This window comes from Rattus norvegicus, chromosome 14 (genome assembly GCF_021556685.1).
Source record: "Rattus norvegicus strain SHRSP/BbbUtx chromosome 14, alternate assembly SHRSP_T2T, whole genome shotgun sequence".
Lineage (NCBI taxonomy): Eukaryota > Metazoa > Chordata > Mammalia > Rodentia > Muridae > Rattus > Rattus norvegicus.
In genome coordinates, this window is record NC_141547.1 from 87,496,207 (window position 1) to 88,070,445 (window position 574,239).

Here is a 574,239-nt window from a genome sequence, read left to right on the forward strand (position 1 = left end):
ATTACACATGTATGTATGAGCACATGTGTGGATCACAGGACAACTTCAAGTGTCATTTCTCAGGTGCCTTCTACTATTCTCCTTTTTCGATGCAGGGTTACTCACTGAGAAAGTACTTACCACATATCATAGGTTGGCATCCTCAGGTAACCACCGCTCACCACCTCCAGAGCACTGGGATAATAAGAACATATTTAGATCTTTTTAAATGGAACTCAGGATCTCCTGCCTACAAGGAAAGCACTATAAAGAGTGATCTATCACATCAGCTAATGACCACATATTTCTACAGCTTTGCAAAAATCTAGGAAAAGAAAATCATTAACCCTAACTTTCCCAGAATAACTAGTGATCAGTCTCAATGGGAATATTTGTTTTCACTCCCACCTCACTGTTAGAGCTGACCTTGAGGTATGATGAGACCTGGACTAGAGTGGGATCAGTCTTGGAGTGGAGTTCAATCTAAAGGCATGGAGAGCAGAGTTGACATTCAGTGCTTGGGGAAGTTTTTACATTTGGCTTTGAAGGTGAAATACTTCTGAAGAAGAACTGGAGACGATGAGTTTCTACTGGTAGAATTCTAAGCCCAGAGAACAGCATGGCAATATTTAGAAGAGGAGAAAAGCAGAGTTGCCAGTCACAAACCACATAGAATGCTTAAGTAAAGGACAGGGCAGGGAGGAAAGTTGGGGTAGAAAAATGTTAATTCTTGGGGGTGGAGGAATTCAAATGGTATCGTGTCCCACATAGGAGTCTATTCATGAAGAGTAAGCCAAAAACAAAAGCAGGCAGGATGCTAGGTTAAGTAGCATGTGTTCATGATCATACACACACACACACACACACACACACACACACACACACACACACACACACACCCCACTAACATTTTATCAGTTTCTGTTAGCCAAGATAGGCTATTATAAGCCTCAAAACAAATAAATTCCAATAACTTCATAGGAAAACAAGAATAAAAAAACTTATCTGGCCTTCCTATAGAAGCACAGGGATAGCTTGGTGCTGCTCCCAGAGAGCCACTTGCAAGAAGTGACACCAGGGCATCCCCCCAGATGACATCTAGGGTTGTCATAACAGGTATAAGTTCTTTTCTGCTGCCTTCCCTATTCAATGACACTAGTCACTCCATCACAGCCTGGGAGATGGGGGAGCATGTGACTCTGTCCACCTGCAAGGGTCTCTTCTATGTCTGGGAGGAGTGACCGAGAGAATGGAAGTGGCCAGGCTTTAAGTTCCTCCTGAGCCAGTCACTGCTCACAGGGGAACTGTGCCACTTCAAGCGTGTTCCTGACACTTCTTTTCATATGCTTTCGATTTGCAATTTGGGTTTCAGAACAAATCTGCTTCTCGTATATTTTGTAACTTAATTATCTTAGTGACAGGGAGAACTTTTAAAAAATACTCATTTGGAAGAAGGGGGGATTTAAAAATAGTAATTATAGTGATTTAGTAACCTTGGTGTTAAATGATTTATAAAAAAAAAAATTAAAACGTGTTCTAGAAAAGATTTGGCTCTGTTGCTCTAGGATTCAGCTCTGGCCTTCTGGTGTCTAGTTGGAGGCCCTCGCAGAACCTCAACTCCTGGGTCTCCATACTATCTTCCTCCAAGTCAGCCTGTCACATCCCAGAGCAGCACTCACCTGGCCTTCCAGGCTGCAGTACCCACTCCACTGTAGGCCACCACTGCTTTGCAGCTGCTCTCTGTGTCTACCTCTTCTGAGAGTCTATCAGCTTACAGATGTAGGGCCCAGACCAGTGTCTCCAGGCTTCCAGCTTGTGTTTGGTTTCTGGTGTCACAAATTTTAGAAGAATCTTCCCATTGCCCAAAACTCCACCCACAGCTTAGACTTTGGGTCCCTGAAGTGAATGCTTTTGGAAGTCACGTGCACCTACATCCCTCCTCTGGTACATAACCAGGTGGGAAATTACTCCCAAAGTCAGTTAGAATGAGCAGTGAAAGATCACGAAGCTTGTATCCGTGACAAAGGGACTAAAACTTCCTGTGCACACTGCCTCAAAGTGGCTCTAACGGATCCAGTTCTGAACCAATCTCGCCTCAGACATTGACAGGAGAGGCATTACAAGTGGTAAACCCAGGCAAAATTCATCTTACAGAATTGCTTCTTCTCAAAGTAAACAATCTGACCTCCACAGATTTTCACCTGATCTGACAGGTTCCCCCGCCCCGTGCCCACAGTATGGAGGGGCACCAGCTTTACCCAAAGGGTAGTGGGTAACAATGTAAATCCTATCTTTTTTTTAAATCACAGCATAAAATGAGATAATGGTTCTCCAAAATGATGCATACAACTAAGCAGTGCTCTTCCTGTACTAAATGTCACTGAGGGATCAGCACTGCTTCAGGTGGCCTACCCTGACAGCTGTGGGCACTACCCAAGTCCTCACCTCATTCTGGCTGCTCCACAGAAACCTTAGAGCGAAGAGCTGGCGCCAGCCTGTGTGACCAGCCCTAAACAGCCATTCTAGCTCAAGAATCCACTTGAGGACACCCTCCAGAGCTGACTTTCAATTCGAGTGTTTTTCTCTCAATTTGTTTGTTTTGCTTGCTAGTTTGGGGGCTGTGTTTATTCAGGTTTCGGGACACTCTAATTTCTGTGGCTCTTGTGGTGACGTGTGGTGGTGCCGAATCATGTTGTTGGATTGTTTTCTCTTTCGAGTTCTTGCCCTCTAACATCCATCTTGATGACTCCAGCTTGCCGGTTTTATTTTGTTTGATCTCGGCACTCTCCTAACTGCTGTTAGCCCTTTTTGTCACGGTCTATGTTCCCTTAGTTCTTTTCCAGCTCCATAACTATATTTTTCTGACTTCTTTGTTTCTTTCACTGATGGGCTCTGGGTCTGTTTTCCACCTCTCTTCTGTCTTTCCTTACTTGGAGAGGCTGTTTATATAGATAATTCTTTTTTGACCTGTTGGTTTTCCTTTTTATAATTCATTTTATTGTTTTCATTTGTCACAACTGTATCTTCTGTGTCCCTCAAAGGCCCATGTGCTAAGGCACAATGCCTGGTTTGGCACAACTGAGAAAAGGAGGGGCCTTTAAGAGCTGGACACAGTGAGAAATTTTAGGTCACTCAGGGCTTTGGTTTATTAATTTTTTTTAAGGTTTTTGCGATCCTGACTTCTTTCTCTTTCACTTCTCAGCCACAATTCGGGAAGCAACTCCACCATGCTCCTTAATTACAATATGCTATTTTGCCATGGGTCCAAAAGAGCTAGGTCAACCTAACCATGCACTGAAACCTTCCAGACTGAAACTCCAGGGTAAACCTTTCCTTTAAGTTGACTATGCCAGGTATTTTGCAACAGCAATGGAACACTTACTGACAAAAAAAGAAAAGAAAAGAAAAGAAAATCGAGGTACTGTAGACACAGCTACGAGGCTGGTTTAGGAAGAGAAGTGGAAGACGCTTAGCATGCTAAAAGCTGTGCATCCCGTTAGCCAAACTGATTGGATGATTTTAATGGACTCCAAAGTCCAGAGTCCTGAGGGAAATGAAGACCCATAAAGGTAACAATCGCTGGAAATGGTCCAGGGGCCATCAGCACGACTGTGGCAAAGAATTGGGATGCATCAACTCATTGGCTTTAAAATGCACAGACTGGCTTATCCTTCATAGTAGTGTTTCTCAACCTGTGGGTCAAAGCCCCTATTGGGGGTCAAATGACCCTTTCACAGGGGTCACCTAAGACCATCAGGAAACACAAGAATTTATGTTATAATTCAAAACAGCAGCAAAGGTATAGTTATGAAGTAACAATGAAAATAATTTTATGGTTGGCATCACCATAGCTTGAGGAGCTGTATTGAAGAGTCACACCATTAGGTAGGTCAAGAGCACTGACACACAGAAAATTCCAAGAGAGAACACTGCTCAGACCATGGTGTGGTTAATCGCTGGGTGAGTTACACAAATCTGTAGTGAGGATCAAAGAGCAAAAGGATTTGGGGAACTTGGATCTTGGTGAGAAAATAACCCAACGTACAGAAGCGGTCAAAGACAATGTCACTGCTAAAGACGACACAAGAAATGGAGCCACTGCCTCAGAGCTGAAAGGCACACAAAGGAAAGCTCAGAAATCAGCAAGATCACAGCCCTCTCAGATTCTTCCCAGATGAGTAAATTCAACTTTGGCTCAAAGATTCCAAGGGTGGAGTCTCCTGAGATTGCCTGAGCCATCAAGATACTGAGGGGTCACCATAACCTCAGATCAAGTGTGTCCAGCTCTACAACACACGGACTTCAGACCTGAACACCACCTACAGGAGCCTGACTTCCTGAGCGTGCAAATATGTAGACACTGAGAGGATAGATACTAGCTGTTCTTACAGAAGTCGTAGGTTCAATTCCCAGGAACTACATGATCTATCACCACAGGGTCTCTAACTCCAGTTCCAGGAGATTGGATACCCTTTTCTGTCCTCTTCAGGCACTGTGTATGCAGTGTGTGTGCACACATGTGCAAGCAAAGCACTCATACACAGCAGATAAGAATGAATACATATTTTTTAAGGGTAGGAGCTTTGAGAAAATGCGAGCCCTGACTGAGAGCTGAAAGAGAAGTCTCTAGGCCAGATGGCATGGAGTCAGGCCCCTGACAGGGCAGTGTGTGAGAAAGAGGATACAGCTGCAATGAGGACCCCAGGAAGGAAGAGAGGAGAGAAAATGGGGTGCCAGCCAAGAGACATTCTCAGCAATGTATGAAGCCAGCCACAGAAAATATGTCAGCTGCCATCACCAAAGCAGTGGGGTTAGAGATCTTAAAGCCCTTGGAGGCCACATGGAATAGCCGTGAGCTCTCAAGGCTTGGAGCAGACCTGCAGGATTGAATGCTGGCCTGCCCTGGCCTGGCTTCCCTCCTTTCTAGTCCCTGCTGCTCCTCTGTAGAGGACGATGGCTGTACTATTGTCTCTTGGAAGCATGCAGTTTGAAGGGCTCCCAGCCAAGCTGGCCTTGTGTCTTGAAGGAAACTTTGGACTTAATCTTGTGAGCAATGCTACAACAGCTAAGACTTTAGAGACACTTAGAGATGAAAACACATTAATCATTGAAAGTAAGACATAAGCCTTTGGGAACCAGGAGTTGGATGCTATGGTTACATAACATGTCCCTAGAAATCCATGCGTTAAATGCTAAAACTCTAGTTGAGTGCTATTGTGGAAAACATTAAGAGATGGAACTATGGGAAGGTCTTACATCATTGTAAGACCTTCCTTCCTTCCTTCCTTCCTTCCTCCCTTCCCTTCTTCTTCTTCTTCTTCTTCTTCTTCTTCTTCTTCTTCTTCTTCTTCTTCTTCTTCTTCCTCTTCTTCTTCTTCATCTTCTTCTTCTTCTTCTTCTTCTTCTCTTTCTTCTTCTTTTCTTCTTCTTCTTCTTCTTCTTCTCTTTCTTCTTCTTTTCTTCTTCTTCTTCTTCTTCTTCTGCTTCCTCCTTCTTCTTCATCTTCTTTCTTCTTTCTTCTTCCTACTATTAGATTAGCTCAAATAATTTACTACAGTAACAAGAGGTGACTGACAAAATTTCTATTCAGTTCTAAAACCACATTCTTTTTAATGTTTTCCCTTCCCCTTGTTATTTCCTTAACGTTTTGTTCCCCCTCGTAATATGCTTTCATGTACCTCTCTGTGGCTTTCCTTCAAATGAAGGCTAGGACTTTATTTTGACTACAGATCAGACTAAGAGGGGCAAGAAATTTGTCTGTCCAGTAAAGTAGTTCTGGTCCCTCTCTTCTAGTCCTGTATTTTTCAAACTATGTGTATAAACATTTCTGTCTCTAAATCTCAGCAATATATCATCATGAAAACAGAGGTATAGTTATGGAGTACCTGTCCGGAGAAGAAAGCATAGCACCCATAGGGTCCAGGAAGCCATGTTTCTCCGAACTCATTCCTTCTCCACACCACTTCTGTGCACACCTAGACTCTTACTCTAGATCTTCCTTGAAATTCCCACCAATTATTAATGTGCATAAAAAGTCCGAGCAAGCAAGTTCAAGAATGAGTGGCCAAAAGTCCTGTCTTCCTTCCAGCTGGCTTACCATCCTCTAGTCTACCTTCCTGAAAGGCCTCCAGGTTACCTAGTAGACGCTTCAGAGTCAACTCCTTCTCCATGGCACCCTGCTTCTTGCCCAGGAGGAAGGGGCTCCCACACAACGAAACACTTTGATTCTAGTATTTGTATGTCTCCTTTGATCTGCCATTTCCAGAAGCAGAAGGATGATAGAGCTTATCCACCTGCGTTCATGGATCAGGTATACCTACAACAGGTATGCAGTCTACCAGTCACAGGTAGTAAGTTACAAAATGTTGTCCAGCCAGGCCACCACATATCCCTGTTTTCTACACTGGCTGAGAACTGTACCATGCAACCACATCCAGAACAGACAGAGTAGGTAACTCAATTTGGTTGGCCAAGGTGAACTCTCTACAGACCCTGCTTTAAGAGAAGATCCTGTAGCAGTGGCCAGTACATAGTATATTTTTACACTTTCTGGCACAGTCTAATGCTAGCCCAACATTGGGGACCTCAGAAGGAGGTGAATAATGAAGACCAGTGGGATTAAATCAGAATTGGTAAGACAACAGGAATCCCCTCTGCCACAATGTCTGACCTTTATAAACGATGAGTAGAGTGGATAAATTCTTACCACATTCTCTGCCAAAACTGATCTCTCAAGATAATGACTTTCTGTAGATTTGTTAGTTTATAAGAGCAGCCATAATGAAATACCACAGGGTAGGCAGCTTACCCTACAGAGAATTACCCTGGTCCTGGCAGCTGAGGTGAAAGCTCAGTCTGTGGCCAAGTTGCCTTCTCCTTGGCTTGCAAATAGCATCTTCTCGGTGTAACTTTGAGTGGCTTTTCCATTATATCTGTGTCTGTGTTTTAATCTCCATTTCTTATAAGGAAACAATCAGGGACTCATTTCCAAACACAATCTCTTTCTGAGGTGCTAGCGTTGGAACTTTAATTTACTAGCTTGAGAAGCGACAGGATTCTGTCCCTGACCATTGCTAAACACAAACCTAAAGCACTAGATCTCTCCCTGTTTCATCTGAGTTCAGTTCTGTGGGTGCCATGGGCACCTCTACTGAGAAGATCTGGGGACTCATGCAATGAGTTCTTCAGTCTCTTTAGATGTGTGTCTTCGTGTTAATCCACCCTGTTCTTTTGGACATGGTCACAAGAGGCAACTCTTGTGAGATCTTCCAAGATCTGCCAGGCGAAGCTCGTAAAGGAAAGTTCATCTCCCTCAGTGAATCTAGATCTTTTACCATTTGTGCTCCAGTTTCCCAGCCAACTCCAAACTGCCAAGTATTCTGCCGAACTGGCCTCGCCTCTGCTCGTGTCCTTTGGGATTCTGTCTCAGAAGTGTTTACTTCCTCTTTTCATGTTGTCTTTGAGTCTCTCTTTTAAAACTCTAAGCTAGGAACCTACAGAATAGCCTATGCTCTAAGCACAAGCATCAGCTGAAAGGCATCTGCAACAGTCATTGTATGGCATTGATGATCATGTCAAAAACATGTGTAATAAGCTTCTCCATATGAGGTCCTCACCTGTCACATGAACAGATTTTTTTTTCCTGACAAGGAACAAATAACTTCTTTCATAAGAAAAGGCTGAGGGGAATAGCTGAATACATACTAATCAAAATCTATAGCAGCAATGAACTTGAAGACCAGCATTTATCCTTGTAGTCAGGAGCTGCACCTCCAGTTCATTATATTGACACATGTTTGGATACACCATGCCAGGAATTCCACATCCTCTGTCGGGAATTCAAATCTTCTGACCCTTTCCTAAAAAAAGAGGAAGAAACAAGCAAGTGTTGGTCTCTGAGAACTTGGCACCGGTACTCCTTTCCTAAAGTTTCTGAAAGCTAGACCTGGATGGGAAGTACCTTCTTAAAGTAGGGATTTGTCATGTGGTCTTTTCCTGAAAACTGTCTTATGAGAGGACATTTTGCTGAAGCAGACACATATGCTGTTTCTCTGGAAGCTGCCTGCTAAAGGGCATGTGATGTTTTGCTGGAGAGGACGCTTGAAAGGGCGAGTGATGTTTGGAAAGAAGATAAGTAGAACCCAACAGACAGTGGATGATGCTTTTGCATTTGTTCACCTTGCAACTCTTTGCTGGTCTCCATCAGGCTTCGCTGAAGCTATTCTTCACTGTCAACATTCTTGCATTGGCTCACCTTGCTTTCTTCACTGACCTTCACTGGTCATGACTTAGTAGAGAGAACTACACCAAGGAACTTCTGGTAATGTTCCATCTTCTTGCTGTTTCTGAGGACCTGTACTGATTGGTGGAGCTTCGCCATTTTTTTCTGGATTGAGCTGCTGTTACTGATTCATGTTTGGTGTTTGATGCATGGACTGGACTGTCACTGCTGATTCATGTTTGGTGTTTGATGCGTGGACTGGACTGTCACTGCTGATTCATGTTTGGTGTTTGATGCATGGACTGGACTGTCACTGCTGATTCATGTTTGGTGTTTGATGCGTGGACTGGACTGTCACTGCTGATTCATGTTTGGTGTTTGATGCATAGACTGGACTGTCACTGCTGATTGCATTCCCCTATCCAATGTTTGGTGTTTTGCTATTAGGCTGGATCGCTGACTACAAAGGTTGGAATCGCCCCCAAAGAACTATTTCTGAATAGCCTAGTAAGAGCACCAGTGGAAGGGGAAGCCCTTGGTCCTGCTAAGACTGAACCCCCAGTGAATGTGACTGTTGGGGGGAGGGCAGTAATGGGGGGAAGATGGGGAGGGGAACACCCATAAAGAAGGGGAGAGGGAGGATTAGAGGGATGTTGGCCTGGAAACCGGGAAAGGGAATAACATTCGAAATGTAAATAAGAATTACTCAAGTTAATAAAAAAAAAATACATTTATTTATGAAAAAAAAAAGAACTATTTCTGAACAGGTCTATAACCCCATTTCCCATGAAACTTTCTTTTCCCCATCTCTGATAGGTAACGGACTAGATGAAAGGTTAAAGTGTTGAAGAACCATAATTAAGGTAGGTTTTGAAAAAAATCTAAGTCTATACCTTCTATTATCATCCCTCTAACAACGTATCCCTCTATGGTTCTGTGGAGCCCTTTAGTATATGTTGAGACCTGGGGAGGCTCTTGATGGTCAATGTGAGATGGGAAGGCTCGGCTCAAGCAAGACGGTTGAAGGGCAATGAGCATAGATTCCCACACCCTAAAGGCAGTGTGCTCAATGCATTGTATGCTTAGTGTCTGTTTATGTCTTGTATGTTTATACTCTGGTATGTTTAGTGCCATCAAGACTATCAGGAGAAGTGAAAAGAACTGCTTTGGGACTCCTTCTCAAGGGGCAATGACCACAGAGGTTCCCATAATTAACCAGTTCATCCTTATATTAAGCCTACGAGGCACTGCCAAATCTGTGTCGGGCCAAAGCACCACTTGATAATAGTGAACAGTAAATACAAAGTTGGTGGGAAATGCAGACCTTACCAAGTAGCCGCTTGCTGGAAGTTTCTGGGTCTAGGAGCTGTGAGCAAGCTACAGAAGTATCAGACTCCATTATAGGCCTTCGAAATGTCAGAACTTCCTGATTAACAAAAATTCCCAAGCCAATTGTTATCAATTTTATTGGTTTCATTCACCAAGCAATCATGATTTCACATATTATTATTAGAGTCCAACCTGGCATTGAACACTATGCTATGGCCAAGGATAACCTTGAACCCTTGATCCTCCAGCCTATGCATGCCAAATGCTAGCTCTTTCTCCCTGACAGATAAGCCCCTTCCAGTTTCTATCCCTGACTCCTCTAGAGTTGTCAGTGTGACAGCATGTCCACTACCATGCTTGAGAGCATGCCTGACACAGGCACACAGCTGCCAGGGATGAGGGCAATGTAAACTGAATCCCTGCAGTTTTCACAGAGCCTACCTTCACCGCTGCAGCTCAAACCCAAGCTTGGTGACAGAATCACACATTTTCATGCAGTGGGAAGCTTCGAGAAAGCTGACACAATGTGCCCCTTGCCTTCTACTGCCTCTCCATCCTCCCTGCCATGGAACAGCTGGCCCTCAGGATATTTGGAGAAGGAAGGGAGCCTCCCCAAACCACTGGTTTCTAGTCACTCAGGCCTTCATTCCAGGAACAGTCTTGTGAGAGAAGAGAGGCTGAAGCATCACTGGGGCAGCATGCCTTTGCACTGCTGCCTTCTCAGAAGGCAACTCTGGCCCTGTTTCCCATTATGTCTAATTAGGTCCTTTCTCTTCTAACATTTAGGCTATTTTTAGGTTGAACCTCCAAGATGGATGTCTCCAGGGGAAAAAGGTCTCTAATTTTGTCTCTCCTTCCAGCGCTATTCAGAGGGAAATCTGAGCTAAGATACCCAAACCTTATTTTTTTTCTAGAAAAGGCCTTACCAAAGATAACAGTGGGATGGCTTGCATAGGAAGAAGGGCTTCCAAATCTCACACAAGGGTTTCTAGAATCAGGATCAACTGGATTTTTTAGCCTTCTTTGTTGACGTCATTTAAATGTGCCTGCACAATTATTATGCATCAACAAACACTACAAGTGTAAAAGAGAGGGAACACCCACATTCTTCCCCTGTATTGGATGACGTTAATGGAATAGAACCATTGTCACAGTACACTGTGAATGTATGCATGGAGTTATGTATGTTTTAGTGTCACCCACATTATGATTTATCTCATTACATGAGGGATCTAGAAAAGAAAGGTTGGGCATGGAACAAATCATAGGAAAATGACTTACAATTCATAATCAAATTAATAGGTCCTTATTCTTGCATCATTTTCCAAAGTAAATTTCCAATTTTATCCCAAAATGCAACCTAGAGTATGCTATCAAAGTGCTTTAGGTTGGGTAATTGACATAGGAAGCAATAAAACATCAAAAGGAGAACAAAATGAAATATCCAGTGTCATAGTATTGCATCTTTATACAGTGCAAATAAGATACGAAATATATGTGCATATTTGCAATTCATATGTCAATAATTATGTGACTTATACACAGATTTGAGAACAAAATGAATTATGCCCTAATATCTAAAACAAATACACCCACATCTGTGTACACGAGCACATGTATTATTAGATACTGACAATCAGCAAAAGAGGAACTATGAAAGATAATGAAAATATGGAGAGAACAGGTAGAGTAATCCAAGAGCTGAAGAAAGGTAGAGACAGGAGGATTTCATTTGAGGACAATGTAGGATGCATATAATAAAACCTTGTCTCAAAAATTCATCAGTTGGGACAGAAAGATGGCTCAGCAGGTTAAAGTTCCTACTACCAAGCTTGATGACCTAAACTCAGTACCCATGGCTCAGGTAGTAAAAGCAGAGAACTGATTCCAGTGGGTTATCCTCTTACACACACACACACACACACACACACACACACACACACACACACACACACACAGACACAGAGAGAGAGAGAGAGAGAGAGAGAGAGAGAGAGAGAGAGAGAGAGAGAGAGAGAGAGAGAGAGAAAAGGATTTTCAGCCAGTGCTAAGTGATAGGAGTCTCTCAGGACGACTAGCACAAGTGCTGTAAGACCAGGGGTAAAAGAAAGTCGTCCTACGTGAAGTGGACGTCTGAGCTGAGACTGCCTGCTGCCAACGCTAAGAGTGGCCCCTGCTGAATACTCACAGCACAAATTCCAGGAAGCAATAAGATATAAGGTGCCCTGAGATTAGACGTGGGGAATGTTTTATGGGTGTCTGTACACATGTGGCATATACAGACAAAGACGCATACACATGCATGTGTATAAAAAATATTTAAAACATTTTAAAACTAAATATTTTTCATAAAGACATTTTCTGTTAAATCACAGCTAGATCACTGTCAGATAAACATCTTCCAAGCAGAAATAAGAACTTATTTTAAGACAAAAGGGTTTTCTTGAAGCATATTCATAACAGCAAAATAATAGAACAAAGGAAATTTAAATAACAGATTGCAGGAGCAGTTGACCAGTGAGCCACACCTCACTGTTTTCTTATCCTGGTATTATTAGCATCCATATGAATGCCTTAGTCCTGGCAGGCAGCTGAGTGTGACTGAAGCAGCCTGTATGACTTGTACAGCTGTGCCCTGAAGAAAATTGAAGCATTCGCCTCACCCATGTAGAGAGAGTATGGATCCAACATCTGTCTGCCCTGAGACAGGCGTGACTTAAGGAAGTACAAGGAGATGCATGAAGGCTGAATGGCTATGGTTGGGGTGTAGATGTTCCCTCAATTATTCATGGATTAGGAGTTTGATTCCAAGGGGTTGGGGTGCTAAGTTGTGCTGAATGGGAGTCATGAATCATTAGGGGTCCACTCTCAGAATGGGCTACAATTATTCTCAGAGAACCTTGAATTAGTTCTCAAGAAAGTAAATATCTTTCTAAGCAACCTTTCCCCTAACTATAGCTCCCTGCCTAACCATGTGATCTCTGTGTTTCACGTATCCCAGCATCATGTTCTGTTCAGAGGTCCCATCATAACTGTATCCTCCTCTCCACCTGAGGAACCACTGACTCACACAAATACCCAGAGAAAATTGGATGTAATTATTTTCTACTAAACTGATGCATTTGGGTGGCATGTTTTATAATACTATCCACCTACCCAAACCTCATGGTGCTTATAAGGCTTGAATTTCATAAAAAAAAATATTTGCATCGTATCACTTATATAAGTACAGATAAATCTATACTTCTTTAAGCACCTGTTAAATGTGGTCTCAGTCATGTACAATGTCTTAGTTTCTATTCTATTACTGCAAAGAGACATTATGACCAAGGCGACTCATAAAAGAAAGCATTTAATGGGGGGGGGGGTGGCTGACTTCCAGTTTCAAGGGCTATGTCAGTGACCATCATGACGGGGAACCTGGCAGCAGGCAAACAGGGCATGGCACTGGAGCAGTAGCTGAAAGCTTACATCCTGATCCACAGGCAAGAGACAGAGAGAAAAAGACTGGGCCTACCATGGGCTTCTGAGACCTCAAAATCCATCCACAGTGACACACCTCCTATAACAAGATCACACATTTTTTGGATATTTTTTATTTACATTTCAAATGCTGTGCTCTTTCCCGGTTTCTCCTCTGGGAACCCCCTATTCCATCACCCCTCCCCTGTTTCTAAGAGGGTGACCCCACACCCACACCCTCCCGCCTCCCCGCTCTGGCATTCCTCTACACTGAGGCATCGAGCCTTCACAGGACCACACTCTGTGTTATCTTTGGTTGGTGGTTTAGTCCCTGGGAGCTTGGAGTTTCTGGTTGGTTGATATTGTTCTTCTTATGTAGTTCCAAACTCCTTCAGTTACTTCAGTCCATTCTCTAATTCCTCCACTGGGGGACCCCGTTCTCAGTCCAATGGTTGGCTGCGAGCATCTGCCTCTGTATTTGTCAGGCTCCTGCAGAGACTCTCAGGAGTTCCACCACCTAGGAACCATGCACTCAAACATCTGGACCTTTGGGAGCTATTTGCATTCAAACCACCACATAAAGAGTAAGCTGGAAATGGTGGTCCACACCTTTAATCTCAGACAGAAGCAGGTGGATCTTTGAATTCAAAGACAGCCTGGTCTGGTCTACAGAGCAAGTTCCGTAATAGCCAGGACTACATAAAGAAACCTGTCTTTAAAAAACTTTAAATTAGAGTAAAGGCTGTCTCTGACTCTGTTGCCTGCCAGTGGATCCCCTTCCCTTAACTGGACTGCCTAGTTGGGCCTCAGAGGGAGAGGACATACTTAAACCTGTGGTGACTAAATTTACCAAGGTGAGGTGGTACCCAAGGGGAGAGAGAGAGAAGGGGTATTGTGGGGAGGTATGTGTGGAGGTGGGACTGAGAGGAGAGGAGGGACAGGGGGCTGGTATTGGGATATAAACTGAATGAATGAATGAATGAATGAATGAATGAATAAACAAACAAATATAAAATAAAATTTTTAAGAAGAGCAAAAAATTAAAATATGACTACATCAATAAGTAAATAATAAATGAAACTAAATAGAAGCTAAAAGTTAAATTAATTTGAACAAACAACAAAAAAATTTACTACCTTTATTTTTGTCCCAGGGAGTAAAACTACAAGTGATCTAATTCATTGCCCATCCTGTGTTTTTAACTTTGTGCAGTTAGTGTATGGTGAGCAGTGCACAAAGGCCTCTGTTATAGCATGCATCTGTTATTCAGACAACCACCCCGGGCTTTACTTATTTCTCTGCTAAATGACAAAATGTCTGCTGTCACTCTAGACACAGTCACTGCCGGGACCACCAAGCTTTAATGGTTACCACACTGAAGATAGATCTAAGTCATGGCACTATGGCCTACAGTAATTTTTTTCCTTCCCCTAAAAAAGAGAAATGGACTCAAATTTACCTGAGTCTTTCTTCAAAGCACCTGTTCCTTCCTTCCTGGGCACTCTCTTGCACGTAAGGAAGAATTCACACACCGTAAAATTCACTAAACTGCCTGATGCTGAGGACTGAACTCTGGTCCTCTGAAAGACCAGTGTATGCTCTTTCCTGCCGAGCAGTGCTCCAGTCCATTGCTTGTGCCTTAGCATCCTAAGAAGCCACTGCCTGGCCATACTCACGACTGTATTTCTATCTCATAGTTAGATCTTGGATCCATTTTTAAGTTGGGTTTTACACAAGCTAAAGACCTAATAATTACCCTACATTCTATATGTTCTGGTGCATATGTTCTAGTAACATTGGCTGGGAATAACTTTTTGCCCCTACGCCATGTTGCATTTCAGTTCTATGGGTGCTTTTCTGGATTGTCGAATGGACTCTACTGGTCCCTGTCTTCTCAAGTCCTGGCCCACAGTGTCTTTGGGGTGAGTTTTGAAATTGGGAAGGGTGAGAATTTCAACTTCTTTCATGGGCTGTCCCTGTATCACCAAGTCTTCTACAGTGAGCCTCAAGGAGACTTCTCAGTGCTCCGTGAACAGGTCTTATATTCCATTAGCTTCACTAGTAGACACTTTGTTTATGTTTCTTTTATAAATAGGAATATTAATTCGCCCCTTGGACGACCCACTGGCGGCATTCGGAGGGATGATGGACACTGTGTGTTTACTTGGCGCCCTGTAACGTTGCCTAATTCTTTCTCTGTCTCTAGTAGCTTTTGAGAGCGTGTCTTCAGGCTTGCAACTCCCTAGATCATGCCATATCACGCCATTGGAGAACAGGTCATTTTTTTTTCTTTCTTCTGTCCAATCTGGATGCATTTTGTTTCTCCACAGTTTATGAACTCAGTTTCATTTAAGGTTTTAGTCATTCCTGATTGAAGCCAGAAGAGTGTTTTCCAGCTTACAAAGCTCAGCGTAAAAGTCATGCTCCCAAGCATGTCCCTGGAAACAGCCTCTCCCCTTGGATCCTCTCCTCCCTGCCAGAGCTGAGAGTCTCTCTAACTGGGGCCTTTGATAAAAATGCAGGTCTAGGGTCTAAGTATCCCCAGCCTGTTCCCTAAGTTATTCCATTTAGAGACTGGAACGTAAGTCCTTAATCCAGTAACCTGATTTCTCTCTTCCTGTATCAGACTTAGGATACGCTGTCCATCCTACATCCCAACACACTCCTTGCCTCAACCACAACAACGGATGGTCCTGCCCCTTTGTCAACTGGCTGTCTCTTGCTGTGTTTAGCTTTTCTAGTGCCACAGACATCTCAGGCAATATGAGAACTCAGACTAGACCCCAGACATCCTCACACCAAGAACCAGGCTCTCTAACTGTACCCCAACTGACACATCTCCTTGAGAGAGGAGCCTGACATCTCTGGGTCCACCCCAAGAATGCAAAGAGGGAGTCCAAAGAGAAAATCCAAGGATCCGTAAATAGCAGAAGTGAGAAGAACACAATAAATATTGAATATTCACCTGTTTAAAAAGGATGAAGACTTTTTTCATAGCTTATTGCAATAAGTTAAAAAACACCTCTGGCATACACTTCTGTCCTTTTCATAGGCGGTTTCTACATAGCTTGTTCAAAACAATGTATTCAACCTTTAAAAAAAAAAGTATGCATGTATCCACCAGACTGTAGGATCCAAGCTTGTCCTGAGTCGGGAGGTCACTTGCTCAGGGTAAATCATAGAAATAAGTGCATATCAAGGCATTAATGGGGGGCTGGGAGCTGGCTCAGTGTTAAGAGCACTTGTTGCTCTTGCAGAGGACCCAGGTTTAATTTCCAGCGCCCACAGGACAGCGCATAACCATCTGTAACTCCAGTCCCAGAGATCTGTCACTTTCTTCTGACCTCAAGTTCATGCTCATGATGTACCGATACACACGTAGGCAAAACTGCCTACGAACTTAGTAAACACAGATAGGCTCCACTGAGAATGAATGCGGACTCAGACGAGCCCTCTGTGACACTCTGTCTGCAGCCATGTATAACTGGGACGTTTCCCTGAGTACCAGGCACACCTCACTGGTTGAATAGAAAAATAAGACATGTTCCTCAGACCCTAACCTGAGGAATTTATACAGGTGGGGACCACAGACTATCTACCTCTCCCAACTACACACACCACAGCTCTCCTGGCAAAGATTTCTATAGCATTGCTCTTTACAATTCTTCAAGCACCGTCTCCATTGCTAACGCCAGTGCTGGACACTGACAGACTTCATGACAGGTTGCCATAGCTCAGAGACCTCTCAACATAGCTCAGGCTGCAGCAGTGTTGTGTCCTGCTAGGCACTTCTGCCTCCCTGGGTCAACAGTCTGGAATGAGGCAGTTCTCTGGTTGTCAGGGCTCAGAAGCTGGATCTCAGCCATGTCCTTTGCAGGAAAAAGGATGCTCAACTGCTTTACACACAGTTGCAGCTCTGTATAGTGCATGACTAGTACGACCTCCATTTCTCCTCATAAGCTTCCCAGGATCCTAATAATATCCTCATTACCTCAATTATGGTTGACAACATGTCTGTTCAGGAGCACCCTGTCTCCCGAACCAATGCAGCCTGCCAGGGGTTTCCTCTGCATGGCTCCTGTTCTGCGCCAAGATGGAGGGATTGGAAGGAACTAGGGCCTTGGGCTTTCCTGAGAGGCCTTAAATGGTAGACCTGTAGCTACTTGGAGCCCAGGATACTCAGGGTGGAAGTCAGAACAGTCACAGAGCCCAGGCATAGGCCCCAGGAATAGTCAGCATTGCTCAACCTTAACGATAATAAATAACGTAACCAACCACAGCGCTCCCTCTCCTGTCCCCAGCTACGGAGTCTCAGTCCTGGCAGAGACTCAAGGCGCCACTGGGAGAGGCTGTTTCCAGGGTTCTGAGGATAGGGGTGACTCATCTGCCACTTGTCTCACAGTGGGGATAAGAAATAGGGCCCCAGAGGCCAGCTGTCACCAGCTGGAACCAGGTCACCCAAGAGCCAGAGGATGAAGGGTGACTCCCTAAGGCAATACTGCCTGCTGATTTTGCTGTGTAGACTAGGCTGGCCTGGGGCTCACAGAGATTGGCCTGCCTCTGCTTCCTGAGCTGGAAATAAAGGTGTGTGCCACTGTTCATGGCTGAAGAAATAGTCATTTTAGAGAATATTATGGGAGACAGGGGTGGGAGGGGAAACTTACTTATGAAGCTCTGTGTATTTATATGTTAATTATTAAGAGTATGAGTCAGGAAAATAAAAACAAAAGGAAAAGTAGCAATGGGATTCGTGATTAGTATTAGGTTACCAGGAGGAATAGCTGTAGCTGTAGAAAGGTAGGCGTTGTAGAGGCCTATTCAGGTCCCAGATTTTTCTCTCAGTGGTGTTTCACTGTTCTGCCAAAGCCTAGGACTGCCCTTTGTACCAGCTTCCTCAGACAGGGGAGGTGATATTAAGCTTGGGTGTCCTACATGAACTGAGCTCCAAACATCCTTGTAGGTTAACCTTGGGTCAGCACTCCAAATTCTAGGACCTCGATAAGTCATCCCCATGTTACTCACTGCCCCTGGTGCTGTGTTGAGTGACTCTTCTCCCCAGGCGCCCTACTATGGGTCACCCGCAGCCCATTCCTCACCTCTACTGCCATGTGGAGTGTCTCTGTATGACTGAGCATCCTTTCTGTATTCTGCCTTCACTGTCACATAGGGTGGTTCTGTGTGTGTGGATACCCTGCCCTCAGGAACCAGTGGTCCTACTCTAGTCCATGCTATTCTTTGAGACTCTGAACTTGAGCTTGTCATTTCGGCTAAACCAGTTGGCCAGCAAGCAGAACTTGCCTGTCTCCAGCTCCTACTGCTGGATCTACAAAAACACACTACACGTCTGGCTTTTATGTGGGTTCTGAGGATCTGCATTCAGATTTTTGTGCTTTTGCAGCAAGAACGTAAGCCACGGAGTCCTCTTCCCAGCCCCACACAATTATATTCCTAAAAATTGTTAAACTGGATGTCATAGCACACACCTTTAATCCCAGCACTTGGGAGGCAGAAGCAGGCAGATCTCTGTGAGTTTGGGGCCAGCCTGGTCTGCACAGTGAGTTCCAGGACAACCAGAGATATATAGTGAGACCCTGCCTCAAAAAAAAAAAAAAAAAAAACAAAAACAAAAACAAAAAAAATTCTTAAAATGGGCTGAGGACGTACCTTTGTTGTTGAATTTTGTCTGGGATGCACAGGGCCCTGGAATCAATCTCCAACACTGCCAAAAGGTAAGGAGTAAAGAGATGAACACAAACTATATACATTGTCTTGTGGTGTGCATCCACCAAATATTAATGTTAATTTATGGTTTATAGGACATCTTTGTATGTGGTTGTGAGCTGGAACATAGGTACAGGAAATCAAATCTAGGTCCTCTGCAAGAGCAACAGGTTCTCTTGACCACTGAGCATCTCTCTAGCCCCTTTAGGGGGATCTCTTACACAGGAAAAGTCAAAAGAAAGAAGTTAAAGTGTTAAATTTCTATGTGACACATCACCTGTGCTGAAGCAACTCAAGAATGTATAAAACAAGCAACAGTCCTTCCTAGTGTGAATTTACCTAGGATCCAGACACAAGATAAATGTCTACAGTCAGTGCTTGTAATAGATGCTATGTGATAAGGACACCTTTGACCATCGTTTATATTGATGTGAGAACAAGGATGCTTTGTGGACAGTTGTTGGATTAGGATAGCCAATCAAATGCCAACATAGGTGGCTAATATCTGCGCCCATGACATGTCATTTTTCCTCCCTTTCGTCTATGGTAGACGTTATTAATTTATCACAGACTTTCCCACAGAAAAAAGATGTAACCTCAGGTATTTCCAATACAGACTTCAGGTCATTACTCCCACAAGAGGATGGTAGCCTGATACTGCATACATTCTATAGTTCAGGCATCCTACCAGGAGGTGAAAATTCTATATGAGTCTATAATTCACGTGTAATATGCCCCAACGATGTAGGTCTTTAAGAGTGATGGGTTCTCTCCTGATGCAGATGGACTTGACTCGGGGACTAAGATGCCGGACAGTCAACAGTCGCCCAAAGTCATTTGAGTAAAAAAATGTAGGAAAAGTAAGACAACTGTCGAAGAATAAATATCATTGAGATGATTGCCTAAGGATTTTTGTTGGATCTGAGGTAGAAACTGGACAAACACTGGGGTGATTTTTATTCAGATTCATTGTTTTGAGAACATCTCATAGATCAAGCCATCCAAGTTCCTGTGGTCCAACAGAAAAATGATGACTTGCTGTTCACTCTATCAGGGAGATGGCCATGTGCTGGAACCCCTTTGTCTATCTCTGCCTTGTTTTGTTAGCTACTTACCTGGTTTACCTCTCAGGCCACCCACCTTGGCTGGCATTGCTGGTCTCTAACCTTCCCTTGTTTTTCTAGCTGTTAACTAAATTTCACTCTTTTTGTTACCTGGTTACAAGGCACGCTTGCAATTTATTTTCTATCTTGCTTTAATTAAAGATAGGTTAAGTTCATACAGTATAGTCTGATTAAAGTTCCACCTCCCCCAACTCCTCCCGGATCCCCTCCCCCCATCTCCCATTTGATCTGAATCCCCACATTTCTCTCTTGCAAAACAAATAGGCATCTAAAGAATAATAATAAAATAAAGCAAAACAAATAGGCATCTAAAGAATAATAATAAAATAAAACAAACAAACAAGGATAGGACAAAACAAACAGAAGAAAAAGAGCAAAAAAAAAACAGAAAAGAAACAAAAACAAAAAACAAAACCCCAAGCATAAGAAACACATATAAACAAACAAACAAACAAACAAACACACACACACACACACACACACACACACACACACACAAATATTCCATAAAAACCCAAAACTGAAAAAGACATGGTTCATAGAAAAGGACCTGTAAGGTAAAATAAATAAATAAATATTAAATTTAAAAAGTCCAGAAAAAGCATTATAAGGCAAATAACCTCTAAAACTGCCATCGAGTTTGTGTTTGCGATCTACTGCTGGGCATGGGACTGCCATGAAGAGTGGTTTATGTGCCCAGTGAGACACCATTGAAGAAAATTATTGGTTTTAATTTCTGAGTAGTTATCAATTAGCGATAGCGTCTGAGTTAGGGATGGGGGTTTATGTCCACATCCAGTTTGCAATTTTAAAGTAGGAATTTTTTTCCTTTACTCCCATAGGGAACTAATGCCCACCTCATTAAGAATCCAGTTACCTGATCCAAGTTACAAATAGACCTTTAGGCATATTAAAAAGGGCCAAGGGGAAAGACATGAACCATCCTGGGAGAGAGAAATGGAACAGATTTTATGAGCGAACTGAGGGAAAGGGAGCCAGGAATGGGAGGATCACGTAAGAAGAGGGAGGGTAGATGGGACTGAGTAGAGAGACAGATGGACTAAGTAGTGCTGTGAAAACCTCCTAAAATATCTGAAAGTGATTCTAATGAAGTCTCCAAATAATAGGGGAGAGTCAAGGAAACAAGTCCCAGTTTCTTGTCATCAAAGCTTTCCAGTACCAGGACTGGGTTATATCCATTTGAGTTGTTGGCCAAAGGGGTCCCATAGAAATCTCCAAACAAACCAGCAAATAATAGATTGCTCTCCCAAAACTGATGGCTGGACCCTATTGCCGAAGACAACACCCATACAACTCACTGAACATGGAAAGGTCAAGCTGGTGCCTACAGAGAAACCCCTACATTCTAGTGGGTTTAGTACAGAAAGGTACTCTTCGGTATGGAAAGGTACTCTTCGGGCTAGCAAAAGAGAAACATAAGCACCAACTGGGCCACAAAACCTTTGATCTACAATGTTGTTCTGCCTACAAAATATTAGTTAGGGCAATAGTGGCCCAAAGCTTGTGGGAGTAACCAACCAACATCTGATTTGGCTTAAGGGATGTGGGTCTGGATGGAAAGGAGGTGGAGAGAAACCAGGAGAAGTAGAAGAGGGGAAACTATAATCAAGGTATATTGTTTGAAAAAATAATCTATTTTCAATTTAAAAAGGAAAGGGGAAAAACTAAAAATCATAATGATTCATGGGGTCGGGGGCAGGGAAATACATTCACCAAATGTAACTTTAATTTTTTTCAAAACTTTATTTTTTAATGATGGTTCTTAAATGCTTTAGCCTCCCTTGTAGCCCACTGCCCACCAGAAGTGGTGTGAAAGAAAGGATACAGGGCAGTTGACCTGTTTAGAAAGGTTCTTTGGAGCAACTCCCATCTGTGTGGTCTAGAAATTGGCAGTTCAGTTCGCAGGTTAGCAGCAGCAGCTTGATCCACTTACAAACACATCATGTCAGTCCAGTTCAGTAGCAACAGTGTGACACGACTTAGCAGAGACAGCCAGGCCTCAGCCTCAGCTCAAGTCAGCAGGAGGGACCAACAGGAACACCAGGAGAAGTTCTCTGCTGTGCCTCTTTCTGGGAAGCAAAGACCAGCAAAGATGGGAGACCCACAAGCGTTGCACGGCTAGCTGTACTAGCAAGCCAGGCTCTGTCTCCATCACTCCGTGGAGTCCTATTTATTCCCTCCAAACATCATGTGTCCTCCATGTGCCTTGCCTCAGCACAGGTCTTGCCTAAGCACAGGCATCCAATCAGCTTGAGTCCACGGAAGTGGCAAGAAACTGCAGCAAGACACCAGAAGTTTTTTGGTGCATTTCTCTCTATAGAGTTCCAACAAATGCAGCTAACTATGCAAGATAATATATGCACGTCGCTAGCAAAATGCTTTCATCACATGTCCTTGCGTATGCCGTTTTTAGCAGAACACCCTCTGACCTGTGTGTGCTTCAGAGAAACATTTCTTCACACGTCTGCCTTAGCCTTTGACACCTGTGTCCACTTGAATGAAATTTTCCTTCAAAACACCACCCGATTCTCCAAAGAACCCTTAAATTGCCACTTCAACCCGAAGCATAGCATAGACCATAATCCTCAAGTCATTTCTGGTATTTAAACAGAATAGAACCTTTTTACTGAAACACCTACATGCATTTGTTATAACCATATAAAGTTATTTTTGAAAAAGAGAGATGTAAATTAGTTTGCTTTGTGAAATTAGGTATTCCAGGAAGCTTCTAGATATTCTCTCTCAAGAGATAGGAAAGGTTCAAGCACGTGGGAGATTTCTTCGTTTAAAGTCAGATAAGGACATTGACATAACCAGGAAGGGGAGGGAGCATGAAATATATACTATCATGCTTCTCCTACTTATCAGTTCATCTTCTTCCAGTGCTGATGGCTCAAATTCAAACCTTCTCTATCTGGACCGTACATCACTTCCTTAAAAATGCATATTTCTTCTTGAAAATAAGCCTGGCACACTTGAAAAGGTAAGTTGGGGAGAGCAAAGCAGAATATTTTTAATATATTTAAAAGTAAGATAAAGTAGTCAGTTAAATCATGAACAGACCCATAACAACCATAAAAGAACTGCTGTCAGGTGGTCCCAGATGTGAGTTATTATTTAATATATCAGATAGCCAAAAAGACCAAGGTTCTTTCTCTATGTTATTTACTAAGACTCTTCCTTCGGACCTAATCATAAATGGTGGCTCTCTGTTCTTGCTCTGTGCTATCAGGAAGGGACTTGCATTTTCTACTGCTTAGAAATCCATGGTCTCATTCCTGTAAATACACTGTAGCATCCTCCATCCCTAAGGATTTGTCACAGAAGACCTCTGAATAGGAATGAACTAGGAGATCATGATACCGGGAATGCCCTCTCAGATAATGGCACCTCTGTATCCTGTTTACCAACCATGCCAGGGACTCTTACCCACGAACATCCCAGTTTTCATGGATTTGTCAGTTAGCATGGCTACATTCTAAATCCATAGCAATCAAAGAAATGAGTTCCCAAGTTTAAATACCAAAAAAAAAAAAAAAAAAAAAAAAAAACAACTGGGATTGGTTTGGTTTGGTTTGGTTTGGTTTGGTTTGGTTTGGTTTTCCCAGAACTGGGATTTAAACATTGAGTTTCCAGCCTGTTTGTCAAGCTTCTATCCCTGAGCTAAATCCCCATACTATTTTCCCTTTAGAGGCAAAGTCTCCCAAAGTTGTAGGAAGATTAACTTTCAGATGTTCTACAGACTTGATGGGAAATGTTTTCCCTTCATTATTGTAAAATAATATGAAATACAGAAAGGAAGGGGGAGGAAAAAGAGAAAGAAAAAGGAGACAAGAATGAAAATGGAATGAAAAGAAGAGACTAAGCAGACAGTTCAGTAGGAAAAGTGTCTGTTGTGTAAGCATGGATACCTGATCCTAGATCCCTTGCACCTATCTAAAAAGCCAGGGGTGGTGGCCATGCTGTAATCCCCCCAGTGATGAAGCCTAAATTTCATCAGATAGACAAGTATCTCTCTTGCCTTCATCACTACAATGTCTACTACAAGACACAGATTTTAATAGGGGAACACAGAAAGTGGCAAGTTAATCCACTAGCAGCTACTTTAAAGTGAAAATATCTCAAAATTTGATGTAGGGTAGAGGTCAAAACAAGCATATCCTCGGGATCTCACCAGCTAAGCATTTGAACCAAACCCCAGGTTCTGAGACCCTGCCCCGAAAAAAGAAAAAGAAAAAGAAAAAAGAAAGGGGAGAATGTTTGAAGAAAAGTATCTGGTTTCAACTTTGTCCCTAGCATGAAGTCACATAGGATGTACCTATACACATGCACGCAAGCACAAAAAAAAAAAAAAAGACGAAAATGAGAAGGAAACACAGAAAGAGTAGGAAAGTTAATATGAAAAAGAAAAACTGGGAACACTCATCCCATCTGATCAGAGCCCCAGCCTATGATATTACTTCCCTAGAGGCTTCTCCTCCACATACACCCGTACTAGGCTTGAGAGAGTCAATAAATGGCTTTCCGAGTGGAGGGGCACTCAGTTCATAGGAGTCCAGGAGAACAAAAACTGTACCTTGTCTTATTTTATTCACCATTTTCCCCCAGCATTGAGCAGAGAACCTGACACTAGTTCATTAGTAAAGATACTATAGACCTAAATGGATGAAGTGACATTGTTTTAGATTGCATGCAGATTAGGTGGTTGTGAGATAGGTTTAAGATATGCATACTCTGGGCTGGGAGAGATGGCTCAGCGGTTAAGAGCACCAACTGCTCTTCCTGAGGTCCCGAGTTCAATTCCCAGCAGTCACATGGAGGCTCACAACCATCTGTAATGGGATCCGATGCCCTCTCCTGGTGTGTCTGAGGACAGCAATGGCATTCCCATATACATAAAATAAATAAATGTAAAAAAAAAGATATGCATACTCTGCCGCAATGATGTCAGTACTTTGAGATATGAATCCAACTTCCTAAGTTTCATCAGGTAGACAAGTCTCTCTCTTGCCTAGATCACTAAAATGTCTACTACCAAGACATAGATTTTAAAAGGGGAACAGAGAGAGTGACAAGTTAAACCACTAACAGCTACTTTATAGGTCAAAATATCTCAAAAATTTGAACCAAACCAATCGACAAAACCTAGTCTGATCTTGACTCATCTGTGAACAAGTGTTGTAACTGTATACAAAACTCTTCACCTTTTGATCTAATTCTAGTTCTATAAACATTATTATTATGCTCCTCTGCCTCATTTATGTAAATGGGTAAAACATGACATTTATTCTCTGGAGACAGCTCCAAATAGACACAAAAATCGAGTGTTACAACAGCAAAGAGAGTGAGAGGTTGAGAAACCGCCACATTCTAAGATGATAGGCTCGCAGTGATCATGAGCCATCATCTTGCTCTGCCCCATTGTAGACAAAAGCAGACATTATCTGTGCCAATGGGATGCTGGGAAGAAAAATCACAATGGTCATTTGAACTTTGTCCTGTGTGTGATGGATAAGCTCATCTACAAGTTCAAAGAAGCAAGAGCTCTTGGGAGAACTGGCAGTGTCTGTTTTTCAACAAATCAAGAGATGACTGTAACCTGGGGTGTTGAAATTTCACAAAGAGCTGTGCTGGGAGCGTCTCCCTCCAGAATAGTTCAGTGCCAGAAGTCTTGAGAAAGAGAAAAATCTGAATAGATTCCCAGCCTACTCCAACATGTTCAAAGTTAGAACTATCCTCAGTGAATGAGATCGATGCTAGGTGTAACATTCTTTTGCAAACAGTCAGATGGTCATGCAATTTCTATCATAATATGGTAGACAGAAATTCCTGTGAGGCCTTCTCTCATACCTTTAGATGTCTTCATATCCAGGACAGACGAAAGAACTAAAAACAAGAACAGGATGTACTGATAGCAGCCCTGGGTCTCCCACGAGAAATAAACAAGGCCATCGGATGCCTTGAAGAAAGTAAACTCGGTACATCCATTGTGTCCAGCAATTGGAGCTCCACACACATTATCTAGCCAGATGCTTGCTGCACCTGTATTAGTTACTGTTCTGTCACCGTGACAAAACAGCTGACTGAACAGTCAAGGGAAGGAAAGGTGACTTTGGGTTCATAAAACACAGCCTCACATCTTGACAGATCCAGAAGCCATGAACAATATCAGGCTACAACCTTCAAAGTCACAATCTTTCTGACTCTCCTCCACAAGCTTTACCTCCTACCCCAAAGGTTTCATAACCCCAAACCAGCATCATCAACTTGGGACCAAATGTCAAAATATGGGCCCTGTGGAAGACAATGCACAGTCAAACCGGAAGAGGTCCCAATAAGGACAGGACATTATTTTTGTTTGATAGGACAAAAAGCAGAAGACCAAAGGCAGACACCTTGTTATTTTGAATGTTGCATATAATAATTGCTCCATCAAGACCATGCACCTTTGGCTTCCACAGGTCCTGGGTGAGCATAGATGATATCACCTCTACTGTATCGATGGGTTTTCCACAGTGACATTCCCAACAGTTCATTAGTTGCTGAAAGATAAACTTAGATAAAATACAGCTACTAAGAGTTTGTCTGAGCAGAGGCTTATGTCTAGAACTTCTAACTTCCTTAGAGTTTAAAATACCATCATGCCCCCTAGACCTATAGCTGTAAGCAGTTATAGGTATGTCTAGAATCCAATTTCTGATCTTCTGCAAAAGCATTGTCTTACTCAATGTTCTGTCACTGTGAAGAGAAACCATGGCCACAGCAACTCTTAAAATGGAAATCTTTAGTTGAGGATGGCTTACAGTTTCCGAGGTTTAGTCCATTGTCAGCATAGCAGGAAGCAAGGCAGCATGCAGGCAAACATGGTGTGAAGAAGAATATGAGAGCTTTACATCTTAGTCCAGAGGACCTGGCTTAGGCTTCTGAAACCTCAAAGCCTGCACCTGTGACATACATGCCTGCTGCCATGATGGGCTCTTAGCTCTGTAGAGCCATGAGCCAAAATAAACTCTTCCTTACACTGTCTTAGTCATGTTTTATCATACAACAGAAAAGTAACTAATACACCATCTTTTTTTTACAGAACATATTGGTGCTTTATTCTAGACTTTTGTTGTTGTTGTTGTTGTTGTTGTTGTTGTTGTTGTTGTTGTTGTGACAAACTAATACACCATCTTTTGATGCCGTGTGCAAACCTTTACTAATGTCACTTCACTTCTTTGTATAAGAGACAAGGCTACCAACGTACTGTGCATACCTTCCCCAGGCAACTGCCATTATCTATGTAAGTTTCTCTTGGCACAGAGAAACCATTGATACAACATTGTGGGTTATTCATCTTTTAACCCAACCATCCTAAACTTCTTACTCTAAATCAGAGATTTTAGAATTCATATTTAACAGATTTCAATGTCGACACGACAGATACCTGTAGAGGTGGCCAGTTTGATTGGTTGGTTTGTTTGTTTGTTTGTTTGTTTTCCCTTTCAGGTAACACAGTGAATCTTTTACTTTCTTAAGCTTTATTGAAATACAAGGGATATATAAAGTTATATATTTTTAAACATGCATCTTGATGCTCTTGGAGCCTATCATGGTAGCAGGCAGACATGGTAACTGGAGCAAGAAACTCATCTCACATCTTAAGCAACAACAAGCAGAAAGCAGTGAGAGCAGGTAGCATAATACTGTCACCATAATCAAGGCAACATACCCTTCCATCACCTCCAAAAATTTCTTTGTTTTATTTGGTGGGTGTTGCTTTTCTTTTAGCAGTAGCACTTAATATAAGTTCTACCCACAGCCCAGGTCAGTAGATTGTTAATTACAGGTAATTCCTACAGTGAGATATCACAGTACAATGTTGAAGGAGTTGTTTTTTTTGTTTGTTTGTTTGTTTGTTTGTTTGTTTGTTTATTCTTTTTTTCGGAGCTGGGGACCGAACTCAGGGCCTTGCGCTTCCTAGGTAAGCGCTCTACCACTGAGCTAAATCCCCAGCCCCTGAAGGAGTTGTTTTTAAGGTTTATGTTTTATTTTATCCTATACATACATATCTACATGTCTATGTGACTTTGTGTGCAGGAGCTCTGCAGCCCCTCATGGCAGCAGGCAAGCACAGCAACAGGAGAAAGATGCTCATCTCTCATCTTAAACAACAAGCAAGAAGCAGTGAGAGCAAATGGAAAATGGCGGGCAGCGTTAACATCAAAACCCCTCTCCAGTGACATGCTTCCTCTAGCAATGCTGCTGCCTGAAGTGTAAGTTTCTGGTTATGTCATTTGATGCAAACTCACGTGGTATTTTGCTGAGGCAAGACCTGTGGGAGGACACATGAGGTTTGGAAAGACTATAAGTGGGACTCAACTGACAGTGGTGATGCCCTTGCCTAGCCATGCAATGCTTTGTTATCGCTCATCTTTGCTGGTCTTCATGTGATTGAGAGAGGCAAGGTAGAGAACTTCACCCAACATCCCTTCTGGTTCTGGTCACTTTCATCTCCCCAAACAGGGCCACCAACAAACAAATGCCTAATACCGTGAAGAACATTTTTCATCCAAACCACCACAAACAGGAAATTTTTATTTAAAAAGAATTAAAGACCAAACTTTCTGATCAACTATTCCTAACAACATTTCTAGAGAAAGAGAGTACAACCCAAAATTGTACTTTTAGAAGAAAGTCTACGTATCTTTTTTATATACCAAAGGGCATAGTCATTCTTCCCAGAAAGAATACAGTCTATACTGAAAAGCAAATTGGAGGCTCTGGCTTCTAGCTCCAGGAAGACACCTGAAGAACACTTTGGGTTGTCTCTTTACCAAGTGCTGGAAAAATATTGGCCAAAGTACAGATAACAATGGCCTGAGAAACTTGGTAAATAATAGAAGAAAGGCTGCAGAAATAGAGTTAAAGCTCAAAGAATGACCAATACACTGGTTGGTTGTATTTCCTTTAGATTCATGTCTCTCGTGTATAACCAAGATGATAACATGGCAGGAATGTGGGTAATAGAACAACTGACAAAAATCTCAAAAGTATCTTATGACAGAGGCTCAAGATGCAAGTTCCCACACATTGCGTAGAGAGAAGTTTCCTGCTTGCTTTCTCTTTCTCAGTCTGTGTTTCTGTGTCCCTATGTTCCTGTGTCCCAAGGCCACCAGTCTTAGCAGCACAACATCAGAGTCGCCTGACACTGGTGGTAAAACCCATGTCTCTAGAGCCGTGGTTTTCCCCTTTCGAATGCTGTGACCATTAATACAGTTCCTCATGTTGTAGTGACCCCCAACCATAACATTATTCTCTTTGCCACATCAGAACTGTAACTTTTCTACCGTTGTGAATCATAACACAAAGATCTGTGTTTTCCAATGGTCTTAGATGATCCAGGGAAGGGTCATCTGACCCAAAGAGGGTCGAGACTCACAGTTGAGAATCGCTGCTCTACAGAGAAGAAAACAGAGAGGTTTCCTGATGTGTAACTGTGTGGTATTCTTATTTCTCCTCTGAGCCTTTCCATTTGTGTAGGAACCTAGCTGGACAGACCTGGAATGTGAAAATGGAAGTTAAACTTTGAAAGGAACCAGGACTACATGTAGACTCAACTGAAACCCAAGCTGCTGGGTACTCGTGTATGGGAGATTCTTGATCAGATTATTTGAGGCAGGAAGACCATAACTGTGGCTACCATCTTCAGGTGGCAGCCCACTTAAAAAGGCATGGAAGGAGGAAACATTGCTTTTTGCCTACTTACCCTCACTCTTGATGGCAAGTTCATGCATCCTGATGCTGTGACAATTCTTTGTCATTATTAAAACTAACTTCTTCAAGCTTCCACCACAGACTGAACGCCCGCAGCTCCCCAAAAATCCTCCGAGTCTCTTGCACCAAATTGAGATTGCAAAGACACCCCAGCTTTGTCAACTGAGAAACTTCTGAATTCTTGGCCTTTCTCATATGAAACAGCCATTGGTGGACTACTTAGATCACTTCCTGTAAGCCAATCAAATTACACACACACACACACACACACACACACACACACACACACACACACACACACACACACACACATGAGGTCTCCAGAAACAGGGAAACTCTCAAGTAGGAAAGTCCCTAAGAAGAAAACACTGAACCGAAAATAAGACCCCCAGTCCTTTGTAAGATCCAACTAAAGACAAGGCTCACTCCTAGCCTGTGAGGCTGAGAGACAAATAAGCTTCAGAACCTGGTCTATGACATCAATGCCTCCCACTCCCAGGTCAAACACTGAGTGGTGCGCGTAAATAACAGAAAAGTTTGTCCTGACATTGAACCTGCCACTCACAGAAGCACTGAAACAGATCTGACGTGGAGACTGTAGTCAGCCAATTTCAAAACCATCAACATTCTCCAGTGGCATCTAAGAAGATTCATACTCAAATGTCAAAATCACAATCCAAAATCACTTGATATATGTGAACCAGGAAAATATGATCAATTCTTAAAGGAAAGGGCAACCTAGATTCAACTTCAAGATGGTCCAGATGTTGAAGCTATCAGCCACGCTCCTCGCTACCGAAGAGATTAAAAGTGAACATTCTTGACACAAATGATAGATAGAATTTTTTCAACAGCAAATAAAAAGTACCCAAAAATACTAAGAGGAAAATATTAGAATTTGCAAAGGATAGAATCTAAAATACAAGCTGCCCTGGATTTGGCTGCAGAATGACAATAAGAATAAGAGACGAAAAAATCAGTGAAAGAGGATAGAGGAGAAAAGAACCAAACTCCTGGGCTCACCACAGCCTCTGAAGTGTGTACAGAAATTAAAGCCAGGGGTCATTGAACATAGTATTAGCTAAATCTCACACCCTTAATGAAAGATGCGCGAGTACAAATACAGACAGGCCCAGCAAACACCAAGGAAGTTACACTCCAAGTAAACCAGGCCTCACATATCATGATCCAACTTCCAGGAGCCAAAGACAGGTATTTGAAAAGAGCACGAAGGTGCAGATGGACCACAGGCAGAGCAATGACAGTGTGGATAAATATAGACTTCTCATCGGAACCCAAAAGACCAGAGAAACAATATCTTCTGGGTACTGGAAGAAAAGAAATGCTTATGTGAAACTCTATGTACAATAAAAATATCCTTGGAGAATGAAGGAAAGTAAAAAACAAAGACCAGGTATTCTCTGATAGCTAAGCACTCACAGAATTTGTAAATAAAAAAAATGTGTCTTAAAACACTGAAGCAAGGAAGCTTTGAGATGGCCGAGCAGGTGAAAGCACTGGCTGCTCTTCCAAAGGACATGGGTTCAATTCCCAGCACCCGCATGAAGATTCACAACCGTCTGTAACTCCAGATCTAGAAGATCCAAAGGCCCTCTACTGGCCTCAGTGGGCACCAGTCACACCCATGGTGCATACATGCCCAAAGTATCTGTGCATATCAAATAAAATCCAATTAAAATATTTTGTAAATACACTGAACACGGCCCTTCATGCTCCAAGGAGAGGATGGTACCAGAGGGAAACTTGGGGTTTAAGGAAGAAAAGCAGAAATCATAACTCTCTTAGCAAACTGGATAGACTTCATGCTCTTCTTTGATGATGCTTAGTTTATATAAACCACTACCCAAAGAGGACACGTGGACAGACCCATGACTCCGGCTGGACATGTAGCAGAGGATGGCCTTGTTGGGCACCAATGGGAAGAGAAGCCATTGGTCCTGCCAAGGCAGAACCGCCAGTGTAGGGGAATATCAGGGGGGAACCGGGAAGAGAGAGTGGTTGGGGAGGGGGAAAAACCCTTATAGAAAAAGGAGAGGAGAATGAGATAGGGGGGTTTATGGACAGGAAACCGGGAAAGGGAATAACATTTGAAATGTAAATAAAATATTATATATATATATATATATATATATATATATATATATATCCACTAAGAGTTAAAAGAGAAGATTGCCCATGGTATCAGTCACATTAGTAAGGAGAGCAAAGCCCCAACATCATTCCACAATCTCTGTGTTTCACGTCAAGGACCCTCTATGTGGTAAGAGATTACGTGTAGGTTACTTCCTTGCAATGACACAACACACACACACAGACACAAACACAAGCTATCACTCAAAAGTCAACAGAAAATAGTTAAAGACACACTAAAAATACAGTGTAACAGAACTCTTAAAAGAAGGAATAGGGAAATAACCAGAACAAAACCTAGAAGAGACAGACACTCAAGTAAAATGATTAACCCAGAGTCAGCTGTGTCAATTACAAAATCATCACTTAAAACATGAGGGAGGATGGTGGGGTTCTATGCTATGTGCAAGAAACTTACTCCGTAAAAGGCAGAGTGAGTGACAGAAATGCTAACTAATACAATTGCAATCATTATTTCATAACAGATGCAACTGTAAAGAAATACACTGAACGCCTCAAATATATGCCTTTATTATTTTTATTAATATGTAAATTTCATTCTTGTGAGTTAATTAGTTAATGTTATTAATATATAAAGTTTATATGAATAACTCTGGAAAGAAAAAAAGCCACTCGAAAATGTAGTGTTATAAATATCACTGTTCAGATCAATACGGTGGCTTCTCAGAAAATTGGGAATTGATCTACCTCAGGACTCAGCCATACCACTTCTGGTATACACCCAAAGGACATTCCATCCTACCACAAAGACAATTGCTCAACTATGTTCATAGCAGCTTTATTCATAATAGCCAGAATCTGGGAACGACCTAGATGCCCTCAACTGAAGAATGGATAAAATCAATGTGGTGCACTTACACAGTAGAACATTATTCAACTGGGAAAAAATGCCATGAAATTTGGTGGCTTATGGACAGAACCAGAAAAACCATCCCTGGGGGGGGGGGGGGGAGTAAGCCAAACCCAGTACGTTCTTACTTATTAGTGGGTATCAGCTGAAGAGGATAATCATGTAAATGATTGTGAGCTACAGACCCAGAAAGGCTAAGTAACACGGAAGGTTTAAGGGGAGTTCCCTCCTCTGAAGGGAAAATAGAACAGATTTTTCAGGTGGACTGGGGGCGGGTAGGGATGGGAGTAGAAGGATCAGATTGGGGGATGAAGGAGAGAACACTGGGAGGGATGACTGGGGGGCGCATTGCAGGAGTGAGGTAGAAACCTAGTGCAATGGAAATTATGAGGGAGACCCTAGTAATAGGGGACATGCAGCCTGGACCAGCCATCCTCCGTAACCAAGCAACGCCTCAAGTAGAGGTATTGGGACCCCAACCCAGCCACAAAACCTCCAACCTACAGTTTTTCATGCCTGCAGCATGTGACCAGAGCCTAGCATAATCGTCATCAGAGAGACTTCATCCTGCAACTGATGGAAGCAGATCCAGAGTCCCTCGGCCAAATGTTGGGCAGAGCTTGGAAAGTCCTGCAGAAGAGAGGGAGGAAGGCTTGGAGGAGCCAGAGGGATCAGGATACCACAAGAACACTGCCAACAGAATCAGCTGACTGGGATTCAAGTGGGCCTACAGATCAGGGAGCCTGTAGGGGTCCGACCTAGGTACTCTTCATGTACGTTGTATGGCTGTGTAGCTTGGTGTCCTTGTGGGATCTCTAACACTGTGAGTAGGGGCTGTCTCTGACTCTTGCCTGCCTTTGGGATCCTTTTCCTCCTACAGGGTTACTTTGTCCAACCTTGATGTGTGAGTATGTACCTGGTCTTATTGTAGCTTCTTATGCCATACTTGCTTGATGTCCCTGGAAAGTGTGTTAAAGGGGGGGTGAATCCAGGAAACTGAGGTGGTGGGAAGAGTGACTGGAGAGAGGGGAGGAAAGGGAGGGAGGGAAAACTGCAGACAGAATGTAATATACAGGAAAGGAATAAATAAAAAGGAAAAAATAACACTGTTTAGAAGACTAGATCCAAACCCTCAATCATGATTTTTTTTAAGCACCATTCAGATTTAAATGAGGGGCATTCATTAAACTTCCAGACGGACATTTTCAAAGCTGTCAAGACACTTTGACAGGACAGCAAAGACTAGGTAACAATGAGAACCATGCTCACAAGAAGTCCTGGGCTCAATTCTGCAATAAGAAAACAGACAACAATAAAGTGTGAGAAACAGTCAACTCTTCTCCAGATCTAATATTATCCCTAAACAAAATGTTCAGGTCACAAATATTAAACCTATGTAGACTGTGTTAATATTAGGAAAGTCCACGTCAGAACAACAACAGCAAAATGAGCAGGGATAAATAAGGTTATGATGTAATGCTAAGGATTAAGTTCACCAAGATGATGCCGTAATTCTAAGCACAATAGAAGCTCATCTTGGTCTCCATGACAACTGATGGGTCTCAAAAGAGTGGACAGCCCCAGCAGTTGAAGTTGGAGGTATCAACACTCTTCCCTCAGTCATTGATAGACACAGAGACTAAAAGGCACTTGAGCAATTTATTTCTCAGAGGAAAGCATGCATCAGGAAGATTCTCCACCACAAAGCCCCTCCAGTCCCAGGAAACAAGCATCCCCAAATGCCATCCAGTTGAACTGTACAAATCGGGTCCCTAACAGAACATGGAATTGACCTAGAAATCAAAGACGAAGGAAATCTGGGAAAAGCCCCAAGTATTTACAAATTAAATGACACCCTTCCAAATAATGTCATGGTCAAAGCAGGAGTCTTCAGGGAAATTAGAAAGCATGTCATTCTGAATGGAATGGAAATTAAATACTTGCTCACGTCTACCGAAGCACCGCTTGGAGGAAGACGTGTGATAGAAAATACTTTCGTTAGAAAATCAGAGTGAGGCCTAATGGTGTGGGCCTGTAATTCAGCTGCTCAGGCCGGAAGCTAACTGAGTGCAAACTTCAAAGAAGACTAGGAGTACAGCCGAGCAGCAGAGCACTTGCCTAGAAAACCTGGGACTTTGTGTTCATTCCCCAGTACCAGAAACAACAAAAAGAAAAGAGGGAAGAAAAGAAAAGATGAAATACCCCAAAGCAAGAATTTAAACATTGAAGCTTCTACATAAAGAATCTAGAAAAATGCTTAACTCCAAATCAAACGAAAGGTAGGAAATACAAATTATAACACAGGAAACTCAAAGTAAAAACAATGAGGACAACCAATCTAGCTTTTAAAAACAATCAATAAAATCTATCAAAGCTAAGAGAGAGATTACAGGAAAACCCTGTGTCAGCCATGACAGGCCGCATGACTCAGACACCACAGGAAAAATCAAGGCTGAAAACAGGAGGGCCCACTCATCCCATGCACTAGACCAGGTGAATGACTCTAATTCACTGCAAAACTCAAAGAACAAAGAAATAGCCTAAGTGGATTTCTATTCATTGAAGAGATATTTTGCTAAAACTGCATGTTTTTTGGAAACTTAAGAAACTTTTGAAACTGTCAAACTAAGCTAGTTTAAAAGGGTTGCAAAGTCAATTTATGTATACACTAACAACTGTCTAATAATAGGGATTTTTAAATAATTTGATATCCATTATTGGTTCTTTATAAAACTGGGCTTAAAGATCTCCCTAAATGGTTATACAGATCTCATATAATGTTTATCGAAATCCTAGAGAACCCTTCTGTAACAGTTGGCAGGCTGATTCAAATGTGTGTGAGAACACACAAACCCTTAGACAAATGGGGCATTCCTAAACTCTCAAAATGCCAATTAACTCCGTACCAGGGTTAAATGCATGTAAATTAAAAGTCTTAATGAAGAGAACCATCTCTCTATTAAGACTTTTATTCACAACCAGCAGAATGATAATATTCAGCTCATTTGTGTCAGTAGGTTCATGAAACAAGGAAGTCAAGCCAAGACACCTAGATGCCCCCAGCCCGGGGCACCCCAGAATTCAAACCCCCAGGCTCTAACATGCTATGTGCGATGACCTTGACCCACAAAGAAAAGACAGGAAGGCCTTCCTTGGTGGCTGGCTCACACCTAGGTGACACTAGAGGCCCAGCAAGAGGATAAGGACTTAACCTAGAAGTCCAACGTCAAAGAGAATCATCATCAAAAATATATATGATAATCCTAAATGAAGATTTTATGCCCAGTTCATGAGACCCCCCTCCCAAGAGACCACCAGGGACCACAACTCTGATGCACAAACACAAGAGTGTATTCCAGTTTGGGCTACAAACCTTCTGGTGGAATAGGAAGGAGAGTGACCCAGCTCTATGTGAAGGGGGTTTAGAAAGGGGAAAAAAACACAAGCAGGGGTTTCTAAGCCTTAGCATCGCAGGAGAGGGTAAAGGAATGTTGGTCTTTTTCCCAGAGCCCCAGGGTGGGGCCATATCACTTCTCAAGGACAGCAGACAGACAGTAGCTTTCTCGATAATGGCTTTCTCCAAGGACAGCAGCTTTAAAATAGAGTTTGGAGGACAAAATGGAATCTGTCCAGCTGGATTTTTGCCTCATTGGCTATGTCCTACAATGGAGTCTTAAGAACAAAATGGAGTTTATTCTGCTACCTCAGTCCCTTCAAGGTGACCTCACAACAGGCTGCAATGGAAAGAGTGTCGATAATGCCCACACCTGCCTAAAGCCTGCCCCTGCCCTCTGTGGATGCTGACACAGAGTCCTGCTGTGTGTTTGGTGCCCTGTTTAAGAGAAAGAGAAGTGCTCAGAAGAGAAGCGAGCACGACTGAGAGCATTAGTGGAGGCTTCCCTAAGACAGTCACAGGTCAGTGGTTTTTACAATCACCATACAAAAGATTTTAGGTAGCCCGCTAGCAAGCTCTCCTAGGTGTCTATTATAAGCTGGTTATAAAGGTGTCTAAACAGCCTTTCCCTTGGGGGAGAGGGAATGTCACCAGGCAACACCATATTATAAAGTGGGACAGAAACATACATAGCTAAGATCATCTTTTCAATGTATGTGTCAGCACAACCAGCCCATGCCTGCAACCTCCTTAAGATCTCCCCAGTCTCAAAAGATGTCCTCCCTGAGGGTTTCTGGTCAACCCTCTACAAGGGCCCAGGCTGTACATGTAACAGAAATCACTCTTCTGGACTGAGCTCTGGGCCTTAGCAGCATCACACCAAAGTCCTCCTTCTCCACGTCACCTGGAAGCCTGAGGCCACCTCTTAAGCATAGTGCCTGCTCCCTCCATGGCTTCCATAGGCCTGCATGGGACTGTCTAGGACAGATCAGGCTGGAATAGGCAGGCACACTACAAACTCTCTCTCACACACACACACACACACACACACACACACGTACATACACATGCATATATACACAGAATATATGTCTCAGAAGGCACACTATAAACCTATACAAACAGACTCAGAAGGCACACTATAAACCTATACACAGAGAGAGAGAGATAGAGACAGAGAAAGAGAGAGACAGAGACACAGAAGACACACTACAAACTCATACACACATGTACATACAAAGAGAGAGACAGACAGAGACAGAGAGACAGACACAGAAGCCTCACTACAAACTCTTAGACACACAGAGAGAGACAGAGAGAGAGAGAGAGAGAGAGAGAGAGAGAGAGAGAGAGGCAGAGAGACAGAGAGACAGAAACACAGAAGGCACACTACAAACTCACACACACATGTACATACAAAAGAGACATAGACAGAGACAGACAGAGACAGAAACTCAGAAGGCACACTAAAAACCCATACATACACACACACACACACACACACACACACACACACACACACACACACACACACACACAGAAAGACAGTGATAGAGACGGAGACAGACAGAAAGAAACAGAGAGAGACAGAGAGATTAAGGGAAAGGAGGGACAGAGGAGGAGAAGGAAAGTCAGAGATAGAGACAAAGAGACAGACAGAGACAGAAACAGAAAGAAATCAACTTAAACTATATACCCCGTAGGTCTGTGATGTGGAAGATCACCCCAGCTTCCTGGTGGGCAGTCCTAAGACACAAACCATCTCTGGTTGCTATAGAGCTCACTGAGATGGTGGTGGGCATAAAACATGGTGATACTCCTATTTCTCTAGAAAATTCTGTGCTAAGATTCTGTGTTCTGACACAAGAGACCATAGGGGGAGACACGTGGTTTCTTTTTTACATTTATTCATCTGTCACTTTTTTTTTAAAATATAGACTGTTGTACCCTCTCACCTACCATCTCCAGATGTCTTTTCTCCCTGTTTGGTTTCTAAAGATTATTTTGAAATTATAGCTACAGTTGATTCTGTTTGTTGATTTAGGACAGGACTCTTGTTCCTTGTTTTCTTATATATAAATAAATAAATAAATAAATAAATAAATAAATAAATAAATAAGAACAGTCTAAGAAAGCTGCATGTGTCCTAGACCAAAATGCTCTGGGCTTTTTTTTTCCCCCAAATTTGTTATTTGTAAATGTGGTTTTTTTTTTCTTCTCCCCTCCTCTCTAAGCTTTCCTCAAGGGGTTTTTGTTATCCATGCTCTCTCCAGCAGTTAGACTAGAATTGAGTTGCACACTTAACATTCTTCTTTAATTATCAAGTTGAAATAAACACTCGTAGGTGCCAGACGCGGTTGTTGATGAGGACAAGAGTGTACAAGCCAACAGAGAGGAGTGTCCGTCTCTCCGTGATCACTCACCGCACAAAATAAAAATGATGGATCGTCCACATTATCACTCTCGGAAAGGACAAGAGAGGGAGAGAGTTTCTATTTTGGCAATTTCTTTGTTTACAATAAAAAAAGAAAGGTGGGAGAGACACAGCTTCCCGAGTGTGCTCTGTTTTGCAACTCAAGCCCCGTTGTAAAGTTGCCAAGGGGCCAGGGCCTTTACTTTCCATAGAAAGGTCCTGAGGAGTGGAGTTCTGGTGTCACTTAAAGGGCCAGTGCTGAGTCCTGTTGCCAAGCTGGGAACTGCCGTTGGACACAGCCAGAAATAAGCATGTCCAGGGATAGCGTGCCTCCAGAGAAAGCTTGAGTTTCTAAATGATCGTAGGCTACGGTTCCTGGGCATAAGTTTACCTGAATCTCTTCTCTCATTGAAACACTAGGGAGAGGGGTTGGGGATTTAGCTCAGTGGTAGAGTGCTTGCCTAGCAAGCGCAGGGCCCTGGGTTCAGTCCCCAGCTCCGGAAAAAAAAAAAAAAAAGAAACACTAGGGAGGAACCCCGTCCTCAAGAACCTCCTCCTCCCAGCTTCCTCCTATCACAGCCCAGCTCCTTCCTTCGCACTCAGGTCCCAGGATTTCTCTGACTGCACGGTCACCTCCGTGTTAAGGCCTAGGTACTGTGTTCCCTGCCTAGCCTGACATTTTGTTTTGTTCCTAATATTATAAGGAAACTTTCTTATACGTTGTTTCTGCTGTTACTAGGAAACTTTCTCACGCCCAGGTTGATTACATATCCTGTTATGTTCTGTGCCCTTGGAAACCAATCACAATAGAAGTCAGTAGAACTGTTTTTGTATAGTTACCCACAAAAATCTCGGACCCAAACCAGCCACCCAGAAGCACTTCCTATGAGCTTTTTTATGGTATTTACTTTTATGAGCTACCCCTGAGATGAACCCCAACACAAGAGAGACACCTGCATCATTACGAGAAACTATTTGGAATAAGACTTCCATTTTTAGTAAGGGTCAAGTAAAGTTTGCGTTCCCAAGACCTACCTGGGAACTGACTTCCTACTTGGAAGAAAAAGAAATGTACGTGGGTAACTGACATCCTGGTTAAGATATGAATGTTAGACAAGGCAAGTCCCCTGCCACAGCTGAATACCCCAACCAATGAGAACAGGGTAAGTGTACAACAAAGACATGTTCCTAAGGAAGTCCCCTACCCCTAAATCCTAACTGGTGGAATAACTAGGCACAGATGTTTGAAATCTCAGAAAGCCCTATGGGATCTTAACACCACAGTCATCTCCCTAGTCTGATGTGTGACCCTGAGTGATCACTCTCGGGGTGTGGCATTCAATAAAGCATCCCTATTTGACTAAGACTGGTGTCTGAGTGGTTGAGGTGGTCATTCCCAGACCCCGACACTCCTCAGCTGAGAACTCTCATTTCCCTTAGGGTCACCTGCTTCCAAGATCAGCTAGAACCATGACTTGAATAGTTGAATTGCTTGATAACTGCTATGCGTCTGCTCCAAATCAAATGGAATCCCTTGTGTGACTAAGAGAGGCTCAGTGGGATAGCAAAGGCTTCCTCTGGTTTAACTATGAGTTTTTGTGAATTATCGATGGCAAACACTAGCAACTGCAGCTTCATGATTCCGGGTGTTTACAACCTTAGACGGCTCCCTGCAGAGACCTCCTACCAAAACTAGCTAACTCCTCCTGTGTGGTTCATAATGAACACACTAAGGTTTCAGTTTCATACCTGGTAGAGTTGGTGTGGCCCCATCAGAGACTGCACAACTTACCTAATATGAGGTCTTCTGTGCTTGTGTCTGTGTGTCTCTCCTTTTGTCTCCTCACCATCCCAATCAGGTCAATCCTGGAGTCATGAAGGAGGCAGTGAGCTGCTAGGGCTGGGAGAGGAGGAAGCAAGCCTGCCTTTCATACTGTCTTTTTTGTTTACATCACAGAGAAAATAACTCTTTATCTTGTAATTTGAAAAAAGAAAAAAGAAAGAGCGAGCTTGCTTCTAAAGACTCCCATGCGGAACCTGGAAGCCTTACCTCAATGTAATGGCACGACACAACAAAACAAAACATCTGATTCAGAGCAAACAAGTTTCTGGGAGTTGAGTGATTCAGATTCTAAAACTAAAGATCTGGACAACCACCCCGACTGTTATCTACTAGGTACCTCACTAGCCAGTGAAGAAAGTGTGGCCACCTTCCCACACCAGCTCTGTCTGCAGCACGGGGGGATACTCAGGCCCAGTCTCACACTCTGTTAGCTGAAGGAAAGCAAGCAAAGAACAAAACCAACTCTGGAGACATGGCATTCCCTAGGGACGACGGCAGTAACAAGGGTGTGTCTCCAGGGTGATAGGACATGAGAACCACGCAAGTCATTGCAGAATGCTGTGGAGTGCTGGGTTGGGCACATTTGTCCCAGGAGTCTTCTGATGCTTGCATGTGCCAGGGAGTCACGCTAAATGTGAGCAGACAGACGAAGAATAGAGATGTCTTCTCTCAGAGGAAGAAGTGGGGAGCCCACGGGTCCTCAACTATGCCAGGAGTTCTGGAGACATTCACATTGAAGGCCTGCCTAAAACTCATTTTAATAGTCTCAACTTGGCCTACACGGACCACACTTTTGAGTTTAACTTGTATTTTCTATTCTTCTTGCTTCCTTCATATTCATTACTCTTTTTTTTTTTAATCAAGTACCCTCCTGCCTCAGTTCTCTGACCATACTCAGTATGAAAAACTCTGGGGAAACAGAGTTGTAGAAGAAGCAATCAACAGGTTTCCTGTGAGTGTTTCATAAGGCAGAGGGATTCCATCACCAGTGTGGAGTCTCCACAACCTAACAGACACTGCTCTCTCATTCATTCCGCTCTTTTAGGAGAGAGAAACAATACCAAAAAAAAAAAAAAATGAACTTTTGCTATAGTGAAAAGGAAGGCAGTGGAAGCATTTCAAACACATTACTGTTTTAGCTTACTCTCAAAGACGTAGGGAAGCATCAGTCACAAGCGGTCAACCAGTATTGACTGAGCGGTGGGCAGTCTTGGAGAACTCAGACCTATTCCTTCTCAGTGAACATGCACAAGTGACAGTCACTATCAATGAGGGGCAGTGGCATTTCCTAACATACTCCTCCCCGACACACCCTGCCTATCTTTGTCTTTCCAGAAACACAGCCTTGCCATTTCCTTCCTCTCAAGATGGATGTCTCTTTCCTCCTGCAGGAGAATAGAAACTAACACAGAAGACCACACTGGACAATGGGGATGTCCCTCAGGTCTCAGGGAAGAGGCGACAGAAAGAATGGAAGACCCAGAGGGTGTGTGCTACCCAAGGATGCTACCCAAGGATGCTACCCAAGGAAATGGCGTCTTTCAGACACAACAGGACTGATGTGCATATGAATTCACAGAGACTATGGCAGCGTGCTTGAGACCTATGTGTTCAAGCCTGATGGGGTCCCGGGGCTGAGAGGGGAAAGTGGACACAGGCTCCCACCACTAACCAACCAGCAGGGCTATCTGCAGTTGGCACCACTGAAAAGGAAAAACCAAGTTTTCTCCACTGGGTACATTAACCATACTTCGGAATAGCCCCCATGCCCAGCAGTAGGTCCTGCACCCTGAACTGGGCCCTGGACCTAGCAGCAGATGACCAAAAACAAACTCACTGGTTTTTCTAATACTTTGTCTCACGTTGCTTTGTTGAGACACTCTTTGTCTTAATGGTCTGTTGGTTGTACACTTTGGTTCCTGATTTTGTGGGGGCTTGTTTGTGGGTATACGTTTCTTGTGGTTGCTTTTTAAAGAGAAAGAGAAAGAAAAGGTACGGGGTTGGGGAAGCAGGGAGGGGGTCTGGGAGGAATTGGGAAGAGGGAAAGCGTGATAATAATATACTGCATTAAAAATTCAATTAGAGAAAAAATATTTTGAATAACAAACTGGGAAAGAAAAAAAAAGATGGGATTCTCCACCCAGGGCCACCTCATTACTTTTCACCTCCTTCCCTGGTTTCTTCATTCCCTCCCCAAAGCATCTGACCTCCAAACTCATAGGGCAATGCATGTGAGGAAACTGGACATTGCCTAGAATATTACGTTTTTCGTGACCGTTTCTCCGAGTGTCTCTCCTGAGCATGTCCATAAGACAATATGGGCATGCCCAGAAAAGGTTCAGCAAATACGGTCCAGACACACAGCAACAGTCAGGGACAGGGAGGGATGTCAGGGCCAAGCACAGCAGTAGCTCTGAGGGCATTTCGATAAGGATAATACCCAAAACAAAGTGGGAAACTGCTAGCACCAGGCTTCCCCACATGCAATGCGAAAAGTGTATTGTTAGAAGAGGCCAAAGTTATGTTTTTTAATGCATCACAAGTTACCTGACTCATGTCTATGGCTCAGGAGCTCAGAAGACTGGCTGTGTCTCATCACATGTGTGCGCCTTCTCCCATTTTGAATTCTTGCTTCCAGTGGAGGTGACTTGAATCTGGCCAATCTGGTCATTTCCTTGATCACAGATGGACCCCGCATGACATCATCCAATAAGGACCAGGAGGAAGCACAAGGACAAGACTCCAGCTTCTGGGAGAAGTGAGTTTTGCTCTGGAGAACTTGGAAACTGAATGGATGCCAGACCCCCATCTTGCTGACATCGTGACTGAGGCTAAGGTTGCTGGTAGCTGGCATCCGACAAAGGATAGAAGCTTCAAGTCAGAGCATCGTGAGCGGCAAGGCTAGAGTGATCTGACCAATTCCTGGGCAAACAGAGCACAAAAGCAGACTGGGAGCTGAACTGGGGGAAGGGAGACTTTTCTTCTCCCTATGCCTTTTGCTTTATGTCTCCTTTTTTTTCCCCCCCCCCCATTATCCAGTCTACTCAGGTTGGATTTTCGGTCAGTAGCCCATACAAGAGCACAGTACTGTCTACATTAATTCACCTCCCACTCTGCGTACATGATTCAGGGCCACTGTCCCACTGCCAAGCTTCCTAAGCCTGAGAGGAAGATGCTGCTATGTGACCTGCTGTAACCAATGGGTTGTGAGAAGATGAGACAATGGCCCCAGACACTGTCAGAGGCACTGGCCAAGATGTGGCACTGCTTTCTGCCCCTGCCCCCACCAATGCTGTGAAAACAGTGTCCCATATAAGACATGACCTCTGTCTCCATCTCAGAATCAAGAGATGTAAGGTGGGCACACAAGGGGGATGGAGTTGCCATTGTGGTCACATGCAGGGCTCAGACCATGCTTGGCTATTATGCTCTTCCACTGACTGGTTGTACTGGCTAGCTTCTGTCATACTCACCAAAGATGGCTGCTAATGCAGAGTCCACTGGCAGCAAGATTACTCTTGTTCCTCAGGGAAGGAGTTCCCTTGAGACCCTGATTGACAGTTTAGAAAGCACAGATGGAGGTCAAAACGATGGATCCATGTGAAAAGACGCTATCGCTAACCCTGTGACCTGAATTCAATCCCTAGAACCCATGTGTTGGAAAGAGAAAATGAACTCCCATGGGCTGTCCTCTGACCTTCACATGTAGTCTATGCCCTGCCCCCCCAACACACACACACACTCATGCACATAGAGCAAATCAAATTTAATGAAAGGGCTAGAGAGTGGTTCATCGGTTCAGAAAGCAGACTGCTCTTCAGATGGCCTGAGTCCAGTCTACTCACCCATGCAAGGAGAGTCAAAACCACCTATAACTCTACTTTCAGGGGAGCCGATAACCCTCTTCTCACCCCCCACAGACACCACTCATATGTACATGCCCACACACAGATACACACACACACACACATAGTTGGAAAGCAAAATAAATCTTTAAGTCATTTTAATGTAATAAAAAAATTAAATGGAAACCAAGGAGCCCCAGGCTCCCTGTTGGATGCCTCTTCTTGGCAGAGGTAACCCTCAGAGCTAACTTCGCTGGCTGCTTTTACAGTCGACCCTTTCCAGAAACAGGTCATAAAAAATTCATAGTTGAAACTTGTCAAACATTTTCCCTCATTCTTTCCAACTCGAAGCTTTTGGTTTTTTGGTTGTTTTTTTTTTTTTAAATCACATGACAGAAAGGCCTGCTGCTGTTCTCCAATGTTCACTTAACCCAAAAGGATGCTACAGACAGACTTCTGGGAAATGCCTGCTTTGTGAGGAAGAAAAGAGAGGCTCTGAAATGGGAAGCACCTGTCACTAAAACTTTCAGGTAAGATGGATAAAAGAAACCTCTGGCTCGTTATGGCTCTTGGGATAATGACATATCTTTGAAGAGCTGTCATGTTCCCCGGAGCCAGGCAGCCACACGGAATAATGGAATTTGGTTAGTTGGCACATAGACACCTCATGAGAAAAGCAGGAAAATAAATTGTCCTAAAATGCGATTGAATAGATCCACAAGAAGGCTGGTCGGTCATCTGTTAGAGACTTTCCCACCCAGAGGGATCTGTGTGTAGCATCTCCCACTTCACTGAAGGCCTGGAGGCACTACACATGTCCTTATGCAAAGTTCCAGCTCGCAGGCCAGACTGTGTGCACAGTTCCTTGAAGCTTCCTCATCCTACCCTTTGTTCTGACAGACAAGGAAAGTAAGGATGAGGTTTGTCTTTGCTCAGAAGTCAAATTATCATCAAACTGGACCCGGTACCTCAGGGATTTCCCCAACATGATGATTTCTATTTCTTTGTCAGAGTGTCATACAGCTATTTTCCTCCCTGAAACCAATATCCCACTTGCGGTAAAGATGAATGATGTCCTTACTGGGGCAATAGGGCTGGACCCATGTACAGCAGATGAAGTCTGTAACTTTAATTTTTTTTCAAATTCTACTTTTAATGATGATTCGTAAATGCTTTAACCTCCCTTCTAGCCCACCACCCACCAGAGGTGGTGGAAAAGAAAGGATACAGGGGACCTGAACCTATTTGGAAATTGTTCTTTGGAAAATCGGCAGTTTAGTTCACAGGTCAGCAGTGGCAGTTCGATCCACTCACAAACACTTCACGGATACACCAGCAGTCCGGTTCAGTACTGTCAAGGTAGCAAACATCAGCAAGCAGCAGTGGCACTACCTAGTAGGAACAGCTCAGCCTCAGCTGAATCAGCACAAGTCAACAGGCGGGACCAGGAAGGAAGCTGGAAGAAGCTGTGCCTCTCTTGTGGAAGATCAGCAAAGACGAGACCAACAAGCACAGCACAGCTGGGTCTTTAAGCAAGCCTAGCTCAGCCTCCATCACTGTCTGTTGAGTCCTTTTTACAGTCTCTCCAAACATCATGAGTTCTCCTCAGGTCTTGCCTCACCACATCACCATGTGTATTGCCTCAGCATGTATGTCTTTCTCAGCTGACATCACTCTGTCAATCAGCCTGAGTCCGAGGAGGTGGCAAGAAGCTGCCAGGACAGCACCAGAAGTTTTTGGTATGTCTCTTTCTATGGAATCCCAACAAACAGAGCTCAACTATACAGTGTAAGGTGGACCAATACATGCATGTTGTTAGCAAAGAATATTTCATCACATGTCCTTTTACATGCTTGCTTTAGCAGAACATCCTTTCTCCTATGTCTACTTCAGTGAAAGGTTCCTTCATGAGTCTGCCATAGCCTTTCCTGTGTGCGTTTCAGGAAAACACTCCTTCCCATGTTTGCTCCAGCAAAACACCATCCAACACAACTGACTTTCCAAAGAACCCTTAAGTTTCCACTTCAGTAGTCTATACCACTGCCCCTTTGTTGTAAGTGCTTGCCATGTTTAAAATTGCTCCCATGGAAACCCAAGCCCCTAAATCAGCTTCTTCACTCCCCCTTCCTTTAAGAAGAACACCCATTTCCAAACCACCCATATTATGTGTCAGTCTTCACCTTGCAGAATACCAAGTGTGGGACACACAGAGGTACTGAGCCCACTGACAAGTGCTAGGGAATCTGGAATATTAGGGCACAGGGCTGTTCTCCAAGAGAAGGAATGCAATGCCCGCTTTGTGTCCGGAAGGCTGCAAGTGGTCAGGTATTCTAGTCTGGTGACATTTGAACTATCTGAATGGTAGGGAGACCACACCAGACCCTCCCCACACCCTTATTATAAGCTATTTTTTTCAAAGTCAATCTACAGAACCTATCTATTTGGAAGGTGTCACGTGTACCTTACAAAGAGTTTCAATGTCGCCACACCTGATCTTTATTTAACTTACTCTTTTTCTCAAGGAGATTCCTGCTTTATTGTGTACACGGAATTGAGTTAATTCTCACCAGAAAAGTTTTTGTCAACTTGTGCTGTGCTTAATTATGCCTAAGATAAACTACTCAGGGTCATATTACAGTAGATTGAACCAACACCCACTACTTAGTTGTGTTGAACTAAACTGCCTTCTTGCCTCCCATGGGACATCACTCTGCTGACACTGGAGGTCAGAGACACACATGAGCCCCACAGAAACTTAGGGGCAAGGATGTGAAATGGAGATCACCAGGATTCCTGTGTGGCAGCTCCCGGAGGTAGCTCCCCTGCCAGCTGGAAGGTAATTAGCACTGTAAAGCCTTGACATCTGGGAGTGAGCCTATCAAACCAGGTATGCAGCCTAGCAATGGGAGGGAGACTTTAAGTAAGTGTGTGGGGAAGGATGGAGAGTTTAAAGAAAAAGGAAGGGGAGAGGAATTATTGGGCTCAAGCAGTGGCCACATCTATTCATGTCACAGACACAGATTTGGATCTGGAAGGAAGTTGCTATTGTTTCCAGGGCCCATGATCCTTTATAAGGAATTGAACAGGGATGTGTGGATAGTAACAGGAGAGATGATGGCTTATCAAAGAGGCTGTGCTGGCTAACTTTCCTGTTCTTGACAGACAAAGGTGACTTCATTCTGAGCAAAGCAATAGTTGAGGTTATAGAGAAAGACTGTCCAGACTGACAGCTGATCATATGAGCAAGAGCTCTGAATAAGAAATAGTTAGCTAACACTAGGTCATATATTTATTTTTCCCACTGGACATGTCCCTTCCTATAATGCATCTCATTTTAATCATATGTGCGCCAATATTTGCATAGGCATAGGTGGTAAAAAGGAGTTCTCCCTAAAAGCGCTCTTGAGAATACAGTTTTGCCTCACTAAGCATGCACCCGAAACGAGTTCAGACTGGATAAGGTGTTTCTATTCTTCATACCCAGATACACTGGGAATATCTTTGCATAGAAATTGCCTAAACTTGATTGTTACTAAGGGTGGGAAAACGTACACTATTACTTATAAGTGGGAATATGACTAGCCATACAGGCTCAGGGGGTACTGGGTGCATTGTTTGGATAGGAGTGTGTGTGTGTGTGTGTGTGTGTGTGTGTGTGTGTGTGTGTGTAGTACATGCTGACAAGTACATTATTATTACAAGATGTTTATGCATAACCAAATCAAATATGTTCCCAGGGTACTGCCTTCTATGCTTGCTAGCCTCAAGGTTAACACATTCCATGTCCCATCATGGTAATAATTTAATGGATTTTTTCATAGTAACACAGCAAAGTCATAAATCAAGATACTGTCAAGGGCCAGTGAGATGCTCAGTGGCTCAGTGCATAGATGAACTTTCCATGGGATCCTGAGGACCTGACTTTCATCCTCAGGACCAACCCACATGGAGGTGGAAGAGAACCAACCCACAATGTTGTCCTCTGATCTCCACACGCATGCATATCCACATACATCATACACATAGGTGTGATAAAATAATACATTCTAGAGACAATTTTAAAGCACTACATTTGTGGAAAGTACACGTAGGCAGTTACAACAAAAGAAGACCTCTTCTACGGGCCTCAGATGTTATCTGGCAGCCTCCTTATCTTTGAGGTTGGGAAGAGCTACGGATCTTCTAAGTTAACCATTCCAAAGGACTCACATAATAACCCCAAGGATGTAAGGCCAGACAAAGTATCCGGTAATGGGTGGCTATGAAGAGGACTAAAGATGCCCTCAGATAATTTATGAGACTCTGGCCCTACAGCATTCTAGTCTCTGAACAATAGCTAATGATCCTTGAGGGATTAATATACAATGTAAGACATGCCTCCCTTTCAGGAGCTATAGTTTACATCATATTGGAACCCGGTATGTGAGTAAACTTCAATTTGTGGCCCCAGCCAGGGTAACTCATATTTTAACCTAATCATAGGCAAATCCAAAGGCCCACCTCCAGGTGGTTCTCAACACTGTCACACTAACAATTAACACTGTCTGTTACAGAGAAGACAACTGCGATGTTTCCTCCCTCCTTTCCTGTTGTATTTTGATGCTGAAGAAAGTAATTGTGTTATCTATTCTTTCTTAGAATTAGTGTGCTACCAGAAAACTTGGAGGAGACAACATCACTAGAAGAAATGGAGAGACTCATCTTCAGTGGCTTTCAAGACTGCTAATGCTCTGACAGGCTACCCAACCAAGCATGAGCTAAAATGATACTTTACTTTTCATTAGGGTAAAAATATAAAAAAGGAGTGACAGGTTCCTGAGTGTCACTGTACCACACTGGCCCCCTGGTACTCTCAGACCCATGCGGTCACTCCCTGGCATTAGTTCTGGCACCATAGGGCCATATAGAACTAACATTAATTTATCTCAGAGGCAAGCTGGTTCCAGTGTGGCACCACGCCATGTTAGCCTAGCTATCTTCTAGCCCCAGTAGTCTCTCCGCTCCCATTGCTGGCCAGCCAGGAACTCCCTGGTCCCAGCTACCTGATAAAATCAAGACTCAACAAACTGTAACCCAACAATCAGATTTATATGTTAAATTCTCAATCCACAATACATCCACACAATGAACTTAGAACCAATTGATAAGGGTATAAACCGCCCTCCTACATAAGATAAATTTGCCCACAGAAATCCATCCCAACTACCTTGGCAATTCAAGACCACCTGGATCTGGGTCATCCTTCCTTATCTCCATTTTAATTCTGCCTCCTCCTCCTTCTCTCCCACCTTACAAAAACTTTGTCCCAGCCTTATTTCTATTACTGTCCAATCATGGCCTTGACCTAACTGGTGCCAGCCCTCACCTGCATATCGACATAAACCTACAACTTTTTATTTTTGGAACTAAAATGATGATGGTGGTGGTGGTGGTGGTGGTGGTGGTGGTGATGATGATGATGATGACGATGATGATGATGATAAGACCAATAATACAAAGAGAAACCACCACTCTAACAAGCAGCCCCTGTACAGGACAGCCTGACCCAGAAACCTGTGATGACCTGTACAAACAATTCCTGACTAATTCTTAACTATGCCTGAGGCTCACCTCACAGGACCAGTCACAAGAAGAAATGATGTAAAAATTTACTACCTAATAACACTGAGCTGTTCACCTCCTATCTATTAAAAGGACTCCATTCCCTGTTAGGAACATAATAGTTTCTGAGAAACTACCATTGTGCTTCTGTCCACATGGCTACTCTTTATTAAGACTTTTACATAAATTTTGGCCTGGTAAATACTTTTAAACCCCATGCGTTGGGCTGATAGTTCTGGCTCCAATATATAAGTCGATTATCTCTGGAGTTCTGCTGCCTCAACAAAGAGCTAACCAATAGAGGGAAGAGAAGGACTGGTCCAAGGCCATCTGGAGACCTTCCTCACATTTATGCCCCTATGACTTCTCTATGACTTCTCTTGGCCCCCTAAAGTGGGCCAGGTGCCTATGCAAATTAAAACCACAACCCTACTGAATTATCTAAGACCCAAAGCAGACATCAGCCAGTGCTGGTAAGAGTAAGAAAAGACCCTTAGGACAATGCCTGAAGAAATAAAATGTTATTGCCATGTTGGCACAGCTGAGCAGATTCTTATGGAGCTGCAGAGGCCTGAAACTTTATGGGCATCTAAGACCAACTGGAGATGGACACTAATTGAAGGAAAGAAATTTCCTCATGGTCTGGCCTTGGAAAATACAAGAAACTTTTCTTTCTCAAATCTCCACCTTCAGGGAGTTTAAGAACGCAGAAGGCCTTGCTGGTATTCACAGAGGAGGAAGGGTTAGGGTGAAACACTGGATAGAGACTCCCATCCCTGGCAGCCTTTTCCTCCAGAGCCCTTCTTCAAAAGTCAGCTGAGACCTGGAACATCCACTTCTGGAGTCAGCATCCGCTTTGTCTTTCTGGACAAAGCTTCTTGTCAACAATTACTTCTCTAAAATGCCCTTTGATTCCTACAACTGTACATCTTACTTTTCTATAAGCTTGGTCATACAAGCTGAAGAGAGGAGCTTTGCTTAGAATTAGAAATGAAGGGTGGGAGGGGCTGGGCATGAGAGGCAGACACCTGTAGTAAAGGACTAGTGACCCCAAGACCACAGATTCATAATGTCTAAAAACCAAAAGCAGTCCAAGTATCCAGTGAGTTGCGAATATATAAACAAATCAACGTGTAGCCCTGCAGAGAATCACAAGCAGACACTAAGGTGGCAGGTCGCTAACCCAGAGAGAGTTGGCAGCATAGATGCACTCAAACGCACGCTAAATAAAGAAGGCCAACTCACAAGACCGTGTTCATGTAATTCCTGCGCTGCAGAAGTTGAACTAACTTCTCTCTGTGACGACAAAACCCACAGCAAATGTCAGAGTTCGCCTAGATCACGAAAGGTAAGGTAGCAGGGATTTGGCTGTAAATGGAAACCAGGAAATTTGTGAGCTAAAGAAAGGTTGGCAGTTTGTGGCAATGGTTATGCATACATTTCCTAACATCATTGAGTGTAGCTATACATTTGGGTGGGTTTTATCATACTGTCAGCAGCAGCAGGGACAGAGGCACAGTCCACACTCCTCCACTCTCCAAAAGCAACCTGGAAAGCCACTTCCACCTTTTAGGAACTTTGGCTCAGAGTCCGATCATTGGCTTCACCGTATAGAAGAATATCAGGACGAGCCACTACGAACTTGGTTGAGGACTCATTAAAAGACATTTTAATGTAGACTTTAAGCACAAGACTTAAGAGGAGAGGTCTTTGGGAAGGATGAAAGGCATACCTGCAGCGTGGGTGTGGGCTTCTCACAGAGGTCAGACCTACAATCAGTACTCGTGGGTAGGGGTTTGGTGGGGTTTGAGATCACAGAATTGTTCCTGGGAGTTATCTGGAAGGATGAGAGCTGACAGTGAACGAAGTGGGCAGGGAGCTCACCGTAAACAAGCTGATAGTCTTGTCAGTAGAATTCTCAGAGAATAACCAGGGAAGGGACCTGGTCATCCTGGAGGCATTTCCTCTGTTCGTAGCTATTTTAACAGGATTTATAATCAGGATTTCAATGCAGAAGAAATACTGTATCTGTAGGCAGTGTTCATAGCAAAGGCCTGTGCTGGCATTCATGATTTTTTTTAGCTTGAAAGATGCTTCAACAGATTCCAGGATTGGGGGGAGCACTTTTTTTCCTTATGTTCCCAGTGTCTATTCTGCCTCAGTTTAATGACAAAAATCTACACAGTTTTAAGGAGTACTATTTTTGCTTGGTATGTAATGTTCCACTGTGTAGATTCACCCCACTTCTCTAAGCACCCAGAGAATGAAATTATTTCCAAATCTTCATAAGTTTAATTGCTTCAATTACATAAACCTATGCATATTGTGCATTAACAATTTCTCAGGGCCAATACCCCGATATAAAACTTAAAACAAATGATACGTCTTCTGCCCCAGCTTTTGATACTAAAGGCATGGACAGTCAAAATGGAACGAGACAGCAATGGACACCCTCTCCTGGAAACCAGGAGCCCAGAAACATACTAAGACAGTCACAAGAGACCGCTCACACCCTGTTACCTCGTGATGATTATAAAAAATAAAGTGTCAATTAACAAAATTTGTATAGGTAAAGGGCGAAGGAACATGAAGAGATCCTTGGGTTTTCTGTATAAACTGTGTGTCAGGGTCACAAAAATCTGGCGACTGGGACATGCAAACGCCTATGGGGTCCTAACTGCTATGCAGGAGGACAAAACATGGCCGCTTCGGATACTCTCCCAGGCTACTTTCATGTAGACAAGAGAAAGAGTCTTCAGAATCTCTGGATGTAGAAAAATGGGTTCACAGCACAGGCTTCAAAAGGAGGTTGTGGGAGCTCAGCAAAGTTCTATGAGGAAAGGGAGAAAAGCCAGACAAAGCTCACACAACTGGTCTCTCTAGCTGAGCCATTCTGAGCTGACCCCAATCCTAGGAATGGTGAAGTCCTGGATAGAGGTTCTAGGTTTCGAGGACACTGGGCTTCCCAGGGCAGCTGGGAGGTGGGCAGCCAAACCCGTCCTGCCTTGTTAGGATGGGATTGCCAGGAGTGATTGCTCCCTCAAGGGTTTGTCCCCGAAGATTAAAAAGACTATTCCTTCCTGATTTCTATACAGCAAGGCAGTAGTCTTTAAATGACAACATGTCAATTGCTGACAAGCACTTCCCTTCTGTGCCTGTCCTTTAAATTCACACCACATCTCAGGAATCGGTTTCCACAACCCTCCTCTGCAGAGCAGAGAGTGGATCCCCCAGAAGTGGAGGGCAGAGGCCCACTAGCTCTTTTTCTACCTTCCAGCCCAGGAAGTTTCATCTGTTGTTTGCAAGTTATGAAAATCAATGAGCCCATAAGAAGGAAGCCTTTCTGTTGGCACCCATGCAGTGGAAGGAGGCTGCTGACTGGGCCCATCTTGCGTAGTGACAGGACCAGTTCAGGTGTCCCCAGGATCCGCAGAGTGGGTTTTGAAAGTTTCCTGTCTGTTCTTCTTGCTCATGGTTTCCCTGTCAACTTGTCCGGGATACCCTGAAGGAGCCCTCCAGTCATCTCAGTGGTGGACCAGGAGACTTCCCACAACTCCCACCCTGGAATTAGAACACTCCGTTCTGTAACTATTAAGCCAGGCAGAATTCAAGGAAGTGTATGCTCTCCACTGCTAGTTCTATTTCGGCTGAGTCCTGGCCACCTTGAAAGAGCACGAGCGCCACCTGCCGGATTCGGTCGCCTGAGACGATGGCCCAGTCGCATGCTGGGACCCACCAAATTGACCTTTTTCCCATAGAACTTTGCAGGTAGGTGCATGACAGGGTAGGATCAGACATGGACATTTTGTTGTGTCCACCTAAAAATACAACTCTTTCCTCCAAGAGAATAAAAGCGAGTTTATTCTGGGATCAAGTATGAAAGACCATGGGCTTGAGAACAAATTCAGGTTACCCCAAATGTTAAGTTCCAAAGTGTCAACAAGTTTTTACAAAGTTTTTGTTTTTTGTTTTTTGTTGGTTTTTTTTAGTTACAGAAGAAAAGAAAGTCATAAATCAAGGCACTTTTCAAATATATAAGTGGGAGCATCAGGTAGGTGGGTTTTGGCAAGTAGGGGCTTATTAGCACTGGGATTGCTGGAAGCCTGTGGTCAGTTAATACATTCCCAGATGATTTTCTTAGTAGTCCTAAGACATAGCAGCGGGCAGTGAGTGGCCATTAGAGGACTAACATAACCCCATGACCTGTAACATCTAATTATACTTTCAGTGATCACCTCCCTGTGAGAGAGCCCAACGGTCTGCCCAGGACAGAGAGACAGGGGAACTAAGAGGCCACAGAAAGAAAAGACACCATTCGCTGAAGTCAGCTTGCTGTCTCCCACCAGCTAAGAGGCCAGAATTCAGGCTATTATATAGACTTAACGTTCTTTTTACGGAGACATTTAAAATAAGAATGTTATGATAATATCAACCTATGTGTAAGGCCTTTCTCCTTTCCATTTGTGCTAAAAGGCATATCTTACCTCTCGTTAATTAGCTAACTCTCCTTAATTAGCTAACCCTCTTTAATTAACTCTCCTTAGTCCTTCTTGAGAATCCCTTGTGACCCTTGTTTTTTCCTTGTCCAATTGCAGTCGATCCAGAGCACCTTAGGGTTTACTCAGGCATACTCACAAGGACACACACACACACACACACACACACACACACACATGCGTGATTGCTTCCTCTTTCTCTTTACACACACACACACACACACACACACACACACACACACACACACCCCTTTAATGTTCAGGCATAAATTTGTATTAACCTCTCTTTTTATTAAGTCCCATCTCTGCTTGACACGGACTTGTCCTGGTCTCTTTCCACAGTGAAGTCAGGAGCTGGCCCTTGGGCTGAGTAGAGGTCTCTGAAAAGAACTCCTTGGTTGCTGCAGGCAGTGATATGGAGCCACAGCCTCATCCACACCCTGCCACCTCTGATGACCCCTCTAGCTCCCAACACTCATGTACACTTTGCAGAGAGAGTCTGCTTTGCAGGGAACCTGTCCTCAGTAAAGTGTGATCTGTGGTTGTATGAGACTGTTCACTTTTTCCCTTTCCTCAGAGAAGGGGGGACAGGGCCTGCTTGTGAAAAAGATCCTCACAGCTCAGTCTGTTAGCTATTTACCTTCCCTCATAGAGGGACCAAGCAGGGAAGTCGTGGGACCCTTACTTGAATATCCAGCCATGCCTCCCAACCAGCTGTGTGCAATTCGACCCGAATGGGAAGAGTTAGAGGATACAGATGGGGAAGGATGAGGGGAGTGAGTCCCATCTCTGCAGACCATCTGGTGTGTCTGCTTTATGGTTCTCTGCATTTCTGTCCATAATCCCTTGTTCATTGCTCTGCAGGAAAAGTCTAATAAAGTCATAATGGGTTCTGCTTGGTGACCTCAGGTGGATCCATACCTCAGTTTGTCACTGGGATCTTAGGTGGAGGGGCAGATAGTGTTTCTACCTCCTAGGGAAGGAATGTCATCATCCTTGGTGATGCTCATGTTGAAGTGCTGTGATCCACCAGAATTCGGTGGGGAACCAACAAAAGCCAGGTACAGCTCAAAAGTCTCTCCCTCTCCCTCTCCCTCTCCCTCTCCCTCTCCCTCTCCCTCTCCCTCTCCCTCTCCCTCTCCCTCTCCCTCTCCCTCTCCCTCTCCCTCTCTCTCTCTCTGTGTAACTCGCCCTCTTGGCCTCATCCTGTGCCCAGTGTCTGGGCCTCTGCAGCTTCCCTGACTGAGCAGACCCCATGGCCAAGCTGGATTGGAGGATGCTTTCCTGGGTTGTTTCAAGGTAGGCATCCGAGTGGTTCTGAGAGCTGCTGCTTTCTTGGAGGCCTCACAGTCCACTGGAGCTGCTTTCCTCTCAAAAGATTTCTGTAGCTCAGATGGCAGAGTACTTATCTAGCTTGTGTGAGGCCCAACATGCAACAACTCTGTCCTTAACACTCCCACACATGTACTCCCACAAACGTTTGAATTTTGCCCCATCCAAGCACTTTGGAGGTGGAGGCAAGAGGAGAGTCAGAAGTTCAAGGCCATCTTCAGCTACATCCTGAGTTCAAAGACAACTGGGTTACACAAGATCTTGCCTCAAAAAAGAATTTCTAATAAAAATAAAATGAAATAAAAGAAATACCGTGTAGCAGTTTCCTCTAAGATATGCTTCTATCTTCCAGAGTGAAGCTCATTAAGACACAGGAAATTAAAAGGAAAGTGAAACAGTAAACTGGAAGGAGGGGAAACATTCTAGCAGGAAGCTCCTTAAGCTTGGAAGTCAACAATTTACTGGCATCAGGAAGTCCCTGAAACTAACCAGATTCCCTAAGACCCCGCCCTTCTCAAGCATAAAAAACCTGCTAGGACTGCTGAAATATCCTTGAAGACACTGGGCTACCTGAAAGAAGGAGAAGCCAGCTAAACGGCCTGAAAGAAGAAAACAGCTAAGCTGCCCAGAAGAGATTCTCCAACCCATGGAGCTGCCTGCAAGTTGTGAAGTGAGCAGAAGGATCTCTGCGAGGCACTGCCGGCAGAATGGTGATCTGTGACATCATCTGTAAGAAGGCAGTTCGGTTCAGCACAACTAAGTAGCAGGTATTGGCTCAAACTTCAGAAGTCTGACCCCAAGTAGTTTATTTCAGACTTCCATGTATGAGTACAGCATGATTTAGTGAGAACCTTTCTGGTGATAATTAACTCAATCCTGTGTGCACAATAAAGTGTGAATAAATCTCCTCGAAGAACAAAGTAAAACTAAATAAAGATCAGATGCGACTAACTGAAACTCTTTGTAAAGTACATGTGACACCTTCCATAAAGATAGCTTCCACAGACTGAGAAAAACAAGTGCGTTGGGGAAGAGTCCAGTTTGGTCCCAGCCACACATTGGTAGCACAAAGGTCACCAGGCTAGTCACCACATCCACTCCCATCCCTCCTGGTGGATAACAAACTCTATTTCTTCCTTTGAAGGAACCCTGTGGGATTTTTTTGTTTGTTTGTTTTTGTTTTTTTGTTTTTTTCCATCTTTATTAACTTGGGTATTTCTTATTTACATTTCGATTGTTATTCCCTTTCCCGGTTTCTAGGCCAACATTCCCCTAACCCCTTCCCTTTCTATATGGGTGTTCCCCTCCCCATCCTCCCCCCATTACCGCCCTCCCCCCAACAATCACATTCACTGGGGGTCCAGCCTTAGCAGGACCCAGGGCTTCCCCTTCCACTGGTGCTCTTACTAGGCTATTCATTGCTATCTATGAGGTCAGAGTCCAGGCTCAGTCCATGTATAGTCTTTAGGTAGTGGCTTAGTTCCTGGAAGCTCTGGTTGCTTGGCATTGTTGTACATATGGGGTCTCGAGCCCCTTCAAGCTCTTTCAGTCCTTTCTAAGATTCCTTCAACGGGGGTCCCGTTCTCAGTTCAGTGGTTTGCTGCTGGCATTCGCCTCTGTATTTGCTGTATTCTGGCTGTGTCTCTCAGGAGCGATCTACATCCGGTTCCTGTCAGCCTGCCCTTCTTTGCTTCATCCATCTTACCTAGTTTGGTGGCTGTAGATGTATGGGCCACAGGTGGGGCAGGCTCTGAATGGCTGTTCCTTCTGCCTCTAGAACCCTGTGTTTTTAACATCCTCGGTTTGCTAATGCCAGTCTGTGAACTGTGTAAGAACCAAGTTTCCATCTTCCATAAGCTGTCATCCTTGCTGTCTTTGAGTCATTTCTGTTCCTGTAAGTAACTCCTCAAGACTTGGCTCATCAAGTTGCAAGCCTTGGTATCCCTAGTTTGATGTGCTGTCAACTCCCTACCTGGGATGAGTAGACGTTTGATCATGTTTTCCCAAGAACAGTATCCTTCAAGACGCCAGGGTAATAATAATGGTGAAGAAAAAAGTCTGGGAATGGAGGTGTCGGGGCAGGACACGGGGAAGATGGAGAGAAGAGCACATCTGCATAGCAGATGCTATGGCTGAGAAAGGGGATCAAAAGGATAACTGGAGACAACAGGAAAGGAGTCATTCTATTGTGGGGGAAGCAGGTGGACCACAATCGAGTATGTGGACAAGCAGCACTGCAGCAAGCCTGTGACAAGTCCGCAGAGGGATATCACCCCTCAGGGCTCTTGGAACCCATGTGTCTACGAGCACAAGAAAAGGCATTTCTAACAAGCGCTGACTCTCAGCCACACGAGACAACCGGAAGCAGTGTGAGAGGCTGGATCTCAGTCTTCACGTTGGGTCTCACAGCTTTGTCTGTGTCAAGTTCTTCTTCCACCTCTCAACTCTCCTTTCTGCTTGTGCCCGACACGTGGATGCTGGGGCTGCAAGGGGACACTTGTGCACTGAAGTTTCCAGCAAAAGCTCACACCTAATAATAAGGAGTTCACGAAGCTGATTGACCAGGCTGACTAGAACTGTTGTAGAATGTAGAAGTGTGTGGAGAGTCAGGATGTTACGGATCCATAGCCAAAGCTGTCTAGGGCTGTCCCCTTAATTGCCGTTCATTGGCCATCTCTCTGTCCGATCCAAAACCTTATAACTAGCAGGTTAAACCCTCTGGGATGTATTAGCTTAGTAGACTGCTGATTTTCATCAACACAAAAGCCAAGAAAGTCTTCAGAGAGCACCTGAGACCTACATCAGAGTTCTCCCTGCTTCGCTGCCCTGCTATTCCCCACTTGTGGTTTTTAAAAAACACCTTGAATAACAACTTCTTTTGATATGTGACTATAACAGCCCCTATAGCAGTTCTGGGTTGGAGCATATTATCTGAAGCAACCTGGATTCATGTTTCCAGCCAATGGTCACTCACATTAGGCTTGGGATAAATGGTCTCCTTTCCTTCCAAGGACAGAGCTGTATCTTGCGTGGACACACCGTACACAAATAAAGGATGGAGAACTGCTTTCTAGGACCCATCCATCCACACATTCTTCTTGTTTCTTAAGTCAACACCAACTGGAAAAGTATCCACGGATCAAATTCATTTTCAGCAGACTTAAAAGCATAGGTCCCCAAAATGGCCTCAGCACCATAATCTATCCTGGGCTATCAGCAGGGAGAGGAACTTCAACAGCTGTCACCCCACCCCAAGACCCCAGGAGTACATCTTTGGTGTTGAAGGTCTCCTTCATGGTAGCTGTATATGTAAGTTGGGTAACAGAGCTACCATTCTACTCACAAGGTTAAACTGTTAGAGCATTTTCACAGTTCACCACCACCATGGCTTTAGAGCATGGCCACTATCCCATAGAGAAAGCTGCTTTTGTCTAGTCTGCAGATACAGAAACACACACACACACACACACACACAGAGAGAGAGAGAGAGAGAGAGAGAGAGAGAGAGAGAGAGAGAGAGAGGGAGCATAGAGAACTAAGAAGAGGAGATGAGTGTAGATGAGAGGATCAGAAACTATATGGTAATACACACACACACACACACACACAGAGAGAGAGAGAGAGAGAGAGAGAGAGAGAGAGAGAGAGAGAGCATAGAGAACTGTGCTTTCCATGGGGTAAAGAAAAGGAGATGAGTGTAGATGAGAGGATCAGAAACTATATGGTAATACACACACACACACACACACACACACACACAAATACACACACACACCTATATGTCATGGGAGACAGAACTACCATTCTACTCACAAGGTTAAACTGCTAGAGCATATTCACATGGGACAGGCAAAGAAGAATAGCACACTCTCTTCTTCCCCCCAGCAACCTCCATAGTCCCTGCTTCAGCTCCTAGGGGACATTGAGGACAGTGCTTTATGTGCTGAAGGATAGAGTCACCTCAGCCTCCAGGTGACTGTCTCCCTCCAAGCCATCCGCACTAGCTCCCATGTGCTGCCTCTGTTCTGGGGGAGCTCCCCTACAGAGGAGACATGACTATTTGTGACACTATTTACGAAACCAATCTCAGTTTTTCGAAGTCTGGATGTTGAATTTTTGCAACTACAGCCATAGTTGGGGTGATAATAGCACTTGTTGGAAACATTCCCCTGACTCCTTTGATTGTCTTCCTGGCTTCCACATGCCCAATCAGGTTTCATCTGTGACCAACGGGAGGGCCAAGGCCTGGAGTTGTCGACAGCCAGGGAGCTCTAAGTCCAGGGTCCACTATGGAGTCCAACCCTGACCATAAGCAGCGGGGCTTCAGCAGCTGAACTCTTATCCTCGATGGCAGTCTTCTTAACCTTCCCAATGCTGCTGCCGTTTAATATGGTTCTTCATGTTGTGGTGACCCCCAACCATAACATTATCTCCCTTACTTCATAATTGTAATTTTGCTACTGTTATGAGTCTTAATGTAAGTATCAGATATGTAGAATATCTGATATGTGACACCTGTGAAAAGGGTCATGACCATCAAGTTGAACCACTTGTCTTTTTTTTAATTGGATATTTTTTAATTTACATTTCTAATGTTATCTCCTTTCCCAGCTTCCCTTCCATAAACCTCCTATCCCATCCTCTCCCACCCACCCACCCCATCCCGCCTCTCCACCCTGACATTCCCCTACACTGGGGGGTCCAGGCTTGGCAGAACCAAGGGGCTTCTCCTCCCATTGATGCCCAACAAGGCCATCCTCTGTTACATATGCAGCTGGAGCCATGGGTCTGTCCATGTGTAGTCTTTGGATGGTGGTTTAGTCCCTGGGAGCTCTGGTTGGTTGGTATTGTTGTTCTTATGGGGTTGCAAACCCCTTCAGCTCCTTCAATCCTTTCTCTAACTCCTCCAATGGGGACCCTGTTCTCAGTTCAATGGTTGGCTGCGAGCATCTGCCTCTGTATATGTCATGCTCTGGCGAAGCCTCTCAGGAGACAACTGTATCAGGCTCCTGTCAGCTTGCACTTCTTGGCATCAGCAAAAGGGTTGGATCCCCAGCCTCTGAATGGCCTTTCCTTCAGTCCCTGCTCCAAACTTTGCCTCCATATTTTCTTCTGTGGATATTTTTGTTCCCCCTTCTAAGAAGGACCGAAGCATCTGCACTTGGGTCATCCTTCTTCTTGAGTTTCATGTGGTCTGTGGATTATATCTTGAGTAATCTAAGCTTTTCACCTAATATCCACTTATCAATGAGTGCATACCATGTGTGGTTTTTTTGTGATTGGGTTACCTCACTCAGGATGATATTTTCGAGTTCCATCTATTTGCCTATGAATTTCATGGAGTCATTGTTTTTGATAACTGAGTAGTACTCCATTGTTTAGATGTAACTTTTTTAAATCCATTCCTCTGTTGAAGGGCATCTGGGTTCTTTCCAGCTTCTGGCTATTATAAATAAGGCTGCTATGAACATAGTGGAGCATGTGTCTTTTTTATATGTTGGGGCATCTTTTGGGTATATGCCCAAGAGAGGTATAGCTGGGTCGTCAGGCAGTGCAATGTCCAATTTTCTGAGGAACCTCCAGACTGATTTCCAGAATGGTTGTACCAGTCTGCAATCCTACCAACAATGGAGGAGTGGTCATCTTTCTCCACATCCTCGCCAGCATCTGCTGTCACCTGAGTTTTTGATCTTAGCCATTCTGACTGGTGTGAGGTGAAATCTCAGGGTTGTTTTGATTTGCATTTCCCTTATGACTAAAGATGTTGAACATTTCTTTAGGTGCTTCTCAGCCATTCGATATTCCTCAGTTGAGAATTCTTTGTTTAGCTCTGTACCCCATTTTTAATAGTATTATTTGGTTCTCTGGAGTCTAACTTCTTGAGTTCTCCACTTTTCTAAGGGGACTAATATTTGCCATTCCACAGATCCTCCCTTCTAAGCTGGCAAGAGTTTACTGAAATAAGATTTTAAAGACACTCTGCTGTAGGAAACTAGGTTGTCCACTAGGGGGCAGGACAACCTCACCGAATTCTCAACAACTGGCTAGCTCAATGCTGGAGGCAGAGGGAGGAGGGCACACTGGTGATGGAGGTTTTGCTTAAATCTTGGCGTTAGAATGGAAGGCAGCCCTCACTTTGGGGGGAAAACCAGGAAGGGTGTGTGGACAAAGAGGCAGGGACTGAGCTCCTGCAGTGTCCTCTGCTGTTTTGCTGGGTGTCTTGAGACCGAAAGTAGGGAGGGAAGGCAGGGTGTAGAAAGGGCAGTGTGAAACAACGCACTCTTTGTGTTTTTCCTTTTGCTGGTGGCCAAGGCACAACCCTGAGCTCTGTGGTCTGTGAACGGACACTGGGTCACCGCCAAGACAGTCTGAGGAGCAAGCTACTCAGAGAGCATGGCCACCACCACAATCCATGTCTTAGTAACCGAGGCCATTTCCCTGTGTTCAAACCGTTAAGCGCAGACAGGGCCACAGCACCTGTAAAAAGGTTAATCATAAGCCAGTTGTTACTGCAGGAGGATAGAGATTTATCAGCTCAGAGCACAGAGGAAATTCTTGTTGACTTAGAATTTGAGGTCATATCCTCACCCAGATGGAGGGAAAACATACTTGTTTGTGCCCGGGCTAGTGATTCCTGGAACTCTTCTCAGTGGGTGGCAGCTTGGACTCATAAACTAATCAACACCACAGTGATGCCCTGAGCTTAGCAAACAGCAGGCACTAAGCTCATGTTCTACAGACCTAATCTACTCAATGTAGAGTCTACTCAATGTAGAGTCAGAGCCCAGGAGACCCGGCATGGTCCATGAACCTGTGGCGTTTCTGCTATCTAGTCTGGACCCTACAAAGACACATGCACAGAACAAGCGTCTAGATGCTCTTTGTCAGAGTGGGGAAGCTTTTCAGTGACACTCTGGGTATCCATCTTTGTCCTCCATAACAGGCTGGGAAAATAGCTTCATTCCAGCCGTCCCTGCACAGAGAGAGAAATGCTGGCCGTGCAGTATCGCAGATGGATAAAAGGCGAACATCACTTGTCCAGGTTCCCCCTGGAACTTGGCCTTGGCCTCCTTACCTACCAGTCTTGAGGGAATGTTCTGTCAAGAAGTGGATAGTCAAAAGCTTACTTACCTTTAAGTTAAAGAGTTACTGAGGCCGTGAAGCCTCTGTAGCTCCTCATGAAATGGTGATAGATGGTTCTAAGACTCTTTAAACGGGTGTCTGAAGTGTTTACAAATAGGAGGTCCATCTCAGGCCTCATACACCACTGAGGGAGCATGGTGATTCCAGTATGTGTGGTGGGTAATGCACAGCTTTGGATCGTGGGCCTCAGTGCTACCCAGCCCAGCCTAGGCCACAGCCAGTCATTGCTGTCAGACCTTTTGTTGCTAGTACAGGCATTTAAAGTTATAAATTTCATGCTCGCCTCAGCTTTAGCTGCACCCCGCAGATGCTAGTTTTATTTTCTATGGGGCATTCATTCCTATGTAAGACACCAGGCTTCCTTGCCCACTACCCTGCCCCCACCCAAACCCTGTTACTTAGAAGGATGATCTCCACCGTCTACGTGTGAGGAGAGTTTCCTCACTGTGGCATTATTGATTTCAAGCCTAATTCTTTACTATCCAAGAACGCACTCTGTGGGGCATGCATTTGTTGAATTTTGTCTCTCCGACAGCTTGATCTACTCTGATGAACGTTCCACGAGGACTTGGGGAAATGCCCAACTTCACTATTCCTGTGGGTTGTTCTCCGTGCCACTCAGAAGCTGACGGTAGGTTTTGTTGACCAGTTTTTCCACATTCTCTCTGGTTGGCACTCCAATTGTTTCTCTCACCACCTCTGGGCAAGTATTTTATTGACTGGAGAGCTAATAAAATAAATGCCCTCCAGCACAGCGGTGCCTCGAGGCTTTGGTTAGTTGGTTAATTTGGTTAAAATGTTCATAGAATTTACCCTTCTTCCGTCTTTCGATTTTCAACCATCCTGCAAGACTGATTTCAAGTCTCTCATGAGCAGCATGTGACCGGGCTATTCCTTGCCCCAGTCAGCCTACTCGTATTTCGACTGGTGTAGTTTGGTCACTTACATATAAGGAAATTTCAGCGTGTCAGTGTGAATCCATTGTTCTGTTTACTTCAGCTTGCTATGTTTAATTTTGGAGTTTTCTACTTTTGTCTTCTGCTTCCTAAGGATCGGCATTGTTCTGAGATTCTCTCTTGATATGTTTAGTGTAATTGAATTTAAGCCCCCTCCCATTTTTATAATGATTGCTCTGGTAACTACAATAAAATGGGTGATTTTACCGTTGTCTGGGGCATTTCGTTTTTGTTACATGATGAGGCTTGAGAGATGGCTCAGTGGTTATGGGCACTGATTCGTCTTCTGGAGGACCTGACTTTGTCCTGTCTATCACGGCTTCATACAAACCACTGCCACTCAAGCTTGTGTGTGCCCATACAAGACCGGAACTCCCCCATGGCTCCTTGTAGAATTGTGTCCCTTTCTCTTTAGTTTTCACAAGTTTTTATTTCTTGTCACGAATTTTTAAAATAAAGTAAGTTGTGCACATTCAAAGCATATGTGTGATGGATGAGACCGGTGACCAGTAGAAAGAAATGGACTAATGTATGCATCATCTCAGTGTGTGTGTGTGTGTGTGTGTGAGTGTGTGTGTGTGTGGTGTATGTCTCTGTGTGTGTGTGTGTATGTGTGTGTGTGTGTGGTGTATGTCTCTGTGTGTGTGTGTGTGTGTGTGTGGTGTATGACTCTGTGTGTGTGTGTGGTGTATGTCTCTGTGTGTGTGTGTGTATGTCTGTGTGTATGTGTGTGTGTGTGTGTGGTGTATGTCTGTGTGTGTGGTGTATGTCTGTGTGTGTGTGTGTGTGTGTGGTGTATGTCTCTGTGTGTGGTGTATGTCTGTGTGTGTGTGGTGTGTGTGTATGTCTGTGTGTGTAGTGTATGTCTGTGTGTGTGTGTGTGTATGGTGTCTGTGTGTGTGTGGTGTATGTCTGTGTGTGTGTGTGGTGTATGTCTCTGTGTGTGGTGTATGTCTGTGTGTGTGTGTGTGTGGTGTATGTCTCTGTGTGTGGTGTATGTCTGTGTGTGTGTGGTGTGTGTGTATGTCTGTGTGTGTAGTGTATGACTCTGTGTGTGTGTGTGTGGTGTATGTCTGTGTGTGTGGTGTATGACTGTGTGTGTGTGTGGTGTATGTCTGTGTGTGTGGTGTATGTCTGTGTGTGTGTGGTGTGTGTGTATATGTTTGTGTGTGTGGTGTATGTGTGTGTGGTGTATGTGTGTGTGTGGTGTCTGTGTGTGTGTGGTGTATGTCTCTGTGTGTGTATGTGGTATATGACTCTGTGTGTGTGTGTGGTGTATGTCTGTGTGTGTGGTGTATGTCTGTGTGTGTGGTTTATGTCTGTGTGTGTGGTGTATGTGTGTGTGTGTGGTGTATGTGTGTGTGGTGTATGTCTGTGTGTGTGTATGTCTGTGTGTGTGTGTATGTCTGTGTGTGTAGTGTATGTGTGTGTGTGTGTGGTGTATGTCTGTGTGTGTGGTGTATGTCTCTGTGTGTGTATGGTGTCTTGTGTGTGTGTGTGGTGTATGTCTGTGTGTGTGTGGGTTGTGTGTCTGTGAGTGTATGTGTAAGACCAGCTACCACCCACAACCACCCATATATACCACATTCAGTCTGTGACGACCTGAATACTGAACACTAATTGGTATGACCCCCCATCCACATGCCATACTCCAGCTGTCCCTCCATCTGCTGGATGTTTAGACCCATAACTACCATTTCTTCTTCCTCTTCTTCCTCTCCCTCATCCACTTCCAATTGATGTCACTCTCTATATCTGGTCCATTCTGTACTCCTTCCTGTCTCTCCATCTTTTAGATTCTACAAAGAAATGAAACCAGGAAATATGATTGTGTGCATTTGGTTTATTTCCCTTAGCCTGCATTGTGGATTCTGATTGATATTATTTACTTGGTTTCTTTTATCTGTAAATTTATCTCCCCCCCCGCCCCCCACACACACAGATTTGAGGAGTGTCAGGCCATCATCTCTGTAAATGCTATTTAGTCCCTCTCTCTTCTTCTCCTTCTGATGCTCTAGAGATCTGTATGTTGGAGCGCTTGTTAGTGTCTGCAGGTAGGGCCCCATGCCTAAAGCTTATTTTATTTTTTTCAGTCTGCATGAATTTTATCGATGTGTAAGTAAATTCATCAATTCTGTCCTGTCACAACCACTTTGTTGCTTTGTTGTGCACGCGTGCGTATTTGCATGTGTGCACATGTGCATTGTGTGCATAAGTTGAAGAATAACCACCATCTACCTCCTCAGAAACCGGGTCTCTTCATGACCTGGAGCCCACCAAGTAGTCCAGACTTGCTTGCTAGCATTTCCCTGGAACTCTATCTCCCTGCCCAGTGCTAGTATTACAAGTGGGTGCCACCCCAGCCATCATTTTAGCATGAACTTTGTAAATCAAACCTAAGCTCTGTGCTTTCCTGCCTGACCATCACAGCTGTCTCCTAGGAAGCTTTGACTTTAAACTCCTACCAGCCTATTTCTAGGTTTGTAGTCTCTGTTTCTTCTAGGTGGTTTTAAAGTTTTCCCTTCAAGAGAATGTGTATTTGTTTGCTGAAGCACTTTCTTCGCCGCTACTTTGAAATCTAGCCTCCGATGCATCTTGACATTGGCATCATCTTTCTCAGCCGTGTCTAGCATTTCTTGGTATGGCAGGTAATTTTCCATTGTACTTCAGACATTTTGCCTGTTACCCAGGAGTCTAGCAGATTTGGGGTCTTGAATCATTTTACTTCAGCAGACAGTCCCCTTGTTATGCTGAGTGAGCAGGTGAAGGCCTGCTCTGTGGGCTGTGGTTCCACTAACAGCTCAACCAGACGGGCTTTGCAGTGCTGCTGATCTAGACTCCTTTCCCCCACCCCCAGGCTGGCTGAGGGACAGAGGGGAATCTGTAGGGAAGAGAGGTGAGAGGCTTTGAGTGGTACTTGCTGTGGTGATTTCCATGGTAGGAAGGCGTGCTTCCTTGGTGAGGTTGAGGGCTCTCAGTGTTAATCTCCAAGTCACCTGGGAGTCTCTGGAATAGCAAGCATCTCACATCCTGGTCACTCTGCTGAGTGTTACTTTTTTGAGTCCACACCTTATCCAAGTGCCTCTGATCAGGTTTCAGAGCAGCCTGTGATTTCTGGTAATTTTAATGTCATTTGTGGCCTCTGCATTTTCCTTAGTCTGCAAACCTGTTGGCCAATGTATCCAGATATGGCCAATGTCTGGGGCACAAAACATCCTTTCAGGTAATTTCCCAGGCCCCACAGTCACTCAGGCAACTTAAGGTCATCCTCTGAGGCCTGCCCAGGAATCCTCCATGCTATCTCGAGAGGTTTTCCAAGATCTCTCTCGTGGCCACCCGACTCTAGGATGAGACCCAGGAGCTATGGCCTGTGTCCTCAGCATGGAGTGCCTGGAATGTCTACTACACACTGGACTGAGGTTCTAGAGGGTAGGTACAGGCATTGAGGTTACAAGGTGCTGAGGCAGGAATGGTAACTTCCTCCTACCTGTAGAGTCCTCCCTTCAATCATTAGGTCGTCCATGTCCAGGGCCTTAGAAACACGAGTGTGTTGGTTCTCCAAGCCCAACCACTGTAATCATGGCCAAGGCTGCCTAGACAACACACTCAGCAAATGATCTTTCCATCTGTGCTACTCAGGCTTACACCCTGTTGGAACCCTGTTAAGAGCCAGGCAGTGACTGGCTTTAGGGAATCCACCGGCAGCTTCCAGTTGAGATCGAACCCGCTATTGTCTGTTCTCAGCTCTGAAACAAACACCTCCATTATTGTCAAACCCACCTTCCTACAGAATGCGTGAGAAGATGACACGAGATCAATGTCATCGAAGGCCATAGGAAGTGTGGGCCACAGAGCAACTGCTCGCTGTGCTTGTCTGTCTGTAATCAGACTGGGCTCCACAGAGCCTTTCCTTTCTGGTTTAGACCTACTAGGTTAGCAGATGGATTTTGGTCCTGACCCCTGACTCAGAAGGACAGGGTCAGCGCAAGGGAGCAAAAAGCCAGTAGAGGGGTTGGGGATTTAGCTCAGTGGTAGAGCGCTTGCCTAGGAAGCACAAGGCCCTGGGTTCGATCCCCAGCTCCGAAAAAAAGAAAAAAGAAAAAAAAAAAAAAAGCCAGTAGACTCTCAGTCAAAGGGAAGTGGAGGGCTATGTAGTATTCTGGGTATTCTGCCTGCTCCAGGCTTAGAATGTTCAAGCTGCAAGTAGACAGAGCTGGCGAGAGTCCTCTCTCTCTCATGGCGCCAGCATGGAGCTGGGTTACGAATACGGTGCATCGAAACCACCCTGGGGCTGTTGTCATCCCCACACACAGCAATTATTTTTTTAAAAGAGGTTATTTATTACTTTTTAAAGGTTTTATTTATTTTATGTGAGTACACTGTAGCTGTCCTCAGACACACCAAAAGAGAGCATCAGATCTCATTACAGATGGCTGAGAGCCACCATGTGGTTGCTGGGATTTGAACTCAGGACCTCTGGAAGAGCTGTCAGTGCTCTTGACCGCTGAGCCATCTCTCCAGTCCTAAAAGATGTTATTTATTATTGCACTGTGTGACACATGTGTATGGAGGCCAGAGGACCTCCTTTGGTGTATAGCTCTCCTTTGGACCTCAGGTTCCAGGAACTGAACCCAGGCCACCAGGCTTGTGCAGCAAAGGTTTTTGTTCCTAAGCTACCTGGCCAGGCCACTGCTGTTACCTTTTTAAAAAATATCTGGGTTTTGAGAGTGCCCCAGTTCGTAACTCAGGCTAGCCTGGAGTTCGTTACTGCACATCCACACCTGCCTTAAACTAATAGCAAACTCCTGAATTAACCTCCCAGTTCCCAAGATTATAATTTCACTTTTTACTGTTATAAATTGTTTTATTTTCCTTTTATGTCCATTGGTGGTTTGCTTACATGTATGTCTGTGTCAGGGCGTCAGATCCCCTGGAACTGGAATGACAGACAAATTGTGAGCTGCCATGTGGGTGCTGGGAATTGAACTCAGGTCCTTTGGAAAAAAGTCAGTGCTTATAACCACTGAGCCATCTCTCCAGCCCTACTATTTCTTTTTTTTTAGCAAAGTCTTGCTGTGCACCACTGGCTGACCTGGAAAATGTATCAATCTTTCTTCCTCTGTCTCCCAAGTGCTGGCATTGCAAGTGTGTGCCACTGTACCAGGCTTGACAATTTAAAGAAATGTGAATATAAGGTCTTTGGACGGCCATCCTACAATATGTTCTCAAAAGCAAAACATGTAAGTAGGTAGTTGAACACACTGACCCATAAAACAAACATCAGGATAAAAAACCCTGAAAACCAGAAATCAAACTTTGGCAGTCAGAAATAGCAGTCCTCGAGTGCATACACACACACACACACACACACACACACACACACACACACACACGCACACACACTGCATATACAGACTCAACATACAGTTTAGGGTACAGAAGTGACTGTTTGGAGCAAGGTGGACGGATCCATAAGGGGAAAAGTACTTGTCACATAATCTTGACCACTTGACTTCAAATACCCATGTAAATCTGGTGTTGTGTTGTCTGTCCATAACCCCAGTGTTTCCACAGTCAAACCTGAGGTGGAGGGAGGAGAACCCCAGGAAGTCTCTAGAACTAGCCTGGCATATGTGTGAAACAGTAAGAGACTATTTCAAACACGGCTGTTGGAGTCAAGGACCAACGACCAAAGCTGTCACCTAATCTTTACACACAGGGCAGGCACATGTGCTCTCACTCATAAACACATTCGCACCACAAAGACGGAGAAATGCATCATTCGACTTACCAAGGTCATAATTTTTTATTATACTCTGAATAAGGTTGATATTTAAAGAGCAGAGGAAATGCCTATACAAAAGGTTTATGGAACATTCATTTACATACTGGATATATATTCTTTACAATATAGAATAGTGAAAACTGCGCTAATGGGTAAGACAGGTACAACAACATTACAACGTCCTTGACACTGAGGATAAATGCAGTGTGGCTTTTAACGTGGGAACAGCCCAACACTGGAAACTATGAGACCATTAATGAGAAGGTTAATGGGACCCTGGTTATATATGGAAAGTGGAGGGACATCACTGAATTTACTCACCGAACAATGCACTAACTTCTGCCCAACTGATGGCCTTGAAGCAAAAGCCTGAGCAACACTCCTCCTCAGTGTTTCTGAGTATAGTCTATGACACTGGTCTCGTCTTGTTCTCTTCAATACAAACGTCACACACAGAAGACAGAAGTTTGCCCTACCAGCTGTTGTAGACAGTTGTAGAGCTGTCTTCCTGTGTTTCCTCAGAGTGAATCCCTTGACACCCTTGACTACTTTTACCTTGAGTGAAGATCATACCTGGTCAGCCACTTGAAAACGCATTCCCATGGCTTCTTGGATGCCAACCTCTGTGGCATTCAATTCACTGGAGGGCTGGGCTTCAGCTCTGCCCAGCTGATTTCTAAATAGGTCCTCTCCCACTCCAGCAGAGGAGAAGGGAGTGGGCCTGTGGTCTTTGGGCCACATCTGCATATAAACCATCATAGGTTGTGGTACTTCTTTGACAGAGCACAACTTCAGCCCCCATCCCTGCCCCAATCTGGAGTTTAGCTGCATATGAGTAACCGAAACACTAGAAGCCTCTGTGGAAGACATGGGGCCTCTAGGGAATGGTGGCACATTCCCTCTAACAGGCACATCAGAGCGTCCATGAAAGGAGGTCCTTAAAGACCAAGGCAAACATTTGGCACAGAAATGAGGCACTTGCTTTTGGTGCATCGATAGGAGCTAAAAAGTGGAATGATCCACCTGTATACACACACACACACACACACACACACACACACACACACACACACACTACACTCAACCTGACATAGTTGATTCCAATTCTATATGTAGTTACATCTCTGCCCCTTTTGAAACAGAATTCACCACAAAAATCCCAGCTTATCGACTGTAGCCTGTCCCGGCTGTGAGATGTGGAAGCTAGGTCTGGATTTTAGAAGGCAGAGAGTGGAAATTTCAGGCTGGGACGGGGATGCTCAGTCTTCCTGGGATGTAATGTTCTGACCAAGGAGACCCTGGCTTTGTCTCCACGTAGCCCTGCTCCATGTCCACTCTGGAAAGTGATGGGCTCACTGCCTTCTTCGGAATCTCTGGGTACTGAGAGATGCAGGCAGGGAGCCTGCAGCAGTGGGGTACCCAACTGACCATGAACCATCACACCTCACAGTAACTACGATGACTCAGCAAATCAAACACAGCCTGTGAATTCTTGATCTTTCTCTTCATCCCTTCTCTCTCTCTCCCGACACCCACAGAGTTCCCCTCCAAAGCTGCAGGTGTCACAGGAGAATCTCGGTAACAGCTTAGAAAGGCCACATGGACTTTGGAAGATGCAGACCTCTAGATGGCCCAGCCAGTCCTGCTAAGGCTGATGCCGGTGTCTTGGTTTCCCATTTCTCCTGAACGTTTCCAGCAGGGAAGAAACCATCCTCTTCTGGTCAAGACATGTCGCTGTGCCAAGCAGAGGGTAGGCTGCTTGAGGCAAATCCATTTGGCAGATCTGCAGGTAAAGGACTGCGTGGTATCACCCTGAGACCACTGTTCCCTGTCCAGTTGAGGGGCCAGCTGTCTCTGGTGTGTCTACAAAGGGACAAGCCTCCTAGCAATCACAGCTTAGTCGGCTGCAGCATTTGACGTGGGTATGCTATGGCAGTGGCAAGTGGTTATAAATAATTTGGCATAAGTAAAATATATATTATATAAAATGGCATTTTTTTATTCTATCTTCTCGGTTTCCTCTCAGGGTCCTCTAGGCTCTCCACAGTCCGGGTGGTGACCTGAGAGCAGAATCACAGAGTCCTTTCCACCAGCAGTGGGTTCTCCGACATTATCCACATATCAGTCCACTGCTCTCGCTTCCCGTCCCTTCCGCTGCCCCGACTTAGATCCCCACCATGTTCCAACCTGCTCAGACCTTCACTAACCATGCATCTCCTCCTCAGTTTCATCGCTGTCTGCTGTAGAAAGAGAAGCTGAGAGAGCCGCTGGGCGGAGCCTATCTGTTGACAAGCGGGTGCCATGGCTACTCTGCTGTGGAGCATGAAGGGTGCTCCCGATCCACACAGATGCTAATGCGTCAGAGACCCAGGGCAGCCTTGTCTTCTATACTTCCTCTTCGTACAGCCCTTGTCCTTGGGACCCTGGTGAGGCATTTCCTGGGCCAAGATCCATCCACTCAAAATGCTCCTGACTAGATAGGTGTGTCAGATGAGAAGCTTCTCTAAGGCCAATCTGTGGTAACATTGTTTGTTCTTGGTTTGAAGAGTTGCCATACTCTCCCCCTCTGGAGTCTAGAATGTGAGGATTGTCAGTCTGGTACAAACGGGGAGAGGGCCCCACCTCGCCCCACTGCCATGTTCAGGGCCCTATGGGTCATCTGGCAGGTTTCGCTAGAGGGGCTTAGATCTTCTTAGGGGAGCCGATCATGACCTTTGACACAAAGTTCACAATGGCACTGGCAGGCTGCTCGGGGTCATGTTCTGCAAACAGGTGGCACACATTATCTGTAGCACTGCCCTGTTTCCGGGCCACAAATCCAAAGACTCTGCAAAAGACAAGCCTAGGTCAGAGGAGCCAGCACAGTGTGCAGCACCACGCATGCGCGCAGCCCCATGCATGCGCACAGGCTTTCTCCTTTTCACAGTAGCAACCTGAGAGCAATAGAGACTGCACGCAGGTTACGATGTACCAAGCACTAGCTTAGAGACCTGTCCGCCACCTGACCACTAGCCGCTGGGAACTACTGTGGGCAGAATGAGCACTGAGCCTAGAAGAATATTACCCTAACTTGAATCAAAGCTGAGGCTTCACTTGCTCCTCTTCTGGAGGTCTCTAGGGGTCCTCCGGGTACCTTCTATGGAGTCCTGAGCTCCAGCTGCCTATGCAAAATCAAGGTCTCCCATGGAAGATCGGGGCTTTAGGCCTCCAGGGAGAACACTAGAAGCTCCCAGCCCAGCCCAGCCCAGACTAGGCACCCCAAACAAGAAAGGTAATATGCCAAGGGGTCCTCTCAGGTCTGTGCAACTATGATCACTTCCGGAAGTTGTGGCTGTCTGCTACTACTGACTAGTTCTCTGGAGCAGGAAGAACTCTGAATTGGGCCTGCCGGGAAGGAGGCACATGATGAACATTTGTGCTCAGTAGACCATGTAAAGGGAGCCAAACTGGTAGCCACAAACAGTGAAGTCTCTGTGGGTGGGGAAGGCAGGGTTTAGATTCCTCTGACCATCTGGTGGCAGTGCCAAGCAGGCGGAATGAGAACTCACTGGCCAAACAAACTCCCTCAAGATCAAGAACAAAACAGAATCCCTTGAAACAAGGAAATTTTTCCAATGGGATTCACCCCTGCTCACACACACACAGATCTGGGGTTCTCAGCAGTACCGTCACCCTCAAAAATGGCTGGATTAAGAAATCTGTCTCAGTGTGTAAAGGACACTACAGATACAATAGAGACAGGGCACCCCCATCCCACTGCAACGGACAAACCAGCACCATCCGGATCTGGGTTCCGATATCAGAACACTTACTCCCTTATTTTCTACTTTCAGTTTAACTCAAACAAATGATCCCACCAACAATGACTACTTTTGTTTTGTTTGATCTTTTAAATAATCCCTTCTTTGCATATCTAGAACTGAGGTCAACTGTGCACTGTGATTTTCAAATAGAGTAGAAACACTGGCAACTTACTTAGAAGAAGGGCCATCTTTGATCCACCTTGAGAATTAAACACAAGAAGAGATTCATGTTAGCTTTTTTTTTTTAAAGGATAAAAGAGGGATACTTTTCAGTTACAAGAATGTAAAATTCTTACTTCCTGTCTTGTGGGTCCAAAGCACAGAAAATCACACTGCTCACAGGGTAATGTCTCCGGAAGAAGAGCCTGTTGGGTGGGGAGAGAGAGATTATTCCTTTCCCAAGAGTTCAGAGTGATAGATGGGTGGATGGGTGATGGATGGGTAGGTTCTTATTTCCCCAGTGGGATGATTTGTGGAGTAGAAATTATTTGATACCTCTGCTTGCTATTGGGGAGAGGACCAGAGTATCTGTTTGTGAAGAATCAACAACCAGAAGCTGGGCAGAAGGGTGCCCAGAGTAGTCAACTGAAGCACCACAAAGAGGGAAAGAATCAAGAACAGGGAATGTAGGGATGGACCCAGGAGCTCTGAGGAAATGGAGGGGCAAATGGTAAGACAGGGGAAGCACCTCAGGACCAGGACCGCTGGACCTTTTGGCTCTCCCAAAGCTGAGCTCATATTAACAGCGCCTTGGAGGACATGTGGCCTCTATACTTTTTGATACTAACTTCTGAGGTAGGTATTTTGGCATAGGTTTAAAAAAAGAAGAAGAAGAAATCAAACATCAGAGGGTTAAGGTGTTTGCTCAGGGTCATCTCCTGCAGAGTGAGGAGAAGCCTTGACCAACAAAGCCATACTCTTAGCCCAACTGCTCCATCCAAAGATTCTGTTTTCCAGCTATTCGGCAGCTTAGGACAATGAGGATAACATCTCACTTAAAGACCTGGCCCTGGGGACTGCACGTGTGGTGGCCTTCAGAGAGGCTACGGTGCACAGAGGGCTCAGGATGGTCTGGGCTATGTCCCATGCATTTGCCACAAGGGCTCCTGATACCACCCTCTGCTACTTTAACCAAGACAAGCTGCCCACAAGTTATGGGAGTAAGGATAGCAAAACAGAAGATAGTGGATTCGGGTCCATCTCAGTGGTTCGAAAGCAATGACGTAAAAGATTCTGCATCCTTAATAGAAAATAGCTTTGGGGTCAGAGAGCTGGCATGCATTTAAAGGGCAAGCATGAGGGCCTGAGCTCAGATCCCCAGCACCTATATAAAATCTGGGTACGCTGATGGGAATGTGTAAGTCCAATACTAGAGAGACTAGGGGAACTGCCTGCATTGGGCATATCCCAGTCAGTCTAGCAAAACACTCGAGTTCCAGGCTTACTAAGAGAGCCTGTTCTCAAAGAATAGAATAAAATAGAAAATGATGAAGATGGCCAATGCGGACCTCAGGCCCTTCTACCCCCTCAACTCCTCCCAAGACTTACTTTCTCTGATTGTCAGTCAGGGTGATGCCCTGGGCTGACACCTTGAAGTGTACCACCGTAGACACTGGAGGAGGTTCTTGAACCAAGGTCATGTTCAGGGCCTTCTGGACTGCCTGGTGACCAGTGAGGGACTCCATTTCCACAGAGTTTAAGTACCAAACATTACAGGCTGCAAGACAACGGCGAGGAGGTGAGACGCGCATTAGCCAGGACTGCTGGGGACATACATGCTCTATCATGTGGAGAAAGACCAACCAGAAGATGAAGGGATCAGGAACAGTTTGGATGTGTGACCCAGGCTAGAAGCACTGGTAGCACACGCTCCCTGCTCAGCAGTATTAAAGATTAAAGTATTAAAGTGCCAAGGGAGTGGTCTGTTGGTGAGAGAAGTGTGCTGTTCATCCAGGACCTTTCTTGGCCTCAGTGAGAGTAAAGACAATGGTTACCATTAACACCATTGCCCAAAATGTGGTAAGAATGGAGACTCTGAAACAAGAGCCCCAAAGAACAGCCTATTTTCATCACCCCCAGTTTGCAGGGGAGGATACCAGGCTCACAAATGGTAAGGAACATCAGTAATGTCACCTATCCGGAGTTCAAGTCAAGGTGACTTTGCTAGATCAAACTTCATGGACAACTCCAGCGTTCAGAATGGTCTTACAGTCCCAGGTGAGAGCACTACAGAGGGACCGATCAGCCTTGGTGATTTACCTGCACGTCAGCTCCCGTCTAATCTAGGTGTTTTCCTGAGCTCTCTTGAGAAGGAGAGCAAGGTGTCAAAAGTTCTTAACCTTCACACTGCCCAAGGCTTAAAGCCCACAAAGCTCTGGTAAAATGGGTACCTTTTATGCTGGGGTAACCTGAGCCCATTCTGGATAAATGAGGCACATTTTATCAGGAAGAGTTGAAAGGCCTAGAAACAACTTCAAGATGCTATTTCTTCAAAGATTCAAAGAGAATCTGTCATAAGCACATGATACAGCTAATCTACAGAGGAAGATGGTCATGCACATATAAAATTACGGCAAGAGAAAATGAAAACAGGTTATGCCCAAGAAGAAAGAAAGGGTTAAATTTAACCTCTCAACCAAATGTGAAGCAACCAGTAAACGGTAATCACGGAAATTATATAGCTACACGGAAAAATGGTTAGCAGGTAATTGGAAAAGCAGAATAAACCATCTCTGCTATGATTAGAACTATAAAATCAAAAGCATGTGTGCTATGTACAGACACTGGAAGGGTTGGAAAATGGAAAACAGACTTCAGGATGGTGAATATTCTACCTCCAATCCTGCCCTGTAGCTCATGTAGTTTCAAAAGGCATCGTGTGCGCTTGTGTGACTGTGTCTGTGCTTGTGTGCCTGTGTATGTACATGTGTTCTGACCTAACGATTATGAAAATTCCAAAGTCTTGGTACACCTAGGTGTGGTTCACAGGAAACCACAGGCTAGACTGCTGTCTTGGTGACACCACAGGGAACTTCCTGATAAGGACTGGTCCATCTGTGATGCCAGGAAGAAGTCTGGTGTTGGGAGATGTTGGCAGAAATAACAGCTCTGGAGCAGATCCCCTCTGACTGTGATGGTGGGCCAGCATCCTCTCCCCCAGAGTCAGGCTCCCAGAGAACTTGTCGTCTGCAGGGCCAAGTGCTCCTGCTGAGGGGACGACTTGGAGCTGTGGCACTTCATGACATATTGAACAGGACGGTATTCTTCAGACCTGTGCTGAGAGAACTTTCTGCCTAAAAGCGGTCTCAGATCCACATAATTTTAACTCGTCAAGGGTTACTTCTGGGAGGTTGGCTTAAGGCAATATGTCAAATTCAGGGAGAATCCAGTAGAAAGATGGCCCTTCAAGCTTGGCTTGTAGCACTGAAAAACTAGAGCCAGGCTGACTGGACAGATGGATGAATTATACAATGAGTCCTACAGAATCACAAAGAACTGAGACTTGCATTGTATTTGTAAAAACCACAAGCAAACTCGTTCTATAAACTGTAGAAAGGAATGTAAAAGGCTTGTACATAAAGGACAATCCCAGGAGAGGGGAGGGGGCAGGAACAGATCTGACGGATGCTCAGAGTAGTCTCTGGTTTAGAGAATTTCCAGCCCGCCTCCCCTTCTTCCCAGTGGGATGTGGCTGCACTGAAACAGGTTCTGGAGTCATTGACCGACCTCTTCCTTTTAGCAATGCCCTGCTTTTTATTAAAAAAAAAATAACAATGCATGGTCTTTATTAAACCATATTCACAGAGCACTAAACTAAACAGCCAGACTATCTACTGACCTATGGGAAATCTGGTGACAGAGCCTCCTTTTTTTTTTTTTTTTAAGGATTAGCTCACATTCCTCCTCTGTTTCAAGAAGAAACAATTAAGAATTGAGGCTTAAAATACAGAAACAAATTGTTTCAGCTATTGGAACAAAGTCATAATGGCATTAGTATCAGATTTCCCATCCTGAGCTGACTGCCTTGTTGCTGGGTCTTGGCTTCTACTGTGAAGATATGAGGACATTTCCAAGGACCTTAGCAGAAGTCTAGAATCCAGATGACAAATGGTATTCAGATGGCGGGGGGGGGGGGGCTTACAGTGATCAGAGATCTGAATAGTCCTACTTTTTTGATATAATGCCTGTGCTACAGGTAATCTAAATGACCGTAATTAGTCCTCAGGCAAGGATGATGTGAACCCCGCCCCCAGATCAGCTGAGCTGAATCCTTGCCTTTATAGTGTGCAGTGGATGGAAATCCACACTCCTGGTGTGCTATGGATTAGGGGAAAGCATCTGACAGCGGCCTTAAATTAAGGCTCATAGCTCAATGCCTAAGGCATCATGGAAGAGGGGGTGGATGCACAGTAAGAGCCAAGGATCACAGAGGACTGAGGCAAAACAATGTTTTCCAGATACACCTTGACTACTGCACTCATGAACTCACAGAGGCACAAGATCAAGCCATTCAACATTCAAACACAGCTGCAAGAGACACCCAAGCCCCAAGCCCTAGCCTAGCGGAGGAACCAGTGACAGCTGATTTCTGGTAAAGGAAGTGAGAGTCAGTTTTCTTTAGGGGGTGCAGTCCCTGATAGGTGAGCCATGATTCTACAGATGCCCCACAGCCATCAGTACATAGGCAGAACCAACTGGACTCAGTAAGTTATTAAATAAAAAAAAAAAGAGAACATGGGGTATGGATGAGGACATAGGGAAGGAAGACCTGGGAGGAGTTGGAGTAAATATAATCAAATTATAATGAACTTCTCAAAAAAATCAATAAAATATTAAAAATACTGTGTTGAAATGGACAAGAAATACTTAATTTCTAACAAGGACAATGACTGAGTATAACATCTATAGGATGAATGCTAGTTAAGGAGCTTGAGAACTATTTTAAAAAAAAACCGCTTATGATGAGAGATATTAAACCCAAGAGATGACTTCAGAGGCTCGTTGGTTTATGGCACCAGTCATGTGGACTAAGAAACTGAGCTCTGTTGCTAACACAGATGCAGAGGGAGGTATAGGCAAAATGCCCATTGTCTCTGACCAACAGCCTGTACGTCAGGAGCTCCAGAGTGGAATGAGACCCCACTCGACCCCACACAGAGAACCCTCCCAGAGAGGCATGTCACCAAGAGCCTACTTCTTCATGGTTCTCCCTTCCTTCCTTTCTTTCAACTTCTCTCTCTCTCTCTCTCTCTCTCTCTCTCTCTCTCTCTCTCCCTCCCTCCCTCCCTCCCTCTTTCTTTCTTTCTTCCTTTCTTTCTTTCTCCCTTTCTTTCTCCCTTTCTTTCTTTCTTCCTTCCTTTCTTTCTTTCTTTCTTTCTTTCTTTCTTTCTTTCTAACACTGATACATAGTTGTGGTTTAAAAACCAATCATTATGGGTTTTTGAAATTTTTCGAGTACATTTTTAAGAGGTAGAATCAAATAAATCAGCCAGAGGCCATCCTGATGATTTACCAGGGGATGTCAATCTAGGAGGATACCAGGGAAGATCTAAAACAAAATTGGGTGTTCTGAGTTTCTCTCTTTTGTGGTACTCACTGTCTCCGAAGGCCAGTCTGCTCAGGTTCATGAGGGATCAGAAGAGAAAGGGAAAGGCTGTTCTGTCCACTCAGGAAACTGTTCCCATGGCCTTTCTCAGAGTCTCATTTTTTTTTCTCTCTCCCTCTCTGGAGAGGGAGCATTGTCTATATTGAACAACATAAACCTGAGGTCTGTATGGCTGTGTATACATCAGATGCCAATCGTCTGAATGGCAGCCAAGCTGGAAGGCAGGAGTAAAAGTCTCTGTGACCCCTGTTGTGGCTATGGCAAACTCGGCTTTTTGAAACCTAGAACATATTCCACACTATAAGTCAGAGAGTCTTCTTTGGTTGAATAGAGGTCACAGTGATTATGTTTAACTTTACAGAGCAGACCTACATTAGAAGAATACAAACTATCCAGAGGAGATAAAGATATTCCTTTACCATGGCATTCTAGCTAGAGAGGAAGTCAGAAAGGAGATGGCATAACAGTAGGATACCACTGTCCATCAGTTAGGATGAGCACATCTCTCAGGGTGACGGCACCCGAGGTGCATAAGTGAGGATGTGGATCAAGGGGATGTTTCTCCGTTGCTGGTTGGAATACGGAATGATACAGCCACTTTGTAAAAGAGTTCTGTGGGGCCTGGAGAGATGGCTCAGTGGTTAAGAGCGCTGACTACTCTGTCAAAGGTCCCGAGTTCAAATCCCACCAACCACATGGTGGCTCACAACCATCTGTAATGAGATCCAATGCCTTCTCTGGTGTGTCTGAAGACAGCTACAGTGTTCTCACATACAGAAAATAAATACATCTTAAAAAAAAAAAAAGAGTTCTGTGGTTTCCTTCAAAACTAACTATATAGTCTTACCACAGGATCTAGCTGTCAGGATCCTCCACATTTAATCAAAGGAGTTGGAAACATCTACTAACCAAAAACTTGCACTTGGATATTTTTAGGAGCTTCATTCAGACCTGCCAAAACTTAGAACAACCCAGATATTCTTCAGTAGCTGTGCAGGTAACTAAGCTCTGCTTTGCCAGGGGCTGGGGAGAGATTGCGGTTGGTAAAAGGTTTCTACCAAAAGCTACAACGGTGAGGATGAGAGTTCAGGTCCCCAGCAAGTGGGGTGCAGGGATGTGCTGCTGTAATCGCAGCACTGGGGAGACAGAACCAGGTGGGTTCTTAGAGCCCACTGGCCAGCTGGCCCAGCCACATCAATGAGCTACAGGTCGGGTGAAAGACTCTGCTACAAAAAATAAAGTGTAGGGAAATCTGAGGAGATATACAACATGGACCTCTGCCTCTAAACACATGTGCACACACATGTTCAGACACCCATGTGTATGTACATAGATCTGCACAAACGCACATGGATAATCTCCTGCACAGTACACAAGGAAAGAAGCCACTAGTCTACGGAAAGTCGTGGAAGAAGGTTAATGGGTATAACCAAGGGAAAGAAACCAATCTGAAAATGCTGCCCAGTTTGTGTTTACAGCAAAGCATTCTGGGAAAGTCGGAACTATGGAAACCATGGAAAGGTCAGTGGCAGCGAGAGTCTCGACCATGAAGGGGGAATGAGTAGGGAGTGTGGCATGATACTGATAAATGAATGTCAATATTTCTTAAGCCCATTAACACCAAGGAAGAACGCTATACTTCTGGGCGGAGCCTTGTGAAAGTTAGAGCTACAGACGACCAATGGCTGCTGACAGAGAGAGACTCAGTTTTCTTCATGGATGAGTGCCTTGGTAAGTTATTAAGGCCTACACGTTTGGCCCTAAATACATGTACAAAAGAGCAACACTGAACTGTAGACTCATGTAGACTTACATGTGCACAAGTATAACAATAATAATAACAACTACAGGGGGGTGTGACTATGACAGGGAGTGGAGGTGTAGAAGGAGTAAGGGGGGGAAAGAAGCAGGGGAGAGATGGTGCAAGCTTTCAAGCCATTATAATTTATAATAAAGAGAGTGAGCTCTACGCACACTGTAGACTTTACTTAAGAATGCAAAGACGCCAGCTCTTCATCTGTAACACTGTGGTGTGGGAGGCCGTGAATGGAGGGACAGCACTGACATGGAATCTCTCTACCTTCTCTACCTTCCCAGAATGGACTCGGGAAGTAAACTCTATTAATAAAGATTTCATCCAAATGGCCTGGTCTCCAAAGACCAGGCTGTGTGTGGTGTCTCCGCACACAGACGGCGGAGTGGGTCCAGAGGCTGACTCATGCTGAGGGACCGTTGAGTCATAGCTCCAGGACGTTTTTACATTTTCAGCTGGCAAGGCGGGTCACCACATCCTGCCTTACTGCACCCCTACCCCCACCCTAAATACAGGCCTTGACATTTATTCCCCTGAATCTGGTCTTGTTGAGTCCGACCAATAGTTGCAGCCTCGGATGCCCTGGCCATGCCTCCTCCTCACAGATGCACCCCACCCAGCCGTGCCAAGCATCTCTACAAGGAAACTTCCTTCACAGTCTACACACAGAAAAGCAGGAAATGACTGTCAAGGGAAGTTCTACCATGGAGTTCGGTGCTGCCCGATGACTCGGAGATGCAGAGAGACAGAAACTGAAGCTGTGTCCACTGACCTGCTCCTTGTTTCAGCAGCTCGGCTGCTGAGTTGGCTGCTGTCTGGGGAGAGTTTTCTGCTATTTCCTCTAGCGGATCTGCAGGAAGAAGGGTGAGACGAAGACATGAGCTCCTGACACAGTAGTCCACACGGCATCGAAAATCTGATGACGGAATTCCCAGACGGTGACAGAGCTGACTTTCTCTCTCGAGACAATCACGTAGCCCACAGAAACTGCAATCCCATCCTGAACACAGGTGGAGGCAGCATGGCCCCCTAAAACATTTTCCTGGCCTCTGAACTCATTTACATCAGAGATCAAATTTTAAAAGACGAATACCATTTACCTACAGGAAAGCTGAACACACAGCCAAGCCCCCATCACCCTGGTGTGAATTTTTAAAAACATTCCTGTGGGTATTTTCTAACAAACACAAAAGTAAAGAGACTCATTCATTCGTGACCTAAATTTAACCATAGCAACATCATCCCCCTGCTGTAGGATTGAGAATCGACAATGCAAGTGACCTTGAAATGTAGTCTGAGATTACACGCTGTGTGTGTGTGTGTGTGTGTGTGTGTGTGTGTGTGTGTGTAAATAATTTCTTATGCACATACACATGTTTTACATGCATATATGTCTATGGATCTCATGAATGCCTGGTGCCCAAGGAGGCAGATCTCCTAGGACTGGAGTTTTAGACGGTCAGAAGCTGCCTAATGTAAGTGCTAGGACCTGGTCCTGGGTCCTCTGGAAAAGCAGTCAGTGCTCTTAACCACTAAGCCATCTCTCTAGTCCCCAAGTGTTTTTCACATCTTTAAGCTGAGCAGTCGTTGTTTTCTTGAAAGCTTCCATCCAGGTCATGATGTGCAATGTCTGGGAGCTGCTGCCAGCAGCAGGGCATTCTCCTTTCTCAATTCAGGTGGCCACTAGCTTTGTTGGTGGTGGCGGCGGGGGGGGGGGGGGGGGGTTTAGGAGTACATATCATATGAAAGACTGATGATTTTTGTAAGGCCCTCGGTGGGTCCTGGGAACGGCATGCTATGAGCGGTGCAGAAGATCTTACACGCAGCCAGATAGCACCAAGGCCTCCATCACATACCTCTCTCTGGAATGAGCAGCTTGCAGGGCAAAGCCAAGGGGGTGATGGAATGCTGGCACACCAAAGCCGTCAGGCTCCCTGCAAAGCGGATAAGAGTAAATGGCTGTCACCAATTTCTTCACCTGCTGCACGCTTAGCCAGAGAGTCAGTTGAGACCAAACCTTCAAAACCCACGCCTTTATACCACTGTGAGACGTAACTCAAAGCTCCAAGAAACGACAAGGTCCAAGTCAGTGAAGAGGGCGATGGAGGGACAGGCAGTATATGCCAAGCAAGCATACGGCCTTCGTAAGTGGAAAGTGCCAGGGTGCTTCTGAAACAGTAGGACACAGGGCTGCCCCAGGCTATCCAGAAGGCTGTGAAAGGCTCTCAATTCACAAAGAAGAGGGATGGCTCTGGTGGCAGCTCTGTGCTCCTTCCTCCCTGTGCCTGATGGATGCGGTCACAGTGAACACTGACCCTGCTGGGACCCAGCTGCTGCCGTTCACCTTGTTGTATTCTAGCTCCGTTTATCTACTCTTGACAAAGCTTCCAAAGAACAGCTGTCCCTTCAGCTTACCTTAAAGACCTCAGGAGGCAGCCTGACACCCAGGGCCTGAAGTGAGAGGAACCCACCACGGCACAGAGGCCCTCGAATCTAAGCCACCCGAAGGAGGGAATCTATGCCCTGAAAAGTAGCATAAGAGCCTCTCAAGTAACTCACCGAAGTATGGTTCGTTCGAGCACCCTTTCAACCGCACTCCCTTTGGGGTACACTCAATCAGGAAATGCCGGACGAGTTCATTGGACAAATCTCCTGCTGCGGAAGGAATAAAAATTTATTATTTTAAATTTAAAGCATAGGAGAATCAGAGTAGAGGTAGAGGGAAAGGAGAGAGGGAGAGAGAGAGAGAGAGAGAGAGAGAGAGAGAGAGAAATATATATATAGACTGGTGGATTGTTAGAAGACAGACAGACAGACAGGACTTTTATATTTGCCTCCTGCAGATACCAAACTTAAGAGCTACCCCTGAGAAGGCTCCCTCTAAACAGGATTAAACCACTGCACTACTGGGCCACCTAGAACCACTCCTGGGATGCTCAGTGGGCGGTACCATAAGCCAGATGGATAGTAAGACCTGTTGGAGTAAAAATGTGGAGACTAAGAGAGTCCCCGAGAGCCATCCTCAGATGCTCTAAGAACTCCCAGAGAAGGGGTGAACTAGCAGCTCAGAATGACTCTGGCCTTGGAGTACCAGCTGCATTCCTCCAAGAGAGGAAAGGCCACAGCTCCGGCAGAGAAGACTTCAGTAAAGAGCTGGAAGTACGCCAGCCCTCTGGGTGAGGTGGGGCCACCAGCTGGGTACAGAAACGCCTTCAGCAACAAGCAGTCTGCTATGTAGGGGCAGCGTTCTACCAAACTGCTAGTAAACAGGACACTTGTGTTCAAAGCCAGCTGCTGAGCCCAAAGAGAAGGGGCCTGAGGAGAAGCCACTGAATGGAAAAGTACAAACTGAACCAGGAGAAAACTAAGTCACTTCCCCAAGCTGCTAAAGTCAGTAGACTCCCTGTGTGCTGTATCTCTCTCCTTAACTGCTGTCTTTAGCACCCTGAGACCTAGCCTCTCAACACTGCTGATACTGGAACTGCAGGAACAAGACCTACTGAATTTGTGATTGGGGAGAGGTTGCCAGACGCTAACCTCTGTAAGCTGAATAGTTCTGATCCCAAATCCAAAACCTGGCAAATTTTGAACACCAGAATGACACCATAAATGGACAATTCCACACCATTAAACATTGTCTCATGAACAAAATAATGGAAAACATTGTATAACAGTACCTTCAAAATGTACGGGATGTGTATGAATTCTACACAAGATGTAAATGGATTTTTAACCTTAAGACTTGGGTCTCCCCGGTTCTGTTCCTAGTACCCACGTGACAGCTCACGACTGTCTGTAACTCCATTTTCAGGGTATCTGACACCCTCTTCTGGCCTCCATGGGCACTAGACATATACATATTATACAGGGAAAATATCACACAAGTAAAATAAGAAAGTAATAATCTTTTTAAAGACTTAAGCCTCATTCCCAAGATATCTCATTACACAGGTACAGATACTGTGAAATCTGAAAACGATCAGACACCTTGACCATGTCTGTTTGCGGCCCTTCCAGTCTAATGAGAACACCCACTGAAGGTCTGGGTTCTACTTGTGGGAAATGCCCCATGAAGACCCTGCTGCCAAGGGCATTTTGGAACACAGAGTCTAAAATGAGCACAGTCGTCTCGTCTCAGCATGACTGGAGGGGGCACAGGGACTAACCGGCTCTTCACTCATTGGAGAAACTTTTCTTGCTATTCTACCGTTGGACTGTTGAAACCCAAATGTGCAATCCAGGCCTGGGTGTACGCGCAGAGGCGAGGCTGCACTTCAGCCAGTGGAGACCACCATGCTGCGTTTCCCGACATCTGCTATTCACATAACCTCTATTTTGTTCCTTTATTCTCAGACTTAGAATAAAGTCTGCCCAAGGCAGGATATGTTCCCAGACATTGTAAGTCCATTCCTGATCTGTCACTAACCGAGTTCTAAGTAAGGCCTGGCGTCCTCAGCAGCCAGGTCTGAGTGAGTGCTTTGTGATAAAAAGTCTGTGTGTCCCCTGGAGTAGTGCTCTGTTGAGCTTCTTATGTTGAAATCCTGGACATTCTATGTGACATCGCTTACTCTCCTCCCCACAACCGTCCCACTCCCTCGCAAAAGCCCTGTCAGTACCCACAGGTTCAGGGCTGTGCTCTCTGAGTCCTAGGTGCCTCCCAACCACACTGCCTAGCCTTTCAAGACAAGCACATTCCTAGAAGCAGGTCAATCACCTGCGCCTGAAGCTGGCTGACATCTTACAATCTCAATGCGGCTTGCACAGCGTTTGCTCTAGGAAGCTTTTGGCACAGATTTCAAGCAAGAGTTTGGATAGATCGTCCCAGAGGCAGGCATGGGATGGGACAGAAAGGTGCCAGCCACATGCATGCTTACTCTGATTCCTCTCTCCAGCTAACAACGCAGCATCTCCCATGTGGCAAAGGCTCAGCTCCCACAGAGATGTTCTGGTGGTCAGTGAAGATGTAGGAAGGGGTGGGGTCTTAGGGTCACTTAGAGCATGCTAGCTTCCTCCCAGCCTCTCCCCTTCACGTAGCAGGCAGAGGGTGAACACGTACTCCCTCACGCACAAGCACGCTATTATGATTTTATCCATCACAGGCCTAGTACCAGAGACAACCAAATGAGCTGAGCCTCTTAAAACTGTGAACCACAGAGAACACTATCTGATAAGAAAACTACCCAGGGCATCCTGCCCTATGATGACTCCTCGTGACCTGAGGCGTTCGGTAAGCTAAAGTTTTGACTCATAATATAGTACGTAGAACATGTGTTCACATTGCCAAGTTTAAAAAAAAAGGACAAAATGATCATATTAGAGATATGTGCCTATCCAGTGATGCCTCGCATGTGAACACCCAAAGGAAGAAGGGCTGACAGGGAACAGGGTGCTTTACTGGGTCCTTGGCTCTACTGCAGTGGTTCTCGACCTGTGTGGGTTGTGACCCCTTAAGGGGCTGAATGACCCTTTCACAGGGGTCATCTAAGATCATCGGGGAAAAAATTTTTATTAATATATATATATATATATATATATATATATATATATCTCCATTCTTAACAGTACCAAACCTACAGTTATAAAGTAGCATCAAAAACAAGTTTCTGGGGGTTGGGGATTTAGCTCAGTGGTACAGCGCTTGCCTAGGAAGCTCAAGGCCCTGGGTTCGGTCCCCAGCTCTGAAAAAAAGAAACAAAAACAAACAAACAAACAAACAAAAAAACAAAAAAACAAAAAACCAAGTTTCTGGTTGGGGATCACCGCAACAGGAAGAACTTCATTAAGGGGTCATAGCATTAGGAAGGTTGAGAACCACTAATCTACTATTATGGAAAAGAAATGAAGATAAAATGTATAAATGGGTATATGTTTTTAAGCAAGATAACTACTTAAGGAAGGACCCTTATAAAGCAAACAAACAACAGACAGCCCTGCCCGTGAGCCATTACCTTTCTTGTTCAGGTGCAAGACCGATGGAGGAGGTGTGGCCACCTTCATGGCCAGGCCGTAGGCCCCTCGGAAGGAGTGACTGTCCCTCACGATGAATGACCCAGGAGCTTTGTCCTTCAACATGGCGATGGCTAGAAGGAGTAAAGGCATGGGTGACTGCAGGGGACAAAGGTCACTGCCCGCACAGAGTCTGCGATGGCTCCATGTCTGAAAATCGCACTGCAGTCTGGGATGACGCTCAGTGCGACAGGAGAAGAGTAACATTCTCTTCCCTGGCCATGGTCCCAGAGATGGCTCGGCCACCCGACAGTGGACTGTTACAAAGCACTGATGTCCCCTCTCTTCGGCGCATGTGCACTCTCCCCCCTTTTGTCACCGGTGTGAAACTGGTGCTGGGAGCGCCCCACCCTCAGGACTCCCGTTCTCTATACGTCATCCAGATCTCAGGTGCTCCAGGACAGCCTCAGAAGATGAACTAAGGATGGTGGTCCCTTCTCCTGGCTGCTTCTACAACCAGGCCAGTGGACCCCGCTTGGCAGATGAACATGGAGTAAGGAAAATCCCATCTTTTTATCTGTGCTGCTAAGCGGTGAGAGAGGAGTTAGAAGGACTCGGGGACATTGGCCACATAAGGCAGCTCTGTGTGTGCTGTGGAGAGGGGCAGGGAGGGGTGAGTGAGACTGGACTTGCTAAGCAGCCCTCACAAAGGCCGCCTGAGGAAAATGGAAGGCCTTCCAGGTCACGCTGGTGTTTGCCCCCCCCCCAACCTCACCCACGCTTCTCTTCCCGGGAGGAACTGGAGTCTCACAGTTTCTGTTATCTCTAAAATCTAATGGCCGAGACTCAGGGAGGAAATAGCCTTTCTGAGAGATGATCCTGTGAATGAAGGGCCCATGAGCATCTTTTGGACTTCAACAACCTGGTGGCCAGTGTGGGGCAGGTTCATGCAGGCTACAGGAAGTTCTTTACAGGGAGAGCTCCAAACTTCCATTGCCTTTCCTGGCCCTCGGCCACCAAGCCTGAGATTCCCCCCAGTGCATTTGCTCTCCTCCACTGCCTCTTTCTGCAATACTCTGGAGCCCAGGACCCCGAGGAGTCCTTGGTAGCGATCCAAGCAGTGTCTCCTCCTCAGAGCTGGCCTAGTGAAACAATCAGTGCTCACAGGCCACACTCTGAGATGCATGTGGCTGGAACCCACTCCTCACTCAAACCCTCATTCTGTACAGTTTTCCCCATAAAACTGTGAGGGCTGTGGAATGTTCACCAGAGGCCTAAGATAAAGGGTGTGCTTATCAGCACCACAGCTGATGCAAGGGCATCCCTGACAGAAGGACCCAGAGACCAAGTATGACCAACACTCCAAGGGGTCCCTTGCCCTGCCTACCTTGTTCTCTTGAGATGTCTGCCTTGTACCAGAACTTCGAAGTGTCTTGAACAAACTTCACAATCACGAGTTTATCATTTGGGCTATCTGTGAAGCAGAATTTTTAACACAGAATGTTTTTATTGCTGCCTCTTTTAGGATGATAACGCAAGTCCAAACCCATGCCTAGGTTTCAGGGAGGCACAGAAGGTCCTAAGTGGGGAGGAGACACAGCTCAAAGGATCGACTGGAAGGGAGAGCCCATGCCTCAGGGTACAGTGCAAGCCAAGCATATTTTCTTTTTTTTTTTTTTTTTTTTTTTTTGGAGCTGGGGACCGAACCCAGGGCCTTGCGCTTCCTAGGCAAGCGCTCTACCACTGAGCTAAATCCCCAGCCCCCAAGCATATTTTCAATCCCAGAAAGGAGGACATGGCAGCGAGCCTGGTGCCAAACACTTGAAACAGCTTATAACTCAATTCTGGATTAATAAATTGGGAAGAAAGAAAGTAACTTTTTAAAAAAATCTCTATTTTTGAAGTCAAAATGAATACATAGCCATTGCACCATCTGCCCTTTTTGTCCCATGTCTACAGTGCATAAAGGAGGAAGCTGAGAGGATTTACAAGAAAAACTGACCCTGTCTGGCTTTAGGCAAGCAGGATGGGAAAGAGCCATCAGGGAGTCTGAACATTTCCTACAGGAAGGCTGGCTCAAATGGGAAACCCCGGCCAACCTCTCCTGAGGGAATGGGCAGACACAGAGACATACCTGGCAAAGGTGTGGCCACTTCTGAAGGCTTGCAGAAGTCTGGAAGGACATTCGGGAAGGGGATGCTCATGGTGCTCCCACTGTGGGGGCTGGAGAAGCCACTGGATGAAGGGGAGACTGAGCCCAAAGAGCGATCTCCCTCTGAGGTTCTCTTCTTCTCCGGGAGGGGTGGCTGCCCGGGTAGGCTTATGCCCTGGTTCTGCAGGCCCGGACTGTGGTGGCTGCTGGCTCCAGGTGATACCGTGAGAAAGTTGTGGGACAGGAAGCCGTTGTCCGCAGCCCCTGTCGTTGTCAGAGGGGTTCCAGGGACTGGTGATGGACCGTGGGAATTAACCAGCAAGGTGCCAGCATCCTCACTGGGTGGAAGGCCACTTGTTACTGTAGTTACTGTGTTGAAACCCAAGAAGGCTTGGCTGCCTGCAGGAGGCATAGCATCCTGAGACTCTGACATGGACAGCTCATGGCTGTGGAAAGAGGCCTGGAGCTCTGAGGACTGGAAGCAGGGCAGCCCTGGTGAGTTCTTACCAGAGCTACAGAACTCATGGGTGCCGAGGGAACTTTCGGAAGGGCGGTTGTTCCCCAGTAGGGTGAGGGTGGACTTCGGGCTGCTCTCTGCCCACTGGCGTTCTGCAGAAGGCGGGCTGTTCAGAAGACAAAAAGCAGCCACAGGGAAATGTAAGGAACATACAATAGGTGCCTTAAATCCAGCAACGGTTACAAGACACAGATGAGACATCCTCCATCCCTTACATGTGTTTCAGTGACCCAGGCTGACCTCGGTCTAAAAATATTAAGTAGAAAATTGTAGAAATAAACAACTGCTAAGTCTTAAGTATTACTCTGAGTGGGAAAATGAACTGTGTACTGTCCTACTCAGTCATGGCCAGGACATGTGTCATCCCTTATCCAGCGTATCCATGGAGTATATGCTGCCTGCCTGACATGGTGTGTGTTCGTGAACTCTCGGGTTACTTAGAAATAGTCCCAAAGGGGCTGGTGAGATGGCTTAGTGGTTAAGCACTCTGTAGAAGAGCCTTGTTTGATTCCTAGTACCCGCCAGTGACTTATAACTGCCTGGAGCTCCTGTTCTAGAGGACCTGCTGCCCTCTGCTGGCCTCCGCAGGGACCAGGCATACATGTGGCAAACAGACTACAGGCAGGCAAAACATTCATATGATAAAAATAATAAAGATATAAATCTAACAACATCAAGCGCCCCAAAGACCAAGGGTGGGGATGGGGACACTGGCTGATTGGCTATGGAGTCCAATGGATTTCCTTTGAGAAATGGTCAGAGTTACCATAGGGAAAGTATCATATGCAGGGTTGCTCCTTTCTAGGATCTTAGGCATCAACTAATGCCTAAGGCCATATTTCCTGCACACCGAGGACTGGGAATTACCACATTCAGGAACCTCGAAAACCCATTTAAAAAACACAGTTCTTGCAACATATATGTACTTAAATTGACACACACTAGGTATAGAGTCTACATGTGATGTCTAGTCCTTAGAGGACTCCCTTTTATTATGTTGTTTAACTTTTAAGTCTTCAACTATTTGTTTGCTTTATTTGTATGTTCGTGGCTGGTTGGCTTGTCTCAGGACAGGGTCTTTCTGTGGAACAGCCCTGGCTGTCTCAGGACTCCCTTTGTAGAACAGGATGGCTTTGAACTCAGAGAGATCGGCCTGCCTCTGCCTGCCCCTGTCCCCCTCATACCCCCCTTCCCTGAGTGCTGGGATTAAAGGTGTGCACTAGCACACCCAACAAAACCGTGTACAATAAACACGGGGCATTTGAGCTCTCCGCTGGGCCAGTGTGGCAGCTGGCCTTACTGAGTTTCAAAAGGCCTGCGTCTTCATAAGACAGAAAGACAGTTTGCTCTGAAGCCCTTCTGTCCTTCCTTTTCGTTTTTTGCAGCACCACTAGGACAGAGTTTCTTATGTGTTCATATATTTTCCTCATGCCAGTGCACAAAGCAAGCTACCTGAGCAAGTGTCCAGCAGGCAGGCCTAGGCATGAGCTTTTCTTCACCATGTATGTCTGAGTGAGGCCACACCGTTGGGTTCTGCTCTGCCCACTCCTTTGTCTAAGCCCCTCTTCCTACCTCTCTCTCCTCTGGCCGGGGCCGTTGCTGGAAACTGTGCAGGATGCCGCGAACACCTGCTGGAAGTTGGGTGTTGCAGGCATATCAGCCCGAAGCAGGGTGGGTTTGGATCCGAGGGGGCTCTCTGACATCCCCACAGTGTGGCTGATAATCTCTGTGCAGCCTCGTGGTTCTAAAGCAGGAGAAACAAAAGCAGAAAGACCCTGATAATGTGATCCATAAAGCCACAATCTCACCCTTTTTGCGTGTTCATAACGAGCTGTGCTGACTTCTGTTGCTCGTGGCCACAATGAACCATGACAGTGATAGCACAGGAGGCCGGTGCGGGTGGCTTTGTTCCATTATGTGCTGACTGCCTCCCGGTTACTGTTTCCAAAGAGAAAGCGGTTAATTCCCTGTGTGCTTTGTCCAACCTGAGCTGGCTACATGCGTGAGGGACAGACGTACGGACAGCCCACTCTGTAAACCAGCAGGGCCCTTCTGCACAGAGACACCCTCTCCCTTTGAGAGCAGGCACTATCTGGAATGGTTACCTTTCCTTTTGTTCCCCACCCTCCCATACTAGTGACTCAGGGACTTTATGTCCAGGGACCATGGGGCACAGATCTGATGATGTCATATACTATTCTTGGGAAATGAAGATGTGGGTTCAGAGTTGCCAAAGCATCTAGGGCAAAGGTCACAGAGAAGGAGGACCTAGAACTAGTCAGGTATTCTCAGTCCTAAGCATCAGGGGTTGGCACCAAATATCCAGTAATTGTCACAAGTGTCTCCTGGGAACTAAAGAAAAAACTTGGGTAGTTTCTTCTGGGAGGTACTAAAAACCTATGTGTGGGAAATGCACCCAGGAAGCGTGCATGACCCTGTCCAATAACAAAAGCTTTCACTGACTTAAGCACCAGAGATAAAATCAATTTCATCCAGTCACCCCTTAAAGCACTATCTCATCTCTGAAGAATATCCCACCCTCCCCAACCTGCCTCCCACCCATCTCACTTTCATTTTGATACAACAGTCTTAAACTTCGAACCAAAATATTGCCAAGAAACACAAGTGGAAAAAAAAAAAACAAAAAAGCGCATCATCCTTCCAAACAAAATCCCAGCAACAAAAGACACAGCTGATTCAAAAATCAGAGTTAAAACATACAGACTATCAAGAAAGAGAAAAGAGAGAAACTCTCATTTCCACCAACGAACCTGAGCTCCCAAGGATAATCAAATGGCAACTCTAGAAATTAAAAGCACAATAAAAGAAGCTTGGGGTTAAGGACTCAGCAGAGGAGAGAGCAAACTCCTCCCGGTGAAGAGGAAACTCGCAAAGAAGACACCGGAGTGAGGACGGAAAATGCAGCCAGCGCCAGGATGAAAACTCTACTAACCGCGTGGGCGCTGCGTGAGGCAGAAGCCATGCTGGAAAAGACATTTACTGAGAACTTAACCAAAATACCAAAGAAGTCAAACCTCAAGTTAAAAGGAAATTGCCAGCAATCAGAAATAGTACCAATTAAAAGGGTATACTGTTACTTAGTATGGAAGAAAAAAAACTTGTGAAAACCAGGACACAACCTTAAATGTGGTGACTTATCCATTCGGGAACCGTGATTGGCCAGGAATTTTTGTGCTAATATTTCAGCTCTTACTAAAATTCTCAGTGTAGAAAAAGCCAGTACTGCTGGGCTATTTGTATACAGCGCGGGGTGAATGCCTGTATCTTCTGGGATTTATCTGTAAATCCTTGGGACAGGTGTAGCCTCCTTATCCCCACCCCAGTACAATCCACAATATTTAAAAATAAATGCTTGGTGTACAATTTAACAAACTGTATGGTCATCTAAGTGACCTTCATATTTTCTGTAGCATCTATGGCAGAGAAACACATACACATGTTGTTTGAACCATCACTCTCTTCACAGCCTTCCAGGTAAAAACCTTATCTCCATCCACATCCGTCTGCATTTATTTTCTAAGATGAAGGAAGGAAGGAAACCAGAACAGGGCAGTGACGCCAACATGGTCCTGTCCTCTGCGGGCAAGCATTTGTCAAAGACTGAGGCCTGGAGAGAGGGGGGCTTGGGACTTCCAGGAAGACTCTTGGATGACTACCTTCTGTCAAGAGGGGGTCAGTCAATCTGCTGTTTGCTGTTAAGGGAGGAACCATTCATTTCTGCTGACAGTTTGAGAATCCACCCAGGATGGTAGAGCATGAATGGAAACAGGAGAATGAGCAGCTGAAGCTTAGGAAGCAAACGGTGAGCAGGAAACATGGCTGAGCCGTGTGTGTGTGTGTGTGTGTGTGTGTGTGTGTGTGTGTGTGTGTGTGTGTGTGTGTGTGTGTGTGTAACCTCACGGCCCACCCCTAGTGAATGACTTCCTTCACTGAGACACCACCTCCTAGAGCTTCCAGAACCTTCCAAAACAGTGAAACCGTCTGGAGATCAAGTATGCCTGAACACAGGGGCCTGGGCATCGAGTAGAATTCACATTTAAACTAGAGCATGGTGGAGGTGGCATTTGATTAAGACCAGGAAGGACAGTGGGCTTCAGGTGGGTACAACAGACTTGAAGAACACCAACCACTAGCCCGATGCTCAGACGGAGAGGCTGCCCCTACCCTTGCCTGGTGGAATACACAGAGGAGGTTCTGGTTGTGCACACTATGAGTACATGGATGGATGGATGGTCAGACAGATGGATGTTTGCATGGGTGGGTAGGTGGATGGACAAACAGACTGAGAGATGAATGGGTGGTGGGTGGGTGGATGGATGGGTGGGTAAGTGGAGGAATGACTGGTTTCGAACTTCCGGCTGAAGTCTAGAGCTTGATGTGGAAGTTCTGCCAGAGTCTGGCTGACGGGTGGAAGGAGGTGTGGACCACCACTAGGATCCAGTCCCAAGGAGCAGCACAGATCTTTGGAGTCTTCATTAGTGAAGCCTAACGCTTCTGCCTGAGGGTCACATACAAGCCAGCGAGGAATGGAGCAGTGTAGTGGTCAGCACCTGAACCTGTGACTGCTGCTGCTCCAGCCAGCCCCACGCAGCACAGGGCCACCCTCACTCCTCCTTGTCTCTGTCGTTGAGCCTTGAGAATCTGGGAAACCCATGCCAGAATTCAGAAGCACTGAGCATGCTTACATGGCGCCAAACACTCCCTCCAAATGAGCACAGGCGGAGGAAAATCAAATCCCTCTCTGTTCCTGTTATCACCGTGTTTTCCCAGAAAACAGCAAGCCCAGCACTTCCCATGAAAGTGGCTTTGTTTACCATTCATTAGCCCTGACTCTGGGGGCACCATGGCTGGGTGGTTCCCTCTTGTCCCTGGCCTTGTATCAGGACTTAACCCTTCCTTTACCCACTGGCTTGCTTGCTCATGCTAAGTGCTTGATGCAGGGATTCCCCCAGGCACCTGGTACAGTTTCTTCTCCAGCAGATCCCCTTCCCCTGCCTGCACTCAGAAATGCCGGTCAGCAAAAGGTAACCCCCCCCCCCAACAGCCTAATGCCCTAGCAGATAACGTAGTTACTATCTGGATCTCTGTGTTCACGGAAACACGGGTGCTAGCTGCCTTTCTAGGACGGCGGAATGATGATCCAGTCTGATGACCCAACAACAAAACCAAGAAAACACAGGCAGGGGTGGGGGTGGGGTGGGGGGTGGTTACCACTTACCATGGCAACATACCCTGAGCAGAGGCAAAGCTGCCATCTTGAAAGGCTTCCTTTTGGGTCACAGTACCCCACAGGGGCTTTCTCCTCTTTGCATGTGAGAGAAGTGAAGCCTGGAGTTTGGGTTACTTTCATGATTTCTCCTGTGTATAAAATATGCAGGGTATTGCACAAAATAGAAACCCCACTGAGCTGGGGGGGGGTTGAGGGGGCCCTCATGCTGGAATCTTACACAAGGAACTTGTACGAGCTGTAATCGAGCAGAAGATCCTCTGCACAGGTTTCTAGAAATTCACTCACGAGAAGAGCGGATGGTATAATGGTCACTGTTCTTTAACCCCAACATGAGGGTCACAGTGATATGTTGGTGAACTGTCACCAGCCAGGATGGTGAACAGATCGCTCCAGGGTCTCAGGTCTATTTCCTCTGCACCTAAAACCAACCTAAAAATGACCTGATACAGTGACAGAAGCCATAAGGAAGAGAGTGACCTCTACAATTTGTGGAATCTCCATCTCTACTGTTCCTCACATAGTGGCAAGGACAATGAGGGCACTCCGTTGCCCTGAACAATGTCCTTTAGAGAAAGGGACATACAGGTACCACAGAAGGGGCAGCAGGTTTTTAAAGCAACTACTCAGGAGGGCCTACAGGGTAGACCCAGGCCTTCTAAACTCTACCTTCCTGAGGTATGCAGCCCTCCCTTCTTACAATGGGTTTCTATGGCAGGGAGAAGTCAGAAGGCAGAATGCCCAGATACCATTTAGTTGCTGGGAATCTTCTTAATGTGTCCTGTTGTCTCTAATGCACAGGATACACTCACATTTACCCTCTGCTGCTCAAGGGCAGAGAAAGGTGTAGAGGGGATAAGACTGTTTGGAATTCCGAGCTTATCCCACTTTCTGAGTATTGCTCCAAGCCTGTGTGTGCGTATCCTTGGTGCCCTGTGGTTTTGGGGCACAGAGACCTCTGTCTAGCATCCCTTCCAAGCCAGGCCGGAACTGGGGGGCATAGCTGGGCCTCTTGGGATCTCAAGAATGCCTGGACTCTCCTCACTGTTCCCACTTCCTCCACTTCCGTCGCCAGGACAAGGGTGAGAAAGGGTCTCTGGCATTCTTCCACATGGTCTATTTTTATGCTGTCTTCCAAAAGCTGCTACAGGAGTGCTCTGTGGGAAGATGGACAAGAGTCGCTCTGTACTGGCTACCACTGACTTGTCAGTTAAGAAGAATCTGTGGTTATGGGCAGGACCACTGTTGGCCTGGAAGTCTGGGCAGTAGCAATATTATCTCCATCCATCCACCTACCACCTACCCTCCCGAACATGTTTCTATCTACCCACACTCATGTATCCATCCATCCATCTATCCAGGCATCCACCCATGCATCCATTTCTGTCTTCTTACCTCCTTACTAGTCAGACCCCAGTTAAATAAGCAATCTCCCTTGCTATCACTTGAGAGTTCTGGCCATGGTAGCATCAGCATATCTCGCTGGCACAGCACATGGGATACTGTATACATTGCCCCAGAGCTCTTCTTCCTCATAATCGTATCAACTGAAGTTATAATAGACAGTTTCTGGAGTTTGTTTAGATAAACACTTAAAAATTCTATTTCTAGAAGGCGAAACTTTTTCTGGGAGGTTTGATAGTAGTGAAATTTTAAAATATGTCCTTAGCTTACATTTCTGCTCTCTAAAAAGAAAAGGCTATTAAAGGCAGCATTTTGAAAGCAAGGAAAAAACGGGCAGGCAGTCATATATCATGAGAGTTAATCAGTGGAAGCCCCAGACACTGGAAGATCAGCACTCGTTTCTCGATGAGAGTCTTAAGCACTGAATCTAAAGTTCTGTAGACGGTATACAAACATACACAAAGCCATATGAACAGGAAGGCGCATGCTTTCTTCTCGCCAAGGTGCTTCTTGGTAACTTCTGAGGTCTATGTTCACAGTGAATCAATTCTGTGCTCTGGAGGCCGGAGGTATCCTAGTCATTGCTAGAGTTTTATTATTATTATTGTAGTAGTAGTAGTAGTAGTAGTAGTAGTAGTAGTAGTAGTAGTAGTAGCAGCAGCAGCAGCAGCAGCAGCATTAATAGTAGTAGTAGTTGTCGCTGTTGTTGTTATTTTAAACAGGGTCTCAGGTAACCCAGGATGGTCTCAGATTTATATGTAGTCAAGGCTGGCCCTGAACTCTGGTTCCCCTGGCTTCCACTTTCCAAATTCTGAGACTACAGGCATGTGATATCACACTCAGCTTGTAATTCCCATCTGCCAACAGCTGGATCACCCTTCTGGGATGTTTTCATCCCAATAGGAATCCATCCTTCAGAAGAATCATGCCAGCCTTCCCTTTAGCCAGTAACAGGAGGCAGAAACCATGAAAAAAATGGTTCGCTGCACGCAGGGCCCGTGGTTTCCTTCTCCTTGGAGACGATCCACTTAGTCAAGAGATCTCAATAGAAACTGGGAAGCAAACACCCTGTCCTGCTCGCTCGGTGCTGTGAACAGAATCCCAATGTCTCATCAAAGAATGCCTCAAAGCAGCCTGTATCCTGGGATACAGTATGCACGGACAGCAGCTCTGGAGGTCCCCAGCAGCTCTCAAGAGATGAGCATCCTGGAAACCGGCTGTGGTCTGAGTTCTTAAGAGAACAAACACTTCCTGCTTGCTAGACTTTCAGGAAAGATAGATGGAGGGGTGCCTTGTGGAGGGAAGACTGGGCTACCTGGAGTAGCATACACTACTGCAAGGCAAGCCAGCACAGAACTCAGAGAATGGGAGTGTGGGTAGGAAACTAAGGTCAGAGACAAGCTCCATTTGCTTGGTGACAAAATCCTTGCAAAGATCTGAGGCCAGGCCCCCAGGATGCTCAGCCACATCCTACTGTTATATTTAACTGTGATAAAACAGACATGGGTCACGCTCATAGTCACCTCTGACAATGTCAGCAGCCTGAAGTACAACTTCATCGCTGCTGAACCCTATCAACCATCTGTCTCCAAAACTTGCTTTTCTGAACTAAAATTCTGTCCTCTATTAGCCAACTCTCTTTGCCCCCCTCCCCCCATCTCCTGGCAACTCTGCTCTTCTTTCTGCCCTTATAAATTCTCCTCTTTCACAGACCGTGTAAGTAAATCACTTAGCATTTGTCCTTTAGTGACTGGTCATTTCACTTAGCATAAAGTCCCTGTCTTTCATGAATGCAGGTGGTGGCTTGTGCCAGAAGGGGCCTCCCTGGCTCAGGCTCAACACCGACCCAGTGTGTGCAATCCCTGTGTCTCCTGTCCATCACTGCTGCAAGGACATGCGAGCTAGGACTCCTTTCGTAATCCTTTAGCCAGCTTGGATGGGCACTGCTCACTACGTGACAGATGTTGGCTGTTCCTAGGCTGGAATCACCCAGTGGGAATAGAGGCAAATAATTATAAACGAAGATAAGGTAGTCAGGCTGTAGCGAGGTAGTCAGCAGGACCAGCCAAAACTTACTGATGGGGTGATGAAAATATCAAGCTCTGGTTGTTCCAAATCTCAACCTCCTGAAGAACTCTAGCTCTGTAATCAGGTCTACACACAAGCAGACCCTTGTATCTGTGGGTAGCATCCCCAAAGAATCCAGTTTTCCTTTAGAAATGGGACACCTGGAGGATGCTGGGCCTTGTTTCAATCCTACTCAGGCCAAGAACCATCAGTCAGTTCAAGAGGGCTTCATGCAGAGTGCACAGAGTCAGGCCCCGGTACAAACACTTTCTCCTCTAATGAGTACATCATGGTAATTCTGCATTATGCTCGGACTCAAGGTGCAGAGACACCATGCCTGTGATTTATGTCTGATGCCTCTGATTGGGACTTCAGAACCTGATGTGCGGTGTAAGTTTATAGTAGTCATAAACCCACGCACATTCGCACATGCACACGCCCGGCGCACAAAATACCCAGGACCACAGGAAGTTTGCAGAAGGCTTCTTGCATCCTTCCTGAAACCAGAACATCACTGCACAGATTCCCAGGCAAGCCCCTAACTAGGCAAGGGTACCTCTGCCCAGAACTTCTGGTACTGCGAACTACAGGGTACACAGTATCAAGAGGTACCCAGTACCTTGAGACCTCAGCTTTGGTCAAACCTTCTTAACCAAAAGGTATGTTCTTACTCTGGGACAGACCACAGTGGATGGAATTTGGCTGCAATAACACCTGACACCTATCACATCTCCCCTGTCTTTCACAGAATACCAACTTACTATTAATCTCGGTCTGTGTGGCGCTCAATGGGCCGCCTAGACTTTAAACAACTGACACATGCTCACACTAGTACCTTTCCCATCTAATGACTGCACCGTGAAGAGCTTTGCTGTGTTCAAAACACAGGCTCCGGGACAGTGGCTACTGGCTGAGACCTGGGGCCTTAGCAGCTGTACCTGGAGGGAAATCGCATTCTTCCTCTCACTGATTCCTGGACTTCCGCCCTTCACTTCAGGAAAACCCTTGTCCTTCCTGCTCTGTGCAAAGCTCCGTGGGTTAGAATTCTGGTATCTGATGAACTCAGGGTCTTAGCTCAGTCTATGATAACAAATTACACCGACTGATTTCCCACTGCTTTGGATCCCAGAGATCCGCGATCCAGAGGTCAGCAGCTTATCCAGTGCCCTCTACTGTTCTCACAGGTGATATCTTCTCCCCTTTGCCTCTGTTCTCTCTCGCGGCTATGTCCTAATCTCCTCTATGATAAGCACCACAGTCACACTGGACTAGGCTTTACCTCAGGGGACTCACTTCCTAATTCAGTCAAGTCTGAGGTCAGGCTAGGGCATCTACAAAGTCCTGACACAGGAATAAGATTTTGGGGAAATGGAGCCTTACTTGATGGCAGCGGGATGGATGAGAGTTTCTGTCAGAGTTCTTGGGGATGAAATATAGGAAGGACACGCAGTGTGTATACAGCACGATAAGGCTGTAACCACCTTCTATGGCAGTGGCTCTCAACCTTCCTAACGTTGCAACCCTTTAAATAATATGCATTGCTTCTTCCTAACTGTAATTTTGCTAGTTATGGATCCCAGTATAAATACCCAGGTTTTCCAATGATCTTATGTGACCCCTGTGAAAGGGTTGTTTTCAACCCCCTGCCCCTAAAGAGGTCACAACCCACAGGTTAAGAGTCACTGTTCTAAGGGTTAGTCATAAGGAGGATGCAGGAGGGTAGCAGGGTGCTGTGCACTGCACAGAGGCTGCTTCTGAATTGTTTCTTCCACAGCTTACAAGATGGAGATTACGAACAGGCTGAGACACAACTCCAGAGTGGTCAACCCTGCCCCAAATCCAGTGTCCCATGAAGCCCTGCGCCAGCCAAATGGGTAAGGAAGACCCAGCTCACATTGTCTCTCTTCTCATCTGACTCTCCCCGCTTCTTGGCCTGTGAGATGCTGAAAAGGATAGGGCCCTAAGTGGGCAATGGTACCTCTGCCCAGAACTTCAGACACTTGTGAGCTGTAGGACACACAGCAGGAGCCTTTCGGACCACAGCCAGTAACTGTGGTTTATGTGTTTCTCTCATAGGTTTTCATTTCGGTTATTTCTAATTTCACTCTCCATGCCAACTGACCCCAGTGTCAACTCAACCCTCAGCTTTGGTGCTGCCATTTTGGCTCTGGCTGGCTCTCCTTTTCCGAGAGCAGTACCTGGCAAGCATACGCACAGTGCCGCTGGCATCGGGGCTGAGGGCACTGCCCAACCAGATCCTTAGCCAAATCCAAACCTCAAAACATGGCCAGGACACAAGCATTGCCCAGATGCTGACAGGCTGTGCTGGCACTTGGCTGGACTTCCAATAACGTTTCAAGCACATTAAAATTGCTCCAAAAGGTAACAACTAATCGAAAGGTTGATTTACAGCAAGCTGCATTTCCTGTCATGGAGGACTCCTTTTCTGAGAAGGGCATCCTCTGACGGAAGCCTCTGTGCCTGCCTCTGTAGAAGCGAGCTCACGGTAGTGAGTTCAAGACTCCGAATGCAGAGCGTTGTGCTTTGAGTGCAAGGTGACACGGCAGAAAGGAATGGCCTGCTTCACTATATACTGTCCTCTTCCAGGACAGTCAGCTGAACATCATAGTGGCTGGGAAATGTTTACTCACTGTCCAGCCAGCAGGTCAAGAAGATGACTGACTAGAGAAGACTCTGGGACATCCACCCATGTCTAGTGACAACATCCTTTGGGCATTTCCTGAATTCTCAGTGCTCCTTCGTCATGACAGACCCAGGGGGTTCCAGCATAACGGAGGGTACTAGAACATTTAACACTGGCCAAAACTAGCGCTCAGGCCGAGGATGTTGATATTTTATATGATCTTGAAACACAGAATGGAGTAACCGGCAACAGCAACATTGAATACAATGGAGACTTATGTAAGTTTGGGAGAGAAAATGAAGTAAAAAATTAGCTGTAAAATGGAAACGACAACCCCCCCCCCCAGGTAGAATACTACGAGGAAGGGGAGGGAAAGCAGAAATGGCTGCTAGTTCAGCTGTGACCAACACAGGATTGACTGGGCTGAGGAGAAATGTTCTAAATAAGTGGGTAGAATATCTATCATGTACTGTGTCCGAGCTAGGACTGAAGAACCCACACAGACAGGAATTCTGGGCCCAGGGAGGAATGAGCCCCACACTCTCCAGGGGGTACACCCTTCAGTGCTCTACGCTCTCTGTCTTTGTCCAGAGTCTCCACCCCCACCACTCTGCTGATGATGCTGAATCTCCCAGGCGGCCTAGCATGCAGCTACAGCACGCACTGTGACCTCATCAGCAGGGCCAAGGAGCAGGATTAAGCCCCTACTCCGCCAGAGGTCACCTAGTCAGGGCTCCCAATTCACTGAGTATCTGTCCCTAGTCCAAGGGCTGCAGTCTCTGTGCAGCCCACCTACGTCACAGCTCCCTGTGCCCTTCCTTAGCCTCCTGTGTCCAACCCAAGCTACCCAATCACATCAGCACCACAGCCTGAAATCTGCGTGTCCGCCCCACTAGCACATCTGGGTTTTCTCTTCTCACCCAGGGTGAAGGTTTACTCACAAGCCACACGTGTACCTTGGGTGTGTTTTTAAAAGACAGCCCAAACTAACAAGGCCAGAAAGGAGACTCTTCCAAAGTGATCTGACACTCTTCAGAAAGGAGAACCATCGCACGCTTTGATTTGAAAGTGAGGGACTGAGAGAGAATTCTCGGGTCACTCCAAGTGGCGAAACATCAACGTTGAGAGCCACAGTAAGTCATGGACCTCAGAAGCAGCTCTAAGACACTTCTATGGAGAGATACACTCAACACATTATCCGAAACCTAATGATCTCCATCTGCAGTGTTTCAGAAATTATGTCAAGGTAAGAAAAAGGAGACAAAGAGAGAAAAGGGGGAACAGATTTCCCACAACAGACTGCAGAAATAATTAAGGAAGTCCTTGGCTCCTCTGGAGTCGATGTTTCTGTGTGGTACCAGGAGCAGGACTTTTTGCATTTTGAACAGGAACCTTTTCAGATCTAGATAAATATTCTTTCATTCCCCACCGGCCAGCATCAACCATCCCATCTTAAATAGAGGGTTACTGTTTGCTGGAGTTTGGAAGTGAAGTGTCCTCCAGAGGTCCATGTATCTCAGTGTTAGAGGTCGGTACCCGGTGTGAAGCACCAGGGGGTGGGGGGGGGGACTTTTAAGGGGTGGAGCCTAGTGGGAATTCTACAGGCCACTAACAGAGTGGGCTTCAAGGGATTGAAGACATCCATCCCTTCCTTTTCCTCTCCCTCCTTCATCTTCTGGACATGAAGGTTTTACTCTGTCATGTGACAAACTATCCCAGCACAGGACCAAAAGCAAAAGAGGCAACACCTGACTGTGGACCAGAACCTTCCAACACCGTGAACCAGAATAAGCCAACGTTGGCTGAGGTCTCTACCTCGTGAAAGTCCTACCCCCTGACAGTTATACATTGATAACTAACGGTCTTTACTCTTTAAAGTTAGAATTATGAAGTTTTACCCACAGTGATGATGATGATGACAACGACGACGATGATGACAATGACGATGACGACGACGATGATGATGATGATAGGAATATAGACAAACTCAGAAGACTCATCACCATTATAACATACCTATGTATAAGCAAGACCTTTGTTTCCATTTATTTATAGCTTTTAAATGTTTCTTAATAAGCTTTGAAAATGTTCCCTTTTATGAACAATGTCATTACAAACCTGAGTGACTTACTACTCTGGGGTCTTTTTATGGCCACTAAGATATTATCAACTTGTCTCTCAGTCCAGGTCTAACACAGGCTATAAAGGTGACAGAGACCTTGATAACGCTAGAGAACCTACCAGATATCAGAGTGGATTAGGGCCATGGGGGAAACTACAGGCCCTCCTACAAAGACTTACTGTGAAGTAGGATGGGTGGCTCTCTGGGCAACATGGCTCCTTTCCTAGAATGTACACAGGAGAGACTGTGTATGGTTCTATGATTAGATCTAGTCTTTTATAGACTCCCTTCTCTCTCTCTTACTTCCTTATTACTTTGAGGAAGCTCCATAGAACATTCTGAAAGTTTTTCCAGCCACATCCAGTCCCCCAAGGAAGCTGGCCATCCTACTATTCCCCGTGATCTTTTAGACATGCTTAACCAGGCACTCCCCTTTTCCTGAGGCCATCACCCAAAGCTGTGTGTCACACTGGTCCTTAGTGGCAGTCCTGAAGGTGAACCAGTTTTTGAATTCACAGGTTATAGTCTGTAAAGTGTCCTCCTGAGCCTTCGTTTCTCCCTGCGACCTGTGGTTCTTGTACCTTTAAGTCCTAAGCTGGGCCCAGAATGAACGGTAGAGAAGCACGGGACAGAGTACTCTCTATAGCCCCGGATGGAGAGCTGCTCTCAGAGGTGCTGAGGCAGCTGTCTGTCCGGCTTCCATGTATCACTGGCACCTCCCAGCCTGACCTGCTTCCCTTCCGCGGCGGCCATATGGCTTTGGTTGTTCTTTCTGAATTAAAGACAAGAAGTGGGGTGGGAGAGATAGAGGAAGGAAGGAACCAGGAGCGCAACAGTGGAGCGCAACTGCCCTCCATGTCAGGTACTCACAAAGAACTGGGAGTGACCACAGTCCCCACCCTCACCTCAACTCACTTTCTCAGTCCTTCAGGGCAGGGCTGAGCAAGCAGTAAGCATAGAACTGCACGCTGGCAGCCGCCACCCACCTCACTTTCTGAGAAATCCTGATACCGCTTCACACACATGATTTCCACACAACGTAGGAGACTGAGAGAAGCAGCCGAGTCAGGCTTAGCACCTTCTGTGCATGCGCCAGGCACACTGCTAAGACACAGGCCGTCACGATGTCACCTAACCCTCCAACATGTGTATGGGAATACACATGTAAGTCCTCTCCTAGCGACCAGGGGACAGATCCTTATGTGGTGAGGTATACAGAAGCTGGCTCACAGGAAGACAACAGGAACCTTGCCTGCCATCGGCATCATCAAGGTCTCTCATTCTGCAGCCCACCGATGGGCCTGCCTCCCTCCATGGAAAGGACAAGGAACCTGTCGCACAGGTTTGCTCTGAGCAAAGGGAAGCTGCTTGGTTTTCAGGGAGTGATTTATAGCCCGGTTGCTGTGCTCAGAAAGCCACCAAAGAACCTAGAAGGGACCTCCCCACCCCCTCCCCAGCACACCTAGGCTGATGGTTAACGTGAGCTCTCTGTGGATACAGATGGGGATACTTTCCGTCTCACCTAAGATGGGAAACATTTCCACCCGAGGCAGCCAATTTTGCATTTACTGACATACATATGGGATTTGTGGGAAATGACGGTTTTATGCGGATTTCATTAAAAGGACAGGAAGCTTTTGAAAAGACATTTTCTTCTATTTGACTTAAAATGTCTCTGGCTCTTAGAAGGGGCAACACGTAAAACTTACAACCAGGAAGTTTTACAACACATAAAACTTACAAGCACTGGGCAGACCCTCACCTGCCTGGGCTTGTCTTGGGGCTTGTGCAAGGAGGGCTTTCTCTGAAGAGTATGGAGCCTTCTCCTCTCTTCCTTAATCTGCCCCGTGATGTGAGCTAGAACACACAGCCTTGTATCCATAACAGGCCCAGGACAGACAGATATTTCAGGAGACCACATCATTTCTCTCTAGCTGCTTACAGCCCTGAACTTCTCCTACCCCACATGTGGGGGAGGCAACCCCAGCCCTATCCCAGGAGGGAAAGATGGCTAAGGTACCAGTCGCCCCTGACTGCAGAAGCTCTGATGGTAATCTGAGCAGATTAGTCCAGTAAATGCCTGTTTTGTTTCATTGTTCGTGGATTTGTTTAGAAATGCTACCTCTGACGGCTCCAAGCAAAGGGGGGGAACAAGCGAGCACCTCATTAAAAACCCAGCATCTGTTCTACAGCCTGCCTGCCTCTTTAGTGAAAACGACTGCCCTCTGAGGAAGCTGTGCAGGGAGCAAGCTCTTGAGGGCTATGGGCTGGGCCGTGACAGAGAGAATGGGGCAGGCCCACGATCATTAGTTTGAGCAGAAGAATGCACAGAAAGCTGCACATATGTAAACCAGCCTTTTGTTCATCCCAAAGAAGCTTGTCTCCCCTGAAGGAGCAGCCCGGCTGCCTCAAGTGGGGTGGGTATCTCGTCCCTAAGTCTGGGGACTTGAGAAGTATCACTAAGTGATAAGGGAACTCGGAGCAGAAAACTGTCTTGCCGTCTTTCCATGCCTCGCTTCATCTAGGTGTCCAGGCCACTGGCACACTGGGTCTGTCTCCTCCTCCTCCCTACTCCCACCACTACCCTCCCCCACATCCCAGATCAGGTTTCAGCAACTGGATGTGCCCAAAGGAACCAGAGCTCAGAGTCACCGGGAACACAGAATTAGCTCCCGGAGAAGCCACAAGGCCAGCTGTGGGCTTACCTGGGCACCTGGGGTCCGGTCAGTCCATGGAAGGGCCTAGAATGTGCGAGCCTAAAGAAAGGCACTCTGCAGGGTCTGTCCCCAGCAGCCCCGGGTGGTGAGTCCGGCCCAGCGGCGTCCCCCACCCACCCCTGGGAGGGCTCAGTATTCTGCCAGTCCCCGGGGAGTCAGGGTGAGAGGCGGGGCTGCCACCTCCAAAGAGGCCCATTCAGAGGGCAGCGGGAGAGTAGGTCGCAGGAAAGAATCCCCGGATTGTAGGGCGGCCGCGGGCTGCTGCGGGCCGTCTGCCCAGTCAGTGCCTCCAGACTTGGCCCCGCCTGCTCTCCGCTGCAGTTCGCTTCCTCTCCATTCCGCTTCCCTTCTTCCTCCTCCCCCTACTTCAAGCTCTAAAAACCTCCCGGCCAAAACCCACCACAACTTAATACCACACGGAGACCGAGGACATCCAGCGGAGGCAGGGGGCAGGACAAACAGCCACGCCCCACACCTGCCCTACTCAGCAACCTGAGGAGGCAGGAGGAAAGGTCGACAGGATCACCTCAGCCCCACACAAGGCAGCTGGGAGACTTCAGCTACAGAACCAACTCCTTGCTATCTGCTCAAACTGCAGATTTCCCTCCTGGCTGTAGTAGGAGCCAACAAAAACGGATCTGGAACCAGCCTGTTTCACTGGGCTGGTAAGCTTTTTACTAACTTGTTCTAGAAAGTGTCTACACCTAGATCCCCTTCTTTCTCCTACTTTCTTCATGTGCTTATTTTACCCCCATCTGAAAGGGCCCCCAAACCATCTATCGAACTCCTATACAACCTTCAAAACCGCTTACAAACAACACCACCTCTTTTTAGTTTGGGGCATTTTCTTGTACATCAAATAGGATACACAGTCTATTACTCAAGCACTAAAACCAGCTGTAACACAGACTGCACAGCAGCCCTCCAGGTTTTAACACGAGCTGAAGGCAACAGAGTGGACATTTGTTTTATCTGATCGATCAGTAAAGGCAGTCTCATGCACTCTGCAAATGTTAGCTAGAACGTTCTCCCCGAACTTCTCTTTAAGAACTTTCTCATGTTCCTCAAGAGGTGTTTCCTTACCAGCATGTGCCAGGGTTGACTTTATTTCATTATCACTGGCCTCTGCACAGGGGTAAGTTCCCCCCCCCCCCACTGCTTGCTGACCATCTTGCTAAATCTAAGCCTGCCCAACCCCGCAGGTCCCAACAGCAACTTAACAAGGAGAGGCCCCTAAGCCCAGGCCCAGTCAGGCCACGTGTCTAGGGCACAGTCAGGAAGACCCCTGAGAAGACACTTCCTCCCTGTTGTTTATGTGCCTGAAAAACAGCGGCTCCTGCTATCTGAAATGCCTGGCCCCAACCCAACAGGATCAGCAGCGGGCTGGGGGAGGTGGGTGTACCAGCCTTTCCGGGCTATGATTTCTATCAGAAGAAGATGGCAGGTCCAACTTCTCTGTGCGTCCCACCTACCCACAGGCCAGAGGACTGGGGTGAACCCACAGAGATAGGCAAGGAAGGAGGATGGTGAACATAGTGCATCTGTGACAGTGTCAAAGCCATGACCCGAGCAGCTCTGAGTGGGACTCTCCTCTCTCTCTCTCTCTCTCTCTCTCTCTCTCTCTCTCTCTCTCTCTCTCTCTCTCTCTCTCTCCTCAGCTGCAGTTTTAGGGGCTGAGACGACTCTAGAGATCAGGCTCAGTACCAGGACAAGAGATAGCCACTCTGAACCAGTCAGGATGCCCATGGGAGGGCAGTAAGACCACAGCAGAGCACAAAAACCAGAGTTCTTGATGGGACCAGAGCCCCAGGGATGCGCTCGGCCAGCCTTTACCTCTGCCAGTGGGATGCTGGCCCCGTGACCCCCGCAGCCTTGCTCCACGCACTCTGGGCTCAGGCTCACCCTGGAGCTGATGCACTGGTCTCTAGACTGGAAAGCCTTGACTTTAATTCTATTCAATATCTCAAAACAAAACAAAACAAAACAAGAAGAAAACCCAACCTTTTGTTTTTCACTGGTAAAGACGAATCCGTGATCTTAAGCTCATCTTACTTAAAGACTTAAAGCCTCAGCCTGATGTAGCACAGGCTGGCCTCCAACCCAAGATCCTCCCACTTCAGCCTCCTGAGTGCTGGTAATACAGCACTCCTGGTGCAGCTAGAAGGCTCAGGCCCTGGCTAGAACTGTGTAGACGGACACACCCCTAGAAAAAGAAACTAGGTACTTTGTGTGTAAGTTGTGAGTTTCTTTGCAACCTGCCTGACAGCCCTGGGAAACATAAGAGGGCATCACTGACGTAATCTGCAGGTCCTACCTGTAGCTACAGGTACTGCCCCCCAAAACAGAGCCAAGTGGACCCCCAAACCACCAAAATAACCACCAACACAGCCAACAACCCCAAGTCACTCCAACGCCCTCTTCCTGTTTGTCTGAGAAACCACCGTCCGCAGGTGAACAGACCCAAAGAGAATGATCCCCGACAATTCTGCAGAGAAAAACTTTAAACACACCTCCCCAAATCTATGTGTCTGCCACCTCAGGGTCACCCAATTTCATACCCTTCCAAGAAAACTGAAGTCCCAACAGCTGGTGACACTGACTTTCTACCATTGTGCTACGCTGAAATCCGAGGAACACCAGATTTACCCACAATGCCCCTTGGAACACTTTTCCCCACAAAGACCTGCCTGTATGCTTCTGTAAATGTGCCCGTGGGTCCCTCACTCACCACAGGTTCAGGCATAGCAGTGCACACTTCCCGTGCTGCACTCCCACAGTGATACACTCCTTAGTGCAAGTGTCACCGGGAGAATTTGCCGATAGGACCATCCATATGCTGTGCACTATACGTCTGTATAGAGTGGTCCTCTTGAGACCCTCAGTTCTATGTATAGACGAAAACCATGATGATTTGAAAATGGTGCCTGGACTACGCAGGAATGGACTTCCTGCTCTGACATCCATCCCTAGATGATACGATCTATATGGGAGGATCTGTGAAAAGGGTGGACAAACCCACGTTGCCATGCTCAGCCCACCCTGAGAATGGTACCCACAGGGTTCCTAGAGCCAGCACCCAAAGTCCTAAAGGAAAGGTGCACATACTGTCATGGTATCTAAACAAAGGCTGAGCAACTTAACTGTGCTGAAACGGTCATCGCCCTCTTCTGAGACAGCACCCTGATCTGAGAGGGTACCAGGTAACTCAGTAGGCCCCAGCTGACGGATGGCAGGGAGCAAACGAAATGTTCACATCTTCATAGCTCTTAGCAATTCCGTTCATGTGCCCCTCACAATTCAGATCTCACACACACCAAGCACAATGGGGCACCCTGGCCATGAATCCCTGGGGGCGGGGGCAGTGGCAGCAGACTCCAGAAGATTATACCACCCTGACGCCTAAGACTGTATGACATGACACTTGGAGAGTAGCCTTGGCCTGGTGGACTGGAGGAGACAAGCACATGACTGACTTGCCCAATGAGACGTTGCCACAACTTTCCTCTGCTTATCCCGCATACTGTCCTCCAAGCTGTCTGTGCTTAGGCACCTATCAGGTTCAGTGCCCCCCACACTCACACTCACCCCTACACCTACACCCACACTCACCCCCACACCCACACCCACACCCAGCTGTGGCCAAGTCTGCAATGGATTTTAGGTTCCATACCTGCCACAGGCTGGGGCTCCAATCCAATTCTCTAGTCTTAAGCCCAGAGCATGCTCTAGATAGCCAGGTAGGCTCTAGAAATGCATTTTGAAAGACAAATTTTGAGGACACTCTCACAGATAGAAGATGAAATAGACTCTCCTTTCTAAGAAAAGGCCCCTGATACCACACGCGGTGTTAACATTCTTAGTCTTTTGTTGAACAGATGTTTTAAGAGGTTATGCAACGTTTGTGCTAGATCACAGACAGCAGGGCCTCTGTCACCATAGCTCAGAGTCACCCTCCAGGCTGAGAATCATGATCAGAGCAAACATTCTGTGGGCAACATGTCCAAATAGCCCTCACGTGCCCTCTTCCAGGACAGCCCAGAGGCCAGGACGATGCAATGAGCTGATTAAGTAGGGTCAGAGAGCGGAAGATCTCCCGGACCCACTACCAAGCGACCCCGCTCAGTCTGTAGGGTTCGCAGCTCATCGGATGCTTCCCGTTGGCCTGCCGGGTAGATGAGGTGCCAGACGAGGGACGCCAGCAGCCTGTGTGTTCCCCACTGCATTCCACACAAAGCAAATTCATGTTCTCATCGAAAGAGACTCCCAGCAGGACATTCACGGGGCAGGGCTGGACTCCGACCTCCATGAACCCATCCCTGATGTTTACTTTTAAATATATTTATAAGCAGTCCGGTGTTTTGTTTTTTTTTTCCTTTCACATTCTTCAACTGGGGTGGAGAGACGGAAGTCTGCTGTGAATTTACTAATGCCCATTCACTGCAGAGGCTCACCCTTCCCGGGATTCATTCCTTGGCACAAACTGGAATGCTGAGTGGATCGCAGGCATTTGTACAGAAAGTACTCTCGTCCTATAACCAGACGCTCATAGGCTATGTGCACCTAGTTATAAATACATAGATCAGGTGCGTTTGCTTTTTTAAGTTCAGTAGATTCAAAGCCACCAATGTCTGCCATAAACCTCACCTGCATTTACCTAGAGCATGTGCTTCTTTCTGTTCTGTGAAAATTCTCACGACAAATTCATAAAAACTCAGAGAAGTAGCTGGGTATAAAAGGGAAGGCTGGCTGGGACATTTTATAACATGTCAAGCTCCCCGTGATGCTAACTTTGAAAATTATATATTTATTTTTTTGTTGTTTATCTTTGGGGTTATAGTATAATTATTACTTCAGTCCCCTCTTCCCTTTCCTTCCCTTTCCTCGATCCAAACTCTCCCCAATTTTTCCTTTACTTTCAGTGCATGTGCATGTGTGTGTGTGTGTGTGTGTGTGTGTGTGTGTGTATGTGTGTGTGTGCGTGTGTGTGTATGTGTTGCCTGCATGTACGCCTGTGCACCACTGTGTGTAGTGGCAGTGGCGACCACAGGAGTGTGATCCCAGGAACTGGAGCTGCAGACAGTTGAGGGCCACCATGTGGGTGCTGGGTTATCTAGACGAGCAGCTAGTGTTCCTAACTACTAAGCCATCTCTCTAGTCCAACCACTTTTCTAAGCAAAAATAAAACACTACTTCCAAGTAAGGCCAGTTAAGAGTCCCTAGCCTTCTCTCTGCCTTTCTGCCCCCCTTCCCAAATACTCCTGGACCCTGCTTTTCTTCCCCCTCCACAAACAACACCCATTCCTGCCCTCTGAATCCTGCCAAACCCAAATCCCCTCTTCTGAAGTGTGATGGAGTCCTGGGCACCACTGTGTGCAGCGGCAGGGGAGACCACAAGAGCGTGATCTGTTCCTATGCCCTATGAACCCAGGAAACTAATGAATGGGCCAACCCCCAACCCCTCACAAAGCCTTGGCTCGCAGTAGAGACACCAGCCCCCACATCACTATGCTGAACTCTAGATAGAAACTGCAACATTGCAGAAGCATTCCCTTGAGGGAAACAGGCATTAGCCATTAAGGAGGCCCAAAGTCCTTAAATGTTCTCTAAACAACAGTTGTAAAAAAAAAAAAAAAAAAAAGAAAGAAAGAAAAATCTGTTATGTGACAAGAATGTTCTGGAACTACAGAGGGATAATGGTGTAAGACATTGCAAATGTAATAAGCGACTGAACTTTCACTTCTAAGTGGCTGTGTTATGTGAATTTTGCCAAATTAAAATAAAAGGGATATTTTAGAACAATTTCGAAGGTAAGTTATGTCAGGAACATGGCTTTTCTCATGAAACACTTCACCGTGGGTTTTTATTGTATTTTGGAAATACCAACGCTAAGTCATCTAAGAAATGGCAGAATGTTTTGTATCTTATGCTTCATAATTTTTTCTCTTACCTATATAAAGGTTGAGATTAAGCTATGTTTCCTTGGATTCTCTATAAAGGCATTTCTTTCTAAAAGACATCTGGAATCCTAAGACATTTATGGGTTCCAGTACGATCACTTTTGCTTCTGGGGTATGATTTGGCCAGAGTGACAGTGTACAACAGACAGATGCACCCCAAAATGTTCAAGGTCTCATATCAGTCAAGCAAGGATGCTCAAAGGCCCCGGGACACTTGCTCAGATGCTGGCCCTGGCTTCTACAGCTGCTCTGCTGTCTCCTGTGCCCGTCCACCAGCCTTCATGTTATCCCAAGCTCCTTGGAGAAGTCAGCAGCAGCTTTCTTTGTGTGTCAGTCCTGAAATAGATCCGCACTTGCCTGGACTGGATCCTTCTACGAAAGCCAAAAGGGCCCTGGATGAGGAGAGCAAACTTCCTTGGCCGAGAAAGGCCCAAGGAGCTTCTCTTTCCCCACAAGTCATGTTCTGCTCCACTATGAATATGCCCCCTACCTATCAGTCACATGTCAGAAGATCAACACCAGTGTCAGGGGATCTCAGAAGTAAAGGCCAAGGCAGATGGACTCTCCTCATGAAAGTGAGCTGGGAAGATGGCTCAGTGGTTAGGAGCACTGACCGCTCGTCCAGAGGTCCTGGGTTCAAATCCCAGCAACCACATAGTAGCTCGCAACCATCTGTGATGGGATCTGATGCCCTCTTCTGGTGTGGCTTCTGAAGACAGCCACAGTGTACTTATATATAATAAATAAATCTTTAAAAAAAAAAAGTATTGAGGATTCAGGACAAACTTTACCGAAGTAAGGGAGAGAGGGGGGGAGGGGGGAGGGAGGGGGAGGGGGGAGGGAGGGGGAGGGGGGAGGGAGAGGGAGAGGGAGAGGGAGAGGGGGGGGAGAGGGAGAGGGAGAGGGAGAGGGAGGGAGAGAGAGAGAGAGAGAGAGAGAGAGAGAGAGAGAGAGAGAGAGAGAGAGATCTCAGGCATAGGTTCCTTATCCTGGACATGACAGCAGGAGCTATCCATGAAGACATTTCTCCTAGACCCCTAATCTTAGCCTTCCCAGTCTCCTGAACTGAGAGCCAAATTTCTATTCATTATAAACTTCCTGGGCCACAGCAGTCTGTAAGAAGCAGAAGCTAGGCTAAAACTCTCCATGCTGTTGACAACAGTTACGGTCACCTGTCTTCCACTATCTATGACATGGACCTTCCTCTGCTCTTCGTGTAAGTGCTCATGGGAACTGTATGTGGTAGGACAGGAGCCATCCGACGATACCTTTCTCAGCAGCCAAGTCTTCCATGTTCACCAAAGACGGAACAGGAAACTACTTCATTGAGAAATGTAGTGCCCATCTTGGAATTTTATTAAGATGATTTTTTTGTTATCCCTTAGTGCTGGCCAAGTTTTATGAAGTCTTATCTCTGAGAATTTTATGAGGCTGTTTGACAAGTAGTTAGATCAATTACTTTTCAGTGACATAAAACATTCTTAAATGACCATTCCAGGAAAACTGTTCCTCCTAACACAGTAGAATAAAAATCTGTAATGCAGAGTTAGCTACCCTTGTAAACAGGCAAGTTAGACTTAAGGTATCACTGTATTTCACTAGTTTTTCTCAGGACGCTATCTATGGTTTGAGGATTGGAAAGGGTAAGGTTATCCACCTGTCACAATTGATCACCAATTACTTACATCTTCTTACATTGGGTATTGATGCCATGAATTGGGGAAGTAATCGTCGGAATGATAAAGCAGGCAATGGTATAATTCAGCCTTGAGGTTTCATTACACTTAAAGTCATCTAATAGAACACTTGATATTTTTAATGTGAGTTAAAGGCTTTCTCCCTAAGCTATTGCTGATGGCAGAATTGATGGAAAAGAAAAATATCTCACTTTATAACTTCTATAATTCTCTTTCCTTTGGGTGTATTTCAGTGCAAAGCACTTCTGTAGGTGGCTGCACAAATGGTTCTTTAATTTCCTTTTTAGAAACACAAGATACACATCTATATTTTAACTTGAAAATGAAATGGCAACAGTACTCACTCATAGGTAATTGTTTTATGAAGGATTCCTTTCTGCACTTTGAATGCAAATTGAGAGAAACTTTCAAAACTTTTTCTTTTAAGAAACTTTTTTTAAAAAATATAGTCAGGATTGGTAGACTGTACTGCGGGGACTAATGGCTGAATTTTACGGGAGATGAAGTCAACAGCTAAATGACTCACCTTGACGCTCTGGGCTCAGTTTGATATTCTGCTTTACCTAGGCACATTTTGAGATAGAAATTTTGTTTATATCTTATTTATTTACTTCTCTTTATTCCGATGTCTTTGGATATCGACTTAAATGTCTCAAATGACAATAGACTTTTCTAACAGAATCATACCTGGTTTCACTGGTGTATACCTGTATTATATTATATTATATTATATTATATTATATTATATTATATTATAATAATGTTCTTAGTAATACTTATAAAACACTGACAAATGGCTTATTGCTCTAGATCAGAAATGTCTATTTAAACAAGAAAAGCCAGAATATATATTTTTTTATTTTAAACATAAAGTATGATTTGAACAGAAAATTCAAATTATTTGGATTTTGAAATTGTTCATACTTTAGTGGTGGAACACTTGAGTAGTATGAGTGACATCCTGTATTCAGTCACCAGTAACACACACACACACACACACACACACACACACACACCACACCACACACCACACACCACACCTACTGCATTATTTGGCTTTATTTGCAAGGTTAGAAAATTAAACCGGTTAAGTCATTAAGAAGTACGTGTGCATGTGAGAAGGAGTGTGTACTTATTCATCCCACTTGTTCAGTATTTTACTAATGTTGAAAAATTATTTGTGATTCCCAGGAAGCCCCACCCTCTCAGAAAAGAAAGGGAGGGAGGAGGAACTCTTTGAGGACAGCGATCAGGATGTTAAAATGAATGAATGAATGAATGAATGAATGAATGAATGAATGAATGAATAAATAAATAAATAAATAAATAAATGGAGAAAAATATAAACCAATAAAATAAAAACATCAGCTCAAAAAGCAAAAAACAAAAAACAAAAAAACAACCCACCACCCTCCCCCCAAAAAAATGTGGATTAAGGTTCAGGTGACCCCTTCCCAGAATTTCTAAAAGTGTATTAAAAATACATTTTAAAAAACTTTTTTTTGCTGTTGATAATTATTTTTGTTTACAAAAGTTAAAAACAAGATTTATCGGATGAATTAAGCAGAGTCTTTAAAGCAGATTTTGTACAAATTGAAATGATGGTCTTATGTTTTTGACTGTTGTAAGGAATTTCCCTGGATCCACCTGCTTTCAGTCAATACCATCTACGTCCTCCTCAGTTTCCCTATTCTTCCCCTTTTGTCCCAGGTACCCGGCTTTTCATGCTGCTCTTACTAATTCCCACATCACACACAGGTCACAGAGTAGTGATGCATCAAAATATTCTCTTACTATGAAGTTGCCTTTTTAATTACAGCAAAGCAGTAATAAACGTCAGCCCAGGAAAGAGAAATATTAAGCATACAAGGTTTGAATGTTTATAAAGAAACATTAAATAATGCTTACATATGACCTAACCTAAAAAAGGTCTCTGAAATACCACAAACATTTTCATTCCCTGGGAGATAATAAAAGAAAGAAACAGAGTCAGAGGGGGGGGGGGGGGGACACGAGAGTAAAGATGATTCTATGCAAGAAAATTGTGGCTTTTAAATATTCCGTTTCATTGGCCCAAATTAATAAATGAGAGAGATACTTTCTGTTAAAACTACTTATCTTGAAAGTTTTTTCAAGTTAGGATTAATGAAAGGATTAATACAGGCACATTTGCTATTTTATTGCTTAAGACATATTTAGCTATGTTACTCTCTCTCTTTCTCTCTCTCTCTCTCTCTCTCTCTCTCTCTCTCTCTCTCTCTGTGTGTGTGTGTGTGTTTGTGTGTGTGCAGCATGCACATGTGCACAGGAGCCCACAGAGCTCAGAAGAAGGGATCATTTTTCCTGGAACTGTGGTCATCGGTGTTTGTGAACCACCACGTGGGTTCTGGGAAAAGAACATAGTCTTCTTCAAGAGCACTCAGTTCTCTTAAGCTGTGACCCACCTCTCTAGCTCCTCTCAATTGGCTTCTCTGATTTCTTCGATGACTAGCAGCCCCCAAGGATGCTGTGGCTTGCTTTCTGTGTACTGTTTAACTGTCTGCAGGAGGCTGGCTTGTTTCTGGGTTGGCTGGGTACAGAGTGCTTATGGCATGGAGCTGGCGCTAGGGAGATCTGACTCAGGAACTGCGTGGTTAAACTAAGTGTTTGAGGACCTGAGAGACTCGGAAATATGTGAGCCCTGAGCATAGGGGAGGGCTGCCTTCAGAGCCATCCATTCTTGTCTTTAGCAATATCTTTAGCTTAATGATCCCACTTCTGAGATTCAACCACACTCACTGGGTATCTGATTAAACCCTCTTATCTCTCAGCTTTAATGTCTAAGCTCCAGGTCTTCATCTTCCTTAAGCAGGAATCCAGTTAGACTACTTCAGCAAGAGCCCCACACCTGAGTCTCCTTCAGTAATTTTCCACCCACTCAGACCCTCCTAGTCCACTCTGCACTGTGCTGAGAAAAACCCAGCCTCAGTGGCTAGTCACTACGCCATTCATCAAATGAGCACTTTGTGGCTGCAGTGGCCACTGCTAATCACCAAGACTCTTGCTCCACTGAAGGCAGAGAGCATCCATGGCTCTACCAGAGCAGACCCTGATAGAGAAGACCTGTACTGAGACTCTGTGTTCCACTTAAAGCCTGGAAACAGACACAGAAGATAGCTGACATCTTCAATGATGAACAAGACAAGGGGACATTCTGCTTGTTTAAGTTTGAGAAGCTAGACCAAGTCAGAATGGTCAAGGTCACTACAACAAGACCCACAGAGTCAACTATCCTGGGACCTTGGGGGGTCAGAGAACTTGGACCACAATCAGGGAGCACGAAGGAGCTGGACCTAGATGCCCTATACATTTGTAGCAAATGGGCAGCTTGGTTCCTGTAACACATGGAAGGACTTGGTCTCCATTCCCTGACATAGGGTCCCTGATACCCCCCCTTACTTGGACTCCCTGGTTGGACCTCAATTGGAGAGGATGTACCAGACCCACTGGGACTAGATGCCCCAGGGTGGAGTGGGACCCAAGGGGGACTCCCCTTCTCTGAGGAGAAGAGGAGAGGGCAATGGAGGGAGGGAATCTGTGGGAGTGGGACGGGGAGGGGAGGAGGGAGGGCGCTGTGATCCAGATGTAAACTGAATTAAAAAATAAATTAAAGAAAAAAAGTTTAAGAAGCTATCTAGGAGCAAAGTTAAGAGTTCAAACCCAGGGCTTGTGTTACGTAAGTCAATTTTAAAAATGACTGAGCCATATCCTGCTGACCAAAATGTAGCTTGAAGACCAAGATGCTTGGGTCCTTCCTCAAGGACAAGAGTAGCCTTTGAGGAAGAGGAGAGTGAACTCTCCCACAGAACAACATGGAAACTAGGATACTCAGTGGTCAGTCCAGGCCTCTACTCCATGAAGTGCAGACAGAATAACCTTGGGGCCAAAGTCCTCTTCTTCAAAGCCCTGCTGCTAACCAGAGACTTTCCCAGTCTAGGGAAACAGGCTATCATGAGCCAGGCACTAAGGAAGAACTGTACAGGTTACAATGTTTCTTTAGACCCCGGTGGACTGTCAAGCCTGTGGATGATGGCCAGACATGTCCGGCGTTAGAACTCAAGGACACTGAGACTGCCTGCATTTTCAAATTAAAATGATCCAAAAGAATATATGTGGGACTTCTCTCCAACCCGTCCCGAGATTCCAAGAAACGTGAGCAATTTCTACCTGGAAGAAACACTGAGAAACTCACTGGACCCTTAGTACTTAGGGACAGGAAATCAAGGTGTGCCTAGGCTAGGAGCTGGGTCACACAGGGCAGCACACAAAGATGACCATGTTGTGGGATGCATGCAGCTACGTGGGAGGGAACCCATTTACGTAGTGAAGTAGATAGCATTCCTCCTTCAAACCCCTTGCTGAATGGGGAATTGACCAGGATGCTAACTAAGCACCTATCCCAAGCTGACAGCTGGCCCTACTGAACTGAGCCTAAAATTGCCTCATATGTGAGTATCAAACTTGATTCCTAAGAATGCTGGGAGTCCTATCAGTGTCTTAACGCATCTCCTAACCAAGGCATTTATAGACGCATTCCAAGCTCTAGAGAGACATGTCCTTGCCTAAGGATTTTGAGATGTGACCCAAACGGAAATCTTTCTGCGTCAATCAGAGAGTGCTTGGTAGAAACAGCAACATTGCAAATGGTCTCACAGCTGCTATAACCAAGGAGTCTTACCTCGCCCTTTGTGTAAACTGGCTGGGATGCTCAGCTGGGGCTCAGGAGGGCTGAACGGAGGGTATCGTGGCGAAGTTTTCACTGGAGAAAACAGTACAACAAAGGATACGTTACTCCCCACCGCCTTCAAGTACCGAGTAACACCGAGATACTTTTCTCCTTTCTTACCATATGGCGTTTCTGGAGACACAGGGAATGCTGGGGTCAGACATATAGGTGACTCCTTGCTGTTTGGAATCCTACCATCGATCACATCGAGGTCAGGGGGATAGGCCGTGATCACCGTCTGAAACCAGCATAGAGGGAGAACAGAAAAATGAGGGCTCACAGAAAGGTCCCTTCCACACAGATCCGGCCCCTCGAGATGGTCTGCCAACAGAGCCCACATCTGAGAGTGGATCGGGAAGGGTGAAACTGGCATCACTACTATTCTATGGAGGAAGAAGCTCAACTATTGTCAAAGCTGGAGACGGAGAAGTGGAACCATCATCTTAATACAGGGGAGCAGCGTGGCGACAACGGCGACGGAAACGATGCAAGGGAGGTATGCATCCCACCACTGAGCACTAAAGCGTCACCAAGGACATACTACATCACTGTCACAGGGCAGTGAAAAAAACAGGAAGTCACGCAACACGAAGCAGACTTGGGGAGAGCCATCCCAGCTATCAACAACAGATGTTTGTAAGAGTGCAGACCATACGCTGTCTTTTCTTTCTGCCTATTCTAAAGGCACTGATTCAACTTGAGAATCAGGTACGGAATTGGGGTTAATTATCTGGGGAGGGTGGCCGGTTGAATTCTGATGAGAAGCCTTAAGTACCCAGGAGAGTCTTGTCTGAGGATCTCCTCAGGGTCATCACTTACGTGGAGGATTTGGCACCCCCTGTGGCAGAAGAGAAGTCAGCAATGGCTGCTGGCTGTGCTGTCCATCTGCAGAGCCCTGCGAGGGTCAGGCCCATGCTTCTGAACCCTCCCATCCCACCTGTATGTATTCCGCCCCCATTCTGCAGGTAAGAGCTTGAGGCTTCAATAGCCCAGATGATGTACCCCCTGTATAGCCATATCTGGGGATTGTGTGGCCCCCACACAGGCCTTCTGACCTGTGCTTCCAATCAGAACCCCTGTCTGTCACTTAAGAACCATTTCTATCAGACAAAGAAGTCAGTCATGGACAAAGAGGATACAGTGACTGGTGACCTTGTGCAAGGGCATAGCACAGCCATTTCCCCTAAGCACAAGGAGAGGAAAACAAGTGGAGTTGAGAGAAGGTGGGCACAGGACCAGCACATACCTCTTTGATGTCAGCAGGAGAGGAAAAGGATCCCAAGCTTGGGGCTGAGTCCGCCCCAGCCTTTCCCCATCCACACTTAGAGAAGGTCACCTGGCTCCCGGCATCATTGTCATACTGCCCGATGCTCAGTTTCCGAAGCCGTCCCCCGACGGGGTCATCACCTGAGGAGCCAATAAGGAGAAAACAAATGGGTATGATGCTTACAGCAGAGTGTAGAGACCACTGATAAAACCCATCTGAAACTATCCACAGACAACGTCATTAGTCAGCCTCTCAAGATAGGCAGGAGAACGCTATCGGCAGGCTATGGGATGCTCAGAGACAAGCCAGAGCCCTCCATCCAGAAAAGGCAAAGCCAGGTGCCAGAACTCAGCCCTCAGTGCTGGGACAGGAGACTACGGCTAAGCTAAGTTCAGACAGATCCAGCTAAGATCCAGCCCCAGGCCTGTTATGGGAAGGTTAGCACCTGCAGTGAGCCAGGCATGTGGATCTGCCATGATAAATTGAGTCTTCACGGGGAGGAGGGGGACCTCAAACCAGATACTAAGAACGAACATTTAATACCTCAATGCCAAAAACTCCACAGGCATTTTACTCCTGACCCAGAGGCTCCTGGTCCCTGCTCTTAGCCAAACCCGATCATTTTGTTTGGAGAGTAAAATTTGTCTTGGCTAGCCTGTTAGCTTTTTAAACTTCTTCCAGGGAATTCTTAAAATTGGGCAATAGGGGGAAACCTGCAGCAGCCTTCAAAGGTGATAACCTCTCAAGTCACAAGGCAGTCTTTCATAACAAACTAGGATTTGCTGGCAGTCTAGGCTTGAGCTAAAAACACAGAATCCCTACAAGCCTTGGTGAGCCTTGATGGTTCACACAAGGGCACCAAGATTCATTCTCAGGAAGACAGGCTTCTGGGTCCTGGGAACAGAGGTCTGACACAGCGGGACTATACCAAGGTCTAGTGAGGGAAAAGTCCTTAGAGGACAGCAGCAGTCTTAGTAAGAGCCGATGGCAAAGAAGCCAGGGTACGATGTACCCACGGTGAGTGCTGGCCAAGCTGGCCCTTTCCAAATTAAAGGCCCATAATCCCTTGATCACAGTGTGAGCAGCAGACCAGTTCTGGAGCTGGGAGTTTACATTACAGAGCAAATCGGTAACCAGCCATGCATCAGTGTCAGCGGTGCAATGGCAAATGCTTTAGGACACCAAAGAAAGAAGAAAACGGTACCAAAATATTCAAAAGCCAATCTCTGGGACGTGGAATTCCAGACAGGGGCTCATATTTTCTATGGATGTCTCCATTTCTTTTAAGCTTTCAAACTACAGTTCTTTTTCTTAACTTTATCTTTTTAAAAACTGTAACATAATTATACTATCCCCTCTTTCTCATTCAAATCCATGGCCCCTTTTTCTTTAATTGCTGATACATACACATACACATTCAGTCTATGTGTATATACATACATTCTTAAATACATAAAACCTGTTTAATCTGTATGCTAACTGGCATAGATACATTTTTAGGGCTGACCATTTGTTATCTGATAACCATTTGGCATGTTCTTCCCCGGTGACTATTTCTCCTTCTTTCAGCCGCCCTCATTTGCCTGCAGTTTTCTGTATAAGGTTGAGGCCTCCTGAGCCTTGCCCATCCATGTTAACGTGTCCATTGGCATCCATTGGCATTGTCTACTGTCTAGTCGGGACATATTTAAGTAACCCTGCTGGAAAGACTTCATGGGTGTAACCTCTCTGACATTTTCAGAGGACACTATCTCTTAGCAAAGTTCCGTTTCCTTTGTATCTTTTAAAGTTTTCACTAGCAACATTTTTACTTTCTAAAGTTAAGTTCTGGATTCCCCTTGGGAGTAACAAACCTTCTGCTTTCTTTTTCTCTCTCTCTCTCCCCTCTCTGCAGTGTTCTGCATGACATGTGTTGGTTCTCTCTGAGCCTCTGGTTCTACATTGTACTCATTTTTGCCCACACAGGGACTCAAGAGGATGTGGCCTTCCCCACCATTCTGAGATGATGTCCCCCACCAGGTGTCCCACTCCAAGGGTCTCTATACTTCTTTAAGTATCCAGAGATGGTAGGTAGATCTAACAGCTCAATGAAAGACCTGCTCTTCCTATCCTTCATGCAAGGTAACCCAGACTTTAGGTGCCACAACAAGTCCAAGGCAGAGAGAGAGAGAGAGAGAGAGAGAGAGAGAGAGAGAGAGAGAGAGAGAGAGAGAGAGCGCAGAGCTTAAGCCTAGGCCTGAGGCTAGAACACTCTATCAGCTTTCTCTCCACTAAGCTCCAATAGCATCTAGGACAGAGACACTGGCAGCACAGGGGTGGGGGTGTGTGTGAAAGAGGAAGAGGGAAGCCCAAGGGTCAGGGCACTGAACTAGACCCAAGAATACAGTGGACCAAGGAGCATCCAGAGGGACGGACACACTCTCTTACACACTCGTTGGCTTTCCTCAGTTCCTCACCCTCACCTGTCATGCACAGGTCCATGTTATGCTTCCCTACTTACTGTCACAGACAAGCGCTCCCCCTCAGACGTCTTGAGTCTTTTACACTGGTGCGTGCGGACACACCCAGTCTCTCACTAACGTACTACCCGGCACTCAGTCACACTTCCTCTGCCCAGCTGTCCTCCATGGTCACCCCAGCATATTCCACATGTATGCTCTCTTACACCTCAGTCGCGCGTCCGGTCGCTCCCACGGGTGCTGTCTCCCAGTCTCCCTGTACTCTCACAAATTCACACTCACACACTGATGTGCGTACTGACACAGCCTCTGCCTGCACGCGCACGGCAGACGTAGGTCAGGTTCTGCACTCTCCTTACTGAAGGAGAGCTATGGCATCCCCACCCACTTCCGCAGGCCTCCCCGTTTGAGGATGACTATCAGGAAGGAGGGTGCTGGCATTCCTAGAAATGAGCTTCTTCCAGGATGAGGAACCTCCAGCACCCTCACTTCCAGGAGCTATGGAATCCTGTGTGGCCCAACCTCCCCTTCTTAAAGGGAGGAGTCCTTGCCTATCATGTTTCCTGTGCTGACACCCTGTCCCTAACATCTACAATGTCCCTGTGACTGTGAGTTATGCCAAGGTCCTGAGCCTCAGACACAGACACCAGAGCCTCAGAAGAAAGGAGGGGCTAGGGACTGCCCGAAGAAAACCACAAGCACCTCCACTTCAACCTGACGCCTCTCACCACAGCAGAGCCTCTTAGCCACTATCCCTAGGTAGGAAAGAGAGACACCTAGGTAGCAAGCGGACATTTCTGCTCGCACCCTGGTGATCCTGAGATCTGGAAGGAGGCTGGCTGCCACAGGGACACTATCTCTGGAGTCTGCCAAGCTGGTCACCTTCCTTTAGAAAGACAGACAGTAAGCACAGTGTCTCTGTGCTGCTGCCCCCCTGGGGCTCAGCTGCCTGACTGAGATCAACATGGATTTAGCGGCCTGCTCAGGCCTGGTGCTGATCTCTGCGACCATGCCTAGATCTCAGCGCTGATGATGAGGACTGGGTGTCTGTTAGTGGGTCAGAGGCAGGAGGAACCTGGTCGGCATCCCATGCTGACCGCTGACCTCTCAGGCCTCTCTTAGAGAGCCTGTGGCTCCCAACCCTCCCTTCCCTGGGAACAGTGCCATACTGTGAGGAAGTCACATGGCTTGTTTGTTTATTTTTCCACTCTAGGCTCACCGCGTGAGCATCTACAGGGAAATATCCTTGACGCTTGCTTGGTTACACTCTTCACTAACCTAAGTTCACCTAGTCTCACAGCCTCTGCTATTTACCACCCTTTGTCCTCCCCCTGCTTGGGGTGTGTCCCTGGGGTTATCTATCTGCAAGCTCCTAGCGGGGCTCCCGGGCTGGGGATGGGAGTCCTGAGCTGCATCAGAGCCTCATGTTTCCCTCTGCAGCGGCTGTTCCACATCTGCGGAATCAGAGATGGCAAACAGGGGTTTACATTACACGGGCCCCAAGTTGACCTGCGCTTGCCAGTGTAAAGCTGACTTGGTGAGCTTGGGCGATCTGAATAGCAAACTACTTAATGATCAAGGAGGAAGTAGGGAAACCCTACTCTCTGAACAGTGCGTATAATTCCTGCCATACAAGTGGCCACGGCAATATTTCTCATCTTCCTGTGAGAAGTCAGATCCAGAGGAAAACAGAAAAGGCGGGAAAACACAATTAAAACAAAAGGACTTCGTGGGAGTAGGGTGTGCTGGTGGATACTCTAGGGTCCTACTGAAGCTGGTCTGATTAGAAGCTGTGCTGACTTGAAGGAGCCTTCTCGGGGGTTCTAGGCAGCCTCCCACTCACACCAACCCCTTTGGGGTTCTGAGAACACCCAAAGGAGGGAACAGGGACCAAACGAAGCTCAAAGGAACCACTGCAGGCACAGGGCCTCTCCCGTAACTGTGGCAGACCCACCTGTACCTGCTGGGGTCCAGCTGGCTCCCTTCCCACCTGTGCCTGCTGGGGTCCACCTGGCTCCCTTCCCACCTGTGCCTGCTGAGGCACAGGTGTGGTGGGGAGCTACACCTGTTCTAGCACGTTCCCTGCCAGTAAAGAGGAAACCTAAACTGGGCCCTGGCGCTTGCAAAAGCTCAGGGAGCTCAGAATGCAGCAGGACACTTAAGGCCCACGTGAGCACAGAGTATGGAGTCCTATGATTATGCCGATGAGCCTTGTTCCAGGAACCCTCCATGCAGCCAGGCTCCCCATGGAGAGAGGGACAAGCAGAAAAACCATGCGCTTTGCTTAGCAGCATGACTGGATGCCCCACAGCCCATCAACTGTTACCAGCGCTCCTAGCGGTCATCTGTCTTTGCAAGGGTCATCCTTCCACCTGACCCAAAGGCTACAGCTTAAAACCTGAGTCCCTATTTCCCCTTTACAATACTCCCCAAGCCCACATATTGGTAGGTGGGCACACCCTCTGAGCACTGCCCATGACCACCATAGACCTTCTCAGACAAAGCAGGAGCTGAGACTATAATGGGTCTCTGGAGGGCACCAAACCTCAGAGAGAGAGAGAGAGAGACTGGGAAGCTGATGCTAAACCACCGAGAACACAGATGGGGACAGAGCCCTGTAGCACTCCAAGGCCAGGCAGCTGTGTGGGCAATGTGGGAGCAGCGCAAAGACAGTCAAGCTAGACAAGGTCACCATGATAGTGGGGGAATCATGACAGGGAACTCCCTCAAGCCCTTCATCTAGAGACACTGGAGGCCTTGTGGGAAGGGTTTTAAAATATAGGGCCCACAAGAACTGGATTCGGGCCAAGATTGTCAGGCACTGTGTTAGCATGCAGGACTGAGTCCAGGATAGCCCAGAAGAGGTAACATTGTTACTGGGATGCTCCCAGCGTGCATTTGGGGGCGGGGTTTAGACGATTTAGCTGGAAAACTACATTTTAGAATAAATCTCACGCAGTGTTCCTTGGCAGTTCTGCAATTTTTCAATGCACCAAACCCCTAATCGTGAGAACGGTACCAAACCCTTCCTCGCTGATCTGTTTTTTGTGTCCATCAGCGGTGCTATGAGCCACCCAGAAGTTTCTTGGTATCATCTGGAAAGAGGGAGAAGAGTACCAAGCAAGAGACACCATGACACCCATATTGGCTCTTCAGAGCAGAATCCTCTCCTTGGTAATACCTATGGCCCACTCTGCTGCTAAAGTAAACCTGCCAGTCCTCTGGGAGGCAGCTTATGCAGTGATACCTGACCACTGGCTGCCCTCTAGAGCACAGTCCCAAACTCTGGCCCCATTAGAAGCAACCTGGGGGAACATCCCAGCCTCAAAGAGCCATGAGTCAACTCTCTGAGTGACCAGACGCACAACCACAGTTACAAACCCATGGTTTTGCAGCAGAATGTCATTACGATTCTCCACTGAGCACCTCATCCTTCCTCCTCTCCATCAACTCTTCCCTTGGAGCCATGGCATGGCTGACAAAGCTTTCAACTTGCAGGCGCAGCATATGCGGACCCAGGAGTCAGTCAGTGAGCATAAAGTTCTTCACACATTCAAGCCCCTACCAGGCCAATCAGCCACCCTTTGCAGACACACACACGTTCATCCTCAGCACCCGAATCCCGAAAGCCCCCGTGTGGTTACAGTCTGAAGCATATGTGGAGTTGGGAAATAGTTCGCCCTGCCCAGGGGGGACTTGGGACTCTTACCAGAACTCTGCATGCATGCAGTGGGATGGACATGCTAACTGGCTTGACCAGACTGAGCACCCCAATAGTACATCTCAGAAGGCACTGAGCATCTCACATACACACAGGAACACACAACTAATGAAAATGAAAGGGAACAGGTCTGAGAGCATGACCCACTCTGCAACACAATCTTTATTTTTGACTTGGGACCCTAGAGGAAGCAGCACCAGTAAGCGATGGATTCATCCTTACAGGATTATGGAAGAAAGACGCAAGGCTGGCCCTCCATGGCATGTGGGTGGCTTTGGAAACTCCCTCATATTCCCGAGAGCGAAGACAAATGTGGCAAAGGCCATTTTGTCTGAGGTAGGGGCCTCCTGAGTTCAGCTCACTCAAGTAAACAGGCAGAACCTCTAGAAGGGTGAATAGAGAAAGGTGTGGGGTGACAGATCAGCCCGACTGTATTCTGGAATGGACTAATGTGTTCTCTTCCAGCAAGCTGAACCAAGACATGCTCAGTAGGCCTGGGTCACCCAGTGGACTTGTTCCTCAAGAGCAGGTGGCATGCATTTCCCATAAAGAAAGTGGGTAGGACACTGGGAGCTGAGTGACATCACTCTGAGTGACATCAGTGAGGAGGCAGGAAAAGCCCTCTGTGTACACACAGGGTCACCCCCTTCCTTCCCATCTCTGTTCCCAACCTGGTCCTAACGGGGAAAGAGACTTCTGCAGAGCTTCAACAGAGGAAGGGACGGAATTGAAAATATGCTCCCCTGGGAATCCAAAGTGCTTGCTCTGGGGAAGGCGTATCTGGAAGGGAGAGAGCATACCCCCAAACCTGGGGAGAGCATCTCCACACTGCTGAGTGACCTCTGCATTTGAAAAGCTCCAAGCTCCAAACGGGATCTCTGGTCACCTCACCCATGACTCGCATCTGGGACATTCCACTTGCCAGTAGGGTTCCAGGACCCAATAGTTACAGAACTTTAAACATAATGTGCTCTATAAAAGAAACCAGTCAAGAAGAACCACACAGTGAACAATTGCATTTATACCAGAAGCAAGAACAGCTAATCTAGTAGGTTAGTATGCTGGGGGCTAAGGTTGGGTTGATGGGAAGTGATCGCTAATGGGTTTAAGTCTTCTCTGGCAGGAATAGGAAAAGTTCAGAAACTTCACGATGGTACTGTCTGTACAGCAGTCGTACAGCTGCCCTAGAAGAACTGTAGCCCCTCCCACCCCCTGCAGGGAAAAAAACCCAAGACCTTTCATATATCAAGCCAAGCAATGCTGTACCACTGAAATGCATTCCCGATGCAGAATTCTCTCCCGTCTGAAACTCCTCTGCAGAGCTGGAAGCAAATGCTACCCATGACATTTCCATGCATCAAGTCCTTTCAAGTGACTCTGGGCCGTGACTCCTAACCTATAACAAAGCCCTACCCATAGTGCTCCCTGTCACATCCACCTTCACCATTGATGGGACAGTGATCATTTAGACAAGCCTTGAGCTGCCCAAGGACCCATGGCTCACCCTCTGGGGCTCCTGGAACACAAGACTGGAGCAGTGGTTGCCCCCACCCCCACCCCCACCCCCGCATCCAGCATTCCTCCCTGACATCTCTGCCTGGTACTGGATGTTTAGTACCGAGCCTCCCAAAATACCACACCCTCTGGGGGCATCTGTCTGGCCATTATTACCCCTGTACTGGCCAGGTCTGGTTGTGAGTGTCTCGTGGAACGCTCCCCAGATTCCTTGACTTGCTAGTGGCCATGGTGACTGAAACGTGTTAGCAAAGGTGAACTGTATGAGGGCCTCCTCTCCCACATCTCTGGTCCCTGCCATGAAAGCACACAAGGGCAGTACTACAAGCTGCAATCTGAAGCTTCATGCACTCCTCCCACAGCAAAGGGGTTCTAAAAACACAGTGAGGAAGGCCAGGGTGCTATGTGCAAGAAGTGCCTGTCAGGTTCCTGTCATCGGGCCACTGAGACTAATGGAACAAGGATCAAATGTTTTAATGACACAAAACAAGAAGTCTCCAAGGTGTGGAATGGGCAGCCAGCTTCCTGTCATGCACAGGACAGGCTCCTCCTCAGGTAGCCCCAGTACGACACTGCCACTTAAAGGTCGGGATCCCGGAAATCTACCTACCTGCAGGCTGAATTGAAGTTGAGTAGAGCAGCAGGAGAGCAGAGGCTAGGGCCTGCCAATGAATCAGGTACAGCCAGGGAGCATCACGCCAGAGTGAGGGCGCAGAGTTACTGGTTAGGGGGCACTTTGAGGAAGCAAAATTCCCCAAAGGAACTGCCTTCCCCGTCCCAGTTTTACAAGGGATAGGACACTGCAGTCATCAGTGCATGCACCAGAAAGACTCCTCACCTCTGGTCAGCCTCCCTGGTCCTAGGGTGGAGTCGGGCTGCCTTATAAACCCCCTGTACGACCTCCCCTCACCTCAGTGTCCACCTAGCAGAGCAGCTGGAGACAGAAAGGGTCTGCATTGCTCCCTGACAAGATCTCAGTTCACAAATACCTATAAGGCTTTTACCCATCCCGGCAAACATCAAGAAGAAGCCTGGCTGGTAAAAGCGCAGGACTGCAGCGGAGTAAAAGGATGGCCAAGATACACAGAGAGGACAAGAGGGAGGCTTTTTACTTCCTGGTGGGCTGAAATCATTAGAACAGAGAGGGTACTCAGAGTGAATTATTTCTATATTCCTATCACAACCATCACCGCATCATCACCATCTTCTCAATCATCGTTACCACCACCACCATCATCATCACAATGGAAACCATCACTATAATCACCATACCCACTGCCGCCACTGTCGCCAATACCATCACACAGTCATCAGCACCATCCAACATTTTCTGGGAAATGAAGAAACAAAATGGCCCCTTCTAGCAAATGACATGGCTTTCTACTGAGCAGATCTCATGAAATCAACATCTTCCAATCAACTAACGACAAAAACAAAACCCTTCTAGAAAAGCAAGTCCAGAGGAATAAAAATATCATCGCTATTTATCACCAAACAGCTGAGATAACCGCTCCGGAAAGAAAAAGGGCTATTTTGGCACAGGACTTTGGAGGTCTCAATCCACAATCAGTTGGCCCTGCAGCTTTGGTCCTGAAGTCATTATAGCAGAAGAGTGTGGCAATGTCAAACCACTCCTCATGGCCAGAGAGCAAGGGAGAGGAGAAAGAGAAAGGACAGGGTTCCCAGTAGTCTACTCAAGGACATACCCCCAACCACTAAAGACCTGCTAGGCCCCACTATTTACAGTTTCTACCACACGTCAAGGGCACCTTCTAGGAGCAAGCATTTATGATGTGGACCTTGGGGAGACACGTGAGATCCGGACAACTGTAAGCGTGTTTTCTGTCACTGCCATCACCACCATCACTATCATCCCAAGCAGCCTTGGCTGCAGCCACAGCAGTGCCGTTATTCCTTCTGTACTGTGAAAGAAACGTCCTCAGATGCACTCAGCCTTCAAACACGCTTTCTTTTCAGAAATAACCCGACCCATGGAGGGAGTGTACTGCCCACCGTTCCCTGCAGAACTGGTGTGAATGAGGCCACACGGCTGTGCAGGAATACAGGCCCCCAGGGGAGCCCTGGCAGAGCTGCTCTCCTCTCCTTACTTCACACGGTAGCTTTTTTGCATTTAAGACATGCTCTGGAATGTGGAAGACTTTGCAGGTTTGAGGACGCCGAGGCGCCAACATCCTACAGTGAAGCTGCGTCAATGCTCAGAATTGAGAGCTCAGCTGGCATTGGAATTGAGAGAAACGGTGGGCCAGAGCGGGCTCATGGAAAAGATAGAGCATTCTGGGAACTTCTGGGAACTTGGCAGCCCAGAATCTCCATGTACGTACAGGACTCAGAACTGCTGTAGTCAGGCAATTCCGAATCCACAATGGGGCTGGGTTGCAAGCACGGTGATGTTCTGGGGACATCATGAAACCTTTCGGTGTCCCTGGGCCCTTCCTATTCGGCCACGCAGCTCAACAGCCTCAGTCCCCTCTGCACCCAACTAAACCGAGAGGACAAAACGAAAAGACCCTAAAACTTACAGGGGCTCAAAAATCAGCTGCTTAGCCACGTGTACCATACGGAATCTCTCTAACGTCTGGGAGTTTCTGTTTTATAACACCCGTCACTCAATCTTTCCTCTGAGAGATGGGAACATGCACACGGAAACTTAAATCTTACAATCAGGAGCTAGAGAGGTGGCTCAGTGGTTAAAAGCACTGGCCAGTCTTCTAGGAGGCCTGTGTCTCGGTACCCACATGGGGGTCCCAGAGCACCTGACGCCCCTCTTCTGGATTCCGTAGGCACCAGGCGCACAAGTAATGCACAGACATAGGCGCAGGCAAAGTACCTGTACACGTAGAAAATTTTAAAAAATAATTTTTTAAAAATTAAATTATTTATCTAAATAATTTAAATTTATTTAAAGTATTATTTATTTTAATTAAATTATGGAATTTAAGATCAACAGGGCCTTAGCATTTTCTCTACCTGCCGGGGAGGAAAGAGTGCCCCCTCCTTCACCCAGGTGGATAAATACGCAAGCATTTTTTTTTTTTGATAGGATTTTTATCAAAACGAGTTTTCCTGCGTTGAGCTCCAAGACAAGTTGTGCGACTGCGTACGCCACACCCAGGCTTCTTGTATTAAGTGTAGTGTAAGCCTCAGAGGATTTAGGAGCTTGGTGCTGACTTAACATAGGAAGTTCATCTTGGAAGAACAGCTGGGTGCAAGAAGGGTGTCTCCAGCTCGGCTCTGTCCCCACACTAAGCTCCGTGTTCACGCTCGCTGCTTGGGGACAGAGCCTCATTGGCAGCAGGATTCTGAATTTCAAAAACACCTTTGCAGAAGTTGTTTTTGCATTACACACACACACACACACACACACACACACACATTATATATATATACATATATACATGTGTACACACACACACATTTATATATTAACCACTATGGCTCCAAAGGATTGACAATGACCCAGGATGCCTGTTGAACAAATTGCTAATCTGCTGTTTAAGTAGAAAAGTTGTTTCATTTGATAATTATACTTTACAGGAAAAGGAATTAAAGAGATCTAAGATTAAAACAAAACTCTAGTTAGTAAAGTGACCCATCTCTTCGGTAGTTTAAGGAAGGCCACTGTGAGGGAGGAAGCCACAAAGGGATGCTCTCCAGTCCCTGGCTATATCCCTGCTTTCCTACAGGGATGGGGTATCATCCCTCAGGACTGTATCCAGTCAACTAGAAAAGACGCCCCTGAGCCTGGGTCCTGTGTCCACCCACATACGCCATTAAAACACTTGCAAAGTTTTCCAAACCTCAGAGTTTTTGTTCCTGGAAGAAAGGCTTCTGATTTATTCTTCCCAAGTACAATCTTCCAAGAACATTCATTAAGCAAAGTGTTAAAAGGTTTTTGCTTAAGTGTTTCCACTGAAACCTTAGAACTCCGAATTTCCTTTAAGTATTCAATTCAATTGACCTGGCCTGGGTCCTCAGTCACAGCTACTGTTTCTGCCATAGGGGGCGGAGTTGTTATATGCTAGCACCACAACAGCCTCAGAACTGTACTGGGGAGAGCACATACCTACCAGTACTCCAACCAACTAAGCGATCCTGCTGTTTGTCTTTTGATGCAGCCCAGCACAGGACAGGTAATGTAATCTGGCTTCTCTTCTCAGCTCTCATCAGACACTAGGCAGCCCTTCCTTTCCACAGCATGAGCAAGTCACAGCATGCCAGTTAGCTGGCAGTCCATGCAATCCTGTCACTGGCTAGGACCCATGCTACGAGATCTTGTTCCTTCCTGAAAAGGGGGCCAGACATCAGCTAGGCTGCAACCTTTCAAAGAGGGCAGAGACCATGGGTCTATACCACAGGGTCCATACAAACTCAAGCCTCGTCGTCCGTCACCTAGTAACCTCCACAGACATGACAGCAGGATGAAGAAAGGCCCTGGGGCAAGGGTCCTTGGAAGACGAACTATTAGGCCATTCTGCCAGAACCCTAAAGCAATATTCAGCCCACACAGGGACTTCTACCATTAATATCACTAACACAATGCTAAGGGGGATGTTCATGGACTCACTGAGAAGAACAGAAAAGCACCCATGGGAGAAAGGAGGAGATAGGACAGCCTTCTCTTGCACTGTCTTTCTTGTCCTCCAGGTCCTGGCTCCCAGCAACACCCGCTGCTCCATCTAATCTGCCACCACCTTCACCACCCTCACACAGACACCTCACCTTGGCCAGTCCCTCCTGGGATAACCTTGGGCCGACCCCAGCCTGAGCCTTGTCCCTTCCGTTAACTCCAAGACTCTGTCTCAGGATGTTCTGACCATGCCGTACACGTTGGCTTGCTGTCTGCCTTTTCATCCAATGAGAAAGGTATCTCTCAAACCCTCTTGACCCCGTGTTAACGCACACAGGGAACACCTGGTAGTAATCTGATCCCAAAGCAGGCCTTATCGCTCTGATGCAGTCTGCAGGAAACACTCCCCCGGGCGTGGCCAGAGGACACTGTCCACTACTACGGAACTTGGCCTTGCCAAGAAGCCTCTGCCCTGGTGTCCAGGTCCCCTGGTTCTAAGGCAGAGAAAGGCCCACACAGTTCTCTCTCGCCAGCTTCAGAAGGTGCAGAGGACAGATGGTCCTCACACCGAGGCTCATCGCCCTTGCTGAGCTTATGTCTCTGGCCTTGGTTCTAGATCACAGGATCCAGGAACCCGGATCTGCTGCGTCTGGGCTTCTCTGAGGACACTCCACACTCTCTGCCCCACGTACCTGTCTCCCTCAGTCATCAAGAACCACCAAGCTTCTCTCTAACACATGAACACCCACGAACAGCCAACATGATGTCTCAGGAGCTTGGATGATATATTTGTAAATAGGACAATTTGCATACCCTGACTGCTTACTCAGACCTCTGTTCTTACAAGGATGACTCGAGAGCCCAACAGTTCTTCTGACTCACAGGGACACCTGGCACTCTTCCCTAAACATTCCTGAACTGAGAGAAGTTTTGCCGTTGAGCCGATTCTTCAGATGTGGAAACTGAGGCTCAGGAAGTGTATACAGCACACTGCTAGCAGGTGGCAGAGGAATGCGGATCAGGCTATCTGGGGCTCTCAAATGACCTGCTGCCCTCACTGACAGGCATGACAAAGTGTGTGAAATAAGACACTGATATTCCCCTTCAGGGGACCCCAACCCTGCCCCAAACCATTTTATAGGCAAGTTTTGTACCTCTTTCTTCCCACCGTCCAATTCTGCTAACAAGCTCTGCTAGTGCCAAGGTAACCCCTCGGATTCTAGACGACAGCTCGTTGAGAACAAAAACTCCCAAGAAAATACCTCTCCATCGTGAGTTTCAGCAAATCCAAATTCCCACCTGGATAACTTCCTACCTGACACCGATTACCCATCAGCTCACCTTGCCGGCCAGGACTCCGGCCAGGGCCATCCACAGGGTCCAGCCTGCCACCACACCGGAGCCCACTTCCCACACCATCAGGATACATAGAGCCATTGGCTGAGAGGCCAAGGGCACTGAGGTGTGTGGGGATGGGCTCAAAGGTAGGGTCCAGCTCCAAGATCAGCCTGTTAAGTTGCTCAATGGACTGGTCGATATCCAGAGTAGGAGAGCCTGGGGAGGGGCCAGGGTTAAGCTCCTGATGTACTACTCCATTCATGACTCTGTCATCTGGAAACCGGGGCTGGAGTGCTTTACTAGGACAGAGCTGCTGTGCGTCAGGGGGATTTGGCCCATTGCTGATGCCTCTCTGAACAGCCACTCTGCTGCTGGTTCCATGGGTGGGAGTAACTGGGATGTGGGGTGAGGGCTGGGCAAGGCCAGCACTGTCCACTGCACTGCGGCTGCCGTGCCTGGCCTCCCCATCCGAGGCAAAGCTGTACTGGTGAGCAGTCACCATCTGCTGCTGACGGACCCAAGTCTGGGTGGAATAGTTACTTTGCCCATAGGCCTGCGTCGGGGTGGGTGCAGAGGGCTTCCTCGACAGGGGCTGCAGCTGCTTTTGCTCTCGGCCCCCACACATCCGCTCCCGCTCATAAACGGAGTCTACACCAAGGCCCAGGTCTGGAGAAAGGACGCCATTGTGATCTTCAGCAACACCATTGCCAAAGCCATCAGACAGGAGGGAGTTCTGGCTGCTCTTGAGGCAGGCGAAAGGACCCAGGTGGGTTGACTGGGGCCCTTCGGAGGAGGAGAGAGTACCCAGGCTGTCCACACTGTGCAGGTCATGGTGGGGCATCTCATCGTCTAGAATGTCGGTCTCCCGGTCCTTTAGGGCAGCATCTCCATTCACGTGGACCTGGGCTGGCACCACGTGGCGTGTCCCGCTGTACTTGCTGCGCATGTCAGTCATGTCTTTGTGGGAGTTTGCAGAGTCTTCCAGGCCAAACCCACTGAGCAGCTGGTCCAACTCTGCCTTCTCCTGAGGGCTCAGGCCCCTCCGTGCTCCTGGGGTCTGGCGCTCTTCTGTCTTATCAGTCCTGGCTGAGGCAGTAGAATGACCCGAGTCACTGCTGACTGACAGGGTGTGGTCACCGTGGTCTGGACTGCTGGTGGCTGGCATGCCCTGAGGGCTACTGGGGATGCCAGAATCGGAGGCACTCTTCTTCCTCACCTTGGCATACAGGCTGCCATCCACTGGGCCCTGTGTGTGTAGCACTGTAGGGAAAGCAAGAGACAGGCTGTAAGCCAGGGGAGAAAAGGAAGTTCGACCTACAACACTGGGCACGCACATTTTTAAACAGATGAGTGGATCTATAACGCAACTCAATAATAAGCAAGGGCAGGCTCCACTAGGTCTCCAATCTCTACATAATTCTCCGCAGAGTAAGCAGCAATGAAGGACTCATATATCAGACGTACTCAGCTGAAGTCATTTCTGCCTTTCCTGCTTTGTTTCATTTGTCATGCTGAGGGTAGAGCCCAGCATTTCATGCATGCTGGTAAGTGATCACTGAGCTAGTACCTCAGCTTCATGCTTACACACACACACACACACACACACACACACACACACACATCTATTAAGACGCTTGGGGACTTTTTATTCTTTGAATTATTAATGTCATTATTTTGAGCCCAGCTCAGTTCCTGTGAATCCCCAAGAATCAACAGTTTAACTACTCCATCGATATATCTAATGTTTTTTGGACATGCAGGGTACTAACTGTCATTAAGTTCACTGTGTCGCTGATAGCCTGCTGTCCCATGAGTACTGTGGGGTGTGCTAAATAATGGGGGAAGCTCGGGGCAACACAGGTATCTGATGACTGCCAGATGTCGGATCCTTTGGGGCTGACATGCATGCACTACACACGAATGCCATGTAAACAACGTGGGCAGGAACAGCTGACGCCCCTGTGGCTGTTATTAATTAGGGCCCGGGAGGCTGGACGTGGAGATTCCCCAGCCACAATCTGCTGACTGGCAGTTATAACTGCCTTGGCCACACAGAGCGTGCCATAGCGAGAGCTTCCTCAAAGAAGCTGGAGTCAGCACATCTCCCCTGCAAGCCTCCCCCATCCTCCTGAACTTTCCGTAAGGTGGCATCCTAGGCATTCCACAGCAGGGGAGGTGCTGGATGCCTGGAAGGCCGAGCTGTTGAGGCACCTAGAATCCTAGGCTTGAGCCACCAGCCACCTACGCAGCAGCTATCTGATCTACGCAGGAGAGACTATCCCCGAGCCCCTGTCTCACAGCCCCTCAGAATGGCTGGACACTTAGGCACGCTCAGCACCTGACATACTGGGCGGCGGGTATGGGGTCCCGGTGCCAAGTGCTCACACATCCCTGAGAACACAGCTCCGAGGACACGCTTAGCCTGGGCTCCGCTCTCAGTTTAACTGCAGTGTAGGGCAAGCATGCAGAGAACCGAGGGTGGAGACCACTGATGTGTAGTGTAGCCTAGAGAAGCCCAACCGCGTTCTAAAGTAGAACGTGGGGGAGGGAAGCTCTGGGGGGTAGGAATCATACACACAAGCTGCAAATAAAGCAAGTCTTCATTCAGAGACACGGCAAGCGGCGACATGCATGTCGCCGCTTGCACGCTGGGCTCAAGTGTGCAGTTGTGGACCTTCGTGTTGTTACTGCTTGTTTAAGGAGCTCAGAGGCTCTGGGAGAGTAAATAGCTTAAGATTAAGCAGCTGTCTCAGGAGTGGGAGGCACTGAGAAGCCAGGCTCCTGGGCCGGGGTGCACCTGCAGCTCCACGCCACCTCACTGCACAGACAAGGCTAGGCGCACAGACTTGAAGTTTCATTGGTGGCCCTGAGAATAATTACACAGCAAGTGACAGTGAGCCAGGTTTCGGACAGGGAGACGGAAGGCATGTGCTATACCCAGCTCTGTTACAAATACACAAGGAAACGCCTGGAAAGATGATCCGAAATCCGAAGTCACTCGCAAATGTCACCACCCACCGGCGCAGGGAGAGAGCAAAGCAACCATGTGCAGAATCGCTGAGGCTATATAAAGGCCCCTGAAAACACGGCAACACCAGCCCATGCCTCAACCCCAGGCTCCCCCACCACAAGGGATGGAAGTGATTCTGTGTGGGGGGCTGGCTGGCCTTAGAACTAACGACAGGACACACTAGCATCTTCCTAGGTGCTACGGAAGCAAGCAACAGGCCCATCTGGCACTGGGAATGGTCTGCTATAGGAAACTCAACTACAGAAGACCCAGAACACCTCCTTCTGTTCTACACAGCATGAGGGGAAGGGATGCTCATGAGAACTGTCTGCTCCATAAGAATTAGAGATCTCCTCCTGCACACACCACATACACATGCCCTACTCACATATGCCCCCCACACCCCCACACCTATACACAGAGATGTCCTACCCCCTAAACCCCACCCCAAACCCCACACGTGCACGTACACGGGGACACACACACACACACACACACACACACAGAGCAGAGTGCCAGATGGCTGCTATTCCAGTTCCCTGCAGAAGCCAGGTAGCCAGAGCACAGATCCCTGACACATAGCTAAGGGCAAGGAGTCTGCTCGTTTCCAGGTCAGAGTGCATGCTGCTAAAATAGTTATTTCCTTCCAGCTTCCAGGTCTGAAGTAGGAGTCCTCCAGAAATCTTAATTAGAGGATACCGTGGCTTAAAAAGAAAAAGAAATGCAAGAAAGAATAAACTGTAATATTATTCTCCTAATTTTCTAATTTAAACTGGAGTGCAGCCAGAAAGTACTGATGTGCTAGGAACCAAACTCCAAGGCACTGCGGAGTGGTTTATGTTCTGATGTTGTTGCTGTCGTCGTCACCATCATCACCACCACCACCACCACCACCACCACCACCGCCGCCACCACCACCACCACCATCATCATCATCATCATCTTGTTTTGTTTTCTAGACAGGGTTTCTCTGTGTAGCCCTTGCTGTCCTGGAATTCATTCTGTAGACCAGGCTAGCCTCAAACCCAGAGACTCTGCCTCCCAAGTGCTGGGATTACAGGCATGCATGGCCAGCTTGTGGTATACGCTTTTAACTGCCGGGCTATCCCCAAGTAAAAGAAATCATAAAATGACAGTAGACACAGGAAAAACGTCAGCACCTATGATCCTGATCTCAGCCGGCTCCAGTCCCGAGCCTTGAGAGGGTCTCATAAATCCATACAGCTCGGTGGATAAGGTTATGTTCCTACAGGCAACCCCAACAGGAGCCAGAGACATCCCCTGAGCTTCCTGTTGCAGGAATGACTCGCTCTCAACCTCACAGAATATCCAGGAAATCTACGCCGAGAGCATAAGCTGGCCCCTCCTGCTACAAGCTGTGCAAGACAGGGGAGGTCAGGAAGGCTGAGGAAGCTGCCTGAGGTAACAGCTGCTCGGCTGCACCTGCAGGCCCACAGGGAGGAGGACAACAGCAGCTCTGGCCCTCACTGCATCCGCCCTGTTTTCTGGCAGAAGGCCATCATTGAGAAAGAGCGATGACAGTCTCCGCTCTGGACACACTAGGTGCCTAAGCTTCTCTTTCTTCCTAGAGGAACAGGTCCTCACTCTGCCGTTTCTCTGTGACATTTTCAGCCCTGACACTTGAACTAGAACTAGAAAGCACACATGGGAGGGAGGCACTCAGCCCATCAAGCCCTGAGAAGGACACCAGGAGCAGGAACAAAAAGTTCTTTCTACAATGCAGAATGCCCAGCAGCTCCCTCAGATTCATTTCCTCAGCGGTCACCCCACCGACTGCTCACCGCTGCTGCCCCTCCTCCCAGCTTCCTCTTCCTCATCATGCCCTTCCTGGCTGGGTTTTTGTCTTGTGCCAGCAAACATCCTTGCACAGCACTTTTTCTAAGCTTCTCGTATCTGAGGCACGGGTTTCCTCTGCTTTGCTTCCTCTGGTACTCTGCCCAAGAGAACAGCCCTGGCACCCAGTGGACATTATAAACTGGAGAGACTGCCTGTTCCGAGCTTCTCATCACATGACAAAGCGTAGGTCACACAAGCAGCCAATAAGGGTCCAAAAGCAGACGGGCCCAGCAGCCTTGGGCCACCCATAGCCCAACTTCCTATACTCTGGATAATGGCCGCCTTTCAGATAGCATACCAGGTCTGACTGTCCATGCAAGGTGGGGGCGGGGCTAAGCAATCACCCCTCACTCTTGTGGTTGGCCTTCACGGGACCAGGAACAGATGAAGAAAAGTATCTAGAGTCAACCAACCTCAGGACTCCAAAAAGCTAAAGAAAACCCAAATCTGTAAAACGCAGCAGAAGCAGAGTAAACGGTAGCATGTCATTTCCGGTCTCACCATAACCTCTAGCTACCTGTGAGGTGAACATTCCTTGCGGAGACCCACAGAGCTCTGAGCACCAGCGTTGGGGATCAGTCCCTCTTCCATATACAGCTGTGTCTAATGCTGTTAAGCTACACAGGGAACAAAGGCCATCCCATCCTCATGCTGGCATATCTCGGATAACACGAAAATTGTTAAGACACTGAGAGCATCCTGGTTAGAAAAGAAACTTAAGCATGAACACCAGCTAGTTACACTGTTGCCAATTAACCCAAATAGAAGCCTAGGAGACCTCACAATTGGAGGTCCCTAGGGACCTGAGGTGAATACGGAAAGGTGTCCATCATCCCCTAAGGCAGACAACTCCTTACACTGTGGTTCTGATTTGGAAATGAGTTGCAGAAACTCATGTTCTTCATCCAGACCCTTCCCCCCAAAAAATGATACTGCTTAAACAAACTGCTATCTAGGTTCTGGGCCCCTGGTGCTGCTCATGGAGCAGAAAAGGTGAGTCCCACCCTGGCACACTCTAGCCCTGCAGGATTGCAGGGTTCCCAGCATCCTATGGACCATGGTATGTTATCTAAGTTTGAGTACAGAGGTGTGGGAGGGTTAGATTCTAGAAGCTGGAGTTCTGTCACTCTCCCACCCCTTGCCTTCTTTTCTCCACCAGTAATCTTTTGGTACCCACGAATTCCCAAAGCCCTCATTGAAAATGACTTAGCATTTGTGCAAACTCCACACACATCCTCCCACGGGCTTTAAGGCATCTCAATGCAAAACCCGGAAGAATGGTGTCAACCCTTGATTACTTAGTTGACTCCGGATGCGGAATCTAAAGCTACAAGGACAACTATTTAAATGGCAGATTTTTAACATGCCCCATGGTTCAAAGGACAAACAAACAAATGGAAGCAGTCGGAAGCCAGCCTCCTTCTGAAGATGGAGAACGAATGAGCTCCCAGAGTCAAGGAAGAGACCTGTGGCCCCATTCCCTGTGTGCTGTCACCAGGCCCAGTCAGTCTGAAAGCCCCCCCCACCCCCTCCCCCCGCCTCAGAAGCAGCTTGTATGCTGACTGGCCATGACATCCTGGTGTCCAGGGTTGGTTAAGCTATGCGATACTGGGGAGGCTATGACCGAGAAAGAACCAGGGGGAACAAAGTGCAGAAGAGACACTCATATCTCCACATGGGAGAGAGCACCCCTCCCCTGCCTCCCTGCCTCTCACACTCACTCTCTCCCTCCCTTCCCTCCCTACCCCTCTCCTCTATCCTCTTCCCTCCCTGTAGTCTTACATACAGTTGGAATCCAAGGCCTCATGCATATTGTGCACGAATTCTCCCAGTTTAGTTTGAGGCAGGATCTCACGAAGGTGCCCAGATTTGCCTTAAACTTAACCTGCTGCTTAGGCGACTGCTGAATTTGCAAACTTACTGCCCAGCATCCTAGAGGGCAGGGCTGATAGGCCTGAGCCACCATTCTCAGCTCCAACGGGAGGGAGGCGGGCAGGCGGGTGGACCCACTGAAGGAAAGATGGGGTGGGCTGCAGAGGAAACACACCCTCCTGAGACTGCTCTCACCGAACCAGGGGCTGCAGAAATGTCCACAACCTGATCAGAGATGACCCTACACCTCCCCTCTCCTGTGCCTCAACTGGAGGATAAACTGCTGTCCCAGGGACCCCAGGACAGTGGCTTGGTTATCCACTGACCCGAGAAGGAAAACCCAAGTCATAGGCGGAAAGAGAGGCCCTGGCTGAACTAATGCTGAGCAGTGTGGGCTGAAGACACAGCCTGGTGACCAAGAGCAGAATGGCCCACAAGGTAACTCACAACCACCGGAACTCCAGTCCATGGCATCCAATACCTTCTTACGGCCTCCTGGGACACCACGTGCACTTGCATATTGTATACACAGATACGCGCAGAAAAAAAAAAACACGTACACAAAAGTAAAGGAGAGAGGAGGGAAGGGGAGGGGAGAGAAGGGGAAGGAAGGGAGGAAAAGAAAGGGGAAGAGGAAAGGAAGAGAGAGGAAGGGAAGGGAAGGGAAGGGAGGGGAAGGGAAGGGGAGGGGAGAGAAGGGGAGGAAAAGAAAGGGGAAGAGGAAAGGAAGAGAGAGGAAGGGAAGGGAAGGGAAGGGGAAAACACACTCATTACAGAATCAGAAGTTAAGACCACTGTCTACTTGCAGTCAAGTCTCTTGGTTCCTTCAGACTGCATTCCATTCCCAGCCAAACACAAGATCAGCAATTTAATTTTGGAAAGGAATGTTCTCTCTGGCTTCCACAGATTGAATGCCCAAGCTACGTAAGCCACATTCATACTCCTGCATGCTAAGTCCCTGGAGACCATTCTGAGTGCTGGGTTTCCCTCCCTGACTCTTGGCATGTCTAATCCTGCCAAGTCAGAACTCAAGTGCTTTTCAATGCACTTGTGCCGATGGTCCGTTTAGTGTTTAGCTTCCTAAACTGAGGCTGTAGGTATGTTTCTGTTCTTTCAGTTAGTGAACTTGAGGTCTTGGTCCACACTACAGTTGGGAGCCTTTCCTGGATCCTAGAAGATACAGTGGCTACCACCCAGTCATGTCTCCTTTGGGTTACCCTAAAGTGACTTGCTCAAAGACACTCAGACAGTGAGGTAAGTGGAGGCCACCACAGATTCTCACTACATAACCCAGGAGGAGCAGCCCTCCCAAGAAAGGCTGTAGGAAGAAGAGACTGCCCTTAAGAGCAAATGGCCTCCAGCAGCCTCCTGGATGGCTCTCTGAAGACGATACCAAAGTGAGCACAGCCAGGCTCAAAGGTTGCAATCGTGAGACTTCCAGGAAGGGAACATGTTGGCCATGCAAGGCCAAGATATGGATCAGTGCAGCCAAGGGAGAGGGCAGGCTGCAAACAGGTGTGGGAATGTTCTGGCCATGATGAGCATTTCCATCTTGACTGGTTTAGCACTGCTGTAGAATGTTCCTCACACAAGTGAACACTCAACAGCTTCCTATCATTGCAACCACTGTGAGGAGAGTCAGAAGCTAGGACAACAGGCCCCATCCTGCTCTGTTGTCCCCTTTCCTCTTCAAAGCCTCCTGTTAAATCCCATCCCTCTTCTCTTTTGCTTCCTCTTTGAAAGGGTAAGATCACTGCTAGCATAGCCAGCTCGACCCCTGCACCTCCCTGTCATTAGTCATTCTGATTGGCCACGGCTTTGTGATCTCGGGCCAATCACTTCGAATCTCTATGGCTCATTCCCCTTGTATAACAAGCCTCCTATAAGGCAGGTAACCAGTCCCCCAAGCAGTCCAGGTCATGACTGAGAGATACAGTCCACAGCTGATTTTCCAGGGGCAAGGCCAGAAGGACCCAATAGACCTGAGGAGCCCTGACTATGCATCACTCAACCTCTCCTTAAAATTCTAGACCATTCTTCTCGACTGAATCAGCTGACAGCTGAGCTGTGGCACATACAGCAAATGAACCCATGAGTTTCCCAACAGACAGCATGGCTGACGGATGCAGCAGGATGCATAGGGCTGGCAGGAATGGTAGTGACGGGGGGGGGGGGGGGGGGGCTGGAACACATGGGAGAGCCCATCATCAGGACCAGCCTAGTATCACGGCTGTCCCAGAGTATAAGGCAGGGATGAGGGCCGGCTGTCCCCAAAGCCCCTGCCTTCTTGGGGTCTAATGTGAGCTCAGGTACTGGAAAAGTCTTACCTTCCGCACCATCAGGAGACATTTCCTGATGTCACCTTGCCAATCACCTTGCTAAACAAAAGCAGGAACAATTTCCATACGTCACTCTTTCTTCTTTCCGAGTAGACATTTGTACTACTCAGTTAGGGGTTACGGGTTAGGGGTTAGGGTTAGGGTTAGGGTTAGGGTTAGGGTTAGGGTTAGGGTTAGGGTACTGAGTACTGCTAGCCTCTCACTGAAACAAGCTTGGCTTTTAGTTTGCTGTACCAGGGTTCTGCCTCTGGGCTATTTAAATATTTCCTGCTTTGTAGTGAATTATTTTCTATCACATAGCCACCAAGAGCTAATGTGTGTGTTTAAAAATATCAGCTGTAATCTACAGCATACATATTTTTTTGATACGAAGAAATCGGCCCTTTCTCTCCATTTAAAACAATCAGGAGGAAAATAAGCTTCCACACTGTGGAAGGCAGTCTCTATTTCTCGCCACAGACTTCCAGAAATAACTCCCATCTACCCCATCACTCTCACTTCCTGAGGCCCTAGACACAACCCAAAGCTCTCAAAGGCAGGCGACCTGTGAAAGCCAGGGGCAGGTGTCAGCAACAGAGCAACAGGACTCCCACTGGCAGCGACTGTCCTTGGCGCTTTTGAGGGACACTGGAGAAAAATCAGAGAGGCTTTGCAATCTCGGACAAATGTAAATCAGGGAAGAAAGGACTGGAAGCAAAAGCGAGAACGACTGCCACACAGAAACACCAGGTCAGCAGCGTGCCGACCTTCTGGAAAGAAACTATGCCCCACACCCTACCTCCTCCAAGAGCAGCTGGAGCGCTTGGAATCTAAGGCACCTGACTTTTCCTGGGCGAGGCACCAGAATATGGCAATGAAGGAAGGTCTGTGACAGCAGGTCCAAAACAGGACCAGGTGCCCCCCTAGCATACAAACACACCCCTAACCCTCAAATGCTGGCCACAGGGTCACAGCGTCTATCCTGGAGCCTTCTGACCCAGCTCCCTGAAGACATTTTAAACAGGAAACAGATTCAGGCCAAGAAAAATAGAAGACAGGAGCCTCGGGACAGGCTAACTGGGCAGATGAGCCATAGAGCCAGGCGGATGAGACCAGAACTGGCCAAAAGAGTTGAGCACGAGCCTCACAACAGACCCTTCTGCCTCAAGCCACCCTGAGCGTTTCCCTCAGGTATGACAGGCTCGTCAGGATTGCGAGCACTCCTGGATCAACCCTGCTGGACATGTCAGATCCTCTCCACATCCCGCTGTACAGTCTCTGCAGCTCTCTCTGGCCAGCATCAAGGGGGACCTCGCAAGTCTCAGAGGGCACCACACAGAGACATTCGCAAACACACGTTCACTGCTTACCTTCCCTCTAAACCCTCGACCACTCCTTCAGTACAGAGAGTCTGACCGGTTCTAGGAAAGAGTCTTGGGCAGCATCCCGGTACCGCCTCCTTCCCAGAGCACCTTGCCTCCCACTCCAGCTAGCACAGAAGGCAAAAATCTCCTTGGCTGTAGGGACTTTGATTTTGCCCAAGAGGGCCCAAGCAATGTAAACATAAGGGCGGAGTTTGATGCAATCAGGTTTGGTGAAATCTGAACTCCTCAGGCTGAGAGAGGTGGGTCCAGAGGCCTCCACACTCTGCTCAGTGGCCAGCACCCATGCATTACACAAACCAGTTTTATTGTTTATTGCCTTCTTTAGAAGATCCAAACAGAAAACCCCTGCGGGACAGCCCCCTTATTAGAGCTGCTTGTCTTCTATGCTCCCTGTGGCAGAGAGGGTGGTGTCGATATTAACCTTTGTGATTTCTACAGGCGAGCCTTTTCCATCTCAGGCCGCCATCATATCCAACTTAGGTGGGCTTCAGCCAATGCCCTCTCTCCCTGGCTGAAACCAGTCCCGGCCCAAACACATGCCTCTACTCTAAGCAGAGAGAACAGGCACAATCAGAGCCTCTCTGATTCCGTGAGGTTCCCACAGCACAGTGCGAACCCTCACAGATGTCTCCAGTCATTCGGTGTGGAAGAAGGGCAAGTCCGGGCTAGGTGTACAGGCGGAGGGCAAGACTTATCTTCGATAAATCACCTGAGACCTCAACAGAAGCATACACAGCTTACAAGATCTCTGATAAACTCCGTTCACCCTCGGGAGAAAGGATCTCCTCCACGACAGGACATAATGCGCTTCTTGTGCAAGAAGTCCTACTAAAAGTGGGATTCGGGAGAGGGTATTGAGTAACACCCCTTCCCAAGGAGGGAAGCAAAGTCATTGTTCTCGTTCTGCGAGCAAGGACACTGCCATAAAGGCAGGGATTTACTAATCACAACCTGTTTTCCCTTCAAAGCATCCACATCAAAGGAAGAAAAAAAAAAGAAAAGAAAAAAGATTAGGAGATGTTTGAATAACCTAGCTCGGGGACTAAAATGAATGCCCGGGTCCCTTTAGAGCATCTGAGGCCTCCTTGGGTCTGAGCTAACTATGTCCAGCCGTTGCTGTGTTTCCCGAGGCACAGGAACCTTGAACATCAAATTTTGGATCCCAAACTTATGGAGGAAAAACAGCGGCGAGGGCAGCAACAACAGAGAAACCAAGAAATCCTGTACAGCCCACCCATAAGTGGTCTCTTTTCCCCATTTGTCACAGTGAGGTGGAGGTGACTTCGAGCTCAGGTTTGTCCTCTATCTTTATAATCTGAGGGTGCAGGTGACAACATTATAAATGAGCTGCTGCCCCGAGTCTTTACCAACCAGCATCTACTTGGCCTCCAGCCCTGCTTTGCTGCTGCTGTGGCCACTAGGCAGGTGTGCCAACGTCCTCTCAGTTTCCACAGACTCCCTGGGAGTGGGTTTTGATTACATGAGCCTGCTTAAGCTGTGAGCATTGCGGGCTCACGAAACAACATGGTCCTTTGAAGCTTTGCTGAAGTCGGGCCAGAAGGCAGCTCTGTGGCCCTGGGGGCTTTGAAAGGCACCAAACCTTTAACCTTGGGAAGTTTCGATCCCGTGCATGAAATAATATATCTACTGAAGAGAAGGCTGGAGTGGGCTTCTCATGTGTCTCTGAGAATGGTTGGCCAAGTGGGCACTCGGGACACCTGGAAAAGGGTTGATGTGAGTCCGGCGTGGGGACCCAGAAAGGGACAAGACGCTTCAAGAGGAGAGAGTGAAAGAGTGACTGGTAATATCAGAGACGGAACAATATCCTAATGGCAACACATGCAAAAGAATGGTCATAGCCACGTAATCCATAATTGTACAGGAGTCGTGGTGACCCAGATGCACATGGGCTGATGGCCTAGTGTGAGCTCTGATGGGATGTCAGCCATGAGGAGGAATGAGATACAGAGATGAACCTTGAGAACTTGGGACAGGAAGAGTGAGCCCCAGAAGACTGAGTAGCTCCACCGATGTGAAATGCCAAGAATGGGGCAATCCAGAGAAAGAATGAATGGTTTCCAGAGACCAGAGAAAGCAGATTAGAAATGACCGTTAATGCATAAGGTTCCATTTGAGGATGATGGGAATGTTCTAGACCTAGAAGACAGGGGAGTATCTTCTGGCAGAAAGTTTCAACCCTCCAGGCGCAACTACTGAGTCCCCCAGCACTTTGATCTCGTTGGTCCATTGGCCCCCAGTGTTCTGTTTCCTTCACCCTTGGTCTTCTCTAGATTGTACCATCTGAGTTGGCTTCCCTGCAGCCCACAACACTGAGCCCCAAGGTCTCACTGCAATATCCTTTCACCCACTGGCCCGACTCTGGTCTCCATGGAGCCTCCTAGGCAACTCTATCCCCAAGCCCTTGCCTCTCTCCAAATGTCCCAAATCGAGATTTATCCATCAAACTTCATTTATCTCCAGAAGCCTATACTTCAGGGTGCCCTGTTCACCAAGGTCCTGGTCCTGATCAGCCCTGTGCCCACATCCATATCAGCTTTGGTCTAAGCTCACCTATCACAGCTATCTCCACGGCTCTCCTGAGACATCCATCCGTCTGATTGGTTCCCTGGCTCTGACTCTCTAGAACTCAGCTTGATTCTAACATCCCTGGTGACAAAAACAGGCTCATTTTCGCTCTTGGCATATGGAAATAACTTCTATATGAAAATGCCCACCCTGTCTGGGATATTCCAAACAGCTGCAACAGCCAAGTGTGGACAAAACCGTTTTCTCTGCATTCCTGGCCCACCTCTTGCAGCCTTCATCCTTAAAGCTGTAGCTTTTAACCTCAGCCTCGGTACCTCCCTGGCTCCCTCACCGCTCTCTTCTGACCTATATACCAATCAGTTCTTTCTAACTTGCTCTGATCATCCTTGATTCACGCATCAAAGGAGCCCTACTTGTCTCTTGCTCTGGTTCATAGGCCACCACACTGGCTCTCCAATGAGGCAAAAGAGATTCTGCGAAACCCAAGGGGGTTTCAGAACTCTGCTCTACTTAAAAAGCATTCTCCTGACCGTCCAAGCCCTGTGGGAGAAAGGAATACCATGTATAAATAGAAATTTTATCCACAAAATGTAGCCAAAGCCGTTCCCATTTACAGTGTAAACCAAGTACATCTGCGGTCTGAGGTCCCTGAATGCTCGCTCCTTTTACATAACATCAGACGTGATCATGACAATAACCTGGAATCTCCAATAGCTTGATGGCTTAAAAGTCTTACAGTCCAGGGTCTCACAGTCCAGGCTGGATTAGCTCAAGCACAGAGCACACTCCCTGACTCGACCTTTCCTTCTATCCTCACGCCCTGCCCTTCACAGAACCTATAACACTCAAACTATTTGTATCCTCCCCTCCTGGAACCGCAAGGGTACGGCAAAACTGTTTAAATGTCGCAGTGTGTGTTTGCTATCACGTTCTTGTATGTGAGCCTCAAAAAATAATCTCAACTCTGAGATAGCAGAAAAGGGCAGGCAGGGCGCTGGTTTCCAACTGCCAAAGACCGAGCTCAACCTTCGAATAAAGTTCTACACGAGAACCCAATATGAACACTATAAAGAGACAGAGGTGGGACCAGAGGCTAAAGGAGGGCTTGCATGGGAGGCTGCTGGACGGAGACAGGATGGCCCTTAAGTACCAACATGGGGTCCCGAAGCTACAGAACCAAAATCAGAAAACTACTGACCCTGGAAATGTCACTGTTCCAAAACAAGCCCACTGCAACCAGCAGGAGACCCTTCATAAGGACTAAGCATGTGGGTAGAGTCTCCCAGTCCAGAGCTTCAGGACACAGGGAGCTGGGCATGCAGCTCTGACAAGCAAAACAGGGTGAGGGATGCTTGGTTACACAGAGGGCCTACCTGAAAAGACTGTTCTAGATGAACTTCTTTTTTTTTTTCTACAAGTTCTTCCCTTTGCCCTTAAAATGCATTCACAGACAAATGTTCTCATCCGGGACTTCTTAATTTGTAGCATTTTCAAAAGAGAGAAGTGTGTAGGACACAGCTTGATCTGCAGTCCTATCTGGTATATTCTAAATCTCCAAGAGAAGAGGGGGGCTGCCAGAGTCTTTGCCATTCAGCCAAATGTGAGAGGGAGGGGTAGATACTCCAGGGGTTGGGAACACACGAGCTAATACACAAAGGGAATGACCACTGGCTTTCCTCTAATCATAGCTTCCTCTCTCTGTTGTCGTATATCCCATTGAGCAAATATTGTAGTCAAACTCTTTCTGGACTCAGCAGAGATGAGAAACACAATCTCGGGCTTTGTAGAAATAAAGTTGCAACCTCACATCTTCCTGGCATTGAAAGGGATGGTATTCCCATGGAGGACCTGGGAGAGAGCCAGGCAGGTGTACCTGGGACATCGCTGTGCAGTCGCTTGTACCTTATGGCGGGAAACACTGGGAAGGCATCCAAGAGCAAACGTTCATAACAGCAGGGTTTCCATACAAGACTTGGGAAGTGAGAAAAGGAGCTGTACGGAGGGAGCCACACTGTGGCTCACATCTCAGGAAAGACGATGAATGGCAAAGCAAGAACTAAGCTGCTAGTGCCACAGGTGAGACTGGAGTGCAAAGGTCTCCAGCCCCGGGGATGAAATACAGGCTTAAGGCTGAGTCACTGTGTGTGTTAGCTAAGAGGGTGAGGTCATCAGAGAGAGCTGGAGATGCAGCCTGGGACTTCAGTGCTAAGAGGAAAGTAGCATGAGCATGATGACACGTGACAGCAGGACTTCAAAGACATGGAAACCATCCCAGCCTCCATTCACCTTCCAAACTCCACAGCGTCCCCTCTGGAAGGTGGAGTGAAGTACCCGAGGGTGCTCCTGCTTCCTCCTGGGAGGGAGACTGAAAAGGGAGGACAAAGGAAAGGTCAAATCCACTCAAATCTCAGTGCCACCTCAGGATCCTGGGGCCATCACTTCAATACTCACAAGGTCACTTAGTTCAACACTACAGGATGGCATTCATTTTGAGATAGCCTCTCTAGTACCACTTGGGAATTAAAACAACAACACCAGCAACAACAATAATAAAAGTACTCCTGGATGGAAGCCAGGGTTTGCTGGATGGATGGGAGAATGGGTGGGTGGGTGGATGGATGGATGGATGGATGGATGGATGGATGGATGATGGATGGATGGATGGATGATGGATGGATGGATGGATGATGGATGGATGGATGATGGATGGATGGATGGATGGATGATGGATGGATGGATGGATGGATGGATGAGAGGACGGATAGATGGATGAGAGGACGGATGGATGGATGGATGGATGGATGATGGATGGATGGATGGATGGATGAGAGGATGGATGGATGGATGAGAGGACGGATGGATGGATGGATGGATGGATGGATGATGGATGGATGGATGGATGGATGATGGATGGATGGATGGGTGGGTGGATGGATGGATGGGTGAGAGGACAGACGGATGGACGGACGGATGGATGGATGGATGGATGGATGGATGGATGGATGGGAGGATGGATGGATAGACAGATGGATAGATGGAAGGAAGGAAACAAGGAAGGAAGTAGCTCACTAGAGGTTAAGTCTTCGGAGGCTATACCTGCCCTGGTTCCCATACATATTTTTTTTGCTTCTTATTAGATAAGAACGGCCTTATGTAAGCTGCCATCACCAATCTTCCCTGTCACAATGGACTGAGAACTCTCTCAACTGTGAGATAAAATAAACCTCTGGGGCTTTACATTTTTTTCTCCTGGTTATTTTATCATGGGGACAGGAACGTTGACTGAGCCAGCAGCACGAGATGGAAAGTTCTGAAGGTCACCTGCCCTATTCAACTTACAGACTGGCATCGCCCTCGTCACTGCACCATGGCAAAAGATCGCTGCCCTGGGGCATACACGTAGTCCTCATCTGCTTTTCAGCCCCTCTGCTGCCTCAGCCTCCTTATGCACAACTGTGTTAGCTACGTTTCGTTACAGCACAGGCACTCCCATCACAGTGATATCCAGTAGATATCATAATCTTTGGCAAATCTCCTCATGACTGTTTATGCCATAGAAAGCATGGGGTGTTTTCAGGCCCTCAGAGGTGGATGGGTAACAAGGCCACAGATCAAAATAAGACCAGAGAAAAGGAACACCCATGAGTGGCTTGGGGTTGCACGTGAGAATTGCTGGGCCACTCCCAAACCCTTGGTTCCTCGCATCGACCTCCCACTCTGACAGCAACCCTTACCAATCTAAGGGTGAGCAGAGCGTATGAGGGCATCTCCGGGCTTGGCTTCCTACACAGCTGCAATTGTTCTGTGTGAAAGCTCCCTCTGCGGCTGTGGAGTAGACAGTCCCTAGGGCATTCAGTCTGCACTCCCTTCACAGTAACCTGCAGTCCTAAGATGGCCAGATCCACTGCTCAGTATGTTCGCTAACCACCCATTGGTCAGAACAAGTTGGGTCATAAACGCTGGCCATGCTGTACACAGGGCTGTGGACATGCTCTGTCAAGACGTAGCCATTCGGCTGTTGTCATTTTGTAGGGGGATTTGGGAGTATTAAGATTGGGAAAAGCAAAGCAAGTTTTAACAGCTGCTAAAAGGAGGAAGCTACTGGAGTCTGACAGATAAGCTCGCTTTGTCCCACTCAGCCTGGTTTCTGTTAACTTCTTGGAATCATGGGGTCCCCTCCCCTCCTGGGCAGTTCTTCATCAGTAGGATGGGGGTGCTCTTGTGGAGCATCCAGAGACATGTTTCTTCTTCACACGGTGTTGGCCCTATGAATGGAGAACTAGCAGTGCCAACAGTAAAGTACAAGAGACTCCCAGGGCCCTCGATGTCCCTGTCTCTTCGCTTTTCTCGGGAACTGCTGTTCCTTTCGTCTCTAAGAGGGGCTCATAGGTTCTTAAAAAGATGAAGTAGCACAGTTAGGCTCACTGAAGGCAGCCACACCCACACTATGAGCTTCTTGGCACCTTGCCACCCCAGGACATTCTTCTCTGTTCTGGAAAGGCCAGTGGCCCACAGCTTGCAAGCATAGCAGGCCACTGTCCAGCAGGACTAAAGACACGTGAGACCAGGAAGACGGGATGTACACCCTCACACTGGAGAATGTGTGCCCTCTTGCTCTCCTTGGAACACATTCAGGGATGGCTTTTTTTCTCTGTATGGAAAGTGGGACATCAGGCATAGAACACAGAGCTTTCCTAACGTGAGCCCTGACAGAAGGCAGCTGTGGAGGGCTCATTCCAGGGCAGCGGGCATCTCTAGAGATAAACGCAGCTCAAGTCAATACTTCATCTCCATTTTTTTTTAAAGACCAGTAGAAACTATAGGCGGGGTAGGGAGTAAAAAAGGGGGCATTGTAATACCCCGTTTTTCAGCTAAAAGAAAATGTTTCAAAGGCTGCCAAGCCTCCCTTTACTCCTCAAAGCTCCCGACAGCTGTCAGGACTAATGCTGCTTGAGGCTTGGGCCCTGGCAAGACACGTAGCTGAGACTCCGCTCTCTGCCTGCCAAGGGGTGGCTCTGTCCAGGGATCTAAGCCAGGGATTGCAGACCCCTGGCAAGAGCCAAGAGCTGCCTGGCATTAGACACAGGAGTCCTGCCTCCCTGCCTGGGAGGTGCTAAGGAGGACAACGGTGCTGGGGGGAGAGGGGACATCGAAAAGGACTCACTTTCCAGCCACGAGAATGGATCTTTCTACTCTGCGTTGGCCTTGGTCTTGGGTGCGAGAGTAGAAACATAAAGAAGTCCCACAGGGTGGCAGTGACAGGATCCAATGCACTGTGGTAACCTGTCTCATGCAACAGAAGAGACAAAGCAAGGCCTGGGAGAAGCTGCTCTCAGACACACACATGCTCGGGCAGGTGAGGTAAGTAAAACCAAACAAAAACCTAGGCTCTGAAATTGCGTATGAGCCACTCGTGTGCCATTTAGAAACCGAGCCTCAAGTACAGCCATGATAAGTGCTTTGTCTCCAGGCATAACATGGGTGGCACTTTTTTAAAATGATAGTTTGCGTTTTGAAAAAAAAAATACAGATATAGAAAACTCTACTGTTTCTTATTCCTCCTTCCGCCACCCTGACCCAATTTTCTAAACTTAACGTTTGCGATGGTATAGCTGGCTGTTCATACAGGTCCAGGGCCTTGGAGCACTGTTTCGGGTAGAGCCCCAGCCCAAGAGAATCTGTGGGATGTGAGAAGCAGTGGTTTTTATAGTCTTTGCCATCCTTCAAGGGTCTGAGCTGACTGTAGCCAGGTGCTGCTAAAAAACAATGTAGCCAACGCATGACTACACTGTGTGCCTGTGTAGACCATTTGGCCTCAGAACAAGGCCTCGGCTACTCAGAGAACTTCATTTGCCACCAGCCAGATCATCCAACTGAGGAGTCCCAGAACATGAAACCACAAAACCTGCAATCCAAGCTGTCCTTCCTGATCATGTTGTCCAGCCTGGGAGGCACAGAGGGGAAAATCACTCCAAGGGGAACTCTCAGAATAAATGCCTAAAGATGAAATAATGTCTCACTCAATAAATACTTATTTATTGTAATTTGAATGTCTTATCTGTTGTAGTTTGAATGTCTGTGGTCCTCCAAGAGCCTTCACTTTGAAAACTGGCATCCAATGAGAAGGTATTAGCGGGAGATTAAGCCTGGAAGGGGAGCCTTTGTGATGGGAAGAGTCCCTTACAAAAGGGGCTCCGGAGAGCTCTCCTAACCACCATCCAGCCATGAAGACACAGCAGTATGCAACCAGACCTAAGTACACACTGATCTTGCCTTGCCAGCCCCCATGACTGGGCCAGACATAAAGCTGACATTCTGTTACCACATCTGAACAGACTGAAACAGTAGCAAAATGCTTCCAGCAGCCATGAGTGTGTGGGATGGCTGTCTTTGGGTTTTGGATTATTACTGCCTCTGGTTGTAACATCACAGAAAGAGGGGCCATGGTGGAGGAGCAGTCTCTGCAGGCATGTATATAATGGTTCGATTCTCTCCCTTGCCCTTTCCTCTCTCTGACTCTCCTAGATGTCAGGTGAGGGGAGGCACCTGGTCCTCTGTCTAACAATCTGCTTGCCACACAAGCCAAAAGCAATGCACGTGAGGTGACAACAGACTGAAATCCCTCATATCACAAGCCCCAGTCACTCTTCCGTTCTTTAAACTGAGTCTTTGGACACTGGCTCTTGGGGTATTCCATCTGCTTCCGTCCTATGAAGAATGCCACAGTCCCAGCAAGAATTCTTGACGAGATGTCCTTGGTCATCGGTGGTTCCTGTTCACAGCCACTGGCTGGCTACTTCATTACATAGCTCTCTGGTTCTTCTATTCCAGCTAATGGTTTGTCTGGTCACCATCTCCTCCCCGTCCCAGGGCCAGTACTTTGATTAGTACCCCTATAGTGTTCTCCAAAGCACCCCTTACTCTTCCTGCCTTGAGCCTTTAAGGCCTGCAGAAGGCGGCCTGTCAGTCTTCTCCAACAGAAGGCAGCAGAAGCATGGCCGATGGGAAAGGACTGTGTCTCACACCATCATACATCAATGGGACATACATACCCTCTGGGTTAAGACTAATAATCCCGCACGAATAAAACTGGCTGGGGACTCGTAGCAATCCCGATGTGGGTCTTTGAGGCACGGTGCTAAGTTTTCTGAAAGTATTCAAGTATAATTGTTTTTCTATGCTGGCACCTGAAGGATTAGGCTTCTGAATGAATCACACTGGGAAGAAATGTGGATAGAAAGGGTTCGCCTTGTCTACACCTGCCTGCTCACCTCCGAACTTCACCTGTGTTTTAACGCCCGGAGCTTTCACACTTCACCCCTGGCGCCACTTCAGATCCAGATGGATTTGAGATCCCAGCAATCCCTTCTGTTGAAATTCTACCCTCCCCAACACAGAAAGGCACATGATTACTCCAATACAAACACGAGAGACACAGAATTGTTAAATCTAGCCCTGGCCACAGATGTCATCTTCCCAGGTCTTCCCAGACTTCCATTTAGTGACTGACAAGAAGCTGATGTTGGTGTGGAGAATTCCACATGCTGACACTTGACGTGTTACATCAGGATGAAACGACCTTGACAAACATGACCACAATTTTCTTTCTCTACACAGATCTGAGTCTCAGTCAATAGTTTAAAAATATAAAAGACTACACCAGTGAAATGTCCTAGTGGGTCTTTGGTGACCCTTCTGTACAGCCACTTACGGGCTCCATCACTACATGGCTCTCCAGTTCTAATCTAGCCAGTGCTCTCCTGCACCCTCTCAGACCCAGTCCTAGGTCTTTGATTAGCGCCACCAAGGCTGACTACCAGAGTTTGATCTCCAGAATGCACGTGAAAGAGAAACCCAAGTTCTGCAAACTGCCCTGACACCCAACACACAGACACACACACACACACACAGAAACATACACACCACACACACAGAAACACACACACACAAACACACACAAACACACACACAAACACACACATATACAGAGACACACACAAACACACACACACACAGACACACACAGACAGACACACACACACAGAGACACACACACACACCACACACACATACCACACACACACACCACACACACACACAAACACACACACACCACACACACACACCACACACACACACAAACACAGACACACACACCACACACACACACCACACACACACACAAACACAGACACACACACACCACACACACACCACACACACACACACTACACACACACACACACACACACACACACACACACACACACACACGAGATGTGGCACACTGATGACGCTCCCCATAACCATGATAGAATGGATTTTCATTTGTTTTTAGGTTTTTCATGACAGATTTTCTCTGTGTAGACCTGGCCGCCCTAAAACTCACTTTGTAGACCAGAATGGCCTCGAATTCAGAGATCCACTTGCCTCTGCCTCTCAAGAGTTGGGATTAAAGGTGTGTGCCACTATCACCCACCAAAACTGTATTATTTTTAAATTTAACACCAGAAAAGATTAAAGACCAAAGGAATTTGGATGCCACTTCTTAGAAACCAACCCTAAGGGCTTCCCTCAGTGGCCCCAGAAGACAGCTGTCCTTTCTTCAATTTTATTCTGTTTTGTGTATCCCCAGAGAGCTCCAGTGATCATCCTGCAGGTGATCAGAGAATGGGTGTCTGCCTACAACCTGGATAACAAGCAAACATACACAGTGCCCGAAGCTCCAGGACCCTGGGAACACACAGCTAGTAGACGCTGCCCTTGTCCAATACCTGACATTCCCTGGCGCATACAGGAAGGAAAGAATGGAAGGCAGCAGGCTGTAGCAGAACACACTTCCGGCTCTATCACGAGGCTTCACCAGCCCTCCATGCGCTACAGCTCTGAAAGTCCGTGATCTAAATTCACCAAGCCTGATCCTTTGTGCACCTTCAATACCAGCAGCAGCATGCACGTGTAGCTTCTGGACTAGTACAGGGCGATCTTCATCTTGCGGATCTAGCCATGAACACGCTAGCTCCACTCCTGAGCTCCCGTTACAAGCCGTGGTGCTCACCTTCTCCATCCGCACTCATGTTCTCGTAGGAGTCCCATCGAATCAGGGGGTCTGCTGTGTTATAGTCCACGGTCACTCCCTGGTCACTGTACAGATGCTCAGATCCTAAGGGGCACAACCGTTACTTAGCAGAGCCCAGCATCTCAAAATACCACAGGAAAAAAATGACATGTGAGCCTTGGATTTAACGGTTCCTACCCAAATCTGTAACAGGGAGATTACTAAGAGAGTGATCATTTTCTAAGTAATTAAGAATGGAGTTAAAAATGATCCTGTAGCCAGGCACGGTGACACACTGTTACAATCAATCCCAGTATTGGGAAGGTTGAGGTGGGATGACCAGGTGTCACAGGCTAGGTTACAAAGTAATCACGCATGAAACTGTCACACACAGGAGGCCTGAAAACAGATCAGAATATTTCACTACAGCAGTAATATATGTCATTAAACATATTTTCTGAAACACAGACATTTAATATACTGTACCGGAAATCCCTTTTTTAAACACTTTTTCTGAGGGGGAAAAGCAAGCGTTTGGTAAAACCTCATAGATGTAAGTAAACCCTCAGGGACACCAAAAAGCACCCCAGCCTGCAAGGGCTCCCTAGTGAAGTCACCTTAGGCAAGTCACACTACCTTTTGGTCCTTCCCAAGTGAGCATTATTGTTTCAGAGCCACCTACCCCTTATTATCCAATATGCTATCTAAAATAATAATAATTCAAGACCAAGCTTAGTAGTAGGGCATGCCTAGAATACACAAGGTCTCCAACAGCACAATTAACACGCATGCACGCACATACACACACACACACACACACACACACACACACACACACAGATACACACGGACACACTCGGACACATGGTCAAGTTTTCAAGTAAATGCCAAGACGGGAGGTATTAGTATAATCTCAGGGTCCAGCCTGACCTAGAGTCCCGCTGCCCACTGTCCTGCCAGTTACCTACCTTGAATCTTCTCAGGTGTGGCCGAGAAGACCAGCTCAATCTTGCCATAGTCAGGAAAACGGTCATCTGAAACAAAGAACCACACCACACTGTGTTCACACTGATCCTGCCCTTCCAGCCCAGCCAGTGCAAGGTTGTTCCCAAAGCTGCGTGCGACAGAACGCCTTCACGCGCAGAGTGTCAGCCTTTTCCTGGTTTCTCCGAGCTGTTCATCCACAGATCAACCCAGTTTTGCTTATGTTGGCAGCAGACAGGGAAGGACGCTGCTTCTGACGTCCCGGAGGGCTTCATGGCTCACCTTTGCAGGCGCTGTCCAGCTCTTCCTTCCCAAACAGGAGCCCGTAGCCCTGCACAGCTCCCGTGTGGAACTGCAGGCGGAAAATGACATCGCGGGTGGCCGAGCGGAACTTCTTGTGATAGCATTTCACCTAGTTCAGGAGGGGAAGAGAAAAACAGGCAATGGCTGAGGGGCAGAGCTCGCTACTTAGCACAGACGTGTGGATGGTATGGCCTCTGAACGGCTGTGGCCAGGAGTTCACATCTGAAGATACCACGGAGGCAGATAGCACACCACTACCAGTCTCCCTGTGGCCCCCTTGCTCAACAGGGGGAAAATCTCTAAAGACCACAGTCCTCTGCCCTGCGATGGGTCACACCCATCTGTGTTAGAAGGCATCTGTGGTCCGTCATCTAGCTTTTTAACAGCTGACTGTGATGACATTTCCCTTTCGTCTAAAATCTCCGTGCTGCCACTTAAGCCTCTTGGTTTTCACACCATGAAAACACCGGTTATTGCTGTCATCTTGTTTGTTCAGTATAGGCTAGAACATGAGGGGATAGGGGATGGGAAAGGGAGGGGGGAGTTCACAGATAGACGGAGGCCCAGACAAAGACTATCATTGATGCTATTCCCTTTCCTAGGTGCCCAGGCTCCTGGAGGTGGCATTTGAAAGAAGTATTAGAATCACCTCTGTATTTGAACAGAAGTTGTGACATCCTACCTCAGGCACAGCTCAAGCCCCCCTGGATGGCTATGTTGACAAGCAGGGTTCAGGAACGGTAGGAGCACAGAGTGGAGTGCCTGGTGCAGCCTGTCTTATATTGCTACCAAAGGCTTCCCCACACCAGGCCACCGTGGGGAGAAGACATGTTGTAAAAAAGACCTCACTCAGTGGGCAGAGGAAGAACCACAAGCCAGCAGTGCCTTGCCAGAGTCTCCAGGGGTCCAAGGCAGACTGAACTGAACTCAGCACTGAGACTACACAGTGCCCACAGTTGGTATACCATGCCATGGGAGACTGTGGTAGGCAGGCTTGCCTATGTAATATAGACTCTTCCTGGTGAAGGACGGCGTGAAAGCATCATGCTTCAGGAATCTAAATGGGAAGCAAGGCGCCAAACTTCAATATCCACCAACCAGGCAAGAGCATGTGCAGATGACAGCTGCATCCTCTTACCAGAGAAACTGTCCCACGGAAACGCCAGAAAATCAAAGGCCAAGGAGCGTAGGCAGGAAGGCTGGGCACCACAGCCCTTGGGCAGACCCAAAACTTGTTTACACTGTGGTATCTACCAGGAAACAGCCTGCAAGGGATGCTCCCTTGTTGACAAACATGCACAGGTTCCTCCCAAGCGACCTCTGCTAGGTTAAAGACACAGACCACATCTCTAGTGGTCCTGGCACAGGAAATGTGCAGTTGTCTATCCACAATCAGGAACGAAGAAAACCCAAGAGCCCTCCTGATTTCCCAGCAACCAATGGCAGGCTGAGTCCAATAGGAGGTCTTCTACTCTCTGTTGTCCTCTGTTGTTGACTTCAGCACAATTCAAACCCAAGATGGTCCTTAGGATCAAAGACATCCTTCCAGAACGTTCCTCTGGGCCTTCATGGCTCACACTGACTGCCCTTGAAGGGTTAGGCCCTCTCATCCAGGGACGATGCCACACTGTCCTCCAATAAGGCCCTAGGGCCCCCTAACCCTGCCCTGCTCTGTTCTGGCTACCTTGGAAGAAGAGAAGTAACCAGGGTCAGGGTAGGGACGGGAGAGGAAAAGTGAGGTCCCTTTCAAGCCAGTCTTGCTCTTAAATTGTATACATACTTAGGAGAATAAATATTTGAAGAGGAAGGTCTCAGGAAGTCGGGGCAAGCAGGGGACATAGATCTCCTGGGTCCACTCAAGCACATGCATGAGAGTGAGTGAGGAGGGGCTACCGGGAGGGAGTGGCCTTTGGTCCTGACTGGGTGAATATATGGGCATCAGGAGATCACAGCCCCAGCACAGGGTCTGTGACACAGCCACCGTCTCTTCTGTTCTCAATAGGCTCTGCTCGCCCTCCACCCACTCAAGTTACCAGTATTCATCTCTCTAGTCCTTTCCTCTTCCCCAGATCCTTCCCGGGGCTACGTAACCGAGTACACCTTCTACTCTGGCCATCCCTCAGCTACACATGAACACTCTGACTCACAACCCAGGCATCCTAGGCGTGGGAGGGAAAGGATAGGTACCCACAGGCTGGGCAGCTCCTAGGTACCTTGGGCCTGGTGCGATCTCCTGCTTGGAAATTCTTATTTACCATATCACAGGGTCTCAAAGACTCCCAGGATTGCCAACAAGAATGATCCGTCACTGAGCAGCGCTATGCTGTTTTCCTGTGGCCTCTCCTGTGGGTATTCTGACAATGTTACACACACACACACACACACAGCCATCACATCACACTCCCCTCTCTCAAGACCTCCCACAGGCAAGACCTCCCACCAATACAACAGGTCAGAGTTTGAGAAGAGGTCTATTAGCTAAGGCCCTGATCTGGGTGACCTCTATCACCCACAAGAAGGTCCAATAATGACCCACTCAGTATCAGTACCGATTAATCTTTGTGGTCTCGGTGGCCAAAGATCAGAACTGTTCTGCATACTGAGTAGAAAGGACAACACAGTGCTTGACACAGGGCCCCAGAGGCCACTCTTTAAGACAGAAAGCATTTTATAAGGATCACTAGGCAATCCAAATCCACTTTGGTTCTCTGGCTTTAACGTGTACTGACTTACTCGAGTCTCCTCAGAATGTTTCTAAAATGCCCTGATCCTCTGCTTCGAGATTCTAGAGTATTTTCATTTGGGACCATTCGGTGTGACGGTCACGGTTTTGTGGTAAGCACTGGGTTGAATGATGACTGTCACAGACCCACCCAAGGAGCACGGGAACATCTGCACTGACCCCCAGCTCACCAGAAGCACGCATTACTCGGGGACGTTCAATCTCCCGGAACTGTTCATGCTTTCGCTGTAAGGTGGAGAGCAGTTTTACTCCTCAGAGTATATAGCTATGAAGTATTAGGAGACCTTACAAATCTACCTGTGTGACATCTCCATGATATCTGCTCTTTCCTGCCCATATCGGCAGACTGCACCGTACCTACAGATTCCATCAACTTTCCTCGTAGCCATTCCCTAAACTCTGAGGGGTATTCTTTACATGGTACTTACACTGTATTAGCAGGTGGGATGGATGAACAATCTAGAAATTATCTGAAATATGCGGGAAATGGGCATGAGTTGTATGCAAGCAGTTAGCTGTTTTATAAGGAACTTGAACACCCTTGGATGTCTGTATCCATGCAAGTCCCAGAGCTAATCATACATACAGGCCGATAAACAGCCAGGCAAGCTATTCTATTTAACAATTAACTTAAAAGCATGAGCTTCTGGGAAGGGAATCCCGGCACTCAAACGCGCTGTTAGTGACGACCGCCACAGGAAGGACCGTGAGTGGTCGTCTTTTCTTGTGCTCTGAGTGAACAGTCTGGAAACCTAATCTGTTTCCTTACATCTGCACGAAGATACATCTACAACCCTCAACTGTGTGCTAGGATGATGGGGCCCCAGGACCAGGTGAGAAGCTGAGCCCTTGAGCTAAAGGCAGGTACCTAACTAGGCCAAGTGTGTAGCACATGCCTGCAATCCCAGCCCTTGGAAGGCTGAGGAAGAACAAGGTCTAAGCTGGGCAAGTCAACTCTTAAACACTCTTAAAAAGTCAACTTTCCACTCTCCTCCCAACATGCTGGGCACAGACAGGGAAGACCCAAAACTCCTCCTAAATTCTCTGAGCAAAACGATCAGAGTACTCGAGCATCCCCAAGAGAAATAAAAAGTCCCACCCTGGTCCATGCTGGCTTGGTGGGGCTCTCTAGGCTAATGGCATGATCTCCCTCTGAACGGAGCGTCATTCCAGGGTCCCAACGCTGTCAAGTCACGAACAAAAAGCAAGGAAAGGCAAGCAGAGATTTGGGTCACAACAAAAACCCAACTGTGGTGCAGTGACAGCATGGATGAAGACCTGACCCAGTTCTAGGTCCACAGCATAACAAAGGAAAAAAAAAAAAAAAGAAAATCCCAAAATAATAAGACAGAGATCCAATAGAGATCCATCAAGGGCCTCTGCTGGGGCAGCTTGGGGGCAAAATTCCACCTTTCCCTGGCCATACACAAGTGCCCACTGTAAGAAAAAAACAAACACCAGCGCTGTTTGTGCAACCTCTTAAGGAGGCTTCACCTGTATTCACAAGCCCAGTCACTGGTCACAAAGCCAGCAACCATAAAGACAAAGTACAAGTGGCTGTGGTTTGCCCAGGCAGGGCAGCAAGATAGAGCATGCCAGATGGAAAGATGTTTACAAGCCCTGGACCAAGTGCTGAGCCGGGGAGGGGGCAAACTGGCTCAAGCCCCAGGCTTCCTGCCAGGTTCCTGGCGGGCCTGCAGCAGCGTGAATTCCTGAGCGGGTTACATAAGCTTCAGACAGCCTCCCCAGGGAAGGGCCTTGCACCTGACCACAGCGTACTTTGAGGCAGGATCACAAAATGTAGCCTTTTGAGAAAAGGGCTTTGTAAAGACAGGAGCGTTCCACTAGGAAAGGTCAGAGGGAAGGCCCCAAGCAGATGTATCAATGTTAGCTCTGCTGTCTCCAGTCACAGCGCCATCTGCTGGTCACCAGCCAAAAGATATCACAGAGAGTTCTGTTTCCCAAGAGTTTCCCAAGTCACTTACAGCTGATACCTGGCCATTTCTTCTTCTGAACCTGTTCCTTGCTATCTCTGTGGCCTGTCTCAGTGCAGAAAAAAGGAGCAGGTCTGCACACAAGGTAACAGTCACTGAAATGAAGGGGAATTCTGATTGACTTAGCGGGACAAGGTGCCTCTTAGAAGCAGATAGCATCCTTCCATTATGACCCAAGGGCAGCTTGCTCACAGAGGGGACCAGTGACAATGCAGGCTCTGGAGGGTAAATCTAGTCACACACTATCTGCCCTTGCGGGGTCCATTCCAAGTCACAGTAGCTGCCAGATCCCTTGTGAGAAATGCAACCACCAGCATAGCTGGGCCTAGCACATTTCCCAACCTGCAGCCTTCGGGCTTGTACATTACACACACAGCACACATGACAGGTGGAAACCGGCAGAAGTAAAGGACAGCACCAAAGTGAGACCCGCAGGGTCTGGCTCGGGCCTTGAGTGTCTATTTGGTTCGCTTAGAAATAGGCAGGGCTGTACAGGAGGAATGCGGGGTAAGTCCAGAGTTGCCAAAGCCCAGGACACAGGATTAACGATGGCACTGGCTCAGCTCGCCATCATGGGAGCACCGCCAGCACAGAACATGTTGCAGCATCTTCTCTTTCCTAAACTCGAGGTGGGACCAGGAGCTAAGGCACAAGGCAGGCTCCACACAGACTAGGATCTGAGAGTTGCCCGGGACTCCTGATCTTGCACCCTCTGGGTTGAGCACAGTCGCAAGTCATCTGCACCACAGTCATTCACACCTGACTAGGGAAAAGGGTCTTTTCTACCGTCACTGGACTTCAGCTCATCTCTGTGCGTACACCAGCCTGTCGACTGTGTTAGCCATCTGTCTGCCCATTCAGCTAATCCAGCACTTTCGTCTAAGCTCTGAGGCAGGCCCTGAGCATGTCTCTACTAAACTCGTACGGCAGCCGTTTTAGGACAAAGGCTAAGGAACTTGATCACCACTGATGGCCGGTGATAAACTCCAGCAAAGGTGTCAAGTCACCAACAGCTGCCTGACAGTCATACCACCCAGTCTAGAATACACTCACTGTGGGCTAACCAATGCCTCTTTTATGTCCATAAATCAAACGCTCTAGGACCTCAGAATGTGCCTGTACTTGAGATGACATTTTTATGAAGGGCATTTAAATAAGGCCGTCGGGGTTGGCTTGGATGAACTATAGCTGGTAAAAAGAGATTAGGGCTCAGAGAAATGATTCTGATAAGACCTATGACCTATGGAAAAATACCTATGACACAGGTCAGGAAAGACCGACCCTGCTAAATACCCTGACTGTGGACCTCGAGCCCCACAAAACCAAGAGAACAAGCCACCCCGTCTGGGGTGAGGTCCTTTCACCGTGGCCGTTCTGACAGAGTACAACGGACTTAAAGTGCTGACAGATTTCTGACAGACAGCAGGTCGACCTCGTAGCGGTCATTTCTATGAAGTGTACGGGGAAAACTTACACTGCGATGGAAAAATACCCTCGTCAGCTGCCCACGTCCTATCTGATAACACGGCAGAAAATAAGTGCAGAGCACACAGAAAAGAATTGTAAACACAGGAAGTGTAAATCAAATCACAACGCAATTCCAAAAATATCCCATGTGAGGAATGAAAGGGGGTACAGGAAGGAAGTCGTCTTATCGAAACCAAGTATCTCTTGTGGAAAGATCTAGAATCTCCTATTGCCAGCACTCCTAATGGAAATGAGTCATGCGTGAGGAGCTGGCTGTCCTGTGGCATGAAGTTCACCTCCAAAGGCCCTCAAGCCCGAAGCTCACACATTGTGCACCCCAATTTTCCAGCGTAGCAGGCTTCTGTTTCTACAGGAGCACATCTAAGACACTGTTCCGTGCCGCACCACGCCCACACATCCATGGGAAAGCCATCCCCAGTTCTTACAGAGGACTAACTGTAGCTTGTCTGGAGCAGTATGAATAAGAAAAAGGAGAGAACCACCTGGGGTGGGAGAGGGGACAGAGCTGGAACACCAGCTCAAAAGCAGTTGCCAGGCATCTGGGGAAGGCCTGCTCCAAAAGGTCTTAGCAGGTCCGTGAGCTAAGCACACAGATATGGTCCCACGGCTATCATGGGTGGAGAGGACACCACCACTAACCAAGCAGTGTCTATGCTCAAGTTTCTCTTTTCTAAACCTGGATTAGACAGGAAGGGGACCAGGAGGTTTGGGGGCCTAGTCAGAAGCAAACAGAAGATCCTAGCTGATAAGCAGAGAAGCTCCTGAGAGGACAAATGCCAGGCAGGCAGCAGCCAGAGCAAGCAGCGAGAGGTCAATCTGTACTGTGGGTTAAGTTTGTAGTCCCTAAACTCCACCGGGACAGAATGAGAATATGGGAGCTCCCGGGTATGATGAAGTCAGGAGGCTAAGCCTTCGGAATGTCATTAGCGTCCTGCAGAGACTCCAGACCCCTTTCCTGTAGGAGAGAACACGGGGACATGGTGCCATTACACACAAGAAACCAAATCCCCACTAGCTATGGGACCTGGACATTGGACTTCCAATCTGCAGAACCATGAGAAGGAAAGTTCTACTGCCTGTGGGCATCGGCGTGAGCACCTGTGAGCATCCATGTCAGCATCTGTGTGCATCTGTGTAAACACACGTTAACACCATTTAAGTACCCTAGTGCAACAGCGTTCTTCAGCAGTAACTTAAACAAAGTGAGACCAGCCAGGGGAACCTGCAAGGAGAAAGGGGCGGGGCCTGTGCCCACAACTCCTCTAGTAACTAGCACAGCCCTTCTTCCTGATACAAACCCAACCCAAGCCTCGTGCTTCCGCTCCACTACAACATTCTTCCAAAAGACATCCGGACCTGCCATGGCCCTGGTCTGTTGGTCCCAGAAGCTCCCTCACTTCAGCTCCCTGTAGAGGCTGGCTCCTGCTCTCTGTGCCTGGCTGTACTCCATGGTCAGGAGAACACCCAGGACCAGCTCACGGTCTCTTGGGATCACCCAAACACCCACTGCTACTCAGTCTCTGCTTCTAAAAGCACTTACCCAGGTTGCTTCCGGTTCTGAGGCAGCACTGCTCTCTGAGTGCCTTGTGCTCCCAAGGGCTGCTGTCCCTGCCTGGATCCCTCCAGTTCAATGACTGTAGGACCTCATCAGTTCTAAGTGCTATAAAGAGAGGGAGCCACATAGTGTGGAAATGTCCTAGACGGAATCATGGCATTGATCCCCTCCCTCACTACTCAATGACTCCTCTACTCTTCAACTTAGGGCTTCTGGTATCCCCAAATAAGGTTATTTGTGTTACAGTGGTACAAAAATGCTACATAGTGAAACAGATTTAAGGTTTTCATTAGCAAGAATCTTTGCATATTGATACAAAATTTAAGGTCACTTTTGTTACAATATAATATATATAAATATCATCTCTTGTATAGGTATCATTCCTATGCAACCCATTTAAAAATACAAGGTTTACCCCCCTTTCCTACTCCACCTCACTAATAAAGTCCTCTCTTGTACCCATCAAAAAAAAAAAAAAAAAAAAAGCAAGGTTTAGTTCCAGCCCTTTTAACAGCTGCTATTACAAACTGTCTAGGATAATTAAGTAATGCAAGTTAATAGTCAAACTCATGGTCATGTGACAGACTAGTCTAGATTTATCACAGAAGTATACATCCTGGGTTAAACAGATAATAGGTAGCTGGAGGCAAGCAACGTTTGCTTAGATAGGCTATAAATGGACGTATGGTCTACAAAAGCTTCAGAGACTCACGGAATGTGACATTTAAACATAATTAACTCATTTAAGATCTTTTGGGACATGGGGACATGTCAACTCCTGGCAGCGCCCCATTCGCCTCGGTGAGGAATGAAAAGCATCAAAAGCCTCCACAGGAAGTTACTTCAATGGTGGCAAGCAAGCCACCTGGCAAAGCCAACACCCTAACTTCATCTCCAGACAAAATGGTGTCCAAAAAGGACAGACAGACGCAGGAAAGTTGACTGCCAAGCTCTAGCAAGACAGGGTGAGACAACTGAGATTAATTATTACCACTTCAGTCCCTCTGACCATCACTCCACACCCGGCACCGGCTTTGCTTGCAAGTTCAAGCTGGAAATTATAGAGTTTTGTGAAGGTTCAAATACCATCAGCGCAAACTTCCTGCAAAGGGACAGAACAGTACAGTCCCGGAGGTCAACAGCTTCGTATAATAGTCCGCTTATAAATGTAACTCAATAGTCGTGGGTCACCGATGTGTGATAAGAACTGCCTCTGGGTGGCCTCTGGATGCTACCCACACCGTCGTTCACCTAGCCAGCTAGGAAATGGCAACAATCCACAGGAACGCTTTCCTGAGCTAAAGCAGAAGCCAGCGCCACAGGATGCACAGAGTCAGGAACAAGTCAAGTCCAGGCATGCCTACCAGCAAGCACCTCCTCACCCACCCAGAGCTCCCCTCGCTCCCCGTGCCACCTGATTTGTCTCTGAACCACCTCAGCGACCAAGAGTTACCTCCCAGCCACAGACCCTCCAAACAGCTCCACAGCTGCACAGATCCATTTCCCAGTGGCCACGGGTGCACACAATGTTTACCGGGGCCTGCGTTCTGCCTGCTGCCTGCTATGAGGAGCGCAGTGAAAGGTAAGGGGTACCTAAACCAGAGGCTTCTCTAGAGGGGAGAGGAGGTGACCTCTTAAGGCCAAGAGACTACTTCCCTGATAGTGACAAGGCTCGAGATGCTTCAGGATGACGTGATGCAGTCCACCTCCCACCCTGTCCCTCCACCCTCTTCCCACATCCCAGTGTCAGGCACTGTCCCAGGAGAGTGACGTGAGTTTGTTCCTCTCATGTTCGCAAAGCATGGTCCTCACTAGGCAGAGGCCACAAATCCACCCCCAGAAAGGACCAGGTATATCCCTTTCCAACAGGATGAGCTTCCTCACAAAGGCAGACATGCTTGAAAGGTCCCACCGGGAAGCATGAAGCCAAGCCACCATGGCCTTCCTGAGCCAAAGAGCTACGTCCAACTTAGGTTCTTTTGGCCTAGACAGCATCCTCAGCTTCCCTTCTCCAATACAACCTGTGTTCCCAGAAGGCATCTTCAAGACAAGGAAACCATTCTCTACCTCTCTCCTCCCTCTGTCCAGTGCTAAGACTGGACACTCAAAAACCAAACAACAATGATTAAAAAAAAAAAATACAACAACAATCAAACTAAGCTCAAGACACCTGAGTAAAAATTAAAAATTTGAGAGGGCCGAAAAGAGAAGGGGGATGCAGAGAGAGAAGAAGAAAAGTGGAGGAGGAGGAGGAGGAGGAGGAGGAGGAGGAGGAGGAGGAGGAGGAGGAGGAGGAGGAGGAATGTGAGGAAAGACAAGCGATGAGAGGACGGAGGGAGGAAGGCAGCTGGAGTAGAGACCAGTCACCTCCCAGGGGACTGAGCTTCTGCACTGTCCAGCTGTGGAAGACTCAGAAGCTGCCAGTCTGATGGAGGCTTGGCATTGGTTTTCCAGAGGAGATGGGGAGTTATACCCAACCTCCAGTCAGTCAGCTTCCTCATCTCAGGTTTTCTCCCACCTCCCGCTGCTCATAAAGAGGTCTGAGCGTCAGTCTATCTGTCCTTGAAAACGGGGAGGTACTCACTCTGGGTGAGCTATTTACAACAAAATGTAACACAAACTCCTAAATCACCCATCACCTCCACAAAGCAGGTCTGCCAAGACCACGAAAAGATCGTATCTAAATTATTCTACACATGTCGGAAGCTGTACGCATGCCTTCCGGGCTTTCTAACAAAACCTTTCCTAAAATTACTTCACACATAGAGAATCTTTTATAGTCAAGACAGACAGAAGGTGGAAAAAGTAATGTTTAATCTCCTCCAAGAACAGAATTATCTGGAGAAATCACTGTTTTGATCATTATAACCACACTGTAACAACATCAGTGATACACTACAGTCTGGCTCTCCATGCTATGCTCTGGGAGGCCTCGGATCACAAAGGAGGTCAGGCGATCAGATACTCAGGGAGCTGTGGCTGAGTAGAGACTTTGTTCTGCACAAACCCAGGAGCTCTGTGATAAATGATGATCAAGGACAAAGATCTGTCACTGTAATTAAAATACTTTTAGTCACAAATTAAAGCCCTTTGGAATCATGCTGTTTTTTCATTCTCCTGTTGGTTATTTTCTCTTCTTTTGGGAAGGAAGTTGTAAATTGGATGGTTCTGTTCTAAGGCAAAATCAATTTGCCATCCAGGTCACTATCCCAGGTGGCTGACAGTGGTTACAGTCCGTGGGTACTCACCATGATGTCACCCTTCAGCAGCTGGGCAGGCTCTATGGCAATGCGGATCCTGCTGGGGTTTTCAGAGCCCACATTGCTTCAGATGAACAAGAAAAAAGTCGTTATACACTTCTGCGATTTCGTGAGCACATAGTACAAGCTGAGAAAATGACTTGGTTTTACACAAATAACCCAGAATTCAGAGGCTTTACCTTGTGGAAATTAGTCAAAAGGTTTTGAGAAATCTCTGAGCTGGGGTGAATCATTTTAGCACCATCACAGCCCCAGACTGGAAATGTCATGCTTAGGGTTGCCTCAACCAGCAGAGGTACCCAGTTGGGGACAGACCCTGCTCCTGTGACAATTGGAGGATACAATTTCCACAGTGTCACCCTCCCATGGGAGGAAACATGGGGGTGGGGGATGGTGGGGATTTGAGCCCAGAAAAGAAATGAGTCTTTCTGGGTGCTAGGATGTCTACCGTCTTTCTCACTTTCTGTTACTGCAAACGAAGTGCTCTCTACATCACTGAAAAGCAAACTCGGGCAGCCATACAAATTCTGAGGCTACCCAAAACGCTACGGGGAAATAAGAACCATGGGTGACTTTGTCCTAACACGTTCCAGTAGACCAGCTTCCAAACACCAATGGCACCCCTCTACCCTGGGGGCTCCACTGTTCAGCCCCTCACCGGAGGCAGCTAGAGATGCAGGGACCATGTACCTCTCAGAGCAGCAGCTCGGGGACCTTGGCCTGACTGGCCCCACTACTCCACATCTTCCTGTGTGTGGGAGAGACAGCCCATTTCACAGTCCTTCCCCCCAAGCCACCCTAAACACCCAGCCCGAGCCAGGTACTTACTAGATCCCAGATGTGTACACAGGCTGCATGGCTTGGTAGAGCTTCAGAAAGGGCCGGCAAGCTGAAAAGAGAGGCACATGCCAAGGAGAGGCGGAATCATGAACACTCGAACAGATGTTCCAGCAACAAAGTAACATGGTTGGACCTCCCACCAGAGGGCTGCTTTAACTGGAGGACAGTGGGTGGGGGGTGAGGTGGTTACAATCTGCCTTTCTGTAAGTTTACCTCACTCCTGACAAGGGGGGGGGGAGGGAGTAGTAGCCATAGCTACAATCAAGTGACAATTTAGCACCTGCTCAGATGCAGTTAGGGAGCAGGTTCTGCCCCTGGACGCATGCTGTGAACATCTGCATGGGACAGGGGCAAGGTCTCTGGCCCTGTGCTGTGAGTACTTCCTTGGAACAGAGAGTCTGAGGATAGATATGCCAGAGAGGAAAGAGGAAGGACCCTGAGTTAGGGGAGACTACTCTGCTGGATTATCTCAAACCTATGGAAACCCCGAGAAGAACCACGCAGCTGCTGACTCAGCATGACCCTGGCCTAGCAGGAGTTCACGTCCTGGCTCACAGAGCTATTCGTAATCCCTTCATCACTGCCTGTCCCTCCTGTGCTTGATGGTTTGGTCCCACCTCACGAAGCCGGAGCTCTGCCGAACACACTAGAACCAACCGTTGGTACAGAATCTAGACACCATGGGGAGGAAGGAAAGGGCTGATAGTTTAGGGCTCTCTCTAGTCTGGGCTGGAAAGTCTCTCACCTCCTCCAGTGTCAAAGCTGGGGGCGCCATGCAGGATGACGAAGTGCAGGAACAGGGGTGAGGCGTTCATCTTCACGGCTCCGGACAGCAGCCCACTGAGAAACTGCACGTACCTGCAGGAGACAGTGGCTGAGACTCCACAGCCGAATCACAGCTGCTGAGTCCCAGCACAGAACGGAAGGTGCATCTGGAGACCATGGGGACACCTTGTCCCACTGTATACAAAAGAAAAAAAAAGAAGAAAGAAACAAACAAACAAAACAATCATCATCCTATGCTCGGCGTGGGGAGTCACCGCCTCGCTGAGGCTCCACCCACAGCTCTGGGAACTGCTGACACTGCCACTTATGTATAAGGAGCTCTTTCACACCTTGGGAGTCTCCTCACACGTTCCCAAGCCCATGACCAGCAAGGCCAGCACAGCAGACAGAGTGACATGGGACACACCCAGAAGCTCACTCCACTCACACGAGCCATGGCGAGCAGCTGGTCTCGATGGCCCCTAAACTCCTGTTCTCCCCCACACCCATCCCCAGAGCGGTCTCATCTCAGCTGATGAGGCTCACCCATGGCCACCCATACATAAATGCTGAAGATGTGCCTTTTGCCATATGAATTCCGGGCACTGACCTCGGGCCTCCAAGACGACTGTCACACTCCTTCACACACATGTCAGACAAGAGAGAAGCTTCTATACTACGTGTGTGTGATCAAAGGTTCCCCCGTAAGGCATGACATGGTAGCCATGCCCAGAGTGTGACTGTACCCTTGTCACAGCCTGATGCTCCCCTGGCCTCCGTCATTCCTTCCTCTGCTCTGCCCTGCCTAACTGTATCCTACTCCCATGGAAGCCCAAAGGTAGCCGACGCCCTAAGGCCCCTGACAGTAGTTTCCACTACAACCAATCCTCACCAGAGCCTTCAGGACGTCTCTTGGAATCTGTCTGTTTGCAAGAGGGAAGAAACGACATGCTATCAAACTAATGGTCCACGAAGCAAGCAGGAAGTGGCTGCCATCAATCAAGCCCATGAACACAGTCATGGGCTCTACCTTACAATAAAAACACTTCAAATGCCCACTGGAATGCAGGCCCAGATCACGGTTAAACAACTGAGTTTGGAGGCAAAATATACCAAACAGAAAACTTTTAGTGTTTTCCCAACTTAGGGTCTGCCCTTTAGGAAAACTTTAGATAATCCACAAGCATTCACTTAGTAGGGAAAAATCCACAATGACAGACAGGGGGCGTCAGCATCCCACAGTTCCAGTGGCACATTGCTACATTGTTACGATGAGGGCAAAGTTCACAAGTTACAGAAGACTGGTGTCCCCATAAACTCAGGTAAGCAGCCGTGGCTGTCCAGCCTCTACACTGCTCCGTGAGTTTCCTCAGATTTCGAAGTTTCCTAGCCTCTTGTATAGAGGTGCAGGAGGGGAGAACCATCAGCTTGGGACCCATCAGCTGCACTCTGTACATGACAGAACTTATCAGTTCCCTTGGGTCTGTGGCTTGAGCAAAGGTAATAAACTTACACACAAGTTCAGGGTGGAATATCTAAGACTCTAAGATAGCTCTGCCCTCTTCCCAGACACTAGGAAACGTGTGTCCTTGACTTGTCGCTCCTGTGAAGGGACTCTGGCAATCCAGACCAGCTGTGGGTGGTTCCTCAGTGACCCTCTCAGATAAGACAGATCTTGACGCAGAGGGACTTGGAGGTTTGAGGGCTCTGTGTTGGCAATGGTCACTTCCTTCTCTGATGCACACCCAACCCAGGCACTGGTTCCTGATTACAGTTCCTCGGACACGGCAAATCCTATGTGGCTCTGCAACCTGAAGATTTGTGACTCCCGTTCTGTGTGAGCCAAGACTTCTCCCTGACCAGAGGCCACCAGCTCCTAACAATACTACAGATAGGAAGCTACATCATTAAATAAACCAAAAACTGAAAAGAAAAGGCACTGCGTTTCCCACTGTGCACCAATAGATGACAACAGCAGAATTGTGCTTCTGCACAAGCTTGCTCATGAAAAGCTGAGGCAGGGAGTCACTCATGGTTATAACAAGTGGTTATTCAGGGAGAGAAGATTCCCACCTGCACCTCAGGTCTCAGTCTTTCTTCACTGAAACTTGCTCGAAATGACGGTCATCTTCCCAGCTGTCCACTAGAGGGCACTAAGCTCACAGTGGACCCACGTGAACAGAAACCATAGTAAGCATCTGTCTATGCTGTCTATGACCATGGTTTCAACCAACCTCCATGGAGGATAAGAACCCCCATCTTTACCTCAGACATGCAGATTATGTCTGGGATTGCTGCCCCATGCGCCCCTAATGATTCCCTATACAGTACAGCCGGGACAGTGTAACAGCTTAGTGTTGACACTATGTTAGTGTAACAGCTAGGTGCTCAGTGTTTAGGCTGTGTTCAGTGTTACATGGAACCTAGAAGGTTCAGAGTGGATGGAGCATCAGCCTGAAAGAAGAAAGCAAAATAGATGAACTGAAGACCATCAACACTCCACACACACACACACACACACACACACACACACACGCACGCACGCGCGCACACACACATCTGTCTGGGGGAAGAAAGAGGACCGGTGGGAAGAGGAGGTACCAAAAACCATAAGAGGGTATAAATATATGAGTGTAATGCATAACACACATTTATCAAATGCTATAATAAAATCATCATTTTATACACTAATAGAAATTTGAAAACACACAGGGTACAACAGAAGGATACACATCAGCTCTTCACAAATACTGGGCCATCTTATGTAAAGGTCTTTCGAGTAAGCATTTGCAGGTTATAGATAGGATCTAGATCCAGTCCTCTGTGAAAGGTTCTGGGTGATTCCTTCTCTGTCTAGCGTTGCTTAAAATGTTGAGAGTCTCAGCCACGATCCCTAAGTTTCTCTCTCAACCTTGACAGAGTTAAGTGCGATCTTTATTTTGAAATAATTTCTTGACTTTGGTCCTAACATAACCTGCAGAACAGCGCCCCTGCCCACAGGCATTCAACAGCAGTGAGGTGCACAGCCCATGAGTGCTTCTACTTTACATTCTTCTGGTCTCTCCCATAGTTCCTGAAGTTTATCCCAAACGGCCTTTCCGTGGTTGGACCACTAGAAAATTATTTGGTTTGTGTCTTCTAATGCAGGCACCAGGCAAGGTGGCAAGAAAAGAGACAGAAAGAAGGCAGTCCTACTCTCAAGCGCTGAGCCTGGAATGCAAAATTGAACCCTGTTGGGCTGGAAGCCCTTTAAAACGAGATGTTTTCCCTCTTTCTCCTTCATACTTTCCAACAGTGTTAGAAGCCACTGCTTCTCTAAGTAGTGAGCCCTGGCAGCCGCGCCTGAGTCCAGACATTTGTGGGAGCTGTATCTTGTTTGCACCTCAGCTCCTGGGCAAGTCTTAGGAATGTTGCCATCTTGGAAACTGCTCAGTAGAAAAATAATACTTCATGGGTTCATAACCGAACAGGGGCCGCTCACGTGGAATCACCACAATATGCTCGAGTTTGGAAGCACCGCTTCCTTCCCTGTCGGGGACTGTGGCTCAAAACAGGACATAGCCTGGCTCCAACCCATGGCCCCACAGCGTAGCGCACATTCTTTCAAACCGAGACCCGTCTGGGTGGACCCAGACCACTAGAATCATCACGTCTGCTGGCCCGGCCTGCATTTGTATTAGAGAAAGCACATCTGGAACATCAAGACTCACATACAGAGGTTTGGGGCTTTGACCAATTCTTATCTCCAAAATGGGGGCCATTTTACAACCGCCTTCAGAATTCTTGGACAAATTCTGGTGTTGAGACAAAGCTGCAATGAAATTATGCGAGTGCCTCAGAAAGAGAAAGCCCTGTTCCCTGACAGCTACACCCCAACACTTCAGGAGCCACTCCACGGTGTAGCCAGAACAGGCTGAGAGGGAGCAGCCAAGAGAAATTCTCTCCCGCCTCAAGGAGCTGATACTGTTGAGCGGAAGCCAGCCTAGGACAATATGAAACCGTACTTGTGTCAATAAAGTTTAATTGGAACAGAGAGTCACTCGTGTCCTTATAGATATGTCTCTAACATCTACGTTAGAACACTGGTGAGCTAAAACCACACAGCCTGAAACATCAGCCCTCTAGTATTTCCATCGAGTTCCCGGATCCCTGTTCTCACAGACAGAAATGAGTCCAACTTGATCGTGGAAACCAAAGCTCACGATCAGGAGACAATGATTACCATGGCTGAAGCGAGACGTAGCTCTGAGTCTTCCTCTCTGGGAGTGAACCACAGGTGAGAGCACACAGGATCTCAGCAGACTCGAGGCTTTTAGTAGACACGTAGGTCTACAGGGCTCGCACCCTTGCCTTGGGAACCAGCAAACCCCTCCCCCATGTTCTTCGGCAAGACCCAATGGCGGTGCAGAGAAATCGGAGGCTATTCCACTGGCCCCAAGGATAAATACATACCGCTTCTGGGAGGGCTCCATTAAAGCTGAGACTTTGTCATCATAAAACTTCTTCATTGCAAACCTGTCCAGTGCCTGGTCGGCACTGGGGAAGCAGAGGGAGGAAGGGAGAGAAAGGGGTGAAAGGAATGAGTATGTCAGATCAGTGATCTGCCCTGCCTCTCAAGGATGAATGGCGGGGATGGACATCCCACATCTGTCAGTGACCTTCCCCGACGAGGAGCTGCACCTCTCCATGCACAGCCCACCGCTGTTCTGCAGGAGTGAACTCGGCTCAAAGCAGGAGCCACACTGAAGTCCTGTCTGAACTCCGTTCTCTAAAGGTGAGACTCACTGTCTCACGGGGAGAGGCACGGGCTGAAGGCCCCAGCCTTGGAAGGCTAGAATGTACACTGAAGGCACTGTGAAGTCTTGGAAGTATATTATGTGACACTGCTAAGTAGCTTCAAGGAAAGCTTGAAATGAGGAACAGGGCCAGGCTGATGGCTAAGGAAGGCATTGCAGCCTTGGGTTCCACGGATATCCCTATGGTAACTCCACAGAAAGTCACACAGCTTACCTGACCTTCAAACGCCACCCCTAATACTCAGAGTAGTGTTCACAGACCCGTCTGGAAACCTCACTGTGGGGCATCGTAGGGCCCCTGAGCTGACTGAAACCTTGAAATACGACTTATTTAAAACAAAAGCCATCTTTAAAAATCAGACAGGCAGGCTGGAGAGATGGCTCAGCGGTTGAGAGCACTGACTGCTCTTCCGGAGGTCCTTCCTGAATTCAATTCCCAGCAACCACATGGTGGCTCACAACCAGCTGTTAAGAGATCTGGTGTCCTCTTCTGGCCTGCAGACATACATGCAGGCAGAGAGCTGTGTAATGGGTACATAATAAATAAATAAATATTTTTTAAAAAAATCAGACAGGCAGCCGGACATGGTGGTGCATGTCTTTAATCGAAGCATTCGGAGGGCAGAGGCAGGCAAAGGTGGGTGATTTACAGCGCAGCCAGGTCTGCACAGTGAGACCCTGTCTCAAAAAAAAAAAAAAACAAACAAATCAGATAGGTCTGTGAACTCTCCATGGAGAAAATGTGTAAATACGCTCGGGAACAACGACACGTGTAGGAATTCTGAGTGTAACATTTTCAAAATATATGCGGAGCTGAGGCGAGCAAAGGGAAACGCTCTAAGTCCAGTGTGAGCCACCACTGACCTCACCCCATGTATTTGTTTCAACACTGGGCTTGGCTGGTGAGGCTGTCACAGATGCAGCAGGGTCCATCTGAGCCCAGGACATGTCAAAGACTAAGTGGATGTATCTTTCAAGTTGGAGGAATGGTTTCATATCCAGTCTGGCTGTTAAACACTATCTTCTCTGGAATCCACTCATTTGATTAGATGCCGGGGAAGCAGCCCTAACCAGTGTTAATGCTCAGGAGACACAGAATGCTTAGCTCTCTCTATCATGACTGGTTCTGGCTTTGTCTTCTAAACTCAGAGTACCTGGAGCAAGAACTCGCTCTCTTGGTTGTAACCTGCAGTCTCTGTTTGGAGTTACTTGTAGTTTGTGACACACTTCAATCAGCTGCATCCCCTGTGGTGTCTAAAATATAACCTCGGGGAGAGGAAGGATCAGCCGTGTGTGAAAACAGCAGCCCTGGGTTCTAAAGAAAAGGGAAAGCCCCCTGGGTGGGAAGACCCAGCAAATGCCTAAACAGGTAATAACCACACCCATGGATGGTCGAGCCACCCAGGGCAGAGGCTTAGGAGGTGGGATAAATTTACGAGAGCAAGAGATAAAAAAAATGCACTGATGTTCACCACCCACTTAGCTGGAAAAGAATGCTGTGACGTCTACTGAACGGTGTGAAAGCCTCTAGGGGAAGACACATGCAGGACGGTCATGGCATGAAGAAGCTCAACTACAGTTCCCACAGCCCCGGTACGGACAGGATGTTGAGGCCCAGAAAGATCCACGCATGCTCCCTGACGTTTACATGTGATGTACCAGCACAGGGAGAGCAGGGTTTTACCGTTCTGGGGGCATCAGCTGGTTCAAACTGCAGTTGGAGAGATTTCTCTACACTATGTCGGAGAGCGGGGTGGTCTGTATTGAGAAACAACTGGGCCAAGTGCGGTCTCCAACCAAATTCCTCTTACATAACTGAGGGGCCACTGTGACTGGGAATCTGGATGTGTCTGGCACACACACGACGATTATTCAAACCCACAGGGCTCTGCTTTTCACCCTGGGGTAGGGTTTCCTCCCTGGCAAGCACCAGCCTCTTGATTTGTTTCCAGAGAAAACATTCCAAAAGTCCAATTTCACTCCTTCTCGCTGCAAAGGGGAAGGTTCATAAGGGAGAAGAGAAGGCTTCTATTTCCTTAGGGCGGAATGACCTGTGTACAACAACACAGCTCCTGAGACAAACCGGGAGTGTGCGAATGATTTTCGTGTGCAGGGTTGGGAAGGAAGCCGAGGTCTTGCACCCACCAGGCAAGTGCACTAAGCAAAACTACACTCACTCCTACCCAACGATGACATTTTCTAAACTGAAATTCAGTCTTAGCAGAGACCCGAGCTTCGGAGAGCACATCAGAAAGCAGACTGTCCAGTGCCACGACGGCTGGGCTAAGACTGGGATCCTAATACCAGGATCCTAGCATCTCAGAGGTAAACATTCAGTGGACTTGCCAGAACATGCAGAACGCGGTGGCTGCTAAGAGCGTAATTTACAAGGTGTGCAGTAATCTAGTGAGCATTTTCATCAGGGTGACATGGCTGTTTTCACTAGGGAATGGAATGACTGGGCTCACTTAGTTTTAATGCCTCCAGAGAGCTCCTGGGAATCAGTCACACACAACATCCCAAATAGAAACGTAGCTTTTTCCACTGGAAGCTGAGTCTAGGCACAGAATACTCCGGGACCGAGGGACAGGTGAGGTCAGGATGCTTCCCAGGAAGACCACTGCACACACGTGCAAACCAACTTCCCATACCCCGTGGAAAGGAGCCCCCATCTCCGGCTTACCTGGCTGAGACATTGGTGAAGTGCATGTAGGACGATATGACCACTCCAATGCGTCCTTTACCGCCCTGCGGGAGACCAGAGAGGAGTCACTGTCCTTTCTATAGAACACTGCAGATATGATGAGACAGGAGCAGGCTCCATCATGAACAGCTCGGCGGGGAACAAGCATTAACCCCTCAGCCTCTCTACTATTAGAGCACCCGTGCCAAGCAGGGTGTCTGCACACGGGGGCCCCTAACTGGAGCAGGTGCCAGCCGGGTGTCTGTGTAAATCCCCGGAGGGCATATCCACACGGCAGCAGCCAGTCACTCACCAGCTCCCAATTAGGTTGGGTGAACGGGTGCCAGCAACTGCCAACAATTAGCATGACTTAATTACGCAGGTGAAGCGGGAAGGAATGCTTGCCCAAGGGCTGACAAGTGACGGTGATCGGTGTGCATGCTGCTGTAAGTGGCAGGACCTCAGAACCTGGTGAGCTCGTGGTATCCCACACCGGGGCCCAACACTGCCCTTTATCCAATGGGGGTCACAGCCAACATCACCAATACAGAGCTTCCTCTACTGCTCTGTGGGCCAGGGCGGCGCCATAGAGAACCATGTGCTGGCCTGACACTTCAGGCCATCCTGCAGTGACCTGCTAACAGGTCTGCGAATGGTAACCCAAGGCCAGTTCCGTTTTCTGCCCACCGACTCCTTTCCTACAATCTGTGAGCTAAATCTCATTATCATAAATTTTTAAGCACTGTAAGAGAAAAATTGCTTTCAAAAATCAAAACGGAATTAGTTTGTGAGATGTGTGAAAAGTCACGTGGAACTTGACTGCCGCCATCTTATCACCTGCCTGGAGACTGGCTGCTTTGCTCCAGCGGCCCCTACCAACCCTGCAGAAAGAAGCAGGCTGGAAGGCATCAGCAGGACCCCGAGGCATGTGGAGCCAAAATAGTGCCTAGCTCCTTTGAGGAAAGTTACCCAAACCAGAGTCCCAAGCATACAAAGCCAAACTGGCAGGTCACTAATCTGTAGCTCCCCAAATCTATTATTTCTTCCATAAAGAAAGAAAAAAGTCAGTACTAGAGTTTAGACCTTGTGCACACAGGAAGACATTTTACAACTGAACTCCATCGCCAGTCCTCAGCTATATTCCTAAAATCAAATAAATGAACAAGCTCAAGGTTTCCACAAAATCCACTGTTGTGTGAAACTGGGCATTCTGGGAAATAGCAATGCAGACACCTGGCAGACTCTTGGCGGTGCGACCCTGGCTCCTTAGCATTATGAAGTATGAAGCTACTAATGATACTAACGCATTTCTTGTGTTAGCTGGTGTTTGTCTTAACAACAGACATCACTTATAAGGAAACATCTGCTCAGCCAAAACCAGACCCACAGAGGCTGGCCTTTACAGCTGATGCCGTCAGTCATTTCTGGAGCATTAGCTACGGGTGCAAAGCAGAGGTGGGTGGAGGAGCGTCATGGCGACAGTCAAGACCTTTGACAGATCATTTCAATAGCAGATCATCTAGACACGAAATAGCTGGGGAACTCTGACTCAAGCTACCTCTCAGACTAAATGAACCTATTATACACGGACAGAACACCTCGCCGGCGGCAACAGAACGTGCCTCGAGGGCACAAGGGGACAGCCACAAGGATTGCTCATATATGAAACCACAAAGCAAATCCCAACAGAGTGAAGCCCGAAATCCTATCAAGTCTTTTCTGACCACCATCGTATGAAAAGTATAAATCAGAATGGGATGTAGGTAGGTGGTCTTTCGAAATTCTCAAATATGCAGAAGTTAAGCAACATGTAACTGAACAGCAATTCAGTCAAACAAGGGGTTGGAAGGAAAAGTTAAAAATATAGTGAGGCATGGGCTGGAGAGATGGCTCGGTGGTTAAGAGCACTGGTTGGCCTCCCCCTCGAGGAGCTGGGTTCCATTCCCGGCACCTGCATGCTGGCTCACAACCATCTGTAAATTCAGTTCCGGGGTATGAGATGCCCTTTTTGGGTCTCCCCTGGCATCAGGCATGCATGTGGTGCACAGACATATATTTAGGCAAAACAACCATGCAATGCACATTAAACAAACAAACACGAGACAGCTACAATGTCTCATGGTAATGTGGGGGGGAAAAAACCCTTAAAATGACAGGAGTATTTATAGCAATAAATATCTATCTAAAAAGGAAGATCTCAAATGGAGATCTTATACTTCGAGTAACTAGAAAAAAGGCCAAACTAGGTCCAAAGTTAATATAAGAGAGAAAACAGAGAGCGAACAGAATAAAACAGTCAGACAACAACAAAGCAGGCAACAAAACTGATTGCTTTGCTGTTGCTTGTACTTTGCATGCTTGCTTTGAAGGTAACATAAAATCAGCAAACCTTTGGCTAAGATTAAAAGAAGAGAAGACTCAAAAACTGAGAACAGAAATGAAAGGGAACCACCGCGGTCAACAGCACAAAACGCAAAGGCTCCTATGGACAACTGCAGGCGAAGAAAGTGGACAGCCAGGTGAATCGGATCAGTCCCCCAACACACACAGCCAGCCCCACAGAAAACCTCAGTCAGTGCTGAGTCTCCTCCCATTGGGGAGATTGGACCAAACACGTAAGGAAACAATGGCAATCCTAAAACTCTCCAAGAAAACTGAGGAAGAAGGACACTGCCAAACACATTTTAGAAGGCTGGCCAAGTCTCCCGACGTGATGCCTCAGCATATAACTCAGCGTCACGGGCCTGGTGTGGGTATACCACGGCCTGGTGTGGGTGTACATGCTCCATCCTGCAGGGTGTGTGAGCGCCTGAGGATGAGCGAAGGCGATGGGTGTGCACTCCTCATTTCTGTCAGTCTGAGCTCTATAAGAATTTTCACCTTCCAACCAGCTCTTAGCTCACAGGTTTGTAGGAAAACACCGGTAGATGGGATCCACTCTTGGCCATACACCCTTAGGGTAAGAAACAGCCTTTTACACTTCCACGGTTCTGTTCCAAGGCTCAAAAGTCCTACACTCACCCCAGCCAACATCTGCCAAGAACCTTCCTCACCACAGACTTCCAAACAAGGGGTAAGAAAGAAACGGACGAACACTCCCGCAAGAAGCACGGCCTTTCGCGTTGGGGATGGCTTGAGCACGTGTTTAAGGCAAAACGCAAACACTGTAACACAGGGGAATGGCTACTGCAGCCCAGCTCTACCCTGCCGTTGCCCTAGCTGAGACAAGTGTGTCTGTTAGTCACTCCGGGCATCTGTGAAGGGAGCAGTCACTGTGCAAAGCAAGCGGATTCTGGCCCTGCTGCCTGATGACAGTGAACCTTGGATGCACCGGCAACCGCAATTCCAAATTAAAAGCTTACCTCTCAAGGCACATTTTCTGGGTATTTCAAACCATTTTAAAGCAATGAGTGCTCTATGGTAGGTAATGAAAGAAAAACATCAGAAGCCCATAAACTGAACAAAGAGAGCCCAGAACTGCTTGTGGAAGGCGGGTCGAATATCTAGGTGGTGTTTTCCTCTTCGGTGACCCATGTGTTTTCAATTGTATTAACATTCAACTTCACTGATACTCCAACTGAACAAGAACAGAACGGAATGGATAGGAGGGAGTTTTAGAAAGTCCAGAAATACCAGAAAACTCAGACCTACAAATTCTAAAGACAAGCTGAGGGTTGGGGGGTTCATTTTATTTTGTTTGTGTCTGTTTTTAAGGATGCACCCTGAGTGGAACCTGTTACACCAGGTGATGGGTACCCTGGAAACTCGGTGGTTTCAAGGAAAATCAGCCGGTGCCTGTGACCAGCCTCATTTTAATCCACTTGGCTCCTTAAATGCCCAGCGGGAACCCCAGAGCCTGCGGGAGTGGGAGCACTCACCCTGCAGTGGATGACGACCACGTGCTGGGGGTCGCTGTTCAGCCAGGACTCCTGGGCTTTACATATGGTGCACATCTTGTCAAGAGGTGGTGCGTGCAGCTCGGGCCAGCCCACATCCATGATCTGCAAGAGAGAGAGAAGCGAGCTGCCTCAGTTTCCACCTCCTTGACCCTTCTGTGGTAATCTCCTAGTGACATAATCCACTTGTCAGTCACAGGGGATGCTGGGTAGGCCTCTTCTGAACACCAATGAGCACCTGTCTAGTTTCCTTTATGGGAAAGAAAATACAGGCCACCAAGTTGTCCACAGGCCACACCTCTCCCAGGCACTGGTCTGCCCCTTTGTAGTGAGGTGACAACTCTCTAGAAGCCTTTCAAAGACATTAATGGTTCAGAGTTGACTGTAGAGGAATCTAGGACCCCAAGATCTTTAGATTTTTTCTTAACAGAGTCTGTGGCCCACAGTGCTGTCAAATATGACCCACTCAAGCTAAAAGGAAGTCTGGCAAATACAGGGAACCCAATGCTTCCTGAGCTGTGCACACCACACGTCAAGGACATCGAGTCCTCCAGAAGCCAAGGAGCACCTTCAGGCTTAGACACAAGAATACAGAAAATCGCTGAGAATGGCCAAAGCCCCAAGCAAGCCCAGCCTCTGGCCACGTCCCTGGGAGAGCCACATGGGGGTGTTGTTTCTCCTCCCAGCCACATGGGGGTGTTGTCTGTCCTCCACTTTCTATTTTTCAGGGATGGGGTGGGCAGAGCTTTTTAATACATGAAAGTAATAGAAAGTTCAACGGGTTAGACCTCAGTAAAAGCAGCCAGCACTTCAGTTCCATGAAGCTCTGAGCCCTTTCCCTGTGTGCCCAGCATAACCAAGACACGTGTAAATTCTGTGCTGTAGTCTACTGTACTAGGGTAGGCTGAGGGGACCTGATTCAAAGGGCCTGGGGCCAGAACTGTTCTAAAGTTTTGTTCAATTTCTTAGCATTCATACCCTAAAAGAAGCAAAATTGTAAATTTAACAATATTTGAACTTTCTGAACATAGCATTAGCACTCCAAAGTTTTGAGGTTTTTACGGCATTTTAATCTCAAGTTGTGGTATGTTCAGCCTGTATCATCCTATTTTAACGGTTGCAAAGCATTTTAATGTGTAGAATATACATGCAAACACACAGACACAGTCCAACACAGGCACACATGTTTGCGAATTAGTGAGCAGTGAGTGAAATCCGTGGGCTGCACAGACACTGCTCTTCTCACACGGATGTTTAACAAATGAGTATCCCTTCTCCAAATCAAGTAGGGCCAGTCGGGTTTTGATTATTTTTGTTGGTGCTGTTGTTTCGAATTCTGGAATATCTGCACGGATGTTTCTTGGAGACACACTCCAGAAAACAAGATAAATCAATTTGTTTCATATGCGCCATATGTATAAGCAATTTGAGGCAACCTTATATAATATTTTCAATAATGTTATATTGTACGCAGAGCAAAAATTTCCAGGGTGTGGAATTTTCTCTCCATGCTGTTATGTTGACAGGCTATAATATTTTGGCTTAAATTTTATTTTATTTTATTTTGTATGTGTCCCTGGGGTGATATGTCCAAATGAGTACAGTGTCTGCAGAGAGCAGAGGCATCTGACCATCCTGGAGCAGGAATTACCTGAGCTGCTACTACAGGTGTTGAGGCTCAAACTCAGGCCCTAAAATAAACGCCCTTAACCACTGAGCCACCGTTTCACGTCAAGTTTTAGCTTTTGAGTAACTTGGACTTTAGATTTTTCAGATAGGGGATGCTAGGCCGGTATATGATCTATAAGTTGCTGCCACAGAAGGTAAGGTGTATGTATAGTCACCTTCTATGAAGCTATTATTTTTAATTCTAAAAGTAACCAAAGGATATAAACAATCCTTAATATTTCATAATATCAAGCTATGCGCCTCAAAGGCCTACAAGAAACAACTTTTGCACAAGCAAAGCATGCATCGCTGACGTTTTACAAACTCAAAACATAAAGAAGTCAATTCCATACCTTTGGATTAAGCTTTGTAAGGTCGTATCTCTTCTCTGAAAGGTTTAATACCTGCAAAGAAAGCAAGAGCTTTTAGACAAATCGTGGTTCTCAAAGAGGAAGGAGACATCTGCATTTTAAGGAGACCAAAAAGGGATGGAAATGCACAAATGTGTGGTCAGTCAGAGAATAAAATGGCACAGGAAGGAACCTTGTGAATCCTGCGTTTTTCTTTTCTTAACTAGAACCAAAATGGGGAAGGAAACTTTTCCTTTTTTGTTTGTTTGTTTGTTTGTTTGTTTGTTTGCTTTGCTTTTAAAAAAGTCTCAATGGCTACAGACATCTTAAAACACAGATGAACTTAAAACACAGTCTATACACCCACATTTACACAGTAGCTCTTCTGGGTCCTGCTCAGCACAAGGACTACCCTGGGGGCAGCAGTAATCCCTCATCAGAAGAGGAGCCAGGTATGGAAAGCCTTAGCTTGAGACCTGTCTGTCACTCAGAAACCATAGCTCTCTGTGGACCTGAGTCCTACAGAAGACCACAAAGTCCTATAAAGGACACATGGTTCCTCCCTAACATGGCCCCAGCTACCTTCCAGGCCCACTCTGTGTCAGCCCCACGCCTGCCCTGCCTGAATCATCGGCACTCTGCTGCCTTTCACTGGAGGAAACAGAACACCATATCCTGACCGTCTGCATCACTGTAAGTGGCTTCTGTGAAAGGCCAGCGGGTTTGAGGATGCCCGCAGCAGTCTCTTTAGGAAGGGTGGGAAGAAAGGGACTACCCCGGGGACAGTTTCCAACTGAAGGAGCTCTGGTCTTGAAGAGGCTGTCCTGGAGGCAGAGAGGCTGCTCTGGAGATGTCTCATGAACGACATAGCCATCCATCCAACCTGGGGGGCTAGGATGCTATTCCCCTGCCCATAACCAGGTTGGACCTCAGGAAGTACAAGCCTACTGTTGGAGGTCACTGGGAGTCCACACAGAGACTCTCCACAGCTTCCCCACCGAACCTAACTGTGTGTCTAGCCATGGGAGAAAGCTGCTAAGGGTGACAATAGCCTCCTTGTTGGCTTTGTAAGATTAGCGGCAGCATGAGAGAAGGTGCTAGAAGCTGTCATGTAATCTGAGAGGTGATTATAGCAGCAGGAAAAGAGGCTCCCTATGGCTGGCAGCCCTAGAAGAGAGCAGAGCCAATCGGAGAGAGGAGCGTGAGATTCTTCTACTTCTGCTCCAATACGGTCTCCTTTATCTGATACACACATGCTGGGAAACTGACTTACCTGTATTTGCCCCCAGGACTGCCTTGTTTCTCGGACACCCGCCTGCTTGCCTTTCCAACGCACTAGAGAGCAGGAGGAGACAAGGCTGCCTCCCGACACCAGAGATTCTGACTGGGAATCCTTACATTCCCAGAAGCCAGTCTTACTGATGAGCAGCCATGCCCAGCGCTGGACAGAGGCATCAGCCACCAGTACAGTCAACTGTCACAGCCCAGGACACAACAATAAGAGCAAAGATAGAAATGGAAGGATACAGAGCATGGCCAACCCCCACCCCTAGACTCAGGAGTCAGATTCCAGTCCCCAAACCATTCCTCACTTGTAAGCCAGGCGCAGGGACACCCCTGGCCCTCACAGGTGTCCTCTGAGGGACTCCTGCCTCCAGCTCGTCTGCCACACGGTGGCTGCCATCCCCACTCACCAGGTAGTTGTCTCCGTGCTTAGACTTGAGCATGCGCGTGACTTCCTGCAGGCTGTGCAAGTAGGACTCCTCCGAGCAACTGGCAGGGAAGGACACTGCGATAATACGCTCGGTGACATAGGTAAGATCCAGTTCGTGGCTGTCCTCCATGGCTGAACTGAGGACCACAGGCCTGCAAGAGAGGAAGAGGCAGTTAATAAAAGGATAACAAGAAAACGGATGAACGTTTACCCACTAGGGTCTCAAGAGAGTGCTGGGAAGAGCAGCTTCCTGGGAATCTCATTTTGGTCCACTTACACTCGCTGGGATATGTAAGATCTATTACAGGCCAGGACGGAGCAGACACAGAGACTAACTACTGCCAATAGGCTCGGGAGAGATTCAGCAAAGAAGACGGGGCCTGGGTAGACAGCATGTGGGCACATGGGGAGGTATGGGGAGGCACGGTAGGTTCCACAGTTTGCCTAGATTTGCTCTTGGGAAATGAGTGCAACCCTGACGCTAAGGCATCAGGGCCAGCATGAGGCAGATAACAGGGTGGTATAGGACACAGAAGTGATTGCTGCCTCTGAGGGAAAGGCTAGAGAAGTAGACCGGACAAATTGCGGGGATGCGAGGAGAGACAAAAAGCCTAGAGATGAGGCTAACCCCAGCTGTGGAAGGTGGCTGAGTCAGAACGTGATGAGCGGCCGTTCTGCTGTGAAGGAGCTCTTCTCCCAGACAGGCTCTGTGGGGAGAGCCCCGAGAGAAAAGGACGCAGATGCCTACACTCAGGAGCGGGATGCAAGAGAGATCCAAGAGACATGGCGGAGGGCTAAGCCCCAGAGAAAACACTGTAAGTGAAACCGGAGTGGGGTGTCACCTACTGACCCTGCTGCCACCACTCCCAGGATGTCTGCCTGGGTTTGTTTTCCCTATGTTTACTGTCTGTGTTTCTGTCTTTCCTTGACATTCAGAAAAAAAAAAAGAAAAACATTAAAAATGGTTCAGCAAACTCCATGCACCCATCCATCCTTCGAATCACCATCATCCCCTGGTGTTGTCCCTAGGTACCCCTACACGATACCGACACCCTACAGCCTGCGCCAACACTTGGCCACCATCTACCCAGAAGTCTATTCTACTCTTGCAACTACTCTGAAGAACACCTAGATACTTTTGATCTTAAAAAAAAAAAACTAACAGTGCCAGACATGGTGTCATATATCTTTAATCCCAGTACTCAGGAAGATCTCTGAATTTTTGAGTAGCCTGGTTTATATAAGAGTTCCAGGCCAGTCAGAGCTACCCAATGAGACCTTGTCTTAAACAAATGATGGGGGGCTGGAGAGATGGCTCAGTGGTTAAGAGCACTGACTGCTCTTCCAGAGGTCCTGAGTTCACTTTCCAGCAACCACATGGTGGCTCACAAAAATCAGTAATGGGATCCGATGCCCTATTCTGGTGTGTCTGAAGCAGTGACAGTGTAGTCATATACATTAAATAAATCTTTAAAAAAAAACAAACAAAAAAACAAATGATTGAGGGATGGATGGATGGATGGATAGATGGATGGATACATATGTTCATATATACATACTAAGAAAACCCTGATAGTATAGATTTTTATATTTTATTAAATTATCTATAATACCATTATCATACCTAAAAGTAGAAACAACCTCAAGTATCAACACCATAAATCTGCTTTCTTACAATTGACTTGTTTAAGCATTTTAAAAGATTTTTTTGGGGGGGTTGGGGATTTGGCTCAGTGGTAGAGCGCTTGCCTAGGAAGCACAAAGCCCTGGGTTCAGTCCCCAGCCCCGGGAAAAAAAAAAAAAAAAGAAAAGAGAAAAAAAAAAGATTTTTTTTCCATCTTGTTCTCCAAACACTAATGTAAGAGTTTCAATTATCTTTAAAAATAAACCAAATGAATCAGTAATAATAACAGCAATAAAGGTAACGTGACCTCTTACAACTATCCCAGTCCACAATGAGGGGCCTCCCAAAGGTTCTCCATGTACGCTGAGCTGAAGGCCACCTCTCCTGGCCACTGGCCTGCCAGCAAGCAGTCCCCTGGGGCTCGCTGTTCCCTGGGCCATGCCAACCCATTCCTCACCACTGATGTCATACAATCGATCAGAAGTCAACAATGTCACCATTTACCAAAAGACAATCACAGATGTTTCCATTCCGCGATGCAGGCTTATGATGTCATGGGTAAGATTCAGAAATGGTTACAAATGAGACGTTTTAACTTTGATGATTAAGTCTTGAATCAGTAGTTGCAGGGTAGACTGGGGTGAGCATAGCACTTGGCATGTGCCAGGCTATGGGTCCAACCAACCCCTGGCATGCCTCCAAAACACCACTATGATTACTACAAAATAAATAATCAGAATATCCTAGCCTCCTTTCCGGAAATGAACTCTGACCCATGACCAAGGACATAGGAATGAGCTTCTTTCCCACAGAAACACTCACCTTGAAGGCTTGTCACAGCGGAGAGGAGCAGATGGTTTGGAACCTTCAGGAGCCTACGAAGAGCAAAACATGAGTCCTTTTGAGATTTCCTTCCACACCAGCCCATACGGCAACTTGGACCCACCACCCAGCCATGCCACCACCACTGCCACCAGGAAGAAATGACAGCTGTCCCACGGCTTAATCATCAATGATAAGCAAACACTGTCACTCCCATCTTCTTTATCCGGGGAAGGTGTACCGAGTATCAGAGAACTTCAGGCTGCCCATAGAAAGGCAGCAGGCAGGGGATGGGGAGACCACCCTCTCCAGGGCTGGGCAGCCACAAACTCGACACATACAGAAGACTCTGATGTGGTCACCAAGGTTTCCCCACCCCCGTCAATGTGAGCCATAGTTGCCAATCATGGGTTTGTGGCAGCGACTCCCAGCAGTGCTAAGTCTAACTCCGGTTCACGGCGGGTATAAAAGGTTGTGTTGCACACCAAAGTCACATACACATTGCTACAGGAGCATTATGAGTGTTCGTGGGGTTTAGGTCACAGGGCACTGCCCCCAAACAGGCTCTCTGACCTCTTTGTCACCTGGCATCGATGAGTAAAATGTCTCTCCATACTTCAGAAGAAAGGTTGAGGCTCAGTGAGGGATAGGTCCTATCACAGGCAACATATGCAGGAGGAGTAGCCTAGCCATGCCCCTTCAAGGCACTCTAAAGTACTCTTCCTGCCCCATGCTCTATGCCCCAGAGAGCCTGTGGGTGGGGGGTGGGGCAGAATCCTGTTAACATCCACCCCAATGAACACTCAGAAGCATCTGCACTAATTCCAACTAATATCTGGACTTCCCTCCACTCCGTGTGATTTATAGGGGCAGAAAATAAATGGTACAAATAGATTTAAAAAAAAAAAAGCTATTTTCCCAAAATCATCCCAACTGAAAGCCTTCTGGAAAATCAGAAACCCCAAATTGGAAAGCCCTGCCTCCCAGGCAGAGGCTAGAACCAACACCCTGCTTGGGAATCTGTACCCCACAGTTCCTTCTTTCTAGGCTCGGGGAGGCTGCTTCACTCCCCTGTCAGATGACAGAGCCAGGTTCCCCCTCTGGACCCCTGAGGGTCACTGACATGCTCCTCGCCATAGCTTGGAACTCTGTGTAGCCCCAAGTGACCACAGCCCATTAACTGCTGACATGCAGCTGGAGTCCTCCTGCCTTCAGAACTTCCCTGTGGGCCTTCCAACCCATTCCTATACCCTTAAATCATAGAAGACTCCAGGGAGATGTTGGTGCCCCTCAGAATGCAGGAACTGAACTTGGGACTCAGATGATCTCGGAGCAGAATTTGTATTTATTAGAATACCAAATAATAATAATAATAATAATAATAATAATAATAACAATAACAATAATAATAATATCCAGAAAGCTCTACAAAGATTCTGTCTGTACAAGTGTTATGGATTTGTAAACTGAGTCCTGATTTCAAAGGACACTGTGAGTGTATAGGACAAGCATTTAGGACCCGTCAATTCTCAGCAGGAATCCCCAAACAATGACGAGAGTGGGTAGCAAGAGACTTCCAGACCTTGTTTACATAACTGCAAAGGGCAAACAGAGAAGAGCTGTGACTAGAAAACTGTACAGCTCTGCAGGCGCCTTGAATGTCCTGCAGTAGAAATGCATCCTGGGTCTCCGAGAGCCAATGAGGCCTGTCAGAGCTCGGGACCTCACCAGCACACGAGAGCAGATGCTCCTCCACCCACCCAAAGTGGAAAATACCAAAACCAAAACAAAGCAAAACAAAACTGAATTTAGGGTTTGGAAAGAAGGCTCAGCAGTTTGGAGAGCTTCCTGCTATTCTGGAGGACCTGTGTTCAGTTCCCAGCACCTGCCCTGAGCAGTTCACATCTATAACTCCAGCTCCAGGGACTCGGAGACCCTCCTCGGGCCTCTGTGCACCACCAGCACAAATACAGCCTACACACACACGGCCAAACACACATACACACACACTAAAAATTAATTCAAATTAAATAGGTTTAATACATCTAACCTGGAGAATAACTGGGCGCCAGTAACGAAGAGGTCACCATGACCCTTGTGATCAGACAGCTGACCAGATAGAGCTGGCGAACACTGCATACTGAAGAAATCATACCACAGAGCGCAAGTCCAAGAAAAGATCCAAGTTGGAACCAATATGATTTCTACTGAGAGCTCATCACTTTTCTACCACGAGGGGGGCTCAAGTCCAACCATCCTAAGTCAGGATCACTGGTACATGGACCTCTCACACAACAGACAACCACATCTAGGCACATACGGACGGAATGCTGGATGCGGCCTGGAATGGCTGCAGGTTCTTTCAAGAACACAGATCTGCGACACTTCACTCTTACATTTCTGGAAGTTTTTTTTTTTCCGCTTTTTGTCTGTTTGTTTTGTTTTGTTTTGTTTTCTACCAAAGAACGCACATCACATCTGAACAGGGAGAAAGCCACCGTGCCTGCAGCCAGTTGGGAGACACTGCCAGTCTCACGTGTGACAGTTACACTTCTCCTCACCACCCAAAGGGCTGCTCCTGCCTTTTGTGCAAAGGAGATGATGTCAGGCAAGACGGAGAACGGAAGGAGCTGAAGGTGGATCTGAGATGCTCTTGGACCTGGAGCAAGAACCCCAGCAAAGCGCAGCTGCTCACATGCAAACCTGGCTAAGAGGCCATGGAGGACTCGGTAGGGCTTCAACCTTCCTTACAGCTGTGGTCCGGCCACATCACCTGGACCCAGTGCCAGGACCACCCTACCACCCTCAGCCCCTCATAGTCAAAATCAGACATCAGGACAGGACCTAGTCATGTTTCCAGGTAACCTAGTGATTGTAACTGCATCGCTGGAAGGCATCGCTGCCCTGCTGAATGGTGTGTGGTCCCAGATTCGGGGGCATCAATTCATCACTTCAGAATAAATGCATGAAGGCTGGACACTAGGACCATAGCTCTGGGGTTGCTGTCAGCCTGGGCTCAGTCACTATCCTAAGCACCGATTTCTCCTGCAAAAAGGGCAGGTTTGAGGGTTCTGTTTCACTCAGCCACACAGAGCCATGAGCTTCCAACTATTAACAAAAGACCAGGAATCTTAGTTAAAACACAAGCTGAATTTCTCACTCCTTCCATTGTGCTGCCGTCACGGAGCCAAGCAGAATTCATACATGCCCTCTCCAAAAAAAACAGGGAAGACACAACGTAAGAAACCCTGTGTACGGAAGACTAGAGTTACAGAATCTCAGATTTGCATCTGCTTATTACAACTAGGAAGGGCTCGTAGCGACAGAGTGCTGGGTTTATAGCAAAAAAGCAAAAGAAAATGTTCCCTATATCAACCTCTTAACAGGCCTCTGAGTGGAGAATGTCACGGGTTAACCTATGCTGCTCACTGGTGATAGGTGAAACGCCCTGGTCTCTACACCAGTCTTACCAACACCCCCAGGCCATCCGCTCACTTAGGCACACCATGCTGAGGCCCAGGCTGTGGACTAACCCACCAAGACTTGGGAGGAGATTTAATCCTTGCTTAAGTTTGGTCAGGAGGGATCAGTACCGTCTTCTTCTGTGACTAAGTCATTCCTAGATTAACAGGCTAATGGGTCATCTGCAGTGGGCCTGCCCTAAGAACTGCTCTACTCTGTTTCTTCAGGTGCTCCTCTCGCCATGTGACACGGTCTGCAGTGCAAGACTTCGCACAGACCCTACCAGCAAGGCCTGTGGGTTCCCCAGTGTGGGGGTTAGAGTACCTTCCGACCGAACTCCAAGACCCAAGTTTAGAGTGACCCTTGGTGAGACCTTTCAAAAGCAGCCCCTAAGAAGACAGCCCTTTGGCCTGGACCTCTCCACCCCCAGAACCATGAACTAAATTAAAGAAAAACTCATTCCAAGGATGGGGAGACGGCTCAGTGGTTAAGATTGCTTGCTGTTCTTGCAGAGGACCTACCCGGGCTCAATTCCCAACACCCATATGACAGCTCACAACCACTTGTTAACTCCAGGTCCAGGGGTTCTGAGAGCACCCGCACCAGACTTACACATGGTGTGCAAACATGCATGCAGGCAAAACGTGTACACATATACAAAAATAAGTATTTTTGGAACAAACTTCAAACAGTAAGCAAGCATTTGTTCTCTAGAAATTACGCAGGCTATGTGTGTGTGTGTGTGTCAGTCATAGATGGTAACAAAAACAGACGAAAACGCCCCCAAGCCCAATTTCTTCGAGCATCCTATAGTTTTCAAACTTTAAATCATAGTTATCATTTTACCATGAGTCACAGCACACAGCCTCGTAGTGTATCAAAAAAGAAAAAAAGACAAAACAGGAGATTCACTGGCCAGACCACTCAGTTCTCCCTCTGAGCTTCATTTTAAGTTTAAACCCACATGGAGAATGTGTGACTGTTAGATGCTGGCACGGGAGGCATTGGGCAGGCCTGGAATCCTAGCCCTGGCAAGGCTGAGGCAGGAGCTGTTGAGGTCAGCCTGGGATGCAGAATGAGATACAGGGCCAACAGCAGCTATATACTGAGACGACCACCACGACAAACACCACCACCACCACTGCCACCTCCACCACCACCGCCACCACCAACGCCACCACTACCACCTGCAAAAATAAAATAAATGCGCAGGAGTGCCGCCCTCCCTAGTATAAGGAGACTGGGGAAAAGGTAATTAATCTCCAGATGTGAGTGTCCCTGAGGGCCCAGGACCTGCTCACACTGAAACAGACTATCCGATTCCAGCACCTATGGATCAGCTTGATGCCACTCATGTAGACCACATGGTACAGTGACTGCGTACAATCTGAAGTCTTGCACATTATATCTACTGACAATTTGTTTTAAATTCCCAACTATAAGATTTCGGAGGATGGGGCCAACCGGAAGAGACTATACATAATGCACCATCCTTGCCCCAACCCCGGTCCAACCTGAGTTGAGCCACCTAGATGCTAACTTCATAAACTGTCCAGCAACTGAGGGGTTACGTGAGGTGCCTCCCACTGGGACTTACCAAGATGCACAAAGGAACATCTTCCATCACATCTGTATGAGGGAATGAGGCAGGAAAGAGGGGTTCTGCCTGGCCCCAACCAATTCCAATCTAGTCCTAACATACTTCTGAGCCATTATCTGTGGTCAGACAGAACTCAGTGCCCTCCAATACCCCAAGCTCCGGTCCTGTGTGTGCTGGTCCCTTGCCTCCTGCTGGAAACCCAGCCCAGGCCTGGCTGCCTGCAAACTATGTTCAGTACTCGGCAGCCCCCAGAGCCTAGACCCAAACCTTCTCACAGACACCACCGGCCCTGGGTTCCACATCAGCATGTAAGGGTTCTATGCCTAAAACCACTCACGGAGCCTGCAGTCAAACCCCTGGATATGGCTGTGCTGCAGAAATGCATGGTGAGGTCACTTGCTTTGGCTGCCAATGCGTCCCCAGAGACTTCCTGAGGAAGACCAATCATGAGCCACTGCTGGCGATGACCAGATCTCGCACAAGAGGAGTGCACAGGTGGACACTGTCCTTACCAGAGTCTGAGGCCCGTACCTCTCACCCTATTGGTAGGTTCTTATCACAGTCTTCACTGTCCACAGGTGCTGAGGAGAAGAGTGGAGGAGGCCAGGCAGCATCCGTGCTCAAGGCTAAACTTCTGCCCGGTGGCCTTGCTCCGGCTACATTGTCCTTTACGTAAGGCAGTCTTCCCTGCAGTTTCAGTGCTCATCCCGGCCCAACCACTCTGGTCACCACTATCTTCTTATAAAAACAACAACAGCTATTGCAACAAGCACTTGGAGGCCAGGCTAGCCCAGAAACCCACCAAAAAGAAAAAAAGCAGAATGTGGTAAAGATTTAAATTTGAGCATAGTCATAGCTTAGGGAGCCGGAGAGAAAAGGCACAGCAGGTGTGTTTTCTGCCCTGCTCTCTAGGATCTGAGTTCAGTATTGACACGAGGCTGCTTAAAACTGCCTTCAACTCCAGATCCAGGGGGCCCAGTGTGCTCTCTGGCCTCTTGTGGGTACCAACACATAATAACACACACATAGTAACACATAGTAACACTCATTCCTGTACACACACATGCACGCTTTAAAAATAAATCTAATTTACTAAGTAATTCAAACTAATTTCTTCTGCTAAAGGTGATCATTTTGTATCACGTACAGTAAATGGAGCAATAGCAGCTTTTCACCCATGACTACAGACCCATGTGCCTCTCTCTCAAGAGAGCACAAGGACCCCATGGGTCATGAGACTCTGTGGACAAATCACAGGATCTGCATGCTCTTTGTGTGTCAGGTAGGACAGGGGAGCACATGTGAGACGGCATGGAAGCGAGGGCATCCTGCTCAGGATAGACTACAACCTTCGAGGACACAGGCTCCACATGTGGACATCAGGGCCCTGTAGCCCTGGGTAAGGTGAGATCACCCTCCCAAGGCTATGTCTTTGTGTCATTTGGGGTTAGAAATCCACACAGAGGGGCTGGAGAGATGGCTCAGTGGTTAGAGGTCCTGAGTTCAATTCCCAGCAACCACATGGTGGTTCACAACCATCTGTAATGGGATCCCATGCCCTCTTCTGGTGTGTCTGAAGACAGCTGCAGTGGACTCATATAAATAAAAATTAATTAGAGAGAGAGAGAGAGAGAGAGAGAGAGAGAGAGAGAGAGAGAGAGAGAAAGATCCAAACAGAGCCTGGTAGGAAAAAAAAGGCGTTCACAGAGTAACAGCCTAGTGTGCTAGCCACTGCTGTGTCCTACAGTACACTTGTTACACCTGTAATGTAGACAACATCGGGGGTGAAAGCCCATTCACCGTGCACTCTGCCACACTCCAAGTGTTACTCGGCGTGGCCCAGTGGGAAAACCTCCACAACAAAGACACCTTTCTCTGCGAGCTTGAATCATGGCTCCATTCCCAGGAGGAAGGAGCCCAGATTGAGCTGTCTCACATGTGGTAGGCCCGAGCACATCCTTTCTACACAGAGAAGGCTGTGTGCACATAGGGTCCTGGTGGTGCTGATGCTGGTGAAATACTAGGCATAAGGCAGCCATGGGAAAGGCCCCAAGGGACTGTCACCAAAACACTTCCAGAGTCATCGTCACCAGAGCTGCTAGCTGAACACCACGTCAAACACCAGCTGGACACAAGGAAAGATGTGAGGTACACACATACTCACCCACCATCCTGTAGCCTCAAATGACCCAAGACTGACGACAGACAGAGCACTAGTCACCATGAGAGAAAACTTGGAGCTGCCCAGGGCATCCCATCCAGCAGAAAGGCTGGGGCAGGCAGAGTCTACTCACCAATGCTTCCCTTTAGAGGTAAGGTTTGGGGATTCACACACACCCCAGCCTTTGCAAAAGAAGTGCCTTTGGATGCACTACAATTTGGCTTCGCTTGTGTCTGTGGCAATGTTGCGTCCAATCAGAATCATGGAACGGTAACAGAATTTGACACCAGGTAGCCCCAAATGTGACTATGTACCTCCTCCCCTGCAACCTCATAGCTGTGAGACCCTAGGCAGGAATATGCATGAGTTCAGATGAACTCATACACAGAATGGGACAAAGGCTCCATGGCCTGCTTTATTCAAGGAATAAAGGCAAAAACGTCCAGCCCTAGCCTGATGCTAATATCCCCATACGACTCTTGTTATTCCCAGGCTTTGTGCTGTATTGGGATGTGCCCAACACTGCAGTCTCCCTTCCCTGAAACCCCACACTGCTCAGGGTACGGCAAGTTCAGAACCACGGTCCATGCTTGTGCTCCAGCCCATAGCCAGGGACTGTGCACCAGGAAGAGTTCAACAGCCATCGGCTCCTGCCTCCACTGAAGCACGAACCACTCGTCACGTAGGATCAGGGGGCCAGTCGGACAGTATGAGCTGGTAGCCAGGCTCCTCGCCGCCAAAAGAGGTGAGCACTGCACATTAAGGCATTTTAAGAGACCCCGCAGTCACATAATTTGTACAGAAAACAAATGCTGTAATTGTTATGTTTTAATAGTTGCTATTACTGTGTCATCCTCACAGGTTATCTATAACTAGAAAACATAGCATATGTTTTTCTGCCATCCCAGGTATCCTGGGTCTTGAGACACATCCCATGGGAGGGGCACCTCTGTGACTCTGAGGCTGAATTACAAGCATCACATCTAAGGGCACTCCCATCCAAGCAGAGCCAAGGATGTTAGGAGAGCTGTTGTCTTGGATGCTCAGTAGCCTCTGACTAGAACATTTGTGCGTCCTAAGGGCTTTTGTAAAAACCGGTGCTCAGAGAACACCTAGCATTGCAAATGATGCAGCAGCAGTCAGGCCTGGTAGGCAGCCACAAGGGCTGCAGCAGAGTCTAACGGACCCCGTGCATCTCACCACACTGTTCACCCTCACCACCCCCTGGCAGATTGAGTCCCATCCAACTCTGGGTATCATCAGTGCAGAGTCATCCGGGACGCATGACCAGAGCCTTCACCCCCAATGATTCTGGATTCAGGAGCCGCCCTCCAGGACAAGCACGGCATCAATTTCTGGCTGAAGGAGCAAGGGACCCAGGCCTAGAGGACAGGAAACAACAGGGGGATTGAGAAGAACTTTTCCTACAGAGCTGCTGTAGGGCCAGAGCCTGTATCTGGAGCTGTGTGACCCAGGATGGCTGCCTCTCCATCTTTATGCCTCAGGCTCCTTGTCCATAAAATAGGTTACTAAATGACAACAATCTTTTCAAGTCCTTCCTTCCAAGGATTAGAGCAGTGTGGCCTGCTGCATCCTCCCAATGGTGCCGGCCACAGAATAAATAAATCCATGACTGCTGTCTCCAATAAGGCTTTTCTCTAGGGAGGGGTATCAGTGACCCAGAAAAGAAGGGACTCTAGATAAAGGCTCAGTGGGCAAGCAGCCTCCTGGAACCGGACGGCAGGAGCTTCAAAGGAATCTTTGTAGGGAGCAACTGACTGATGGAAAATCCACTGGGAAGCAGCTTGCTTGTAGCATACAGCCCCCCTGACCCCACCCGGGTGTTCTAGTCAATGCCTGTGCACACTTCACTGGTGGGTGTCCCATTGCCACAGGGTAAAAAAAAGCAGGTTCTCAGAATGTCCACTGAGGTAACAGTGAGCTGTCCTGCCTGACAGTAGTCCTCAGTCACTCTGCTCAGTCCTGCTTCACCTACCCCAGGGTCTTTGCACGCACATGCTGTGCAAAGCCTAGTATGCTCTAAGCCAGGAAATCCAAGTTTCACTGCTAACTCCATAGACTCCTTGAGGTCTCCTCTCATCAAGTATGTAACATCTTCCCAACAAAGGGGTGCCTGGTCTTCCTGTCCTAACAAGCCAGGATTTTGTTTATACCTTAGCCATGTATTACGCTGACTGCAGCTACATGGAAATACCTGTGTGGGTCTGTCTGTCTGTCCGTCTGCCTGCATGCCTGCCTGCCATCTGGGTATAGAATCCAGAACCCCTCCACCACTGAGCTCCACATGCACTCAGCCTAACTGTGTAAATTCCTTTCTGCACACTGCACTTGCGTGCTGACATAGCAGAGGCATTGAATGTGGTCCCCAGAGGCCTCTCAGCCTTTGGCCCACCATACACACGGGACTTGTGAAAGAAAGAGGAAACAGGCACGGACCCCAGTGCGTCCAGCTAACTACAGTGTGAGGACTGCTTTCACATTCCCGCACTGGACATCAAGCAGCTCGGCAGACCGGCACCTCAGGTCAGTATGCTGTGCCTACTGGGCAGGGAGGGGAGAAGGGGTGGCTGCAGGACCCCTAGCCTCACTCAGGCTGCCTCAATACTATTCTCGGTCCTCCTTGGTGACTGTCTCCCCGTGTAGCACAGCACCCCTGAACATAGGCCGTGGCCCCTCTATGCAGCACTAGCCAAAGAGGCACCAAACCAAAGCAGATAAGGCAGCTCCTCTCCCAGGGTCAAGGAGGTCTCAGGACAGCCAGGACGTGCTACATCTTCCCCAAATAATTAGGGAGAAGACAAAAGGTGTTCTGCTTAGTTCCGGGGGAGGAAATCTGGGCTAGGGTTGAGCAGGCAGCAAATAGCACGTCCTGTGTCACCAGGCCTCTGCACTGTTCCTAACAGTCCAACCAGCACAGACACGAGCAGTGTCATGGCTCTGTGGAAAGAAACAACAGCAGCAATGGCCAAAAGTACCAGGAAGCTGGCTATACAGCTGATGACGGAGCACAGACCACAGTACTGAGCCCAAAGGGGGGTGGGGTTGCTCAGGGCCTGGGCTGAGACATTGTCTTACCACACCACAGCTGTTCTGCCTTCCTCACAAAGGCAGAGGCCATGGGCAGCCTTTTCCAAAAGCCCCAGCTGCACTCAGAACTAAGATACCCGTCTTCTGCCTCCCCATACTCAAGACACGGGAGATGGGCAAACTATGGAAGCCAAAGGCCCGTTTGTAGCCAGCTCTCGCACTTAACTAACTGCCCAGCCTGGCGATAGAACTGACTTGGTTCCTTTATCTGTTAAGGAAAAGCAAAGCTGCCTTTGCAAGATTAAATCAGACAGACTATAAGAGGCTAAAAACAGCACTCGTGGGGGTACTAAGCACACAGTACTACTCATTAGCATAGGTGATAAGTAAACGAGAGCTATGTACCCAGTCATTTCACTCACACGCCCCCATCAGGTTTTAGGCTCCTGAAATGCATTCCCCTCCACGTGAGGTCCGGTGTCCTAGTGCAGATTCACTAGTCACTGCAAAGCTGCTTTGACCATAGTCTCCCCTTCTGAGGAAGAAGCGAAAGCTCAGGAAAGGGGCGATTTAACGTTACACGGCCAGTAAGACTCTCATTTCTACTTCCAGGAAGGAAACACAGGAATAAAAACTATCGGAGTTGCCCAACTTCATTTTCTCCCCTTCTCTCCTTCCTCAACATGAGCAGCAATGGTAGACAGTACCGGGGTGGGGGGTGGGGGGACCACACTCATTCAGACGCTCAGCTCTGTCTCTGAGTCCCACTCCAAGAAACAGATTGCTGAGCTCTCACGTATGGCCATTTGTAACCCATGATTCCCAGAGATCTGGACACAGCCAGAAGGCCTGGCTGGTTTACGGCCATATGGAACACAGTGAAAAGAAAGCGCTGATGAGTGTGGAGGCGGCCAGGACTGACCAGGGAAACAGAGTTGCACACACACACAACACATCGTGATGGTCCACATTCTCTCTGTACTGAAAAACCTGGGGCCAGGGTACAGTTGGCAGAGGAAGGGCACCCAAGGACCATGAACTTACTGTGCTCAGTTGTGCGGTCATGGGGCTACTTCTCCTTCCTGAAATAGCCGCTCTGATTAGCGTGACTTCTGGCTCCTCCTGCCACTCTGTGAATGCCCCTCTTCCTGCTAAAGGAGAGGATACCAGCAGGCGGGAGGGCCCTACAAGTGTGGGAGGCTTCAGAACCTAAGTCAGGAGCTGTGGGCAAGTGTGTGAGGCAGAGCATGCATGCATGCGCACTGACAAGGACGCTGTGAGCCTGAGGCTGTGGGCCAGCCTGCCAAGGGCCCACAGAACAAGAGCAGTGCTGACTGGGGAGAGCCGGCAGACCAGGAAGGGCTGCCTGGTGCTCTTCGAGCGGCTCTGTGCCAACCTCGGGAGGTGGGGCTACTGTGTCCTTCTACAGTCATCGAAGCAGCCTACAGAGGACCTCCCCTCCGAAGGGGCAGAAGAAACATTGCTCCTAGCAGAGCGTGACACCTACCTGCTTCCCAAACAGCTTCCCTCATTCTCTCCCCCGGCCTTGGTCTCTGCTTCTTCCAAACAGAACTGGAGAGGGTTCATCAATAAACTCCGTAAATCCAGCAAAAGTTTAAAAATGAAAGCAAACAAGGAAACAAGTACTGAAAACCAGGGCCAGAGCACAAAGGAAAGACCTTCGGAAGGCTGGCTTACGGCAGGTACATGCTCTGCTTGTTCCCAGCCTCCAGGCCAGAACACTAAGGGAAATGTTAGCTGGGCACATACATAGAGCTTGGTGACAGCGGGGACTTTAAAGGCTGAGCAACTGACGGAGTCTGGGCTTGATCTATCACCTGGCTAAGAGCAAGACAGTAATCAGCCAGCTTGTCCTTGTCCACGGCCGTCAGAAGTGCCGCGGCAGCTGTTCAAACGGTGTTTTATGACAGGGTCGGTCACATCCCATAAGCTGACAGTGAGGTGAGTGTGTATTTACTTCATAACTAACCTCTGCGCACTACTGTTCTGCTTTAGCTGTTTCTTGACAAAATGCGACACTTCTCACAGAAAGATGACGACGGGAAGAGACGGGAAGATCCACTCGGCAGCCTCACTGGGCTCTGGGGTTACTGCTCCCTAAGAAAGCATCTAGATCTGCTTCCAGGGCAGAAGGGAGACAGGGTTGCTGAGCTCAGGTGAGCTCGGGAACCCTAACACCCACTCCAGGCAAAGGCAGAAAGGCATCAGGACCTGGGGTTAGATAGGACCATCCGTCTGTCCCTCTTACCACCCACGGTGTCACAGTGGTACCAACAGGACACTGATTCCTCTCAGTATCTGTGTTCACCTCTGTGAACTGGGTTCAATGCTAACAGCCTCATTGCCAGCAAAACCCAGGACATGAGAATGACTGCCAGGGGAAGCCTGAGCACTGGTTGTCAACTGTCCTGTAGGACTAGAGTCTAAAACACTGTAAAACACTCTGCCACAAAGAAACCATTCCCAGCTTTGGTCCCTGCCTTGGTTTCTCCAGTGAGGAAACACTGAGAGCATTTAATGGGGCTGCAAACAGGTACGAGACCCTGAGGACTCAAGAGTTTCCAAACACCATCAAAACCTTGGGAAAGGGGCTGGGAAAAGACTCCATCAGTAAATCACCTGCTTTGCAAGCAAGAAGACCTAAGTTTGGATTCTCGACACCCATATGACAAGTGGGTAACACATGACTTAACAGAGACAGAGGCTCTGAGGTCCACATCATAAGGAAAAAAAGAAAAAAAAAAAAAAAAAAAAACAGAGGCAGAGGCAGAGGCAGGGGCATCTGGGACTTGCTGGCTACCCATTGTATCCAAACTGGTGACCTCTGGGCTCAAAGAGAGACGCTGTCTTAAAAAAAGAAAGAAAGAAAGAAAGAAAGAGAGAGAGAGAGAGAGAGAGAGAGAGAGAGAAGGAAAGAAAGAAAGAAAGAAAGAAAGAAAGAAAGAAAGAAAGAAAGAAGGCAGAGCAATAGAATAGAGGAAGATACCCAACATCAGCCTCTGGCCTTCATGTGCACACTTACAAATCATGCACGCGTGCACACGCCCACGTGAGCATACATATGCACACTACATACCCAGGGCTGACAGAGAGAAAGCGAGGGAGCCTAGCTCAAAAGGACAGTTGGCAAAGCATACGTTCTAGAATTCCAGTGGAGTGACAGTAGATAATAATGGTGCACATTTACTATGTGTCAACTAGAAACAAATGAACCCCCAAGGAAGCGTCCCCACGACAGGGATGCGCAGGCAGAAGTGGCCACAAGGCACGTCACCCACAGTGGGACAATGCACAGGACTGCTGAACACAACTGCTTGCTAGAGAAGGCAGAAAACAGCTATCTAGATGCCAGGGTGTGGACTCTCCTGTGCTAAGCAGGCATGGGCAGCCTGTGCTAAGCCCTCTCTCCAGTTCTGAGAAGCATCCTATTGCCTAGATTAACCATCACACACACACACACACACACACACACACACACACACACACACACACACACACACACACACACACACAACTCTATTGGGGAAAAAAGCAGGCATCCTACTGTGGGCAGCCCCCAGCCAGCCGACACAGATCCTATCTCCAGGACATCAGAACTAAGGCCTGGGGTGGGGTAAACATGAGCACACAGTTAAGAGACCTGCCAGTCACTGTCAAACTCGATCCACAGATATAGACCAGACCTACAACGGCTCCTAGACGTAGCATTCGCAGAAGAGTGGTGGAGACAAAGCAGATGCCGTCTTTCAGACATCATGAGCTATTCCAAAATACTCTGAGGACCTACTGTGTATGTGGGCCCCGACTCACATGATAGGGAGTCCTGACCCAGTAGAAGAAGGGACTGCCCAGGCAGCACTGATAGACTACACAGACAGGCATACACCTTGGCTGGCACCACACTGTCCCCTCTCCCAAGAACAGGACAGCAGAGTCTTAGACTTACCTATGCGCATGGCACATCCTTGCTTTATACCAGGCTAGAATAGCCATAGTTGGTGGAGAGGCTCAGCAAGGGCAGGCATAGAGCACACTTCGTGCTTGGCACTGAGCAGGGATGGAGGCTTTTGTTCTGGATCAGGCACAAAGTAAAACCGAGCTGTGGGGGTTTCTAGTCACACCGTGGAGGGGGGGGGGTGTATGGTCTACTGAGGCGGTTCCTTCCTGTCTTTCCTACCTGGTCAGATCCCTTCCTGCTTCCTGCTTACCTTGCATATCCACTGCCCCTTTCCCTGTAACCCATGACGTCTGCTTCACTATAGACTCAGAAACTCTGAAATTGAACCAAAATAAGCTTTTACGGCTTGGAGTTGACTTTTTCTGTATCCATCAGAGTGACCAGAACTGACTATAAACAGACAAGGTCTCTAGTTGTCATAAAATCCATCTTTCCCTTCCCCTACTGATGCCTCCTTCCATCTCATCTTTCTTCCCTTTCTATCCTGTGACCCAGGTTTGGGCTCTTGGTTTCTGTGGGTTTTCAGCTGGTTCTACTGTTGCCACCCACTTTATATCAGCAGAGCGGGAGAAGAGAGAGGGGCCAAGGATAAGACACAGCTTTCCAGGGCAACCACCCACCTCCACCCACCCATCTTCCCAACGTGGCAGCGACCGACTTCCTCCAAACAGACCCCACTTAGCTTCTAACCCCTCCCAGTAATGCTGCCAACTTGCGGTTAACCAACTGTGGGTTAGCACATCGATTACTTTGGAGCCGTTGTGACCAGTCACTTCCCCAAAGCCCTGCTTTGGTCTCTACACTGAAAACCATGCCTTCTAAGCATGCTCCTTTGGGGGGGAACGCTTTACATGCAAGCCATAGCAATGAGTATCTTCTCAGAAATATGCGATCTGGGCACCCTTCCTGAGGACGTGCTGATAACTGGTCACAATGGGGAGGCTGATTAGGAATGGTGATGCCACAACGGGGCGTCGGGATGGAGGAAGGGTGGGACGAGAACTTACTTTGCTTGAGACTGGTCAGCCACCTACTCTCAGGGCAGTCCCTTCCCTCCCAAAGTTGCCTAGAGAACCTCATGACTGCCTCTCCCCACATTCACTCTCTGTCCACTCTCCACTCTCCCCACTAACGTACTAACCACTTCCTCAAAAGACACTTCTAAAAACTCATGATCATCAAGGCCTTCTGCTGCTCCAGGACCTAAAATGGTTCCTTGCATCAATGAACTTCAGATTGGCTGCACTTCTCACAAGTGGCAGCTCCTGCAAGTTCCACCCAACTCCAAGGGGTACGCTGCAGCTGATTATCGCCATGACGACATGCCTGACGGCAGCCATGACAGCACAGACTGCAGGCGAGGAAGGGCACAGAAGCAGAAAATCAAGGCCCATTTCTACCCCTGTCTCTTTAAGGACAGGCAGGACAGGCACGATGGGCTCGTCCAGATCACCGTTTGTCCACTGCCCAGTGTTATTTTACAAAGACTAACACTGACCACAAGTTACCCTCCATACACGGTGCGCTTGACCCAAGCAGCGCACAGCAGAAATCCGTGTAGAGACAAGCCAGTTCCCTCACTGGAACTGCTCATGTGCCCCAGGACAGCTGCCTCTGGCCCACACTGTGCTCTGAGTACCCACCCACATCAAGCCAAATTTCCTCCAAAGATTCCTAGGAGATGTGGCAGTACTCGTCCTGGAGAGCCCTAGCAGACGTCAGAAACATGCCTTCACAGATCAGCCTGGAAACCTGTCAGCAAGATAAATCTCACCACTGAATAGTATCAATGTGTCACAGTTACAGACCACTGGCTCAATTCCTTACTGAAACCTTACCCTTTTCATGGGTCAAGGTTAGCAGGACCAAGTGCTCCCTGAGCCATCACCACCACTGCTGCCCCCCCCCAGCCCCACCCCATCCCTACATGAGCACAGAAAAGGCAGCTTGAAAAGTGGTGATGGTTATGTCCTCTGTACACAGGGGCTTGAATCTGGAACTGCTTCAAGGGTCTGAGACCCACAGGAAGCATTATGGTCAAGGTTCTTCTTTTTCTGCTTCTACATAGGATGACTGCCCAGTGCAAACCAGTTTTGAAAATAATGATAAAATGGTAAACTAGAATGGTAATTGTGAGCATTCACTGAGAAAAGGATCAGCAGAAGCCAAACAATGGTTGTCTTCTATGCACACGGGGAACATTTGTCTGCCCTCTTCCCCTGCCCCATCCTAAGTCTCTCCCTACCAAACTTATTTCCCCATAGTGCTGTCCAGGCCCCCAAAGGCCAGTGTAAGGCCCCTGTCAGAGCCAATGAGAGCTTTTAGAAAACCACACACACATCTCCACACTCCAAGGTGACTTAGCCACATGGGATGAACTCCTCAATTTAACTCTATATATACTCATTTAGAACTCAAAGAGCTTAGGTATACATGTCAATCAATTTTCTTCTTGAGTGAAAATTTAATTGATGTATATGTATGCTGTTCGTGTGAGTATGTATTACATATATGAGATTGTCCACAGGTGCTAGAAGAAGGTGTCAGCTCTCCTGGAAACAGGATTACAGGAGTCTGTGAGCAGCACCATGTAGATATCAGAAACTGAACTCCGGTCCTCTGAGTTCGACTCAACCACTACTGAGCCGTCTCTCCAAACCCTGTGGTTTGTTTTTTTTTTTTTTTTTTTTCCCTAAGAGCTCATTATGTGGCCAAGGCTAGCCTAGAACTTACTATGTAGCCCAGGCTTGCTTACAAAGGCGACTGCTTGCAAAGTAAGCTTTAATAGCTGTGTGGTCCTCAAAGGTCCAGCTTGAAGAGCACTCCATCTGAGTTCTGTCTCTTCTCTAACATCCCACTCTTGTAAATGACGCTGAGGGGATCGCCTTCAGTGTGAAGTATGTGCCATCCTGGTGGCTGTGCAGGAGAAGCAGCTAGAGATGTTCCCCGTTTAGACTCACTATAAAGACTTCCCTCCCGCTGAAGGTCCTGTATTATATCCAGGATCAGATACACTATCCCACGTGGGGCAAAATGATGCTGTAGGTGTGTCTAATCTAATTCCTTTCCCGAAGGGGAACTACCAAGACAAGATTAAGGTGGTCAGAAGTCCCTGGGCAGCTATGACAAGCGTCTCAAAGACAGGGTGAGGAGATGAGACCTTTAACTAACTCTGTACATGTAACACTCATGGATAGTGCCCAACCTCAACCCCGGCTGAGCCAATAGAAGGTATTGGAATTTAAGTCCCATCGCCAGAACAGTGTCACATTGGACCTCCATGGCCCTGGCACAGATCTCGGTGCATGGTACCACAGGCACAAAGCATTTTTAAACTTAATGGATTCACATCCGGCTGTGGTGACACACGCCTTTAATCCCAGCACTAAGGAGGCAGAGGCAGGTATATCGCTGAATTCAAGGCCAACCTGGTCTACAGAATGAGTTCTAGGACAGCCAGGGTTACTTACACACACACACACACACACACACACACACACACACACACACACACACACACACACAGAAAATCCATCTCAAAAACAAAACAACAACAACAACAAAAAAAACCCACATAATGAGTTCACGGTGGCAGACACAGGAGAGCACTTGTTTAGCCCACCACTACCGTCTATGATTAATATGATTAAAATAATAATTCTAAAATGGTGACTTGCTATACCCACCCTAACCCTGGAGACTGTGGCAAAGTCTAATCCCAATGGCTAGGGCTAAAACAGTCCCTTAAGCATTCAGATCTTGAAGTACTAACCCCAGGAACTAGAAATCTGACTTCGATTTGAAGAATTTAAGTGGGGTCATCAGGGTGGCATTTTAATTCAAGTTCGCTGATGTTCCATCAAAATGAGATTGTGACAGACGCAGAAAAGAAGCTGCAAAAGGAAGGGACCTGTAAATGTACCAGGTTCTGATATCCAGATACCAGACAGTGGGAAGAAACTGCTGATTATTTAGGTCACTTTTATTTAGATGACAACGCCCCAATTTGAGGAAAACATCGTCTTTAAAGTATATAAACTCTAGCAATCATTTGGAAAGTGATCAATCAACCAGTGTGCTCTACACCCTCCCAACATGATCAGAGGAGGCCTGGACACACCCATATTCCCAACCCTGTCCTCTTCTGCATAGATGTCATACACAGCTGAACCAGACCACTAGCTTAAGTGTGTGTTGAAGAAATATCTCCTACCCCACAAACAGTCCCTTCTTCCTTCCTGAATGCTGCTTGGGGAAATGGCTTGGGACCCAGCATCTGACTGCTGTAGTTCTGATAGGACAGATGTGAGGGAAATTCTATATCTCAGAACTGTGAGCTCTTCCCCCCCAGCTTGCCACCTCCAACCCAGTGACTTGGAGGCTCTCTACTCTAGCAGCTCCCACAGAAGGTTCTGGGTAAGTGAATCAGACAGGAAACCGACTACAGTTGCCTTCAGAGAAAACTAACCTATAGGACGACTCATATCACCTGCTATTCTCCAGCACTGCTGTGCACAGCAGACTGTAAAAAGGAGGAAAAGACAGCACAGTGCATTTCCCACATCTGGGATGTGGTCCACAGGGACGGACAGATGGGAGGTAGCATGCAAAAGACCTCAAGTAGCATCTTCCACGTGAACAAATGTCAAACTAGGAGTCAGAGGACAGCATTGGCTGAAGGGCTCACAAAACCACACTGATGTTCCTTGCAGTGAGAATGAAATCTACCTCAAGCTCCAAAAATCAAATAAATGAAGTCACACCCAAATGGCCTCTCTAGGACTCCAGCTGACCACTCACCTGTGGGTCCCTTCCACCCCTGACTAATTCTCCCAGACAAGCTCTAGTGTAGAGCTAGGCACTACGGTCCTCTAATTCATTTCCTGTTGCCTTACAAATTCATCAGGGCCTGTGATAAGTAGCACAGAACATTTGTAAATTCCTGAGTTCCCAATAAGACCCTGAGTTCGAGACCACACTAAGAACCATAGTACCTGTGCTTTTACTGGGCCTTCCCTCCTTAGGACACCCACTGAGCCACACCCCTCAGAATCCCCATCTCTTCAGATGGCCACTGTGGTGCCAGGGCCAGGTCCTACACGAATAACACCAAAGAGAGGGAACCCACTACCCCACGTAGTCTTAAACTGCTTTCCTTTTCCCTCACTTGCCAACCCATCTCCATAGTGATTCCACTCCAAGGAAAGGACAGAATTTTCCCATTGAAAAAACAGCTTTGCAAGAGCATCTAGCTGGCCTGAAGCAACGGTTTATCCGGATGATACGGGAAATGCTTTGTGTAGAAAGGGCGGCCCGTTCTGGTGAGCTGTTCATGAGGAAGCCGACAGGCTCTCAGGGAGCCGCTTCAGTGCATGCATGTGTGTACAGGAGCATGTGGAGGAGTATGTTCATGTAGGTGCAAATGCATGCAGTGCACTGGGAAGGCCAAACTTCAGGTATAGCAAGCCCCTAAGAAGCCTGTTATTTGAGACGGGGACTCTTGCAGGCCTGGAGTCTCCACACAGCCCCGGCTGGATACTCAGAGAACTCTAACCATGTGCTGATCTCTTCCTTCCCGGTGCTGAGATTAACACACTCCACCTAGCTTTTTAATGTGGGTTTTAGGGACCAAACTCAAGTCCTCGTGCTTACACAGAGGCATTTTACCAGCTGAGCCATCTCTTACGCCCTCCTTCCAGCCTTCAGAAGTCAAATGCGTCTCCTGGCCAGCCTGGGCCCTGTGCTGGTCTACGTCATTCACTTTCTGCCTTGTCTCCAGGAAGTCCAGGCCGGCTCCTGAAACCGATGGAGGAGCCTGGCTAACCACTCCACCCGAATGAACTGTAGCTCACACTTATCCTCCCTGGCATGGATGTCACCACGCAAACCAGAAACACCTTAGCACAGTCTGACAAGATAAGGACTTTAAGAAATGGAGGTAGTATCAAAAGGTAATTCCTCGATATCACAGAAAATTCCGTGTCATGGTTTCGTGCTATTTTGCTCTTGTATCCGTTTGAATGAGGATCCAAATCAAAGCCCTGTGATGTGGATTGAATGTGCCCTTGGTTCCCTTACACAACAGGCCCCTCCTCTTCTTTTTCCAACACATGTTTAAAAGACCAGGATCGGGGCTGAAGAGATGGCTCAGCAGTTAAAAAGCACTGGCTTCTCCTTTAGAGAATCTGGGTTTGGGTCCCAGCACCCACATGCTGGCTCACAACCACCAGGAGCACCAGTTCCAGGGGATCTAGGGCCCTCTTCTGGCCTCTGCAGGTACCCGTCATGTAAAACAAAAAGCAATAAATCTTAAAAGACTGGGTTTCTTTTCACTTGGTAGAATTTCGGGCCTCCAGTCGCAGCTGACTCCCAGGCATTAGCTCATAGATCATGGCCCCTCATTTCCTGTCAGTTGCTCATGGATCTGAGCTGGATCTGATTCTGGTTCCAGTTCTGGTAACTGCAGGGCAGGGGTGGGTGTTCTTCCTCCAAGGCAGCACATGACCCGCAGCCCACTTCCTCTTTGTGATAGCACAGGCCACTCAAACCTCCCCTTCATCCTTTCTTTGGAAACCACAAGACACAATCCTACAAGACAGGAAGGGTAGTGGACTTAGAGCTCTCTCATATGCTAAGGCCCTAGGCTTAATCCCCAGCACAAAAAGAAGAAAGAATAAAAGTTAAGTGATTACTTTTTTTTTTATCCATAAATCATTAAAATGAGTCTCCTAGCGTCGTGACTGTTATTTAAGTAATAATGTGTTTAAAGTAAGCTATAGATCAAAGTTGTGTGCCTACCAAAGGTAACAGCAAAGGTAAGCTCTATCTCAACCTGGATCTAGGGCCACCGGGTTCCTCTGAAGCCCCTGATCCTGCACCCACAAGCCTGCTCTCCAGGACTAATTTGTTCTCAGAAGAGAGTCCACGAACAGCCTCCCCATTTCTAAGGCCGAGGAAAAGATACAGGTGGCTCCCCATGTTCCCCATGCTGGGAGGCTTAGCCCCAGATGTGTGCACATCTGTGTAATTGAACCAAACATTCAATTCCACACAAGTTTTCTTGTTCTTTCTTTATACTTGAGCCACTAGGGAAAAAAACGACAGTTTCCAATAAACACAAAACGGCTTTCCTTCCCACAGAAGTCTTTGCTAAGCGTGTATGAAAAGTTCCCAGTGGACTAGGGGAGAACGGTGATGGCAGGAGGCACTATCTTCAAGCTCTAGGCTCCCACAACACAGCAGCCCGCTGCTAGCAGAGCACCCAGGGGTGTTTGCTCTCTGTGGGCCCAGGGAACTGCTACAAATACCTGCTCTTCCAAATAGCAGGTATTCTTCAACCGCAGAATATCACAGTTAAGGTGGTCTATCTACCCCTATACATCAAGGAAGCAGGGTAGAAGTGGTCCACCATAGCCACATGTCAGTACGGAAGGAACTTGAGATCGGGTCCTGGCTCTCTGACTGGCCACTGATACAAATTAGGGACAGTGCATGGTATCTTGCTGGGCACGCCTAAGGAAGGTAAAAGACCCTCAGACCATTGAAGTACTAAGCCAACAGATGTCCCACATGATTGAGAGTTTACAACGTCACCAGGCCATACCCTAAGAGCTTTCCAATCCAAGGAATAAAAAATTAAGCAAGGAGTCCAGCAGAATTTGGCAGTAGGGACACACTTTAGTCATGGGGCATGGAGAAATGAAGTAGGTGCTGACCAGGAAGTTCCTCCCTAAGCTGGCCAGCTTTCACAGTACTAGACTGCAAGGTGCTGTGTGCTTGGGGGAAGTAAGGGGGGGCATCAACAGACTTACCCACCTGTGAACCCTATGAGCTACCAGATCTGATCAGCCCATGAGTGTAACAGTAACAAGAACGTTGTTTCTGCTTTCTAATTAGAATTAAGGCTTGCACCACAGGCTGAAAGACAGAACCAGGAGTATATCCATAAATCTGGCCAAGAGCCTATAGCTAGGAGCTCACAGGTCCTAGAGGAGAACTTAATATTTTTTCTATTAAAACAGGCATAATTAATCAACTGCCTCTAAATTCAGATCTCTCTACTCATAGATCGGTCCGGCTCTCAGACCTCATCGGAGGGGTCTCTGTGCATCCAAGGAGAGAGAATGAATGTCAGCGGAGTTGCCAAACACAGCCGGGACATCTATAACACTGACGGTTCAAGAACCATTGCAGAAGGGTGGGAGGGGGGGGGGGTTTGGAATGATTGAAAAAAGCCAGGGAGTTGGGGAGGTCTGGATCGAAAAACAGTATCCTCTGGACATAAGGGCAGAGAGGGGTCCATGAGCTGCGTCTCTAATTGAGGAGCTCCAGAGCATCTGGGTAAGGGAGAGCCAGGGCCCTGGTAGGTTGATAACCTGCTGTGGATGGCCCCACACATAGGAGGGGAGGGGGAAGGGGAAAGGGGGAATAGGGGAGGGGAGGAGGAGGGGAGGGGAGCACAAATTAGACCTCATGGGTTACTTTTAGAAAAAGTAGTAACATGAGTTTGAAGGGGGGTGGTTTGGGTCTGGGAGAAGCTAGGGGAGGAGGAAATTAAACGTGATCAAAGTACATAATATGAAATCCTCAAATAACTAGTAAAGATGTTTTCTAAAGGTTTAGCAGGGGGTGAAAACCCAAAGCAAATAAGCATTCGATTACACTCAGTAGTAATAGTTCCATCAACAATCACACATGGCCGGGCCACTGTCTTCAATGGCCCCACATTAACATGCATGGCCGAGGAATAAAGGAAATCCCGTTGGCCAACCTGCCTGGCTCACTGCAGGGCAAACTAGCCACTGGACTTGGCAGCACTCCAGTCACTCAAATCCCAGCTTCCTGTGAGTCCCTCAGAAAGGGGCTGGCTGCAGCACCCTGGGGACTTGGGTCAATATTTAAGAGGAACCGCCTTAGGAACTGGTCCCCAGGGAGCCAGGGGAAAGGGAAGGGCAGGGGGCTAGGGTCAAGAGCTGCTGCCCTGCCAGCCTCACTTCTCTCTTTATAGTGAGAGCCCCAAGATCCAGGGAGGTCTACCAGCCTCAAATCCACAGACACAGTAAAGGGACACAGTGAGAGGACAGGATGATGGTGAGAACGGAGCGATCACCTCAAGTGTAACCAGGGCCTGCAGCCCAGTGTGGGCATTTAATCATTAGCTAGGGCTTTGTGCTCCTTTTGTGCGTAAGCTGACACCACCAAAGGTCAACATGTCCTGGCCTTGCCTCACAATCCCTCCACCTGCAGAGGGAGGACAAAAGCTTAAACAAGAACCAACCTGGCTTTCAAAGATGGGTGACAAAGGCAGCCGGCCTGCCTGTGACAGGCGGGCATTGTTGGGTTCATTTTCCATTTCCCACTAGGACCAGTGCTAAGACGTGTAGCTTGGGGCTACAGATGACAGCGCAAGGCTTCCAGGAACCTCCTCTCCCCGTCTGCCTTTCCCAGAAACCCAGAAAAACCCTCGCAGTTGGACACAGTCAAAAGATGCATGTTATTTTAGGTGTGGGAGGGGATGGTGAAATCAAAGAAAGAGAAGGATCAAAGTCTGGCTTGTGGCTGGATGGGAGGAGCCACAGACTTCCCAAAGATCTATGCCTCCAAGGTCAACCATCTCGGATGTTTTAGAAGAGAACTGAAACAAGACATGGATGAGCGAAGATCTGAGCTCGAGTCAGGCATCCCAGGGAAGCATCCGTGAACACTGGCAGGCTCTGGCTGGCCCACCAGCATCCTGCTCACAGCATCGCTGCTGGCAAGATAAGGAGCCCCTGGTAGTTTGGCTTTGCTATCCTTCCTGGGAGAAAGGGGTGTGGCAGTCCTGCCCAGTGCCCCTGACAGGTCACAGGCAAAGGCTGCTTCTCAGTTACCATTTGGGACCCATCAGTTCTCTTCCTGGCCTGGACCTCCTACACATTATTCCTTGGAAGACTATTTCACTGCTCTGCAGACAGAGTGGCTTCTTCCCATCAGTTGTCTGGAGAACAATTAAGCAATATGACCACGTTGCCAGAGTACTGGCTTCCTGAGGCTACTGGAACAAGAACCCCGCAGTGCACACCTCAAAACCACAGGCATTTTTTCCCCCAACATATGGGGCCCGTTCTTGAGACTGGTCCTGTCTTTTGCATCTTAGCATGACCACTGCAGCTCTGGGACCCCGGGTCTTGTAGACTCATTGTTTCCATCTCTGCCTCTGTCACCACAGGGCCCTTTCCCTGCACATCTCCACGTGTGAATGCAGGCCCATCCTCATCCCGCCCGTTCACATTCCCAGAGTTACAGGTCTGAGATAGGAGTGACTGTTAAGGAAAACATTTTGAGTTGAGCCTCTAACTTCCCAGTAAGAGCCAAGGTATTGGTGGAGAGATACACTCCTCACACTGGCTATCCATCTACTGGGACAATGGAATTAGACCTCCAAATTAGAATTTCTCTAGGAATCACATGCCGGAAGAAATATCTGGAGCCAAGTGTCAGCCAGAGGGGAAGCTGGTCTCAAAGTTATTTTACACAGTTCTGACTCCTGATCGGACTCCGTTGTGGAAGAAACTAGAGGCCGGTCAGTGATGGGTCAATGGTGGACAGGACCACACCAAGACTGAGACTGTCTAGCTGTACAAACTCTTGTGCTCTATTTAAAGCTAAGCCTCATGCCAGTCCAAGAAGGCGGATTCACCAGTCACTGGACCTCTTGATTTCTTCCTCTTCTGGTGTGACGATATTGTTAGATAAATCTCTCTCTGCTTTTCTTCATCACTTGTTTCTTTAACTGGCTTATTGAGGACCAGTGACTGAACCAAAGCCATTAGGGCTACAGGAACCAGACTCTGACTCAAACAACTCCAGTAATACCAGTATAGAGTGTCCTCTGGAACCCAGAAAAATGAGGACAACAACTATGTGTTCTTCCCACCACACACACTTCCTTAGGTTAAGGGTCAGGTGTAAGTTCAATTGTGAGGGGCGACTGTGGGGTCACCCCTCATCACCAATTCATACCCCATTCTCTTCAAGTCAGTCACAGGTGCAGGGAGGTAAGAACACTTGGGAGCAAAGCTAAAAATACGAGCATCTGAGGGGAGTCTAGAACTGTGGCTTTAAAGCCCTGCCCATCCACAACCACCCACACCTCAAAAACCGATGACATCCAGGCTTCCCTGAACCCTACAGGATGGTGTAGAAGCGAGGAAAGAAGTCAGTAGTAAATATGTAATGAATGTGTCTCCATTAGCCAGTCCAGAGATCCAGGCTGACCTCTGCTGCTCTCAAGAAGCTGCCTGCTACTACAGAATGTGAACAACTCTGGGGACCCAGAGTTCTGCCTAACTCCAGGTTCTGCGCCTCCTTGGACTCACTGAAAGCCACCTACCTGCAGTCCATACTAGAGCTTGCTGGGAAGAGACAGAACGAGTGGTGTGATGCCCACACCTCAGGGAAGTAGGGAGGGCTGGAAGACCAGAAGGCAGCAGTTGGAAAGAAACAGGCCTGAGGCTCTTTCCAAGCAAGAGCCAATGTTCTGCAGGGGTCTGCTGACCTCGCACCTTCCCACTTTCCAGTCGCTCGACCTCACATTAAGTCACATGGGCTTATACATAAGCCTGCTCCCTGGCTTCGCCCATCCCACCCCAGCCTGCTCAGTTCCCCCAGGTCCTCTCTCTGTCCCCAAGGGTTCCCTAATTTCCTACACCCAATGTTGTGTATGCACTTTAAACTCACTTGGGAATAGTTGAGGGTCGATGTGAAACCTACAATTATTTTTATCAATGTGGTAGATCCAATCCATAAGCAGGAAATCAACAGCCGTCCGGTCCCTAGACTTACAGCATGGACACCATACATGTATACAAAGAGGCCACTGCAGAAGATGCTCACACAGCCCTGGAGAACAAGGCTCCCCACTCCATTGTCCTGGATTACTGGTCACCCAGCACCTGGTTCACCAAATCCCAATACCCAACAGATGAAAAACTTGAGTGGCTTTGAAATCTGTTACTGCTAAATTTACAGCAAAATAAGAGAACCGCTAAAGTAAGCTTGTTCCATTCACCTCGAGTGCCTCCTCACCCACTTGATGGACAATTATTTTTTAAATAATTCAGGACCTAGGAGAGACTCTACCATGACCAGTGGTAGAAATGCAAAGACGAAAGGAAACCCCGAGCAGATTTCTAAATAAGTCAGTCTGTCCTCATGTTGATCTCGTTTCTCTGTGCAGTTGGAGGAATTAAGCAAACCTTACTGAACAAAGTGCCAACACATACACACCACAAGCACAGGGTGCACGTGCACACATATGTGCTCCCACACACCCCAACATGCACACCGTGCATGAACACATATACCACAATACAGACACATGCACATGCCTGTCTTGAACATCCGGAACATCACTCCACTCTTAAAAGGCTGCTCTGGGAAAACTTTCACTGCTAGCTTCTATAGACCCTGACTCCTGAGGTCACGTGTCACAGACACAGCCTACTTGCTTCGCCCCAATTAAACAAAACAAAGCAAAGCCTCTGTAAGTTCAAAACTGTACTGTGTAACCTCTCCTCCTTGCAGCATGGGAAACGGCAAGGCACACTATGTATGAACCTGGCAGTAGGAAGAGCCATGCACCTGCATGTGCACCTGTGTGTGCACCTGTGTGTGCACCTGTGTGTGCACCTGCACCCTGCAGCTGGCACTGCCCTGAAAGCCTCACAGCCCCGGGAAGGCAGGGACCCAGGCGGGCCAGGCCTCCTTTATGAATGGAGCCACCCTGTAAGCAGTATGGTACTGGACTAGCTGCACCTCTGTTCCTTACAGGTCACCAGTAAATGAGCAATCAGAAAGCAGCCTAGGGAAGCATGTCATGGGCATGGACCCCAGTAGCTCCACAGGTAAAGGCTCTCCTGCATCTGAGATCAGAATTCCATTGTGACTAACACAAACCTGCCTTGGACAGCACTTGAAGTAAAAGCAACAAGAATACATGCTTTGCCTCTGAGCCTCTGTGGGAAGCCATGAGGTTGTTTCTCTGTAGGCTATCTGATCCTGGCAGGTACCAAGAGATGCATACATCTGTCTGATAGTGCTGCCCCATCCCAGGCTTCTTGTCCTGTCTCCAAAGAGGATCCGCTGGACATTAAACACTACATGACCTCCATACCCTTGTCCTCCGGAAGTAGAGATTTTCTCTGAAGCTCATCAGACTGGTTCTCCCCGCCGGGCAGCAAAACAGTAAGATAACAACATAAAGTCAACAGCAGAACCACAAAAGTAAAAGGCTTCATTGTCCTCTCCAACTCAAGGAACAAGCGAATCAGGCTCAGCCTACTCAGCCTGGGTATTCTGTGTGGCATGAGCAGCTCTGAGAATTTTCAGTGCGTTTATATGTTTGGTTTCTTTGTTTGGAAGTTTTTGTTTTGTTTTGTTTTGTTTTTGCTTTTGTTGTTGAGACCAGGTCTTATTAAGTGTCCTGGAACTCCCTGTGTAGACCAGACTAGCCCCAAACTCACAGAAATCTTCATGTCTCTGCCTACTAAAGGCTGGAAAGCTAAAGGCATGTATCACCATGCCCAGCTAGCACTGAATTGTAAAACATCACTTCAGTTCTTACAGGGACCCCACAGGAAAGTGGTTACACGTCATTTTGCAGAAGAGTGGGACTTTTATGCAAAAGAACTCAGATCCGCATCATAGGACTCTCTGTGTCACCTCCTGGACAAGGACCAGATTCGCTTACCTTACTATGACACTTAAAAGTCCTGTTACATTCTGTGTCTATGTGTACATATGACCACATACATGTACATGTATGTGCAAGTCAGCAGAACAGCTGAGTTGCAGACCCTGCTTCTAAAGAACCTGTCACCTGTCATTGAGACTTCCACTTCCTTGGATAGATAAGAAATAGATCATAAAACCACCAAGGCCTCTCACTGTTCTGAAAACCACATCACCCTCTCCACATACTTACTGCCTTGGGTCCTAATGAAGTTACAATGAAGCAAACCTTTGACTACCAGATGACAGCCATGGGTCATTACATGTCCTACCACCTGGGTCCACATCCTCTGCAATGTCCTACATAACAGATGTTCTCCTCCCTCTCCCCCCTCACACAAAGTGCAAGCCTCCAGCCAGGCTTGGTGGCATAGGCCTGCAGTCCTCACTGCTCCAGAGGCTAAGAGGGGAAGATCACAAGGTCAAGGCTAGCCTATGAAACTTAGTGAAATCCTGTCTCAAAGTAGAAATGGGTAAAGGGTCATATCTCTACAGCCCTTTCGTGGCTCTGTGAAGGAGTACTTGCCTAGCCTGAACAATACCTTGGGCTCAATGACAAACACACACATTTACATGTACGAGTACACACACACACACACACACACACAGAGAGAGAGAGAGAGAGAGAGAAAGAGGGGGGGGAGGGAGAGAGGAAGGGAGAGTGTGTGTGTGTATGTGTGTGTTCAGGGATCTCATAGCCCACCTACCACACTTGCTATATCAACAGTCATCACTTTACAGAAGAGAGAGGTTCGCCCTCCAGCCTCTAGCCTTAATGACACCAATTAACCCTTTTAGTTCATGTATGAAGCCAACCTCACATCCAACTTTCGTAAGCCAGAAGGACAAACAGGCTCTGCTATCAGCAAAGAAGCAGAAGCCAAGCATCGAAGGTTAACGCTTGGCAGCCATTCCAAAGGTCCTTCCTCCTCCATCATGAAGGCACCTTTGTTCCCACAAATAAATGAACCTTAAAGGCAACCCTGTCCCTTGAGCCAGTCACTGATCAAAGGCTGTCACTCAGTCCATCTGGTAAGGCTTATCATGCCCTTCTTACTGTCCAGGACAGTGAAGTGTGCCACAGCGATCCAAACTGTCACTCGCCAAGCCTGCACCACTCCGAGACTCACAGACCCGGGCAGCTCAGAGTCCAAATGCGCTACATGAAGTGAACTCTGCAGGTTCACACCCACCAAACAGAGGCAGGCAGCACAGGAGGTATCGGGACCGAGCAGGAGAGCAGGTGGTACAGACGGCAGGACCCAGGCAAGGCAAAGGGGCCAACCTCAGAAGCAACTGCCAGCTACAGCTGCATATGCCATACCCAGAGGCACGCGGGCCACCTGTTTCCTAAGCTGGAGGCGTGCTGAGTCACAGAACCTGAGTCACCAGGACCCCTAATGTCACATGCAGAGGAAGCCAGGAGTATCCCAGAGGGACACGTGTGTCAGCTCAGGTGACACCAAGACCAGGAATTCTATGAGAAGGCCCAGGGGACACGGACACTGGAACCTCTGCTGATGTTCATCCAGGAGCAGTGAGCCCTGGGAGTGTCTGTAGCCACTGGTTCCAGGATGTTCATCCCACAGACACGGTCTGCAAACTCATGAGACGGCCACCAGCCTTGAACAGGAAGCAGAGCAGCCCTAAATAGCCACTCATTTCCCTTCCACTTTTACCAAGTGGGCAGTTTTGCACACGACTGCTCCTTGTTTTACACATGGGTTACACCAAACACTAGAAGCAGCGCTGTAATCAGCCCCACAGGAGGGAAGATATCCCAAGGAGCCCAGAGTGCCCCTCCCTTTGCCTATCGGACTACAGAGACAATAGTCCCCAGAGAATGAGAATTTTCCCCAGGAAAACTCATGCTGGGAGCAGGCCTAAAGTTAACACCTAGTGCCAGCCAGAGGACAAGTGTCTCCCAGGAAGAGTTTATGCAGTTCTGTAACATCAGACCACCTTGTAGGAGAGAAGAGGCCAAAGAAGATGGGTATAGCCAACCTTGACTAGGACAGCTCAACTACATAACCTTTACTTAAACCTAAACCTATCAGTGCCCACAAAAACAGACTTGGGGGAGAAGGGCAGTCAGTACCAGACCTCTGTGAACACCAAGTACGTTTCCTTTCTCTGGCTTCTCCTATTGTTTGTCTCTTTAATTGACAGGTTGGGGACGGATGGCAAAGCCTAGCTAGGGCCTAAGCTCCAAGGACTCCAGCAACCAAGGACGTCTAGTTTCATTATACACACAGCTGCAGGCAAAGGAGCCATGTCTGAGTGACCTTGGGGAGCTTCTGCTGAGCCTTCGCAGTGACCTCACAGGCAAAGTCTCAGGTACAGAGGAAGGTACAGATACAGTGAATGACAGTCAGGAGAACGAAAACTGTGCCCAGGTAACCTAGCCAGTCACGCGGTCTAGCTCTCACGGTGACGTCTGGAAGCATGTTCGAGCCAATGCAACTCCAAGGGCCAACGCCAGAGGATTCTCCGCCCACGCAAGAGTGCAAGGAATATTGGGTGCTTTCTTTACTGATGGCGCAGACACAGGCTGGCATACCATCAATATGTAAGTGACGGGGACAGACGGCACCACACAACCCAGCAAAAACCTATGTAGGCCCCACACACAGCCACAAGAAGGTCAGATACACAGCCAAAGACCTGACCAGAACATCCACAGGGGTCCTTGCATGGGCTCCAGTTCACAGGCATTGTCTTCACAATTCAGATGACTCACCCTCCCCAGTAGCTGAAATATCAGAGCCATCTCTTTGATGTGGAGAACCGTCTGTGGAGGAAGCCGTCTGCAAAAGTCTGAGCACTTAATACGGAGTTGACATGCGCATGATTATTCTGAAGAAAAGCACACAGACACACACACACACAGAGGCAGAGACAAAGAAGACAAAGACGACAGAGAGGCAGAAAGAAAGACAGAAAGAAAGACATGCCACGTAACATTCCAGTCCAGAAACTACCCGCAAGACGGCGGTCTCACCAGAACAGAAGGCTACCCTCGAACAGTGGCTTCTTACCACCTGGAAACGCCGCAGCTGCCTTAACACAGTGATTCGCTGAGCCACTCAGAGCTTACAGTGACCTTGGGGTCAGCTGACCTACCGCATAGCCTAACACATCAACATGTGCACATTCAATGGTGCACAGTCCACAATAATTGATTTAAAAAAGGAAAGTAGCAGCTGTGACGGTAGATATAATCACTACGCTGTAACATCTGTAGAGTACTTACTTTGGGGCGGGAGAGAGGGCTCAGTGGTTAAGAGGACTGCACTGCTCTTCCAGAGGTCCTGAGTTCAAATCCTAGTAACCACATCATGGCTCACAACCATCTGTAATGAGATCTGATGCCCTCTTCTGGCATGTCTGAAGACAGCTACAGTGTACTTACTTATAAATTAATATATAAATAATATATTATTATATATTAAATATATAAAATGTATATTTATAAATATATAAATATAATTTATATATATATAATTTTAAAAATATTTTCAGCCTAATTTTCTACCACGTGTATGAATATTTCCCTACAAGTATATATGTACGTTAGGTGTGTACAGCGCCTAAGGAGGCCAAAAGAGGGTATTGGATCCCTTAGAATTAGAGTTATGGGTGGTTCTCACCATGTGGGTGCTGAGAACCAAACCTAGGTCATCTACTGTAGCAGCCAGTGCTCCGAACCACTAAGCCATCTCCCCATACCCCTCATTCATTTTTCTTTTTAAGGGTTAACTATGAAACTGCCTCGGGCAGGTTTAAGGGGTCTGGCAACCACAGGAGGTGAGAGTCCAGCCTGCCTCAAAAGGCTTCCCAGGGGGGACAACACGTTGACGCAGAGGATCATGGCAATGATGTCCTAAACCTTAGGGTAGCCTCAGTCAATGTGTGTGTCTGAGTGTTAGTGGTTAACCAAAGAAGCTTAAAACAGTTTTTAAATTAAGCGTCAGCTATGCCATCACACTTGGCCACTCCACCAAGGCAGTTTGTGTAAATACCACCTAGCAGGGTGGCCCTCAGAATGTGTTTCCGGCATTGAGGAATGCACTTTGTATGTTTATGAATATGAATACAGGTACACACACAAGCAAGTACACATAAAAATCGCATCTATGACACAAATGAGTAAGCGCATACAGATTACACAAATACGTGCGTGCAAACTCACGGGCATGGTGATCAGTAATCATACACGGTATACAAACATGGGGAAAATATAAACAAACACAACATTTACAAACATAAGACATATACATACAAATGTAATGAATACACGTGTAATGCGCACACTCATAGAAACATACTATTCATAGGTAGACATAATATATACATCTATATACTATACACTTACAGCAAATACATACATAACACACACATAGATGTGTCTCGAGACCCTGACTATGCGGCTCACAGAGAGAAGGAGGGGGTTGGTGCCCTGAAACCAGCCTGGGTATGAGCCTGTGGTGCTCTGGCCTTGGAGCTCTGACACGGTCCTTACAGTTGGCAGAAATCCCTCCGATGACCTCAGATGCACAGCTTACATTCTCAGAGGGAAAAGACCTGTGAGAGCATTCAAAGGAATGCAAGCATAATGGATAGCTTGTGAATGAGGCATCTGTGACGTGCCAACCCAACATCCCTTTGCTTTCATTCAACTGCCAGCTAGGACACGGAGCACCACCATCCTCACTGAAAACAGAAGGAGACGGAGCCTCAGCACGGAGGCCAGGATCTTAACTTGGCTTCTTCAAGGGAACGAGGCTGGTGTGCCACCTCTCTGTCAAGGCCTCAGAGAATGCTCTACTCTACAAGACAGAACCAGCCTCGTGTCTAGAGATCTCCGGGCTCCATCCACAAAGACACGACAGTAGGAAAACAAGCAAAGACTGAGTCGTCAGGTGCTACCTATGGGAAAGCAGAGTGGCACCATGACCCGATCCAGTTTGCAAAAGTCAAGCAACACACATGAAAGGCATCTTTCTGGAGGTGGCAGGCTGGCTGCCTTCCCTCACGAGTGACACTTGGACAGTGTGTACCCCCCAAGCAACTCCAAGAGGCACCACAGGGGCCTCCTCAGGACCCCTCCTGACTGGTGGTAATGCTGGCTGCCTGTCTCCTACGTCCTAGTTCACAGGCCTGCTGCAAGTTAAGAAGTCACTAGAGACAAAAAGCAGGTTGTCATGACATTCAATGCAGAACCCGCCAAGGAGCAAAGGGAAACTTCTTACACTCACCCAATGACAAGTCACAGAGAAAAGTGTTGCTGTGTTTACTTTCAGTGAGATAGAGGCATGGCCTGTGTCAGAGGTGAATACCACCCTAGGACACTCGTACTGTCACTGAAGATGAGTCAGTACCTAAAGTTCAAGCCCGAAAGGTAAATGCTACCGGTCCTATAGGTTGCCACTACAAAAGAGCACGGGGCATTTGCTAACATTTTGTTTTATTTGAGATAGGGTCCCTCTATGTAGTCCCTGGCTATCCTGGAACTCACTTTGTACATCATACTGGCCTTGAACTCTGACTCCTAAGTGCTGGGACCAAAGGTGTGCACCACCAGTTAGGTGGATTTCCTATCTTGACAAATACAAAAATCCCCAAGGAAGACACAGCCTGTGCTGAGACCATCCCGGCTGATCATACCCGAGCCCCAAAGGAATCTGAAAATCTTACCTGGTCCAGGTGGACTTGTGCAGAACAGGTAGTCACCACCTTAAAAAGGAAAAGAGACATGAGTGAGGGGTTCTCGGGCAGCAGGCAAGGTACCTAAAGCGGTTTCCAGAGGCTGGAGCCGTGTCACAGTATCTGGAGTCAACAAAAATCCACATTCTGCTAACTCTGAGGAAGTTCGCGTCCCTTCTGAGAGTTTTAGAAAAGAAGCTATGACACAGCCGTCCACAATGGTTTGTTTTTAAATCTGCACATCACTCATAAAAACAGAAGTTCACCTCGAATGTCAAACAACCGGTCAGTGTACCCCCAGCTAAATCCTTCCTCATTGGGGAACATGAGACGTGGGGCCCAGAGAAGGTGGAGGGCTCTGCAGGGTGGATTCAAGCTGCCCAGGGTGTTCATATTCACAGTTACAGATGTTTTTTTTTTTCCCCTCTTCAAAATGGGCTCCTTTCTCTTGAACTATCTATGCATGGGAAACTGAACGAATAGTCTGAATGTACCTATTCCTGAAACAGTGGAGAGGGCTTCCCTTCGACTCCCCCAGAGTCAGCTCGATAAGCTTCCAGAGAAAAGCAAGTAAAACCTCAACTGAGAACAACACCTTCTTTCAGGGCAGCCTCGAGAGGAAGAGTGCTCAGGCAGAGACCGCTGCGTCCTAAGCTGAAGTCCCTGTGTGAGTCACACTTGTCTGAGAGGCTCCTGAGGACCTTGCTCCTGTGACCTGCATACACTCGCCCCAGCCTTCTCCTGACTCGCCCACTTCAGACCCCTTGGGTCATTCCCTTTCTTTAAAGAGTTTCCTGATACTGTGGAAAGGAAGGCTGCCCAGTCACTGTGGTTTCCAATTTGGAGCACATTTGCAGGTAGCAATGTGACCTTGGTCTCCAATGCGGACACTACTTACAGGCCTTTTGCTTATCTTGCTCAGGTTTCACAAGAGCTATGTGACACACGCCCACCCATCTGTCTGGGACACACCATTATTCCTCCAGGATGCTGACTCACATTCTTGGCAGAGAGAGGGGTCCTCTGGCTCGAACTCACTCTTCCCTCTAACTACACCTTCGTCTCTTCTGTGCTCGCAGCAGAAACACACATTTCGGATCTCTGTGTTCTCAGTTTCCCATGTACGTATTAGATTTTGATGGGTGGGTGGGGAAGAAGGCAACAGACAAGCACAAAGTGAAAACCGTTGGCGTGGGACACACGGGATGCTGATGCTAGAACCATATGGGGCTGTGATGACACCGAACAAGGGGAACTGAACTCATGGTTAATAAGAAATCCATGGTTCACTCCACCCCAGCAAGTCTCTACTGGGGCACACAGGCATCCTGGGGCCTTGGGACATAGTCACGATGGTAAGGAATGTATGAGCAATCAGCCTCTGCCTCAGGATGTCACCTGTATTCCACAACACGGAATAGTACTCATCAGGAGGCAGAAAAGGCCTAACTGGACATGAAGAGACAGAGGCACAGTAAATGTGCGCTGCTAAGTTGAAGCAACCATCTTGAAGGCTGCATGGTTCCAATTACGATATCTTAGAGAATGCAAAGTTATTATAGAAAGAGGAAAATGTGCGTGGTCCTCAGGGGCTGAGGGAAGAGAAGAGGAAGAGGAAAAAGGACAATGTTGAGAGCAGTTCAACTGTTCTGACTGGTACCGTCACGATGGGTACACACGTCACTAACAAGAGTCCAAACCCACAGAAGGACCAACACCCCAATGAACCCCCTGTGTGAATTATAGGCTTGTGGACTTTAGTTAACGATGTACTGATGTTGACTCACCAAGCATTACACAGTAGACAGATTTTAAATATACCAAACAAATGCTTAACTTTATAAACTAAAAACTGTCCTAAATATAGTTTATCAATATTGTCAAGTAATGGACCAGAAGCGTATGTGGGAGGACTTCCCACATCATACCAGAAACTCGAGTTTTAAAAACAACGCGGTTAAGGGTTTGGCATGGGCACACATCTTTAATCCCAGACCTTGGGAGATAGAGAAAGAATCTGTCAATTTGAAGCCAGCCTGATCTACAAAGAATTTAGGCCAGAGAAGAATACACATCAAGACATGTCCTTCCGATGTAGCTATGACCAGACACCAGGATAGGAGATACCTGGATATAATCGGTATTTCCAGTTTATTTCTGGTTTAGAGTAAGAACAGTAATTGACCATGGTCAGAACCATGCTTCATCTCTCAAGATGCCCCCATTCTTGGTTCTTGACAGTCAACCAGGCATGAAGGAACGTGGACACCCAGCAGCAGCCCTCTGATTGGGCTTCTTGGTTATCTTTGTGGGCTCGCAGGTTCCAGCTGCCACCCACCCTGACTAGAAAGCAGGACACAGTTTCTCCAGACTTCTTTCTACTCCCTGGAGCCCACAAAGATCTGGCGCTCATAGCCACCACCGTTCTTGCCCCAGTGACCTGTGGAGCCACCTGCCCACCTCCCCAACTTTATCTCTCAAGGATGAAGGCATAGTCCAGTGACAGGCAGGCAGTGGTCCAGCTGACAGAACAAAGATAGCTCATTGTCCGTCCAGGGTCCAGATGGCACCTTCCCCATCTTCGTGCAACTCTGATCTAACGCTCTGGTTCTCTACCCCTTGGCGTGTCACTGAGGGAAACACTGTGCGCCTGGGACATCTCAGGATATCCATCCAAGGCCACAAGCTGGACTGAAAACTGAGTAGCAGACACCAACACAGGGCACTGGGACAAGGGCCTGCCTAGTACCGACCCATCCTCGGGTATGCTCCTACGGATGTTTCTACGCAGGAATCTCTGAGCTAAGACACCTCCTTCTGTGATTGGCCCCTAATACACACCTACCAGCCAGCGCATGGCATCATGAAGACGGAGCAAACTTCAGAAGGGTGGAGACTAGAGGACTGCAGACTGAGCACCAAACCTCAGGACACAGCCTCATGGGGCCACGCATGTGCAGGCTCAAATCAGCTCCATAAACACGTCCTATATAAGCCACGCCTGTCTGCAGGTCTTTGTCCTGAACCCTACCGACACAGAAACTCAGCACATTCTGTCTAGTGCATGGGAAGTTAAAGCAAGAAGGACTGTCACAGGTTGGATCTCACAAAATACACCCAGCGGGTCCTAGTTGCCTTTCCTCCTCCTGATGGCAGCACCCATTGGAGTCGGGGTGACAAAAGGTGGCAGTAAAGGGTCAGGGTTAGCAGCTACAGAAAATCCCAGAAGAGAGCTATGCCCCCTATGCTACGAGCAATAGATCTTGGGACTCGTGTCCGTCTCTTGACCTGACCAGGGCCCCTCTGAGGAACCTGCCTGAGAGCCATTTTATGGCCTTTACTTGGCTTTGTCTGTGGCCTAATCTGTGGTTACCAAGGACAACCATAAACAAACAAGGCTATGTCCAACCCACACCTGGCTATGTGGATACCAGGAGCCTGTTGATATTGATAACCTTGTCTCCAAGCCAGCGGGTCATCAAGGAAGCAGGAGGGGCTTATGACCTGATAGTAATTACACAGGCCAATGGCAGTGTGCGTATTTAAAATGCAAAGACTAGGAGGAGGGTGGGGTTGGGCTCTGTGTTATAAAGCTTGTCTAGAATGTATGATTGACACCTCTCCTTTTTTTTTTTTTGAGAAATATGTGAGTTGACATGACAGTCCATATGACTAAAAGTCTGAGGGTCTTGTGAGAGAGTTCTGATGTGTGACACAGTCACTAAGTATGTGGATGTGTACGTGTGTATGTGTGTGTGTGTGTGTGTGTGTGTGTGTGTGTGTGTGTGTGTGCATGTACATGCATGCCCTGGAAGAATATGTGAGTGTGTTTTCTATGTCAGAATGTGTGCATGTCTGTGTGTATGTCCATGTGTACCTCTATCAGGGTAACCACAGAGTCCTGTAGTCCTGAACCTTGGACAAAAGGTAGAGCTTTAACCAACAAGGGACATGTACTTTGAAAAAGAAAGTTTCAGCCACAACCAGCTGCCTCTGCCCCTCACTATAGCAGCAGAAGTCTCTGGTACTAGGAGAGGATCATTCAGGAGATCAAAGTCCCCAAAGAGAGAAAGGACAAGCCCGTTGAACCCACTGTTTGCAGACTCTCATCTTTCTCTTCTCACTCACACAATCAAACCATGAACTCAACCCTGGTTGTCGTGCTCAATTAAATTTCATTTTGGCTAAGTCGTATCAAGAGTGATTACTTTTCCATCAATTTCTCTAGGAGATGCATGGTTAAAGCCACTCCATGCTACTACATAGAATAAAGATAAGTTTGCAATCAACCTTGTGAATCATCAAAAATTCCAATCCTGTTGGGTCCTGTGAATGAGCCTTCTAGACCATCACAGAAGCCTGGAAGAATGGAGAGACAAGCCCTCAGGTTCTCAGCGTGTTTTTACTCGTTATTACTACAGTGGAAGCCTGGGTGCTTGCTCTCTCTACTGGCCCTCTTTCTTATTTGTTCTCTAGATGATTCTGCCCATAGGAGAACTCTCTCAAGTGGGCATCAAGTATGCATGCATGGAGCTCTGAAAGGAGAATCAGCCATCAGTCATTCGGTAAGAGCACACAAGAGCTAGGGGGACAATTTGGCAGAGTTCCGCACGCACCAGGCCCTGAGTTTAACCCCCCCCCCCAGCACCAGAACAAATGCATCAATAAATGAATGCAGGTAACTTCCAATAAATCCACCAAGAACCTTTCAGGTACAAGACAAAGGAGTAAAGGAAAAAGACTGGCCACTAGCCACCTCTGCACTGCCGGTGGGAGAGAAAGCAGTTGCCTGCTTAAAGAAAGAGCCACCTAGGGGTTGGGGATTTAGCTCAGCGGTAGAGCGCTTGCCTAGCAAGCGCAAGGCCCTGGGTTCAGTCCCCAGCCCCGGGGGAAAAAAAAAAAAAAGAGCCACCTTGGTGCTCAAAGTATCAGGGATTTGCTTTGATCAGAATGATGTGACTCAGGAGAAACTACATAAAACTGGAGGCAAATTTACTTCAGCTTTGACACGAAGCCAGAGGGCAGCAATTTCCTTCCAAATCAGGAGAGTGGGGGAAAGATGTCAAGGCCTCCTGAGCTTGGGCGAAACCAACAAAGCCAACCGCTGGCCACTGAGATCCAGTGTGCAATGTGGGTCAGGTCACTTCACATCTAGGCTGAAAGCAGCATCACCTCACATAGAGGCTGAGAGCAGCATCCAGGCAGAGAATTTTTCCAAGAGGCACTTTTTTTTTTATCACTTTATAGCTTTTACGGCTGACCGTAAACATCACTAACCAGTGAACAGGCCCATTGTATTAGCTTTAGAAAAGGTGAGTTTTCAACTGTTTTTATGACTGGGATTATCACTCACTATAAATGGAGGGGGTGAATCAAGAGAAAATTTCCTCATCCCTTGATGCTGTCACGTAAAGAACAGGACACTCTATTTAAATGCTGCCCATGCTAGACTGCAGGGGCCACACTGAAGCCCCACAGACACAAGGTTTTTATAAACAATAGAGACTTTTATTTCCTCGACCCTGGAGGCCAACTGAGGGATCTAGACTGAGGTCTGTAGGACTGTTCCCTTCTTTGAAGTTGTCCTCTCCTCGCTCCCACATGCAGTCATTCACCTGCCTATTTATATCTTGAGTCTTCTTAGGAGAAGAAAGGTCACATGGGATTAGGACCCACTCTGGTGACTTTGTTTGAACTTGACCTCTTAAGAGACCATGCCTATCAACACAGCCATGTCCTAGAGTCAAGACTCCAGCACATGAACTTGAAGAAACATGGTTCGGTCTAACAGTTAGTTATCAAAGGTTTCCGAGACCCAAAGCATTCTCAGAACACCAGTCGGGCAGGACTAGACCCCCACCAGCAACAAGTCTCTTCATTTAAGGCCGCTCCTGGAACAATTCCAAAGCCTGAGGCGAGAGTTGTCAAGGTCAAGCTCCCCGAGGAGTCTGCAAGAACAAGGGACCCTCAGGGACAGGGGCATGAAATGCAGGCTGCAGAACTTCGTTAACCTTTCCAAGGATGAAAGCCCTCTCTACCTTTGCTCCTGGGACCTCTTTGCTAGGCATGACCCTGGAATCCTTAATTAGGCTCACATTCCTCAAGAAGCCCTGTTATCCACTAAGTGGGAAAGCCCAATTTAGCGTGCTTTAATCCCCATGAGAAACAAGCCAGCAAAGCAGACACAATTAAACCCCAGGGCTGCCTGCCACAGACAAGGCACCAAGCTAGGAGGAAAAGTGGTGAAATTACGGGAATTGGAGCTGTCTCCCTTAAAGGTACGGAGACTAGAGAAGATCATACCCCTGGCACAGTTATCAGCAAGTCCCCGCCAGCGGCTCTGGGATTGGCTGGCCTGAGCCTAGCCTTCGTGTCCTCTCCAACCCCTCTGTGCTTGTGAGTTTTAGGGAAAAGAGCTATTGGAAGGCATCTTAGGTCTTCTTATGCTTCGGGCAAACCATATGGGGCTTGTAGGAGAATGCAACAGAATTAAAAATCCAGAACACTGTTCTGCATCCCCTCTGCTCCCCCATATCAGAAGTCAAAATGTGAATTCTGAGAATTCTCAAAGGGCATGAAAGGTACCCCTTCCCAGGACACTCACGGTACTCAAGGTCTAATAGGGACCCTAGGACAGGACCATTTAACCAAAGAACTAGCCTATCCAAAAGTATGAGGTCAGGATGCATGAACAAGGACAAGGACAAGGCCAGCATGTCAGGTTCTCGGGCACACAGGCCCATCCTAGACTCCCAACATCCAGCAACTCCAGGGCCCTGGCTATAAACTCTTGAGACAACACTTACCAAGTTCTCTTGTGTTATCTCCAGAAGCAGAAAAACAGAGATCGCATGATAATAGGCAAAATGCTTGCTAAAGAACCAGAAGAGAAAAGCTAATAAATCCAGCTTCAACGAAGAAAGAGTAATCCTTGTAAAGCCATTCTCCCCACTTAAGATGCCAAGGATCAAACTGTATTTGCTTCAAAATAAGTAGACACATTTCCACAGCAAAAAACAGGCCTGATACCAACAGCCACACTTCCCCAGAACCTTCCCCGTGTCCCCAGCAATGTGTCACCAGCTAAGAAAACAGTTAAAAATACAGAATGCTGGCATTGGTGACTCACATTTTAAGTAGTTAGGAAAGACTGCCATGCCAGTCACACTGCTCCAGGTCTTTAAGCCCAGCTTTGGGAGGCAAAGGCAAGAACCGTGTCAATTCACGGTTAGCCTGAACTACTCAGCAGTTGCTAGCTAGCCCAGCCAGGGCTACAAAGTGAAAGCCTGTCTAACAGAAAAGGGAAAGGTGTTCAATTAGCTCTGTGTCAAAGAACCCTGCACTATCCCTCCAGCCCTCACTTGAGGCTCTTGTGTTTCAGAGACAATGGCACCACACAGGGTCTTTTGCAAAGTCAGTCATCAATGCAGACAGAGAGATGACTCAGCAGTTAAAAGCACTGGCTGCGTTTGCAGAGTACCAGGGCTCAGTTCCCGGCACCCATAGCAAGGCTCACAATTACTTGTAACTCCAGTTCCAGGGGATTTAACACCCTCATCTGGCTTCCCCAGATGCACACACCCAATACATCCATGCAGACAAACACATACACTAAGTAAAAATAAATAAATATTTTTTTAGAAGAGGCAACAGGGCTGGAGAGATGGCTCAGTGGTTAAGAGCACTGACTGCTCTTTCAGAGGTCCTGAGTTCAGTTCCCAGCAACCACATGGTGGCTCACAACCATCTGAAATGGGATCTCGTGCCCTCTTCTGATGTGTCTGAAGACAGCGACAGTGTATTCATATAAATAAAATAAATCTTTAAAAGAGGTAGCAGCAATCCCTTCCCCCTTGAATCTGATGTTTTCCTGGTTCGACTTGTGACCTATTATTACCAATGAAGTAAGTTTAAAACCTCCTTCTTCTTCTTCCTTCTAATCTTCCTTCTCATGGGAAAGTAGGAGGGTTAAAACTCACTCTGAAGCCCAAGCTAGGCTCAAATTCACAGCAATCCTCCGGCCTCGCCTCCTAAGTGCTGGGAGCGTAGCTGTGAGCCAATAAGCCCAGAGTAAATATGGTGGAATTTGGGAAGCCCAGACTTAAGGGGCTGCAACTGTTGTTTCTATGGCATGCACATCCATGGATACAACCACGTGCCACGCTGCAAGGAAAGTCAGCACTACCAGGTGGACAGGCAGGCCTACAGCAACACCCCACCCCCCTTCCTTTTGTCCTCTGGCAGACAACCTCACATCTGATCTTTCAGCAACTATAAATAAAGGGATTTGTTCCCACTCCAAGACAGAATGTCAGCAGGACAACTCTGCCTAGAGAGAGCTAGAGATCTGAATATGTTCCTTCCGGCCTCCCACAAATGCAGCTGTAACCCCTCAGCCAAACACGAGTGATACAGCAATGGCTGTGCTCAAGGGGAGCAGTCAAGAGGGAGGCAAGAATGAGGCCCCCGACCCGATTCCAGGACAGAGTACATTGTATACTTTCTAGGAGATTCCTGTACAAATATCCTGACCCCTAACCTGTCATTTGCCAACAACTCACTCCCTTTTCCTCACAAAGAAAAGCTCAAAGGAAGGATGACTGGTTCTCAAGGCTCGAGCTGCATTTACAGCGTCCACAGTGGGATCTGTGCATTTCCCACACTGGCTTCATGTTCGCCAGACTGTCCACCAGGAAAGGGCCCTCCCACAAGTAAAGGGCTGAGGCCCAGTCAAGCAGCAGCTCCCATAAGCTTCTGCCACAGATATGCAGAATCTGAGATTTCCATTTGAATCTATCAGGCAGGCTCCTCTGGTCAAGTAGCTGACTTACAATGAATGACCAGTGGCTGATGATAGAGAGAAGGTGCCTAACGCCACAGAAGGGGCTGGTTCTCACCATTCAAAGGCTTTCCACAGTGGAGGTGGTCCCTTTCAGTCAGCATCTCAAATACAGACAGAGAGCTACCTGTCACATCTCCAACTCTTCTTGGTTCAGTGGTCTCAACCTCCTGTCATTCATTAATTCACTCCTTCACACACTAGTCATTCACAGTGGTTAATCAAATACCATTTTCCAGGGCAAGACACTCAACTATTAAAAAGAAATTGTATCATCTTCCGGCATTCAACTTGAGTCAGGATACTATGGGAAGTTTTCTTTTAAGACATTTTTCTACAAAGTGTCTAAGAATAATGTAATATAAAGTAAATAAGTAAATAAATAATAAGTAATGACAGTGCAATGGTTAAGTTCACATACTGCTCTTAGAGAGGATCTGAGTTCAGTTTCAACAGCGATAGTCTAGTTACTACCACTTACTTTAGCTCCACAGGATCCAACCCTCTCTTCTGGCCTCCGTTGGCACCTGCACTCACGGGTGCGTACATGCAGACAGACGTGTTCAAGGACACATAATGGAAGATAAGACACGTCTTTTAAGAATTAAAATAAACGTAACCGTAATTTCATATCTGACTAGTTAAATCTTTATTTCATACTCTCTGCAAACAACTGTCACCTCAGACCATCTGACATTAACGTGCCATCCAACACTAATCATCCACCAGGGTTCTCTCAACCCTGTCAAAGCCATCTCTCTAGGATAGCACACCATAAAGAATTACTCACAAGCCACCTCTGTCCCAGCTAACCAGTCCTCCAGGCCCAAGAAGTCTCCTTTAAAGGAACCCACAAAGGAGTTGGAAGTGGAGCACAGTGCTGGCCTAGCAGGTGGGGGTTCTGGGTTCAATGTTTAGCCCTGTAAAGTCAATGATAAACATGCCCTGTGAATCTCTTCTCCTGACCCCATTCAAGACCTTCAAGGTCAGGCCACACACACTCCAATGGGGTCACAAGCTACACGTGGTGCTCTTCAAATGCTAAAGGAGGAAATCTACAGTAAGACTGGAATTGCAGATTTTACCCAATATTCCACATTCCATTCATTCAGCTCCCGCAGCCTTCCCCCAAGGCTCAGCGAGTATTTATTGTCCTAAGATCCGGTAAGCAGGGAGATATTTAGAGTAACAAACATTCAAGAGCTAAAACCCCAAAATCCTCCGGTGCCCTCCCCTGCTGACCCACCCACTGGTTCAGAAAGTCTCGGGGAATTCTCAGGTGAGTCAAAAGTCTGGAAACACACAAAAACAAGCTCTGTCAGCTGCCCCTGGGAGGAGGGAAGAAGGAAGCTCTGGGGCTATTTCTATGTTCAGGGGAACATGGGGGTGGCTACTTCCTGAATCCCTTCCTAAAATTAACTGCTTTACAGAAGTAGCAGAGCCTTGTAAACAGAAGCTTGATTTTGCAAGTTAAAACATTCTGGAGACTGGTGTGTACAGTCATTTCAGCCCAGCTGCCGAAAAAGAGGTGTGGCAGGGTGTGTCTGTCTGTCTGTCTGTCTGTCTCTGTGTGTCTGTGTGTGGGCGGGATGGCTTCTCTTACAAAATATTACTCCAGAAGTGGCTGGAGCAGAATACAGCAGCATCAGGACCATAAACCTCTACATGGAGTACACCCCATCTCGAGGAGAGTCATGACCAACAAGCTGGCTGTCCACGGTCACCGTAGCAACAGCACAGGATGGGGGGGGGAGGGGGAGTGGGCGTGGCCGGGAGGCAGGGAGGCAAAGTGAAGTATCTGAACGTCTTATGAGGAGGAAGACGCACAGAGATACCCTAAAGATGTAGGACCCGATCAGCCCTACGTCTAGGAGGATCCACAAGCCTGTAAAAATACCACCAAGGTCTCCTGCTTAGGCAGGACAGAGAAGTCCCCTTCGGGTAGGAGAAGTTGCTCGGAATACCTCTCCCAGTCTAAACTTTAGGCTCTGGAAGACAATACTGGGAAGACACTAGAAGAAAGACCCCTGACTGGACCAGAGATTCTCAAGACTGTCAGGACGTCTCTGAGATGTGCATCCTTGGGCAACACATTGATAGGTTCCACAGTACCTCAAATATGTACAAATAACATCCTCCTGGTCGTGTGTTCCTCCGCCTGTGCCCAGCCTGAGGGGCAGGGAAAAGGTCTCCACTAGAGGTAAAGGGAAGAGTGGGTAGATAGACAGCCACAAGTGGGGTTCTCACTTGTAAAGACAATGTATGGTTTCAGGAGAGAAGGAACAAGAGGTGTCATTGGATTAGGGCTTAGAAGTAAGGGAGACACCCATAAGAAAGCAGAAATCAGGGAGGCATTCCTGGTAGGTCAAGTTCCAAACATGAACAGTAATCCCAAGGATGGGGGGCAAGAAGCTCATTCATGGGGGAGATGATGGGGGTTGTTGAATGAGATGTTAGCTCACATGGGAATCTTGCAGAAAGAGGACAAGTACTCCTCATAGGAAAGCCAGTGTCAACGGTAAGACACCAGGACAGGTTCAAGACAGGAGGCAGTGCTCCTGAGACCAGAAAGCGGGAGGGGGATAGAAGTCAGAGCTAAATGTGATTACAAGAATTTCCCAAGCTGATAATGAACTCGGGTAGCTAGCTGATGGTGCAGGAGGTTATGTTTTCATTATGGAAGCCAGCCAACGTCACCAATCAGCCTTCTGCACCCAGAAGCTGCAAACCTTCACCATGCAAGTTCAGTCAGGCCTGTAGAGAAAACCCAGATAACTGGAGACCACACAGCAGTATCACCAATAATCAGGGTTGGACTGGAATAACAGAATGCTAGCTAGTCCCTGGGAGAGTAGAGGTTCATACATATTGTGGGGGGGAAAAAACACAGACACCGACAAACACTGGCACACATGAACAAACACTGACAGACACGATCACAAACCCACACGCCTCTGGAAAAGGGGGCAGAGGAACTTGCAAGAAACCCTGGTCTACAGGCAGCTGAGGAATCCAATCCAGGCAGTCACCCTGGCTGCAGAACTGGTGGACTAGGATAACAAAAACCTTCCCGGAAGGGCTGAGAAGACAGACAACATGGCAGTATCCTGAGGGTCAGGGAAAGAGACAGCAGTCCGGGTGTGGGCAGTCCCACAGGCAGCCTGACAGAAGCCTTAAGATGCCACAGCGCAAATGCCATTGACCAAGATCTTTGACTCCAGTCTCCAGAAGCACCCAGAGAGAGCCCTCTAAATGAGAGGAGCAGACAGTATCTCAAGGAGAATGAGAAAGCGCACTGCCCTTTCCTGCCTCGATGGCTGATGCTACTGATTGCCAGCACTCCATGAAAGTGCCTGATTACCATGCCTCCGAAAATTCCTTCAGTCTCGGATACTGGAGATGTCTATACACAGCACATCTAGAGGAACAAGAGAGTGCTCCCACAGAAGCCACAGCCCTGGGCTAACAAGGGGGCTTAAGTCCTTTTCACCAGCCCAAAGGGAAGGTGTTCTTGCCTTAATCTCATGGAAGATGTCAGTACCACAAGGTAGAACTAGAAATCAGACCCAAGTTTTATGTGTGTGTGTGTGTGTGTGTGTGTGTGTGTGTGTGTGTGTGTCCTAAAATTTTTGAGACTGTTCCAGATAGCAACACAGAGGAATTTCCATTTTGCAGTTCTGATCTCAACAAAAAGGGTAAGGCCAGAAGAAATGAATAAGTCACCCTATCACAAAATTCATATAGTCAGAAGGCAGAAAAATATTCACCGAGTATCTGCATTTGAGGGACATGTGCTCACCGATAGCTTGAAAAGCTATTGAAAAGCTTTCTTTCCCCTTGAAAAGGTCTTGAAAAGGTTTCTCTCCCCTTCTCCAGACCCAAGACCTCTAAGACCCTGTTCTATGGGAGCCTAGGGCAAGTGGTTGTGTGTGTGTTATTCTCATCACAAAAATGGAATCTGTTTTGCAACAACCTGTCTGCAAGAGGTCAGGTGGCACCTACTGGCCTTCCCAATGTCCCTGGTCTACAACATCACGCAGACACCCCATTGATGTCCTATGACGAGAGTGGACCTCAACCAACAGATATGCATGCTTGAACTCACCAAACTATAAGGGTCAGCAGGGGATCTTCTACCTCAGGTTAGCCACTGCCCAGAGTCACAGGGATGGAATGCAGAAGCAGGTTTCCCAAGGAATCTCACCAGTTCTAATTCAAGTGAACCACTTACGTATCCCCATTGACTCAGGCCCATCATCCCAGGGCCAATCAAGGACCATGGGAAGATAGCCTCTTGCTTTAAAGATGCAAAGAGTCCTAAAGGTACACAGGCCTAACCTAAACCCTGTGAAGGACACAAAGGACCGATGCTATTCCTGTGCCAGACTTCCACGTTCCATAGCAAGCAACAGGCTACAGCCAGTCAGATGAAAGGGCAAACCGGTTCAGCTTCACTCCAGAGATGTACTAGGTCTATTCTATCTGTTACAACACAAGATGGACTGACTCTGGGAGAATCAAAAGGGTAGTTTTGTTTTGTTTTGTTTTTTTTAAATCTGGTATTAACTTAAAACAAACGCAGAATCTCAGAAGAGTATCCTGTAGCCGTGCACCATACACAGTGGGGACTCACTCTGAGAAACGTGGTGATGCAGGCCTGTCACTGTGTAAATACCATACAGTGTGCTTGCACAACCCGGACCACGGCACTAGCACCAGATGACGCAAGTTGGTGGACCACCATCAGATGTGCAGCCCAGTGTTGACTAACGCATCATTACACGGTACACACCTATAATAATTCCCTTTGGGTCTATTGTTGGGGTAAGGAAAGTAATCCTCTACAAACATAGCTTAAACATAGAACCTTGCTGAAGAGCAAACATGTCACCACAAAGTGACATTTACACTGCTAACTACAGGACAATATGGTCCTCTCTGCCAATCTGGCCACACATCATAGCCGGCATCAAAGGCCTTGGTTAGCCGGTGCGGTGACTCACACCTGCAATCCTAGCACTTAGAAAACTGAGTGAGGTGAGGGAACTGGTATAAATTTGAGGTCAGTCTAGGCTACACAATACTTCCACCTGAGCTAAAAAAGTAACACTGTGACAAAAGAAAGCATAGAAGAAAACAGCCTTGGTTTCTCCTCAGTAAATGAAGTCCCTGATCCCATTCAACGGAGTTCCAGAAATCTACAGTCAACGGCCTTGTTTGGGGCTCAGATTATATGGAATTTAAAAACATGTATTTCTACACACAGGTAAGTGTTGGTTGCTTACATAACAATTCGCACTTGGGTCACTGACTGCAAGGTGAGCTCAGAACCCAGGGGAGGTTTCCCTAGTGGGCAGACCACCCCCATATCCTGATCCTCAGAAGAATTCCCCCTCTCAGGAACAATGACCCCAGCTCCCAACTCTTCAGTGAGTTTCCTCACCAAAACAGGTCCAAGTTAGCTAGTTGAGGATAGCCTCCCTGGAAAGGGACCATGTGGGAAAGACAAAAGTGTCCCTTAAAGAGCAAAGTTTAAAGAGGCTTATGGCTTTTCCCACCCCAGCGGTAATTTGGAGCAAGCAAGATGTGAATGGATAAATGAACTATGGTCATTGGGGCAGAAGAGGCACCACTGGTGCTGAAGAAGGGAGTAGGATTCTACTTGTGTGACATTCTGGAAAAGGCAAAACTGTAGAGACAACAAGAAGAAAAAACGGTGGTCACCAGGAGCTGGGAGAGGAAAGGAGCACATGAGACTTCTGAGGCAGGGTAAATGATGCATATACTGTACGACCCATCTATCTAAACTCATAGAGTGAGAGTCATGGTTTAAATATCAAATGTCTCCCACAGGTTCACATGCTGTGTTTGGTTCCCGAGCTGAGGGTTGAGTTGGAAAAGTACTAGTAACTTTAGAGCAGCCGTCCTCAACTGGTGAAGGTCGTTGGACATTTTCAAAGGGGACACATATCAGATATCCTGTATATCAGATAGTTACATTGCGACTCATAACAGTAGCAAAACTACAGTTTTGAAGTAGCAGCAAAAATAATTTTACGGTTGGGGGTCACCACTGGATGAGGAACTGTACTAAAGGGTCACTGCATTAGGAAGGTTGAGAACCGCTGCTTTAGAGGATGAGGGCACACTGGAGGAAGTAGGACATGGGGACTTCTGCAGCTTATGCCTAGTTTCTAATCCCTTCAGGGGAAATGGAGGTGTCCTATCCACCGCAAGGCGGACAGTGACCTCCTTCACATTTTCCCACCATCGTGATCTGCCTCTCACCACAGCCCAGAGTCAACAGAGCCAAGAACAGTGGGCTGAACCTCTAAAATCATGAACCAAAATAAATGCTTTCTCCTTTAAGTTGTTTAATGCTGGGCATTTTTGTCACAGTGATGAGAAGAGTAACACAAAGACGAACACCAAGAGTGAGTCCGACTGTGGAATGTTCTCTGGATGGTAAAGATGTGTCAGTGTCGATCTTCAGTTGCAACAGATGCTTATGGTGAGAGAGGCTAGCAGAATCAGAAAGAAACCCCTCTACTTTCCCTTCAATTCTGCTATGGGTACTCAAAAAGAATAACTTCAATGACTTCAAAAAACAACTCCATAAGGCAGTGGTCAAACTGGCAGCTGAATGGGAGACCATTTACCCAGCACACACACACACACACACACACACACACACACACACACACACACACACACACACACCCCAACTCCCCCTCTCTAAAACTCTCAAGTGCAAAGACTTCAGCAAATGCAGACAAGTGTTGCCTGGCAGACCTAGGCTCCCAAGTGGTCCTCATGGTGGTAGGCTAGAATTACCCTGAAGTCAATGTTGTAACTGGGCCCAGCTCAGTAGAAATGTTTGCTAAATTGTCCAGCTTAAAATTCAACTACTTCCATTGTAAGGACAAATGGGGATGTAAGGACAAATGGGGAGTCAAATGGAAGAGAACTGGGTGACGCTGAGCTGGCAGAATGGACTCTCTCTCAGGGAGGTATCATCAGCTGGTCCCAAAACTGCTACCAATAACAGCCAAGGACAGACGCCCTTAGTGTCATGTGAAAGGTAAACAACCATGCCTGCGGGCTCAGCTCTTCAGCGTAACCTGTGGATAATGGCACTGGCTGTCTTACATTCTACCTGAGCATACACCAAATGCCTGTGTCAGGTGAGACAGTAGCGTCACATGTCACTGCCCTATTGACCTATAATTGCCCACCCCACCTTCAGATACAGAACTTCAGAAATACTAAACCTCAGAGAGTATGTTGTGCGAGTCACAGAGTACCCAAGTGCCCAGGAAACTGACGAACACATTGTTCAACACAAGAGCTCAGCTCGTAGGGGTTTAGGGTTTTGGCTTCTGTTGCTGTTTTAATGAAAAAAAAATTTTAGTTGACTTGGGGGTTTGTGTTTTGTTTTTTTTACTAGTGAAATTGGCTCATTTTTCCTAGGAAAATAGCTAGGACCATAAGGAAAAAGCCCACCACTTCTACTCCTTGAGGGTAGGGAGTTAGGTATGGATGTTGTCCTCTTCAGTGCTGAAGCCCAACTCCATTCTTTCCCAAATGCTCATGGTGTAGTCATCCTACCACAGTGGAGATCACCCAGACCCTGTTTCTATCAGAGTAGGGCTGTCTGGTATTCTGGCACCTGACGGAGGGTAAGTCTAGACACAAGACAATGAGACCGGACAGGGACATCAATAACGGAGGGCTTAACACACAACTCCCACTGGCTTCCATGTGTACATAGAACATTATCTGGTTCTCACAGAAATACACAGCTGGGTCAGCCTAGGCCTCCATATACTGCTGAAGGGAAACAGGAAGAAGAAACACATGTGCCCCTTGCTGTGGTCTCTGTAGAGGACTGGGCATCTTGGATGTGTCACAGATAGAATAGAGCTTGGAGCCCAGCCAGTAAAAGTGAGGATGGGCCTTGGGGCTAAAAGCATCATGGAGCCCTGGTGCCAGAGACTGGTCCCTCTTGGGTTAAAGCACATGCTGAATGCCAGGGCCTGATGGCTGCCCAGTGCTGTCCCCGCATGAGTATTTCAGCTCAGCTAAGTCATGTTTAAACTCCATGGGGGACTTCTGATGACCCAGGATCCTAAAGTGTGCCTCAAGGCATGGGCAGAGGTCAAAACAGCCAATGTCCATGGCAACCACAAGCTGCAAAGGCAAGACTGGTTCTTGTGCACCTCACAGAGACCGTCCCCCTTCTTCTTTCCCTCTGCTTCCTAAAACTTCTGTATTTCTCCTTCCTTTTTTTCCCTCATGCAAATGAGTCAACTGATGACAGGGATAAAAAAACAAGTCACAAGGCCCAAGCCACCCAGGAGCTGAAACAGTCAGCTCAGCACCCAGGGAGCAGAACAGTGGGACCCCAAACTCTCCACAGGGTTCACCAAGCCTACTCGACTTCCCTAAGAGTTATCTCAAGCAATGTCTTAGAGGAGGCCATTGTTGCGTGTAATTTAAATGCAACGTTTCACACATGAGGAAACTGAGGCTCAGACCTACTTCGGCAAATGCAGACAAGTGTTGCCTGGCAGATCCAGGCTCCCAAGTGGTCCTCGCCGTGGTAGACTGGAATTTCCCAGAAGTCGGTCACGGTAGGGCAGCTGCCTGGTACTCAGTGGCTTAAACGACAGGAATCTATGACTCACGGTTCTAAAGGCTGGGTGCTCAGAGATGGAAGAAGTTCTTTAGGGGTTTAGTGCTAGGTCTGGACCTGCTTCCTGAATCCCCAGCCAAGCCTCTCTGCAGTCACTATTTGGTATAAGGGGACGAAAACTCTCCAGAGCATCTTCCATAAGGGCTTTATGCCCACTGTTCACAAGGTACCACCCAACAACACCTAACAACCTCCCAGAGGCTCTGCCCCTAGTGCCATCACATCCACGGTTACATTTCAACACGTGACTCTGGACACATTCAGGACACAACAGGTAGACTGGTCTGCTATCAGTCCAAAGCCCATGAGGGGATCAAAAGCCAGGTCTCTCCTCCCACCCATTATCTGCCCACTGAGCCTCATGGCCTGGCCTGAGGGGCATAGTGTCCAGGAGCTCAGGAACGCAGTAACCTCATCCACCATACTGGGGCTTCTAAGTCCTCTCACTATGTCTTGGTCTCCCTACTGCAATCCAATCCTCTTTACAGAGCCATCTCTCTGTGTCCTTGGTACTAAAGGAGTGACTGCAGGCCTGGACAGACACCTAGGATTGGTGACATTAACAAAACAAATAGAGTGATGCAAATTCATCACGCCCACCCACAGCCTTCAGGGACCTGTGCCCAGCTCTCACCCTCACTGGACTGCCAATGAGGAGGACACATGAGACACAGACAGATGAGGTCTGACGTAAGACCCAAGTCCAAACCTTAACTAAAGCTTTCCAGTTCTCCCAAGCTGCATTCAGGGAGGTTACCCAGTAACACACGCACACACACACACACACACACACACGCAAAGACTCAAACCCCAAGTGAGATCTATGACACACAGTAAGCAAGGACCCAGAACTCACAGCAGTGACGTGCGAGAAACCAAGTTCCAGTTCCTGAAAGAAATGCTCTCCAGCCGACGGGCTCCTTATTTTTGGAATGAAAAGGCGCTTTGTTATTGCTGGTGGCATTCTGTCATGCTATTGAAAGCCACATTAAAAAATAAAAAAATAAAGATAAATAGGTAGGTAGGCAGGCAGGCAGGGAGGCAGACAGACAGACAGACAAAGAATGTGGAAGCATTTCCTCCTCCCAGCAGAATCTGATAGGAGGAAAAGCCTTTTATCTCTCAGCAAACTGCCAACTGCTGCATTCGGCAACGTCGTATCAGTCATACCCAAGGCTTTTGGACGATTCTTTGAACTAAGGAATCCTACACAGGCAGAAATGGAAGGACGGACGCAGTTTCATTTCTTCAGCTCAGGTCAGAGATGATGGAGTGGGTGACGAGACACACTATGAGGACAGGGGCCACAGCACTAGGAAAGACACACAGAAGTCCCCGGATGGGGATGAGAGCTCTACACCTCAGATACGCTCCCAAAACAAGTGAGATGTTCCCAGCTCACCTCAGCCTCCCCAACTCCAGCAGGCTCCACTGCAGGTGAGCAGGGCACGGAAGGAAGACCAAGATAAACTGAGTCGGAAATCAGTCCCACCCAGGGGTGTGTGAGAAATGTGGCCCCAGGTGGGAAGGGGCCTTCTGGGAGCAGAGCTGACTGGGAAGGGAAAGTAGAGCCGCCCCAGGCCACCCCGCAAGGCTCAGAGAAGAGCTTCCAAGTGACCTTAAGAAAGAGAGCCAGGGGGTGAAGAGGAGAGAGAGGAGAAAGGGCTGCTCTCTGCAGGTTCTAAAGCTGGCCAGAAAAGCGTGTAAAAAGAAAAGTCGTTTATCTCTGGGGGGGTGGGGGTGGGGAGGGAGAACAGGGCTAAGACCATTTATTTTCCATCCGTGTGGGTGACTGTGTCTGTGTGAATATGTATGCCTGTGTGCGCTCGGGGTACACAGATAACTGTGTGCACACAAGCATATGCATATGAGCAAAATGAGTGCATGCACGTGTACATATGTAGGTTTGTGTGTATAATAAATGTGTGTGGTTTTGTGTGGAGGAAGTCTTCCCTTCCTATTCCCATGTGGAAAACATACATGGGAAGCCATGAAGTTCATGGTATCCTGACGTGCTCCAGCACAACCTCCAGTTTAGAGACTGAAGACAGCCTGACCCACAATCCCTACAGCATCAGCAGAACCCCATCTCCCTTGTCCTATAGCCAGAGAGAGGGACAGCTCACCAAGACCCCTGATGGTTCGACGATCAGAAAATTCTAAAAGACTCCAGTCACACTGAATGAAGACCAGTCTCGAAGCTGGGAAACCCAGAGCTGCGGGTGCGGAGAAGGGAAAGCACTGAAAGCTACATCCTTGCCACCTGTATTTCTAGATCCCCTCACTTTTCTGCTCATCACCGGCACGGACTCCAGTCCACAGCAATCAGGGGACCACCCCGCCCACAGAGCACTCTGAGAGCACTCTTAGTAGGCCTAATGATCCCTACTCAAGGTTGTCCAGGTTTTCCCCAACCACATTGAACAACGACCTACTGTCAAGGGAGCCAGCACACTCCTCTAGACCAAACATGTGCGGCTCGAGACTCTGCTTCCACACCTCTGTCCCAAGAATAGATGCCAACACTCGGGAGAAAGTAGGGAATCACTCGTCGCTGAAAAAGAGCTGGTGGCACGGCCAAAAAAGGATGACTGCGGTCTTATCTGAGATCAAATTCTTCAAAATTATTTTCTATAATCAAAAACGTGAATTTCAAAGCTCTGTCGGGCTGCTCTTGAGATGAAAGTTACATTTCCGCACTCGGTGGTTGTATCCACCAGCCTCTGCTCAGAAGGGCCTCCTTTCGGAGGCTTCATCCCAGAGGGCCCCCTCCCCCTCTGCTTATCAGTCAGTGAAGGCCAGCTCAAAGACGTCCCATAGGAAACCACGGATTTCTTACCTGGGCTTCACATTTCTTGTGGCAGGAATACTTGCAGGCTGGAAGAAAGAGAAAGAATGTTCGTCAGGCAATCTCAGGTGACACTTGCTGGGTCCCTGTCCTTGAGAAGGGAGGGCTCTGGGAGTTCTCTCCCTGACAAGAAGCGGCTGTGCACGGAGAATGCAAACTGAGACAAAAGTGACACCTAAGAACCAAGGTATGGCTGTGTCACGGTGGTGCATGTGCTCAGCGTGTATCAGGACTTGGATTCAATTCCCAGAACAGGGGGAAAAAAAGAGGAGGAGGCAGAGAAAAGGGGGGGAAGGGAACCACAACAACAAAAGCTCAGACAACCTAGGTAAAAATTTATTAGGAGTGGAGTCTCATCTCAATCAGCCAAGTTGGAGCCCTAAAGAAGAAAGGCAGGACCTGGGGAGCAGAAATTATAACGGATCCCTGGGGAAAGAAGAGGAGGAGGAGGAAGAGGAGGAACAAAGCCCCAGGCATTTGATCAGAGCCCTCCCAGGAGGGGGAAAGTCACGAGTTCATTTGGTCTCTGCAGGTTTCCACTTCCGGGAGACCCAAGCAGACACTGTCAGAATAAATTCATGTCTAAATTCCTACAGAAGAGTCCTTTAACAGAGGCCATTATGTGAGCAGAGCGGGTCCTGTGTCACGGGAGGCCCTGACAATGCAGACGGGGTGCTGGAACCAATGTGGATTTCACAGGCCCTCCCCTCTGGCCCGGAGGCCGGCGGCAGCTGGGCCTCAAGGAATAAAAGGCCAGTAGCAGCAGCATGGCCCAGAGCAGTGACAAGGCCTTACGTGGCAGAAAGGGCAGCATGAGGACAGTGGGAAATGAAGCGACACCATGTGTCACATGTGGCCACCATGGCCACTCTTGGGAGTACCACAGAGGCTTCAATGCCTTCCCCAAGGTAGCTGCCTGAAACTTCCTGTCTAGGCTCCGCCCCTCCAGCAGGGCTCCCCAAGGCACCTGCCTGAGACTTCCTGTCCGGGCTCCGCCCCTCTAGCAGGGCTCCCCCAAAGCAAATTCAAGGATCTCTCTGGCCTCTGTGCCCCCTCACAGAACTATCAATGTCAAATGGAATTCTTCATGGGCCCCAGCTTTCAAACTACAAAGTGATGCCCTGAGTTAAGTGTGAAGAACTCAGACGACAAGGCCTCAGAGGTCAGAGGCAGGGGACTAAATCTCAGCTTGGTGCTGCGAGCACAGGAGCTCAGCAAAGTTAACACTCTGTCGGGTCACTCTGCCTTCTGGACAATACTTAACCAAAAAGGCTCACAGAGGGTTAAGCAAGGTTGAAACAGATAAATGTGCCCAGGGCCTAGGAGTATGTGAACCCCAGGAGTTAAGAACCTATTTAGGTTTTCATCTGTGGGTGATTTCGTTTTCAATTGTCCAAGCTTTTGAGATTTGCTAAAATAGATATCACAAATATTTATTCTTCATCTTCTAATCACCACGACATATTAAGGGTGACCAGGGATTTCAAAAATCAAGAAAGATTCTCACTAGATAAGAGCACGGCTTCCATGAGAGGGAACAGGGAACTGTTCAGACAGGGAACTGAAGAGATAGCTCAGTGGTTAGGAGCACTAGCTGCTCTTCAAATCGATCGGGGTGGGTTCAAGTCCCAGCACCCCCGTGGCAGCTCACAACTGTCTATAGTAACTCCAGTTCCAGGGGATCTGTCACCCTCACACAGACATGCAAGACATACAGGCTAAATACCACTGCACATAAAATTAAATAAATCTTAAAAGCAAAATAAAAAGACAGAAGCCAGCCCAAGCAGAAGAAAGCAAAAATACTAAAGAAAAGGAGGGGATAGCACACCCCAGAAGCAGCAGATGCCTTTGTGATAGCCGTAACAGTTCTAACCCCATGTACAATGAATGGCTGCTGTCTGCATGTTGGAGGGGATACTGTGTAGCTTCTGGGGGTAAAGAATATGATGGCTTCTGGCACTTTCCAGAGCCACTTCAGCAACCATGTGCAGAGCTGCCAATTTGGAAAGAAACGGAAGCCACCACCAGCCAACCCTCAGCTCAGTCTGCCAACTCCATGGGCATGAGATCGCAGTGAGCGCAGACTCCAACCCCAGCCAGGCCTTCAGATGATGGACAGCCTCTGAGGAGTGGGAACTGCTTGGCCTCCTAAACCTCCCATTCCCATTCCAAGAAACCATGAAAAAGAGCAGACGCCCTTTTTGTTGTACTGGAGCACTAACAGCATGTTCACAGCACAGTGAAATCCAGCTACCTCTGTCCCTAGTTCAGGTTTCAAAGCTCAGCCTCCTGAGGATCAACCGCAGGTCCTCGGTGGGCCCACGCTGGCAGCTCCCTACCGACACCCTGCTCTCCCCAGCCTGGTTCCAACATCCGCTCTGATTATCCTATGCTTGCCTCTGAAACCCACCCAGCTGCCTTGGTGCCTCTGACCCCAAAGCTTGTCATGTCGGGATCATGTTAACACTCATCTCTCAGAACAGGCTGCAAGCTGGAGGACAGGAGGTCTTTGCTGTGCACCATCAGATTCTGCCGAGGGCGACAGCATTAGGAGCCCACCATAGGGAACTCATGATTCAGTGCCTCTAGCACGGATTACGCAGGTATTCCTAAAACTCATCACTTCCCTCTCTTCTTGCTCCTTTTACCGAGGGGAGGTCAGAGTCTGTGGATGGACCCTGAGGATTCATTCACACATCACACATCAACTGTGAACCAGCCAGGACCTGTGGCTGGGCCAAGCCCATGGCATGCAGGAAGACACACGGTAAGGGGCTTGCCCGGGCAGCCTTTGGCTCCTCCAAGGCACCAGCAAGTAGGAAGCCCCTCACTCCCAATCACTAGAGCTCCCACCAACAGGCATACAGGCCCCCAAAGGAATAACGGTCAATCCCAACCACCTGTCCAGAAGCTATCACACTTTGATCTAAATACGGGGCTCTTTTAAAAAATTACTATTTTTATTCTGACAGTTTCACGCATTGATTTAATGCACCACAGTTACTCTTTGGATTTTCATAAATGCTTGACGATTGTCTATTAAACAAGTGGTCCTGATCGACTAAGAGTAAATGGATAGGATTGCAGAGATGGCTCAATGGTTAGGAGGACCGGTGGGTGCTCTTCCAGAAGACCCGGATTCAATTCCCATCACCCACATGGTGGCTAACAGCTGTTTGTAACTCCAGTTCCAGTTCTGACACCCCTTTTTAGACCTCCATAGCCATGAGACACATATGTGGTCCAGAGATGCACACAGGCAAAGCAAAAGTAACTAAGTCTTAAACTGGTTGATCACTTTAAAACAATTTTTAAAAAGACAGACGGAAAGGGGGAAAACTCTGTTGCTATTGCTCTTGGGACAGAGCCTCACTTGTAGCTCAGGCTAGCCCAAACTTCTGGCAAACCTCCTGCCTCAGCCTCTCAAGTGCTGAGATTACAGGTGTTTAAATCACCAGTTCTTGTTTTATTTGCCAAAGGGAAATAAAAAAAAAATCAACTGGTGTTCCCTCAGGCTGTATCACTATGCACACAGCAACTCCACCAGGACTTTAGCAAGAATCCTGCTCACCCTAAAGGTAAGTACAGGCAGAGCACCCCTTCTCCAAAATGCTTAGGTTTCAGATTTGGGAACACTTTCACAGGCTTATGATTTGCTTCCAAAAATCCAAAGATTGAAATGCTCCAAAATCCAAGCTATCCTGTACAGCCAAATTTTAGATTTTGAAACATCTTAGTTTGCGGAGCCTCATACCAAGCTGTACGTTTTTTTCTCATCCAAAGATGCAAAGTAAAAATAAATAAATAAATAAATCAAAAAATTAAAAAGAAGAAAACAGGGACGTCACTCCTCCACCTCTGGCCCTCTGAGCGAGTCCTAGCCAACTTCTTCCTGCTGAAAACACCCTCTACCCCTCAGACTGAAGGGCAGAGTCTCTAACACTCCAGACTCAGCTTCCTCGTGTGAAAGAGGACATAGCAGCATCTGCGGATGCTACCATCAGCTGCTCAGAGTCCCAGCACATGTCATTTAACACGACAGCTTCCTTCTCCCGGCCCATGACCTTCCCCTCAACACCAGGTTTATGAGACTCAGGGGTGGGACTTCCAGTCTTCCCAGTCCCCACTCACCACAAAAATCCCCAGAGGACCTCAGACTCATGGTGCCCTGAGCTCTCCATGTGTACAGCCAGGTGCCCTCTCATCTGTCCACTGACAGAACTACATTTCCCAGCAGGCCTCGGGTCTGCCTGCTATTCCCAAAGCCATGCAGTCATCCCCAGAAAGATGGCGCGCTCTGGGAGTCTCCACGCAAGTGTCCTGAGATGTTTCAGAAACCCGCCTACTCTTATGCTGGCCAGTGTCTCCTGCCAGTTCAACCCTCACAGGTTGAGGTTGGTCTGTTGCTATGTATTGTCATGCTGTATTCTGTATCCCAAGGTCTAGTCGCCTCCAGACTAGAGAATTCTCACATGCCACATTCTGTTGTGTAAACCTTGCTGCTTGATTTAAAACTATTGGTTGGACAAAGATGCCTGCCACCTGTGGCTGAGCAGAAGAGAGATGGGCAGGGCTTCGGAGGAGGCTCGGGGCCACGAGGAGGGAAAGGAGGAGGGAAAGGAAGAGGAAGAAGAAAGAGTCACAGGGTGAGTGGATTGTGAGCACGTGCCACGAGGGCTGACCTGTTGGAGTAGGAGTGGCCCAGCTGGAATGTGGCAAGTGATCTCTCAGGGTTACCGACCCGGAAGCAGACAAACTAGAACAGAGGGTTGATATCTGTCCAGCTCTAATGCTAATTTAAGGCTCACTATAAATATAGAGAGGTTTTGTGTCTTTTTTTTTTTATGGAAACTAAATGATCAAAGATGGGGTAGAAACCCCCCAAATAATATTTACCACAACCTTCCAGGCCCACTTCCTCCTTGCTGACAGAATCATATTAAGTCTAGCTTCCCCCTCAGTTCATCCTTGTATGAATCACAGGAAGGACACTTTTAGAGTTAGATCTGGCCTGGTCTAGACCGGTAGCTGTCAGAGGGATCAACAGACCTCCAGGTCCTGGAGACTTCATAATGGGTTGATGAGGCCAAACTATTTCTCACACATCTCTTCTCCCTTCTTCTGCGTTAACACGGTGGGGCAACTGCTGACAGATGACTGTGCAGGCATTTAGGGGTCAAGGCTAACTTATACCAGATACCATTGTATACCAGCAGACACTTGAGGGAAAAAGCCAGCTTCACTCAAGAAAGCCCTTGTGAGGGCTGGAAAGAGGCTTCAGCTGTTAAGAGATGTGGCTGTTCTTTCAGAAGTCCTGAGTTCGATTCCCAGCACCCATGTGGCAGCTCACAACTGTCTGTAATTGTAGTCCCGAGAGATCCAATACCTTCTTTTGGTATGTAGCCATACATGTAGACAAAACAACCATATACATAAATAAATAAATCTTTTTACAAAAGACTATCCTGATGAAAAATTTCAGTAAACACCTCTTCCCTGTTCTGTGAGAGCAGAGGGGCCATTTGCAATGAGTGTCTCCGGATTGTCTGGGATGGGATGACCATGTGGGACTGGGACAACGTGGGAACAAGACCACATGGGAACAGGACCATGTGGGAACGGACCAACTCGCAACACGACTGTTGCAGCTGTGAGTTATCAGCTAAACTAGCTACTTAATCAGGATCACCATTTTCATCTGGAAGAACCTTGGCAAACAAAATATGATTATTCAGAAGGGGCTTCTCGCCGATTTCTCAAAATTAAAGTGAGCCTATCACACCAATGTCGAAACTTCAGATTTCAAGCGGAAATTCTCTCTTCAGAAGATCTACACCCAAAACCAGGAGCTCCACAACAAGATAAAATAAACAGATAAGTACTGACAAGCATAGATGTTCCTTTGGGATTTTAAAACAGATGCCTCAAGACTAGGAAGTCTGTACATTAAAGGACCAAGAATAGACCAGGGCACTGTGATCCTTGCTGGTTCAAAGATCCACCAACCAATTCAGGAGACCAACCAACCAAAGAGAGTTCAAAAACAAACAACAACAGAAATGTACTGACTCCGTTTCAGACTCCACAGAGAACTGATCTTTAAAAAGCTGTAATTTGGGGGTTTTGATATGAAATCCAAACAGAGTCCAGAGCAATCTGAAAGGCTGTCAGCAAGCTTCTCCTCTGTGTATCGACACGGAAAATATGTGCTTTTCTGGTTCTTACATAGCATGTAGAGAGACTGAACGCAGAAGAAAGCAGGGGGTCCCACCTTCCCACTAAAGAGAAACACAGAACACCATCTCACTGCTCCTTGTGAATGAGAGTTTTGAGGGAAGGCATTTTCCACTGCAAATAGATTACCTTCAGTTACTGTTCCTTTTAAGCCAGTTATTGCACATATTATCAGCCCCCATTTCTATCTTATTCAATGGTGATGGGGACTGGTCATATCTACAGGGACCTTTATAGTCTTCTAAGTGACCTGAAACTCACGGTGACAGTGACGACACTTAGGCTTACATGGACAATGACAACCTGGACAGATGACAATCCCATTCACCCTTCTTGACTGAGGCTTTTAGAATGGGGAAGAGATCCACTTCTGACAGAGAGAAAGGCACATGAACCGAACCTACCCAGTTCTATCAAGTCCCCTATTCTCTTACAAAAGACACACAAGGGAAGGCCCCCTTTTGGTTGCTGTCAACTGAGAATGGAGCTAGATTCTACCAAGAGAAAGCTAATGAAGTCAGTTGGCACAGTGGGAACCCAGGCACAGCACTGGGCTCCAGGCCACCAGCCCCTGTACATCCAGGTCTAGGAGAAAACCCACCCCACAATGGCTAACTGGGCCCTGGAGGCCTGGCTGCCATGAATCCTGCTCTATACACCTTGTCCCACCGGTTCCCTTGGTAACCACAAAGAAAGGCATATTCTCATGTTCTTGTTCAACTTTACAAATGGAAAATAGAAGCACAGGTCAGACTTGGTGGCCGATGCTCGTAATGCTAGCACTCAGGAGATCTGAGGCAGGAGGATCACACGTTTGAATCCACCTGGCTGTACAAAGGGAGTTCCAGGTCAGCATGTACTCTCAGGTGAGCATGTTTTAAACATATGACGAGCAAGGAGGCAGAGGCTCCTGTGTGCCTGGCACACGATGACTGGGTTCCGGGTCAGTAAGCCATAATACAAATATCTCTCGGAAAGTGTACCAAATGAGGAGCTGTTGTCCCCCGCCTCAAGGAGGGCCCTATCATTGCCTGCTGCCACCACCTCTCCTTTGTAATGAAACCTTTTGATATGAAAAGAACAATTACCTGGACTATAAGAGAGAGAGAGAGAGAGAGAGAGAGAGAGAGAGAGAGAGAGAGAGAGAGAGGCAGGCAGGCAGACAGCAGGCAAGCAGGCAGACCATATTTGCTAAAGATCTGATGTCTGATGTGTAGCCAAGGCTAGAAGATAAAAAGCTCCTTGTATAATATGAAACAAACGTGAAGGACTCATCCATCCCTAAGAAGTTGACACAGGAGAGACATCACAGGTTGCCTCAAAGGGTGGAGGAGCAAAAATAGGCAAACTCTTTAGTCCGTGAAAAAAACCAATAGGACTAACTCCATGGATTTCAGATGTGCCAAACAGGAGAGGCAGAAATGAGCACAAGATGTTGTACACTATCTTTGTGACTGCAGTAGTGGGCAGGCCCTAGGTAAGTCTGAAACCTTGACAACTTTTGCATGCTATAAATACCACAAACAGAAGGGGAGGATAATAAAGCCAGTGAATGAGAATTTGCCACATGTAAGGTGGAAAGATAAGAAACGCTGACTTGTGCTATGCGTGTGTGTCTATGTGTGTGTGTGTGTGTCTGTGTGTGTCTGTGTGCGTGTGCGTGTGCGTGCGCGTGTGTGTGTGTGTGTGAAAGAGGCACCATTCCTAACACAATGAAGTCTGAGAAATCAAGAAGGGAAAAAAAGTCATCTAATTTTTAAACAAGCAAGGTTTGAAAGGCGAGTCGGCTCCTTACACAGAGACAGACACAGTGGCCGACATGTCGGGCAATAACTGGAGTTTGCGTTTAGTGAACAATTGCTAAAATGGAATTGCTCTGAAGCTTCGTGTGCCAGATGCAGGACCTCCAGCCCTGCAGGCTTCACTCAGAGAACGTCGCTTACTTCCTGTCATGGCTGCCTGCACACTGAGCTCTACAGAAGGGTCAACTCCCTAGTCACAGAAGGGTTTGCAAAATCAGGTTTAAGGATCCAGGCTCCCCAACTGCCACGGTTCGCATCCCAGACATCTGGCTCCAAAAGGCCTGACATTGCCATGTGTCGTCCTGGAGGTGCTACTCTTCAACGTGTCTCCCTGGGCCTCGGGAATCCAGGCTGCAGGCCGACAAGGTTGTCAGAGTCTTTTATACAACACTCTACAGATATTTACCAAGTTATAAAGGAGCCTGGGAATGAATCACCCTCTGCCTCGTGTGTTCTCCAGCACCTTCTGCAGGGACACTCTATGACCTGTTCCCGAAGTGCTGGCCGTGACAGCCATGGCACCCTGGGAGCAGCACTGCCCGGCAACACTGTGGAAATCACGCAATCCTACCGGGCTCTAAAGGTGTCCAGATCACAGCTGCTGTAGACTGAGAACTTGTGTTTTATCATCCGGGCTACTCAAAAAACATTCAAACATCAGAATCTGCCTGCAAAATTGACTAACAGGACCCAGATGTCCCTGGCCCACAGAAACCTCAAAGCATAACCACCAAGACCTTTGAGGACGGCAGGAAGAAGCAGGATTTCTTTGCAGAAAATGGGACGTTTCAGTCAAAATCAAGAACGGAGAGGCACGGGAGAGAGAATCAGGAAGAGCACAGGGTTCCACTCCAGACAAAGGACATAACGGAGCTGGACGCTCCCCGGCGCCTCTTCTGACAGGTTCTGTCACACCACCATCTCTCAGGATGGAGCACGACTGATGGGGGGAGGGGCGCCGAGCCAGGCATTCATCTGCCAATCCCATCTAGATTTTCAGTCAGCCCACTGTCCCTGTGCACCTCCTGAGAGACATGGGACACCCTTAAGAGTTGAGCTCTCAGCCTGGGCAGCACCCAGGCTGACGAACTGCCAGCGCGTCAGATTCACAAACCTGGCTCTCAGAGCCTGTCAGCACCCCGGAGTAACCATCCTTTTCTTCATGCCACAGGTACCCGACTGCACTCCTGCACTGGATGCCTGCCCACCAGACGTGGGGCCCTTCAGGGCCTTCGTGATTAACCTAGCCTATTTTACGTGGCTAATAATGAAACCGCAGTCTGAATGAAATCTATTTTGGCTCAGTTCCTCTCCAAGGTACAAAGGCCACATCTGGTGATGGCTATCTTAATGGCACCATCCCAAGATAGAGCAGGACAACACGTGGGAGCACACGTGTGTGCATGCATGACGAGGGTATGCATGTGCGTGCGTGCATCCCTCTTTAAAACGTTCCTAATCCACGCTAATGACTCTAAATCCTAATGACCTTTCCGGAGGCCCCACTTCTCCATACAGGGTCAGACTGTTTCCACCCTCTTGATATTCACAATGGAGGTTATGGGAGGGCCAACCATCGTCAAAGCGTGTCCATCAGCACAAGAATAATAACATACAAGCATCAACTTGCTCACCCAATATGCTACACGTGAGAGCTGCACGCAGGAGCATCCTGCCTGCCCTGTGCCAGGGACACACTCAGCACCAAGGCACCTGGCCCACAAAGCAAAGCCAGCCCCTCAGCCTCCTGGGCTTCCTGCTAGGGCAGAAACCCAACAAAATTCTGAAGCTACCCGCTGAGTGACCACCCAGACATTAGGAGAGAATCAGGGCGGCAAGGTAGCTTCTGAGAAACTGAGGCTTGAGCAGAAACCCCCAAAATGGCCGAGCTAACCAGGAAGCAAGTCCAGAAAACAGCCAGGACTGAGCACTGTGAAAGGGTAGGTCATATATCCAAGCCCTCGCTTGGTGGATCCACAGGAGGCCCAGCCTCAAGGCCACTCAGGAAGAAGTATAGTCCTTCTAATGGAGGCTCTATGGCTTTCCAGGCCTGCTCCCCAAGAGCAGCCTAGAGAGCAGTGGTTCTCAACCTCTGGGGTCACGACCCCCACAGGGGTCATTTACCAGATATGCTGTAGATCAAATATTTATGTCAGCGAAATTGCAGTTTATGAAGTAGCCATGACATGATTTTATGGTTGGGGGTCACCACACATGAAGAACTGTATTAAAGGGTCACAGCATTAGATAGAGAGGGAAGGCATCAAAAGGTAGGGAGGCAGTTATCAAAGGCAACCCAGCCTGGACAGCCAAAGGCCACTGCAGGGAAACTGAGTTAGGAGGATGATGCAAGGTTTGTAGCCTAAGGTAGGTACTGGGCTCTAGGAAGGCTATAAGAAGCACCGGGCAGGGCAGGGAAACAGAGCTTAGATAGAGGGACAGAGGATGTTCTGCTCACAACATCTGACAGTAACAGGTCCAGGTCCCAGGGATCAAGAGATACGGACCTAGCAACACAGAGATGTCAGATTCCCTGCTTTGTCACGAGCGAAGCTGGGCCTCTTAGAGGCCGGCTGTGCTGCTTTCACTGGGCCCTGGCACCATCTGAAAGTCCACAGCCTCTGGCAGTGTGATGCCTCCCATGCCCACACCATGCAGAGCCTACAACATCTCCCTAATGCGTTTCCGGTGGGTGTGCCAGCCTCTGAGCCACAACACTGCACACAGCAGTGAGTGTCCTTCCTAGGCCTCCCAGGCCTACCCGACTGGCACCACTGCCTGTGGAATTTGCAGGGTGCTTCCTATCTGAAAGCACGGTTGAAGGATTCTGGGCTCACACATGCGACCCAGAACACCAGGCCATTACTTCCCGACACACTGCATTGTCCTCAGAAGGAGGGCAGCATTTGAGAGATGGGATGAAACAGCTTCATGCTAAGTAGTACCCGCAGCAACTGAATTTAATAATTAAAAAATAAAAAAAGAGGTCATGAGAAAGATCAGACCTAAGATTCCTGGAACATAATTTCAGGGCATTAAAGAAAAAGCAGCAATTGCATAATAACGGAATTACTATACTTGTGTGCATAAATGTGATGTCTCAGGCTATTTGGGTTGCTATTAAAAAGAAGGGGGAAAAAAACCCACCACTGCCTGAATAGCTGAGCTACAATAGCAAATCTATTTCTCACAGTTCTGGTCCTAGAACAAAGCAGTGTGTGAGGAGGGCCCCCCCTCACACACTACACAGTGCTTTCTGGTCTGCCATCCACGGAAGAGAGGTAAGGCATCTATGAGGCAGCACAGCACTCTGATAGTAGGGGTGCTGGGGGTGCTCTCATAGCCTTACAGAAAATCAGAACATGAAGGAAAGTTGGATAATGTTAGTGTCCTCTGGGCCACAGAGCCATCATGCTGGCCTTCACGTTTATGAAGTCCAAAAGGCCTCCCTGGGACCTGAGAAACTGAGATGTCCGTCTGGAGGTGACAGGCCTCACCAAACCTTTTTTAACAAGTGAATGACAGAGGAACTTCCTGAACACAACGTCCACACGAATCACCACCTAGACCTCCCAGACGGGCTCTGCCTAAGATTACAGGCATGGCGGGACAGGCGCAGCTCTACCAAGCGCCCTGAGCCAGACCGATGCTCCTTTGTGACCCTTCTGTGTGTACAGACATACACACGGATACATGCACACACGGACATGCAGTCAGAGGAATGGCACATTTGCACACATGAGTAATCATATCTGCAACCACTCATACGTACAAACACAGCTACATGGGTAGTGCCTGCCTATTCACATGTGAACACACAAGCACGTGCTGTCAGACGTGCACAACCACATGCCATTTAGACAGGTCCACTGAGGTCCCTCTGACATATACTGAAGGCAACATCAACAGAGCTCACAGAAGCTACAGGACCAGCCTGGAGTCTCCGCTTTACAGAGGGAAGCCAAGCTCAGGCAACGACAGGGCCAGCGCAACGAGCATTGTCCAGAGTAAGAGAGGACAATGGCTTCCAGCCAATAACATACACTGACTGTAAGCCTTGACACTCCTCCATGCTCTTGCCCATGGATTCTCTTTAGGTAAACATAGCAAAAGCACTGAGTTCTGCAGTGACTTGATTTGTGATGGCGGTGGGTGATACCTAGAGGGGGTTCCCCTTTTCTTTTTTTTTTTCCGGAGCTGGGGACCGAACCCAGGGCTTTGCGCTTGCTAGGCAAGCACTCTACCACTGAGCTAAATCCCCAACCCCGGGTTCCCCTTTTCAAAGAAGAGGGGAGGAAGGAATGGGGGGGAAGATCTCCCTGAGGGGGGTACTGGGAGGAGACAAGGGGCTGAATTGGGATGTAAAGTTAATACATATATTTAATTTTTTTTAAAAAAAAAGGAAAAAAAAAGCTGAGCTGGTGGCTTGGTGTAGAGGCAAGATCAATGTTTTCCACAAACAGGCTGAAAGATGCCAGCATTCAGTAGGGGCTGGAGAGATGGCTCAGTGGTTAAGAGCACAGAGTGCTCTACCAGAGGTCCTGAGTTCAATTCCCCGCAACCGCATGGCAGCTCATAGCCGTCTGTAACTCAGCGTCCAGTATCTCCAATTCCCTCACACAGACACACATGTAAGCAGAACACCAAATGCATATTTTTTAAAAGAAAAATTGAGGTCTGGAGAGATGGCTCAGTGGTTAAGAGCAATGACTGCTACTTTTCCAAAGGACCTGCGTTCAATTCCCAGCGTCCACACGGCAGCTCACAACTGTCTCTAACTCCAGAGCTAGAAGATCTGACACCTTCGCACAGTCAGACGTGCAGGCAAAACATCAATAAAAATAAATGAATGAATGAATGAATGAATAAACAAATAAGAAAGAACGAACTGTAACTCAAGAATAGACACTTCATTTACAGGCTGTAGGAGATCTGAAACCCTAAAAAGTGAAGTGTGGGCTGTAAAACCACCTGACAGGAAGTACAAAGTGTCCGCAGCAACCCACTCTCCCATGGTAATAGCTCTGCTCTTTCTAGAAAATTTTCCTTTGGAGCCTATATCTGCATAAACATGAGAGGCCCTGCCAGGTGGCTTGGGGTGGGAGTAGAGGGGTGAATGGAGCAATGGGGAAATTCCATGAGTTAACTTCTGGAAACTCCCAGAGGAACATTGTCTTGTTTTACTGTTTGTTTAGCTTGGGTCTAATGGGTGAGAGGTTCAAGGGCATGGACTTACTTCGGCAAGCGATCCCTTGACCGTCAATGGTCTGTCTGCACACTCCACAGACTCTGTGCTTTTTAAAGTCCTTCTTCTTAAAGCTGTGCGGACACGTGGTGAACTCTTCCGGCTGAAAGAATAAAGGAAGAAACTGTCAGAACTTCAGCTCTTGCATTTTTTTTCTTTAAGTTCTTTCCTGGGAGATAATAAATCTAGTGAGCCTTGAACAGTTGACCAAGCAAACTCCAGTTCCCCAGAAGACAGCCAGGAGATGGCATTCTGGAATTCAGAGGGCAGCACACCCTCTCTCAGTATGCGCATCTCCCCAGGGGTGCCTGAGGACTGCAACATTAGGCAGCTACCCAGGTGACAATATGCTGCTTGCAGCCAGCAGGCTTACATCATCCATGGCAATAACAAAGTGACCATACACCCTTCCAGACGCTCAAGGCTTTTTCTTCTAGAATAAAGGATTATCAAAGAGCAAACAAATTAAAACACACGCATGGCACTGTGTAGTTTCCCCCTCGAAGATGCACCTAAAATAACCACTAAGGTTCTGACTTCTCAGGCCAGTGGGCCAGGTGCTTGCTTGTTCTGCAGAAGAGAAGGCCCTAAGATGAGCATGGGACAGACACACACACACACACACACACACACACACACACACACACACACACACACACACACACGCTTCCTCCTTAACCTTGATGATAAGCATTAGGATGAGGAGATTAACTCCCATCCACCAAGTTCCTCTTTGCAGAGTCTGAGCTCAGAGCCTCTATGTGAGGCTCTTAAAAGTGCGTTCACTTCTTTAAAAACAGCCTGTTTGCTGCTGACAGTACAGGCGTGATCAGTTACTAATAACCACGTGGATATTAGTCAAAACACACACACAGAGGCTACTGCACACTCCCCAGGATCACTTAAATTTACTGAGAAAGCGAAATGTATCATTTGTCTCCTGTTCTCAGTAACAGCTACCTTGGGGGGAAAAGTTTGATAATTTCTTACAAACTTTAAGAAATGTGACAACGTAATTTAAAAAAGTATCCATGGTGCCCGCAGTGCTTTACTCTCTGCACAGCCCCCAACCCCCACACAGTAGAGCCAATATACTATATATTTTAACAATTAAAAAACTGTCCCAAAGTCGAGCACTCCGGATCCCAGCACTCCAGAAGCAGAGGCAGGTGGATTTCTGTGAGTTCGAGGACAGCCTCGAACAGGACAGAGAGAGTTCCAGTACAGCCAGGGCCACACAGAAAAACCTTGCTCAAAAACCAAACCAAACCAACAACAAAACACCCGTCCCAAACAAGAAATTTTATATATATATATATATATATATATATATATATATATATATATATATATGCAAGAAGAGCTATAGAACGCACTGCGGGGGGCGGGGGGAGGACCCAGAAAGAGCAAGGATGAAGGTGCTTGCTTTACACTCTGGATGGCAGCTACAGAGGGTATATAGTTCAAGTCATTAAGTTTCAGAAACGTGTATCGTACTAGCGATCTACAAGAAATCTGAGAGATAGGGAGCTGAGTAAAATGACCATTCTGGGAGGATGTGCTGCCCTACGTGTAAAGACCTCAGGTGATGTGGAACAGCATGGCAGCAGCTTTTTATTTACTTAGTTCTGCACCCATCTGCAGGATCTCCCACTGCCGGTGCAAAGGTATTAGCCAAAGATGAAATGTATCATCACAGCTAAGATCACGCATGAAATACACAACGCCATTGTCTTTAAAACGGCGCAGGACAGGAAATGAAGGACAGGGAAGAGGATGCTTTGGTCAACAATGCCCATCTGTCTACACCAAGGTGTTCTGGGACCGAAGCGAGACTGAAGTCCTTCCACCTGGTGATGTCCCACAATCTCGGTTTGGGTAAACATACTGAGTGCTACTAACAAAATGGCAACAGTGCCTAATGATACACATCCTAACTACATCCTTGTTCAGGGACCCACGACTGCACTTCAGAGAAAAGAATAAGTTAAGGTGATCCTCCTATCTCCCTCCCTACCACCACCATTGCTGTCTTAAGATAACTTTTTAGGCTGCAGCGAAGATCCAAATGGGAGTCCATCCCTGTCGAGAGAGGCAAGAAGTTCCTCAGACAGGGTACCCAGGGCACCCCAGAACAATGAACAGCACAACTCTTAAGATTCTGCAGGAAACTCCTTTAAAAGAATGAGTACTGAGAAGTTTGCCATCAAGATTATAGGAAAAAAAAACAAACCCAACCCCAGCCCTTCCACCACACACCCGATGCCTCACAAGAAGGATTAGAAGAACAGGGCCCTGAGCTTACTCAAAGCTGAGCATCGTGTTCGCTACTAGAGATCAGGAACTCCAATGTTGTTCAACTCTAGAGGACACTGCCTTGCAAAGATTAGCTCTACAACAGTGGTTTCTCCACCTCCCTAATGCTAAGACCCTTTCATACAGCTCCTCCTATTGCAGTGACCCCGGACCTTAAAAATGTTTTCATTGCTGCTTTGTAACTGTAATTTTGCTACTGTTGCGAATCATAATGCAAATCTCTGATAGGCAGGATATCTGATGTGCGTGCAACCTCTGTGGAAAGGTTGTTCGAGACCCGCAGGTTGAGAACTGAGGCTCTATAGTGGTTACCCTTCTTGGCCTACATAAGCTATTTGAAAAACACTGCCCTGAGGCTGCTGCTGCTGTCCAGTGACACAACTCCATTTCAGAGAAAAGGCACACCGGAATACCACAGGGACCATAAAATTTCCCAGAATCCAAGCAAAGTAAAATTGATGTCAGATGGCAGCCATGCACAAGTTATCAGGCACGTAAAGAGACAGGCAAGAAAACAGAATTCATAAATAGAAAAAAAAAAAAACAGCAGAAACAAACTGAAACGTTAGAATTAGCAGACAAGGATGATGTGATGATTGTATTTGTATGTATAGCCCCACAAAAGGCATAAACATGCAACAAAACAACCACGGAAGGAAATGGAGGTTTCTGAGGTAAAATATAGATGGGACATGATCACTGGCCAATTACTCAAAAGACAGAGCAGTGAACTTAAAACTACTACCACGATGAAACCCTGTCAAAATGGAGCAAATAAATGAGACAATGTCTGTAAACAAACAAACGGGGGTGGGAGCAACAGGAGAAATTTTACAACCAATAGACATGTACTATTGTGTCCCTAATGGAGAGATGGCCCAGTAGTTAGAACCCGAGTTCAGCTCTCGGCACACACATTAGGTGGCAATATATTACCCACCCGTACGTAACCTCTACTGCAAGATTACTAGATGTCTCTGGACTCTGTCTGTACTCAGGGCACGCAGATACACATGCACATAAATTAAAAAGTAAACATAAATCTTGAAGAAAACAATGAATTTGAGAACATATGTGAAAAGTTAGTGAGGCAGTACGAAACACTAAAGGAGATCAGTAAGTCTGGAATGTGCAGTTAAAATAGCTTCCAAAAATGATATTAACTCAAAGGCTGAAAGCTAAGGGAATCCATCCATAGCCGACACGTATGTCGGATGTATTAAAAACAGTCCTTGGGCAACAAAATGCTGGGAAGGAGGATTTTACATAACCAAAAGAAGAGTGCCAAGTGGCACAGACACGGGAAAACACACACTTTCTGATTAAAAACAATCAAGGGGTAACTAATCAGCAAAATAAAAGACAGTGCGAAGTAACAGCTATGAAAAGCAATCTGCCCAGGCATCCATCAATTAATGAAGAAAAGAATGTAAATACACAAAGGAATTTTACTCAGCCTGCAAAGAAAATCAAAACTTCAGGAAAATGCATGGATCTGGAAAACATTATGAGTTCCATATACAAAGGTCCAGAAAGACAAGCGCTACCCTTCCTCTTTCGTAGGTGGATACAACTTCGAAGTTGTAGACCTATGTTTAACCTGGACTGGCTAGGAAGGCCGAAAACCTATAAAAGGACATTGAGGGAACAGGGTCTTAAGCCGGGGTTATTGGCCAATAGGCATGATAGGAAAATACAGGAGTAAAACGCCAGAGGTGGAAAAGGTTACACAGAATGAGTAGGTGGAGAAAAAAAAGAGTAGAGAAAGGGGCTAACCAAAGCTAGGGAAGGAAGAAAGAACCAAAGGAAAACCTACATTTTGTCGGGGAACATATTTAAAAATACATTTCTTTAAAGGGGAATTTAAATGGAAATAGCCTGCATGGATGGACAATGTCACTCTCAAGAGGCAGAGGTAATTTAATGAAAATCTCAATGACAGGCATAGCGCCCTATGGTCAGAGGTGCCCCGGTGGGACACAAAATAATACAAGCTATTGCTATGGTTGATAAGAAGACATAGCAAGGAATCTATGTTCACGAAGGGACAGCCTTAAGGACTTGGGAGAAGATGGCTGTCTACAAATGAAGAAGTCTCAAATAAACCAACCAAACGCCACACCGTGATGTCTGTGCCCTTCCTCAGCACTGCTGAAGAATGCATTTCTGTTAAGGCACGGTTATTCGACTCTCTCTCAGTCATCAACAGATCGATCAGAAAATAAACACAGACACCAATGATGTGCGTGACATTATCAAACGATTTGACCTAACAGAGTATTGAACGCAGCAGCAACAGAGCACACATCCCTTTGAGTTCACTGGCATGTTTAGCCGTGTTATGGACTTAGAACAAGTCTGAATGAATCCAAATACATTCAAGTCCCACTGAGAAAAAGAAAGCTCGACTGTAATCGAATCAAATTTGGAAAAACAAATAGCAAACTCTGAAAAATGCCCAAGTAGTTGCAAATGAAATATCACACTTTGAGATAGCCCTCATAACTGTGAAAAGTTGGCTTATCCCAGCGTTGGTAACATTCAAATAGCAATCAATAAACTTCTATACAAGAACTCTATTGGCTTTGGCAAGGAAACAGTAGAGGCCAGACCCTGTCTGGAAAAGCAAAACAAACAAGCAGATAATAAGCTAAGAAGGGAACCAGCTGGTCTTCTCAAAAAGATCCACTAACAAATTCTAACATCCCTTTGCTGATAGGATCTCAAACAGGAGAGAAAGAGGCTTCCTCAGGATCACAGGTGACTATGTAAATCCTTCAGCAAACATCCTTAAACATAAGCACCTAATGCTTCCTTTTAAGATATGCCACAGGGTAGAGATGGCGCAAATCAAGACTTAGCATTGAGAGACTAAACAGCATGATGAGGTGAGAAAAGTAAATAAATAAAAGGCAACCAATTTGGAAAGCTGTAAACTGGCAGCCTATGTAGACAGAAAAGAAAGGAGAGAAAAGGCTTCGAAAACCAATGAGTATTTCTAGTAGCAGACCAGGAAGATACCGGATCAGCATAGCCAACACATTGTTCTGGCTACATGTCACCAATGAACTTCCAAAACTGAAATTCAAAAGCCATTACCACTTCCGAGACTGTACGTAGCCATTTCTAGACCCAAAATCTTCTGAACACTTCCCTGAGTAGCTCCCTGTCATTGCTGTGGTACAGATAGCCCTGTCGAAGGACAAGAAAGTACCCTGAACCCAGCAGAAACCTCTGCATTGGCTCTGCAAGGTACACATTCGAACTCTTGCTCAGCCCTGAGCAAGCCTCAATTCCTCTCAAATGACAGTAACACCCTCCCTCTCCTCCTGCTGGAAAAAAACCCGGAATGCTACATGCCCACAGGGATTTTTAAGAACAACTTGGTTAGATTAGGGCCCACCCCATACCAATTCAATCTGATTACCCTAGAAGTGAGACCAGAACACTGGGAAGGTTTTAGAGCTCCCAGAAGATTCTCAAAACAGGCTGTATCCCTTGGACCTGTACTATTAAGGCACCTTCAGTAAACACTCCTTCCTATGTCTGGGTCTGGTTACTTTCATTTGATAGCAGAAACCCTGTATCCAGAGCCCTGCAAGGATCTAGCAGCATGCAATATTCACATTAGCAAGGCACATAGTTACCCTAACCCCCACTTTTCTACAGATGGGGTTGTCATATACAAGACCTCTATACCCCACAGGGAACCAATGAGGTTTAAGGCTACCTACCACCTAGCGCCAAGCTCACACTGGCACAGAAATTAACCCTTAGTAATACCCGGGGCGTTACATACCTTTTCTGCTCGTCTCGCAGCTTTCGGATTATAATCTGCCTTGTGCTAGACTGCACTATCCTAGGTTCGGGGTACCATGCACTTTCTCCTTTGTCCTCTGTGAGCCCTCCCCAGCTGTCAGAAGGCAACCCACAGTCCCTCAGTTAAGACTTGTGCACGAGATGAACGGGCCATAGTCTGTGGTCCAAAGGAGAGATACTGTAACATTTCATTGGTCTCAAACACCTTTATTCCAAGCAAGGAGAAAGAGGTACTGTTTCCTTGCAGCTTTTTGCTCACTGGTCCAGAAGCTGCCCCCAGTGGAAACAGCAGAGGCACTGTGGTGCTCGCTCAACCATTTCAATTGCTAGATCCCAGGAGAGCTGATTAAGACAGCGTAATAACGACTGCTCACGTGCATGCTGCACACCATCTCTCTTGTGGAAGGAGACTAGACAGAACTAGACTGTCCTGGTCTTCACCCGATGGGAGCTTTTTCATTCCTCCCTGAAAGGGGGGTGGGGAGATAGAGCGAGGCTGAAGCAGTTGGCAAAGCCAGTTTAGGAACCTAAAGTACATTTAATTGCTCGGAGCCAAACTTTGGAAGGGTAACCAGTAAGGATGCTGGTTCCACAAGGACGCCCACCTGGAGAGGGCAGGGACGATTAACCTTGATACTAAAGTCTCTGGAGAGCAGAGAGAGACTCTCCACTCAACAGAAAGTCAAACCACACCGGGAACCGGCAGCTAGGTTCCCACCACTAAAGCTCGCAAAAAAAAAAAAAAAAAAAAAAAAAAAAAGTGGCAAACTACTTTTACAGTACAAGAATATGTCTGCAGGAGCCTGGCTACATTTTTCCCTTCAGGAAATATTCGGCGCACCACAGGAAGCGAATATAGGTGCGTTGGGGTAGCACTGATCAAAAACACATTCCCAGCTTAACTTCACTGCTCTGAAAGCAACCAAACCTGAACCCTTCCGGTATCTGCAGAACTGTCCTGAGACCTCCCCACAGAAGCGACCCCCTGCCCCCATGCTCAGCAGAGCTCCCCATACTTTAGTAGTTCTCAACCTGTGGATCACAACCCCTTTAGGAGTCTAAAGACCTTTTGATGAGGTCACATATCAGATATTTACATTACGATTCATACCCATAGCAAACTTACAGTTAGTTATGAAGTCGCAAGGAAAATAATTATATGGTGGTCACCACAACACGAGGAACTGCATTAAACGGATCACTCCTTTACAGCAACCGCAAATGGGGGCTGAAGCAAAACTGACATGCAGACCTTTCGCTCCACAGAACCTTCCACAAGTTTCCTGGGCAAACAATTGCAGTCGATGCTGGATTTATAAGGCTTAGAAGAGGAAGGTGGGGCTGCTACTCCGCGCCTGTTTAATTCAAACCCCACAGAGGACCGTCCTGGGAGACAAGGCGACCTCGGAGATGCAGAAACCTGCAGAAGACCTCCTCCAAGCACTACCCGGGCATCCGCAAGAAACCTCAGCAAGAAACACGCGCGGAAGAGAGAGTCTGCGCAATGGCCACTGTCCCGCCTCTACTGCAGAGAAAGGGATCCAAAGAAACATTTTCCAGCAACTTTTGGATCTAAGGGGCTAGGGCTGTCTTGCCTTCTGCCTTCCGCCTTGCCGCGCACTCGTCCAGTTCTGCCTCCCTAGACATTGTTACACGCACACGCGCGCACACACACAAACAAACACACACGCACACGCGCACCCACGTGCACGGTCCAGAACACATACAGAGGTGCGCGCACCAGCAAGGACAAGTACATGACCTCGTGCGCCCACCCGGGACGTCCACGTGCGTGACAACCCGAGGGTGCCCCATCTGCCGTACTCACCTGGCGTGGACGCCCACGCGCCCCGGACTCGCGCGCCAACCTCGCGGGCGGGCCCGGGGCCAGCGCGCGCCACCGCATGGCTACCCCAGTGTTCAGTCCCCGGTCCACAGCGGAGCGTAGGGCACTGACGGCCCCGGGTCGTGCGTGGGCGAGGCCCAGATCCCGCGCGTCTCAGCCGGACTCTGCAAAAGCTCCTGCCGTCAGAAGTCAGACGCCGGGAACAAAAGCCAGGCGCGAGTGGCGGGCCCCGCGCGGCCGCCCTCCATCTGACACGAATTAGCCCGCCCTCCCCCGCAGACCGCAGCCCAGAGTCGGGCACCGCTGCTCAGCCAGACCAGACGCGGGAGAAGTGGGCAAAGAAACGCCTTCCCGCGGGCGGGGGTGGGGAGGGGTGCGCCTCCCTGCCGCCATCTGACTGGAATTACCGACGCTTGGCTCGGGGTTCGGCATTACTAGGATTTCAAACCTCTAGGCGCGCTGGCCCAGGGGCTTAAGAGAATCAAAACGCAGCAGGTTCTCAGGGCTTTTGGCATTTTAAAATCTTGACCGGCCTCCAGTCCACTCTGCATCTGCTCTGGGAGGTATCTACCGGGTAATCAACACTACCCAGCTAAGACTAAATTTGGTGTAGGAAGAGGGAAGGAAAAAAAAAAAACACGCTAAGGCATAGGGGGCTTTTTTTTTAACCAGTTTGCTTTTGAACCTTTAAAATTTAAAGGGGCGGCGGGGGCGGTGACCTTGCTGGAAAAGGTTAGTGACAGTGGGGTTTCAGGCAAAGCCCCAAGCAAATGACTGGCCACTTTGCACCCCTAGGGGATGGGTGCCCATTCCCCCTCTCAGTGCCACCAGCTTCACAAATCCCATCTCAGCCTTTCCATTCTGGGTCTAGGATTTTAGAAGGAAATTAGAAACCTACAGTAGGGGTAGGCTGAAGGAACGGTGGGGGGAGGCGGGGAAGGGACAGGGAGGGGGAGCAAACCAGGAGCCCAGAAAGTTCCAGGGTCACTTTACAAAACCAGGATTCACTTCCCTGAGAGAACAGCCCCTCTCCCGCACTGGGCTGTGTCCTTAAAAGCAATTGCAACAGCAGCAGAGTGTGGCTTCCCCCGAGGCAAGTGTAACTTCTGAGAAGGGCTATTTTGAAGATGGATGGGTTCAAGCTGAAGCAATTGCTCGGGTCTCTTAGGTGGAGGAGAGGAGACCCCTGCAATGAAGTAGCATGACTCTTAGCATGTAAGCTGGAGACATGAAGCCCCAGTGGCCCTGGCACCAGGCCCAGCCCATGTGGCATTGTAATAGCCTACAGTGTCCCAGAGCCCAGCCTCTGTGGATCTCACACTCTTGAGTCTGCGTGCCCAGATGCCTTAGATGGGAGGGCAGTCTGGGTGGGCTGCACAGGCCTTTATGGTTACCACATGTGCAAATTCCAGCCATCAATTCAACCTCTCAGGTCCTGGCACTAAATATCCACCGTTCTGTTTCTACAGTGGAGTGGCAATGGCTGCTCTACAAGTTTCAGCCACAAAAATAAAAGAAAACCAAAATTGGCCCATGATATGCAGGCCATCCTGGACTCCAATCCCTCGTTGCAGTTATCATCAGGCAGCTGCGGAAGAATTCTCTTCCCCTCCCCCTCAGCTGAGACCATTACTCATCTTTGAGTTCACCCTTTCGATGTTTGCATGTCTGTTCCTCGTTCTAAATTTCCTATATCGGCTTATTTAAGCCTTAGGCTTTACCAGTCTCTCAGTCATATTCCTGCCTGTGTCACCTCTACCCTTCACTGACTAGAGATCCCTGAGAGTAGGAAGAAAGCATCCACTCTGTATCTCCACATCCAACCTAAGACGGGGTAGGATGCAGCGGTTCTGGCTGTCAGGAGGTGTGTGTGACACAAGCTCTTCTTCCACAGGACAGCCACATCAACCACAAGCCCTCAGAAACGAAGACACAGTAACCCTAATATGATAAGAGTTCTGCACACTCGAGGGGCAGCTCAGAGCTACAGCAAAGAGGCGGGCGCTTCCAAATGTGGCAGCTCATGTCCGAGATCCCAGCAGTAGGAAGACTGAGGCATGACTCGGGCCTGCTACACAGAGAGCCAAACATCGGAAGGTGGCTCTTTATTACAGGCATACTTGAATCTGCCACAAGTTACTTAAGAGAATACACCATCCAGAAAACGCCTAGTCTTTATTAGAGTAATAAATTCCGTGAGTGTGATACGCCTTCCTGCTAGTGACAACAAATGGTTTGTGTCAGCCTTGGGGAGAGTCAACAGTCAGAGCCAAGGACTCTGGGCCAAGGTCCAGAACCTTGAAACTGGGGACTTGCCCGCAGTTCCTTTAGCAGGCTGCAATGCTCCCATAGCTATTCTCTGGCCTCCCCTGACCGACAGACCAACCGCTCAGCCAGGCTCCCAGCTGAGATCCAGCCTCTCTGTTCCTTCCACTCTGAGCCATGGGTTCTCTTCTGACTTCTAGGGCCTTTTCCTTTTCTCTTTTCTAACTGATCATGACTACTCTCCCTGGGCTCAGCTGAAGGGCCCCCTCCCACCTGCTCCCCATCCCCAGGGGTTAATCATCTCCCATCCCTGAGCAGAATTCACAGTAGAGGAACCCACTCTTCGTTTGGTTATCTGGATCCTGCAGTAGCGCTCCTCCGTAGGCTCCTGCCACACGAGCACAGTGTAGGGTGGGTACGGAGAAGAAAAGGTTCTCACCGTTCGTTCATGTGTGTGTGTGTGTGTGTGTGTGTGTGTGTGTGTGTGTGTGTGTGTGTGTGTGTGTATGTGTGTGTGTGTGTGTGTGTGTGTGTGTGTGTGTGTGTGTGTGTCCACATCCTTCTAACCACCTAACTCCACCTCTTGGGCAAGCTGTGGGCAAAAGATCCAAGGAGCCTGGAAAAATCCAGAAACCATGGTAGGCAGCCAGCTCCTCTGGTGGCTAATTCCCACCTAAAGCTTGAGTGGCAGACTCATGTCACTCCCTCTCTGCAAACAACAGTGAGAGACAACTTTCCCTCCAGCCTCCCATTTTCTTTCTGCTTCGCTCCACTCATTGGTGCCTCCCATTGCCCAGACTGGGGTACAGTCCCAAACGACCGGCAGCTCCTCGGCTTCTGACTACACCCGGTCCCTAGGAACAAAACAACATTCTTTTTACGAAGGGGGAACAGGAGGCGAGACAACCAAAGGAGACATCAGCAGGGTGACCATCAGGGAGAGAGGTTATGTGACATCCAAGTATGGAAAACTCAGTTTAGCTAGATGGTGGTGGTGCATGCCTTTGATCCCAGAACTTGGTAGGCAGAGATGGGCAGATCTCTGTGCCTTTGAGGCCAGCCTGGTCTACAGAGCTAGTTTCAGGACAGGCAGGGCTACACAGTGAAACCCTGCCTTGAAAAACCAAAACAGAAAAAGAAGAAGAGGAAAAAGCAAACTCAGGCTGAACTGACGTGTGCCCTGCTAGGAACCACATGTTTGGTGGTTCTCTTGGGAGGTTGTCACTGTGTCCTGGAGGCCGCTCACGCATTCGTGTACACACTCACCCACTTGCAGAGTCGTTTGCTGGGAGGTCCATGAGCACGCAGCATTAGAAGAGAACAACAGTGTCCACACACGACACAAGACCTCAATGAATGGGCTGAGACTTGGAAGGGGTGGACATTTTCCAGGCTAGGAAGGGAGGATGTGTTTGGGTGAGTAGCCTGACATGGTGGCCAATGTGCAATAAGCTGGAGGTAGACAGGGTACGAGAGAGAGGTTGGGAAGCTAAGCAGGATGACAGGAAGCAGTGACAGGGAGGGACCCAGGCTGGACCCCAACTTATGTGGAGGTTTTAGCAGGGGGCTACACTAGGAGCACCATGAAGATGTCTTAGAAGAGCCTCTGTGGCCATGGAGTGTGTCCGGGGGTGGTTGTAAGTCTAGGGAAGAATGGCAGCAGAGTGCCCTCTCGAAACACTAGGTCTGGAAATGCTGCAAGATGTAAACACGGTGACAGGGAAGGGACATGTGACAAGAACCTGGACACCTACAAGAAGCCCTAAGCCTCCTTTCTGATTTGGACCACTAGGGAGAACATTCCACAGGACTCAAAACACACTGGCGCAGCAGCAGATCTCACCTCCTGGCACAGGCAAGCTGAGAAGTGAAAGCAATAGAGACGGACATTATCAGCTCTGTCCACAGGGGTCAGGGTTAGAGAAACAGAGCCCTGTGTCAAGGTCACACCCACAAGAATGACAGAAAAGCACGCCACAAGGCCATGGGAGACAGCCTCAAGTGTCCCCTACTGGTCAAACCTCAGAGGGCTCCAATGGAAAATAAACAGTGAAGATTCTGCCTTCCAAACCACCAGCAATGGAGTCCTTGAGTCTCCACTGTTACAAGTAACACAGTCAAAGTCCGTGTGGGGTCAGCACTCCCCACCTCCTAGAATAGGGAAGGGCTGAGCAGATCTGCAGAAGATGTGCCTAGAGAACACAGGGCAGGGCCGCACAGTTTGTAAGAGAGGGTTGAGACCAGTTTCCACTCACCCTGTGGAGGCCACTGTGGGGTCACCCACAAAGAAAGACCTCCTCTAGCACCTGTCTCCTTGGAGAATAGGGAACCCCACAGCAACTTCATCGTAAAAGGAAAAGAGTAAATCACAAATCTATGATTGAGAAGGTGGTAAGCCACGTGTCAATCAAGAGGTCAAGATGACTACGGCCTTGGATCAGGCAAGACTTTGCCAGTGCTAACAAGAAACCACTCTTGGCAGCTCTTGTCTGCAGAAACCTCTAAGCCTGGCTTTCTTCCCTTGTCCCAAGGCCCTTGCATCCCAGTCTTGCACAAGACCTGGGTCAAACCCTCTCTTGGAAGACCTTCCTTTTTCCCCATTTCTCTGTGAATCCGGTTTATGCTCCATGCCACATACAAAGGAACACAGTGTGCCTGCCAAGGTACTGACCATATGTCAGGATGTCCAGACTCCCTGGAGTCCTGGGAGGGTCCCAGGGCCATGCATGTCCTCCTCAGTAGCATGGCAGAACCTGTCCAGAAGACCTCTGTTTACCTGTTGCCTTGGAAATGCTGGGAAGGGACAACACATGCTTAAAGAATATGGGGCAGGGGTTGGGGAATTAGCTCTGTGGTAGAGCGCTTGCCTACCAAGCGCAAAGCCCTGGGTTCAGTCCTCAGCTCCGGAAAAAAAAAAAAGAGAATGTGGGGCAGAAGATCTCAGGGGTTCACTGGTAAGCAGAGGGCACATGAGACAGGACAAGCAGGGAGCAGTTCCTTGTCCCCCACAAGCCATCCCCAGAGATATCCTGAGGACAACAAAACACCTCAAAGAGCCAGAGAGCAAACTAAAGATGTTACATTTGAGGTGCTTGACCCAAGGTACATAGTAGGAAGAATAGGGCTGTTACCACCAAGATGGATGGGGGATAGCCCCCTGGGGCTCCCATCCTTAACACTGTGTTGTCCTCTAAGGGACACTGAACCTCAAAATCTCCCTCAGTATTCACTGCATTTGGGAAGAATCCCTGAGCCTCTGACCTCAAGGGGATCGAGTTAGTCTACCAGTCCGCCAGTCCGCCAACAGGTCTTCACCACCAGTGTTCATGACAATAGCCAGGGCAGCGGGTTAGAGCCAACTGTTAATCTGTGACAGCCGCATCTGGGAGCTTTTTGTCAACGACAGGTGGTGACTTCTGAAACTGTGGCAGGGTGTTCCACCAGCACTGAGGAAACATGCTCCGTTTCCCCTGCTCTCCACCATCATATACTTCCTTTCCCCTGACTTAGAGAAGTAAGGAAACTCTGTTCTTGCAAATCTCATCCCCACTGTGAGCTTCCACCTTCCCCATCAAACAGCAACTGTCCAGTAATGACATAAAGTATGAAACCCCTCTCCCTCTGCTCCTAGGCAGTAAGTTCCTCCTCAGTCAACTACATGGATCTGGCCCTCCTCTTGCTCTATAAGAGGAGATAAAGAATTCGGCAGGGAAGACAGGTAGAGGTATTGGGCCAGGCTGAAGATGAGTAAGGAAAGGCAGTCCTTCGGCCCTTCCTGCAGTCTCAACTTCAACCTAGCCCCACCTAGCTATCGAGACCCTTCCTCAAATCAAATCAGCAAGCAAATCAGTCACACGCACGCCCTTAATCCACTCCTCAGGAACACAGAAGTAGGTGGATCTCTGTGAGTTCCAGGACAGCCTGGTCTACATAGCAAGCCAGGGTTCCATAATGAGCTCCTGTCCGAAACAGAAAGAAAGCTTCCTGTCCCGGCCGCCATAGGAGAGCAGCAGCCATGGCCCTGCACTACCCGATGGCCGTGGGTCTCAGCAAAGGCCACAATGTGACGAAGAACCTCAGCAAGCTGAGACACAGCCGGCGCCTCGGGCGCCTCACCAAGCACACCAAGTTCCTGCGGGACATGACCCCGGAGGTATGCGGCTTCGCGCCCTATGAGCGGCGCGCAATGGAGTTGCTCAAAGTGTCCGAGGGCAAGCGCGGACTCAAGTTCATCAAGAACAGGGTGGGCACGCACATTCGCGCCAAGAGAAAGCGGGAGGAGCTGGCAGCCATGAGGAAGGAGGCGGCCAAGAAGGATTAATGACCTCCCCCAATAAAAGATCGTTCTTAAAAAGAGGAGGGGGGAGGTCAGTCAGTAACCTCAAACCTAAGGACCTTACTACGTGCTGTAATCCCCTCCCAAACGCATGAAGGGAAAGGACCCCACCGTGGTCACAACGTTTGTGCCCCCTCAAATGCCTGGGTTAACTTCCTCATGTTCAAAGTGGTGGTATGAGGAGAAGCCCTGGGGCGGTGACTGGGTCATGAGCTCATATACGATACCCCAGAAAGGACTAGGCAGCCGACCTCAAGAGACAACACAACGCAGCAGAGAGGCCCAGTCTGGTCTTACGTCTATAAGACTTGCCAATGCCACAATGGCAAATTTTTCTTTTTAAGCTTATTCGTATTCTTTTACAACTTTTTATTTTGCGACTATATGTGTTTGCCCCCATGTATGTCCACATGTGTGTCTGGTGCCCTTGGAGTCCAGTGGTATTATATTCCTTGAGGTTGGTATTATAGACAGTCTGTGAGCTGCTATGGAGGTGCTTGGAATCAAACTCAGGTCCTCTGGAAGAGCAGCCAGTGCCATCTAACTGCTGAGCCATCTCTCCAGCCCTTTGGTATTAAACTTACCAAACACAAGATTGCGGTTCCCAGCCACCCTCCTATGGCATTCTGACCCGGAGACCCAGACAAAACAGGATCCCTGCCCAAATACAGTCTCGCCCTCCCCAGTGGGAAAATAGCTATCGGAAAAGGGTGGGGAACTGAAGCAGCAAACACCCAATTATTAAATACAATAAACGTATGGCCAATTTTCTGTGTGTATTAAACCAACAAAGCAGAAAGGAAACTCTGTTCCCAAAGGCGCAGAGGGCTGCCTGGGGAGAGACCTCCAATCCCAAGGGTGCCAGGACACACAGCCCCTGCAGAGGGAGAAAGAAGATACGTGGGAATCCCACCTTCTTCCCCTTAGTAAAACCACAGCGACACACTCTCCATACTGGACAGAGGCTTACTTATCCCCACCCCCACCCCACCCCGTTATCCCCTTTCTCCTGAGCCTGTGTATTAAGGTGTATAAAACTTACAAACCAAACATTTAACAATAACTAATCACAAAAACATTTATTCTGAAAGCAATTCTTTGGCATACATATTACCGTGGATTAAAGACTAAAGCAAATTTGCATACTAATGAGGTGGAATTGTTTGCTTATTTTTACACACAGCATACAGAACATCTTCAAGGTTTTTCAGAATCAATTGACTTCCTAATCCCAAGCCAAAATTCACTGAATTTTAGTTTTGGTTTTCTGAACAGAGTCTCACTATGCACCGTGGCTGGCCTCAAACTCACAAAGACTCACCTGCCTCGGCCTTCCCAGTGCTGGGCTTACAGGCATGCATACAGCACTGTACCTGGCCTTTGCATAGCAACTATTTATGAACCTCAAGCCAGCAACCCAAACAACGGTTGGAAAATAAAATATTCTGAAGCTAGAGAGTCAGGGCAGCAGCTTGGAGCACTGGCTGCTCTTGGATTTGATCCTTAACATCTACCTACACGATGCTTCTTCCCAACAGTCTGCAACTCTAATTCCAGGACATCCAATGCCCTCTCTTGGCCTCCAAGAGCAACAGACACAAACATGATGCACGGCCATATATGCAGCCATATACACAGTTTAAAAAAAAATTCTACCGCAATGTAATGTAAATTATGCTAATTTAATACATGCTGGAAGAAAATGGCACAGACATGTTAAATCTTTGTTTTCGATAATTAGCTCCGCATGTTTCTATAAGAGCAGAAAACTGTGTTACACTGAAAACACTGATACTCATGTAACAGTCTGGAGCGGCACTGTCTCAGGCTGCGCTGTGTTCACTGGCAATGCACTGCAAGGCAGCATGCACAGTGTGCAGTGTGCACACTGCCTGCAGAACCAAGGCCAAAGAGAAGCCTAATGACCCAAGCGAGCGCTGCAGCAGAGTTCTCACCCACTGAGCGTTCGATTTTGGGTTCATTTGGTCATTGCGCATTTACAAACTTTCGACTGTTGCCAAATGCTCTCTTGTGCCCCACGCTGAGTTATACAACTCTTGTAGAATCATGACCCACGTTTATAAAGCAGTGCTCTAAACTGGATGTGACGCCCTTTAATCCCAGCACTCAAGAGACAGAGGCAAGCCAATTTCTTAAAAATTGAAGGCCAGCCTAGACCTCACAGGGAATTCCAGACCAGCCAGGGACACATAGTGAGACTCTCGTCTCAAAAGAAGAGAAAGAAAAAGAAGGAGGAAGAAGAAGAGGAGGACGTAAAAGAGGAGGACAACAATAAGAATGACCCGGGGATCAATTCCCAGCACTGACACGGTGGCTTACAACCATCAATAACACCAGTTCCAGCTTGGAGACACTAGCAACCATATGGTGTACACACACACACACACACACACACACACACACACACACACACACACTGAGCTAAATCCCCAACTCCCACAAAGTTTTTAGATGCGACAAATTCTGGGTTTTTATTTCACAGACTTCCAGAGTTGAGAATAACAGATCATGTGTTGCAAGACAGAAGACTTCAATGCTCTCACTACAAAAAAATAACAAGCATTTGAGAGAGGCTGACATGCTAACACCCCCACTGTTATCGGGATGTAGTGCACACTTATATAAAAACACTGTGCTAGAGCTGAGAGACACACACACCACTGGGTTCTATGCCTATGAACAATTTCTATGTTCGAAATAAATGAAAGTTAGAAATCCGACCTAACTTACAGAAAACCTGTGCAGTTTCCCCAGGCAGTCTGCTAAGAAGAACCCAAGCCTGATCTCCATCCAGATCCCAGCCGGTACCCTCCAATGTTGAGATTCTCTCAGTCTGTTTCCAGAATCCCCAGGGAGACCCTTGGGTTATCCCTAGTCCTTAGACACCTCACCCGCTCTCCAGACAAGAAACGACCCAACTTCTCCTGCTGGGGCCAGCACACAACAACAAAACCACATCTAGACCCTGGGCAGGGAACCTGGCACATCATCAGAGGGGCCACCCAGGGTCAGGACGGGCCATAGTGACCCTTAGACTCCCCTGGAGGAGGACAGAACATCCTAAACTGATCAAACCCTACCCCAGTCATTCACACCACAAATCCTGAGGGGGCTCCCAGATACAACATGTCTTCAAAATCCCCCCACGAGGCTCATGGCTACAGCTGAGTTGACACGCTAGGAGCGATGGACTTGGGAACAAGAAGCCCAGAGCCTGGGACATTCTCCCAAGCAGACATGCCTAAGGGGAAATAGGCAACACAGGCTGCAAAGACCAGGATGCCTTGGGAGACTCCAGTTAGGCTAGCTATTCAACGGCAGGTTTAATATTAACTTCACTGAGTCACCCGTTTCTTCCCTCGTTACTGCTGACCGATCTCAAAGACTTCTACTGAATGTTAATCAGACACTGGAGGAGTGGGGAGGGGCTTTCTTCGCTGTCTGCTAACTCCTCCGCCTCTCTGCAAGCCCCACCCCTATTTCTGTTTTCATCAACAAAACAAGTTTTAGCTACTTACTATCGAAGTCTTCCAAGGTAAGTTTGCTGCTCAGGTGGCCATGAGTCAGCATTTCCCTACCCAGACCTTTCACAGACACCTCAGAGAATCCAAACAAGCCGCAGTAGCCTCCCCACCCCCACCCCTTCATGGAAATGGCCTTGAGGTTCAGACCCCAAGTGTTCATCAAGCCTGGCAGAGCACTGATACACATGACTACCACACAAGGGGCAGCCCCTACCTTCCACCTCCTCCCCATGCACAACCACTCTGCAAATGCAGGAATGGCTTCCAAAGGGCGGATGACAAAGTGTCAACTCTCAACTTCCCAAGGAGTTTTGAGTAGTTGCTTTTAATTTTCAAGAGTCACTGGAGAATACTTATAGTGCGGGACTGGCAATCTTCCTAATCCTCCTTTATTAAAAAAGAACACTGTCCTCACACTGATAGTGTGGGTGGGGGCTGGCACTGGCTAGGGTAGGGCCCCTTTACTGTTGTGCTGGCACACCAACATGCACGAGTGTCTCACTGGGTCCCTCAGACCACATCCCTTGAAGCTAGGCCTCACATTGCATTAGAGAAAGAGTAAGTGTGTAGATCAACAAAGACAGCCACTAGGTTTAAGGTGACTGTCACTGGAGGCCACACCCCTGGGTTACACCCAGGGTTAGGTCTTTGGAATGCAAGGCCTCCTATCAGCTGCCCTTTGAATTTCTGATTAGCTGCTACGGAGACCATTTCTCCATTCATGCATTCCAGAGTTTACTCAGCAGTGAGAGGGGCAGGACTCCTTAAACCCAAAAGGACTAAAGGAACCCCTTCAGACAAATAAAAGAGGGAAGGAGCCATGGTGGGAAGAGAGCCCAGAGGATGAGGAAATGGAGTATGGAGCAGAGAGCCAAAGGAAGAACTAAGGGTCTCGAGGTACCTACCACTCCAAAATGGCAGGGGGGAGGCATCTGCAGGGGACCGAAAGGTCAACATCTCCACTCACTGGCGCATCAGGAGTGAAGGACGAGCCTGCTTCTGACCAAAATGTGGAGGGCACAGGGAGTCATGACACCAGAAGATTCTCTCCCCTGGTTGTTCTTGTTACCTTGGTTCCACCAGCCAGAAGAACAGACTACATTGTGCACCTGCGGTTTGTAAGAAAAAGTGAAGACCAGAGGGACCCCAGGCCAAGGCTACCACTTCCAGTCCTGAGCATAACCCTAAATCTACCTTGGCCATGGTACAACCACAACACGGACACGCGCAAACTCAAATAAAGGCTAGTCCAGCACCGGGCACTCAGTGGCACGGTCTTTTCTAAACTTAGACGCATGCGCACTGCAGGACTCAAGCCTCGGGACTCCAATCATGTGACGCTGGCTCAGCACCTCCTCCTAACCACCATCTCTGTCCTCCCCACCCCTGCCTTTGGCAATAAACCTGCTACAGAGCATCGCACCCTTCAAAAATAACCCCACCCAGACCCTCCTTCCTCCACTCCTGTAGAGGGGAACTGTTGGCGCCCAGCACCAAGGCTCCACTGCATCCCACTGAGACATTCGGACACCTCCTCTCCCCAGCTCCCTCACCGGGAAGGGATATCATGTCCTCCTCCCTCCCTCCAGTTGTCCTTCCCAGCATATTCCCAGCAATGTGTATGCACACTCTTTCAACATATACTGAACCCCCAAACCGCACCGGATGCCTCATTTCGGTTCCCTGTCCTTGAAAAACCTTGGAGTGTAGCTTTTCCTAGATGGTCCGCTGTGGCCACACTGCAGAACTGTCCCATCGGCTGACTGTCCTTCTCCCCCCAGTACTTACTGGGGTCCCATCTCCTCCTGAGACCCTTCCCATCCCCTCGTATTCTCTACCACCACTGTGGATTGACCCTGGCACCCTTTTCCCAGTGCACACAACCATCCCTCAGCAAGCCCTGTAGAGGGAGGCCCGAGCTGGGCCGAGCTCTTCACCTCCTCTCCCACCATTAGTCCACCAATAAACTGACCTCTGACCTCTCTGCATCCAAAGCCAGCCAGGCGGAGCTTCTTCTGGGGAGATTCAGGAAGGACACAAAACGCAGCAAAACTCCTCCCACACCTAATCAGTTTTTTGTAAAAGGCCATAGGCCCCTTGGGCTAACCTAATCTTGTCCCTCCCCCTCCCCCCAGATCAGTTGTCTGATCTGCTTGCATGCTGCTGCCTCCGGACAAGCTCTGTTGGGTCATTTCCCTATCAACCTTGTCTCTTCCCTATCAACTCTCTTTCAAATTTCTGCCAAAATGTACCTCCTCCGGGAACCCTTCCACGATGCCCTATAGAAGACATCCCTTGCCGGTAAGTACTTTGTTATCTGTCTTTGTCTTGTTTCAGTGACCTTATCACCACAGTGATGTTCTTTCACTTGGAAGTCTCTGCCAAGGGGCCAGGGACTCCATCCACTAGAACAGGATCACAGCTCATCACTCAGGTGCGCTGAGTGAGTGAGTGAGTGAGTGAGTGAATGAATGAATGAATGAATGAATGAATGAATGATACTACTGATGGGCCTTAACACAGAGAGCCCTTACTGCCCCGTTTAGGATTCTTCATGGTCTAATCAGAACATCTGCAGTCTGAACCCGACCAGGGCCCCGTCGTTTCTGTCTATCTGTCTATCCCCATACTCTAGGCCAAGTTTAGACAATGAGAACAGTATCAGAGAAGGGGGTAGGGAAATGCTAACAGAGACATCACTGTGTGCCCATGCTAGAAACGGCTACAGGACCCACAGCTGCAAACAGGGACAGCTTGGTGAACTGCAGTGCCTACTGTACAAGTCAAATACAGACACAAGAGGGGAGGCAGGCAGACCACAGAGACTCTCTATCCCATGATAAGATGATCTGGACCTTGAGGAGAGGTTCCGTCATAAGTCTACCAGCAGTCTCTTACAGCCTGTGGAGTCTTTCTATCTAAAAAGAATAATCAGAGGTGGGAGCTGTCGCTCAGTGGTACATACAGCACTTGCCCGGCATGTGACTGTCCCCAGTATAATCAGAAACCAATGACAGTATCAATGTTATATCTATTTCCATCGGCGTGGAGAACACTCAATGGTTCAATAAGGTACACAAAGTGCAAGAGATGTAGTCACTCCCGCTGTTAGACCATCCTGAGGGTCACACCACTTGGGCAAAGGCAGTCCTTTGCAGTGGAGTGCTGAGATGGCTCCCTCTAGGTCTGAACCCGACAAGGAGCTCACAGGGGCTTCTCATGAAGGTCTGTGGGTGACGGCCATTCTCAGACCCGCTGAAGTGTTAGAACATCTTTCCCTAGGCACGGGTGTCTCCAGGAGACCTCTGCAAACGACTTGCCCATCCAGAGTCTATCCCTCAGCCTGCAGATTTGTCACATCACCGAGTCCCTGCAGGACAGAAGACCTATGTCCACATCTGCTAGACTCCAGGAAGAGAGCCTTCCTCAGGCTCCTCCCATTTCCGATAAGCGATAAGGGAGATGCTCCTCTGACAAAGAGAGAGCGGTGGAAACAGCAGATAATCGGGCTGGAGATGTGTAGTGGACAGCTCTTTTGTCCAGGGTGCTTCCTCTGTTTATCTAGGAGTGCTGATATGGTGACCTCAGAAGGAAACACAAACACCACCAAGGTCATCAACAAGGACTGGCCCCAGCGGACTGGACAGAGTGCTCAAAGACAGGCAGCAGGGCTCTGTGTGGGGCAGGACCCTCAAGCAGCTTCCCCAGGGCCGGCCCTGTGGCCAGCAGAAGGACCTAACCTGAACAACTAGAAGGCATCGTGGAAGGAAGGGCCAGATGCTGCTGAAATATAGCTTTAAAAAAAAAAAAAACTAACAAGTCTCTTTCCGGCTACCCCATCTGTGAGCAACAGACTGGAAGGAAGACAGGGAATGGGGGATGGGCAACAAAAACCTGACCAATCTGGGGACATAGCCAAAGGACAGACTCTTGGTGACTTGGTACCAGGAAGTGGCTAGAGCCAGTCATTACCAGAGTTGGGGATAATGGTGGGGGACAGGTGTCCTGGGTGGTGGCTGGACTCTGGGCATACTTAGAGACATAGAAGCCCACCAAGGAAGGCTGAGGTCTGGATTGTACCATTCTCTCCTGCTCCAGCACCAGGTGTTTCCTGAGCAGAGGAGAAAGAAGAAGCACTTGGGACAAGACGGTCAGAGCACTTGCAAGTGACAAGAGGAACAGAGACACTGGAACGCCAGTGAAGCCAATAGAGGAGGGGCAGCCAGTGTCCAATCAGCAGACAGGAAGACAAAGCAGAAACAAAACAACCATCTAGGTGGAGAGCGGGCAGGTGCTCCAGCCACCGGCTTTGCTCTCCACTACGACCTCTCCACGAAGGAGGAATCCAGTCCGGAGGTGAGCAAACACCTTCCATAGTGGAGAAAGGAGATCCAGCAACAGGGGCAATTGAGTCAACAGACTGCAAATGCCATACACACACACACACACACACACACACACACACACACACACACACACACAAAGAGAGAGAGAGAGAGAGGGGGGGGGGGGTGAGGAGGCGGGAAGAAGGAGAAAGGAACAGACCCATGGCAGAAGCAGCATACAAACACTAGTCTTGGAACAACAAGGAAGGATTTCTTCCTCCTCAGACCGTTGGAGAAAAGACTTCCAGTGGCATACCCACAGCAAAGCAAAGGGACCCTGCACTGTACGTCTGGAGAAACAGTGGGTCCAGCTGGACGCGGAAGCAGCTTCCAGCTTTTGCCTCCTACAGGCGCATTCACAAAAGGGTGTTTTCATAAGGAGTCATTGCACAGGCGCCGGAGAGGGATGTCCTTGCTACCTACAAACGTTTCCTTGTATGGACCCCAACGTGCCACATTCCTCTGACAGACTTAGTTCATTTCACCGTTAGTTATTTCCCCCCCTGGGGCTATTTTGGCTGCAAGATAGATTCTAACGAAACAACAGGGATTTGACACATAAAAAAGATTCGTAAGGACGGGTTTGTCATAATCCTGCTGAGCTAGGAGCTGTCTAGAGTTCAGCCCAAGTGCTCTCTACCATTGGAGCACACCCCCACCCCCAACCCTTTCTGAGGCAGGGTCTTGTTACACTTCTCAGGCTGTGCTCAATCCCCCCACCCCCTCCCACCTCAGACTTCTGGGTACAGGGATCCCTGGATGTCCCCACTTGAACTTCTCTGTCTTTAACCTTTGAGAGTACCTTGAAACCCCAGCAGGATGGCACCTGGAAAGCCCCTAGCCAAGACATGCCACCTGCCCTATGTCCTGTCACATATCTGATGCCCTCGGAGGGTAATCAGAAGCAGGAGGGGGGCGAATGGAAGGGGACAGAGTCCAGGGTCCCAGCTCATCTGCAGCTTGTGACCCAGCTCTGACCCAGACCATGCCAGAGGCTCAACCTGCCTGCCTTTGCAACAGCCTGATAACTTCAGTCAGAATCGCCCTCCAGGCCGTCAATATGCTTGGAAAAGATCGTGGCATCCCACGTAAAAGATGGTTTGATAACAGATATAAAGTGACAACAGACACCTTCAGACACACCTACAAGCCTGAACTACCCAGAACCAGCCTGGCATACCCAGAGCTCATAGAAGGGCATTTTCACCCAAACACGCACTATTTAACCTAGTTAACTCTCAACCTTCCCTGCCCAGGGCTAAGCAGACCATGCTGTCCTCAAACACACAGACATCCCGCCTTTGATGCTACCACACCCAGCTCAAGGTTATCTTCTGGCAACAAACATCGTAAGCTCTCAGCTCATCTTTTAGATCAATGACTGGTTTCCCTGCCTAATAACTGGTGATGTTTGGAAACACAGTGGCTCTTTCAGGCATGACCAGGACTGAAGTGGGTGGTCACCAGCAGACGGCAAAGCAAAACAATTCCTTTATTTGTGCCCCTATAAACAGGTATCCTGTGTAAAGCGCCGTGAAACACATGCAGGGTTCAAGAGTGTATCACGGAATTCTCCAGAGAAAACCTGTGAGCTGGAAGAATGCCCTACTGGGGGAGGTCTGGGTAGGAGGAGGCATTGAGCAGGTACCAACACTTCTCCCCAACCCAGCCAACCCCTAGACCACTCCCCCCATGTAGCTGAGCAAAGCAGACCCTCTGCTGCCTCCCACATGGACTCCACCACTGGAAGATGGGGGTGGGGGGAGTGTTTCCAGTGTCAGGGACGTGTGGGTTCCCAACATAAAAGGAGAGCGGGAATTTGCTGTCCCTATCATAGCAAGCTGCAGCAAGCCAGGTGCCGGGAGGATCAAAGCCCAGAGCCACCTCCCAGCTAATCCCCGCCAGGAATGCTTCCTCCCCGGCATTGTTTTCTTTTCTTACCTACAGGCAAGATGTACAGCTCCCACACTGACACTGGCACAGGGTCCCACACCCCCACATTGGCAGGTCTGGACGCCCCACCTTCCCCAGACTGTCCATCAACCCCCACTTCAAAGGGGCTGTCACAGTGCCTCCTGTCTGGCAGTGATGCAGGTGCTCTGGGGCAAAGAAAGGGGCTGGTTTCCACTCTGGAGGCCTGGGGTTGTGTCCCACACCTGCTTTCACCTTCTGAACATCCCAACTAGCTCCTGTTTCCTCAGTGAAATAATGAAAACCCATGATGACGTCAAAGGACTCAGTGGCCTTGATACTGTTGACACCCATCTGGGATCAGACATACATTAACGTTGGGACGCTGAGGCAGGGACAAGGAGACACCAGCCACACGGCCCCTCTAGGTTTACCTCCCAAGTCCTTTGTCTATCCCAGTGCACTCGCCCCCCCACAAACCCCCACCCCACCTTCCACCCCCACCCCCACCCCCCACACTCCTCCATTCAGGTGCTGCACTAGCCTAGCTCATCTCCGATACATCTTTGACAGGGTCAGAGTGTGAGAGCACACTAGAGCTGCTGAGGGATAAAAGGACAACTGGAATAGACCAAGCCCCTGCCATGTGGGCCTGGTAGGACCCTGACCATAATGGATCAGTTCTAATCTCCAATGTGGCAAATAGGTAATGAGGTCACTTTTTAGATGCCCGGAAGGGGCTGTGGTTTTGGAAACAGAGTGTGTATTCTAGAAGGTGTATACACCTAGTCAGGTAACTGAGAGAAGAGACAACTGGAACTATCCTGGGAAGAAGCTGCGGGAAGAGGAAAGGAGGGACAAAGGTGGAAAGGGAAGGGGGAGGGAGGGGGAGGGAGGGAAGATGCAGAATCTTGCTGTTCTATTCATTGCAGGAAGGTTTTCCTGTGACAGCCCTTCTCTGCTAAGGCACTGAGATTCTTAGGAGTATTACTGTGTTCTCCAAGGATCGAGGTTTTCCCACCTCTCTGGACCAGACAGATCAGTTACTGTGAGGATGAGCTAATAGGAAATTGGGGGGCGGGGCTTGGCGGCGGTCGTTTCTTGCTTCTGGAAGTACAAACCTGCCCTCCATGCATGAAGAAGGTCAAGACCCAGCAGATACAGCCTGTGATCGTGAACTTCCAGCCTCCAGAACAACTAGCCACAATAAAGCTCTCTTCTTTATCAACTACGTACTCTCAGGTACTCTGTCGCGGCATCACCCAGCAGACTAACATGGAGAACATCTGGCCTGGAGAGATGGCTCCGTGGTTAAGAGCACTGACTGTTCTTCCAGAGGTCCTGAGTTCAGTTCCCAGCAACCACATGGTGTCTCACAGCCATCTGGAGTGGGATCTGATGCCCTCTTCTGGTGTGTCATAAGTGGCAGTGTACTCACATATGTAAGGACAGTGCACTTACGTAAAACAAATAAATCTTTTAAAAAAGAAAAATGGGGAACATCCCACCGTTCTCACAGTGGAAGCCTTGCTGAGGGAAGCACACCAGGAGCTCCAACCTGTCACCTCCTCATCCCCCTCCAACCCTTCTTGGGGCATTCCACGAATCCTAAGGATGTCTTCACCAGGAAGCAATGGCAGCAGGGTCGTATTCACCGTGTTGCTCTTGCTAACACAGATACTGCAAAAAAAAAAAAGCGTCAGAAAGCAAACACTGAACCCACACAGAGCTGGCTTCCCTACCCAAATCTCCAACTGGGCTATGACACTGCAGAGTTTCTGCTGCTCTGTAGGCGTCTAGAAGGTACTGAGTTCACATCTCCACAAGCCAAAGGTCAAGCAAGTCTAAAGCCCATCACCATACACAGCCTTGGGTGCTGCACAAGTCCCCACTGTACCCACGGAGCCAATCGTATCCCAGAGAGAAGGGGAAAAGCTCAGGCCCTCACAACCTATCCTAGCACTACAAGGCCAGCCCTGAGTCCACACATTGTGCCAGCCATCCTGCCACAGGGCTTTTATACACTGCTTCTGTGATCAGAACACTCATGTCTTCCCAAAACTCACAAGTTGGAACCTAATCTCCAAAATGGCGGTATTGGAGGCTGAGTACCCAGGCACTCAGGTAATGAGAGTGGAGGTCCAACATCAGGATAGGTATCGTTAGCCAAGAGTTGGCTAGTCCTTCTACCACATGGAAACACATAGAAAGCACACTCTGTAAAGCAGAGAATAATCTTACCCAGTGCCATGTATTTGCCAGTGGTGTCTTGGTCATGGACCACTAGCTTGGAGAAACATGCGCCAAACACCTAAATTAGGCTTCATTTCACGATAAGTCCCCAATCCATCTACCCCCCCCCCACGCTAATGTCAAGGTCATCTGTGTATCTTATTGTCTACCAGACTGGGACAGTACCTAAGCCTCTCTGTCCTCAGTGAGGAGCCCAAAGCCAGCCAGGAGCCTCAGAGAATCAGGTGTCAGTGTGGCAAAGATGTTATACTGTGCGATAGATACCCTGTGACTGCATGACCATGTGACATCCCACAGGACAAGTAGGGTGTCAGTGTCCCTGCAGAATGACTGGGTGAGCCTGACCTCCAAGGTCCGCTAGGACCTTCTCGGTGTAACTTCACTTCAGCACACTTCTTCTATCAGGAAGCAGAGGGACACCTGAAACAGTCAGGTATGCCAATACCAACAGGAGCGTGGCCTAGTCACATGGTTAGTAAGACTTTACACCAAGTCCACTGAATACTGACCTTACCTGGGCTTCACCGTCTTCTCTAGATGGTTTCCCTATGCAAGTCTTCTTGAAAATGTCTTAGTCTGTATGCTTTTAGAAGCCATCTTGGGAACTTGGGAGGGTATTAAAGCAGGAACATGAGTTAAGATTCTGAGGGCTTGGGACTAGAGAGGTGACGCAGCATAAGAGTAAATATTGACCCCAGGCATTGTACATACACATGCATACACAAACACACACACACAATCTAAACTACCCAACTTTTATTGTATGTGTGTGTGTGTGTGTGTGTGTGTGCTTCTGCAACACATGGCCTAAAATAAATCTTTTTCCTTATTTATAGTCGCTGCTGAAAATGTTCAATGTCCCCAGCCCTAGGGGCTGCCCACTTGCCCCGTAGAAAATGAGTGGTGAGCACTGTTTCTTTGCAAACACTGCAAGGTTTCAGAAAGCAGTCCAGAGCGGATTCTATCGCCTGGGCCAAGGATGAGTTCAGGCTCCTTCTCAGCTTCTAGATTAGCACAAGCACAGAGTCCTTCTCAGACCTCACAGCTTCCATCCCAGCATCCAAAAGCAGATACCCAGAGAGGCAGGGCCACCATTCCAGAGCCAACTAGCAATTCCTCCACATCCCTAAACCGCACATACTCGCTGACCAATGAAGGTGGACAGTCATGACCCAGACTCTGAGCACTGCTTTTCAACTGCAGCCATTCAGGCAGGCGTCAGCTAAGAGTACCCGAAAGACACAGCCTTCTGTCCTTGTCTCCCACTCAGCGGGTTTTGGAGACCCCTTCTTGGAACATAAATGGACTAAGACATTGCCCTAGTCACGAGCCAGCACCTTTCAGTGGGGGGCTATCCCAGATCAAGCTGTACTCCCCTGAGCTGTCTGGATTCCCTGAGCAAGTAACTCCAGACAGAGTACATAAAGATCAGGAGTATCGGGGGACCCTGCAGAAGCATAAAGCCCCTTCTTACCTGGGATCCCCCTTTTAATGAGGTTTTCTAACCTAAGCCCAGAATAGACCTTCTACGTGAAGAGAAGGTTAACAAAAGAGCAAAGCTGCTGGGCCAGCCCAACACTGACATACACCAAAATCCCTTTACTGAGGAGCTCACTCCACACGCTCTCTCTCAACATCTGTCTTAGCTTGCTTCCTATTGCTGTGATGAAACATCATGGCCAAAAGCAGCTTGGGAAGGAGAGAGTTTACCTCAATTTACAGCTTACTACCAATCATGAAGGAAAGTCAGGGCAGAAACCTGGAGGCAGAGACTGAAGCAGAAACCATGGAAGAACACTGGGTACTGGTTCGCTCTCCTGCCTTCTTATTACAACCCAGACCTACTTGACAAGGAATAGCATCATGTACTGTGGGCTGGGCCCTTCCATACCTAAATCATTAATCAAGAAAATGTCCCACAGACTTACCTAAGGACCAACCTGATAGACACTTTCTCAGTTGACGTCCCTTCTTCTCGGATGACCTGAGCTTGTATCAAACTGACAAAAAAACTAACCAGAATGACTGACCCCTGTTGCTTGCCATACAAATGTGTTACTGTTCCCTTTCTTGTTCATTCCCAATATCTCATGTTAATATCAAATTATGAAATATGACACAACCACCATCTTTAAAATAATTCAAACACGTTTAAAAAATATCCAATGTCTCTTCAAAAATTCAGTCTCACTAAAAAATCCAAAGTCTCTTGACTGTAGGCTCCTGTGAAATCAAAAACTAAGTTCCGTACTTCTTATCCCAAGAGGAAATAACCAAGGCATAGTCACAATCTGAGCAAGGCAAAACCAACATCCAGCAGTATACATTAAATGTGGAGCTCAATGTCCCGCTTCTGGGATCCACTCTGGATGTCCTTGGCATCAAAGGACTTGAGCAGCTCCATCTCTCTAACTCTGCCATTCACTAACTCATCTCACAGGCTCAAGCCAGCTCCTGTCCACAGTAGCTGATGTCCTTGGCAGTCATCCCAGAGTCTTAGCACCTCCAATATGCTGGAGTCTTCACAGGCTGCACCCTCGTCAATGGCTTCCTGGCCTCTCTTTGGGGCCTCTGATCCTGTCAATGTTGCAAGGTTTTAACCTTCATCCTCTGCTCATGACACCCCCCCCCCAAATCCTAAGGCCTCACAGTAACCCAGGGTGCACCTTTGCCAGCTGCCTTCCCTGGTCTCTCCCAGTGCCTAGCTTCAGCTGCTCCTCTTGACTCTTTCAATCCTGCATCCTTCACGTGCCAACGCCAGCACCACTTGGAAGATTACACATCACCAAGTCAGCTGCCATCGAGACATGCAGCCTTGGTCCCCCCTGGATCACAGCTTCTATGTGCTGACCCTGAGGAAACACACCTAGATTGTACCTCAATGATGCTGGTCTCTTCTTAGTCACACCTGATTTCTCAACCCCAGCTGACCAGCATCAATTGTCCCCAAAGCAAAGGTTTTATTTTCCCAGATGGTCATCAAACATAACCCACGAGCAGCCTTGACAGTCCTTGCTTCCCTCTGAAACGTCCCAAGCCAGGCCTCCATTACCTGCATGGCTCTCAGCATTGTCTTCCTATCTCCCAAACACCCCACTAGCTCTGAATGCTCAATGGCTTTTCCAGCCCAGCATTCCAGTCTCTTCAACAATCCTCTCCCCAAAACAACATGGCCAGGTCTAGCACAGCAGTTCCACAACCCTGATTGCAATTTCTGACTTAACTGGGATTTCTACTACTATGATAAAACATCATGGCCAAAAGTAACTTGCAGAGGAAAGGGTTTGTTTCAGCTCACAGCTTGAAGTCTGTTATGGAAGGAAGTGAAATCAGGAACTCAAGGCAGGAATTTGGATGTAGGAACTGATGTAAAGACTGGAGGAGCTGGGGATTTAGCTCAGTGGTAGAGCGCTTACCTAGGAAGCGCAAGGCCCTGGGTTCGGTCCCCAGCTCCGAAAAAAAGAACCAAAAAAAAAAAAGACTGGAGGAAAGGCACTTATTGTTTTGTTCTCCATGGCTTACTCAGCTGGGTTTTGTTATAGGCCCCAGGACCGCATGCCAAGGGGTTGGCACCGCCCACAGTGGGCTGGCCCTCCCAAGTCAATCATCGATTTAAAAAGTGGCCCACAGACTTGCCTACAGGCCAGGCTTATGGAGATATTTTCTCAATTGTGGTTGCTTCTTCTCAGATGACTGTAGCTTGTGTCAACTTGACAAAAACACAAACCAGCACATGCCCCAAAGGCCTTTTTGTATAGATTTCACTAAAGAACATCAGGAAACAGGGAAGGAGGCTCCAACCTCTGAACAGGCCTGCCCAGGGCTCTGCCTTCATGCTGCTTGCCTGGTGGTACACAGGTTGGGTATTCCTAGGGGAGATACAGTGCAGTCCCAGGAGACAGGGTATGTTCTAATTCCAGAATGTTCCATGTGTCTGAAAATCGAGGCCATGAGTTGTCACTCAGTGGGTGCATCCCTACTGAGTGAGACTACATCACCAGTCCTGTGGTGATTTCACACTGGAGCAAGAAGTTGAGCTGGGGGCTACAGAAGCCCTACACCAGAGCCTGCCAGAAAGAAGAGAAGCCAGGGAGATTATAAACCACCAAGAGCTCATAAAACGAGCATCGGTTGAATTGGGAACGGATAACATCTAAAGTGCACGCAAACTGTATTTCTAATCTGGCTGTAAAGACAAAACAAAATGAAAACAGAAACTACTAAAACTACAAACAAGGGCATCTCTAAAGATCTAGGGAAGTAAGTCACAAGCTCCTGGCTGGTGTCCCAGTGGGGAATGGAGCAGAGCCCACTAGGAGGACTGAGGTATGGCCTTTGTTACCAAGAAGCCCCTCTCTTAGGGGACACTGTCCCCATGCTCAGGAGATCTGACCTCCCCACTACAGAAGCCCTGCCCTACCTCTCTAGAGTCTGGCCACCTCAGTTTGGCATCAGCCATGGGTTGACAGTGCTCTATCACTTGAGAGACATGAGCTAAAGCCATCAAGTGAAGAGGATCCTGGTGGGAGCTTTGTCCCACATCCACGTGCCATGGGCCTTTCTGAGCTATGTTCTTCTCTACCTCAGTCACCAACTCTGGGTGACACAGGCCTGGGACAAGAAGTGCAAGGCATCTGAAAACAGATGGCTGTTTTTAGGATTTCTGTAAAATGCCACAGGAATGCATCTCTCTCTCTCTTTTTCTCTCTCTCTCTCTCTCTCTCTCTCTCTCTCTCCTCCCTCTCTCTCTCTCTTCTCTCTCCTCTCCTCCTCTCTCTCTCTCTCCTCTCTCCTCTCCTCCTCTCTCTCTCTCCTCTCCTCCTCTCTCTCTCCCTCTCCTCTCTTCTCTCTTCTCTCTCTCTCCTCTCTCCTCTCCTCTCTCTTTCTCTCTCCTCTCTCTCCTCTCTCTTCTCCTCTTCTCTCTCTCTCTCTCCTCTCTCTCTCTCTCCTCTCTCCTCTCCTCCTCTCTCTCTCTCTCTCTCTCTCTCTCCTCTCCTCCTCTCTCTCTCCCTCTCCTCTCTCCTCTCTCCTCTCTCTCCTCTCCTCCTCCTCCTCTCTCTCTCTCTCTCTCTCTCTCTCTCTCTCTCTCTCTCTCTCTCTCTCTCTCTCTGGAAGTAAGGAACAGCAAGCAGCAGGCAGCCTTCCGATAGACTCAACAACTGAAAGAGGAAAGAAAGTTGCTTATGGGCAGACAATGGGTTGAGTGCCTTTGATCAAACCAAGTCTGATGCCTAATTACTTATGACTGTTTGATTTATATAAACCAGTAAATGCTCATTAGACCTAAAGAATGTCTTAGCATCACAGAGGGGAAGTCAACTGTCCAGGGAACCCAAGAAAATGACCTGAAGAAAGACCATCCCCAGTAAAGACTCCCTGGCTACATCAAGATGCAGAAGTGTTCAAACATCGGGACAACCATTGTGGTACAGGGATTGCTTAGGTGCAATTAACACTTAATTGGGAAACTCTGATTAGAGCCATGACCTTTCACAATCAGGGTCTCATCAAATCGGATGAAGACCAAAAAGCCCCGAGGCTCCAGGAAAATGTGATTCTGCCTCAGATTGTTTCAAGACCTAAACCTCAAGGACCGCTAGAACAGCTAGGCTTCCAGCCAGGTACGGTGGCTCACGCCTATAATCCCAGTCACCAGGAGGCTGAGGCGAAAGAATGGCTGCAAGTCTGAACACAGCCTGGGTTTCATAAGGAGAGCATGCCTCAGAAACCAGCCATTCCAGCAGATTGGAGACCTGTCAGACCTCAGAATTATGAGAAGATGCATTTATACGGGGCTGGACAGATGGACACGTGGACAGTCCCCAGTATGGAGTAGCTCCATGGATGAGGTTCCGACTGTCAGTGGTGCAAGAGCAACCGCACAGCACACAGACTCTATCCTAGGAACTAAGGGCTTACATCTGTTCCGGGGCTAACAACTATGAGTACAGCACTCTCGACTGACGCCCGGCAACAACAGCTCCAGTAGCCACAGGATCAAGAGGGAGGGACACCAATAACCCACAAGACACAGTGACACTCAGTAGGTTGGGCTGATGAAACACATTGCCAACTTAGATTTTCCCATTTAAGATGACTTATGGGGAAGTGGTCCCATCATTAAATCATGGAACATCTGTATATGAAACTCTCCTGATGGTTCTGTTTCCATGGAAACCCTAATTGACATTCAGTGTAACTAAGCTCCCAGCTGCTTCCTTCTCTGACCTGCACAGCACCTCCTGTTCTGTGGACGCAACCCCTTCTCGTGGAGTGGCTCACGCTGTCCCTCTGAGCACCCAAGTGCTATGTGACTTGGTTACTCTGAGAAGAGACGCTCCCTGTTTCCTGCCCTAATGAAACTCGTTCTTTCGCTAGGAGGCTAAGGCCTCCAGACGAGCAGAGCTTTCAGAGCTTTTGCTCTTTAAGGGGAGGTGGGGTGGGATGTCAGAGTTAAACAGAGACAAAGGCTGAGCGCGTGCACTGGCCCCACACTGCTGTGTTTCCTAACCTCGAGCAGCAACGGAGGGATCAGTGAACAAAGACTATAATTCCTTTGAGTGTGACTATGGCAGGCAGGTGCAGCTTTCTCCAGGAACAACCTCCAAGAGCCCTGGACGATAGGACCTCGCTGGTGGACTACTGAGGAGACGACGACTCTGGAAATAGAAAGCTCCCTGACTCAATGGAAAAGGATTAACCTGGATGAGTGGTTCTCAGCCTCACCCAGTCAATCCTGAGACTCTGACGCAATTCTGTGGGGCGCAACCCGGAGCTAGTGATTCGAATAGCTACCGCTTTAGTGCTGGCTGGCTGGCGGCTTGACTTTGCGAGCTGCTCCGTCAAACCAATATCCAAAAACATGGACTCTTGCTCGGCATGGAGAGCAGCTGGTTGCTACATCTGCGAGGTGAACACTCAGGAGGTCTCTGTCACATCTTTATGAAAGCAAGCACATTAGCGTGCCGTGCACCTTGCTACCTGAAGCACTTTAGAGACAATTACGGAGAGTGGCGTAAAGGAAAGCAGAGTAGAGGCTGGGAGAAGGGCAGTTGGTAAAGTGCTACCCACACTAGCTAAAGGAACTTGAGCTTGAACCCCAGAACTCACACAAAAAAGCCAGGCATGGAGGATTGCACCTGAAGTCCTATCAATGGGAGGGAGACAGGCAGAGTCCGGGGCTCCTTGACCAGCCAACCAACCTAGGCAGCAAGCTCTAGGTCAGCGAGAGATCCTGCCTCAAAGACAGGGGTGGAGCTGGAGAAATGGCTCACATTTACTGCCCTTGCAAAGGACCAGAGTTCTCAGTGCCCACATGGTGACTTGCAGCCACCTGTGCCTCAGGATATGTGACACCCTCTCCAGACCTCTTCAGGCTCAAAGCATGCACATGGTGCACATACATACATACATACATACATACATACATACATGCATGCATATATACACATATAGGCAAAGCATCCATAGGCACAGAATAAAATAATAAACCTTTTTTAAAATGTCTTTTTTATGTGTAAGTAGAGGCATCTGCAGAGGCCAGAGGAGAATGTGAGATCCCAGGAGCTGCGGTTACTGGTAGCTGTGAGATACACAAAGCAGATACTTAGGATAAAACCTGGGTCCTCTGGAAAAGCAGTACATGCTCTTAACCTCTAGGCCAGTGGTTCTTCACCTTCCTGATGCTATAACCCTTTAATATAGGTCTTCGTGCTGTGGTGACCCCCCCAACCATAAAATTATTTCGTTGCTATTTCATAACTGTTGCTTTGCTGCTGTTATGAATCTGCTAGTGTAATTATCGGAAATGCAGAATAGCTGACCTCTAGGAAAGGGTCATCAGACGCCCCCCTCCCCCATGGGGTTGCAACCCATCCTCCTAGGCCACCTCTCCAAGGCCAACATAAATAAATCTTTAAGTAAACAAAAAGTCGAGATGGGCAGTGCCTTTAATAGAACCACTCAGGAGGCAGGGGCGAGCCAGTTTTTATGAACAGAGAACAGCCTCGTCAATCTAGTAAGTTCCACATCAAGCAGACTACAGACTACACAGTAAGAAGTTGTCAGAAAGAGAGAGAAGGGGGTGGGGGGAGGGAGGGAGGGAGAGAGAGAGAGAGAGAGAGAGAGAGAGAGAGATTGAGAGATTGAGAGAGAGAGAGAGAGAGAGAGAGAGAGATTGAGAGAGATTGAGAGATTGAGAGAGAGAGAGAGAGAGAGAGAGAGAGAGAGAGAGAGAGGATCTCCTAACAAGAGTGAAAGGCTATCACTGCCTAGACTTCAACATAGTAACAGGTTCAGATAGACATCGCCTTGGATGTTGGAATCACTAAGCTAGTCTGGGCTACAACAAGCCTGTCTTAGAATAACAACAACAACAACAAAATAACCCCAAACATATAAGGGAGGAGGATAAAGAAAATCTGACACATGACACAAAAGGTTAGTATATCAAAATGAAGGGTACACAAAAGTTCACAATTTACTCTTTCAAGTTTTCTAAAAATATGAATTTTTTTTTAAGTGTGAGAAAGGTTTTCTCGGTTCCCACGGACCACGCTGGTCCGTTGTTCACTGCAGTTTTCTTTCTATGCTAAAATTCAGATGCTGTGTGTGAATGGTAAGCCCTCAGAATGAGTAAAAAAAAAAAAGCTTAACCACCACAGCCATCCCCTGAGATACACAGTGTCCGTCATGTGTGGCATCAAGCAAAAAAGTGACCCACTGAGAAGGCAGAGCTGGGAGGAAGCAGGGATTGGTGTAATGAGACCATGGTGGGGGGGTAAGGGAAACACCTTGATCTTCCGTTTTTCAGGATATGTTAGGTGACCACCAGGCCCACTGATCCCCAGCCCACAGGATACACATGACCCTTCTGGGCTGATGTCTGTAGTCACAGGTCCATCAGGAAGACCTATCTACCCCTGGAGCATCGGGAGTCTCTGACTGGCTGCCCTGCCTTTGAGAACTCACGCAGGGAAAGGTCCGTTATTAGGAAACCTAAGCCTTCTGGCTCCCTGGGGAGACAAGGCATCAGCAAATAGGTGGCTCAGTAGCTGACATCAACCCAAGGTGAGATGCTGACCAATGCCCTGGCCCTGTGAGCCACAGCCAGCAAACCGGGGATTTCAGGGGAACTCAGTACACTCCTGGGTCTGAAAGAGGCAGCTTGTGCTGGGTCTGCCCAAATGCAGGAGGCTATGTGTCTCCCTGAGCCTGGGAACCTCTAGTTTGAGAGGGTTCAAGGTATCTAGGACACATGCACAGAAAGAAATGAGGGATGGGGAGAATTAAAGGACAAATAAGGAAGCAAACGAATCTCAAGGCTCATGGTCTCTCTCGACAATAATATCTGTCACTGCCTTCACCCCAAATGACAGATCTGTCATTCACCCCCACCAACCCCAGGTGGTCCAGCTGCCACAGATCCACAGTTTCTCATGCAGCTAGCCATGGAACAGCGTGATGGAAACCCAGGCAGAAACTGGGAGCTATGACCGAAAGACTGCACTGCAGTCATGTGACTGCACCAGGGTCAAGGCCGAGCCCAGCTGATTGGCACAGCACTCCTGAAGAGGCTGCATCCTCTGAGAGAAAGGCCAGCTGAACCAAGAAAGAAGGGAATGGTGTCTCCTGGGACTGCTACCTTCCACCAAAGGCAGTGAGCATAGCCTGCAACGCATGTGGGCGGAGCCACCTGCTGTCCCCTCAAACAGTCCTCACCCAAGCAGGCTAGCTTTCAGGCACCAGTGTTTTCATTAAACAGATCCAAACACCTCTGCGAAATCTGGCAGTGTGTGTGGTCCTGAATACAGGATCCAGGAACGCCACTGGGGTAGCCTCAACTGAACAAATGTGTCGGGGGGCGGGGACCCCAGTTTCGCAAGCCTGCTCTTCTGGATGCCTGGCATCTTTGGAGAACAGAACCTTTACTTAAAATGTTAAACAAGAGGTTACGCGCTTCCTGGCGGGTCTGTATGAAGACTAGCACCCATTTTGAGATGGAGACAAAGGGAATAATTCTTGCCATTTTACTGTAAGGATCTCAGGGAGACTGCCCCCACATGCTATCCAGAAAGAACAATTCCTTTGTGCTACCAGCCTAGTCAAGTACTGGCTTTGTATCTACAGTTCGCAACAGGGGGCCTGACAGACATTCCTCACAGGCATTAGCCATCAACTTTCACTGAGATGGCAACGGAAACGTGACTTCTTCCCAAGAAAGTAACACCCAGTGAGATCCCCAAGTCTGTAAAAAATAAGTACAAACTACTCTTTTGAATGTTAAAGACACGTATTGCAAAGCGAAACTCTTAGAAGGAAAAAAAAATCATGACCCTGGAAACATTGATTGAAACCCTGGGAAAACTTGCACATTTCCCAACCCCCTCCACACACACGCATACGCACCCTTTTCGTAAAGATAAGCTAGAATGTTTCCCAGCTGGGCACAGAACCCCTAACATCTCCCACACACACTCATGCAAAGCATGTGGGCATCAGACAAGGATTAAACAGAGCCTGAGTCAGGTAATCCCTGGCCCAAGGACACAAAGCTATCTTGTCCTTGGAGTTCAGTGGCAAGTGAGAGATCTAACACGCACTTCTCAGGGAGTATCAGAAGGAGGGGCATGGCTACTTTGCTCTCAGGACATAAGCAGGAAGACTTGTGACAGACAGCATCCCCCCCCCCCCTTAGAACACCCTGGATGGGACAAGGGCTAAGAAAGCTTGAGAGGCCTTGCAGCCAACCCAGCCTAACCAGTGGGGGACGGGAGTGGGAGGTGGGGCTGGCATGAGGTCACTGTCCCTATTATAAAAAGCTTCTTTGGCCCCAAGAAGAAATCATATCAGAGGAAAGAAAAAACCACAAGTGTGCCCTTAGCTTTTATATAGGATGGTCCTTGGGTGCTCGACTCCAGACAACCCCTCACCACTCAGAAAGGTCCTCAGTGCAGACCTGTCTTCAGCACCACTTCACAGGAGCCTAAGGACAGTTCTAGAACCACCTGGCAGCACAGGGCTGAGGCAGGTGTGAGAACCACCTTGTTCCCTCAGTCTCCCCTGCTCCATCACCCCCAGAACAAACAGGCAGGGCCAGTTTGTCCCCAGCAGCTCCAGGTTGAGGCCTTCCCCTTATTTGCATAAAACCATCTGGCACCACAGGAGCCAGAGAACTGGAGTTCCCAAGACGCATGGTTCTGACAACAGGCAGAACAATGTGGCAGAAACAACGAAAGGCCACGCCATAATTCCAGAGGTTAAAGGGACACAGGACAACAGAGATCACAATCTGCCAAAAGTCTCTGTCAGCTCAGCCCCCACTTACTCTCCCAGCTCATCCTGGCACCGAGAACTGACCCAGGCTGCCTGGAGCTGGGCTGGGCTGGCAGTGGGTACACAGCTGAACTCAGAGGCCCCAGCTGGACATTTACCAACTGTCCCAACCACAAACACCCACAGGGCCAAAGTCAGCACTAACGCTCCAGTGCGTGCCCAGTCCCATCAGAGCCCTGTTGGCCACAGGTGTCTGAGTTCACCCAGGAAGGTCCCAGAAACCAGAACAAGGAAACCAGTCAGTGCTCCAGCTGGGAAGGGGTTGGAGCACTGACTGGTTTCCTGGAGATATGACTACAACCCACGACCTACCCCACAACAGGGGCCACTTCTACACAGACTTTCCTCAGGCTAGCTGCAAAATTAGAGGGCACCCAGCTACTTGGCCAGCAGTAGACAAGGAGGAGTTGGGATTTTCAGAAAAAAGCATTGACGAGATCACTTTTAAGTCAGCCCTGAAGCTGAGGGACCGTGCCGGTGTTTGGTCATTACCATGAGCACACTGTAAAGCCATTTCCGGCACTCACAGAAAGATAGTGGGAGCACCGGGCATGCTGAGGATGGGGCCAGAGCTTTGCGAAAATCTCCAAAACTAACTACACATGCATGCACTGTGTCTCTAAAGCTGAGCCTCTGAAGATGACTGGAGGACCAGACAGGAGGAGAAACGTGATCGTTCGCCACCGTGTGAGAAGGTTATAGCGTGAGAACCGTTTGCCTTAAATTGTTCTGTTAGTTTTACCATCTCTAGCAAAATGTCTTACAAGAGCAGTGTGTGTATCCTGATGACCCATATTTCTAGATTATGTCTACTAAAATGGAGGCAGGGGTAAAGGGGCTAAAGGAGAAGGATGAATAACTCTCATGGTGCTGAAGTTTCACTGGTTCAACTTCTTAATCGTCACCAGCTGGTTAAGATGACACTCTTGTTAAAGGAAATGAGAAAGGTCTCTGAGGAACAAGGAAACCGAGGTGCTTCGGAGAGATGAGGCCATGTAGCCTAGTGTCACACAGTGGTAAGGCTCACTGATATAGTTGGGGTACTGTTCAAGTGTGTCCCTCTAGAGAGACACAATGAAGGTTGATTCCCTGTGCAGAGGTCTTGAGAGGTAGGGGCACCTGTAAGAGGTGGAGCCTAATAGAAAGTGGCATGTTGTATGTTGTCTATAACCCCAGAGTAGGAGACCTATCGGGAGTTCGCCATCATTCTCTGCAGCATAGTGGGAGGTGGCTAGGTTATTGGGGAAACCAACATGGAAACTCATGGGATCCCGAGCTATCAGAGAAAAGCTCTGAATCACAGCCTGGCTTCCTGTTTCAAGATGTGAGCGCTCTCCCAGATATGTTCCCACCACTGTGCTGCCCTCCCTCATTAGACCCTCACCAGGATCTAAGGAGTAAAGACTTGCCATCTCCAAAACTGTTTGCCAAACAAACCTTATTTTTCCAACACCAACCTGCCTTGGGTGTTTTGTTACGGTAACTCTCAGTTGACTAACACACCCACCTACCTGTCTTTTCCTAGGAAAGAGCTCAGGACTCAAGTACTAGAGTCCACCCTGCCTTCCTCTTCTCCCGTGCCCCAGTCATACCTTGTGCTTCCTTTACTGGGAGAATGATGAGGATCAGGTTTTCCCCAAGCCAGCAAGATGACACCTGATCTTGCTTTGCAGCCTGCACCCTCAGATCTCCACCTCCCACTCTGAAGGTCCCTCGTGGCTGCCTTCCCCAAGGGTCCACCAGCCCCCTGACATCAGCGGGTACTAGTGCAGATTTGCCGGCCAAATTACTGCCAACTGTGGAAAATTGCCCTATGCCTCATCTCATTCTAGTTGATGAGTGGAATCCTCTTCCTGAGTCTTTCCATTCTTCTTGGCCTCGTGCCATTTCCCTTGGCTACCGCCGGTGGTTACCCCTGGGGGCTTGATCCACACGACCAAGCCCCCATGTGGCCCCACCTCCTTCAACACCTTTCCGCCTTCTCCCTAGGGCTCACACTCCCAGCTGGCCTAGGAACCTCAAAAAATCGGGGTGGGGGGTGGAACCTGAGGATGAGTGTCCCTCCTCCTTCCAAACGTGACCAATTGTGCAGAGGGTCATGCTGGGAAGGGTGAATTCTGGTTCAGTTTGATTCCGGTTCAGTGTGTTCCAAGAGGGACGGGCAGCCATTTGTTGACACTCCTGACTTAGAATTGTGAATACGTTCTCAGAGGGTAAAAATTAACCAGTGCCAGCCACGAGAGTGGTATGGCTCTCGCTGCCGTTCCCAGCAAGCTCCCTGTGCTGCTCAGAAAAGCTGCCTCCTCCCAGTGACTCAGGGACCTGCAGCGCCATTCAACAGAGCCAACCCAGAGCAAGCTGGGCTCTGCACTATTCCCTGCAAATCTCGGCTGAGGTAACCCTGTGTAATTGCACTCATAGATCATAAGTGCTGGCATGTGGTTCCCAGACTGAACCATTTATCCAAATTAAAACCATTCCCCTGAAACAAAGTCAGACCCTTTTAATTGAAAAATAAAACCGAGCAGCCCTAAAGGCGCTTACTTGAGCTAGTGCGCTCTCTCTCTCTCTCTCTCTCTCTCTCTCTCTCTCTCTCTCTCTCTCTCAATGAAAGACGTTCTTCCTTCTTTCTCATTCCATTCATCACCAAGTTTATGCAATCTGTCAAAAAAGCAGCTTGGTAAAAAGCCTCCGTCATCCCTTTCTGCAGGCTGGATCTTACCCTGTGGGTGCCAACCAAGAGCTTGAGGGCCCTGAGAAGCCAGTGATCAGACAGTGTCTTGGCTGCAGTTTGGCCATGTCAAGGAACTCCAAAAAGCTGTGGTTGCTTCTCAGTGTCTAGCGGAAGAATGGAGAAAAGGGACAACCCAGCTATGTTCCAATAACATTACCTCCTGTCACTCAAAGGTGGAAGCAGTCCAGGTTCGTTAACTGACAACTGGATCCATTAAGACATGGTGGACAGGGGTTGGGGATTTAGCTCAGTGGAAGAGCGCTTGCCTAGCAAGCGCAAGGCCCTGGGCTCGGTCCCCAGCTCCGAAAAAAAGAAAAAGGAAAAGAAGGAAAAAAAAAAAAAAGACATGGTGGACCACACTGGAGTACTAAGTATCAAGTACTGGAGTACTATTAAAGCCTGAAGAAGGAGGGAAGGAAGGAGGGAAGAAAGGAAAGCCAATATACACTATACCACGGATGATCGTTTAAGGCTTTCTACCAGTCACAGAAGGAGAGACGCTGAGTGGTTCTACTTACAGGAGGACCGCTGAGCAGTCCAGCTGAGGCAGACAGAAAGAAAGATGGCAGTTGCCAGGAGCTGCAGGAGGGAATCAGGGAGCCAGTGTAGTTTTGCAAGATGCTGAGTTCTGGCGATCCTTGGTACAGATGGTTGCACAGCACCGTGGATGAAATGTACTGACTGAGAAGCACAGAGCTGGGCACTGTTAACAGTTAAAATGCTAACATTACATCACATGGAGTTTATCACAACGATAAAAGCAAGTCTGAGTTCTTTTCTTTCAACCCACTAGAAATCTTCCCAGGAAATGACTAGCAAGGATACACCCAAAAGTCTACGTGCAAAGATGTACACCATTTGTGACCAACAGACAGACAGATGGATAAGCCCCACTAACCACACCAAGTGCACATACTGTCAGTAGCATTCCTGCTTGTACAGCTAAGTGCTTAAGCTGCCACAGTGTTTTTTAAAGGATCTGGGCTTGGTCAATTCAAAAGGCACAGGAAATACAAGGTGCCCACCGATGAACGCCAGGGTTTCTGGGACTTGAGCCTTAAACGTTCCCACAAAGGCTCCTGACTGTGATTTTATTAGAAGCTGGTAGAACATTCCGAAGACCAATGATGGGAAGGTAGGTTAGTGGGGGATATTTGAGACCCTTTCTTGCTGGTTCTGTTTCTGGGTTGCCCGGAAGCCAACTCTCTACCAAGCTAGCGGCTCCCCTTCTGCAGGCCTAAAAGCAAAGAAGCCTACTGACCATGGACCGAACTCCCTGACCGCATAAGCCAAAATGAAATGGTCCTCTCTGTCACAGATGTCCTTGGGTTTGTTTCTGCTAGGACGGAAAGCTGACTGAGAGGACATTGAGCCAGATTCCTTAGCATTTTCCCAAGCGTATCTACAACGAGGGCAGGTTTTATAGAAACATAGTCCAAAACGCAGCTAGAAAACAAAAGGGCATCCATACCTCAAGAGTAAAACTAAGTAGGATTTGGAAACGAATTCCCAAACAGCCCCCTGAGTGCCAGCCCAGCCCCCACTCAGCCCCCTGAGTGCCAGCCCAGCCCCCAGCCATATGTGAAGCACCTAAATACGAAGCCTGCCTCTCCTCCACTCTTGAGCTCCTGACTCCACAGGTGTTACCACAGGAGTCAAACTGGACACTGTTGTCCCCATCCCTGCGATGAAGCCATTTATCATTCTGATCTCCCTGTGAAAACGAGTGTCTCCTCCCAGACAAGGATCTGCTAACACCTCCAGACCAGGAAATCCTTCCAGTCACGGGCTGGGTACTCTTCAGACCCACTCAGAAGAGGAATTCGGGACAACCGAAAGTAGCACTGGACCTGGAGCCAGCAAGCAGCAAGGGTCACAGTCACACGGGACCCTGCTCCCTGGGCTGCCGGAGAAGGCTGCCGAAGTTTGGGAGTTTTTACCTCAGGTTTGGGAGATGCCAGAGGCGGCTCTGTTTATTTCCCAGAGCGCATTTCTGATCTACTTTCACAACGGCTGGTGAGGAGGAGTAGGTGAGTAAGGAAGCCTCTAAGGTGATGAATTACCAAACTAGAGAGGAGCGCCAGGACCAGGCCTAGGGAGGCCTTTGTTCTGGAAGGAATGTGCACAGACTCAGACACCCTGGCTAATGGCCCAATGTGGCCCCAGGGCTGCCCGCCCGACCGCCTGCCAGCAGGCCAGATGTGGGCCTGCACAGTTTATTGTGGGCCCACCGTGAGGTTGCAAACTGCAGCTGTGCTCCAAGGTAATGAAAGCCAGGATTCCTGAACCCTCTGGCGGGAATAACTGGCTCCTGTGGGCCCGGAGTGGGCTGGGCTCTTCTGTAAAGAGAGAAGCCACTCACTAGGCCCCACCCACAATTTCAGAGTGGTTTTGTTTTTTTATTTCCCAACTACTGGATTCTGGAACATTAAAAAAAATCAGGACCTGGTCCCTATTTCTCATAACAGTTCCATTAAAAGCTGCACACAAGGGCTAAAGGAGATGGACCGACGGTTAAGGCTTTCGCTGCTTTTCTGTGAGTTCTGGCTTCCGTTCCAGTACCCACACTGGTTGACAACCGCGTGGACATGGCATACATGTGGTGTGCATGAATACATAGTAAATACAAACAGGTATTTTAAAATAAGTAAATAAATAAAATGCCCACATGAGGCATCATATCACACCGTCCGCTAAGGAGGCAATACCCTTTCCTCTACTTGGAAGTATGCCCTGCTGGTCAATGAAGGGTGGCCTCCTTGTCAGTCAATAGCAGGCACCCAGGTTAAGACTTCCTGCGCCCTTCTTGGGCAGCCGTAATCAGATTTTCCGAGGAGATCTTCTGACGTCTTCGAAGCAGAAACAAGGGCAGGTTGTAAGGCTGTGTGGCTGTGATTATCTCTCTCCCCGAAGAGAAGAGGAAGAGGAAGAACCAGTAACTTAATGCGCCATAATTAGAGCTGAAAGGAAGGAAGAGATGTAAAGAAAGGCTGGCCTCAGTGTCCGAGGAAGCAGCTGGGACCAGAGCTGGTCTGAGCCAAGCTGGTCCATTGAAGCAGGGTGAGGCGTTCCCTCCTCGGGGCTGAGGAAGTCCCCTCTTTGAGGAAGCACTTCAAGCACCGCAGACATTGGACTCACGCAGAACCTAACATCCCATGGTGTGGGCGGACTACTTATTACACTCACTAACTCCAGAGAAATGGAGAAAGTCAGCATGGAGAATCAGACTATGAGCAGACAGGGATGCTGGCACAAGCCACGAGCGCTGTGAAATGTGACACTCTCCCCAGCCTGGATAAAGGTCCCACACTTTTGCTAGGAGCTCCCGAACCAGTCCTGGATAGGTACTCTACAGGGAAAACTTTTCGGGATCATGGGAATAAATCTCTCATGAAGTTTGCCCATTTGGAACAAAATGCACTAAAGACGGCTTATTGCTCTCTTTTCACAAACCTAGAGAATGGCTACTTTGGGCCACCAAGATATCTCAGCAGGCAAGAGTGTTTGCCCCATGACCTAAGATCAGTCTCTGAAACCCACATCATGGAAGGAGAGAACGGACTTCAGCAAGCTGTCCTCTGGCCTTTGCACATAGGTCAGAGAATACATGGGTATGCACATACCTGCATAGAGGCATACACACACATACATACAACATACAGAGTAAACAGACAAACAAATATAAAATGTTAAAAGAAAATTTCCCCTGGAAAATTTTGCATCAGGAGTGTCCTGGAGGCCCTGGATTTGTGCTGTCTTATTGCTTAAGCAAGATGGCCCCAATCATCAATTACCTTCCCTTCCCTGGCTTCCCCCCTGTGTGGCAGAAGCAGACCACACTGGACATCTGTGCTGCCACATAAGGAACCCTGAATGCAGCTACACTGGGACAGCTATAAAATAAAGACCAGAACCAGACACAGTGGCTCATGCCGGTAATTCCAGCACTTGGGAAGCTGTGGCAGCAGGATTTACCCAAAATCAAGGTCACACGAGCTATAAAAACAAAATAGGTGCTTAGACGCTCTCTGAGAATTGGGTGCACCATACAACAGTTCGTGCCACAGGAAGACCTGTCACACAGACACTGAGGACCTCTCCTGGGGACTCTGAATGCAGCACCATATCCCTTACCACAGCAGCAGACATGCTCAGAACACTCCTGATGCAAAATTCAAAAGGAAGTCCCAAGAAACTTGGGGAGTCTGCGTCTTCCACTTTTACAAGAATCAAGCATCAAGGAAATGAATGTCACCGCCCCTAAGCTGCACTCCACAAAGTGTGCTTGTATAGAGCATGGTGGGGGAGGAGTGCAGATTCAGCAAAACAGGATCCCAATTTTGCTCTCAACGTAAGAGAATGGGTTTTTGTCTAGGGACTTAACTTTGTTTGCTTCCTTCTGTAGTCCTGGTGATTGAACCCAAGTCCTCACATGCTACACAAGGGCTCCACCAAAAGATACACCCCATCCTTGGGGGTTGTGAAATGTAGTACATACTCCTTCTCACCCACGGTAAGGAGGTAAAAACGTCATTTCTACGTGGATAGTCCACTGAGGATACATAGGCTTCACCGTGATTATTAGGAGCAATTGTGCTCTGGCTGCGAACGCTCTCTACTCTCACTCGAGAAGCACAGGGTGGCTAACACTGGACCAAATACCCACTGAAGCAGCTGGCCTAATCCCCTTACTCTAGCAGAAATGGCAGCGGGAGCTCTGAGTAGATGAGGCTAGCTCTAGGTCATTAGGTCACTCCTGGCAGATTTCTTTCCAGGTGAAATAAAGACTGTCCTGTTCCCCCAGTGCTTCAGGGTCCTACAAGAAGGGGCCAGGTCAGTGCACTCCTTAAAGAACTTTTGCCTAGACCCAGTGTAAATCCACCCTGGCCACAGGGAGCAGACAGATCAAAATCCACCCAGCCACAAAGCGAGAGAACATACAGGGGGCAGTCTACCGGAAGCTCCTGTGAGGAGGAATCCTTGGTAAGGAAGGATGCAACCCTGGTAGTCAGTCAGCCATGCCTGGGACTACCTGGTAGGTGGCATGGTCCCGTAAATGGCTCTTCCATTTGCAGAAAGAAAAAAAAAAAAAAAAAAAAAGAACTTTTGCTAGCAGTACCCAGCGCTCCCCACATCCAAGTTCAAACACAGAGTCAGAACAGGCCTCCCCTGAACATACCCATTGCTAATAGTAGGCTGATCCTAAACAACAAAATGTAGCCCCAGGGGCAGGCTGCGTGCAGATACACCAGTAGCTCCCGGACTTTGGAAACTTGCTTGTAATTTTTCTGGTCTGCAAAATTGGTCCTTGTGTCCTGGGCAGACAGAAGCCGGGACTGCCAGACAGACTCAAATGCCCTCTCCCTTTGGTATCTTCCATTCCACCTTCTCGTCTGACTGACTCCTTGTCAGGTTGTGGCTACCGGCCGCGTGCAAAACCTAGTACCTTCTAAAGAAAGCAAAGTAACATATTTGACCTTGTGAACTACGAAGTCAACATTTACAAGTAGCTCAATTTCAAAACACAGCAAAGCCAGAGAGACACTTTGTAAAAGTTAGTCGGTTTGCATTTCGGAGTATGGCGTTCCCTGAAGCAACTACTTGTTCTGTCTTTTTAGTGGTTATGGTTTGCATAGCATCTGCTGCTGCCACCGGGGATAGCTTTAGCGGCCTCCGCGAGGAGCTAGCCCCAGCGGAAGAACTGCTGCTGTCTGGACAAGCATTCAGAACGACTTGACAGGGGAGCCGGAGCAGCCAGTCTGCAAGAGCCCAGCCATAGAACTCAGGCGTTGTGTCCCAGAATCCCGGCTACTCCACCACATTTCTCTGCCCATATGCAAAATGGGCATGATGATCCCACTTCCCTCCCCCTTCCAAGAGTCATCTAAGTGAGATGAAATGAACAACAGGCAAAGAGTTTAGTACACTCAGCCAGAGGTCCTTACTGCCCTCTGTCACTATGGGGGGGGGGGGGTCACCATGACTTTGTCTGAGGTCTGGCTTCTTGCCAATTGCCCCCCAGTTAGCTTCCCAGGACGCAGCAAACGCACCCCCTTGTCTGCAGCCCCCCACCCCCCCACACACACACACAGTCAGACACTCTCTAACACACTCCCAGTCCTGGCCTAGCCTACTCCCTCTTCCAGCTGCGGCCATCCCAGCCCCCTTCCTGGCCCTCAGCACAGAAAAGCCTTTCTTAATACTTGTTGATTGATTTGCAAATATAACCTCGAAGGCCCCCACAGAGGGAAGCAACAAAATCACAAGGACACTCAAATCCTTTTAACAGGCAAAGAACTAAAAGCACTTTTAATTAGTATTCATATGAACAGACCAAAGCCTCAAGGAAATACATCAATATGTCAAAAGGGTTAGCTCTGATGGGGTATACATTATTAATATAGTAACTCCTGTATTCCTGACTTGGGGTGTCTCTTTGAAGCTCTATACAGTGGGACAGAAGACACAACTCAAAAACCGAGCCTGGGGCATTCCAATCAGTTGTGGTCACTCTAAATAGTGAGGTCCGCTGGCCCCACGACCTGGAGGGGAACTTTCTGTGTTCAGTCACGCTACAGAGTTCGGATCACCTACTGGCACCGGCCAGAATGTCAGTTGGGGAAGGAAGGGGTTTGGGGTCTCTCCCTGTATCATAGATTCTCAAATCAGTCCAAGCAAACGTCCGCAGGGGCAGAACACAGTACTGCACGGAAACCCGGGGGCCCAGGACCCTCCCTCTTACTTGTCAGCTACAGTGCCCGCGTGCCAGGAGGCACGTGCCACAGGTGGCCCCCAGGCCCGCGCCTGCACTCGTACCCCCTCCGAATGATGGGGAAAAGCGCGATGAGACCCCCCCCCCCGGCACCCAAACAACCGAAAGGAAAGGGAAAGAGGCACACAAGTCACTTGCCTGGAAAAGGCGGGAGTAAAGTCCTGAGAAGTCTCATTGCAGCCCCAAGCGGCTCTCCGTCTCCTCGTCCCTAACAGTCTCAGGGAGCAAAGTCCTCAGGGCCGGGGCGGCGATAGTGCCGCTCCGCCCCCGCCCGCCTAGTAAGGCGCCAGGCGCCAAGACCCGGACCCTGCCGGCCCGCGCCCCAGCGGCGTTCCCTGCCCTGCTCAGCTCCGGCGAGCCGGCTCCTGCCGGCCCGGGGAGCTGGATGAGCCCCAGCTTCCAGATCGCTGCAGACCCCCTGGCTGTCCTCAGTCCTGGGTCCCGAACGCCCTTCCCGGGTGCCCCCTCGCCTTGTCCCCACACCCTCAACTGTCTCTGCGCTCAGATTTGGTGTTTGCTGGTCTGGGTCCCAGCTCCAAGACCCCGAACTCCCAAACTCTGGAACCTGAGCGGGGGCCCCAAAACAAAGAGTGTGGCGGCGCGTGGCCGCTCCTGCCCTGCTGCCCTGCTGCCCTGCTCCCGACCCAGGTACCTGAGCGAACCCGCAGCGCAGTCCGGCGGGACGATGGCCGAAGCGAAGCTGGGCTCCGAGTTGCTCGCGGGCGGGCCCGTCCTCCTGGCTGGCGGCCCGCGCCCGCGGCAGGGCCCCCTCGAGGCGGCTCGGGCAATCGCCACGGACGGCCCGCGCACCGGAGCCCTGCCGGTCACCTGGTCTCAACATCTTAACAATGTCCTGCGCTTCCAGGGGCTGTACCCCAACACCCACCCCTTGGGTTACTGACCCAAAGGATGAGCTCTTAAAATACCCTCCCACTTCGCTGGCCTCCCTAAATACCTCGGGGTCCCAGTATTCTATAGGCTCAACAGTTCCAGGTCCAGCTAGGTAGGTGCACCTGGAGAGGGAGGTTCGAGTCCCATTCCTGCAAAACCAGTTTCATTCAGTGTGTCTAAGTGTTGTGCCTGCCGGGAGGAATAGGTGTATACGTGGTGGTAGGGGCGGGGGGGGGGGGGAGGGCGGTATACGTGTATCAAGCAGCAGTCTACAAGACAGCTCAGGATGCTTCAACAGCCCCTGCCAGGTCCGGAATTCACGGGGCAGGAGGAGATGATGGTACTGGGTAGAAGTTCCTTGACTTCTTAAAGTGAACCTGGTGGGAGAGAGCAAGGTTGAGGCAGGTCAGGAATACAGGAGAAAAAGATCTCCTGAACAAGATTTCCTAAGAGATACCCAAGATTCAAATAGCTGGGTCTCTGTCCCCGTTTTTTCATTGTGAACTCCAGGGAAGGGATGGCACGCCATTTTGCCATTGTATCGTCTTTCAAACACTTCTGCAACAAATGAGATGGAATTTCCATCAGTTCCAAGTGGACACCAGCAGCCCTTAATATCTTGATTCTGTTCCGGGAAAATACCCGGGGTAGCTTTGCGTCTTGCAAAAGGGTAAAAATCGCATCTGCCCAGTGCAACAACTGTCTGAGGGTCATACCTGGAGCCAGGTGAGGTCACTGCCTGATGCCAGGTTAGCCAAACCTGTCCTATTCTTGCCCTGGTGTGCCTTCAGGGAGAACCAGGCTTGTCAGGAACGTTGGAGAAGCAGAGCCAGGAAAATTCTATCTGGCAAATCTGTTTTCAGTGCAGCCTTCAGCGACACTGAAACACTGGATCGGATGCCAGGCTACAGCCTGGGCCACACTCCGCTTCCTCTCCACCAGGCAAAGAGGTATGAGACGTTCATGGTTTGGGAAGATTAGACCTATCTCTGGGAAACCGTGACATTGGGAGGAGAAGTTGCCTGAGGTAAAGGCTTCCCGGGCACTGAGCCCCTAGGCCCTAAGGAATGAAACAGGCATTTCCCTGCCCTCTGGGAGTCCTTGGGGTCACGGGTGAGGCACAGGATGCTTGCAAATGACCCGTTGGAGGGGGTAGGGAGGAGGTCACAGTCATCCTGCTAGAAATGGGGGGCAAGGCAGGAACTGTTACTTTGAGGAACCCCCCCCCCCCAATCTTAACTTGACAGAAGTAAACGCAGTGATAGGGATCAGCGCACTCTAAGGTAAGGACCCAAGACTATCCAGATTCTGTGCTATTCTCTCAGATTTTTTTTACCAGCTGCCTACTCACTCCAGCCCTCCAGTCACTGGCTGGCCTTGTTTGATCCCAGCTGCCTGGGGGAATGCAGGAATTTCCACCAGGCGTTAAGATCACCCACGGCAAGAGTTAATGCGGAAGAAGTACTTGTTAGCTCAGAATGAGGAAGACACCAGGCAAGGCAGGGGTTCTGCATCTCCTTAGCAGAAGCCTCTGCTAAGATCTCTCTATTCTGTTATCCTTACCCAAACAAAATGATTCCAGACCTCTGTCCCTGCCCCTCACTGCTGGGTAGTTCCAGTGTGGGATGGGTACCCTAACTAGACCCTTGTTTCTAGAACAGTAAACAGCGGAGGGCGGGGGGGGGATGCTAGTACTGTCTGTCCTTACACTCAGTGCTAGCGTTTAAAAATGAACTGAAAAGAGAAACTGGACCATAGTATCCCTGAGTGTTGCCATGCCAAGCTGTCTGGCTGTTCCCTGGATCCTGCATTTTGTCTACGGGATGAACAAAGAAACCTTTGGATGTATGGCTTGGGCCTGGCTGATACACAGCTCAGCATCACCAGGCCTCCCCACTCCACGTGCCATGGCTCTGAATTTCCAAAACCCTAAAACAAAAACAAGGCATGAGCAATTATTCCAAAAAGAGAAGATCATGTGTGTTTTTTTCCAGGCTTGGCCCTCCAAAAATGTCTCAGAGTTGAAAACCAAAAGTGTCAAACCAATTTAGCTAAAGGAAAGTCTGCCGAGCTGGCCCCTCCCTGCCAGTTCCCCCAGCGGGGAGAGCGCTGGTGGGGCTGGAACCATTGCCCTGTTCCTTCCTTTTCCAGTCCCAGCCCCACCCCCCATCCCCAACCCCTCTGCAGCCTCCTTGACTCTTCCCAACTGGAGTCTGGGTAGTTCTTAGTAATTTTGCCCTTGATACCCTGTCTACCCTGATAAATGTCTGATACATTTATATCCCTAGATGGTTGACTAAGATATTTTCCTTAATGAATCCCCCTTTCACTGAAAATTAATGTTTTCCAAAGACCTACTGAACAGCAACAGGAAACACACGAGAGGTAGCCTCATAGCCTGCAGGGCTGGCTGTGAGGCAACCAGGGTTTGAGTGTGAGCTTGCTCCAAGGCTTTGCCTTCAGTTATGGCGTCCCCTAAGACGTTCGCTACACACTTCCCCCCTCCCTTCTTCTCCTTCTGTCTCCCCAAACGTGCAGATCCTCACCCCCAACTCGACAGCATAAGCTTCACACTGCCCAGCCCACGCATGGTCGTCTCACGTTTGTTTATTTGTTTAGATGAGTTCTTAATAGGCCCTTGCTGGGTAGCCCGTGCTGTTCTCACCCTCTCACCAACACAAAAAACATGTTGGTTTTACAGATGTGGGACACCATAGGCTGGCCCAGCCCTCGCCTACATTGCATCTAGAGTTTCCTCCAGAGCTATCGTCAGTTGTACCTGTCAACCTGAAAAGGCTGAGGGATGTGCAGACTGCTGACTGAACATTGTTTTGGGGCATTTTCAAAGGTGTTCCAAGTGCACATCGGCATTTGAATCGGCATGGCGAGTTAGGATGGACTTCTCTGGTGTCGGTGAGCGTCCTCCAATCCTTCGAGTCCTGAGGAGCAAAGGGACACAGAAGAACAAATGTTCTCTCTTCATGAGCTCTTAATTTCAGCTGTCCTGGTCTTGAACAGATTGCTTCTGGCTCTCAGGCCTTCAAACTAAGGCTGGACAGCACCACAGCGTTCCTGGCTCTGTAGATGGTAGGGGCTTCTTAGCCTCCAGAACCTAACACTAGCTGATCTCTGTAATAAATCCTGTTATGGATAAATTCTTTTGGTTCTGCTTCCCAGAAAACCTTGTTGTTGTGGTGTCGCGCCCACCTCGACCGGCAAGGAAGACGCAACACCGTTGGATCCTTCTCAATCAGCCTTTATTGCAGGAACACCTTATTGATGATACGGGGACCCCGAGCAACAAAGGCACTTGCCTTATATACAAAACAGACTGTGGCTGTAAATTTGTCCACTGGGGATTGGTGGAGCATGAAATACCTATTTAGCATGAATATCACCCTGGCCTTGTAGGTGCTGGGGGTATGCCAACACATGCGCTGTAGGTGTTTACCACAAACGACCACCGGATGTCGGCGCCATCTTTAGCCGCTCCCTACATTGTGGTACCATATTCCCTAAGCACACATTAATGGGGCAACACAGATACTAAGAAACGGTCTTAGGGTCTATGTAGCAAATCAGGTTTCTTGGGAATTGGGCTGTATTCTTCTCTGTGTACGGTGACTGGTGAGTTGATTCAATTCACCTTCATGGATGTATTGCCCTGGGCCAGCCCAGAGGTCCTCAGTTTCTGGATTGGATAGTCACAGGCAGAAAACAGCCTGAATGGAGTCATAGTTAATCATGCTGAATGGATCTGAGATCTCAGACTTTTCCCGCTGGAGCTTTCAGACTCCACTATGACTCTCCCTCCCAATAGATGCTCATCAGACCTTTCTTTGACAGCTTCAAATGATAGGATCCGTCCAGTCTTGTGAAAATCAGACCATTCCATGAATGTGGGTTGGCCTGCTGGGAAGCCCTTTCCAAGAGAGCTGCTTCTAATCCTCTCATGAGACCACAGCATGTTTCCCCAAGACTGTGGATCAGTCAAGGAGAGTTGGGGGGAAAGATCAATGAAGCAGCAGGCTAAAAAGCGTGCCTTTGTGGAGTAGACATTGTGGAGAGACTATGGTTGAAAGAAAGAAAATGCACAGTGCACAAGAAGAGCGCCACCTACAGGCATGATGTGGGTACTATGCTGTGCCAGGGAGGGAGAATGAGTCCAAGTCTGAAAAGTCTGGGAACAGGATAAAGAACTAGCAAAAAGTGAGCACCCAAGGGATCCTACTGGGAACCTGAGCTATAGGTTGCATGAACCATGATAGAAAAAGACTCGGGAAAGGGCCAGGCATCTGTATTGTTAAACTCATTGTTTTCAATTCAGTTAGACTTGAGTGAGAATTCTGGGGCCATGTCATAGACACCTCTGGTTTTGCTATTTCTTGTGTAGTAGTGGGGATGGAGCTCAGGACCTTGGACGTCCTGGGTAAGGAGGTAAGCATTACACATCTGAGTTACGTCCTGAGCTGAGCCTCCCTTTTCTAATCTGTAAAATAAAGTTGCTAAAACTCATCCAACCTGGGGATGGGTTTGAATCCCAGCAGCCCTTAGCACTGGGCCTAACAGCTCAGAAAGCTCAGACTGGGGAACTGTGTTAGAGGACATAGGTCCATGGGCCTTGGAGACCGGCTAGAGGTGGAGGAGAGTCATCTACAGTGAGTCTGGTTATGATTGCTGGCCCCACAGCATCGGGAGCCTTGGTAGGCCTTGTTTGACACTATGTAGAAATGCGTATCCAAACAGCCAGTTGGTCAGCTGGGGGCTTTGTGGTTTTCAGTTCATTTTTGTATTTAAACAGTTGTAAATTAGACAAGGAAACATTATTTTCTGTCATTTTAGTAGCTTCCCACCAAGAACCTGAAAGTACTTTGCGGTTAAATGAGTATAAAAGACTCATTTCCATGTAAGAGGAAAGCCAGCTAGCTCCACAGGATGGCTCTGCCTTTTTTTGGAAGGTATATGTTCTTTTCCCCTTTCTGTGACTCTCTTTGGACCTGCTTGTTCCAGAAGGCTCTCAGGGGTTGAGTAACTTGAATGGCTTCCCAAGCTTCCTGGATCCTTATAGTGATGTCATCTGCCCCTGATCTAGACTCAGTCACTACCGCAGAGGACATTTAGGGAGTGCTTTTAATTCCCATAATATCCTTCGCTTCCCTGTGCTCGGTAGAGTGTGCCAATCTCTGACACAGTTTGATGGGCCTTCGTTTCTGGGTGCATGGGCCTCACCATGTCTTTGCTGTGGTATCTCTTGCTAAACTGGGTACTCTTCCATCTAGCCACTGGAGACCACATCTGTCCACAGCTGTCTTCTCCACCTTGCCTTAAGCTTCCTGGATTTAATAGCCAGGGGTAGGCAACGCACACAGGTTTCAACCGCAAACAGTGGCCGTGTGTCTGCTCTGTGGCTTTGGCAAGCTAACTAACTTCCTTGTGCCTCAGTTTCTTCCATAAAACATGGAGAAGAGAGTAAAGTCAGTCGTAATCCAGCTCTCCTGAATGCTAAGTAAGATTCAGCGTAGTGCTAGTGCTTAGTACTCTGGTACGGACATGAGTCATCCCAACAGAATACCCGCAGAATACCCCATCTTTCACACCTTAGACCCAGCCAGGACAATGAGCATGGAGACCACTCTGTCGGGGAACTGCTCAGCTGACTCTCCATTTGATTGACATTGTGCTAATGGAATCTTTTTGACCTGCATAGCGCCTCTCAAATCCAAATCAATATTCTGCTTCAGGTAAGGACTCTAAACCCTGAACATTGTCAACAGTATCACTTTAGGGACAGGAAGGCTAAACGCTCAGACTTCCATCCCGGATCTTCCAAACTCCCAGTCTGGGTCCAGGAATGTACTCTGAGAAAGTTCTCCTGATTATCTTGTAATATCCACTTTAAGAGAGTTGGTTATCCTGGTGCATTCATTATTAGCCTGAGACGCCATTACAGTGCAAGCATTTAGCTGACTATCTTTCCAACAGTTCTAAGGTAAGAATTTGGATCTGCTGTCGGTTGGTTCTTAGATCCCCTGCAATCTATCTAGTCTGGCCCTGCAGAGTACACCCCAGGAGGGGCTCACTCACCAAGATCTGGAGGTCAAACAGATTTCAATAGTCTGAGAGGCACCTAGAAGCACACAAGATATGCTGTTTTCAGAGGCTTTGAAGGCATGCCAGGACACCTCTGTCTTCTACACATAAAGCAGAGGCTAGCCATTACTATCCAGGGTTGTCTGTACCAAGGAAGCATCACCTCCCTCAAACCACACTCAGTCCCCTCATACCCACACTCACCCACCTCCCATGTCTCATCTCAGCCTCAGTGACCTCTGGAGCCCACTGCCAGAGGTGTCAACCAGCACGCAAGAAACCCCAGGTCCTCCAAGGCTGATTCCCAGTTTGCACTACATTTTCACCATTGGGATAAGGCAGGCTATATCATGCTCCCACATGACCATTGCCAACCTAACAAATTGTTTTATTGTGTGAGCACGAATGCCATGGCCTGTGTATGAGGAACAGAGGTCAAAATTATGGAGTTGGCTCTCTCCTTCCACCTTTATGTTGGTTCTGGGTTCAACTCAGGTTTTCAGGTACCGCTCTCTACCCACTGAGCCATCTGTTGGCTTCCCATAGTTCACCTAGGAACTCCGAAACCCACTCCCCACCCCACTCCACTCCAATCCCAAGTGCACACACGCACCCTCGCTCTGTCTGCTCAGGTCCTCAAGGTCCCAACATAGACTGGGAGGTTGAGGATGGTGGGCTGGAGCCGTTGGCACAACTGTTTTACTCATGTTCTTAACACAGCATCCATTTCTTAGAAATTACACAATAAGCAAATAAGGGACCAGCCACACTACCATTTTCCTTCCATTTTCCAATTCTTCACAGTCCAATGTGATAAAACACAGAAATTCCAGGAGCCATCTCCAAACCCGTCATTCTCTCCCAACCCAATGCCCCAATCTAGTCAAGAAGGCACCTACCAAATGTCCATCTCCATTTACATCAGTCTAAATTCAGCCCTACCCATGCCTTCCAAGAACTGAAACATAGCAGATTTCACACACACACACACACACACACACACACACACACACACACACCACACCACACACATACCACACACACACCACACCACACACATACCACACACACACACACCACACACACACACCACACACACACATACACATACCACACACACACACACACACATACCCCCCATATACATACACACACATACCACACATCCACCACACACACACCACACACTCACCACACACACACTATACCACACACACACACTCACCACACACATACCACACACACACCATACCACATACACACCACACACATACCACACACATCACAGACACACACCATACCACACACACACAACACACACACATACACTCATACACACACACCACACACACACACACCATACCACACACACACAACACACACACATACACTCATACACACACACCACACACACATACACTCATACACACACACACACACACACACACACACACACATACATCTTTGGATGCTTTGCCTGCTGTCACTAACCTCTTACAGGACTGGTTATTTGATTCAATCTACTGGAAAATCTTGATAATTAAAACAAAACCTCCCCGCCCCCCCAGCCCTTGGCAGTTTTCCAGATTTGTGTCAAGTGGAGACTTCTAAATTGAATTTACACTTTTATAGGAAGGGATTGTTAAGTTTCAATCCCAGGACAAATGGCTGAGGTGCCTATTAACATATCAAATTAGACCTGGCCTCCAGGTTCTCCTAACTTCCCTCAGTCCTACCTGTTACAGGGTGTGGCTGACACACCCAACCCCCTACCCTGAACTTCCAACCCAGAGACTGGGCTGTCCTTCCCACAAAGGCTCTTCCTTATATAATCCAGACATTTTGGTTACCCTCCCCCCTTTTCGTACCTTTGTCCTGCTGGCTGCCACATCTTATTCTGCTCTCCCCTCTTCCCTACCCTCCCAGGTTCCCTCATGGTTCAGGGTCATGACCACTCTGAACTCTCCCAGGCGTGTCTGCCTCTGGCTGTGCTCTCCCAGGTATCTATAATATACTTTCTCTTCCACCATATCTAGGAACAGTCATGCCCTTTCCTTTCCTTTCCTTTCCTTTCCTTTCCTTTCCTTTCCTTTCCTTTCCTTTCCTTTCTTCTTTCTTTCTTTCTTTCTTCCTTCCTTCCTTCCTTCCTTCCTTCCTTTTTTTCTTTCTTTCTCCCCCCTCCACCATTCAGGAATGACAGTTTGTCATTCCAATATTGGGATCTTCTATTAGTTTGGCCGACTGTTCAGTTTTATGTTCAGTGAAGGTCGGGTGGTTTGATGAAAGAGTTTACCTTCAGAGAAGAAAAGAACAGGGCTGGTTTAGTGGAGTGCACAAAGAGCAGAGGGCATGAGAGTCATAGAAAGAGAGGCAGCATATGGTGATGGGCTATGAGGGTTTCTGTGTTCTGGAGGAGCCCTTGTTTGGTAAGGGTGAGTGGCTTGACTTACAGTTCTCATCGTGTAGCTCCTGACACACAGATGAAGGAAGCTGTCACACTGGAAAAGAGCTAATTTTTTGTTCTGCTGTTCTATTCTTTGGGTGGAATAGAATGTGCCTTTTTGGTTCCGTGGATACTTGCTGGACCAGGTTTTAATCTCCTCTGATCTCTCAATCATGCCTTTCCCTCAACACTATTTTAAGAATTTGGAAACCACTTCCCCAAGACTCCGGAGGTCTGAATCATATGTGAGAAAATTGGTGTAGTAGGGCAGGTGACCTCTAAGAGCTGGCTCCTATCTCCAGGTACAGTCAAGTCCTTCACCACACCGCCTCTTTCCTGTCCCAGCTCTAGCTACATCCTGAAGGTCCAGTGTGGAGTCAGAGGTTTACTGTGGATGTCCCTATTCTCATTCAGACCATTGAAGCAGTGTTCGCTCTGGTGACCTTCAGCAGAGAAAGCCTGCCCTTGGGCTCCTTTTTTATAACCGTTTCCAGTGCTGACTGGAAACTCAAAATGATAAAGGGGCTGGCTATGTCACAACACCAAAATGACATAATGTTAACATCCCTTAAAGTGAAGGAAAAAAAGAAAAAGAAAAAGGATTTTGGAGGCGGGGACATGGGAAGGGAAGTTGAGAAGGGAGTAGAGACAGAGAAAGAAAGGGGACAGAAGGAAATAGAAAGAAAGAGGAGAGGAGAGGAGAGGAGAGGAGAGGAGAGGAGAGGAGAGGAGAAGAGAGGAGAGGATGGCCAGGAACACTTGGAGATTGGGGGGAGGGGAGAAAGAGGTCAGGGAGAGAAGAGAATCAGAGAGAGAGAGAGAGAGAGAGAGAGAGAGAGAGAGAGAGAGTAGAGATTGACAACAAAGAGGTTTTTAATGGCAAAAAATTTTTTTAGTTTACCAAGTAGTTTACTGAGCATTTATATCAGGGCTGTCTCACACTGCCCAACCCCAAGGGGTGTGAGGTAAATGGGGAGGAGCATGGGTTGCTACTAACTTTGGGACAGTAAGGCAACTGCCTCAGGGTGCGCGCGCACACACACACACACACACACACACACACACACACACACACACACACGGAGCAGGTATATAAATATTCCCTTCAGCTGGCTGACCGTCAGGTGGTAGTGGTAGTAGGAGATGACCCCATAAGAACTTCAGGAGGTAAAATTGGACAATTTGGAGATCTGGATAACCCAGACAAATCAGGGCTCTCTGACACCGAGAACGTTTTGGGAACTGTGCTAAAGTCATCTGGGAAGAGGAAATGTTAATTGAGACCATCAGATTGGCCTGTAGGCAAATCTGTGGGGCATAGTCTTGATTAGTGATTGGTGTAGAAAGGCCCCGCCCACTGTGAGCAGGTGGTCCTGGTGCTATAAGAAACCAAGCCATGGGGAGCAAGGCAGTAAGGCAGAGTTTCTTCATGGTCTTTCCTTTAGTTTCTGCCTCCAGGTTCCTGTTGGAGTTTCTGCCCACGCTTCCCTCAGTGACAGACCGTGACAGGGACACGTAAGTGAAAGAAACCCTCTTCCCCTCCAGGCTGATTTGGGTGAATGTTTTATCACAGTCATAGGAAGGAAACACCGACTGGGACATCCCCACTTAACCAGCAAAGAATGAGCTACATCTTGAGACCTCTGACCAAATATGTCCTGCTCACTGCCTCAGACTCATCTGGGCCAAAGCTCCAAGAAGAATTCCACTGCAGAGGTACCCTTGGGTGACAAATACTTCCCTGACCTGGAGCGGGGCTGGCTAGCTGTGACCCTATGACCTACGCTCTTTGACCTTGTCCAGGGAAGGCATGAGGTACGACTCGGATTCCTTGAGTCACTTAGGTGGGAGCTCAATGGATTAGGAAATTAGGCATGGGGCTGGAGAGATGGCTCAGTGGTTAAGAGCACTGACTGCTCTTCCAGAGGTCATGAGTTCAAATCCCAGCAACCACATGGTGGATCTGAACCATCTGTAATGAGACCTATGCCCTCTTCTAGTGTGTCTGAAGACAGCTACAGTGTACTTATATATAATAAATAAATAAATCCTTAAGGAAATTAGACACAGACTGGGGGAAAGACCAGAAAGATTAGGTTGTCAAGGCTTCATACCTGTGTGGCTCTGGAGATGGTCATACTTAGTTTTAACTGTCAGTTTAACATGGTCACATTTAACTGATGAAGCTTCTGTCTAGCCCTTTCAAAAGATTTTCCTTGGGGGAGAAGATTTTGCCCAAACTATTCAAAGGTGGACAGAAAAGGCATGTTTGCATGTATTAAAACTATGGCCCTGCATGTGCCTTTATTCTCAGCCCTCAGGAGGCAGAGCCAGGCAGATCTTTTGGCGCCCTGGTCTACAGAGTGAGTAGACTACATATCAAGCCTGCCAGATACATAGTGAAACCGTGTGTCAAACAAAAAGAACAACAAAAACATACTTGGGAGGGATCTTAGAAGCAGAAAAGAGGTTCCTCGTGATAACAGGCTTGTTCCTTTCCGTGTGGGTAGTTACAGGCAACTGTTTATCTCAAAACAGGCTCTTCCTTAGTTCCCATGTATTTCACCATGAACTTACATACGTTTTGCAATGAGAAAAGAACTCACAGTCCTTGCCACTGTTGTTGAGCGACGCCTTGTCTTCGTCTCGCAGTATAGACCATGGGCTCTAGATCCTTTCATCGGCAGGAAACTCCCCCCAACTCCCACTCAAGGAGTGACCTTTCTGTGCTGTTTCTAAGCAAAGCAAATTTCATTTCTCCAAACAACAGTGACATGAGGCGGCTTTTCACCCTGTCCAGCTCTCGCCACATATTTGGGATGCCAAGATTCTTTCAAATGGTGTGGAAAGTCCCAACAACCAGCCTAGATGTCAACTTCTGAGTAAATAATTTCTTTTGCCAACATTCCTTTCTGGGGTGAGCCTCCCAACTTTTCACAGGATGCTGTCTGTAACCTCTGCATAGTCGAGCCCTGAGGTGAGCAGCGGCGTAGAGCATACGCCCAGATGTGCCATATGAAGAGTTCCTTCATAGCAGCCTAACTTCCTGTCTGGGAAAAGGTAGTTGCTGCAGGTAGTGAAGTACTAGAAAGAAAGATAGACTAATTCAGAGAGAGAAGCAAAACCAAGATGATTCTCCAGCAATGGGTCCTTTCTTCCTTTTGATGCATCTCCTTGGGTGGAAGTTAAAGGTGAGTCCACGTGACTCATGGAGTCCAGCAGCCCTCCCATCTCCTGTGCTATAGTGGATGGAAACGAGAATTCCAAATGTTAAGCTTCAAGGAGACTCTCTTCTTTGCCCACCTAGTATCTAGAATAAAGTCATACCAGGAATTGGACATGTTGGCATTTGCCAATAGTCTCAGGGGAGTAGCTGAGGCACAAGAATCTGGTGTGTAAGGCCAGTTTGGGCTACTTAACCAGTTGCATGTCTCAAAAGAGGCGGTGGGTAGGGACCCAGCAGCAAGAGACCAGTGTAGCTTTGCTCGGGTGATGATTGGTTTGGAGAATTCACGGGACTCCGATTCAGTAAGGAGAAGCAAAAGATCACTATGGGGTAGGTCTTTTGGAAAGCAAAAGGGCTCAGAGTTTTTGCAGAATCAGAGGAGACAGAAGACTCAGACAAGAAGTATCCAGAGCAGCCCAGTGGCTGGGTGGCTTATCTTCATTTCCGTGGGATCATGGAGGTTTTACTGCTTTGGCTGAACATGGACAAGACCAAGGCACCAGCGGTGATTTACCACAATTGTCTGATGTCCAAAGCCTGTGGGTGGACTGTGTCACCGAGTAAAACAAGGTCAGGCAGGCTGAGATTTCACCCTAGGTTTTATTTGCCTGTCATATATATGCTTAATAGCTTTTTAAATAGAAACTCATTATTTCATTCAGGAATAAAAAAAGTATTAACTAGTACAGTGCGACCGGATGACCTATGTCACCCGGAATTCAGAGATTGATGTTCTTACTTTGGTACTCCCCCCATGTGTCTGACTTTAAGTCAGGATGATTTTAGTTGGTTTGTTTATTGGTTGAGATAAGCTCTTACAGCCCAGGCTGTTCTGGAACCTGCTATTTAGACATGGCTAGCCTGTCACTCACAGTGTTCTCGCCTCAGGCTACCAAGTTGTTGGGGGTTTTTTTGTGCCACCATGCCTGTCTAGTTAAGATCTTTAGAGGGGTAATTAAAGTTAAATAGGTCATTAGAGTGTTTCTGGTTAGACTTTTCATCATTGTGGCTAAATAGCTCGCATAACTTCAAGGGAAGAGTTATTTGTTTCTGCCCACAGTTTCAGAGATTTCAGACCGTCCCAGCAGCAGGATAGAATAATGCTTCAGTTCATGGCAGACGGAGCAGAGCTAGCCTGAGGGAGAGGCCGGGCAAATGCAAGCAGCAGAGGCACCTAATGGGGCTACAGAGTTCTCTGGGGCTGGCATTCTGGGCCCAGATGTGGAACATGGAACTGCTCATCTTAATGTTTCCCACATGGTCTCTGGGCTGATCTTTCCTCAATATCCTCCTAGTCCTCCCTCTCAGGATGGAGCCGTCTATGCCAGGCGCTTGCCTGTCGAAAGTATATAACTTGTTTTTTCTCTTCTTCTCCTTTACAGTTGCCTCATAGCTAAGAGTTGACTTGGGTGCCAGAGGAGATTTTGAACTCCAGCCTTCATATTCAGAAATGTAGGAACTTAACAATTCTCAGCGTTTTTCGTTATGATCAAGAGAATCATGTGCAGCCACTGAGACATGAGGACTCGTGGGGATGGGCTGAATGCATTTTTGCATTATGAGGTGGACATGAGACTTCGGGGGTGAGGGCTGGACTGTTGGGGTTGTCGGGGTGTCAAGTTGACAAGAGATGAACTTCTGATAGTGATAGCTTTTTTTTTTCTTGAGATAGAGTCGCATGGAGTTCAGGCTGCGTCAAGTTCTCTGCAAAATCAAAGAAGACCTTTCACTGGCATTATGGTCATATGAACCATGTCCTGTGTTTGTGGTACTGCAAAATTAACCAAGAGCCTGGCTAGAAGAAACAAAGCACCGTGTGTGTGTGTGTGTGTGTGTGTGTGTGTGTGTGTGTGTGTGTGTGTGTGTGTGTGTCTGTCTGTCTGTCTGTCTGTCTGTCCATCCATCCTTGGTCTCTTCCTGTTCCTTCTCTATGTTGGTGCTCAACCACCACCACCACCACCACCACCACACTGCCCATCTCCCCGTCAAACACACACACTTTATCCTGGCCATAATGGACCAACATCTCTGACACTAGGAGAAAAATAAATCGTCCTCCCTTAAGTTGCTTATATTGGGCATTTTGTTACAATAACAAAAAGTATGAGTGACATAAGCTGGGCCCTCACCAAACCTCACTGATGTCCAAAAAATAAGAGGAGATGAGAAGAGGCACAGGAGATGAGCAGGAGAGGTCACAGGCAGAGAGGAAGCCAAGGAGAGCCTCAGGAGAAGCCAACTCCACCAACACTTTGACTGAGAACATCCAGTGAGGGTCAACTTCTGCTGTCAAGCCACGTGGTGGATGATGCTTTCTTATGACAGCCCAGAGAATCAAACAGGAAGCAAGCCACACCACACTATGTCTGAAGTCTCTCTGTGAACTCTACTCCCACCCGGCATCCCCTACTTTACAGCCATTTGCCATGGCCCATGGATCTATGCTGTGATACAAGATACATAGCTTCACATGTGATCACAGCACCTGGTCATTTGGGAGAATAAATTGCCCTTTGGCCCTGAAATTGAAGGCCCTCAATCTGTCCCATGCATGCCTTCACATGACCTACCCAAGAGGTGTATAGCCAATCATATGACCTTGGAGTGAGCTCACTGATGACCTGGAGAGGTTGATAGTGCGCCTGAGGAAGGCTCTTAAACTTTCCTGATTGTCTATAGGTAGTTGGCCTTGAGGGGAAGATCAGATCAACTGTGTGAAGTCTTTATCTGGATGCCTCCTTGGTGACCAAAAGAATGTCACCCTCAGGGCACCCACATGCAGAGAGATCCCTATAGCTCAGGTGGGGCAAAGGTTGCTTTAGAGACTGGTTAGGAAGCAAGCAGCTGCATTCTGGGTAAGAAGGGCTTCTCCAGGGAGTCTTCAAAGCAAAGGGGACAGAGTGTGGGCTTGGAGGAGCGGGGGTTTGGACTGTAGTGTGTGGGAGGGCAGCTGGGGACGAGCAGCACATCCCTGTGGCCTCAGCCTGTCCCTCATCTCATGATTCATGCCCTCAGGAGCTGTGGTCGCTGCTGTGGGCACGTCACTGCACAACCGGAAAGGCAACGTGTGGTCTCCCTGAACACTTAGATGATCTCGCAATAGTGGGAAGATGGCTCTGTCGGGAAGCAGGTTTCGATCTCCAGGCTGGGGGCTGTTTATGAAGAACTCTGTGGCAGGCTCTTGCCCTTAAGCAGTGTTTCTCTCTGACTGCTAGGTCAGTCTCTGTGTCCTTCCACAGTCCATGCTCCTTTCTTCTTCCTGGACCCAAGGCAGTCCCCAGCTGGTAACACTCATCTTGGCAGTTCTCAGCAACTCTGTTTGAGACACGTCTCCTAGGACATATAGCTATGTGACTTGTCTCACCAGCCTTCCTAGGGCCAGGGCTTTTAGAGAGGCTACTCCCAAGGAGGAGTGCTGGCTGTGACTTTCTCATGCTCCTTTAACTTCTTAGAATTCTGAGACCTTCTAGTGGCATCAGGCATAACTCCAAGCATAGCCTGAGCTAGGGAAAGGACAGGCCGCCACCACACCACAGAGGAGGCTGAATACAGATGCCGGAGCCTGTCCGCAGAGAGACCAGAACTGTGGTACAGACATTTGCTTTAAAAGGAGGATTTCCCTTGTTTGTAGTAGTTAGAAGACAACAGCTTTCTTTAGAACAAGAGTCCCTAAGCGTTTGGATGCCAAGGGAAAGGTTAGGGGACCCCAGCTGTTCTGTGAGGCGTGACACTGGACTGGCCCAGAGGGGTTCCTGAGCAGTAAACTATCCTGGCTTCCTCTGGGCCACTCAGACTCATTTGTAAGGTGCACAAAAGCCTCCTTTCTCCCTCCATGTCAGAAAGATGGAGCAGAGCCACCTTCCCCCGACTTGAGTTAGCTTTAGGGTAGGACCTTCCCTCCACATGAGTTAGCTTTAGGGTAGGTCATGGGACATAGACGAATTTTAGGTACTGTTCTAGTTTCGCTCTGTTTGTGTGATGAAAATATGGCTAAAAGCAAGTTGGAGAGGTAACACTTGTAGGTTATAATCCATCACTGAGGGATGACAGGACAGGAACTGAAGCAGAAACCACAGAAGAAACCCACTTGTTGGCTTGCACTTTGGTTCACTCATAGGGTCATGCTCTGCTAATTTTCCTACAGCCTGGCCCACCTGCCTAGGGATGGTGCCACCCACAGTGGACCGGACCCTTCCACGTCAGTCATCAATGAACACAATCCTTCACAATCATGACCACAGGCCAATCTGATCTGGGCAAATCTTCAAGTGAGTTTCCCTCTTCCCAGATTACTTCAGGTTGTGTCAAGATAAACAACAAAAACTAACCCAAACAATGTGCATTCGGGCACTTTTGTTTTACTTTGTTATAGTGCTGGGATTGAACCCGGGTCCCTGAACATGGCAGGCAAGTGACCTCAGTCCAGTGTGCTATGCTGGTGGATGTTAGCGGCTCTAGCACCCTGACCTTTACTGCAGTTACCTGCATGGCTGCGCCCACTTCCAAAGGTGAAAATCTCACTGTAGAAAACCCCTTGCCTCCAGGCCTGGAGATGTATTTCAGCAGTGGTGACAAAGCTCTAGAGCCTGGGCTAGCTTAGTAGCTCAACACTTTTTCTCTCACCTCAGCTTCCACAGTGCTGGAATTTCAGACACATGCCACAAACTCTACGTCTTTCTGAGTCTCCATCTTGCTTTCTTAATGGATGATTGTCCTTCTCCCTCGTTTCCTGCCTCCCTCCATCCATCCTTCCCTCTCTCCCTCCTTCTGTCCCTCCTCTTCTTTCTCTGTATTCTAGCTCTTCTCTATCCCCACTCTTTCCTTTCTTCTTTTTGTCCTCTTTCTCCATCCCCCAACCTTTTCCTTTCTACATCCTTTCCCTCTCTCTCTTCTGCTAGCTCTTTTCTCTCTCTGGTTTTGCTTCTTTCCTCTCATTTCTGACATCCCTCTCCCTCACCCCCTCCCCCCATTTATTCACTCTAAGCCAGAACAAGCTGCCAACTGCTATTAGCATGTCGTGTTAACTCTTTTCAGGTTTGGGAATTCCTTGGACTCAGACCAGTTTGGATTTCTCTCTAAAGCTTTGCCAGGGTTAAAGCCCATCTTGTTTTTTTTTTTTTTTTTCTACAGAGGAATCATCCAGGAGGAGGGGCTCTCAGTGTTCATTCCTGTAGGAGACAGAAATGAAGAGCAGTGATAGCATAGAGCAGCTATGTGAAGGCTGGGGCTTTGAGAAGATCCAGGCTGGCCAGAGCTTCAAAAATAACTCCCTACGCATTGTCCAAATTGAGCTTGGGGGATTTTCTACAGTCAAAAGCAGCCGTGCCGTTCTGTTTACCTATTAGGCCAAGTTCTCCAGGCTCACAGCTGAAATCCTGGAGCCTGGAAAGTTCTGCTCAGAGTGGCCCTCCTTTTCTGGGACCAAGCAAATTGATTGTTGGCATTGGGCTTTGGAATACTCATACCTCTCTGAGGTGAAGGTGAGGTAAATCATCTACGGTTTCTTAGAATATATTGTTGCCCACCCATCAATACACACGGGCACAGCCCTGTCCCCACATTCTTCTAGAACACAAAGAACCCCAGAGACCATACCTCTCCCACACATAGAAAAGCAGAACTAAGCTCGAATACCATTGTAAGAGGGGTGTACACACAATAAAAACCCAAAGTTTGCAGAAAGGTTATCACATAAAAGTTCCCCTCTCTTGCATCCAAATGCTATCTATCCTCTTTGAGATGACACTGTTTGGTTGGACCACACATCATTCTAGAAATGTCTGGGCATGCACAAGGAAATGCATAACATACATTTAATGTGCATCTGAATATGTGCAAAAATGCATATATGCATACATAATGAGATGCATTTAAATGTGTATACATATATCGTGTAGCCTTGGCAAGCAGAGCTCTGACATTCCAGCACGGTTTCAGACTTCCCCTCTCAACATTTTGACTAACTGGTGCCAGATCTGTCTAGGGCAGTAGTGGTTTTGTTGATAGTTTGGGTTCAGGATCCACCCATCTTCGCATAAGCTCTGAGACCTTGTCTGGGACAGCTTCCGTTTTTGCATCTATACAGTGAAGAAGCAATCTCCTAGCCTAGAGATCCTGGTAAACCGCAGCACTCTCGTTGCAGGCTCCTTTCCTTAAGTAGTAGCTCTCCCCACTAGATCAGCCTCTCCTGTCTCCCTGTCTTCCTGGATCCAGAGCAGTGCAGCCCGTGGTAGCAATTAGTGCTTAGAAAGAGTTCCTAGGTGTCCTATCATAGAGTTTGCATCCAGTGCCCAGTCTTGCACCCATGGCTCATCCTCCCACTGTGTGCCGATCATCTACACCGGGAGAAAATTGAGATGCATGATGGAAAATTTCATCAACTCAAATTTTCAATCCAAAGGAGCATGACATCCCCACACATCTCTTAGCCTTCACTCTATAGTAGGGTAGCCCAGTGCACAGAACATTGGGTCTTTGCTGGCTACTGACCTCCCATCTGAATTCTTCTCATCCCTACCCTCTTCCCACCTAGATGCATCCTCTATGATCCCAAACACCTGCAAATCACACTGTGACCTGGTAGCTTCAAGTGCCGGGTGCTCCCTCAAGGTTGGATCTTTTACTTATCTTATCTTTTATTTTATTTTATTTGAAACCAAGATATAATTGCATCATTTCTCCTGTTCCATTCCCTTCCTCCAGCCTAGGGATGGCACCACCCACCATGGGCCCTCCCACCCTCGATCACTAATTGAGAAAATTCCTTACAGCTGGATCTCATGGAGGCATTTCCTCAAGGGGAGTCTCCTTTGTGATAACTCCAGCTTGTGTCAACTCAACACACAAAACCAGCCAGTACAATTGACCCCTCATCAACTTGACATACGAACACATCACTGTTAAGCCTCAATCCTTAGGTTCTTATTCATCCCCAAGATCTAAGTAACTTTAAAAGCCCCACAGTCTTCACAAATTCTTGCATATTAAAAATTTAATCCCTTTAAAATTCAAAGTCTTTTTACAATTCAAAGTCTCTTAACTGTGGACTCCACTAAAATATTTTCTTCCTTCAAGAGGGAAAAAATGTCAGGGCACAGTCACAATTAAAAACAAAATCAAACTCTTACTGTCCAATGTCTGGGATCCACTAATGATCTTCTAAAGGCTTGGGTCATTTCTTCAGTTCTGTACCACACAGCTTGTCGTCTAGGCTCCAGCTGCCCGGACTCCACTGCTGCTGCTGTTCTTGGTAGTCATCTCATGGTACTCCAAAACACTGCTATTTTCCAGCTGCACCTAGACTTCACCAATAGCCTCTCATAGACTTCTTCATTGTGTCAAGCCTCAACTCCTTTGCATGACCCCTTCAGTCCTGGGGCTGATGGCAACTGAGGCTGCACCTTCATCAATGACCTTCCATACCACCTCACAGTGCCAAGTCTCAGCTGCTCTTCATGACCCCTTTATGCTTTCAAAACCAGTACCACCCAGGTGACTCTTACACTTTACCAAGTTCAGCTATAGCACAGTACAACCTGTGACTAACCTATAGTTATAGTACAACCTTGGCTATCTCTGGAACACAGCCCCTTTGTGCTCTCAGAAAACATTTCCCAGAAGATTTCACCTCAATGATGCTGGTCTCTTCTTAATCACCATTAGTTTCAGCTAAGCAGCATCAATAGCCCCAGTAATGCAAAGGTTTCACTTTAGTAGTTTTGGTATCTTCTTAATCACAGCTGATTCTTCAGTCCCAGCTAACCAAAACCACAGAATCTTTACAATCAAAACAGCAATGGCCCTGATAAGAGTCTTCCCTCTGAAATTTCCCAAGCCAGACCTCCACTGTTTACACTGTTCTCAACATTATCTTGCAAGATCCTATAGAACATCCCACAGAACTCTTAACACCCAACGCTCTTCTAGCCAAATTTCCAAAGTCCTTCCACAGTCCTCTCCAAAACATGATCAGGTTGTCACAGGAACACCCCACTCCTGATACCAATTTGTCTTAGTCAGTGTTTCTATTCCTGTACAAAGCATCATGACCATGAAACAAGTTGGGGAGGAGAGGATTTATTCAGCTTACACTTCTACATGGTTGCTCTTCACTAAAGGAAGTCAGGACAGGAACTCACACTGGGTAGGAGTGAATGCCGAAGCCATGGAGAAATGGTGCCTACTGGCTTGCTTCCCCTGGCTTACTCAGATAGCATGGATAATTTAGGTTGGTTGATATTTCTCTCTATTCCTATATTCTTGTAAGTGGTACACAGTGATGTTTATGGACAAATTAATTAACCTTATCTTCCTTAGCCTTTGTTGTTATCAACACAGCATATAAATATTGAGCAGGTACAACCTGGAAGGATCTTTGCAGAGACCATTAAAGATGGACCGGATTACACGTAATAGAAAATAGGATAAAGAATGGATGGGTCCCAGTCTTGAGACAAAGGTGCACAGAGTGGTCCATACTAGTATTTCAAAAGGAAAGACAGTACATTCTTCTGAAGTATCCAAGGTTAGGTCCTTGACACAAGCTGGCCTGGCTTCTGTGTGTCAGTCACATGCACTCCCCGCCAGAGGTTTTGTTGGATTGGTCCCACAGTGTGACTAAGTGATGGGGTAGATGGGCTTACAGACAGTGGGGCTCCTTTTAAGACCCATGACCGGGGCTGGGGATTTAGCTCAGTGGTAGAGCGCTTACCTAGGAAGCGCAAGGCCCTGGGTTCGGTCCCCAGCTCTGAAAAAAAAAAAAAAAAAAAAAAAAGACCCATGACCATCAGACAACTAGGGGTCTTTGCCAGTCCTGATTGTGTTGGCCCCACCCAGCAGGTTCTACTCACAGAAGCTGATTCATGGGTTAGTAAGAAAATTCAAAAAAGGGGCCCGGGACTGGACAAAGTGTTTGGGGGGCAGAAACAATGAATATGCAATGTAAGCAGAGAAGGTAGGCCGACCATGACTCAGCTGTCTCCCTCCAGAACTGCAGAACTCAGTTATGCTCATGTGTGTTGAGAAGAGGGTCAGAAGGGAGGAAAGGAGATGAATTTCAGCCTTCAGTACTCCAGGAACTACCTTTCTCAGACCAGAAGCAATGTTCTTCCCTGGATACCAAGTTCTGAAGACAAAACTATAAAACTGGCTACACCAATCCCCAACAACTGGGAGGCAGAGGCAGTAGATCTTTGTGAGTTTCAGACTAGTCTGGTCTACAGAGCAAGTTCCAGGCCAGCCAGGGCTACATAGTGATACTTTGTTTCGAAATGAAAAAAGCCATGAGTTTAATCACAACACTTGAAGGACAGAAGCTAGCCTGGTCTACATAGAGACTTTCAGGACCATATGGACAGACCTAGTTTACATAGTGATACTTTGTTTCGAAATGAAAAAAGCCATGAGTTTAATCACAACACTTGAAGGACAGAAGCTAGCCTGGTCTACATAGAGACTTTCAGGACCATATGGACAGACCTAGTTTAAAAGAAAAACCAACACACTAAACAAACAAACAACCCCCCCCCAAAAAAAACCCTTCAGACATATGAGACAGTGGGATTTTCTTTTTTTTAAGTTTTTCCTTTTTTTTTAAAATTCGTTTTATTAATTTTTACTTATATGAGTACACTGTAGCTGTCTTCAGACACACCAGAAGAGGGCACTAGATCTCATTACAGATGGTTTCTGGGATTTGAACTCAGAACCTCTGGAAGAGCAGCCAGTGCTCTTAACCACTGAACCATCTCTCCAGCCCCAGGCTTTTCTTACAATTTAACATTTATATTTGAAAATAAAGGGGTTTTGTTTAATTTAGGTGTATGCTTGTTTGTGTGCCATTAAATGCAGGTTCCTGCAAAGGCCAAAGGAGGACCTTAGATGCCCTGGAACTGGAGCTGTCAGCCATGGTTAGCCCACTGATGGGGGTGCTGGAAACTGAACTCAGGTCATCTAGGTGTGCCCTTAACCACAGAGCCATTTCTCCAGCTCTTAATACCTATTTTGGTGGGAGGGGAGGATGATTCTTTTTTTAATATCATGCTCCCCCTCCAATTCAAAAATAAACCAGGCTAATCATAGATTATTTGGAATAGCCAGTGAGATTAATGAAGAAAAGGCCCTTTCTTGTGATCTTATCACCCAGGACCAAGCTGGTGGACTCAAACAGTGTTGTGCCTAGACACTTACAGGAGCCTGCGCAGAGCCATCACCCTGCCTCGGTGCCCTCCTCCGGGGTATTCTCCTTTATCTTCTTAATAATGGGACAAGAAACATGATAATCTTGCTCACAAGTAAGGGCTTTCATTACTAACTACTCCTTGCTAAGTCTTCACAGACTAGGTTTGAAAGGGAGCAAATATTAATCCATGGTACTTAATTCTCCCATAACCACTGCATCTGGGCAGGCTTCTTCCTTCCTGGTTGCACCCTAGGGTCTGGGCAGAGGGAGGGGCTGGGTGTAGAGGAAGGATTTCTAGGATTATTTTTCTTCCTGAAAGATGGGAGTTTTTTTCCATTCTGAGGTCTCTACTTAGGTCAAATGAGAGTATCACCCGTCCCTCCCACTCTACGCCCTCAAACAGAGGGAAGGACCACTCCTCTGGTCCTCTGAGGGCCAAGGACAAGAGGGAAAGAAGCAAGAGTAAGAGTGAGTTATGACAGCTGTGAACTGAAGACTTCGGCCCGCTCCCCTTTGGCTTTCCTGTAGCCAATATGGAGCTGGGCCCTGTCATTGCGATGGGTGACTTCCTTGACATAGGCAGCCCAAAGGATGCCAGAAGTGGTGGCATACACAGAAAGGGACACCCTATCACCTGCTTGCATCCAGTGCTGAGAAGCAATTATGTACTCAGAAGCAATTTATTGACTCAGGGTTAGGATGACATGGCCCTAAAAGGTCTGGTACCTGTAAGGCTATACTGAGAGCAGAGATACATGGAATCTCTTGACCTGGGGTTACTGGCCTGGCTAGAGGGCTGTAAGAGGTAGGTCAAGGGCACAGCCCCACACTAGGAGTGGAGGGGGGGAGCTGACTCAGCAGCCCAGGAGCCCTAAGCCTGCTGTTGTGAAACCAGTGACCTCAGGCTGTGGCCACCCAGCTGCAGGGACACCTGGAGGGTATGCTAGATGATGCAACTGGAAACCAGAAGTGACGTTTCCTGGCCTTCTCTCATGCACCCATGTATTTCCCCAGTGCCCCACATTAAAGGGAGCAGAATTGTCTAACCGCCAAACAGCCACTCCCCCTTTCTAGCGCCCCATCAATGTCCAGGGCGAGCCTTGGACACCAGAAGGCTAAAGGAACACCCGAAGGCTAAAGGAACACCCATCAACTGTCTCCCAGGTTAAGGATTCAGCTAGTGAGAGGTTTCACTCCAGTGAAATCCAAATAACAGCACGTCTCTTTCAATATTACAGAGCAAGGCTTGTCACAAAGGGTGGCAAGTGGAACTGGGCTGAGCTTAGCACCGAAATGCTTTTCCCGTTGTTAAATGATGCTACACGTGCAGACATCAGTCTTGGTTGTAAAACCTCAGTTACGTTTCCTGCCCCTGACGTCAAAAGAGCCATCCCTATGGGGCTTTGGTTCCCTTGTTACTTGTCCTTGCCCGCACTCAGGCTTCTGATGGCTGGGGAGGGTTGGGTTTTTAGATGTGGAGAGTACCAAGAAGGCTCTCCATAGCGGTGGTTCCAACCTGTAGGTCACAACCCTCTTGGGGGAGGGCATCTGTTGATCCCTTCACAGGGGTCACATAGCGGATACCCTGCATATCAGATATTTACTTCACAATTCATAACAGTAGCAAAGTTACAGTTACAAAGTAGCAATGAAATAATTTTATGGTGCGGGGAGGGGCAGTGTTCGCCACAACACAAGGAACTACGGTATCAAAGGATCCCACAGAACCACTGCTCCATAGGAGAACACAATAGTGGCTCATCTTCCTGAACGAGGGTCTGGTCCCACCCACTACCGAGGGAAGACACCTTTCCATGACTCAGCAGGGAAGGCAGAGGGACAAACCAACCTAAACACGTGGCCAGGAGAAGCCAGCACTGTGGTTTGAATGTCCCTGTCAAAACTCACACTGAGCCGGGTGTGGTTGTGTGTGCCTCTAATCCCAGCACCAGGAGGCAAAAAAACAGAAGCCCTGTAAATTCAAGGCCAGCCTAGAAAGGCTACAAGGTGAGTTTCAGGACAGCTAGGGCAACAGAGCAAGAACCCATCTCAACAAAATCAAGTAAATCTCACCTTGAAAGTACACGCTCTCTTTGTGGTATTAAAAGATGAACACTTAATCCACTACAGTGTTTGGAGAAGGTATCTTTGGGAGGCAATTAAAGTTCAATGCTCCTTTAAGGGCATTTTTATACAACGAGACTGTGGCCTTAAGTTCGGTAACAGTCTCCTCTGGTTTGGAACATCCTGTCCTGCAGGGAAGCTCCTTAGGCAGGAAGGCAGAAAACTCAGAAAGCCCCTAAAACAGACCAGATTTCCTAGACCCCTCTCTGCTCGAGTAAGCAATAAAAACTGAGTTCCACGAAACTAGCAGAACAGTGCTACAAAGAAGACACCGAGACCAGACCAGCCACCTGGAAGAAACAGAAATCAGCCAAGCTGCCTGGAAGGAGTTTACACCGACCAAGTCACCTGGAAAGGACACTCCCCATCCATGGAGCCCCGCAGATGTGGCGCCTGATCCTGAATAAAGCCGTTTTCTTTCTTTCTTTTTTTTTTCGGAGCTGGGGACCGAACCCAGGGCCTTGCGCTTGCTAGGCAAGCGCTCTACCACTGAGCCAAATCCCCAACCCCAGCCGTTTTCTTTATAAATGGATCCACTTGTGGCTTGCAGTTTCTGTTGCAGAAAAGAGATTAACAGCCAGGGCCTTGTCCTCTGTGCTGGAGGGAGCCCTGAGGTCCTGACCCATCCCAGTCACCTGCAGAAGGTCCCTGGAGACACAGATTCCAAGTAGCCCATGAGACTACCTGAGAGGGTTAGGGGAAGAAGCGGGTTGGGCAGTGCAGCCTGGAAGACAGGCTGGTGAGTTGGGCTACACGCAATCGCCAAGACGGTCTCATTATCTGACAGGGATAGGGACAGCTAAAGAACCCGGCCTAAACCCAGAGATATGGAAAGAAAATGGGGGACAAGGCAGGGTGGAAAAGATCTAGATCTCTCAGACTTGGGGAATCTGGCAGGAGACATCAGGGAACAACCTCTCCTGATTGCCAAGGGTGCTGCCCAGTGATGCAGCAAGAGGAAGAGGGAAGAGGAAAGAGAGGGAGCAGATACTGCCTCAAGTTTTTGAAGAGGCCTTCTCTGTTCTCCTGGCAGAGTCCCGTTGAGAGCACAGAGAAGTAAGTAGAGAGGCTTGTCTGTGTACCCAAGCCTACCTGCTGATCTGGGTGGGAGAATAGTCCTACCCCTTACCTGTCCTCTCACTTTCTGAGTTCGGGTTCTGCAGAGGAACTGAACTGATAGAACATTCATGATTAGAAGGATGACTCAGTCACTGGGGCTGGGTAGTTCCGGTGCTATCTTTGCTCAGTAGAGCTAGGGAAGCCAGGAGATGGCTGAGCTCCCAAGGAGCCACAAAGTAAGAGTCACAAACGATGCTGCGTCAGACCAAGCCGAAGGCCTCAAAGGCCCTTGGAGACCTGCTAGTGCAAGTCCACATTCAAAGATGAACGATCTGGATTCTGATGCCCACTGGCAGTGTCAGCATGAAGAAGCATAAGAAAATGAAATAATTGCACCTGCTCAAGGTGAGTTGAGACTGTGCACGAGTGAGCTGTTGCCTTTTCTTCCCATCTGGGTCCCAACCCTCTGTGGCAGGGCCACCCAGGGGTGGTCCTTCCCACCCAGTTCACTCATTCATATGCTAATCATCCCTGGAACCATGCTCACAAAGACACCCAGAAGTGTGATCTACTGAGTTCCAGATGATTCAACCTCGTATAGGTTACCAAGACCACCCATCCCACCTTCCCTAGGGCTCCAGGGATGTGCCCTGCAGGAAGTTCATTGAGTTTGGAATTGAGGTTTGAATCCCTGAAAGTGCTCCAAGAGCTGACAGACCGTGATCAGAGATCGCAGAAGCACAGAAATCATCTTGGAAAGTGGGCCTTGGCAGAACCCTATGAGCTGAAGCTTTCAAAACACACTTACTTTCCCCTTCCAAGTTGAGTGTTAAAAGTGACAACATGAAGTGTTGTCTGGGTCTGTTCTGGTCGGGGCGTTAGACACAAACTCTGTGATGCCAGCAAACACTCAGGGTCCTCGCATTCAAGGGACCCTTCTTAATGTCCACCTCAGAATCACTGTGAGGGTCCAGTTAATGATGCTGGGCATGGACCTTACATAGTTTGGCACCTTAATCAAACATGGATGCGATCTGGGGATTTGCCTGGGGCTTCTGAATTGCTTGAGTTGTGGAAGAAAGTATATCTTCGGATTCTAAGAATTATTCAAGGGGTGAGGTCCCCGTTTATTCAGCACACATTCTCTGGAAGAATAAGCTACAGTAGAATTCGTTGCTGACTTACACCTCGTAGCTCCTTCCTTAAAGGGTGGGCTTTAGTTTGCTGTCCTGTCAATTGAATCTGAGCTGGACTCTCTGAAGAACACTGTCTGGCAGGGGTAATGGTGTGTGGCTTTGGAGACTGGGTCCTTAGAAGGCTTCGTGACTCTGGTTTAGATGGCTGAGGGTGGGAGCCACTATATAGAGTACATGGCAGGTTAGCTTCCTGGAGCAGCCCACATGGGAAAAAACTGAGGTCTTTAGTCAAAAGCCTGTCAGTGAACCTAAAGTCAGAACTCCAGCGCTGGTGGGGCCTTCGGGTGATGCAGCCCCTGTCAGTAGCCTCCCAAGAAGACAGGAGCCGGTGCTAGACAGCCAGACATCATCAGTATTGCCGTCCGCAGGAAGCAGGTTAGTGCTTTCCCATAAGATACTGTGTTAGTGTCCACGAGCACTCTCAGACAGACACACAGGCCCAGAGAAACCCCAGACTTGCTCTGTACAGACACTGCCCTCTTACATCAATACCCAGAAGACTCAGAAGTTTGGGGTGAAAAGGGGACCACGAAGGGTACTGATGTGGGCAGAGACAGGAGCTGAGGATCTAGTCTGGCCTGGTCACTGGGTACAGTTGCAGGGCTTCGAACGACCCTTGTCTTCCAGAGCGAGTTATTGCATTCCTGTGTGAAGACCGTCGCTGACCTTCAGGGAAGGTGAAGCTCATTGGAAAGGTCTCTGAGTAAGGAAAGAACTCAAGTGGCCCACGAGGACTGCAATGGGATGGGAGCTGGGATAGTGCGAACTGGAATCCTACAGGACTAAGGACTAGGGGAACCTCCATGTCTGCTCTCTCCTTAGGTTGGGCAGAGAGCAAGAAGGGGATGGCGTGGGTATGCAGGGAATGGTGGGCTGCAGAGGTTGTCCGGTACGGAAGGGTACTTCACGTCTGGGCAGTGGGCAGCCACAGAGAAGTCTAAAGGACATGGTGGTTTTAAGATGCCAATGGAGTGGGGCGAGGTGTGGGTGAGAGGCTTCTGAGGGAAGTGGGGGGTTGAAGGAGGGAACCAAAACCATGCTCAACGCCACAGAAAGTGATAGAGAAACTGAACGGGTTCCCATTTCGGGTTCGTATGGAAATCCCTGCCGTGTGAGTCAGCCGTCTCTTCTAAAAATACTTGTCTCTTGTCTCCCTACACACACTGACCCTTCCAGACAGTGTCTCAGCCACGAGGAGCTAAGCTCATTACCAAAGATTTGATTGGCACTGGACACAGTGGGGGACGGTCACCAGGCCTATTCGCTCACCTCATAGCTGAGGACCCGGAGGAGTGGTTAGGGAAGGTTCAGGGCAGAGCGGCTGCAGGAGCCCCTCAGCTACATCTGACTGGCTCCAGGGCAGGAGGCGGCGAAATGCTCTAGGCCAGCCTATAACTGGAGGTGATCCTCCTGCCTCAGCCTCCTGGGTGATAGGATTACACATGTGTGCCACAAAGCCACATATAAAACAATGAGGCTGTTCAGCGAGTGTGTGGAGGTACTCGGGAATCCTCACAGCCGCTAAACGAAGTCATGGTCCCACCCCAGCCTCTAACCTTCAGAGTGTTAGTCTCCAGCTTCGGCCTCCTATAGGAGGTAAAAAGGAGCCTACTGTTTCTTCTGTTTGTAACAGTCTTTACCTCTTTTTTCTTTTTTTAAGGAACATCAACAACCCACAAAAAGGAAGAGGGGTTGGGGCAAAGGCAGGAAGGAGAAGAGTAAGATATCCGTTAATGTCCTTCTCTAATTTTGGTTCAGTGCTATCTCAGTTAGGGTCACCATTGCTGTGATGAAACACTGTGGACAAAAGCCACTTGGAGAGGAAAGGAATTTTTTGGCCTAGATATCCTGTATCATAGTCCACTGAGGGAAGCTAAGGCAGGAACTTAAACCTGGAGAGAACCTGGAGTCAGGAGCTGTTGCAGAGGCCATGGAAGAGGCTGCTTGCAGGCGGCTTTTTATAGGGCCCAGGACTACCAGCCCAGAGGTGTTATCACACACAGGGGCTGGGCCTTCCACATCCATCACTAGTTTCGTTGATCCTCTCACTGATTAAGAAAATGCTCTGCACGTTTGCCTACAGCCCGACACCGAGGCATTTTCTGAATTAAGGTTCCCTCTTTTCAGCTTGTGTCAAATTGACATAAAAATTAGCCAGGACAAATGCATGAGGCTTGATTTTAGAGACATGCCTAGAGCTTCCCTGTCTAACTGTCACTGTGTGAGCTTGGAATTTCATCTCTGCGTCTCGGGTAGTTCTCCCCCCCCCCCCCCCCCGCCCCGCACCCTCGGGAGACAGACAGGACTGTGCCTTCTCCACAATGAATGTGAAACGCTTGTCCCAATCCTGGGCCACCACAGTCACTCCATGCAGAACCAATATCAACATTATTATTATTATGGCTATCATCGTCTCTGAAGTTTCTGGGCTCTTGGTGAGAAACCCTTTCAGGGTCACACAGACAGGGTCCTGCCTGGGCTCAGAGTGTAAGATACTGTATGGCTGGGTGTGGCCAGAGGGGACTGGCAATGCAATGGTGGATGAGAATGCTTGACCCAGAGGAGGTGGAGGGAGTGCCTTACTGGAGCCCTCTCAGAAAGGATTCCAGCTTAGCAACTGAGCATGGGGGGTCGTGGGGGTGGTGGGCAGCTATCAGCTTATCCAAGGAACATTTGTGGCGTCTGGGGGAGATTGGGAAGAGCCCAGTGAGTAGACTCATGTAAACAGGGAATCTGGGAAGGAAGGAGGGGAATGGAGTGGAGGAACAGACCAGGGACCCGGTCTCCAGACAAGAACCCATCAGACTTGTCCCAGTCCTTCTGTATACCTGAAAGACGCAGCTTTAGTGCCATTGGCTTTCCAAGGGGAGAAAAGCAAACCAGACCAAACTGAGACTGAGGGGTAGAGGTAGTGGAATGGCACGTGATGCCAGGCAGGGTGGCATGATGGGAGACAGAGCCCACGTGACCCCTGACTTCATCAGGTGGTGCATGGGTTTGGCTCAGGGACATTTGTTTTGTGCTTAGTTGAGTTTTGGGGTCTTTTGGGTATTTTTTGTTTGTTCTGCAAACCTTTCAGCGAGCAGTACGATTTTCATAAAATCTAAGGCTGCTACTTCTCTTTAAACATAGTCCATTCTACTATCCAGAGTTCACCTTTCCCCCAGGTGACAGCCACTTTCCAGAAGGCATCGTGTGTTCTGTACAGGCAGGAAGAGACCAGGCTAGATCAGTATCCCACCCTGGAGTCGTTGACTATTGAACAGAGGAACCAAGTTCTCTCCTGTCCTTAGCGTTCGGTTGCCCAGACCTTTCTTAACATCTTGCTAGGTGCCTTCTACAATCCGAGAGCACCCACCATGGCCCCCCCAAAGCTGAGACTTTAGTTTTCGGCTGTGAGGGTTTTCCCTCAGTGTCACTGGTGTACTGTGTCTGAGGAAAAATGGAGTTAGTCACCCCTTTTCCTTGAAAGCCAGGGCCAGTCTTCACTTGATTCTTCCCCATGCCTTACACACAAGACATTTTCTTTTCTTTATTTTTTTAAAGGTGATGTCAGGCAGAAACAGTTTTCCTTGTCCCTGGCAGCTGTGGCATGGAATGCATCCTCCTCCCACCCTGGCATTAGCTATGGCTGTCAGTTAGAGGAGAATGAAACACTGTCTGATGTCTGATTGCCTCCAGGCCCTGGAGGTCTGTGGGCTAGAAGATCCTGGCTCCATGCAGGCTTAGCCAACTTAGAAGAGTCTGCTTGAAAATGAACTCCTCTTTTATGTTCGAAAGTTTCACAATTGGAAGAGCCACGTTTGGGGATCGGGACGCTTGCTGTCTTTAAGTTTCTGTGGTCATGAGTTCTCCATGTGGTAGCCATTGAGCCTCAAGACTTACTGCCTGCCCAGGATCACCCTTCATCTCAGCTCTGCCAAATACCAAAGAACTTTTGAACTCTCACGATGGAAATTAGAAACAAAGCCAGGGCAGACACCTAAGCCCAGCGAAGCATCTTTAATTTCATGATCTTATAAACAGGACTCTTTGCAAATCCTTCCTCTGTTTTTTTTTTTATTTTATTACATGTATTTAATTTCTGTATATGTGTTGATGCGTGTGTGCATGTTCCACTGTGTGTGTTAGAGGTCCCAGGACAACCCGTGGATGTTGGTTCTCTCTATCACGTGAGTTCTGAGGATTGAACTGCGGTTGTCAGGCTTGGAAAAACAAAAACAAAACAAAACAGATGCCATCTTGCCAGCCGATAGCCAAACACCTTTACGTTTATCAGGAGAATGAACTGGGCATCTTAATGTATGGCGAGATGTTTGCCTTATATAAAACCAAGACATCAGAGCTGTTGAGAAAGGAAGACAGGTGAGCAAAGCTGTCTGAGCCAGAGCTGCCAGTCAGCGTCTGTTCATGCGACTGCAAAATATGTGGTCACGTGTACCTGGCAGGACAGCCAGAAGAGTGAGTGACAAGGTATATGAAGCATAACGTAGAACCTGGCACAGTACAAGCACCGCTTTCCCCTGACAGACATGTGCATCTATTTGCTGAGTGCCAACTTGTGTTTATGTATGTGCACGGTGTGCACATAAACAAGCCTGAGAGTGTGTGCTTTTGGGAGCGAAGATGTGTGTGTGTGTGTGTGTGTGTGTGTGTGTGTGTGTGTGAGAGAGAGAGAGAGAGAGAGAGAGAGAGAGAGAGTAACAGAGAGGGAGAGTGCATTCTTTCTCGTGAGTGTGTGTAACTGCCTCTGTGTGTGTGTGTGTGTGTGTGTGTGTGTGTGTGTGTTTCTGCTCTTTTTGAGTCCTGCCAAACAGACAGGTTCATGGCCTGATTTGTTTTGCAGTTTGCCATCCTTCCTCTCCTCCTGCAACTCCAGACAGAAGCTCACCGGCAGTGTGGCTCAAAAATAAGCCCCACCCCTGAATGTAACCTGATCCCCCTGTGGAATGCACAACATTGCTTCAAAACCCTGGAACAGGGCTAATCCTCTCTATTTGGCAGCATCTCTGAAAAAAATAATAAAATAAAATAAACCAGTGGGGGTGAGGCTCGAAAGATGGAGATCCTGCTTCTGCTGTCTGTCCACACAAAGCCATCTGGGCCTTGGGTTGCTTGCAAAGGAAGGACACTGTCGTGAGGATTACAGGACATAAAGGGAAGGGTCTTCTATAATTATGCCTGGAGAGAGTCAGTCCCCTGTGCTCGGAGCCAGGAAGCAGTCCTGTGGCTGATCAACTCTATGTTTACTGAGCCTGTACTGTGAGTCAGGCCCCTGTCTGAGCTCCCAGGGTGCAAAAGGGAAAATGGTGTTGTGATCGACCAGAGCCCTGCTGCAGACATTAGTTCCCAAGGCAAAGGCTGCCGAGAGAGAGCTGCCTGAGCCCAGTGCTAGTATAAAGTATGGTTAGGTTTAAAGAAAAGAACATGACCATCCAGTTTTTGGAAATGCATTCTCACAGACTCACATCGGAACACACTCCTGGGCAGCCCACAGGGATTTATTTACCTTATAACCCTGGGCCTTCATGGGGCCCTGGCTCCATCAGTCACCCTCGCCTGTTGGAAACCTAATGCTCACCCCTGTCTGTATTTCTGAGGGAAAGGCTTTATCATGAGCCCTGCTAGGCTCCTAGTCTCACCTTTGAGTACTCGATTGCTTTATTTAATTGTTTAGGACACAGAGCCTTCCTGCCTCTCAGCCTCCTAAATATTGGGTCGCACCATGTACCACGTGCCTGGCTTATTGTCACTCCTTCATCCACCCTGTTGGTTTTCCTCCTTACAGGGGCCCATTTTTCTTCATTACAAGGTAGTGCTGAGGGTAACAGTCAGCAAAGGCGTTACATATTGCACTAAATACCTGGTTGACAGCGTATGTGTGCATTTCAGCATTGTGGCACAAACTTTTCCTAGGGAGACACTACACACAGATCTATTCCGCCCAGGTAGGGAGACCACGACAGACCAAAGAATAGATACCACCGAAGTCCAACTCGGTGAACCAGTGGGTTTTATTAGGGTTACTTGAAGGAGTATGGATTGAGAAGGCTAAGCTGTTTCCATGAACTGGGCAACTTCAGGTAAGTCCAGGCCTCTGAAACTGCTCTGCCACCTGGCCCGAGGCAAGGACAATGAGTCAGGAGCAGTTTCCAGACTTCCTCAGCTTCTTCCTTAGCAACAGTTTCCAGACCTCCCCAGAAAGTTTCCAGCCACCATACCCTGGAAACAGAATGTCAGTAGCTATGGACCAACAGATTAACATAGAGGTCACCTACCCCATAATTCTCTAATGTGCTTTAGATCAGACCTGCAAGCTCTCCTGGGAGTCTATCTATTCTGGTAATGGGAGACCTCAGCCTGCTGGACTTCTTCAGGATAAAACACTCTTTTAAGTTTACATCCTGTTTGAATCGGGGTGTCACTCTTCAGCGTGTCATGGACCCTTATGGGATGAGAAGATACGAACAGGGGGAGAAATGACTCAAGGGCACTTCCATCACCAAAGCCCACCCCAGCATGAGTGACAGCTCATCAAAGCTGGAATCCTGGAGGACACTGCCTGCAGGCAGCTCAACAAATTGGAGTGTGTCCTTCCAAGTGACTCAGTTGGTTTAATCATCTTCTAGGCAGGTCAGCTGGTTTGGGCTTCTCCAAGGCATCTGATCTGGTCTCAAAGTCTTCTATTCAGCTTTGTCCATCTGGGAGTCTTCTTTGTATCCTTGTCCCTGTAGTCTCAGAGGGACTCTCTGGATTTATTGCAGGGGTGGGGGTTGGGTGAGGACTAGTGAATCTGGTCAGTTTCAGGAACTTCCTGAGGCTATTGTGAGTTGTTTACTTTCTTGATTAAGGAGCTTTCCCATAGGGTGAATGTTTCAACATGATACTGATGGGGGAAACTATCATTGTTTCTCAGAGACTGGAACCAGGGAAGAATGTCCATTTAGGGGCTGAGCTTGTGACTCAGTGGTAGTACACTGACCTGGCATGAACAAAACTCTGGGCTAGATTCTCAGCACATCATCAAATGGGGCTTGGTAGTCTACTCTTGTAATCCTAGGTGGAGGCACAAGGATCAGAAGTTCTTCAGCTGTCATCTTCAGCTAAGTAACTAACCCGGGGAGACCTCGCTCCCCACTTTCAAAAAAAGTCCAAAGTCTACTTTTGAATGGTTTATTCAAGGCCATATGCATCATGTGTCAGCCAAGCAACAAGGCAAGGGAAAGAAATGCCGACCGTCCAATTATGGGAGGAGGGGGTCAGTTTATTGTGCTGATGACATGATTGTAGATAGAACTGCAAAGCTAGCTTCCTAACTGTAAGAATTTATAAATGCAAGCAGTAAACGTGTAGAGTAGAAAATCAACCTATAAAAGCCAGTAGCTTTTTGCGCACCAATTATAAAATTCCTGAGAAAGAAATCAAGAAAGCAATCCCATCCACAGCAACAAAATGCTTTGAAATCTGAACAGGGAAGTGAATGATTTAAACAATAAAGATCACAAAACAGTGGTAGAATTACCCACAGACATGAAAGATGGACAGACGGACAGCCTGCACTTGTGAACTGGGAGGTTGGTTTTGACAGCAATTTCATACCACTCATAAAAACATCTACAGACTCAATGAAATTCCTATGAAGATCCAGTGGCACTGAGTGTATGCTCTGCATGCACACATTGTGTGGAAGTCAGAGGACAACTTTCAGGACCTTTCCTAAGGTACCATCCCCTGTTTTGGGCTTTCCTCCTGGCCTGGGATTTCTTGCTTAGCAACTAAGCTGACTGGTCAGTGAGCCAAGAACTCTACCTTCTCAGCCTACCCAGCATGGGGATTACTAGTACTGGGATTACTGTGGCCCTGGCTGGCCTAGAACTTGCTTTGTAGACCAGGCTGACCTAAAACTTTGGGAGATCTGCCTACCTCTGCCTCCTGAGTGATGGGATCAAAGGTGTGCGGTACCGTACCCAGATTGATTGGTTAGTTGACATGTGGTAGCAGGTGGGTCTTGTTCTTTGTTTTCTGTGCTATTTACTTTGTTTTAATGCATCTATGGATGGATGTTTGATGTAGTTTGCTTTACTGCTGCTGGGAAAAGCACCAGGACCAAAAGCAGCTTAGTGGAGGAGGGGGCTTATTTCAGCTCCACTTCCAGGGGATACTCCTGTGTTGTTGTAAAAATATAAAAAAATAGAAAAAAGTTTTTGTCTTTTACCTCGCTAGGTTAAGCACCACAATGCCCTAAGATATCTGCTAGATATCTCGGCGGAAACACATCCCAACTCTGCGGCGGCGGCCCAGTGTCTCCAGCTACCGCACACTTTCCTACACTCAAACTATCACATAAAATACACAAAACACAATAATCTTTGGCCCAATTGATAAGATATAATTGCCCACCTAAACATACAAAGCCCAATACACGTCCATCCCTTAAAAACATTTGTAACAACCTGTAAAGGTACAGTGTGGAATGTTTAACATCACCCGCCATATTGTCCTGCCACAGCTTCTCTCCTCCCTCCTGTTTCTTCCTCCTTTCCATTCCAGTCTCCTCCTCTTCCTTCCAACTTTTCTCCCGCCCATCCTTCCTTCTCGTCCAATGACAGGCCTCCTTCTATCTTGTACCTGCCTCACCTGTGACATCATCCCACACTCCTGCTCTGAAGGAAGTGGAGGCAGGAATTCCAGGCTGGAACCGGGAGGAGGAGTCACAGAAGAAGGCTGCTTACTGGCTCATGCCTGCTTAGCTTTCTGGTGTAGCTCAGCTTCACCTGTCTTGCGTGCTCCCAGCATAGTGGGCTACCCATGCATCAATCAGTGAACATGGTCCTTCACAGGCCATCAGTGTGATCTAGGCAATTCTTCAACTGGGGTTCTCTCTCCTCAGGAGAGGTGCTATGGTGTCCAGCACATTGCCCCACGATGGAGAGTTTAATCATATGCATAAAATTAGTTGTTGGTAGGGAAGGCCTTAGTGTTGATACTATTGATTTATTCTCAGACTTGTACTATTTTTCTCTCTCCTTCCCTTCATTCTGAGGTAGCTTGACTGATTAATTGACTGATTTTGGTGGGAATACATTTTAAAGTCTTTCTCATTTCCTTTATTTATTTATTTATTTTTGTTTTTTGTTTTTTGTTTTTTTCGGAGCTGAGGACCGAACCCAGGGCCTTGCGCTTGCTAGGCAAGTGCTCTACCACTGAGCTAAATCCCCAACCCCCTCTCATTCCCTTTAATACCTGGTATTTTCTTTCCTAGTTTGTATACGAGTTCCTCTGGAAGATTACTATATTAAATTATTATATTAAAGTTCAAACAACCCATTTTAAGTTGATAGCAGCTTAACTTCAGTTGCACGCAGAGACGTTACAGCTCTCCCGCACCGGAGTCTATCGATACAGTACATTCCGTCTTCATAGCTCGAGTTCCTGCGAGCAGATTTTTCATGAATTTGCCTTTTGTTCTTGGTTTTACTGAGCCAGGGTCTCGGGCCACCAAGGCTGACCTTGAACTCCTGATTCTTTCATCTTCATCCCCTAATGTCAGAATTCTAGGCACGCCCTCCCACCCGCCTCTCTGATTCATGCACTTGTTCCCCTTTGAACTGTTTGGTGATGCTCCCTGTGCCTTAGAGGGGATCGAAGTGGCCTGCGTTCAGGTTCGCAGACTGTTTTTTAGTGTGTCTGACCGAATGGTTGAACGACCTTCACTGAGATTTTCTATTCAGGTATTGGCTTTTGTTCAGCACCATGGATTCTATTTTGCTTCCTTCCATATTGTGGGTTTTCTTTCTCTGTTCCAATGTGCTCACACCACATCCTCCATGACTTCCCTTTGCTCATTGTCCTGTATTTTCCTTTAACCCTTCCTGCACATTCAAGACACGTGTTTAAGTCCTTTATCTAAGACTCAATCTGAGGTCTGGTTTATGCCGGACATGGTTTCTGCTACGGCGTTGTTTTGCAGACTGGGAAATCTTTGGCTAATGAACAGGGCAAGGTCTGAGCTTTGAGATCAGTTCAGAGCTAAGCCATAATAAGATACGATTTCTAAACTATTCTAAGATTTTGTTCCCCCTCCCAATTCTCCCATTTACGAGGCTGCTTTGAAATATCTGAGTTTTGTAAGTCATCTAGGGGCCGTGGTCTGAGGTATTCATTTGTCCGTACCCTCCCCCACCACACACACACCTGCAGGTGTGCGGTGCCTGCTGTTTCCTGTGCCCCTTTCAGCCATGGAATCTGAGCTATCCCTTTTCACTGTCTGAGCACAGGGCGAGGTGAAAGAGACAGTTCTTCACGTCAAAACACTGCACACGGAACTTCTCTCACCCTCTGGTTTGAAGGAGGGAACTGGAAACTGAGGTATGGCTTTCTTCCACCAAGTCATACCAGGGAGCGGGTGGCACAAGAGAAGTTAAAATGTCCTCAATGTGGCTCTGACTTGACCGGACATTTACTCTTACTACAGAGCTTTGAGTGTTACCGAGAGTCTTCTAAAGTCTTTTCGGCCAGTCTCCTCATTCTACATGGGGGAAAAAAGGGCCCAGGGCTTCCCAATTTGAAGTCTTGTTATTTTACTCTGTAGGCACGCCTGTTTTTGAGTTTTGTTTGTGCTATTGCTGTGATAAAGACCGCAGGTGTCACTGCGTAATTAGAAAGTAAGACTCGGAGCAGTTACAGTGTCCAATATGTGTGGGTAAAGTCGGGATGGCCAGGCCTCAAGCTGGAGGCCTCTCTGTCTAAATCTCTGTGTTCTATGAGACAGGGCCTTTTGAACTTGACTCCCTGAAACTGCAAATTCAAATTCAAGAGATCTGAGGAGGGATCTGAGGTGCCAAGTTTCCATAAAGGTCAATGTAAAGCAGCTCTGTGGGCAGATTGAGGATCCGCAGTGAGGCACAACAGCAGCCTGACTCTGTGTGTGTGTGTGTGTGTGTGTGTGTGTGTGTGTGTGTGTGTGTGTGTGGCGCTGGGGGGGCATCTAAAATGATGTTCAGTTAGTGATATCTGGGTGGGAGGCTGTTTCTTTGTTTTCTCAGACTGAAGACAAAGGCTTTACACACAGGGCTTTTTAGGGCCTCTTCACTTTGCTGTGAAGATGTCCTGAGTTTAAATGTCATTCCCAAACTTTTCCACATTATTCCTAACTCCCAGGCCAAGCTTTGGGATCCCAAAATACTTCTCACCAGGAAGGGTTTGAAGTGGTCTGTGTTGTACACTAGGGCCCCTCTTCTGCACCTATTCTGTTCGGTCCCTTGATAACAGCTGACTGGAAGTGACCTTGGAGGATCTCTCCCAAGGAATAACATTAGAGGAACAAGAGATATGTCCATCAACTCAAGCAAGACTTAAGAAGTACCATAGAGTTTAGGATATCATATCAGGAAGCTATGAAGGATTAGTCCTCTGCTTTTCATGAGGCCTGTACCCGCAGGAATCACTTAGCTGAGGACAGTGCATCTGAGAACACAGCAGGGGCAGAGTTCAGGAAGCTTCCGAGGGTCCCAGGAGCCTGTCTTCTGTTTGCTTGTCTGCAGACCTATCCACTCATTGGAATGTGTTTTTGAACCACCCGAGAGCGGTCTCTGGGCTAATGTGGTTTTTGCCTCGGGGCAGCATTATGGTGCTCTAGATCAACCAGCCTTTTGGGATGTGCAAGAAACAAAACCGCATTAGTTCAGAGACAGCTCCATAACTCCATAATTGACAGCAGACGGACGCTCTGTTGCCTGTGTTTCTTCCCTGGTCAGGACTGTGGAGTGACAGCAAACAGGAGTTCACACCCCGTATAGCTGCTTCCCATCAGTGGCCTCAACGAGAGTCACACACTCAGCTTTGGTCCTCTCTACATGTGTCTGTGCTGCTCCATTGGGCGAGTCATCCCGATGTCTGACCGGGGCCTTTGCTATCTGGTGGAACCGAAACAGGCTATTAAAATCTCCTTTAAGGAAAAGAGCAACAGGTAGCACGGAGGATTCCAGGTTTGTGTGCGCTCATGACAGACTTGAGTTTACATTACATTATGAGAGGGTCCCACAGCCAGATGAAGCGAGAGATGACGTAATCATTGACTAATGGTTATTTCAACACACATTGAACATGTGCCTCGTCATTGGCTCTGAGCACTGTAGATGGAGCACAAGAAAAAGAAAAGAAACAAGTGAGCAAACTGAACCACAAGGAGCTTTGGAGCTGAGCGTTTGAGATCAAACTTGTGATGTATTTTATGTTGGCCTGTGGATTCATGCTCTAAAACCCCTGAAGAATCATTTTGCTTGACTGTTTTTTTCTTTTCCTTTGAAGGATCTTGTCTTCCCCTCATTATCAAGACAGAAGCTGGGGAGCTGGGATGTAGCTCAGTTGACAGTGCTTGCCTTGAATTCACCAAGCCCCAGGCTTGATGCACAACAGAGTATATAGTACAGGCAGACGCACCCCTGTGATACCAGCAGTCGGGTGATGGAGGCAGGAGGGTCAGAAGGTCATCATCATCTTTGGCTACATAACAAATCTGAGGTCAGCCTGAGCTGCATGAGTCCTTGTCTTAGAAAAGGGAGAAACAAAAGAGAGATTGCTTTCTTACTTACAGTAAAAGATTGCTCCCTTACACATAGTGCTGTCCTTTCCCTTGACCTGGAGTATGCCAGTCTGAGAAAATTTTTGGGAGGCAAAAGAAATGAAGGGGAGTGAATGCCCTGTTTTATTGGCCTCCATTGGCCCGCCTATTTTAGTTTCTAAAATCATGTTCATTCCACGGATGTTTGATAATTAGAGGTCCCCTGTTGGCTCCATAGTCATCCCACATTAAAGTGAGAAAGGCTGCTGTGTTTTTGGGTTACGAAGCAGCCAAGAGCAGAACAACACAAAAACAAAACAAACAAACAAACCACCACCAACCGAAATGACTACAGATGGTAACTTCCCAGGCAAACCCACAGAGGTCCAAGCTATGGGAATGTCTTAGACTCACTGGGTGGGACTCCCTCCTGTGTTCCTCCCTGACCCAGACGGATGCGTGGGTTTAATGTTTCGGAGAGATTTCAGCAAACCAAACCACAGGAGGCACTCGGGCTCTCATGCCAGCATTCTTCCACTTATGTTTGTTGAGAGGTCGTTCTGAGGTTCAAAAAATACATGTATCCATATCTGACGATCGCCAGTTAATTTGGGAGTACACTGAGGGAGGTTTTCGATCATGGAAAAAAAAAAAGATTTTTGAAAGAAATCAGGAAAACGCACCTCTTCTTCACAGACCAGTAAGTGAAAACGAAATTATTTGTGGAGCGAGAAAACTTTTTAAAATGCTGACTTGTGTGTCCGGTCTAGAATATCTGCCAGAGAGTTGATCCGAAAGGCCAGAAGAAACACCACCTGTCACTGTGAGGTAGAGAGCCCCTTAGCCTCATCCCGGCACCCAAGTTGGACGCTAGGCCTCTCAGGCAGTGCTTGTCTGCAACTGAACTGATTGATGATGGAGCTGAGACCAGTCCACACAGATGGGTCCAGCCCTTAACCTTGGGAAGCAACAGCTGTATGTCCCAGCTTCTGTATGTACAGAATAAGCTGTGATGGCAAAGTCTTTTCTGAAGTTGTGGTCACTGAGAAGCATCGGGGGAAGACTGAAATCTTTAGTTGGTTCTGCCTTGCTCTAGGGTGGCTTACCTCATCACCTGCATCCCGCTGACTCTCCCTTCACGAGCCCCTTTATCAGGACAACAGTGACAAGGTGTCATAACTTGCCTCGCTCCAAGGGCCCACACTGGGAACAAGTCTTCCCACTGTTGACCTGGTATTGGTCATGACCAATGCTTGGACCAGCTCCCCAGCAGGACATAAGGATCAGTGGCTTACTTCTAGGAAGACCCTGTGGGTTACCATCAAGGTTTTCATTATCTTTGAGAATGGGCAGGGGAAAGCATGGATAGCTGGTCCCACTTGGCCCCACATGAGATACTGAGCTTCCTAAAGCCACTTGAGTGAGAATCAGCATCCCTGTGTGGTTGGGTCAAGCCACAAGACAGTCCCCTCCCTCTAACTGTCCTTCTCCCACAGGGGACTAAGGGCAGCCAGTGTCACTGTGACTTGTCAGGAAATGACCTCTGCTCCTCTTACAAGCCTCCTGGAAATGTCCCTAAGGACAGCAGGCCACAGGCTATCGTAGCCAAGTGTTTACAGCTTTTCTCAGGGTAACTCTAGCCATCATCCACCCATTTCGACACAAACCCTCAAAATAAACCCATATGAATTATGGCCTAAATGACCGATTCACAAACGACTTTAAAACAAACAGTGAGTCATCTAAAATATTCCACACATGTGTGGGACAAGTCTGAATGTGCATCCTATGTCTCTGTGACAAGAAACTTTGAAGCAAAGGTTTGGGGAGAAAACTAAGGAGCCCCCCTACCCCTATCTACAGCCCCTCCCCCACCCCATCCCCCTTTTCCTTTCTGTTCTGGGAATAGCAAATGCAGGGGCAAGGCAAGCAAGCACTCTACCACTGCATTATTTCCTGGGAGCACCCTCACAGCCCTCCTTTCAAATTCCCTTTGAGACAAGAGCTCCCTATGTTGCCCAGGCTGGTCTAGAACCCACGATCTTACTGCCTCAAGTTGCTGAAATTACAGGCATATAACCATCCAACTGGGCTTAATTTTAGTTTTAAGACATTGCGTAATGTGCTTGCCTGCGGCTGTCCAGGTAGCTTGGAAAGGTGCTGTGGGAACATCAGCTATCACTTTCCTGGCAGGAGTAAAGCTCTGGGCAGATCCCCAGAGCAGAGTGTGTCTGGTGTGTGTGTGTGTGTGTGTGTGTGTGTGTGTGTGTGTGTGTGTGTGTGTGTCCACGCACGCGCGTGCGTGTGTGTATAAGCGTGTGTGATGCCAGGATGCCAGGTCCACAATCCAGCCCAAATACTTACTTCTTAGGCCCAGAGGCAATCATTTTAAATCTTTGAGACTCAATTTGCTCATGGACAAAGTGGTAAAAATGCACTTTCACCACGTATAATATTTGCTCTGGGGAGGCAGAAGAAGGAGCGTGTGAGTTCAAGACCAGCTTCTGCTATATAGTGTGATCCTGTCTCAAGAAATCTAGGGACACGCACGCACGCACGCACGCACGCACGCACGCACGCACGCACGCACAGGCACACAGGTACCCACTCACTTACATGGCCCTGGCTGCAGTCTTTTCTAAAGATGCTTACATTTTTTCCACAAACACTCATTCTCATTCTCCTGCCTACATTTTTCTTTCCCGCCTGTTGGCTTTTGTCAAGCTTAAAGATCTTGCAGTTGAAATTTAAAGGGCGATCATCTTTTCTTGTACAGTTCCCAGTGAGTTCAGAGGCCTAAATGGCGGCCGCGGGAGTCTGCGGCCTTTGGACCTCGGTGTGCTTGTGATTCTATCTGACCGCTGAGCCAGCTAGCTCCCAGTTGAACCGGGAAAGCTAAGCCAAGGGCAAGCAGGTTGGGGTCCACAGAGAATGACTTCTGGGATTGCTTGCCTTATTTCTACCTTTATAGCTTTCATCCCACAGACTATCTCTTCTACACCCCAGCTGTTCTGAACTTGAACCCACAGGGGTCATCCCCTGTCCCGTGTGTCCGCCTGAGTACCCCCACCCACCCCCACGCGGGCACATGCATGCTCTGCCCCAGTGTTCCTATCTGGTCTCCCAGGGGTCTAGTCTCCTGACTCTAAGGGAGGAGCCTAGAGTTACCAGATGAGAGGGGCCCAGGGCGCTTGGTTCAGAGCGGCTCTGCTTCTCCCAGAAGCAGCTGGGAGTCAGGATCAGCTCCTCTCCTACACAAGAGTCCCCAGCTATTCTGTAGGAGTCTGGCACAGAGCATGGGAACCGACCCTGTCAAAGATCTCTGCGAGGGAGTCACCAATCATGCTGTTCCCTCTGTTCTATAGTTACTTAAGATGATAATACTTGTATATTTCAAGAGATTGCATTTAAAAGCCAATTGGCATACAATATGAAATATTACAGCATTTGAGTAACAGTTGGAAGTTTTTTAAATCAAATCACTGAGTTGAACGAATTACAGGAAAGGGAGTATATCAAAGTATTATAGCGTCTAGGTTCGGGGGAGGGGGGGGGTCACTGCTCTCTCTTGCCTTCCAGCTACATTCCTTACTTCAGAGAGCTCTTCCTCAGTTACAGACAGGGAAACATAGTTTTACATTTAGTGAGATAGAACATGTCAAATGAAGGCAAAGGATTTCAAAAATTAATTCTGTCATTTATTTAAAAATAAGCTTGATGGTTCGGAGAGATGGCTCTGCGGTTAAGAGCACTGACTGCTCTTCCAGAGGTCCTGAGTTCAAATCCCAGAACCCACATGGTGGCTCACAACCATCTGTAATGGGATCTGATGCCCTCTTCTGGTGTGTCTGAAGACAGCTACAGTGTACTCATATACATAAAAATAAATAAATCTTAAAAAAAAAAAAAAGCTTGACCCAAGTGGAGCGGATGCATGCCTTTAATCCTAGCACTCAGGAGGCAGAGGCAGGGGGATCTCTATGAGTTCGAGGCCAACCTGATCTACAAAGCAATATCCCGGACAGCTAGGGCTACAAAGGGAAACTCTGTCTTGGGGAAAATAGATGGATGGATGGATGGATGGATGGGTGGGTGGGTGGGTGGATGGATGGATGGATGGATAGATAGATAGTAGATAGATAGATAGATAGATAGATAGATGGATGCAAGAAAAGCTTGGGGCTGGAGAGATGGTTCAGTGGTTAAGAACATTGACTGCTTTTCCAGAGGTCCTGAGTTCAATTCCCAGCACCCATAGGGTAGCTCACAACAATCCAACATCCCCACACAGACACACACACGCCAGCACAACACCAGTGCACATAAAATAAAAATGAACAATTAAACACAAGCTAAGGGCTAAGGGTGCAGTTCTGCAGTTCAGCTCTTGCCTAGTGTAAACAGGGTCTGCGTTCCAACTCTAACACCTACCCCGCCTCCCCAAATAATAAAGATTTTAAAAAAGGAAATGAAATTAAAAAAAATGAAAATAAAAAAAAAAAAATAAGCCGCATCTGCCCTCAGCGTGGCCAGCCAGGCTTGCGGCCCATGGCATCTGTGGACCCTGAAACGCCATTGGCAACTTCCACATTCTGAGGAGCAGGAGCCTAAAATAGACACGGGCACTGGAAATTATAGGAGAGTAAAATTGTAGGACCCTGGAGGTTCCCACAGGAATCCCGCCCTGGCCTCCGGACGTCTGAGGGGAGGGACTCCAGGCTGGGGAACTGGGGATTTGCTTTTCAAGGGTGAAGCACAACTCAGAGGATGCTGGGGCAAGGCTATTGCCTTTAACCACAGATTGGAGGGAGGGAGCCGTGTGGTCCCAAGTGCCACTTTGGTGTTCAGAGGGTAGGGGAGACTCATTTCCCACCATTTCTTGGGATGGTGTTCTGTTGTCAGGGCAGTGGGCTGAGGAGGGTACCCACTGACTCACGGCACCAAGGTAGCTCCTGTCTCATTGGGGAGAGCTGGGGGTCAAGACAGTGCTTAACTGTGGGTACTGAGAGGGTCAGACACTGGGAAGGGCTGTGGGGTGGTACTGGGTGACTTTTTTTTTTCTTCTGGACCTGGGTGGCAGTTAGTGGGTGTGTCTGCTTCATGGTAATTTATTATTATTGTTTGTTATTATTATCCTTTTCTTTTTTGCATACATTCGTTATCATCAAGGTTTGGAAAAACACCCAGAGCTTTAATAAAGTACTAGAGTGGTGGAAGACCCCAGGACCACAGGAATGAGTTTCCCTCCAGCCTGGAAGGGGAAGGGTTCAGAACCTCCTGTAATTTGTTCAGAGGAAGAAAAGAAAACTACATGTGTCTCACACAAGGGGAAAAAAAGGAGACATGTTAGTCCAACATCCTCACAGGCTGGTGAAAAGTAGATTCCTTTGGGGTTTTAGTTTCCTCTGCCTTCTGAGCTACTTCAGCTAGCAGGGTGTCTTCCTTCCCAGGTCCCTATTTGAGAAGGCAGCATATGCCGATGTGTGTGCTCACGGGCAGTTTTCCAGCATCCCGACCCTTCCATGAACACTTCCGGGAGGACAGAGAGAGGAAGTCGCTCGATTGACTTGAACTCATTTGTTTTGTTTTGTTTTCAAGATAGGATCCAACAGATGGCACACACATGCTTGTAGCACGTTTGCTTGGCCGGCTGTTAACCACACAGGACTGTCAAAGTCTTGCTGGGTGCTGGGGTTTAAAGGCAAGGGTTTCAGGAGCTCCTTCTGGTCTCTGAGATGAAGGGCCTGTGGACTCTCATCCACTTGCTTTGTGGATACTTCCCCAAACTTGCCCCTTATCCACTAGCTGACACTTTAAAAACATATTACTTATTTTTAGGGTATAGGTGTTGTGTGTGTGTGTGTGTGTGTGTGTGTGTGTGTGTGTGTGTGTGTGTGTGTGTGCCTGGTCATCAGAGGGTGTCCGATACTCTGATGCTGGAGTTCAGATGGCTGAGAGCCACAATTCGAGTGCTAGGAAATGAACCCAGCAATCCCCTCAGAAAGAGCAGTTAAGTGCTCTCAACCAGTGAGGTGTTTCTCTTGCTCCTAACTGGATGGAAACTTTCCTCAGCTGCTCCCAGTCTCCACGCTCTTGGAAACTATGCCCTGTGTCTTTTGAAGCTGTTGTTTCCACCCCTTTTTTTCTTTTGCATGAATTTTATTCATGTTCACTTCTCTTTCGGGCCCGAGGTTAGCCTTACGGAGAGGCCTTGGCTTCCTGACTGGAACTGCCACGGCTCACCTTGTTCATTCCTCTCTTGATGGGAGTTAGGGCTGCTGTTTTCATCGTCTGCTTGAGGAAGACAGAGAGTCTAAGCTCTTTTGAGTGAAAGCAGAAAGCTGTAGGATGATGTCATTATGCCGCAAGGCAGGCCCAGGATAAGGCGAAGCCTATCATTGGAGGAGAAGGAAGAGTAGGTGGGGAAAAAGTCTAAGAGAGAGTGAGGAGGAGAAGTGGGAGAATCAAGATGGGAAGGATGACCCAGATCCAGGTGGTCTTGAATTGCCAAGGTAGCTGGGATGGATCGCCGTAGGCAAATTTATCTTATCTAGGTAGGCAGTTTATATCCTTATCAATTGGTTGTAAGTTTATTGAGTGGATATATTGTGGACTGAGAATTTAACATATAAATCTAATTGTTAAATTACAAGTTTCTAGAGCTTTGATTTTACTGGGCTACAGGGGATGTGAGCAAAGTTCCCGGCGGGCAGAGAGACAACCTGTCTCGGTTCTGGAAGCCATGCTAGGCTATAGAATGCCTGGGGCTAGCACGGCATGGTGCCATGTTAGAACAGCCCAAGGAACGTGATGTGTGTGTCAGGCGTGGTAATAATCCCCCAAGGGGACAGCGTGTGAGAGCGGCTGGCAGAGAAACAGCCAGAGTGGAATCCACTCAGAGTGGAAATGCACGGGTACCAGTAACTGCCGATCCATTTTTATTTTTACCACAACAGAAAGTCATGCCAGTCAGCAGTGTTAGTGTTTATTAAGACAATGACTGGTGTGGATAGTTTTGGGTGAGTTATCAAAGCCAATCAGCTTATGTTCATAGACAGCCAAGCCCAGGGCCTGACCTCTCTAACTCAGGCTATACAATAAACTCACTAAGGACATGGCCATCTTCCCTAGAATAACCAACCACTCTCAAGTGCCCAGGTCTTCCTTCTATTCCGGTGGTGGTGGTGGTGGCGGTGGTGGTGGTAGGGTGGCTCAGAGCCAGTACAGTAACACAGAAAAGTAATAGAAAAAGATTCAGAAGGAAGGAATAAAACATCTTTCTATGTAGATGTTAGGCTTATCTAGGTAAGAAATCCCAAGGATAACAGAAGCATTCACAATTGACCCCTTTATCAAAATCTCCTTGCTGATGCCCTACTATGCAGGATGGTATAGTCATCAAAAGCCACATGCCAGCCTTTAGAACTACCAGCTTTGCGAATCTGTCATGTCTTGTGCTCTAAGAGGCAAGGGACAGAAAGCTCCCTTAGTTGAAACTTTGCATACTGGATACTTTTTCTTCTTTTTGGTCTTCTTTACTGCTTTACCAACTGTCCAAATCACTCTTCTGACAGGTTAAAAAAGAACTTACATTAGATTCCTGGCGTCTCCACTGTTTAGGGTCTATATGTTACTTCCAGTGCAGGCCAATAAATCTGTCCTGCATTTTCTTGTCTCCGTCAAGGTTGGTGACCTTAATTACTTTCCTTTTCCAGGCTGCCTTATCTCTGGTTGGCTGTGCTTCAGTTCCCAGATTCCAGTCAGTTCAGTTTAGGAGCTGCAGAGAATTCTAGGGAAAGCTTGGTGAGTGCTTGGCTTTTCTCCCATACAGACAGACCTCGTGAGGTGGGAGCTACATATGGATGATGTCAGTACTGGTTTCCCAGGACTGGACCTGATCTTCGCATGCTCTGTTTCCAGGTTTCCCCATGTGGCAGCCAAGCAAACTTGGAAGGCTTCTATCCTACCCTGGCTCCCCTCCTATCCTTCCTGCCCGAGTGCCTGAGTGCCCGTGTGCCCATGTGCGTGCGTGCCCGTACTCGTGCACTCGTGTGTGTGTGTGTGTGTGTGTGTGTGTGTGCATGCTGTGGGCATGCACGTGTCTATGGATGTGTGTCTATGATGTGTATCTATGTATGTGTGTGTGTATGTGTGTGTGTGTGTGTGTATGTGTGTGTGCATGCTGTGGGCATGCACGTGTCTGTGGATGTGTGTCTATGATGTGTATCTATGTATGTGTGTGTGTGTGTGTGTGTGTGTGTGTGTGTGCATGTTGTGGGCATGCACGTGTCTATGGATGTGGGTCTATGATGTGTATCTATGTATGTGTGTAGGTGCATATGCACATGTGTGTTAAATGTCTTCATTGACCCCTCTGTCTGGTGTATTGAGCCATGGGGCTCTCAGCCGGAGCCAGAACTTGCTGATTTCTCTGGTCTAGGGATTCCCTTATGTCTCCTGTTTCTTTTCTTTTTTTTTTTTTTTTTAAGATTTTATTTATTTACTTCATGTATATGAGTACACTGTAGCTGTCTTCAGACACACCAGAAGAGGGCGTCAGATCCCATTACAGATGGTTGTGAGCCACCATGTGGTTGCTGGGAATTGAACTCAGGACCTCTGGAAGAGCAGTCAGTGCTCTTAACCGCTGAGCCTTCTCTCCAGCCCCATGTCTCCTGTTTCTACCTACTGAGCTCTGCGATTACCTGTGGGTTGCCATACTCACCTGTATTCTGGGATCTGAACTCTATTCCTCATATTTGTGTGCCAAGTGCTTTTAGCCGCAAGCCATCTCCTCAGCCTCTATGTCCTGGGCTTTTTTTTTGGGTGGGGGGAGTGTATGGGGTTTCCTTGGGTAGCCCTGGCTATCCTGGAACTTACTCTGTAGACTATACCAGCCCTGAACTCACAGAGATCAGCCTGCCTCCCAAGTTATGGGATTAAAGGCATGTACCACCACTGCCTGGGTTATTTCCTGGTTTTAAAACAAGGTTTTCAGTGCGTAGCTATGTAGATCAGGCTGGCTTTAAAGAAAGCCAGTCTGTAACTTAGGCAGGAGTCAGTTTCGTGATTCTTCTGTCTCAGCCTCTTTCACAACGGGACTACAGGTTGTATTGGTTAGTTTTATGTCAACTTAACACATGTTAGAGTAGTAGCGAGGAGGTAGCCTCAATGGAGACAATGCCTCTATAAGATCATGCTATTGGTAAACCTGTAAGACTTTTTCTTAACTAGTGATTGATGGACAAGGGCCCAGCCCATTGTGGGTGGTGCCATCCCTGAGCTGAGCAAGCCGTGAGGAACAAGGTAGTAAGCAGTACCCTTTCATAGCTTCTGCATCAGCTCCTGCCTCTAGGTCTGTGCCTTGCTTGAGATCTTGCCCTGACATTCTTTGATGATAAACTGTGATGTAGGAGCAGAAGCTGAATTATCCCTCTCCTCCCCACATTTCTTTGGTCATGGTGCTTCATCAATATAAAGAGTAATCCTAACTGGTAAATTGGTACCAGTAATGGGGTATTCTTGTGACAGACCTGACTTTATTGTTTTTGGGAGGACTGTGGAACTTTGGGCTAGGAAAGTTTAGAGCTCAGTGAGCTATTTTGTAGGGGCTTGGAAGATGGAGGCCTGGCTTGTGAGGTTTCAGAGGGAAGCAAAGAGTCTGCCCTGTCTTTTATGTGAGGAGTCTGTGGTTCTGGTCAGCTGAGGCTGAAGAATTAATTGCCTGTGATTAACAAAAGACCAAAGCCATTGTTTTGCTGGGACGATGGATGCTGGTCTGCTGAGACTGAAGTCAGTTGTGACTGAGATAAGCATCATTGAGGTGAAATCTTCCAGAAAGTCTTTCCTAAGAGTTAACTCACAGAAGCTGTGTTACAGAGGTGGCCAAGGTTGTACTTTGCTCTGGCAGTTGAACTTGGTAATGTGAGAGACACCCAGGTGGTACTAGTTTTGAAGGCATGAAGGGGTCATGGGGAACAGCTGAGCCTTGGCTGTTGAAGGCCACTGATGAAGGGGTAGCCTCCAAAGCGATTGAAGGCCCAGGACTGAAGGGATCTTGCAAAGAAATTGTGCCTTGGTACCATGAAGAGAGCCTATGAGAGGCTATTGGTGAAAGTGGAAAACAGCAGAAGACCCCAGCATTTTGGAGTTGCCAGTACCATGGGATGATCACCAAGAACAGCAACGGCCTTGGAGTGGACCCAGCCAGAGCCTAGAATCTAACCAATGTGTGTCCCAAAGTCTGGGGCTAGAGCTATGACCCAGGCTCCTTGGAGGGTCCCAGAAGATTGTGAGTGAATCCCAGATAATTAGACACTGAGTTATTTGTACCTTTGGAGTTTGGTTTGCCATGGTTCAGATCGTTCCTGCGCCCTGGTTCTCCCCTCTTGAAGTGAGAAGTTATTTAATGTAATGTTCCTCTTTACAGGAGCCCACAGCCAAAAGTCTTAAACTTTAACAATTGATTTTGTAGATTTAGATAGACGGGGTATTTTTAAAGGGACTGAAGCTTTAATGTGTTCAATTTTTTTTTTAAAGATTTATTTCTTTCTATGAATACACTGTCACTTTCTTCAGACACACCAGAAGAAGGCATCAGATCCCATTACAGGTGATTGTGAGCCACCATGTGGTTGCTGGGAATTGAACTCAGGACCTCTGGAAGAGCAGTCAGTGCTCTTAATCGCTGAGCCATCTCACCAGCTCGTGTTCAAATTTTTAAGCATGGTGGGACTTTAAAAGTTATTTATATTTTATATGGTATTATTAATATTAATGCGCTATCTCAGGGATAAGAGGAAGGAAAAGTCCTAATTAAAAAAGTGATGTGTCTATGTCAGGTTGACATGGGGTAACCCTGGTATATATTAGCATGCTCAGCTTGACTTTTTTACTACACTCTCTTCAGACCATTATGGTGTTAAACTTTCAAGTGTCTCCCCATTACACCATTGCCTTCTAACCCGACTGCCTCTCCCACAGTCTCTGTTCCTCAGACTCTATTCATTCTCCTTGGCATAGGTGAGCTGGCAAAACCAGCCCATCCTCTCCCAAAGACTGGTGGATGTGCTGGCTACACCAGTGAGATGCCATTTTATGTTGGCTACAAAACCATACATTAAAACAGTATAGCTGGTGGTAAGGGACGTGAACAAGATGGTGGATGATCAGGGTCTGTGTCTGACTTGGCTACTCAGTAATGGGTATGTGTAATGGGCCTCATACTCTTTGTCTGTGAAATAGGTTGATGGCTGGGTTTGCTGCAGGCAGGCATTTTGTGATAGCAAATCAAGATGGTATGTTGGCAGTACTTAACATTTGGGCACAGTAAGTACTAGTTGGGCACTGGCTGTGATTTAGACATTCATTTCCTGCTATTCCAATAGTTAGTTTCTGTCTTCTTTCCCTCCTTCCCTTCCTTCCTTCCTTTCTTTCTTTCTTTCTTTTTTTTTTTTTTTCCAGAGCTGAGGACTGAACCCAGGGCCTTGCCCTTGCTAGGCAGGCGTTCTACCACTGAGCTAAATCCCCAACCCCCCTTTCTTCCTATTCCAAGTGTTGCCCCAACTCCGGATTCCACCCTCACTGAGACCCTCCTCCCAACTCCCTCCCACCCCTCTTCTCCTCTGAGAGGGTGGGGCCCCCTTGGGTATCTACCTACCCTGGCATATCAAGTCACCTCACTGTGGAATCTGTTCCCCAACAGGGCTGCCTTTTCTGGCCTCAGTGGGAGAGGATGCATCTAATCTGGTCCAGTGGTTTTTAGTTTCTGTTCCTCCCCTATCTGCAGGGTGTTAGCAACCTCAGAGGGAAAACTATCCTATCTCGTGTGCCACACACAGGCCTTGGCTTGAAGGAGGGTCTGCTGAATGTGTCTGGGGACAGTTTGCTCCTCTTCAGTTTCCTGGAAGAGAGATGGCTCAGACCAGTGATGTCTGAGTCAGCACTGGTGTCCAGTGCAGAGCTTATAGGGGTGGGGGGGGAGAGGTCGCAGCCAGCAGGTCCTGTGTCGAGTCCTTTCCTCCATGCTTACTCTTGCACTTTGCTTTCTTTGGAATGCCGGGATGGACATGTCCCAGTGCAGGGAAACAAACAGCTTCGGGGAAATTGAGCGACTCGTCCATGGCTGCCTATCTATTTGCACAGAGGTAGAAGAACTTCAGTTCATGGCCAAGTGTCCGAGGCCAGGCCTCTCTCCCTCTGCTACCTGGCATGAGTCATCTGTGAGTCCAGGGGGAAGGGGAGGCTAGAGGGTTGGAGTGAGGACACGGCAGGCAGGGGTGGTAACAGGGCCTGAGAGAGAATAGAGGAGCCCAGGGTATACACTTTCCAGCTGGGCTTGGAAACCCCTTGATTAGAACAATCTCCTCTCAGCCACCTCGAGAGCTGCAGAGATTCTCTAGAAGGGCTCTTGGTTGTGTCAATTTTCCTATAAATCTGTTTATGGGGCATCTGGCTCCAGCCAGTTCTCTGACTTAGCCAGGCTGGGTTCTAGTACAGCCTTGGCCTTGGCCTTCGCTTCCCTATCCCAGGCATAGGTAACAGCTGCAAAGATTGGGAACAGCAGGGCTAGTCAACTGCACAAGGCTCCTTCCCACATCCGTGGACAGCCACCCTGCACAGCTGGAGTCAGAAGTGTCATAGCCATTAGCTTTCCCACGCTGCTGCCCTTCCCCATGGTGGTGTCTCCCCAGCCCCCACCACGTCCTCTCTGAGCCTTCTCTCTGATGCCCCTCACTACTTCCACTATGTGCCTTCTCCCTCTGCCTCTGCCACTGGGTCATCCATGGAGCTCTTGTTGACTTCTGTGGTGCACCGTTCCTTTAGGACACGATGCCTTCCTGGAGAATCCTGTCACCCCTGGGAGATGTGACATCAGGAAAGGGAAGCAGGAATAAGTTAAGAGTGTGTGTGTGTGTGTGTGTGTGTGTGTGTGTGTGTGTGTGTGTGTGTGTTGATATTCATAGACGGGCTTCATCCAAGGTGGACCGGGATCATCCTAATTAACTCTACACACAGCCATCAGACTGGTTTCAAATGGCTTGGAAGTGGGGACATCTCCTGAGGCCAGGGAGTATGGGAGTGTTCAAAAAAACCATGCCCAATCAGCAGAGCTTTAGAATTCAAAACCGCAGTGCTGGGGGATGCGGAGATAGTTGAGTTAGTAAAATACTTGGTAGGCAAGAGTGATAACAGGCAGCCTGGGAGGCAGAGGCCAGAGGAGCATCGCAAGTTCAAGGCCAGCTAGGGCTGAGTAGCAAAGTGAAACCAACTCTCTTGAAAGGTTAATCCAAGCAGGGTGTGGTGGCACATGCCTTTGATCCCAACACTTGGGAAGTTGGAGGATTTCTGTGAGTTCTACTCCAGCTGGTCTATTATTGCGAGCTCCAAGACAGCCAGGTCTAAAAAGAGAGACCTTGCCTCGATAAACAAACCAAACAAGTGATTAAAATAAACTCCTATAGTCATTAATCTTCAAGGCCCCTGTAAACAAGCATGTACCACCGTCTCCCTCTGGGACAACCCACCTGAGCCCTGAGGGTAAATGTCCCTACTGAAACCATCGTCCTCTTCCATAGTTGATGGTAGGGATATGCCAACAAGTCAGCCAGTAGCCTCTCCCTTGGCACCTCCGGGAAACCATGAGCAAGCAAGCTTTTAATTTGGGCAAAAGTTACTATTTACACACAGGGCTGGGCCTGGGTGGGCTGAGTGGCCTGATCTAGCTGTTTGTTGCCTGGAGACTGCTATGGTAGAGTCCAGCAATGTCTTCTTCTCAATACAGTGTAAATAGCAATTGCCCTGACGACAGGGAAATCCATATGAAGGTTGACACAAACATCACAGGCTCTGGGGATGTGGTAATGAACATCCTGGGGACTCGGCTAGGCTAGCAGTTTTGTTTTCTGGGCAACTATATCCAGTAAAACTACAGAGATGCTTTTTATATCACCAGCACAGAGGGAAATAAATAAATATGGAAATTCTGCCTAATGAAAGGTTATGCCTTAAGTAAAAATAGCCACCACCTAAGACCTGCCATAGAGAAAAATACTGGCAGGACAAAGAGAAAAATACCGGCAGGACAAATTGCATTGACTTCTGAAGAATAACGTGCTTGTCTTGGAGAAAGCCCGAGAGGAGAGGTTAAGTTTATTTCCTTGGTGGCATGTGGTAGATGGATTCCGGGTGACCTTTTTCTCTTATCTAAACTTTCAGGACAACTATCAAGTTATTCTTGGGGTGGGGGTGGGGTTCTGGAAAAAAACTCTATAGAGCTCTGCCTTTAGTAATTCATAGATCACAAGAAATAAGAACCAGCCCATCACCCTCAAATCATGAATGTGAGTTATGTATGCTTTTGTTTAATGTATATATTATTTTGAGATCATGTTCCCTGGTGGCCTAGCAGAAGGGCTGCTAAAATCGGTGCAAAAGGGACAAAGCTGTGATTGGTGCAAACACAAACCTTCATTTGCATGCAAAGTCTGCTGCTATTGGTCCTCCTCCTCTAGCAGTGTAACCAGGCTGTTGGGTTTCGATGGAGAGTTGAATGGCAAACATCATGCACTATTTACCTTGATGTGGCAACCTTAGGCCCAACGGAAGACTTCTCTTCTTTTAGCAGAGTGGGCTGAGCTGGTCACATGAAGAAAGAAACAGGGGGAGTAAGGCCAATGTGGCAGTGATGGGCTTGACCATGGAGACCCAAGAACAGCAGTAGCAGTTAGCAAGTCTCTAGGCACAGTCAGTTTCAGAAGCAGTAGAGTGGACAGTTTCTCTGGTATCCACAGATACCGCAAAGCAGTGGGGAGGGGGTTGTAGATCAGTACTCAGAAGTGGGTTTGCTGGCTGCTTTGACCTGTAGAAGATGGGGAGCCACAAGGCCCTGAAACGGAAGCAGAAGCAGAACTGTGGGAACCACACAGCACACAGCCTGGATAAGGAACCAGAGCAGAGTTGTGAGAACTGTCAGCCCAAGCAAGAGAGGAGGAGCCACAGGTTCAGTAGGTTGAACTGTAAAATCAGCAAGGCAGCCTGCTGGGCTGAGACCTACAGAAGAGTTGGGACTACAAGAGCGGGGCTGATGAATGGTAGCTACCAGAACCGTGGTGGCAGCAAAAGGATGGAGAACAACTATCTCTGTGTAGTGGCAGGCAGCCATGACAGTAGATATAGCAAGCTGGAACACTGCCTATAAGGAGTCACAGTACCTACTGACAGCTGCTTAAGGACTGAGGAACTCCCAGTCCCTCAGCCCAGATGCTGCCATGACAGCACAATTGTAGTAACTTCCCAGGCCTATCTAAGTGTTGCAGCACCTGTGGAGTTAAGGGCCCTGGGCGCCCTCACCGCCTGCACAAGAGCTGTGACCCTGGAAGGTGCCACCAGCTACTACTCATGCCTGCCTACTGCTGCCCCCCACTGCTGCCAAAGGCAGAGGGATGTAGATGTTCTCAAAGATCAGTGCTTGACTTCTGTTTGGTCTGCTTGGAATCCAAGCCTGGTCCTTTACTTTGGGGAGGCTCTACTATTCCTGGGGCAGATGTGGCTGCTTCACCTGGATCTTCCTGGCTCTCAGTCTTATGCTAGAACCTGAGCTTTGGTTCTGTTCTCTTTCTCCAGGGCTGATGGGAGACTTTCCTTTCTGCTTTTCTCCTGCCTCCTCCTCATTTTTATTATTACCATGTTTTTATTGACGAATAACCTACTCACCCACTCCTACGTCAAGGGGCCTCCTTTAGGGGGCCGCCTCTTTTCTTTTGCCAAGGTATTTTTACTAGGTGAATGGTGGCCGTACGTAACAGTCTTGCCAGAATGCTGGGAGATGTGAGAACAAGAGCTTGTGAAAAGGATCCGATGCTTCTACTCAAAAGCACAGGACGAGATGCACATACTGAGAAAATACTTCACAAGGCAAATCATAGTGAAGGGCCAGGAATAAGGCCCGTCTCCAGGTGTGATGACTGAGGTTACATTTTGAGATCTTCCCATGAGGAAGAAGGTATCTAAAGGAGCACTTGCAGGAAGCCATGAGCCAAGACACAAGGTGGAGGGCTGGGAGGACCACTGGCCCAGCCCTGAGTCAGTAGTTTTGACCTGATACATTAGACCTGGGTGGGGTGTGTGTGTGTGTGTGTGTGTGTGTGTGTGTGTGTGTGTGTGTGTGATTTTTGTGAGAGTCAGGGTATGATTGGATTTTGTGAATATGTCACCACATATAGTAATGGGAAGTTACAGATGTCCATCTGAATAACAGAAAGGAGACACAGGTCTCAGTGAGCTGAGAAGGGCTTTCTTCCCCTGCCCTCTTTCTTCCAGTGAGTCTCTTTCCATTGCTCTGATTGTCCTGGACTTCCCCGTGTAGACCAGGCTGGCCTCAAGCTCACAGATAGACTCCTGACTCTGCCTCCCAAGTGCTGGGACTAAAGTCATGTGCCATCACACCTTCGGATAGGCTTTTCACCCGCCATATAAATGTGTTCTTGAGGCTTGCCAACACCCTGCAGACTGTTGGGTGCCATGCTATGTATGGTTGGCACCACTGCATGAGTCCAGGAACTAGGAGGACACTGTCAAGCCTGTCTCAAGAATGTATTCTATGAAGCTGTGTCCACCAACCACATGTCAATAAATGCAGAAAAAGTGTCACTTGGGTCTGTCTCTTCTCAGGGGATGGCAGATGCTTACTGAACAATGCTGTAGTGAATAAAAGTATTCAGTATTGTTGAGGGCTTAGCCTCAAACACAGCCTCACACTGCCTCTGTCCTCATGAGAGCTCCCTTGAGGGAAGTCATGTCATGGTTTTAGAAATGAGGAAAAGGAGGCCCTGGAAGCTGGAGGGATACAGTGAAGGCCTTGGCGATGGTGGTAAGAAGAACAGATTCAAACTCTAGTCTTCAATAATTCAGGAGAGTAGACAAAGGTGAGTGACTGTCTTAGTTCCCCAGGGGTTCTAATAAAGGTCCAGAGACCAAGTCCTTCAGTCACATGAGTATTCTCTCATGGCACTGGAGGCTCTCCTGTCCTTGCCCCAGGGGTGTCCTCTTCATCCTCTGTCCTCACAAGGCTGTCCTCTCTGTCAGTGTCCTGATCTCTTCCCCCTGTACATACACCAGTCTTCCCACACCATCGACCTTGCTTTACCTTAATGCCTTCTGCAAAGACCCTCTCTATAGGTAGTCACAGTGTGAGGTCTTGGGAAGTGGGGCTCAGGATTTGAGTTTTGCAGAATGAAATTTAACCATTCAGCCACAATGATGACTCCCCTTGGGAGAGTTGGGGAAGCCATCACAGAGAAGGAGCAGGAAGTGGTAGGTTCATAACTCAAGCATAGGAAAAACCAGTTCTCATGTAGGGACACTGCCCACCTGCCATCTCCCAAAGCAATAGACAGCAGCAGACTTATCTTCTCAACCGGCTACAGAGCTTTCTGCTTTGCTCTTCGGAGACTTGTGCCTATGTGGGCTACTGAAAGGCACCTGTATTCAGGATCATTGGAAACGAAACATGGGGACTGTGGAGGGGTGGGGTGGGGTACTAACTCTTATATGAAAAGATAAGACTGCTGGAGAGCCAAGTCGCTGGTTGATCCTTGTCTAGAGGTGACACGTTGAGTTAGGTTCACTTAGCTGTCGATGCTCTGGAACAGGTAGGTGTTGGGGAATACCTGAAGCATGTGTTCATGACAGAGCCTGGCATCAGGGCTCAACTGACCTCCTGTGATTGGGAGGATCACTATGCTCACCTTGAGTCCCCTCTGTAGCTGCCTAGAAATGCTCCTGGGCCTGTATCTGTGTTAGTCATTTCCTTTCACTGAAATATAAAGTTATCATAAGAATACAATGAATGGATTGTGTAAAGCTTCCTGGAAAATTCTCTCATGCTCTGTTGTTTCATGTGCCCTTTCAAGATTATACTTATTATCTTGCATTTCAAGTCTGGTTTTCACTACAGTGCTGAGTCGGATATTTTCAACAGAGAACATTTGGGCAAAAGAAAGTTTAAAATATTTACTGTTCGTCCTTCACAGAGAAGGTTTGTGGCCCCTTATATGGAAGAATATTCTAGTTTTCTTTGTGTTTCTGTGACAAATACCATGACTAATAGCGATTTTGGAAAAGGAACACTGTACTTTTCTTTATAGGTTAGAGTTCATCATGGAGGGAAGTCAGGGCATGACCTTGGAGGCAGAAACTGTGGAAGAATGATGTTTGCTGGCTGGCTTTGGAGTTATGCATAGATATTTTTCCTTTTACAGCTCAGGTTCGCATGCCTAGGGATGGTGCTGCCTACAGTGGACTGGGCCTTTCTACATCAATTAACAATCAGGAAAATGCCCCACAGATATGGACGAAGGCCTATCTGACCCAGGTAATTCTTCAACTAGGTTCCTTCCTCTCAGGTGACTCTACATTGTGTCAAGTTGACAATAGGAAATAACCAGGACACATGCTATTTCTTATTCTCTATCCCTGAAAACTTCGGCTTCTATGTGTCTTGAACCAATGGCATTTTTCAAAGTTTCTTTCTCTCCTCCTTGCGTGGTTTGGGTTCATGCTCTCAATTCATAAAAACAATAAGGACCCCAGTGTACTAACTTAGATGTACATAGGAGTGCCGGGTGTGTCTCAGATGGGCACCGAGCTGTGTTCACGGCTAGAATCTTTGCTTTGTTACTCTAGGATATCTACCTGCAGTGAATCTCAGCTGGCTTCGACCTTCACGTTGCTGATTTCTACTTTTGGTGTTCATTTTATTCTTAGCTTAATTTTGCCATTTTTTTTTCTGGCAACATTTAAGCTGAAGGCCGTCACAAACATCTGGAAAGTTCCGACTTCAACATATGAGAAGTGGTGATAGAACTAAGCAGGGCTGAGTCTGAAAGTAGTGGGTGTCTTGGGTTTTTCCACAGCAGCCCTCTGACTCTCTTATGGAGGTGAAAATCCACATGTCACGTTGGTCAGGAATCCAGGCTGCATGACTTTGTCTTTCATCAGCTGCAGAATGGAGCTAAACATCACTGTTCTCAGCACTGCTCTGAGGACTCACCCTGTAAGGGTTACTGGGTACTTCGTGTGTACCAGAACTTGGAGAGCGGGCAGGCATCAGAGAGGTTTCCACAGGAAGCTAAAATTCACAGTGGCGAGTGAGATGGTGTAAGGAGGCTTGGGACTCTGGGATAGTAGAGAAAGGGCTCCTGGGGACAGAGAACTCTGTGGATAGGGGCAGAAGAGAACAGAGGCTTCTGAGCAGGAGACAGACATACCAGTACTCAGGGCATGGCATATGCTGACCACCGTGAAACATCTGGATTGGCCCCAGAGTCTAGGAAGCACAAGGTGAATTCGGTGGTGGATGCTTTGGCTGCCTCTCCAGAAGGCTTCTCAAGTGAGCTGTGAGGCTCTCAGCTGTTTGGACTCTAGGGTTCCCACCCACAATGTCAGATGTGAGTCCAGTGCCCAAGACTGCTCCACATTCCCCACCTGTGGGGATCACTACTTTGTTAATCATCTTGAGTGCACTTCTTGGTGGTGCATTGGCTGTAGGTAAGAATGATAAGAACGAATTGTTTGGCATTTGGAAATGTTATGTGACAGAGCAACAGAGTAAAAAGTAGAAGTACGGAAGTGGTGATGATAACTCCCAGACGGGGTGCACCGTTTCTCATTCTGTGACCAGCCAATCAGCCGTGGTTACCACTCTGCATTCTGAGGGGCGAGCAGCGTTGTGTGTCGCTAACTTGCACATCCCCTGGACAGCAGTGCTCTGACCTCTCCATGCACTTACTGCCCGAGTGTTGAAGTTGGTGAGAGGCATCTTCAAGTCTTGGTTACGAGCGTTGCTCTGCTTTACCTTTTGCTGTGATACTTAGGAAACAGATTTGTGGTTTCTAGAGTTGTGAGGGGGAAGGGGACCTCTGCCCAAAGAGACAACAGAAAGGGATGCTTGTGCTGTGAACTGAGCCAGACATAAATTGCAATGTCCACATAGCCCCAGACATGCTAACATGATGCAGTCACATATACACTGACCTTGCGCTTCTCATGTTGTCTTCAGGTTTTGGAAGATTGTAGGATATTGGGTAATGTATCCTTGGAACTTCTCTGGACTATCTTTGCAAAATTCTGTGGCTCTCCAAAGACCTGCAAATAAACATCTAAAGGAGAAATCTGTACCTCTCACCCTGCCCATGGGAGGACCATAAGCCCATCTTATTATTTTAACTCCTCCTCCTACCGAGGATTATTTGCTTCTCCTCAAGCTTCCAGACAATATCACGTGACAGCTGGATTATAGCTATATTATATTCCTTGAAGAAAATACTGTCCTGTGAAGCAACAATGGTCCCATTTCAAGCAAGGACCGTGAAGATGGAAATTGGATTCCAAACCCACCAGGTAACCATAATGCAGGGGGTCAGAGAAGCAGCCATCCTCCGGCCACATCTGTGCTGAGTGATGGTCTTTCTGAATGAGAAGAAATAGAGGCTAATTATCCCCAGGGTTTGACAGGTCTTTCTCAACACTTCTGCATAAAAGAGCAAGGCCACCCAGCTGGCCCCTCAATTGAAGGCTGCAGGAATCTGGTGGCGCTGGTACTCAAACAAATGAGAGAGCACATCAAAGGGGAGCCCTACAAAGGCCCAAGGGGGGAGCTGGAGGGGACCCGATGGTGACTGCAGTGTCTTCAGCTGGAAAAGCAAATTGAAGAGCGGCCATTGAAAAGGGGACAATGCGTGGCCACATGGGAAGAGAGGAAACAAGAGACCTTCTTGTGCATCCATTCCTCCCCTAACAAGAGTAGGTGCAGGACGGATAAGTGCTGTGAAGAGGGATCTATTGCTATGTATATGGGGCCAGCTCAAGTGAAAGCATGAGAGGGTTGAAACTGGGCATCCCTCTTGTCATCTCGCTTGGGTTTAATGTCTTAGACCCTGCAGTGACCCAACAGTAGTGTTGACAGGTTCAGCCCATGTTCAAGCAGATTCTTGGACAGGTACCTATTTGCCTGGGGAGTGTGACACAGAAGAGGGACTGTGAGGCCATTCCTTAGATTCCTTACAGGTGAGCTTGCACTCTCGAGAGAGACACCTAGCTATGGACCTAAAATTTCCAACTAACTGTAGGAAGGACCTGCCAGGGCACAAGACTTAAGACCGCCTATGTGGGTGCTGCTAAAGTTAAGCTCACAGGGGTCAAGGTGTGTTGGGGGCTGGGTAGGAAGGGAATATAAAATCTTCATAGTTCTGTGGCAGCCAGTGGGAAGGGGAGCTGGAGGATTTCAGGCAGGGGAGTATGGAATTTTAATCAAATGCACAGAGAGCTGGGGAAGAAATATGGGAAGCAAATCCAGATAGGGTAGTGGAAGAGGGCTGAGAAAACACAAGCTTGCACACTGACTTGTCCTCGTGCACACACCTGCACCCCACTGGCCCATTCACACTCACACGTGGGGAATCACCTCTACACTCACATACATGTGACTGGCCAGGGCAGAGTCTATGAAGAAAGGGAGAGAGATGGCTCTGTGTGGTGCATGCTAGGCAATTTGCCTCAGGGCACAATTAGGTTACCTATGATACCTCTTCCAGGATGGCTTCACAGGGGCACAACACCTCAATGTTGAGGATGCAGGGAGGTCTCGACTCAGGTCATACTTTCCTTTACATTGTCTGTTAGCTCTTCTCTCTCCTCTAGCTCACTCAGAGTATAAGGCTCAAGAGTGAGAGAGGATGTGTGCAGTCAATGCACCCTCTCAGTGCAGTTCTTAAGTGGTGCAGACAATGCTAGCTTGGGCCATCTGAAGCATAAAATTCATTTAGTTCACTCTACCAGGATGAAAAAATGTTCCAAGGGGAAAGTTATTATTATAAGCCTAATTATTCAGAGAGTTTTGAGTTTACTGAGACATTCAAACCCTGGCATTCTCTATCTCATAGAGATAATTATGTTGCCTTCAAACTGCCACTGTGGGTTAGCAAACCTTCTGTATGGACACTGTTTTCATAGGAAAGATTTTTTTCTTGGCAAATGGGATATTTTTTCCTTTAAATAATGAAACACTTAGAAAATCGGCTTTATTCAGTGAGTCAGTGTTTACTAAGCAACCTTACATAGTCACAGTTGAAATTCAGGGGCCGCTGGATATGTATCACAGAGCATAGTGAACTCCCTGATAAGGTTTTTAACAATACTTTTATGTGTCTGAGTGTTTTGCATGCATGTATGTCTATGTGCTACATGTGTGCCTGGTACCCTCAGAAGTCAAAAGAAGGTACTGGGCCCCTAGAGTTGGAGTTACAGGTCATATAAACTGTGTTGTGGGTGTGAGAACCAAACCCAAGTCCTTTGCAAGAGCAGAAAGTGCTCTTAAGAATATAGCCAGTGGGGGTTGGGGATTTAGCTCAGTGGTAGAGTGCTTGCCTAGCAAGCACCAGGCCCTGGGTTCGGTCCCCAGCTCCGGAAAAAAAAGAAAAGAAAAAGAAAAAAAAAAAAAAGAATATAACCACTGGGCTGGAGAGATGGCTCAATGGTTAAGAGTGCTAACTGCTCTTCCAGAGGTCCTGAGTTCAAATCCCAGCAACCGTATGGTGGCTCACAACCATCTGTAATGGGATCTGACCCCCTCTTCTGGTGTGTCTGAAGATAGCTACAGTGTCCTCATATACATTAAATAAATCTTAAAAAAGAACATAATCATCACTCTAGCTCCCTACCCCCACCCCACTGTTAATGCGAGTTTTTATTTTCGAAGACAAAGAAGCTTTAAGAAACTACTGCTTGTCAAGTTTTGCTGCGTTCCAGGGGGAAGCATCCACAGAAATCTGAAATGCTGTTAAAATACTCTTGTCGGGCTGGAGAGATGGCTCAGCGGTTAAGAGCACTTGACTGCTCTTCCTGAGGTCCTGAGTTCAATTCCCAGCAACCACATGGTGGTTCAGAACCATCTGTAATGAGATCTGATGCCCTCTTCTGGTGTGTCTGAAGATAGCTATAGTGTACTCATATACATAAAATAAATAAATCTTAAAAAAAAAATACTCTTGTCTTCCAACGACTTACCTGTGTGAGACCACTTGTCTTATTTTAACAGGACACCCCGTAACAATAGATAATGCAGAGACAGGCTGAAAATTCCTATTTGCATGAAGCCAAATTTCTGAGAGATCCCACAGTGTGCTTTCAAAGTTTTAAGGATAAAGGACTGGGGGGACCATGGAGCTATAGTTCCATATGCATACAGCTATAGTATAGATGGGACAGCTATAGTATAGATGGGACAGCTATAGTATAGATGGGACAGCTATAACATCTCCATCCCCAAGTTCAGAATACTGCAAAAGAGGGGACACAAAGAATGTATGAGTCAGGGGATGCAAAGGGGGTATAGTGAAATACTGTCCTTTGAACATGACAAGGACTGCACACATGAACTTGTGACAGCTTTGCTAACCTGCTTAACAGCAAGAGAATAAGTCCAGCCTAGAAGGGGGAGGAGCTCCTAAGGTCACAGGAACTGAAGAGCTATTGGTTGCTGGGGGATAGGAGAATCTCTTTTCTTTGGGGCTGTGGCCACTGGTAAGTTCCCATTGCCCCAGTGGGTAATTCCAAGCTCAAGTGCACATGGGCGGCATTAGTAAAACCCAGTGGGTTAAATAAGTAAAAATAAAAGGAGGATATGAAGGAGGGAGATATGGGAGTACTTGATGTGGAGCTGGAGTAGGGAGTGGGGGCGTGTATATGATCAAGAAACATTATATACATGTACGAATTTGCAAAGAAGAAAAAGATCTGTATAAACAGCAACTCCACTGTTCCGCTACTGTGAGTTTGGTATACTCAAGTTCATGTCTTTCTTTTTTTTTTTTTTTGGTTCTTTTTTTCGGAGCTGTGGACCGAACCCAGGGCCTTGCGCTTCCTAGGCAAGCGCTCTACCACTGAGCTAAATCCCCAACCCCTCATGTCTTTCAAAAAGTGTTATTTATGGTCCTGGAGGCACAGTTCAGCAGATTACAGCACTGGTTACTGTTCCAGAGGAATAGGGTTCCGCCAGCCCAGAACTGAACAGGGTTCAGTTCCTTCTCTGGGTCTTAGCAAAATTTTGTTGCTTTTTTTTTTTTAATTAAAAACATGCTGTGTATCACCCCAAGTATTGGGGTACACCGACCTCCTGGTAGGTTTTGGGAGTCCTGTGAAATCACAAGCCAAGAAGTTTCAGAGCATCTGGAATTTACAAAAGTTGGTTCTGGAAATGAGCTTGGGAGGAGGAGAAGGAGGAACAGTCTTCTATGGATAGAAAAGGAGGGATAGAAGAAGCTGGAGGTGAGGACAGAGAAGGGAATACAAAGGCAGCACGTGGGCAGTGAGGATTGTGGGTCTCCCTTCTCCTGGGGTTGTTGGCCATTGGCCCTAGAGGACAAAGGAAGCAGGAGCGGTGAGCAGGCTTCTGACAGCTGTGAGTGTGATAGGACTTGAGAGACTGCTACAGTGAGACAAGTCTACTCTATTGCTTCAGGGATAGGATATATAGGGCTCTTAGGGGTACTGGTAGAAGGGGTTAATTGGTCATAACATAGTACCTAATTATCATGCAGGCAGCAGGGGTTGATTGGTTGGTCATAACACAGTATCTAACTATCATGTGTATGTGTGTGTGTGTGTGTGTGTGTGTGTGTGTGTGTATGTGTGTGTGTGTGTGCACGTGGGTTGGGGGCTGGGGAAGGGTACCATAGCCGGGACTTGTATGCTGAGGTAAGCAGCACTTGCAGAGAGCTCTGCTCAAGGCCTGTGCTCAGGGATAGTCTAGATTAGGTCAGACAGAGAAAGATTAACCTCCTGATGAAAAAGGGAGACCTCCATTTTTCACTGACCTCAGAGAGCCATCCAGTCATGGGGGACTTTGTCTTAAGGGGGTGAGGTTCTCCAATAAGTATGGTCTGAACAAGAGAGCCTGCAAGAGCTGAGGGGGTTGACTATATAGGAACCTGGAGGCAAGGACTGAAGAGGAGGCCATAAAGAACGCTGCTTGCTGGCTTGTTCCTCTGCTCAGCTTTCTTTTTTTACATCACCCAGGACCACCAGCCCAATAGTGGCACTGCCCATAGTGAGCTGGGCCCTCCCACACCACTGACCAATCAAGTGGGCCAATCTGGTAGGTCTGTTTTCTCAAGTAAAGCTCCATCTTCCCAAACCACTCTAGTTTGTGTCAAGTTGAGACCAAAAAATTAAAAAATAATAAAAAAAAGAAAAGGAAAAGCCAGCATACTCTCATAGGATTTAAATGTGGGAAAGTCCCCAGGAAACAAAATACAAGGGTCTTGTGGGAAACCCCACGAGGGGTCTCAGTCTTTATGACTGAGCAATAATTCCCATGTGTACTTCAAAGCATTCTGAATTTCACCACATACTCACATAGAGCCTTCAGTGGGTCCCTATGACATTTTACAGGCCAGGAAACAGATCTGTTGTGTCCTCTAACCAGGACCCATCTCAGTTTCTTGCTTTCCCCTGCTTGAGATTGAGGATCCAGCCATATTCAGACCCTGGCTTTCCCAGGGAGATGGATCTGGGTGAGGGAGACAATGAGTGTGATAATGGTGACTGGTGGGCCTGGGCCTCCAGATGTTTGTGGTTCTCATGAATCAGTCTCTATCCATTTGCCAGTGACAGGACCAAACAATGTCCGTCTACAGAGCCCTTGATTTACCGTTAGCTCTGTGGAAAATTCCCAGAACATAGTGCTAAGTGGTGAAAAGTTCAGCCCAGGGGTCCGGGTCGGCAGTTTGGTTTTCTAGGTAAACTTAAGGAGATTCTCTTTGGCCTGGCTAGACCTCTGTCACTTTAGGCTTTCTGGAAAAGATTCCCACCTAAAACAATGTGGTGCTGTTTGGGGTCACGGTAAGCTTCCCCCACACTGGTCTAACATTCTGCCTTGGGTAGTTGGGGTGGCTCTATTCTCTCTATATATCATAGAATCTAGGATCTATATACCACAGAATCAAGACACTAAAACTGCTCCAAAGGGGGTTTTGCATCTGGGCAAGTCACTTCCATATTACTGGCTTGAAGGGCAGGGATGTCTTCCTGTGGGGGCCAAAGTGAGGCAGAACTAGCTTGTGTCCTCAGGAAGTCATTAGAGTAGTTTATCCCTGATGTGCAAGATGTGAATGAAAGTGGTGGGTGAAGGAATTCAAAGTCTTTTTTATAGGATTAAAAAAAAAAGTATGCGTCTTTGCCTGCATATATGTAAGTACACTCTGTGTGTGTGTGTGTGTGTGTGTGTGTGTGTGTGTGTGTGTGAGTGATATACAAGGCCCGAATCCAGAAGAGAGTTAGAACCCCTAGAATTGGAGTTACAGACAGCTGCAAGCCACTCTGTGGGTGCTGGAGTTGAATCAGGTCCCTCACTGGAAGAGCAGCTACTGCTCTTGAACCCTAAGCCATCTCTCCAGCCTCCAAATGCAAAATCCTAAGAAACAGGTTTGGTTTTGCTTTTGTCATGCTGGAAACTGAACTCAGGACTCCGTATATGCCAATTGAGTTATCTGTCACATACCTACAAACCAGCTCAAAAGACTTCGCTTTCTTTTTAAGAAATTCAAGTCAGTATCGAGCAGCCTTCAATTCCCTCCCTCAGGTAGCAATAGTATTCTCCTAACTCTCGAGAATGAGTTCATAATTCAGACTCTGTGTGTAGGAGATGGACTATTGCCTCGGAGAGCGGTTCCAGTGGGAATTCTTCCGCAAAGAACCTCGTCTATGCTTGCCTGTAGGGTATCATTCAGAGCTGCTCTCCTCTGTAGACAGAACTGTGGCTCTTTGTTTACTAAGAGAATGTTACTGCTGCCGACTTCATCAATCTTTCTTTTCATGCTGTGCCCTTGAACATGGACACATATATTACTTATTCATCACTTTTAAATTTCCTTTCATCAGACTTCTGCTCTCCACTTTTTGCTTCTGGGGTACTAATGATGCATTTTAAAGTATTCATGAATGAGCTTCCAAATATCTGGGGTTCCATTGTGCTTCTGTTCCCTTCCAGCTGCTCAGTATTTGTCAAATTCCTTCATTCTCTGACTTGGCTTATTTTCTTCCATAGAATGCCCAAGGAGAGTTATTTGCAAACCTTTCCTCTTATTTTTTTTTTAAGAGTTTATGAACATGTGTGAGCGTGTGTGTGTGTGTGTGTGTGTGTGTGTGTGTGTGTGTGTGTACATGTGCATGCTGTGTTTCCTCACAGCCTGGCAAGTCAGGTATTAGCACTGTCACTGAGGACTCAGCACAGTGTGGGGTGGGTTTCCGGAGTTTGTTAAGAAGGAGGTAGAGCTGAAAGATGCTCTCCCAGAGGATGCTGGGAAGTTGACTTATGTTGATTTGAGTCTACCACACTTGCAGTCCTTGGGCTTTGGCTGATGGGAAGTGAATTACTAAACCAGAGCTTGGGATGGAAGAAACGAGTGTTGAAGCCACCGGCCTTACGCACCTTTCTGTTAAGGGTGCATTCTTTCTTTACAATCGTCTTGCCAGTGTGGCTGGTACAGTGGCATTCCTCAACAAGCACAAGTAGGAAGCAGCTGGGGCTTAGTCAGGCCTTATAAATAGAGGATCCCATTCTACTCCTGTGTCCTTGTCAGGTTGTACCCAACCTAGAGAGGTGCAGCACAGAATTACTGCCATGGGAAGATGGCTGCTGTCCCAGGAAGCTCAAATCTGGGTTTGGGCACTGAGCAGCAGGGCTTCTTCAGTCCATATGCAAGGATCCCTGTCATAGTAGAAGACCTTACTGTGTTCTAAGTTTCTGGTTGATCAGTGTTCTCCTGTGGTGAATGCTCCTAGAAGCCCACGGAACTACAGCAAATGGCTAACTGGTCTTAGATTCAATAGTGCGCTGCTCTAATGATATCAAAGTATAAAAGCAGGAAAGATTTAAAGTCAGAAGGACCACACATGAGGGAGGCATATGTCTCACTTTTACCAATGTCCTCCGAGTTCTGCATGTGGAGCCTAATCATCGGAAGTAGAGTCTAATGTAGCGGTGGAGAGCTCACTCGAACACTCAGAGGCCCCAGTACAGCAAATCTTGTCTGAACTGGGTAGGAAGAGGTGAGAGAGGAATATGTAAAGGATGTCTGGGGTCAGAGAGCCCTGGCAAATCAGTAGTGCCACCTGACAACTTTCAGGTCACACTCAAGCAGTGGTCACCCCACTGCTCCTAGGGTTATTTAATGTCTGAAGAAAGTATGGGCTGGATCAGGGCATGAAGCAGACTCTAAGGCCATTCTACTGTTGAGTGCAAAGAAATAGCAGGAGCCTTTGGACAACACAGAGTCAGGGTGGTAGGGTTTGCGTAACTAGTTCTTAAGGGGCCCTGGGAGATGTGGGTACATGGGATTCCCTTTGTCTACACAGATGGCTTCTATAAAACCAACCAAACCACCAAACCTCAGACTTCAGACAACTGGGTCCAGATAAGGTGTTCTGTTCCCACCACAAGCAGGTAGAAGCAGAAACAAATTGAAGGATGCAGGTGATGGGAGAACGCCAGCAGGGGGATGCCTAGGCAGCTATGCTTAGGATGTTGTGGACTACATAGCTGCAAAATAGTATGTTGTAGTCCCACTATCCAATGTAATAGTGCTTGAAGGTGGCCTGGGATAGGTTGGGTACATCTTCCTCTTTTTCCTTCTCCCCTTCTCTTTATCGCCTTTTATTTTTCAGACAGTGAGAAGGTCATTGGACATGAGCTTAACAGAGATCCCTTACCAGGTATACTGACTGGTTTTGTGTGTCAACTTGACACAAGTCGGAGTTATCACAGAAAAAGGAGACTCAGTTGTGAAAATGCCTCCATGAGACCCAGCTGTAAGACATTTTCTCAATTAGTGATCAAGGGGGGGAGGACCCAATTCATTGTGGGTGGTGCTGTTTCTGGGCTGGTCTTAAGAAAGCAAGCTGAGTAAACCAGGGGAAGCAAGCCAGTAAGAAACATCCCTTTATGGCCTCTGCATCAGCTCCTGCTTCCTGACCTGCTTGAGTTTCAGTCCTTTGGTGATGAACAGCAATGTGGAAGTGTAAACTGAATAAACCCTTTCCTCCCCAATTTGCATCTTGGTCATGATGTCTGTTCAGGAATAAAAACACTAACTAAGTCTAATCCTAATGGCACCTTGATCAAGGCCAGACTGGTCTACATAGCAAGTTCCAGAATAGCCAAGCACACACACACACACACACACACACACACACACACACACACAGAGAGAGAGAGAGAGAGAGAGAGAGAGAGAGAGAGAGAGAGACACAGATAAACACAGATAGACATACAGACATACAGACAAACACATTCAGGAACACACACACAGAAACATACACACACACACACACACAAAAGAGAGACAAACACATACACAGACAAACACCAACAGACAGAGACACACTCAGAAGTACACTCAGAAACACCCACCCACCCACCCACACACACACAGACACACAGACACACACACACATACACACACACACACACACACATACACACACCCACACACCCACACCCACCACACCTTTTGGAAGTTAACTATAGCAGAAAGTAGGCCACTGGGAACATGAACTACAGAGATGTACCTTGTCCTCTCCCTGTGTCACAGTCTCTGCTTCTATCTGCAGTGAGCATTTTGATCCAGTACAAATTAGTTAAGTTAGATGGTTCAAATGTCTGTAATGCCACCAGACCTTTTCTGGACCAACTGTGAGCTTTTCAAATCCTTCTGTTCCACTTCACTTCTAATTTCACTATAAATTTGAATTAATATGCTGATAATAGGGCAGGAGAGATGGCTCAGAGGTTAAGAGCACCGTCTGCTCTTCCAGAGATCCTAATTTGCACCAAGACAATGAGAAATATACTTTGAGGGGTTGGGGATTTAGCTCAGTGGTAGAGCGCTTGCCTAGCAAGCACAAGGCCCTGGGTTCGGTCCCCAGCTCTGAAAAAAAAAAAAAAAAAAAAGAAAGAAAAAAGAAAAAAAAACATGAATATACTTTGAGGACATTGCAAGGATTAACATGGCCCTACACACCTTGCCTCATCACAGGCTCAAGGATACAAAGGACCCAGGAAATCACAATGGCTAAACGTGATTGTGCCTGCTTAGAACATACCGACTAGCAAAACCCAAACCAAAGAAAAACCAACTACATTAGTGAAGAGGCAGCCTACAAATTGAGCAGAAAAATCTGTGGCAGTTACTTATCTGACAGGAGATTAATATCCAGAATATATAAAAATCAAACACAAAAAGAGTAAAGAAACCACTAATAAACAGGTAAATGAGTTGGACATAAAACTCTTGAAAGGAGTACGAATAGTTAATACACATGGAAAAAAATTTTTCCAAGAGAAGTGAAATTTATTTTTTAACTAATTGCTTATAATACCAAACAGAAGCAATGTAAAGAAGAATGGAATGAATAAAAGTTAACCATAATCCATTGTATAGTCTTTGAACTTTCAGAGTTTTAAAAGGTAATGATCTGAAGTAGTTCTTTTTAAAATTAATTATTTATACCAAACATTGCTCCCTCCAAGTCCCCCCTCACAAAGACCTTCCCTCCATTTCCCCTTTCCTTCTCCTCTGAGAGGGTGAGGCCCCTCTGGGCATCTCCTCACCCTGGCTCATCAAGTCTCTGTCAGGGTAGGCATATCCTCTCACACTGAGGCCAGACAGGGTGGCCCTGTTGGGGAATGGATACCACAGTCAGGCTACAGCTTTAAGGAGGGCCTCTGCTTCAGTTGTTTGGAGTCAACATGGAAACTTAGCTGCATGTCTGTTACATATGTACTGGGGGCAGTGGTGGGATGGTGGTGTGTTGTTCAAGCCTGTGTATGTTCTTTTTTTTTTTTTTTTTTTTGGTTCTTTTTTTCGGAGCTGGGGACCGAACCCAGGGCCTTGCGCTTCCTAGGCAAGTGCTCTACCACTGAGCTAAATCCCCAACCCCGCCTGTGTATGTTCTTTGGTTGGTGGCTCAGTCTCTAAGAGCTCTTAGAGGTCAAGGTTAGTTGACTTTGTTGGTCCTCCATGTACCTCAAGCCCTTCAATCCTTCTCCCAACTATTCCATAAAAGACCTTGTAGGGGTGATTCTTATGCTAAGGTCCTATTCCCCTATTGGTTTTTGATCTATCAGTAAAGATGTCACAAACTAATTGCTGGGTGGAAGGATAGGTGGGACTTCTGGTCCTTGGAGACAAGCTAGAAGATTCAAGGAAAAAGAGTTCCCTTCAGAGGGACAAAAGGTGACCAGCCGTGTGAGATCTCTGGTGTAGTGACCACAGGCCACTTCTACAGGTGGGGGGTTGGGGATGTTGAGCTGGGACTAAAAGTGACAGAGCAACTAAAGTTGAGGAGAGATTTAGGTGCTGAGCTAAGAGTACTGGGGAGGGCATGCTGGCTATGGGAGATTAATAATACCCAGCAATTGAGCCAATGAGACAAGCTGAAATTGAACAATTGTGTGTGTCTGTTTTTTCATCTGCAGATCCAATATTCTCTGGGTAGGAGCTGGTAGCATGGTCCATTCCTGGAGCTTAGGCAGGGTAGCAAAAGCTACATGCAGCAAGACCTGACCTCTGTCCAATATTTGGCTGTCTGTATCTGCATCTGTTTCAGCCAGCTGCTGGGTAGAGCCTCTCAGAGGACAGTTATGCTATGTTCCTGTCTGTAAACACAAGAGTATCAGTAACACCAGTGATTGGTATTTGCCCATTGGATGGATTTCATTCTCTGCATGGTATATACTTACTGATAAGTGGATATTAGTCATAAAGTACAGGATACCCATGATACACCTCACAGACCCAAAGAAGAAGGAAGGCACGAACAAGGGAGGAAGCTTGAATCACACTTAGAAGGGAGAATAAAATAATCATAGGAAGCAGATGGAGGGAGGGAGGGAGGGAGGGAGGGATGGGAAGTGGGTCGGAGAGGGAAGGGGAGAATGGGAGATACAGGGTCAGGTGTGTGGAGAGACAGGAGAGAGACCCAGAGGGTCAGGAGAATGAATGGAAATCTGCAGCTACCGGGGGTAGGAGGAATCTTTAGGAAATCCCCCAGACCTGGGCTTAATGTGAGTGACCTTGGCCAGGAAGAAGTCTAGCAGTGGAACCTGAATAGGCGCCTCCTGTAGCCAGACAGGGTCCCCAGTGCAGGGATAAGGACACCAACCCATCCATAAAACCCAAATTTTGTCTCGTCTAAAGAAATGCAGGGACAGGGATGGCGCTGAGATGAAAAACCTTTAGCTTTCAGTTGAATGTGAGGCAAAACTGAACTGAACAGCGATAGAATGGCTACCATCAAGAAAACCAACAGAAATGCTGGGAAATAGAGATCCTTACTTACTATTGGTTAAGAACATAAATTGGTTTAGACACTTTGGAAATCAGTATGGAGGATGATCATAAAATTAACAATGAGGCTATCATGTGATATAGCTGTGTGTACTTCTGAGTATATACCTCGCTACCACCACCAAAAATATCCCCTCTGTCAGCATACTCTAGAGACACCTGCATTCTCATATCTATTGTAGCACTATTTGTAATATCCACGTATTGGTCACTCGATGTGCCCATCAATGGTTGAATGGATAAAAAAAATATGATATATGTTGTTGTGAAAATATAAAGAAATAAAACAGTTTTTTACCCCGCTAGGTCTGGCACTCTGGTGCCCCAAGATGTCTGCTGGATATCTTGCCAGAAGCACACATTCCAACTCCATGGCGGCCCAGACCAGCCGCCCCACACTCCCTTACACTTAGATCTGCACATAAAAGAACACACAACACAATATCCTTTGACCCAATTATAAGATATGATTGCCCACCTAAACATACAAAGTCCTGTACGCATCCATCTCTTAAGAACATTCATAACAACCTGTAAAGGTACAGAGAGGAATCTTAACGTCAACTTCCATATTCCATACCCAGGCTCTCTCTCTGTCCCTCCTATCTCTTCTATCCTGTCTCCTCCTCTTCCTTTAAGCTTTTCTCCTGCCAGTCCTTCCTTCTTGTCCAAAGACAGGCTTCATTCTATCTTGTACCTGCCTCACCAGTGACATCATCCCACATTCCACCCTTTTTGTCTAATTAAAAAAAACTTTTCTCTCAAATATAAGCTGAGTACAACTATTACCATTTTTAATAAAAAGTATAAAATTTATCTTACACCCAGTCCAACACTTTATCAGTTAAACAGAACCTTTAGTTATCCATTCCAGCTTAAGAAAGACTTAAAATCTATGTTATATCCTGGCTAGCTTATATACTGTCTGATAACTATCTAATAAGAATATGTATTTCCAGAGTTAAACAGCCTGATAGGCTATGAGACTATAATCAGTCTTCAACCCTGTCAGAAATCTGAAAATGACCAAATATCTATACACATAGGAAGCCTAACACAGATTCCAGAACTGAGAGGTTGTAGAGACAAATCTCCACTAGCACAATCCTCTGTTAGCAACATGGGAGCACAAGTCTTCAGCCTTCTGGCCCAAAATCAACTGGCAGACTCTTTTTTTTCTCCATCTTTATTAAATTGGGCATTTCTTATTTACATTTCAATTGTTATTCCCTTCCCGGTTTCCAGGCCAACATCCCCCTCACCCCTCCCCCTCCCCTTTGATATGGGTGTTCCCCTCCCCATCCTGCCCCCATTGCCGCCCTCCCCCCAACAATCATGTTCACTGGGGGTTCAGTCTTGGCAGGACCAAGGGCTTCCCCTTCCACTGGTGCTCTTACTAGGATATTCATTGCTACCTATGAGGTTGGAGCCCAGGGTCAGTCCATGTATAGTCTTTGGGTAGTGGCTTAGTCCCTGGAAGCTCTGGTTGGTTGGCATTGTTTCAACTGACAGACTCTTGAAATGCAGATTTTTTTTTTTTTTTTTGGTTCTTTTTTTTGGAGCTGGGGACCGAACCCAGGGCCTTGCGCTTCCTAGGTAAGCGCTCTACCACTGAGCTAAATCCCCAGCCCCGAAATGCAGATTTTTGAAGGGCTAATCACTCTGTCTTGGCAGAGCTTATCAGTCAACTATTCTGCATAATTTGTCCTTTTTTTGGAAAGTATTAGTCTACATTCATATATACATACATAATGCACAATTGATTTTTAATTATCCATAGGGAGAACACTTTTTTTGGTGTGTGTGTGTGAGAAACTAGACGGAACTGGAGCCTCAGTTGATCATGTTAAGTGAAAAGGCGAGAATCAGAGAACCAGGTACCACATATTTTTTTCTCTCCCGCAGAATATAGGTTTAAAAAAAGATGCTGTGATGGTCTGAATGAGAAATGCCCCCATAGACTCCTGTATTTGAATGCTTGCTCCCCAGCTGGTGGAAATGTTTGGAACGGACTAGGAGATATATCACGGAGAATGACTTGGCGATTTCAAATTCCCATTCCATTCCTAGTTAGCTAGCTCACTCTCTCTGCCTCCTACTTGCGGGTAAGGATGTCGGGTAAGCTCCAGCACTGTACCTGGCTGCCTGCTGTCAAGCTCCCTGCTGTGATGGTCAGAGATTCCAACTGTGTGCAACTGTGAGCTCCAAATTAAGCATTTTCCTTTATAGGTAGCTTTGGTCCTGGTATTTTGTCAGGGCAACAGAAAAGTAACTAAGACAAACATAGTAAAAGGGGACTATTTAGGAAAAGAAGGGGGACAAGAAAGGATAACAGGGGTGAGCTCTGAGGGTTTAGACGCCAGTTCTAGGTCACTCTCCCTGCTTCCTTTATGTGGCTGAGATGTGAGTGTCCAGCTTCCTGTGTCTTGTATCATGGCTTCTCCACCATCACGACGCACCCTCTGGAACTTGTATAAGTTGCTTTTTGCCGGGTGTCTTATCACAACCAAAAGTAAGGAATAGGTGGTGACAAGCTGGGGGTGGAGCCCAGTGAGAGGCAGTAGATCACTGAGGACAGATGTGGAAGGATGTATTCTCTCTTCTTTCTTTCTTCATACTGTCATGAGGTGAGCTGCTCTAGTTATTCACTGATAATTTTTTTAAGGATTTCTTTATTGATTGATTGATTGTAAATAACAGCACACTGTTGCTGGCTTCAGACACAGCAGAAGACGACACTGGATTCCATTACAGATGGTTGTGAGCCACCATGCGGTTGCTGGGAATTGAACTCAGGACCTCTCGAAGAGCAGTTAGTGCTCTTAACCCCTGAGCCATCTCTCCAGCCCTTCACTGATAATTTTATGAAGCTTGTTGTCTCAGTTTCCCTATTGCTACAATGAAGTCCCCTGACAAAAGCCACTTAAGGGGGAAAGGGTTTATTTTGGTTTAACTATAACCTGGGATGCAGTTTATTATAGTAGGAAAGACATCGCCACAGGCAGGGAAGGCACGATGGAAGAGCAGGTCGGCTGCTCACAATCGCATCTATACCCAGAGAACAGAGAGCAATGGAGGCTTGTGCTCAGCTCACTTTCTCTTTATAAAATCCAGGATCCCAGCTCAGGGAATGGTACTACCCACGGTGGATGGGTCCTCCAGCTTCAATCAGTCTAATTAAAGCCACACCTCGTAGGCATGCCCTAAGGCTAACCTGACCTAACCTCCCACAGGTGTTACTGGAGGCTTGTCTCTGGTGCTTCTGGAGCTTGTGAAGGATTATGTTGATGGCTTAGCTTTTGGTGTTGTTTTCGCTCTTGTAAATTGTGGGGTAGGAGTAGGGGAGCTGCGGTCTTGGTGTCTTATTTTCTGTCCTTAGTGGTTGACCCAGCTTTAGTGGTATAGCCTTCTCTCAACATGTTGAAGTTCATAGACCCTAGGGCTGTGAGGAAGCTCTTGCTGGCAGATTTTGAAGTTTTGTAGCTGGGAGAAGGCAGAAACAAAACTTAGGGACACTACAAAGCTGTGATTGAATCCAGTCATCATCTTAAAAGGATTCTAAGCAATCTGAAAAGAGAAGGAGTGAGAAGGAACTCCTGGTGCTAGTCAGGGGGCACACAAAGGAGCTCTGTTCGAAAGCCCCTAGGGTGCCCCTTGCCTAGTGGACTATCATGGCTGTCAAAACAGAGAGAACATTCCTCAGCTAACCCAGGACACAAAGACTAGGCTTGGGCCAGGAGCAAGTCACTAGGTAGTTTTATTAGTCCAGCCAGAGCCATAAATCCTCCCCTGGAATGCTGGCCTGTCCCCTGTCTCTCTTCTCCTCTTTCAATATTGCTGCCGGAGAGCAGTGACCAACCAGGCAAGTCCAAGGTGGGGTTTTTCTCCTTCATTTTCAGGATCACTTTTTAGTTCACTAAGATGGTAATTATTTATTGTGTGGCTTTTGGAAACCACTGAAACAGAAGGAGAGAAAGTTAAGCACACATAATTACTTATTACAGTCGAATGCTTGTATGTGTTTACTTACAGCTGTGTGTGTGTGTGTGTGTGCTTCAGAGACATGGTGTTAATGTTTTGACAATCATTTTATTGTGTAATACAACACACAGCACATTACCATAAGAGGTGTAGTTTAGCAAATAATTACGTGAGTCCCACAAAACCCATTAATGTCTCAGACAGTTTGTGCCGAGCTGCCCGCCTTCCAGCCTTGCATGTCAGTGGTTGTGTGTGTGTCCATTTGTCCCTCTTTGTAGTTCACAATCTTGGCAAGTTCCACAACAGTTCTACTAAGCTTATTTTTGAGGAAGCCACTGGAAGATGAGTCCGTCAAGTCTTTGCCCGCCGTTCATCTGCTCCCATGCAGTGGCTGCAAAGTTCCACACACATCCTCTCACTGCTGACAGACATCGGATGCTTTCTCATGGTGGGCCTTTAAATGTGACTCTGGCTCCGGGGACTATGTCCCAATTCTTCTGACCATGCCCACATCGCACCAGACATTTGCTACAAGGTCTCCAGGGAAAAATAATGCTTTTCAAATGGTTCCAGCATTGGACTCTCCCAACGTTCTTCAACTCTCACCTTATACTTGGCCACGTAGTTACGGTCCCCGCAGAAACAATTTCATGAATGTTCGAGTGGATGGTTACAGGAGGAAAAAGAGGTGGATAAGATGGATGTAGAAGAGAAGGAGGATCATGAGAAAGAGGGAGGACGGAGAAGGAAGAGGCAGAGGAGGAAAGGGCTGAAGGAAGAGGAGGGCAAGTAGGAAGAGGGATGAGGAGGACAAGAAGGTGTCAGACCAGGTGGTCATTAAGGTGTTTTGTGGTTCTGTTTTCTGTATCACTGGCTTTATAATTGCTTACTGATATTTAATATGAATGTTATATAATTATATAGAGTATAGTTATGTATTAGTAACGACTACATATAAAGCTGCTTATGAATTGTATGTACAGATACTAACTATGTACTTAGTTACTATATATAGGTGACTGAAGTGTCTTAGTCACATGGACAGCCCATGTTGATTCTCTGCACAGGATGTCTCAGGTCACCTCTGCTTCATAGAGTCCTTTCTTGAGTTAAATGGGCAGCGAGGCAACTTTCTGGTACCTAGTAAGTGCTTTAGCAACTGTGCCTTTTCTTCGTGTGAATTACACTTACACAATGCTGCCGAAAGGTCCATTGGGCCGGGCCTTTTGATTATTGACATTTTCCAGCAGGGCTTTCCACTCGACATCACAAGCCCCGAACTGTCATACTCCAGGGCGATCGAGTGATGTCATCGAGAGTCCTATTCTCATTGAAGAAAAGGTTAACCTGTTTTGTGTTGCTCTTCAAAACTGTTTTCTTTTCGTGTGCTACCAACTCACTCATAAGGCATCCATTACTCCTTACGTTGTTTTGAGAGACTGGCTTTGAAAACGTGTGAACATTCCAGGATCATGATACCCAGGGGCTCAGGATGGCCAGGCCTGCAGACTCCTGGCGTGTTGCCTGCGGAGCATACAAACCTGCCAGCCAGATGGGGAACACTAGCTCTGCTTTTCATGAGCACCACCCCCGCGCCTGAAGATTAACTGGCCTTTTTGGAATCCGATTTTGTTTCTACAGAGCTATTAAATGTGAAACATTTTTAAGAGAAGCGATAAGATTATTTACTTATATCTCTGCTATGTAATTTTGGACCATTAAGTGTGACCTTTTTAGATTTCCTACTGAAACAGTACACTGGTTTATATTAAGTACAAGGAGAAAATTCAACCTCCTCTAAAAACAACACATAATTTTCAGACATATTTTACTCATATTAAACATGTGGTTATTGCATTACTAAAAATATCAAAACAATTTATGACTTCTGGAAAATCCACAGTGCTGGTTCTTATTTGTTGTTTTTCTTAAGCATCAGGGTGTGAGTGAGCCAATCCTACTTATTTTCCTCCTGATATTTTTAGTGTTTCTCATTATAGAAAGCTTGTCAGGAGGGAAGCTAATTTGTTTCTTTTGAGTCTTAAAGTACCAATCTCATCTTCCTTTAAAGTTTTAAAGATTTATGTTGTTGTAAAATATAAAAAATAAAAAAAAGTATTGTTGTCTTTTATCTCGCTGGGACCTGCACCTCATTACCCCAAGATATCTTGGCGGAAACACATCCCAACTTCGCCGTGTGGCCCAGTGTCTCCAGCCGCCACACACTTTCCTACATTCAAACCCTCACATAAAAGAACACACAACACAATAATCTTAGATCCAATTGATAAGATATAATTGCCCACCTAAACATACAAAGCCCAGTACCGTCCATCCCTTAGGAACATTAATAACAACCTGTAAATACACAGAGCAGAATCTTAACATCAGCCTCCATCGTCCTGCCAACGCTTCTCCCCTTCTCTTCTGTGTCTTCTCCTCTCTGTTCTAATCTCCTCCTCTTCCTTCAAACTTCTCTCCCGCCCATCCTTCCTTCTCGTCCAATGGCAGGCCTCCGTCTATCCTGCACATGCCCCTCACCTATACTTCACAAATTCAATGGGGAGAAGGTTCTGGTGAAGTCACCTGATTCCTGAGTAAGTGACTAGGCAGCTGTTTTTGGGGCAGTGGAATTAGCATTAGCATCAAAATACAGATAACTTCAGGGCAAACCACAAAAGATCTAAAAAAAAAAAATCTCATTTTAAGCGAAACAACTTGAAGTGCTTGTGTGTGAGCATTTTAAATCTATTTCATCTGTTTCAAACTACTAAACCAACGTCTACTTCCCAGCTTGTCTTCTCCCTGAATGGTGGGGTTAATATTTGGAAAATACGAAGCTTACATCTCAGAAGACTGGGAACCAGTGAGAGGAGCTACAGCTCACACATCAAGTCTTGGGCTGTGTGTCTGGGGAAGAGATGGCCACGGGGCAGGCAAACAAGCTGATGAACTGAGAGGGACAGGCCACATCCTCCCACCACACACATCTGGAACCGCACTGGCATTTGTCCCTGGGGAGGACGAAGCATCCACTTCCTTCTCAGCCCTCATTTGTAGCATCTGGATTTTCTCCCTCGGTTACTTAAACTCCTTCTTGATGTTGGGACATGAATCTCACCTTGGTTATGGCTGCCGATCTGGTAGCTTCTCTGTTGTCTTAGCTATTGTTCTACAGCTGGTTCTCTTTACATTTGCTAGTTTTTATTTACCAGCCCTGGGACACATTTAGCTAACTGTGAGTGGACCTCAGAATTGATTCTTAGTTTCTCTCTTCAGCCTCAAGCCACAGAGATCATCCTTGGATCCCAGGAGCCCCTCACTGTCGAATGCCGAATCCATCTGTAGGCCACACACATCACTTTAGGGGCCCAGACCTCAGTAATCAGTCATCTACCACCTGATTAGTCACTTGCTTCTGCTCTGTTGACCTCATTTCCAACATTCCACTTGAATCCATCTACTTCTCTGTATCTCAAACCTAGGCTTACTCCGGACCATTCTTACAATCTCTTCCCTCATCTTGTAAAAGCTGCTTAACTGGTTTCTTGCCCTCTCATTTCCCCATCCCACACTCATTTATAATCCCCAATCCAGCCAAAGACCCCTTCGGAACACAAGTCTGATCCTATCTTTTCTCTAATTAAAATGGTTCAATGGCTCTCCTTCCCATGGAGGGAAACACAGCCTTCCTGTGATGAAGTGTTTTGAGCAGGGTACGAGTTTTCGTATATGGGTAAGGGCTAGACTCAGTAAGGCGGACTCTGAGAGCCCCTAACTAATGACAGAATTCTCCCTTGTTCTCAGGCTCCCTGAGGTTCAGCCAGCATATGAGACTACACGGAACAGCCTCCCTGCAGACGCCATTGAGTAGCGTTCATTGGCACGTCTTCTACACATGTGGAGTTCTATACGAAGAAGTCCAATAACTCATGTAAAACTGCAGTGGAATTTATTGTCTACTACAAGGAGCTTTGCAATAAATTCCTCCCCGAGTCGCATTACAGGAAATATTTAGTCTCTACCACTGGCGGCATCTGTTTTCTGTTGTCAAAAACCTCTGTCTCTGTAACCTGGACTCTCTGTTGGCTATAAATGCCAGAAAAGTTGGAACCAGATATATTAACCAAGAATTTTAAATCTCTGAGCTGTGCAGGCCTGAGACTATGAACCCCTTTAGCTTCCTTTAAACACATTTTTCTGCACCATTCCTGAGAGAAATTATCCCCCATGGGTTCCTTAACAAACTAAGGAACTAGGAGTGGGGAGTGCTTGGTACACTATCTGGGTTGACTACAGTTGTTTTTCATTTTGTGATTATAATCTTCCAATTTTATCAATTCCTCCCCCACCTCCACAATGTTGCTATTTTCCCATACAACGAGAAAGTCTCAATCATGTCAGCCTTACTACTTTGCCTTGGGCTAGTTCCTAGTCTGATTCTTCCAATGTGAACTTCAGATCTTCATCATTTTTTTTAAAAAACCAAAGTACCTTTAGTCTTCATTTCTGGACTAAAGTGTCCAGTATCTTCTGTCAAACCAGTTTCTAAGTTGACTCAGAGGCATCTTTTTAGCTCCTATCAAGGACTTAGAGCTCTGAGGAGTAGAGGGAGTTTTGGTTAATACGTGTTGGTGTTGGTGTTGGTGTTGGTGGTGGTGATGGTGGTGATGGTGGTGATGGTGGTGGTAATGATGTTGGTGGTGGTGGTGATGGTGGTAGTGGTGATGGTGGTGGTGGTGGTGATGGTGGTGATGGTGGTGGTGGTGGTGGTGATGGTGGTAATGGTGGTGATGGTAGTGGTGATGGTGGTGATGGTGATGGTGGTGGTGGTGGTGGTGGTGGTGATGGTGGTGGTGGTGGTGATGGTGGTGGTGGTGGTGGTGGTGGTGGTGGTGGTGGTGGTGGTGATGGTGGTGGTGGTGGTGGTGGTGTGGTCTTAGAACACACCCCTTGGGGCTAAGAGGGAACAAGTGTGCTTAACCCTTTGTTCCTCTCATAGGAAAGCAATACTATCCATTCCCATCATCTCTGCCTGCTGGCTAAGAAAAGGGCAGTTCGAGACAGGTTCTGGGAGGGCTATACACATGACCTCAGCATTAAGATTTGATTCCCCCTTTACAGTAAAAATCTGGGACTGTGGATGCAGATCCTTTAGCAGAATGCTTCCCTAGTAAGCATGAGGCCTGGCATTTGATCTCCAGCAACAAATAAAATTGGGTGTGGCATTATACATGCGTGCAGTATCAGGACTGAGGAACTTTAGACAGGGGACTCAGAAGTCCAGGTCATTCTCAACTGCATCATAAGTTTAAAGCCAGTCTGGCACACATGAAGCACACACACACACACACACACACACACACACACACACACACACAGAGAGAGAGAGAGAGAGAGAGAGAGAGAGAGAGAGAGAGAGAGAGGGAGAGAGAGGGAGAGAGAGAGAGAGGGAGGGAGGGGGAGGAAGGGAGAGGGAGAGGGAGGGAGGGAGAGAGAGAGGGAGAGGGAGAGAGAGAGAGAAAGAGAGAGCGCCGATGGCTCCATCTTAATGAAAGGATGGGAGGAAGATGCTGTAAGTCTACTGCAGGGAAGGCCAAGCTGTGAGTTGTCATGGTTACACGCAAAGCCAGGTGGAATCAGCTTGTCCCTTTGGGCACCCAGGGAGATGGCACTTTGATTATACTCTAAGGTCACATACTGTCCTTGATATAACTTGGCAGTTAAAATATGGGCAGAGATGACCTAGATCACATCTGTGTAGAAGTCTTAGGAGTAAAGAATGAGTGTCTCTCTTCCTCTGTCATCATCATTACCACCACCACCACTACCACAGGTATTACCGCCATCACCATCACCACCACCATAACCATCCATCACCTCCATTACCACCATCATCACAACCATCATAAACATTATCTCTATTACCTCCATCACCACAACCATCATGACCACCATAAGCATTACCTCCATCACCACCATCACCACAACCACCATAAACATTACCTTCATCGCCACCATCATGGCCTTGGCAATAGCCATTGCTTCCATCACCACTAAATCCATAACCATTAACTTTATCACCAACATAACCACTTCTGTGATGGCCATTATCTTCATCACCACCATCTTTATAATCATTACTTACATCATCACCACTACTACCATAACCATTACCTCTGTTACTATAGTCACTATAGTCCATTATCACTACCAACCTTACAACTATTCCTTCCATCTCAGTCATAACCACCACCACACCCATTATTTGAATTGTCTTCATCATCACCAGCACCACCAGCACCATGATCACTATTTCCTTCACCATTGACTCATAACCATTTCATTTATCACTATTATCCATTTATCACTACAATAGCCATTTCATCATCAGCATCCACAACATTATAACTACCACCTCTATGGGCATAATCAATCTTCCTCTTGCTTGGCTGTGTTCCTAGGAATGTCCACATATAAACTGCTTTACTTAACACATTAACTTCATGGTATAATTTTAGGACACCAGTAATGAAGAGAGAGAGAGAGAGAGAGAGAGAGAGAGAGAGAGAGAGAGAGAGAGAGAGAGAGCTTCCAAAGGAAGTGAGGTGGGAAGATACACCTTTAATTTTAGTCGTACCGTATGCTGGTGGCCTGTATAAAGGGCATGGAAGAAGAAAGCTTTGTTTGCTCTACGCTTGTTCTTGCTGGCAAGTCCATTTCTTCATTGGCATTAGAGTCTGCTTCTTCCAGGGTCTGGCATACACTAGAGACCAACTGAGACATCCAGCTTTGTGGACTGAGCAAATATTGGATTCTTGGACTTTTCTTTGGTAGACAGACATTGTTGGACTAGCTGGACCACAGCCTATAAACCATTCTAATAAATACCATATATGGGATTTATAAGTATATATAAAAATGGTGTACACACACACACACACACACACACACTATAAGTTCTGTTCCTCTAGAGAACCCTGGCTAATACATTCCCTCAGACATATCCTAACCCAAGGGGAAAGAGACCCAATCTATGAACAGGGCAGCTGGCTCCTGAAGTGTGGTCTTCAGGGACATGGGTTCCATAGAATGGATGGTGAATTTTGAAGGACCAAGGGTGGAGATGAAAGTGATGTTTTACTCTAAATCTAACAATAAAACTTAAGAACACCTATGTTCCCAAATCTGAAACCAGTGGGCCTTAAGGTTGCACAGTCTCAGTTATCTGGAGAATGAGAGATGAGGAATACTTAGTGTTGACGTGTTTTCTCCCTGCCCTGTGCCTTCTCCCTTTAGTACACACAATGGAAAGGCATTGAGAATCCCACGATTAGAAGGAAAGAAGAGGAAAGAGGAGGTAGGTGTGGGATGAAGGAAAACATCTTATATAGATGCTCCGTTTCATTAATTCTAGGCAATGGTGTTGACTTCTTGTGTGAGAGGAAACTGTATACCCAGCCTCTTCCCCAGCAGGGAACATGTAGGCCCCCACCCTACTGCTCTCAGTGCTGCATTGCCCAGCAGTGGATCTCAGGGCTGTGTTGCTCAGTAGTGGGTCTTGGGGATATCTTAAATAATAAGGCATCTCTCTTTTTCTCCATCTTTATTAAATTGGGTATTTCTTATTTACATTTCAAATGTTATTCCCTTTCCTGGTGTCCAGGCCAACATCCCCCTAACCACATCCCCCACCCCTTCTATGTGGGTGTTCCCCTCCCCATCCTCCCCCCATTTCTGCCCTCCCCCTAACAATCCCATTCACTGGGGGTCCAGCCTTGGCAGGGCCAAGGGCTTCCTCTTCCACTGGTGCCCCTACTAGGCTATTCATTGCTACCTATGAATTTGGAGCCCACATCAGTCCATGGGTAGTGGCTTAGTCCCTAGAAGCTCTGATTGGTTGGCATTGTTGTTCATATGGGGTCTCAAGCCCCTTCAGCTCTTTCAGTGCTTTCTCTGATTCCTTCAATGGGGAGGTCCCGTTCTCAGTTCAGTGGTTTGCTGCTGGCATTCGTCTCTGTATTTGCTGTATTCTGGCTGTGTCTCTCAGGAGAGATCTACATCCGGTTCCTGTCAGCCTGCCCTTCTTTGCTTCATCCATCTTATCTAGTTCGGTGACTGTATATGTATGGGCCACATGTTGGGCAGGCTATGAATGGTCGTTCCTTCAGTATCTGTTCTAAACTTTGCCTCCCTGTCCTCTCCTATGGGTATTCTTGTTCCCCTTTTAAAGAAGGAGTGAAGCATCCACATTTTCGTCATCCTTCTTGAGTTTCATGTGTTCTGTGCATCTTGGGTAATTCAAGCATTTGGGTTAATATCCACTTATCAATGAATGCATACCATGTGTGATAATAAGGCATTTCTAACAATACTATCTCCCTGTAAACATTGTTCATCATAGCTAAGTGCTATGTTCCTTATTTTTTTTAAATATTTTTTCACTAAAATTATCAAACTTTCTACATTGCTACTAGTACTTTTTTTAAAAATCTGAGTTCATTTTCTCCCAGTACTCAATGTGCTTTCCAATTTTCTGCTGTAAACTCTTAGATGTCCTTGGCCAGCTGCTCTAGCGTGGTCAGGCCATCCCAAGGCACTGGGTGCTGCCATGACAACCTAAGACAAGATTCCAATTTCTGGACCCTGCAGAGTGCTGGTGCCACCATGTATTTGTGAGCTGAGGTGGTTTCTGAGTGTTAGGAGTTTTGTAAAGCACAGCCACTGGCCACCACCACAGCAGTATTCATGCCTCAGGGTGGCAAACCGTACAGGTCTTCTTAGCTGCCCACCTCAGGTCCTTTGCCTCTCTTCAGTCATTTGCTTCTCCTCTTTCAGATGAAGCATTTTCTGAAGTATACATTCAGCCTGTGTATGTGTGCTTTCCACCTTCTGGAAATCACCCTACCACAGAGGGAAGTAATAGGAACAATTTTATCCACAGTAAACATGTAGACTTCCCTTGTCAGTTCCCTAGACAACACAGCATCACTGCTTACACAGCATCCACACTGTAGTAGGTACCACCACACAGCATTCACACTTTAGTGGGTACCACAAGCAATCCAAAGTTCTCAAACAACTTAGAGCCTATGGGAGGATTGTGCAGGTTGTGTGAAATTACAACACCATTTTATAGACGGACTGGCACATCCAGGGATTTATGGTTAAGTCCTAGATCCCGTGGATTAATCTGGTGAGTCTCTATTTTTCTAGAAGCAGAAAAGGGCACAGGTACAGGCGCTTAGTACTCACAAGTATGAAGATGTTGATGTTGTAGGCTGACAATAACTTGGCGGAGCAGAAAATTTTAAGTTAAACCACAACCTCCTCTCACATTTGAAGGCATCAATCTCTTTGCCCTTGTCTGCCTCCTGAAGTATTTGGCAGAGTCTGTAGGCCCCTCTCCATCCTTTTGGACTCCCCTGCCCTGAGGTAGCTGGTAAGGATTAGACAGTGTCTCTCTCTCCTCTTCTGCCTTCTGAGGTAACTGCTTTTTTTTTCTTTTTCTTTTCTTTTTTTCGGAGCTGGAGACCGAACCCAGGGCCTTGCGTTTGCTAGGCAAGCGCTCTACCACTGAGCTAAATCCCCAACCCCTCTGAGGTAACTGCTAAACTATAGGCTTTTTCTTTCGCAACCTTCTCTCAATATCTTTCCCTTCCCTTTTAAGGTCTTAGGGGTCTCCTCCCATTTCACGACTGATGTGAAGTTTTGCAAACTGAGCAGCTGTGATCCAGGCTAGTGGCCCTGAAGATCCAATAGTGCGCATCTTTAGCTCTAAGAACATTTTCTGTATTGTTTCTCTGGCATTTCCCTTCACTCTTCCTTCTAAAGTCACCACCCCTCCTTTGCTCTCACTCTGCTCTTTTCTCCTTGAACTTTTGATTGGTTGGATATGGCCTCCCCCATTACGTAGCTCTATTGTTTTTTGTTTCTGTTGTTTTCTCTTTTATTTTATTTTCTATTTATTTTTCTCTGCCTCTTGGCATCTTTCCTCACTCATTTAACCATTATTTAAAATAACCCAACATCTCTCTTTCTTTCTTCTCAGATTATTAACTTTAAAAACCATATATTAAGAACCAAGCATAAGGAAATATTTGATAACACCAAAAAAATTTCAGGCTTATATGACAATAAATGAAAAACCACTTGTACTTCTTCTAATGCCATCGAGATCATTGCCTTTTGTCTGTCATTTCCTGCGTGTGGTGGACGTGCTAGTCGAGGAGTCTGCTGACCACTGGCTGTGCTAGCTGCCATGTTTGTGGGGTGGACATTGTTGATGGGCACATCCCCCCCAACCCCTGTTTTATTACTTGGCTCACTGCAACAGCGACTCAGCAATTGGGCGAGCGTGCACTGAGGAGCGTTTTCACTGAAAACGCTGAATCAAGCTTTAAGCAAAAATAGATTCAACTCATGAATTCAACCTGCTTACCACAAAAGCCAGCGTAAACAGAAGTAGTCATTTCAATACGATGAAATTCAGAGAAGAAATACACACAGATGCATAGCCACTTGTTAAGTGGCCACCCGAAGATTTCAGCAACCTTCAGTGAGGAGAGGGACTGAAGTTGAGCTCAGAACTGCACACTGTAGACAGAGCTTTGAACAGGTATAGCTACAGACATGACCTGGAGAATTAATTGTAAGTAAACCATTCTAAACCAGAAATAATTCACCATTTCCTAAGAACTTACAAAATTGAATTATTATCTACTTTATTTCAAGAAACTCTATACCACATACATAAACATATACTCTCACATTAAATATATGGGTGTACATACATATTACACACACACACACACACACGCACACACGCACACACGCACACATGCACACACGCACACACACTTTTTACTGGAAAAGTTGAAGCTTAAGCTTGGTTGTCCAATGTGCTGAGTTGCAGGTGGAGGACGTCCTGGCAATGGGGGACAGAGCTCTGTTGGGAAGTGGGGACCTAATAGCCCTCTGTTCCCACATAGATGACGATAGCAACAGAGCACAGTCACAGGGCATCCTCAGGACATACCCCTGTGCTTTTCATGTTTTCAGTTCTGTTTAAAAAACCCAGGAGGATGGAGACTCTCGTTTCTTAGGTCAAGGTGATGCGCTCATCATGTTTGCTCTAGATTGTCCCTGGATGGTGGGAGGAACCATGCTGCTCCTTAACACAGGCCCCTCCAGTTCGGCAGTGCTGGTGAGAAGCCCCACTTAGAGTGGAAGAGAGAGCCAGGAAGCCTGGTCCAGCACAGAGCTTTCCATAGGTGGAGTCTACAGGGCACTTGACAGTTGCCAAGGAGTTGACAGGTCAGTCATACCACGCTGTGCGATGTGCCTGGCAGGTGTGCTATTGGGGAGCTCCGGCCAGGGTTCCCGATAGATGTGTCAGTGTGTACAAAGTGGCAGCTAGAGAGACAGGCAGGTTCTGGGGTTGTTCAGCACAGCAGACGGCTGTGGTTAACAGTGCTATCTATTGTGGGAGAGAGGACTCTGAACGTTTTCACTGTAAGGAAATGACACCCGAGCAGATGGATATCCTAACAAAATCTACCCGGTGCAACTTTCTGTCGTGATGTGTCAACTGAAACTAAAATAAAAGGTAACGTGACATTTAATTTGTGGGTAAAATAGAGTAAGCATAAAAGACAAAATAAAGCAAGCAAACAGCTCCAGAGAAGTTACTCAAAGAGGACGGATGCTGAGATTCAGATAAAAGTCCCAAAGGCCAAAGGCTTGGACCTGCCTCTGGCACTACTGAGAGGTTGGGACCTTTAGGAATGCGGCCTCATAGATGAAGGGAAGGTCATCAGACACATCATGGAAGGGCTTACTGCACACTGTCCTTCTTTCTCCCTTTGCTTCATGCTGTCACAATGAGCAGTTCATTTCGTCCATGTCCTGTACCATGGTGTCCTGCCTCTCCACAGACCTGAAGGCAATGTGGTCAATCAACCAAGGACTGAAACTTCTGAAACAGTGGGTGACATAAACCTTTCTTCCTTTTAAATTAATTATCTCTGGTGTTTTTGTTACAGTAAGGGAAAGTTGACAAACACAAGTATTAGGATTCTTTTTTTTTTTTTTAAAGATTTAAATAGAACACTGTCACTGTCTTCAGATCCCATTACAGATGGTTGTGAGCCACCATGTGGTTGCTGGGAATTGAACTCAGGACTTCTGGAAGAGGAGTCAGTGCTCTTTACTGATAAGCCATCTCTCCAACCCCTAGGATTCTTTTTTTTTATATGATGATAATGATACAGAATGGGTGTTGAGGGAGAAGAAATAAAAATAAGGGGGATATTGGGAGAGAGAAAGAGCAAGGGGGAAACAAGACTAGAAGAGACCTGGAAGAACTGGAAGAAACCGGCTTGTGGAGCTGGAGAGATGGTTCAGTGGTTAGCAGTCCTTGCCGCTCTTGTACAGGATCCCATTTCCTTTCTCAGCCCCTACATTGAATGGCTTACAACCACCATCAACTCCAGTTCCAGGGGATCCGGCACCTTCTTCTAGCCTCTGTGGGTACCTGAATGCACACACACACACACACACACACACACACACACACAAACATGGGAGCATAAATAAAGGTTAAAAGTAAATAATTTAAAAGGAAAAGCAGAAAGAGTAGATGAGTTTATAAGGAAAGAAACGAAGATGATGGAGAAGATGGCAGACAAATGAGACACCAGAGCAGTGCACTAACTAATGCCATCTCCCTAAGGAAGGACTCCCCGCTCCTCATCCCCCAGAACCCTGCTGTCTCATGCCTCAATTCATAGCAGCTCTCTGCATATTTGAACTATAAAAGACAACATTTGACCTCAAGATGTTCCTGTCAATTGGAGCTGACAGAAAGCGCAGTGGTGGACCCACATAGTCTTTCCTTGGCACAGGGCTGTGCGAGCAGAGGGAAGAGCAACAGATGGGCTCGCATGGTGAGTCCGTGGCTACCGGCTCATGCTGCCCCGATGTGAACATACGATTTCGGTAGCTGGGAAGAGGCTAAGGACAGCAGAAAGTCTACCTTCAGCCAAGCAGCACAACAGTCACAGTGACTGGTTTTCTTAAACAGACTCTCATTTCTTCACACGTCATAGATACTAAGTGGCCGGGATGTGTGGCATGATCACTGTCTTTCTTTAATATCTGCTCCAGACAAACCTGTGATGTGGAAATAATCGCAACATTTTAAACATAGATGGCTGCTTCAGGTCTGAGCATGCTTGCTTTGTGCGCTGAATGCTGGGCTGACTGGTCTTTTGGCAGGGACAGTCACAGTGCAGGGATTCATGGTGGTGCTTTTGTAGCTGAGCTCCAGGTTCAACGCCGGCCTGTGTCCTACTTGGTCTTGTCCTGCTTGGTCATAGATGGGTTCCTTCCTAAATGGGTCTTTTCCAGGTGTCAGAGACCCCTTGAGAGCACCTTTGGGGTAAGGGATTCTCATCTCCCTCTGTGGGCCATGACTGTCTCTCTGACTTCAGGGATTGTCTGTGTCCCCTGATCAGTGAATTCTGGTGGCCACTGTCTGTGGGAGTGGGGCTGGCTCCAGGGAGTGAACACGTTGAAGTTCAATAATGCCTAGTCTTGTCTCAGAGCAAGTGGGGGCCACACAAAACACTCCAAAGAAATGAGAAATGGGGTCCTTTCTGTTTGATTTGGAGACCTATCTAGACAGAGGATCATCAAGGTCACATGACAAGCCATGGAAAGTTCAGGTGGAGAGGGGGCCATGCTACCCAGAGAAAGAGTCTGGTAGAAAGCAGGGGGAAAGGAGCTGGAGCACAGGCTTGCCCCCGGAGTCCTGGATACTAGAGAAAAAAGATGGCCAATCCCTCTACCTGGGACCTTGCTTGGTTCACATTCAGAGATCAACTGTCATTGAGGCCTGTGAAACTCTTCTTTTTTCCATGGCCACGTAGAACCTGTGAGGAAAGGAGACCTTAGTCACTCCACTCCAGAGTGGTCTGCTTCTTGTAGAAAGATGCAGGCAGCCTTGAGGCTCTGCCCCCTTGCAGGGCCTCTTGCAGACCGGGTTGTGAGTCCTTTTATTTTCTCAGTGAGTGTGGAACTCATGTGTTGCTTGCTCTGTGGCATCCAGCTCTGTTCTCATTTTCTGCCTTGGCCACCTCAGTGTTGGTGACACCATCTCTATATGCTGCCATTGGTGGTAGGTGGCTGCTATGACACTGAGGGAGGCTTGGAAAGGACTTGTGCCTATAGCGAGTGGCAGCATAAGCCCAGGGGTCTTTCTGGTTCTATAGTCCTGATTTCACTTCAGGGTACACAGGCTGTCAGCATTAATAGAAGTCAGTGGACACCATGCCGGTGGGTAATTCACCCTGATGAACACACCAAGACCTGGAGACTATAAGTATACCCCAACAGGGTGCACCCCAAATGGTAAGTATAAGAGAGAGCCTTGTATAGCCATGCTTCCTAGAAGTTTCCTGAGATGGGCTTGATTTGTGACTTGGTAACATACTGAATGTGTCCAGCCTAGAAGTCCCGAGGCTGGGTCCAGTTCTCAGCATGGAAAAGAGAACAGAAATCTCCTGGAGCTGGTGGGTGCACCTAGTGCTGAGATGGAGATCGGGAAACCCTGCCTGTTTCACCCTGTTGAGGTGAGGCACAGGACAGCCAGCCTAATACACAGTCCTCAGATCCAGCTCAGTAATATAATGTGTCAGAGGGAAAAAAATATCTAGGATGTCTTCCAAAACATAGAATAGATTGGAGATAAATTACCCCTTGAAATCAAAGCTGGCTACCTTTGTGCCAGAGATCCTGCAGCCGACAATGCTGTGCTCAGAATGCCTGAGGCTGTAGACAGTCTCCTCTATACACAAAGAACATGTGAGACAGGGTAAGCTTGGGGACCCTGGGAACCTTCTGTACAGCCCCCTGGTCAAGCAGGTAACGGTAATGTCAGGTTAGCCTTAGGGATCAGAGACTCACCTAGTGGGATGAGAAACAGGCAGAGGTTCTGAGAAAAGAGCTATATGTAAGGGAGGTTCTCATTTTTGGGTTCTGTGTAGCCGCTTGTTGATACACCCGGGATCTTTTTCACTATTGATGGTTTCTACTCATGTTCTATAGAACTATAGAGCTGTGGCCGCTGAAAGGCTCTCCAAGCGACCGGCAGTCGGCATTGGATACTCTACTGTGGTAGACACAGGACTAACCACTTCTGAGTCAAAACCACCATTGTGAACAGGCAGAATACATACCTAATGCATGCAAGACTGTCAACTACTGCCTGTGACCCCTCCATGGACTTCACAACTCTTTACGAGGACAGAATTTACTTGTTCTCTTTAGAAACACAGGGCTGTATGACATTCTAGTTAAAAGATAGCCAGGCATAGCCAGGCATCACAGGCTTAGAAATGAGGAGAAATGGGAGCGGAGTAATGCTGAATGCACCCTTGGTATGGTGCAGGGAGGGGCCTCTGAGAGTTTCACAGCACAGTCTCTGGGCTCCCAGGCTGGGGCAAACTATTACACCCCAAAGTACTCCACCCAAGTGTCCTGACTAAACCCAGGCATGTTCAATCAAGCTTTATTCTGACTGAGGATGGTTCCAGTCCTTAGCCTTTCCTCATTCTTCTCAGGGTGACATGAGTATTAGAACAGTCTCCCTCAGGCTCTGGTGAAGTGAAGGCTTTCTGTGAGAGATGTGGCAGCCCCTTACCGGATGGTGGCAAGTGTTTCAGAGACACCAAGGAAAGAGGCTCCACCTTCGAGGTCCTTAAGTGGGCTTTCCTCTAAATGGGTTAAAAAGTAATTATAACAACCCTGTGACATTGGTAACATTTGCTATCAGCTCTGTGGGGAAAGTCTCCTCACGGGTGTTGCAGAAGTCAGACTTCTCTGCCACAGTCCTACAAGTTAAAAACCCGATTGGCTTATTTCAAGTAGCATGTTGTATGTATGCGACTAAACGCTAACTTTGAGGCATTTGCAGGGAACCACTTATTTCAAAGACAAGTTAACAGTGGAATAAACAATGCTTTCTCTTACCTTAAGTAGGTAGCAAGATAACATCCCAGTAATTGCACTTCAAATGATGTCTGGGACATGGAAATCGTCGAGTGATTTGCTGAGACCCAGCAGCTACTCACGGCATCATGAGGTCAGTGGTCCCCATGAACTTAGTGCCAGGTTTCAGCAGTCTGACAATTTTGGTATCACCAATTGACTTCTACTGTGAGCTGTACTCGCTGGAGGTGGCCAAGAAATGGAGAACAGAGCTGAGAAGTGCCTTGAAAGCTGTCAGGAGACATCACTTGGGAAATGCTGATTCCCCTTGTGCTCGAAAATTCCACAGCCATGCAACAAAAAGTCTCCATCTTGGCTAAATTAAAATCTTCAAAGTAAGCATGTAAAAATAAACATTAAAAGATCATCTTTAAATAGCATATGCTATGGTTAGAACACCCAGTGCTCCCTCTGCCTGCTGAGTTCACTCACCCTTACCAGATGGTGATGGTCATATTGTAAGAAGTTGGAAACTCAAGCCCACTCTAGTGTGGGGCAGAGCCGTGGGAAAGCGATTCATTTCAGATGAGGTCATTAGAATGGAGTCCACCTCATGGCTTCATAAGAAGAAAGAAACAAGTGTACACAGACACACACTCCTTGTCACTTGGCCAGTGATGTTTTGTGTCACCCCAGGACTCCTGCTAGCAAGATGATCACTACGGTAAAAATGGTAATCTCAACAAACCTTTTTTCTTTATACAGCTATCTTGCCTCTTGTATTTCATTATACTAATGAAAGCAGAACAGCTTCATAAAGACCAATGTACTTGAAAAGTCCCCAGATAGGTAATAGGCATAATTAAGAAAGAAGCCACAGCACATTTTATCTTAATTCTACTACTTTCAAAGTGCCCTGAAACTTGTCCTCGCAGCCATTGAGGAGGCTAACACTAAAAGATTTCCTAAGCCCAAGACCTTAAGACCAGCTAAAATAATGTCGTGACACCCAGCTCTAAACATGTAACTAACCAAGGTTTCCACATCAACATTGTGGCTGGGGTAGTAAGTATAAACATGCACTTCAGACACAGGGCCCTGAGGCCCCTAATCTGGAATTGACTGGAATGTTCCCTCACTGAAGACTAGCTTTCATGGTACCCAAAAGTACCATTCAAGCTGCCCAGCTATGATGCTTTTGGACCACAACAATGACCAGCATGGCATCGTAAGGGTGTAGCATTGACACACATAGCTTGGCAGTAATCAACAGCTCCCTAATTGGACTTGAGAGGGAAACTATGTCTGGCATCATAAACCTAGACACCTACCCAAAGCTAGTGAAGTACAGATATTAGAGGAGAGCTCTGTGCAATCTCTAACGATAATCTAAGTGTTTGTCCTCATAGGCACGGATAAGTGTAATTCTCATCCTGACCAAGGAAGCTTCTCTTTGCAAACATGACAGAAAAACACAACCAATCAAAATGTGGAGCTGTGGAGTCTAGTCCCAATGCATACATCTATAAAACACTCCCAAGGCTCAGGGAACATTGCGGAAGAGGAGGCAGAAAGATTGTAAGGACCAGAAGAATAGTAAGTTTTATTTGAGAGGCTGTGTTTCTTCCTAATGTCAGAAGCTAACCCATTAAGTCTCATCATTAGGACTAGCCAAATTGTAAGGTCCACAAGGATAACACCAACACATAGGCTAGAGTAGACAGGGAAGATCCCACAAAGCCTCAACCCTACACACAGAACTACAACCAACTAAGGAATGCTGAAAGTAGGAGAAATAGCTTTTCCCAGGGAAAAGTAAAACCAATTGGGTATTCAATATCAAATGGCTAGCCCTGAAAACACTTATCCAAGTAACCTTAAACAGACTGAGCAGGCTATATTCATATATATGTAATAACAATCAGTAAAAAAAAAGAGGCCATGAATTTGAAAGAGAGCAAGGAAGGGTATATGGGAGGGTTGAAAAGAAAGAGGACATGTTGTAATTATACCATAATCTCAAGAATATTTTATTTTCATCTGAATTATGTGTATATGAGTGGGAAGTGGGTAGGGTTGGGGGAGTAGGTGCACATGAGCTCAGTGCCTACAGAGGCCAGAAGAGTGTGTTCTGTTCCACAGATCTTGAATTACAGGTGGTTGCGAGAGTCCTGACATGGGTGTTACGGATAGAACTTATGGTTTCTAGAACAGCAGTATCCACCCTTAGCCACTGAGCCCTCTCTTTAATTCCCTGCTTGAAATTTCTAAGCTTTATTAAACTGTAAAAATGATGTCTCTAACACTTGTGACCATGAGATGTGGACCCTCATGAATAGTGATTCAGGCTGCAATTTGCCAATGTCTGCAATGACATCAGTTCTATACACTAAGTCCTTGGCTCAGTAGTCCAGATTTCAATAATTTATCTGTAGGAAATATTTCAAGATGGGGAACTATTTAGAAGCAGCATGGTGTTCACTGTAGAATTTTTACAGTAGAAAAACAAGGCAGCCATTTATAGCAGAGGCTGGGCTAGAAAACTACATCCCATGAAACAACTTGCCCCTCTCCTCATCTGTTTGAGTAAATAAAGCTTTATTGGAATGCAGTTGCCCTCATTCATTTAGGCTTCGGCTCTGGCTGCTTTTCTACTGGAAAGACAGAAGTGAGAGGCAGAGACACAGATCACGAAGCTGCAAAACACCATCTGGCTCATTCTGAAGTATTGACATTAGAGCCACTGCCAAGACACCAAGTTACTCTCTTTATATCTCCTGTAAATCTCATGTTTAACTATCCATAGTGTTTTATACTTTTCTTACTATTGTAAATGGAATTGTTTCAAAAATGATGAGTTTTTTTTTTTGCATGTGTATGTGTGTGTTGTTGTTAGTGATGGATGTGGGAAAGTCGTCTATCGTCCAAATATTTACATAGCAATCAGAGAGACTCTGAATTCTCTTACTTGCGTCATCAGATATTCTTGACCGGATCTTGTTAAGCTTTTTCGGCAGGTATTATCTAGAGGTATTGACGAAGTCCAATGCTGACCGTCATCACTGTAGGAGCAAGCCTTTGAAGCATGCTCAGTGCGTGAACCACACTTAACACCATTCCATTGGCAGTAGATGTCCCGAACTGGCAAACTGATAATGACAGAGAGTAGACTAACCCGTGTGGTGAGAAGTAGGAAGGGGGTGAAGGCACTAACGGGCATGGGGCTTCTTTGGCGTGATGAGGACATACTGCTCTTAGAGCATAGTGATGGTGGCATAGCTTTGGGAATCAACTACAGCCTACTGCACTGTACTTAATAATGGTGCAATAATGGTGATAATTAATCTAGACAAGTAACCGTCACTAAAAACATGTCCAATGCTTGGGAACCATGGAGTAACCCAGAGTGTTTGCTGCTGTGACTACAGGACAGTGCCACTGTCACTCGCTCCGAGCTCCACATAGACTCTAGTCTTGGGTGCTTGGTGGCCGAGCCCAGGGGCACAGGACTGAAACACACTCTCCTAGACTTCGAGGTGAGACTTTGGAACCATTTTCTCTCTAAGTATTCCCTGCTTCCTACCTGTTGGCCTCCCAGCTAGAGGGGGAGAGGAAGAAATACTTTGAACTAAGACCTCTGTCTGGTGGGGTTAGGACACCTGCTTCTGACACATTGCACCTCGTCTTCTTGTGGCACTGCGTTACTGCTCTATGAGGAATGCAGTTGTAGGAACCCATGAGCATTCTATTCCAAAACAATGTGGCTATGGTCTGGCTCCAAGGCACCCACCAGGTAGGCGCTGCAGTGGTTGAAGGGGAAGTGGGAAGATGGGAACGTTCTAGGCATATTTTAAAGTGCTCTATTACACTGAGTCTTAACAGCTCGAGAGTCATGATTCTTCAGTCTTACAAGATGAAAAGATTCTGGAGGTTAATGGTGATGCTTGTTGCACAGTTACAGGAACACATTAAATGCCACTGAGTTGTTTTGTGCAATTAAAAATGGAGAGAATAGCAAATTGTATGCAATTTGTAGCTTACTGCTTTTATTGTTGCCCTTGAAAGAAGAAAGAGTAAAAATTGCACCTTTCCATCCCTGGAGACCATGGTCCCTGGAGTCCTCAGACTGATGGCCACAATCCCTGGAGGCTCTTAGACTGATGGCCACTGTCTCTGAGACCATCAGGCAGCTGCCTCCTCTCTCCCAGCTGCAAGGCTGTTCTCGGATTGCCTTAGAGGCTCTCAAGGCCTGTGACCAAGCCTTGAACTTGCTGCGAACTCTCTGGAGTTCCCCTGCTCCCCCCTGGCCAGGCTGCTATAAATAATAATGACGATAATGAAAAGAACTGCTCGAGATGCAGCAGGAGGCTCTGCAGACTCCCAGGCGCACTGGGGAATGAGAAATGTCATGTCCAGGGACTGCTTCGTGGACTCGGTGCTAATAAATCATAATAATTAAATACAAGTCTCCATTGCTTGAAATTCATTTCTTTCATTCCTTGTAGCATGGCAGAAGGATGAATAGCAGACTGTCCTCAAGCCCAGTGCCTTCCAACAGCTCAGGGTTGGTTCAGGACCTACTGGCTGTTTCTATCTGTGGCTTTCAGTCCCTGGGCTTGGCTGCAGGCCCCACCTGCAGCCTGGGCCTTATCTGTAAGACAATTTTTTTTTCATTTTCTTTCCTGTGTAGAGATGATGAAGGTGACCCTTAGGTGTAGACAGCACAGAGCCCAGAGATAGGGTGACTGTCACTTGCTCTGTTCTTGCCAGACTGAGTGAGTTGCATTCGTACCCAAGAAACCGCAGAAAGCCACTGATACTGCAGGAAGCTTAAGTTCTCCTCAGAATGTGCGCTGCTCGCTAGGAAGCTGATCTCTGCTGTGCGAGCTAGCAAACATCTCCCGGATCTCCGCATCTTTCCACTCTCAATGTTTATCCCTCACGCTGGCAGAATCATCCAAGGGCTGGTGCCCGAGCAGGACATCTGTCCCCTGTGCAAGGATGTGGCTTGCGGCTTCTTTTTCTGGGCTCCATCATTCCCAGGGAGACTGCCTTTGCCTTCATGGCTGGGGAGATGCAAAGATCCTTTATCCACTTCTATCCACGGGCTTACACTTTTGCACAGAAGTGATCCACATGCACGTCCTCTTCCAGCTGCTCACCCAGACCATCCCCTGCTTCCTTCCGGGGTGATGGGGTGCAGAGCGTCCTTCTCTTCAGTGAGGAGAGCTGGGAGTGTGTAAGGTGCGGGGATGCTCACTGATGGCTGCATTTCTTTACCTTGTTGCAGAGTCTTGGGTCTGGTGACTTTGCAGAGACTGTCCTTGAGCTGGAATGGATGCCACCACTCCTTGGGCTTCTATGCAGTGGATGCCAAAGCCACACCCCCAAAGTCTCTAGATCTTGTGCCATGGATCAAAATCTTCCCCCATTAAGAACCTCTTGTATGGTTCATTGCCTGTCTGTGTTGAAGTTATCCGGTGCTCTGGCTATTCGTTCCTATGGGCTCGGAGCCCTTGCTGCCTCCTGACCAAGGTATGGATCTACTGCCTTCGTGTGTTTTGGTTCTTGTCACCACAGTCCTGTGGAAAGTCAATGAAAGAAAAGCTGTCATGCTCTTGTCAAAATAATAGAATCTACTCTAGGTGGAGATATGCTACTGTTTGCTCCCTCAAGAGTTAATCTTGTTGGCCCTGTCAACCATCTGGCCAAAAAAAGCATATCCCTCAGGATGGTGAGTTTATCTGAAGCCATGCTGAAGAGATAGAAAGAATAATTAGCTCCTTAATGAAACAATATATCTTTCCTTCCCAGAATGTCTGTCCCCAGCATTTTAACTTCACATCTGTCATAAAGTTCTGTTGGGTCTGCTCATCTTTCTGCATCCTGACACAAAAAGGTGTGAATTTCCCTTCTTCATCTCTTGAAGTAGAAAGAATGCTGGGCCGTTGGTGCTGTAGGAAGAGCAAAAGTAAACGTGGCCAACTCCAGCCCCACCTCCAACTTCTTTCTCTTTAGTCCAAGGTGATTGTGTTAGTGTGTTAGTCAGCTCGGACTGCTGCGTGACTGTAGTCACACGTCCGAGGACTCAACAGCAGACAGGACTCAACAAGACATGACCTTGAGGTTCAGTTTGTAGATACCGTCTTCTACTGTGCTATGTCTCCTCTCCCTCTGTGTGTGGGGTAATGTCCTTATCCCGTTTTCTTTAAGTATATGGTTGCATGACAGCAGGACCCATCCTAATAGTTCTATTTTAATTGCCCCTTTAAAGACTTTATCTTTAAAGACTTTATCTTCAGATGTAGCCAGGTCCTAGAATTAGATTTTTCACCACAAGAAAGGAGAGGGGTCAGATTAATCCCATAACCTCTAACTTGGCATGGAGGTTAAGCAAAACGATAAAAGACTGAATACCCTAAATAAATAAAGCCACATACCCTAAGCCTGCAGTCGCCCTTGGCATTAGCTTTACACTGTAGCTTCCAGATTTCAACTCCAAATCCACATCATCTACTCCTCCCAGTCTGCACCTAGTCTGATGAATTAAAACCTCCCAGCCTCAAATTCATTGTTCTATTTTCCCTGATTCTCATTGACCCGGTGCAGGGCCACAGAAGTGGCCCACAGCTGCTCATACAGAGCAATGCATAGTCATTTATTTTTTTGGGGGGGGGGTTACAAAGCTCCAATGGCTTCAAGTCTGTGTGGCTACTGGACTGTGGCGAGAGACTCAGACAGAAGGGGCACATGGAGCAGAGGGTTCCTGATAGAGACCGTGATGGAGTGACGGCTTGTGTAGTGGAGCTGAGCCCAAGGCAGCAGCATGGCACATGGATGAGTTGTGTGACCCCCCCTCACCACATAGCCCAACTATGGGTGAAGATGGGTCACCTCTGGCAAAGGCTGAGGATCTGATGAAATAGCTGCTGAGTTCAGAGCTGGTTTATGTTTCCCCAGAAGGTTTGAGTTCACTTCTGCTATCCCTGAGGTCACCTTACGCCTAGATCTGAGAGTCCCGATCCCAAGGTACAGGGTTCCAGCTTGACATGATCAGCTCCATTTTGTTTGTGACTGTACAGCTGCTTGCTGGGTGATCGTCTCAAGCATCTAAGTCCTTAATATTTAATATCATTACCATGAGATAAGGATGACGACGACGACGACGACGATGATGATGATGATGATGGTGATGACTATGATTAGCTCCAGCAAGATCATTAGCAGTCAGCTGAGCACTCATTGGTTATCCATACCGTTTCCTTCTTGACATTGGATGTTAGTGGTTTTATAAATGTCTGTGTAGGCTCTAACTGGCTGCAGCCCACCACAACCCCTTCCTCCTGCTATGTGGTTTCACTACTGCTTCAGATACCCTTTCAGTCACCAATGATGAGGATCTGCCTTTATCTTCCATTTGTAGCCCCTTCTGTCTTAGTTTCTCTCTCTCTCTCTCTCTCTCTCTCTCTCTCTCTCTCTCTCTCTCTCTCTCTCTGTGTGTGTGTGTGTGTGTGTGTGTGTGTGTGTGATCCTTTCTTTTCCCCAGTACATAAGTTGCTATGTTAGGGTCTGAATGCAATGATGACCCAGTATGGGTGGTATTATCTGTGTGAATGGGAAGTGTCTTGGGGAGTTGAAGGCTATGGGAATGTTGCCAGACTCTTAGGGGAGTGGAAGGTCACTCTTTTCTTCAGGTGGATCAGATTCCTGTTTTTCTGGCTTCACCTTCCTGGGTTTGCTGGTGTCTCTTATTGTCAGGGAATAAGGTGGCCTAGGGAGAGTCAGACACTGATGCTATCTCCTCTGGGAATCAGAAGAGGGAAAAGAATCCCAGACAGATGGGAAAGATTGGAAGGGCGCAAAATAAGGAGTGATCAGAAGTTTCCTGTGTCCATTGACAGAACCACACATGTCCGGGCTGTTCTCCTCCCCACTATCTTGTGCAGATGGCAAAGCCCAAAGTAGAAACCCTACAGAGCTCAGTTTAAAAAGCCTGCAAGCTCCTGGCAACAGGACAATAGGAAGCCTTTGAAGAACGCCATTCAAAGTATTTGGTAACAAAGTTACTAGGTGCCTTTTAATAATTGCTTAGATTTTGGGTAATCTTAGATTTCCATATAAGCTGGTCTTTGCCTATGGATAAGAAGCCAAGATATCTTCCCTCTCCCGCTTCCTTTGATCTTGAGACAAAGAGTGAACGTTGAAACTATGGGATTTGCGCTCTAGCCCTACCCAAGCTTTCTCTGGAGTTCCTGTAGTAGGGATGAGCAGCAGTCTATGAATGCAGTGCGACAAGTCCTATGCGTGATAGGTCTGAAGAGAGTATGAAGTATCCATCAGGGTGCAGGGTACGTGATGGGCAGTCTTCATCCTCTACCCAAGAGATTCTGATGGTCACTGTACCTTGAGGCTCAGAGGTTTGGATGGTGTGGAGGGAAGGAAGGTGAGCAACTTGCCCTTCTAGGTGGGCAAGAGTGCCTCCTGCAGCTCTGCTGGTGGGAGCATCTCATGCAGTTCTGCTGATGGGAGCACCACAGCTCTGCTGATGGGAGCTCCACAGCTCTGCTGATGGGAGCACCACAGCTCTGCTGGTGGGAGCATCTCATGCAGTTCTGCTGGTGGGCCTAGGAGTTCCCTGGCAAAGGACAGTTTCAAACTGATAGGCTGGGCACTTCTTTGCCCAACCCTAGAGGCTTTCACAAGTCACCTTTGGGAAGCTCAGCAGCTTCGTAGGAAACTTCTGTAAATAGGGTTGCCCTTCAAGACTTCTCAAACCCTGATAAGCCCTCACCTCAAGGCCTCAACATAAGGTATATTTGGGAATCTAATCAGATGGCCACTCAGCTCACGGTACGTTCAGTGACTCATCTTCAGGGCCTCCATGTGCAGAAGTGCCCCTTGCATATGTTGTTCAGAGAGAGGGACGCTCTAGCTGCCAGCTGTCTGTCTCTAATGAGACATCTATTCTGTACCTCCTCGGTGACACATCTGTAGGCAAATCTGACCTCAGCAGAACCGAACATAGCAGCATTGTGTGGTATAGAAACAATGCAGGCCACACCCTATCCAGCTTGTGTGGTATGTTCCACTGTTCCACTAGAAACATGAAGAAGTTGGAATCCATGGATAAGTCCATAGAAGTCTACATGTAAGCTGACCTTAGATTAATGGATTTCAGAGACATTAGTTTAACCCTTCTTCTCATGGAAGATTTTTATTTTTAAATCTTACTGAGATAAACATTGGCATTGGATCAAAAATCAGCATTGCAAAATATAACAACAACAACAACACAGTCAAAATGCAGTGCCTCTTAGGGGCCAAGCTAAGAGACTTGATGATAAAAAAATTCTATTGTCCTCTGTAGCATTACTGTTGTCTTCTCTACTTTGGAAGATAGAATAGAGGATCAGGAACGGTAAAATGCCCCATCCCTTATAGCAGTGTATAACATTCACGACCACCCTTCTACGCAGGAGGTATGGATGCCAGAGACCTTACTGTGCAGGGAAGTGGGGACAAGACTAAGCTCCTTGTGGCTCACACCCGCCCTGCTGTACAGATCTGTTTTCCTAAACCAGAGAACACTGTGAGTCCCATCCGAAATCCAATTCATTTTCCAACTTGGGTTTTGTTGCTTGGACAATTGAACATCCATCTAGGCACATCCACAGCTCTGGGACTAGTTGGAGGCACCCTGGCCAGATGGTACAGGCTAAGCCAATTACTCTGGGCAGTGCTGTTCTGGTTTGGGAAGACGTAATGGTCTCCATTAACGTGTCAGTCTGTAGGGAGCACGATTTGAGTCAGGACTGACAGTCTGACTGGTTCTGAACCCTCTATAACCTGGTGAATTCTTGCATGTCCCCATTAGGAGGAAATTAAAATTAAAGCTCTGCTTAACAAGTCATAGACGAGCAGGAGGAAATCTCATTAGGAAAGTGTAAGGAGATCACATTTCCCCAGTATTTGGAACAACAACCAGGCAGCGTCAACTTGTTATTTGATATTAAGCACAGAAACCAGACTTTTATTGGGATCATAATGGACTTGCTTTTCTGTTCTCACGGTAGTAAACAGTGCTCGATTCTGCATATGGTATTCCGTGACTTCCCATGAAGGTTCTGAGATGGGGCAAGCACGCAGGGATTAAGAAGAGCTGAAACCATTGTGCTCCTGGGCCAAATCCTATCTCTCTGTCTTGTTCTCTCTGGTTCTCTTATTGTCTGCTTGCTTATCTTTCTAGATATACCATTTGTTATAGTGTGTGTGTGTGTGTCTGTGTGTGTGTGTGTGTGTGTGTGTGTGTGTCTGTCTGTCTGTGTGTGTATGTGTATGTGTGTGTGTATGTGTGTGTGTGTATGTGTGTGTGTATGTTTATGTGTGTGTGTATGTGTGTGTGTATGTTTATGTGTGTGTGTATGTGTGTGTGTGTATGTGTATGTGTGTGTATGTGTGTGTATGTTTATGTGTGTGTATGTGTGTGTATGTGTGTGTGTATGTTTATGTGTGTGTATGTGTGTGTATGTGTGTGTGAGTGTGTGTGTGTGTATGTGTGTATGTGTGTATGTGTGTGTATGTTTGTGTGTATGTGTGTGTATATGTGTGTATGTGTGTGTGTGAGTTTGTGTGTGTGTCTGTGTATGTGTGTGTGTGAGTGTGTGAGTGTGTGTGTGTGTGTGTGTGTGTGTGCGCGCAAGCGCACCCGCTTGCCCATTTTAGTTGAGGAGCTATTGTGAGATACCAGTTACTTCTCAAGCATTTACTTCTTCTACCCCTAGGAGAGGGGGTGGAAATCCACTCTTGGCAGCAGAGGGAAGGGAAAGAGCGGAAGCAGGGCTTGGATAGTAGTCGGAGAACGGTTTGTCATTTCATAGATAAGTGGTTCTTATCGAAGGACTGCTTTCTATCTGGATGTAGCGTAGGTCTCACAGCTTTCCTTCCACGCAGAACAATCCCAATTCTTGTCTCCGTCACAGGCACAAGAGTGGCTGGCAGATGGCTGTTCTTCTCTCTGACTTGGTGTAACACGAGGGCTAGCTCTTTGGTTATACCCTTAGAGGATTCTGAGGCTGAGGAAGCTGCTTTTCTGTTGTTTGGGTGGGTAACCCTTGTGCCTCTGTCACCACATTCCTGGATTCGTTCTTTCCCACTTTTCCCATTGAACAGCCCCGAGCAATCCTACATTTTAGCTAACCTACCGTTCAGTTCTAAAATTTCCCTTCGGCCTGTTTTCGAATCTTCTCTTCTCATCTGCTGCTTTTTATTTTTCTTCCTAATGTGTTTGAGATGATCCCTTATTAACATTCACGTAATGACTGCTTTAAAAGTCTGCGTGTCTTCCCCTCTACTGTCTCTGTTTTCTTAAACTATGCATTTAGATGTTGTTGCACAGTGGTTAAGGATTTTCTTTTGTTGCTGATGGATCATTGATTTGGAGTTCTAGGTTCACTAGCTTTTGATGCTCTCCCAGGAGTATTTTGTGATGGGTGCAACGAAGAAGGATGTAAGCAGAGCACAGTCCCCCACAGTCCATCCATTTTCCTTTTCGAGTGATAGACTGAAATAAGATTTCATCATTCCCAGTGTAACTAGAAAAACACCACCGATGTTTCCGGCGACATCCTCATGGAGAGATAGGAGGCACATGGGGCAGAGGTGAGAACTGACTTCCGTGCATTCACTAGCCATTACTGCCAGGCAGGGATATGAGCCTCAGTGTTGAGTCTGTCCCTTTGAGCCTACTTTTTGATAGTTCTTCATTTTTTTTTTATAAAAATAGTTTTGATATTTTCACTGATTACACAGAATGTCATTGTTAATAGAGAGAATGTAATATAGTCATATATGTATTTGTTACTTTTTCTTTTAGGGCACACATGTGTTTAGGGTTGATCATTTAGGACTGGGCAACCTATGATGAAGCTCATTCATGGAGAAAACGGATTCTTTCTCCCTCAGCAGTCATTGGTGGACTATAGCTCTTTGTCTAGCACTAAGGCCCTATGAAATTTCCCTATCCATGTTGGCGGGACAATGGTGTTGTCATTGTGCGTGTCATTGTGGTGTTGTCTTGTTTAGGCAATCATATTGATGAGTTTCCATCTATGCAGCTGCTCTGTCCTATGTAACACGCCTGGTTCACTGGCCCTTACAATCCTTATCCCTTCCTCTCTCTTCTGTAATGTTCCACGAGCCTGAAGTGTAGGGCTTGTTTGAGAATGTAACAATTGTCTACGGCCATACCACCCTGAACGCGCCCGATCTCGTCTGATCTCGGAAGCTAAGCAGGGTCGGGCCTGGTTAGTACTTGGCTGGGAGAATGTAACAATTGGGGCTGAGTAGTTACTGATTCTCTGCATTCTGACCAGTTGTCAATATGTTGTTAACTGGAAGAGTTAATAGTCTCCATCTCTTGCAAAAAGAGGGCTTTAAAAAAAAATCAGGGGTAGGAATCTATCTGGGAGTATAAAGATAAGTATTTAGAAACATTAAGAAGTTATGTTGGTTTAGGAAAATAACAGTCATTGGTTCTCTTTTAGGGTCGGGGACCACTCTAGCCATGGTTGTCCGTTAGGAATTTAGTACCAGGCATGAATGCTATTCTATTGCGTGAGCCTTAAGTCCAATTAGACAGCTGTTAGCCCTGAGATAAAAGCGCTACTATCGAACCTCTGAGGACACCTTGCCTGGCTAGCCGGTCTTCACAGCGGTGGGGTCATTGATTGGTTGCTTCCCCTGGCAATGGGCAGAGAACCTTCGGATACTCGGACAGTTGTTTCTGAGGGAGGAGGTAAGTTCACCGATTCTTCGTCTTCTCTGGAACTCACCTGGAACATTTTGAATCTCAGTTATTGTAGTTTTTGGTTCTAAACCTTCCACTTGGCTCTTTAAGTCTTCCACTTTCTTATGTGGCTTTCTGGTTTTTTTTTTTTTCCCATTTCTCCTGAGTACGTTAGACGATTGCCTAATGAAATATTTGTATGACAATTAGATGAAAGTCTCTGTTTTCTTTCTTGCTAATCTGCCTTACCAACAGTGCTTTGTCTACAGAGAGTAGATCCTTTGGATCATTTTTTTGTTTTTCTGTACCCAGAGCCTTCTCCATTCCCCTGTCTGGCATGTAGTAGGCAAGAAGAAATTCCAAGGAATTCACCCTGGTGACCCAGGATCCTACTCTGGCCAATCTAGCGTCTTTCAACTGCAGGGTCCTATTATGCTTTATCTAAAGTGGTTAGACTTCTTGATTATACTTGGCAGACAGTAGAAGGAAGTAAATCCATTTTAATTTTCCATACCAAGAACTATACAGTGAGGTGAGGTGGTGTTGGGTCGTGTCAGGTAGAGATGTGTCCCCACCACAGATTCTCGAGAATCTCTGGTTATAGATAATAGAATCTAGCCAAAGGTTTCTTAGACGTTACATTCTTGTTTCAGACCAGGCAGCTGAGACTGATTATGTTTATTCAGTCAACAACTGCACTGTAGAAATAAAAAAAATTAAAATGATAGAACCTAGGTGTAGGACATACTGATTTAAAAATACTGGCTACCCCATCTAAACTAAGTGTTAATGGCAAGGATTTCTTATGGAGGGAAGACCGGAGAAGCATCAATTTGACTGTGGGGTTAAGAAGACGAAGGTGCTCTTCTTTGAGCCATACCCAGAATACCTGGAGAAGTTAGCCCTCAGGATGCAGAAATCTTGGATTCACACAGAAAGTAGGGAGGGCTTTCTGTAGAAAGAATGAAACAGCATATACAAATTGAACACTGGTGAAGACATACAATTAAAAACATGAAGAATTTTCCATTACCGTATCAGAATCAGGCACATGATTGTGTAGAATAGCTCTGAGGGGTGAACACCAGAGTCAGGGAAGATTACTAACTAACTTTCTCTCCATCTGCTACTCTCTGCACTGCCCTCAGAGTCCCCTATCTCCTCCCCTCTTTACTCTCTTCCTCCACCCCCCCCCCCACATATGTAACGCCACACACCTGAACATTCCGTGAACACACAAGAGCCTGTTAGATGCCAAGGGATTGAAGGGTCAGCAAAGAGAACTACAGTCACAAAATAAATATCTAGATACACTGAGAATTGCTAACTCAACATCTTCTCTCCAAATGTTAAAGTCAACAAAGAGATCCAATTCCTTCCTTGGGAAATAAAGACGTTTAAAAGGCAATTTTAAAAAGGAACTGCTCACGATGAAAAGATCCAGATGTGCTTATGTTTCGAAAATATTTTTTAAGTAAAAAATGACTGCTCGAATGAAGGTCTCACAAGTCTCTGTTTAATGTGGCCATAGCTTAGGAAGGAATCAAACTATTTATAAGCTAGAAGCATTTTAATTCTGTAAGTTGGGGGTGGATTCAAAGCTTTACAGAAGAAGCTTTTGAATTTTGAATCCATGTACAGCAGGCAACTTTGCCCTCTTTAAAAAGCCTAATTGTAGCACAAACAAATCTCCCACTGTAGTTCCAGGCCTCTTGGCAGCAAGGCCCTAGGATTTAATGTTTAAAGCCTAGTTTGAAGATTGAAATTTAGAGCCATGCACGGTGGCGCACATCTGTAATTTCAGGACGTAGAAGGCACCAGCAAGAGGATGACCACATTAGAGGTCAGCCTGAGCTACAAGGTGAGTTCAAGATCAGTCTGAGCTGCAAAGTGATTGCCCGTCTGAAAACAAAGCAAATAAAAAGTATTGAATTTCAGTAGCTACACGGATGCACATCAGCCATGCATGCACTGTTCGTAAGCAGTTTGCGGCTGTGCCTACAGAAGCATTAATTTTGGGGGATCCAGATGTCAGCATCACATGCGCTTCTGGAGCTGCCCTCTGCTGCTTTGCAATGAGTTTGCTCGCCTGTGAAGCTCCTACGGTGTGGATCAAGTATTAAGAAGGCCTTTGATCGGGCTGTTAGGGTTGGCCTCACGTGGGTGAAGTTTGCCCAGGCCCAGCTCGTTCACTTCTCTTTGTGGCCTTCCACTGTGTGAACACAGACATGTGTGAGTCATTCTAATCCCATGGTTTTCACTAGTCACACCACTGTTGGAATTGTCGTGCAGATGACTGGCATCCTTGTTACCTGGCATTCTGGTTGTAACTTCAGGGTGAGTAATTTTTTTTCACAAGTCTCCTGAAGAGTTGTGCCAGTTTTGACTAGGGTTGCACATGAGTTCCAATGATTCCCCTTCTTTCTGTGGTCTTCACAACCCACCAGTCACACCCACTAATTTTGCAGTAAATGTTCTGGGGTACAGAGAGTGTCGGAACAGACATAAGTCTTGTTCATTGCTGCTGAGAATGGACAGTGATACAGCCACTGTGGAGGGCAGTGCTGAAGTTACTAAAACCCTGAAGTTTTTAGAATTGTCATATCACACGGCAAGCCATGGAGTATTTACCTAAATGAGTGTACAGTTACATGTTACAGAGATGCCTCACACCCACGTTTACAGCTCCACTGTTCTTAACAACCAGGAAATAGAGCCAGCCTGGATGTCCACCAACAGAGAATTGATAAAGAAAATGTGTTGCATAAACAGGGTGGAATTCTCCACAGCTATACAGGAAGCTGAAGTCATGACAGTTTTCTGGAATCTGGGAAAATGAATTTAAGTTGAAATCATATTAAGCCAACCAGACTCAGAAAGACAAATTACATATTTGGTACTTAGATTTAAACTCTCTCTCTCTCCCTCTCCCCGTCCCTCTCTCTCTTCCCTCCTCTCTCTCTCTCCCTCCCTCCCCCTCTTCCCCTCTCTCTCCCTACCCCCTCTCTCTCCCTCTCTTCCTCTCTCTCTGTTTCTCTCTCTCTCTCTCTCTCTCTCTCTCTCTCTCTCTCTCTCACACACACACACACACACACACACACCAATATGTTCACAGGTCAAAAATCTATAAAGGGGCTTAAACGATGGGAGGAACAAGTCTTAAGGGAGGTAGGAAATGGAGGGGCAATGGAGAATGCATTCTCAGCAGCCATGGACATGAGTTTGCCTATCTTGCCTACTGCAAAATTAGTAGGACATGAGCCGTTGGGTCATGGAGACCACAGAAAGAAGGAGAATCATCTGAACTCATGTGCAACCCTAGTCAAAACTGGCACACCTCTTCGGGAGACTTATAAGAGGAGGGTGGGAAGGGAGACCAATGGGCAAGGAAAGGAGCTAGCTGAAGGTGGAGGCATGCGGGAGGCCGTAGTAGATTAGAACCAGAGCTGAGCCATATACAATGGCCTTGTATTACTTTGTATGCTAATCTAAAACATAACAATACTTTCAACAAGGATCACAACAAAACAAAGGTGGTCTAGCCGCATCTGAACCTTACCAAAACCCAGATATCCCTACCTCACTCGGCAATCCTTTAATACGACGAGCAAACATCTACCATGGCTCCTCGGCATTAGTGGGATGGGCCTCACCTGCTGTCTCTGTGATGATCTACATTTCTTCTTTCCTTTGGCATGTGTTCAACATCCCTAATTTTATAGTCTCTCCTCCTCATAACTCACAGTGACTTCACCTAATTATCTCCAAGGGCAACATGTTAACTTACCTCAAGGTTCTGTTTGTTTTACCGAATGAGGCCAGTGTCTACACCGGCTGGCCTCTGAGCACAGCAGACTCAGGCCTTGGGCTTCTTGACAATGTTTTCTCCAAAGATAAGCTTTGTAAGAATTCCTGAAAACTGATGAGTGTAGTCTGTGTTCCTGTAAAAACACACAAAGTGGGGCAATTTGTAAAGATAATTCCATGGCTCATGATTCTGGCGACTGGAGGGTGGAAATGCCATGGCACCAGTGTGCTCAGGAGGGTCCCTGCGTACGACAGTTACATATGGCAGCTGTATTTATGACACAATAGCAAGAGGATATTTGTGAGTGATCATGTAAAGACTGAGGAGACAAGAGAGTATGGTGGTGCGAGTCAGACTTGCTCTACTGTAAATAACCCCTCTTGTAGGAACTAACTGGTCTTCTGAGAAACACACCAATCCACCCCAAGCATGGTGCCCCCACCATCTAATCAACATTACACTGGGGCTCAACTTCTAGTGTGTAAGTCTTTGGCAGATAAACTTAAACTGTAGTCCAACCCTGGAGCAAGGTCTGGTTTTCTGTGCAGTGATAGAGTGGCATAGGTAGCAGTCAGAACCTGGGAGACTGGTGACAGTCAAATCTGGTGATGGTTACTTGTATGGTCACCTTACTGGGAATACTGTTGTCCTTGTACAGTATTACAACCATGGGTCAAAACGTGTCCCCCCCAAAGTCATATCAATGTTTGAACTCAAACTCATAGACGACACCCTGAGAAGCAGCACAAATGTATCATTGCCATCTTTGACCTGTTGTTACATTATTTTTTGCTATGTCCCAGATGACCCAAACATTGCAAAAGCATGTCTTTATGCATGAGTGCTAATTGATCAAAGAGACAATTCAGCACTGATGCACAGAGAATCGTTAAATAAAGCCATACATTTACATCTGAATTTAAACATGCTAATCAAACATTCAGCAAAGCCTTTGTCCATCATCTTAAAAAAAAAATGTAAGCTGCTATTTCTCTTCCACAGACCCGCAAGATCTGAGTTGTGGGATGAAGTCTCTCAGACCTTTGTATGTGGCTTGGGTGTGAACAGTATTTTTGTAGTTCCTGGCAAGTGGCATGATGCACAATTCAGAAACAAAGAGAAAGATATGGTAGGTCAACTCTCCAGCAGCCACGAATGCTTTTTCAGTTGGAAATAAAGGGTTTTACAGATAGAATCAAGTTAAGACGATAGGGGGAGGGGCTGGGGATTTAGCTCAGTGGTAGAGCGCTTACCTAGGAAGCGCAAGGCCCTGGGTTCGGTCCCCAGCTCCGAAAAAAAGAACAACAACAACAAAAAAAAGATGATAGGGGGAGCCCTAATCTAACATGACTGATGACCCCAGAAAAGGGAAGTTTGGACCCAGAGTTGGGAGGAAACTGTGTGGGAAGGAAGCAGAGGTTTGAGAGATGTCACAAGCCTAAGAGTGGCTGGGAGCACAGGAAAACTCAGGGTAGCTTGGCAAGAGAGAGATAGAGAGAGAGAGAGAGAGATAGAGAGAGAGAGAGAGAGAGAGAGAGATAGAGAGAGAGATAGAGAGAGATAGAGATAGAGATAGAGAGAGATAGAGAGAGAGATAGAGAGAGAGAGAGATAGAGAGAGAGAGAGAGAGAGATAGAGAGAGAGATAGAGAGAGATAGAGATAGAGAGAGAGAGAGATAGAGAGAGAGAGAGATAGAGAGAGAGAGAGATAGAGATAGAGATAGAGATAGAGAGAGAGAGATAGAGAGAGAGAGAGATAGAGAGAGAGATAGAGAGATAGAGATAGAGAGAGAGATAGAGATAGAGAGAGAGATAGAGAGAGATAGAGATAGAGATAGAGATAGAGAGAGAGATAGAGATAGAGAGAGAGAGAGAGATAGAGATAGAGATAGAGATAGAGATAGAGATAGAGATAGAGATAGAGATAGAGAGATAGAGAGATAGGGAGGGAGAGAGGGAGAGGGAGAGAGAAAGATAGAGAGATAGAGAGATAGAGATAGAGATAGAGATAGAGAGAGAGAGAGAGAGAGAGAGAGAGAGAGAGGCCATGTACATTCCGCACTACAGACTTCCATGTGAGAAGCAGATGCCAGGCACAGAAACATAAAGAACGTTCTAGAAGGCAGCGCCTCTCTTCTTTATAGCTCACTAGTCTTCTTGACCCCAGAGTTCTTCCTTTAAGCTGTTTCTTCTCTGTCTTTTCTTTCATTCCCCACCTCTAAGTTTAATCTTACAAGGCTGACTGTGTAAATACAGCAGCATACCCGATTTCTCAGCCCCAGAAGGACAGGGTAAAATTTCTCAGATTTTCAAGGCAAGGAAGTCCCGGCACCCAACAACCCTCAGGCCTGCCTTATACTGTCTCAGTGCTCAGCATAGAGCATGAGTGAGTCCCCAGGGCACATTCACTACTTGCCCATGTTTGTACACTCATTGCCCACCCTCCTTCAGACTCTGAGATCAGGGACTACATTTACCTAGAAGGGGACTCATAGATGCTGGGCCATCCATCCCACATGGTTTGTCCTCTGAACTGAAAAGAGACTGTTAACACAGGCCAGTGAGAGCTTGCTGTGGTATCAGTCACTATGCAGATAAAGGACATTGCCCTGTATGAGCATAAAATAATTGGACTATATTATATGCAGCTATGCTAAGGTCCCAGGCGTCTAAAATATGTGAACCTTTGGGTTGGTACGCTGTAGCTGAAGCTTTATCTTGGAAGTGAGCTGGCCCCTAATCCAGAGTATGTTTGTGTTGGGCTCCTTCTATAGTCACCAAGTGATGGATGAATCCACACGCTCAAAGCCCCTCAGCAAAGCTCATGGTCACGCGGGTGAGTGTGAACTGGCAGAGGACGCTTTCCAGATGTGGGCGCATTAAATACGGTGATGACAGAGATGTGGAGGCTGTTTGGGCTGGAGACAGAAAGTTTTGTCACTTGTCACTTTAGCTCTGAGCCGCTGAATGGTGATGGAGGTCTGTGTACACAAGACATTTAGAAGCAAAAGAAACATCTAGTTTCCTGCCTTCTGCCTGCCCGGCTATGTCTTTCTACAGGTCTAGGACGTTGGCAGCGTCATGGCCGGGGTGCACCGAAGGTGCCACCCACAGAGCTGTGCCAGCCCCTCTGGGGAATCCCACCCACCTCTAGCCTGCTTTGTCAGGATTCAGGGGTGTGAAGTGTGGGTGAAGGAGAGAGCCCGATGTCCATGTGTAAATAAGGCAGCACTCGTGAGTTCTAATTGCATTGGTGGCTCTAGTATGGCGATTACTGTGTTCTCCCGAGTAGCTCAGGGTTTGATTAACCACTTTATTCCGACTCATCAGATTCTCAGTGTATCTGTTGCACAACCTTATTTAATAGCCTCCTCTACACAGAGGAAAGCAAGGCCCAAAGATAATGCCTCAGATGGGAGGCCCCAAGCCCCATTCGGATGGCAGAGGTGGGATTTGATTTTCTCCACTATTTCTCTATGAGGGCACTAGCATGTCCTGCTATTTCCAGTGTGTGTTGTCTGTATAATCAGGGTACACAGTGTCCCTGTCTGCTCAGGGTATACAGTGTCCCTGTCCACCCAGGACATACTGCATTCCTGTCTACTCAGAGTGCAGTGTCCCTGTCCACTCAGTGTAAAGCCAGAGTCCTTTTGATGGAGTCCCTCTCCAATTCCCTTCATTCATTTACCTTCTCCTGGTTGTTGGGTCCCCAAAGCCTTGTATACCTCAGACTCCTGTCCAGTCCACAGCCCCACACATCTTCCCTCTGAAGTTTTTTATTGAGATGGCTGCTGTCTCTAGGAGTCTCTCATTCAATGTTACATCTGCCTTCCCACCTCTCTCTCCTGCATCCTTTACCCTCCTTCACCTTTTCCAATATTTTCACTCTTTTCACAGGATTTCTCCATCCCTGAGACAGAGACTTGTTTACCTCCCAGGGGAGTTATTGATCACTGCACAGACTGGAGCTACCGCTCCCAGGATGTGATTCCTTTATGTCCACAAATACTTTCTGGCATCTAGCACAGAACACGTCAGCTATTTCTGAGGGGATGAGTAATTTATTGATCTAAGCCCCAGTGGAAACACTCTACTAGGAGCCACCTACAGCCCTGGGTGAAACCCCTCAAGAGGGCTAGGGATAAAAGGGTGATATTCTCCAGAACATCCTAACCCGACTGCTTAAGGAACAGGAAGTCTTTTAATATGAGATGTGTTACCAGGAGGTAGTACCAGCCCCTAGTATTCTATTCATGATTCAGCCTAAGGCTACCCAGCTAATTCAGTGTACTCGAATGTCCTCCCTAAGACACCAATGGTCACTTGTAACCAGGGATGTTAACTCTGGCCTACAGAGCACCAGGGAAGACCTCGAGGTGGTGATCTGGCTAGAATTCACACACCAACAGGCTTCTCATTTCTCAGCTTGACTTGGTGGGTTTTTCCTTCACTGTTTTCCATCATCTGCTACAGAATCAGCAAAACCCAACAGGCTGACAGACTCTGGGAGACAGTGAAGGGCACGGGCCTTCCTTCTTGTGGTGTTCAGGAAGGCAGTGACAAGGGCGTGTGGACATGCTCTTAGTTGTGGGGGAAGACCCCAGTGTGGCTGCAGTGACAGTGGCATTTTTGACTTACTGATGGTGCTGAGACTACCCACCCCTAGAACGAGAGCAGTGCTATGTGGTCTTGACCTCCACCCAGCTTAGCTGGGCATACTGTCTCACAGAGAGGTCTCCATATTATGGGTTAAGGGTCCCCTGTGTCCGCACTACCCTTTCCTTGGCACCCACAGACCCAACGTGTCAGCGAGGTTTCACCTGTGAGTTTCCCTGCAGAATGCTTCCAGGCATGAGCAACTGCCTGTGGGAATTTCACAGTAGCTGTTCCTGCCTGCTGCCTGTTGGCTGGGTACCGATAGTTTTAACTTGAAGTGTTTCAACAGAGCCTAGGGCTTATGGAATCCCGGCGGGTGGTTGGGCCTAGTGATCAGCTAATACACAAAGGTTGACATCATCTAGGGGAGAGGAAGTGGCTCTTCACTCAGAGTGACAAATGTGAGGAGTTCATCACACAGAGGTCATGTTGGTCAGCCATACTAACAGGCTCAAGAGGGATTACACACCCCCAGTGAGTGATAGATGGCAGAGGGGTGATATCGAAGAGCCGGCTCATCCTTTCCCCTTCTGTGTTTATTTTTCCCATTAAAAGAACACTTTCATTTAAAACATTAGAAGTTCCAAATGAGAAAGAGGAAAAAAAAACATTAAATACGATGAAGGCTAAGATACGACAGTGGCTGTTTTGTTCCAATTTCTTTCAACTCTCTTTTAATGACTGCACAGTTAAACCTACCCTAGCTAAGCAATTCTGCACGTTGTTTTCTAATTCATCACAAGACCATAAATATCTATGGCATTTGTAGTTCCTGGTAAGCATTTTCTAAATGGTTTGAAAGAATCCAAAATATTGGGTTATTTCTAAACATACTGTGATTAGTAACACTGGACACAGAATTTCATTAGAGTTGTTTCTTTTGGTCATTTCTCTGTGTATTACATTCGTTTTTTTTTTTTTTTTTTTTTTTTTTTTTTGGTAGGATTTGTTCACACAGACGTCTGCCTGAAGGATGCAAAAAGCACATGTACCTTGTATGGTTCTCAGTACATGCGGGAATCCAGCTTGACTGGTCTGCAGCGCTCTGCCGTGTTGGGCATTTGGCTTACTGAGTGACCCTTCCTCCCAACACATACACATCTCACATCTTACTGGGCAAATAAAATGGCTAAGACATTCAGACAAGCATTGCCCTGGCCACTGATCACACATTTTTTTTTTAAACTAATGCTTGACTCATTAACATATTTTGAGAAAGGCCAGTTGCATTCTGGTTGGGCACAGCCTGTCTTTATCTAGCTCAGCATGGAAACCATTCCTCCTGTATGGAGAGCAGAGATCTTTTGCCTGCTGTTGTCCAGGCCATGTTTCTGCCTGTGAGAAACCACACATCCTGTAATCCTGGATCTGTTTGCTTCTTTCTTTGGTATTTTGATCCCTTTTTCCGGTTGACAGGTGGTTCTTGTTTCCAGTTTTTTTCTTTTTCTTTAAAACAATGTGCACTGTATTGTTAAATCACTTTTAAAATATAGCTAAAAGCAGCTAGGCTGCTTCCTATCAAGAAGACTGATCACAGCAAGAGCTGGCGAGGATAGAGAATGCTGTCCGTGCACACTGTTGGAGGGAACGAGCGTTAGCGAAGCTATTATGGAAGAGCAGTTTTGGCAGAAACTTTCAAGTAGAACTGTTACATGACACAGTTACCCGATTGCTGGTCACTGTGTCAAGTGAAATGAAACAGGCACAAAAGACAGGCGCTGGGTGCTTTTACTCACCTGTGGACTCCAAGAACTACAAATCTCTCGGAAGACTGATCAACGGGCATGAAGCAGTCACGAACTGGAGGCTAAGGGTGCTGTTGCCTGGTACTGTGACCATAGACAACATCTCTGTATTTTCTTCACTCTATATTTCTGTGCGTGCGTGTGTGTGTGTGTGTGTGTGTGTGTGTGTGTGTGTGTGTGTGCGCGTGCGTGTTTGTGTGTGTACAGACTATGCATGTACATGGTTCACATACGTGAGGAGGACAAAAGCCATTATCAGGCACCTTTCTCTAATGTTCTCCACATGAATGTGCCGGTCTTAATGTTTTAAGACAAGGTTTTTCACTAAACCTAGACGTGTCCAATTAGCTAGCCTATTGGCCAGCAAACCCAAGGGATCCTTCTGTCTCCTCCTTTCTGGTGCTAGGGCTGTAGGCTCCCTCTGCCATGCCCTGCTTCGTGTGTGGTGCTGAGGACCAAGCTCAGGTCTTTATACCTGTGTGGCAGACACAGCACACAATGAGCCATGTCCTCAGAGCCCAGCTTTTGTAGTTTCTAGGAGCTACGTATGTAACATTTCCTACTTCCTGTGATGTGTCCCTGCCTAATGCCAAGCATGCTCAGCATAGATGGACAGATTTCCCTAAAAAATGCATTCCCTGTAGCTCCCTGGACCACTGGCCTCGCTGTGGGGAGATGCTTTGTGTTTTCTTTTCTTTTCTTTTTTTTTTTCTTGCCTTCTCCTTGCTGGCGCCTCCTGCCTCAGGCTCACCCTTTACGATCTGGGTCACGTTTGTTTTACCTTTCATGACAATTTATTAAAATAAGTGAGTCTCTGTTTTTAGCTGCAGACCATTTCCTCCCCCCGCCCCCAAGAAAAACAGAGATAGTTGGCATTTCTAGTGCTGGAAAGAATGTCTCCGAGAATGCTGGCCCCAAAGACCCTCCGCAGCCTCATTAATCAGACCCAAATGGGATGCACCAGAGCTGGGCCCAGACCCTTTCCTATAGCGAGATCAGATTGCACAGGCAATCAGTTTAGACACGATGTGTTGCTGGAGGTCCGGGTGAAGAGATAGGCGGGCCCTGCCTCACAAGCGCTGCTGTTGGATGGATGGCACTGTGACTATGGGATGGAGAGTGAAAGCCATGTTAGTCACACCCCGTGTGCACAGGCCCTACAACCACCGTGTGCATTAGGCATCGTTGTGCACATAAGGAAGCCGAGTCCCAGAAGGGGTCTTTGCTAACTGTCTCAGAACTAGAGAGGAGCCGGGTACGGTCAGAAGAGGGAGTGCTCCATGTGCTTCTCAACACTCTATTATCCTGGGTTTATTAACCCTGGAATTTTAATTTCCAGATCGTAGGAACTCAGGACATGCTAATGCCACACCAGCATTCTGGCACAGAGGCAGACTCTCTTCTGTGTAGTGTAAAAGTGCCACCTATTTTTGGTTGCAATGACTCAAAATAACCAAGGAGTATGGGGAAGCTGTCTTGGTGAGATAAACTTAACATATCCATCTATTCAGCAAGTGATGGTCTGGACAGGCAGTTTGCATTTTGCTGTAATTTGAATTGTCCTTACTTATTCTTTGAGAATTTCATGTGTGCATAAAAAGTGTCTTGATCACTTTCACCCTCTACTCCTCCCTAACTTCTTCCACCACTGCCCCCCCCCCGTTTCTACCCTGTTCCTTTATTTTCTCTAATAACCCACTTAATCCAATTAGCACTCCAGTGGCTCCATCCACTGGAGCAAGGTCAACCTTTCGTGTCATTCCCTAAGCTTTGGGGAGAAGGAGCGTGATAGGGAAGTTGTATTTATGGCTGAATATTCCAAGGGCACTTAAGCTCGACACTGTCAGTTGAGTCTGTATTTACTGTCAAGCACTGCACAGAGAAGCTTCTCTGTGAGGACTAGCAGCTGCCCTAGTCTCCCGATAGTGAGTTATGTGTACATTTTTTTTTCTGTGAACTTGAACCTGTTCATACGTTTATGTGACACTGAAGACACAGACCCAATTCCTCACTGCCCCTCACTACGCACTCTGCTCACCCTACTCCCCACCCTTGGCAACCATTCATCTCCTTGGTGCACTTCTGTCCTGTCCAGATTATGTAAAGAAAATCACACGCGCTAAGACTGGGTTCGTTCATACAGTGTTAGATTCTTCAGATTCGTTCTGTGGTGTAGATCAATAGTCCATTCTCTTTTGCCTTTGATAGCATCCATTGTCTAACGTACCCTGACTCTCATCAATTGTTGAAGGATTGTCTGGGTTGTAGGGATAACCTGTTTCTAGGAATGGATCTACTAGTTGGGTTCCCACCAGCAATATGTTAGGAGAGACTGCTGTCTGCTGCCCTTATCAGTTTTGATACTCATGATATACAAGCACGTTGACCTTAGCCTTTCCAACAGTTACATTATGACATTCCACTTTAACTCCCTTAGTGACTGATGTTTATCACCTCTTATGTGACTAGATATCACTTGCATATTCTCTCCAGTAAAGTGCCCTAGTCCTTCCAATTTATTTTCTTTAACTTTAATTATGTTGAGTTTTGAGAGCTCTTCATATATTTTGGAGAGCTTTGTCTAACTTGCAGGACAAGTGCTGGCGGATGGTCCCAGCCAGAGGTAGAGGCAGAAGAGTAGGTTTAGGTCTAGGTTCAGATGGTGTAAAGAGCCCAACACCGGGCTGAGTCTGTCAATCACATCTACTACTGAGCAAGTAGGGGTTTAGCTGCACACAGATAGATCAATCGTGTGTGTGTGTGTGTGTGTGTGTGTGTGTGTGTGTGTCTGTGTGTCTGTGTCTATGTCTATGTGTGTATATCTGTGTGTCTGTGTCTATGTCTATGTGTGTATATCTGTGTGTATGTGTCTGTGTTTCTGTGTGTGTGTGTGCACATGCGTGCATGTGTGTTGGGCAACACTTTCCAAAAGCAGTGCTTCTGAGAGTTTTCTCTGCTCCTCTATCTGTCACTTATCACATCACCTCGCATCCCTCCCACTCATTCCTTGCTCTACCCCAGCTAGCCACACAATTGCCAGTCCCCCTCCTCAATGATACCCATTTCAAGTTAGTCTTTCAACACTCAGCCTCACCTGGGTGGACTTTTTTCCAGCTGTGCCCAAATTTTTGACTCTGTCGTCCAGTGTACCTTCAGCCATAGGCTTTCCTTTAGCGTGCTATCCCCTAGGTCTCCTCTCAGGCTTTCCCTAGAGGCCACAGTCTAGGACATATAGGTTTTGTGTCCCTTGTCCCATAGCTAATCCTACCATCTGAGTTCTCCTTTCACGGTATCTCAGATGAAGTCACAGTCTTGGCCACATCTGCCTTTTGTCTAGACTATGGGAACAGTTACCTGATTAACCTCCGTGCTTCTCTCTTCTTTTCTCACCCCACTCTCCAGCTGGGAGCCATAGACTCCACACAATCTCATCTCTGTGTATTACCCTGTCCCTTGGCTTCTCACTGCATCGCAGGCCTTGCCACCGCTGACAAGTGCAATGGGACATTGCTTCACTCTCTTGTCTTCCTCCAACTTTCCTTCTTGACTTCAACTCTTGGCCTTTGGCTAACAACTCTGATTATAAACTTTTTTATGTCTGTGTCCTTGTGACTAGCCTTCATTAGAAAACCTCCTGCCCCATTATTCATTTTGCCCTCTTTATGAAATACTCAATCTCCTGAACTGTTGGTTAGTTGGCTTGTATTTTGGTTGCTTGTTTCTCTCTTCCGGAAGATTCCTTCCATGTAATAGAAACTCTATTATGTTCCTATTATAACCAGCATCAAGCACATAATAGTAGATACAAACTCTGAACCTACTGTGTGTGTTCATGCCATACACAGGAAGGGACATGGTGATGACAGTCGTTAACCTGCTCATTGTGACTGCTTCCTGGAGCAATACAGAAGAAAGAGAGGAATCCAGGCCCAAGTAGGAAAAGACAGGAGAGTGTGGGAATCTGATTTTTATTCCTTAAAACAAGCAGTGGACGCTGAGAGATTTGAGATGGAGAAAGAAGAAAGTGAAAAAACTCCAGGAGAGACCATGATACTCAAATAGTGGGAGTAGACCTAGACATAAAGACAATGATGTCAGGGAAAAGTGAAGTGAGGTCAAGTCAGATCTGCACAGTTTCCCAGAAGCGATGAGATGTAAGGATGTAGGGCCATGGCTCTTTCCCATTTCCAGTCTCTCTGTGTTGCTGCTCAAGGGTCAGGTTTTAGTCAGTAGATGGAAGTTCCTTGCCCCAACCCCACCAGGAGAGAGCAGAATAAGTGATTACATCTCCTGAATTATAGCCAGTTGCACAGAAGGTACACTAGGTCTAGGGAACATTCCTTTAGGAAATGTTTCAACCAGAATCAAATTCATAAGGGATACTGATTTGAAATTTGTACAAGGTTTGGTCAGGATGAGTGTCATTTTAGAGTTAGAGAAATTTTCACCCCTAAATATTGGTGACAATCATGGGAATCGCTGGTTGACACTTTTCATGTAAATGGTAATAATCGTGATGTAAGGGCAGAGATATTTTCATTTCTGTTGAGAAAAGTGTTACTTTGAAGAAAGACATTTTGTGGAGACAAGAAAACATTTGAATCAATACTTTCAGGAATTGATTTGTCAGTAACGTGCCCCTGATTGGAACTTACATGGCCCATATTTTACAAATGGGTCATGCACTCCTTGCCATCCGTTCATCTTGGAGGCACAGATCTCTCATAGGGAGAGATAAGTAACTGTAGTAGCAGGAATCAGAGTAAACCGTAAGAAAAAGTGGAAGTGGACCTTGCACCACCCAGGAAGAATAGTCATCTGTCCTAAGTCTACCAGGGATCTCTAGGTCACATGAAGTAAGAGGCTCCCTGGATGCCTTGTCTGGGAGGTCATGCAGCTGAGGGCTTGGAGCAGCAACAGCCTCTAGTGTTAACACAAGTCTTGTTCTCTGGGGAATGGAAATGCATGGAGGCACATTTTAGTAGTAGACCTCCTCCAGGGGATGGGGGGGAAGAGCCTCATGGGGCCTTTTCCAACGGATGGAGGAGACTTCATGAAGCTCAGTTCCTCAGAGGTCTCCAACTTGTGTTTTGCCCTCAACTGCTGTTGAGGCATGGGGCCATTCATACCAGCTCCAGTGGGCCATTAGATGATCATGGCCTCTGGGCTACTGGGCGGATGGAATTGCAGCCATGGGACTCCATTTCATTTCCTTCCTCAGGGAAGACTTTGACTCAATGTTGATTTTATCTCTGGGTTTTCATTTTGAAGCCTATAAAATGATGAAATATTAACTATACTCACCAGCACAGCCATTCACCTGAGTCCACCCAAGGTTGACACGCATCGATTTTTTTCTCTGTCTCTCTACTGATTCCCCACTTCACACACGCACACTTTCATAAAACTATTTACACAGACAGACATCCTGATTCTTCCCAAGTAAACGCCTCACCAAGTGCATTCTCCGACATAGCTACAAGGTCATTATCATGCCTAAGAAATTTAATATTGTTCCAAATATTTTCTTTTCTCCACAAAATGTCTTTCATATATATTCTAATAAAACCCAAGATCTGGACTAAAACCCTACATTGCAGGCTAATGTCATAACTCATAGAGGCACTTTGCATGTAGTCCATGAGTAATAACCCCCAACTTCTCCTCCTCTGTCTCTCAGGCTCCAGACTCAGTACCTCCTTGCTCAGAAGGCTGAAAGGAAGGCTTCTCTCTTCTGACCAGGGATCTCACCAGTGTCCCATCAAGACATTTTATCAGTCCAGGACAATAGAACTCTTCACTGGCTGTCACAATAGTCACTGAGCTGTCATGCTTACCTGCAAACAAAAGTGCTACCGGGAACACAGGCATTTCACAGGGCAGAGGGTAGCATTCTTAAACCTTGCCAAGAATTAGTCAAATTCTGTTTCACATCACTCTTCTCCATTGCTCCCACCCTGCCCCTTTGCTCCATGGGAGCTTGAGATTGCCACTGTGTTTGGTACAGGATGCTGGCTAGTAGAGACAGCATCTGGCCGTAAAGGCACGATTTCTGTAATAGAGCCTCTTTATTTTCCAGCACACATTTCTCTAGGAATTATAAAGGCGGTAGATAAGATAGACCTTTACCACCTTTTGGGGAGGTATCTTCCTGGATCCATGTGTGTAAGAGAGGCAGACCCAGAGATGTGGGCAGACAAAGGTTCCCTGGAGAAGCATCTTAGGGACATAATGAGACCCCAGGAAACTCAGATACTGCTGAGTGGCCAATAAAGCAAGGTTCCCTCTCTGTGGTCAGACCCTGGTTGCCACATTGTAGATGTACTTATCCCAGCACCACACTACTCAGCTACCCGCACCTCTATTGTAGGAACACATCACATAGTGGCAGTGCTAGCTTCTCATGCTCAGGGCACATGGAAGTCACTGCTGAAAAGCCCAGGAAATGCTCAGTTCTTGGCTGGGCATGGCCATTGGCAGGTCAAGCCTCATCTACGTAGGCACGGAGACAGGTGATGAAGCCAGGCTTTGTCTAGAAAGGGAAGACTGAACTGTGGCGATTTGAAATAATGTGCTTCATTGGAGTAAATGCTTATGGGATACATTGTTCTCTAGATGGCTTTTGCTTTGCTTTGAAGAGAGCCCTTGAGGTTTGCGATTGAGCTGTTGTTTGTTTTCGAGATGTGGGTGCCATGATATATCCTTCCAGTCCTGCCATCCTGGTCCACGTAGGTCCCCAGCTGATCATACATTTTCAAGAACGTGGGTCCCATCTTACCACATTATTGGGGAGGACTGCACAGTCAACATTTCCTTCCTTAAGGTGAGCCTGAACCTGCTTTCCAGCTGGCCTTATCCCTCACTGCTTAATCATGCTCATTAAAATAAAGCCATGATTCAATTATTTTTTTCCCTAAGAGCTTCATTAGAAAGAGGGAAAAAAATTAAATTTACTGAGGAAAGGAGGAAATGGTTGAATAAAAAAATAAGACAGGTAATTGAATTGCAGGTCTGCAGCTGATTTGATTCGGACACATGGAGCTAGTAATGAGATGACAGAGCCCTCTGCCTCTACACAGCGCCTGCTAATCTGTGCAGTCCTGATTATCTGGTTCCCTTCATGGTGTGCAGTCTGGTTTTCTCAGGGTGCCCTAGGACCAATAGGCATCGTTGGAAATCTGCAACATACACCAGATGGGATATGTTAGCATTGGTTCTACTCCTCAGAAAAATCTCTTGTCCATTTTGTCTGTTATGCAAAGTCTCTAAAGACAGGACCATGTGGAGGCTCAGAACCCTGCACTCTTGTTTCTAAATATGTCACTCATACTGTCCTCCTCTAGGAAGATGTTCACAGTGGGCTGGAAAAGGACCTTGCCAAGTGTGGCTCGAGCTCAGTGGTTCTCAACTTCAGGGTTGTGACACCTTTGGCAAACCTCTATCTCTAAAATTTACATTGCTATTCATAACAGTAGCAAAATTACAGTTATGAAGTAGCAACAGACTATAATTTTATGATCGAGGGTCGACACAACATGAGGAGCTGCATTAAAGGGTTGCAGCATTAAGAACGGTGAGAACCACTATTGCAGCTAATTGGGACCTTGAATGTGTGTCCTCATTGGTATCTCAGTAAAAGCTGGTACAGGGATGAATCATTAGTAAATTTTGGTACACAACCCTAACAGCTAATATATATAATTTACTTAAGAATGGATTTGGCACACAATTCTAACATCTAGTTGATGTTTTATATATATATATGTATATATATATCTGTGTGTGTATATATATGTGTATGTATACATATATACATACATATGTATATATGTATATATATGTATGTGTATATATACATATATATATATGATCATCATATATATGATGGTATATATAGTTAATTTACTTAAGAACAGATTTTTAATTTAAAAATGATCTACCCATAAGCCAAAAAGATGATGGTTATTGTTTTAAAATGGCATTCCATTGTGGGGAAGTTTAGATGATTTCTTGCCTGGGATCCAGCATTCTCAAGAAGGTTAATTGTAGGCCTTTAACTCAGTGGGTCAGAGCACTTGCTATTCTTGCAAAGAACCTGAATTTGAGACGCTCAGCACCCACGTAGGGGCTCATCAGCCCCTCAGGCACTAGGCACACACGTGGGACACAGACGTACGTGCAGGCCGAACACTCATACATACAAAATAATCAGTGTAAAATAATTATTTAAAAAATTCAAAGAAGGCCAGTTACCCTCGCAACACTAAAGAAGCAATTTGGAAAAATGTGATGGTTGAACTGTGTGTGGTAAGGGCCTGTGAGTATGACTTCCTTTAGGTAGAGGGTCTTAGCAGATATGATCGAGAGAAGAAGGAGTCAAGCTGGAGGAGATGGACCCTATTCCAGTGTGCCAGGGGTCCTTGTAAAATGGGGAGATTTAGGAACGGACATACAGGAGGAGAGGAGCCGGGGATGAGGCTACTGTTTCGTACCTCAGAAGGAAGTAATCCTCATCTTGGATCACCGAGGTTCAGAACATTCAGAACCATGGTTGAATTGTTGGTTGTTCAGATCTTGTGTGGGTCGTGACCCTTTGTGAACACCCCACCCATCTACCCCGGCAAACAGTGTAAAAATGCTAAGATGCTTATCACGGGGGCACTGGGCCATCGTTGCCTGTGACTGGTTAGGAAACTGCGTGCTGGCAGTTACTGACAAAAGTACATGTAGTTGGGTTTTCCTTCAATATGCAATGAGACAATTCAAATGTTCCCAAGACCCTGGCTCATTTCCCAGTGTTCTCTAGCCTGAGTGTTTGTGTCAGGAGACAGCTTGTCTGCCCTCCCCCTCTCTTATCCCCTACCAGCGAAGCCATCTCTAACCATCCCAGGAGGAGCAATGAAAATATTCTAGAGAGACATTGTGGGACTCCCTTTGGCTATCAGTCTGGTAAAACAGTGGTCTCCCCCCAAATTTGGATTTCCCCAGGCTCCCTTGCTGAGAGAGGGAAAACGCTAGACTCAGCAGAGGAGAGAGTTGAAAGATATCTCTCATAGTTCTAGCGACTTGTCATCAATAACCATGCGGAAGAGGCTGGGGCCTGAGACAACAATGTTCAACACCAGGCAGGACCACTCCTGGCCAGGGTCACTTAGTTCTGTGTGCTTCTTGATGATTTTTAAATCTAAACTTCATGTCAGGATCTTTGAGGATAAACTAGGAGTGGGAGGACGTGACTGGACTGCTTACTTTTTCCTCTTTCCATTGTGGTCACATTAAATAAATCTTTCTTAGCTTTGTACTAATTCTCTGTCTCTGACTCTCTGTGTCTCTGTCTTTCTCCCTGTCTCTCCCTATCTCTGTCTCTCTCTTTCTCTCTCTGTCTCTCTCTGTCTCTCTCTCTGTCTCTCTCTCTCTTTCTCTGTGTGTGTGTGTGTGTGTGTGTGTGTGTGTGTGTGTGTGTGTGTACATGAGCATACCATAGTACTCATGTACTTTGTGGAGTCAGTTTAAGGGTTTGAACTCAGGTCGTCAGGCTTGTACTGCAAGCCCCTTTACCTGATGAGCCATTTTGATATCCTCCCACCCTTGATATGTTGTTTTAGGACATGGTTTCCCACTGAACCTGGAGATCACTGTTTCAGCTGATGACTGGCCAGACAGCACCTTCATCTCCCATGGCTGTGCTTCGAGGTGCCTGGCTTTTAGATGGGATTTGCCTTCAGACCCTCATGCTTGTACAGTAAGCCCTTTACCCACAGAGGCCTCTCCCCACCCTCCCGTTACGAATTTCCTTAATGGATCCACTGAAGATGGGTGTCCAAGCCTAGAGTGTTAGGGCTGCCAGGAACCAGGCCCTACCCCTAACAACTCCGGTAACAGAGGCTGCTGGAGGTGTCTGGGCCTCCCTTTGCTTTGGGAGGTGAATCTTCATTTTGTTGGATGCTGTCCTTGGGCACAGCTGGAGCTGAGGTTTGGATGCAGGCTTGGGGAGAAGAATGAGTCAAAATGAACATATAAAATAGTCCTGACTGGGACCTTGTCACTACTGAAGCTGACATAGAATCGAACGTACAGAAAACACGTGAACTCTACTAACGTCCCAGTGCCAGGCACTGTACCTGTGAGCCTCCTTTCTCCAGCCCTGGTCTTTCCACTCTCAGAAGTGCCTTTAGTGAACTATTTCTTCCTCGGTTCCTGTTTTCACTCCTTGTTTAAGGACACAGGAACCCTTGGAGATTTCAGTGGTACCCATGTGACCACAATCCCTGCCTGCAGCAGCCATGGCGGAGGTGGTAGTATTGTCACGGTCCTGGAAGACACTACCTCTCACAGCCAGCCCCTGCAGCCAGATGGAGCTGTGTGCCCAGCTCCCTTAAGCTCCCTGTGATGACAATGTCCAAGCTTCAAGCCACAGGTTGACCAGATGTATCCAGTCTCAGTGCTGATCACGGAAGGGCTAGCCAGCAGTCTCTGTCCTGCCCACAGTGCGCCCACATTTCGTGCACGTGAAATGAACTACCCTATGTCCACTTCACAGCTGAGCAGCTCTCCACCCCAGCCTTCCCCAAGGTGGAGAGGCATCCGTTGGTAATGATAGCATGGGAAACCTGGCTACTTGTCGTCCACCGCCCTGGAGGCAGCTTCTGTGTCTCCTGATCTGTAACTGCTGGAATTGTTCCGTGACAAAGAGGCAGGACACACACAGAGGACCCCACCAGAACTCAGCCACTGGGTTCACTCCTTTGCATTGGAAAATTAGAGTGAAAAGAATTCTGATTTTAAACAGCTTCTCATTGTGTGGCCCTGTTGGAGCAGCCCTGTTGACCTCTGACCCTTAGCCCACTCACCAAAATAAGGTGAGTATTTCTGAGTGCCCCCCAACCCCTCTGCTTAGGGAGGACCAGAGACTAAATCTGAACCTATTTACATTCCTTTCCCTGAAGGTGATGAATGGCTTCCCCTCTTGGAGCCAGGCCCCTCCTGGTCTCTTTTGTTTGCTACTCTCATTTCAAGAGGCCGGGAATGCACTGAGCATCTTTTAACTGTTTACCAGCAGAAGGGCAAAGATCAGATTACCAGCTCCGGGGTGATTCATCTTTTCTTCCAAATCAAAGCCATGTGGACACAGAGCTGTGTACATATCAGTCCACTTTGTGCACTCTGGCTGGGTCAGGAGAGGCCAGCAAGGACCGAGCCCAGGAGGAAGAAAATCGTAATAATTAGGCCAGAATTGAAGCCAGCAGGACCCTTCTCTGTCTTCACATTAAAACAATTCTTCTTCTTCTTCTTCTTCTTCTTCTTCTTCTTCTTCTTCTTCTTCTTCTTCTTCTTCTTCTTCTTCTTCTTCTTCTTCTTCTTCTTCTTCTCCTCCTCCTCCTCCTCCTCCTCCTCCTCCTCCTCCTCCTCCTCCTCCTCTTTCTCCTTCTCCTCCTTCTTTCTCCTTATTTTCTTCTTCTTCTTATTATCATCATTATCAATATTATTATTAAGAAAGTGTCTCCCATTTCCTTGCTCTTAGCCTAATTACCAATGTTTTCCCCAGGCTTCTGTTTTGATGAATGTTTTAATTTGAAAGATATTTCCATATAAAAATATATTTTTGACTTTGCAAATATTTATGCCTCTCTGTGTGTGTGTGTGTGTGTGTGTGTGTGTGTGTGTGTGTGTGTGTTTGCGCTCGCGCATGCGCCTGTGCATGGAGGCCAGAGACTGACAATGGATGTTTTCCACCTTATTTTTCTGATTGGCCAGACTAGCTGTCTAGCAAGTCCCTTAGAGCCTTCTGTTTCCCCCTTCTCCCACACTGTCATCATAAACGTATACCGCTGCATCTGGCTTTTTATGCAAATTCTGGGGGGTCCAAACTCAAGTTTTTATGCTTGTGAGACCAAAACTGTTAGCATTTCTTCTAGGCTCTGCCCAACAGTTACCTAGCAACAGCCAGGTAAGAGGTTGGCTTGCTTTACAAGGTTTGCTCGCCCCCCCCCCCCCGCCTCTCTCAGCCCCCTTCCTTCTCCCTCTCTGTGGTCCTCCCCCAACATGTACCTAGCTGGCCTCTTCCCTTCTTTTTCTCTCCCCTCTCTTTCTGTCATTTTCTGTCCCCTTTCTTTCTCTGCCTCTACTCCCTTCCCACCCCTTTCTCATGCCCCAAATAAACTTTATTTTATTCTAAACCCATCGTATGGCTGGTACCTTGTGTGTGGGGAGAAGCCACAGCATGAGCCTGCTGAGCACGCCCTCCTGTCGCATCATGCCACCACATTACAAAACACATCAACAACTTTACTGAGCATCTCCCCAGCTCCAGAAGCATTATGTTCTACCTGTGAGAGCCCAGATTCAAGCTTCAAACATACGTGGTCAATTTATGAGTCTAAGACACACAGATGGTGACAAGTTGGGAGAACCAGTCCACTTGCATTCTGAAATACACAGAGAGGTATGAAAAATAGCATTACAGTGCTCATGCCTGACCCGCAAGAGTCTAATGTCTGTGTGTGTGTGTGTGTGTGTGTGTTTCTAGTAGTTACTAAATAATAAAGCACAGAGACTATGGACCCTCATCAGGTCCTTGTCTTTAAATGGAAATTTCTGATTCCCACAGGTACTATATTATTGTCTCAGAGTTTTGTATCCAATCTACCGTGACCGTCTAGTGACTCTGTCCCTCCATAGAGTTTGTATCCACTGACGACTATGAGTATGCACTTTAATAATATTAGCAGACCCAGCTACACTCGTTCAATTTGCATACAGTCTTTTATTTCCTAGGGAGCCAATCCTGAGGATGGTGGATGGAGATAACTGCTACACCTACACGGGTGTGAGATTTCACCCTCTACTAGTTCACAGTCAGGCTGCTCCAGCTTCCAGTGGAATGGCAGAAGACGCAGGGTTCTGGTGGCAGAGACAGGAGACATCGTTACTTATTTCAACGAGAGAAGCAGCTCTCACCACAAAGGAAAAGAAGAAGTAGTCGATTCTGGAGCCAAATGTGAATAACAGTCAGGGGACACAGAGTCAGAGCTCCCCAAACACCGTGTTCCAATGAGGTACCCATCTAACAGCAACAGAACAAGCAGAGGGATAAGTCGACCCACTTTTCAAATACACCAGTGGGTACTTCAGGTAGATGGGCTACAGCAAAGCAGTCTTAGTGCTTTGGTTGGTGGAAACAAGAGGTCTATTGACATATTCTGAAAGATTTACCCAATGGGAACAAATGGTGACATATCACATACAAAGGAGGCCAATGAATGGCTATTAAGGGGGTTAAAGATGCCCCCAAATTGGTTCTGGACTTGCAACATTCCAATTTTCCCACTTCAGTGCAGTGGTAGCCAATTAGTCTTTGTAGACACAGCTTCCAGAATCTCTTCACAGCCACAAGGAAAGCTGTAGCAGTATTGACATAAATAAGCTGGTCCCCTGAGGCTCAGGGTCCACACCATGGCCTAGAGTCCCCAGAGGACCCATCATGAACAGCAGGTCAAGTGACAGACTAGGTCCTGAGTCTGGGGATCCTGAGAGGGTTTGGCAGGTAACAGGACACCCTATCCCCTGTTTTCTCCCAGAGTAAGACACAGCCTCACGCTGATTGGCCTCCCCAGGAAAGAACAGGCAAGGCCTGACAGTCTCTATCCACCAAGGAGGCCTGCCGGAGAGCGGATCTCTTGATGTACAGCCACCCGACATCTGTCCCCTCCCCCATGTATATGAGACGGATCCGTGACATGCCCAGATGTTCTCCTCTGCAATCCCAGGACTCTGAATCTCCTGCTACATCTGGGAATTTTCCTGCTCCTCCATTTCCTGGCTGCCTCTCCTGCTGGAGCCCCTTTGATTCGGGCTAAGCTGCTGGGTGTTGAGTGACGAGGCAGCCATTAAGGAAGCGTTTCCTTGATCATCCACAGCTGCGGCGGGCTTGTCACCATTAGGACTGGGTGCTCTGCCTCTCTCTGCTCTTTGCCTTTCCCATCGTTTATCCTGTTTATCCCGCTACAGACATGCTTGCTTCTGATTGGCTGGGGGTGGTTCTGTGTGGGCCCAGGACACTAACTCTTTCACCGTTGCTTTGGGTAATTTGTTGTGCTTTTCATTTAGGAAATCAGTTCCTACATTTAAATAATCCTCAAGCATTAATTCTTCCCTATTTTTCCTTAAAGTATTATATATCAGTTTTACCTTTTTTCATGAAGTTTTGAACACTCTAGGAACTTGTGGTCCTCTGGTCTCAGGTGTGATTCTGATTTATTTTGACATGGGGCACAGCCTCTGCACCTTTTAGAAGGTGTCTCTCCTTTCCCCTCGGCCATATAAAAGATCTCTTTGGTCCTTCACAGAATTTTTCCTCGGTTGCTTAGCTTACAGGTGGTCAGAGTTTCTGGTCATGACATCAAGACTGTCATTTTTGGTATGTTGGTCTTCTAAGGTATTCTGTCAGTTAACTCTGGCGATCTGGGAGGAGAATGAGCTATCAGGTCCCCTCTGCTGGAGGGCTATTTGAGTTCCTGGTTTCCTGTGCTTGTACCTCTAGACTATGACTTCCCTCATCTCTTAGCCCTGGGTGTCCTACCTGCAGGACAGTGGCAGCAAGCACACACGCCCATTTTCATGGAATGCTTCTGAGCCCTTGTGGTTAGTTCTGATGTTTACCACTGGCTTAACATCGGCATCCCATTTCCCTCGTTACCAGCATGCGTGATTTTATTATGAACCGGGGTTGAACTTTATGGACAGCCTTTTCTTCTCATTGTGCGATGTGATCGATTAATCTATTCCTCTCCGCAGAACTGTGGATCCATTTCCAGGACAAACCCACTTCTCATGTCATCATTAGGGCCAGCTGAATTGTGTTAGCGTTTTACTTCAGAGTTTTGAACCGAGGAGGAGCATTAATTAGTGAGACGGTCTTTGCCGTTGTTTGCCGTGCTGGAGACAAACCCCAGGGCTTCTTCCGCCTGGACAGATGCTCTGCCACCCCCCACCACACCCCACAACAATCCCTCAGCCCAGTGCGACTGCTCTTACATTTCCATTTCCTGTAATATACTCGGCCACTTGCTCTGGAGAAGCCAAGCTTCTTCTGGTTTCAGGGAACAGGCTCGTTGAATCTCCCTCCTATTTTAAAGTTACAGAAGAATGTGTGCATTACCAAGACAGCTGCTTCCTGAACGTCCGTCTGCCTGATAGAGACTGCGGGTGTAACGCTTTTAGTTTGAGTACCACTGGCTTTCCGACGATATTTCTTTAATGTTTATGATTAAGATTTCCTGTTTTCCCTGCAAAATTGATTGCATGTTTCTATAAAGTGGGCCACTTACACATTTCGTTTCGTTTTATGAAAACTCTTCATAAGTGTTGCGCTGAAGACAGTGGTATTATTTTATTATGATTTTTTGTTTGTTTTTTGCTGGGGGGGTGTGAATTTGCCTTTTGTATGTTTATTTTGCTTCTTATTGACCTGAGATACCTCTGTTTCTCTATTAGCTCTACTACAGACTTCCCCGCCTTGGCATTCTTTTCAAAATCCCACCCTTTGGTGTCACCTCTCTACTGGTCCCCTGTTTTCCACTCAATTACCTTCAATGCCTGTCTTTGTAATGATTATATCCCCACGTTCTTTAAAGCTATTCTATTTATCTCCCTATAGCATTCATGGGTTCAATATTGAAATTGCTTCATTTCAAACTTTCCTGATTTGTTATAAAACACACAACATTTGTTATAAATACTATTTGAGATTCATGACACACATTTGCATTATAGTTTCCTGGTAAATCAGAAGTTTTTTTTTTTCGTTATATTTAAAATTCGTTGTCTGCAAAAATGTTCCATTGCACTTTTTTTTTTTTTTTTTGGTCAGGTTGCAGATGGATTCCTGGTAACGCCACACGGTTCCTCTGTGTCCACCAGCACACTCACAAACCAGGCCTTTCAGAACGAGAGAGTAGTCAAGAATATGGGCTTGTCCTCCAAATGTAATAATCTCCTTAGCAAATTCTGGTCTGGGAATGTGGACTTTAAAAATGGGTTCAAACACAGTAGCCTCGCTGACTTCAAAGCTGCATTCGAGTAACCATTTTATATTGAATTAGTCAAGCCAAGAAAAAAAAAGAGAGAGCTATTAACTTAAAACATTCTATTGTTCACTTTATAAAATAGGGCTTCATTGCAGAAATTTTATGTAAGTAGACTCTGTTCTGGTCTCACTTAGCGCATTATTAGATCTCTATGATAACTTGCAGAAACAGACTGAACGGGGAGAACAAAACCTATAAAATAAGATCTCAGCCTTTCAGTGTTAGGCAGAGGTTTAAAACAACCTAACAGGAATATAGCCACACTCAGCTCAAGGGCAACTGGCAAACTCGGGAAAAGTCAAACTTTGAACCGTGACCATGGGTCATGGACTAACGATTCGAGAACCGGGATTTTCATCTTGGCTTCCTGGTCTGAACGAAACAATTAACAGCTTATTCGACCCTTAGCTCTTCTAACCTGTAAAATGAGATGGCAGGTAAAATTCTGTAGTGGTGTTGGCTGCGTGCTTGAACAGTTGATTCTCAGCCAGTGGCACTGCTTTGAGAGGTTTTGGCATCTGCCTGGCCAAGGTAGATAGTAGAGGGTGGGCCATGGAAGGCAGAGCCAAACGGTGGATCACGACTAGCTCTCTTGGCTTCCAGTTTAGCTGCTATGTGGGGATTGGTCATGGCAAGGCAAGGCTGTTCCAAATGCCTTTCCTTGTAGGGGGACGAAGTCACCTAAAACCATGAGCCCAAATAAATCCTCTGTCTCCTAAGTTATGCTGCCCCGTGTTACGTCACAGCAAGGTGAAAATCAACTAATATGTATGTGCAAAATCTCCCACCCCCACAAAGATGCCAGGGAGCATAGTGGTTAGCATGAATCCCTGAGCCGATGTGCTGTGGTTCAGAAATGGCTTCCCAGTTTACGGCCCAGTCCTCACTTTTCTCAGTTTTAAAAGGTGATAACATACAACCTTCTTAAAAGTAATTAAGATCTTAAGATTCCCAAAGAAGTCAGGAAAATGTTTTGGCTTCTAGTAAGCAATTGCCAGATACATACACATGTGAGAGAGTGACACACACACACACACACACACACACACACACACACACACACAGAGGGAGAGAGAGAGAGAGAGAGAGAGAGAGAGAGAACACTAACATAAGCTGTCAAAACATGTTTCCATAAAAGACATATCTCATATTTTTATTTTTAGAAGAATCTTAAAATATGACACTTCTGCTGTTTTGGGGGTGAGGGTGCAGAGTCCTGAGGAACACAACAGCTATCACTTCATTCACCAGTCCTCCAAACTGCAGTGGCATTCTGGGAAAGCAGTGGATGCAGAAGTGCTTGAGCGCCGGCACGACATCTTTGCTTGTGAAGGAGAAATGACCCACTGCCTGGCCACAGAGGCTGAAGACAGCTGCTGTCTGCACTGCCTTACTTGATAGTGGGACAGAAGTACACTGTGCCCAGGGCCCAGTCCATCTGGGGTCCTTTGAGGTAGCCCATGCTTCCAAGTTTCTCTGGCATAAATGTGCTGTAGACCAATTTAACCATTGTAATGTTGCCAAGACATGGTCCTAACCCAGAACCATCACCTTTCAAAGCTATAGACTTCTCTGTCTTTACCTGGTCCTAGAGCTAACAATCTAATTTATATAGCAACATGACCCCTTAGAATAGAGTCTTAAACTAATCAGTTAACAGTTTAACTAATTACCTAAGTAATAAAATTTAGGCCAAAGGTACACATTCCAATCGATAATGTCTTAGTCAGGGTTTCTATTCCTGCACAAACATCATGAACAAGAAGCAAGTTGGGGAGGAAAGGGTTTATTTAGCTTACACTTCCACACTGATGTTCATCACCAAAGGAAGTCAGGACTGGAACTCACACAGGGCAGGAAGCAGGAGCTGATGCAGAGGCCATGGAGGGATGTTACTTACTGGCTTGCTTCCCCTGGTTTGCTCAACTTGCTCTCTTGTAGAACCCAGGACCACCAGCCCAGGGATAGCACCACCCCCAAGGGGCCCTCCTCCCTGATCACTAATTGAGAAAATGCCTTACAGCTGGGTCTCATGGAGGCATTTCCTCAACTGGAAGCTCCTTTCTCCGTGATAACTTCAGCTTGTGTCAAGTTGGCACACAAAACCAGCCAGTGCAGATAAACAGGGTAAATATATGAAAGGCGATTCACTTATTAGAAGCGATCAGCAAGCATACACTAATGTCCGACTTCATCGATCACTAGAGTGAGTTTCAGTAGCGGTCTGGTGGGTTGTCGAAGACTGACCTAGATGTGAGAGAATCCTCAGCGTGGGTGGGCCACTGTGAGAGGACAAACTGTCTCCCGAGAGGCTGCAGGAACTAGGAGAAAATGATGCGGGGGACCCTTCGTTGTAAACTTCAGACCCCAGGGGTCAAGTGCAGTGTGCCTCACTCAGCAGACTCACTCAGCCAGGTGAGTACCCAGCTCTGATGAGGCAGGACCAGACCTGAAGGTGTCACCACCACACATGTACTTTGCTCTGCTCCACAGCCTTGTGGGGTCACTGGCCTGTGCCGCTAGGCTTGGCGGGTCACATTACATTCTAATAAACGGCTTCCAGATAAAACGGGAGGATAACAGACATCACCTGCCTACCCCCAAAACAAACAAACCAAAACCAAACCAAACAGAACACCCAAAGGACTACAGGATAAGGCAGCTGGAAGGGCAGGTCCGGCCAATTTGTGTTTGTTCTTTGCTGACTCGGCAGTAAGCAGCAGCATTTAATAGTCTGTTTATTTTTCATTCTTGTTAAGTTAGCACACCAACTGATGGGTTTCATTATGTCCTGCCACACATACACATTGTTGAACTTTGTTCCCGTCGCCTCTCCTGCCGTGTTCTCCCCTGTGCCACCCTTGTTGGCTCCCTTCTGCACAGGCCATCCTTCTGCTCCATGTCCTGTAACTTCTATTACCCTCCCTTTCCTCACAACCTATTCCCTCCAGGTTGTTCCCTGACACCTCGGAATCCCCTTCCTATTTTCCTGAACACGTGTGTGATGGTTTGAAGATGCTTGGCCCAGAGAGTGACACTATTAGGAGGGGTGGCCCTGTTGGAGTAGGAGTGTCACTGTAGGGGTGGGCTTAAGACCCTCACCCTAGCTCCCTGGAAGCCAGTATTCTCCTAGCAGCCTTCAGAAGAAGATGTAGAACTCTCAGCTCCTCCTGCACCGTGCCTGCCTGGATGCTGCTATGCTCCTGCCTTGATGATAATGGACTGAACCTCTGAACCTGTAAGCCAGCCACAATTAAATGTTGTCCTTATAAGAGTTGCCTTGGTCATGGTGTCTGTTCATAGCAATGAAAACCCTAAGATAAGATGTGTGGATGGAGACACACACACACACACACACACACACACACACACACCTAGATTTTGCATTTCAGAGGGAGAAATGTGGTATTTGTCTAAGTGTGGATTATTTTGATTAACAAGGTGATCTCCAGTTCCATCCAGTTTCCTGCGAATGTTACGATGTCATACAGAGTGCCATGACTTCATATTTTTATGACTGAAATATTCCATTATATACACTCCACATTTAATCTATTCCCCTGGTGACGGGTTTTCTAGTCACTGTGCATAGTGCAGCAGTAACCAAGGACCTGCGAACACCTCTGCAGAAAACTGACTTGGAGTCAAGTCCTTACCTGAGCTACTTGTGAGCATCATGACTGGATCACACGGTAGTTCTGTTTTTAGATTTTTGAGAAATTTTCGTACTGGCTGTACAAGTTCATGCTCCCACCAGCAGCGTGTAACAGTTTCTTATGCCCCTTATCCTTGTTGGCATTTCCTTGTCGCCATTTGTTGTCTTTGTTTGCCTGATGAGAACCATTATGATGTAATTTCAAAGCTTCTTCCTCATGGCTAAGGCTGTAGAGCACTCTATACCTGGCTGATTTCAGGCCAGTACCATTTGTCTGTTATTGCTACTATGGCCCTGTAGTAAAAACTGAAATTAGCTATTGTGATACGTACAGCATTGCTCTTTCTGATCAGGCTTGCTCTGGCTATCCAGGGACTTCTGGGTTTTGATATTCATTTTAAGATTCTTTTTTCTTGCTCTGGGAAGAGTGTTATCAGATTTTAATAGAGATTTCCCTTGAATGTATAAAGTACTTTTGGTCCTATAGCTATTTTACAACATCAATTCTGCCAGTCCACGATCACGTATGGTCTTTATGCTCCTAGTGTCTCCAACTTCTTTCTTCAGGATCCTAGTTTTCACAGTAGACGTCTTTCACGCCCTTCATTATATTCATTGAGGGCATTTTTGTTTTATTTTGCAGTGGCTGATTTCCCCTTATTTAGGTTTTTTCCTGTGTTTTGTTTTGTTTTGTTTTGATTTGAAGACAGGGTTTCTCTGTGCAGCCTTGTCTGTCCTGGAACTTGCTCTGCAGACCAGGCTGGCTTCACGCTCACAGAGCTCTTCCTGAGGAGCGCTGGGATTGAAGGTGTGCACCACCACCCGGCTCCCCTTGTTTCTGCACTGAGTTTTGTGAGCTGACTTTGTATCGTGCCACCCTACTTTGGGCATGTGCTGAGTCTTCAGTGGTTTCAAGTATAAGGTCATGGTCATCGGCAATGAGGGACAGTTGAGTTACGTTGTTTCCTCTTTAGTTCTCTCACCTTACCGTTCTAGCTGAAGCTTCGTGCTTGGTAATGAAGTAGAGCAGACAGACAGGGCACTCTGGTTGTATTCCTGGCTTTAGGAATGTTTTCAGGTTTCTCCCACTCTCTTAAATGTTGTGTGTTTAATGACAATACACAGATAATGACCATACACAGCTGTCCTCATGGAACGTATGATCCTCATTGCCTTATAGACCTTCTGCTGGAAAGATCCTAAACTTAGTGTTTTGAGATAATTGTGTGACTTCTGTCCTCTTGTTTACTTACATGCAATATTGTTTCTCGGGTCAAATAACCTGGAATCTCTGGCATGAAGCCAACTTGGTCACGGTGCTTGATCTCAATGCATCCTCAGGTACACTGGTGCATCCTTACGTAGCATCAGTGTCTGGTTATGGCATCGGGATATAATAAGCTTGTTCTATTCTGTGGAAAAGTCTGGGGAGTCCTGCGCTTTGCTGTCTGAGCACGACGTCCCACAAGCTGCACCCCTGAGCATTCCAGGTTCTTCTGCTCTCATCTGTGTCACAGGCTGTGTCACAACCCGGGCGGGGCTGTGGCAGGCTGAACTTAGCTGCCTCTATCCTTCAGGGTAGCTCCTTTCCAAAATAGGATCTCTCTCAGGCTTAAGGCTGGCGGATGCCCCCTGAGTCGTAGAACGATAGCACCACGCTCTCTTTGCTGCTGACTCATTTGCCTGAGGAATCACTGTATCACCAAAGCCTGCAGCTGCTTCCGGGGCTTGGGAAGGCTCTGGCTTATTCTTATCTCTTGGGTGGGGCTGGTGCTTCCCCACCTCTTCCCGGCAGCCACACGTTGGAACTACGTCTGCTTTGTTCAACTAGTGCTTTTCCCTAGTTGGTGTCTATTGTCACCTTCGTGGATTCCAAAGATATTAATCTTTTCCCTTTTCGAATGGTCAATTCTTTCTTAGAACTGACTCTTCCGTTGAACCAGGTCACAGGAAGTAGCTTATGTAGGCTAACCTACATGGAAAGCCTCTGGTTTTTGTTTTCCAATTTTTTTATTTTTAATTTTTTTATTTTATTATTTTTAATTTTTAAATTTTTATTCCCCTTTGTATATTTATCTGATTTCGTTAACTTTTCATTCTTGGGCGATGTTTTCCCTGCCTTCTCCCCATGCTCTCCTTCCCCTTCTTTAAAATCTCTTGGTCTTGGGGGCTGGGGATTTAGCTCAGTGGTAGAGCGCTTGCCTAGGAAGCACAAGGCCCTGGGTTCAGTCCCCAGCTCCGAAAAAAAGAACCAAAAAAAAAAAAAAAAAAAAAAAAAACTCTTGGTCTTCCTCTTCTGCTTATAACGTTCTTTTTTTTTTTTTTTTTTTCCTTTTTTTCGGAACTGGGGACCGAACCCAGGGCCTTCCGCTTATAACGTTCTTTATTTAGACTTTCTTTTACATACCTTTAATTTTTTTCATTTCCCTGACCCTTCATTTCACTCATATAATATCTCTACCTTTATCTTCATACGTTTTAATTTATCATGCTCTGCATTATCTTTTCCAGCCCGAGTTCTTGGTCAATAGTGGTGTGTTAGTGGGATTTGATGTATTCCCACTCTGCTCTTCTCCCTTAAGCTTTCACCCTCAGTCCTATTTGAGTGGATGGGTATTTGTGTATCTTGCTTGGCTTGCTGGTGTTGCTTATGCTTCCTTTTCTCCTCCTTGAATGGCACTGCTGTGAATTGAGCCTTTAATACGGGGCAGCTCCATAAGATCCCAGGTAGAATTGGCAGATAGAGTCAAACCAACAGAATAGCAACTTACAATACCTACAAACACACGCAAGCAAGGCAATATGAGTCCTTCCTCACACTGAAGTTCCTCAGCTACTGAGTTCAAAGTTTGTGCAGTGGGTAGAGTGTTAAATGATCAATTGAAATATTTAAGAAATGATTAATGCCATTGCTGAGATATGAACAGGCAGATGAATGGAGTAAGGAAATCAATTCGAGGCAGAAAAGAAAGTCAGAAATGCAGGAGAGAAAGTGCAAGGGAGAAGCATGTGCAAGTGAGTCAGTAAGGGAGTGGAGCCCAAACAGAAATACATTTCCATGAATTTAAAACAAACAAACAAAAACCAAAATGACTTCCGCAACAGACCGGACCCAGCAAAAGGAAGTGACAAAGGAAGCAAGAAGGGAACGTGACCTTCGAACATCAGTGAAGAAAAGAGTTTAACCATAATATCCATGAATTGTGGGGTACAATTAAGACAAACTTAGGAATTCACAGGATGGGGAGAGTGGAGACATAAATGAAAAGCAGAGAAAGCCTGTTTAGTGAACCTGTAGCAGAAAGCTCTGAAACCCAGGGAAAGAGTTGGACATCTAAGTAGAAGAGACATTCAGAATCTCAAGTAGACCTGCCAAAGAAGAATCTCTCTACTACATTCTAAAGATGCCAAAACTACAAAGGGAGAGTGGAATAATGTTAAAATCTGTAAAGAAAAATGCTAATGAACAAAGTCAAATACACCTGAATACCACCGGATCTCTCATTAGCACCCCAAAGAGCAGGAACTATTTCAAGTGCTGAATGTAAATAGCTGCCATCCAGATTGCTATGCTCAGCAAAGCCGGCTCGTAAAATTAATGGAGAAATCAGGGTAGTTCAAGAGAAGCCAGAGTAAATAAGTTCATGACTACCAAACCAGCACTACAGACAGCGAGTGCTTAAAGGAACAGCATATGTGGTAGACAACATACACAGTAGACTGCATACATGGTGGACAGCATACAGGGTGGACAGCATACAAGGTGGACAGCATACACAGTGGACAGCATACACGGTGGACAGTATACATGGTGGACAGCATACACAGTGTATAGCATGTATACATGGTTGGACAGCACACACGGTGGACAGCATACAAGGTAGACAGCATACAAGGTGGACAGCATACACAGTGGACTGGACAGTGTACACATTATATAGCATGTATACATGGTGGACAGCATACACAGTGTATAGCATGTATACATGGTGGACAGCATGCACAGTGGAGGAAGGAAGACAGCCTTACCACGAGAGCACAAAACAGAATAAACTTCATGAAGCGAACAGATGAATACAGGAGAATCAAGGAAAAAATCTATTGTACCCAATGCAGCAAACCAGCCAATATCTGATACAGGGAAGAAAGAAAAAAAAATATATCCAACCATGAAGAAGATAACCAAGAAGAATGATAATTCATGAACTCTTCTCAATGACATTCCTAAGTGTAAATGGCCTTGGCTCTCTGGTTATTTTATATAATCGTATCCAGTATTTATTCAGAAATGTAATCCGTAGATCTATATAAATTCTAAAACCTTGTATTTCATGTCTTAAAGAACTATGTCCAATTTAAAAAGTTGTATACCATGGGAAATAGTAAAAATGTATTTAATGTGTCTTTTTTTCTCCATTTGAAAAATTAAAAAGGAACTGATTTGTAGTAGGAACATACAAGACTTTGGAGCTAAGGTTAGAAAAGACATGGGAAGCTGTGAGCAGAGAGTAACTCGCCATTCCACTGAGAGTGATGAATAAAACGATGTTGGCTTTGTGGGAGCGAAGGCTCATGGGGCTTCAGAGAAGGCATGAGGACTTTACTGACAATCGAAAGAGGGGCCACTGTGCTGCACTCTGGCAAAGAATCTAGCTACCTAGGTTTCTTGTGTTCTGACTTTTGAAGATGAATTCAGAAGTGATTGGTGGACGGACTTTAAAACAGCATAGCGTTTGGGCTGTGGAATTGTTACTGCTCAATGGGTTTAATCTGAGTTCTAGTGAGAATTCAAAAAAGCAGAGCGGAAAGATGTGAATGATGTGCAGGGGAAAAAAAGTATGAACATATTTAAGGTTGAAGATTGGGTGAGGGCTGATGAAGATATATTGTATGTATTAAAGAGAATATTCCCATAGAAGAGGAACTATTCATGCTGCACCGGGACATTGGCAAAGGAGCTGTGATGGCAGATATCAGTCCCAGAGGACTCAGGTATAAGACTGAAACCTAATCTAAATACTAAATATTTAAAGAGAGGTCCTGAGGAAATAGGGCCTCCAGAACACTAGCTTCAATAAGGCCACCCGAGGAAGTACTCTCCCTGACCAAACATATGGTTCAATGGTCCAAAGGGACCAGGCCATGCCTTAAGCTGGAAGCATAGCTTTCATTGTCTGCTAGAGTCTGCCCCATGATGACTTTGGAGGTGCGTAGAGCGTAGGAGTTGAGGGGTCACAGAGAGTTGTGATGAGGCATCTGAAAAAGCTGGCAAGGCTAGGCGATGTTTAACAAGGTCTGATTCCCTGCAGAGAGGTCAGGAGAGGTCACAGTATGAAGCTGTAAAGGTGAAACCCAAGTTGCAATGTATATCCCAAGATGTGGGGAATGTCCGAAACATGCAACACTGTCAAGATACATGTGAATCCAGTCTGAGAGAGAGCCCTCGTGTGTTGCCGGAAGAGGAACATAGGTGCAGGCCCATTGGAGCCCAGATGATGTCATCATGAATACCGGGTGCAGAGTGTGAGGCTACATGGTTTGGTGTTTGTCTGCTGAGGCTTGGTCTCTCTTTTACCTGATCTTGTGTTGTTGTGCCCTCATCCCTCCCCCTGGGATGGGAATGCTCACTTCATGCCCTTGATGAACTTTGTAATTGGTTTTCTACTTTGAGCAGCTATTACTCAAGATTTATCTGTGCTCAGTGTGTGTCAGTCTGCAACAGAGACTGGAGACCACTTGGCTGGTTTGTAGATCCATAGTCTTCACTTTCAGGATTGGCCCCTGTGTTGTAAAAGATGGTCCTTGAGCCCGTGGATCTCACAGGACTGGATCCTTCCCATGATTGCCAAGCTTATTGTCTTCTTGAAGCAGACTAACTCAGAATTCAGGGGAAGACTTAAAAATTTGACCCAAGAACAGTCGTGACCTCATTTTAACAACAGCAACAACAACAAAAGATGTTGAATGAACAAGTTCTTCTTCAGTGATGAAATCAGGACTTCTTGTCCTGTGGAGAGAATCTCAAGTCTTTGAACACATATTCTTTCCTAGCCTTAGGTCAATGGAGAACCCAGGAGAACCCAAAATAGACCATGGTCTTGGCCTGGCACAAATGTTTCCATTTATTTTGAGGTTTCATCAGCAAATGTGCATCCAGAAAGAATGGGAATTAGACCTTGTTGACAGCAGACATTTTGCCAGTGTTTTCATAGCAAGGCAGCTGGGGTACTCATTCTGTCTAGGAACGTCCAGGTCAAATCACAATGGCAGTATGTGCTGGTAATACAATTCTCACAGCAACTGGCTGGCTGACTTTCCTAAGCCAGTGTATCTATGGGACACAGTCAGTGTAAACTCCGCAGAGTTATTTCATGGCAAAAAAATATGCTGAAATGCATTGTGCATTAGGGAGCAAGCTGTTGACTTTCTCAATCATAATGTCACTGAAGGTAGCTTTAGGTCAAGCAGCTTGTGTCACTCTGCCTGGGCCTGCTTGCCCTCATCACATATCCTGCCTGTGAGAGGACGCACTGCTTACAGATACAGACACATTGCTGTGAGCTCGGGATTCTAAGGGTTCTGAAGCTTCCAAGGTCACTCCTGCTTATAGGACCTGCAAGAGCAAAGCTTTGCCTCCCCTCCTCTGCTTAAGAGGTCGGTAGTGTGGAAAGTGGAAACACATGTTTCGGGGCCATGAGAATGGCTGGAATCTCGTGAGGTGGAAACAAGAGCAGTTCAGGATGGCCAGTGGCTGCAGGGGCTCAACAGGCTTCCTGTGTGGAGAGGTCTCCTTGCAAACACAGCTGCAGAGAGGAGGGCTGGCAGCTGGAGGCAGGATCTGGTGGGTAGAACAGTCTTGTTTTTATTATCATTCTCTTGTCTGCTGAGAAGATCATGAATATTTTAAACCAATTTCCCATTTAATATAACCCATCCCTACTAATACTTCTTCCCGGTTCCAGGCTGGGATGATTCTTCCCAGCACCCACATGGCGGCTCAGAACTCCTGTAACTCCAGTTCCTGGGGATCTGATGATGTCTTCTAACCTCTAAGGGGACTGCACACATGTGGTGCACATGCACACACACACACACACACACACACACACACACACACGCCCCTAGACCTGTCCCTCTGCCGATGTCACACAGTCTTTATTACTGTAATTAGATGTAATGTACAGACCCTTCCTGTGCCAGGCATCCGGTTTCCTCCCTCTTCACTCTGACTCAGCATCCAAGGAACCAGATACCTGTAAGAGTCATGAATTGTGTCACCCAGAGGTTTTGCAACAAGAGAATCTGGGCCTTGCGGGGCAAAGGGTGCTGTGTATTTCAAAGCTCAGCAAACGTTACTAACTTTCTAACCTGGTTTTTATGCTCTAGTCAGGCAGCAGCACCTGAAGGATGGGGAAAGTATCCATTAATCTGTGCAAGCATGCAAGACCAAAGGGAATCTCCTCAACTCACGCCTAGGACTTCCCCAGGTCACTAACTGGTCAAGGCCAAGGACTAGTGTATTGATAACTTTAACTAGTTCTACTAAAAGCAAAACCCTGAGTAATGAGAGGAGCCAAGGAGATTGTTGACTGGGATAGGTTTCCTTCCTAGAGTCCAGACAGAGGTTTGCACAACTTCAATTCTACACTTTCCCAAATTCTGGAAAGTAGTTAAAATAACCACCACATTGGCACAGCGACTGGCGCTGGCTGTGGCTGTGGCATCTCTATGTATGATGTCTGTAACCTGGAGTCTCTCTGTCTTTCTCTCTCTTTTTTTTTTTAAAGATTTATTTATTTATTATATATAAGTACACTGTCACTGTCTTCAGACACACCAGAAGAGGGCATCGGATCTCATTACAGATGGTTGTGAGCCACCATGTGGTTGCTGGGAATTGAACTCAGGACCTCTGGAAGAGCAGTCAGTGCTCTTAACCTCTGAGCCATCTCTCCAGCCCCCTCTGTCTTTCTCTTAACCCAGTGGAGGGCTGGCTGAGTGTGCCCAGCCCTGGGACTAGGGAAGTCTTTGAATCTGCTCGGATTTCCCCTTTTGTTGGTCCTACTTAAAATTAAATAATCACCAGCTTTCCACTGTATAGCAAATCCTTCTGGGCACGCCTGTTAGCATTGACATCAGCGCAGAAACTCCTGGGGCTCTATTTATCACTATGGACGCTGGCTGCCAAACTGCTAGTGAAATAGAGTTAATATTTTCCCAACTGTGTTGTAGGGGACATGGCTGAGGTATGTCTTGGGGATCTCATGGGATTTAAGTATCCTGACCTCACAGGACACCACATACACTCCTGTGTTCTCTTACCTTTGAGGCACTATGAATACTCTTTGGCAACCATGTAGTGCTTAGAGTAAAGTATGTGTGTATGTGTTTTAGTGAACGTGTGTGTGTGTGTGTGTGTGTGTGTGTGTGTGTGTGTATGTAGACGGTAAAACTTTACCCACTGAGATACCTTGCTGGTACCAAGTATCACTTTTATATAAGGTTGACAGACTAAAAAAAGAAAGTGAGAAACATGTTAAGTATTTTGTTTTGCTTTTGTCGAATTGTTGGAATTCCAAGGAAAACTGGAATTAATGTGAAACTGTGTGACCCTGGTCTTTAGAGAGCTACAGTTGCACAAATGTTTGTGGTGGGTTATTATTTTTCCCCCAAAGGAAAAACATTGACATGCTAATCTTCAGTGCCTGGGAATTAAGGCTTTGTGGGAACTGAGATGTGGTCATCACAGTGTGCTCTAATCCAGCACAACCACGTTTTTCTAGAAAGAGAAAACCGGGCCATGGAGAAACACAGATGGGGAGCATGCCAATTAGAAATTAGGCTGCCCCAAGCCCGGGAGTGCCGAGAAGCTGGGAAAAAGGCCAGGCCAGCTCTTTCCCCCTAGAGCCATGGACCCCAGGTCTCCAGACTGCAAGACATCATATTTCTGATTCTGATATTTGTTACTGTACTCCAGTGAACAAATGCAGCCCTTTTATCTTGCATTTAAGGGCAATCATTGTTGAAGTTCGCTTGAAGCTGATGAAACAGAAACTTCTTCAAAAAGCAATTGGCTCTTAGCACATTCTAATCCTGGAGAACTCAAAGATTCCAGTCCCGTGATGACCCCCCCCCCCCAACTAGAGGGAATGCAGCTTTGTAAATAGATCCCATGCTCACGGTGACACAGAGGCCCTGGTTTATATCCAGTGTCACGAATGCTAGGCTTGCATACATCCAAAGGAAGGGTGTGTGTACCACTGTTTCAACGTTGCTGGTTCTTGTGTGCCAGAAGAGGATAAATCAGGAGCCAGAGGACATTTCTCCCTGTTAAGCTGTCTCGGCAGACGCAGTGTGGAAGCCGAGAATGCTTATCTCTGAAGTCTCCCTAACTCTGCATCCACGGCCGGGGGGGTCCGTTTCTGGCACTCCTGATCCACCCAATAGTTGTAAATCACATCTAAGCAGTTCTATTAAGTTTAACGAGCTTTTCTTGTGATGTCCTTCCAAGAAAAGAAAAAAAAAAAAACCACCAAGATATACTTTAAAATATAGAGAAGCTTAAGGGGGAAAAAAAAGCTTCTTAGGACTATTAAAACTATTGTTCGCTGTGGTGGCCCCGTCTTTGTGAAGTTTCTGGGCTTGTGCAACACAAGAGACTTTCGAAAAGCTTTTCAGTGGGAAACTGTTTCAAAACTTAACAAAAAATAAATAAATAAATGCTGTAAGAACAACTTCAAAATTCTCACAAATCCTGCCCTCAAAGTTGCCCGTCAGCCGTTTTCCCGGTTTGGTTTAGTTTTGGGACCTTGCATTTACTGGCTGTGTGCTCCGCAGAAGCCCAGTAGAGAGTACACGGGTTGGGATGTGACTTCTGTCAGCCAGGGCAGAGCCAGGATAGGAATCCAGGTGGGAAGATCATTTTTACGCAGATCCAGGAACACAGTGGCCCCTGGTTCTTGAGAACGGCGGAACACAATCTTCCCGGAGGCCTCTCGGTCTCATTCCTCAAAACGCGCTATCAGCCCCGTCCTGCCTCATGGGAAATGCACAGCCTACCCAGGTCTCAATGAGCCCAAAAGGTGCCCAGATTTTTGCTCATCCTCCGGACATTCTTATTTCCTGGGATTGGGAAGATTCCATCTTCCTGGTGGACACACTTCACTTTCAGGGTTTCAGTGTTGCTCACTATCTCCCACTTAGTCCCCAGAGTGGCAGCAGCCACAGGAATGAACCTTGACACCCAATGTTAGTAGTCTAGATTAAACCCATACACAGAAAAAAGATGTCCGCGTTAGCCCTGTTTGCTGTGCCCAGCTGTCCTGTGGAAAGTGACACGGTGCGCTCACTGTCTCAGGGTAGGACACAGGGCACAAGGCTGCACTGTGCACCCAATGTCTGTACTCTGTAGTTACCAATGAATCGCCATCAACAGTGGGACCCTAAGACTTCTGTGCCTACGTCAGAAGGAGCAAGGCCATTCAGGGCCCTCGGTTTTCCTCATGTGAAGGCTGGACTGGATTTACTCGAACCACAGACTGCGTCACCCTCCTGGATTCCATCTCCGTGTGTTAAGTTACTTCGCACCCACCGGTCAGAAAACCCTGCACGGTGGAAGGGTAACGTTATGGAAGCCAGTGATCTTCACAAAGTCTCCGTGCAGAGGCTCACTGTCTGTCCTGTGGAAAGCCACGTGTTCGAAATCATCCCCAGGGTACCTCACAAACTGGCAGAGTTAAGGGAGAAGCAGCTGCAAGAAATGGACAGTGGCTCTCGGGATTCAAGTCCACAGGATGACCTGCCTGAGAACAGAAGCTTTTGGTCTCGGCACAGGAGGCTTCTCTGTAAACTCCGGTGGCCTGTGCTTCATCCCCCAGATATAGACCATTAACCCACGTTTTCAACCAATAAAGAAAAAAACTGTATTTCCATCCTGGCAGAAGAAGACTAAGTGATTACACTTTTTTTTTCTTTTTTTTCGGAGCTGGGGACCGAACCCAGGGCCTTGCACTTGCTAGGCAAGCGCTCTACCACTGAGCTAAATCCCCAAACCCGTGATTACACTTTTTAAAAAATCCCGTTATTAGGGATGAAAGCCAGGGTCTTATGGGCGCAAGACAGGTGTTCTATGGCGGAGCCGCACCCTGCTTGAACAGGTCAGTTGTGTCCCGAGATAAAGTTGCCCTTCTCAGGCTGACTGATCTTGCCTTAACTGTATTCACAAAAGCAAGCAAAGAGGAAACTTTAGGCGGCAGAGTCCCCCTAGCATCTTCCTATTGCCCTGCAGCCTCAACCCTGGCTAGCTTCTGGAGAGAAAAGGCCAGTTGAGCGGTGAGAGGCCTGGGCCACAACAAGTACAGTAGGGACTTTTATTTGACTCTAGGTGAAGGTAGCTAAGAGGCAAGGGCAAGCCAAGAATCACAGAATGAGCAATGAGCTAGGGGCGAGAAGAGGCGGTGGGTCTGGCGGCCACAGCGTTCTCTTGCTATGAGTCACTTAGGCACAAAGAACAATGCAATTTGCAGGTGGTTAGTAATAGCCCCAGGCTGTCTATTCTGCCAGTTTAGAGAGATACCAATCTTAATTATTATTGGTTAAGATGAAAAACAAGTGCCCGGGAGTTTGGAAAATCAAATGGACCCTTTCCTTGGCTTTCATCACACAAAGAGGAGTCTGTTCTACAAAACCCAGTTGGGCTTGGCCTGTTCAGGTACCACTGACTTGCAGTTCCTTCCCAGCAGGACAGCTCACTTGTGCTGTGGAAGGAAGCTGGGCGTTACAGGCGTTGGCAAACCCAGTTAACGATGGCTTTTTGTGTCATACATTTTTGATAAATGGCTATCTCATAAAGTGACTGTTCAGAAAACAATTGCATTTTCCAGTGGGAGGGAAGTAAAACTGATGTCCTTGGGATACATGTTACAAGTATAAGCCTTCGCAGTCCCTGGCATAAACACAGTGGAGTGTTAGAAAATCAGCAGGGACTCTGATGCATAGCGAGTATGGAAGGGTGCACAAGAGCGCAGGTCATGCACATGGAAACTTACTCAGGCACATTCGGAACTCTGACCCTAAGAGTCACGGCACACACATCCATAAGTGTGCTTACAGGGGACCCTGGCGGGGAGGCTTATGCCTTAGAAATGTTCCAGTGGGATAACTCTGGCTGGAGTTCTTGCTTTAACTGTATTCACAAAAGCAAGTCAAGCATAGGAGGTCCCTAGTTTGAGGCCCAGAACCATTTAAACATGTCTTTGTGGAATTTTTGATTTAACAGTTTTGGGGTTTCCTTAATCTTAATGAAAATTCTCTGATGGACCCCTCGTGGTCTGTATACACAGAGATCTGATGTACCCTTAGTGGTCTGTATACATGAGGATCTGTGTGCTCCTAGTGGGATTTATCTGTCTGTATACACTGAGATCTGATATCTTCTTAGCGGTCTGTATACATGAGGATCTGTGTGCTCCTAGTGGAATGTATGTGTATACACAGAGATCTGATGTACTTAGCGGTCTGTATACATGAAGATCTGTGTGTTCCCGGTGGGATGTATCTGTATATACATATTTAGCTGTGACATAGCTGGTGGCCTCTATTGGATCACTTTATTTTAGTTGTTGACTTTGCTCACCCTTTGCTTCATGTGAATTTTGCTGCTGAGCTGGGTTCAGTATAGACTCTGTTTCCTCTCATTTAGGTTCTCCTCTAAGTACTGATTTAATAGTACACATCGCTCGGGCTTGGTTCTAAGTTTGTTATTCTCAAATGGCTTGGCCCAGACATTCTCACGGTTCTCCTTCTTCTAAAAGTCTATCATGAACACGTTACACAGGAGGTCAAGTGACACTTATTTTTCCCTACATATGTGCACTCTTGCTTTTTAAGTTTCCCGTGCAGTTGGCCATTGTGCTTCCTATGAGCATTCAAATCAGTTTAATAATTAGAAATGATAGGTAATGAAACAGAACAGCTTTTTAAGTTTTAAATCATGTGGAAGAAACCAGTGACACTATCTAGACAGCAATAGAATGATATTTATACTTTAAGTCTAAAAATTAACTCTGCTACGTTTTGCCTAGTTTTAACAGATTTTAATCTGTTCTTTTTGACCCTGGGACAGAGTTCCTGGTTGGACATAAAGTTAGTCCCTGACTTATGACGGTTTAAACTACCATTTTCCAGCATTAAGGATGTGGTTCAGACTTTGAGGATTAAGACGTAGCACGATCATGATCCTTGCATGGACTCAGGCTCACTTCTCAGGACGAGCATCTGACTGCTCACAAGTGCCCATGAGTAGGGTTCCAGGGGATCTGACTGCAAATGTCCTCTTCTGGCCTCTGAAGGCATCTGCATACACATGGTACACATAAACTCATACAGGCATACACCACATACACCCCCCTCACACACATGATAGATAAATAGCTGATAGATGGATAAATAGTTGATAGATTGTGTGTGTGTGTGTGTGTGTGTGTGTGAGAGAGAGAGAGAGAGAGAGAGAGAGAGAGAGAGAGAGAGAGAGAGAATGTGTGTGTGTATGGAGAGGGAGAGAGGGAGAGAGAGGAGGGGGAGGGGAGGGAAAGGGAGAGGGGGAGAGGGGGAGAGGGGGGAGAGGGAGAGGGAGAGGGAGAGGGAGAGGGAGAGGGAGAAGGAGAGAGAGAGGGAGAGATATTAGATAGACCTTTTAAGAAATGGTGCAGGGGTTTTGGATTTAGCTCAGTGGTAGAGCACTTGCCTAGCAAGCGCAAGGCCCTGGGTTTGGTCCCCAGCTCCGAAAAAAAGAAAAAAAAAAAAAAAAAAAAAAAGAAATGATGGTGCATTCTGCAGAGGCTATACTCAGAGCTTCAGATTCTGATTAGGCCCAGTGGGACCTGGCCCCGTGCCATGCTGTGTTGCTAATTCTGCCACTCAGCAGTCCTGCTGGACCAAAATGCCTTGCTGTGTACTATATCTCAAGTCGCAGTGGTCTTGTTAGGTTGTCCCCTGTTGTCAGTGGGGAAACATCTGTACCGATCTAAACCTTCACCCTTTCTCTGACCCAAGTCCGGCTGTCTTTTTCAGATTTCTCTGTTCATTATGATTCCTAAAATAAGCTTTAACGATTTTTAAGTTACTTTTGTTGAGCCATTTGTCTCTCTTCTTGCGAATCCATGGCTCCTTTTCATCTCCTCACTGTGTGTAGAAATGCGTTTTCCCATAACTTTGGATATATAGTAACTCATTGCTCACTTTTGTCAACTTATTCTTTTTTAAAAAAATGTTTATCTTTGTGCTCTTTCTTCTTATCTTCGTATCCTACTTTCAGAGAAGGATTTTCTTCCCCGAATTATTTTCTGTGAGAGAACATCCTGCTGTGTTCGCCACCCTTCTGTTTTAGAGGTAAAGCCCCTTTGCCCGCCCCTTTGATTGGCACCTCCAGATATGCTGACCTGGAGGCCCATGCATGCTCTCGCACACGGCAGCACCTCCTGCGCTCTTGGCTCTAATCCCCAGCACATTCAGGAAGCCTCTTAGTTACCTTCTGTGCTAACACACACACCCTTCATCTCTAGGGAGATGCGCTTTCCGGTTTTACTTCCCAGTCTTTATTGATTACGCTTACAAACGGAAATGATGGGACAGACCTACACTGTCATTGGAAACTTCAAGTCTCGCAGTGCACTTTAAATAATTTAACCAGTTCTGGCTGGAGCACATCTTTCCACTAGTAATTATTCTTAGCGGGTTTTTATGCCAATCCACCTCATGATCTCAAACCAACTTCAGAACGTAAAAATAGCGGCGTGGAACATTAACGAAAATAATTTGTACGGTCTTACCCCAGCAGCTTGGTACTCCAAAATGCCAACTGAAGGACTGTCCCCAGTCCTTGACTCCACTGTCCTCCTCCATTGTTTTTCTAGGATAGAAAGTTCTAGGCTGTCAGACAAACCGTCGATCTTCATGAGAAGTTCATCCAATAGACTTGAAAATTCATCCAGGTAATAAATCTGAAGGGAAGACAGATTAGAAAAATGCAAACTGGAATGTCATAGTTTTCTTTTCCTCTCATTATCCGAACCATTAATGATGCTGACTTTGGAAAGTTTTCACTATGTCATAAGACATCCTGGACCCAGAAGTTACAAGACCTGGGTGCTGGGCCTGGGTTCTTTCTGTCTGTCTGGGTTCTTTTGTTGGTGGTGTGCATGCATTGCTTCATTCGTAAGTGTTACAGTTAGTGATGCTTTGACAAAGAACCATTGAATGAATCCCAAGGCAGTAATAGGCCCATGACGGGCAGCGAGCCCTATGCAAACACACAGTGCCATGACTACTTCTGACAGGCTTCAAGGCTGCACTGAGTGCTACGTAAACATCAGTCATGGATGACAGCTGAGAATTCACTGTGAAAATACCTAGGTCTGACTTGTTTGCATTAGTGTCCGGAGGGCCCGATTCAAAGCACTGAGGCCTCCATGATTTGGGAGGAAATCAGGAAGTGCCAAAAATCAAGTGACTAACCCAAGGGGGGAAAAAAAAGCCAGAGATGCTACCTTTTCAAGGTACAAGGTGAGTATAGGGATGTGGTGAGCAGAGGGTGAGCCTGCCAACCCTGTGACTTCTCTAGTATTCAAGGGAAGATTCTGTGAGGCTCGCCAGGGTTGAGAACTGATTTTGAGCCTTTGTAGTGACAGGTGAATCAGAATCCCCACGGTGCTCTCATAGCAGAAAGCAAGCCTGTATGGTAGAGACTTCAGCCTGAGTGTGCTGCCGCCCACTGCTCCAAGGTCCCACAGCTTACATGGTCCGTAGTCACCTCAGTCTCTCCTGAAGTTGTTGTTTCCAACCTCAGAAAGGTGAGGAGTCTATGCCACATAGAAACAGCAACATCTTTTAGTGTCACGAGAGATTTTCTGTGAAAAGACTTTCTGTCTTGGAAAAGAGTCAAGGAGGTGGCTCTCAGCTGGAGGAGAGAAGAAAATTAGACAAATTCTGTATTAGCAAGCTATGACATGACTTTGTTGACTTGATAAACTATGGAGTGGACATTATATCTGCTGCGGCTGCTGGTGCTGCTTAGCGACCTTTCAGCAATTGCCTGGTGAGACACTATCAGGAGAATGTCCCTCAGGTGGGACTACAGATTGAGCGCTGCAGTGCAAATCTGTCTTACTATGAAGCATGTTATTATTGTCTCTCTCTCTGTGTCGTTTCCTGTATGATATATGTTCTCGGCTTGTGTTGGGCCTGTGTCTAAGCGATGAGAAGGGGTTCGAGACCTGGCAGGCTACTGTATCTTCATGTGTGCTATAAGACGACCCTAACTGTGCCCTGGATATGGGCGCCTAGGTTATTTATTTCTTCACTACTGACTGAAACCTTTTAGTTCACATACGATTTACTTTAAAGTATAGCTCAAACAAGCAAAATTTTAGTCATTTAGAGTATGTCTACAGAACTTCATGGGGAGTTGTCCACTAAAATGAAGAAGCTATACTAATAGGCCCTAGGAGCCAAAGCTTGCAAACTCCCTGACCCAGAGCCTCCTTCCCCCTACTCCTTCTGGACATGTCAGTAGCCTTCCCCCAGACCTCCCTTCCCTTTCTCTTCTGGATTTCCCTCACTTGACTCTGCTATAGCCTGCAAGTGGGAGTGTCCTACAGTGCAGGGGACTTCTATTCAGAAACATGTCAAAAGCACCTCTTAAAATTGTGTCACCGACTCTCATAATCATAACTTTATTCTGGATCGTTGCTTGAATCTCTATGTGAGACATGAAGAGCTGGGAGCATGGGCACTTGGCAGATGGATACAGATATCTGTGGGTCTGAGGGTGATGGTGAGCTAGAGAACTAATGTTACAAACAAAACAAGCCAGGTGTAGGCCTTTAATCCTAGCACTTGGGAGGCAGAGCAGACAGATCTCTGAGAGTTCCAGACTAGCCTGGTCTACAGAGTTCCAGGACAGTCAGGGGTACATAGAGAAACCTTTTCTCGAAAAACCAAACCAAACTCAAACAAAACTGGGTGTGATGATGTAGGGTTGTAATTCCAGTGATTAGGAGCAGGAGACAGGTACGTTTCTAGGCTTTACTGGCTATTCAGCATAGCTTACTTGGTGAGTTCTAGACCAGTAAGAGGTCTTATGTTTGAAAAAGACAGTGAGAAATGATACTCAAGACTGTCTTCTGTCTTCTATACACACACACACACACACACACACACACACACACACATACACGCACACACACACACATACAGACAAATATTCTCTCTCTCTCTCTCTGTCTCTCTCTGTCTCTCTCTGTCTCTCTCTCTCTCTCTCTCTCTCCTAAAATATCTTTAGTATAGGATACTTCTTATCCTATACTAAAAATGGTTGGATGGAAAGACAGTTAAATGAGCCAGTGAATGTATTGATGGGTATACAGATAAATAATGAGTAGTCTAAGTAATGATAAATAGTTGCCTAGGAGTGTAGGTCATGAGGGCAAAGTAGTGAGCAGAGAATGTGAACCATTGGAAGGAGCTAAGAGTTCTGGCCCAAGTGTGTCAGGGTGTGAGCACATGCGGTCACTTCTAGTTTAACCTTTGCTCTTGAGAACATTGGCAAGGAACATTCTTAAGGAACAAAGAATTTGACGTCACCAAGAAAGTATGAACCCATTCCTTTAACTTGTGCCAGAAACCACCCTGGGAAGGTCAAGTTCGTGGTATACCCTCTTGGAAAGTGACTAGAATTAAAAGGGAGACAGAAAGGATTGTCTGGGACTCCATGAGGCCTTCTTAGAGTTTAAGAGGAGAACCTGCTGACTAGGAAAGAGCCTCATGGACACCATTTTATAAAAATGAGTAGAGTCCCCAGGGGAGGGATCCGGTAGAAGCAGCCTGAGTGAGCAGTTGGGAGTGAGAAGAGATTTGGGTCAGCCCGTGAGGGTGGGGAAGGCAGTGCAGCTGTGGTCTTGCTGGACTATTCTCAGTGAAGGGAGATGGTGTCTAGCCCCTGCTGAGGGCAGATCAGGTAGATCCTGGAAGGCTCTGTTCCCATGAGATCTGGCCAGGCCAGCCTGACCCTGTCTATCTGAACAGAGACCATTTTGTCCTCATAACATATGGAACCTTTACAAACTGTGACTTTAAAGTCCAGGATGCATCAACGCATCTACGTACCATTCTGAAACCCAGGGTAGCCAGCAACAGAAAGAGGGTCCCATAGTAACAATTCACAGCCCTGTGGTCAGACTCCAAATGATTGTGCTGTGAGTCTTTTTGACTTCTTCCCGGAAATTGAAGCAGTAGCCCAGGAAATGCCTCTGCAGAGGTGCCACGCGACAGTGTCGAGGTGTAGAGCAGAAACCAGCGCAAGTGGGAATGGGCAGCCAGCAATAGGGCCCCCACCAGCTGCAGGGAGAAAACCCCAGGACAATGGCCCATCATCTCTCTTTAGGGAAGAGGGTTATATGGGGACTTCTAAATGATTTTAAGTCATTAATTGCTTGGAGAAAGGGACTTTATATGTGGCCAAGCCTTCCTTGTTTGGGCTCTCATTCCAAAAAGGCTGGCCTCCATCAGGCCCAGCTCTCTTTCTGTGTTCCTACCTGTATCTTCACCTTGCAAGCCACCCAGTAGCTCTGAAAGGTGCCTGAGCTCCCTTCTCTGTTGTCAGAGCTCTTGCAGCCCCATGCCCTCATCCACTAAAGCTTAGGAGAATACCTGATGACCAGTCATAGTGTATATGCATGGGTCTGTGATGGGTGACTAACTATAATGAAGTTCACCTTTTGTGTCCGTCTTTGACATCAGTAACTTGACCCTTTCGTCTTTGGCCAGGATGATCTTGCCATGTAGACTTGACTTTTTCTATATAAGGCTACTACTAATATGATATTCTCCCACACATGTGTCTAGTCCCCATCAAGGGCTATGCAATGATAATAACTTAAGAAAAATCAGGAAGGGTTATTTAGAGGCAAACTGGTTTTCGTTAAGTTTGTGATCTTGTTAGAGACAGGAACTTGGGTCTTAGTTGTGGCGTCAGTGGCCCAGTCTGTTTGACACTTTCTGGTTTTAACCAGCCCTGGGTCTGACGCACATTCTCAGGTAAATAACACACCATCATCTTGCCAGGTACCACTGGGCTCCATTTGTTTCCAGGGCCTTGCATTTAGAATTCCTTGACTCTTGCCTGGCATTTGTTGGTTCTGAAGTGGTTTGGTACACATTTCCATGGGACTATGGAGGGAGAAAGCACCGTGTAGGCTGTGAGGGAACATGCCCACTGTCTAAATGTTCTGAGGTGCAAGCAGGAACATTGGGAATTCAAGGCTATCCTTGGCTAGTTAAAGACCAGGTTAGGCTATGTAAGACCTTGTGTTGAAAGGCAACAAAATGGGATGGCAACTTTGTCTGGTGGATAAAGCTATCTGCTGCCCCTAAAATGGGCACTGACAATGTCTTAAATGACAGTCTGGGCTGTTGACTCTGACCAGGTCAACAGAAGGCCTGCTGGTAGATAGTTCCTATAGCTAATGGGACATCTAGTTCTCTATTGACACACACCCGTAACAGATCAGAGTCCCCATGCTAGCTTCCCCCTCTTCTATTCCACACATCTCCTCACCCCCTCAACTCTGACTTCTACGTTGTTCTTGCTGACATGCTCCCTCCCACTGATCACCCTTAAAACTGTCAAGACTCTCCCTACCTTTTGCTATTCTCTTGGACCCCCAAGAGATAGCCTTGGCAGTTTTGAATTTCTCCCGAATAAATCCTTCTTCCCACCCACAGAGGGGTCTAGTTCAGTGGTTTTACTGTGCCCCTGCTTACGTTGCCAAGCCTGATGACCTCATTGTGAGCCCCAGAACCCATATTATGGGAGAACAGAATGAGGTGTCATCTGACCTCTATGCACATGCCCTCCCAAGTAAGTAAGTAAGTAAATAAATTTAAATTAAATAAACAGTAGCATTTTTAAATGTAAAAAGCAAAGCAGGCAAGCAAACAACAAAATACAATCTGTCAACCTACATCTCAGCCAATCAAGATGAGGGTCTGACTAGACCCTCCAGGTTCCCACAACACATACATTCCTGATAGTGCAAATGCTGCTACTTAAGTTAGGCATCGTTCATTATATCTTGGGCTTTCCTTAGCATACGGGCACTTTGATATAATGCTAAATGGTGCTAATTAACAGTTTATTATTAGATAAAGCCCACATAGATCTATATAATTTTTAAGGCAGGCCACCTTCCTAGACACACATAAGCCATTAGTTTCCTGGCAGGTTTATTCGCTGGCCTCTGTTGACATCTGTGAGTTGAGTAGGAGTGACCTGGGTTGACATGTAGCTAAGACACTCTTTCTGCTCTCATTCACTGACCTGCTCCTCTAAGCACAGGCCCAGGTATATATTCTGTGGAGCAGGAGATTTGTCCTTGAGCCCCTGTGTGAGCCCTGGGTTCTGAGAACATGAGCCTTCTCACAGTAGCCAACTGACCAAATGCTTCTCTCAGATCTGATGCCAATGCTGTCTGCTGTAGAGGTGAGATCCTGTGCGGCCCTAGGCCTATGGGACTAGAGACAACTCTTTTCTGAATGGGACCTGCTCAGAAGGACCAGCAGCCAAGTACCTCATCAGGGCCCTCAGTCATACTCTGTGCCTGATTTGGGCCTTCACTCTCCAATCAAAACTTTTGGTCCTTCACTGGATGGAGATTTGCCCTGCATGGTGCACAGAGATCAGGCATTCCCAAGAATGCGTGCAAACAGGCAAACCCAAACTCCTGGGTATATGCAGCGTCATGCACCCATGATGCACCCTTAGTCCTGAATGGGTTTTCCTTCTGTGTTCTATGGATGTTGCATGTTTCCTCAAGTGAGGTAAATAATGCAAAATGTGTTCTATCGTGTGAGTCTGTGTGAGGAACTTGGATGATACATGGATATAGAAGCAGCATGTGGCTATCAAAACATCTGAAAATTACAGTCCCAAGGCAAGTCTCATCTCTCACAGCTCCTTGCTCCATCTTCTGACAAAACCACCATTTCTGACATAGCCCGTTGTGATCATGGAGCATGTTCACATACAAAAGGCCCTCCGCACCATCCCTGACACTAACAGAGAGATCTGTGTGTGATAATGACCACAGGCAATAGCTATAATATGCTGTGGGAAATCCTAACACGAAGCCAGTGCTTAATAAACCATAGCTACTGCTGTCACAGATGTGATTTATTATACTGTTATGCCTTATCTAAACCCCACCATAATGAATTTGGTGACTGGAATTCTCAATGGTGTGTGACCCGCATGAGGAGTTTGCCATTCTCTAGCTGATTAGAGTGAGCCAATGTGTTGGTTGACTAGAAAAATCATTGGAGAAGGGGAGAAGGTTCTTACCGTTGGCATCAAGACTCTGAAGAGAAGGGAACAGGTCACTGCAGAGAAGGGTGCCATGGTGCTTAGAGAACTGAAGAGATGAACACATTTTAACATCCAGAGGAACAGGAGGATTCCCTGGAGGCATCGTGCTCGCTGAGGGAAGAACACAGAAGTGAGGTGAAGACACAGGCACATACCTGTGAGCTGTGCTGAAACGCTAGTTCATTTAAGGAGTTGTTTAGGTCTCCTAGGGACACCAGGTCTCCCAGGGACACCACATGACAGTGTCTGCAGGGGAGAACGAGTCAGAAACAGGTTTCAGGACACATAAGATGTCTTCAGGAGGGCAGGCTGGTAGAGACAGGCAGAGCAAGTGTAGCCGTTTCCCCTCTGAGGCCCAGTCCACTCTGCTGTAAGGACAGGGCCATGGCAGCAGTGACAGGGTGTGCCTTCCTCTTTCTGTCACTCATTACCAATATTTGCCTTGAAGATGTGTGATAACTAGAAGGGTCCTACATTATAGCTTTGGAATCTATGGCTCAGATAAACAAAGTGATGGGACGGAAGATGCATATCAGGATGACCCAGGGGCACACTCAAGAGCTGGGTCCCTCAAAACTATGCACCTGTCTACTGCTGGGAGAAATGCTTTCTGTCCATGGCCTGATCCTATCTCCCCAGCAGAAAGAAAGAAATGAATGCCAAGTGCTAGAGCAAGCTAGACAGTGACCAGGTGAGTGAAGGACTAAGGTTTCAGTGTGTTTGTAAGAACTGAGGCCCAGGGAAGTTGTGAGAGGCTGGCGCACCTGTTGTCCCTTTGAATCAGTAAGATACAGGTGAGTTTGGGGGAGGGGAAACCAGGCATGATTGACACCATTGCCAGTCCTCAAGAGGAGATACAATGTGAGAATAGGCCGAACTCCATTTTCTGGTAGATGCGATTTAACAAGTGAAAATAAGCAAGGAGATTTATTTTGCATTTTATTTAGACCAACATATATAAAGTAATATGTGCATTCAGTGCAAGTAGAGGTGTTTGCATGTTGAGTTTATTACATTCAACAAGTATTTTATATTTATAGCATGTCTCAATTTGAGCTCACCATACTTCTTTCTCTACACTCTCAGGAAGTCAGTGGCCATGACACTGAAAAACTGTGACTTCCTTAGGGACTCCTTTCTTGTCTATATCTGATTGGTAGGATACCAGAGAGTCTTCTTAACTGTTTTCATTATCATATTTATTTATAGGATATATAGCACATGCCTAGAGGGACATACATATATAGTCTTCCTCTCTTATCCTAGAAAACACCTTAAGTTTTGGAACACATATTTAAAACTTGAGAATGCTTGACCCACTTGTACAGTTAAATAAGAGCTGGGGCTGAGGCCTCAGGTTGCACTACAAGCTCATCTGGTCTCAGATAGTGACAGGATGCTCTAAAGGCCTCTCATACACCACAGCCAACTATTCAGGTACCTGGCTACAAGACCAGAGGCCATTACCAGTCCTGCTTCTGAGTGGACTGTGATGCTCGCCCTCTTGAAGCATGGGTGGGACCATTTGTGGTGTACATGGGACACTGTTACCTGTTTTACTAGATAGTATGTGCTTGATGGAAAGATGTTTCTGTGAAATATGCTTGGCAAACCTGTAGTCCCTTCAAGACAGTAAGACCCAGCTATGACAATTGATATTGTAGCCAGCATTGGCGAGGTGAAATACAATGTGAGCTCTGGGCAGAACTGTAAATTTCATGGTAGCTGCAATTTAGTTGGTGAAAATAAGCAGGCGAATTTACTTTGTGTTTTATTTAGAGGAATATATGTAAAATAATATGTATATTCAGCATAAAATGGACATTTGTATATCAAACTTGATAACTCCATTAGAGTTTGTCAAACTAAGCCTCATGGAGTTAGAAGTACCCAGCTTTGATCAGTTTGAGCTGTACCCCAGGCACGTGTGTGAAAATAAAAATTAGTTTTCTAATACCAGGACAAATGATGCAGGGCTAGAGAGCTGAGGCGAGTGTTGGTCAGGATGAAGGTTTACCAGGACAACTCTTACTCAAGAGCTAAGTGAAGGCCCAGAAATTGGTACCCGGCTGTAATAGAATCCAGAGGGAAGAGAAAGTCATTCCAGGCAAGTTTCTGACAGCAGCAAACATGATCAGAAAGATAGCACGCTGTGAGGAAAGAAGGCTATGAAAGGTGAACCCATTTCAGAGACCCAGTGCTCACTGAGAGTGTGCTGACAGATTCCCAGTTCTCCTCGCTACATGCCTAAAAGAGCTGCTCTGCCCACTTCAGTGAGAAGAGCATCCTACAGAGTGTTTTCAGGAAAGCCTGCCCAGTGGGCTTCCAACACAGGTGAGGAAACTCTAGGCTATGATGGCATTAGAATCCAGGTGATGCACAGCTGTGGTCACAGGGTAGCGTAGACAGTGAGTGAGCTGAAACCCCCTGGCAGAAAAGAAATGCAGATGAGCATAGACACACAGGAAAGGTAGACCAGAATGCCTACCAGTGATGAGACAGTGAGGCCTCATGCTGGTGCTGGGAAACAGTAGGGAACAAGCTGGTAAACTTCCTTCCTAGTGCTTCTGGCCTTTTGGTGTATGAGAGAGAACCAAGTAATATTGTAGCACACACATCTCAGTAGATGCAAAGTCTTTATGAGAAGATCCTAGAGTGGCTAATAACAAAACAAGACAAAGAGAAGCCGTTTGGAACAGCCTGAGCTGTTCCTGTCTGTCTTAAAACAGGGAGCCTTCAAACACCAAAGCCTATGGATTCCCCCAGCCTATGAAACCCCAGGAAGCTGCTCTCAGGGTTCTCCCAACTATGAATAATGTCTTGTTTGGTGGAGCATTGCTAAGCCTTGGAAGATGGGCTCACTATGACTTCTAGCCTTCCATTGCCCCAGTTTCTTGCCTGTGTAGGTAAAAAAGATGAGTGTCTTGTTTTTTGTGAGTGGCGCACAAGTTGTAGAAATATAATCCAAGATATAGAAGTGTCTGGAATTTTCCTGCTCCTGGTGCTTAACACAAGGATGGCCTTTGCTGTCCTCTGTGCAGCAAGTCCCTGGCTTGCTCCAACAATGTGCACAATAAATGTGTTTCACAGTACTATAGGGGCAATGAGCAGGCTCAGTAAGGGAGTGCCAACTTCTCATGATGTGAAGATGGTGTCTACCTGGTTTGTGCCTAGCCTCGGGACTCATGGGTGCCTATGGAGCTCAACACCCATGAGTAGAAAGTGTAACCTCAGGGCTTCCCTTATGCAAGGGCTCCATTTCTGTGCTGGGGTAGGAGGGACAGGCCTGACTCATAAAGTCACAGTTCTAGTGACAATGGGAACATGATGTCTATTCTTGTCCTTCAGGAAGAAGTCTAGATTGTCCTCTGCTTGGGATGCTCAAAGCACATCTTCCCCCGAGACTGAAGAGTCTCCCATGCTTCCATAGCTGGGCCACTCTGGCTATTGGAAGGTCCTTCCACTCTCTGGGCCTTCGGTTTCCCCAGCTGTAGTGGTTATGTCAGGAATACTTTTGTGTTTCTGCTCCAAGGTTTACCCAGAGTTTGGATGGTGAGAAGGCAGGGGAGAAGACGGGTAGGAGTTGACATAACCCCTGAGGAGACAGGAACAACAGCGGTATACCACTTATCCAGGAAGGGAAGGCTAGAGATGTGGTAGAGGAAGACCACCAGCCATGCGCTCTCTAAGACTCCCCACACAACAGAAAGGAGAGCTGTGCCTAGGGTGCACCACACGAGGAGGCAGAGGGAAGTTAAAGAGAGGAGGTGGAGCTGGGAACACTGTAGTTAGAGGGGAACAAGTTCCCCTTTCTTTATGGGTTGTTCAAGAAGCAGCTTGCCTGGGGTGTAAGGGTACATGAGTTCTGCTCCATTCAGCAGGCATAGATGCCCAATAGGTGGGCGTGTATGAAGTTCTCCAAATCTTACTACTCCCAGTGCCACCGTCTGTGAGCTTATGGCAATATCATTCAACAGAACAAATTCATCACCCCGAACCCTCTTGTCCTTGTGTGACAGATGTCATAGAGCAACATCAATCATAGCCTCTTTCTGGGTAGCCCTGAGTCCCCATCGTACCTGATTCCATGACACCATCAGGCTGATGTCCACAAACCTCTGGTAAAGTCCTTTGTGGAACTGGTCAGTGATGTTCTCAGCAAGAGTAGTGAGGTGACCGGAGGCTGCACAGTAGGCCAGTGCTACACCAACCATAGAGAGCTGTAGGATGAGAAGAAAGGTCCCTCCATTGGCTGAGGGAAAACTCGGCATCCCTCTGGTGACAAGTTGCCTGTCAAACATTAAGTCTGTGGTTGAGGAGATGACTCATCTGGTAAAGGGTAATCACAAGGCTGAATTCAATCTCCAGAACTGTGTAAAATTGTGGTCATGGTAGCACATGCCTGTAATCCCCATGTGGAGGAGATAGAGACAGCTTGATTCCTGGGCTCACCAGTCAGCAAGCCTTTTCTAATTAGTGATTTCCAGGCCAGGGAGAGAAGCTATCTTAAAAAGAAAGATGAATGTTCTCTGAGAAATAACATCCAGGGTTGTCTCCTGGCCTCCGTGTATTTTTTTTTTTGCACCAAAACACATATGAATATAAACACACACACACACACACACACACACACACACACACACACACACACACACACACCACTGCCACCACCACCATCAGATGTCAAGAAAATCTGATTTCAAATGCTCTTCTGCCTCTGAACTATAGATGGGGAACGGCAGTGACATTGGAAGGCATTTGTATTTATAAGACTTCCTGATAAAAGTACTTCTCCTTTCAGATAAAAATACTTTAGCGTCATTGTTCTCTATAAAGAAAACTACTTGAGAGAGATTACCTCCAGCCATTGTCTTGGTTTTCTCCAGTAGCTGAGAATACCCTTGGTTGCCATCTCCCAGAGCTGGAAGCAGAGGTGGATCATGTTGAGTACCAGGAACAGCAGCTGAGAGGGGACAGAAATAAGTGAGACAACAGAAGGATCAGCTGGGTCATTTGTTCAAGGTCTAAACTTCTGGCTGGTGTCTGTGCCCAGCCAGTAGACATGGCACAAGCCTCTTTCTGTCTTGGTAGCATTTGATGTCAAACTAGCCCTGCGGTAGGCATCTGAGAAGTTTGGTCTCACTTCACACTAAGCTCTCTCAGAGACCCAATTCCATGTGAAGCCTCAAGACCTGGTATTGACCCTGCAGGGCTAGGAATAAGACATTTGGGCATCCACTGCCACTACCAGCTCACCATGCCTGCCTGTGCATTCTCTGTGTCTTTGGGAGCTGTGTGCATTAGGCCTTGTAGGTCCACTCTTAATAAACTTCAAACATAACCAGAACCAAGTCAGCTCTGAGCACTAAGGGAGCGTGTAGAACAGTGGTTTTGTGCCACGTCAATCCAGGGACTACCTCTGTGTCACAGTGGGGACCACAGTGACACTGGAAGTAGAGAGTATTTATAAGACTTCCTGATAAAAGTCTTTTCCTTTCAGATAGAAATACTTCAGTGTTATTGTTCTCCATAAAGAAGACTACGTCAGAGAAGTTATCTCCAGCCAATGTTTCTGTTTTCTCCACAGTGTAGAGCCACGGAAAAGGGCAGGGGAACTGACCTGGTCTTCTAAACTCTTGACATTTTGTTCAACCTGACTTCATGTTTTTTGTATGTCTCCTGATATTTTAAGATAGTGCGCTAGAATACTATGTAACTCGTTTTCTGACTGTTATTTATTTATTTACTCGTTTAATTGCCTTTAAGTGCCTCTCCTATTCAAGACCCTCCCCAGTAGTCCACACCCTCTCCTTCATACTCCACTCCAGTCCCAGCCTTGGCTATCTCTAACAGTCCCTGGACTCCCTTCCCTTCCTGAAGCCAAGCAGATTTGACTTGTCCAACCAGCAGGGCATGTTTCCTTCCGAAAGGACCATGAAATGAGAAGACGCAAAGCCAGTGGCATGAAGTGGCGGTTGGCTGCTGAGGCTTTTGACGGTTCAGTGAAGCAACGTGAACTGCTGACACCTAGTACTGTGGACTATGGGGGCCGATATCCTCAAACTAATATTTTGGTATCCCAAACACCATGGCGTCTGTATCTGTAGGCAGGGCTTGACGAGAGTAGTTCGGGCTAAATGCAGGCCTGGGGATGCTGCTGCTTATATAATATTGAGGTTTATGTTCATACGGAAGCCCAAAGTGCTCATACTGCCTTTTTGTTCACAGGCCCAGAAAAGGAGCCAGGCTGTGTGACACAGTGAAACAGTGACAGAGAGAAGGTGGCTCTCTACCATCCAGGGAGGGAGTTTTCACTACAGCCCAGCTCTCCTGGCACCTTGGTCTTAGGCTTGTAGCTACTGGGTCTTTGGAAAGAGATGCCTGTTATTTAAACCACCCAGCCATCGAGCACTATGTGATCCCATTTGCCTGAGGGGTATGTGGCTGTCCCCTGGTGGCTGTCTGAAATTTCAATAGTACCAAACCCTATTAATACTGTAACTTTCTTATAAATATACAGAAAGCTGTGATAAAGTTTAATTTCTACATCTGGCATAGGAACCAATTAACAGCAGTAATCAATAATAAAATAGAACAGTTATAACAACACACTGTAATTACACCATAATACACTATAAGGTTGTTTAACATGTAGGCATTATTTACTTCGGGAACATTCTGCTCCATATTTTCAGATCATGGTTGACTATAGAAAGTTACATGTTGGACAATGAGGGGTGACAATATTTTGCTATGGTGTCTGAGGCTAAGACTCCACAATGAATTTAGTACATTGTGGTGGTTGAGTATTTGAGCTCATTTTATATGTGATGGTTGTTGGTTTCCCCATTGGAGATCGTCCTCGTCTCCAGCTCCAACATTGCTCTCTATGGTTCATACCACATAAGAGGGTGTATGAGTTGTGGGGGTGGGTGAGTGGGAGGCCTAGTCTCACACTGGGGAGGTATTTAGCCCAAGTGAAGCCCATGTTCTCTGTGTCCATCCGTTCGCAGTTCCAGGGCAGGTGAACTCACCTCAGAAAGCATGAGGAGGCACTGTAGGGCTGAGTCACGGTAGAAGATGCTGAAGGACTCTATCAGTGATGAGGAGACAAGACCTCGTGTGGAGAGAAATTCTGCACCCAGGGTCACACTCGTGAAGAGTCGTGTTGGAGGGTTGTAGAGAGTGAAATGCACAGACACGGCCCTCGTGCTGTGGTCAATCCACCTGCTGGCTCTGAGGGCAGTCAGAGCTGCATGGGCTTCATGCCTGGAAAGCAGCCCAGGTTCAGAGGGAGGGCAGGGGTGAAGGCTTGGGAGCTTCAGGGAAAACACCATCTGTGGCACCACATCCAAAACACCTATGCAAGCCTTCATGAGGATAGATGACCCCTAGCCTTCTGATTACTGCACAGGTAGTCCTCCTTTGTGTCAGGAACCCCCATCAGGAGCCCATTGCCCCTCTTTCCCTCCTCTTCCTTTTCCTGCAGCAGCAACGATATGATTCCAGCCAACAGATGGCTTCTACCTCTTGCCTATGCCTTGTGAGGAAGAGATACCCAGCATCCCTCCCTAAAAGCTCACAGTGGACTTTTCACAGTGGACTGTAAGGATAGAAAGAAACCACATTTTACTAATTCATATGTAGTAGCAAATCATACTATTACATAATTTTTTAAGTTCTCTGGGCACACTACTATAACTCTCAGATTGATTCCTATGCAAAGCCCCATTCTATAGGAAGGCTGTACCATGAATGGGGCCCTAGGCATGCTATGGAACTGCCAGGGTACCTGACTACAGGCTGGGCTACAGAAACCATGGTATATACATGCTGTATCTATACACACTAGGAAGTCCACTCCTCTTTTGCTCATTGCAGCTCCAGGCAGCTTCTGTGTTCCTCTAGGAGTTAGGGGAGGAACAGTCAGGGCCATGTGAGCACCCTGCTTGGCACACAGTAAGCAAAGGAGAAAGATTCACCTGACTCCACGACTGCAGGCACTGGCAGTCACTTTTAAAGAATGTTCCATTCTGTTCTCTATGCACGTGCATCTGAACACTGAGCCTGAGTTCCCCCACACCATTGCTCTGAACCAGGAGTGCTGCTCAGTCCTTAGCAATGCTAGCCCTTTTTGACTTGCCTGTAAGCTGAGCCTGCACACGACATGCCTCACCCAGCAGCATGGGGCCTGGGAGCCACACTTACTGATGCGCACTGACCTTGTTCTTCCTAGACTATGCGTGTAGCTCTCTTTCTTCACACCACAGGTCTTAGGATCATCAGGGGTCACATTTCGGTTCTCAAGGTCAAGGGCGTGACTATGCATAGGGAGTACATCTTCCACGAGCTCTGAGAATGGCTTGGGAGCCTGGAGCGGGGACCATCAATCAAGTATGGGGTAATCAATCCCTATCCCCAAGTCCATTTGTATTGTGGGGCTCCCAAGCTCTGTCCATACATAGGACAGTCCAATGATGTGATCAGGGACCCGGCTACTCTCAAGAACCACTCTCCAGTCTACTTCATGACTTCTGGGTTCTATCTCAAACCAGAAGGCTCCAGACTATGTCTGCTGAAGGCTATAGCTGAGAAGTTGGACAATCTGCAGAATATTGCACTGAGGAGTAATGCTATCTTGGGGCATCCTTCCCCCATCAGAAAACAATACAAGAATATCCTAGTTTCATATTTCTAGATGAAAGAGCTTTCTCTTGTTTAGAATATCAATTCTAGAAGTGAAGAGAATGGTCCTGGGGCAGAATGCAGAGGGCGAAGCTTGGACAGGGCAAAGGGAAGGTAGATCCTGGCACCTGGCAACCTCGCACCACCTCCCAGCTGTCCGAGAGCTTAACTGATCTGCCGGGCCCTGCCCCTGAGTCTCCCAGTGTGCTTACCACACATGCAGTGCCAGCAGAAACCTTCAACTGCTTGATCACCGAGGGGCCTATTAGGTGGCACTGCCCTCCAAGAGCTCCAGGCTGAAAGACGAAGAGAGTCAGTAGGTAAGAGCTGTGAGTTTCAATTGCCACCCGCAAAGCATCACTGACAAGGCTGGGGATGCAGAGGTCACACTGTATCTATGGGGTCAGAGGTTCATTCCCCTGACAACCCAGCGGATGCAACCAGCACTGCCCTCCCCAGCCTCCTTTTGGGAGAAGGAAAGCATTCAGATGCCTTCCCCTTGAAGTCCACCTCATATCAATGACCCGGGTGCCTCCAAAACTCATGAAATACAAGGAAACGAAGATAGACAAAATGTTTCAGGAATAGAAGACAAAGATCTTATATCTTTAAAAAAGGGAAAGAAAATGAAAAAAATGAATAAGGGATTGGATAGTACAAACTTTGGACCCACCTTGTCTTTTTCTGGAAGCTTCTCTAATGATGCTGCCTTAGCCATTGGCTCCTCTTCTGCTCTGGGGACCCCTGAGCCTCCATTATGCTAGCATCGAGCTAGCTTCCTCCTCAGTCTCACCCTGAATCCCTGTGTAAGTGTCTAGGCTCTGCTTGGATGGGCAAGCATTGACTAGAGGATGTGAATAGCTTAACAGAGTCCAGGCAAGAAGACTAGCAGGTTTCTCTGCCTGCCGTGGCACCATGGAGCAGCCCCTACCCTGCACTGTGGCTTCTCCTCACTACCATGTAACATCCGGCAGATAGGGAAGGGACGTACCTGAGACCCCCAAGCTGTAGCAGGCATTCTTTCTGGGTGCAGCCCATCTAGCAGGGTGCTCAGCGTCCAGTCCCACCAGTCTTCCGTGCTGCTGAGGTCCCCCAAGGAGTGATGGGCATTTCTTAATTTAAGGACAAAAACAAAAAGGTATACATGAATCCCTAAGAACAATTCCGAGTAAGAGAGAAAGGTTGCCATTTTTTTCCCACTCCCACATTCTAGGGATTCTGTGGGAGAGTAGGTCACATGAGCCAGGGCACGGCAGCCAGAAAGCCTGTGACAGACATCTCTTAACTTCATGTTCAGGGATATGACCTCTGTCATGTGAATTCACACCCGAGAAGCAGAAGAATTCACACCTCAGAAGCTGGCAAGAGGAGGCTCCATGTCAGGCAGTCTCTGCCCAGGTGTGGGACAGGGACTCCTTAAGGGCAGTAATACCTTACAACCATGTAAGAAAGCTAGGCAACTTAATAAAAAAAAAAAGGAACCAAGGGCAAAGAAAAGCCTTCAAAACATGTTAATAGAGAAACAAATGTCCCCATCAGCAATTTATATCCACTGAATGTACACACGTCCAAAATGCCCATAACGTGTGTAAGCAATAGCCCAGGGGTTACTGAGCTGACTTGTTTTAGTTCCTTCCTTCCTTCCCTCCCCTTCCTACCTTCCTTCCTCCCTCCCTCCCTCCCTCCCTCCCTCCCTCCCTCCCTCCCTCCCTCCCTCCCTCTCTCCCTCCCTCCCTTCCTTCCTTCTTTCCTTTTGGACCTTAATCTAAGCAGGCCTTCTACTGCCTACTAGTTCTCAATTCCATACTTTTCTGAAAATTTGACTCAACTTCTTTTCAAATCCTGGGCAAGTGGAAAAGCTGCAAGGAATCTGAGGAGGCTGTGATGGAGAAACAGAGCACTTCCCAGAAAGAAAGCGGAGTCAGCATGGGGGCACAAATAAAACTGGTAAAACCTTGAAAATATTTCCAGTCCTTGGGAGAAAGCACTGGACAAAGAGACAGTGGAAGGGAGGGAGGGAGGGAGGAAGGGAGGGACAAAGGGAGGGAGGGAGGAATATGGACAGACAAGTTGATTGCACACCTGCCACTAAGTAAGGCCCATATCTGTTAGAAAAAACCAAAATAGTATATGCTTAATATCCATACTGAGTTCCCATAACACTTAAAACTGTTCTGAAAAATTATTTAATTTTATGTGTATGAATGTTTTCTTTGCATGTATGTCTCTGCATCATGTGTGTGCCTGCTACCTTCAGAGGCCAGAGGGGGCACTGGATCCCCTGGAGCTACAGTTAAAAGTGGTTATGAGCAGTGATATGGGTATAAGAAACAGAACCAGAGTTCTCTGGAATAGCAGCCAGTATCCTTAACCACTGAGCCACCTCCCCACATCCCCACAGTAGGTTTTGAGGTGCTGGGGAATCAACGCCAAGGTGTCTTTGCCCTCATTAAGCATGTGATTTCCCACTAAACTGCACCCCTAGCATAATTTAAAGAAATGTTATCACTTGCCATACTTGCTCCCTGTTGGGACCACATTAATGAAACTGTCAAGAAACATCTGCTGTGACCCAGAGCTCACACATCTCCTACACAAAGGAACCATCCCAATCCTTCCTGGCACACTGGAGAGTAAGAGGTGCACCGAGGACCAAAGCATGGCCTGGCCTTGTGTGTGCTAATTACAGCAATTATATCAAATGGGCCCACAGTGCCAGCCCGGCAAGAAGAAAGAGCATAGAGCACTAGTGGTCATCTCTGAAGGGCACTGGGATGAAGCTGGGCTCTGCCCTACCCTTAGGTACTGGTCCCTCACTTGTGGTTTAGTTTATTTTTGTTGATTTTGGATTTCATGAAGACTTTGAGTTCAGAAGTACTTCAAATACAAATTAAATATGACACTCTGATATTAGAGTAATTTTTTAAAGACAAAAATCTAGAATATTATCTTCCTAACTTTATAGAGGATGCTGTGGCAGCCAGGAGCAAAGGACTGCCAGCCACAGGAAGCGAAGAGAGCCCCCCTTGGATTCCATCGAATTCACTTTTCCTAGGCTTGCTCTGCCCCAAATGCTACAAATAACAGCCCCTCAGGACTTGTTGATTTTTAGGATTAGGTAGTGGGGGTGGGTGGGTGAGGCAGAGCCAGTCCACTGTAAACATTTCATTTTGAACCATGATCTATAAATATGGCCCTGCCTTGTGTCCAGAGCTACAAGAGGCAGTGAGGTTTCTATCCTTGTGGGAAACATGAGGGCTCTAAGCCCACCTGGGTCAATATTTGGGAGGGTTACCTGAATGTACCAGGCCTAAGAGCACAGGAATTTTATAGATGTTATCTCAGCTGGAATATTTGACAATCTAGAGGCATATGAGAAATGTTGAATAGAAAGGAATTCATGAAAATGTGAGATTAAAAATAAACTAGCCAAATTAGTGGCTTTTGTGTTTCGATTTCCATGTCTTAGAAGGAGAAGGGGGAGGAGGGGGAGGAGGTGGAGGAAGAAGAGGAGGAGGGGGAGGAAGAGGAGGAGGAGGGGAGGAAGAAAAGGAGGAGGAGAAGGAGAAGGAGGAAGAAGAAGAAGAGGAGAAGGAGGAAGAAGAAGAGGAGGAGGGGAGGAGGAGGAAGAAGGAGAAGGAGAAGGAGAAGGAGAAGGAGAAGGAGAAGGAGAAGGAGAAGGAGAAGGAGAAGGAGAAGGAGAAGGAGAGGAGGAGAAGAAGGTGGCAGCCCCACATGGTCTCTTTGTCTTGCTCACAGTGCCCCCTCCTGGCATAATCTATATACCTGTTCATTTGGAAGAACTAAGCTGTCAAAGCAGAAGCTAACTGTGGCTTTGCAAACTGGTCCCTGGAAACTCCTGTAGTTTCTCTAGAGCTGCACAGTCCTGGGATTACTGAGCAGAGGCAAGTTGAAGTATTGGGGCTTCCAGGCAGAACCTTGTTAAAGAGTAATACGATTGTAAGAATAAAGGGAATGGCATCTGTGAGTCGCCATCTAGCACGGTGTCAGTGTTCCTCTGTCTTACAGAATCTAAAAATCAGTCCTTAAATCAAAAAGATGAAATGGATCTAACGCCCTCTCCTGACGAAAATGTAATAAATAGCTTTACATAAAACCAAATGAGGATCAAAGGCAAGAAATGCATAAAAAATGCTACAGAAACGGGTATTAAAATAGTCCTTACAGAGGAGAAAGGAAACCTCAGGATGTATAGAGTTGTTGTACTGTCTGTCACTACAAGGTAAGCACTAATAACTCATATCGCTAGAGTCAAACTGCCTTGAGGAAACTGCCCAGTTGACAACTTTCACTGACAGAAGAATGTTCTACTAGGCGTATCCACTCGTCTCCTTGAGCATCCAAATCTCAGGAGTATCCAGAGCCCATAAAGGGGGTCTGGGACTGTGCCTCTGCCTTAAACTGTTTCCCCCTTGCTCAGTCTTTCCTTATGATGCAAATCCATTGCAATTAAAAGTAGGAAAAAAAAAACAATGAGCACTTCAGATGTTGTAGAGAGCTTAGCAGAGAAGCACACTTTGAAACTGGGTATCAGGAATCATGAATTGTGACTATAGCCTTTGGTTGAAGAACACTGATGTTTTTCTGCAAAATAGATGGTATGGCCTTCTCAGGCCAAGAACTTCTTTCAATATTGACCCCAAAATGAGATGCTAAGCGCACACCAAGGTCTGCAAATGGAGCCCTCCATTAACATGGGTAATTAGCCTTTCCCAGACTTCATACACAGACTATGATGAAAACCTTTCTCTAGGCACATACAGTATTGTGATGGTGAAATTGACCGAAGGTATGGGTAGGGCTCCCTCTTCTGGAACACAATGAAGGAAACTGATTCTGGAACCCAGAGCTTGAAGTTCTTTGGGTATGAATGTAATGACCATGAACTAGTGCGACACTTCCCAGATCTTTAAGACACCCCCCACCCCGCCCCAAACCTCCTACCTTGTAAATGCCCTTCTGATGGCTTGATTGAGAGAATATTCACCTGGGCAGAATCTCCCATATGCTATAAACAAAAGCAGCAGTAGCATGACGCTATGCATGGTCACGTCTCTGGGAAGAGAGATTGTAGAGTGAGCATCCTTGGAGACCTTGTGTGTCCACACAAGGAGGAGAATAAGAGGGGACCTATTCTCCTCATGGAAAGTATTTTAGGGAGCAGGGTATCTAAGTCCTGGTTGGGATGTATTAGCATGAGCTGGATTAAACACCGTATTTATTCTTTGTACTTTTAAAAGACTCCTTCCCAGTTTTGATTAGTTCTTGAAGACTTCACACAAAGTACTTTGCTCATATTCACCTCCTCACCCAGCTCCTTCTAGATCCACCCACTTTCCCTACCCATTCAATTTTGTGTCTTCTTTTTCTTTTTCTCACAAATCAAGTATAATTTCTGCTGCCCTCATGCTCTGCAATACCTGGCCTTCCACTATAGCTTGGCCCACCTACCCTGGCCGCACCCTTAAGGAAAACTGTCTCTCTTTCTCCCATGAGCCACCAACTGTCAATAGCTCCTTAGCTTGGGATGGGATTTCAGCACCTCTGTGTTGGTTTTGTCCTTTTATGTTATCGACATCCAGCTATCCCACCCCCCATTTTGAAAAGCCTATTGCGCATCAAATTGCCTTCCTGTTATTGTCTGTTAAATTGCTTGAGCCTGTTTGTTGGCGGTTTCTGGGCTCTCTCGTCTGTTCCATTGATCTATGAGTCTATTTCATTGGTCTGTGATTTACTGTTCTCATCAAAGACAACAGGATTTTGTATTTCTGAGCTAGAATCCACGTTGACTTTCTCTCGGGCTATAAACAGTCCTCTTCACGGACAGCAGCAATGACAAACTAGACAACCATGCAATTGCTTGTGTGCCCTATCCCACAGCAAGTCATTCATCTGAAGAGTGACAGACATCTGATGTACACGGATGTAGGCACTGGTGCAGTCCCACTGCTTTCAGCCTACATTTCGATCTTTGAAGATTGTTTAAATCTCCTGACTGTTCTATGCACTTCCCATGGAGATCACACCGCAGCAGCTGTGTCCTTTGCTGTGCTGGGGAGTGGAGTGTTGTATCTTACTTGACTTACAAAGGATAATGGCTCTTGGTGTCTACTAAATTCTCTTACTGCCTATTTATTTGTTTTTATTTTATTTTTGGGCTATTTTTCCAGACTTTTACTAATGACATCTACAAAAAGAGTTAGCTTTGTCCCCTTCTGAACCTGCTGTCTCTAGCTGTGTTCTCAGGTGTCCACCTTGACGGGGACCCTGCCTGTGGCTCCCTCAGCATGAGCCTGGAGAGCTGGATTTCTCAGCTTTGCTCAGCTCAGCTCAGTAACCTCTGTGGACATCTGCTACCCAGTGTTGCAGACATTACAGGCACCTGTGAACTGGGGTTGTGTGGCAGCACGGTCCCTGGGGTGACCCCTCAGGAGCCCCTGATCCCTCTGCTCTCAGATGCCCAGACACCTACAGTTCCCTACACGTCCTGGTCTTGCAAAGTGCAGTGGGTACTGCAGTGTACTGGCTACGTAGCACTTAGCATACCCATGTGACTTCAAGAGGGGTGTGTGTGTGTGTGTGTGTGTGTGTGTGTGTGTGTGTGTGTGTGTGTGAGAGAGAGAGAGAGAGAGAGAGAGAGAGAGAGAGAGAGAGAGAGAGAGAGAGAGAGAGAGATTTAGGTCTGCTGTTCGTATTTTTGGTGGGTTTGGTTCAGGGTACCACCCCTGTTTTTATGGGAAGATTGAACAAATTTAAAAGTCTTTGACAGTGCCATATCTTTTCAGAATTTCTTTTCACTCACTTTAAATTTGACATCCTAATAATGCCATGATAATTTTCTTCAGAAAAGAACCCATCTCGGGACCTGTTCTTTACTTAGGGAGCTGAGTGAGTGTGAATGATGAGGAAGGATTTATAAGAGAGACAATAGACAAGGTGACATTGTATACTTTAGCAACATCATTGCTGGAAAAACATCTGGAATTTCTAGATAGAGTCCTGATAGATTCAAGAGTTTGGAATCTAGAATTCAGAACTGGGGGAAATTATCTGGAGCTTCTAGATAGAGTCTTGATAGATTCAAGAGTTTGGAATCTAGAATTCAGATCTGGGAGACATGCATTGAAAGGCTCCTCGAGGAACAGCTATTAGTATCTACCATGGATGGGCAGGGGAATGAGTACTGCTGACAGAAAGAAGCATGACTGATGTCAAATTTGGAGAGGTTTGTCTCAGTATCATAGTTACTAAGTTTGATGCTTTATCTAAAAGTTTGAACTGGACTTTGTGTTGATCTCCAGAACATGTCTGTGTAAATGGTACTGTTGACTTATTTCTAAATACTGGTCCCTGGGCTCAGTCAGTGAAGAAGTACAACAATTGCTCCTGGATTTTCATAGCCTTGTGTATCCAGCTGGAGGGCACATTTTGATACACACGAGTCTGCATGGCTGAGGGAGCTGAGGTCAGAGCTCTGGGTCATGGATTACAGCCCCATGACAGAACAGTTTCCTTCCTCCAGTGCAGTGTCTCTGTCCCTTGCCCTCTGGCACTGAGGAGACATGGGAAAGGATTTTCCCAAGTGTAGGATCTCCTATCTTTCCCTATTAAAAGAAGGCAGGGCCAGAGAAAGCCCAATGTCTATACCTACCTCAGGGCTGCCTGCATGAGGCGCTCTCTCCTTAGTCTTTCCCTCATCACTCTGAACTTTGGCCCGGATGGTGTCTGAGCCCAGCGCAGGTGGCGTTCTCGTTGTCGGGCAGCCAAGACCTGTGGCGGAAGGGGAGCACCATGATACTGGGGTCAGCATTGGAGAAAGAGAGGCTTTTAGAGTCCCTGCCAACCCAAGAGCTGTCATCATTGCTCTCTGCAATGCATTCAGGGGACAAAGAGGGACTTTGTGTAGTTAACACGCACTGTGTTGTTGGGGAGGCAACGTGAGATGAAGTAGACCCATTTGAAAACCTTGCTCGTGTCCCAGGCCAGCTCTTTTGGCAAGCATTACATCTGAGCCTTTAGAAAGCATGGCTTCCCAGGAGAGGCATGCTCACTGCTGCCCAGTCACAGGGGCAATGCCTTTGGTGTCTGCATTGTAGTTCCCGTTAGAGGCCTTCAAAGACTGGAAAGCTGATTTTTAAAGCCGTCTGTTTTAGCATGAACGATCTTTGTTTTGTTTGCCTTGTGTAATAAAAGCACTATTGCTTCCATATTGTAACTATGCGTGCTCATGGGCAGGACTAACGGTAGCTAAGAGGCAAACTCATGGGAAATAGTCATCCATTCATTTCTCACTCAACTGCTTAGCCATTCTAGGCACACTCAGGGAGCAGCCCTGGGCCCCTCAGTCCTTCCTCCCAGAGCTGCTGGGCCTCTAAGAAGTATAGAGCAAAGGCTGTAAAGTGAGCCTTGGGGGCTGGGCCTGTGGTTCAGATATGCCTTATGTGCTGAGGACTGTGCCCTGTGGTGGCACGGGAGATTCAGCAGGTAGAGCATCGGGACTTAAATGTGATGGCAGAAACAGTGTTGGGGAATCAAGCCTGAAGAGGACTGAGTTCCTCAGAGGCTTCTCAGTTCTGAGATTTGGACCACATTGATGGCCACAGGGTTAGACCCAGTTGCTCACGCTGGCAGAGGGAGAGAGCCTTGGAAGAAGGAAGCCTGCAGGTATGTAGAGAATTGGGGTGGGAGGATGGAGTCAAGAAGGCAGGAAACATTGGGCCTACAGTTGGGATGTGGAGACTGCTAATGTCTGTGTGGAAGTGAGGGAGTGGGTGAGGCTGTACGTTTCCTTTGACTGCCCTGAAAAGCAAATGGTTTAGAAGTTCGGAAACTGTGGCCAGAAATTATATTTTCATTAGTCTTTAAAGTTTCTTTTTCTTTTCACAATTTTAAGAAGTTTAATGCCTCCTATTTATTTATGTGTTTATTTAATGTGTATGCCTATGTGTGTATCTGTGTGAGGGTGTCAGATTCTCCTGGGACTGAAGTTACAGATGGTTGTGAGCTGCCATGTGGGTGTTGGGAATTAAACTAAGGTCCCCTGGAAGAGCAGCCAGTTCTCTTAACTACTGAGTCACCTTTCCAGGCACTAGGGTCTGCATTCTCCAGTGTACTCATTTTTTTGTGGTTCTCATTTCGCTGGAATTGGGGTAAATTATAAGGGAAAAAAAGCATAAGAAATCTACTTTCTCTCTCTCTCTCTCTCTCTCTCTCTCTCACTCACACACACACACACACACACACACACACACACACACACACACACACACACACACACACAGAGTAGGGCTCCAAAAGCGCAGCCAAATTTGAACTAAGGTCTGAGTTCCCATCTTTATGGGAGCAGTTCTGAATGCTTCTCCTTCTGCTCACCCTTTCAGCCTCCTCAGCACTGTCAGGACTATAGGAGACAGGAGAAAGAGGAATGTGGGTTCTGGAACGTTCTTCCAATTCCAAATCCAGACCCTTGGTTGCATCTTGTAATGACTCAGTAAAAAACTCACTGTCATGTTTCCGTTTCCAAGCAAAGGCCGATGCTGCCAAACAGATCTGGAAGAGAGGTGCCCAGCATCAGTGTCTGTTTGGGCCCCTCCCACAGGGTCATCTTCCTGGTCTTGCACTGCCAGCTGACTTTATCTCACTTCAGAACAGATACCAGGAGCTACTACCCTGAAGTCCCCAGTCCCTAGTCACCAGGTGTGGCCTTCACCAAGAGAACTTACTCGGGACCTCTGGGGAAGAGTCATAAACTGAAAATAGAAGCAAAGTGGTTCCTCTCTTATGGGATTTTTAAAAATAAGGATTCTGAATACCAGGTTGAGGCAGAGCCCCATCTAAATCAAACTCTAAAGAGAAGACTCAAACCACCAAAAATGAAGCCCCGTGACCCCTCTCCTCCCTGGTCCCATGTTGACGAAGGCACCTCCACCACAGTGGGGTTTCTTACCATGAGTGGCTGGGTGATGAGTGCGCAGCAGACCAGAGAGAGAAGCAGCAGGTGGAGCCACCACACACACTGTGCTGGCACAAACCTACCCAGGAGAGGGATCTCTCAGCACCTTCATGAGAGTAAGCTACTCATGAAAACAGTTACAGCCAGAGGCAATGAGGCCTTCACTGCTGGGAGCTTGAGGAGTGGCTGTGGGATGGGTGCCAGGTCTGTCTACCCATCAAAGCAAAGTCCTTCCCTGTTTAGGGGACCAACCTCCCCCAAACTTCCCACGACGAAGAGTAAGAGAGCCTGAAGTAAAGACAGGACGGATCACAGATGAGGAGTTGGGAAATGTAGGTGGTGGTAGTGTGTGAACACTTTGATTTCATGCTCATGACTCTGGATTACACATGCCCCATGCTTATCTTTTACAGATAAGTAAACCGAGGTGTGAAGAAACTTTTAGTGCTTATCCTGTCCTCACACAGTGGCCAGCAATGCCGTTGGGAGAAGGGATATTGTCGGGAAGAAAGGGCTTTGGGTGGCTACCCTTCTCATGGGCTGGGAACGTGGTGTGGGCTTTTCCAGAGCGACAAGGGGTGGTCCCCCAGTCTTCAGTGGTGGCCCAAACTATACAGGACCAGATGAAGGGGGTTGAATAGAAGGACTGGTTAGGATCTATGATGTTTGCATCAGAGCCAAGCTCAATGTTATTAAGTTTTTTCCCCAAACAACACCAGGCAACAAATGGTTGACTTTGGTCAGGTTTTTTCCTCTGAGAAGCTTAGAGGCAGAATGGCCCCTTTTTAGTGCCCCCCACCACACTTTCTGTTTTGTACCCAGGACTCTGTCTACACATAGCTTCAGTTGAAGGCCAAGTGACCCTTTGTGTTTATATATGATTAATTCACCTTCAGAAGGGATCGATTAAGGAAAAAAAATAGTGGCATTGGTAACTGAATGAGTTCCCCTGAAACTCGTGAGTCTCTTCACGGATCCTAGACATCTATCAAGCACCTGACGATACCTAAAAACCTCAATACTTACTTGTAGCCTAGGAATCCTGTCCCCAAACCACAGGCCAGGGAAGCTGTGCCAGAGATGGCCCAAGCCACAGAGCTTGACCAGAGCAGACAGACCCTTGACTGCTGGGGCCTAAGTTCTTCAAAACCACTACTGGGAGCTAAGAAGGAGCAAGATGGAGAACAGCAGGTTAGCAGACCTTGTCATTCTCAACCACAATGTGATGGGGGCTTGTCACTTTGTCGGGCTAAAGGGTACCAGATATATGGTCACACATTATCTGAGGTGTGTTAGTAATGAAGATCCAGAGAGGACAATAACCTTCGAATCACTGGGCTGAGCAAAGCAGAGAGCCCTCCCCATGTGGGCGGGCCTCGTTCAGTCAGCTAAAGTCTAACGAGAACACATGGGCACAGAGGGAGCTCCTCTTGATAATGATCTTTGAACTGGACATTGGTCTTTGCCTGAGGAGTAGAGGTAACAGTGGGAAATGAGAAGTATGGAGTTGGCTGATATAGCTGGTCCTTCTGAACTCTATGTACTTTCTCTACATATTTGTCAGTGACCTTCTCATTTCTCTGTTTTGGCTTCCAGGCCCATCTCTCTGAACCTTTGGACAGCCAGCCAGTACTGGTGCTGCAACTATGGTCATGTCTAGCTCAGTGCTCATTTACACAGAGACATGACTTTTCCTTCCCCCCTAGTGTGTACTGTAGACCAGGCACAGTTGACCACTTGGTGAGCATTGTCTATATAGATAGTGCACCTTCTGCCCAAAGCCTCTATTGACTCTTTGTCCACACAGTATGTGGCCTCAGAGACCTGAAGTCCTACTCTGACATTCCTTCTACGCCAGGTTCATCAGGCCTTTCAATCCCAATGATCAGACAAGATGACGTCATTTTCTCGGGCCCAGGTTCCCTATTGTCTCCCCCCCCCCCTTCCAGCTCAGTGATCATCTGCCATAATTTGAAGCTGGAGCTGACATTCTATTTTGCATAGAAATAGGTAAAGCTTTAACTTTCAGAATATTTAAAGTGGAGGGTCTCAGCGCCTTTAAAAAAGGATCCTACCAAGCTTGTAAACCAGACTCCCCAGAATTGGACTGAAGCCAAACGTTAACCGATTTTAGATAGGCCTGGGTCCGTACCCATGCTTGGATTTTTGAGGAGACCAGAATGGTTAGTGTCATTTAGACCAAGTACATTCTGCTTGTGTTGCCTCTCCATGGGCACAGACCACTGGTTTGTCAGCAAGAACAGGGGCTATTTAGTATGGCCATAGGGCGATGTCACCTTGTGAACTGGGAGGAGAGCAGTGGCTCCTCTCTCTCAGAGCAAGATGTTTATCCCTGCAGGCCTCCAGTGGAAATGATGAATGGACTATACCACTGTTGCTGGCTGTCATCCTCCAAGCTTGGTCAGTCCCAGGAAGAAGGTCTGATATGGGATGCTGAAATTATGACAAGTTTAGGCCAGGTCAACGCCAATTTTTCTGCTGTGTCTGAAACACTAGTGCTTGTTGTAGCCAACTCTGAGGACAGGCATGGTCAGATGGGGTCAAGTACAGGCCTCAGATGGCTCGTCAAGGATGTCATTTTCTGCTTCTGGACTAACTCCTTTGTTCCTAACCTCCAATTCTGTCTTCCTACCATGGGGCCAATACTGGTGGCCTCCAGGCAACTCCAGGCAGTCAGACTGTTAGATTGCAAAGTCCACTAAAGGAAGAAAGGTTGGAGGGTGAAGGCTAGAATGGGGCCTGAGAGTGCATTACCTAGCAACAGGTACTGTAAGCTGTAAAGCAAAGTAAGCCCAGAGACACAGGAAGACATCAGTGAAGTCTAGGTTTTAGCATCTGTAGTAGTCTGAATGAAAATGGCCTCCTAGGCCCATAGTAAATGTCACTATCAGAAGGTATGGCCTTGTTGGAGTAGGTATGGTATTGTTGGAGGAAGTGTGTCACTAGGGGATGAACTTTGGGTCTTAGATGCTCCAGCCAGGCCTAGTGTGCCTAACTCTCTTCCTGTTGCCTGTGGATCCAGCTACCTCTCCAGCACTATGTCTGCCTGCATGCCACCATGCTTCCTGTCATGACAATAATGGACCAAACCTCTAAACTGTAAGTCGGCTCCAATTAAACGTTTTCCTTTATAAGAGCTGCCGTAGTGTCCCTTCACAGCAATAGAAACCCAGACTAAGACAGCATCTTATGCTGTAGAATTAGCAACTGTATGTCATGCCACTTACTGGGGAGGGCTGCCTTGAATCTGGTTTCCCACCGGGATCAGGGCCTGATGGGGGGAGAAAAACAAATGTAAGACTCTGAACTAGGCAAGGAGATGCTTATCTCTTGTCCCCATCAGGGGACCCTGAGAGACCAGGCAGGACTCTTGATGTCTCCATCCTGTCTAGGCCTCCACCCTTGAGGCCTGGACTAGCTTTCAACCAACCAGAGCTACTCACCAGAAGCCACAGAGCCAGAGAGAATTGTGTAGCTGAAAACGTACAAGAGCCATAAGAGGAAAGAGTGGTGCGTGGGGCCATGCAAGGTTTCCAAAAGGTGATTGGTGAACAATGGGATCTGGGAGAAGGGGTTTGCTCCCCACACAGCCATGCTTTCCTGCCATGGGATGACTGGCTACCACTCATTATATTGGAAATGGTGGTTACAAGATTATTGTCTACAAGGGATGATGATCCAAGAAAAAAGAAAAGTGATTTAAATATATATCTGGTGGTGTTTATCTTCAACGAACAAGACATACAGAAAGCACAGGACATGCTGCCTACTTAAGAGACAGCCCTGGAGCCAGTGTAGCTTCTAGTTTTAGTTTGCCATACCCTGAGGTACTTCTGTCTTCACTCCTCTTAGAGGCCACTGTCTCGAAGTCCGTAGATGCCCTCTGGCTTCCTGTGAAGCAAAGAGGTTGACTGGTACGGGCATCTCACATGGCAGGGGTGGGGTGGTGGGGTGGTGGGGTGGTGGGGTGGAGGGGTGTCTCCTCAGGAGCCCAGGGCCACACAGCTGCCATACCTTGCTGCACCTGAAGAGCAGTGATAGGAGCTGTGCAGGTGGACAGGCCAGGATGGTGCACAGCAGAGCAAGACTGAAGGAGTCCAGAGTGATAGCTGTAGGACCCACACCTAGGGGGCGCTGCAATGGTTCCAATACATGGCAGTTATGTCCTTTGAGCCCAACGCACAGAGTTCCAAATGTGTTCAATATGAGTATGACTCCTGCTTAGCTAAAGTCCTTTCTTTCAGAAGCCTTGCCTCCATTATAGGGGTTGAGCAAGACAAAATGTGCTTTTCCTCCTAGACACATCTTGTGAGTCAAACAAATGCTTGCCAAATACCCATAAGATCTGTGCTCAGCTGACAAAGTCCTGACAATCCCAAAGGGAGGAGCCAAGAGGTTCAGAATGGCCCCTAGCAGCGGAGGAAATGCCATCCTGGATCAGACCACTGGAGGCCCTGAGGGAAGCCAAGCTCCCCAGAGATCACAGCAGGTTCCCACTTGTCACTTGATGACATTTCTTCCCCATTGTTTGTTTACTGTTACAAGTTCTACCAACATATTATTATAGTTTTAAATTCTGTATATTTAAGTGTGATCATATCTGCTGCCACATAAGGAATTTGCCACACCCTGTTTTCCTAGGACAGATGACAGAGCTCAAGTTTGAGACAGCTACTGTCACTGAATGGTCCAGCTGTCTGGAGGATCATGTCAACCTGGGGGCTGGCCCCGTGAATGATTATGAATTTATCACAGGAAACGACCTTGGGTTGGAAAGATGGCTTAATGATTAAGAATGCACATTACTCTTGCAGAGGATCCTCGTTCATTTCCTAACACCTCAGGCAACTCACACATAACCTGTCAATCCAGCCACAAGTGGTCTGACCCCTCCTCTGAACTCTAAGGTACCTGTATTTGTAAGTTCACACTCTTACCCTCCTTGTAACACATGCATACATAATAAAAATAATAAAAAATAGATCTTTAGAAAAAGATCAACTTGTTTCCTCTTATCCTGAATGTCATGTGTGGAACCCAGGGTGAGAGTTCCCACAGGAAAGCAGTCTGTTGAGGACTCGAAGACCTTCCCAGCTCCATATTACCTGCTAGAGCATATGAATCAGGATCCAACTATTCATTGGATCCAAGCATGGCCAGGCCACAGACACAGGAAGATGTCAATGAAATCCAGATGTTAGCATCTGTCACAGTTTGAATGAAAATGGCCACCTAGGCCCATAAAAAATGTCACTATCAGGAGGTGTGACCTTGTTGGAGTAGGTGTGGTGCTGTTGGAGGAAGTGTGTCACACAGGGGTGGGCTTTGGGTCTCAGATGTTCCACCCAGGCCTAGTGTGTCTCACCCTCTTCCTGCTGCCTGTGGATCCACATGTAGAATTCTCAGCTACCTCTCCACTCAGCACTGCTAGATTGCTCCCCCTGGCTTAAGCCCTTCTCCAGGAGCTGTTTTGCTTGTTAAAAGAACTAACCATATGCTGAGATTAGGAAGCTCCTGCTGGAAATTTGCTGCCTCTTACCTGTTCGTGGCCCCCCACAGTGACAAGGGCAGTGAGGCATGAGTAGACAGACAGCAGGCAGAAGGACACAGCAAGTCGCTGTGTGTGTAGGTAGTTGCTGGATGGGGGCTGACTGTACAGTGAGAACCAGATGTGGAAATCCTCCAGGTACTCCGTGAACTTCGAGTAGAAAAGCTGAAACAGAAACCACAGGTGTTTCCTCAGACACAAACATGTGTGAGCTAAGGAATGAGTCTATTGTTTCTTGGCTTTTAGCTTTCAGCTGAAAGCTGGATACTTCCTGGAGATGGGGTTGGTGCAGGTAGATGCCGCTCGTGGTACCTTGTTCTGCCTCCTTCCTCCCCTCTCCCGCTTCAGCAGTACCTCACTGGGTCACACATTTACCACCTGGACTCTGACCCACTTCAACCTCCTGCTGATGCTTCTGAAGGTTTAGTACCACCTAGCTCTCTGCGTCACTCGTGCTAGCTCTCAGAGACCTCCTGTCTTAGCCTCCCACCATTTCTTTCCTTTCTGTTCCCAAAGGACTTTCTAGATATCCCCATTATAAGCCCTGTCTCCAGAAACACAGTCTTTCAGCAGGGCACCAGCTCTGGATGCACTGAGACCTGGGATTGACCTGCCTTCTACTCAGTAGTCTTACAAGGTCTGGTGCCCAGCAGGTCATAATATTTTGTGGAATTTCACTGGATTTAAAAAATTTCCATGAAACTTAAACTTGGTGTTAGGCACTCTAGATAAAAAACTATTTATGGACAGATGTAGTATTATAAATATAATCAGTTTAGTCAACACACACCAACAAAACAGTTTAATTGACTGAGGATATATCTTTTGCATATAAATTCCCAGGTGACCATTGATTCCAGTCAGGTGACCCAGCCATATGTGCTCACAGATGATGTAATCAGTCAAGTCAGGCTTCTCACCTAAAGTTCTCAAGCACAATAGCTAGAGAGACAACCATGGATATTGTTATCTAAGGGATGCTACAGTTAAGCCAGGCTTCTAGTTTATAGTACTAATTTTTTCTACATTCCATGGCTGTTTTGAAATTATTGTTTCAAACTCATGTTGATTCACGTTTAGCCATGCTTTGTGCTAAATTGGCAATACCGGATACTCCTCACTTCAGTGACAATGGAAAGAAAAAGAGAAGTGCCCAGGAAATGGCAGGTAGACAAGATGGCTCAGAAGGTAAAAGTGCTTGCTGCCAAGCTTGATGACTTGAGTCCAGTCCCCAGGACCCCCGTGGTGAGAGGAGAGAACCAATTCATGTAAGTTGTTCTCTAACACACACACACACACACACACACACACACACACACACACACACACACAAATGAACAAAAAATATGGAAATTAAAAAAAAGAATTTCTTCAGACAAATCTCAAAGAAGTATGTGTCTCTTGTGACATTGTGCTGCAATGATAATAAATAAAGGAAAATTGTGGCTACATAACAGGTAGCCTCAAATAGCTGTGTACAGTGGGCTTTTAAGTTATCTAAAACAAAATTCAGGATGGGATTTATTCTAAAACATTGAACATAAAGTGGGAATGTTTGCAAATGGGCCAATAACCATCAACAGGGAGTAAATGGGAATAAAAAGTTCATACTTGGTCTGTGAGATCATAGACAATTTTGCCACCTATTGGGATTTACTTGCCATCTGACACTGCAGTCATGGCATGTCTGTATTCTGTGACAGTGGAATTGTCATAGCACATGGGTCAACAACAGGTCTTTAATTTGGGACCTCTCAGATGCTGCAGATCACCAACAGCCAGAAGTTCTAGAAATTTGTTGTTGGTGTAGATCAAAGAACTACATTACGGTAAAGACAGTGCAGCTATTTCCTTCAAACTGAAATGTCCCCTCCTGGAGGAGAAGGGTAGTGTTAAGACACAGATCCTGAAGCAGACTCACAAATAGGAAACAGTAAACAATTGCTATGTAGAGGCTGGGGACTGTCCGCAAGTAGGGCAGAGCTTCAGGGATGCTGTGTTAATGGGGTTGCCACCCATGTTGGGGTGGACATTTTTGTGATGTAGCTTCCGTGGAGTCAACCACACCCTTGTAAGTAATCCACACCTCAATTGGCTCACCAAGATAGGCTTGGATGGACTAATTTCTTTGATGTGTTGTCAGTCCTATCTAGGTGAACAGACTTTTGTTCACATTGTCTTCAGAAGTTACATGACCTGGGTATCTTGAGAGTGAACTACTTCACATTGGGAAAGTTCAAATCACAACTTTAGAAAGAGAAACAGAAGTAGGCACCAAAAAATACTGAACATTCTGGAATGTCATGGGTCATCTGCAGGGAGCCTACCTTCCAGAAACTGAGACCATGGCTCAGGCAGAAGAACTCGCCTAATACCTGGCCACCCCTTTTGCTCACAGCCAGCCAGCACTGAGCAGAGAAAAACCAGGCTTGTCCTGAGCATAGCTCCTTCACCATCACGTGGCTGATGAACCAGCTTGGGGAAAGTCCACTACTGTCATGCCAGAGACGGATCTTCTGGAGTGGACCCAGTTGGTGAGGCGTGCTAGTGACACACAGAAATGTCTTATTGGCCATGTGTATTCGACACCTATAAAAATCTCAACGCTCTGATGTGCTCCTTAGGGACAGTGGGTTCCAATTAGCATTGTGACCAATAGGGGCACACAGGCCTACAGGATTGACTCCAGTGCCCTCTTTATCATCAGTTTGCTTACCATGGTTTCAGTTATCAAGCACAAATGAAAAATACTAACGGAAAATTCTAGAAATAAACAATTCCTTGCACTGTATTGTTAGAGTGACTCTAGCAATAATCTTGTGCTGCGCCTCATTAATAACTCATATTTTATCTCAGGTTTGGATGTCAAAGGACAATCAAGTAGGTTCAGGGATCTACTGTGTGGCCTGGGACACATCTCTTGGAAAGGGAATGGCTATAACTTCAAGTCTCAGGTCTCCATCTGTCTGTATGTGATGGGAATTAGTCTGAGGTTAACTGTTACTGTCTTTATAAAAACATGCTCCAGAATAATAAACATTATAAATGAATTAGAGTGAATGTAAATTTTTCATGAGGAAAGATGACTTCAGTATTTTCATGCTTTCTAGAATGTCTATCTTGATAAAAGAATTTCTACCTTGATAAATCATATCTCTCCCCATGACACTCATCTTTGTAACACCATGCACCATTGCTCTTCCTAATTTTGGGTGGCAGCACTAATCAATTTAATCAGGTTTTGTGACAGTAAAAAAAAAACAACCCACTTATTCTAGTAAACAAGCTTAGTAAGCCTCCACCTTTTTTTCCTGCCTTTATTCTTACCCCCATGCTAATCTACACTAAAGAGTAGTAATAGTCTATACATTAGGCATGCTTGTAATTCCAGCCCCCAGATGGCAGAGGCAGGAGGATAGTTGCAAGTTCAAGGCCAGCCTGGTCTATATAGTGAATTTCAGACCTGCCACGGCTGCATAGTGAGGTCCTGCCTTCAAAAGACAAAGCAAAACCAGAGCCTTCTTAGAACTGTAAGTGTGTGAGCCAGCGATCATACCCTTTCTATGCTTCACCAGCAAGCTCTATCTTAGGATGATGCTCAGAAAGCCAATGCCCTCGGCTCAGTATCTTTGTGATACCCCATTCTGACCAGCCTCTTTCCCCAGACATGTGGTTGCAGTAGTCATCGATACCTCAGGATAAAGGTGTGCCTGGAGTTCCTTCCAAACAAGGGCTTCTCTGGACAGCAAAGTTCTTTGGTTTCTGAGTGTCCATTTTCACCACATAGAACAATGAAAACCTTAAAACAGAAGCAGATATGAGATCTGAAGATGTGTCACAGAGGCTCACTTCAGCTCAGTACTGGTGGGTCCCAGTACTGAGGCCTGCTGTGGGGCCTGCATGGCTTACAGAGCCTTTACAGACCAAGGCTGGCATCCTTCATGGCAGAGTCTTCTTGACTAGCCAGTTCTCCACAATTTTTTTCTGGAAGAATGGGATCCCCTGTGGGATCCCCCTCAGCAGGGCAGGAGAACTCCATGGAGGGCACCAACTCATAGCCAGGACATGTTGGTAGAGCACTGGGGGAGGCCTGCAGGACACCTGAGTTGGGGCAGGGCTGGTGAGTGCGGTACTGATGTCCGCCAGGAGCACTCTAGGATAGCACTGGGCTGTGCTTATTACTGTCCCTGGCATCTGTCACACAGGAACCTTCAGCTTTGATGTGGTATCATTTTAACTTTTCCGTAAGAAAGCATTAATCTCTTGTCTTTGAAATCCTGTTCTAGTCTAAAGTAATCTTCTCTGAGTAGTTACTGAATTCTTTGTAAAATTACCTATCTGTTGTTATATTCCTGGGACTATTTTTTTTGTGTGTGTGCCTGTATTTTATGTCAATTAAATATTTTATATTGCTTTCTTTTGCAAGGTCTGTGATTTCTCTGACATGTTTTGCTGAATATCCTCTCTGGTCTATAAGACCCAGACACATGTTTGGGTCATTTCTAAGGTGTCTTGCTGTCACATAAGTCTACTGGCCAACCCCATAAGACACTACACTGTGATGGCTCATGCCTGGATGTCTGGGAAGTCAACCCTGTTCTCTTTCAGATTGTTAAGCCTAATATTCTCCTGGGTAGTAGTATTCCCTTCCACATGAACTTAACAATCAATAATTCCTGTTCTGGAAGGCATTTTTCTGAAAATACAGTTAATTTAATTGGCTTTAATCTCCTTATGTCTTAGGTTTCTTGTTATTGTTGGTGGTGATGGTGGTGATGTTGGTGGTGGTGGTGGTGGTGGTGGTGGTGGTGTGTGTGTGTGTGTGTGTGTGTGTGTTTACAGTGAAACAGATGGTGTGGTGGCCGGGTGTGGTGACATGCTTTTAACCCCAGCACTTGGGAAGAAGAGGCAAGAGAACCTCTTGAGTTTGAGGCCAGCCTGAGCAAGTTCTAGGCTAGTGCAGTTATTTAGTGAGATCCTGTATCAACAAGCAGACAAACAGTTAAGCAAAACCAAACCAAAAGACCCTGTTCTCCCTACAGATCCCCAAAGTGACTAGGGTGTGTTTTGAGGTCGTATAGACCAGAGAGGCTACTCAGAAAAAAATGTCTGGAAGCAATCACAATCCTTTCAAAAGAAAGCAAAACAAACTCCAATAAGACAAGTCATATGCATATAGGAATAGACTGATTCACATTATCATCATTACCATCACTCCTAAAGATTTATTACAAGGGGAAAGAAGTTGTGTTGGCCATGGCATAAAGATATCTATTTATTTAGGTCTTTTATAAATATTGAGCAAATTCTTTCCCTGTTTCTCCTATATATGTTAGATGAATTCACCTTTAAGTTCTCAATGTTTTGTCACTAGGAGGGGGATGTTGCTTCCACTTCTGTGGAATGAAAGTCACTGACTCCTGTGTGGATGAGTGGTATGTTCACCTCACACCAATGATGAATCTAACAAGTTTGTCTAACTCATTGGGCCTAATTATTTTACATTGTTTTTTGTACAAGCATATCAAGGGCACACAGATCTATTTTCTGGCTTCTAGATAAGGTCATACTCCCCTGCCTCTGGTCCTATGGTTTCCATTAAGCAGACATGGTTTTTGGAGAAAAATGGAGTATGTATCAAGCACACATGCAGACTTCCTGGTGTATTTGAAGGAGCACATTGATAGCATATGGTCCTGAATCAGTTTGTTTCTGCGCTTGCAGACCTCTCTTCCATAGCCCACTTTGGCCTGGGTGGGCTGCTAGGGTGGCCTTTCTTTGTCCTCCTCCTCTCCTCATCATTCATTTGCTTCTCTAGGGAACTCTGCCTTTAGCCTCCAACTCCCAACCTAGCCTGTTCCCTCTTAGCCCAAAAGCTAGGCTAGGGACCTCTTACTCCTTTCTTGCTAGATCCTTCTCTGTGTGGGCCAGGCATTCAGTGTTAACTCAGAGGAGTACAGCACAGTTCAGAAGAGTTCCACTCAGAAGAAACCTCTGAAGCTGCTTTTTACCTGAAGGCAGAAAGGGAAATGAGAATCCTGGGGGCAGGAAGCGAGGGCCCTGCCTTTTGTCTTACAAATATGCAGGAGGACAGGGGACCATCTTATTGTCTTGTCATACTATCAGGCCCTCCACACCCTTAGAGCTCACTAAAGGCTTTGCTAGGAGCTCACATTACCTTTGAGGTAAATCTGGCTGGTGACCGGAAGCCAGTGTCAATGACAACTGCATACAGCTGGTGGCCAAGCAGTGCTTCTTCTTCCAGAAAAATACAACCAGGATCCTTTTTCTTATGACAATCTACACAGCTGCTTTTACTCATCAAAAATCCATAAAGAACCAAGAAAAACACACTGAAAATACTGGGAAGCAAGTTGTGTGGGTGACTGTAAACAAAGGAAGAGAAATTAAAGTAATTCCTCATGGGAACTGGCATTCAGGAAGACGGATTAGCACTTTAATAATTCACAAGCTCTCATTGGTTGTCATGGACATATTTTCCAAACACCTCATCCTGTTTGAGTGGAAGGAGACTGAAAGCAGAGTTGCCCATGGCAAATGCCAGCCAGGCATCCTGCAAACTACACTGAAGCCACAAGGAGTCTGTGATGATCCAACTGGGGTGGTAGAAAGTTGGACCCTGCCAGGCCCAATGAACTTAGACAGAAATTGAAAAAGAATGCCGGGGCTAGGGTGTATGGCTCAGTGATAGAGTGAGTACTTGCCTAGCATATGCGAGGCTCTGGGTTTAATCCTTAGTATGAATGAAACAATGGAAGAAGAGAAGGAAAGAAAGAAGAATGTCCCTATATGGGGCATGCTTTGTAATACTGATGTGCCTTTCAGTTCTCCTACTGCTGCCTCCTAGCAGAGCAAGACAGAAGCTCAAGATGCTCCAGTGTACGTCTTCTGCACAGTCATGTTCCCGTGAGGGAGGCTGCTTGCTCTCCACCTGCAACGTACACTCACCTGGTCCCTGCTACTGATGCACCAAGTTTGCCTAGGAGAGCTCATACCCAGCCGCCTCCTCTCTGTAGACCCACAGAGAGTCACCCATGTAAAGTCCCTCTAGCCAGAACCTTAGCATACCTGGGACTTGGGCTTTATCTGTATTTGACAAATTTCAGAGGGACTATGCTGTGTGGGAATGCTACCTTTCTAGTCTCCTGCCTCATTACTCTTACTCCACTGAAGAACTAGAATATGCGCTTGATCCCCAGAGTTCTTCTTTCTTCTTCTAGAGCAGAACCAGAGTCAGATCACACTTGCTCTCAAGCACGCATCTTGAACTCACAGCCTCCTATTTCCGGCTCACCCTTTCTTTCCCTCCATTACATCCTGGAACCTCCCAGATGTCACCAGTGCTTTGGGTGACTTTGGCTGCTACTTTCTGTCTGCAGTAGCATCATGCCATGCTCCTCCTTGTCTATGCACAAATAGCACTGGTGTTGCAGAAACCAGGACTGGCTCACTGTACTCTAAGCCCTGAGAATCGGTTGGCTGGAAATCTTCCCTGGCATAGCATCCTTTGTTAGTAACTAATGACTGACTTGCTACCTGTGGTGGTTTGAAGGACAATGGATCCCATAGGTTCATAAAAAGTGGCACTATTAGGAGGTGTGGCCTTGTTGGAGTGTGTTACTGGGGGTGGACTTTGAGACTTCAAATGCTCTAGGCCCAATGCTGCTCTTTCTCTCTCTCTGCTACCTGCAGATTCAGATGTAGAACTCTCAGCTACCTCTCCATGTCCACCAGGCTTTTTGCCTGACAATAATGGACCAAACCTCTGAACTGTAAGCCAGCCTCAATTAAATACTTTCTTTATAATTGTTGCATGGTCATGGTGTTTCTTAACAGAAATAAAAAGCCCACCTAAGATACTGCATATCAGGCCCACCAACTAATGTACTAAGTACCATGCATAAGTGAAGGACAGTTTCATATTCTACCAATATAAGTGCAAGAAATATTCCAAGTGGCTTTCCCTCAATACACTCATTTTCCATACTCTAAATACAGTTGTTTGTTATGAGACAGGAGTTACAAATACACGGTAACTTTTGAACTTACCATTTAAAATAGGGTAGAGGTTGTTATTGAAAACTGAGGCTAAGAGAGTATGAGCAAACTGAGGGTCATTCTTTATTGCTGTAGATATTAATTAAATTGGTAATAATTGACCCACTCTAGACTTAAATATAGCCAAGCTGACAAGTAAAAAAGATATCGGCTTCCCAGTATTCATAAGGCTCCCACCTGTGGCTGTAAAGTATAAACAGCGGTAACAGAACACGAGAAGACTAGCATTCCTAATATCTGTGCTCCAGAAAACAAACATGTGACATAAGTGTTAAGTAGAGACTCAGCAGAGCATGGGCATCTCTTACGTGGTCACCAGCGCACATGGAATGATGTTTTCCCTCAGAGAAAGGAACTCTCACCTCTGAAACTCAGAAACGCTGCTCACTTGAAAAGTGGCATTCAGCTTTCTTCTTAGGACAGAGAAAGGTGCAAGGCGATGGTAGCTAGAAGGGGAAAGCACATGAGAAGTAATGTAGGCTGGGTCCAGATGTTTGGGATGGGACAATGAGAAGTTGGAAAAAAAGACACGCTAGTTTTTCTGATCGTATGATGTACTCCAGTTTGCCATGTCTTCATTTGTAACTATCTGTTCTACACAGAGCCTCAAGCCTGGTACTGGGAGTCAGGAGACTGTCCTCAAATGTCAGACAGCGCAGTACACTGCCCCCTACAGGCAGACTCACCACAGCACGTTCTCACCTGAGAGTCAGGTTAGAGCCTCATGTGGGCTGACTTTTGCTTAAGCACCTGTCCTGGTCTTACAGATAACCCATCATTGCTAAGCCTGTCATGACAACAACTGCAAATACTATTTTTTAAAACATAAAGTTGCCTCCTCTTTATTACCATGAAGATAGTTTCTGCATATTCTTCCTTTGTGACTCTGGCTCTTGGAGGGGAAAGAGTACTGTGTAGGAGAGAACAAAGGATTGTTTTCATGTATGATTTAACAGCTGAGAATGTCTAAACACTGCAATATTATCAGTGACTTCCCATGGCGCCACATTACTGTAAAGGGCTACTAAAAGCCATAGTAATAACAATAATGTGGCATTTTCACACACACACACACACACACACACACACACACACACACACGCAAAACATGGAAACCAGTGGGTTGAAATAGAGAATTTAGACATAAGTCCATAGAACTACAGCCACTTGATTTTTGACAAAGATACCAAAAATGCACATTGAAGAAGACAGCATCTTCAATAAATAGTGCTGGAAAAGCTCGGTACCTACAGGTAGAAAGATGAAACTAGGTAATTATCTCTCTCCCTCAATAAAATCAACTCCAAGTGGATTAAAGATTTAAACCTGGAGATTCTAAAACCAGTAGAGGAAAAGGTAGAGGATATTCGGTAAGAAACAGGCCTATGTAAGACTTTCTAAAAGGGACTCCAGTTTCTCAGAAAATAAGACAAAGGGAATCTAATGATATTAAAAAGCTGTTCAGCAAATGAAACTATCGACTGATTGATGAGGCAGTCTGCACAACGGAGAAAATCTTTGCCAATTGTCATCTGGCAGAAGATTAATATTTAGATAATCTTTTTATGGGACTCTTGATCATGAGAGCAAGGGAGTCTCTGACTCTTGTGCCTGCTTTTAGGACGCCTCTCTCCTGTTGGGCTGCTGTTTCTAACTTCAGTATGACTGTTTTTGCTTCAACTTATGTTTTATTTTGTCATGTTCGGTGATATCTTTTAGAACCCTGTCTTTTTCTAATAAGAGACAGAAAGGAAGTGGATCTGGAGGAAAGAGAGGAAATAGGAGGAGTGGAGGGAGGAATAAACTATAATCAGGATGTATTATATAAGAAAAGAATCTATTTTCAATAAAAGAAAAAATAAAAAAGATCAAGTAGAAAAATGAAGTATCTAGATAATACAAGAAACTAAAAAATTTTCTAAACGTGAAATTAAAAAACCCCGCAATTAAAAGTGGGCTATGAATCTGACAGAGAATGAAGAGGAAATGCAAGTGAACATTTGCAACAGTGTTTAGCATCCTTAGCCATCAGGGAATGGCAAATTCAAACTACTTCGAGATTCTATCCCACCAGACAGAATGACTGCCATCAAGAAATCAAATCACAATCAATGATGGGGAGGCTGTAGGAAAGAGAGAGCCCTCATTCACCACTGGTAGCAAGAGCAGTTGGTACAATAACTGTCAGTGTAGAGATTTTTCAAAAGGCCGAGGGGGATTGCAACCCCACAGGAAGAACATCATCTGGCTGGAACTCCAAGGGATTCCAGGGATTAGATCACCAACCAAGGAGTGTACATGGAGTGTCCATGGCTCCAGATACATATGTAGCAGAGGATGGACTTGTCTGACATCAGTGGGAGGGGAGGCCCTAGGTACTGTAGAGGTTTGATGCCCCAGCATAGGGGGATTCTGGAGGGATGGTATGGGAGACGGTGGGTGGGTGGGGGTACACCCTCATAGAGGCAGAGGGGAGGGAAGAGAGAGGGCTTGTGGGATGGAGGGATTGTGGGATGGGGGCTTGCGGAGGGGTAACCGGGATATCATTTGAGATGTAAAGGAATGGAATGATTAATTTTAAAAACATAGAGAGGAATCCTACACCAAATTAGTTCTATAAGTAAAACACTATACCTATAAAAATAAAAGGCTAAAAGTAGAACTACCACATGACCCAGCCACACTACTCTGGGCAGAGACTTAAAGAATTCTAGAGTCTCTGACAGAGATATCTGCATATCCGTGTTCATTGTAGCTCTACCCACAATAGCCAGGGAATGGGATGTCTATGGGTTGATGGGTGGATAATAAAGATGTGGTACATGTACACAACGGAATTCTACTCAACACACACACACACACACACACACACACAATTAAATTTGCAGGAAATGGGTGGACGCCGAAAATATTATTTGCATGAGTTTAACCAGTCCCAGAAAAACAAATGTCTTGTTCTCTTTCACATATGGATTTTAGTTTTAAAATTTTTAGATTTCCATATTCAGTTGGAGCAAGGAGTTGCCAGAAGAGGCTGGGAAGCAAGAGAAGAACCGAGAGAGGCAGCTGCAGGAAAGGTCTTGGGAGGGAAAGTAAACACATAAGAAAGTGGGGAGGGTCAGAGGAGAGAAAAGGTTCAAATGCGGAGCGGGAGGTGTAGGGAAAGGTAAAGGGTTGGGTCAACCAAAACTAAGAACTTACAAGAAGAAATGGAATTTTGCTATTTATAAACTACAGATACTGTAACAATAAACACTTTGAAGTGAGGAACCCTGAATAAGCGTGCATGGGTGTGTAATGCTGCTTCTAGAAGTGCCTAGTGCGGCTTGTGTACCTCCTCATGACTCATTGGCCGTGGAGTCTCCAGAAGCTCCCCAAACAATACAGACTCCTACCATTGCTCTTCGTTATGCACCAGAACTAGCTGGTAAAAATCCTATTGCTGAAGACACTCTATGGTTAGATTATAGGACGGACACACACACACACACACACACACACACACACACACACACACACACGCAAAATCATCTGGAAGCTTGCTCCCTGCTGGCTAGCAATCATAGTGCTGGAAGGTGTTATTCAGAGGGTAGGGGAAGAAATATCATTAGCAATGCTCTCCAGCCGTGGGTCCTGCACCATCTACTACTGACTTGCTAGGTAATGCATGCCCACTGGTGAGGTAGTGGCAGGACTGCCTCAGAGGTAAGCAATAGCTTCTGATTGGATTTGAGGCTTCCTTCATTATAGGGAACATATGTCTGTAAAGCTGATAAAACACCTTTGTCTGTGTGTATTACAGGCCCTAGAGAGGAAGGTACTATGGATCTTTTGCTAAATAGGGTAGTCAAACTGTCTTCCAAATATGCATTTTTATAGACATAGATTAGTGTTGCTTTCAACCTTGGTCAGAGAAGTGTGTACTTTTAGTGAACTAATGCAGAAGCTCAGAACTCATCAAAATGCTGAGAAAGTGACTGTTACGTGCTTGACTCTAAACAGGACAATTATAGAACCTCCTTCAGGTTCGAAGAGGGTCATAAAGACGGAGAGGAGTCAGATGATGCCTCAGAACCCTCTGAAATGCCAGCTTCTGGATATAACATGGACATTGGAATCATAGACTCACAGCAGCTGTGGCTACTGGCATAAAACTCTCAGGAAACAGAATCTTCCAGACACAACAGGACGGATGCTCATAGGAACCCACAGAGATGGTGGAAACATGCACAGGATCTACACAGGTTCAGGCCAGATGTGGTCCCAGTGCTGAGAAGGGAGTGGATGGACACTGTCTTCCATCCCTAACCAAGATGCTATGGTCAACTGACAACCACTTACCAAAGAAAAACCAGTTTTCTCCAGTGGAGTTTTACTAGGCATATAAAGCACACTTACGGGTTAAGCCCAGCAACAGATGGCCAAAATAAAATGAACTCAATAGTATGTTTGAATATTTTGTTGTCTTTGGGCATTTTTAAATCTTACATGTCTTGTGTGTGTGTGTATTACATTTTCCAGTTTTGTGGTGTATTGGTGTGTGAGTGTGTGTGTGTGTGTGTGTGTGTGTGTGTGTGTTGTGCTTCTTGCTATTTATTTATTTACTTTATTCTCGTTTGTTTGCTTTTTTATTGGAATGTTTGCCTTCAAAAGAGAAGGAGGAAAAGTTTGAGTTGGATTAATGGGGAGATGGGGGGTTGTGGGAGGAGATGCAGGAGAAGAACTCCTGGCCATAATATATTCTATAAATTTTTTATTAAACGCACACACACACACACACACACACACACACACACACACACACATGATTTGAAGGCAGGAGGGGAACCAGGAGTGAGAGGTTAACAAGAGAGGGTAATGTGGGATTAATATGATCAAATGCTTTTTAAATGAATAAAAACTATTCAACACAGAAAAGGTAATATTGGATGTAAATGTCACCAGCTTAGTACAACTTGAACAGGTTTCACCCCTAACAGGCAAACACAACACAAAACTCCTCGTAGCTTCTCTGTTCTTAGCATGGATGAACCCTTCTATACCAGTAATTACTGAATTTCTATGCCATTGAGAAGGTAAGGGCAGCACAAATGATTGGACTGAAGCAAACCATCATAAGATTGTTAAGTCTATGCCTGGGTGATAAATAACATTTACTATAGCCATATGACCCAGATATCCCAAAACGACCAGGAAGGCTGCCTGCCTATATCCATGAAGAGACTTCTCTTTCCAGGTGCAGCTAACTGTCAAATCATGCCCTTGGGTAGAGAATTCCTTTGCACACAAGGATATGGGATGGCAGGGATTGTAACAGTAGAGAATCCACCTGCCTGGCTACAAAATGCAGTCGCAGGATGCCAAGGCATCTACACAAAGACATCTATCTGGTGAGCACATGTGCCCCTCACTTGCTGACTCATTTCGCAGTGGGCACTGACTACCTGCACCGTGCCAGGCATTACAGGCGGCTCAGGCCAGAGGCCCAGCAGATACCGGCACCTTTCCTTGGCAGCCACAAGACTGACTTGCAGCTGGGCGTAGCAGGCCCATTCCACTGGGCGAGCATCTATCAAGATGGCTCAACTTTCACAAGAGGACATCGCTTATGGAAGACCCTAGTGAATGGAACAAATGCAGAAGAAAGGGGAGTCAGTGGTTAAAATTCCCAGGCTACCCCAGCAGTAGTGTACCACTACCTGCAGTTGACTTTTTCAGGAGAAGTTCCTGGCTGTGGACAGGGACCTTCGGATCGCCACTCTGTCTTGTCCCAAAACACACATTGGATCCACTGGAAATGCACCGTATAGTTTACAGCCCCAGCAAGATATTTATTTGGAGGTTTCCTGTCATAATCAGCATCTAATAGGGATAAGTATCCCACATTGGCTCCTAGAAGAAAAATATCAATAATCATATGAACTTTGTAAGGGGCATACTCCATCCTCAATGCAAGTGGGAGGGCAGCTGGGGACAGAGAGAGAGAGAGAAGGACTGAAAGGTTCATCATACTCTGGCCATTTCCTGCTTTGGGGAATTTCCAATGAACTCAACATGCCCAGACTTTTATTTGTAAGAGACAAAGTGCCTAGGAGAAAAATAGTGTTTCCAGTGCCACCATGTTCTAAGTCCTTCATGACATCCCAAACAAAGGGGTCATTCCACTCTGGTGTGAATGGAGACAGTTCAGCTCCTCTGTCGCTCCCATTCAAGCCTCTTCTGCTTCTTCTCAGACCATTAGTCGCTTTGTCAAACACTATGCTTCTGGAGACAATACACGGATTGGGTTTAGCCAATCATCTCTTGGTAAGTTTGATGTTTAAAAATAAAAGCACTTAATTTCCATTTATATGATGTTTTCTCCTGAGAGTTTTAAATACATGCTTTGAGAACAGTTAGATATTAGTTGTTTGTAAAACTATGGAATTAATAGGGACGTGGCAAGTGGATAAGAGTGCTTGCTGTACAAGCATCAGGACATGAGTTCAAATCCCCAGAACTTGCATAAAATGTTTGATGTGGTCATACATTTGCTTGTAATCTAGTGTTCTGGGGAGTGGAGACAAGATGATCATTGACCTTTGCTGGGCACTGGTCTAGTCTCAGGTTCACAGAGAAACCTTGTCTCAAGGGAATAGGATGGAGAGGGATAGAGCAGGACACTAGACATCTTTCTCTTTCTTGGCACACACAGAGATTTGCACAGCTGCCCATGTATGTGTGCATAAACCACATAAAACATAAACTACACCACACAGTCTCATGATAAATAAATAAGCGAAGTAAATATACAGAAGAATAATATTTGGACTATTCTTCATACAATATGCAATAACGAATAAGCCAGAGATCTAAAATGTTAAAGTAGTGACATTGGCCAGTGCTAAATTATATATGTAAATGATTTCTCTTAAAAGTCAGATATAAGGAATTGATTTCTAACAATGGCCTCACATCTAAGAGACCACCATTCCTCATCAAAGAAACTTCTCTTTGCAACAGATGGAGACAATCACAGAAATCCACAACTGGTCAAGATGCATTGAAGAAGTGATGGTGGAGTGTCCAGGCCCAATCAATGCATTTACAACACAGTTCCTGAACCTCAGGCTCAAGGAACTCTGCAGAAGAATGGCTGGGAAGACCGTCAGAGCTGGACGGGCAGAAAATCTACTGTGCTATTGTGTCTCTTAGCAGTGGCAGGGAAGCAGAGCCCATGCTACTTCAGTAACACAGCTGCCTACACCAGACCCGAAGAAGTGCAACCCCAAGAGAGCTGATATACCGAAATGGGACGATCTCACAGGACCTCATGCTTAGAGACAGAACCACGGGCAACTCATAAATAACGAGAGTGAGAGGATTGGTCTCTCACTCTCCTCCCCAGGGAGGAGCCACCTAATTAGTAATCCAGGACCAAGCAGTGGTCTGCCTTAAAACACACACACACACACACACACACACACACACACACACACACACACACCATTAAGTGGACTGAGCATGTTGTATTTATATATTTTGGTATTTGTGTGTGCAACACAGTAATAAGGCCATAATTTGAAGAGGGAGTAAAAGGAAGCATAGGATGGATTGAATAGAAGAAAAATAAGGAGGGGGTGTTATATAATTTTAATTAAAATAAGGCTAATAAAGTTTACCATTAAATGTTTTGATGTTATTGATTTTACCATTTAAAATGTTTTATGGTGGTGCAGACTTGGATGTTGGTGCAGTAAAGGAAGAAAAACACATGCACATACAGGCCACAGTGTGTCCTCAGCAAATAACGAGGATGGAGAGTTCAAAGGCTTAGCATCCACTGACCTCTCCATGGGGCAGCAGGTACATACATTTGTACAGTCTGCTCATCCCAGAAGTAGACTTGCTTCATGAGAAAATCAGAAGGTGTGGCTTTCTCAGAGAACCTAGGGGCAAACATAATGTTGTGAGGTGCAGCTTTTCTTCTCGGTGTATACTTATGTTCTTTGTAACAAACATTCTTTGTCCTAGAAAGGGAGAGCTGGAGATAATCAGGGCTAAAAAGAACCAACATGGGTTATTCCCTGATATACAGCCTCTTAATATCCCCCCCAATGCACACATGTAATACTTTATCCCTTATATCTGTAAAGAACAAACAAACAAAACAAAACAACCCAAAACAAAACAAACAACATCTACTTCAGGAGAACAATAACCAGCTTTCTTTATGGAGTGACAGCAAACATCTGGCTGTATGCCACGGAGCAGGACAAATGTATACTTATCTGCACCAGTGCTTCGCCCTACTGTCAGGGAGTGTGGAATTGGCAGGCAGAGAAGAGAGGCTCAAAATAGTCAGATAAGGAAATTACTTTTTGTGTGTGACTTTGAAAAATTAGGTGAAAAAAAAATCCAGATTCTTTAGGTAAACAGAAACCTTTAGATATCCAATGGCTCGGCTCCCTTGGCAGATAGAGTCAAGCCAGTGAATGGAGACTCAGCTATGTGTGGAGCCTATCTGAGCAGCAGACATAACTCATACCCTTGCTCCTGAGGCCTTTGCAGCCAGTTGAGGGATACTGGTCAAGCAGGTGCAGTGGAACAGCTAACATGTGTCCAAACACGTGGAGATTCTGAGGACAGAAAGACCCAGGTCTGCTGCTCCCAGAAGACACTGCTCCTCCCCACCTGTCAGTCAGTCACTAAGGTGACTTCTAACACTGTTTCAGCCTCAGAGTCCAAAGGGTTTCCAATAGCCTTTCCACACAGTCTAGCCACTAAATGAGACCAATCTAATCTCACATACTCAATGTCACCGAGAAAGAGGATTAATTTATTAAGTCTCTTTGGGAGTATAAATTTGAACACATTTACTCCTGGAGAAAAAGGAGAAAAGAAACAAGTGATGGAGGGAACAGTAGAATAATTGTGGTTCAGGTCTGTGTTATCAGACTTCTTCAAAATGGAGTCATCCATAGGAAAACTGAAACTCAGGTGTTTCACAATCTAGTCAACAGGTAGGAACCAAGCTTTTAAAAAAGTATAATAATTTTAAGTGTATACATGCATGTGCATATATATACACATACGTACAACACACACTTAAACATATCTATGCATATATATAATTTCTTTAGACAATGACCCTCATTATTCCTTTAAAACACATACAGTCTTGACATTCTTGATCATAAAACCCCTTCAGGACACCCCATCATGTTGTAATGTCACTTCCACTGTAGCTGCCACCTTCACACACCTTACTAACAGTATGATGGGAAAGGCTCTTATAACAGGCTTTGAGAATTCAATGTGTATCTGTAAAGATTCCTGGGAGTTTTCTGAAAGTCCAGTGAACTGATGGACATTCACCTCATCCCGAAGCAACACAAACATGGCTGGATTTTTCTTGTGCTGTCAATGGAAAGAAAGCAAGTCAGGCCAAGTTTGTTTTGGGAGAAGTAAGTGCATTATGAAGCAGCCAGCCCAGCCTGAATGAAGTAGAGGCAGCGGGACAGCCATCTTTACCAGGTGGTCTTCTTCCCCAAATTCTATAGTCACAGGTGTCTCCAGTCGTCCTCTGAGGATAGGTCTTCTGCTCTTGCAGCTGTAGAGCCTAGGGCTCATGACACCACCCAACTTGGGGAACAATAAACAAACAAACAAACGAATGAATGAATAAAGCCAACAGTTGACCCAAAAGTGAGAGGCAGGATATACCTTTAGTCCTGACACTCCCTTGGAGGCAGAGGCAGATGAATCTCGGTGAGTTGGAGGCCATCCTGGTCTATATAGTGATTTCTAGGATAGCTGGGCTTTGTAGAGACCCTGTCCCAAACTGAGAGAGAGAGAGAGAGAGAGAGAGAGAGAGAGAGAGAGAGAGAATGAATCAGGAAGTAATTGGAGCTATACTGTCTTTCCAGTTCTGTGCAAACAAAATGAGTTTAACAAGGTAGGTTGATGGATTTTGTGAGGGTGAGGTGGGAGTGAGATTTAATGCTTTTTGTATGTTTCTTTTTTCTTCCTTCCTTCCTTCCTTCCTTCCTTCCTTCCTTTCTTTCTTTCTTTCTTTTTTTTTTTTGCTAAAATGATAACTTTTTAGTTCCTGGGAAGGGTGTGCTGGTGCAAGCCTGGAGTCCCAGGAGGCAGAGACAGGTGTGTCTCTGTGACTCCAATGGCTATGTAGTAAGACCCTGTCTTATTTTTAATAAAAGGAGAAAGAGAAGGAGGATGGGGGAAAGAAGATCCATTGAGCTAAGTAAGAGAAGGCAGAGACATAAAGAGTGTTGTACCTGTTACCTCTATGTTTTTCCTGATCGATGTGATCCACAGACCCAAAAGCACTTGTGGATTTTGAAATTATCCACATCTAATGATGATGTCCCATTAAAGTTTAAAGAGCTGAAAAGTTCTGCCTGACTTCTGCAACCCTAATCAGAGTTGGCCCACATATACTCTGTTAGTATGTTTGTGTGAGTACACTTGTCACTGTCTTCAAACACACCAGAAGAGGGCATCAGATCTCGTTACAGATGGTTGTGAGCCACCATGTGGTTGCTGGGATTTGAACGCAGGACCTCTGGAAGAGCAGTCAATGCTCTCAACCTCTGAGCCATCTCTCCAGCCCCCGACTCTGTTAGTATGGAGGGAGAGAAAGCTCCAGTGGCTCATCAGAAGCCCCTTGTCACATTTTGTTCTGATTTAACTCTAGGTTGATTTTAAGAACAATAAAACCTGCCTGAGGGGTAACCCCTCCATTACACATCCCAGCCCTGCATTTCCTGACTCAGATTAGAAAACCCTGAGGTGAATACTGATGGAGCCACTTATCAGAGACCAAGGAGACCTAGTTCTGCTAAGATTTTTTTTTTCTGGAGAAATCTGTAAAGACAAAGACACAAATAAAAACAGAAATTCTGATACTTGGACAATCAGGCCATCATCACCTGGAGCCTGACTTCAGAGACTTGAAGCATCTTATGGAAACAACTAGAGCTTAACTCCCAATGGTCCATGGAGTCAAATGAATGAGTTCAAACAGCTGGTGTCAAAAAGGATGACTTGTCCTGAAAGCTGTTCTAATTAACACGATTGTGAGAAGCCTGCCTACCTGTTTAGAAATGAACTCCATACAAATTGCTCGTGAGGTAAGACCAAGCAATTCCCCCTTGGACTTGCCCACAGTGCCTTTGTGGTATAGTTTAGCAAGTCTTCTCTTTGTCTGTCTGGTCTTGTTTCTAGAAAATACATTTCCCACCAGTTTGTCACCTCAGACACATCAAAAGTGATCTTTGGCCACTTTCAAATGACATGTCTTTTGAAACTAAGACAATGAACAAGCATGCTAACTCTCTCTCTCTCTCTCTCTCTCTCTCTCTCTCTCTCTCTCTTTGCATGGAAGTCAAGTCACTGAGAATTTGAAATCACCATTAGAAGTGTGCCATGTTCTATTCCACTGGCTACGGTTTTGCCTGCCTCCCTGGAGGTTTGCTGTCATCTGGGACAATTGGAGGCCTGAGGCCATCAGGGACTACCAGCTGTGCTTGCATCCTTGGGAGCCAGCTGCTACCCAGGACAACCAGCTCTACCTGCAATCTCAGAAGCCTGTTGCCATCAAGAACTACCAGGGATGCAAACACCAGGGACAAATAGATGGCTAGAGGCTAGACAAGAACCCAGCTATCCTGCTACAGCAACCCTACATATCCTAACACACCTGAAGCAGAAGAAAATGACCTTAAATCTAATGATAGACTATGAAGATGATAGAGACTCTTAAAAAGGAAATGGATAATCCCTTAAAGAAATGCAGAAAAATACATTCAAACAAGTAAAAGAAATGATTAAAACTGTAAAGAACTATGAATAGAAATAGAAGCAATAAAGAAAACACAAACCAAGGCAATTCTGGAGGTGGAAAACCTTGGAAAGAGGACAGAAACTACACATGCAAGCATCACCAACAGAATATAAGAGATGGAAGACAGACTCTCAGGCTTACAAGATACAATAGAAGAAAAAAATTGATACACTAGTCAAAGAAAATGCTAAATCTAAAAAGTTTCTAGCAAAAAACATTTAGAAAATTTGGAACACTATGAAAAGATCAAACCTAAAAATAATAGGAATAGAAGAAAGAGAATATTTCCAGCTCAAAGGCCCAGAAAGTATCTTCAACAAAATTATAGAAGAAAATTTCCTTAACCTAAATAAATAAATGCCTGTAAATATATAAGAAGTTTACAGAACACCAAATAGATTGGACCAGAAAAAGAAATCCTCCCACCACATAATAATCAAAACATTAAATGTACAGAATAAAAATAGATTATTAAAAGCTGCTACCGAAAAGGGCCAAGTAATGTATAAAGGCAGACCTATCAGAATTACACCTGACTTCTCAACACAGAAACTATAAGTCAGAAGGGCCTGAGCAAATATTTTGCAGACCCCAAGAGACCAGAGATGTCAGTATAGAGTAATATACTCAGCAAAACTTTCAATCACTATAGATAGAGAAAATAAGGTATTTCAAGGCAAAACCAAATTAAAAAATATCTAGCCCTACAGAGGATATGAGAAGGAAAGTTCCAACATAAGGAGGAAAACACAAGAAATGATAAATTTTACATCAGCAAATTAAAAAGAAGAGAAACACACACACACACACAAGCATCAAAATAACAAAAATTAATTATTGATCAATAACATGTCTCAACATCGGTAGACTCAATTTCCCAATAAAAAGACACAGGCTAACAGAGTAGATATATGAAAAGGATCCATCATTTTGCTGCATATAATAAACACACCTCAGCAACAAAAATAAGCCTCACCTCAGAGGAAAGGGATGGAAAAAAGGGTTTTCCAAGTAAATGGGCCCAAGAAACAAACTGGAATAGCCATTCCAATACTTAAAAACAATAGGCTTTCAACCAAAAGTCAGCAAAACAAATTGAGAAGGATACTTTATACTCAACAAAGCAAAAATCCACCAAGATACTGTCTCAATTCTGAACATCTATGCTCCAAATATAAGGGCAGCCACATTAATGAAAGAAACATGACTAAAGCTTAAATCGCACATTAAACACGATACATCAATGGACAGGTCATCAAAACAAAAACTAAACAGAGAAATAATGAACAGAAATATAACAGAGGTTATAAATCAAATGGACCTAACAGATGTCTACAGAACCTTTCATGCAAACACAAAAGATTATATCTTCTTCTTAGCACCTCATGGAACTTTCTCCAAAACTGACCATATACTTGGTCACAAAGCAAACCTCAACAGATAAAGGAGATTAAAATAACCCCTTGCATCTTATCAGATCACCATGGATTAAAGCTGGACTCCAACAACAACATAAACAACAGAAAGCCTACAGACACATAGAAACTGAACAACTCTCGCCTCGGTGAGCACTAGGTCAAGAAGAAATAAAGACTTTCTAGAATTCAATGAAAATGAACACAATGAAAATGTGATGTAATGAGAGCAGTGCTAAGGGGAAAGTTCATAGCACTAAGTGCCTTCATAAAGAACTTGGAGAGATTCATATTAGCAACTTAACAGCATACCTGAAAGCTCTAGAATAAAAAGAATCAAACACACCCAAGAGGAGTAGACATTAGGAAATAACAAAACTCAGGGCTGACATAAATAAAGTAGAATACAAAGAATCAACTAAACCAAGAGTTGGTTCTTCGAGAAAAACAACAAGGTAGACAAACCTTTAGCCAAACTAACTAAAAGCTGGGAGACAACATTCAAATGAATAAAATCAGAAGTGAAAAAGAGGACGTAACAACAGAAACTGAGGAAATTCAAAAGAATCATTAGATCTTACTTCAAAATCCCATATTCCACAAAAATTTAAAAAAAATAAATGAAACGGAGAATTCTCTGGATAGACTCTACTTATCAAAGTTAAATCAAGATCAGTTAAACAATTTAAATATATCTATAACCCCTAAGGGAATAGAAACTAATTAAAAGTGCCCCTCTCCCAAAAGGTTTTAGTGTGAAATTCTACCAGACTTTCAAGAAAGAGATAATACCAATACTCTTCACACTATTCCACAATAGAAACAGAAGATGGAAAGATCTCCCATGCTCATGGATTGGTAGGATTAACACAGTAAAAATAGCCATCTTACCAAAAGCAGTCTACAGATTCAGTGCACTTCCTTCCCATCAAACCCTCAACACAATTCTTTATAGACCTTGAAAGAAAAATTCTCAACTTCATATGGAAATACAAAAAAAACCCAGGATATCTAAAACAATCTTGTACAATAAAAAGAATTTCTGGAGGTATCAACATCCCTGTATATGGAACAATAATAATAAAGACTGAATGGTATTTATATAGAAACAAAAGGGCTGACCAATGGGATAGAATCAAAGACCCAGAAATAAACCCACTCACATAAGGATACCTGATTTGTGACAAAGAAGGCAAAACCATACAATGGAGAAAAAAGAAAGCATCATCAACAAATGGTTCTGATCTAATTTGATGTCTGCATGTAGAATAACACCAATAGGTCCATATTTATCACCCTGCACAAAATTCATAATCAAGTGGATCAAAGATCTCAACATAAAATAGAAACCCTAAACCTCATAGAAGGGAAAGTGGGAAGTATCCTTGAACACATTGGTATAGGAGACAACTTAAACAGAACACCAGTAGCTCAGTCAGTAAGCTCAACAATTAATAAATGGGACCTCATGAAACTGAAGAGCTTCTGTAAGGCAAAGGATACCATCAGTAAGACAAAACAGCGGCCTACAGAATAGGAAAAGTTCTTCACCAACCCTACATCTGACAAGGGGTTAATATCCAAAATACATAAAGAACTCAAGTTAGACACCAACAAACCAAATAATTCAATTAAAAAATGGAGTAAAGAGCTAAACCGAGAATCCTCAAGAGAGGAATGTCTAATGTCCAAAAAAAAAAAAAAAAAAAAAACCAATGTTAAAGACATGTTCAATGTCCTTAGTCATCAGGAAAGTGCAAATCAAAACAACTCTGAATCTTACACTCATCAGAATATCTGAGATTAAAAACTGAAGTGGTAGCCCATGCTGGTGAGGCTGTGGAGTAAGAACACTTCTCTATGGCTGGTGTGAATGCAAGCTTTACAACCACTCTGGAAATCAATTTGGTGGTTTCTCAGAAAATTGAGAATAGTTCTATCTCAAAACCCAGCTATACTACCCCTGGGCATAAATCTAAAAGATGATCCACATTACCTAAAGAACCCTTTCTCAACTATGTTCATAACAGCTTTGTTCATAATAGTTAGAAACTGGAAACAATGTCCCTCAACTAAGGAATGGATTTAAAAATGTGGTTCATTTGTACAATGGAATACTACTCAGCTGTTAAAACAAGGATATTATGAAATTTGCAGGCAAATGAATAGAACCAGAAAATAATCATTCTGAGTGAGGTAACCCAGACCCAAAAGTACATGCATGGTGTATGTATTCACTTATAAGTAGATATTAGCCATAAATTACAGTATACCCATGCTTAAATCCAGACTCAAAAAAGCTAAATAATGAGGGCCCAGGATAAGATGCTTGAATCTCACTAAGAAGGGGAAATAAAAGTCATTAGAGGTAGATGGAGGAAGGGAACTGGGTGGGAGAGGGGAAGGGGAAAGGAACAGAGTGGGGTGTGGGATCAGAATGGAGGGAGAACCCAGGCAAGAGGGCCTGGGGAGTGAAAGGAAATCAGCAGGGATGCTGTGGGGTTGTGTCTTTGAGAAGTGTTGGAGACCTAGGATCAGGGATGCTCCAGGGAGTCTATGAGGGTGACACTAACTGAAACTCCTAGCAGAGAGGGTTATGGAGCCTGATGTGGCCACCTCCTAGAGTCAAGCAGGACTCCCAGTAGAGGAATAAGGACACCACCCCACACACAAAGCCTTTGACCCAAAATTTGTCCTATATGTAAGAAATTCAGAGACAAAGAAGGAGCTGGACCAATGACTGGCCCAACTTGAGACCAATTCAATGGGCAAAACCCAATGCCTAACACTAGTAATGATACTCTGTTATGCTTGCAGTCAGGGGCCTAGCACAACTGTCCTCTTAGAGGCTCCATCCAGCAGCTGACTGAAACAGATGCAGAGACCCATAGCTAACCATTGGAAGGAGCTCAGGAAGTCTTGTGGGAGAGTTGGAGGAAGGCCTGAGGGACCCAGAAGCGAAAGAGACTCCACAAGAACAACAACAGAGTCAACTAACTTACACTCTTGGGGACTCACAGAAACTGAACCACCAATAAAAAAGCATACATGGGCTACACCTAGACCCCCTGCACATACGTAGGTCTTCATGCAGGTCCTCCAAATACTGGAGTCAGGGCTGTCCATGACTCTTTTGCCTACCTGTAGATCCTTTTCCCCTAGCTGGGCTATCTTGTCTGGCCTCAGTGGGAGAAGATGTGCATAGTTTTGCAGTATCTCAATGTGCCAGAGTATGTTGGTAACCAGGAGAAGACTCCCTCTTCTCAGAGGAGAAGGGGAAGGGTATGAGGGAGGGGCTATGAGGTAGTGACTGGGAGGAGACACCAGGGGGAAAGGGGCTGTGATTGGGATGTAAAGTAAATAAATTAATGGGCAATTGTCCAGTACCTGCCCAGGAGCCTGTTCCCCTGAATATGGACTCTTCATGAAGAATGTGAGCTGGCTGATGTAGCATGGGCTTTGTGTTTCCTCTTGAGTAGGACTGTGCAAGGCCACGTCATTGGGCAAATGTACCCGGATGAAGCCTAGGTTCTGGATAGAGCTCTGAGGGCTACGATGAACAAGAGTCTGGAACTCCATCTGCCCGGTGCTTATGTGAATCTGATGCTTGGGGCTCAAGGAGAGACAGGCCTGCAAACAGAAGTCATGGTGAGCGGGATGCCTGCAAAGTGAACGAGCAAATGGATACAGAACATAAAAGGAAATAAAGCTAAATGCACAGTAGACTTTTCCTGCTCTCTGGTTCATCTTCACTGACGTTTTGTTTTTTTTAAAGATTGCTATGCTCCTTGGTGCTTCCTAGTTCCTAAGAAAAGCTTTGAGAATATGACTAGTAGGTCATACTAATAGCCTGAAGCTTTAGTACAGGTTCAGATACAAAACATGTTCACATGTGCAGAGAAACAATGATGACAACTTGCAGATTCAAAAAAATATAGTGTTATTTGCTTCATATTTTCCAAAGTGTTTTGGTAGCTGTTAGTTAAATAAATCAGCAAACTTAGGTGGGTGGGACAGAAGACAGGGGGAAGGAGAGAAAAACGTCTAAACTCATGGCTTCCTCAGAACATTGGGTATTTTGTAAGATTAAAATAAAGTATCTGAAACGACTCAAAATCATTGCAGCAGAAAAAGATTGAAACAGACATCTAGGGCTTTTTTTTAAGCAGTCATACATCAACAAGGCTACTTTTAAAGTTAATGCATGCAAGCAATCATTTGTGTGATTTCACAACATTCAGCAGAATAAAAAGTATGTCCCCCAAATCCCCAATGAAAATCTATTAGAACACTGAACATACTACACTACTGTCACAAAATTCTTAACGTTTTAAATGAACATTTCCTAACGCTGAGCTACCTCCCAGAACCACAGCTCAACTCTTTAGGATCTTACCCTAATTTTCACTTGGAAAAGGGACACAAATACAGGCTAACGACTGAGTGATAAGGGAAGAAGCTGCTTTGGTGTATGAATGTATGTGTGGTATGTTGTGGTGTGTGTGTGTGTGTGTGTGTGTGTGTGTGTGTGTGTGTGTGTGTGTGTGTGTATCTGCTGGGGATAGAACCAAGGGTCTTGTGCATCCCAAACACATGTTCTACCACTGAGCTGCACCCAGGCCTGTGGTTGCATTTCTGTGGTGGACAGAACACCTTACTAGTAACATGTCAGAGACGATCTTCATGCCTTCTTTTTGCAGATAGTACCCATCCCTCACGTCTTCTTTGGCAGCTTCCCAGACTCCAGAGATGAGAAGGATAAATTCAACTCTTAGTTTTTCGTCGACCAGCAACCTCCTGGAGACTTGACCTTGAGCAAGGAACATCTGGGCGTATTTGTAGATGAGCTCGGCACTCATCAAGCTCAGCTGCATGGGAGGAGGAGATAGAGTCAGATGGTCCCTGGCATGGGGTGTGTGGAGTTTTGCTTTGTTCACCATTAGTAGGGATGTAAGTGATCTAGCATCAGGTCAAGGAGACAGAGTCCAGCTCATGTTTGCTATTAGGTGATGAGTAGACAACTATCCCAGCACCCATTTGTTCTGGGATATTCTGCTTCCCCATTTATACCATGATCAAGAGAAAACAAAAGGTCCCTTATAGCCCTTTGGGTTTTTAGATGGTCTGCACTTAAATAGGAAATTACGTCATAAATCTTTTGACAGATTGGCCCCAACATCATTCCATATTCTTCATTCTCTCCACCATCATTGTGTGGTCTGTGTTCAAGCCATAATGAACTTTTATCATCTCCAAATAACCAACGCTTTCTCCCAATATCACACATGTTCTTCCGCTTGTCATATCTTTGTTCTCTGCCTAGCAAAACCCTCCTTCTCTGCCTCTCTCTTTATACATCTTCACTATATAAAATGTCCAGATGTTTGTAAAGGCAGAGTTTGTAATGTCACTACACTTCAACAGTTTCCCACCTTCAACAGGCATCCTTCACTAGCATCATTTTAAAAAGTTAATGTACATTTATTGATTCTCTAAGAGTTTTATATATGGATACTATGTAATTTGATCATATCCCCCATTCACTCCTTTACCTAATTCATCCAAGATCTACTTAGCACCACCCTAGCTCTACCCAGTCCAATTTGTGCTGCCTGCATTAATGGATGTGAAATCATCCACTGGAGTGTGGTCAACCTACCAGGGCACACCCTTAAAGAAAACTGACTCTCCCTTCCCCAGAAACCATCAAACGTCCCCAGGTCTAAGCTAGGGTGGTGTTTATGGGCTCTTCCCTCTTCCAGACAGCATCTGTTCTTGGTCTTTTTCCTTTAGTGCAAAATCTAAGATACCATTTTTTTTTTATCTCTGAATACTTCAGTCTGTAAACTGACAGAGCAGGACTCATTTTGCAAACACTCTCATTGTGTTCAGTTAAAAGAGCCATGGTTGTTATCTTACTCATTTTGTAAACCAATAACTCCTTAACTGAACTCTTGCTTGTACTTCTGTTGAATCACGTACTTCTGTTTCATGTTGAAACAGTGCTTAGCACTGTTTTTGAAGGATGGCTGTTTCTACATTTAATTCCATTCATCCATGTCTACAAGACAGGGATTAAATATTTCCTTCTTTGGTCTTTAGTAGCTTCTAGAAATGGCTAAGTAAATGTGCATAGTGAAACAGTAGATTCTGTTTTCTGATAGTCACAATTATTTATCCAATAATGAGCAGTGGCTTAGAAATATCTTTAAAAATAAAAATTTCTCCCAAGCTATAAAAATAAGCTAGTTTGGAAGTAAACTTTTTCAAAGTGTGTGTGTGTGTGTGTGTGTGTGTGTGTGTGTGTTCACACATGCATGTAGAGGCAGATAGTCAATGACAGGTGTCTTTCTCAGTCACTCATTCTGAGAAGTTTCTGGGTAGAAACTCCACACCCCAGGGCCTTGAGTCCAGGTAAGGCCATATGTGCAGTACTCATAAGGAAGATGTGTAGAATGAGGCTTGCTACTTACAGGGTGACATTGTTGACATATGACACACCTTATTTACGATCTTTTCCTCTGAACTGGGGAGCCATAGAGTGGAGATGTCAGAGGCATGAGAGTAAAGGAGGGGGAAGTTGACTCCCCATGATAGGAACAGTCACAAAACACCTCTGTGTTCAGATGCTAGGTATCGCAGCTGACATTACTTAAGCACAGCTTGTATCCTGGGAGAGCTAGAGTTAGCAGACAGATGTGCCCCTGAACACTCTTCAAGTGCTATGTTTTTGGGGAATCAAATGAACTCTGAAACCAGACCCTTGAAGGTTTCAGGGGGATTATGGCTTTTGAAACCAGCTTTGATGAGAAAGAAATATTTTTGAAGGACAAGAAATAACCTGTTCCAGGTTAAGGAAAAACTTCCTATTTCAAGAACAGGAGAAACATCTAGAACGACAGAACCTAGAATAGATGGTGGGCACAGGGAGGTACAGAGCTAATGAGCTGGGCCAAGTGAGGTCTTTGGATGCTGTATAGAGAACGTAAATGTTGTCGCTAATGTAGGGAGCCATCAGCGATCTGAGAGTAGCAGGCGACATGACCAGATGTGTTTTATGAAGGGAGGGCTATAAGAGGAGAGGAGTAGGTGATCACAGGAAGCCCAGCCTTCCTCCCCAGCTTTGGCATGATTGTTATTCAGTGTTTAAGATGAAGACTTAGGAGGAAGAACAGGAAATATGTGACAGGGCCACTTGTTGTGTCTTAGTCATTCTACTCGTCTCTTCACTGTCACGTCACTTAAACTCCAGTGGTGGAAAGAAGAGCAATACATACGTACATAATACATACATACTTACATACATACATACACACATACATACATACATACATACACACACACACACACACACACACACACACACACACACACACACACGACAGCAGCTAGGTACTAAAGTACCAATGGAGAGAACCCAGGGAGTAAGGGTACAGGGTGACTTCTGTGAGGAAGAGACACTTGAGCTAAGTGTCCAAGGATCATTTTCAGCTCTCTGTTGAGCCAAAGCCACAGCATAAGACAAGGACAATTAATCTAGTTATGGGCCATTGTAACCCAAGAGTGTGGTTGGTTGAAGGAGACAAAGACCAGGTATAGGTCAGAAGGAACTAAAACATGAAGGTCATAGTGAGATGTTTGTGTGTTGCTGGATGGACAACACAAAGCTACAACGGTATTGAGAGAGAGAGCAAGTGACTTATTAACTTTCTGATTACCACTGTGGCAATTGTTATCAAGGCTGACAGAGATACCCACCCTGTATGAAAGATGGTCAGATTATGGGTCAGTGAGAAACAGGAGATGGAAGAGACAGGGAGATTCTGATCACTTTTATTTTTTATTTTTTTTAAGTTATACTTAATGGGTACAGAAAACAAAGGATGCTCAGGCAATCATAGTGCTTTGACTTGATTCTGATATCAGTGCTATCCTGCCTTGAGCCAAAGGAAGCAGGGAAAATAAGTGACTTTGAAATTGGAAATGAGGGGCAGATTTGCAGCTTTTGAGAGAGGATTGGGCTAAGAATATGAAATACACAATCTGATATTATCACATTGATTTAAGACTAATAAAAAAAGAGGAGGTTACTAGGAGAGAAAGCTGGAAATGTCTCTTAACTTCAGTGTCAAAATATAATTCTGAATAGTGCATTTATCAAGTTCTAATCATGGTCTTTATAATTATGCAAAATCCAGGAAAATAATACACTGAGGAAGAAATAGCACTTACCTTATTAGGGAAGCTTATGAGGTCTCTCAATATATGAATAGAATCCATCATAGTTTCCTAAATAGCAGAAACAAGCCACCAACAAATGAGAGAGAATGAGAGCGAATGAGAGAGAGAAAGAGACAGAGAGAGATTATTTCAAATGCAGCTTTCTTATAAAGAAATGAAGCATATATTGTGATTTTCTAAGAAGAGGCTTCATAGAGGCTAGGCCTTTTGGAATAAGACCATGGCCTTGATCTCAAAGTTTCCATCCAGTCCAGCATTACTCTGGTGTGCCTCTGTCCAGCCTCACCGGACCCTGTAGGAAACTGATATCACAGAAGCTGAAATAAAGGGAAAAACTAAGTAGAACTTTGAAGAAGGGGCAGAGAAAATGTTGGAGGAAGGAAAATGATTGGGTCTAGAAGAATATCTTGAAATTCTAGTGAAACAAAGTATGCTCTTTGTAGACATGAATGCCCTCTTGTGACCGCTATAAAGCAAAGCTGCTTTATTCTGTAAAGGCAGTAACCTTTTGAGTTTATGGTCATTTACTAAGAAGAGATCAGGTATCCTGCACTTGTAGCAGGAGCTGTGGGTCACTTATTAAGTATACTTACTGCTCTAAAGAACCAGTTCAATTTCCAACACCCACATGGTGGCTCACAGCCATCTGTAATTCCAATTCCAGGGGATCTCATAATCTCTTCTGGCCTCTATGGGCACCAGGTATATGTGTGGCACACAGGTATATACACAGGCAAAATACCCATACTTGTGAAATAAATCTTTTAAAACTTAAAAAATAATGTTTATGAAAAAGAAATTGCACGTAATTTTGACTGTATCTATTTGATTATGGCTGTTAACAGAATAAAATTTCAGAATTATAAATATTTTATTCATAGAAACATTAGGAGAATTATATATAATGATAAGTGACTTGTATCACTTTTCCTACTATATAGCAGAAGCACTCACAAGAGCCTAGCTGCCTGCGTACTTGGTTTCCTTCCTTGCTTGGATTTTGTGAGCAGGAGCCCTTGCTAAAGACCCAACTATTGAGAGGTCCTGCTGCTCTCTAGGTTCATAAACACTGATCTTGCTCTGTTCAGGGCCATTACCTGATCTGTATAAGGTACTTTGCATGCTGAAAAAATTAATACATCCTGTATTTGTGACCATTGACCACACGAAGAAGTGTTTCTGCTCTCCACATACAAGCGGCTCAGGATTCCAGTGATCATGGCGATGTAGTTCCTGATTTCCGTGTAACTTCCCACCAGCTGGAGAGTAGACAGGTTTTCCAGGGTGGAGTTATATCTGAAGAAAACATAGAACTATGATGATGATTTGTTGGCATTGTAAAACTTTACTCTGCCAAAGGGGAATGGAGTTTGTTCTTGAGTAGGTTTGAGCCAAAGGAGAATGATGTAAGGGAGAGGTGGTCTGTCTAGGAAAACACGAAACACACAATGAGACATGATACCAAAATCCTAATAACGCATCACCTTTGATTAGAATTGAAAAACCACAAGCTATCAGTCAGGTACCAACCAATATACAAGCATCACAACAAATGAAAGTATGAGGCCCAGAGCCAAAGACACATTAGCTAGAACTGGCTGAAGTAGATTGGGCAGCCTACCATTGAGCACTCATAGTGTGCATACCCAAATTAGAGTGGACATGGACAACATATTTGTAGCTGAGTGTAAGATCACAAGTTTATGTCTTCAGATTTTAATAACTGGGCATTTTACTTATTTATGAATGCAACACTAATGTCTTGGACTGACCTCTGTGAAGGCCAATGCCTCTTCCAACCCTTGCTCTACACTGTTCTCGTGCTATGACAGCAAGACATCATTTGCTTGAATAACTCAGCCTGCCTACAGGCCAACTGATGGAGACATTTTCTCAGCTGAGGTTTCCTCTTCCCAGATGAATTCAGTTTCCCAGCACAGTTAGAACTGAGGAAAATGTCTCACGTCAGCCAGTGCTGGTGGAAATACCAAGGCCATGCTGAAGAAGTGCTAAGTAAGAGATATCATATGACCCACCGATTTTACCTCCAGGAAATAAAAATGCTCACCCACACCAAAACTTGTGTGAGAATCTTCACGATAACCTGACTGTGGTGGTTTGAATATGTTTGGCCCAGGGAAGGGCACTATTAGGAGGTGTGGCTTTGTTGGAGTACATGTGGCTTTGTTGGAGGAAGTGTGTCACTGTGTTGGGTAGGCTTTGAGACCAGACCCTCCTCCTAGCTGCTTAGAAAGTAGTCCCCTCCTGGCTGCCCTCAGATCAAGATGTAGGATTCTCATCTCTTTCTCCAGCACTATGTCTGCCTAGATACTGTCATGCTTCCTGCTATGATGATAATGGAACTCAGAAACTATAACCAAGCCCCAATAAAATGTCTTATATAAGAGTTGCCTTGGTCATGGTGACTCTTCATAGCAACACAATACTAAGGCAGAGGTATGTCTCTTCACAACAATAAAACCCCAACTAAGACACTGACTTACTACTGACAAAATATAACACATAACAAAATGAGGCAATTCAATAAATATTATTCAGCAATAAAACATGGTTTAAAGAGACAAGAAAGTATCATGGACCCTGAAGCATGTGCATAGTGTCACGCAAGTGGTGCTTAATAGGTTCATTGTGAGGAAACCTCACTTTTGCTCAGCATGAGAAAGCCAGTTGAATGCTGTTCTTTTAGTAGCTGTTTGCCATATCTCTCCAGGGACAACAAGCTGTATTGTAGGGTGCCTGTGTTGCACTCTATTACTTACAGGTCCTTGTCGTGACAGTCGTTTCCATGGTAACGGGGCAGCACAGTCACCTCCACGGTACATGGCTGCACCTTGGAGCCTTGGCCATCTGTGACTTCAGTTGAAACAATGACTGTGAAGGAAGTTGACAGAGAAGGGTCATCCCTGACACACAGCTGTGGGGAAATGTCTTCACACCAATAGCAACTGAATACTGAATAGTGATCATGACGGGGACGGGGACAGGGGACAGGGTGCAGGCAAAACTCAAGCATGCTGTTCTACCTCCCACATTATACACAGTGAGGATACCAGCAAAGCAGTAAATAGAATCTCTGCTAAGCAAAATCAGAAGCTATGGTGGTAATGGCTTTTTTTTTCTTTCCTTTTTCTTTTCTTTTTCCTTTTTTGCTTTTAAAGGCTTATTTTGATTGAAAATAGATTTTTCACACAATACATTCTGATTACAGTTGACCCTCCCCCAACTCCTCTCAGATCCTCTTCACCCAATTCACACCCTCGCTCTCTCTTGTAGGAAACAGGTATCTTTAAAAAGAAGAAAAAAGGGGGTTGGGGATTTAGCTCAGTGGTAGAGCGCTTGCCTAGCAAGCGCAAGGCCCTGGGTTCGGTCCCCAGTTCCGGAAAAAAAAAAAAAGAAAAGAAAAGAAAAAGAAGAAGAAAAAGAAATAAAAAGAAAAAAGGTAACAAGGAGAATAATAAGAAAAAAATAAAAACAAAAAAATCTGAAGAGGGCAAACCAAACTAACAAACAGATATAAAAAGTCAAAGAAAAGCACAAGAAATACATATAGATGCAGAGACAGAGAAGTATACATTTACATGGAGATAGATAGATAGATAGAGAGAGAGAGAGAGAGAGAGAGAGAGAAGAAATACCCAGACAAAGTTACACGCAGTTACCAGTGTCTTGCTCAGCCACACAGAGAAGCTTTGTCCTACACTAGATGGAACAAATACGCAACCAGACAATGTGCAGAGAGTAAGAGACCTCAGAACACCCAGTCCTACATGCAATGTCTCCATCAAATTCTTCCCCATGGGGCTCAGGGAACCCTGCAGAAGGGGAGCCAGAGGGGATGAAAGACACCAAGGAAACAAGGCCTTCTAGACACAACAGGACTGTCGCACATACAAATTCACAGAGACTGTGGCAGCACGCACAGGACCTGCATAGGTCTAAGCCAGATGCATCTCAGCCCTGAGAGGGGAAGTGGACACAAGCACCCATTTCTAGCTCAGAAGCTGTCTCCAGTTGATAACTTGCAAAGGAGAAATTAGTTCAATAGAATCTCCTTGCACATACAAACCACACTTAAGGGCAGGCCCCATGCCCAGGAGTAGATGACCAACTGAATAGTATTTTTGGAGGTTTTTTTCTTATAGATATTTGTTTTAAATTATGTGTACATATGTATGTCTGTGTTAGGTTAACTTACATGTGGTTGTAGGTGCCCTTGGATGATAGAAGAGGATACTGGATATCCTGGAACTAGGGCTATAGGCAGTTGTAAGCCACCTAACCGAGATGCTGAGAACTACTCTCTAACCTGAGTAGTTCTTAACCACTGAGCTATCTCTCCTGCTCCATGGTAATGACTTGTTTACAAGGGACTCAAAAATAAAGTACAGTATGCAAAGAGACCTGAAGTTTCTTCTGTCCTTCTGAGATCTCACAGCCTAATCTAAGATCTGAGCAGCAAAGTAAGGTCAGTTAGTATCAAAGAGGTTGGACAGACCAGTGAATTAGATAGGGAGATGAGGGGAGTCACAGAGGACAGGCAGACCAGTGAATGCTCATTATCATAGAGGCAGACAGGCGGATGCCATCACCATGTACTGCAGGAGGCGGGGGTAAGTCATCACGCATTCCCAACATCATGGTAGGCAGGACCATTTCTGCACACACATACACACACACACACACACACACACATACGTACACACATACACACATACACACATAAACACACACACATACATACACACACACATACACACACATACACACATAAACACACACACACACACACACAGTGTCCTTGTCCACTGAAAACGTAAGGAATGCTGAAGGGGGTTGTTAGGGACATGGGGAGTGTAGTCCAGACTCTCATATTTTAATTAGGTCCTAAATGATAGAGGCAGATTTAAAAGGAAAAGATAAAGGAGAACCCTGAGGGGGAGGTTTCCATAAAAACATCCCTATGTATCTAGAAATGGCTGCTTGATAGACCTGGGAATCCTCTCATGTAACAAAGGCCTGGAGGCAGGGGCTCTCACCCTGTGGGTCATGACCTCTTTGGGCGTCGCATATCAGATATCCTGTATATCAGATATTTAATTTACAACTCACAACAGTAGGAAAGTTATAGTTATGAAGTAGCAACAAAGTAGTTTTATGGTTGGGAGTCACCACACCATGGGGGACTGTATTAAAAGGTCACTGGATTCGGAAGGTTGAGAACCACTGCTCAAAGGTATGACAAGGAGCATTGCTGGTGACATTGGGTTTAGGTGATAGCCACAGGTACAGTTATACCTGCATACATGTGAACCTTGGTTATTTATATAGGTTACTCAACCTTAAACCCAGTACTAAAGGTTGGAGACTTAACTCAGAAGTCAGTCCTTCTTAGGACATGGGCATCCCAATCATAAGGAAGCTCAATGTTGGGCTCTGCCTTTCCCCAAGATTCTGGGGCAGTAGTGATTGTGTGGGTCTCTGGAGGTTCCAGTTTTAATAAGTACCCCAACTGCAGAAAATGTGATCAAGAGAGAGGATGGGAGAAAAGGAGTAGGTTTTAGGTAAGACAATTCAATTTGACATAGTAACTCTGTGCTGTATTCACTCCTGCAAGGTAAGAACCATTAAATATTTACTACATTTATGTTTGCTTGTTGCTCATATTTATCCTGTAGTAATTGAGACCTCAGGCACTCACTGGGATCTAATAAAACCATGGTTACCAGTATGTGTCACATGAAGGATTTGAGCAACATTTAATTGACACTGTTCCAGGCCTGTGACCTAAAATTTGGTTCTACAGATTTATGTCGAAATACTCTTCATTCCAACATGGTGCTGAGAAGCTTTTCTTTTACACATCAGTCTAGCCCTGTGACCTATAGCTATCTGGCAGAAAGAGGTACTCATGCCCCAACCTGGAGCTCTCAGGTAAGGGACATATCAGTTGTTAATCATGAGAGGGATGTCTATTGAAGTTGAGCATCCTTGTCTAAAGCAAATCCCACTTTGACCCACCTCTTACACAATGGCCTTCTGGCTACTACCAAGAAGTGGGGTTGCTTGGCATGGGTAGCCATTATGCAAAAAATTTCCAGAAGCAGGTGAATGCAATTTTAGTACCAAAAGACTTATGGGTAGAAGGCACATGAACATCACCCTTATCCATAAATTCAGCAGTGCCGACTATGGTGGTTATTCTGTTTGCTTGGCTTTGGAAAACTCAAGCTCAGATGCAAACACAAAAGCATCATCATGCCAATCAGAACATGACTACAACACTCAGAGAAACATTCTCAGAGCAGTTTGCTCTGTGTGACTTGAATATAGAAGCAAGAGAAAGTGCTTCTATTTGAAGGAGATGAGAAAGGTGTCTGAAAGAAAATGCTGGTTAACTTTAAAGGGGAAAGGAGATTGATTAAGCGCATCAGTTAGATTAGTGGTTCTCAACATGTGGGGGTCGAAAGACCCTTTCTATAGGGGGTGGCCTAAGACCACTGGAAAATAGATATTTGCATTACAACGCATAACTGTAGCAAAATTACAGTTATAAAATAGCAACAAAAATATGGTTGGGGGTCACCACAACATGAGGGCCACAGCATTAGGAAGGTTGAGAATCACTGAGTTAGATGAACTAGTTCAGACTTCGGACTAACATTTCACTATCTCAAGTCAAGGAAACTTCTACATTATTGACTTTCATTCATGCCCATGAGAATCATGCAGAAGTTTAAAAATAAAAGTAAAAGCCTGATCATTCCCAGATATTCTGATTTAACCAGGCTGTGTTATGTATAACCAGACCCTGTGTCAAATGGCCTCAAATGAGCTCAGGCAGTGACCAGTCTAATAAAGTAGTGGACTGGAACTGGTCAAAAACAACAGGACAGGGCTTGGGATAGAATCCACAGGCTTCATTTGGATTGAAATTTCTCTTCAGATCTGGAACATTTCCCAGAGGGCCATATATTAAAGGGTCAGCCCATACCTTCATACTTTTGTGAGTTTGCAGAACCTTTGAGAGACAGGACTTAGTGATAGGTCTTCTGGTCGTGGGGACACTCTATCAAAGGGGACACAGAGACCATGACTGTTCCTCTTCTCTCTTTCACATTCTTTTGTTTTTTGCCAGCTGGGAAGGACACAGGACTCCTCTCCAGCATCCCATCACGATGTGCTATACTTGCTGTAGGTCCAACACAACAACTGCAACCAGCTGTCGACTGAACCCTCCCCAACAGGCAGCTAAGATAATCTGCCCTTTTTACAAGGAGGAAATGTAAAAGCTCACTGCTGTCAGGGGCTCCTAACGGGAGGCTGACTACAGGGTCACTTGCTCACTCAATAGTCTGTCCCTACATTTTATTTTTTGGAGGGGATGTCTTAATTCGTTTTCATCTATAAGAAATTTAAAATTCAGCAGGTATGAACTATTTAGTTAGTAAATAGGAATACCTTATTCTTGCATACTTAAACCACTTCTAAGAGTCAGGCAGATCTTTGTGAGTTCAAGGCCAGCCTGGACCACAGAGTGAATTCCAGGACAGCTGGGACTGCACAGAGAAAAACCCTGTCTTGAAAAAAACAAAACAACAAACAAACATCAAAACAAAAAAGAAAAGTATTTAGGATCTAAAAATCCCAATTTGCTGATGATTTTTTAAAATATTTTTTTATATTAAAAGACAGGCAACAGGCCTATGTTTACTGAGGTTATAGATTATCTTAACTTCTAAATTAAATTAATTAAATCATTTGTAGGTTTTAGAAACAGGAGAGAAGGTTGGAGTGATATGCAGGCAGATTGAGTAATGTGGTGGACTCTGACTTACCTTTGTAACTGTCTGAAGAATCACCAGCTGGCAATAAAAAATAATACTGGGTATCTTGTCCTCGGTACAGGGTGTGTGAGGAAGCGTTTCCTATCCGGTAACGAAATTCATAATGAAAATCCTGTGATCCAATCATGGGAGCAAAAAAACGGAAAACTGAATACATCGTGGGTGGAATCACCAATCAATTCCATATGCTACTGTCCTCATGGCCACTGTTGGTCATGCTTTGCAACTCAGACCAAGATGCCTGCATCCTCCTCCATGCACACACAAGAGAGGCTTCCTGGCACTGAGGGACTCTTCTGCTCTTAGGCTAAAGGGCTTCTTACATGAAGCAGGATTCCTCACTTGCCTCAGCTAGCTCATTTTATTCTTAGATCCCCTAACACAACAGTTCTCAACCTGTGGGTTGTGACCCCTGTGAGGTTTTATGACCCTTTCACAGGGGTTGCCTAAACACAGATAGTTAATAAGATTCATAACAGTAGCAACATTACAGTCATGAAACAGTACCAAAAATAATTTTATGATTGGGGGGGTCACCACAACACGAGGATCTGTATTAAAGGGTTACAGCATTAGGAAGGTGGAGAACCATTTCCCTAACAGTTGCAAATCACTGTAATAGCAGTCTGTGCCTCAGCTTTCTATGGATAGGCATGATGGAGGCATGAGGGTCAGGCAGGAGCATGGAGATGCCTGTGGTAGAAGTCTTCACAGAAGGCCCAGGCCTGACTTCTCTGTGCATGAGGGCTGGTTTCTGAGAAGGAACCTGAGCAGAACAGGGCAGGGGCAGATAGAGTTTGTCATAGCCAGAGGATAGTGAGTGAAAGCTCACAGACTCCTACTGTGCTGCCACCTGATCTCAAAGGCAGCCTTAATCCCTTCACACCCAATTCTCCTCAAAGCCTCACAAGACCCTGTGCAAAAAGTCACAATGATTTCTTCATTGCCCAAATTAGAACAAAGAGGTCAAGTGTAGGTCAGAGTCATGTCATGGAGATGGGGTCAGGACTCAGGCTGAGTCTCCCACCCCAAACTTGTATGCTTATGGCCAACAGAGACCCCTGACTCCCTGGCAAAGCCCTGCGAGGACCCTCTTTCTCAAGAGGAGGCTGCTCTCACTAGTAGGGGAAGTCCCCCATTCATGCAGGAGCAACTTCCCCACATTACAGGACATGCCCAGCCTCGGAGCCTGCCAAGTAAATTGCTGCTGTGACTTCCAAGAGTTGTGGCTGCCTGTACTCCTCAGGACAGACGAGGGGTCTCACGTACCGGTTTTCCTGACATGCAGAAGATACTGAAGATGGTATGTGCCTCCATACCACGGTGAGGTCGCACCTGACAAGACATGTCCTGTGGAGCCTGGTTGACTGTTAAGTAGAGCTGAGCCTTGCCCAGTAAGACATGCTTTGAGGCTAAGAGAAGGACAAGGCGGGTGTTTCAGCCAGAATAAGGAGCAATAGTGAAGAAATACATATACATATACATATACATATACATATACATATACACAGACACATACACATACACATACACATACACATACACATACATATACATATACATATACACATATACATACACATACATACATATGCACACACATATGTACACATACACACAACACACACAGACACATACACACAGACACACACACAAAATTTCCCATGTCCTCAGCTTGTGTCTAGAATGTGCTGTGAAGATTTACCTAAAATTTCTCTGATTGGATGTACAACAGGCCTAGTTACTCCCCAGTAGTTAAACGCCATGTGGTCTACTTTCTGCATTATTAATCAGTCTATAATGATTAGTATCATTTGTAATTTTTTAAAAGTAGCATATCCAAGGGGTTGGGGATTTAGTTCAATGGTAGAGCGCTTGCCTAGCAAGCGCAAGGCCCTAGGTTCGGTCCTCAGCTCCGAAAAAAAAAAAAAAGTAGCATATCCTAAGAATAAATTTTAGTCTGGAACTTTCTATATCACATTGCACAAATCCTCATCAGGTCCTGTGTGGACTGTTTATGTGGCCTCTGGCAGGCTGAACACTGCCTGTGTTCCTTTCTTAACAGTGATGTGACTATGTCAACTACAGAAAATAGGCCCTTCAACTAAAGTGAAATCCAAGAGGATGGAGTGACTAGTTCTGCCTTTATAACCAGCCAAATCCCTTAAGAAGAAGATGCAGTTTGAGCTACCAACCGTGGGTACGAATTGCATACCAGGTTAAAAAAGGGCCACTGGGCAAGGTAACCCTGTGGGTAAGTTCTAGTCCACACTGAGCACTCAGAAAAATGCCAATGACACCTCGTTGTGATTAAATATATGCAAGTAAGCTGACTTACTCAGGTATCTAGCCAAAAATCAAATATACAAGAAAGACAGTGACTGATCATCATTTACCAGGTTCTAATGTCACTGATTTCACTAGGAAGGAGAACATCACAGCAACTAATCTTAGTAACAAATGGGGTGGTGCCAACAGGAGAGAAGAGAGACGTGGGGCTCAGAGCAAGAGGTTGCAGGAGAAGTCACTATTACTTCTAGGGAGAAGTGTAACAATGACACAAGCCTTCATGACTCCCCAGGTCCAACTTTTACCTTGACATACCTACAGAAGCTTGTAAGACATACATCTCGCCACTGCTCAATGAGAATGGTTTTATTGTCACATCTGGTCCCATGATACCTACAGAAGGGGAAGTATCCACATGAAATGGCAGTCAGCAGGCTTCCAGAAGTGGGCCCTGCTTTGCTCCAGGGGTGCAGGATTAACTAATACCCTGGTTTCTCAGAAGCCATCTAGGAAAGGCTAAAGACACACAGGTAAACTTTCTAGAGATGGCCCACTGCTTTTTGGCATGGCCTGTGATGAGTGAGCTCCATGAGTCGAAGTCCCAAGAGACTTCACCCCAGGCTTGCTTGTTCTTGCAGCTGATATGATTTTTACTGTCACTATTATAGAGCCTGATGACTCCTGGGCATTAGCCCACCTTTTTGGGAAGATTTTCTGCAGATTAACATGAAGAGGTACTCTCAGGTAGTGATGGTGCATAGACAAATTGATGATTTAATAATTCCTAATAATAATTTTATAGAATTCCTAAATACATATAAGTAATTTCAAGTCCTCTGTAGTATAAAAGCTACAAATAAGAGCTCTGTAAATCTTCATGTGTCAAGGGATAATTGCACTAGAAAAAGAAAGCAGGGTTGAAACAATTTACTATCAAGGAAAACACTCCTTCTAGGTTAGGTATGAGACCATTACCCAGAAACTAAAGGTCAAAAACTAAGAATGGACAAAAAATTAAATATTGACTATCTATACAAAACTTCAAAACGAATAAGACATAAGGCAGATGGTTTGACTCTTGACAAAACTGTGCTAACTTGTGACAAAAATTATCGCTTTAAACTTATAATGATCTTATGGGGGGTAGTAGATAATGAATGTTTAGTGAGATACTAGTCTTAATGGAAAGACATGTAAACAATTCTGCTGTTATTGCTTAAGTCTTATTGAATTGTGATATCAATTATGGCCTTAAACTTACTATGCACTTACTAGAATGTAAAAGTATTTAGAAAAATGGTGTAATCAATTATCCTGATATAACAGTTCTGCCTGTAGTTGTATAAGTTTTTAGAGACAGTATATATACTGAGAACAGAAAATAAAGGTTGTTGGAGCTTCTTTTTCTGCTCCACCCAGAGTAAGTAGTTTTTTTTCTGTGTGAGTGAATTGTTTCTCTTTTCCTTCTTTCCTTCCTTCTTTCTCTTCTCTTCTTTTCTCTCTGGTTCATGAAGAGTTAATGAACTCCTAGCCTCTTGGCTGGCCTGTGAGGGGTCCTTGAACCAGAGAGAAAGAGCCCTAGCAAGTATTACCTAATTCCCTGCTGCTAACAGCAGGAGTTAATTGCCAGAAACCAGCTGGCTTTTAGCCATAGAATAGTAAGAGAAAGTTAAGTTTCCAGAAGTTATTAGCTTCTGGCCCCCAGAAGAGTAAGAGAGAGTTATAAGACCAGAGATCATTAGTCTTCCCCACAGCAAATACCCTTGAAGGCTGGGGCAGGTCCCTAGCACAAGTTACAAGTCCTTCTCATACTTGAGAGTGACACTAGTCTGTTGGTTACCAGATTTCCGAGGAGCCTAAATTCCTAACTACAGGCTATCCCCATCCAACAGAAGCAGTATCAAGGTGGACCAGTCACCCTCAGCTCAGAAATGAGGTAGATTTTCCTAGTAACTAGAGAATGCTGGTAAGATCTCATTTTGTGCCTTTACAGTAAGCTCAGTGTTTGTGATTTTATTCATTTTTTTATAAATTTGAGTTATCTGTTTAAAGTATGACTGACAAATTGAGCTTTTGTAGAATATTTGTTGTAAATTTTCTTAACTCTTGCTGTGCAAGAGTAAGCTGACCCATCCTGCTTAGTCCCCCTTAAAATTTGGAGAGACCCAAGACACAAGATAGATGATTGGAAAAAACAAGGAGAAAATTCATTAAAAATATCATGAAATCCATAGCTTTCCTAGAAGGCTTATGGGAGTGACCTATGCACATGTACTCAGAAAGACCCACCGGAGCAGACAAAGTAACATGTCTATGCTCAGGGAGATGGTTAGCAATTCACCTTCCCCACAGGGCCAGCTCTACTTGATCCATTCATGTAAATGGCTCATCTAGTCTATGCCAGGTCATAGAGACACAAGGATACCATGTGTTGGTATCCAGATATGAAGCTCCCTGCTGATCTGCACCTGGGGACTCCTATGGAACATCTGAAGCTAGCTTCATCCTTAGAGACAGAGCCATAGGACAAACATTAATAGAAAAGGCTGGATGGTTCCACTCATCCATTAAGACAGAAGACTTGGGAAAACTTGAGGGCCTATTACCAAACTCTTCTGAAATGGCTGTGAATACCGGGGTGCAAAGAGCGTGTTCATACCTGATGTGGTGTAGCCATGGAAGACAGCTCGGCTGACCAGGGCCTTGGGCCAATCGATCATGAGAGTTGGCTTTGCTCTGCCTGTGTGGAGGAAAGGGCCCAGCAGGTTGTCCCCATAACTGGCACTCTCCTCAGCACTCAGACTTGATCCTGCTTCCTGGAAGTTTGCACTGATCCCTAAAAAGATAAACCATACCACAGGAGAGAAAAGAAAGGTCACAGTCTTGTGAAATATGAATGCTTCAAAGTTGGTTAATATCAACTTCCGTGGTTGCTGAATATTGCACTTCTAAAACAGTACCTTTTGTAAGTATGACTTTTCAACCAATATGCGTTATTGTCTTGTCAGCTACCCTACAGCATCTTTCTTTACCTTCCCTTCTCTTTTTTCCCTCCCTCCCTCCTCCCCTCCTCCCTTCTTCCTTCCCTTTGTGCCTTCTTCCATTTCTTTCTTCCTTCCACCTGGTGATCTGGAATTGTATAACGCAAGGTCAGTTAATGATAAATGACAGAGGAAAAAGACAGCAGATTCACAGGGAAAGCTAATGTGGGGAACAGGAGGAAGGGGGTTTCTGTTGGAGCAGTGAACAGGGATTCAGAACAAAGGATGAGTTTCATGAAGATCTAGGGGAAGTTTCCAGGTTGCGTAGAAACCAAGTGTGGTTCATTCTCTAGACAGATAGTATAAGATATCGTTATTGGGTCAGGATCAGTACAAAGAGATTTATTTGCCCCAGAGGGACAGAGGGCAGAGAATAAGAGACGAAGATGGGAGATAGAGGATGAGGGAGAAGGAGAAGGAAACAAGGCAGAGGGGAGAAACAGGGCAAGGGAGAGGGGAATGAGTGTTTGTCCTGGGGACAAAGGGCTGTCTCTGCATAGAGAGGAGACAGTTGTGGTCCAGGAAAATGGTGTTTTATAAAGGTACAGGGGGAAACCCTGTGTTACGATGAGGTGTTTAATTTAAACTGGGCTTGTTAATTAGATGAACCGAAGTGGGCTTTTGATGGCTGGAATTCAATACTTTGAGAGTTGATCTTAGTAGTCAGCCTCAGGAGGAGGAAGTAGCCAAGGGGACAGACGTTGGTGGCCAGCTTTAGGAATGTAGTATAACAGTTTATAGCAAGGCAGGGGGTGGGGTGGGAAAGAAGAGCAAGGGCTGCTGGAGCTATGTTTGCCACTTTCAAGCTGGCCAGAGTCCTTCAGATAGAGCCAGTGTTCTCTCCTGGTCTGTCAATTCCTCAGAAACATAGATCACTACTGATCATCTATTTACATGAAAGTTGATGACTCTATGTTTGCACGATGCATTGGGAATCAAGATGGTTCTGGGGACACAAAAATAAACTGTCCATGAAGATGTCAGGTGTATATGAGACAAATACAAAAACACATTGCTGGTTCGAAAGACACCAGCTTAGAATAGGTAAGGGTTGAAACAGTGAGCCGATGGGGGTTATCGTAGGGCTGAGGGAGACTACAAAGTGAGGAAGGAGAGGGACCCTGCAAGAGTGATCAGCAAGAAGGTGAATTGGGAAGGGCACTAAGGGAGGCCCTACCCCACAAGGCATCTTGAATCTGTATTGCCTACTGTTAGCCCACTAAGAATTTGGGGTCATCAAGCTCAAGAGATCCACCAGTAAGGGATTGAGGAGTGAGGTCTGTGCCACTCTATGCCATGCAGAGGGCCTCACATTCTCCCTTTGAGAATTCCCTGGGAGATTAATAGGTGGCCTTGATGTAAGGAACAAACACAGTGAATCCAGGAGGGCTGGTATACAATGAGCCTGGGTGCAGGGCTCCTCTCATGGGAACAGCCCTAAAAGTAGTCACCTGGTTGTCTTCCTAGGGATGGCACTGCTTCTTGGATGTCACTATAGTAGGCTTCAAAATCTATACAAAAGGGAAAAAATTATATTTCATTTGAAGACACAATTAGTGAGTGCTAAGTCTATAGACTAAAGCCTCCCCACTCCACACTCCTCCAAGAAAGATTTGTAAGGCTGTAGGATTAGAACTTCATGATTGTGGAGAGTTAGAATTTTGGAGATCAGAGCCAAACTATTTGTAGTCCCCTTAAACTGCCATTCATTGTCCGCTCCCAAGTCTGAGTGACCATCTTTTTGTAAAGTAAAAGCTTTAAAACATATTCTTAGCAGAAGAGTATTTGCTATAATCCATAGCTAAAAGTGTGGTTGGTCCAAAACCTATATACCCTTTCCCCACTTGACTGTTAGCTACTGCTTGGTGGTTGCTGCCAATGTACTTGATACAATTTTCTTTGTTGTATAACTAATAAATATCACGTAACCCCTTCCACTGTGGAACACATTATTAAGGGTAATCTCTCCCAGGAACACTGTCACTCATATCTGGGTTAAGAATGAAGTGTCTGTAAGCTGGGACACGGTGGCACATATCTATCATGCCAGCACTTAAACGATGAAAGCAGGAAGATCAAGAATCAAGACCAGGCTTAGTTACACAGTGAATTGGAGGCCTGGCTACATTAGAACTCGTTTCAAGACAACAAAAACAAAATGCTATTTTATGACCCTGAAGTTGAAGCTGGGCTCTGTATTGAGCTCAAACACAGTACTCTTAGACTCAGGGCAAAGGTGGGAGTAACATCAAACCTGACCCATTAGATTTCCTCGGTGAGCCTGGTGCCTAGGTATACACACGGATCAATGTACAGAGATGATCGCACTTACCATCAAAGGCAGTGGAGGAGCTGGGGAAGGGCCAACTTCCCTCAGGGTCGCTCATCATCAGGGCTTCCTCAGCCAGGGAACTAGGTGCTGGACTCAGTGAGCCATAGTCCTCCATTGGCTCTCCCGAGCCTGCCACAGGTCCTGCAGCAGGAATGTGGTGGCCACCAGCTGGGGACTCAGCAGAAATGCTTCCCAGGTTAGAAAGAGCTGTCCAGCCCAGGGGCGTGGGTGAAGGGCCCAGTGAGTGTGGTGTCGGCGAAGCTCTCACATTTGATGGCTGATGAGACTCAAATGACTTCAGACTGGCCCCCAGTGCTGAGGCGCCCAGCAGCCCCACAGTGCTACAGAAGGGGACTTGAACAGGGATGTGGCAGGGTTAAATTCAGAACTGAAGATCCAAAGTATATGTTGATTAAAATATATAGGCTGTGGGACAGGGCAGGATGATTCAGCTGGTAAAGGCGCTTGCTGCAGAAACTTGGTGACTTTAGTCTGATATGCAGAGGTTTTGTAATGGTGGCTGACCTTCACATATGCACTGTGGCACATCTAACTAACACACACACACACACACACACACACACACATCTACATACATGCACACATATGCACAAATAAAAGCATATACAGGTTACATCAGCATGTCTACTTGGTAGGTAAAGATATTTTCTGTGAGTTTGGCTTAACTGTTGCCATCATGGGGCTGGTGAGCTTGCCTCAGTAACCTACACAGTCATGGAAACCCAAGAAGCAAAATGACACAGAGACAGTGGGGACTTGGCTGTCAATGGTCCCTAACAGAAGCAGGGACAGGGCCTCAGGATTTTCACCCAAGACTGCAGATATTTCTCCTTGCCCCTACCTGCGGTGGTCTGGGGGAAGGATGCCAGAGTATATAGGGTGGGTTCCAGAAAGGTAGCTTTTGTGACTCGTTACCCATGCTGTGGTGGGCCTTTGGGTGACATATCTATGTTTATATCGCCCACACTTCTGTCCCCAACTCCTTAACAATGCTCTTGACCTGAGTAGACACATCTTCGATGTATTTCCACGCCCTGTCTGGAGTGAACAAACACTATTTCATGTCTTTCCAGGAAAAGTAACACCATGCTACTTCGCATAAACCTGATGTGCATTGGAAGCCTGATGCTCGACTCAAGGCTCTAGCACATGGTTCTGGCCTGGTAGTGTGGAGGCCAATATATGACCTAAACATGTGCAAGTGGGGAAGGCCCTCACAACTCTGACCCTGGAACTTGCTCTCCCCAGTCTACATTCAGACCAAGGGTCACCTTAACAGGTCCTATAAAACTCTTGTTTGGATGACTCTGAATTCTAAAAAGAATTTCTCCTAATCATCATTTCTCCCTGACAACAAGGATCCAGTAAATAATTCTAAAAGGCATCCCCAGGAATTATGATAAAAGAATAATGACAAAAGAAAAATTCATAGACATAGAAATGAGTCCATTAAAGGAAGCTTTTGCTTTTGAGCAGGGCAGTTCTCTGTCTTTATAGTGAATTAGTGGATTTGTTTTCCTGAGTTCTGTGAGGTGCTGTAAGAGGGAATGATAGAACCCTATTCGGAGTTCTCTCAGACACATTCGTCTCAGGCAGTACTAGCCTTGTTGAAGCTTAACCACTGTCAGGGTCACTACCACAGGTCCTCACTGATGCTTTGGTCTTTGATTCAGGATGGTTTTAAATTCAGACTTCAGAACACTGCCTCCTGTGGTGGGCACAGTCCCTCTGAATGTCCCTGTCAGGGGGCAGCTGTACTCCAAGATCTACTTTAAAAGGTTTGTAGAAGCCTCGAATGGACTAAAGAAAACATGGCAGCCAGACAGTTGGGGCTGAGCAGAGCTGGTTGCTCAGAACAGGAATGTGGGTCATTGCTTGTGAGACAGGCTCACTCCTCAGCATCCCGCTACTCTGTGGAGTAGTGTGAGAAAGGATGCACACAAAATAATAATGACTTCACAATATCCCTCAGCCCAGGCAAACATGAGGTCTGAGACCACAGACCCCCCCCAGTCATTCTGATTAACCTGGTAGATTTCTCCAACACTGAAGAGATAACACATACCCCAGTGAAGACCCTTCCTTCCTTCCTTCCTTCCTTCCTTCCTTCCTTCCTTCCTTCCTTCCTTCCTTCCTTCCTTCTTTCCTTCCTTCCTTCTTTCCTTCCTTCCTTCTTTCCTTCCTTCCTTCTTTCTGTCTTTCTATCCTCCCATCCTTCCTTCCACATTCTGTGTTTTTCCTACTGACCAGTGAAATTCTAGCAACCAGCGCGATATATGAGCTCTGCCCTAGGCTGTGAACACCAGCGACCCCTCTGGTATCATTTCAAGAACGCCTATGCTGAGTAACTGCAGGTCCCATTTCCATGCTGTGGCCCGGCATCTTCATTGGACTTGGATAAACACTTTTTCTGTGCTCAGTGAGCCTCAGCTTCCCATGTAGAGTAACAAATTGGATCATTGTCATTCACCCAAGCAGGGGGAATCTTTGAGAGGAGCTTTTTCAGTCCGTATTTGGAATTATGGACTGAAAGATAGAGCCAGGTCTCACTGAGCATCTCTCCTAGAGAGGCAGGTCAGAAGGGAGAGTGCAGACAAAACTGCCTCATACTCGGTTGATCTAGTCTCACTACACAACTGGCTTCCTTGATACCTGAAAGTATGGCAATTCCACCCCACTAGTGGCAAGCCGTTCTGCACCATTGTCAGCTGGTGTCCTCTAATTTAGTCCTCATGCCGTCTACTTGGGCACTGCATCAGATAACAGTCTGAGGACTTGGTGTGCCATCTGCCCCACCTCCAAATGCCCATGTGGTTTTATGATTCTTTGACTCTAAACAGAGGTTCCAACCATCCCCTCTTAGAGGCGCTCACCTAACTCAGGGACACAAATTCACTGATCAAATATAAATGACAAAGTATAGAGGTCAAGAGGTTCACTGGGTGAGGTGTGTGAGCAGAGGCCTGAGCTGCCAGTGTTTTCTAGAACTTCAGCCTCTGTCAATGATCTGTGTCATTCTGGGGCTGTAGTAGAAGCTTTGTTACATAGACACCCCAGTGCTTGGGAGCGCCAAGCCTCGTCTTGAAGATACTCAGTGGCTGCTAGCCATCTTCCAGATCCTTAGCATGTAAAACCAGGACCACATAGAAGATCACAAGGATTTCAGGAGCTGTGCGCCAAGGACTATATCATAACTGCAATGCATATGCAAAGTTCCAAGGGCCACAGCTGTCTGGACAGTGAGCTTCACCACAGATCCTTTGCAATAGCTTCCTAGGATTCTAAACAAATAATTCTGAACAGTTGCCCTGAGCCTTCTTACAGCACATATGTGAGAAACCACTTTTGGCCTGTCACCTAGTATCTAGAGGGTTGAAGTACAAAGAATTCCCAGCTGTGGGAAGGTCAGATACGATAGTTCAGTAACCACAGAACAACCATGAACTTTTCCTATCAGCAAAATAGAGTAGCAGCTTTTACCTTCCACTGCATTCTTCTCTGTTGCATTGACCAGGAAGAGGTCCCAGGAATAAGTGAGGTCTGAGACATCTCCACAGTCTTCACACACAGCTCGGAGAGACACTTCTTCGTTCCAGTTCACAGAGATGTCTCTAAAGTTGACCCATGAGACGTGGATGAACCTAGAACAGGCAATCACTTGGATGTTGGAGGAAAACACTACAAGCATCCTCAGGCTGCATCCATTTGGGCCGACCATGTTTTGAACCACCCAGTGTTGGCATCATCACATCCGAGTTGGGGAGTGAGGACTGTGTGACAAGCTTCCAGACTTCCCACAGTGTGATCTGACCAGATGAGCACATTCAGTGCTCACCAAGTTCAGCGAAGCTGTGACTTTCTCTATGTCAACAGTCCTGAGCTGTAGTCTCTCTGTCACTCAGCCTTGGCTCTGGCTATGCTGTCCAGCCTGTCAGTCAATTCCTGAGCTCTCTCTTCACCTTTCACCCCACATGCTTGCCTCCATAGCTACACACCAGTGTCACCTGGGCCTTCCCAATCCATCTGTCTTTGCCATAGCCATCTGGCTCCCCTTAACCTTTCAATTGAGCAGGGTTATTGGGTCATGAGCTTCTCTGTGTCCTACAGTGCTCACAGGGACCCTGCCTTGCACGTGCTATATACACATTTCTGAGTCACCATAGCTACCTCCTGGAAATTTCTCCAGGATCTTTCCTGGCCCAGGGCTGCTTACCAGAGGGCATTTCATGAACTCTGGGTTCTTTAGGACATCATCAGGTGGTGTGAGAGACTAGGATGAGCTTTGTCATGTGAATTCCTTTGCTATAGGACATGAGGACCCCTCAAAGGCTAAGTACAGAGTTCCTGAAGTGGTGTGCAGGATTCCCTGTGTCATCCACTATCAGGCACATGCCAAGCCATGGCTTCACCATGTAACACCATGTGCAGGAGGCAAGAAGGACACGGCAGGCAGGTCTGCAGCTCTCTCAAAAAGAACCACACAGCCTAGCACCTACATGTGGGTACCTCTGCATTTGTATGTGGACATGGGTGCAGTAGTTGTTGTCTAAAGTTTCAGTGACTTGCAGTCAACCAAGGTCTGAAATATTAAATGGAAAATCTGAGAAAACAAACTGATCATAAATGTTCAGTTATGTACTTTTTTGATGTGTGCCATCCACAAATTTGCTTCCCCTAGAATTCTCCCCCTGCTTAGTCATATATACCTAGCCCTTTGAAAGGGGATTCCAGAACCTCCCATGTCCTTGCCCATCTTGGTAGCTCAGCGCAAGTCCTACATTTGGTCCATGGGGTTATAACATGAGTGCTCTGGTAGCCTTGGTGATGACCAGATGATGGGCTTGACTCATAGTACTTCTTTGCCTCGGTAATCCCTCATGGTCACATACTTGCATATTCCTTCAGTCCTAAAAGGCTCCCAAGTCTAGAAACCAGATTACCACCTTCAGATGTCAGTCTCAATCATTGGCCTTCCATTTTAGGGATGGGTACTATGACAGGAGGGACCCACTGGTCTTCAGAGTTGCTGTTGTGTCACTGTTAGCCTAGGAGACACAGAGCTATCCAAATCACTATCCTCTCCCTGGCAACCACCTTCCTCTCCCTTACTGGTGTGGTTCCCACATGGCCTAACTTCATACTGCTCCATGAACAGATTTTTTTTTTTAAGTTGCCACCATAAGCCAGAGTGCTCAGCTGTTCTAACTAGGGCAAGGGTACCTGAAGGCCAGGTCAGGACGGGTAGAGAGGAACGTCAAGGCCTGTGATGAGTTCCGTCCACTGCTGGAGACTGTCAGTGTCACAAGGAACTGGTCACAGCACTCACTGAGCCATTTTGCTGGGAAGGAAATGGCAGGAGCTTGAGTGTCCATTTGGTACGAAGTAGAGTCATCAAAGCAAGGCCATATAGGTGAGCTGGCTGCTGTGCAAGTCCAGTGATACCTAATGAAGAAGCCATTGAGGGGTGTGGTTACCACAACTGGTGTTAAAGGCACATGTGGTTTGGGAGAGACCATACCTCTCATTCTTTGATATCAGTGGTACAGGAGCTGGGCCTGTCTTCCCATTCACTGGACACAGACCACTGCACTCCACACAGGAACCTATTTCCCTCTCTGTGTCATGTACCCTCTCCATAGAGCTGCTTTTGTCACTCCTTCCCCTCCCTGTCCATGTTGGGCCCCTCTGCTCATAAGTAACACAGCCCCACAATCCCTAGAGAGCTCCCTCAAAATCACTCTGCCAAAATCACACTATCCCAATTTTAGGAGGAAAATGCATGCATTCCAGAGGCCTTGGGGGAGCTGCCCTGTTTCATTCAGAGCTGGTAAAAAGTGGGGCCAAGAGGAGACTAGAGATGATTCTCATTCCACATCTTTCTGTAAGATGATATGGCATGAGCCACAAGATTAAGATAGTTGCACCATCAGGGTGGCCTGGGAGGACAGCATCATCCCAGCTGTGAGCAGATCTTAATCCAGAGCGGGAGACATGCTTAAACAGGCATGTGACAGGCAGGAATCAGTATGGAAATGCTCTAGCAAGCTGGGCTAGCCATCATGGCAACCTGCTTCTATAAGTCACTTAAACCTGAACCTTAAAAGCCCACTTCTGTGACTAGCCTGCAGGCCTACATTCTAGTAACTTCTGTTCACGAAGCTGCCTGAGGCAGCACTGCAGCCGCCTGGTAACCTCGGCTGGGGAGCAGCATCCCTTGGGCACAAGAGAGCTCAGTGTACAGTGTAGTTCGCAAGCTATGCAGAGAAGCCGTCCCATGATTTACCCAGAAGACTCCTTACTGCCCAGACACAGAGCTCTCATTTCCAGATGCTGTGGGTCCTGTGTGTGAAAATGGAACAGATACAGTCTTTGTCTGTCAGGCGTGAGTGTGTGTGTGTGTGTGTGTGTGTGTGTGTGTGTGTGTGTGTGTGTGTGTGTACTGATCGCTGATAGCTGTGTCTACAACATACACATAGATAGAATCAGGGAAAAGGAAAAGGTACCTCTCACCTCCACCGCACTAATGAAGCACCAAGTTCCATATTCCCACATTTGGGTGCGGCAGACATGAAGGGTCACAATGGCAAAGCAGCCTCTTTACTGATTTATCAATAGAGACCATGTGGCAGGCACAGGGATCTATCCAGTGAGAGCCCTGCTTTTCTGAACTTATAGTCAGTGCTGGAGGACAGTGAACACCAGCCGTGTATGTGAGGAGTGAGTGTAGCGAACTACACCCAGTTAAGGACAGTGACTTCCCCTCTGAGCTGAATGGGTGTGTAGAAGGTCAGAGCAGGGAAGTAGGGGCTTCTGGCTTTGCCTCGAAAGACGCCATCTTGTCTTAGAGGACTGGCTGTGGTTGAGGGTGGACATAGCAATGGAGGAGAAGTATGAGGGGTCTGTGTCTAGGGAGACCGTAATGAGATTTCCTGACAGCCATGAAGTGTGAAAGAAAGAGATGTCAAAGACGCTGAGGAAAGTTTTGGTTTGAGCGACTGGAAGAATTGTTTCCTCAGGGTCCCAGGACATGAGGGGGAAGAGGACATGAGCCCCCAGCCCTAACCAGGAAGCTGTCTCCAATTGAGAAATGCTCAGCTGGGAAATGTTCAATTGAGAAATGTTCAAAAAGGAAAATTGCATTTTGTCCAATGGACTCTCACTGTGTTTACAAACCACACTTAATAGGAGCTGTAAGAAGGCAACACAAAATAAGCTTCATGGTATGTGGGGAGATTTATTTATTTATTCATTTATTTGGTCGTATATTGCTTTGTTTGGACATTAAAAAACCTAACTGCTTGTATACTATGATTACTGATGATTACTGATTTTGTGTTTTTACAGATTTTATTTGTGTGTGTGTTTCTTGTGCCTTCCTTTCTTTCTCTCTCTCTTTCTTTCTTTCTTTCTTTCCTTCCTTCCTTCCTTCCTTCTTTCTTTCTTTCTTTCTTTCTTTCTTTCTTTCTTTCTTTCTTTCTTCATTATTCAATAAACGTTTCCTGTTTAACAGCCTGTTTGTTTTCTGTATCGTTCCAATTTTTAGTATATGTGCTGCCGAAGCGAGCACCTGTTTGTTTTCTAGAAAGAGGGAGACTGAGAAGCCTTAGAGTTGGGTGAGTGGGGAAGGTGGAGAGGATTTGGGATGTTACGAGGGAGGGGAAACCATGATCAGAAAATATTGTATAAAAATTGGTTTTCAATTAAAAAAAAAAATACTTGTTTCCTGGACGGAGGTGGGGAAGGCCAGTGGGAAGAGGTGCAGTTTGTGGCTGGGTGATTTGAGGCACGGGAAAGGGGCACTAAGGTGATGGACAGCACAGAGCAGATGGTGTACAACAGGGGTCCGGGGCTACGGGGAGGGCTGCCTGACAGGAGGATGCATGCTAGGAGGTAGAGGATCACAGCAGGAGGCTGGGAAAGGCCTGCCAGCTCGGGCTGTCTGGGCCAGAGCCTGTGACCGCACAGCTGAGCCTCACCAACAGGCAGCTCTCTGCCTGCCCCCCACACTGGCATCTGACTAAGGAGTCCTAATGAAAGGGTAGCATTTACAACGCACATTCCAAGATCACAGTTTAAGCGGCACCTTAAAAAAAAAAAAAACTACTCAGACTCTCCTTTTCTATATTGGCTTACACTTGGATAATGAATAAAGCAGTTCAGCTGAAGAAAGCGGGTACACATAAATGCCTCAAACTATTTTGGCAGCATTCCCAGACTCACTCGCCTAATATTCCTGAGCCAGGGTTTGAAGAGGTAGGAGCCAGAGAGTCTCATAGTTCTGTGTTCTCACCTGAGAGCAGCCCCTGGGTTGTCAGGGTCATAGGACTGGGACCCGCTCAGGATGATGGAGGTTGAGGTAGCCTTGGAGATGAAGATGTGTGTGCCTTCAGAGATCACGCTGACAGGTGCCCTGGCTCGAACTTCTACACCGACACAGTAGCTGCTATACACCATGCTTCCCTTGATCTGAACCTGAGAGACAGAAGACAAGGGGCTGTCACATGAGAACAAGCAGGTGCTTCCTGGATCTGCACACGTCACACGGGCCCTCAGCGCTCCATAGCCACTTACAGTGTTCATCTGAGGATGTGGCTGAAGGAAAGAATCTAGTAATATGTAAGTCTACCCAAATGTCCCGTTATCTAGATGTGTGTTGGTCAGTATTTTGTCCAGTTGACACAAACTAGAGTCACTAGAGAAGAGGGAATCTCAACTGAGGAAACGCCCCAATGAGACTTTCCTGTAGGCATACGGGTGGAGCATTTTCTTGGTTGGTGATTGGTGTGGAAGGGGCTAGGCTACCGTGGGCGGTACCATCCCTAGGCAGGGGGTCCTGGGTTATGTAAGAAAACAAACGGGGTGAGGCAAGAAGAGCAAGCTGGCAAACAGCATTCCTCCGTGATCTCTGCCCCAGGTTTCTGCGTTGAGTTCCTGTCTTAAGTTCCTGTCTTAGCGTCCTTCCGTAGACTGTGACTCAGGATGTGTACGTCAAATAAACCCTTTCCTCCCCACATGGATCTTGACCACAGTGTCTATCACAGCAATAGGAGGTAAAGCAAGACAAGGTATTTAAGTACCCATGCTCCCTGTCGACACATGGCTGACAGCTTTCAAACCTCTACTGTAAACAGTGGGTTTCTCCACGGTCTTGGCATTTGCTGGCTCCCTTTACCTTATTACATCTAACAGGAAAGACAGCGGGTGGCAATGGGGCCAGGAGGTCCCCTTTCTGTATAATTGAGGATATAGTGGGTGTTGGGGAGCAGAGGTGATGGAGTAAAACACATAATGGTCTTTGAAAAATGTGGGTGGGACATAGACCGGGATCCTAGACAGGCATAAAGGAGAAGGCAAGGTGAGCTTTGCTGTCTCTCATCCCAAGTAAGGATGCAGAATGACCAGCCACCTCAACACTCCTATCACATGCCTCCCCACCAAGATGAACTATAAGAGCCCAGTCAGCCCCCACTAAGTCTGTACCCAATGAGAAAAGTAACTAATGCAGGAACCCGAGGTCTAACGCCCAAGTAAAAGATGCCAATGAGAGCAGTTGGAAAAAAAAAAAACACTCCATGAGAGGTCTCCATGGCCTAGACACATACAGAGACCCTGCTAGAAGAATCAAATGCGCCACCAGACAGAGGTAAAGGATGGATACTTGGCCCTAGCTGTGATGCTCACCCTTCCAGCTGACTTATGAGAGCCTGGGCTTTTCCTTTTAGGATTTCACTCCATCTCTTTGCATATAATGCCAGACCCAGAGTCTCCTGAAGTGTGCAGAAGGGGGGAGCTCTTGGACCCACTGTCCATTCCTTTCCTTCTGACCTGCTGGTAACGAAGAGTCCAACATAATGGTGGTGTCTTCTAAAAGCAACATCAGTACTCGGCCATCTGCAAAGCCAGGTTAACCTCAGCATGAGGCTTGTCTGAGAGGATGAACAGGCATTGTCTAGGAACACTCTCCACCTTCTTGTGCTTCTACCAGGGCACCAAGGCATGAGGGCTGATGAAAGCCGTTCCCACAGTGACCTGGGAGCGTGCCCTAGACCCGTGTTTCTCTACCTTCCTAATACCGCAAAGGCTGGTACCTCATGTTGTCATGACTCCTAGCTGTAAAATTACTTTTGTTGCTACTTCAAAACTGTCATTCTGCTACCGAATCATAATGTAAATGTATGTATGTTTCCGATGGTCTTAGGCAACCTCTGTAAAAGGGTATTTCAATCCCCACTCCCCAAGGGGCTGCAATTACAGGTCGAAAACTGCTGCTTTAGACTATGACAGGATCAGGGTGACCTAAACCTAGGACTCTGCTCCTATGAAAATAAAATCTGCTACCTCTCAATCTTTCCGAAGAGAAATATCTTAGAAGCAGGATTTTCCTACTACCTGCAACTAACATAGTGCTCCTCAAAGCACACACTATGGCCTTCTGTCTGTCTGTCACACACGGACAAAGTGTCTGGTTCTTGCAGAGATCAGCAGAGGGTCAGTGAGAACATTCTGTGTCAGCCTCTGTTCACATTGCCCGACAGGGCCCAGTAGCCACATTTCTTTGAGGGACAGGTTGGGTGTTTGGGCACCTTCTGATGAGCTTCCTGAGGCCTGGGCTAAGACTCATCCTCAGGTACCCCCGAATAGTGAAAACACCCATCCCCCTCGCCAACATTTGGGTCTCAAAGACCGTTTCCTCATCCGGGTCTTCTGACTTCACTGCAGATTGACCCAGGACCATGTTCCTAGTGCCGGTCACTACACAAGGCTACCTTGCAACCTCAGTTTTCACACCAGTGAGCAAACTGTTCAGGACCTGCCATGAAGCCACCCAATGCAGTGAATTCCCTTTTCTAGCCCGCGTGATCGACAACATTTTTCCAGCCCTAAGCATAGCACTGGCTGAGGGTCCCGGTGGGTACTTCTCTCATGGCCTCTGGGGGACATTTTCCAGTTCCTTCCCGAAATGACAGCACCCATGTCCTTCTATCCCTCCATCAGCACAGGGTTTATTCAACAAAGTGTCTTTTAAAAGGGGGAAATGCTTTTCACTGATTACACGGCCAAAATGAGAACATACATTCTCTGGGAAATTAAAAGAGTGTGTGTGTGTGTGTGTGTGTGTGTGTGTGTGTGTGTGTGTGTGTGTGTGTGTGTGTTTGCGTGTGTGCAAGAAGAGGTTTTCCCTAGGACTGTTGGCAAGGGTTGGTTGGCTTGTCAGGGCTTGGGGAATGGGGAATGAGCCAACCTTGGCGACGGCAGTGTAGTTCCCACACTCCAGCGTGTAGCTTGGGAGCATGATGGTCTGTCTGTGGGTGTTGACAGCAGCAGGGAGGGTGACAGCGGTCGCCTCAGCACCCACAAAGCTCCAGGTGTAGGAGAGTCCTTGGGAAATGTTACAGATGATGGCAGCTTCAAACGTCACGCCTAGTCTCAGGGGCTGAGACCTCCATATCTGGGAATTGACAAGACGGGTCATTGTCAGTGAATGTCCGCCAACCCTGATGGTACAGCAGGCTGTTAGAAAGTGTAAAGCACCGACCATTTGTTTGCATAAGTGCAGGATGAGACCTGGGGCTGGACTTTAGGTAGCACCACTACATTTATTTTACAGACAAAAATTAACCAGATATAAGTTGTTTCCCCTGCTATGAGTATGTAAATGTAAATACTTACTTTTCCTTTCAGGCATGAAGCTAATGGAAAACGTCTGAGGAAAAGGTTACTAGATTTGACTACATTACAATGCCTTTTAATTGTTGGCTATTTGTTTGCATATTTATTATGAAACTCACAGCTGTGTTCTTCCCAAACACTCTCTGCCCTTTTCCCCATCCTCTGGGACAGTAGCTATAATCCTCCCCTCAGCATCCCTGGCCTGACTTTGGTATTTGTCCCTGAATATGGAAAAGCATTCTGGGTTTGCCAACCTTGCTGCCAGCCAGGGACCCTTCCAGTTCTGGGGCTGATGCTAGGAGCAAGGGCGCCCCCTGGAGGCTGTTCTGTTTAATTAGAAAGAAAACTGGGGAAGTTAAGAATTTAGCACCCTTAGTGTTAGTTTACCTAGCCTTCCAGCTGTCCTCTTCCCCCATTTAATCCTCCTATTTTGTTCCCCCTTGTGTCCTTATAACATGACACTCCAGGGAAAGCCCCATGTTCAGGAGTACTTGGCCAACACGAAACAGACTCCATATTTTTTGTGGGTGTGTTTTTTGTTTTGTTTTAATATTTTGTCTTACTGGGTGCCTTTCTTTCTTTTTTTTTCAGTTTGTCTGTTTTGAGTTTCGCTGTTTCTCTTATTTTTGCTTAGGAGAGGAAGTTGCATGGATAGGATGGTGGAGAGGATCTGGAAGGAGGGGAGGGATGAGAAAGAATATGGTCAAAATGTATCAAAAATTAATAAAATATATTTAAAGATAAAAGAAGATAGTAGTTTCCTTCCTCCTACTGACTAGGGCATTTAATCTTAAATTTTAGTTGAAATACAGTTTATCATAAAGAAAACACAAATGACAAATGACTAGAACAGTTAGAAAAACAGAAGGAGAAAATTTATAGTCTTGTAACTAGGAAAGTTACCTTTTGTATTCTGTAGGTGGTGCCATTTAAATTACTGTTCAATTCTTTTTTTTTTTTTATTAACTTGAGTATTTCTTATATACATTTCGAGTGTTATTCCCTTTCCCGGTATCCGGGCAAACATCCCCCTCCCCCCTCCCCTTCCTTATGGGTGTTCCCCTCCCAACCCTCCCCCCATTGCCGCCCTCCCCCCACCAGTCTAGTTCACTGGGGGTTCAGTCTTAGCAGGACCCAGGGCTTCCCCTTCCACTGGTGCTCTTACTAGGATATTCATTGCTACCTATGAGGTCAGAGTCCAGGGTCAGTCCATGTATAGTCTTTAGTTAGTGGCTTAGTCCCTGGGAGCTCTGGTTGCTTGGCATTGTTGTACATATGGGGTCTCGAGCCCCTTCAAGCTCTTCCAGTTCTTTCTCTGATTCCTTCAACGGGGGTTCTATTCTCAGTTCAGTGGTATGCTGCTGGTATTCGCCTCTGTATTTGCTGTATTCTGGCTGTGTCTCTCAGGAGAGATCTACATCCGGCTCCTGTCGGTCTGCACTTCTTTGCTTCATCCATCTTGTCTAATTGGGTGGCTGTATATGTATGGGCCACATGTGGGGCAGGCTCTGAATGGGTGTTCCTTCAGTCTCTGTTTTAATCTTTGCCTCTCTCTTCCCTGCCAAGGGTATTCTTGTTCCCCTTTTAAAGAAGGAGTGAAGCATTCACGTTTTGATCATCCGTCTTGAGTTTCATTTGTTGTAGGCATCTAGGGTAATTCAAGCATATGGCCTAATAGCCACTTATCAATGAGTGCATACCATGTATGTCTTTCTGTGATTGGGTTAGCTCACTCAGGATGATGTTTTCCAGTTCCAACCATTTGCCTACGAATTTCATAAAGCCGTTGTTTTTGATAGCTGAGTAATATTCCATTGTGTAGATGTACCACATTTTCTGTATCCATTCCTCTGTTGAAGGGCATCTGGGTTCTTTCCAGCTTCTGGCTATTATAAATAAGGCTGCGATGAACATAGTGGAGCACGTGTCTTTTTTATATGTTGGGGCATCTTTTGGGTATATGCCCAAGAGAGGTATAGCTGGATCCTCAGGCAGATCAATGTCCAATTTTCTGAGGATCCTCTAGACTGATTTCCAGAATGGTTGTACCAGTTTGCAACCCCACCAACAATGGAGGAGAGTTCCTCTTTCTCCGCATCCTCGCCAGCATCTGCTGTCCCCTGAGTTTTTGATCTTAGCCATTCTCACTGGTGTGAGGTGAAATCTCAGGGTTGTTTTGATTTGCATTTCCCTTATGACTAAAGATGTTGAACATTTGTTTAGGTGTTTCTCAGCCATTCGGCATTCCTCAGCTGTGAATTCTTTGTTTAGCTCTGAGCCCCATTTTTTAATAGGGTTATTTGTTTCCCTGCGGTCTAACTTCTTGAGTTCTTTGTATATTTTGGATATAAGGCCTCTATCTGTTGTAGGATTGGTAAAGATCTTTTCCCAATCTGTTGGTTGCTGTTTTGTCCTAACCACAGTGTCCTTTGCCTTACAGAAGCTTTGCAGTTTTATGAGATCCCATTTGTCGATTCTTGATCTTAGAGCATAAGCCATTGGTGTTTTGTTCAGGAAATTTTTTCCAGTGCCCATGTGTTCCAGATGCTTCCCTAGTTTTTCTTCTATTAGTTTGAGTGTATCTGGTTTGATGTGGAGGGCCTTGATCCACTTGGACTTAAGCTTTGTACAGGGTGATAAGCATGGATCGATCTGCATTCTTCTACATGTTGACCTCCAGTTGAACCAGCACCATTTGCTGAAAATGCTATCTTTTTTCCATTGGATGGTTTTGGCTCCTTTGTCAAAAATCAAGTGACCATAGGTATGTGGGTTCATTTCTGGGTCTTCAATTCTATTCCATTGGTCTATCTGTCTGTCTCTGTACCAATACCATGCAGTTTTTATCACTATTGCTCTGTAATACTGCTTGAGTTCAGGGATAGTGATTCCCCCTGAAGTCCTTTTATTGTTGAGGATAGCTTTAGCTATCCTGGGTTTTTTGTTATTCCAGATGAATTTGCAAATTGTTCTGTCTAACTCTTTGAAGAATTGGATTGGTATTTTGATGGGGATTGCATTGAATCTGTAGATCGCTTTTGGTAAAATGGCCATTTTTACTATATTAATCCTGCCAATCCATGAGCATGGGAGATCTTTCCATCTTCTGAGGTCTTCTTCAATTTCCTTCTTCAGTGTCTTGAAGTTCTTATTGTACAGATCTTTTACTTGCTTGGTTAAAGTCACACCGAGGTACTTTATATTATTTGGGTCTATTATGAAGGGTGTCGTTTCCCTAATTTCTTTCTCGGCTTGTTTCTCTTTTGTATAGAGGAAGGCAACTGATTTATTTGAGTTAATTTTATACCCAGCCACTTTGCTGAAGTTGTTTATCAGCTTTAGTAGTTCTCTGGTGGAACTTTTGGGATCACTTAAATATACTATCATATCATCTGCAAATAGTGATATTTTGACTTCTTCTTTTCCGATCTGTATCCCCTTGACCTCCTTTTGTTGTCTGATTGCTCTGGCTAGAACTTCAAGAACTATATTGAATAAGTAGGGAGAGAGTGGGCAGCCTTGTCTAGTCCCTGATTTTAGTGGGATTGCTTCAAGTTTCTCTCCATTTAGTTTAATGTTAGCAACTGGTTTGCTGTATATGGCTTTTACTATGTTCAGGTATGGGCCTTGAATTCCTATTCTTTCCAGGACTTTTATCATGAAGGGATGTTGAATTTTGTCAAATGCTTTCTCAGCGTCTAATGAAATGATCATGTGGTTTTGTTCTTTCAGTTTGTGTATATAATGGATCACGTTGATGGTTTTCGGTATATTAAACCATCCCTGCATGCCTGGGATGAAGCCTACCTGGTCATGGTGGATGATTGTTTTGATGTGCTCTTGGATTCGGTTTGCCAGAATTTTGTTGAGTATTTTTGCATCGATATTCATAAGGGAAATTGGTCTGAAGTTCTCTTTCTTTGTTGTGTCTTTGTGTGGTTTAGGTATAAGAGTAATTGTGGCTTCGTAGAAGGTATTCGGTAGTGCTCCATCTGTTTCAATTTTGTGGAATAGTTTGGATAATATTGGTATGAGGTCTTCTATGAAGGTTTGATAGAATTCTGCACTAAACCCGTCTGGACCTGGGCTCTTTTTGGTTGGGAGACCTTTAATGACTGCTTCTATTTCCTTAGGAGTTATGGGGTTGTTTAACTGGTTTATCTGTTCCTGATTTAACTTCGGTACCTGGTATCGGTCTAGGAAATTGTCCATTTCCTGAAGATTTTCAAGTTTTGTTGAATATAGGTTTTTATAGTAAGATCTGATGATTTTTTGAATTTCCTCTGAATCTGTTGTTATGTCTCCCTTTTCATTTCTGATTTTGTTAATTTGGATGCACTCTCTGTGTCCTCTCGTTAGTCTGGCTAAGGGTTTATCTATCTTGTTGATTTTCTCAAAGAACCAACTTTTGGTTCTGTTGATTCTTTCTATGGTCCTTTTTGTTTCTACTTAGTTGATTTCCGCTATGAGTTTGATTATTTCCTGCCTTCTACTCCTCCTGGGTGTATTTGCTTCTTTTTGTTCTAGAGCTTTTAGGTGTGCTGTCAAGCTGCTGACATATGCTCTTTCCTGTTTCTTTCTGCAGGCACTCAGCGCTATGAGTTTTCCTCTTAGCACAGCTTTCATTGTGTCCCATAAGTTTGGGTATGTTGTACCTTCATTTTCATTAAATTCTAAAAAGTTTTTAATTTCTTTCTTTATTTCTTCCTTGACCAGGTTATCATTGAGTAGAGCATTGTTCAATTTCCAAGTATATGTGGGCATTCTTCCTTGATTGTTATTGAAGACCAGTTTTAGGCCGTGGTGGTCTGATAGCACGCATGGGATTATTTCTATCTTTCTGTACCTGTTGAGGCCCGTTTTTTGACCAATTATATGGTCAATTATGGAGAAAGTACCATGAGGAGCTGAGAAGAAGGTATATCCTTTTGCTTTAGGATAGAATGTTCTATAAATATCCGTTAAGTCCATTTGGCTCATGACTTCTCTTAGTCTGTCTACATCTCTGTTTAATTTCTGTTTCCATGATCTGTCCATTGATGAGAGTGGGGTGTTGAAATCTCCCACTATTATTGTGTGAGGTGCAATGTGTGTTTTGAGCTTTAGTAAGGTTTCTTTTACATATGTAGGTGCCCTTGTATTTGGGGCATAGATATTTAGGATTGAGACTTCATCTTGGTGGATTTTTCCTTTGATGAATATGAAGTGTCCTTCCTTATCTTTTTTGATGACTTTTAGTTGAAAATTGATTTTATTTGATATTAGAATGGCTACTCCAGCTTGCTTCTTCTGACCATTTGCTTGGAAAATTGTTTTCCAGCCTTTCACTCTGAGGTAATGTCTGTCTTTGTCTCTGAGGTGTGTTTCCTGTAGGCAGCAGAATGCAGGGTCCTCGTTGCGTATCCAGTTTGTTAATCTATGTCTTTTTATTGGGGAGTTGAGGCCATTGATGTTGAGAGATATTAAGGACTAGTGATTATTGCTTCCTGTTATATTCATATTTGGATGTGAGGTTATGTTTGTATGCTTTCATTCTCTTTCTTTTGTTGCCAAGACGATTAGTTTCTTGCTTCTTCTAGGGTATAGCTTGCCTCCTTATGTTGGGCTTTACCATTTATTATCCTTTGTAGTGCTGGATTTGTAGAAAGATATTGTGTAAATTTGGTTTTGTCATGGAATATCTTGGTTTCTCCATCTATGTTAATTGAGAGTTTTGCAGGATACAGTAACCTGGGCTGGCATTTGTGTTCTCTTAGGGTCTGTATGACATCAGTCCAGGATCTTCTGGCCTTCATAGTTTCTGGCGAGAAGTCTGGTGTGATTCTGATAGGTCTGCCTTTATATGTTACTTGACCTTTTTCCCTTACTGCTTTTAATATTCTTTCTTTATTTTGTGCGTTTGGTGTTTTGACTATTATGTGACGGGAGGTGTTTCTTTTCTGGTCCAATCTATTTGGAGTTCTGTAGGCTTCTTGTATGCCTATGGGTATCTCTTTTTTTAGGTTAGGGAAGTTTTCTTCTATGATTTTGTTGAAGATATTTACTGGTCCTTTGAGCTGGGAGTCTTCACTCTCTTCTATACCTATTATCCTTAGGTTTGATCTTCTCATTGAGTCCTGGATTTCCTGTATGTTTTGGACCAGTAGCTTTTTCCGCTTTACATTATCTTTGACAGTTGAGTCAATGATTTCTATGGAATCTTCTGCTCCTGAGATTCTCTCTTCCATCTCTTGTATTCTGTTGGTGAAGCTTGTATCTACAGCTCCTTGTCTCTTCTTTTGGTTTTCTATATCCAGGGTTGTTTCCATGTGTTCTTTCTTGATTGCTTCTATTTCCATTTTTAGTTCCTTCAACTGTTTGATTGTGTTTTCCTGGAATTCTTTCAGGGATTTTTGCGATTCTTTCAGGGATTTTTGCGATTCCTCTCTGTAGGCTTCTACTTGTTTATTAATGTTTTCCTGTGTTTCCCTAAGGGAGTTCTTCATGTCTTTCTTGAAGTCCTCCAGCATCATGATCAAATATGATTTTGAAACTAGATCTTGCTTTTCTGGTGTGTTTGGATATTCCATGTTTGTTTTAGTGGGAGAATTGGGCTCCGATGATGCCATGTAGTCTTGGTTTCTGTTGCTTGGGTTCCTGCGCTTGCCTCTCGCCATCAGATTATCTCTAGTGTTACTTTGTTCTGCTATTTCTGACAGTGGCTAGACTGTCCTATAAGCCTGTGTGTCAGGAGTGCTGTAGGCCTGTTTTCCTCTCTTTCAGTCAGTTATGGGGACAGAGTGTTCTGCTTTCGGGCGTGTAGTTTTCCTCTCTACAGGTCTTCAGCTGTTCCTGTGGGCCTGTGTCTTGAGTTCACCAGGCAGCTTTCTTGCAGCAGAAAGGTTGGTCTTACCTGTGGTCCCGAGGCTCAAGTTCGCTCTCGGGGTGCTGCCCACGGGCTCTCTGTGGCGGCAGCAACCAGGAATACCTGCGCCGCCCCTTCCGGGAGCTTCAGTGCACCAGGGTTCCAGATGGCCTTTGGTGTTTTCCTCTGGCGTCCGAGATGTATGTGCAGAGAGCAGTCTCTTCTGGTTTCCCAGGCATGTCTGCCTCTCTGAGGGTTTAGGTCTCCCTCCCACGCGATTTGGGGGCAGAGAACTGTTTATCCGGTCTGTTTCCTTCAGGTTCCGTCGGTGTCTCAGGCAGGTGTCCTGCCGCTCCTGGGCCCTCCCCCACGGGAGCCCAGAGGCCTTATACAGTTTCCTCTTGGGCCAGGGATGTGGGCAGGGGTGGGCAGTGTTGGTGGTCTCTTCCGCTCTGCAGCCTTAGGAGTGCCCACCTGACCAGGCGGTGAGGTCTCTTTCCCACAGGGTCTGGGAGCAGAGAGCTGCTGCGGGCCGGGATCTGTTCAATTCTTTTTATTGTTTCTACTCTGAACATGATTTCATTATAGGCCTTGTGACAGAGTCACTGGACTAATAGTTAATGGAAAATTGCAATATTCTCAAGTTTCAGACAACACACACACACAGACACACACACACACACACACACACACACACACACACACACACACACAGAGACACACACCAAAATGATAATATGAATTAAACTATAAACTTTCCATTAGAGTGAGAGTTGGCTCTGAATGGGTGCACAGTAGAACTTGGCAGACAAAAATGAAGTTTCCAGGAAAGGCGATCTGTCATTCAGCTCTGTGACACGGAGACACCAAGGAAATGGAGAAAGATGTGTGGACAGAGCATTGCGTGTTAAACGTATGTGCACGGAGTGCCACATGCTATTTGTAGCAACAGAAAATTAGGACCAATCAAAGTTCAGTACTGAGGAACCTGGGAAATGGTGTAGGATTTGTACATAAGATCCAACATATGCCACTGTTAAAAATCATGTAGTCAAAAAAGGGGGTGGGGGTGGGGTTGGGAGTGGGGGACTAAGTCTTCTTCCCAGGGTGGCACACAGACTCCTGGAACTCCAATTCCAAGGTACCTGGTGCCCTCTGCTGGCCTGTGCAAGCACCTGCACTCATACACGCAGCCCCGCATAATTTTAAAACAATAGAGAGAAATCCATTTTTAAGTCAATAGAAAAAAAATTTTAAAAAAATAAATGTATTTCTTGCTGTCACGATCTCACACAATTCCATTTTTATACTTTTAGAAAACACAGAAAATATAAAAAAACAAGTATCGTTCTCCTTATCTTACAAGAAAGGTCAAATCAAAATGCTTTACAAATTAAAAATTAAGCTCTTTTATTTATACACTATTTGCTTCTGTGTACCCATGGAAAGGAAGTACAAATTAAAACAAATAGACAACAGATCCAGGCGTGGGAGTGCGAGCCTGTAATTCCAGCATGTGACAGGCCAAGGCAGAGAAACTGAGAGTTCTGGGATAGCCTAGATAGCAATGTGAATTTAAGAACAACATGGGCTACATTGTGATACCCAATCTAAAACAAAATAAAATAAAGTAAATGAAATGAAATACGATAAGAACTTTAAGAAAATATTCCTTATAACAAAACAAAATCATCAAAGGTGACAGCATCAGCTTCCCATCAGAGCAAGCCTTCCAGTCAGAGCCTTGCAAGCTGTTGGCTTTCCCTGAATCCCTGGAGTTTTGGTCCATCCCTCACACAGAGAGCACGGACGAGCCCAGCAACATGGAATGCTGCCCTCGAGAGCTCAGAGCTCTTGCCCCAAGGGACATGGACTCTTGGAAGGCCTGCCCAGGGCAATCCCACACCCTCTTTGAAACCCATTGCACTCTGGGGCCGCTGGGACCTGAGATGCACGGGCCGGTAGCCGATCCATTAGAGACAGCATTTTGGCAAATGGTCAGCTTTGAGTTTTCCTTCCCAAGTGTCGGGCTGGACACCTTTGACCTGAAAGTAAAACTGCCTGAAACCAAAGCCCTCAAAGGAGTGGAAGAAATAAAAGGCGGCCTTATTTTTCCTACTCTGTCGTTAGTACTCAGCATATAATTGGTCATTTCTTTTCATTTTGGTGTCAAATTTTTCTTTTTACTGAAAATGCTATTGTTCTGTGTGTAACAAAATAAAAAAGAAAGCTACTCAGAGCAAGCTGAGCTGAACATCAAGAGTCATATAGGCAAATAAAAGACTTATTCACCCATCAGACGCCAGGCTTCCCTCCCAGTGCAGGCTTCCCCTGCTCCAAAGCCCTCACAGGGACTCTTTTGTCCCAAGTGCAGCAGGACAAACCCAGCAAAGCCTCCTTCATTCCCTAGCAAGCTCAGCGACTTGGAAGCAGCCTAGAGGAGCGAGGCAGGGGGATAGCTCCCCAAGCCCAGCCCTACCTGCACCTTCGCAGGACCCATGTTCTTCACCGGGGGTGGTTGGCAAGGCTCCTGCACAATGAAAATCTGTTTTCTCAGGGTGGCGGAGCTGATGTTATTGAAGGCAAGGACTTCAACTGTAAACTCTCCCTCCCTGGAAGGACGGAAAGCAGAGAAATGGAGACATCGAGGTTGCTGTACGTCGACCCTCAAGCCTTCTTTATAACTTCAGGATCCCTCAGCCAAGTACACTGTTCCCGGAGTTGCTTTTGATTATGGTGCTTTATCACAGTGACAGATCAGTAACTAACACTCTTCTGCACACTTGAATATTCCTCTGCCTCAGCTCCATGCTAGTCTGGGGCTTGGCCTTGACCATGCTTATCTCTGGCAGCTATGAAGACTAGACACTCACTGGAAGGACTTGATCCACTTAAGACTAGGATGCCCCCTAGCCAGAGCCCCAGCTAGGAACAATTGGCCTGCTTCTCGGCAGTTTCCACACTCCCAACCTGGAGTATCGTTTGCACTTGTGGTTTTGCATTGAAGACAATGATTTTGGACAAAGACAGTCAGATATAACTTACCTTTCCAATCTAGCTAGGTTCTGGATAACAATGCCATAGTCAATCAAGTATTGCATGGCATGGCAAGGGTTCCTGGGATTATAATAAGGCAGGATGTTTTGTGTTTCTTAGTGATACTATAGCTGTGGTGGTTTGAATATGCTTGGCCCAGTGAGTGGCACTGTTTGGAGATGTGGCTTTGGTAGAGTAGGTGTGGTCTGGTTGAAGGAAGAGTGTCACTCTGTGGGTGGGCTTTGAGAGACCGTCTTCTCAGCTGCCTAGAAGTCAGTCTGCTCCAGGTTTCCTTTGTATGAAGATGTAGAACTCTCAGATCCTCCAACACCATGCCTGTCTAGATGCTGCCATGCTCCTGCCTTGATGATAATGGACTGAGCCTCTGAACCTGCAAGCCAGCCTCAATTGTCCCTTAAAAGAGTTGCCTCGGTCATGGTGTCTACTCACAGTAGTAAAAACCTAACTAAGATAGAAGTTGGTACCAGGGGCTGGTATGATAGGCCTGATGGCTTTTGTTTAGAAGAATGTGGATTTGGGGACTTTGGATGTGGAAAGCAGTGGGATGCTTTAAGTGGGCCTTAATGGGTCATCCTAGGAGGAATGTGGAAGACTTTGCTGCTGAGGGTGATCTGAATTGTGGAAGCCTGACTCTAGGGGTTTCAGAAATTCAGTCCACGATCATCAAGGCATGGCAGCATCTAGGCAGGCTTGGTGCTCCAAGGAGGAGCTGAGAGTTCTACATCTTCATATAAAGGAAACCTAGAGCAAACTGGCACCCAGGCAGCTAGGAGGAAGATCTTTAAATGCCTACACACACAGCGACACACTTCCTCCAACAAGGACAAATCTACTTCAACAAAGCCACGCTTCCAAATAGTGCCACTATTTGGGCCAAGCATATTCAAACCACCACAATAGCTGTTATAAACAGAAAGTCATTTCTTTTGTGCTTGTGGTGATGCTGCGGTGACCTCAACTACCATGTGGCCAGAACAAGCAATGACAGGCAGTACATGGATGATAAAAATGGCTATATTGCTGGCTTATTTATTTATGAACTATATTTTTCAGAGAAAGTACACCTACTCACAAGAAGAAATGTATTCTACAAAACAACATTAGCTGGCAATGGCTTTCCATATCTAATATTTACATTCTCTCTTGACTACATCAGGTACCATGTGAATAACTGGTCCAAGGCATCTAAGTGAGGTTTGCATACTAATTGAGTCAACAAATCACACCGTGTCAAAGAACCCCTGGTTGTAAAATGACACACAACTATCTTCATAATGCCTTGCTCCAGGTAAAGCGTGGGCTGAATTAAACAAACCTTTGGATGCAGAGACTCATTATAATGTGTCCTTGGAGCCTTACAGCTTCATCTACCCACCTGTCTACCTCCTCTCCTTCTCCCAAATATACCCGACTGCCACCACAAGTCTCTGCCACTGGTGCCCTTCTTTGGGTCTATTTTGGTTCCCCCTCCCCACTTTCCCTCTTGGAATCTCCTGTTGGAGGTTTCCTTTCTTGTCATATGCAAGTATCGTTCTGCAGTCCATAAATCTATATATGTGGGCCGTGCATTCTGCACCCTATGCCTTCTTTGCCAACAGAATCCCTTGACTGAAGGCCTCTATTTACCTACTTTCTCTGGACCCTCAGGCTCCCCCAGAGCCCTAGCCTGGCGTGCCTTCCTTCCAGTCAACACCTGTCATCTGCATCACTTGCAAGACTGACTGTGGGGTATAAAGTATCAATCCTTCCGAAGGCAGCCACCACGTGTATACCTGCAATCAGCTGTCACCTGTTCTTTATTGCTCACCTGTCGTAGACATGGCCAGAGGAGCTGCTGCCCAACTCAATGGAGCCATCTCCAAAGTTCCAAAGGTAGGCTACATCGGTGCCAAAGTTGAGCCTGCACTCGAAGGACACGTTGGCATTTACCAGGGCTGAGGCAGTGGACACAAGCCGATTGGCCAGGATTCTCTTCTGCACCCTGATGAGGTGGGGCTCGGAGACCACACTGCCCATCCTGCTGGTGGCCTTGACCATCACTCGGTACCTGGGTATGGGGTAAATGGTAAGATGAGAACACAAGGCTGGAGAGAATCACTTCAGCAGACAGACATAGCTAGGAGCTTGGGTTGTGTGTATTATCCAACTAGACAGCATCAAATCTGAAGTGGAGGAAATCCATCTTATATTCCCTTTCTCATTATTTAGTTCACATCTCTAAATGAAGTGAACCCTTCTTTATAGGAAACATATTCTGGGTTAAACTGAGAGCTCAGGAGAACTTTGAGCCTGGGATCACCCTGTTAGTGCAAGCTGCGGGGAGGTGAGCCCGTCTTCTTTTACATCTTATGGCTAAGGTCAATTCACGAAAGGGCTTAGGGGCTGGACATAATGTCAACACCATTAAAATTATGGTGATAGTGCCAGGGTAATCTTTATCCCGCATCAGTACCGAAGACCGTATTGACAGACCATTGAGGGATGCTCAGCCTTCTTCTAATGCTTCTGGAAGTTGTTGTCACTGGTGGGTTTTCTCCAAAATACCAAGTGAACTCCAGAGGTACAGTTTCCTCGGTAACAGCCACAAATGTGATGTTTGTGTCTGCAGCGAACACAGTTCCATTGGTGTAGACAGACACGGCTATGCCAAGGAAATGGAGGGAGAGGGCCATCAGCATAAAGGACTGGGAGTCACTCAGAGGACCCCACCACCACCACCACCACTGCCACATAACCAAGGCATGACGGTGAAAATGAATGAGCCTGTGAGTGTAGACCAAAGCCCTGGGGCAGGGGGAGTCTGCAGGGCCCAAACAGAAGGTACAGCCCAAGTCCAAGGGTCATCAGTAATGGCTCACAAGGCAACAAGGCCAGTTCTGTGCTTGGAAAGCATGGGATGATGGTGGGGTCAGGTGGGGATAACAGATGACTTTATGGGAGTTCCCATCTCCCAGACTCTGGTGGGAGCCTTGGAGCCTATGGTTTCTAGGAACGTCCCAGAAGAAACTGCAGATGCACAAGAGTGCTGAAGGGCCAGTGGGCTGGATCTTAGGCTGAGCTGACAGCAGAGGCCTCAGCAATCGACCACTGAGGGAGAACTACATCTAGAATTAAAGCAGACGCACATTGCATCGTATACCCAACAGTCACACCACTCCAGGCCTGGCTGCTGCCCACTCGGGTCTGAGACATAAACGACACATTGTATGAAGAAACGGATGAGAAACAATGCACCACGACTGTGCCTGAAACAAGAGAAGACATGGGAGCAATTTTAATCCACTTGCTTTAAGGATACACACATGTGTGCATGTGCCAGTGCGCACGCGCACACACACGCACACACATGCAGGCACACACATACACACACACACACACACACACACACACACACACACACACACACACACCAATATTCCTCATTGTCAACTTTTATCTCCTTGAATTCTGAAATCTAGAGCATACATTTGGTGTAGGGGGCAAACGTGAATTACGGCACAGGATTTTCCTTTAAATGATTTCTTTCTCTTCTGAGAATTCTCTACACAGTAATAAATTCATTACTTCCTTTGCAGTATGTTAGTTCCTTTGCAAGCTGGCTATATGTTAAACATATTTTCCTATGTGTGAGTATTAAACAACTTCCACATTATATAGATTCTTATTGGGGTCCAACAATAAGCCTCATTCATCTAAATCCTCTAAAATGTAATGCAGTATTCTATGTACATGAGTGTACACATAAACATATATGTTATATTAATTATATTATATTATATTAATAATATATATTAGAAGGCAAATACCAAAGATTGAATGTCTATTCAATTAGAATTATGATGTCTAAGCAGGTTTGAATCAACTCAGTTTGGATATTAAAAAGGAGATGGACTTTTCCAAATTGGAGATCTCTATCAGGTTCCTCTCCCAGAGCTCAGAGAATCTCATGCAAGAAGGAGAGGAAGAACTATAGGAGCCAGAGCAGTCAAGGACACCAGGAGAACATGGCCCACATCTATCAACTAAGCTTACAGGGGCTCACAAAGACTAAAGTGGCAGTCACGAAGCCTGCATGTGTCTGTGTTAGGTGCTCTCTGCCTATATGTTACGATTGTTAGCTTGGTGTTTTTATAGGACTCATAACAGTGGGACTGGGGATGTCTCTGACTCTTTCATTGTTTGCTCTTGGGACCCTTTTCCTCCTACTGGGTTGCCTGAACCAGCCTAGTCTCATTCTATCTTATGTCGTGGGATGCCTGCTCTTTTTAGAAGGGAAATGGAGAAGTGGATGGGGGGCTGGGAGGAGTGGAAGTAGGGGAAACTGTGGTTTCAGAAGAAAAAGAGGATGTGGGCCTTTACATTACTGTTGTGTTTTTCTCTATGAATTTTCTCTTCATAAAGAGAAAATATTTATAAGCATAAATAAAATAGATGCGATACAGATTATTTTAAAATGTGCCCCACAGATAGAATAAAAGTGAGGTCTTCTCATTAACAATAACTAAAACTTGACCTTCACCACAATCTGGTGTTACATGTGAGGAAAGAACATGGATTATACAAGGATGTCCAATGATAGGTCTTTGGTACAGGATTAAGACTCAGACCATCCAGTTTTAACCCACATGGCCTGTACCCACTTTACTCAAAGTTTTCACAAGACATCAATACGAATGGTCAACTGTCTAATTATCCTGCACTGCTTAGCAGGCTTAAAAACCCTCTTCTGTGCTATGTAATGCTTAGATGGGGAGTCTCCCCCCTGGAAGACTGTAGGGAAATACAGTTCATGTTTGGTATAAGTAGAGTCAATTCTCAAGAATGAGTTTTTGGGATGCTTCTCCCACTGGGTTTCCTTTCTGTTGTTTCTGGAGAAAGTAAGCCTGCATTTATCACCTCCTGGAGCCAAACACTTTGGGGTTGCACTGATCCATTCCAGCTCTGTAAGAATGTGTCCCAACTGTTTCCTTCAGAACCCTTAATCACTGCCCCTCTTCTGACTCCTTCTGGACTGTGAGTTTTTGATCTCCTCCCCTAAGTTGGCAGGAGGGGAAAGGATTGCTACCGTTAGTTGTGGGGTGAGGGTGAAGAGGCATGACTTAGAGAGCTCCTGACACACTGGGAGCCCCCAGCATTACATACCTTTGGCTATGGCTATGCCATCTGCCAGAATGGCCTCATACCACTCCTCACAACTCACTGTATGCATCAATTCCTGCCTGGAGTAGTACCTGTCCAATGGTGATGCATAGTGTCCTCTCTAGGGGACCTCCCAGCCCAGGGCTATGCTCCTCTTCAGGACTTGTAAGTCCTGTCCGCCATTTTTAAGACATGTATCCAGATTTATTGATTACAAGTTCTCTAAGGTTGGATCTGGGTGGGATTCTGCCTCATCTCCGCAGACGCACAATATCCCACAGTAACTGTTTTCTATGTGAGGTAAAAATGAGTGATGGCAGTGTATTACATACGGTGGCTGAAACTTGGGCAATTAAAGGAATCTGGCTATGTGTGCAGCAGAGATCTGAATGTTCAGCTCCCGTGCACAGGTCTTACCTTCCTGCTGTGGGAGGGAGTTAGCAAAAGCAAGAGATTCGTTATTGTGGATGGAGCTGGAATTCATGAACACAGACACATTCCCATGGCCAATGTCCATATAATAGGGCCCCAGTTCCTCATCAGCGCCATGACAGTCAGAGACAACAACCTTGAGCTTATAGACTCCTTCTGGAAAAGAAGATGAAATGGACAAATGATGGTTTGTTTGTTTTTTTAAGAAGATTTATTTATTTTATTTATACGAGTGCACTGTAGTTATTTTCACACACTCCAGAAGAGGGCATCAGCTCTCATTGTAGACGGTTGTGAGCCACCATGTGGTTGCTGGGATTTGAACTCCAGTCCTCTGGAAGAAAAGTCAGTGCCCTTAACCACTGAGCCATCTCTCCAGTCATTTTTGTTTTTTTGTTTTTTTTTTAACAGACACGGGAGTTAAGCACCTTCAGTGCAGTCATAATGGGATGACTAGTCTGTGAACTGATACTGTAAGTGAGATTAGAATACAATTCCTTGCGACAACAGGGGCATTTCATGGGCATACAACACACAGAGTCCCACATCAGCATGCCCTGATGTACCTTGATGTTCTGCTGTCTGGAAATTCTTAATATTTTTAACACTCGGTGTTCGTGGTTTCCACCAGACCTTGAAAATGAGGTAGCCTATCTGTGCATCAGAAGTTATTAACTATATATGCACACACATACACTATACGTAGTATATATCGCTAATCTCAGAACAGCTAGGTTAATTCATGTGTGTATTTGATATTTACTCTGGCTTGAATAAACATCCAATGGTATACATCAAAGGATAACAATAGACTGAAAAATGGCCCCTAACCCTGGCTGTTTATTGAAGTTTTTATAATGTCACTATGACTTTAAATTTTTCATTAAGTGGTAGAACATGCTCTTCCTCTTTGGGATTTGTGCCAGTCTCATGGTCAACTGCATAGTCCCTCCAACCTTTTCCTCTTCTTCCTTGTCTGTAGGCTGGCCACTGTTAGTTATCATGGGAAGCAGCTGGGCCTAGCTTGTAGAAAAATACCCAAGACTCAGTTGTCCCATGAAAGCAGGGAACTTGTATCTCCAGAAAACTGATTGGCAGCTGCCTAAAGATCCATTATGAAACCTTTAGGCTAGCTTTTAAAGATTTATTTATTTTATGTATACAAGCACACTGTAGCTGTCTTCAGACACACCAGATCCCATTACAGATGGTTGGGAGCCATCATGTGGTTGCTGGGAATTGAACTCAGGTCCTCTGGATGAACAGTTGGTACTCTTAACCTCTTAACCACTGAGCCATCGGGAGTGGCTCCATCTGTGATTGCCCACAGCTCTTGTGCTGTGTCTTTTCCAAGCTCATCCTATTCTGTCTTCTTTGTCCCTAAAGGTTATCCCAATTCACTCTGCACATGAATAATAAATGCTTATAAAATGACCAAAGGCATTTCATAGGATGGAAAACCGGAGCCAAACAAATAAAACAAAGTGCAGGGTCACTGTATGCTGTTCCTTAGGAATCAGTACAGCCTTTGTTGTCCCAGAGAGCAGTGGGTGGCAGAATAATACATACAAAGAGGGAGAGACTTTGCAGAGAAAAAAAATCCATCTGTAGGAAGACTCATCATGCATTTTGCAGGCAAATAGATGAACTAGAGAATATCATCCTGAGTGATCCAAAAGTACATGAATGGTATGTACTCACTGATAAGTGAATATTAGCCAAAAATTACAGAATACCTAGGATACAACATACAGACTATAAGAAATATAACAAGCAGAAATAACCAAGTGAAAAGCTTTCAACCCCACTTAGAAGGGGGAAAGAAATAATCATGGGAGGCAGAGGGAGGGAGGAATCTGGGTGGGAGGGGATAGTGGAAGGAGGAGGGGGAAAAGGATCAGATCTGGAGGGGCAAGGGGACTGGAGACCAAGAAAATGAATGGAAATAAGCAGCCTTGGGCAGTGGGAGTGGAGGGCCCTCTAGAGAGTACAAGAGACCCGGAAGGTGAGACACTCTCAGGATTCATTGGGGGTGACCTTAGGCAAAATGCCCAACACCAGGAAAAGGGAACTTGGAAAGAGTCTACTGCCAATAGATAGACAGGGCCTCAGTGGAGGGACAGGGTTACTAACCCACAGCCAAATTTCCTGACCCAGAATTGTTCCTGTCTAAAGAAACTGCAGGGACGAAAATGGAGAAGAGACTGAGGGAAAGGAGGTCCAATGACGGGCCCAACTAGGGATCCATCTCATGGTGGTGGGGGAAGGGCACCAAGACCTGACACTAGTATGCTATGATGTGCTTAGGAGCTTGGCATGGCTGTCTTCAGAGAAGCCCTACCAGCAGCTGACTAAGACAGAATCAAATATTTACACCCAACCACTGGACTGAAGCCAAGGACCCCTGTGATTGAAGGAACTGAAGGGGGGAGCAACCCCATAGGAAGACCAACAGTTTCAACTGACCAAGACCCTTTGGGGATCCCAGAGACTGAGCCATTGATTAGGAACATACACAGGCTGGTCTAAGGTTCCTGGCACATATGTAGCAGAGGTCTACCTGGTCTGTCCTCAGTGGGAGAAGATGCACTTAATCCTTGAGAGACTTGAGGCCCCAGGGAAGGGGGGAGGCTAGGTTTGGGGGTGAGTACCCTCTCAGAGGCAAGGGAGAAGAGGAATGGGATGAGGAACTATGGGAGGGGGGGACTGAAGTGAGGGCAACATCTGGAATGTAAGTAAATAGAATAATTTAAATAAAAAAGAAAAGAAAAGAAAACTCAATAACTATGGTAATATTCAGAATTTGAGAGCAGTGTGCTGAGCAGAGCCCAATAGAAAGCATTCTCCACCGAGCAGAAGCTTAATTACTTTTGTAAGAATGGGCTGGAGAAGACAGGTCAGCAGGTAAGAGCACTGTACCGCTCTTGCAAAGAGCTGAGGATTCCCAGCACCTGCATTGAGCAGTGCCAACCTCCTGTAACTCCAGCTTTAGGGGAGCCAATGCTCACTTCTAAGTAGGAATCTGCGTGTGTGTGTGTGTGTGTGTGTGTGTGTGTGTGTGTGTGTCTTTTTTTGCAACTTGCAGAGGCTGTACCTTCAGTGCCAAATAATCATTAATAGCTTTATCACATTTACAAAACAAAGAAATATTGCTTCTCATGCTAGGACCCAAAGAAGATCTGCACATGGATCAATAAGTAGAACATGAAAGTGACAGCAGGCCAGCTATCACAGCGTAGGGGAGCAGCAATGAATAAAGAGTAGTGATATGCCGAATAAACATAGTATGCACTCCCTTATACGTGGCTATTATCCATAAAGTACAGGATGACCATGACCATGCTACAGGTCCAAAGATGCTAAATAACAAGGAGGCCCCAATGGGGGTCACTTGGTAAGGGGAAATAGTATAGATGTCTGGGACAAAAGGAGGGAGGGAAGAGGGTGGGGGAGGGGCTGGAGAAGGGAGCAGGAAGTATCAATTAGGGGGAGGTTGAAGGGAGAGAATAGGGAGAGAGAGAACTGGAATTGGTAGGGGAGCATCTCTGGGACCAGCCAGAAACCTAGAACAATGAAAACTTCCAAGAATCTATGAGGATGACCCCAGCTAAAGCTCCTAGCAATGGGGAATGTGAAATGGCTGCCTACTGTAACCAGACGAGACTTCCAATGGAGGGAGTGCGGCGCCAGCCCAGCCACAGAACCTTAGACCCACAGTTGGTCCTTCCTACAAGATGTGCAGGAGTAAAAAAGATGGAGCAGAAATTGAGGGAACGCCCAACCAACGACTGGTCCAGCCTGAGACCAGTATCGTGAGAGAGAGCCCACTCAACAACAGATGGAAACAGATGTAGGACCCACAACCAAACATTAGGAGAGCTTGGGGAATCTTGTAGAAGATGAGGAGGAAGGATTGAAGGAGCTGGATGGGTCAAGGATGCTACAGAAACCCCACAGAATCAACTAACTAGGCCCTTAGGGGTTCGCAGAGACTGAACCACCAAACCAACCAACCCAGGCCTCTGCACATGTGTTATAGTTGGGCAGCTCAGTCTTCACATGGGACTCCTAACAGCAGGAGCAGGGGCTGTCCCTGACCCTGTTGCCTGCCGCTGGGTCCCTTTCTCCTAACGAGTCTGCCTTGTCTAGCCACAGTTGGAGAAGATGTACCTACTTCTACTGCACCTTGACAGACCAAGATGGGTTGCTAGCCACAGAAAGCCACCCCCCTCCTTCTCTGGGGAGAAAGAGAGGATATGAGGAAGGGAGTGTAGCAGCTTGTGTTCTCATGCAGATTGCGTTGTTACCCAAGAAACCTGTTTGCTGTGTCTCCACACATAGACTAAAGGAAGCCTGTCCCCAGTTGGCTCTAGTTGGGCAGTAAAATTGCCAATGGCCAATGGCTGAGCAGGGGAATGCAGGAGGGACTTTTAGATTTCCCAGACAAGGACAAGGGGAGAAGGGATTCCACCATGAGAGGGGTGTAGGTTGCCATGACGGGGAAGCAGAGAGATCAGAATTAAAGACCCGCCAAAATATAAGAATCCGGAGAAGAGGCCCCAGGGGCCATTCCCCCACCCGTACCTTCCTCCTTTGGTCCGAGGAACCAAAGATAAAAAATAGATTTAGAAAATGTTAACTCAGGAATACCAGAGGTGAGCGAGTGCTATCCACAGGGAGGTTTTAGAAGTAACCAACCATTGAACTACTTAGGCATATTAAAAATTAAGCTGACGTGTCTGTGTGTGTGTGTGTGTGTGTGTGTGTGTGTGTGTGTGTGTGTGTGTCTATCATTCGCAAATCCAGAGAGCTCTGGTAGAGGGCTAGAGGCTCAATCACCTTAGAGCTGGGAGCTCAGTTCACTGCTACAGGGGAGATGAGAGGGAGGGACTAGGAGGAGAGGAGGGAGGGGAATATGTGATTGGGATGTAAACTAAATTTAAAAAATACAAAAATAAAAAATAAATGAATGGGAGATGGCTCAGTGGTTAGGAGAACCGACTGCTCTTCCAGAAGTCCTGAGTTCAATTCCCAGCAACCACATGGCTCACAACCATCTGTAAAGAGATCCGATGCCCTCTTCTGGTGTGTCTGAAGACAGCTACAGTGTACTCATATATAATAAATGAATAAATCTTTAAAAAAATAAATGAATGAATGAATGAATGGTCATGATATTGACAAATCAACATACCACTCGCACTTGATTTTAAATGTCAAATCTCATCACTCCAGCACCAGGAAGCTGGTTTATCAAATAGGTAAAAGACCTGTGCCTGGACTTGGGATTTGGCTCCAGATCTTAGGAGAATTTGTTTACAAATCACTTTTAAACTTAACCTTTAGGGAATGGTAGAATACCAACTCTGCACTGGATAAATTTATGTCAACTTGACACAAAAGTCATCTGAGAGAAAGAAACTTCAGGGAAGAAAAAGCCTCCATAAGGTCAAGCCCTTGACCAGACTGTAGAGCATTTTCTTAATTAGTGATTGACTAATTTCTTAATTAGTAAGTGTGGGTAGGGTAATGACATCCCTGGGCTGGAGGTCCTGGGTTCTATAAAAAAGCAGTCTGAGCAAACCATGATGAATAGCCAGGAAGCAGCGCCCCTCGATGGCCTCTGCATCAGCTCTGTCCTCCAGGTTCCTGCCCTGACTTCCTTTGGTGATAAACAGAGATATGGAGTGGAGCTAAATAATTCCTTTCCTCTTCAACTTGATTTTTAGTCACAGTGTTTCACAGCAGCAGCAGAAATCCTAACTAAGACAAACGTAGTTTATGCGTAAGGCAGTAATGACACCAATTCACCCATATCAATTAATGTAGGTGTTTAGCAGCAACAGACACATCCTGACTGCGGTGTGATGCAATTAGCCTTCCGGGCATTCTGCAAAAGCAAGAGGAGTCAGAAGGGGCTAAAATGAAACACTTTTGGAGAGTGATGGGAGACAGCCACCCATGTTCATGATACAAAAGAGATACAAGAGTGGCCCAAAGCAACAATTATCGAGCACGAGTGGCAAGAACTGCTGAGTTGGGAAAGGGGAGATGCTATAAAGAAGGAACGTAACAGCTTGGTGACTGTACATGCTTTGAATGACATCACCTACAGACAGCCAGTACTGAGAAAACGGGCTCAATTAGGAGAAATGCTGCAAAGAAAGAGAAAAGAAAAGCGAAGTAAGGGCGGATGAGATGCCATTCAGAGTTGCTACATGAGTTAAGAGAAAGCTGCAGGACACTCAGTGAAGATTACTCTCCAAAAAAAAACACACACACACACACGCACACACACACATGCACACATACACACACACATGCACACATACACACACACGCACACATACACACACACACATACACACACATGCACACATACACACACATGCACACATACACACATGCACACATACACACACATACACACACATACACACACATACACACATGCACACATACACACACATGCACACATACACACACATACACACATACACACACATGCACACATACACACACATACACACACATACACACATGCACACATACACACACATACACACACATGCACACATACACACACATGCACACATACACACACATGCACACATACACACACATACACACACATACACACACATACACACACATACACACACACACACACACACACACACAGTTCAAGGGAGGATGAAAAGGTTAAACAACTGAGGAATCATTATCTTCTGTCCTGAATGATCCCAGAGGAGAAGGGAGAACATTTTAAAGCTCACAATGGAGGACAAATACCACACAGTGGTGAAGAAGAGACATAAAGGAAAAGGGAGGGGCAATTTGAAGAAAGTAGAAATACCAGAAAAACATGATGAGAGAGAGAGAGAGAGAGAGAGAGAGAGAGAGAGAGAGAGAGAGAGAGAGAGAGAGAGAGACTGAACAGAGCTCTGTAGCTGACTAGGAAAATTATAAAACAAGTCTCCCCGGAAGGGTAACATAGGTCCACACATGAGAAGGTATATGAGAAAAAGTTAGTCCAGAATGGCAGTTGTGAGAGATGCGCATTATGGTGAAGCTTGTGGAAAATACATATATAGTAGAAATAATTATTTTGAGAGACAGACAAAGACGTTAAGTCACCAAGGTCAGCTGTATCTTGTCAAGCTGTAAGTCAAAATAAACCTTGCATAATGTTCCTTGTCACGAAGACTAATGAAGATAATTGAAGCAGTTGACATCTGTGACAAAGGAGGGGTGGGAAGGAGAAAAGGGGGTATACTTATATCCTTACCCTTACTCGGTGGTAAAGAGGGGTCAACTGACCTTGACCATCCTTCTTAGGATGAGGTGCCAGTCCTTTGGGTCACATCTAGTTACTGGGCCTTCTAGTGTTATCTTGCTCAAGAGCTGTCTATATGTATGCCTGCCTGCCTGCCTTCCTTCCTTCCTTCCTTCCTTCCTTCCTTCCTTCCTTCCTTCCTTCCTTCCTTCCTTCCTCCCTTCCCTCCTCCTCCCCCTCCTCTCCCCCTTCCTCCTCCTGTCTCACACTGTCATGGACTCCTCTTACTATTTCTATTGCTGGGGTTGGGTGGTAATGAGTCTCAGGGAGGAAGGCAGCTCGGGAACTCAGCTCCGAGAAGATTCTGGAGCCAATTAAGCCTGGGTTGTCAAGATGGGCACAAGGCGTAACTCACTGAAACCTTCTACGCAGTCCTGAACTCAATTTCTAACACTGAGCGCAAGCAAACACTACGAAGACAACCTCAAAACTTAAAAACTCAGAGTAGTAGAGAAAAAATATTTATGGTAAACTATGAGTAAAAATTAACAACAAAACAAAGAAACAAAGGTCATAGGCCACATTGGATATGCTCAGGAAATAAGAAAAAAAAAAAACCAACAACAAATATCAAAAAGCAAGAAACAAAGATCGAAATAAAAATTAACTAATTTAATTTTAATTTTAAAATTCAAATTTATTTTATTTAATTTTAAAAAATATAATTTTATATATGTGTATTTTGTATAATATAATTATATATTATATAAATATATATTATATATATATGATGTATGCTGGTTCCTTAACTAAAAGAAAGGGAATCAGTCCTATTGACTCAGAAGAAAAGGAGTGGGAATAAAATTAAATTAAAATATCAATGAAAATTAAAGAACCAGAGGAGCCTACTTTGTTGATATCTATGTGATGAAGTGTGAAGACTTGTATTAAGAACATATATTTTTTAAGAACCTTAAAGAACTTAAAAGAATTGACTGCATGAGGAATAGCAAATACCAATGAAGAAAGGTGTCGACACGAGAGTCCCAGGTAGCAAGAGTAAAGCACCAGTGACACAGTGAGTAAACTGTTTCTACTGTTGTTTTTGCAGTTCCGGGATGAGTAAAATATGGAGTTCTCCATCTATCACGGACTGGAACATCTAAGGCTAATTCACAAAAGCCAGTGACTAGAGTCCAGTCCCATTCGTGAGCACCAGTGTAACGAGGAGGACGTAGAAAATCGAATTCAACCACACATTTACAAATAATAAGGCAAAATCGTATGGTTCCCCTCTCCCAGGAACTTGTGAATGTCAATGCTGAGTAATGTAACTGGTCACCTGTGAGTTCTTAAGGAGAAACCAATCATAAAGTCATCTCAACAGAGAGACAGTGAGGAGCTGCTGGCAAATCCAACAACTCTTGGTTTTAATTTGTTTCAGTCCTTAATAAAAAAATGAAAATATCTGCACCATGATAAATTGAATATATCAGAATTCTAGCACAAAGTTAGAGGGGAAAAAAGTAATAGACGTTCTGAAGACAAAGACACCCATTGCTATCTGCTAATCTCACCCACAATACTCTGGAAATGTGGGCCACTACGATGAGACAAGAGAAGGGACTGTGAGGTGCTCACTGGAGATGGGAGATGATACACCACCGGCATTTGCAAACACCGTGTTTGCACAGCTAAGAAAACACCAGAGAATGCATATAGAAGAAGTCTGTGTCAGTGTTCATACTAGAGGCCAGAAAACAAAGAGCAACTTCCTTGCCTTACTACATGCCATGACACCAGTTTGAAGATAAATATCTATTTGTGACAAAAAATATAGTGCCACATAACGTAAGTGTCAGATAAAAACAAAAAAACACTTTTTTACATTGTGTGTGTGTGTGTGTGTGTGTGTGTGTGTGTGTGTGTGTGTGTTGGCTCTCATATATGGAGAAAATTTTAAATGTTTCCAAAGGTATGTGGGATGGGGTGGGGGTTTAGAAAGGAACAGGGTACATGCTATGAAAAGCGAGACTTGGAGCATAAAGCACAAATTAATATTTAGGTCAATTGCTATTCAGTGAAATATCTTCCTATTAGTCAGTATGGGTCTAAAGTTCATGTGGAAAAATCATCGAAGAAATATCACCAAAATAACCCCAGAAGAGTTGAGGAGGTAGCCACAGTGTGGCCACAGTGTTAGACCTGAGGAACTGAGGAACTGTACCAACTGTGGCTCACCAAACACAGCTGGGGCAGGTAAGAACCAACAGAAAGCTTGAAGATTTCCTGAGAGCAATGGGAAGCCAGCATGTAAAGGAGAGAGAGAGAGAGAGAGAGAGAGAGAGAGAGAGAGAGAGAGAGAGAGAGAGAGAGAGATTGATTCCAGATCCTTCCAGAAAAAAAGTGAGCAGACATTCTGAACTCAGGAGAGTAAACGTGCATCTGGCTTTACACCAGAATTCAAATGTGTTACCTACTTAAAATGTGCAAAATAAGCTCATTAAAATGCTAGGCGGCATGAAAGAATCGCTTTATAAATTTGGAGTAAGGAACACAGTTTTAACTAGGACATAATTCTCAGAAACTGGGGCTTAGACTGTCTGTAGCTCAGTGGTAGACTACCTGCCTGGCATGCATGAAGCTAGGTTCAGTCTCTAATACCTCCATAAATAGAAAGCAGGATAAACAACATTTCCACAGGAAAACATCGAAAGCAAAACTGAAACACAGCAAGAAACGAATACTTGCAAGCTATCCCCCTCGTATTAAAAAGACTGATTTTTCTCAGTAACGAAAAACCCCACGTTATGTAGAACCACGGAAGTGCTCTTCTTGGCTAAACGTGAGCTTCGAAAGTTACTTTCATTGTGGATAAAGAGAGTAAGGCATGAAGCTTCAGAGAGAGACTATTTCAGTCTATCAGACTGACAGCTGCACTGCTCACACAGCACCGAGCAGACAGCTCTAATTGAGAGCAAGTCGGCAATAACTAGCAAATTACTGCTGGACATAGCGTTTGAGGCCAAATGCCCTCTCTGCTGTGAACTGGTGTGTAAACACGATTACTCAGTGCAAGGCTATTCGTGATATCAGAAACCGTCCCAGTGTCCACCAACGAAACCCAGTTAAACAGACCGGTCCTGTTAAGTCAATGTACCGCAGTCACCCAGAAGGTGAGGGTAGTCTTCTCCATCTGACTGCGTAGTTGCTCTAAGATAGAGACTTGTACTTCAGTGGGCTGGAGCCTGTGCACAGTGCACGTCCATCTACGGAAAGGGGGATAGCCCTGATGCTGGCTTATCTGCACACTGATAAGATCGCCCGTGAGTCAGTGAGAACAGGACTTTCACTGCTCCTCTCCCTTGTCGGCTGTGTAGGCTTGCACAGAGGCTAAACCATGTTCAAAAGAAATGGTTTTTTAAAAGAGAATAAGAAAGTAAAATCTTCAATTATTCCAAGGCCTTAGCAGTACCCAGCTCACACCAAGATGTCTGTACAAACATTGATCACTGTTGTTGTTATTATTTTGATAAAAATAAAGTGTTGAGATTTTCACGTCAAAAGAAAACAGGGTGACCCGTCATACGTGGGTTCTTAAAGAGGAATATAAGGGATGTTCGGTGGTTTAGGGTGTCACCAGGTGTATGAAGGAGGCCCTGTACTGTCTGTGTGACCCCAGGAACCGCCTCCCACCCTCATTCTCCTACCCCACAGCCTCGAGGGAAAGATCAAATAGTTGAAATGTACAGAGACATGGTCGTAGTCCAGAATGCGGGCTCCCATCACACAGGACCCACTAGGTTGGTTCAAAGGCACCAGAGGGTGGACTTGACTTCCTCCCCACCAGATGTGAACATGGCTGGTGTCCTGGGACGGCACCTCCCTCCCAACCTTTTGGAGAAGGACTCACTGCGTCATACCTGTCCTGTACTGGTAGTAGCCGGTCATGGTAGCTGCACCTGTCACTGTACTCAGTTTCATCTCAGCTCCATGATTGTCCCCAAAGTCCAGCAGCAGACAAAGAGCTGTTCTGGAAGCCGCGTGAACACGGATTCCCAGGGCTGGAGGTGCCTTAGCATCTGTTTCTGGGAAGCAGCAGGTGGCAAAGTGCCCAGCGTTTTCAGGCTGTGTCGCCAAGACGGCCCCAAGAGGGTGCTGAGTAAGAGGACAGGAACTCTCAGGATGGTACCAGGATGCGGAGAGGTTGCGGGTTTGAGAAATGCCCGGAGGAGGATCTGAGAAGCTAAGGAAATGAAGCAGATATCAGACTTCAGGGCAGACTATAGAGTCCAGGAATAGAGAGGGTACCAGGAGGATAGAAGAGTTGATGTGAGCAGACTATCTAGGGTAGCTTTGAGGGAACAAGGGTGAGGACCCTGAAGAAGGGCCTGCAGTATTAGAACCGCTGGCCTCTTGTGAGACAGCGGCTGCGAAACACTGGTTTAGACACTGAATGCAGAGCTAGCAAGCCCCCCTCCCCAGACTAAAGCCATCACTTTAGAGGCTGCCTAGAAACTGGGATCACCACCCTGGATGCTGAGGTCGGCTACTGGAGCGCAACTAATCTGGTTATAGAAATAAGGATAACGTTCACTGTCCCCTTACCACTGAAACTATGAGCCAAAAGCCAGTCTTTTCCACAGATCACAGCCTGCTGTTTTTATACAATGCTATTCCTGACCCACAGTCACCAGTTTCCCCTTTCAACTTGTAGCTCCTTGTGCTGGGAGCTGGGGGCTGGAAAGAGTCTGGTTTCTGAGTCTCCAGCTCCCAAGGGCACAGGACTTCCATCACTGGCTTGCTGGAAGCTGTTGCAGGGGGACGCTGAGGATGGGCACTTAGGCAACTAGGTATTTGACTAAAGAACAGAGCCCTTCGAGGAAGGAGAATGCTCTCACGGACACGCGAAGGTCCTCACATTTCTCTCCTCTGCCTGTCTTGTGCTTAGCCCCTGAGCTACACAGACAGGCAGGCTGAGGTCTGAATTCCTGACTGCTCTTAAAGATAAAGGAACCACGTGACACAGGATGCAAGTGGCAAGGAGCAGCCAATCATATCATTTGGAGCACCATGACCTGGCACACTCCCGGCCACAGCTGTAATGACTCCCAACAAGGGAAGAGTCTCAAATCGCCAAGTGACTGGTAGGAAGGAAAGATGGATGTGGCCTCTATTCCCCAGCTTCTGCCTTCTGGAAGTGATGGGGAAGTAGAAAGTCAGACTCCTGAGAGGTGCTTAGCTGCCGGTCTGTGGGGATGCGACCATCCTGGGGGGGGGGGTGTCATGGCAACTGACCTCAGAAGCGTATTGGCCGAGTCCTCCCCAGAGCACAGCAGTCTTGTTCCATTACAGCAGAAAGCTTCCTTCTTCAGGCTGCACGGGGCCGCGGAGGAGACGCCCTGCAAATCAACCTGTCAATGGCACTGCCTTCGGAATGAAAGAGGGGAGTTTCCAGCAAAGAGAACGCCCGGGTTGGGGAGCCCTAGAGCTACACAGGGGGCATCAGGAACATCAATGACTGCATTCGCTTCATTGTCAGCTTTGCTGGTAGCTAAACGGTGGTATTCCCTTGGGACGAGAGTGTGAAGACTAGTCTCTTTCTTATTGCAATGATGTATTGACTCTGCCCAAGCATTGGGCATCTTGCAGAGTTAGAAAGGCAAAGGAGGGGTCGCTGTTGAGCTTGGTGGCACGTTCTTCAGTGGTGGGGAGGGGGCACACCAACCTGCTGCCGACCAGAGAACGATCCGTCTTCTCTTTCAGCCTCACGCAGCCACTGGAGCTGGGAGCTGGGGCTGGTACTGCTCCTGATCACAACAGAGGGCAGAGAGGTGCTGTCGTGTCCTTGGCACACTGGACTGATAAGTGTTGGGCTGATCTAAAGACCCTCCCTGTGACCCAACCCTGTTTCTAGGAGCCCGTGAAGTGGATCATCACAGGTTGGATGTGCTGGAAACTGACCCACTCGGGGCTGTGGCAGATGGCAGGGGAAAGTCTTTCTGGTAGAGGGGAGGACAGTTTGTCAGTGTGTACTGTGGCATACGTCTATGTCCCAGCACGGACTGGGAGTTGGAGGCCTGTGAGGCAAGTCGTGGTTCTGAGCCCTAGACAGTGGCTAGCATGCCGTGTCCTATGTCTCTCACTGAGCACAACAGACTTGTCCTCATGGAGACAGTGGTCTGCAGCCCTGTAGTTAACGTCAGAATCTAGCACTGGTCCTTGGCTTGCTGCTATGCCCACCTTCTTGGCCTCTCATCGTACAGGAAACATACACTGTTCCTTCCATTGGCAGAACCAGTTCCGTTGACCCACTTGATGGCATTTTCTCCTGCATTATTGTCCTTGGCAAGGACATCCTAAGTTACTCTAGACATTCGAAATGGGTCCCATTTTCTGACTGTTTGTGTACCCCCACCTCCTTCTAGTACCTCATCTCTTAACAAAGAGATGCTCTTAAAAACGGAAAGCCAGAAGCTAGGATACATTCCTAAATGAGCTTTTCCTTTTGCCCAAACACAGTCTCCAGAGCCTTGTTCACTCAGCTACTACTGAGGGCAGCAGACAGACTGCATGCTGGGGGCAGGAGGAGAAAACAGAGCCCAGGGCTCCTACCTCAGACGGCCCCGTCCATACACAGTAGAGAAAAGATTATTTCCCCAGGGGCCGTGGGGAGTGCTAATTCCAGGAAATGTTTCCTTGTAATAGAACAGTTTTATCTTTGCCGAGTCCTAAATAATTTAAAACAAGCTGTGAAATTCTTCAGCTCCGAGTCGCACGTTGGAGAGGGTTGTTCTGTCCAAGCCGGAAAGAACAAGTTCATTGGCACAGGCTTGGGGGGTGAGGTGCCAGTCTCACCAGCAAAACACAGGAGTGCATTTTGTGCTGAGATAATAAAACATGTAACAGAAACGACAGCAACTGAAGGACGGTGAGCGGTCAGGCTCCCAGGCACAGACGGACAAATTCCTTCCCAACTAGGAATGCAAAGTGGAACCTAGGAAGGTCGTAGTGTTGGGCTCACCCTTCCAGTGACTTGGTTCACAAAACCTGCAGCGTGGGGGTGGTGTCCAAGGCACTCAGCATTTCTTCCCCCAAAACTTCAAATTTTGGTTGTATAATATTTTTTTTTGATTGTGGCAAGAATAAAAGAAAGGAAAAGAAAGGGAAGGGAAGGAAAGAGAAGTGAAGGGAAGGGGAGGGGAGGGGAGGGGAGGGGAGGGGAAGGGAAGGGAAGGGGAGGGGAGGGGAAGGGAAGGGAAGGGAAGGGAAGGGAAGGGAAGGGAAGGGAAGGGAAGGGAAGGGAAGGGAAGGGAAGGAAGTCAAAAACCATAAACTATACACGGTTAGTGTGGAGTTAAACAATCTTAGTATATTCTCAGTGCTGTGTCACCCATATCCAGTACTTTTACTTATTAGGGAACTCACTTTAGCCCTGAAATAAACCCCAGCTTCTCCCCACTGCCATGCCACCCCTGGGCCACTCCTGTCGACTTTTGCCTCCCTGGCTGAGACTTCCATAGTAAGGACAGCACAAACACATTTGCCCTTTTTCAACTGGCTCATTTCACAAAGCACCATGTCCTCAAGGTCCCATCAACAGCTTTGTTTCCAACGCCAGGAAACATACCCCACTGAGGATCGCCAACCCCGTTCGTGATGTTGCAGTCACACTGGGGCCTTGTTCTAAGCTACGACATAGTATACACAGCAGGAGCTTTTAGGCAGCGTTAACCCAGAAAGACTCCATTTTAAAAGCAGCATCCGGCTCCCTTTTGAGTGCAAATGCAGACACAGAATGACTGTGCCTGCAGACACCACCACTAACCTCTCTGGTGCTGCCCAGAGGGACAGACTGATACGTGATAAATGTGACCAAGTGTCATGTAGAAATTCATCAAAGCAGCTTGGTACCATATGAGGACATGGGTGAACCCCAACCACACCAGGAAAGCGCCCAAGAGGTGGCTACATAGCTCGGCAGGTAAAAATGATGCCGTGGGAGCTGGATGACTTGAGTTCAAACCCGAGAACCTATGAGAAGCCAGAAACAGTAGCCTGGGTTTGTAATGCCAGCGCGTCTAGGACAAGGATGCGAGGTGGAGATGGAAGAATCATAAGGAACCCTGCAGATCTGCTAGCCTGGACATAGAGTAGCGGACAGAGGCAGCATCAGTCAGTGAAAGGAAAGAGCCCGATTCTGAAAGTTGACACTTGATCGCCACACCTCCACCAGGGCTTTCAAATGCCCACACTTATATAGACATGGTGTGTGTGTGTGTGTGTGTGTGTGTGTGTGTGTGTGTGTGTGTGTGTGTGTGTGTGTGTATGTGTGTGTGTGTGTGTTTGTGTATGTGTTTGTGTGTGTGCATGCACACTATTACTATTACTGCTGCTGCTGCTACTACTACTACTAAAGAATTCATCTATGTGAGATATGCACAATTTATATAAAAAGAGAGACATAATGAAAGATAAAGAAAGGAGAAGAAAGGAAGGAAGGAAGGAAGGAAGGAAGGAAGGAAGGAAAGAAGGAAGGAAAGAAGGAAGGAAGCAAGCCAGCTTAGAACACACCAGACTCAGCATGGTTGCCACATTCCTACCTGGACCCCAGCAGGAAGAGGATCCTAACACAGCAATGAGGACACCCTCCCTGCTAGTACCCTGCTATCTGAATACCCACTGTGAGCATCAAGGGACCAACAGGCAGAAAGGTGCTGGCTGTCCTTGGGGCTTTAGTTCACCTTGGTCTCCACCACCGCTGAGGCAAGCTTTCACCTCTCTGGATCTCATTCCACACCCTGCCCATAGCCTCAGTGGCTCTGAGCCTCTGCAGCAGGACTCAGTTCTGAGGCCTCACAGCCCTGCGACCCCGCAGCTGTTCTAGGAGGCAGTGTCTCCCGGGGCTCTCCACCTGACACCGTGGCCTGATACCCGGAGAGGCTCTGCATCCCTAACAGCTCTCTGCTTGGCCTCCCTGAAATCCTTGAACCCCACTGCAGCCCCTTTAGTCCCTTATAGCCATTCTATGACCTACATGTGTAGAGATGTAATTACTGTGCGATGTGCAACACACGAGAGTTAAATATTAGCTATTGAGACTGGGTAAAGGAACCTGTGTTTGCCTCGGCCACCTTTCAAGCAAATCAGGACTACTTAGCAGAATGCAGCGAACAAAACCTACTTAGCTCACGGATTTATTATGACTCAGGGAGTATTGTGGGAAGGCGCAGTGTGTCTGTCCATCTGTGTTTCTGGCATAGCATGCTCATGACTAGAGTTCACAGTAGTGACCTGAGGACGCTTACCTGGCACCTTGTATGACTCCCAACATTCAGGGTCAAGTTTATTATACAGCCCGGTCTAAGAAAAAATTATGTTCTTTCCCTTCAGGGCTGAGAGGTTCAAATCTACTTTGGGCTGGCAGCACTGACCCTGATGTTGGCATCTGAGACACTCCTCATGACCACCATGCCATCTGTATAGTCTGAAATGCTGGACTGCCCGGGCTTCCGAGACCTACCTGTTAGTAGCTTCATCCCATTCTGGAGGAGTTTGTGGTTCTCTGTTAGTAAAGCTTAGCCTCCCTTCACTAGTTGTGTTCAGAATGTTCTAGAAGGAAAAGAAGTAAAAGTGTGAGAAGACTCGGGGAAGAAGCACTACTCATGAAAGAACAGCAGCCTCCACCCCTGTGTGTCAGGCATTGTCCTTCTCCCTCGGAGGGCAGTGAGGAAGACAAACTGATGGACTCTGTACGTGAGGCTCAGGCTCCTCTGCCTTCTTGTCTTTCTCATGACAGAATGGAGGTTTTAAAACTTAAATTTGTACTTCCTCTGCTCAAGCACACATGCTGTGACCACACACACACACACACACACACACACACACACACACAGACACACACACACAGACACACACACACAGACACACACACAGATACACACAGACACAGACACAGACACACAGACACACACACACACACACACACACACACACACACACACACACGTTGTTCTCAGGAGGAAAGGTCTAAGTGGCCCAGTGTAAGGTACACCTTGTTCCAGGGAGCTGCTGAAGATGGCGTCTGTGACTCTGGGTCTCCTGCTGTCCCTTTTGGAGCGTATGAAGGACAGCTGTCCTGCGCATCACTCACACAGGGCTCTGGGCTAGCCTGGGTCTCTAGAGAAGAGAAAAATATATTCTAAGGTTGGCCATGTGCTAGAAGATGAGAGCAGAGACAGACAAACACGAGTCTAACTGCCCTGCAGGGGCTCCTGTGAAGAACCTAGTTGTCAGGACGTGCTAAATCTGATGCTGTGTCCTGGGAGTTGTGTCTTTGCTCTGGTCTGAGAGGACTTGGGTGTGAACCCACGGGGTGGGATGAGGGGGGTGAAGAAAGGAATGCACAGCCCTGCCCACACTGGTGGGGATGATGGTAGAAGGGATGATGGTGGTGGGGGTGACTGTGGTGGGGATGATGATGTTGGATTGGAGCATAGCAATGTTCTGGCTCAGGATGACGACTCTGTTTATGTGCCTTTTACTGCAGCTCTGATTTGGCCCTGTTTTGTCTCATAGGCAAGGGGCTGAGGCTTGAGAGCTGAAGGGCAGAGTAGTAGGGTTTAAAGCCAATTCAGAAGGGGATGAGGCCATTCTGACAGGAACCTAGCTTCAAACACTGCAGTTACCATAGCACCTCTGGGCAAGGACACAGGCGGTCAATGTCCCCTAGTTTTCAACTTTCTAGGGCAATGTCAAATCTAATTTAAACATCTTGGCTGATGCTTCTGTTCACAATCAAGAATCCGAGGTATTAATACAATCTGAAGGGAAATAGCTCGAGGTCATGACACCAAGCATTCTGTTTCGTTTGTGTGGACTGAGTCCCAGGGACTAACCATGCTGACCATTCAGGTATGAAACAGCGTCATGCACGGCTCACATTCTCCAGAAAAATATTTATAAAAACTGGACTGAACCGGAACAGCAAAATGCCTTATTTCTCAGATCTGATGCCAAGTTCCTGTGTTCCAAACACAAAGAAAGAGCTGGTCTATTTGTTCTCAGTCGGGGTCATACCATTCACTGACATAAAGACCTTAAAAGCAATGAGAAAATGCCCGAGACACGTCAGCTCTTCCCATCAGTTAGTTGTAAAGGCCCAGGTGCTCACGCCTTTTCTTAATAGATGTTGGTAATTACGTTTTGGGCAGCCCAGCTAGGCGGGAGCTCAGTGGTAAAATGCTTGTCCAGCATACATAGGCCCTGGGTTCAGTCTTCAGCAACAACGCACACAAACACTTAGGGTGGTGGCGCATGCCTGTAACCCTAGCACTGAGGAGGCTGAGGCAGGAAGATCACAAATTTGAGACCAATCTGTGCTACAAAGGGAGAAGCAAGACCCTGCCTCAAAAAAACCAACAGCAGCAACAATAATAATACAGGTAATATGACATGACATCGATGGTTGTGGGCTTGGCTCCGTGGCACCTGGCATGTGTGAAACTTTGGGTTCCATCGGAAGTATCTTAAATAGGGACAGTGGGACTCCTTCAGTGTGAAGGAGACCTGGGGCCAGGGAGCCCGGGTCCGGGAACCACAGGACCCAGCCAGTCACTGGTCTCTTGTGGTATCATTGCCGACTGGGGGGCCTCTCTAGTTTGGGTCATCTGAGGCAGGAAGTATGGAGGGTGGCCCAGGGAACAGATTAAAATAAACAACCCTGGCCCAGGAACATTTCAAGGACAAGCTTTCTGTGTCTTGATTCTGATTCGGTGGAAACCCCACATAGAATAGTCTTTAAGAACAGTGTGACATCCTTATAAAAGACAGGAAGTCGCAGCCTGAGGAAGTCATTGTTAAACTAGCACTTATCTTCTTAGTTGCTTCTCTGCCTGACAAACTGCTGGAGCCCAGGCCTGGCCCTGTCACACTTTCTCCTAGCTTACCAGGACCCATCTAACTCAGGGCCACCTTCGTCTTCGTTTTCCTCTGTGGGCTTCTGAGCCACATAAAACTTGTATTGGATCTGTGTGCTTCCCCTCTGTTCATTTTATCTGTAGACCCAGCAGGGACTCTTTGAGGACAGACATGAAGCCTGTTGTTTCCATGCCTTCAACTTTCATTTGATAAAGGGGTGAGCCGAGAAGCTGGGATCCAACACTGGCTCCAAACCACAAGACTGCCTCCCACCTGACAGACAGGACGCTGGGCAGGTGGTGTGTGAAACAGAACTCTGTCAACACAGTGTTCCTGTAGCCTGGCTGTGGTGGCTTTGTCCCTTTCTTTGGGCCTTACCAGTTAGCACTCCGTTGCAGAAGGCTCTGAGGCGGCAGCTATAGAATCTAAGACATTCCTTCTCCCCGGCCCCAGTTGGGGTCTCGCTACTTGAGGAAACAGAGCAAACCAGCTGGAGACACCTATGCGTGGGAATAAATAGAGGAGTTAGCTGTACTGTGCACAGCTGCCCATGCTATTCCTCATCCATGTCCGTATTTCTGTCACAGCTTCATCAGGCACGAGTGACTGCCACACAGGCAAAGAGTAACTCACTTCTGTGGCTTTTGAGCTTTGGTTTCAAGTTTGGAGACTGTTTTCTAGTTAAGTAGCAGGCTGATGCAGAAGTCTGGGTCTGGCTTCCTGCTCTGACGGAAGGGGATGGCACTCAGGCTCAGATCTGGGCTTTGAGCCTCCTCCATGTCCTGCCTCTCTGGATGTTCTCCAGCCCGAGGCTGGGACTTAGTCACTGATGTGAACCTTACACTATTGTTATCCTCCGCTTTAATCTCCACAGAAACTCAGATCATGCCTGTGCGTTCCCTAGAGGCCTGTATGTAAGAGCTTGGTCCCCAGAGCAGTGTTATTGGGAGGTGGTAGGCTTTTAAGAGGTGAAACACAGGGAGATCTGCCCTCCAGGGGGACCTCTTTCTCCACCTCT

At 46.7% G+C, this 574,239-nt stretch overlaps 2 protein-coding genes, 2 long non-coding RNA genes and 1 pseudogene across 19 annotated transcripts; 3 read left to right on the plus strand and 2 right to left on the minus strand.

Moving 5' to 3' along the window:
• Window positions 1-69,442: 69,442 nt before the first annotated feature.
• On the minus strand, window positions 69,443-301,976 carry Tns3 (tensin 3). 14 transcript variants are annotated; one of them, XM_087583894.1, is made up of 32 exons: window positions 301,884-301,949; window positions 279,647-279,818; window positions 253,707-253,818; window positions 240,423-240,460; window positions 220,041-220,079; window positions 186,324-186,376; window positions 183,858-184,029; window positions 182,167-182,217; window positions 180,128-180,250; window positions 176,250-176,314; window positions 173,223-173,306; window positions 168,751-168,863; window positions 167,994-168,054; window positions 167,154-167,229; window positions 156,105-156,234; window positions 155,807-155,872; window positions 154,839-154,943; window positions 132,795-134,051; window positions 119,150-119,310; window positions 118,024-118,141; window positions 117,856-117,936; window positions 90,855-91,026; window positions 88,748-89,388; window positions 88,001-88,087; window positions 86,616-86,747; window positions 83,227-83,322; window positions 82,524-82,601; window positions 81,440-81,517; window positions 74,798-74,966; window positions 73,546-73,614; window positions 73,422-73,448; window positions 69,443-72,273 (listed from the first exon to the last, which is right to left on the minus strand). In XM_087583894.1, the coding sequence occupies exons 2-32, from the start codon at window positions 279,734-279,736 to the stop codon at window positions 72,129-72,131; spliced, it is 4,689 nt and encodes a 1,562-aa protein (XP_087440020.1). In that variant the 5' UTR covers window positions 279,737-279,818; window positions 301,884-301,949; the 3' UTR covers window positions 69,443-72,128.
• LOC120096659 (60S ribosomal protein L36-like) lies at window positions 267,941-268,282 on the plus strand (annotated as a pseudogene).
• On the plus strand, window positions 301,541-305,297 carry LOC148001446 (uncharacterized). Of its 2 annotated transcripts, XR_015637127.1 has the most exons (5): window positions 301,541-302,234; window positions 302,633-302,848; window positions 302,986-303,072; window positions 303,448-303,616; window positions 304,824-305,275. It is a non-coding gene; the product is annotated as an uncharacterized LOC148001446 (long non-coding RNA). The 2 variants fall into 2 exon arrangements; XR_015637126.1 differs by lacking the exons at window positions 301,541-302,234; window positions 302,633-302,848 and having other exon boundaries at window positions 302,914-303,072; window positions 304,824-305,297.
• Window positions 305,298-312,065: 6,768 nt separating this feature from the next.
• Window positions 312,066-316,403, plus strand: LOC148001447 (uncharacterized). 2 transcript variants are annotated; one of them, XR_015637128.1, is made up of 3 exons: window positions 312,066-312,170; window positions 315,264-315,444; window positions 315,554-316,403. It is a non-coding gene; the product is annotated as an uncharacterized LOC148001447 (long non-coding RNA). The 2 variants fall into 2 exon arrangements; XR_015637129.1 differs by having other exon boundaries at window positions 315,264-315,464; window positions 315,554-315,943.
• A 125,808-nt stretch (window positions 316,404-442,211) lies between these two features.
• On the minus strand, window positions 442,212-571,799 carry Pkd1l1 (polycystin 1 like 1, transient receptor potential channel interacting). The gene is made up of 53 exons (XM_087584613.1): window positions 571,722-571,799; window positions 570,826-570,914; window positions 567,031-567,112; window positions 566,601-566,716; window positions 565,226-565,548; window positions 554,012-554,182; window positions 551,581-551,700; window positions 550,928-551,096; window positions 550,263-550,502; window positions 547,878-548,010; window positions 538,127-538,333; window positions 535,175-535,356; window positions 532,105-532,326; window positions 530,365-530,525; window positions 526,864-527,217; window positions 525,983-526,042; window positions 524,150-524,326; window positions 521,806-521,883; window positions 520,471-520,613; window positions 519,193-519,313; window positions 514,117-514,228; window positions 512,434-512,632; window positions 511,328-511,384; window positions 507,754-507,963; window positions 506,483-506,725; window positions 499,349-499,459; window positions 499,080-499,234; window positions 497,663-497,763; window positions 495,535-495,727; window positions 490,198-490,281; window positions 487,935-488,142; window positions 485,449-485,555; window positions 484,084-484,300; window positions 481,748-481,921; window positions 480,223-480,342; window positions 480,018-480,099; window positions 477,214-477,388; window positions 476,182-476,266; window positions 475,608-475,784; window positions 473,887-474,005; window positions 471,180-471,290; window positions 467,206-467,326; window positions 466,427-466,510; window positions 465,752-465,900; window positions 464,564-464,798; window positions 462,388-462,492; window positions 461,609-461,749; window positions 457,545-457,640; window positions 454,274-454,540; window positions 451,905-452,066; window positions 450,940-451,110; window positions 443,298-443,364; window positions 442,212-442,949 (listed from the first exon to the last, which is right to left on the minus strand). The coding sequence occupies exons 1-52, from the start codon at window positions 571,797-571,799 to the stop codon at window positions 443,332-443,334; spliced, it is 7,830 nt and encodes a 2,609-aa protein (XP_087440739.1). The 3' UTR covers window positions 442,212-442,949; window positions 443,298-443,331.
• Between the last annotated feature and the right edge of the window lie 2,440 nt (window positions 571,800-574,239).

Coding starts and splice junctions, on each gene's coding strand:
- Tns3 (XM_087583894.1), bottom strand. CDS start 279,736: ATGCCCCAAGAAGGGTTGGAGGGGGATGAGGAGGTGACAGGTTGGAGC. Junction 240,461..253,706: donor TCAAGGGATCGCTTGCCGAA/GTAAGTCCATGC, acceptor TCTTTCTTCCAG/CCTGCAAGTATTCCTGCCAC. Junction 117,937..118,023: donor GTCTCCAGAAACGCCATATG/GTAAGAAAGGAG, acceptor TGTTTTCTCCAG/TGAAAACTTCGCCACGATAC.
- Pkd1l1 (XM_087584613.1), bottom strand. CDS start 571,799: ATGCTCCAATCCAACATCATCATCCCCACCACAGTCACCCCCACCACC. Junction 530,526..532,104: donor CGTCCTGACCTGGCCTTCAG/GTACCCTTGCCC, acceptor TGCCTGTTCTAG/GTTCATCCACGTCTCATGGG. Junction 507,964..511,327: donor TCATAAGCTTCCCTAATAAG/GTAAGTGCTATT, acceptor CCTCCCATGCAG/CTGAGCTTGATGAGTGCCGA.